The 576716-nt window shown below is 36.4% G+C and overlaps 1 protein-coding gene and 2 pseudogenes across 3 annotated transcripts; 1 reads left to right on the top strand and 2 right to left on the bottom strand.

The window, feature by feature from the left end:
• Positions 1-28362: 28362 nt before the first annotated feature.
• LOC307187136 (hepatoma-derived growth factor-related protein 3-like) lies at positions 28363-29273 on the bottom strand (annotated as a pseudogene). Its single transcript has one exon. The product of its transcript is annotated as a hepatoma-derived growth factor-related protein 3-like (transcript).
• A 12920-nt stretch (positions 29274-42193) lies between these two features.
• On the top strand, positions 42194-43868 carry LOC307186398 (ankyrin repeat domain-containing protein 6-like; annotated as a pseudogene). Its single transcript has 2 exons — positions 42194-42298; positions 42370-43868. The product of its transcript is annotated as an ankyrin repeat domain-containing protein 6-like (transcript).
• Positions 43869-243395: 199527 nt separating this feature from the next.
• On the bottom strand, positions 243396-555224 carry LOC307186397 (uncharacterized protein; the record flags this gene model as incomplete). Its single annotated transcript, XM_079921452.1, has 5 exons — positions 243396-243992; positions 411590-411689; positions 494799-494867; positions 552798-553092; positions 555219-555224. 5 exons carry the CDS (start codon positions 555222-555224, stop codon positions 243737-243739), a joined length of 726 nt encoding a protein of 241 aa, XP_079777578.1. The 3' UTR covers positions 243396-243736.
• Between the last annotated feature and the right edge of the window lie 21492 nt (positions 555225-576716).

Here is a 576716-nt window from a genome sequence, read left to right as displayed (position 1 = left end):
AACAGGCAATAGTCCCTAAGTACTGAGAGATAGTAGGAGGGGAATGAGAAATCTAAGTTGTGAATAGTGAAGGGCTACAGGCAAACTATATGTCCCCTAGCAGCATGAAGAGAAATCACTTAGTGTTTGAAACATCAGAAATATTGGTGGTAACAAGAACTTGGTGTGAGCAGAAGAGAGAAACCACATACGGAATTCAGAGAGTGGTAATCCTGGATGGGGTGAGGTGGGGGGACCTTAGTGCAGGACAGTGGTAGCAGAGAGATAACAACCAATGAAGCTGGGAAAATAACTGTGTCCTAAAGTGCTCCCTGTGTTGTGAATTATAATATTTCTACAAAACCAAATGTAATTTCTATTTGTGCCAGTCTCTTTTTTTCCTAGAACTGTTGGCTCTATGAGTATGTCCTGAGATTCTCTGCTGAAAAAAAATTAACACAAACACTTTTGCTTCTTTTCTCTAAAGAACTGAAATGAAAGGGGAAAAAAAGGAAGATGAAATGTTGATTATATGGTAGTCCAAGATGAGAGCAGAAAAAGGATGATTTTTATGAGCTCATGTTCTTGCAACCCAATTGATCAATTTGAAATTCAAACACTTGTCAAATAGGACAAGTTCTGCATGGTATAACTTGGAGGCACTATAACTATTGATTTTTAAATTCAGATTCTTTGTCTTTTTTTATTCCTAGGAATACACTGAGTTTTGTGAAATTTACTGTAATTTCAGTGGGAAGAAAATGACACCGTAAATACAAGAAAATAACTCAAGAAAAATGCTCAAAAAGTATTTTTCAGAGAATTGTGTATATACACAAGACAGCACATGTGTCAGGTTTTTCAGTAGAGAGCTGATTATAATACTCTGACTTTTTTTTGAGATGATGCACTGGACTATATGTCCTAATTTTTGCCTCAGAAAATCAAATTGCTACATGTGCACTTTTCATGCACACTTTATTTATGTATTTTATATGCAATGAGTGAGTTTGTTACAACACTTATTTATCAGGTTATATAATCTCAAAAATATATTTGTAATAGGTTTTGATTAGGCTAAAAATAAGCAATGACTAAATTTATTGCAGTCTTAAAGACCCAACTTCAACATTAGTTAAAAACATAAATCAAAGGTGATACTATACTTGCTAAGCTATTAAAACTTACTGTTATAAAATAACATAATTCAAATTATAGTTTAGAAATTAGTTACATAAAATATCTTAGGTTTGAGTAATATTAATTACAACAAGCAGGTAAATTAAGATACAAAAATGTTAAAGTCAGCTCTATCTTTTCAGGCTTAAGAGTCTTCCACATTTATGTTATAGCCTAGCTTTGTTCACCAAGGAAGTTTGGGGAGGTTTGAAGACTAATCATTAGATTATATATATACATGTATATACACATTTTGTTCTGTTTAGTCTTTTGTGAATAGGCACTACTATAAAATTTCCAAATACTATCTTAACTCTATCCTAATGTATTTGCAAGTTATTCCATTTTTTTGCTAGTTATTTTATAGTCAACATAAGAAAATTGACCTAGCAACTTCTAATGACCAGTATCAAAAAATAGTGATAGGATGTCACTCCAAGATTATCTTATAAAAATGTTCTGCCTTCCATTCTGCTCACTGCTCTTGATCTCTTATTTGCTCTCTCAAATAAAAACCAGCTGCCATGATATTAGCTGCCTTATATAGAGAAAAATGTGGCAAAAAATGAAAGAAAGAAAGATCAACTGGAGAGTCCTCTGTTCAACAATCAGTGAAAAACTGAAGCCTGGAATTCAATGACAATTCAGCAAGCCATGAGAGTGATCTTGGAAGTGCATCCTTCCTCAATCAAGCCTTGCATTGGCCGCAGCCCTGATCAACACCTTGATTGCATCCTTATGTGACATCCTGAGTCAGAAGATCCAGCTAAGCCATATGCAGATTCCTGAATTACAGAAACTGTGAGAAAAAATAAATGTTTGTTGTTTTAAGGCATTAAGTTATGGGGTAATTGATTATATAGCAATAGAGAATTAATCCATTATGGTTTCCAAGATGACCATACATGGGTTACAAAAGGGAAAAATAGCAAAAATGACAAATACGTTTAACCTCAGTAACTGCAAAATGTGGATGCTAGTGACAGACATGATGAATTTTGGAGCAAAATCACGTTGGTCCTAAGAGTCAAACTTTGCTTTTGGTAAGATTGAGGAAAGGGTGGAGCATTCAAATATTAAGAAATGCAGGGTTAGAAATGAGGTAAAATCGATATTTAAGCTGAAAATAGATATTTAAGAATCAGAGGTTTATATACTTATAAATGATAAAGCAGCTTAAACATTTTCTCATTCAATATATCAATTGAAATATGACAAAAAAGATGACCATAAAGTTATTTTCTATGAAAAATATCATCCCTTTATTTGAAGACTTAGGACTGGGGCTCCTGACCTGATTCAACTGATAAAGCATTATTTATTTAGTTGTTTATTTATTTTACTCTCAGCAAATGTATCAAAAAGTTACTCTTAGATTCTTTGGTTAAGCACTGTTTTCATGTCTTTCTACACCTTAATAGTTTAAGGGGACATTTTCATTATTTTTACAAATATATCCTGTGTTTGACTAAAACCAGATAAGTAAAAACACTAGAGATCAGTGTGTGTGGCTGAAAATGGGAGTTTAAAATGAGTGACATGGAAGTCAAATCTATATTTTTAGGTTTGAGAATAAGATTTTTCTTAGACTGAGTCTAGCATAGAGGTTTAACAAATTAATCTCCAAAATGTTGGCATTGTTATATATGATTTGTCATAATCACCTTTATTTTTTTCATAATTAGTGCAACACTAGTCAGATCTGATAAACTCAACTTCAAGGTCCTGATTCCCCCAGTCCAACCTGAATAGGCTGTTGAGTTTGGGAAATTTACTAACAATCTTAAGCCTCAGTTTTCTCATCTGTAAAATAAATATAATAACACTACTTTTATCTTAGATACTACCTATCAGGTTCAATGAAGAAATGCAAATAAAGTGCTTAGCACATAATTTATATATAATAAATACTTAATATTAAATATTATAATTTTTCTTCTCTCTCCACATTGTGTCTCTCAAAGAGCCTATCTTTCCGTGAGATGTCAGTTAGTAACTGAATGAGAAAAAAATAAACAACCAGATTTTTAAAAAATGGGCAGAAGACTTAAATAGACATTTTTCCAAAGAAGATCTGCATATGGCCAACAGGCACATGAAAAGATGCTCAACAATGCTAATTACCAGAGAAATGCAAATAAAAACCACAATGAGACATTACCTCACATCTGTCAGAATGGCTATCATCAAAAAGAACACAAACAGGTCTTCCCTGGTGGTGCAGTGCTTGAGAGTCCGCCTGCCGATGCAGGGGACACGGGTTCGTGCCCCGATCCGGGAAGATCCCACATGCCGCGGAGCGGCTGGGCCCGTGAGCCATGGCCGCTGAGCCTGCGCGTCTGGAGCCTGTGCTCCACAACGGGAGAGCCCACAGCAGTGAGAGGCCCACGTACAGCAAAAAAAAAAAAAAAAAAAGAACACAAACAACAAATGTTGGCTAGGATGTGGAGAAAAGGGGACTCTAGTATACTGTTGGTGGGAATATAATTTGGTGCATCCACTATGGAAAACAGTATGGAAGTGCCTCAAAAAACTAAAAATAGAACTATCATATGATCCAGCATTTCCACTAGTGGGTATATATTTGAAGAAAAGGAAGACACTAATCAAAAATATACATGCACCACAATGTTCATAGGAACATTATTTACAATAGACAAGATATGGAAACAACCTAAGTGTCCATCAACAGATGAATGCATAAAGAATATATGGTATATATTAATGATGGCAAAGCTCAAAATTCAATTATTTGGTAGATTACATATTCCAATATGAGTCTACCTTCACTATATAAAAAATGGCAGTTTGATTTTATTATTTCTTAAGTATGAGAAACCTCTCTATGTTAATTATTTTAAATATGTAAAAGTATTAAAACTCATTGCTGCTAGTGCCATAAATATAGGAATTTAAAAAAAATTATCTCAGACATGTCTTGATAACTTTTCGAACAACTGAAAATGTCATAATAAAACTAGATAAAAAGGTTCTTTCTGGAAAAGAATCTCAGCCCAAAAAGATTGACAGTAGTTATATTGGAAGGAAAATGGAGCTGCCAAGAATAACTCTGTTAACACTGACATTCTAAGCAAAAGAATTTAAAGTGTTTCAAATTTTTGTTCATATATGATAGGGTGGCTAAAAATAAAGAGATGCCCAAATAAGGCTCAGAATTGTGATTTACATATAAAAATGTAATGGTTTCAAATTTTATACCATCCATAAAATTAATTCAGAAACTAAATATAGCTGTATGAATTAAATGAAGCTTTTGTAAGCAGTAAAACTTGCTTATAACTTTAATTGCTGAGTAGAAACGACATTTGAAAATTCCTTAGAGAAATCTTAGGGTTTATTTTCAGAATGATATTAAATGGACATGTTTGATTTATTTTCTTCAAATTGACACTTTGAACAAAGTTTTCGTGAAGTCTAAGAAAATTTAATTAAAATAGTTGTATTAAATCCGAAGACAGACAACAGCCATGTGGGCTGCCTGGTAAGGAACTTGGGGTTTTGGCAACATAAAATGACAATGTAACAGAACCAAGTACAGAAGAGTACATAAATGCCTGGATAAAAACAGCTCGATTAATACAATCTCCAGGCAATGCTATAATGATCTGTATTCATAGAGGTATTCTATAATCCCCTAAAATTCGAATCATAGAAAGGATCTAGGAGTTCATCTTCATTTTATAAATGAACTAAGAACAACTTAGGGGGTCAGGTAAATTCCCTAAGATCGTTAATAATTAATGCAAAGTTCAAACCTTATCTCAAGTCTTCAAATTTCTAGTCTTATGTTCTTTTCTCCTTTGTCATGTCTCATTTTTTTAAAGACATAATATCTGAAACATGGCTCTTTACAAATTGCTAAACCCTTTAAAACATGTTTCCTTGTGGTAGTCTAGAGTTCATACCCGTGATTTCATCAAGCTATTAGTTATTTCCTTAATAAAAGTACAAAAATAAGTATTAATTTTATAATTTATGAAGGGATATGAATTAATATTTAATTTATAAAGAATAAATTGAGTTAAAATTATATCCTTTATACCTTATATTTAGAATAAATATGGCATTTCAAATATGCCTGAAATTTCTTTGCAATAAAATGGGAAAAATTTGAATCTTTGAGTTGGTGAAATAATGCTTCTATTTTTCACTACACCTGTCCTAAAACATCAGGGACCAAAGAATATCTTTTAAACTGTATGCACATAGCTGTTCCTTGATTAAGTAAATGGAGGTAGACAGATAAAGCCATCAAGATACCATCTTGTCTTTCTTATTCCCCCAGGAAATTAGATGCACCCACAAGACTACCCCATTTGTTAAAATCCCATCACCGTCCTCTACTCCAGTGGCTTTCAAACTTAGTTTTATCAGAACCACCTGGTTAAAGGAAAATTACTGACCCCATACCCAGCATTTCAGATTCATCAATATGAGGTGGGGCCTGAGGATTAATATTTTAAACAAAATCCTTGATGATGCTGGTGCTGCTGGCCTGATGAACAAACTTCAAGAACCACTGCTTCACTCTACCTAGTTTATTTGTATTTTAATTTAAGCAATTATACATTGTTATGTAAAATTAATCATTAATTCAATTAATATGTTGACAATTATGTAATTGTCAACATATGTTTTTTTCTTAGGCTATATTTTTTCTAAACTGGGGAGAAAACTTGGCCTGGGTTAATATTCATATCCACACTCTCCCATTGTTTAAAACACAGTGTGCTTCAAAGTATTTCAAACAATCATTATGAGATCCCACTTCCATACGATTTTAATCTATATTTCTCACTTTAATATGAGGCCATTTCTTTCTTTTTAAATACTTTTTAAATGGGAAATAATTGTGCTTTTGCTTTATAAGAATAATTTTATATTTAATGATTGATATTGAACAGATAATTATATCCTCAAAATTCCTCTCATGAACACTGATTGCTGGTCTTGCTGGAAGAGTATAAAATTGGTGAGTTGTAAAATACAGCCTGCCAGGGTGCTGTGGGATCTAGTAAATCTCCTGGGTTTTTCTTCTACAGCCTGAATTACCAGCTCATTTATTTGTTCTTCCTTCAACTTCTCAGAGATTTCACCTGTTAAATTGCTCTCCCTTTGATACTACCTTGCTTTTCACAATCTAATTGAAATGTGGAACCAAAAAATGGATTCACAGAGAGTGGAATATTTTTTGACTTTGTACATTCACTAATACAGTTGAAAGCGTGTGTGTGTGTGTGTGTGTGTGTGTGTGTGTGTGTGTGTGTGTGTAGCCTCTTCTCAACTCTTATGAGGGCGATGAATTTCTCTCTGATATAACTCATCCTCAAAAGTAGTCCTAGGACTTCCCTGGTGGCACAGTCATTAAGAATCTGCCTGCCAATGCAGGAGACACAGGTTCGATCCCTGGTCTGGGAAGATGTCACATGCCGCGGAGCAACTAAGTCCATGTGCCACAACTACTGAGCCTGCGCTCTAGAGCCTGCAAACCACAACTACTGAGCCCATGTGCCACAACTACTGAAGCCCACACGCCTAGATCCTATGCTCTGCAACAAGAGAAGCCACCAGAATGAGAAGCCCTTGCACCACAAAGAGTAGTCCCCGCTAGTTGTAACTAGAGAAAGCCCGCGCGAAGCAATGAAGATGCAATGCAGCTGGAAATAAATAAATTAAATAAATACATTTATTAAAAAGTAGTCCTGATTTATCGTTAAAATCACTAAGCATTTAATATTATTTAATTATCTTTCAAAGATGGAATTGTTAGAGAACAGAATTAAATCTTTGTAGACATGACAAAATTCTTACAAGGCTTTCATTGTGTCTGAAACACTGGCAGTAAATTTCATGATAAATATAGTGCCATACACATTTCTGAGTTCCTGTGTCTCCAAAAAACAAAGAAAAACTACTATTCGCTGGAGAGTTATAAAACTCACAAGAGAATCCTTAAAGCCAATTGTGATTATTATAAAATGAAGCATGTTTGGATTTTACTTGAAATACATCATTCTTAATGAACTGCTTTTAAACACAGGTAACCTTATGTTCTGTAAAATGCTGAAATACAAGGCTTCTAGGCACAACAGATTACAGTGGAACTGGAATTCTCCAAGAACTGGCTGTGGGGTTGTTTGCATGAAGGCTCTTATTCTTAAGTTCAAAAAGGTGAAATATAAACAGAATGCATTCCTTCTGCAAGTCCCCTAGAAACTAGAGTTCAGATGCAGTCAGGAACAACATTAGAATCTACTCTGCAATATCTGAAAAAGTACACTCCAGGCCATGAAAATCTCAAGAAGCATCAATGTGTACTCACATGCTGTACCCTTTTGCAAATGGGCTTGTTTGCTACCAGAATTCTAAGAACTTTGTTACTGGAATTTTTTTTTTTAATTTGTATTTTGCATTATAAATCCCAAATAAAAGTGAATCACTGTAGCCCCTTTATAAAGTTAACAAATATTATTTATCCTAGGGTTATTTTACCAATTAACTTAATAATTTATAAATAAAATAGGAGTGAATATTTGCCATACACTACATAGCAAAAATGAAATATTCTACTGAGGCTTATAGAGAAGTATTAGCCAATGCAAATAATCCATGAGTACCACAGTCTCTTACACATTACCAATCACCTACTTAGCTATTCTTTTTTGAATGTATTTTGTATTATCTGGCTTAAAAGATTTGAAAGAGGGAGGGAAAAAGCCTCTTTTCTGCCTTTGCTAAAATAAAGCAGTTCAAATAATTACCAAATGTGCTGTTTTTTAACTCTATCTAAAATATCACAAGTCTGATTTCCCTCTTTGCTTTTAGAGTTTGCATGTTCACTCTGGATGAAGGAGTGCTACTCTGCACCCAGGACAAAACTCATAGTGTGAATTTAAGATCAGAGTCACAGGTACATACAGTTTTTATTTATTATAAATTTAATTTATTTTTGGCTGCATTGGGTCTTCACTGCTGCGTGTGGGCCCTCTCCATATGCGGCGAGCGGGGGTCAATCTTCGTTGCGGCGTGTGGGCTTCTCATTGCAGTGGCTTCTCTTGTTGAGGAGCACAAGCTCTAGGTGAGCAGGCTTCAGTAGTTGTAGCTCGTGGGCTCCAGAGCGCAGGCTCAGCAGTCGTGGCTCACGGGCCTAGTTGCCCCAAGGCATGTGGGATCCTCCTGGACCGGGGCTCGACCTCTGGTCCGCACTGGTAGGCGGACTCCTAACCACTGTGCCGCCAAGGAAGCCCCCATACAATATTTATTTATAGCTGATGTTACTTTTAATAATTAACAAAAATTTACAATAAAATAATTAATAAAATTTTACCATAAAATGGCATTATGTTGAAAATAAGTAATATTAACTGGACCAACATTTATTTTAATGCTCCCAGTCCTGGCAGTTTTAGAGATTTGAACAAAATGATTTAAAGAAATATTTTTTATAAGGTAAGTAGATTTCCTTCATACCAAGAAAGTATTATATTTCAATAACATGAAGTCTTACATAATTGTTCTCTTTGTACTAATTATAGATTTTTAAGGGTTTGCATTGTTTTACATTTTTGGTTTAGATTATATTATCTGTTTTAGGAGAGGTAGTGGACAAATACAGTAAATATTTCAAAAGATTAAAAAAGGGGGATATAAATTAAGTCTCACTGCAAGTGTCCCAGATTTTCTTCTCAGCAATAACTATATTTTCAATTTATTGTGTATCCATTTAGAGATATTTTATGCAAATACAAAAAGTATTAAAAAGATTTAAAGTGGATATCCTGTCATGCCAAGGAAAGGAAATATATTTTAATAGCATATAGATTTCCATAATTACTTGTTCTCTTCCAAACATGGGTTCTGTTTGCTTTATTTGAAATGTATGCCATGATATATTTTTAATCTGTTTTCTTAGATATTATTGAAATTTTAAAGATATTTATTGTAATTAATAAATATATTATAAAATCTTTGTCTTATATTTTTCTTTTTTATGACTCTCCATTATTTTATTAAGCAATTCCAGCACACATTTTTATAATTTACCTTAAGAGTGAATGCACAATAATAACTTTAACTACACCTGTTTTTTTTTTGCATACATTTTAATTTTTATTTAGTAATCATTGATTCTCAGACTCATAAGTTTTTATACTCCATTTGTAGAGTATAATTAATTTAACATGCACTGTACCCATATAGTAACCTGTTTTCCTATTTTTTAAGCATTTAATGAATTAGGATTTGGAAGAGGGGCTGAGAATAAAAATATCAATTGTCATTTTGTTACAAAATCTTTGAAACAGTGTTAATTGAATTCTATTTCATAAAATCATTCATGATTCTGTCATTTAAAATTTATGAGTTAAATATACCATCCATAGAATTTTCAAAGTTAGGGTACTATCTTTACCTGTGTAGCATCTTTTGTTTCTTTAAACATACAATAAAAAGAATAGAATCTGAATTTCTTTCTTTAGACAAACACCAAGCTGTCCCAATACTGTAAAACATAATTTCATGGGTTATTTTGGTAGTGTCTTTGGTTTTGTTATCAGGATAATGGTGGCATTATAATATGAATTTGGGAGTGTTACATTCTCTTCAGTTTTTTGGAATAGTTTGAGAAGGATGGGCATTAGCTCTTTGTCATATATTTGGTAAAATTCACCTGTGAAGCCATCAAGTCCTGGACTTTTGTTTTCTGGGAGGGTTTTTTTTTTTTAATTACAAAGTCAATTTCACCACTAGTAATTGATTTGTTCAGACTGTCTATTTCTTCCTGATTCAGTCTTGGCAGGTTTTATACTTGTAAAAATTTGTCCACTTCTTCTAGGTTGTCCAATTTGTTGGCATATAACTGTTCATAGTATTCTCTTATGATTTTTTGTATTTCTGTTGTATTGGTTGTTATTTCTCCTCTCTCATTTCTTATTTTGTTTACATGGGTCCTCTCTCTTTTCTTGTTGATGAGCCTGACTAAAGGTTTATCTTTTTTTTTTAATCTTTTCAAAAATCAGCTCTTGATTTCATTAATCTTTTCTATTGTTTTTTGGCTTCTATTTTATTTATTTCCTCTCTGATCTTTATTTTTTATTTTTTTTGCGGTATGCGGGCCTCTCACTGCTGTGGCCTCTCCTGTTGCAGAGCACAAGCTCCGGACGCGCAGGCTCAGTGGCCATGGCTCATGGGCGCAGCCGCTCCACGGCACGTTGGATCCTCCTGGACCGGGGCACAAACCCGTGTCCCCAGCATCAGCAGGTGGACTCTCAACCACAAGGGAAGCCCTCTGATCTTTATTATTTCCTCCCTTCTGCTGACTTTGGGCTTTGCTTTTTATTCTAACTTCTTTAGATGGTAGATTAGGTTGTTTATTTGCGATTTTTCTTGTTTCTTAAGGTGAGTCTGTATCACTATAAAATTATCTCTTAGAACTGCTTTTGCTGCATCCTGTAGATTTTGGAAAGTTGTGTTTCCATTTTTTGTTTGTCTCAAGGTATTTTCTGATGTCCTCTTTGATTTCTTCATTGACCTATTGGTTTTTAGTAGCATGTTGTTTAGTCTCCATGTGTTTGAGCTTTTCCAATTTTTCTTCCCATAATTTATTTCTAGTTTCATACCATTCTGGTCAGAAAAAATGCTTGATATAATTTCTATCCTTTTAAATTTATTGAGACTTATTTTGTGGCCTAACATGTAATCTATTTTGAAGTGCACTTGAAATGACTCTCTGTTCTGCTGCTTGGGGATGCAATGTCCTATAGCTATCTTTTAAGTCCAACTGGTCTATTGTGTCACTTAAGAGCATTGTTGCCTTATTGACTTTCTGTCTGGATGTTCTGTCCATTGATGTAGGTGAGGTATTAAAATCCCCTACAATTATTGTATTATTGTATGGTATTATACAATTATTGTATAATTTCTCCCTTTATGTCTGTTAACATTTACTTTATATATTAGGTGCTCCTGTATTGTGTGCATGTATGTTAATGACTATAATATTCTCTTCTTTTTTTATTCCCTTTATTATTATATAATGCCCTTCTTTGTCTTTTGTTATAGACTTTTAGAGTTTATTTTTTCTGATATGAGTATTGAAACCTCCACTTTCTTATCATTTCCATTTTCATGAGATATCTTTTTCCATCCCCTCACTTTCAGTCTGTGGGTCTTTAGCTCTGAAGTGAGTCTCTTGTAAGCAGCATATAAATGGGCTTTGCATTTTTATCCAATCAGCCACCCTATGTTTTTTGATTGGAGCATTTAGTCCACTGAAATTTAATGTAATGATTAACAGGAAGGTACTTATTGCCATTTTATTAATTGTTTTCCAGTTGTTTTTGTAGTTCTCTGCTCTTCTTTTTCATTCTTCTACTAGGGTTTGATAATGTTTTTAGTGCTATGTTTGTATTCCTTTATCTCTAGTTTTTGTGTATTCATTATACATTTTTGATTTGTGGTTACATGGGGGTCATATATGTTGGCTCATAACTAAATCTATTTATTTTAAACCAGTAGTCCTTTAAGTTCAAATATAGTCTGAAAGAACTACATAAAGAAAAAGAAAGATATCCTGTGTTCTTGGATTGGAAGAATTAATAATGTTAAAATATACATACTAACTAAAGCAACATATTTGATGCAATCCCTATCAAAATATCCATGACATTTTTCTCAGAAGTAGGTCAAATAATCCTAAAATTTGTATGGAACTACAAAAGACCACGAATTGTCAACAAAATCTTGAGAAAATAGAACAGAGTTGGAGGTATCATGCTCCCTGAATTCAGACTATAGTACAAAGCTACAGTAATCAAACAGCATGGTAGTGGCACTAAAACAAACACATAGATCATTGGAACGAGTAGAGATGCCACAAATAAACGCATACACTTATGTTAAATTAACCTATGACAAAGGAGGCAAGAATATACAATGGAGAGAAGAAGTCTTTTCAATATGTCATGCTGGGAAAAGTGGACAGCTACATTAAAATAATGAAATTAGAACATACCCTAACACCATACACAAAAATAAACTCAAAATGGATTAAATACCTAAATGTAAGACCTGAAACCATAAAACTCCTAAAAGAGAACATAGCAGAACACTCTTTTACATAATTAATAGCCATATTTCTGGATCTGTCTCCTAAGGTAAAATAAATAAATGCAAAAATTAACAAATGGGACCTAACTGAACTTAAAAGCTTTTGCAGAGCAAAGGAAACCATTTAGAAAATGAAAATACAACTATTGAATGGAGAATATATTTGCAAATGTTACGACTGATAAGGGGTTAATATCCAGAATATATAAACAATTCATACAACTATGTATCATAAAAACAAAGAATCCAATTAAAACATGGGCAGAAGACCTAAACAGATATTTTTCCAAAGAACACATACAGATGGTCAACATACACATGAAAAGATGCTCAACATCACTAATCATCAGAGAAATGCAAATCAAAACCACAATGAGATATCACCTCACACATGTCAGAATTGCTGTCATCAAAAAGATCACAAAAAACAAACGTTGGCTACGATGTGGAGAAAAGGGAACCTTCATACACAGTTGGTGGGAATGTAAATTTGTGCAGTCCTAATGGAAAACAGTATGGAAGTTCCTCAGAAAACTGAAAATAGAACTATCATATGATCCATCAATTCCAATCCTGGGTATATATCCAAAGCAAACAAAAACACTAAGTCAAACAGATACATGCACCCCAATATTCGTAGCAGCATTATTTACAATAGCCAAGATATTGAAGCAAATTATGTGCCCATCAACGAATCAATGTATAAAGAAGATGTAATATATATAATTGAATATTATTCAGTCATAAAACAGTATGAAATTCTTATATTTGCAAAACATGGATGGACCTGGAGTGTATTATACTTAGTGAAATAAATCAGAAAAAGAGAGGAGGAGCTTCAAGATGGCAGAAGAGTAAGATGTGGAGATCAACTTCCTCCTCACAAATACATCAGAAATACATCTACATGTGGAACAACTCCTACAGAAAACCTACTGAACACTGGCAGAAGACCTCAGACCTCCCAAAAGGCAAGAAAGTCCCCACATACTTTAGTAGGGCAAAAGAAAAAAGAGACAAAAGAATAGGGATGGGACTTGCACCAGTGGGAGGGAGCTGTGAAGGAGGAAAGGTTTCCACACACTAGGAAGGCCCTTCGTGGGTGGAGACTGCAGGTGGTAGAGCGGGGAAGCTTCAGAGCCATGGAGGAGAGCCCAGCAACAGGGGTGCAGAGGGCAAAGTGGAGAGATTCCCGCACAGAGGATCAGTGCCAACCAGCACTCACCAGCCCGAGAGGCTGGTCTGCTCACCCGCCGGGACAGGAGGGGGTCTGGGAACTGAGTCTCTGGCTTTGTAGGTCGGATCCCAGGGAGAGAACTGGGGTTGGTTGCATGAACACAGCCTGAAGGGGGCTAGTGCACCACAGGTAGCCAGGAGGGAGTCCGGGAAAAAGTCTGGAGCTGCGGAATAGGCAAGAGACTTTTTCTTGCCTCATTGTTTCCTGGTGCATGAGGAGAAGGGATTAAGAGCGCAGCTCAAAGGAGCTTCAGAGATGGGCGTGAGCTGTGGCTATCAGCGCGGACCCCAGAAAAGGGCATGGGATGCTAAGGCTGCTGCTGCCACCACCAAGAAGCCTGTGAGCAAGCACAGGCCACTACCCACACCTCACCTCCTGGGAGCCTGTGCAACCCGCCACTGACAGAGTCCTGTGATGCAGGGACAACTTCCCCAGGAGAACACATGGCACGCCTAAGGCTGGTGCAATGTCATGCTGGCCTCTGTCACCACTGACTTGCCCCACACTCCGTACCCCTCCCTCCCCACAACCTGAGTGAATCAGAGCCCCCCAGTCAGCTACTCCTTTAACTCCGTCCTGTCTGAGCAAAGAACAGATGCCCTCAGGCAACCTACATGCAGAGGTGGGTCCAAATCCAAAGCTGAGCCCCAGGAGCTGTGCAAACAAAGAAGAGAAAAGGAAATTTCTCCCAGCAGCCTCAGGAGCAGTGGATTAAAACTCGACAATCAACTTGATGTACGCTGCATCTGTGGAATACCTGAATAGAAAACGAATCATCCCAAATTGAGGAGGTAGACTTTGGGAGCAAAGATATATATTTTTTATTCCCTTGTTCTGTTTTTGCAAGTGTGTATGTGTATGCTTCTGTGTGTGATTTTCTCTGAATAGCTTTGCTTTTACTATTTGTCCTACAGTTCTTTCTGTCCATATTTTTTTTTCTGTATAGTTTCTAGCACTGTTATCATTGGCAGATACGTTTTTTGGTTTGGTTGCTCTCTTCTTTCTTTCTTTCTTTCTTTTCTTTATTTTTTAAATTACTTAAAAAAACTTTTTATAATTATTTTTTATTTTAATAACTATATTTTATTTTATTTTATCTTCTTCTTTCTTTCTTTTTTTTCTCCCTTTTATTCTGAGCTGCGTGGATGACAGGCTCTTGATGCTCCAGCCAAGCGTCAAGGCTGTGTCTCTGAGGCCAGAGACACAAGTTCAGGACATTGGTCCACAAGAGACCTCCCAGATCCACATAATATCAAGTGAGGAAAATCTCCCACAGTTTTCCATCTCAATGCCAAGACCCAGCTCCACTCAACAACCACCAAGCTACAGTACTGGACACCATATGCCAAACAACTAGCAAGACAGGAACACAACCTTATCCATTATCAGAGAGGCTGCCTAAAATCAAAATAAGGCCACAGACACCCCAAAACACATCACCAGATGTGGACCTGCCACCAAAAAGACAAGATCCAGCCTCATCCACCAGAACACAGGCACTAGTCCCCTCCACCAGAAAACAAACACAACCCACTGAACCAACCTTAGCCACTAGGGATAGACACCAAAAACAATGGGAACTACAAACCTGCAGTTTGCAAAAAGGAGACCCCAAACACAGTAAGTTAAGCAAAATGAGAAGACAGAGAAATACACAGCAGATGAAGGAGCAAAGCAAAAACCCACCATACCTAACAAATGAAGAGGAAATAGGCAGTCTACCTGAAAAAGAATTCAGAATAATGATAGTAAAGATGATCCAAAATCTTGAAAATAGAATGGAGAAAATACAAGAAATGTTTAACATGGACCTAGAAGAACTAAAGAGGAAACAAACAGTGATGAACAATGCAATAAATGAAATTAAAAATTCTCTAGAAGGGATCAATAGCAGAATAACTGAGGCAGAAGAACAGGTAAGTGACCTGGAAGATAAAACAGTGGAAATAACTACTGCAGAGAAGAACAAAGAAAAAAGAATGAAAATAACTGAGGACAGTCTCAGAGACCTCTGGAACATTAAATGCACTAATATTCGAATTATAGGGGTCCCAGAAGAAGAAGAGAAAAAGAAAGGGACTGAGAAAATATTTGAAGAGATTGTAGTTGAAAACTTCCCTAAGATGGGAAAGGAAATAGTTAACCAAGTCCAGGAAGCACAAAGAGTCCCATACAGGATAAATCCAAGGAGAAACACGCCAAGATGCATATTAATCAAACTAACAAATTAAATACAAAGAAAAAATATTAAAAGCAGCAAGGGAAAAACAACAAATAATATACAAGGGAATCCCCATAAGGTTAAGAGCTGATTTTCAGCAGAAACTCTGCAAGCCAGAAGGAAGTGGCAGGACATATTTAAAATGATGAAGGAGAAAAACCTGCAATCAAGATTACTCTACCCAGCAAGGATCTCATTCAGATTTGATGGAGAAATTAAAACCTTTACAGACAAGCAAAAGTTAAGAGAATTCAGCACCAGCAAACCAGCTTTACAACAAATGCTAAAGGAACTTCTCTAGGCAGGAAACACAAGAAAAGGAAAAGACCTAAAATAACAAACCAAAATAATTAAGAAAATGGGAATAGGAACATACATATTGATAACTACATTAAATGTAAATGGATTAAATGCTCGAACCAAAAGACATAGACTGGTGGAATAGATACAGAAACAATATATATGCTGTCTACAAGAGACCCACTTCAGATCTAGGGACACGTACAGACAAAATGAGGGGGTGGAAAAAGATATTCTGTGCAAATGGAAATCAAAAGAAATCTGGAGTTGCAATTCTCATATCAGACAAAATAGACTTTAAAACAAAGACTATTACAAGAGACAAAGAAGGACACTACATAATGATCAAGGGATCAATCCAAGAAGAATATATAACAATTGTAAATATTTATGCACCCAACATAAGAGCACATTAATACAAAAGGCAAATACTAACAGCCATAAACAGGGAAATTGACAGTAACACAATCATATTAGGGGACTTTAAAGCCCACTTTCACCAATGGACAGATCATCCAAAATGAAAATAAATAAGGAAACACAAGCTTTAAATGATACATTAAACATGATGGACTTAATTGATATTTATAGGACATTCCATCCAAAAACAACAGAATACACATTCTTTTCAAGTGATCATGGAACATTCTCCAGGATAGATCATATCTTGGGTCACAAATCAAGCCTTGGTAAATTTAAGAAAATTGAAATCATATCAAGTATCTTTTCTTACCACAGTGCTACGAGACTAGATATTAGTTACAGGAAAAAATCTGTAAAACACAGAAGCACATGGAGGCTAAAAAATACACTACTTAATAACCAGAGATCACTGAAGAAATCAAAGAGGAGATCAAAAAATACCTAGAAACAAATGAAAATGAAAACACGATGACCCAAAACCTATGGGATGCAGCAAAAGCAGTTCTAAGAGGGAAGTTTATAGCAATACAATCCTACATTAAGAAACAAGAAACATCTCAATTAAATAACCTAACCTTACACCTAAAGCAATTAGAGAAAGAAGAACAAAAAAACACCAAAGTTAGCAGAAGGAAAGAAATCATGAAGATCAGATCAGAAATAAATGAAAAAGAAATAAAGGAAACAATAGCAAAGATCAATAAAAACTAAAAGCTGGTTCTTTGAGAAGATAAACAAAATTGATAAACCATTAGCCAGACTCATGAAGAAAAAAAGGGAGAAGACTCAAATCAGTAGAACTTGAAATGAAAAAGGACAAGTAACAACTGACATTGCAGAAATGGATCCTGAGAGATTAGTACAAGCAACTATATGCCAAAAAAATGGACAACCTGGAAGAAATGGACAAATTCTTTGAAAAGCACAACCTTCTGAGACAGAACCAGGATGAAGTAGAAAATACAAACAGACCAATCACAAGCACTGAAATTGAAACTGTGATTAAAAATCTTCCAACAAACAAAAGTCCAGGACAAGATGGATTCACAGGCGAATTCTATCAAACATTTAGAGAAGAGCTAACACCTATCCTTCTCAAAATCCTCCATAATATGGAAAAGGGAGGAACATTCCCAAACTCATTCTATGAGGCCACCATCACCCTGATACCAAAACCAGAGAAAGATGTCACAAAAAAAGAAAACTACAGGGCAATATCACTGATGAACATAGGGGCAAAAATCCTCAACAAAATACTAGCAAACAGAATCCAACAGCACATTAAAAGGATCATACACAGTGATCAAGTGGGGTTTATTCCAGGAATGCAAGGACTCTTCAATATATGCAAATCAATCAATGTGATACACCATATTAACAAATTGAAGGAGAAAAACCATATGATCATCTCAATAGATGCAGAGAAAGCTTTTGACAAAATTCCACACCCATTTATGATAAAAACTATCCAGAAAGTAGGCATAGAGAGAACTTTCCTCAACATAATAAAGGCCATATATGACAAATCCACAGCCAACATCACCCTCAATGGTGAAAAATTGAAATTATTTCCACTAAGATCAGGAGCAAGACAAGGTTGCCCACTCTCACCACTATTATTCAACACAGTTTTGGAAGTTTTAGCCACAGCAATCAGAGAATAAAAGGAAATAAAAGGAATCCAAATCAGAAAACAAGAAGTAAAGCTGTCACTGTTTGCAGATGACATGATAGTATACACAGAGAATCCTAAAGATGCTACCAGAAATCTACTAGAGCTAATCAATGAATTTGGTAAAGTAGCAGGATAAAAAATTAATGCACTGAAGTTTCTTGCATTCCTATACACTAATGATGAAAAAATATGAAAATGAATTAAAGAAAACACTTCCATTTACCATTGCAAAAAAAGAATAAAATATCTAGGAATAAAACTACCTAAGGAGACAAAAGACCTATATGCAGAAAATTGTAACACACTGATGAAAGAAATTAAAGATGATACAAATAGATGGAGAGAAATACGATGTTCTTGGATTGGAAGAATCAACATTGTGAAAATTACTATACTACCCAAAGCAATGTACAGATTCAATGCAATCCCTATCAAACTACCAGTGGCATTTTTCACCAAACTAGAAGAAAAAATTTCACAATTTGTATGGAAGCACAAAAGACCCTGAATAGCAAAAGCAATCTTGAGAAAGAAAAATAGACCTGGAGGAATCAGGCTCCCAGACTTCAGACTATACTACAAAGCTACAGTAATCAAGAGAGTATGGTACTGGCACAAAAACAGAAATATTGATCAATGGAACAGGAAAGAAAACCCAGAGATAAACCCAGGCATATATGGTCATCTTATCTTTGATAAAGGAGGCAAGAACATACAGTGGAGAAAAGATAGCCTCTTCAATAAGTGCTGCTGGGAAAACTGGACAGCTACAGGTAAAAGAATGAAATTAGAACACTCCCTAACACCATACACAAAAATAAACTCAAAATGGATTAAAGACCTAAATATAAGGCCAGACACTATCAAACTCTTAGAGGAAAACATAGGCAGAACACTCTATGACATAAATCACAGCAAGATCCTTTTTGACCCACCTCCTAGAGAAATGGAAATAACAACAAAAATAAATGGGACCTAATGAAACTTAAAAGATTTGCACAGCAAAGGAAACCATAAACAAGACAAAAAGACAACCCTCAGAATGGGAGAAAATATTTGCAAATCAAGCAACTGACAAAGGATTAGTCTCCAAAATCTACAAGCAGCTCATGCAGCTCACTATCAAAAAAACAAAAAACCCAATCCAAAAATGGGCAGAAGAAATAAATAGACATTTTCCAAAGAATATATACAGATTGCCAACAAACACATGACAGGATGCTCAACATCATTAATCATTTGAGAAATGCAAATCAAAACTACAATGAGATATAATTTCACACCAGTCAGAATGGCCATCATCAAAAATTCTACAAACTATCAATGCTGGAGAGGGTGTGGAGAAAAGGGAATCCTCTTGCACTGTTGGTGGAAATGTAAATTGATACAGCCACTATGGAGAACAGTATGGAGGTTCCTTAAAAAGCTAAAAATAGAACTATCATACGACCCAGCAATCCCACTACTGGGCATATACCCTGAGAAAACCATAATTCAAAAAGAGTCATCTATCTAAATGTTCATTGCAGCTCTATTTACAATAGCCAGGACATGGAAGCAACCTAGGTGTCCATCAACAGATGAATGGATAAAGAACATGTGGCACATATATATAATGGAATATTACTCAGCCATAAAATAAATGAAATTGAGTTATTTGTAGTTTGGTGGATGGACCTAGAGTCTGTCATACAGAGTGAAGTAAGTCAGAAAGAGAAAAACAAATACCATATGCTAACATATATATATATATATGGAATCTAATAATAATAAAAAAAAAAGGTCATGAAGAACCTGGGGGCAAGACAGGAGTAAAGACACAGACCCACTAGAGAATGGACTTGAGGATTCGGGGAGGGGGAAGGGTAAGCTGTGACAATGTGAGAAAGTGGCATGGACATATATACACTACCAAACGTAAAATAGGTAGCTAGTGGGAAGCAGCCGCATAGCATAGGGAGATCAGCTCGGTGCTTTGTGACCACCTAGAGTGGTGGGATAGGGAGTGTGGGAGGGAGGGAGACACAGGAAGGAAGAGATATGGGGACATATGTATATGTATAACTCATTCACTTTGTTATAAAGCAGAAACTAAAACACCATTGTAAAGCAATTATACTCCAATAAAGATGTTAAAAAAAAAATCAGAGAAAGACAAATACTCTTTGTTATCACTTATATGTGGAATGTAAAAAATAAAACAAACAAATATTTATAACAAAACAGAGACAGACTCACAGATGTAAGGAACAAACAAGTGGTGAGCTGTAGGGAGAGTGAAGGGGGAGGGGCAAGATAGGGGTATGGGATTAAGAGATACAACTACTATGAATAAAATATTAGATAAGCAAGGACATATTGTACAGTACAGGGAAATATAGCTATTATTTTTAATAGCTTTAACTAGAGTTTAATCTATAAAAATATTGAATCATTATGTATACACCTGAAACTAATACATTATTATAAATTGTCTATAACTCAATAAAAAATATGATTTCATGCTTTTGCTAATATGGAAATGATTTCAAAAATACTAAATAGTTGATAGCTTTTGCCCAAATATTCAAAAAACGTAAATTGCATTTGAAATATAATGTAAATTATTACAACTCTGGTTTTATTTCTGATGTTAGTTCTGACATCCACATGCTGTATATAGATACAAAGTTTTTTAGGAGATCATTTCGTTTCAGCTCTTAAACCATTGCCTTCATTCTGAAAGTAGGGTAGATCCATAGAGTTTTCTCTGAGCCCATTATTTGGTTGTATTGGTTTTGTTTTAATTTAGAACATTCGGAAACAATAAATTTGTCTAAGTGGTGGATTCCCATCTTATTCTCTATATAGTTTCATCTGATTCTAAGTCAACTTACTATTTCATGAAGAAGTAAAAAGGCTGTGGTAGAAATGTGGGCTGATAAGCAAGAAGATAGATAGAGATGGATGATAAATAGATAATAGATAAGTAAATAGAGGCAGATAGAGATGTAGAGATATAAGTACATAGGCTAAGTACTGATATCTATGTATCTCTATATACACCTACATCTATCTATCTATCTATCTATCTACCTATCTATCATCTATCTATCTATCTATCCATCTGATGGAATCTGAAATGCAGGAATCTCAGTTGTGTAGAATTGAGTTGCTTATACTCTGTTCACAGAATCTTCTCATCAGCACCCTTCTCCTTGTGGTTCTAATGTTTTCTCTTTAATCTCATGCTCCAATTGCACTCCTCTTCCTGACATTGACACTTACTCTCATAGATTTATTGAATTTATGTCTAAGTGATATATGTGTATACATAAATATATAAGGTACTATTTGGAAGTGATTCGTATAAATTTTAATGGTTTTTGTCATTTCTGGTTCAATATATTTTAGAACAAGTTTTCCCAAATATAGTTTGTTCTTTTTTTAGAATTGCTGAAAAATTAATTGTATCTATATAACATGTTCTACTTTTACATTCCTTTACTGATGGAAGAATAAGATATATTTAATACATTACTATCATAAGCAATGCATAGCCAAAGCTTTCTGCATGGCAGGGTACATTCCTTGGGCTACCTGCGACCTCACCTACAGCTAGCATTTAAAGTCCCCATGCATACAAGATGCATCCCACATCAAGAAAAAGATAAGTATATGTATGTATGTATATGTATAGCTGATTCACTTTGTTATAAAGCAGAAACTAACACAACATTGTAAAGCAATTATATTCCAATAAAGATGTTTAAAAAAAGAAAAGAAAAATACATGTAAATACATTATTTCTGTTTTCTGCTTTAGGGGAAGCAAAGAAAGCTTACTCAGTCAGGAATTGTGGGGAATTAACACCCATGAATTACCCTCAACAGGTGGACTGAATTAGTGACCAGAATCTAGCTTGCAGAGGCCAACTCTGAAGTATAATCTCAATGTTTCCTCAGTTGGGCACCAAGAAAATTCACCTCTACTCATCCACAGATGTTCCTAGCTCCATAAAACATACCTTGCTGTTTTTTCTTACTTCCCTGCCAAAATCTTCCTACTCATTTTTTCCAGATACCCTGGATCACTTCCCAAATTAATCAGTTTCACTCAAGCCCTTGTCACAGACTTTGAGAAGAATCAGTTGAAGATACAGTGTAATGACACACATTTCTACATATGATTCCCTGAGAATTTATGTTGGCTTGATGGTGGTAGGGTGTGAATACAGTGAATGTGAAATACTGGATTACTGCACCCAGTTCTCTACTCCTCCCTGTTACAGAATTATTTACTCCTGCCCATGGCCACGTGACCTTGCAGTGCCTTCTATTCCAGTAGAATATATTCCCTTATACCACTGACATTTGAATTGGTCATGTAGCTAGAAACTCTAATGGGATTTTAGTGGCCAAGATGGAAGCAGAAGCTCAAATGTGCTTTCATGATTTTTCTTTACCTCTTGCGCTCCTAAGATACACCCTGAAAAGAATATGCCTCAGAGAGCAGCTGCTCCTTCAGCCTGAGCTCCAAGATGATATAATGTGGAGTCGACATAATCCCAACTAGAAGTCAGAGACCAACAGGGCCCAGCCAAACCCAGCTGAGATCAGCCAAACTAGAACTGCAAATATGTAGACAAAAATAAATATTCTGTGTACCTGTGAGATTTTTGAGGTTAATTGTTACCCAGAAAAATTTTAATACCATAATTAGTTTCACTAATAATGTTGTAGAACAATAGTTCTACAAAATAGCTTCCTAATTATATATACCATAGAGAATTAATATTCAATATTCTAATACTTACCAATTTGTTAGGTGTAAGGTGGTATCTCTCTGAGACTTTAATTTGTATTTTTCTGCCTACTGGTGAGATTATATATCTCTATATATATTGTTAGCTGTATGAGTTTTCACTCATAAAAAATGATTATTTATTTTCTTATAGTTTTCAACTGGGTCTCCTTTAAAGTAATTCACTTATATTTTATGTATTCTTTTGTGTTATTGTTTTGTTTTCCATATTGCAATGAATGCTTCTATTAATTTTGTCAGTATATTTCAGTGATGACAAATTATTTTGATTTAGTCCATTTACACATATAAATATACATAGTATAATATATACATATATAATTTAATATTGGGCTTTGAGGATCTTCTTATCTTTCTTGATCCTTTGATAAAGGTATTCCTATATGTTTTCTTCTATTGATTTTATTGCTTTATTTCATAGTCAAAGTAATATAGACTTTTGTTTCATGTGGTTGGTGATAGACTGCTAATTTTATTTTTCTTTATCAGCTCTTTTCCACTGCTATGTGACATCACAGACATATCTATATCAAGGTTCCAAAATACTTCGTTTTCTGGGCTCTTTATTATGTTCCAAGAGGCTCACTGTCTCTGCATCAACACTGCACAGTTTTATTGCTATAGCTTTGTAGTGTTTCTTAAATATCTGGTGGAGCAGACTTCATTCCCTCAACCCCACCCCATGGTATATTTTTTACAACAGTTTTGTCAATTCATAGACCTTTATAATTGCTTTTTTTTTTTTACTGTTGAACGTTTATTGAGCTCTAACAATGTGATCGGTGCCACACAAAACATCAGACACAGTACCTGCTCTGTGGGCTTATAATCTAATTTAAGGACACGATCATTTTTTAATGTTGCCATGAGTTGGCTGTTTGTGAAAATGAGGTATTAACTGCATTGGTTAGTGCAGCAAAAAAGCCTGTGAAATCAGACTTTTTAGCAGGTTCCCTATGCAAGTAGGCATGATTGCTCATATTACTCTCTCAAACTGTGGTTCCCATTTCCCCAAATTTGGGGATTTTTGAGATGTGTATAAGTGTCTATAAAGACAGACACCAAATGCACATTTCTGAAAACCATGGTTCAAATCTGGCCTCTCGTCCAGAAGAAAAAGTTTGGTTATATATTCAGAAAAATATTGTTATTCAAAATAGGTCCTAGGAGAAAATAGTGATGGGGGCCAATTTCCTGTTCAGTGTTCCTGGAATGTCCACAAGAGCAGCTCCCCACGGCAGCCTGTCAAATGCCCTTTACTCTCAAGGTCTTTTGTCTTCATAGCCCAGAGCTGAAATGCTTAACATTTGCTGGGTTCTGCTTGGGCATGTGCCCCAGGGGAGGTGTGTTTGAGGGCAGAGCCCTCTCAGTGCCTCACAGATCACAATGCAGATGATTCCTGCATAGGCATTGGCATTGGTCCCTGCATCCTTGGCAACACACCACACTAATTTAATTTCTATCCCCAGAAAGTAGCAAAACTACCAGAGGCCCCCAGAATGTATCAGTAACCTGTGAAAATGGAACCTGTTAAAATCTGTCACTGATACAATCTGTATATATACTGCTTATGAAAACTTGTCCTTTTATCATCATAGTAAAGTCAAGTGCTAAGTAACACGTTTATCTGTTGACCACTTAGCAGAATAAACTGATTTCATATGGAAGGAAATGTAAGATAACTCATATGTATTTAAAGCAAATTATTTAGTTTTCATTCTCGTTACTTCTGTGCCTTCTTTATAGTATCTTCTGTCTCTTCACTTTGATCCTGATGAACTAAGTCACCACTTATTATATTTAGATTCCCAATCCTTTATTTGTGTATATCTTGAATTTCAGTAAGATATGAAATGCAGACTCCGGGGTTGCATTTTGTAATGATACAAGGATCCTGAGGAAATACTTTCACAGAAGCCTTTTCTAATAGATTCCCCTGTGCTTACGGAGAGTATCAAAAAAGACCAACTGGCACATTCTGAACGTATGTTCTCAACAAGTAATCCAAGTACAAATGGGAAGCTCTTGCCTTTCTGTTTTGTAAACTCAGATTATGCTGACAAGCCATACTTCTAAATAATTTGATTTGTAAAGGTTGCCTGCATGTACATTTGTCATTTTATAAAGAGCAACCAAATCCCTACCCCACCTTATCTTACAAAACAACACTTAGTATTTTTTAAGTTGCATAAAAAAACAAATACATGAATAAATAAACAAACAAATGTATAATGAAGGGCTTTGACCTCTTGCTCCAAGCAGTAAGTGAAAGAACTGATAAATGAAGCTGAGGTCCTCCCTCAGTGCTTCTCTTTAAATAGTTATGCTAAAAATATTTTAGCTGTCTAAACTCTGTACTTGCTTCATTTTCATTGGAACACATTTTGTGAGCCACAACTGAGTTCCTATATAGGATATCTCCAGAATGCAAATCAGGAAAAAGCAGATTTTATTCAGATTTTTTTGTTAAATTGAGCCACTACTGTTTGGTATGCGGGCACTAGATGGGTTAAAAAAAACAGCTGGCCTGATAAAGACATGCTAAAGAAGGTTTACTTTATTTGAACAGTTATGTCAAGACTGGCCTTAAATTCAATGAAATATTGAAGACGATGGATTGTTTGAAAGTCCTGGTTTTGAGGGCACAGGAGCATGGTCTGAATGAGTCATTCAGAATTCATCGTGCATCCAACTAAACCCAAAATTCATGCTTACCCGTCCTTTTTTTTTAATGCGACAGTCTCAGTCTTCTCACATCGGTGCTTCTCTTCATGCTAGAACTGCTTATGTCTACAGAGTCCCTGAAGAAGCAAAAATCCTTTTTTTAGCATTAAACATAGCATATGGAGTTCTTCCTCAGCTCTTGGCCTATCACTGTATCTGCAAGCCAGAGTTCTTCATAAAAACAAATTCTTCATAAAAACAAAGGCAGATGAAAAAGCTGAATAAAAGCATTATTTTATGTTCTTTCTCTCTAGATTACTGACTTTTGTTATTTTCGTACCAGTATTTGGTCCCATTCCACTCTCTTCCCATACAGGAACATTTAAGAATACATAAATTCTTGTTCCATACTGTATATGTGAGCTATCATAGGAATTATGTGGATAAATTTTCTTTTTTTGAAGGAAAATTGAAGTTATTCAGAAAGCTTGTTTAAAGAAATATATTTCAAGTTATTTGTGAATAAACTTGACCACCTATCTCAATATTCTGTTTGCACACATTAAATATAAGTGAAAAATTACAATTTAGCTCCTATAATAGTGAGCATGAAAAGGAAACTATTCAAAAGTGAAAATGGTCTATGCATATTAAAAATTTCAAAATAGCAAATACAGATGGAGAAATATTTTTGCATATAAGATCTATATGTTTCATTATCAACCTCAATATAAAAGACAAATTGTCAGAATATTTAAAAGTGTTGTTTGAAAAATATTTTCCCAAAGAAAGTATATTATTTACTGCTGTTTCAAAAATTGCTTTTACTGAACTTTTTTTGAGTCTAAATAGCTAAGGAGGGATCTATAACTGGATCTATGACTGGAAATGTTTCTATTGTATTTCTGTGTATATTTTTAATAAATTATTTTTGGTCTTTTATGAAGACAAATCTTATTAAATTTGAAACATTTTGTATATTTTTTTTTCAGAAAAAGTTCTGTAGTCTTTACGCTTTTTGTTTTAAAAATCTGTCACTTGTATGTTCCAATTCAAAATGTCATCTACATTCTCATGTTTTAGTGTGAGCAATGAAGAGGACTTTTGATGAATTAATTAAATTTCATTACTTTTAAATTGAAATATTCAAAATTTAAAAAGTAACTTTTAAGGAAAAAGAACTGGATTGGCATTCCTATGATCTTTTAATGAACTTTTCATATTTGGAAGTGTGAGTGGGTATAACAGAGGAAAATCAATATTTGCTAAGTAAGAGAAATAGACCAAAAATCCAGTCACCTCCTCAGAGCACAGGAGTGTTAAGTGGACAGGTGCTTTCATGCCCTCAGCTGCCATCATCACCACCACCACCACTACCATCATCATCATCAACGGCCCTAAGCTTTTAGAGCCACTCATATTTTTCCTTCATGTTATTTACTAGCTCTTCACCAAAATAAGAAAACCAGAAGAAAATGGAGTCCAAATCAATGCAAGTGTGTGAATTTACGGTCCACTGAACTGGTAAGTATCTTAGACGTGCAAGCAATCATGTAGCCAATTCCTCTCCCTCCTTGCAGTGTTTAAAAAAACCCTAAAACCCATAGAGTGTTTAAAAAAAAAAAAAGAAAAAGAAAACCCTCACCTGCATTTGATTCTATTGTCAACTTGCTGTAAACAATTTTTGCTTTAATATATGAATTACACTAATACCTCACATTACATATATGAAGCCAAATTACACTAACCTAGTTGTTTACAACCTCAAACCTTACTCCCAGTATACATTCCAATAAATTTATTCTGTAAAAACAATACTTTTTTGTTTTTGATTTTTTTTACAGTAAAGTTTTCAACTACAAACCTTGAATATGCGAAAGATGTTCCAAGGACAAGCATAACAGGATTGATAAAACCCAAACTAACTAAATGTGTTCTCACAATACAAGCTGGCATAAAAATAAAATTAATTTTCTATTATCACAATTGCAACAATAATGTACACATAATAATGGTTTGTGGATGAGCACTAATTATTCTAATTCTAGTTCCAAAAGAAAACAACAGATCATTTTTAGTTTATATTTAAAAGTCAATGCTTTGTCTTACTTCCCAAAGGGCTACTGCTGATTCCAGCTTTAAAATGTGAAGTATCAAACTTGAGTAATTAGCTCAAATTGTACTGAGATTGGGAAAAAAATAAATCATTGCCTTGTTTTGGAGTAACACAGAAGACTCACTAACTTCACATACAGAAACTGAGTTTGTGTACATTAACAACATGAGTTTTGAGAAGTATACGCTGTCAACTAGCTATTTCTAATATGGAATAGATATTTTACAATATGATTAAACTTTACACATGGCCTCAAAACTGAAGAACAATTTTAAGTTCATCTTCAGTATGCCAACATTATGTATCTAGGAATTGGTTCCTGGGTTCTGTCACAGAGAGGAAATCCCTTAAGCATTATATTGAGTGGTCATTTTAAAAAATGCTAATTTATATTTAACTTAGTGTTTGTTTGGTGATGGTGGAGAAAAGGCAGGAGAGTGATGAACATAACTGCCTTGATAACGGATCCTAGACTTGTATAAGCTTGTGCAAAAATCTGGATAATCCTTAGTGGTTAAAGGCAACTTCATGCAACCAAATAACATGAAATTAAATCAATAACCTTAAAAAAGGCTAAAATGTCTTTTTCCACCAAAACGAAACAGAGAGGAATGTGAATAATGTACATACAAACTGGGGTTCTGTCAATGACAACAAGGACTGTGTGTTGGTTCATATCAAATCCAAGAATATTAGACAACCAAACGTATAACCTTCTTGTGGTTTTCTTAATATGCAGCATTCATTATGGTAGTTAGGTCCCTTCACTGGTTTTTTACAAGTCTGAAGTTGTGTTTCTCGTGTCATTGCCGGCATCTCCACCCTCAGAGCTGCTTTTATTTTCTTCTTCTTTGCAGTCCTTGTCATCTTCATCTCCTGGAGATTACCAGGACTGTTTAGAGGATTTCTTTGAAGTGTATGACTTTTTCCGTTTTGAGCCTGCTTTTTTCATTCTTTCTTTTGCCTTTTCCATCTTCTTCTACTCTATCACCTTCTTCCTCACTGCTTGCCTCTGCATGCAGTATTCTCGCCTTCTCCCTCGGTTTCTGAAGAGTTCTGTTGCTGAATTGCCTGGTACCCAACAAACTTTACTGCTGGGTTATTTTCTATTTCCCACAATCCTTCATTAAATCCTTTCCGTTTGTTTGACTTCCCAAACTTGTCTTCGTATTCCTTATAAGGGAAAAGGTCTTTGGGACCTAGAAATGCAGTTTCATGGGTGCCAAAAAAGAAGATAGGATACGTATTTGCTGGAGGCTTCACAGCTCCCTCTGGGAGTTCCTCAATTCGGGCCGGCCAGTGCGGGTAGCCCTTCATCTTGCCGAAGACCAGGTCGCTCGCCTTGTACTTGCGGGGCCAAGGACGCGCCATCTGGGCCGCTCCCCTTCCTGGTCGTCCGTGGGCTCTGCGAAGAGGCTAGGGGGCCGCCCCTCCGCGGGCCAAGGGACTGCGCCGCACTCCCCGCGGGCCTCGAGCCGGGCAGGCGGGCGGACAAGCTGCCGCTCCGACGAAGGGAAGCGGCGGCGAGGCGGTATAATTGCTTATCAATTTTAGAATCAGTTTTTCGGGATCCTTTAAAAATTCTGCTTGTTTACGGAGTGAAGTGCATTGAGTTTTATTATAATTGGAGGGAAATATATATCCCTGCAATCTTAGTCTCAAAACCAATAACGTTTTCATTGTATTTAAATTTTAAAAAATAATTCTGATGTAGTTTTAAAATGTCAGCCAGGGCTTCCCTGGTGGCACAGTGGTTGAGAGTCCGCCTGCCGATGCAGGGGGCACGGGTTCGTGCCCCAGTCCGGGAAGATTCCACATGCCGCGGAGCAGCTAGGCCCGTGAGCCATGGCCGCTGAGCCTGCGCGTCCTGAGCCTGTGCTCCGCAATGGGAGAGGCCACAGCAGAGAGGCTCGTGTACCGCAAAAAAAAAAAAAAAAAAAAAAAAAAAAAGTCAGCCAAGTCCCAACAGACTCCCTAATCCACTCATACATCCTTTATATGTGCTCTTCTCTCTGCTAGGAAGCTCCCCCCATCATATTTTGCCCAGCTTATTTCTACTCTTCATATATGGCTCATTTTAATACTTATTTTCTCAGGGATACCATTTCTTTAACTATATAAATTACTCCATTCATGTTCAATAAGTATCATATATTAAAATATTGCTCTTAAGACACATGGTACCCCAAGGGTCATCATTCTTGAAAAAGTAGAGTATACTAGTAAACACTACTTAATACATTTTCAAGGGTTAATTTTACTTTGTATCTTTTCTACCCTCAAACGCTCTCAAAAAAGAAATGAAGAGGTAAATATTCAAGTTTGTAAAATATAATCTCAAGAAAAACATAGTACTATACTGACTGCTTACTATGTGCCAGACAATTGACACATAGAGCTAAATATTATATATATTTTACATAATTATATAATATATAAATGTGTTATATGTAATGCCAAAATTATAGAGGGCTCATTTCCCAGGTACTAATCTAGGAGTTTCACATATATTAATTAATTCAATCATTATGACAACTCTATGAGGTAGGTGCTATTATTATCATGCCTAGTTTATAAAAACTGAGAAAAAAAGAAATTAAGTAAATTGTTCAGGTCACACAGCTGAAAAGTAGTGAAGCTAATATTTAAATCCAGCAGTGTGGTTTGAAGTCTACACTTTTAATTATGCACTTACATCTGTGCTTATAAGTTCCATATTAATTAATATTCACAATAATCTGAAATAGTAAATAGTTACATTGAAATCATTATCTAAATGAGGAATCTCAGAATTCATTTCCAAAATTTTCAAAGGGCACATAAACTTCTGAGGCAAGTATTTAGAGTTGTCTAACTTTATATGCCAATAATTATTAGATAAATGAGAGGAACTCCATGTTATATTATGTATTATATCATGTAAAGTATGGTAATAAAAGCACAGCAATTTTATTGATTTCTAGATATTTTCAAAATATAACATTCAATCATTGTTTCTACTAATATACGCATTTTTCTGTTTGACCACCAGGATCCAAACTGATACTTTCAAAGACTTCTCCGTTATGGAACAATGATCTTAAAAAGAATGTCAGGTGATCTTAAAAAGAATGTCAATTAAAAAGGAAAACAGATGAAATTTCAAAATCTATTTTTAGCAACTTTTATTAATTTATGTTTACTCTCACAATTATTATAGGGTTACAAAGGAAATATTTAAGGGGTATCTAATTCAGTGATTGAATATTAGATTCCCTAGATGTGGTCTAAATATTAAAGATGTTAAAAGATTATGAAATGTAAAATTTTTAAGTGTGCTGAGCACAAAGCTGACTTCCTTCAATCACTCAGAGAAAGCTGTCTAAATCCAAACTCTTTTGCTCATGTCTGTTCTGAAGTATGGAAATTTGAGCAAAAAATAATAGCATTAAGAATTACATTAAAATTTAATAAAGTGTTAGGCCTTTTCAGCAAGGATTTGCTTTGAAGTAAAGCTATTTAAGGTCTTACATATTGCCACAAAATCATTATTAAACCATTCTTTGAAGTTCCAGATGCTTGTAATTACAGCAACTATACTTTGACATGATATAGAACAACTTAAGTCATTTTAAGAATTTACTGTAAAGTCTAAACTCTCAAAGAGTTCTCAAATTTAACTATATTTTTTCACTCATAGACAAAAAAGTACAGCTTTTTCTTCTATCTTTTATAGTCATTCTAGCTCTTAATGCAGAAAAGCACATGGGATATTAATGGCAGATAAGCAATAACAGCATAATCTTAGTTTACTAAGTAATGTGAGAAGATAAAACAACAGCTAAGAGAAAAAAATATTCATATTGAAAAGAAAAAGTAGTAAACAATCTTTACCTTAAAAAAGAAAGGGTTGGCTTCCGGGAAGATGGCGGAAGAGTAAGACGCGGAGATCACCTTCCTCCTCACAGATACACCAGAAATACATCTACAAGTGGAACAACTCCTACAGAACACCTACTGAACTTTGGCAGAAGACCTCAGACCTCCCAAAAGGCAAGAAACCCCCCACGTACCTGGGTAGGGCAAAAGAAAAAAGAATAAACAGAGACAAAAGGATAGGGACGGGACCTGCACCAGTGGGAGGGAGCCGTGAAGGAGGAAAGGTTTCCATATACTAGGAAGCCCCTTCGCAGGCGGACACTGCGGGTGGCGGAAGGGGGAAGCTTCGGAGCCGCAGAGGAGAGCACAGCAACAGGGGTACGGAGGGCAAAGCGGGGAGAGATTCCCGCACAGAGGATTGGTGCCGACCAGCACTCAACAGCCTGAGAAGCTTGTCTGCTCACCTGCCAGGGCAGGCAGGGCTGGGAGTTGAGGGTCGGGCTTCAGTTGGAGTGCTGGGAGAGGACTGGGTTGGCGGTGTGAACACAGCCTGCAGGGGGTTACTGTCGCATGGTTGGCCGGGAGGGAGTCCGGGGAAAAGTACGGACCTCCCAAAGAGGCAAGAGACTTTTTCCTCCCTCTTTGTTTCCTGGTGCGAGAGGAGAGGGGATTAAGAGTGCTGCTTAAAGGAGCTGCAGAGACTGGCATGAGCTACGGCTAAAAGTGTGGACCCAAGAGACGGGCATGAGATGCTAAGGCTGCTGCTGCCGCCACCAAGAAGCCTGTGTACGAGCACAGGTCACTATCCACACCACCCTTACGGGGAGCCTGTGCAGCCCGCCACTGCCAGGGTCCCGGGATCCAAGGACAACTCCCCCGGGAGAATGCACTGTGCACCTCAGGCTGGTGCAGCGTCACACTGGCCTCTGCCGCCGCAGACTCGCCCCGCACTCCGTGCCCCTCCCTACCCCCGGCCTGAGTGAGCCAGATCCCCCGAATCAGCGGCTCCTTTAACCCCGTCCTGTCTGAGCGAAGAACAGACGCCCTCCGGCGACCTACACGCAGAGGCGGGGCAAAATCCAAAGCTGAGCCCCTAGGAGCTGTGAGAACAAAGAAGAGAAAGGGAAATCTCTCCCAGCAGCCTCAGAAGCAGTGGATGAAAGCTCCACAATCAACTTGATGTACCCTGCATCTGTGGAATATATGAATAGACAACGAATCATCCCAAATTGAGAAGGTGGACTTTGAGAGCAAGATTTATGATTTTTTCCCCTTTTCCTCTTTTTGTGAGTGTGTATGTATATGCTTCTGTGTGAGATTTTTTCTGTATAGCTTTGCTTCCACCATTTATCCTAGGGTTCTATCCGTCCATGTTTTTTTTTTTTAATTTCTTTTCTTAATAATTTTTTTATTTTAATAACTTTATTATATTTTATCTTACTTTATTTTATTTTACTTTATCTTCTTTCTTTCTTTTTTCCTTCCCCCCCCCCCACTTCCTTACTTCCTTCCTCCCTCCTTCCCTCCTTTCTTTCTTTCTACTTCTACTAATTCTTTCTTTCTACTTTTTCTCCCTTTTATTCTGAGCTGTGTGGATGAAAGGCTCTTGGTGCTGCAGCCAGGAGTCAGTGCTGTGCCTCTGAGGTGGGAGAGCCAACTTCAGGACACTGGTCCACAAGAGACCTCGCAGCTCCACGTAATATCAAACAGCGAAAATCTCCCAGATTTCTCCATCTCAACACCAGCACCCAGCTTCACTCAACGACCAGCAAGCTACAGTGCAGGACATCCTATGCCAAACAACTAGCAAGACAGGAACACAACCCCACCCATTAGCAGAGAGGCTGCCCACACAGGATAAATCCAAGGAGAAATACGCCAAGAAAGATATTAATCAAACTGTCAAAATTTAAATACAAAGAAAACATATTAAAAGCAGCAAGGGAAAAACAACAAATAACACACAAGGGAATCCCCATAAGGTTAAGAGCTGATCTTTCAGCAGAAACCCTGCAAGACAGAAGGGAGTGGCAGGACATATTTAAAGTGATGAAGGAGAAAAACCTACAACCAAGATTACTCTACCCAGCAAGGATCTCATTCAGATTTGATGGAGAAATTAAAACCTTTACAGACAAGCAAAAGCTGAGAGAGTTCAGCTCCACCAAACCAGCTTTACAACTGCTAAAGGAACTTCTCTAGGAAAAAAATACAAGAGAAGGAAAAGACCTACAATAACAAACTCAAAACAATTAAGAAAATGGGAATAGGAACATACATATCGATAATTACCTTAAATGTGAATGGACTAAATGCTCCCCAAAAAAGACACAGATTGGCTGAATGGATACAAAAATAAGACCCATATATTTCCTGTCTACAAGAGACCCACTTCAGACCTAGAGACACATACAGACTGAAAGTAAGGGGATGGAAAAAGATATTCCATGCAAATGGAAACCAAAAGAAAGCTGGAGTAGCAATTCTCATATCAGAAAAAATAGACTTTAAAATAAAGACTATTACAAGAGACAAAGAAGGACACTACATAATGATCAAGGGATCGATCCAAGAACATATAACAATTGTAAATATTTATGCACCCAACATAGGAGCACCTCAATACATAAGGCAAATACTAACAGCCATAAAAGGGGAAATCGACAGTAACACATTCATAGTAGGGGACTTTAACACCCCACTTTCACCAATGGACAGATCATCCAAAATGAAAATAAATAAAGAAACACAAGCTTTAAATGATATATTAAACAAGATGGACTTAATTGATATTTATAGGACATTCCATCCAAAAACAACAGAATACACATTCTTCTCAAGTGCTCATGGAACATTCTCCAGGATAGATCATATCTTGCGTCATGAATCAAGCCTTGGTAAATTTAAGAAAATTGAAATTGTATCCACTATCTTTTCCAACTACAATGGTATGAGACTAGATATCATTACAGGAAAAGATATGTAAAAAATACAAACACATGGAGGCTAAACAATACACTACTTAATAACGAAGTGATCACTGAAGAAATCAAAGAGGAAATAAAAAAATACCTAGAAACAAATGACAATGGAGACACAATGACCCAAAATCTATGGGATGCAGCAAAAGCAGTTCTAAGAGGGAAGTTTATAGCAATACAATCCTACCTTAAGAAACAGGAAACATCTCGAACAACAACGTAGCCTTGCACCTAAAGCAATTAGAGAAAGAAGAACAAAAAAACACAGAAAGTTAGCAGAAGGAAAGAAATCATAAAAGTCAGATCAGAAATAAATGAAAAAGAAATGAAGGAAACGATAGCAAAGGTCAATAAAACTAAAAGCTGGCTCTTTGAGAAGATAAACAAAATTGATAAACCATTAGCCAGACTCATCAAGAAAAAAAGGGAGAAGACTCAAATCAATAGAATTAGAAATGAAAAAGGACAAGTAACAACTGACACTGCAGAAATACAAAAGATCATGAGAGATTACTACAAGCAACTCTATGCCAATAAACTGGACAACCTGGAAGAAATGGACAAATTCTTAGAAATGCACAACCTGCCAAGACTGAATCAGGAAGAAATAGAAAATATGAACAGACTAGAAAAGAACAATATGAAATTGAAACTGTGATTAAAAATCTTCCAACAAACAAAAGCCCAGGACTAGATGGCTTCACAGGCAAATTCTATCAAACATTTCTATCATTCTAACAAACATTTAGAGAAGCTAACACCTAACATTAGAGAAGCTAACACCTATACTTCTCAAACTCTTCCAAAATATAGCAGAGGGAGGAACACTCCCAAACTCATTCTACAAGGCCACCGTCACCTTGATACCAAAACCAGACAAGGATGTCACAAAGCAAAAAAATTACAGGCCAATATCACTGATGAACATAGATGCAAAACTCCTCAACAAAATACTAGCAAACAGAATCCAACAGCACATTAAAAGGATCATACACCATGATCAAGTGGGGTTTATTCCAGGAATTCAAGGATTCTTTAAGATATGCAAATCAATCAATGTGATAAACCATATTAACAAATTGAAGGAGAAAAACCATATGATCATCTCAATAGATGCAGAGAAAGCTTGTGACAAAATTCAACACCTGTTTATGATAAAAACCCTGCAAGAAGTAGGCATAGAGGGAACTTTCCTCAATATAATAAAGGCCATATATGACAAACCCACAGCCAACATTGTCCTCGATGGTGAAAAACTGAAAGCATTTCCACTAAGATCAGGAACAAGACAAGGTTGCCCACTCTCACTACCACTCTTATTCAACATAGTTTTGGAAGTTTTAGCCACAGCAATTAGACAAGAAAAGGAAATAAAAGGAATCCAAATCGGAAAAGAAGAAATAAAGCTGTCACTGTTAGCAGATGACATGATACTATACATAGAGAATCCTAAAGATGCTACCAGAAATCTTCTAGAGGTAATTAATAAATTTGGTAAAGTAGCAGGACACAAAGTTAATGCACAGAAATCTCTGGCATTCCTATACACTAATGATGAAAAATATGAAAGTGAAATCAAGAAAACACTCCCATTTACCATTGCAACAAAAAGAATAAAATATCTAGGAATAAATCTACCTAAGGGGACAAAAGACTTGTATGCAGAAAATTATAAGACACTGATGAAAGAAATTAAAGATGATACAAATAGATGGAGAGATATACCATGTTCTTGGATTGGAAGGATTAACATTGTGAAAATGACTCTACTACCCAAAGCAATCTAAAGATTCAATGCAATCCCTATCAAACTACCACTGGCATTTTTCACAGAACTAGAACAAAAAATTTCACAATTTGTATGGAAACACAAAAGACCCCGAATAGCCAAAGCAATCTTGAGAACGAAAAATGGAGCTGGAGGAATCAGGCTCCCTGACTTCAGACTATACTACAAAGCTACAGTAATCAAGACAGTATGGTACTGGCACAAAAACAGAAAGATAGATCAATGGAACAGGATAGAAAGCCCAGAGATAAATCCAGGCACATATGGTCACCTTATCTTTGATAAAGGAGGCAGGAGTGTACAGTGGAGAAAGGACAGCCTCTTCAATAAGTGGTGCTGCGAAAACTGGACAGGTACAGGTAAAAGTATGAGATTAGATCACTCTCTAACACCATACACAAAAATAAGTTCAAAATGGATTAAAGAGCTAAATGTAAGTCCAGAAACTATCGAACTCTTAGAGGAAAACATAGGCAGAACACTCTATGAGATAAATCACAGCAGGATCCTTTTTGACCCACCTCCTAAAGAAATGGAAATAAAAACAAAAATAAACAAATGGGACCTAATAAATCTTCAAAGCTTTTGCACAGCAAAGGAAACCGTAAACAAGACCAATAGACAAAACTCAGAATGGGAGAAAATATTTGCAAGTGAAGCAACTGACAAAGGAGTAATGTCCAAAATTTATAAGCAGCTCATGCAGCTCAATATCAAAAAAACAAACAACCCAATCCAAAAATGGGCAGAAGACCTAAATAGACATTTCTCCAAAGAAGATATACAGACTGCCAACAAACACATGAAAGAATCTCAACATCATTAATCATTAGAGAAATGCAAATCAAAACTACAATGAGATATCATCTCACACCAGTCAGAATGGCCATCATCAAAAAATCTAGAAACAATAAATGCTGGAGATGGTGTGGAGAAAAGGAACCCTCTTGCACTGTTGGTGGGAATGTAAATTGATACAGCCACTGTGGAGAACAGTATGGAGTTTCCTTAAAAAACTACAAATAGAACTACCGTATGACCCAGAAATCCCACTACTGGGCTTATATCCTGAGAAAACCATAATTCAAAAAGAGTCATGTACCAAAATGTTAATTGCAGCTCTATTTACAATAGCCCGGAGATGGAAACAACCTAAGTGTCCATCATCGGATGAATGGATAAAGAAGATGTGGCACATATATACAATGGAATATTACTCAGCCATAAAAAGAAATGAAATTGAGCTGTGTGTAATGAGGTGGATAGACCTAGCGTCTGTCATACAGAGTATAGTAAGTCAGAAAGAGAAAGACAAATACCATATGCTAACACATATATATGGAATTTCAGGAAAAAAAAATGTCATGAAGAACCTAGGGGTAAGACAGGAATAAAGACACAGACCTACTAGAGAATGGACTTGAGGATATGGGGAGGGGGAAGGGTAAGCTGTGACAAAGCGAGACAGAGGCACGGACATATATACACTACCAAACGTAAGGTAGATAGCTAGTGGGAAACAGCCGCATAGCACAGGGAGATCAGCTCGGTTCTTTGTGATCGCCCGGAGGGGTGGGATAGGGAGGGTGGGAGGGAGGGAGAAGCAAGAGGGAAGAGATATGGGAACATATGTATATGTATAACTGATTGACTTTGTTATAAAGCAGAAACTAACACACCATTGTAAAGCAATTATACTCCAATAAAGTTGTAAAAAAAAAAAATGAGCTTGTTAAAAAAGTAGAATTCAAGCTCACCAGTACTACTGAATCAGAATCTGTACTTTTACAATCTCCCCAGTGTACTTGTGTACCCATGAATAGTTGAAAGGTTCATTTCTACCTCGACATGTCTTTTCTGTCTGAGAAATACACACATTTTATCCAGTTTGATATAAATAAAACACTCAAAAATGTAAAAAAAAAAAAAAAAGAAAGAATGGAAGTGTTTTCTGTGGAATACACGAGTTATACCTATTTTTAGTGTTCTTGACTAAATATTTGTATTCTCGATTAAATATTTGTATTCTCAACAGTTTGTTTTATTCCTACGTGTAATCTTTACATTTTTTCCACATGTTTTACTATGAAAATTTCCAAAGTTACAGAAAAGTTAAAATAATCACTTAGTGTATATACCATATACCCTCCACCTCTTCTATAATTGTCAGATTGCGATATGTTTGCTTCATGATCCACCTATCATTCTTCAAACTGTGATACATCTGTCATTCTTCAGTCATCATATTTTGATGGTTTTCATATACATGAAGTACTTATTTTGATGTATTCATGTATTTCCATATACTTTAGAATGCATACATAAAATTGAGTGTAATGTTCTTGGGAGCAAAATTTATATGCAGTGATATACACAAAACTTAAGTGCATCTAAGTATAATTTCAAGGCACCTTGATCTTTCTTGTTTCTGCTCTAAGTTTTGCATCCTTATTCTACACCAGATGTCCCTGTTTCACTATAGTTCATATATTCTAAATGCCATAAATCGCAAAGAATCCTGTTGTGTCCCTAGCCCTTAGCCAATATGCTGCTTATTCTTATCAGGATACTAATATGTCATTTAGCTTTGTACTAGGCTGTTCTCTGTCACATTCTTACAGGAATATTGAACCAAAGCAGGCAGCCATCAGCATTTAGTAGTAACAGAGGAAAATAGATACAAACACAAAAATGTCAAAGCATAAGATAATTAATCCCTCAATGAAAGGTCATTTATAACTTGGGTATACAAAATTGACATTACTAAAATAAATAATCGGGACTTCATATATAGGATCTATTTTCCTGACAAAAGATAGCCTACCTGTACCTGATTTGTATTAAAATGTGTTATGAAAGGCAACATTGTTAGCCTAAAGGCATGGTACATTGCTAATGTGAAATTTTGCCTTAGGTTTACAAATGATAACACTTGACTGTCAACAGGCTACCCTATAAAATCAATTACCTCTGCTCTAAATAAAATTTTAGTGGCTTTATAAATAATTTAAACTAAGGGCTATATAAGTACCTGAATATTTCCATCGCCCTCAAGAATAGTTTTGTCATTGCAGTCTTATGTCTTCATTAAAGGGCATTTTTTCATAGAGTTAAAAAATTCTTAAAACAGTGCATAAAATTTTAATATCTACAAAACATGACACTTCTTTAATTCTCTAGACAGTCCTACATTCGCCAATGTTAACGTAATTTAGGAGCCAAACCACCCCATCACAATTCTTTCTATGTGTTTAGGGGAGCCTGCAATAAATATGAAAAATATCGCTATCACACTATATGTAAAAAATGTGTTCCAAGATATCAGAGTGACTCAAACTCTTAGTGAATACAAATAGGTGAACTGGTTTCACCAATAGGTGAAACCGTAGTTTGCTTATGTGTATAATATGAGCTGAATAATAATGTAAGTATGATGATCCATCTCATACATTATCAATAGTTGAATGATGCCGAGGAGTTAGACAAGGGCCATTTACAAATAAAATACTAAACGGTTTATTAGTTAATTTCAAAAGGGAATATTCACAGGACTTAGAAGTTAAATATTTGGTATCTTATGAATTCTAATTCTTCATAACCATTTTTCTTTGCAATTTTTTACTTTTCACTTATTATAAAAATGATAGCAATTCCTAAACATGAATCAAATAGTCTTGACCATGAGACTGAGCTCCAGGCTTCAGTTTTCATGTTTGTGGTAGTCAGCCCAGAATTTTAAGTATGCAGTCTCTTTCACCAATGTAATCTATTGAGTGTAATAAAATCTAAAAGTCATTATTTTACTCCTGCTATGAAGCTCCCACATTTCAAAACTATTAAAATCAAACAATCTTCATCTTGTCAAATAATACCAAAATGTGTGGAGCAAAGTGGTGTCAAATAAGGCAATACAAAGAGAGGAGGATAACAATTGTTCATATACCCATAGTTTTATTCCAACTGGAGACAATAGTGTAGTAGTTTTATTCAAAAGTAAGTTACGATAATAAAACTTCCTTACCAGTTATTATCATTTTCCTTAAAATAATAAAATTGAATATTCACTAATAAATAATTGAAATGTGTCCTTCCAGAAAATGTCCCAGCCAAACATTTAAAATTAACTATTATGTAAAGCTACGTAATAGCTTTCTGCCTTTTAACTTTACTATGTTCATTCAGCAACGTTCTTCTAGGCAATGTGGCATTTCATTTTTAGAGAACAGCAGGAAGAGTTGTAGGAGGTGAAGCCCTATATGTTAATAGAAACTATAAAATAGACCAGAAATAAAAATGCTGCTCAATCATCCATTCACATCTTTATCCTGAATATGGTCTCTTGATTTAGTCTGTAAATGGATTTTGTAGTGAATGCCAAGGCAAACAAACTACCCTGCCTCAAGTTGATTTATTCATGAACCAAACCTAGAGACGTGGTCTGGCCCAGTTCAGCCTGGGAAGGAGAGTGCACATCTGGATGGAAGTGGCCTTTGCCTAAGAGCCTGGCATTCAGGCGGTGGTCTGACCCTAAATATTATCCCTCCTCTGTCCTCTCTTTTCTGATAAAACTGCTTAGGATTTTAACTTCTCTTTTTTGAGCATTCATAGTTGATAAATAATTATGTTATAGTACTCTTGGGGATGTTTGTGAGCCAAAAGGTAAAGTATAAGGGCTGTTTTGACTTGCACATACCATCACTGACTCCATTTTACAGCTTCCTCTTAGACCTGCAGTCCTACCACTCTCCCCTTTCTGGGTGACTTACTCACAAAGAATGCCCCCAAGCCAGATAAATTTCCAATCAACTTTTACACTTGCCTTCATCTGATATGAAAACAGAAAGAATATCTTTTGCTGATGAAGATGGTTATTGGTCATGAGTTCCAATTTAGTTCCATTTAGTACCAGACATACTTCTCCCTGGTAGTCAGATTCTATTTTTAGCTTTGGCCTCTTCACAGTCCCCAGCACTCCCTTTGGCAGATGGGCATGTAGCCACAAATGCCTCTGGACCCTTGTCTGCCTGATCCTGCTTGTATGTAAGTTACCCACAATAAACTTCATAATTGCACTTTATGGAGTCGCCTGCTTTGTTTTTTGGTCTGAAAGTTACTTCTCAGTTCAAAGGATATTATTCAATATCTCCTCATTATTCAATGCCTTTCAACATTACTCAAATTGCTCTGAAGCCAACTGAATGGGTCTAAATCCTGGCTCCACCTTTTGCCATCAGGTGACATTAAAGAACTTCTCTGTTTTCACATCTGCACTAACTCTTTGAGGCAGAAACTGCACATGAGCTTTGGTCTTTAGATATTAATATAGTTGACATGATCTCAGGTAATTTTATATTTTTCTTAACCTTCTTTCTGCTGAACTTGCAAGAGAATGTGTTTGTTTAGAGGGCTCTTAGAGGATGATTTTCTTTAAAATAGGCCTCAAGTTTAGAAGAGGATCTATAGATTTTTAGACCCTAGATCCCTGAAATGCCCCTGAGGCTTCAGGAATAAGCCAAAGAGGCCTGTATATGGATTTGCTGATTGATGAAGAAGTTGACAAGCATTTTTACTCATTTGAAATCACATGTTCATTTAGCACCTCATCCCCCAGAAGCTTATACTCTAATGAGAGCCAGAGACAAAGCAAATATTAGAAAACAATATGATCTTGGAGTCGCAGGCATCCTGACTGCAGAGGCCCCAAAGATGGCACAGTGATGAAGACACCTTCCAAGGATCGGAGAATCTTTACCCACGGGTACCTGCCTGGACCTGTGGCATCACCTTGAGCCAAAGGAACTTATCTACCACTTCCCCGAAAACGTCTTTCTCTCCTAATTCATGAGCCAGCAGGATGTGGTCACCAGGCTTTCAGAATACCTGCTCATAGCTCCGTGCAAAGGCCAGGCGGAGAATGTGTTTCAGCTCATTAACAAGGGCGCCAAGGTAGCCGTTACCAAGCATGGCTGGACCCCTTGCATCTTGCTGCCAATAAGGGCCATCTTTCTGTGGTCCAGATCTTGCTGAAGGCTGGCTGTGACCTCGATGTCCAGGATGATGCTGGAGACACAGCACTTTATATTGCTGCTGCCCTAAATCACAAGAAGGTGGTTAAAATCTTAGTGGAAGCCGGAGCAGATGGGACCATCGTCAATAATGCAGGCCGGACTCCACTGGAGACTGCCTGCTACCACAATAATCCAGAAGTTTCTCTCCTCCTCACTAAAGTGCCCCAGGGAAGTGTCTCAGCAGGAGACACCCATAGCAGTGAACAGGCTGTACCCAGAAAAGAAGAGTCCAGAGATTTCCTGTCCTCCTCCCCAGAGCCCAGAGCAAAGGACAACAGGCAGAAAAAGTCAAGGCCCAATGTGTCAGCGTTTTCTGACTCCACCCCACCAGCACACAAGCAGCCCTGACAGCTGAAGAACTCACGCACTCACAATGACCCTAACAAGAGGCCCAGGCATCGCTGTTTACCCCCATCCCCCATGAGTTCAGAGCATACCAGCTCTACATGCTGTACCGGGGCAAGGGCAGCAAAGTGATGCAGGCACCAATAAATGGCTGTCGATGTGAACCCCTGATCAACAAGCTGGAGAATCAGTTGGAGGCAACTGTGGAGGAGATCAAAGCAGAGCTGGTGTTGGTACAGGATAAGATGAACACGAAGCTGGGGCACATGGAGAATAAGACCCAGCACCAAATGCGGGTTCTGGACCAGCTGATGGTCGAGCGACTCTCAGCAGAGAGGAAGGAGTGCCTGAATCGCCTGTAGCAGCACTCGGACTCAGAGAAGCACGAGGGAGAGAAACGGCAGATGTCCTTGGTGGACGAATTAAAAACTTGGTGCACGTTAAAGATTCAGAATCTGGAGCTGAAGCTTTCTGGAGATTCTGGGGCCTCCAAGACTAAATCCACACCCTCCACTTGCGAGTCCTCCACAGGTGTGGATCAGTCAGTGGGGACTGCAGGTCCAGTAGCAGCCTCTGACAGCTCCCCCCAGGTGGCCAGGCCCAAGGAAAAGGCCCTCAGCTCCACAGCCACCCACAGACCCCAGCAGGAGCTGTCTTCCTCAGATTGTACAGGCTCCCGACTGAGGAATGTCAAGGTCCAGACAGCCTCGTTACCCTTGAAAGAGGCAGCCAAATGCAACCCACAGGCTGGGCCCTGTGTTGACAGAGGCACCCAAACCAAGAAGTCTGGGAGAAGTGGGCAGACGAGGCACCTAGGCCAGCACCCAGCACCCAGCACCACCTGCGGGCAGCCGCCACCAGCAGCAGGTGGCAAGCAGACTGCCCCTCACATTCGAGACACCTCCCAAGCGCTGGAGCTCACCCACTATTTCTTTGAGGCTGTTTCCACCCAGATGGAAAAGTGGTATGAAAGGATGATTGAAGAAGCACGAAGCCAAGCCAGTCAGAAAGCCCAGCAAGACAAGGCCACGCTGGAGGAACACATTAAAAGTTTAGAGGAGGAACTTGCTAAACTAAGGACTAAGGTACACAAGGAAAACTAGGGCCTGGGAAGTGGGACGAGAAAGAATTCCTGGGACTTCCCTGCTGGTCCAGTGGTTAAGACTCTGTGCTTCCAATGCAGGGGGCGGGGGTTCGATCCCTGGTCGGGGAACTAAGATCACACATGCCGTGTGGCTAGGTGTGGGAGGCGGTGGCGCCAGGGAAGGATTCCTGAGGATTTCCGGTTCTGCAACTGCAGAAGAGCTATGTCCAAGGTGTCGGTTTTTGTACACAGAGCAGAACTTGCCTTTAAAAAAAATCAGTAATTTTTAAAATGTGCCACACACATGCTTCCTATGCCCTGAAGTTATGAAGACTTCAACAATGAGACTGAAATTAGGGGAAACTTGCTTAGTTTCAGGTTTCATTACAGATTCGAAACCTCAGCCCAAGTTCATCTGAAGTTCAAAAGCTCAGATTAAGCGAGCCGTGCTAAGAAACTGAAGGATGTGTAAGCCTAAATTCTAATATTCAGGATATGAAATAATGAAAAGCAAGAAAAATATGAATCCCTGTGAACTCAAATCAAGCAGTCATTCATATCAACATGCTTGCTGTGCCTGGACAGTGTCTTTCTGTAAGAACTGTAACAGACACGCTGAACCCCCTCCCTCAAGTTCATAGTTCCCAAAATGCTGACGTTTTAACCAGGGGAAAACTCACCAAACAAATTTTGAGGAGAAGGATTTTCATGATGGCACAAGATTCAGTATATCTTAAAATGTTTTGAAAAGTCAGAGTGTATTTAAATAATGGGTTAATTGGCTAATAGCACTGGGAATGTTTGTTAATAATGAACTCAAATGAGAAAGATTCAAATCATTGGATCATGGTTTCTGTATCTTTCAGCCAAAAGAAAGAAATAGTACAATCATTTAATCATAGTGATTTTAAAGTGGATTAATGGAAAAAACATTCACATAACAATTACCTGAAACTTCTATAACCTAATTCATAGCCAGTTATCTTAGAGTACCTTCCTGAATTTGAGCTTATTGGTCTACATTTTATAAAGAAATAAGACTGTTTCTTGAAAGTATTTCATTTTGAACTGAGTTCTGTTATTGAAGAACCTCAAAAGCTTTCCACTGCTTTGTAGCAACTATATCAAGGTAAATAATGCAATAAATTGACTTGGATTCCCCAGCTTCATGGAGCCCTGTGGATTTTACTCTGCTCTATGGAGTATACAAAGTTGCAAAAGTAACGGTATGTTGAAACTTTGGATTAAATTATCTTCCAAGCTTCTTGTTCCTTGTGGCATTATATTCATCTCCTCAAAATTCCATATATGCATAGAAACCTCGATTCTATTTCTATAAACACAGGAACCAAGTAAATGTTGTCTGTAATTTTGAATAAACTTTTGCTCATTAAGCCAAAGAGAAAATATGACTTCTTGACATGGGAACACCCGGAAAAAGAAAGTATGCATTTAGTCCCCTTGTGTTCTGCCCATCAAGCTCAGTTGTTTTTGGTTTGTTCTTTTAAATACTGACAATCTATGGATCTAGGCGTTCCTAATAAATGTAGATGCATGTCAATCAAAAAAAAGAAAAAAAAGGAAAAGAAAACAATATGATCTTGCTACAATGGAAGTCTTAGCTGATATTGAAACATATCATAAAGGCCCCCAACGGAATCACGGGCAGTCAGGGAGAAGGGAAGTGCTAGAGTGTGAACAGCTGTTACCTAAGTGGAATGTGAAAAAAAAGGGTATAGTAGGCAGAGAAACGGCATATGCAAAGACAAATGATTTAGCATAGCTGGAAAATTAACTGCAAGATTGAAGATGAAGCTGGAGTGATAGTTATGGAGCAGAAAATTAGAAAGAATCAAGAATAACTCTATGGTCACATAGTGACCAAGGTGAGAAGTGATGAGGTTACTAAACATGAAGAGAGATGGCTACAGATACTCAGTTACAGAGATCAACATAAGAGAGGCTGTTAGCATGTGATCTGGCATGAAGGGGAGAATCTGGCATGGAAAGTCAAGACTACATATTTTGATATAAAAACAAGAGTTGCCTAAAGTTGCTTTGCTTTCAAAATCTTTATCGTGAGCATCCACTCTGGAAAGCTGATAAAACAGGAACTAAGAACTAACTCAGAGACTTAAAAGCCAAAGAGCGTGAAACATCTAAATAGAGGGTTTGCCCAACAAAATGCCTCAGTGTGAATATTGACTACCAGAAAGAAAAAGAAATACTCAAGCTGTAGTATTGGATGTAGGTGGGGTAACGGTAGAAGATAAGTCAGAAGGATACGCATGGATCAGATGTTTTTTGGCCAAGATAATAAGTTGGACAATATCCTTAACGCAGTCTGAAAGATTTCAGGTTTTAAATAAAGATTAAGTATGATGTCATTTGCCTTAAAAAAAAAGATCTTTTTGGAAGCAATGTGCAAGACTTACAGGCGGCATCAAGGCCAGTTTTATGTTTATGTCATGATCCTGGTGAGAATGATCAGAGACTGAGCTAAACCACACAGCACTGATGCATTTCTAGGAATAGTAAAAGGAATTGATTATGTTATAGTAGGACCTTTAGTCTTTTTGAGGTCAATGTGCCTTTCTGCCCCAAACTCCACATATGATCACTGTCACTGATATTCAAGTGTGTACATTTGATTTGTAATTTCTATTGTCAAAGGAATGTAAAAATTTGACTGACCTTTGAGTCAAAAGGAAAGATGATCACAGTAGAGGAAAGCATGATTTCAGTGTCCTTGAATACTGGACTGTATTCATGACCAGAATCTTCTAATGCTCACACATTAATGATTTCAGATGTGACTTCTTCGAGGTCCAGGTGAATAAGAATGGGGGTGACAGCCCCACTGTGTGTGCAGTTCCAGCCCAGTTCTGACCCCTGAAGACTGATGCCAACCCTGTTGATCTGCTGTACTTTGTTAATAGTCATAGATGAAGGGTCTACAATAGGTTTAACTAGCAGTAAATATCAACAAGTGGAACTGAAAGAAGAGTTAGAAGAAGACCAATTCCTCCTGACAACTGCAGCACACAGATTATCTATTAAAGTTATAATATTTCTTATCAAAGGAATAAATACATAAAGATCTAAAATCGACACAAATATTAATTATAATACAAAAGTAGTTCCTTCCTTTTCCCTTCTACCTTCCAATTGTGCTTTCAAGAGGATATCACCATTCATTTCTTCAGGTGTTTCATTAAGCATTAATTCTGTGTTTCTAAATAATATGCTTACATTGTTATTTCATGATTTATCAGTTTTAGAAATATATTTACTTCCTTTTAGAGGATTAAAATTTGCTTCTTTAATTTCCCACTGCCTCCCCATACTTCTGGTTAACTTATTTATTTTGATGAATAAATCACCAAGTTAACTTTTTTCACATTAAAAAAAATATTGTTCACTGCAGAGCCAAGCAATTTACAACAATTACATTTTCTTACATGTGCTCCTTTTTACTTTCTTTAAAAAAAAATCAGCTTGTTTTTCTTAGAATAGTTGCTATCAGCAAAGCCATAAATGTATAAGTTCTCTATTGCCCCTTCCCCTTTATATTTCCTTTGTATTCCATTGCCCTTTCCCCTTTATATTTCCTTTCACGAAAAAGCAATAATGGTCACTGGCTAGAAGCATAAATCATGCCTGATATTAAAAAACACTATATTTAAGTATGCTGACTCCCAAATGGAAACAAAACTGAGTTTTCAATAGGCCATTGATATGGTCTTCACAATGTGAGCTGCTTATAGTCTTGGGGTTGATGGCAATACCTTCAAATTTCATGGGCGTGTGCTCATTGCAGCACTTTTGTTTGCTGTGAGATAATTTCCTTCATCAGAATCAATGATGGTGATTAAAGTATGCCAAAGTTTATAGATAGTGGTGAGAGGACAGAAGTAGAATTTTAACTGGAATAAATGTTAATTTCAGTAAGAAAATAGCACTGTCCTCTCTACGATGGAAAGTAACTAATTTTTTAACCTACCAACAATGTGGTTGGCTATTCTCCAGGGTCAGGAATCAAACTGATGTTTCAGCATCAGTGTCTGCTCCTGGAAGGTTAAGCAATCCACAGTGGCAAAAGCCAGATCATCCTTGTAGTGGAATTCCATGTGTTGGGTTCATACAGAGCTTGTATTTTTGCTGCTATGTCCATATTGAGCAAACACTAGGTAGAGGAGAAATGGGGTTTATTAACATTCACAAAATATGTCATCTTGTCTATATGATTATTCAGAGCCTCCACTTATGTGGATGTCCTTTGTTAAATAGTCATCTGAAACAGATACTTGCATATTTCAGTCCATCCTAGAATATCTATCTACAAACCTCCAGATATCCTTGGAATCACTGTTCCAGGCCTATTGTTTCCACATTTCTACTCATCAACCTAAAACTTTAGCAACATTAGTCTAAATTAGTTTAGATAAAACATTAGTCCACTAGTCAGTTTAGATGAGAAGGAGATATCCAAGCAGCTCCCTGATCTCAGGAGGAGGATGTGAGACATTTGAAGCTGCAGGACTCTCCATGCACATAAGCATGCCAGGTGGGATTAGCCAAAGCCCATCCTGGACCAGCTGAACCCTGACAATGCATGAGAAATGAATGTTCATTGCTTAACATCACTGAAGCTTCATAGTCATAAATTATCCATCAATTTTGTATTATCAATAGCTAACAGATACAAGGATTTCTGTCAATACCAAAACAATCCGGTACCAACTGAGCTGTTCAGTAGTCTCCCCAGTAAGATTTTCATTATCATTATTCTTCAGGGACACTCCTATTTAGAGCTGTCCTAAATTTGCATCAGCAAATTTCTGACTAGAGCCAGCATGTTGTTTAGAACCAAAAGGAAATTATTTTATCCATGGTCACAAAGAACTTCCTATGAGATCATGCTGTGGATTCAGGAAGAAGAAGCAATGAAACAGGAGTTGGTGTCTTAGGCATGTGTACTATCTGCACCCTAATTTTTACTGGTAGACCCCTGTGTCATTTGGGGTCCTCAATAACTAAGTTTAATTTACTGTCAGTGTCTAGTAATCCTTAAAATGATTGGATGTTTTCTTGTGCAGAGATATTCTCGATAGTGGCTTTATTGCCCCTTGGGGAAGGATAGGAGGAGTAATTACATCACACACTCATGTCAATATTATAGCATCATTTCTCAAGGAGCCCAGGCTGTCATTCAGAAGTACTTGAACAGTCTTAGGTCTGAAATCTAGATAAAAAGACTAGTGACTTGCCATTGTGACAACATAAGTCTGATTTTTGCCCACTAGACCTAGCAGTGTTCCTGTTATAGATCAAGTAATATTTTAATTTTCTACTATGTATTTTATTCCTAGGTACATATTAATCAGACCATGCTGTTAGACTATGAGGATAGAAAGTGTATGGATGCTTTAGGTTGTACGTCAAAGAATGAGAAATAGCCATGGATGCTGAGAATGCGCACTGTCATGCAATGATGTACCATGATATATCTCCCACCCTCTGTGGTTCTGTGTGTGGATTTAAACATACACAAACACAAATATGTCCAAACACAGAGATATGTTTTATGGATTAACAAAGCTCTTAATAACATTTTTATCCTACCTCAATTTCTGTGCCCTTTCACCTGTGTAATCTGGCATTAAATGGCTGTAATGGTCCTGAAAATGGTTATGATTTATCAGTAAGTTGGAATCTTGGAAATATAACCCATTTATCAAAATTTCATCATATCATTTTGGCTGGAATGTAATTATTTCATATAAGTTATACTTGTGTACTCTTAAAGCACATTTCTGTTTACTTCAGCTAGGAGTAAAGTTTTTCAATGATACTTTATTCAATCAGAGTTTTACAAAAATTTTTAAAAAGACACTAGTACTGGAAATGTTTTTTTTAATTGTAAATATTAAAATTGTAAATATGTTACAATATAACAATTGTAAATATGTTTTTTAGTTACTTTGTTTTGGTAAACAATTTCTCCTTCTTTCCTCCCTCCCTCTCTCTCTCTCCCTTTCTTTCTTCCTCCCTCCCTTTCTTTCTCTCTTTTGCTTTCTTTCTTTCTTTCTTCTTTCTTTTTCTTTCTTCTCATCTTCCTTTTTAAATCCTTGACACTATTTGGCCAAGAAGCGTTTCCTCAATAAAATAAACATTACTAATTTTTATCCTATACCTCATTGAACACTGTATGGAAAGACAAAGTCACTGATAAAGAATCTAGAACTGTTTGTAATGCCACTTGATCCTTCCTACAGAGACCTAAAGAAACTGTTATGCTGTTGGGGAGGCAAATAATGAAATGAGGTGTTGACCCTGTGAGCTAATAACATGGCTCTCAACTCCAGGGTGAAGAACTACAAGTTACACTCAGGCTTCAGATCAACTTAAAACATCAAGGAAGAAGGAAGATCAAGGTGATCAAGCCTTGGATTAAAGATGATTCCATAGAAATTTCTCACATCATGCCTAAATATCAAGCTACTTAATTTAATGTTGATCATCTGCTGTGAGTTGCCATAAGAAATTGTATTAAAGATGGAGAAGGTTTAGACTGAGTCTGATATACTTAAAGAGAAGATGACCAGAGTGGGAAAAGTTTAGAAGTTAAGACAAATTGCGTGATCGTTAATTGAAACTAATAGAAATCAAAACCCAAGACACTGAAAAGCAAAAGCAAAGTGTGGAGAATTTTTCTCTAGAAAAGTGTTCTCTTAAGTTATGGTGGTAGTGTTTTTCCAGAGTAATTAGCAGGAAGATCCCAGAGCAGCATATTATGCATGGTGTAGCCAATTAGTAGATTTGCTTTAATTAATTATTTACAGATTTCTATAAAATGAAAAACAAAATTCTTGAAAAGGTAAAGACTATGGCCAAGAAAAGTAGTCATGTATCTCCCAAAGTTTTCCTTTTTGCATAGAAAAGAGTGTAAAGAATTATAAAGAGTGAAGGATTCTCTAAGTCAAGTCTTAAACCCAAAACAAAATAAAAAAGGCATGCTACTTATGTTAGAACAAAACTTGTGTGTGTGTGTGTGTGTGTGTGTGTGTCTGTGTATATACACTCCTCATGACAATTTTTGTCCCCTAGTAGTCTTAAAAGCCAAAGAACCAATAATCAATGATTTAAAATATAAACACTAGCATTGAGGACAGTGAAGTTCATATGGAAAATAAACTTAAAGAGCTCATGTACAGTTTGCATGTAAAATATAATTCTCCTTAATATTATAAAGATCAATGAGTTAAATTTAAAAATATTGGCTGGAGTTATAATTTCAGGTTGCTTGAAAGAAAGAGGTGAATCTTGGGCTTCCCTGGTGGCGCAGTGGTTGGGAATCTGCCTGCCGATTCGGGGGACGCGGGTTCGTGCCCCGGTCTGGGGGGATCCCATGTGCCGCGGAGCGGCTGGGCCCGTGAGCCATGGCCGCTGAGCCTGTGCGTCCGGAGCCTGTGCTCCGCAACAGGAGAGGCCACAACAGTGAGAGGCCCGCATACCACAAAAAAAAAAAAAAAGAAAGAAAGAAAGATGTGGATCTAAACTTTATGTTTTGAATTCATAGAATAAAACACACAAAAAAAGTTTGATTTATGTAAAGTTTTCATTGATTATTAATTATTTAATGAAAGAAAAGAAAATATTGTAGTGAAGCTAAGCATAAAAAAAATGCAGGTAATTTTCAACATTGAGAATAAACAGAGACGGTTACTACTTGGTCTAAAATAAATACTGGAGGAAGTCACCACCATCAAGCAAAACTGGGATGAAATCTGTATTCAGAGTCCAACCTGATTAAGTCAGGAGCCAGATGGTTTACCCGGGGAAAAAAGACAGTATTATAAAAACTAGGCCATCAGGGTCTTTGGTTGTTTTATTGAGCTACAAAGAGATGAAGTGAGGGAGAAGTGTTTTTCTCTGTAAGCCTTGGCCTCTGGAATCTCATTTGTTGTTTAGTAAGATGGCTTAACACAGTTACATGCTGTGTTGCTAGTAAATTCAGCAAATGAAGACCTCTGTCTCAGTGAGAGCTTTGCCACCACTCTTTTAAAACACAGATGTCCCAGAGCTAACAAGGGACTGTGGAAATATAATAAATAGAGAGGGACAGATTATATTATACTGAAGGCCAGATTATCCTTGGCTCTTCAGTTTTCTACCAGAAAGTTTTTATACAATCACATTATTCTTACAGTCGGTCCCTAATGGATGAAAAATGATGCCTCAAGGACTGTTTAATTTTTAACAAGACAGGTGAAAGAAAGCCCCATTTGGCTGAAAAATACAGGTATCCACTAATAGCGATCCCATCTATTTGATTTTGGTGTTCTTGGCTTTCCCCTGGGCCATTATTAGGACCATTACAGGGATGAACACATATTAAAAGAGATCTACTTTGTAGACACAACTGAGAAGCTGTAAGAATTTTCTGTGAAGAAACACTGCCTAATAATTTTTCCCTGCCCAGTTTACAACCGGAAATCGAACCCAGCTTGGGAAAAGATCATGAAAATGGAAACACTCTAGAGGCAGCCCAAATCGTAGAAAGCCAAGGTCTCAGTTGATAACAAGAGATATTCAGGATGCTGTTCTAAATGCTCCTATTGACAGAGAATGCATCAAACTGACTTTGCCTTATAATTAGCCTGACTCATCTAAAGCCAGACAGGTTTATTAGCTCACTGCAGTTTTTAACCCCTGAGATTCATAAAAGTATATCTCAGGGAAACATTAAATGCCCTCTACCTCTGAGTCAACCTTGATTTACATAAATAACCAGGTATTTTAAAAAATTATTCACTTGTATATTAGTTCATTACTATTTTGAGATGTCATCAGATCAGACCGGTAGATTTCCACTAAGTTTGAAATGCCATGCTATCACCTTACATGTGCGTTGCCCTTTGTAAAATTTTGATTGTCTTTATGTCTGGCATTTTAATAAATTTAAGGTTAGACTACCTACATATTTCACTAGTAGCAGATACAGAAAAATCAGAACTTGGGATGTGTAAAGTCTAGAAACAATGCCAGTGAAACAAAGCATAGGCCAACATGAGGCCCAGAGTCTAAGAGACACTGGCCCTTGGCAACAATATGTAGAGGTTGATAAAAAGGTATTGTGAGCTAAATTAAAAAGCAGACTTTGAAATGGGATGAGATGTTCTGTAGAAATAAAATTCTACAAAGCTTGGCAGGAATGATACTCAGAATATGATGGGACTACACACACACACACACACACACACACACACACACAAAGGCATAAAGGTAAGTACATGAGGAAATGGATGTATGAATTAACTTGATTTTGGTAATCATTTATATATATATGTATACATATGTGTAAATATATATACAGTTGACTCTTGAACAACTCAGGGGTTGGGGCACTGACCCTCTGCACAGTTGAAAATCTATGTGTAACTTTACAGTCAGCCCTCTGTATATACACATTCCCATCCTCAGATTCAGCCAACAGCGGTTGTGTAGTGCGGTAGTATGTATTTATTTTTAAAAATCCTCCTATAAGTGGACCCATGCAGTTTAAACCTGGGTTGTTTAACAGTCAACTGTATGTCAAACCATTTTTTGTATATCTTAAATATATACAATTTTTATTTGTCAATTATACCTCAATAAACCTGGAGGAAAAAAACAAAATATGATGGGATCAAACCATCAGAATAGGGACTATCAGAATAGGCACTGTGTGTAGTGCTGAAGCAGAGTCCTGGGGGAAAGGGCAAGGGTGGTAGTGGGTGCTCATAGCTCTCAAGGAAGTGCCTACATTCTGGAAAGAGATTTTTCCAATATTTAAAAAACTGTTAAAGGCATACCATATATACCAGTTAAATGGCAGCTATGTCTGCACCATCCCCACTGCGTGTGAAGGAAAGAGAGGTAGAAAGGATTTAGGGACTAGTCACTATGTACCCAGAAAATGCCTGCCCTGCTCTCCAGGCTGCCCCCATGGGACAGATGGAAATGTCTTCATGCCTTTAGTCTTTTGAAATATAGATTGTGGTCCTGTCATGTTCTTCTATCCACATAATGATTTCTTGGCCCTAGGTGTTCACTGTCTTTTCCACTCATCCAAGGCCTCAGAAACTTTCTTTGTTCTTCTTGGTCAGAGCATCCTTTACTTTCCACGGCCTGGTTCCCCAGGTTGCCAACCTCTGATCTTTTCATAGATGATGCTTCTTTATTTTTATATAAATCTATTTATTTATTTATTTTGGGGGTGCATTGGGTCTTCGTTGCTGCGCACAGGCTTTCTCTAGTTGCAGCTAGTGGGGGCCACTACTCGTTGTGGTGCACGGGCTTTTCATTGTGGTGGCTTCTCTTGTTGTGGAGCACAGGCTCTAGGCACACGGGCTTCAGTAGTTGTGGCATGCATGCTCAGCAGTTGTGGCTTATGGGATCAGTCGCTCTGCGGCATGTGGGATCTTCCCAGACCAGGGCTCGAACCCTCATCCCCTGCACTGGCAGGTGGATTCTTAGCCACTACACCACTAGGGAAGTCCCAGATGATGCTTATTCTGGCCACCACTCTGGCTATTCCCACACCGAGACTTTCATCTATATCCTATACCCTATCTCCTCTTGCTGCTCCCTTTCCAAAAAAACAAACTAACAGTTTATAAATATCATGAGTCTACCAACACACTTTTCCTTTTAGAGAGAAAAAGAAACAGCAATTCTTAGCATTTGGGACACTTCATTAGGGTTTCCTTTCTTCTTGGCAGCTCTTAGTACTGACATTTACTCATAAATTTGTTCTATTCTCTTGTACTTTTGACTTTTTTTTTGTTCTTCTGTGTTTGAAATCAGTGGAGACCATTGATGGTCTAGGAAATCCAGATACTGAGTTCACTCCTGACCCTGGCACTTACTACCCATGTGACCTGGACAACTAACTTCCGTTCTTTGAGGATAGTGCTTTCCTCACCTATAGTGAATTTGCAAATGTCCACTATAGAAAGGCATATATTGACAGTAAATCAGTAAATGGTAGTTATTCATACTGTAAAAAAGGAGAGAAAGAGAAAAATGCACCCAACACTTCAGGTCCTTCTTGGTCACCTCCAAGAGATTGGGTGAAGAAAGAGCAAATAAAGATGTTCAAGGTTTGCCAGAGCCCTCTAGTTCCTGCCTCACCACACTTTCCTCACTTCACTACTTACTCTAATGGGAGAATTAGGCCCTGTATTCATAGTGAGGTTCAGGTATAGCCTCTTGGTGCCACAAGCAAAACAATTTTTTATAACTAACGTTAACCTGCTTATCAAAATATTTAAAACTAATGTAAAGATGTATGGAATAAATCAGAACATCAGGAGTAGTGAGAAAATATGAGACAAGCTTAAAATGAAGAACATTTTATAATGTACCTGACCTGTATTCTTCAAAATATCAGGAATAGTTGATCTCAAGAGAATTTCTCTCTCTCCCTCTATCCCTCTCCCCACCCTACTCCTCTTTTCACACACACACACACACACACACACACCTGAGGAATAATACATTGATCTTACATATTAGGAGTAGTAGCTGACTTTTGAAACAATGCAACCTAAATAATAATTTGAGCCATTAAACTCAAACTTGTTTGTTTAAATTAAGAATACAGTAAGTGATATAATTAGGTGATGGAAAGGGGTTACATACAAGCCTATATGATCTAAATATAAGCTTCAGGAAGATGAACTAATTAATATATTTGAGCCAAGGATCTAGAAAACTTTCAAGATGATTGCTTACCTCCTGAAAATTGGAAAGTGAACTAGTAAAGAAGCAAATGGCTGGTTATGTGGCCTTTCCTCTACCCTTAGAGAAGACTAAGAATTTAATACTTCATTAAGTATCTCTTCTAACATTAACTCAAGACAATTTCTAGGAAATTATTCATACTAATTTCAAGGTACACGAAAGTCCTACTAAGTACTATGCAGTAGACTAAATTCCTGCATTTATTGTTGAAATTTTTAAACAGCAATATGTGACCAATATTGATGAGCTGCAGAAGCACAAAAAAATGGGCATGATCATGTACAATTTTGGCGGCTGTACAGGTATCTGCATATCAGTGGAAAGAGACCCTGAGCTGGCTCTCCCATGCTGAGGTTGTACGTACATACTCAGTTCTCCTTGTATGACTGTGAATGTCTGAGTGCCAAAGGACTGAGGCATCCAAGGATATGCCTGGGAGTCACCCCCACTTCACACCTCTGAGACTTTTAGACTTATAGCTCTCTTATCCCTCCGTACTGAAACGGTCACCCACTCAGTCATCTTCCAGACGACAGACCAATATATCCACCTGTTTCCCTTTAGTTATCTCTACAAGTAATCTGATAGAAACCTTTATCCTATCAAAACTTTGCACTACTAACATACTTTAATTGTTTTTCCCTTAGGCACTTATTTTTTTCTCCACTTTAAAAAGGAATATTCATTTTAACGAACCTCTTCTAGCACAATGAGCCTAAAGAGATTTATAATTTAATGAAAGGCTTAATTCAAGAACCTCACCATTTCAGTGAAGCACCAAGACCGACATACTAAAATCATTAATGTTGGGTGTTAAATTTTTTAATTAACTTTAAACAAAGTCTACTTGGATGTACCTTACAGTATATTAAATTTAAAAAGTGAGATATAACTAGCCTGCCAAATGTATTTCTTTGAATTGTGGGCACAGCTCCTCTATTTGTTTTACAATTAAAAAAAAAAACTATATTAACAGTGTGCAATGCAATGTGGTTTAAAAAAATACAATTGAAATTGCTTTAGCAAAATACACTTACTACCTTAAGAAAGCTTAAGTGTTTGTGTTGAAAGATACTGAAGCTTAAAATTCCAAAAACAAATTCTGATTTCTGCATGCAATGAGTTTTACTAATAATCATAATTATATAACCCAGCTTTTTCCTGAGTACATTTTAATATTCAAGGCACCAATCTGTATACTCTAGATGAATTTTTTTCATTCAGTTTTTGCAAAAACCCTTTCAAGTAGGTACTATTATTGTTATGTTGCTTTAGCCATGAGGAAATGACAGACTAGTTCATTTACTCAAGTTCATAATTCTAGGAAATGGTGTGGTTAGATTTGAAAATCAGGCATGCTGAACACATTATGTTTTCTAAATTGTTCAAATGTATCTGTCTCTTTCTTAAAATTGTTTTAATTGAGCTGATAACCAAGATTAATTCCATTGCTCAAACACAGTTTACTTGAAATATTAGTATCTTCCTTTCGCTCCTCTCATTCCTTCAGATATGTAGTTTTCACTGGAAAAAAAAAAATATATATATATATATTAGTCCTTAGTTACCTATGCAATTGATTTTGAAAGCCACTGGTATATTCCTGTAAAATATTCACTGGTCCTCTCATCTCCAAACTGCCCTAATCTAACCTGTGAACTGCTGCAGGACAAACCTGATTACATTAACTGGCTTAGTTGTAGGAGGCCCTTCCTGACATCTTAGGAAGTCTATTCAGCTACCATTGGGGGTCTGTCCCTGATATCACAAATTTAGACTTGTCCTGTGCTGGTTGGAAGCAAAAGCCTTTACTAGGTCAAACCAATCCATGTCCTGCTCTCAAACCACCTTTATTTTGCTAGTGCATTTCTGCTTCCTATAATGATTTCCTCATTTCTCACTGTTTATTGAAATAATCCCATTTTCTCAGATCTCATATTTTCTATTGGGTCTTCACAATCCACCCAGATTAACCTCTTATCTTTTTCACCAATCCAATACTATTCATATTTTTGATAACTTTTATTTGTCCTGAAGGAATATGTAAATACATTGTCCTTGATTAACATTTGATAATTTTTGTTTTTCTGTTCCAGATAAAGAACCACATGTTAGCTATTTTAGATATCCCTTACTGATTTAATCCAAATGCTTATAATAATGTGACCTCTTTATGAATGTTTGTTGTTCAAATATGAAAGAAAATATTTGTTTTATCTTGAAGACTATTATTGTTTTCAATTCTGCCCTTCCTTCATCTTGTAGATAACCACTTTCTTAAGCATTTTTGAAGAAATTTGTTCCAGGTGCAATAGGTCAACTGGTATCTATAAGCACAGACCAAGTTCGTAAAACAATCGGTTGGGACTTCCCTGGTGGTGCAGTGGTTAAGAATCCACCTGCCAATGCAGGAGACATGGGTTTGAGCCTTGGTCTAGGAAGATCCCACATGCCGCGGAGCAACTAAGCCCGTGTGCCACAACTACTGAATCCCGTGCGCCTAGAGCCTGTGTTCCTCAACAAAGAGTAGCCCCCATTTGCCTCAACTAGAGAAAACCCGCACGCGGCAACGAAGACCCAATGCAGCCAAAAATAAATAAATAAATGTATTAAAAAAAAAGAACAGAAACAATCAGTTGCAATCTGTGCTGCAAATTTATGCTTCATATGGTGGCTTCTGAGTGGAGAAATGGCACTAAAGAGACAGTCAAGTTATAATAAAGTTTTATATTCTACAGTATATTTGATAGCTTTTTGATTTTTCTGTTCACAAAATGACACAGATCTCTTTTTTTCCAATACCTTACCAAGTGTTATATTTCCATAAGTTTGTCCCATAATAGCATATCTATTTTGCCTGGATATAGCTCAATTCTCCTGAGAATAAGTCAATAGTAATAGAAAATTTTAGTGCTCAGTATTATTGATGATCAGAGAGAGAGCACTGAAGACAATGTTTCTTCAGTGAAAGTAATCAAAAAACCAGTTGATTTTTTTCCCACAGTGATGAAATTTCCTTTCTTTGCATATTTCTGATTTCCTTGGCTACTGTCAAAACCAGAAACATTGGGCAGGTAATTGTCAGTGTTGTCAAACACTCAATCTTGGATTTTGAACTCTAATTTTTATCCCTGTTTTATAAAGATAATGGAAGACATAATCAGAAAAGGTTTGTATACCTAAGAGAGATAGTCTTTAAAATCAGTCATTAGGCTTTCCTACAATCATTTTTGCTCAATTAATCCTTTTATGTTTGTTCAAAACTGTTCAAAGTTAGTAACAGGAATTACCTATAGCATTACAACAAGGTCACTTTCTGTTACAACTGAATAATTTCAGAGATATTCAGGTACATTCTCTCGTGTGTCTTCTAATGTTTTTGGCAAGTGGACCATAAAATAATTGTATGTCTTTTTTGGTCTAATAGTTACTTCTTTGCTACATTCCCCAGGTGCATTTTCCAGATTTTCTTTTTTTCCCTCCCTGGAGGAGACTTGGTTGTCCAGGCTAAGCTTAAGGTAAGAGTAAATATTCATATTAAAGTACATGTATACCTTTTATCATACTTATCAAATAATGAGATGCTCTGAAACATGGTAAATTTAATGAAGCCAAAAAAATGACTGAATTAAAGAGGGGGATAGAAAGTTTAACAATAATAGAGATATTAATGCAACATTTTCAATAATAAATAGAACTAGGCAGAAGGTCAACAAGGAAATAGAACATCTGAGCGATATTAAAAAACAAATAGATCTAATAGGTACATGTGGAATAATCCACCCAACAATAGCAGAATACATATTCTTCTCAAGTGCCAATGAATATTCTCCAGAAAAAAACCATGTGCTAGTATATAAAGTAAGCCTGAACATATTCAAAAGGATTGAAATATTGCAAAGTATGTTTTCTGACCACAGTGGGATTAAGTTAGAAATCAATAACAGAAGATAATTGGGATAGTCTTGAATATGTGGAGATTAAACTGCACATCTCAATAACTAATGGATCAACAAGACATCACAAAGTAAATTGTAAAATGCCTTGAGATGAATGAAATAAAATACAAATTCTCAAACTTATGAGAAGTAACTAGGGCTGTGCTCAAAGAGAAATTTATAATTGTAAATACATTACTAAGAAAGAAGATTTCAAATAAGTAATCTAACCTTCACCTTAAGGCACTTGAAAAATAAGAGCAAATTAAACCAAAGCAAGCAGAAAAAACAGGAAATAGTAAAGATTAAAATGTAAGTAAACAAAATAAAGATTAGGAAAACAACAGAGCATATTGATGAAACCTAAAATTTGTCTCCAAAAAGATCAATAGAACTGACAAACTTTTAGTTAGACTGATAAAGAAAAAGAAGAGAACAAATTCAAATTATCAATCTCAGGAATCAAATAGAAGACACCACTATTGACCTTACAGAAATGAGGGCTTTAAAAGATTAAATGAAAACGATGTACTAACAAATTAAATAACTACAAACAAATATGAGCAAATTACTTAGTTCAATTTCCTAGAAAAACACAAGCTACCAAAACTGATTCAAGAAGACATTGACCATTGAATAGATCTGTAACAATCAAAGAGATTGAATTAGTAATCACAAACGTACCCACAAAGAAAAGCACAAGCCCATATGGCTTCACTGATGAATCCTACCAAACATTTAAAGAAGAGTTAACACTAATCTTTCACAGACTCTTCCCAAAAACAGAATAGGAAGTGATAATTTCCGACTTATTCTATGAGACCTGTGTTGTACTGATATGAAAACTAGGCAAAGCCATCACAAGAAAGTTGCCTGTGCTTTTGATGTCATATCTAAGAATGTATCGCCTAATCCAAAGCCACAAATATTTACTGTTTTCTCTTAAGAGTTTCACAGTTTTAACACTTTTATTTAGATCTATGATCAATTTTGAGTTGACTTTTATGTCCTGATTTATATACACAGCCCACAATGTATATAAACTGAGTAGAGAGGCATATTCTTTCAAGAAAAATTAGTGTTTGTAATCAAAAGAAAATAGAATGTAAACAGGTGGGCATAGACACAGATATCTGTTGCTCTTGGACAACTCCTCTAACCCTCACATTTTCCCATCTGTAAAACATGGGGTATAAATGTGTGCTAATAGTCTCCACCTCAAAGTGTTGTGAGGACTAAGTAAGATGATTGAATTTAGCATTTATTTTATTATCTGTTGTGTGGTATTTACTCAAAACTGTTAACTAATGTTCTTAAAATGCTGAAATAAAAATTTCAGGCAAAATATTTATTGTATACTCATAAATGTATTTTAATACTGACATTAACTCTTTGCCTTTATTTTAATTTATTATGACTATTGAGTGATGATACAGCTACATTCTTCTACAAAATGCCATATTTTTGGTGATACAATATTGTGTATACAATTCAGAATTACTTGGTATTTTGTTGTTGTTTACTTGGCATGCTGCTTGTACTGGCAACTCTAAAAACAATAAACAAAGACATTTCCTTTATATAAGAGGATCTCAAGCTTTGGCACCAAGGGATATGATTCTTTTCTCTGGTGACAGCCTTGAGGGCCCAGGTCAGGGGTCCCCAACCCCTGGGCCATGGAGAGTGGTGGGTAAGCGAAGCTTCATCTGCCGCTCCATTCTCTTTTGGAATATGCTGCAAGTGAGAGCTGTACTCCTTCCCATCCTTAGAAACCTGTTATGCTACCCTTTTATCAGTACAGGCAGAGCCTGTACAGGGCCCTGAAAGAGCCCTGTCGTATGTATACTAACTTTTCTCACAACTTTTTCTTTTCCAGCCTGACATGTTTTCTCTCCCATTAACTACATTTTATGGTTACATTAAATTATATTGTGATTCTATAGCTTCAGGCAAGTTATAATTAGGTAGCCCCCATTCAGTCTTCAAAAACCACCTGGTCACACCTCAGTATCCTATTTTATGTCTCACTCTAAATCCAGAGGCTTGTGATCTCTGACTGAAGAGATACTTTCGGGATTACACTGTCCCTACTCATTCTATCCTATACCCTGCTGTTGCCATATTCTGTGCATCATATTTTATTTTCAATTCATGTACTGCTTATGTTCACTTTCTCCCCATTCTTTACTCTTGTTCTTCTGAAGAACATTTTGGGTGTGTGTTTCCCTGTCACTTTTTTTCTGGCTTATTAATTTGGACATAATAAGTTTGGAATTTAATTCATCCGATTTTTTCATGGCATACTTCCACAACTTCCTGTCCTACTTAAACTCTGTATTTATTTTCTAAACATTTAAGACTTTCATATAAAATGCTAATCTAGCTTTCAGGGAGCTCATCAACAACATTCTGGAAGAAAAGCACGTGAATCCAATCTGTCAATAACCTTTTCAGATCTTTGTTGTTTAAAATAAACTATTTTACCCGATTAAAAAAAAGAACAAAAAAATCTCCTTTGGGTTTAAGCAAGTCGGAATTGATTTCTGTGCTTTGCAACCAAAAGATATCCATTTGTTTTCCTGTAATAGAACTAATTTTTAACGCGCACCATTATCATAAGTTTTACAATTACAATCATTTTCTTACTCTGGAGAATTAAAAGAGCCACCAAGTAATATGAAATTAATATTGAGAAGCATGTCCTTGTCTTTAGATAATGGCCAATTGTAACATCTTCCCCAAACACACGAACAATGCTAATTCACTTAAATCCTAAAACAGCAAAATTTATACATCAATTTCTTCTTAACGTTATGACATGTATATACTTTTGGTCCTAATGTTGCCATTAGAAGTCACAAACTGCTTGCAAAGTAATCTCAGTCCAGATGCTCTGTGCCTGACATGGGAAATGGGACCTTAAAAGCTTTTCCTCACTATTCTTTTCCTTATTTTCTCTGCACTAGTCACAATTAGGAAAGCATCAGCTGCTTCCACTTATTGCCTGCCTGTTTCAGAATTATACTGGACATAGATGATAATGCCCTTCCTATTACCTCTTTATGGAACATGCAACTGAGTCTGAAAGAGAGCAAGGAAAATATCTATGGAAGCATATTGCTTATAATCGGATAATTCAAAAGATCTAGTAGTGTCCATAACTGGTTAGAGCTCCTACTAACTGAGAGGGTTGTTCCCTCTGTGATACAGAAAGAGAAAGAGTGAGAGACGTGGATACTCTAATTTAAAAAGAAAAAAAATGTGTAGGCATGCTGTCAGGCCAGAAGGGATTTTAGTATACAAACAGTAACTGCATGTGTTTGACATACACAGTGACAGTTTGAAAGGCTTTTTACATTCACCACATTTTCATTAAAATTGAGCATGTAAAACTGGACATTCTATTACCAGATCATAAAACCAATATATCCTTCGTTGTTTCTTGAAACGAGAGTTTCACAAATTTGCAACTGTAAGAATGTAACCTCAGGAAAGGTTCTGAGAGGCCAATCAAAAATTACTATGAAAATGTGCTCAAGGTAAAGATTTTTACGTAAAAAAAAGAAAAGTTTTCTGGTTCTCCAAACAACTTCATTCTATAGAAATAAAATGCCTAAGTTTGCATGAAAGTAGGCAATAATCATATTTATTCTGAATATCCATCATTTTAATAATGCCTTAAAATTATAATGTCGATATATAGAAGAAAACTAATTTTTAATCTGCTTTTAGGAGAAAGTGAAATCAATCCAAAAGTATTTAATAAGAAAAATAAAATTAAAATAAATTTAAACTGTTATATTCTGAGTTTATGTCTGTAATTTTGATTCTATCTTTTGTTATTACCTCTTTCATGTCTACATTAAATCTGTCTTGCTTTACTGACTTTTTTTCTTTCATTCAATCAATAAGATGGTAGTTTCTGACTTAGGGTATTTCTGTAGATTTCTTTAACAAAAGTTGATATTTGAAAAACTTATAGTTTAATCAATTATCTTCACAATAAATACTCTCAGTCATTCATTTTTAACTAAAAATGAAATGAAGGCCACATGAAGGATGAGAAGCTAACATAATGGCATTATGCACTCATTATCTAAGATTGTGCTTCTGACATTTGCTTTGGTGGCAAAGGAAGTTACTTCCATTGTAACTATAGAAACAGACTGTACTCTGGATTACAGCCATTTCTATCTACTACTGAGTGCTGATAAGGAATATATTTGATGTGTTATAATGAACACTAATTATACCAACTAGTTAGCAACAGATTTCAAATGGTATCATCCTGTTTGGGCATCAGATTTGCATAGTAATTTGAACTCTCCCATACTTCTGAAAGTATTAACTCTTACTGATTTCATGACAAATATTGGTTAGGCATCCATATTGGTTCATGGACTGAGCTAATTACTATATAGAACTAATAGAAATAATAGTCAATAGAGTTATGAAAGCTGGAGAAGACCTATAGTAGCTAGAAATTGGGTCAGTAAAATGGAATTAAAGGAATGGTGAGTAACCAAGCCAGAAATCAGACAACTCTGAATCCTAAAATAAGTCCAAGGAAGCACAGAGGCAGCCTTATTAGAAAACTGGTGGTCCCTGCCAGACAACTGGAGAGCATTATGAAGGGGCCACTATGCCAAACACCAACGTAGAGATTTTAAACTCACATTATTCAGACAACACATAAAGTTATTTCTACAATTACAGGCCTCTTCAGAAGGCAAACACTCTCTGTATGGTGGTACCCTAACATTTTAATTTTTTGAGATCTTAAAAATTATTTGAAGTCAGCTTATAGCCGTTTTGGATATATCCTAGGTGCTTGGCATGGGGAGGAGAGTAGGTGAGAAGAATAGTGGCATTGAAATAGGAGAACAAAGTAAAATGATAAATTTTAGTTACTTTACCATTTCACTTAAATAAGGAATGGTAAACGTGGAACACAAGAAACCTGTAACCCCAGCCCTCCAACTATGACAGGCACTAATAGTTGACCAAAGTCTTCTTTTCCATCAGACTAGGATGCTTTTCAACCCAGAACTCTCTTTTTTTTTTTTTGCGGTACGCGGGCCTCTCACTGTTGCGGCCTCTCCCATTGCGGAGCACAGGCTCCGGACGCGCAGACCCAGCGGCCATGGCCCACGGGCCCAGCCGCTCCGCGGCATGTGGGATCCTCCCGGACCGGGGCACAAACCCGCATCCCCTGCACCGGCAGGCATACTCTCAACCACTGCGCCACCAGGGAAGCCCAACCCAGAACTCTTGATCCACTTTTGTGGCTCAGCATAGTACAAAATGAGTTGAAATCTAGTCAATTGACCAAACATTCAACAGATAACAAGAAATAGAAAAGCAAAACAAAAACCTAAACCAAAAAAATCTGGCTTACATCCATAGTACAGTATTATTATTAATTAGCAGACCAGAAATAAGACTGAATAGTACAGAGCTATCTAAATAATAGTTTTGTTAATACCAAGCCTTGTGTATGGTAACAATGAATGCACAGATATGCCCCAGATATCCTGGAGTTTAAATAACAGAGGATCAGATATTTCTACTTGCATAAAGTATGCTAGAGGTTCCCCCTTGTCCTGGATCCTAAGATTTTAAAAAGATTTGGTTTACTTTTACCCACTGATCTCCAAATTAATGTTAGGAAAACCTTAAAAAGACCTGTTATGAGCAACACAATAGAGATCAAACAGCACTCCTCAAAATTAAGCAAGTTATATTTATCAAAATTTGAGCATTATTTATTGTTGGTTCAGTGAATACTCTGTACTTAATGACTCATAATTACTCCATGTCTTTACAGATGCTGCTTGCTCTGCATATAAAAGCTTTACCCAGCTTCCACCTTTCCCAGGTGTCTGACTCCTACAGGATTCAGCTTAAAATGTTAACTTCACCCATAGAACTTTTTCTCATTTGTCCAAGTAACATTAGGTGCCAATTTTCTAGGGACATCTGGAATTCTATAAATGTTGCTTCCATAGTATTTTCACATGTTCTGAGTTTAGTGTTGGTGTACTTATTTGCTTACCACCATGGGCCATGAGATCCTTAAGCATATAACATATTTCTACCAGACACCTTTAATTACAACTTTTAATATTTTTATTTATAACAGATGGAGGGGAAGAGTGTCAAGAAATGAGAGCAGAGAGATAGAAAGGGGTAGATAATAAATAGACATCTCAGACATAATAAGCTCACAGCAGAACACTTTACTCCCCAGCTCCTACCAATATGGCTCCTCCATCAGATTTCCTTGTCTCCTGAAATGGCACTACCATTCATTCATTCGTCCAGATCTAGATCTTTGTGCAAGGAGTCTGACTCTATTTTTGTTGTTTGACTGCTGACAGCTTTTCTCCTTCTCCCCTTGTGTCTCACTTCTGAGCAAAAGCTGATAAGAAACCCTGGGTGCTCCCTCCTTTGGCACAAACAGGAGATTCAAACTATGCATATGGGACCTCTTTCTCTAGCTCCATGCCTGATCACAATAAAGCCCTGAGCCAGTCTCCTTTCCTGGTGCTCTCAAGCCATTTTGGACTTGCTTGAGAGGTCCACCCTACTCTCACCAGTGACCTCAATTATGTGAGTAAGAAAACTTTTCATACCCTCTCAGTGTGTATTTGGCATCATCAGTCTGGACAATTTTTAGTGGTGGTCCTTTCTGCTTTGGAGATTGACTGCAACAATTTTATAAGTTATTCTTACTCCCTTTTCTCTTCAAACACCTATTAAAATCCTTTACCCACATCTGTCAATTGTACCTTCATTCATACCCCTAATCTGTCCCCTTTCTATGGTCTCTCAAGTACAACCCATCATTATGACTCTTGGACCATTTATCACGATCCTTCCATTCTTGCCTCAAAGAGTTCATTTGTCACAGGATCACCACAGCAATGTTTTTAATATATATCTATTGACCTTTCAACACATTTAGAATTAAATTCTAGTGATTTAGTACCTATATGAGCTAAAGCCTGCCCCCTTACCTGACCTCTTCTTCTCTGACGCTCCACCTTCCACAGAACTTGCTTCAGCCACACTATTCTTACTGCTCCTCAAACATCAAATGTATTCTCTCCTCAGGACCTTTGCAGAGGCTTCCCTGATAAACTGTATTCATCAGGGTTCTTCAGAGAAACAGAACCAATTACATGTATACATATATATGTATATAATATATATACACGTGTGTGTTTGTATATATGTAGATCGTCTATTGGTTATATATATAAATGAATACATATAAAATATACATCTATATGTATGTATACAAATATATGTATGTATATATATGTGTGTGTGTGTATATATATATATATAGAGAGAGAGAGAGAGAGAGAGAGAGAGAGAGAGAGAGAGAGAGATTTACTATAAGAGATTTCCTCACAGGATGATTACAGAGGCTGTAAAGTCCCATGATCCTCTCTGCAAGCTGGAGAACCAGGAGAGCTGATGGTGTAAGTTCCAGTCTGAAGGCAGGAGAAGATTATGTTCCAGCTCCATCAGACAGGAGCGAGATGGCAAATTCTCCTTTCCTGGGCCTTTTTATTCAGGCCCTCAATGCATTAGATGATGTGCACCCACAGTAGGGAGGGCAATCTGCTTTACTCAGTCTACTGACTCGAATGCTAATTTCATCTGAAAACACCTTCATATAGACTCAGAATAGTATTTAATTAAATATCATAGCACTTGTGACCCAGTCAAGCTGACACATAAAATTAACCATCACATCACTGTTACCTAAACTATTAATCACCAACTTCTATCACATTCCATCCCTTTATCCTGCTTTATTTTTTATCACATTTAAATTGCATTATGTTTTCTTTTTTATCTTGTTAAATATATTTCCTAGGAAAATATATGCTTCCAAAGGGCACAGATTTTGTCAGTCTTCACCACTGGAATAGACCCAGTACCCTGAACAGTGTCTAGCTCATAGTATATGCTCAATAAAATATTTCTTGGTTAAATGACTAACAAATGTATTACTTTATCTCCAAGCACCTGTACCTATCACACACACGCATACACATACATACACACAAAGCAAACTAAATGTATGTAATGAGACTGAATAAAAGAGGAAACAACCTGATTCAAATTTAAAAATGTAAAAAGTGCAGCCAGCAATCCTTAGAGAACAGTAGCAAATGAGTATATAGATAATTGGCACAAATTTTTGGCACAAAGCCTCAGCAGATTCATAGTAAGTCTTTCCTTGATCATCAGTACTAAGAGAATGCGGTTTTAGGATAAGGCATTGGCTTGTGGTCATATTCTCCTTCTAGTCCATGCATAATTGAAATGCTATCTTGTACATAATTTTCTTCAGTTCTTTCTTATATGCAAATAACCCATTCATGAAAATTATTATTTTTACTTTTTACTAAGGTACTCGTATATTTAGTCACATAAAGAAACCTCTGACACGGGACTTCCCTGGTGGTCCAGTGGTAAATAATCTGCCTTCCAATGCCAGGGACACGGGTTCAATCCCTGGTCAGGGAACTAGGATCCCACACGCAGTGGGGCAACTAAGCTGGTGCACCACAACTACTGAGCCCATGTGCCTCAACCAGAGACCCCATGTGCTGCAAGAAACCTCTGACATCCTTTCACCTCCCCACTTCACCCTATGAAACTGGATGAAGTCTAACCTAAGAATATAGGCATTGATTCTGTCAGGCTAGCCATCTATGGTAGACTACTTATGCTCTTGGAAACAGAAAGAAAACTTAGGGGAATATCCAGGAGAGTGGTTAGGACTCTTGAGAGCAGCTTGAGGAGATTGTTTCTAGGTAGTAAGAAATGAATAGGTATCCAAAGCACAGCTGGAAAGGAAGGAAACTGACTTTTTTAGCTTGTAAAATATATCAGCTGTTTGGAGTCAGAGTGCAGCTATCTACTCAAATAGATTATAGCAGCAGAGAAAGGTTTCTAGTCAGCACAAACACTTGAATGCCTGCACAATATCAGATGGGTAGAGTTATGCTTCTCATGTCTGTGTGTGTGTTTCTTCTTGTTTTCTACTTAGAAACTTCACTTAGAAAACTCCAGCGAGAATCAACAGTGCTTAGAAGAAAAAAAATTAGATCACTTTTGTCTTTTCTCAGACCAAAGTTTTTTTTTTTAGACCAAAGTTTTATAGCAGAAGACCATCCCCAATGATTCTTATAATTCTTATTAGCAAGGAAATGTGGTAATAGTGGCCATTTTTTATGAATGAGCCATAAGTGTAATGTAAAAGCAGAGAAAACACTATAAAACATAGTGGTTAAGAACACAAGCTTTGGAATCAAGCAGAGCAGCATTCAAATTTTGTTTCTCTCATTTATTGTAAGATATGGAGAAATGATTTCATTTAGTATCCTCAGTTTCTGTAAGTGCAAAATGATCCTAACACAACACACCTCATTAGGTTATTGTAGGATAAATAAAATAATGTATACAAAGTGTAGCACAGAACTTAGCACATGGTTAAGAACTATGTTACAGGAAGTCATGCCTAATATCATTGATTGATATAAACATCTACCATCTCTAAAATTTTACAGGCACAAAGGACAATATATTATGTTTTCTGAAATGAAGTTTTCACTTCCGTACACATATATACCAATAAAACCACATTTTGACATAATGATAATCCTTATTTGCTTATAAAAATTTACTAGAAGTATGTACTCAGAGATGCCCATAAATACACATTGGATTACATTATCAAATACATATAGGAGATGACAAAAAAAAAAAAGGAAGCGTTTCTTAAACATTATTTTTCTTGGCAGTCTCAATTTTCTTTTGTTTGTTTTATTTTGTTTTAAGGTCCATGTGTATCTTCAGTAGGCTTCACTCCCTGATTGCCTTTAGGGTTCTTTCACAAACCCAACAAAAGAATAAATTAATTTTCTTTTACTCAGAACTTGAATCAATAATTTTTCATGTCTGAGGCATGATTATTATTATTATTTTTATATTCTATCCAGAGAGAGACAGAGATCTGTATAGAAAATCTTAATGAAGTTATAATGGCTACACAGACAGTAATGCTTCATCAACTTTATTTTCAGACATAAGGATATAAAATCAGCTGGAAAACTTGAGAGTGCAACTGTCATGAGAGAGGTTAAAAGAAGTGAACAAAGCTAAAAGAAGTGAATTCTTTTTGTTGTGGTTGTTTCCATGGACAAGATTCAAGAAAACAAAGAAATCCAAGCCAGGCACTGATTGCTATCTAAGCATTCAATTAAAATTGTGTGCCATGGTATGAAGCTATCAACAAAGTCACTGATGAGGATAAATGCTTAGCCTCAACCGTCTACTCCCTTGTGAGGGAAGGGGTACATTCTCAATCAATAAGTTGTTTGCTTAGATCCGTGGCCTGTTTTCTTGAGTTATCGCAGGAATCAAGCCAGGCTTCAACCTCAACTCACTCCTTTTAAGTCTCTGATACCTTAGTATATTCCATTTTAACCTTCTTATGTTGGATAACTTGGGAAGTGAGTATTTCCTCCAGTATTACTAAAGTACTTATTAATGATATTCTAACAAATGCAAATGTAATAATCAGTAATCCTCTTCTAACCTTAGTTATACTCAAAATGTTTACTCTTTAATCCCTTGTTTTGTAAATCATCTATTCCTCACACAGTTAATCATAGAAAAATAGAATTTTATCTTAAGGTTGAACTGTTTCGTAGCTTCTATCGCAATGTATTCTGTGGTAACATTTCATTAAATATATATTTATTAAATGTTGAATCTGGACATTTAGTTTATTTTGTTTCTGGACAGTATCTGCCATATAGGGGAGTTGACAGAGTCCATTCACATCATCAGCCCAACCAACCAAAGCAGAAGTAATTCATTTCAGAACAATCTAACTTTACTTTTTAACTAATAAATAGGTTGATAGGTATCCTGCGAAAACTTTCTCCTTCTAAATTCTGATTTTAAAACAGAAAAAAATAGCCAACCTTCTCAGAATGTCTTAGCAAATCTCTCTGGTTTTTAGGGGCAATGCATTCCTGACTGTGTTTTTGTTTGTCCCCCTGGAGTGTTCCATACCCGAGATAACACACAATAGTAAGATGCCAGTAAGAATGCCTTTCCTCTGCAAAACAGCAGAAAGGTAGCTATGGAAGGAGAGGTGGAGATCAAGGGCTAGTAGATTGATTCTTAGTCCTATCAGTTTTGGAAAAGTCTACCTACAGAATTGAGGACCTGAAATTTGCTATCCATGCCTCTGCTAACGTCTGGAAAGTCTTCTCTTTTTTTTAATTTGAAGACTATGGCTTAAATCTTCTACCTTGTTTTTTTCACAATCCGTTAAAATTTTATTGTGATCATGTAGAATCACTGACTTGCAAAATGTTTGGAGACAGGATATGCTGTCCAGATAATTTTTATTAAAGAAGGGGCGAAAGTACATTCTGAAAATTACATTTATATGCCTGAATTTAATGGCATAAAAACTTTTGTTAAATAGTTGATTTATGAGGCCCACGGTAATAGTTGTTCAGTCACATCATCTCGGTCTTATCTCTGATTCCATTCAAAGCTTGGGTAAATGGTAGCAGTACAGACTTCCCAGTCCAAGATTCACTTTAAGCTGTCAGGGCCTTCCTTTATGTGCATGTCACCACTTCATTTTCAGCCCTGGGACTCCTCCTACACAGTGAACACTTAACAGCAAGCAGGAGGGCCTCAGAAACATAGGGACATTGGCATTCAGGGGCCATCCTCAATGAATAGAAAAAAGGAAGTGATGGAGAGGCAGTCTGTGTGCTTCTCAGAAGGCCCCAGCTGAAACAAGCCTTTCATGGGGATGACAAACAAGCCTTTCTCCCTTATATGGATTTTTTTTCCTTCCCCATCTCACTCTCTATTTTCCCCGACTCTTATTCTCTGGGATAATATAACGAACTAATTTCACTCAAGACCTTGTTTCAAGCTGTGCATTCAGAGGAACACAAGCTAAGGTATTATTAATAGCAGTAACTCTAGCAAGCAGACCCTCAGGATTCTAGAACTGTTTTACTCACTGATTAAACAGTAAAGGAAGACCTCCCAGATGGTGGGGAGCAAGATTATAATAACCCCTGGCACAAACATTAAGACACTCGTCTATAATGGATTTGGGATAAAGTACAGGTGGAAGGATATCTTTGGATTATGCACTTGAAAATGTTTTATTCGCCTTGCTTCCATAACTGCTTTGGTAACTTTATTCATTGCTTTGTTAACTATCGACTGCTTTGTTAATTTCTTTTAGAAGTCAAGAATAAAGAAAAATGACAAGTTCAGTTCAATCAAGTATCAACTCAGGGAATGCTGTGAAATCCAGAATTTCTGCATGACAGTGTTTAAAAAAGACCATTATCTCAATGATCTAGGGTAGATGGAGACATAGCAGCTATGTGTCTGCTATTTTTGAGAGATGCAACAGCTGAGATGTGACTCATTTCCATGTAGACACATTGTCTTCAACTTTTACAATAAAGTTTATTGAAAAGTGTTTTTGTCAAAAAGATCAACTTTCTTCTCTCAATAATCTTTTTCCTTTCCTTTGATGTTAACGTTTATAGCCCTTTGCACCGGTTTTCTATTAGTATTTTAAATTGGTACTTGAAATTACTTCACTAAAGATAAGAGCCCAGGCACCAGGGATACTAACCTCCATTCACCTTAGGGAGTTCTTGCCTCCCAGAGTTTCTACGGAGAGCTGCACATTCCTGGCCTCTAAACTTCTTGGAGACATGTCATTCCAAGCTCTCCCTGGTGGTTTGTTCTAGCCCTCCTCTGCAGCTGCCACTCATATATTTTCTATCACTTCATGGTTTAGCAGGTGGAGAAATTAAAATATAATGAGTTTGTAAAGTTGAACTCATCACAATAATGAAGTTTCACATAAAGTGCTCCTTCCACCAAAACACAATATGCTTAGTTGGCGCAATGGTTCTGCAATTAAAACACAGAAGAGGAAGCCAGTCTTCCATTAGGTATGTATTACCTCAAGATATCCAAATAATACTCCTCAAGTCACTTTACCTATTTTTTCTCTTTATCTATGTATTCATATGTGTGTGTATATATATATATGGTGGATGCATTTTTATACAGGATGAGTTAGGATTCTTTTATAGATAAAGTGAGATTAGAGCAAAGACCTAAAGGAAAAGAAGGAACAAAGGATATAGATATCTAGAAAAATAACATTTCAGGAAGTGGGAAATTCAAGTTCAAAGTATTTGGGGTTCATGTGGGCTCAGTGTGAAGGAATAATAGCCAGGAGGTCAGTGTGGCTGGAATATCTGAATAGGGAAGAGATTATTAAGTTATGAGGCCCAAAACATAGTAGGAGAGATGAATATAAGATCATTTATAAAATTCTGTTTGTAAGTGTGTATTCATTTATGTATGAATTATTACACATGTATTCATAATTATTTAGCTCAATGCTCATACTATTCATGTAGACACACAGGGTATGTGTATAGGGTTGTATGTAACATTGAGAGAAAAGACTTCGATTAGCAAATCTATGGCTCTGGTTACCTATTTTGCCATAGGATAAAAAGATTGTTTAGTTGAGAAGATATAATAGATTACATCCAAATTTAATGTTCAATTTATAGATGAGAAAAACAAATCCCAGAGAGGTGAAATGACCTATCCAAAGACAGGTGGCTAATTACTGGCAGAACAAGGATTAGCACCCAGATCCCTTGGCTTTCATTTAAGCATCTTTCATCTACAAAACCATAGTTATTAACTGATTCGGATGTTCAAAGATTAGCAAAATAATGGGTTGTCTCTGCAAAGATGTAAAATTTACAGGAATAATTAATAAATAAAGACATCTACAATTTATTATTAGGAAAAAATATCTAGCATGCAACATACTTGTAAGTTCTTGAATTATGAACAAAACTGATCCTCTTAATAGTATCCTCAAAAGTAAACTAATAAATCATACGTATTTACATTTCAACTGTTTAAATAAGATTTATTTGAGAGAGTAGCCCAGTTTTACATGGGAGCTGATAGGATGTTTGAAGTCAGTATACTCCCTCAGGCTAACATTGCATCTGCTGTGCAAACTTCAAGACTTTTCTCAAACTTCAGCAATGAGGAATGTGAATCATCACCCAGATGAATAATGATTATTCACTACAACACTTCACTCCCCCAAGACAAGGCATTTCTCTGGATAATTAACATATATATTAATAATATATTATTAATAAAAGCTTTTATTCAGGAAACTGTGCTAAAATCAGAGGAGTATGAAGAATCTGGACTGTTATGGTGGAGTTAGCCTAAGAGGAAACAGAAATACCTGGACTGTGCTGAATCACCATAGTGATCGTGAACAGGGTGACAAATCTCAGGAATCAAGTAAGAATCATTTACAAAGGACAGAAGTCCTACTGAAGACAGTAGGAAAAATAGGAGTATTTGCCTTGGAGTGCCATAGAAATGAGGCATAAAATTAAAGGAATATTCCAAACACATTTGGGGTAAGATTTTAAAAAAGAGAAAGTGAAAAATAAGTCCTTTGAAAAGTATTCAAAATTCACACAGAGCAAATTGTCTCTTTCAGCCATATGCATTTCATCTATCTGAATCCCTTTATTTTTAGTTTAAAGGAGGCACTTATTTCAGAACTCCTGTGTGATTGAAAGATAATGTAAAGTTCAGAAACAAGGACCTTTGAGCTTTATGGGGACACACTATCGTTTTCTTCCATAACTGCTGAAGAACTGTCCATTTGTTTCCTTGGGAAATATGTGGATCCTGTATCTCACTCTTGTATGTATTCCTGGAGGGGCCTAGTGTTTGAAGTAAATGTACTGCTTAATTTCTACATAACTTGTATTAGGTGACTTTGAAACATCAGAAACAAATTAAAAATTCTAAGCAATTCTATTACCTTCCTGTAAATCTGGGGGGTTGGAAACAGATATTAAAGACATCTTTCAGATGTATATGCTATAAAATAGTTGTACAACCCACCTTTTAGTAAAAGTATTTCAAGTACATTTGCACACACTGTTCCATAGTTAAATGGCCAGTCTGAAAATCACCGATATCATTAAAATTTGTGTTAAATTTCCTTAAACTATTTAGTAAACATATCCAATATATGCATACTGGTCTAAATGGAAAACTCAGTTCGCAATTATAACATAGCAACATATGAGTAAGAATGACGTGCTGGTAGGATCTGCATTAGGTTGTCCTAGCTTTGTCTCCATACCCTGGTTTTCCTCATGTATTAGACACAAGTTCTCAATGCAAGGTCATCCAGACTCTGATTTGGTATGAATGAATTTTCTAGCTGCCATGAAACTACTGCAAAAATTCCTGAGGTTTTCTTTTCAAGTATTTTGTATTGTCTTTTTTTTTTAAGTTTTGCTTTGGTTGAAAATTAAACTTTTTTAAAAGCTAGCATATGAATTGTTAGAATTATATTAACAATCCTAGATCAATAGTAAGTGTGCATTAAGTACTATTAAAAAAGAATGAAACTTTAGGGCAATATTTATTTCTTAAAAATGTTTTTTCATTAATTGTAAGCAGCTCGATTATTGGTGGGAAAAGAATTCTTCAAAGATGACTGGGCAATTATGTCCTTGGGATTAGAAAGGAGAAGTTTCAGTGGCTAGAATAATTGGATAGAGAACTGGAATACTTCAGTTTCTGAGTCACAACATCAAAGGAGTAAAAACACAAGCATTTAAGAGAGTAAAAACAAAGTTCAACAATATTAACAAGGGATATTTCCTTGGCTCAAACCTTCCTGCTAAATTGTAACTTTAGCCTAGACAATTCTAGGACTTCTTGGGGGCTGGTTCATCTGTACTCGTTGGAGGACTACTGGAATCCTGTTGCATGCTTATTACCACCTCTACTCCCACCCTTATACCCTTAGCATACTATTGATCCTTGCTCTTGGGCATTCTGCAAGCACCTGCCAAACTCTGAGATCAACAATGCTTAATGCGGAGGGTGCTGATGTCTGCCTTAAGGCATTGTTTCATGCTGCAGCCAAAGTTGCTGGTGATGCCTTCTATTCCTGCAAAAGCTACTGGCACCAATACCATGGCTTCTTTGTGCTGTCAGTGTCCCAAGGAGATATTTGAGCTTTTACTCAATTGTTAATTACAGGCCTTAAAGACTCAAACATAACCCTGAAGGGGATCAGGGAAAGAAGCTCTGAATGATTAACTCAGTTCTGATTTACGATAATTTCTCTTCTCTTATGCCGGTCTTTGAACCAAATTTTTGCAACCAAGTTTTCTAACTATGATCATATTTTCCCCAGAAGTTCTACATTTCTTTCTCTAGAAATGTCTGAATGCATGAGAAAGCTTAAACTCAAGCAAAAATGTCAGCTCTAGGGAAGACAAAAGCTAAAAAAACTACTAAGGAGTATAGTAGTCAGAAGAAATCTCAGTTTCTAGTGACTGAAAGTAGTTATTTATGGAAAGAAAAAAAAATCCAAATTAAGAAATTTGCAGTTAAGCAATTTCACTTCAGTAGCCTTTGAAACAAAGGAAACTACAAGAAATCTGTATTAATTTTTCTAGACATCTTACCTAAGAGAAAAAAGCAAATTGCAAAAAAAATAAAAATTTTGAATTCAAGGTTTGGATTAAAATTAAAATTTATTTAATACTGCATTGAAAATAATTGTTAGTTAAAAATAAAATACTAAATTTATTTTATTCACTGATCACAAACATTAGTTGTCAACCTGAGACGTTATTATGTTAGAGTTCTGTTTTTAACTTAACATCTTCTGTACGGAAAAGTAAAAATTCCTGGTGTACATGACTTTCACTCTGAAAAATATTGATACTACTGCTTGAAACTAACTCCTAAGGACTCTTGGAACTGTGGATGAAAAATGTCGCCTACCACATCAGTAAACAAAAGATGTTGCAGCCAACAAGCCCTCAGGCACTGCAGCCACCCCCTACTGTGCACCCTGAGGGGATTCAGGATTGAGAAAAACAGGATACTGGCCCTAGATATTTAAGGTGCATATCAAAGGAATGATTTCAATGAGCCCAGACTCTTGCATCTTCCCACAGAAAAGTGCTAAATTCATTAACTCGAGATGTCTGTTTTTTCTTTAATTAGCAGTAATCTTTTGATGTTCTACTACCTGTTTTGTTGCTGTTTGTTTGTTTTCAAAAACTCCTATATATCCTGGCTTCTCCCTTACCTATTCTGAGCAGTCCCTCAGAGCTATCTGAGAGGCAGCCTCCAAGCTAAGTCCTCCAGGAGTCCCCTGAATAAAACGTAATTCTCAACTTTTAGGGTGTGCATTTTTTTTTTGCAGTAGACACAATACAACATGTAAGAAACAACTTTGAACTTCTCACTGTCTCGTTTCAACCTGCTCATAGAATACTTACCCTGACCCTAGAAGAGAACTTGGGAACTTTCCATGATACTTTAGTAGATTTTTTGTAACTAAAAGTTCTGCTGTCAACTTAAATTTTATTTTTTTTTTTATTTATGGCTGCGTTGGGTCTTTACTGCTGTGCATGGGCTGTCTCTAGCTGCAGCGAGCAGGGGCTACTCTTCGTTGCAGTACATAGGCTTCTCTTGTTGAGGAGCACGGGCTGTAGGTGCCCATTGGGCTTCAGTAGTTATGGCTCACGGACTCACTAGTTGTGTGCATGGGCTTAGGTGCTCCACGGCATGTGGGATCTTCCTGGACCAGGGCTTGAACCGGTGTCCCCTGCATTGGCAGGCGGATTCTTAACCACTGCACCACCAGGGAAGCCCTATTGTCAACTTAAATCATGAACACAGCCTTAATAATTAAAATACGAGACCCAGACATTAATTAATTCATGAATTTAAAGTGAAGATTCTCACCTCAATGATCTGAGGTCTGCAACAGCTAGGCAACTGCCCTAGGAGAAGGGGTCATTGTGAACTGTCTTCTGATTTTCTAACTCTGGTGCTTCTCTCATCTCAATCAGCCTTGATCCAGGTGGATCAATTTTATTAATCTTTAAAAAAGCCAGATTTTGGCTTTTTTATTTTTGTATGTTATTTGCACAATTTATTGATTTCCACCCATAATTTATGATTTCCTCCCTTCTACTTATTTTGAGTTTAATTTGATCTTTCATTTCTACCATGTTAATTTGGAATTTTAGATCCTTATTTTCTAGTTTGAGCATTTTAACTTTTACAATATAAAGCTAAAATACACCTTTTTTTCGAAACACTTGTTTACGTAGATACATAGGTAGCTAAATACATAGCTAAATACATAGATACATAGATATAGTTACTAGAAGTTTTCCAATACTGGGTTTTCATTATCATTCAATTTGAATTGTTTTCTAATTTACCTTGTTACTTCTTATTGAATCTATGGATTATTTATAATTAATTTTATTCCCATATAATTGGGAAACCCTAGGTACCTTTTGTAGTGCTTGCTAATTTAATTCAGTTATGGTCAAAGAATCTATTCTGTATAATTTAAATCCTTTAAAATGTCTAAATATATTTGTTTTAGGGTCTTTCATATTGTCTATCTCATTTAGTTTTCCATGTGTTTCAGGAAAAGTATATCTTCATAAGCTGAGTATACTGTTGTATAGTTGTATATAGGTGGTCAATTAGGTCAAGGTGGTTGATAATGTTGTCAGAATTTTTACATTTTTATTGATATGTGTCTCCTTATTTTAATTCCTGAAAGAGGAGTGTTTAAAACTTAATTTTGTAAGCAGCTTTTGGCAGGAAAGAGTTCTTTGCAGGAAAGAGTTCTCTGCAGGAAGCCCCTTTGTCTTGTCACTGACCTTAAGTCAGGCAGCCTCATGCTCCACTCATCTCCGGCCCTAGCACACCTTTCAAATATTTTGAAATATGCCTAATATGTTGCTTCTTTCCATAGATCAAAGAAGAATAAATGAAGAATAAGAAATTAACAGATGACCACATCTCTTCCCTAGTTTCCCCTTCAGTAATCTTGTGAACAAACTGTGTGAACAAGATAGAATGTAAAGAAAAATTACCAGAAGTCCATAAGCCTGCAAACAAGTCTGCACACAGTGGGGGATGGTGATGACTCTGACCCCCTGTCTCAAAGATTAACTGAGATTACTTCCCTTCTGCCCTTTAAAAACTTTCCTGCCTGAGCAGAATCTTTGGAGGTGGTTTTTGAGGGACACTAAATCCACCATCTCCCCAGACTGCCGGCACTCTGATTAAAAGCAGTTTTCCTTTCTACCAACATTTCTCTCTCTTGTGTATTGATTTTCAAGCGGTGAGCAGATGGACCTGAATTCAGTAACAATATTTTTACTTGTATTTTTGTTTCATTAGTTCTGCCAACTTTTTCTTTATGTATACATTTAAGCTCTGTTATCAGTGGGTAAACATTAAGGGTTATTATATTTTCTTGATGAGTTGATTGATGCTTTTACCTTTGGGAAGTTTCATTCTTTTACCCTGGTAACATTCTTCGTCTTAAAATCTACTTTATTTGATATTTACGTCTTAATATCTACTTTATCTGATATTTATAGAAGCATTCTTATGAATAGTGCTTCCATAAGATATTTTCCATTTTTTTCATTTTACCCTACCTGTAATTTTATATTTAAAGCCTTTCTCTTGTAATAAGCACATAGATTGTCTTTGCTTTTTAATCCAACCATAAAATCTCTATTTTTATTTGGAATGTTTAGTCAATTTACATTTTTATGTTTATTAAGGTATTTAGGTTTAAGTCAACCATCTTGTTACTTTTTACTATTTGTCTCATCTGGTTTTTGTTTTCTTGTTCCATTTTTCCTGCATTATTCTGGATTAATCAAGCAATTTTTTAGCATTCCATTTTATTTCGTCTATCAGATTTTCAACTTTAAATCTTTGTTTTATTTATTTAGTGTTTGCTGTCTGTATTTTACCATTAATTTTTAACTTAGTCAATGTAACTTCAAGTAAGACTATAAAGCTTCAGGTTTGAAGAACACTACAACAGTATATACAGATTTAACTCCTTCCAGTTTTTAGCCCTATTGTTGTCATGTATTTTACTTTTGCATAAATTACAAACAACAGAGTACATGTTATTATTTAATCATTAAGTAGGCAATTATTTTTTAAAAAATGGAGAAAAATTCATGTTTTGGCATATTTTTACCCTTTCTGAAAATCTTAATTCCTTCCTGTAGACCTTCCAAACTGTGACTGTTCTCTTCAGTATGAAAAAAACTTTTACATTTCTTGTAATGTGAGTGTACTGGTAACAAATTATCTAAACTTTATTTAAAATAAAACTGTCTTGATTTTACCTGTATTTATATATATCTATATAAAACAAAGAAAACAGACTTTTGAAATGGGCATTTTCCTCCTAGATCTTTAAAGATGTCATTTCAATACTTTCTAAATGCAAGATATCTGAAGAGATATCAGCATCTGATTCTTCTATTTCCCCTGTATATATTATATATTTTTACAGTAAGTCCTGTACATACAAATGATTTCTGTTCTGAGAGCACATTCGTAAGTCCAATTTGTTCGTAAGTCCAACAAAGTTAGCCTAGGTACCCAGCTAACACAATTGGTTATATAGTACTGTACTATAAAAGGTTTATAATAATTTTCACACAAATAATATATAAAAAACAAACACAAAAAATAAGAAAACAGTTTTAGTCTTACAGTATGGTACCTTGAAAAGTACAGTAGTACAGTACAACAGCTGGCATACAGGGACTGGCATCGAGTGAACAGGTAAGAAGAGTTACTGACTGGAGCAGGGAGAGGAGGTGGGAGATGGTAGAGCTGAAGGATTGTCAGCAACAGGACATGGAGGGCAAGCTGCAGTTTCACTCATGCCTGACATTGATGGCACAGGTTCTGGTCCCTTGCTGGATTCAATTTTATCTACCCTCTTGAAAAAACGATCCTGTGATATCTGGGTAGTAGCTCTTTTTTTTCTCGTCATAGATGACACGGTAGCACTGAATTGCATTGTGAACAGCTGCTGCAACCTTAGTGTACCATTCTATGTTTGGGTCCTGTGCTTCAAAAACTAACAGTGCCTGCTCAAATAAAGAAAATCCCCTTGCCATTTTCTGCATTGTGAATCTGTTCCATTCATCAGTTACTTCTTCCTCCTCTTGTCTCTCTTCATCCTTTCTCTGGGCCTCCAATTCCATCAGGTCTTCATTAGTAAGCTCCTCACGTTGCACAGCAACAGTACTGTACAGTAAAGTACACAAAAGCACAACCGCTTGTAGAAGATGCACACACATGACAATGTACACCAGACACGTGAACTAATTTATGTGATTGGACATGTGAACGTACATTCGCATCTTTGGAAGTTTGCAGCTTGAAGGTTCATATGTAGGGGACTTACTGTATTCCTGATTCTTTAAGGATTTGTGCTTCAATTTTTTTCCCCAGCATTTTCACTACGGCGAGCTTATGTATGGTTTTCTAGCTATTTCTAATGCTTGGGCTCTACCGAGCTTCCTGGTTATGCACAGGTTATTTTGAATTCAAATTTGAAAATTTTTTGGCTTATTTCAAAGTACACATACACACATACACATTCTAATCTCTCTGGATTTTTAATTGGACAATAATAAACACTTGATATTACTGACATCCCACAGGTTGTCAATTATAAACAGATTTTTTTAAATCTGCTTTTTCTCTTGAATTAGCAGTTGTGTTCTTCTACAGGACTCACTTTGTTAATTTTTAATACAATAAATATTGCATTTTTGCTGTTTGGTTCTTCTATTTAATTGTCCTCTTTGTCTATTCATTCTTTATTGAATGATCTGCTTCTATTGATTGCTTTCTCTTGATTATGGTTCCAATTTCCTTACTTTTTTGCATATTTTACATATTTCTAAATTATATCTCAGACACTGTGTAAAAGAACAGTAGTGAATAATTCACAATCTTTCTGTTCTCTTGGTTATTTCTCAGAGAGTAAAAGTTCTTTCCTCTTTCTATTGGATACAATTATGGTCACTCAGATCCCTCCAAGAACAAAACTGAACTGATTCTGGGCCTTCAGCTATAATTACATTGAATTTATCCATGACCAACATCCAACTTTCTGTGCCATCATCATTTTTAGAATGTCACTATTTGAGTTAGAGAAGGGTGGTTGCCTGGAGTTCCAATGACTTGGCTGATTTCTCCACATGCCTGTAAAGTCTCCTCATTTACGACAAGTCTGCTTCTCTGTCTAACTTTGCCAAGGCTAAGTATCCACATACTGTGTAGAAGCTGCCACATCTCTCTGCCCACTTATAATGGCTCTTTTCTCTCTGTAATTCAGGTTATTGAAGTTTCCTGGTATGTATCATTGTTTGTTAGCTGTATGGAAAATATATGATTTTTTTTTAACAAAACTTGCTTATCTTATTGTTACCATGGTAGTAATCATCTTTCATGACTTTCTCTATCCTATCTAGAAGTAGAAATCCTTCTTGGGCATCTCTGTTCTTTCTCTTGTCTTGCTAACTGAAGTTTCTGGTCCTTCTCATGTTGCAGTGAGGAGGATAGAGGATGTAATGCACAGGAATTCCTATATGGCTACTAATATCACAAAATGACTTTATATTCTTTGGTCTCACAGATATATATAACTTCTTTTTTATTTGAAGTCTTCTTTTTAGGCCAATCATATATTCACACTATAATTCCCACATAGAGGTTAAGGTTTCTTCAGCATTTAATCACGGCACAGCTTTTGAGCTTTTGATTTACAATTGGTCTTGTTTTTCTCTGACAGAGTACTTTTAAGTCAGGATCTGTTTAAAAGTGACTCCATGAGACAGCACCATCATGGTTTCCATGTCTGTTTCTAGGACTCATGCAGCCTTGGCTTACTATTAAAGGAGGGTACGGATGGGATGGCATGGATTATTGCCATCTAAAAACACTTTCTTCTTCTCATGGATCACTTAAATCAGGGTTTTTTCTTTAGGTTTTTTGTTGTCTGTCAGACACCAATCAACTGTGCTTCAAAGCAGAAATAGAGACACAGAGGTAGAGGACAAACGTATGGATACCAAGGGGGAAAGGGGTGGGGTGGGAGGAATTGGGAGACTGGGATTGATGCATATACATTATCGATACTACGTATAAAATAGACAACTGACGGGAACATACTGTGTAGCACAGGGAACACTACCTAATGCACTGTGGAAACCTAAATGGGAGGGAAGTCCAAAAGGGAGGGGATATCTGTATGTGTATGTCTCGTTCATTTTATTGTGCAGTGGAGGCTAACAGAACATTGTAAAGCAACCATACTCCAATAAAAATTAACTTAAAAAAAGATAAAGGAAGACTGATTTTAACTACAGCTCTTATCTGTCTATTTTAATGCACCTACAGCCATCTACTATCATTTGAATTTTACCTAATTTTTAAGTTTTAGAGGTTTGTCCATGAATTAGCATTATTTTAGATAATCCCAAATTTACCTATCCTACTCCATATTACTCTATATGCACTGATGCTAATCAACCAGTATGCAACACATATTCTATTTATGAAAAAAGATCATTTTATCTCTCTTCACCTATTCTTCCAATTCTTGAGTTTGAGTATGCTTCAAAAATCTTTATGATAAAATCAGTATAATTTGTAGCTTTGTAGGATGGTTTGTTACTGGAATCTAGAGGCTCTAGCATTTGGAAATGTTTCTGCCTTGTTTCTTTGTTGACTTACATGGAACAAGGAAGAATTTGGAGTATGGAACTAATGACAAATTATGAAAAATTTTTCTTTCTAACAGAGCTACTTGACTATATATTCTATCTAACAGATCCCACAGATAAAAACAACTAAATAGCCTACATAAAAAGAAAATAAATGTATCTATGAACCAGTTAGGAGTATTTGAAGGTCAAACACATTCACCATATGTATGCCTTGAAACTTGGTATTAGATTACACAGAAGAAAACTTCACTGGCAGTTTAAAAACATAAATTCACATGATCTGGGTATTGTAAATAAACAGAAATTATTTCAACAATCATAAGCTCACAGGTGCAAATCAGAAAAACATATACAATAGACCACTGACAGCCAGAAAATTTAAATGAAAACAGAATCAGACATGCAAATATTGTAGGTATCTGAATTACTAGATTCAGAATATATAATAATTATGTGTAAAATACTGTAAAATAAAATAAGGTTAAAACTATTAGTAACAGGCAAAAAACTTTAAAAGTAAACAAAATTTTAGATACACCAAAGTGAGATTTAGGGAACAAAAAATATATCTGAAGGAGTTATCCAGAATTTAATATTGAAAGATAAATAAATGGGAAATGAAGAAGGGTTAATGTGTATTTCCAGAAGTGGAGGAGAGAGAGAGAAGAAATATGAGGGAGCCAATATTGAAGGCACTTGAAAGAAACCAAAAGCAGAAACTAGGGAAACTTCAACCCATGAAAGGAAGGAAACACAGTGGATGACGTTAATACATTAATTCAGTTTTCACCGTAAGGGAACTACTTAGCCCAAGGCATACAGAATAGAGGGTTTAATAAGAAAGAATCAGTCTTATTGATGTGGGGGATCAGAAGTCAGAATTTCAGGCTTCCAAACCAGTTGGAAAATAAGGAGGAGCAAAGTATTCAATCAAGGAGGGAACCAAAGAGTGGGACCTTGCAAATCTGTGTGTATACTCCACTCAGTTTGAACTGCATAAGAGGAAGATAAGAGTCCCATTCAGAGGGGGGGAAAAAAGAGATAAATTATTTTAAAGCTGAGAAATGATATAAGCAGCTGCTTTACATTGGGAATCCAGATTTTAGAGTTCAATTCTTGAGAAGTTAAAGGAGTTTGACTTAATTATTCCATTAAAACTCTGGATATGGTCATAATTTAGGAATAAGAATTATATCCTAAGACTAAGGTTTTCACCTTAGGAATATGGGCAAAATTGAAATCTATCCTCTCTATGAAAATTTAAAACCAAGCTTCTGCAAGGTCAAGGTTAGCTGTAAGTAATTTAATGCAATGCAACATTCTACAGAGAAAGTTAATAGAATCCAGATTTGCCACATATATCATCTGTAATGTCCAATACACAACAGAAAAATACTAGAAATTTTTTAAAAAGTACAAAATAACATATAGTAAAAAAAGTTAGTAGAAACAGATTAACAGATAATCCAAATAGTGGAGTTAACATACACAGACTTTAAGGTAATTATAGTACATATATTAAAGAATCTGTAGGAAAAATGAAAAATAAATTGGAGGAGGACTTGGGGAAATTTGAGGAAGATATAGAGTCTCTTAAACCAAATGAAAATTCTAAAACTAAGAACTACAATATCTAAAATTAACATTAATTGAATGGGAATATCAGCATTGGCAACAGAAGAAGAAAAATCAGTGAATTTGGAGATAAGTCAATATAAATTATCCAAACTTAAATTGATAAAAAATGAACAAAGTTCTGTGATCTGTGGGTATCAAGTGGGCAATCATATATGTAATTAGAATTCCAGAAGGAAAGGAGAGATAAAGTGGGGCTGAAAGAATTCAAAGAGATATTGGCTGAAATTTTCCAAATTGGATTAAAAATATCAAACTTGTCCAAGAATCTCAGCAAACATTAAGCAGAATAAATATAATGAAAACCAGACTGAGATATGTCACAGTTGGACTGCCAAAAATCAATCACAAAGAGAAAAATCTTAAAGATGCCAAATAAAAGGATACATTATAAACCAGGAAATAAGAATGACAGTTGAAGTTTTGATCATATACAGTGGTAATACATACAAAGCAAGATAATTTGAAGTTTTAAAATGTAATTTTTAAACATGTTATTCCATTATAACTACATTAAAAGTTAATTTAAAAGTAAACTACATTAAAAGTTAATTTAAAAGCAAATTCCAGGGAATATAAATGATCATTGCTAGGATATCACTGTAACAACTAGTGCTGCTGGCTCTCCATATCTGTGGTTTCCTCATCTGCAGATGCAACCAATTGTGGATTGAAAATATCTGGAAAAAGAAAGTTCTAAAAAGTAAAACTTGAATTTGCTGCATACTGGCAACTATTTATATAACATTTACATAGCATTATGTATTGCAAGTAATCAAGAGATTATTTAAAGTATACAGGAGGATGTACATAGGTTGTATGCAAATACTATGCCACTTTATTTTATTTTGTTAATTAATTTTTATTGGAGTATAGTTGCTTTACAATGTTTTGTTAGTTTCTACTGTACAGCAAAGTGAATCAGCTATAGGTACACATATATCCCCTCTTTTTTGGATCTCCTTCCCATTTAGGTCACCACAGAGCACTGAGTAGAGTTCCCTAAGCTATACAGTAGGTTCTCATTAGTTATCTATTTTATACACAGTATCGATAGTGTATATATGTCAGTCTCAATCTCACAATTCATCCCAACCACCTCCTTTCTCCCGTTGGTGTCCATATGTTTGTTCTCTACATCTGTGTCTCTATTTCTGCTTTGTAAATAAGATCATCTATACCATTTTTCTAGATTCCACACATATGTGTTAATATATGATATTTGTTTTTTTTCTTTTGGACTTACTTCACTCTGTATGACAGCAATGTACAGATTTAATGCAATCCCTATCAAATTACCAATGGCATTTTTTACAGAACTAGAACAGAAAATTTTACAATTTTTATGGAAACACAAAAGACCCCGAATAACCAAAGCAATCTTGAGGAAGGAAAATGGAGCTTGAGGAATCAGGGTCCCTGACTTCAGACTATACTACAAAGCTACAGTAATCAAGACAGTATGGTACTGGAACAAAAACAGAAATATAGACCAATGGAACAGGATAGAAAGCCCAGAGATAAACCCATGCACCTATGGTCACCTAATCTATGACAAAGGAGGCAAGGATATATAATGGAGAAAAGACAGTCTCTTCAATAAGTGGTGCTGGGAAAATTGGACAGCTACATGTGAAAGAATGAAATTAGAACACTCCCTCACACCATACACAAAAATAAACTCAAAATAGATTAAAGACCTAAATGTAAGGCCAGACACTATAAAACTCTTAGAGGAAAACATAGGCAGAACACTCTTTGACATAAATCGCAGCAAGATTTTTTTGACCCACCTCCTAGAATAATGAAAATAAAAACAAAAGTAAACAACTGGGACCTAATTAAAAGCTTTTGCACATCAAAGGAAACCATAAACAAAACAAAAAGACAACCCTCAGAATGGGAGAAAATATTTGCCAATGAAGCAATTGACAAAGGATTAATCTCCAAAATATGCCATTTTATATAAGGAACTTGAGCATTTATGGATTTTGGTATCCATGGGCTGATCCTGGAACCAATCCCCCACAGATACTGAGGGAATCCTATACATTTGCAGACTAAGCAAATTGTTAGAATTTAAATCTACCAACATAAGCATATAATGGAACAGTAATTCACATAACTTTATATGGTTTATAACAGAATATTATGAAATATATATGTATGTGAAAGATATAGTTGGTTTTGAAGTTTAATTTGTTTTAAAATATAATATCCTTATTAAACTGGCAATGTATGATCTTGCTTTTAAGTATTGTCTAATCTACAAAGTAGTTACCATTGAACAAAAAATGCAGGTAGTTGGAATGACTCTAGATACATTAAGACTATTCAATATTTCCATCCTTGTTTGGTAGAAGAAATGATAATATGCCCATTAAATTTTTATAGTATACTAAACTTAAAACTGCTAAGACTATATAAAGGGAAATGATGCTATTAAAAAATCAATGAGTGGTCCATTATAGTTTAAGATAATTATGAAATTCATAAAGGTATAAGCAAGTATATATGCTTTCTCTTAACCTCAAGTAAAGAATTTTGTGTGGTGAGACATAAATACCTCAACATAATCAGAGATGCCATCTGTGCATATAAATAAATGAAATAATGGTGACCAGTAACCAACAAAAAATATAAAATATTACCAATATACATTAATCTCTTTTATTCAAATATCTTCTCAAAATCATATTTTGTCAAATCAGAATACATATATATGTGTGAAGAAAAGATTGCAATATTTTAAAAACATAAGATTATACATTCAATAACAAATTAATGGAACTGGGACAATTTCATATTGCATAAATATATCAAATATTCCTATAATCAGTTTCAACTTTACGTAGCTATTGTGAAAAAGAGAGAGTCAGTCAATAGAGGTTTGGGTTTCACATAGTAAGTAGCACTATTAGTAGTAACAGATGTACAAATTGTTGCCATGAATATTTATTGAGCAGTTTTTATGTGGATTTTATTTTACATAAGTGTTATCCACTTCACACATGAGATAATAAAGTTTAATATGAGGCAGCATGCAACGTTGCTTTTAGAGCTTAGACCTTGTCTTTTAGAGTCAGTTTAGCCTGCTATGATAGAATACCATGGACTGTGTGGCATAAATAACATTTATTTCTCAGCACTGTTCTGGAAGCTGGGAACTCCAACATTAAGGTACTGGCAGACATGGTACCTGGTGAGAACACCCCTTCTGGTTTGCAGATGGCTTTCTTTTAGTTGTATCTTTACATGGCCAAGAGAGAAATCATCTTTCATGTCTCTTCTTAAAAGGATACAAATTTGGCTCATCAGAGATCTACCCTCATGATCTACAGCTGACCCTTGAACAGTTCAGGGGTTGGGGTGCCGACCCTCCCCACATTCGAAAATCTGAGTATAGCTTTACTGTGGGCCTTCCACATGGTTCCGCATCCTCAGATTCATCCAACTGCAGAGCTGTAGTACTGTATGTATTTACTGAAAAAAAATCATTGTGTAAGTGGTCCTGCTGCAGTTCAAACCTGTGTTGTTCAAAGTCAACTGTAATTATCTCCTAAATCCCCTGCCTCCTAAACCATCATATTGGGAGTTAAGATTTCAACATATGAATTGGGGGCAAGGCACAGACATTCATTTGGTAACTAACCTGTAACTAAGCCCTAATTCATCCACTTATTGAATACATGAGCATGGACAATTTTCTTAATTCTATATCCCATTTTTCTCATGTATAAATTGGGAATAACACTAATATGTGCTTGATAGTGTTCTTGTGAGGATTAAAGGAAAAATTGATATAATTTTTGGTAACTAGTAAATAAACAGAATATATCTTTTTTTAATAAAAATTATGGTCACAAATCAAATATAGACATTAAAATAGTCTTATAGGCAATTAAACTCCGTCGGTAGTGGGAGTTTCTTGACATTTATAATTTCTTGACATTTATATCATAAGAAAGGAGGATGGCAGCCTTCATTTGTAGTCACAGAGTCATAAAATAAATTTTGTCTCCCTCAATAGTTCTGAACTCATGAGTTTCATTAATTTTCTTCACAATCAATGTGTTGGAAGCACTTAGCTAGGGGTCTATTTCCTGCTCCTGAGGCAAATTGAAAGTGGCTTCAAGCTACATGCACTCAGGCAATCCTCATCTTCTAATAATGCACAAATAACTCTACTGAGCTGAAAAAATCTGCTGACAAATCTAACCTTTTCTAACAGTCTGTGCCCATGTGATTATTCAAAGGCATTACTCAACAGTTTAGCTGCTAATGTACAAATCAGAAGATAGAAAAATATAACCTGCTATATATGTTTGTTCAGACATCAAGCAAATGACAGTTCAGATCACTCTGTAAGAAAACATACAACAGATCTTCTACATTATTATGCTTGTTGTATCACTGTATTCTTATCATTTGACATTTCCTTGAAGGTAGAGAACAGACTTTGATTTTATGTCTACTACTCTTTAGCAGAACAATGAATGTCTTCTCATTCATTGAGAATGAATAAATTAATATTCACTTTTCCCACGGGATAGTTTGAATTATTTTTTAAATTTTAAATGAGATAAGCAGCCTGGATAATGTACAGGAATATAAAGCAACATATGTTATATATATATGGAATTAACTCTAATTCTAGATTTCTTTTGCAGAGTTTTATTTCTTAACTTAAATAGAAATAATCAAGTCACAGTCTTTCCTCAAGGGAGTTAAGATTAGTTTAAAAGTAATTGCTTAACATAATTTCATACTTGATACAACTTGCATTCTCATAAGAAGTTCCATGACTCCTTTTGTCACTATTTAAGTAATGTTTCCCACCTTATTCCACTAATTTTCTCATGTTCATTTCTTGGTTTTGTTTTGTTTTGTTCTGTTGGCCATGCTGCGTGGCATGTGGGATCTTAGTTCCCTGACCAGGGATAGAACCAGTACCCCCTGCAGTGGAAGTGCAGAGTCCTAACCACTGGACTGCCAGGGAATTCCCCCAATTCTTGTTTTTAACAGACTTCATGGAAAGTAGGAAGAGCCCAGTTTTAAGTTGAAAATATTAGTGAATTTAGTAAATCCACATTAAAGGAATACGACTAGTTAACAATCTTTTCTCTCATGCACAATACTGTAGTCTCCATTTGCCTGAATTATTTGGAGAATTCAACTCTTTACTCTCAATAAGGTGACTGATGAAACATCAGAAACTTAAAGGTGGGAGGTGAAAAGAAGTGAGAAAGGGAAAGGAGAAGACAAGTAGAGAATAAAGAAATATTTTATATTTGTATGTTAGGAAAACAAAAGAATGGCACAATACATTTATTCATTTTCCAGTCATGTCTATTGGACCCAATTGTTCCTAAGTATTTATTTTCTTTAAAGTTTTGTCTTTTCCAAATATTGTCACATTTGTGATGAATGTGAGTTGATTTATAAATAAGTAAAATTCAGTGCATGAACTCAGCATAAAATAGTGAGCAAATGCATTCAGATCTTGTCATTGCTCATAAAGCCTTCAAACTCAGAGGTTACATTTGCCAGAAAAAGAGGAACTGAATGTAATTGCTTTTCAACAGTGAAATAAAATGCTTCCTCTCTAGGACATTTCAGTTTTGTGTGTCGGTGGGCAGTGGGGAGAGATGACACCATTGTTAAGCTGCTAACTACTGTGAGGAAATTTTCCTAGGGTTAAAAGTATAATAAGTCAGTCAACAAACAGTATTTGTGGTGAGTTACCACCTGTACTAAACGTGATGTGCCTCCTAGGTTTAATGTTGCATTAACTTCATTTTGCATTAACTTCAAAGCTATTACTGAATTATGGGTCCACGAAAATCCTTTTTGTTTTCTGCTAGCATTTATTTGTAAGATTCTTCTGATTGCATCAAAATTTCCTATGCTGCCTTCCAATAAGGACATTGTTTCAGCTGTGAGAATTTATTAGGAAATATATGATGCTTGCAGTTTTGCAGAAGTTGATTCCCCCCTGTGGAATAATCTCCATTCTGATTTGACTGTAAAAATCCCATAAATTATTTCAATCTCATTTTAGACTGAGACATATTTCATTGATTGGTAATAGCCTAAATTACTTTTTATTGTGATTGTAATGTTTTCTTGTCAAATAGCAGGAAACAGTAAATTATAGAGTAATTTAACAGGTGGAAATATACACAAGCAAGAATTGTTAGAAACAAAGATAAACCATTAGAACAAATTGTAGTCTGCACATACCTAATCAGTTCTTTCATGTCTGTGCCTTACAAAATCAATTCTTTCTTCCACAAAGCTTAATTAATCTGGAATTCTGAACTAATATGCAAAATAAAAACTGTGTATTTGGGAACCATGGAATCATAAAATTAGAATGCAACAAAATATACCTGATGGCATTTATTTGGGGATGAGAATGCTTTCATTTTAATACCACAAACTCTATATTGAAGGACCAGTACTAAACTATAAATTAGTAAATATCCCTTGGTCTTAAATGAGCTTTTCCACCACAAACTTAGACAAAATAACGTCATCACTCTATAAAAGTGAAGTGGATTGTACACAAGGACTATAATTGCGCTGAGAATATTGTAAGCACAGGGCTTTTGTGCTTAAAATATTCTGTGCACTTCAGATGGAAGCCCTAAGGGATTTCTAGTGGGCTCTAATCAGAAGTGAAAATTTATGAAAATCAGTTTTCTTTCATGGAAAGGCTGAATCTGCAAAACCTCAAAGTTATCTGAGTGGCACTCTTATTTAATCTAACATGAATACTCTATTTCTAAACCTAAATGAGATCCACTTTAATGATCTTAGAAGATACTCTGACTTTTCCAGAATCCAGGAACATAAGAAAAACATAGTTTTAGAGATTTTCAACAACTCTTTATCCATGGACCTGTCTTTTGAAAATTTTTAAATCATTAAAATTTACTAAATTGGTGAATTAAATTGGCGATAGTTGGTTCCTACATAACGAAATCAGTGAAGAAATGCAAAAATTCGAAACAATGATATGCCAAATACTAAAATATGTTTTATATTGGAAAATGTTGAATGCTTGTATATATGAAAGTGTGTGAATTCATTTGTACATTTGTATATCTAAGTAAAATTTAAACTCTTCACTTAAATTTAACATTACATTTTAACCACTAGAATGTATATATTATACTGATATTAAGTTCAGTTAAAATAAATGTACTGTATCATTTTCTCAAGGAAGTAATGGAAATAAGTTTATGAGCCAAAAAGGCCTAGATTCCATCCCTGGATCTAGTATACATTTTTTATATAATTTGTTTATGGAATCCTGTTCTAAATAAATATAAAATTGGTAGGATAGTACCCTTTTTAACTTATGGTGTAAAGATTAAATATAATGTTTACAGTTGCCTTAAATCTTTCCTGAAACAAATAAATAATGCCATAGATTGTTTAGCATAGACTGAACACTCAATAAGTTTTAACTAAATTTTAAATTTGATTTCACTGAATCCAAGCTATCAATTTGTAAGACACACTTTATATTCCATTTTAAAAAGACAAGTGAATAATGATACTAATATATAAAAGTAGTCCATTATGGCATATGTTTTGGTCCCATTAGCTTCTACTTGCTTTAAAATCTCTTCTCTCTCTTCTGAGAGATTTAAGATTTCTTTTGCCTTTGATTTCATTTCAATAACAAAATATACATAATTTCAACTACTTGTATCTTCCTCTTTTAGGTCTCATAAACCACTTTGCAGTTGAAATGTTTCATTCATGTATAACCTGCTATTATTTTCCATGACTGTCTGCATTCTCTTTTTGTTTCAATGCAAAATCAGTGCATAGTCTTTTTTCATTTTTAAAATAATTGTTCGAATAATTTTTAATGGAAATTACACTCAACATGGGAAATGCCAAAAATGCATGTAAGCCAATAGCAGTGGCTACAGTATGAACTCTTCTGATCAAATTGATGCCTGCATAGATGATAAGTCATGACTACCATCTGGTCCATAGCAAATATACAATGCTGTTGATTGTAAGTTTAATTCAATTTTGAAGATTATAAAATGTTAAGTATATTGCATCTTAGAATGGATGACATATAGGATTATTACTGTTGCAAGACATTTAACACCTATTGAGTTTCTACTATTTTCCGTAAACTCTTAGAACTCTGCATAGCCCTAAGGGTAGATAAAAGAAGAAAACATATTCTGTGACCTAGAGAGGCCAATTAAAATGCCATCATGGCTGTAGCAACACATTCTAATCTCTTATTGAGCTCAAGTCTACCTCGAACTCAATACATCTCCCAATGGAGTTACCACTGGTTTCTATAATTGAGCCTCACTGTTGGTTCTGGCTATAGGTTTTTTAATGAAAGAACTTTTAAATGGGATAATTCGTTTAGATTATTTTGAATAGTTTCTTCCATATAGCTGGTGTGATGAAATAGCCCTCTTGAGAAGAAGCAATCTAGCCCTTACAATATCTAGTTAAAACTGGGTGAACACAGAACAGTTAGAGCTTCCACTAATCCAGCTATTCAAAAAATACTAACAATTGAACTATGGTCATTCACTTTTTCCTTCATTTAAAAAAAAAATCCATTGAATCCCTACTATGTGTGAGTCATATTAGGTGCTTCAGATACAGTATAGTTAATGAGCTGGAAACAAAACGTGTTTTGAATATAAAATCCTTGCTAATAATAAAAAGTTGTGAATCTTTTGAGCATATACCTTCTATACATTGTGGTAGACCTGAGGTAGCCATGAGTATTTAGGGAAGGATTCAGTAATCTAATCATATTTTTTCAGAGAAGATTTATGGTAAATAATATACTTTAAGGCAACATTAAAGTTCATAGATTTATATATGTATATGTACATATACATGTGCTTTCATATGTTTCATGAAGTTTCAGCAGGGTATGAACTTCATATGGTTAAATCAGACAATGAACACGCAAGTATCTATTAAATCAAGTGTCCTTCACCTGTTCATCCATAAAGGCTGCTTGACATTAATAGACAATATGTTAAAAGGGACGCATTATAGATTATGAGTTGTAATTTAATATCAAAACAGGTATTAGATGAAAATAATCACCAAACTTCAATAATTGTGAATGATCAAAACAAAGGAAAGGTGGTTTCTCCTTTTAAGTAGTACAGTGATTTGGGTATTATTTACATGCCATTTATATTTCTCATTCCATATGAACATTTCATATCAAAATAAAAGGTTTCTTTTTTAAAAAATTGTTTAGTCACACTGTGTGGCATGCAGGATTTTAGTTCCCCAACCAAGGATGGAACCCATGGCCATCCCTTGCAGTGGAAGGGCGGATTCTTAACCACTGGACTGCCAGGGAAGTCCCTAAAAGGTTTCTTATATATATATTTATCCATGTCTATAGCCATCAACAAGGGACAAGTCACACTTATGAGAGAACATATTTAGAATTACTGAAATAGAGATTAAGTGTATATTTATCTTTCAGGATTTTACATTGGGGCTTCTTATTTGTAGTATCTGAGAGGACCATATAATCAACTAACAGTTCTCCAAAAACTCTAGAAATAAATATATCTCCTAGAAACAGTTATTTCTTTTTTTTCAAAGGCAAATTTCAATATATCGAGTTAGAAGAGTCTTGATCTGCACCCTTAGCCAATGTCAGACAAATACCATCATTTTTATGTGTTGTGGTCACTGATATTTTTCTGACTGAAAAAGTTGAGGATATTGATAATTAAAAATTGAAAATATTGAAGTTGTAAGGAGGAGAAGTTTTTAGTGTTGCCTCTGGGTATGGGATTACAATGAGCTATTGACATGAAACAAATCATTAAGCAGCATCATGAAAGACACAACCCTGAGCATGTCCCTTAAAGTCTGAGCTTTTCTCTCATAAAATTACACTGACTTGGGGGACTCTAGTTTCCCAGGGTACAAAAATGCCTTAATCCACTAGACCACTACATCATTTATTCCTACACGTCTATGTGTCCAGTAGGTGTTCCTCCAACTGTCTAGCCCACAACATCCATAAAACATAGATGCGTGTCTTTCTCAAAGTGAAGGAGGTTAGCCTGAAATGGCTTATGTTTCATCCTGTTATTACCTCTGTAACTGAAACAAGCAAAGCTACTTTTGGGTTCCAGGCTTAGCAGTCAAACTACACTTTAAAAAGCCCTTCAGCAGCATTTTGCCTACTACTTTCCCTTCAAGCTCTAACAATCACATCATCTACTTGATTCATAAATTTTAACTCTTCACTGAGAGTCTGTCCCTTGTTGCTTCAGCACTTCTATTGCCCTGAAAAGATTGTTTATCTCTCAGAGCCACCGTGACAGCATAGCTTGAATTTTTTTCTTTTTTTCTTTTTTAACAAAATTAATGTCACAAAAGCATTTGAACTTCAGTGGATTATAGCAAAATTCCCAATGTCTTTTATAGTGTATTTTCTCATTTTTGCTACCATCTTGGCTTGAAACTTTATTTGGTGTACTTTATTGATTGAGTTCTGGCTGAGATTAAATTTGGTTCTCTGATTTGACACAGAATAAACAACTGTCAAAGTAGGAGTTAATTAAGCAGATTTGACTAATGATAGCAGATAAAAAGTTAATCTGTAGCCCCAGATATAAATTTTGACAACATCATTTAAACTTGATTTTTTGTCATAGAAAATTGATATACAAAATATAGAAACCAGAGCGGCCATGAGAACTAGCAAAGATAAATCTCTTTAGGGGGGAAATGCTGAATTTAAATATATTTGCCCAAATAAATACCTTTGAATGATGACAACAAACATAAAGTGCACCACTTCAACAATAATATATAAATCTATATGCTCAGTAATAAACATCCAGAAGAAGCTAGAAAAAAATCATTTAAATATATAGGTGTATTAGACAAATGACACTGATCATCAGAATATTTCAAAAGTTTCTTAGGAATCATGTATTCAAACACTTGGAAAATGCAAAAAAAATTTTCACATCCCTTACAAATAAGATTTGAGTAAACTCTTCAAATGATAAAGATTTCATTTGAAATCTTCTAAAGCAGCCCTACCTTGCTGAACAACCGTAATTTTTATACAGAGTAAGTCACCTCCATCTCTACATGGTTGTTCTTTAAATATTTTATGGCACTTTGATGTCTATATCTTTTCCATGCCCCCTAGATAAATTAGACTTCTGCAATCATTTGTGTGTATATATGTATATCTATGGTATAGATTATAACTAGCCAAACTACTCTTTCTGACTCTAAAGTACTTTTGCTTGTCAAATTCATCCTAAAACATGGTTTCAAAAATTGAATCAATATTTCATAAATTGCCTGATTAAGTCAACATTCATGGAAAGACAAAAGTAACTGGATCAACAATTAAGAGTTTATAGATTTAAAACATTTCAACTGCAAAATTGATATAAAATCATTACGTGTGTCTACAATTGCTCAAGAATCTTACATTTATTTTAAATTTATCCTTATAAAAAATAGGAAAGAGATCGCTGATTATCTAAAATGTTTTAAAAGATTCACTTCCTTGCTCTAGTGAAACCTGTTTCTCTCTGAGGACACTGGTTTCTCTTCTTTGCTCTTGATCTTGGCAGGTTTTTCTCCCACAGTCTCCATACCACTGTTCTTTTTATTCATTCATTCATTCATTCATTCTCCCTTCCTTCTCTCTAAAAGCCCTCAGCTCCAATCTAATACCATCAACCTCCCCACATAGTTGCTGATATCTTTGAACCTACTCCCATTTCTCAATCACTTAAGCTCCTGACATTCTTATTTCTTGGTGATTTATATAAACACACAGATGATGCCTTCCATACCTTAACTTCTCAATTCCTTAAATTTTGCTCCATCAATTATCTTACATTTTACCCTTCCTCAGCTTCTTTTCCCCATGGTCATACCCTAGAACTTCTCATTACCAATAACCACATCTCTTTCAAAAAGTTAATTCCACGCATCTCAAAGACCATCAGCTTCCATCTTTCAAGAAAATTCTTTTTCACCTGATTCCAACAATCCTTTCACTCCAACTGAGATTGTTAATTAATTTTTCAAACATTCCTCTTCCCTTTTATGGCCTCTCTCTTCTCCTTAACTAAGTTTAATTTAATAATAAATCATTATAATCATTCCCTTGCATATACCCTAGATTCTCTTTTCCTCTTGGCTGTTCTCAGTTAGCAAAACGACACCCAAGCAATCCAATGCTTGACCTACTCCATATCTATACATAAGCAGATAAATATGGCTGAAACCACACAAGTGGTTTCACTTTACATTTATGAGTTAACCCTTAAATGAATCACAATTCTGCTGTGCATTCACATTTTATGTCTCTTCCAGTCACTCTTTCAATTTTCTATGACAGGGGTTGCTAAGTATTTTCTTAAAGGACCATGTAGTAAGTATTTTTGGCTTGCAGGGTTTACAGATTCTGTTGTAATTACTCAATCGCCATTGTAGCTTCAAAAAGCCATACGTGATATTTAAACAAATGGGCGAGGTTATATTTTAGTAAAAATTGAAATAGACAGTTGGCTTGTGGAGCATAGATTGCCAACCCCTATGCCAAAAGACAATTTCATACCATATCTTCCCTCTCTCCTCAACCTACAGTACCTGCTCTACCCTCTAACTCAAAGGAACAGTTTGCTTTTAACCTCAATGAGAAAATAGAAGCAATCAGAAACAAACATCCATAAAACATCATCATTACATCTACTTAATTTTCAGCATGTGCTTCCATATACTGTCTTCCTTTATTTTACAACATATGAACTATCCATGTTCCTTTATAAAGCCAATCCCTTTACTTACTGGGAATGCTCTGTTCTCTCTCTAGTTCTTAAAGACATCTCTCATCACTTACTTTTCAACTCATGAAGTTGATGCCACATCATCTTCCTTAATCTCAGGCTTGGGTCTTTACTGCCACTGGGCTAAGTTCTGGGCCAACTTTCTTATCTGCATTCCTTCCCTTGTTGATCTTAGCCATCATGTATTTCAATGTCATTGTTAATGAAAATTCAATTAACTATCAAGAAGAAAAAAAAGGGAATTTTATTCAAGCCACACTGAGGATTATAACCTGGGAAGCAGATTCTCAGAAAACTCTGAGAAATGTTCTGCTTGTTAGAAGTTGAAGGTACAGCCATATACATTTTTGAGACAAAGGATTGTACATCAAAATGGTATACTGATATTTTTCATAAAGGTCACCAAAGATACATAGTCCAGATAAGCATGTGCAAAGTGAGCAGCAAGTCACCATGACCCCCTACAGAGCTGGGAAAGAACACTATTCTTTCAAGAAGTTACATTGCTAGCATCAGAAGAATGGAAAAAAAAATTGATCTTTACAGTTGAGCAGGCACTCCCATCTTTGAGGAGCTCTGATTACAATGTGTAATGCAGATGCACACTGCACATTAAGGAGGGAGGAGGCCCAAACAAACACACAGAGAGAATTTTATCTTTAATTTTTTCTTGCCCTACCTTAAAATATGTTTTATTTCATCACCATAGGTATGCCAATGATTCCAAAATTTATAGTGAATATTTCTCATCACCACCACTTCACCTTCATCTGAGCCACCATCATTTACCTGGATAACTGGTCTCAATGGCGCTAACCTTGTCCTTCCATGTCTATGTTCAAGCCAGCACACAGAGTGATCCTTTTAAAAGAGAAATTAGGTCATGCCACTCTACTTCTTTGAACCACCCTTCAAGCAAAGTAGAAGCCAACTCTCCTCATGTATTACTTCCCTAACCATATACTCCTTTTCAGCCACAGCAGTCTTCCTGCTCTGTTTCTTAATATGATAGGCATGCTACAGCCTTAGGGATTTCATTTAGGCTATTTCATCTTCCTTGAATGGGCTTCCTAAACATATCCTTATGGACACTGACCAACTCCTTTAAGTCTTTGATCAGCTATCTCCTTGTCAAGGAGGCCTACATGGATCACTTATTTTAAAAATTTACCTGCTTTTTGTTTTGCCACACCCATCTTGATTCTGCTTACCTTGTTTTGTTTTTTCTTTTTAACATAATGGACACTTTTTTTGGCCTTGCTCTACTAGAATGTAAGCTCCACTAATGCCACAAATATCATTAGCATTTTTTTCTTTTTTAATACATACCAAACACATAAGATACTGCCCAGCAGTCAGGCACTTAATAATTATTTATTTAAAGAATGAGTGCTTAATATAAAGAATGCCTTACCTTCGCTGTTTATATAACATATAAAACATTTTACAAACCTAGCTCGCCTTTAGGTAAATCTACAAAGAAACTGTTTTTCACTTAAAGAAAAATGCAATTTACATTCTCACTTGTGTAAAATATCTATTCTGGTTCTAGAGAAGAATATTTTTAATTCAGAAACAGAACTTACACTACAAATGACTCTTGTCCTTTGAAACAATTGCCTTGGGAGGCCAAGTGTTTTACTCTAGTTATGCTGCTGTATTTGGAAATCATTTTTAAAATGTCTGCTTTTGGAAACAATTTATAAAGCATATGAAGAAAAACATTCTCATAGCTATGTATTCACATCTTATTTTTTGACCACAAATTGTACTATCCTATTTGATAACCCATTTATCCTCTGTGCTTAAAATGACATCCAATTTTTACCTAATTTAAAATCAACCTTCAAGGCGTAATTATTTGCCACCATTTTGGATGTTCAAAAGAATGAGTAAGAGATTTGGAAGGCAATTCAAAAACTACATCTCTAGAAATAGCAACATCATTTAAATGCATTTTTAGAAGAAACAGTCATTTGAATATTTGAATTTTAGAATGTTTGTTAAAATATCAGTAGCATCACTGCATAGATATACTCTGTGTCCTCTACTGACATCTAGACACAGCCTCTTTAAAAACGTTCAATAAGACAATAGCAAGAAATTCAGCAGGAACTCTCTTAATGTTATTTCATATAATAATAACAACAACAGCATGACCATCATCACAACAGCAATAAAAGATGAATTTGTTCCCTTTCTTTTTTACATCTAAATTTTATATATGTATCCACACTCTCTTCTTTTTCTAACTCGTCTCATCTACTAACATTCTGCAAATATCAGTTTCTACAATGCTAAATATATTGGCATTTCTTTTAAGTGTATACGGTATACTCCATATATGCTATTAATCCTTATCCCATTTATCATAAATCTACTAGTTATGTATATTTTGAGGATATACACTTTAGACAAATTTATGACAAATTATAACCTACAAATACACCAGCACTTAAATAGGAAAGCGTAAAGAGTAACAAGATTTGGGGGAAATATCTGAAATACAAAGTGTTTACAAAATTTTTCCTTGTTAATATAATTTCCCCTTAAGTTACTGTGTACCAATGTCTTAGATCCATTTTACTTAACTACTTTTGCTGGACATGAAAAGCTCATGTTCACTCTTTTTATCTGATATTAACAAATAAAATCAAATATAATAATAACAATTTTTCTCCAGTTTATCTGAATTTGCCTCACTTGAGATTGTCATCTACTTCCATTTTATGGTATGGTTTAAATATATTCAATTTAATTTTAAAATGTAATTATGTAATAATATACTCTCATTTTCATATAGAATCATCTTATTAATGCTTTCCCAGATCACAATCCAATTAAAACCATATGTTTAAGATAAATATAGCCACTCCAATTACAACAATACATTAAGATAAATAAGGCACTTTATATAGCTGTTAATTCCAATGGCATTTTCCCCAGAAATAGAACAAACAATCCTAAAATTTATATGAAACCACAAAAGACCCCAAATAGCCAGAGCAACCTTGAAAAAGAAGAACAAAGCTGGAGGCATCACACTTCCTGATTTCAAACTATTTTACAATGCTATAGTAATCAAAACAGTATGGTATCAGCATAAAAACAGACATATAGATTAATGGAACAGAATAGAGAGCACAGAAATAAACCCATGCATATATGGTCAATTAATTTACAACAAAGGAACTGAGAATATATAATGGGGGAAAGGACAGACTCTTCAATAAATGTTGGGAAAACTGCACAGCCACATGCAAAATAATAAAACTGGATCACTGTCTTAGACCATATACAAAAATTAATTCAAAAAATATTAAAGACTTGAACATAAAACCTGAAACTGTAAAACTCCTAGAAAAAGAAAACAGAAATGGAAAGCTCTTTGACATTGATCTCAGTGATACTTTTTAATAAATTGACACCAAAGGTAAAGGCATCCAAAGCAAAAGTAAACAAATGGACCTACATCAAATTAAAAAGCTTCTGCCAAGCAAAGTGAACCATCAACAAAATGAAAATACAACCTACCAAATGCGAGAAAATATTTGCAAACCATATATCAGATAAGGGATTTATATCCAAAATATATAAAGAATGCATATAATTCAACTGCAAAAAAATGATTAAATAATGGGCAGAAGAGTTGAATAGACATTTTTTCAAAGAAGACATACAGACAGCCAACAGGTACGTGAAAAGATGTTCAAAATCACAATGAGATATCACCTCACACCTGTTAAAATGGTTATTTTAAAAAGACAATAAATAACAAGTTGGTGAAGAAGTGGGGAACAGAGAACCCTTGTGTGTTGTTGTTGAGAATGCAAATTGGTGCAGACACTATGGAAAACTATATGGAGATTCTTAAAAAATTAAATATAGATTATCATATGATTCAGCAATTCCACTTCTGGGTATTTATCCAAAGGAAACAAAAACACTAACTTGTAAAGATATCTGCATCCCCATGTTTATTGCAACATTATTTTTTTTTGTTGAAGTATTATGAAAGTTAAGGTATACAATATAGTGGTTCACAGTTTTAAATGTTATACTCCATTTATAGTTATTATAAAATGTTGGCTATATTCACTGTGTTGTACAATATATACTTGTAGCTTATTTTATACACAATAATTTGTACCTCTTAAGCGCCTACCCCTGTTGCCCCTTCCCCTCTTATCTAGTACATAGAAGCAACCTAAGTGCCCATCAATGAATGAATGGATAAAGAAAATATTCTATATATATATATATATATATATATATATGCAGTGGAATATTTTTAAGACATAAAATAGAAGGAAATCTTAGCATTTGCTACAACATGGATGGATCTTGAAGGCATTATGTGAGTAAAATAAGTCAGGCAGAGAAAGGCAAATACCATATGATCTCACTTTTATGAGACATCTAAAAGCAAACAAACAAAAAAACAAAAAACCTGAACTCATAGATACAGAGAACAGATTGGTGGTTACCAGTGGCAAGGAGTAGATGAAATGGGTGAAAGTGGTCAAAAGGTACAAACTTCAAGTTATAAAATAAGTAAGTCATGGGGATATAATGTAAAGCATGGTGACTATAGTAAATTTTACTGTATCTTATATTTTAAAGTTGCTAAGAGAATAGATCTTAAAGTTCTGATCACAAGAAAAATAATCTATTTTTGGTGATGGATGTTAACTAGACTTATTATGGTGATCATTTGGCAATATATACATATATTGAATCATCATGTTGTACACCTGAAACTAATATAATGTTATATGTCAATTATATCACAGCTAAGAAAAATTATATTTCATTCAGGTTGTTTACTACATTCATTATTTTGTTTAATTATTCCTTTCCAGAAAACAGTTTTAAAGTTATTTAGAGAATTAATAACTATTATTTTATCACTATTCATGACCTCTGTAGCTATTCATAACTGATTTGAAGAAATTTAGGGCAAGTTTGTTTATATAGCCTCAAAACTAAAGAAAATATGAAGTATGAAACATTTATAATTCCCATATTATTATCCTTTATACCCTAGATCAAATGAATTTATGCCAAAATTGAAGACCTTGATTTAATTTTATTAATCTACTTTAAGCCAGAGGACTGAGTCATATTTTCTCAAGGTCTCTTATATAACTGCAATGAACAGAAAAATATCAATATTCACTGATTTGTAGTAGAGACCATGCCATTTACCTTTTTACTTTTGTACAAAAATGACTTTGCAAAGTATATTACAGATTATACCTAGAAAATTGTAACTTTAGTCCTTTAAATCCTTACCTAATTCATGACATGGAAATTGGTGGGAAATTACTGCTAATATAGAATATGACTGGTGCAGTTCTTAGAATGTAGAATCAGGATTTTCCTTTAGTAGAGAACACAATGAACAAAAAGAGGTTGGAGAGCTGATGCTCAGGCACTTATTCATAAATTGTTATCGAGAGCATTCAAAATCTAGAATGAACATTTCAAAGAAAGAAGATAATATAATTTGGGCAGAGTCTCTAATCTACTTAGATTTTACTTTAACAAATATATACCAACTTCTTACTCTTTCAAGTACTGTGTTAGGTACAAGGATAAATCTGAATAATGTAGACATGGTTCTTAAGGAGTTTCAATTAATGGAATCATCACACAAAGACTATTCACTAGTCTAGCTAGGTCCTTGGATTAGAAGCTTCACTGAAAATAATTGAGGGCTAAAATCCAAATTTATTTAATGGATAGTCTTATTGCCTAGAAATTTCTAAAACCATAAGGAATGTCATTCATTTATAACAGACTTATTTCCTGTGAGGCTACCAAGTAGTTCTCATTCCCACAAAAATATCCCTGAGTTGGAAATCCAGAGGGTGTTCATTTTACCTGGAAATAGTTTAGTTTGTTTAATTGTATTTTGGTTGTATTTTTATGTGTTTTTTATCATTAAAGATAGGAGACAGTTGAGAAGATAAAGAATTTGAGATTGTGGGTGGTGAAATCTTCATTTAAAGTGGGAGATTTGTTGGGGATTCCTCAACAAAACAGGGGCTGCTTAGAACAGCTGATGATTTATGTAAGAATGAGTTTCTGTTGAAGACCTTGTGAATGGGTTTTCCATGTTTTTACTTATTTTCCAGAAAGTTTTTTTTTTTTTTTCATATAGCATAACTCAGAGACCTCTTGTTTCAAACTCCACTAAGAATTCTCTGGAATGTGTCTCCCATCTCCTACCTTAGTTATCAATTCTCTTTTCTCAAGGTTTTGAAATTCTGTAGGTAAATTGTCAGAAAGTCTAAAGTAGTCTTGAATATATTTTTAAAAAAATTAATAGCGTTTTTTTTTAGAGCAGCTGTAGTTTTACAGAAAAGTAAAAAGTAAAGTATTGGTACATTTATTATTAAAGTACATAATTGATATTGGGTTTCATTGTTGTACAGTTCTGTGAGTTTTGACAAACACATAATGCCATGTACCCATTATTAGAGTATCATACGAATAATTGTGTCACCCTAAAAATGCTTTTCTCCAATTCTTTTCTCCATCTATTCATCCCTCTCCTCTTCCTCCTGAACCCTTGACAACTACTAATTTTTTTACTATCTCTATACTTTTGCCTTTTCCAGAATATCATATATCATAGTTGGAATAATATAGCTTATAGCCCTTTCAGATTGGTTTCTTTCACTTCTTAATATGCACTTAAGGTTTCTTCAGGGTGTGTGTGTGTGTGTGTGTCTTGATAGCTCATTTTTTTTTTTTTAGTGTTGAATAATATTACGTTGCATGGAGGCACTACAGTTTGTTTATCCATTCACCTACTGAAGGACAACTTCGTTGCTTCCAATTTTGACAATTATTTAAAAAGCTGCTAAAACATTCATGCACAGGCTTTAGTGTAAACGTAAGCTTTCAACTCATTTGAGTAAATACCTAGAAGCTCCACTGCTGGATCTTATGGTAAACCTATGCTTAATTTAGCTTTGTAAGAAAGTGCCGAACTGCCTTTCAAAGTAACTGTAGCATTTTCTACTCTCACCAGGAATGAATAAGAGTTTCTGGTGCTCCACACCTTCCTCAGCATTTGGTACTGTCAGTGTTCTAGACTTTAACCATTCAAATAGGTGTGTAGCACTATTTCATTATTGGTTTAGTTTGCATTTTCCCAATCACTATGATGTGGAGCATCTTTTTATATATTTATTTGCCATCTGTATATCTTTTCTGGTGAGTTATCTTGGTTGTATATTTTTTTTAAAAGCTCTGTTATGTGAATAGTATATAAAAATTATCCTTGCTGTCCCCCTGCACAAGTTGCAGTGAGCTTCTGAAACACTGGACAGTCTCTGGGAGGGGGAGTACTTTTCAGTTATCTGGAGAACACAGGGCAGACTATACCTGACAAAGACTCTCCTCTCTGTTTTCTCTTCCTTCTGAACACAAAACTAGACTAAATTTTTTAGCCTCTTCACAGTTAGGTGTAGTATATAACTGATGATGAGTAGACATACTGTCAGACCGTTTCAGGTCTAGCCTATAAGAAACATTCACTAATGATTCTGTTCTTCCTACTTCTGCTGGATGGACATTGATTAACTTTGAACGTAAATGTTGAAGATGACAATGCTTCCATCTTCCTGGGGTTCTGAATGACTGTGTATACCACCATGACCACCATGAATATACCCATCACATACACAGTAATCTGTAAGTAAGAAGTAGACTCCTACTGTATTAATAACTGAGATCTTGAGTTTTATTTGTTAAAGCATCTAGAGACATCCTGTACCTACAAGTGTTTAAGGGTATTGAGATGAAGTTGCTTAAAGGCAAATTTATTCTTGTATGTGAAAAGTTTTCTCATTTACTTGTGTTTCTAAATTTTCTTTGATAGTTTTAAGAGATTCAATATCAATAAATTATGAACAGAAAGACAAAACAGTGCAAGTAAATTGCTGACTGGTTTAGTCAAACACGTGTATGTCAACTGAGGTTACTATATCCATTAATAGCTTGATAAAGTTGGCTGAAGCCTCCATCTTCTTGCTTGCGAATAACCATATAGCATCCTAAGATTTCTGCAAAATCTAAGGGTCTTATGGCACTTTGGTGACCTCCAAGCTCATTGATAACCTTCAAGTTCATGCTTCTGTTAACTTACTTCAATGCATTAATTATCTTTCTCTTGTTTTTTTTGGGGGGTGGTGGATAGAAGCAAAAGAATCATGTAACCTACTTATTTAATACATACACAGATATTCCCACATATATATAAGCTAACACACCCACATGCACACACACATGCATACACACTCTCACTCAAGGTTTCTGTATGTATAGAAGACTTCACTGAAGGTTTAGCAAGATAACCATAACACAGAAAAACTAGTAGCTCAAATTTGAATTAGAAACCTCTCTATTTCTTAAAGTTAGTTCAGCCATCCTACCACTGTGAATTTTTCACTTCCTGCTCTTATCACACCAAAAGCAACCATATCCTCTCTTCATCTTTTGATTCTTTTCTCTCTGTGTCCTCCTGTTGTGACCTCCTTTTCCAGACTCCAGCTTTTTTATACCGTCATGGACTATCACATTATCTTCCTAAACAAGACTGTTTTTTCCCTGTACTGATGCCAAAAGAAATCAATTTATATTACTACACCTCTAAGAACAGTTATAAAAAATAATCTTCAGCTCCAGTTGCTCACATTGAAACAGCACACTACTCTAAAATACTTGTTCATTTTTTCCTTTGAATGCTAATGCAAAACATAACTGCATAACAAATGTGATATTTATTTTAAATTTTTATTCTTGACTTCTTAAAATTAGGCTTAAACAATTGTATTAAATTTCCATTTGAATACATGAAAGTGTTACATATTAATGACAATGGTTATTAGAATAATTGATGAAAAGTCATTTTGTTGTAAAAACACACCTAAGAAGCAATGAAATTTAGTAAACCATTTATGTCTTATAAGTTTTCTTATAAGGAAATGTCAAGCCACATTTAAGATATAGAAGACAGTGAGAAAATATAAAGATCAATGAGAACACAAGGTAATTGGTAATGACAACAGAGTTACTCCTCACCAGCATTTACTACTTTGTCTTTTGTCTACATTCTGAGGATTCAGTGAAGGCTATTATGGTCATGTACTGAATAATGCTCATTCACAGGTACTCACTGAAAAGAACCATTTTTCAAATTCTACATGTAAGCTCTTGTAGTTTCAGATTTTTTCCCATGTTGTTCTAAAATCTTGGCATCAGTGAAAGATGTTCAAAACTCCCCAGCACAGTTTACTGAGAACAACTTTTATGCCAAATTTCAGTCACAAAAATGTTGTATTTGATATAACATACAAGTTTTTTATCTTGTCTAACTGGCAGCAAAAAACAATTGGTGGTTAAAGAGATATAGTCAGAGAAAACCCACAGAAGTCCCTTCAACTAAATTTCTCCCACCATTCTTCCCAGAAAAAGAAATTCTCACTATTTGAATCATTCACCAGGATTAAGATAGTGACTTTGTAAGAAATTTCTAGAAAGGTAGTCTGTGAATATTCATGGGCTATTATCTCAGATAACATAACCTTACAGAGATATATTTTCATGCTTACTATGAAGTTCGGGTACAGAAAGTCTGAGGCATGGAAAGAATGTTAGATGTCCAAGTAGGGAGAGAAGACTGGGTTGTGCATAAACACTCTGATTAAAAGGTAATAAGGAATAATGAACAAAGAGAGGCAGACAGGGGGGGACATATTTTTCAAATCAAAACAGTTTAGTATAGTATTTTTCCTATCACATTTGCCTGGAATTTTATTTTCTATTGTAGCCTTCATTCTGGGATGCAGGTAAGTTATCTAAGAATCCAAAATAATACTTAAATAATCTGATTGAATTAATAATTGAATTTATCAACTTGGATGGGGGGAAGGTAAACATACAAACATCAATAATATATATTCTAACAGCAAATAAACAATAATGTTTAAAAATAATATACTATTTAAATACATCAGCAAATGTCAAAAAAGAAGAAATTTTCCTCAAAAGTGCATAAACTCTACATAGACAAAAAAGCATTATTGAAAGAAATTTGAAAACATCGAAGTAAATTGAAAAAACATCTCTCCTGCCTTTCACATGAAATTCTCTATTTTTCAATGCACACCAACTCCCAGTATGATGACTCTTCCTGCAACTCTTTGTCAGAGGATTACCCTCAAGCTGTTGGAGCTGACTTAAGTACAAGGAGAATCACAAGTGTGGAAATTGTATTCATCAAGGGCAGACCTTTCCAAAGGCTGATGGGGTTAGGGGTACAAATACTCCAATTACTTAGGCCCTGATTGGACATTGCTGATGGGCTACCTATATTTCCCCTGAGACTAGCCAAAGTAAATTTCATGGGAATTTACTTGATATAGAATTTTGCTTGTTCACGATAACCAAGTTACAGAAGCAACCAAAGTGTCTGTGAACAAATGAATGGATCAAGAAAATGTGATATATGTATACACACACACACACACACACACACACACACACACACTGGAGTAACATTCAGCCTTAAAAAAGAAGGAAATCCTGTCATTTGTGACAACATGGATGAAACTGACAGCATTATACTAAGTGAAAAAGCCAGACAGAGAAAGACAAATTACAAATTACTGCACAGTATTACTTATATGTAGAATCTAAAAACAAAACAAAATAAAACAAAACCAAGCAAATAAACAAACAAAAAACTTGAAACCATAGAAACAGAAAATAAAATAATGATTGTTGGGAGCTAGAGGGAGGGTGGAAATTTGGAAAAGGTTGGTAAAAGGGTAAAAACTTGGTTACCAAATGAACGAGTCCTGAGAAGCTAATGTAAAACATGGTGACTATAGTTGATAGCACTGAATTATATAACTGAAATTTGCTAAGAGAGTAGAACTTAAATATTCTCATTAAAAATGGTAAATATGTGAGGTTACGGATGTGTTAATTAAGTCGATGGGGGAATTCTTTACAATATACACATGTCAAATTTTCACGTTGTACATTTTAAATATCTGACAATTTTGTCAATTATATATCAATAATGCTAAAAAAGAGAAAAATTAGATTGTGGGACCTTAAAACAAAAAGAAAAGAAAAATAAACTTTGTTTTGACTCCTTCTAATAATAGGGACTTAAACATTACCTTCTATTTATGACAATTATTTTTATTTTCCAGTCCTTATATATTTTATTTTCCTTGATTTAATTCATTTTCCAAGACTCTAGTACCTTGCTGAATTGAAATGGTGATAGTGGGTGTCTCTATCTCAATCCCAATAAACTGTTTTCTTTATTAAACTTTTATTTTGTTTGTAGCTATAACATTTTTTGCCTTAAAGCATGCTTAACAAAGATCTGAATAGTTACACCAACTTTCAATGAATTTGTTTTCATGTTATAACTACTTCTATCCCTTATTTTCATCATTTGTTTCCTTATTTTTAAAGTGTATCTCTTCTAAGCAGCATATGCATGATTTATGTATGTTGTCTTTTGATTTGAGCAATTAGTCCATTTGTATTAACTATGTTAAAATTTACATCCTCCATCTTACGGTATATTTTCTATTAAACCTATCTGTATTGTGTATTTTCTTCCCTACTTTTTCTCTATTTTGTATTCTTGAAGATTAATCAAGTAATTTATTGCAATTTATATCTCTTGACATGCCTATCAACTAAGCCTGATGCCCTACATTATGTTCAAAACATTTGTAGTTGATGCCATAATCTCCTGAGAGCTTTTTCTTTTTTACCAGACAAAGAGTGGGGTCTTATTATCTTACACCAATCAGGGATTGAACTGAAGGGTTGATAGCTTGCACTTTTGATAAGGTCGTGTTTACTTCATTCTGCGCATAAGATGCATTACTCCAGGGTTTCAAACTGACAACCTAATGTGTTCTCTTGGGTCTTAATTCTTGTCTTCTCAGCATGAAACAGGCAAAATCCCCACTGTACTCTTCAGAGCATTTTTTTGTTTGTTTATTTTTAAAATGTTCCTACCTTACATAACTTTTAAATTCAATAAGTGTTTTGAGGGGAAGACTAGCCTGCAAGAAGCTCAGTTGTCAGACACAGACCACCCAGAATTCTCTCCCGTATATTGGTCACTCAAAGTTCTGATTCTGTCTCACTATTTCTGGGAAACCTCCATAATCTGAGAAATATTAGTCTTTTCAAGTCCATCCCTCCATCTTTTTAACTTGTCATTTGCCCTGGTTCGCAGGACACTTCCCAGGTATTAGCAAGCTAATGTAAATTCCCAGGTCCTGGAAAATTCCCAGGTCCTGGAAAATTCCTTAGTTTTAGGCACCCTTCTAGGAAGGAAACACTTGACTAATAACAATGAATACATTTTATTTGGCTTTTAATCTTAGCATTGAGGTGGAGCTAAATGCACAACAAAATTACCACAGAGTGACACCAAACCTGAGTTGTTTAGAATGTGTTTCAAACATTAAAAAATTAAGCTTAAGAAGATTAGAGAAAAGCCAAATGTAGTAGCATAGTGAGGGGAAGGGGGGAGATGGAATAGAAGATGATCATATTTCATTGAGAAAAATTAATATATTCAATGGTTGAAACAACTTAAATAGCTAATGGAGTTTTCTTGGTTTGGAAATTACATAAACATAGGTGGCATCTTAACTAGCTAGGGCGGCCATAACAAGGGACCACAGACTGGGTGGCTTAAAAGACAAAAATTTATTGTCTCACAATTCTGGAGGCTGAAAGTCCAAGATCAAGATATCAAGAAACGCTGGTTCCTTTAGACAGCTGTGAGAGAAGGACCTTTTCCTTGCCTCTCTTCTTGGTTTGTAGATGTCTGTGTTCACCCTGTGTTTCTTCACATCACCTTCCCTCTATGCATGTCTGTCTCTGTCTTAATTTCCTCCTTTCAAGGACATGAATCATATTGGATTAGGGCACATCCTAGTGACCTCATTTTAACTTAACTAATTGCATCTGCAATGACACTACTTGCAAATAAATTTACATTCTGAGATAGTGGGGTTAGGAATTTGGGGTGAGGGGGGCGCACAATTCAACCCATAACAGGTGGCAATTCCATACATGACCTGTGAGAAAGACGTAGGATAGTAACGGGCTAGAAAAAAGGTAGTTTGAGGGCTGCATTACAATAAATGTCCTTTGTCAGATATAGGTATGGGTCACCTGTGTTCTTGTTTTTTAACTGTCCAGCAAGTTGCAAGTTTGTAAAGCATTATTTAACCAGAATATTTATTGGGACTGAAAACAAGAAGAAGTAGAAGACTTTTCCAAATACCAACACATTTGTCTAAAATCTTTATATCATACCAGGATATGAGCTATAGGGAACTGGTTGACAAAAAGGATTCTCTTGTTCCAGATCGTGAGAAAGTGTGTTTATATTACTGCCTGCCTCTTGATATTGTAGTTGCTATTTTAAATTAATAAACTTGGAAGCCATTAAAATATTCATTTAACTTTTAAAGTTTTTAATTATATTCACAGTGATTATGTTAAATTTCTAGTGAGTTTTAAAATGCTTTAAAAGGCTATGACTTATTATATAAAATGGAAAAGATTGTATGAAACTGTTATTTGAAAAATGTTCAATTTGACTCTGATTCACTAATTTTCCAGCTCAAAAAAGCTTGCATTACTTAATATGTAAGAAATATTTTTAAGCCATTATTTTCAAGCTAATTAATTCAAAATTGCTTTAAGTTTCTACCCCCCCTTCAATTTGTTAATATAGGAAATATCTTTTTCTAACAAAACTTTGTAAAATCTCCTTTAGCTTGCTAAAAGCAATTTTAAAATCAAAATAAGCAGTAAAAAATGTGACAACTATTTCCATTATATATATGGAGAAATTGTTTCCATTTTCATGAAGAGGGAAGAAGACATTTCTATAACCTTTAAAGTTTTTCTTCTCTAGGAGCAACCCTGCTTAGATTTTACAAAATGGTACTATCCACTTGTTTTGCAAAAACCTAATATAATATCATTTGACCTTCCACACAAATTTCAGGCACTTAAGCTGAAATCCATAACACTCAGTCTCTGTACTAGTTGCCAAATTTCTCTCACACCATATGTCCAACATACAATTTGCATCTGAATTGGGAAATGTAAATGATGTTTTAATGATTTTGCTTACTAAAGAATAAGGTAGATGGCAGAAAAGAAGAACAATAAACATTCAATAGTCTTCTCATTTGTGATATTCTTTGAGTCATGACACTTTGCCAAAGAAAGGTTATATTCTATAGCGTTCTTAATGAATAATCATTCAGTAATCTTAATAATCTTTAAAAATAAATATTAGGTTTAGAAAGAATTAGAAGTATGCCATAATACTCTTATGAGAGATCAGCTGTAAGCCATGTTAAATTGAGCATTGACTATCCATTTTCACTAAGATGAATATTATGAATAGATGATAACTGAAATTCCATTTGATTATTTGATGCCTCACCTTAAGTCCAACACTTAAGGTGCTTTTCAAAATTGAAACACAATTTATTAATAATTCAAACACTGTATATTTACAAAAAAATCCAACACATTCCACAAAGATACTAAAAAGTAACCCAGAATATGAGTCATGTTTCTGTTAAAATGATAAATATTCCTTGAGATAATCAAATGTTGATAATTCAGTTTTTGTTTTCTAAATAAGTATTGAAAACCTATGTAATATGTAATTGTATACCTTATTTAAAAATATAATAGATATAAATATACAGTGACTAATATGTTAAAATTCAATTTGAAATTAAAAGGCATTGAAAACAAAAATATATGCCATAGTTCATAAACATATTTCAACTATTTGAACAGAAATATACTGTAGATTGGTATAAGACTTACCCAGTTAGTAGGGAGATAAGAGAAATATAAAGACAACTAAGAAATAACTAAGAGAAAATTAAGAAATAATATGCTTCTTAATTAAGATGATAAACATTATGAATTTCCTAGATTATGAAGCAAAAAAGCAGGAAATAGTAATGAAAAGTATAATTTTACTCTAAAATAAAATGCTTTTTCATTCTTACAGCTAACAGTGGATTGCCATTCTCAATGAAACAACCAATACAAAATCTTCAGAATGTACTTGATATGAATACAGGATGTCACAGTTTACTATGACACTTGTTTTCACCAGATAAAACAGAAAAAGTAAAATAGTTATGTTTATCTGTAATATGTGTCAGCAAATAAATGGATATCTTGAAATATCCAAAGCTTTAACTGGATTTTAAATTAGTGTCACACTATCTTTAACCGTGCATTTACAAAGAGACAAGTCATAGAATCATATAACTTTACACTTAAAATGTACTGTGGCAGTAACATAATCCAGCTCTTCATTGTGTGGCAGTGGAAACTGAATTGCACCGAGATTAGATGCCATGCCTATAGTTTCACACAGGACAAACTGGGATCAAAATCAAGGTCATCTGACTGATGAGTCAAGAACCTCAACATAATAAAGGCCATATATGACAAACCCACAGCAAACATCATACTCAACGGTGAAAAACTGAAAGCATTTCCACTAAGACCTGGAACAAGACAAACATGTTCACTCTCGCCACTCTTATTCAACATAGTTTTAGAAGTTGTAGCCATGGCAAACGGAGAAGAAAAAGAAATAAAAGGAATACAAATTGGAAAAAGAAGAAGTAAAGCTGTCACTGTTTGCAGATGACATGATACTATACATAGAAAATCCTAAAGATGCCATCAGAAAACTACTAGACCTAATCAATGAATTTGGTAAGGTTGCAGGATACAAAATTAATGCACAGAAATCTCTGGCATTCCTATACAGTAACAATGAAAAATCAGAAAGAGAAATTAAGGAAACAATCCCATTTACTATCGCAACAAAAAGAATGAAATACCTAGGAATAAACCTACCTAAGGAGGCAAAAGTCTTGTACTCAGAAAACTATAAAACACTGATGAAAGAAATCAAAGATGACATAAACAGTTGGAGAAATATACCACGTTTTTGGATTGGAAGAATCAATATGTGAAAATGACTATATTACCCAAAGCAATCTACAGATTCAGTGAAATCCCTATCAAACTAACAATGGCATTCTTCACAGAATTAGAACAAAAAGATTTTACAGTTTGTACAGAAACACAAAAGACCCTGAATAGCCAAAGCAATCTTGAGAAAGAAAAAACAGAGCTAGAGGAATCAGGCTCCCCAACTTCAAACTATACTACAAAGCTACAGTAATCAAGACAGTATGGTACTGGCACAAAAACAGAAATATAGATCAATGGTACAGGATAGAAAGCCCAGAGATAAACCTACACACTTATGGTCAACTAATCTATGACAAAGGAGGCAAGGATATACAGTGGAGAAAAGACAGTCTCTTCAATAAGTGGTGCTGGGAAAATTGGACAGCTATATGTAAAAGAATGAAATTAGAACACTCCCTAACACCATACACAAAAATAAACTCAAAATGGATTAGAGAACTAAAGGTAAGGCCAGACACTATCAAATTCTTAGAGGAAAACATAGGCAGAACACTCTATGACATAAATCACAGCAAGATCCTTTTTGACCCACCTCTTAGAGAAATGGAAATAAAAACAAAAATAAACAAATGGGACCTAATGAAACTTAAAAGCTTTTGCACAGCAAAGGAAACCATAAACAAGATGAAAAGACAACCCTCAGAATGGGAGAAAATATTTGCAAATGAAACAACAGACAAAGGACTAATCTCCAGAATATACAAACTCATGGAACTCAATATCAAAAAGCAGACAACCCAATTAAAAAATGGGTGGAAGACCTAAACAAACATTTCACCAAAGAAGACATACAGATGGCCAAGAGGCACACGAAAAGATACTCAACATCACTAATGATTAGAGAAATGTGAATCAAAACTACAATGAGGTACTACCTCACACCAGTCAGAATGGCCATTATCAAAATATCTAGAAACAATAAATGCTGGAGAGGCTGTAGTGAAAAGGGAACCCTCCTGCGCTGCTGGTGGGAATGTAAATTGATACAACCACTATGGAGAACAGTATGGAGGTCCCTTAAAAAACTAAAAATAGAGCTACCATATGACCCAGCAATCCCATTACTTGGCATATACTCTGAGAAAACCATAATTCAAAAAGAGACATGTACCACAATGTTCATTGCAGCACTATTCACAATAGCTAGGACATGGAACCAACCTAAATGTCCATCAACAGACGAATGGCTAAAGAAGATGTGGCACATATATTCAATGGAATATTACTCAGCTTTAAAAAGAAATGAAACTGAGTTATTTGTAGTGAGGTGGATGGACCTAGAGTCTGTCATACAGAGCGAAGTAAGTTAGAAAGAGAAAAACAAATACCGTATGCTAACACATATATATGCAATCTAAAAAAAAAATGGTAATGATGAACCTAGTGGCAGGGCAAGAATAAATACGCAGACATAGAGAATGGACTTGAGGATACGGTGCGGGTAGGGGGAAGCTGGGGAGAAGTGAGAGTAGCAGCGACATATGTACACTACCAAATATAAAATAGATAGCTAGTGGGAAGCAGCTGCATAGCACAGGGAGACCAGCTCAGTGCTTTGCAATGACCTAGAGGGGTGGGATAGGGAGGGTGGGAGGGAGGCTCAAGACGGGGGATATGAGGATATACGTATGCATATGGCTGACTCACTTTGTAGTACAACGGAAACTAACAGAGCATTGTGAAGCAATTATACTCCAATAAAGATGTATTAAAAAAAAATAAGTAACACTAAGTTGCCTTTCTCTAACCATATAAGGCTCACTGGTAAAGGAGTTGTCATGTGTGTATCACCAATAGCAGGAATGCTTTGAATCCTAATTAATAGCCAATATGTGATTTAATCTCCTAACAAGTAAATCTAAATATTTGTGATAGAGAAATGTATCTCCGCCTACCAATTTTCCTGTTCTTTTTTTTCTTTCTTCTCTCTCTCTCTCTCTCACTCCTCTATTCCTTTCATTCTCCTTCCTCCCTTCCTTCCTCCCTTTCTTCCTCTCTTCCTCCCTTCATTCCTTCCTTCCTTTCTTTTTTCCTTCTTTCCTCCTTTTCTGTCTTTCAGTAACAGATTCTACTCTTCACCACCTCACCTCAGTTTAAGCTCAGGATATAGTTACAAAGTTGAAACCTATATTTCTTAGACTCCATAGCAGCAAAATGAAGTTTTGTGACTCCCTTGGATCCAATTGAAAATGGCTGGTAATGTTGTATGTATTTATAACTTCCTCACCATAGCATTATTGGCAGAGTTTCTTGCCCAGGGCTTGTTTTTTGTCTTCCTTCCTGGCTGGAGAAGGCAATAGTATGGAAGCAAATCATGGATTGCAATCAGTTATCCCTTCTATTATTGAAATATTTTGTAGTGTAGCATATGAATATTGTAGTTTTCAAGCTGTGATAAACATTCACACTTTTATTCAGAATTTTTGAATCATTAATTGAATCTAATAGAATCCTTTAAAAGACATAGAAATTTAAAGCTGGATTAAAGAGAGTTTATGACCAAATACTTTGTTCAGGGTCTTTACTATGCATTGCTAACAGAAGCACATAATGAGATTCAAGTTTTATCAATATGCCCACATGAGTTAAAGTCAATTTTACATTGACATGTTTTGTTAATTTTCATAAATATTTTTATTTACAAAATATCTTTAAAAACATATGTGCATATATACTGGCATTATTTTTGGGAACAGAGATATATGTTATGAGCAATCTACCAATTTTTACCTAGCAGAGAGTAGAATCAGTATATTTGATTAGAAGAATGAAAGGATAAGTAAAGTCAGAACCCAGTCCCAGGTCAGAAATAGACCAATACAACCATGGAGCCCTACATAATTTTAAGAAGGATACAAAAAAATATCTTTCTAGGGATTAATATGTGTCAAGCACCACTGTAAACAAAATATATGAATTAACTAGTTCACTAATTTTCATAATATGCTATAAAATGTTTTCATTATCATTATTATTTTTATTAATTTGTGGATAAGGATATTAATGTCCACGGTATGAACATAGTAAATATTAGCATTGGGACTCAAATCCAGACAATCTGGCTTCAGGTCATCTACTTTTAGCCACCATCTTGAAAAGCCTCCCATGATGTTAAGGGGCATCCAAGACATTAGTAATCATGTGTCTGCAGCTGGGAAACCAAGAGAGAACACTGGGACTGGCTGCTGCTTCTCCTATTATACTCAGCAGCCAGTCCCAAGTTTTCAAATTGAACAACTCGTATTTCAGTATGGACAGGTAACTTTGAGGGTCCCATCCTTGTGACTTCCAAAGTTAGAGAGTCTTACTGAGATAAGAGGCTGCAAAATCATTCCCTATTGAAAAAGTGATTGTACTTCAGCAGCGGGAACGATAGCAGAGATGCACATACAAGCACTACAATTTAAACTCAACACATTTTGTTAAAATATCTTAAACTAATTGAAAGGTATTTCAGGGAAGTAGCCCAGTGTTGCATGCATACAGGCTAGATGCTAAATCAGCATCACAGGGAACCTTGCCCTGTGTCTGCTCATTCTCCATATTAGGCCTGAATCACTAAGTTTAGACACTCTTATCCATGAGCATGACCTTCCTGCTGAGATTTAAAATAGAAAGAAAAGCACTCAGAAAATGTTCCAGCTTAATCAGTAATACTTTGGAAAGCTAGCCAACATGTATACCCATCATCCATCTGGGCAAAAGGCTTTACAGCTTTTAGACAATAAATGACTCACTCTGCAAAGCTCTTTTCAGACTAATGGTGGCTCTAATTTCTCTATTAGATGGACCAGAGTATTAGGGAGGCAAATCTTTGCTATTATGCTCCCAGAGAATGAACTCCCCCAAAGCATAGATGAGTGTAATAGCTGATAAAACCTTGAAAAATGCAAGGTTAAAATTGTGTTTATCTGCACCATGCCATCTGTATCTCCTAACAGCTTGAACAGGAAGGATTTGTTCCTTAATCATTATTAGTTTTGCTAAAACTTGTCCTTGTTTTGTGCTACCCTGAGGAAATAAACGGCATTGTAAAAATGAGACCGCACTTATTATGACCTAAACTATGGACCACTTTTTCAAAAGTAATTTGGTCATTTGACATCATATACCTCCCAGTGAGAATAAATAGAAATAATGCCTTTTTGTTCTTTTCAAGTTCAACTTGCCCTTCTTGTCAGCTTTCCTTTCGGGTTCTTTTTGATCCAGTTATTTATATCATGATTTGTTTATATTAAATAAAACTCTTCTCAAAATATTCTTGAACTTACTTGTCAAATTTAATATTTTATGATTTTATTAACATAAATGTGTTATGCATTGTGTGTTATATGTTAGAAGTCACAATACAAGTTTTCTCTTGAGAAATACTAACTTGAAGAGGGTTGAGGGGTATTTCTGGGTGCTGGTAGTATTCTACTTTTTGGTGTTGGTGCTTATTATGCAGTTGTGTTTCATTGTGTAAAAATTCACCAAGCCCCACACTTACAATATGCTACCTTTTCTCTGTAAATATATTTCAATAAAATTTACCAAAAATGATGGTCTATTTAATAAAATTTAGTAATACAGTACCAAGAACATCAGTTCAATAAAAGTTAATAGAATTTGGCAAGAGGCACCTTTTTTCTGAGGAAGGCATAAATGGTACATTACATCTAAGATCTGCTTTTAAAGAAATTACAAAGCACTACACCATCTTAGTTATCTCCAACTAAATTAATACATTAGAATAAGAAAAAAAATTGAAGCTATAATTTTTACTTCTCAAAATAAGCTGCCATAATGTGTTCTGGATGTTATGCTTACACACTGGCAGGTATACTTCTACTAAATTATGATGGAGCAAATACAAAAGCTTTATATATCCCATGGATGCACGTGAGAAAAGTTAAAGTAGTACCACTGCAATACATATCTAGGTTGGTTATGGAGCATCCCTGCTATGATTAGAGTTCATTTGTGGTGCATAATATAAAAAGTTTAGTTTTCAACATTCAGCAACATGAGAAACTCTGAAAGGCATAGTCCCAAAGTGCTTTTACCTTGACTAAGAAAGAGACTGCTCTCAACCTTACAGTGCTGTTTGAAAAGCAATACATTCTTTCTTTATTCAGTACAAGAGTGGCATTATTAAAAATAAATTAAATCTCCCAAATTATCTAGTCCACTGTTTTGTTAATATGACAGATTACCTGGGGTGCTTGTTAAAAATGCATAAGTTTCTGGGACCCGTCATGGACTTCAAAACACAGTATTTGAAGAAGTAATAAGAAACCATAAAGTAAGTAAAAAGAAACCATAAAATGAGTAAGAAAAATTTCAGATATTATATTAATCGGGAAAGTTAGAGGAAAACTTATTTAGATATTCAAGTGTTCTAAATTTCTCTTATCAAATAACTGGGAGGAAGAAAATTCCCCAAATCAGGAATTTGTCCACCCAAAGATATTTTGAAGATGAATAATTCTCCCTGGCAGGGCAAGGTATTTGATAGTCTCTGCACATACTTGCATAATTGTTAACAAAGTGATAGTCTGAAGATTGGGTAATATCAGGAGCAATTCATGAGGAAGTTGTACTAGTTATAAAGACACATTGGATAAATAACTTTTATCAATGAAGTAATGGGTCCAAGTGAAAGGCTAACATAAATATGATAATGTGATTAAAAGGTCCAAATTAGCTTCTCTGTCGAAGGAGTGAATAAAATTTATAATCACTTTAATGATAATCTGTTGCAAAATACTTAATATAAAGTAAATAACTAATTACAGAAGCTGGACTTGAGGAATTAAACTAGAGAAAAGTGTAGAGGTTCCAATTTCCTTGCATTTCATAGTGTGGTAATTATTAGTATTGTTTGCTACTGTTTCAGTTTTCACTCCTCTCCCAGGCATATGGTAGAATTGCACTCTTTTGCCCCAATTATCACCTGAAGGAAAAGCCCTTCCTCGCCCCCTCCCCATGTGCTGACTCATGCTATAAGTAAGTGAAAGATAAACCTGTTTTCAATTAGCAGAGATTTTTACATTCATTATTATTGCAGGATAACTTGGCCTAGACTTAGTCATACACATAAACAAATGTCTAATGTTCGTAAGTGAAGAATCAGAGTCTTTGTAGGTACATTATACTAAGTTATAAATGTAATTTAATAATGACCTAAAAATGATGATATCACTAACCAAAAAAAATTCTTAAGTGTAATGGGGGAGGCTAGATAATTTTGTATTTATATTGTTAAATGAAAGGCTCTCAACTTGTTCACACCTCCCTTTATCTACATATTTGGACAATAACCTCTATACCAACTCTGGTCTTAGGCATGTAATGCATTTTGGTCCAAAGAATTGTTGCAACTATGAAACAGACACATGAAAATGCTTGGGTATTTGAGCTTAATTTTGTTTTAATTGCTCTTGGAAACCTGATGACATGTGAAAAAGCCAAGATAGCCTGGTGGTTGATGAGCAACACATGGTCCCAGTCCATTGACCCAGCTGACAGACAACCAACTGCAAGACAGTAGAGTGAGACCAGCAGGACCAATGTCTGAGCAAGCCCAGTCCATCCCAGAGACTCTGTGCTTTAAAATCATGAGCTGAATAAGTGGCTGTTGTTTTAAGCCAACTGAGTTTTGGGGATAATTGGTTACACAGGAAAAACTAACCCTTACAGATATTGGTAGCAAAGGGCTATAGCATTCATCATGTGTGTCAAATTTGCTAACTGACTGTTACTACATCAATCTGCAACTACCAAAAATGAGGGAAAAGGTTCAGGCTGTTAACAGTTCCATGCAATATGAAAATACACTTACTTTGGCAGAGTTTATACTCTCCTCTTGTTCTCTTCCTTTACTCTGGGCAAGTTTAAGGGGAAAATGTATGCTGCTGTTAGTGCCACTGCTGTGTATGTTGAGTCACTGTTGTTATGCTGGTCAGGTGCAGAGGAAGCTTACACACTGCGGTATTGAATGATCTGAGGCATACATTCTAGATAACAGTTTAGTTCCTCTTTCAGGCTCATTTGCTTTTTCATTTTTGTTGAAAAATTCCAATTGTAAATATGGGTATGCCTCATTTTATTGTGCTTCAATTTATTAGGCTTAGCAGACACTGCATTTTTTACAAATTGAAGGTTTGTGGCAACCCTGCATTGAGCAAGTCTATGAGGGTCATTTTTCCTACAGTGTTTGCTTTGTGTCTCTGTGTCACATTTTGGTAATTCTCACAATATTTCAAAGTTTTTCATTATTAGTATATTTGTTATGGTGATCTATGATCAGTGATCCTTGATGTTACTACTGCAAAAAGATTATAACACACTGAAGGCTCAAATTATGGTTAGCAGTTTTGAGCAATAAAGTAATTTTAAATTAAGGTATTTACATTGCTTTTAAGATATAATGCTATTGCACACTTAATGGACTAAGCTATAGTGTAAACATAATTTTTATATGCACTGGGAAACAAAGAAATTCATGTGATTTGCTTTATTGTGATATTTGCTCTATTGTAGTGGTCTGGAACCAAACCCACAATATTTCCAAGGTATTCCTGTAAATATTTTAATAATTTTGTGAAAAAATATATAGCATTACAGATAATGGTAGCAAAGTGCTGAACCTAGTAGTGGTGGAGCCTGGAAAGCAGCAAAGAAATTATTAGCAGAGGTTGGAAAATGACAAGTACACAGCCGTGGAAAAATGGAAGAATGGCGAATCATGTTATACAAAATAATTTACAAAACTGTCCTATGCAGTACCTTGTAAGACAGAAAATGAACCATACCCAAACTTGGCAAGCTAATTTATAATCCAAATGTAAAGTGTCTGCTGGAGTTTAACTATCTATGGTAAGATATAGAAAGAGAGAAATAACTAGATAAAGAACTGTTAAACTCACAAGCAAAATGCAGAGGTAACATGGAGGAGCTAAAGCTTGCTATTTTGGAAAATAAAATTGTTTCTCATCTCTTGGATTCCGAGCCAATAAAAAAAATTCTGAAAGTCAAACAAGGCCTGGAAACAAAGATCAAATTAGTGCTATGGCTAGAAGACACTTTATTAAGACTTCTGAATTATTTCAAGTGCTAATATACACTCTCAAATAGACAAAAGAAATTCTAAGAATCATAAAGACATGGTCCCAGAGAAGTTACAACTAAAAGTAGCAGTGTCTATTTACAGAGAAGCATGTTTGGGAAAAAATTGCCTATGTGGCTGCCATCAAATGGAGTGCATTATAAATTATATATAGAAAGATATGACATTCTTAGGGTTGTTGTGGTTCCAACCTAAAGGACCAACAACTTGGGCTGAATTTGCTTCAATTGTAAAAAGGCCTCTGGGAACATTCAATAGGCAGAAATCTGGTTGAAAAAACTACTCCAGTGCAAAATGAGGCCAAGTCTTCTGGAAAAATGAGGATGTCTCAGAGTGGAGCTGAGAGTTCAGAAAGTAGAGACAAAAGAAAAAAAAAAAAAAGAGAGAGAGAGAGAGAGAACATTGGACAATTCCAGAAATAAGACAAAATAAACTGGGAAGTCACTCCTAGGAATCTGAGGGATTTAGATATTATGAAGGACCAGTGATCACTATGTGCCTTCAGTTTTACCCCTTTGAGGGTATCTTTTGAAGTAATTCTGTTCTGTATTGCCATAGTATAGTTCACATATCTCTGAATTTAAAAATAAACAAACAAAAAACTTGCTTCCAAGGAGCCACCATGAGACATGATATAGAACAAGAGATCCTAGACTTTGATCCTGACTCTGTGATTAGATAAGACTTCCAGGGTTTTGAGAAGATACGAGAGCATTTTGCCTGTAGGAGGAATACCGTACCTAATGGGTCCTTTGGGAGGCAGGTGTTGAAATGCAGTTAGATGTGCAAAAGATTTATGAGGAGAAACATCTGTAAAAAGAAAAGGAAGGAGCCCAAATTGGGAAAAGATAGCTGTCAGAATATTACGCAGATCTGACAAAGTCTCTGCCAGTCCACAGCGAGCTCCTGAGCAAAGATGACTCATTAATGAAGGCTAGCATTGGACAGAAACAGTTAAGCCTTTACTGCTGTCTTGCTCAGTCAATGGCTTGGGACCCCCTCAGCTCAAAAGCAGAAGAGGAAGTGAAGGAGTTAACAGCTAGAGACTAGAGGCTAACCATATTCCTCCCAGCTGAACAAATAATCTTTTCCTCAAAGGGAAACTGAGCTCTAAGTCAGTTTCAGCTGTGAATAATAAGGTCACAGCATAGAAATAAATTGTTGTAGTTATGGCACCTGGTTTGTTCCCAACTATCTGCATCTACACTCTCGGGTAGTATCCATCCTCACTGGCTCTTTGACCTTTTCAGTTTTGACCTATGGGACAAAAGCGAAGGCTTGAAATGGGCATGCCCATTGGCGCTTGCTTTCTTGCTGCTCTAAAACCCTTATAAGATATAAATAATCATGGGCCAGCATGCTGGACAGGCTAGCCTGAAGCCCAGTTATGACTGTTACCTGTCCAAAAGCTAGCTAAATGTCAGACATGAGATCAAAACAACCTGTGGATAGACAATCTCCCACCCACCCATCCCCACTTTCCCATCACTCCTATCCTACTAATCTGCCAACTGATGACCAATACAGGAGAAGGTTATTGCGTGGTTTATTATGCAGCCAAAGTTAACTGAAATGGTAAGAAAACTTCTCAACATACATGGTGAGGCAAGAATAAGGAGACAAGAAAAATCAATATAAAATAGAGGTATTATAATATTATTTAATTGTTCATTATATGATTATAATTTTATACAGTTATATAATTATAAATAATTATATAATTATAATTAATAATATAACAAAATCAAATATATGCTTATAATTATATAATTGCATTTCATAATATGGAATATATAATAATATAATATTATTAAAAGTAATGAGACAATCCATCCTAATTATTTAAAATAGAAATCCTACAAAGCTACAGTAATCAAAATGAGATGGTACTGGCACAAAAACAGACATGTAGATCAATGAAACAGAATAGAGAGTCCAGAAATGAACACACACTTGTATGGGCAATTAATCTAGGACAAAGGAGACAAGAATATACAATTGGGAAAAGACAGTCTCTTCAAAAAATGATGTTAGGAAAGCTGAACAGCTACATGCAAAAGAATCAAAGTGTACTACTGTCTTGTACCATGCACAAAAATAAATTCAAAATGGATTAAAGACTTAAATGTAAGACCTGAAGCCATAAAACTTCTAGAAGAAAGCATAGGCAGTACACTCTTTGATATTGGTCAAATATCAATATCAATATCAATATCAAGTAATATTTTTATGGATATGTCTCCTCAGCAAAGGAAACAAAGGACAAAATAAACAAATGGGACAACATCAAACTAAAAAGCTGAATAAGAGAAGATATTTGCAATCTATATATCCAATAAGCAGTTAATATCTAAACTACACAAAGAATTAATACAACTTAACATCAAAAAAGCAAACACTCAATTAAAAAATGGGCAGAGGATCTGAACAGTCATTTTTTCAAAGATGACATACAGATGGCTTACTGGCACATGAAAAGATGCTCAACATCACTAATCATCAAGGAAATGCAAATCAAAACCAGAGTGAGATATTGCCTCATCCTGGTCAGAATGGCTATTATCAAAAAGACAACAAATAACAAGGTTTGAGGAGAATGTGGAGAAAAGGGAACACTTGTGCACTGTTGGTGGAAATGTAAACTGCTCCAGTTACTATGGAAAATAGTATGGAGATTCCTCAAAAAATTAAAAATATAACTACTCAATGCTACTACTGGGTATTTACCCAGAGAAAATGAAAACACTAGTTAGAAAAGATATATGCACCATTACATTCATTGCAGCATTATTTACAATAGCCAAGATATGGAAGCAACCTAAGTACTCATCAATAGATGAGTAGATAAAAAAGATGTGGTGCATATATACAAAGGAATATTATTCATCCATAAAAAACAATGAAATCTTGCCATATGCAACAGCATGAATGGACTTGGAGGGTATTATGCTAAGTGAAATAAGCCAGGCAAAGAAAAACAAAGTGTATGATTTCACTTCTATATGGAATCTAAAAAAACAAAACAACTGAACAAATGTAACAGAAACAGAGTTACAGATACAAAGAACAAACAGGTGGTTGCCAAAAGGAAGGTAGGTCAGGGGAGGAAAGTAATAGGTGAAGGAGATTAAGAGGTACAAACTTTCAGTTGCAAAATAAATGGGTCACAGGTATGAAATGTACATTGTGGGGATTAAAAAAAAAAGATAAAAACAAATAAATGCTGGGCTAACTTCATAGGAAAAAACTCTAAAAATTATTTACTTGCGAGCAGTGGGGAGGGAATGGGAAGGGGTTACTATGCAAGATATTCTTCACTTTATTCATGTTTGTGCCATTTGAATATTTACTTCCTTGAATATTAATCATGTTTATAATAAATATTCTCACAAGCAAAAATAGAATACAATCCTCTTCACGGATTTGAATACAAGGGACACATTAAACATTTGGTTGGTGGATAGGTAAATAAGTTAAGTGGGTAATTTAAAACATTTTATATTGAAACAGCGGTATAACATGAAACAGAACACAGAATCTGCATTAGTTTTTATAGTGATATTGAGATATAATTGATGTAAAATAAACTACACATATCTAAAGTGTACAATTTGATGTGTTTAGACACATGTATATACCCAAGAAACTCTCACCACTATTAAGAAAATTAACACTTCAACTTGAAAAGTTTCTTTGCACACCCTTGTAATCAATCTCATCCCCTTCCACACCACCCCTAGGCAATAAGTAGTCTGCTGTCTGTGATTATGGATTAGTTTACATTTCTAGAATTTTATATAAATGGAATCATAGAATATGTATACTATTTTCATGTGTCTTTTTCAATCATAACCATTATTTCGAGGTTTAGCCATGTTGTTGCATATATCAATACTTTTTTTTACTTGTTATTAAGTAAAATTTCATTGTATGGGTATATAAGAGTTTTCTTATTCATTAATCTAGCCGTAGACACTTGGGGCTTTCCGTATTTCGTTATTGTAAATAAAGCTGCCATAAATATTTATTTTCAAGTCATGAGCATATTCTTTGATGACCAGAAGGAAGTGGCCATCAATGATCTAAATAAAGAACATTACAAGCAGATGTAATGGATCTTAACATGCAGGGGTTAGAGAAAGTAAACAATTTGTGTTAGAACATATGAATTCAGTGGAGGATGGCCAACTTTAGTTTAATAATGTCTTTGCTGTCATAATGTTTGGTATCAAACAACTCAATATCTTAGTAGTGGACAATTCATATTTTTTCCCTCAAGGAAAAGAAATCTAACATCTCCTGGGCTTGGCTGAACTTGGCTCCAGACTGCAGCTCAGGTTCAATTTGGCTCTATCTTCAGCCTTGTACCCACAACTTTCCAGGGCATGTTTTCTTATGATGGAGGTCAAAACTACTAGAAGCTAAGCATTTCCATGCAAACATTTGGTTTGCACATATTTGGTTGTTCTTGGTGTATATTATATTCACTCATTCCCATTGCTCAAAGGAAGACAAATGGCCATATTCAAACTGAGTGGGTCACAAGGCAAAGATGTCAGGGAATAATGCATTAATCATCAGTAATCCAATCTATCACAGGAGTTTAAAAAGAAAAGCAGGGACCAGTTACTGTAGGCCTTGGTGAGCCAGTGTAAATATTTTGCGTAATACTCTAAGGATTTTAAGCAGGAGCATGGTGTGATCTGATTAATTTTTTACAAGGATCCCTTGGACTGCCATTTGGAGAATGGATTACAGCAATATTATTAACTACATAAATCAAATAGTTAGACCAACTGGGAAGTGATTACAGGAGTCTGGATTAGACATGGGTGACTTGGCCTAGAATGGTGTCCTGGTTACTCATCATTTCCTCCCAGGTCATCTGCCACCCTCCTCTGCCACCCTCCTCTGCCCTACTCTGTGGCCGAGGATGCCATCTCCTATAGACTGCATCACACAGGCTTCACTGCTTGCTCTCTTTCCATTGTGTTTGCCAAAGAGACCTCAACATGGTAAAGGAATGCACAAAGAGATAACAGTAAAGTTATTTCTTCCCACTGCTCTCTCTCTGCTTCTTTACAGATGTAAGAGATGTGTTGACTGCAGCTCCTACCTGCTGGGCAGCCCCTATTTCAAAAGTCTGGCTCTAAGCGGGTTTCAGAGCATTTCTTCCTCTGGACAATACAAGCCTGGGTATGCAATAGCAACTTGCTGTTGCTAATCCTGGTTGTCCCAATATCTCTTATAACCTTCTTTAATTCTATTCAACACCCTGAAATTGTTCCTTTATTCTCTCACTTTTAACCTGTTTAAGTGGATTTCTCTTCCTTTTCAGGACCCAGACAAGTAGGTGATAATTATGAAATAGAAAAAAAGTGGGCCCCTTTGGGATATTTAGAGGCAGAATCAACATAAAGGACTGACGGATTGGAAGTTAAAGAGTAAGGGAAAGAAAAAAATCAAAGATGACACCTAGAGTTCTGGTTTAACCTTTGGATTGATGGTAATGACTTTAATGAAATGAAATAGACTATAAAAGGAGTGCTTATTGCCAAATATATGTGAGATGTTTATAAGATATCTATATGTAGATGTCAAGTAGCAAATGGATAAATGAGTTTCTGGTGAGTCACTGGCAGATCAATAGCATTAAATCCAGAGTCTATAAAAGCCATCAATCTGGTAGAAGGATAACGGAAACCCCTGAGAGAGACCTGGACTATTTTAACCTATAGAAAAGGAAAGGCTAGCAAAAGAGTCTGAGAAGCAGGTGATTATAAAGTACTCAGAAAAATAGAAGAGTATGGTATCATGGAAGGAAATAGAAAAGTTTATCAAGGATAGTTAATCAACTATGTATGTTGAGATATCAAATACAGAGAAAAGATAATTGAGTTAGTCAAGATAAAATTCACTGATGACCATGACAAGGAGTCTCATTGGAGGTTAAAGGAATACAGCCCAATGTAGTGAACTATATATATATATATATATATATATATATAGTTTCATTTTGAAAGGAACATAGAAACTTATTTAGAGAGAGGTGAACCATTATGAGATGTTTGTGTTTATCTTTTGGATGGTTGGTTGTTCTGTTTTGTTCGTTTAAGACAGGACATGCCAGAGCATGTTTGTAAACTGGAGCGCAAGTTCCAGAAGAAAGAAATCTGATGACATCAAATATAGAGGGTAATGTTAGGAGTAAAATTCATGAGAAAGCAAAGGATGGGCATTTAATACAAGCAGTGATATTTATTATTAATACAGATGGGAAGCCAAGGTGTATGAGAACAAATGCATATAAACTGGTAGTTTTGGTGGTAGAAGATAAGGAAAACATTGTATGTTTGCTTCTCTATTTTAAAATAGAGAACAATAAAAATGTAAGTTTAGAGAGGGATGTTAGGGGAGGAAAAATAGGAGGTTTAAGAAGAGAGAAGGTAAGAAACTTTGTTTTCACCTATAGACTAAACTTCTAGCACCTTAAAATAGACATTTTCTTTTTTTGAAGTAATTGGGGTAAATTGTTGAAAATTTTTGAAAAGTAGTAAAGCAGAAAGATATTTGGATTTCAATGCAAGTGCTCTTACTAAATGCATGAATTTGGGCAGACTATATAACCATTTTCAGTCCCAACTTTTCTACCTATTAAACATTAATTGTTTTTCATCCTACATTCATTATGAAGATTAGTCAAGATTGGATATCAACATCAATAGTGCCTCATGACACCTCGAAATTTGTATACTAAAGTCCCATGTTCCTTTATGAAAACTGGACTTATGTGAGTAGTTTTGAACAAAGTGAGTCACTGATTTTTATAAAATTTTTATTACCAGTATGAGTTAAAAAGTAAAGTAATGCATTGTGAACACCTGGGAATCTGCAGACCTAACAGGGAAAGCGATAGTGTTTATTTTGGTGGGAGCGCCTTCTCAGATTCTTGAATTGGAAGTGAGCAAAGGGAAGTGTTCCCCTTACTCTCTCTCATCTTTGATTCACCTTCCCCCTTTTCTCCCACAGTTATTTGTTTTTCCTTTTTTTCCTCTTCTGCTGAATATTCTGTATGAGTTTGCTCCTTTTAGAAGATCAGTGGAGTGGTTGGTGTGCATATAATTAGCAGAAACACATTATTTTCATTTGCTTCCTCAAGCTCCAGCTCTCGGTGGCTCCCTATGGATGCTGAAGTAGCAGAAGGAGATTACAGCTAGTTACCTGGAAACCTCTTGATTGGGTTCACTACTACCTGAGGGCACGTAAGGTCTCAGAGAACAATAAGGAGAGTATCAAAGCACCAATGAGACTGTAAAGACCCGTGAAACAAGAAACTGGCCCAAATCCTTCATTTATTTGCTACTCAGCCCAATTCCCTATTTTCTACTCTGCCCAATGTCCTATCAGTTTGAGTAATGAGGCTAAAAACCAACACAAGATTAATTACTCTAAGCCAAGTGAGTTTTAGGCTGGAAGCAGTTTTAGATGAATTAACCACCAACTTCATAATAGGTGGCATAGAGGATTGGGGAATGAATAGAAAGCAATGCACATAGAAGAAAACTTATACCAATCTCATTTTCAGGTTATATAAAAAGTGAATATAAATATCCACAAATATTAATATGAAATATATAATATTTGATAGGTAAACTTAGGTTTGGAAAAGATCTAGGATCACAGGGTTTACTGAATGGCAGTGCTAGTACTCAAACCCAATTTTTCTACCTTACTTTAGCCCAGATAATTAAGTATCTTGCTAAAAACTCACTAATCAAATTCTAAACGAGCGATAGGAAAAGCTCTGAGATGAATTAGAAATTGTTTTACTTTCATATACAAGTTTTACATAAGAAAATTCAATAAATATTTCATAGAATTTGTAGAACAAATGTTGATAAATTAATGTTATATAAAATGTCAAAATAATGTTCAGGAGATAATTTATAATGTTTATTAACATTTTATGGACAAATGATCTTTACAAATAACTCCATGTTGACGTACTTTGGCTACAAGAAGTTGTATGTTTCAATTTGTATTAATTATCCTTTATTCTTCTATAAACATAGTTGTTTAACTCTGTGCATTTCCCTCACCCTCCTTCCCCCCCACGTAAAATGAAAGAAAATTATTCAAAGCAACCAGAGTCTTTTGACTTACTGGTTGTTGCACACCATGACACAGAGCCTAATGTGAATTAAGCCCATGCTGCTAAATTTTCAATTAATGCTCTACTAAGCTAAATAAATCAGAGCCTCTAGATACAGTACACGGGAAGCTATGAGATTATATTGTCGCATTTGCTCTACAGGTTGTTTCTCTGTAGAAGGTTTTACAGGAAATTAAGGTTTTACAGGAAATTAAAGTAACTGTGACAAAATTGCTTGTTTCAGTAAATAAATTTACCACTTACTCTTTATGCCAGGAACTTGGAAACTCAATTGCCAGAATTATACTGGTAGTAAAATGGCCAGTAATGGCATTTTTTGTCATATTCAACAATAATAGTTCTCATATTTCTGTTGAGTTTGTCTCTTGTAGACATATCTAATAAAATTACTCATGGTATTATTCAAAACCTTTACTTATTTTTAATTGAGGTATAATTGACATATAACATTATATTAGTTTCAGGTGTAAAACATAACGATTTGATATTTGTATACTTTGGAAAATGATCATGAAAATAAGTCAACACTTATTATCTTACATAGTTCCAAAAAATTTTATTTCCTGTAGTAAGAACTTCTAATATCTACTCCCTTGTCAACTTTCAAATATGCAGTGCAGTATTACTAACTATAGTCACCATATTGTACATTATATCCCCCATGACTCATTTATTTTATAACTGAAAGTTTGTGCCTTTTGACCCTTTTCACCTTACTTGTTTTTTCATGGTAACACTTATATAGTGCTTATATACTGCACTATGTGCAGGCAATATTCTAAATATTTTTTACTAATATTCATTTGTTTATGCCCAAGTCTTAATTGAGGTCCTCCAAGTAGCAGGCACCATGATATGATGAGATGTGAAAGCCATTTATGATGGGAAATGTTCTGTGTAGGATAAAGGTGAGGAAGCAGCAGTATGTAAGAGAAGCCTTCAGAATCCAAAGCAGGTATGGCATCTGAGAAAGGAGAGGGGAAAGGAAAGATACTGGGGCAGGGAGAGTCTCAGACTACAGCACAGCACTAGGAAAGATTCCACAAGGTTGATGGTAGTCCCTGAGCCAAAGTTACCAGTGAGTGAAGCCCTGAATCCTTCAGGAAAAGGTAAGCACCAGTACCCCTGCCGTGGTCAGTCATTGACTGGAAGCATCCTGGGAGAAGGATGGCTTCAATGCAAATATATTGATGGATCCAGAGGGTGGCATCTGGGGAAAACAGTCAACTTTGTTGCTCCTTGCAGCCAGTTTTATGAAGGAGATCTGAGCACTGCAGTTCCATGCCTGCCACTATTTACAACAACCCTATGAGTTATGTATTACTATAGTTCCATTCTAATTATAAGAAAACAGAGAAATAGAGGTTAATTAAAGCCTCCAAGGCCATATCTCAACATCGAATCAAGGTACACACATTTTCTTCATTTGTTATGTGATTGTTTCATACATTATCTGACAAAATTACACATCCTACATATCTCTTTTGGCTAATTAAGTAATTTATGACATCACCAGATAAGTCTACTACTGTATATTGACAGAATATTTGATCTCCATGTGATCTGTTTTTAAATTCTCCCTCAGTAGAAATTGCACTAAGCAACAGAGATTAGGAAGGTTAAAAAATAGATGGAAATATTAGAAGCTGCCTGCAATAGTAGATAAAAATTCTAAAGAAATTCAGAGAGATTAAGGCTCACTTTTTCATTAATTTTCATCTGCCCTTTTACATCAATGTAATATTGACAACATTAGGTAAAGGAGAAATTTAGACGCTATGACACTAAAATATTCTCAGGCTTGCTAAAATAAACATAGGGTCATCTCTCAAGGCCAATATCCTGTGATCTAAATGTTAATTTTTATTTTGTTAAATTTCCCCCCCTCAAAACCTGTGAATACTCTTTGCAATAGGAAAACACGGTAATCAAGATTCTAAGCAAGGTAGCAGACTATCAAACAGGGTGCTAATCTCCCCTTGAACATTTGTCTTAGCTCTCTAGATTTCCAGTTCCTCATCAATCCACAAGAGAAGCTCAGAAATGTGAATAAAGGATCATCAAAGTCACCTGAGACTCTATTAAAAAATAGATAAATAACAGGTTTCCTGGCCCAAATAAAGAGAAACAGATTAAGTAAAACAGTGTTAGGCCAGGGAATTTTCTAAAAGTGCATTACAATAGGTTGGGAATCACTGAACTAGAGGACCTGCAGTTATAAAACTCTTTTTAAAACTCTCTACTTACTTAATATTAACATTAAGAAACTCCTTTATAAAAACGTTTGCATTTGATTAAAGTTATCACAAATTTTTTCATCTATAGAGATCAAGAGAACACAAAAAATATTGCAATAATTTTTTAGCTAAATATCACTTAATGCAAATGTAAATTAGAAACATAAGCCACCTGCTTAGTACAATACTTCAATTTTTTGGATCAAAATTTAATTATATATATAATATATATAACATATATATTGCATACAACGATATGTTAATCAATTATCAGTAGAAACACTTGCCATCTATTAGAGACAGAATTTCGTAAAATTATTTGAATGGAAAATGTTTTCACGTAGATAGTCTGTGCATTTGGAGCCCAGCCTTCTACAATACAGTCTACACTTTCAGTTGAATGATGTTTTTAAGTTCCTCTATTTTCATATATCAACACTTCATGTTACAATTACTGTGCTTATCTGTAAACGTAATTCAAAAACATGATGTGAACATAATGTGCTGTCAGCACAAGCAGAGACATAACTGCTCCTGCTTCTATCACACCTTATGTCAACATGCTCATTCACAATAATAAAAAATACACCCTCTGAGACATAATTTGATTAAACCTTATCAGAGCAACTAACATTTCCCATTTGTGTGTAACATTTAAAACACTCCAAAAGCTTACAAGCTGATCTGCATAGCAGTGAAGTGCATCATGGCAGCATTTTTCAACATACATAAACAAGACACTAAGTTCTGTTCTTGTCTTTGCTGCTATCTTCATGCGACATTGCAGGTGTGCAGCAAAAAAAAAAAATTTTTTTAATGTGGTGTTTTGTTAATGTTGCTGTTGTTTTGAAACTCATACAGTTACTGTTTAAAGCTTCCCAAGTAGATAGGTTAATTTAAGTATACGGAATAACTTAATCCTGCTTCCCACTTCTACTACCACTAGCTCCTGCCCAAATACATATGCTTCATATTATTTTAATCCAGAGTTTATCACTCTCTTATAGAAAGGTCATTAGAAACATTGCTGTTGTGCTAATTAACTACTAATTAGCTAATTGCTCTACTCAATTCTAAACTCAGGAAGAACTCTGGAGTGAATTGAGGATGAAAGAGACACATGAAGGGAGACACATGTCATCCTTCTAGGTACTGTAAGGGAAATATTTTTAAAATGACATTTGAATTTGCATTATATAATTAAATGAGCAATTTATGGTCTTTGCAATAAATCAAGCAGTACAAATATACATAAGGGAAAACACAGTGTTTTTATCTTCACCCCATTTCTTTGTTATCTTAACCCCATTCCAGTTCCATCTCTCTGGAATAATCAGTATTAACTATTGAGCATGTGCTCTGCCACACCTTTATTTATGTTCTTTATAGATGTAGAGATTTTGAGGTTTACATATGTATTTGAATACAAATTACACACTGTTTAGTAACTTGCTTTTTTTCACTCAACCTCTTCTCTCTCTTCTCTCTCTCTTTCTCTTTTTTCTTCCTTTAATTTTCCTATGACTGTGTGTACAGAAGGGATATTAAGTATGGCTCCATCAGGAAAACTGAAAGTAATCAAGGTTTCCTGGCACCAAGAAAGTAGGAAAGCAGAGTTCAAATAAAAACTGTTCTGAGTTTTCAGGGCACCTGAGGTGCAGGATCTGCGGTGAGTTCACACAGAATTCATTGCAAGCCATGTGCTCTCTGTCTTTCCATCTGCCCATTATCCCCTGTTTCCAGTAGGTGTATAATAGCCTTTCACTGGCAGCATCTAACCCAGATTTCTGCTGTCATGCGAGTCTGGGAAATCTAGATCACAAGGTCATACTTGAGATGCATAGGAGAGTGTGGAGGAGATGCATAGCAGAGCAATGTTGAAATAACAACAGACAATCCAGTAAAATATTTAAAATTCTTGAAATTTTGAATAACCATAAAATTCTTTACATCACAAATGATCAAAAAAAATGACTAAAGATAAGATTCATGCTGGGAAGCTTTTTTTTCTCTCTCTCTTTATAGCTAACTCTTGTTCTCTCTTTCATTTTATGATCTTTTAAGATTCAGGTTTTTGAAGTTTTACAAGTATAAACTTTTGTGTTTATATTTCTGTTTGGATTGTTTAGTTTAATTCTTTGGGCTAGGCACTAAGTGGGTTGTACAATCTGAAAACTAGTGCTTTTCAATATTAATACATTTCCTTATATATTTTTATTTGATATAATCTCCCAACATTTCTCTGTGGCTTTTCAGAATCTCCTATTAATTAGATATATGCTTTACTAAATTGGTATCTATTTTTTTTCTTTATTTTCTCCTGTTTTCCATTTGTTTATACTTTACTTCTATTTTCTAGAAGATTTTTCTCACCTTTTATCTTCTAGCCTTTCTATAGGTTTGTTATCTTTTAATAAGCTTGATAATTTCCAAAATTGTGTACTTAAGAAAAAATTGCTGTTTTATAGCACTCTTTTTCCCCACAGATGATGGAATACCTTTTGTTAGATTTTTGTGGAAATTGACTATACATATGTTAATATTCTCCATTGCTCCTGAATTTTGTCACATTGTTTGTTTTGTTATGTCCTTTATGTGGGAGGATTTATTGAAATGTCTGTTGATTTGACCATCATTCTTTATTTAGTAGTGAGGCAAAATAAAAAGCTATTTAAGCTCTGTGAACTGTGTAAGAAGTGTAGATGGACAGGCCTCATCTTAGGGTGACAGGTGCTAGGCTTTCTCATTGGAGGATGCCAAACTGGTCTGGCTCCTAAGGCAAGCACTTTCCAAAGAAAGATGCTCAATTTCATATGTAGGGGCTATTTGCCGGCTTCATGTGACTTAATTAGCTAGGAATATTCATCTTTACTACATTTGCTGTAAACAATGTCTCAGTCTATTTTTCTCTTAGACTTTGTTTATGGTAAAATTACATGTAATCTTTTCATTTTGTGTACCAAATGTTCTTCACTCGTGACTTTTGTCTCTTCTCACATGTCTAACAAGGTGTCCTTTCTGAGTGTAAACAAAGATTCTTTGGTAGTTTTCAACTATTTATTGTTTTATTTTTAAAACATAAATATTTATTCCATCTATAATGATCTCTTCCTCAAACCTTTTTATTTCTTTTAATTGATGTCCAATTATGCTAATAATAATTACTAAGCTCACCATCATTTTCCACACTTTTGAAAAGCCACCTTTGTCATATATTGAGTTCACATAAGAACTTCAGTACATTTTAGTAATTACTGTACAGTTTAGCCAATTTAGCTGATCTTTTAATCATTTTCAATGTAAACAAGTGCAAATTTTTAACAGTAACATTATAGGACATGTCACTGTCAGATAAGAAAAATCTTGCTTTACTTTTCTTCCTTTTTAAAACTTTCACATTCTATTATTGGACAGTTTTCTCCCTTTTCTAAATTGCTGCTGAAAGAAAGCAGAGTAAATCTTGAGGACAAAATGCTAAATATTTACATAATAACAATATTTTCTATGTTATAAACTCGTAAAAATGTGCCCACTATGACATGAATTTAATATTTAGCCAAAAAAATTTAATATGAATATCTCTTTCTCCCAGTTTATATTGATGTAAAATTGGAAAACCTTAGCCATTTTAAGACTAATGCCATTTTTAGTTAATAAATACATAATAATATTTATTGAAAAGTTATTAATTGTTGGGTAATATGATAATCACTTTATATGTATTATTTTGTTTAAATCTCACAACATCTCATAAAGTAGGCATTATTTTTTTATCCATTTGTTATATCAGCAAAATCTATCTGCTATCTCATTTGTTTCCTGTTCTCAGACTGTAACTCCTACTATTTGCACTTAGAAGGTCTAGCAACCGCTCACAATTTTATTCATTTATTTTATTTACAGTTTGCTTTGTTCAGTAAGAAATGCGTTTCATTTGCTTATCTCAAACCCTGGTTCTGTCCTCTTAAATTTGTTTAACTTTTATTTCCTGCTAATACTTTTTCTTCTGTCTCAATACTGGAATGAGCTCAGGCAATAGGGAAGCAGCAAGGAGAATATGGCATTCTAGTGAGTCCCTAATATGGTAACAAATTGTACCAATCTTTCTGGTATTAGTTGAATAGCATGTTCAGGTGCTAATAACAGTGACTAGAAATAGCAGCGGCATCAGCAAGATATGCTTCTCCAGATGTAGCAGGCTGCTCTGGCAGCTCTGTTGTCGGAGACGACTAGTCCTTCTCTCTGTCCTGCCACCTTTAGTGCCTGACTTGTATTCAAAGTAGCTTCATTGTCCAAGAACGCTTCTAATGTTCCAGCCATCATGTTCAAATTCCAGCAGGATATTGGATAAATGAAGAAAGGTTAAAAGGTGATTTCCTATAAGTTTCTACTACCAATTCTTCCTTAAATAGATTTGATCAGAACATAGTCACATGGCTATAATTATTTGCAAAGGAGTCTGAGAAGTGTTTGTGTGTCTGTGTGTGTGCTCACACTTGAGGACACTTCATACTGCAATAATATAGATTTCTATTTCTATGTAAGTAACTTTAATCCTTTAACAGTCCATCCCTTTGGCAAACTAGCTGTCAAAGGAGATACTGATCCCCAAATACTGAAGGAGTCAATCTTTTCACAGTAGGGACAGACTCAAAATTTCGTCCAGTTACCAAACCATCTCGAAGCTCAGGATGTTTGCTTCTTTTGTGTTTGTCTCACACAGGATGGTAGATGACATATCACAGTCCACTGATCTGAAGCTAATAAATGAATCCTCTGTTTTCAATAATAATGAAAGCACAGTGGTGGGGGTGAAATAATGTATTTGTAATAAAAATTCCTATTTAGAAGATGTTTACAGAAATTACTAGTGCAAATTACTACCAAATACAGCTGCTGGGCAGCCACAACATAAACTCCTGCTCTGGGGCAGGCTCTGGCTCTGCTCTCTGGGGGCCCTTCCTTGTCAATATTCACCTGGCTACAATTAAGGTGGACAAGGGTGAGGATGGAATCCCTAAGGGATATATAGTTTGAACAACCTACTTTCTGATGGTAAAGTTTCCAGGGCCTTGTAATTTTTTTTTAGGTACTTACAGTCACAGGCTACTGTAGGGCAGGAATGTAGTTCCTTTCACAAAGGTAAGAATAACAATAAAAATAAAATATTAATATTCTCATTCCCAAATGTGAAATTTCCCTTACACAGTAACATCAGTAGTTACAATTTATGGTATATGCCACCCTAGTGAGACATCAAATACCACAGTGAGAGATTTAGAATATTTTGGAACGTGATTTTTTAAAGACCTAAGAAAATATAATGAGAGTATAAAATAAGATGTCACAAAATCTAAGTTTCTCTCTACATCTATATTGACTGTATTTGGCTGTGAACAAGAAACAGACATTCCTTAACTTAGTTTGCCTTCTTTAAAATGCTATTAACCTCCACAAGAAACAAATGAGATAATATGAATGAAAGTGTTCTGTGGATTATAAAATGGCCCATTACATGAAGTATTATTATGACAGCAATCACTGAAGAACACCCACTATAATAGAAAATTTTCTTTATATAAAATATGTCATAAGAGAAAAAAATTATATAATGTGCTGAGCATGCTATCAAGTATCGTATATTGCTCAAGGGATGTTTCTGTGAGAACTTGGCGTTGCTATTCTCTCAGTGTCAAATGCATCATTGTGGCTGCATTATAGAACATCATTATTTGTGGCATCTTTCACAAATTTCACATATAATGAATATATATAATTTTCCTTTTTGAAGCAAAAATACAGAGTGCTGGTTTCTTATGATTGAAAAGAATTATACTTTATTGTAGAAATAAATTCTTATCAAGGGCTTTGTGCCCTTGTTTCAACAAACCTTTAGAGCCCAGCTTAAATATATTCCTTATTGGCTGATGAACTGTACAAAAACTTTCTGAACACTGGGAAAAATACGGGGCTATTCAGAATGTGCAAATATAGATATCCCAGTCTTGCTTCCTATTGTGCAGATGGATTTTTCCCTAGTGTTCCTGGAATGAGTCCATAATATTCTGCCATATGCACACATCTAGGACTCGAGCCTAGGGCAATTTTTTCACTATCAAGAACGAGTGTCAACAAAAATAAATTCAAAATGGATTAAAGACCTAAATGTAAGGCCAGACACTATAAAACTCTTAGAGGAAAACATAGGCAGACACTCTATGACATAAATCACAGCAAGATCCTTTTTGACCCACCTCTTAGAGAAATGGAAATAAAAACAAAAATAAACAAATGGGACCTAATGAAACTTAAAAGCTTTTGCACAGCAAAGGAAACCATAAACAAGACAAAAAGACAACCCTCAGAATGGAAGAAAATATTTGCACATGAAGCAACTGACAAAAGATTAATCTCCAAAATTTACAAGCAGGTCATGCAGCTCAATATCGGAAAAAAAAAAAAAAAAAAAAAAAAAAACAACCCAATCCAAAAATGGGCAGAAAACCTAAATAGACATTTCTCCAAAGAAGATATACAGATTGCCAAGAGGCACATGAAAGGATGCTCAGCATCACTGATCATTAGAGAAATGCAAATCAAAAGTACAATGTGGTTATCACCTCACACCAATCAGAATGGCCCTCATCAAAAAATCTACAAACAATAAATGCTGGTGAGGGTGTGGAGAAAAGGGAACCCTCTTGCACTGCTGTTGGGAATGTAAATTGATACAGCCACTATGGAGAACAGTATGGAAGTTCCTTAAAAAACTAAAAATAGAGCTACCATATGACCCAGCAATCCCACTACTGGGCATATACCCTGAGAAAACCATAATTCAAAAAGAATCATGTACCACAATGTTCATTGTAGCTCTATTTACAATACCAGGACATGGAAGCAACCTATGTGTCCATCAACAGATGAATGGATAAAGAAGATGTGGCACAAATATACAATGGAAAAAAAAGAAATGATATTGATTTATTTGTAGTGAGGTGGATGGACTTAGAGACTGTCATACAGAGTGAAGTAAGTCAGAAAGAGAAAAATAAATACCGTATGCTAACACATACATATGGAATCTAAAAAAAAAAAAAAAAAAAGGTTCTGAAGAACCTATGGGCAGGACAGGAATAAAGATGCAGATGTAGAGAATGGACTTGAGGACATGGGGAGGGAGAAGGGTAAGCTGGGATGAAGTGACACAGTGGCATGGACTTACATATACTAACAAATGTAAAACAGATAGCTAGTGGGAAGCAGCTGCTTAGCACAGGGAGATCAACTTGGTGCTTTGTGATCACCTAGAGGGGTGGGGTAGGGAGGGTGGGAGGGAGATGCAAGAGGGAGGAGATATGGGGATATATGTATATGTATAGCAGGTTCACTTTGTTATAAAGCAGAAACTAACACACCATTGTAAAGCAATTATACTCCAATGAAGATGTTAAAAAAAAAAAAAAAAGAACCAGTGTCAAAACACTGGCCTTAGGTCAGGATAATGAAGGCAACAAAGCTAAAATTTAAGCACCTGGACAGAAAATGCAAGATTGACTACCTAGATATTGCCTTTGTGTAGAGGTAATTATTTAGAAAAAGAGTGAATAACTCATTTTCATATAACCGAGTCAAATTTTTTCAACTAAATTTTCAGTAGTTTGTATATTTCAACATTATATATGCTTGGGGACTTGTGGCATGTATATGCGTGCATCATATATATGTGTGCACATATAACACATTACTTGTATATATTATATATTATATATATTTATATATAATTATTATACTTATACAATGCAAAATCCATCTCATTCTCACCCCCATCTAACCTACAAATACACAAAAATAAGGATTATTACTGTTTTTTTGTCTTTATTTCTTTATGTCTATATTTACACAAGTGACAAAAGATATATGCCTAATCCCTTTTATTTCATAAAATATAGAACACTATCACACAGTTCTGTACCTTGATTTTTTTCTTTTAATAATAGGTAGTGTATGTATATTAATACATACATCCCTCATTTTTTAGACAGGTACATAAATTCCATTTTATGATGATCCATAATTTATTTAATGGCCCTTTCTTGAAAGGCAGTAGCATATTAAATATAATATAATATTTAAAAAATAACTTCAGTGGAAACTCTCAATGTATTATTTCCTAGAGTGCAAGTAGACATGCTGGTCAACCTAGACAACCTAGAAAACCTAGCTTTCTTCCAGGACAACCTAGAAGAAATGGATAAATTCTTAGAAACATACAACCTCACAAAACTGAATCAGGAAGAAATAGAAAATCTAAATGGAGCAATAAGCAGTAAGGAGGTTCAGTAATCAGTAGCCTCCTGACAAAGAATAGCCCAGGACCAGATAGCCTCATTGGTGAATTTACCAAACATTTAAAGAAGAGTTAACACCAATCCTTCACAAATTCTCCAAAACAAAATTGAAGAGGAGGGAACACTCTCAAACTCATTTTATGAGGCTAGCATTGTTCTGATACCAAAGACAGATAAGGTCACTACAAGGAAGGAAACTTATCAGCCAATATCCTTGGTGAATATAAATGCAAAACTCTCAACAAAAATACTAGCAAACAGACCTCAACAGCACATTAAAAGGATAATACATCATGATCAAGTAGGATTCATCCTTGGGATGCAAAGATGGTTCAATGTAGTCAAATCAATAAATGTGATATATCACATTAACAGAATGAAAGATAAAAATCACAATAGATGCAGGAAAAAGCATTTTACAAAATTCAATAGCAATTCATGATGAAAAATCTCAACAAATTATCTGTAGAAGAAATGTACTTCAACATAAGAAACGTCATATATGAGGAGCCTATAACTAACATCATACTCAATGATTAAATGTTAAAACCTTTTCCTTTAAGATCAGGAACAAGACAGGCATGCCCTCTTGTATCACTCCTATTCAGCACAGGACTAGAAGTCCTAGTTAGAGCAATCAGGCAAGAAAAAGAAATAAAAGTCATCAGAATTCAAAAAGAAGTAAAATTTTCTCTATTTGCAGATGACATGATTTTATACATAGAAAATCCTAAAGGCTCTATCAATAAACTATTAGATCTTAATCAACAAATCCAGTAAAGTTGCAGGATACAAAGTCAACACCCCCAACTCAGTAGTATTTCTATACATTAACAATGAATTATCTGAAAAAAGTAAAGAAAATAATTCTATTTGTAATAGCATAAAAAATAAAATTCTTAGTAATAAATTTAACCAAGGATGTGAAAGATCTCTACACTGAAAACTATAAGACATTAATGAAAAAAAACTGAAGAAAGACACAAATAAAGGGAAATATATCTATATTTATAGGTTGGAAGAATTAATATTGTTAAAATGTCTATACTACCCAAAACTATATATAGATTTAATGCAATACATATCAATATTCCAATGGCATTTTTACAGAAAAACAAAAAAACAATGCTAAAATATGCATAGAACCACAAAAGACTCTGAATAACCAAAGCAATCTTGAGAACAAAGTTGGAGGCATCACACATCCTGATTTCAAACTATATTACAAAGCTATAGTAATCAAAGCAGTATGATACTGGCTTAAAAACAGACACTTAGACCAATGGAATGGAACAGAGACCCAGAAATAAACCCAGGCATATTTAGTCAAGTAATATTTGACAGGCAAGCTAAGAATACTCGATGGAGAAAAGACAGTTTCGTCAATAAATGGCACTGGGGAAATTGGATAGTCACATGAAAAATAATGAAATTAGGCCCCTTTCTTACACTACTTACAAAAATTAACTTGAAATGATTTAAATACTTAAATGTTAAGACCTGAAACCATAAAACTCCTGGAGGAAAATATGGAAAGAACTTGTGACATGGGTCTTGGCAATTTTTTTGGATATGACATCTAAAGTAAAAGCAACAAAATAAAAAATAAATAAGTGGGACTACACCAAACTAAAAAGCTAATACACAGGAAAAGAAATGATCAACAAAATGAAAAGGCAACTTACAGAATAGGAGAAAATATTTGCAAAACATAAATGCAATAAGGGGTTAAAACCCAAAATATATAAGAAACCCATACAACTCAAGAGCAAACAAACGAACAAATAAATAATCCAAATTTTAAAATGGGCAAAGGACCAAAATAGATATTTTTCCAAAGAAGACATATAACTGGTCAACTGGTACATGAAAAAGTGCTCGAAGTCACTAATCATTAGGGGAGTGAAAATGAAAAGCTCAATGAAATATTACCTCACACTTGTTAGAATGGCTATTATCAAAAAGACAAGAGAACAAACGCTGGTTAGTATGTGGAGAACAGGGAATCCTTGTGCACTTTTGATTGGAATGTAAATTTGTACAGTCACTGTGGAAAACAGTATGGAGTTTCCTTAAAAAATTAAAAATAGAAATACCATATGATCCAGAAATTCCACTTCTGGGTAGATACCTGAAGGAAACAAAATCACTACCCCAAAGAGATATTTGCACTGCTATGTTCATTGTGACATTATATACAATAGCCAAGACATGGAAACAACCTAAGTGTCCATTGATGGATGAATGGATAAAAAAGATGTGGTATATTAGTCAGCCACAAAAAAAGAAGGAAATGCTACCGTTTGTGACAACATGGATGGATCTTGAGGGCATTATGGTAAGTGAAATCAATCAGACAAAGATGAATACTGTATAATCTCACTTATATGGAATATACATATATGTTAAAAAAAAAAAACCCTCATAGAAAGAGAGATAAGATTTGTGGTTGCCAGAGGTTGGGGATAGTAGAGGGAGGTAAATGAATAAAGGTGATCAAAGGTATAAACTTCCAGTTATAAGATAAATAAGTTGTGAATTTGTATTTACAACATAATGACTCTAGTTAACAATACTATATTGCATATTTGAAAGTTGCTAAGACAGCAAGTCTGAAAAGTTCTTATCACAAAAAAAAAGAAGTGTAACTATGTGAGATTATGGATGTTAACTATACTTATCATGGTAATCATTTCACAATATACATGTATATCAAATCATCATGTTGTACATTTGCAACTAATAAAATATTATATGCCAATTATATCTCAATAAAACTAGAGAAAAATACATTTAAATTAATATACATATTCTCTATCTTGAGATTTTCAAAGTATATAGTTAAAATTATTATGATTACAAATGAAATATTTTACCAAGTTTTTATGTAAAGAGGTACCACAGAAATACCCTATAGGTTGCATCTTCCATGCTGATCTTCTGTATCACCAGGAAATTCTCATAAAGATTTCTGGAAGTTCATTATGTATGTTTTTTTAAATATTGAAGGGAAAATCTAATTCTAGAATAATTCACACATAATTATATGTATTATTAAAATATCAAAAATATATGTAAACTTATCTTTAATAGATAAGACTTGTATAACAAAATACTATAAAGTGGGTGGCTTATACACAATAGAAATTTCTTTCTCACAGTTCTGGGAGCTGCAAGTCCATGATCGGGGTGATAGCATGTTTGGGTTCTGATGAGAGCCCTCTTCCAGGTTGCAGACTGCCTACTTCTCATTGTATCCTCACATGGTGGAGAGCAAAGAGAATTCTCTGGTGTCTTTTTTAAAGGGCATTAATCCTATTCATGAGGACTTCACTCTTATGCCCTAATCACCTCCCAAAGGCTCCACCTCCAAATATCATCACATTGAGTGTTAGGTTTTAACATCTGAATTTTGGAGGAACACAAATTTTAAGTCTATAGCAAAACCACAATTAAAATGTCACTAAATTAGCTGGCACCCTCATGTCCCAGTGCTATAAGAAATTAAATAATTAGGAAAGAGTATAACCACCAAGAAAAAGTGGTGTTATCACCAAAAGAAAAGCAAGTGTTGCAGATGACTGTTAAGATATTTTCAGAAAACCTTTTCAAATTGTAAATTTTTTTAATTAATAATTTTATTTATATATGTGTATTTATATTCATATTTATAAACATATTTCAAACACCATGATTGTCACTGTTAATTCGATTTATATAAAATAACATGATTGTCATTTTGTTTCATTTCTCAAAACATTAGATGTCATATAATAACTTTACCAAAAGTAACAAATAATAAAAATGCATGTCAACCTTTCACTGGTAAGGAGTAATTTCTTTCATATTCTTCAGGTATGTGAAAGAAAATCCCAAGAATAGTATCCCCACCTTCTTTTGGCATTAAGGAAAATTTTTGTGTAATGTTTTAAAAATTTTTACAATAATATACTCTATCTTAATAAAACTTAAAAAATAATGTCTTAATGTTTTCTAATATAATGTAATAGCCACTTAAAACTCATTTTTACCAAATATGTAAAACATCAATAGCCAAACTGACACAATAACATTTGTTTTTGGAAATCAAGGTGATGGAAAGTGTAAATTTAGTGGAATAATATATGTAACCCAAATTTCAGTCTAGGTATATATTAAAGAGTGATTTTTATAACAAGATTATTGAATAAAAACCATCAGAGTGACTTCTTATCAAACAATTGACCCTCTGATACATGGCTCTGTTTAGAAACCCCTGCTAAAATGTTAATCATTATAGACACAATGCAAACTATTTCATCATAATTTAATTCACTATTCTGAATATGGTATGAGATGCTGAGAGTAACATGGAGCAGAGACTATATTAAAACCCTAAATTTTTAATTAGCTTTATATAAAATAACTCATTAAATACATTAACTGCAGGGTTAATGTTGAGGTCCCCATATAAAACATTGGAAGTATAGCTTTATATGTTTTAATTAAAAAACCTTTCAGCTGCAATTATATCTTTAATAGAAAGTAAGTTTAATTTTATACAGCAGCACAAGGAACTAAAGTTAGAGTTCTGATTTTACAAACACACAAACCCACACACAGTCAAGTCATATACACCTTATTGGTAACTTGGGTTTTCATATCCCTATGCCATTATTACTAAGGCAAACTTATTGGAGAAATTAAACAATGACATGAACACAAAACTCATTTGCACAAGAAAAAAACTGAGATGAGATAAATATCAAACTTTACATTATAGGGTAACAATTTTTGTGTAAGGATTAAATTTAATTCATTTCCATATTGTGACTCATATATGCAAAGACTTAATCCTCAAATGCCATTTTTGTATCTTAAGTTTTATTTGTTGGCATTCTTGGCAAAAAGTGATTGGGGACCCTGCTTTGCAGTGGTGAGAAATCCAACTCAGACTAGCTGAAGACAAAGGCAAAGGAGCGTCTGTCATGAACCAATGACCAGAATGTATTTTAGCGTCAGAAATACAGAATCAGATTGTTGGATGCCCCTGGGCTCTCCCTTTCTCATCTCTGATTCTGCTTTAGCTCTACACCAGCTTTCTCTAACTAGAAAGAAAACATAGCTTTTCCCAATTTTTGAACTTTAGATTTGGTACTTTGAATAACGTGTAAGAAGAATAACATGCTCCAAGTTTAGAAATCTCATGGAAACTATTCATTGCCCAGGCTAAAACTGATGCTCACCCACCCTTTGGTCAATCAACTAATTATGTCTCAAAAGAAAATTTGGAAATTTGGAATTAATCTATTTTAGTTTCCCACTTAAGGGATTTTTCTCTGGACTCAGTTTGAATAATTCCCATGACAAAGAATGTATTATTTTTGTAATTACTTCTAGCAAAATGAAGCAAGCTGACTTGAGCTTGCCCAATTTTGAGTTTACCTCATGTTCCATATGTGGCTTTTTACAAAAGCTTAACCTATGTAATCTCAAGTTCCTCAATATAGTACCAGTTTAACATACCTTCCTCTTAGCAGTGCTATAATAATTAAGTAGAATAATATGGCAGAACACCAGTCCTTATATGGCCAAAGATTCTAAAAATGTTAGTTCCTTTCCTGTCAAAAATCTTTTCATGTTCTGCTACAAATTACCTTGATCTTTGGTTCACTCTCGATTTCTGTCATGGAGATCTATGCAAACTACATCAAACTTCTCTTCTTCATAAAAATACTTCAAATATTTGAAGATACTTAATATGTTCTCTTTAAATGTACTTGGTATTTTTGAACAGAATATAGAATTTTATCTGCATGTAAAATTTTATCTTGCTATATTTGACCTCTTATTCCAGTCTGCCAGGATTTTAACTACGGATTCTAGTATGCAGAATACTGGCTGTCAATCTCAGCTTTGTGTATTTGATAACCATAACTTCTATATCTTTATTGTATTCATTAGTGATAAGTATTAAAAAGTGTAGAATAGGACAGACTCTGATCTTCTCACTATAAACTTTATCAAGGTTGACATCAATCAACATACTTTAAATAAATATATTTAATAATCTACAAATCCACCATTCGCTTTATAGTCTAGCCCACATCTTTTCACCTCGTCCAAAAGTTGTAATGAAAGACATTATCAGTGCTTTTCTGCACGTGAGATTTATAGGAGAGTTTATGTAATGTCGGTAAATCTAATTGCATAAATGCAGGCAAGTCCCTTACTATCTAAGGAATTCAGTCTTAATAAGATTAATGATGTATTATTTGCCTAATATTCAGAATTATAGTGAATATCACACATAATAATATACATGAAAGTGCTTTTCTATCAAATGCCAAAAGAAAGACAAAGCAGTATTATTATCATGCAAATTCCATTTTTCTTATACGAAAAGACTACCAAAAAAGTAAATAAAGCTAGTTTGCACCAACTAGTACTCACTGAATCCATGTTGTATCCTACTAATCACCCCTCTCTGGCCTATCTTCTCCCACAATCTGTTTGATTCCTTCTGAATTATGTAGAGAATTGATGATACTAATACTGGATTATACAATGTTATAAATAATATTTAGCTTCACAAGTTAGTCCTCAGAGGTCTAGTTATACATAATGTCAATATTTTTAACTTTGATATATATTAAGATCCCCTGAGGAGATTTAAAAATTCTAATGATCAAGCAATTGGATGTAAACCAATTGAATCATAGTCTCCATGGAAATCATTTTTAAAGCTCTCAAGATTGGTTCCAACAGTCTGACCTGAGAACTACTGTCACCATCATTTTCTAGATTCTAATGTTAGAATGGTGGGAAGAACATTCTTCCACAGCCAAAGGTAAATTGATTTAATACGAATAGTCTGTCTTTAACTTCCAACCACTCTTTTTCCAAACTCTTTTTTCCCTTCCTTTGATGTTATACTCTCCAGGGACCCAATCTTTATGGCCTTTCACAGCAAGGCTTTTGCTATTTCTACAGATAATGTTTTTTTTAGCCAAACCTACTTTATTCTTCCTCCTCCGTGTTCAAAATTCTCCTCCCCAGGGCTTCCCTGGTGGTGCAGTGGTTGAGAATCTGCCTGCTAATGCAGGGGACATGGGTTTGAGCCCTGGTCTGGGAGGATCCCACATGCCGCGGAGCAACTAGGCCCGTGAGCCACAAGTACTGAGCCTGCACGTCTGGAGCCTGTGCTCCGCAACAAGAGAGGCCACAATAGTGAGAGGCCCGCGCACCGCAATGAAGAGTGGCCCCCGCTTGCCACAACTGGAGAAAGCCCTTGCACAGAAACGAAGACTCAACACAGCAAAAATTAATTAATTAATTAATTAACTCCTACCTCCAACATCTTCTTAAAAAAAAAAAAAATTCTCCCCTCCCCTCTCAACTCCCAGTATACACGTTTCTGAAAGTAGCTTGTCAGCGCGTTGGTTGTTGCCCATCCCATGTCTCATATAAGTTAAGGTGCTTGGGTTATGAGAATGTAAATCTACCATGTCATTAAGCACATCGTTTAGTTCACCTGTCATTCTTTTCTTAACAAATTTCTCTATGAAGAAAGATGGACATTGATTTACATCCTTGTACAAGTTTCTTATTTCATTGCAGAAGAGTAATCATTTCCAGACTACTACAGGTCCACAGACCATGGTGTTATAGCACTATTAATGATTAGCTACTTAAAGCATGGCTGTAGACTAGCAGCATCAGCATCACTTGGGAGTGTGTTAAAATTGTAGAATCTTAGGCCACACCTGAGTCAGAATCTGAATTTTAATAAGATCCCCAGGAGATTATATGCACAATAAATTTTGAGAAGCAGTGATCTATAGTATACATTAAAAAAAAAAAAAACAAGCTGATGGGAAAATCTACACATGCATTGCTGGTTGACATGCTAACAGAGGAATTATATTTCTCAAATGAAGTAAAGTGGTGGAATAATATGAGAAAGTATGAACAGAATGCCATTTTTATATTTGAAGAATCCCAACTCTTCTACTATGTAACACTAGGCCAGAAATTTAATTGGTATGAGCCTCATTTTCCTATCATAAAATGAAGTTAATAATATATATTTTAGGCTTTTCATGAAACTTAGTTCTAATATATATAAAGCACCTAGTACAGGTCCAAGACATCACAGATGCTAAATCTAGAGTTTCTTATAATATTGGAAAGTAAGCCAGTTTGGAAGATGGGCCCTGGGGAAAGGTGGTTATTTGATTAAGCGTCCAGAGGTTATAACATCACTTAACAACAGTGAGTTGAGGGTCAGGAGATGTGGATTCTAGCAAATGAATTTAATGTTATTTGTCCTTTAAAAGTTTTGACTCTTAGAGCTGAACAATAGTTTACTTCTTTAATTGTATCAGCAGTTTCTTTTAGTATCTTAAGTTGCATTTTGATCTTGAAGAATTGAAATTATTTAAAATGGCTAGAAACCTGTAATGATTGTCTTAACCTATGTCTTAATTTTGGTCTACTCTTTGCATCTGAATATTATCTTACATGATAGGAATGACTTAGCAAAATATTGGATGTGTTGTTTTAATTTCTCTGTCATCCCTTAATAGTCCACAATTTATCTAAGGTACTGGTCATTCCTCCATCTTTTTAAAAAAAATTTGACCTTAAAGATCCATGTTCAGTGTCTTTACAGACTTCTTTTTTTTTTTTTGATGTACAGTACATTGCTAGCTTGACCTTTTCTAAAACTTTCATACCAGGTTAGTGCCTCGTCTTATATTCATAGAACCTGAGGTGTCTTTTTCTAAATTCTACATTCATTTTCTCTGAGAAGAGACTTCTACCTACTGTATTACCTTGCTGTTGTGGGAGGGACACAGTAATTTTTCCTCTACGTTTTTGAGTTCTTGGCTGCAAGCCCTGCAGTAAAAGATAGATTAACAAGAGACAAACAAACAGAAGTTTATTAACATGTATGCTTCATGTGTACATGGGAGATACTCTGGTAAAAATGAAAAACTCTCTGAGAGAGCCTAAGCCACTAGCTTAAATACCATCTTCAGCTACAGACAAAAGAAAGATAGATATAGGGATGTCAGTTATGGGGAGGTTACCAGGAGAAGTAAGGTTTATCTGATAAGGTGAGGGTAAGGTTTGTTATGCAGATTTAAGTGGGGGCTTCTTCACTGATAAGATGTTCTTGTGATTTAGAGTTGCCCTCTTCCTATACAGAGAGAGACATCTTTACAAATGGGGGTCTCCGTTACAGTTGGAAATCTCCCTTACAGAGCTTAACTTCCACTCTCTTTTCAGAGCTTCTCCTACATCTGTTGTTCCTCAAAATAATCAGCTCAAAATCATCCTTATGCCAAAGATACATATTTGGGTGGTAACATTCTGCTACCCCTCATGGGTATTTTTTCTATTTTACCCACAGACATTGCCTGCAGATTCTCCTCTACCCACTAAGGATTCGCAATTCCCATGAATTGAAAGCAATAACAGGGCTATGTTTTTTTTAGCCTCTAAGAATAATGGGGGTTGTGGGAGGAGACTTTAAATGACAAATCAAGATTAAAATCTGAAGTATGTTGGAGATACCTATTTTACGACATGTTTTAACATCTCCTCCCCCAAATCCAATTGAAAATATAACTAAAGAAGATAACATCATACTCTACATTTGAAACCTTTTAAGAAGGTGAGGAGACTTGGTCATCCTGACCTCATTCACCTTATTGAGAACCACTGGTGAAAATACTGTATTTTTCTTATTTTCTCCTTTCACTCATAACTTTAATATACTTTATACATGCATCATGCCTAGTAATTAATTAGCATGAAGCAAGGGTTTCCCCACACTTTTTACTCTCTTACAGCAAGGAGGTTATCTTGTACATATAAGCAATGGATCTGGTAACTTATTTTCAGGCAAATTATTTTATGACAAATAGGACGCACAATATAGCATACAGCTGCCAGCCACTGGAATTCTTTTCAAATTATCTATAGCTTCTAAGTCTCAAACTAATCTCAATATGTTGTGAATTCCTTTTAAAATCTCATCTCAAATCTTTGACTAAGATTTCTTAGTCAAAGAATCCTTTAAAAAAATATCTAGAAATGCTACTTAAATTTGCTTCCCTAACTTATGTGTGTGTGTGTGTGTGTGTGTGTGTGTGTGTGTGTGTGTGTGTGTATTTATCTGAATAGAAAGGAATCTTTCACCCATTTTGCTTAGGCTTTCATTTTTCAAATTTTAAGTAGAAGCTAAATGTAATTTGAAACTGGGATGCACTAGTTTTACTCTGAAGAAGTATAATTATTCAGATTTTCTGCATTAAAAGTATACATCTCTTAAAGCAAAGCTTTACTTAATTTAAAAGAGAGAGAGCTAGAGAAGAGAAGATTATACAGCAGTCTTTTCTTATGTTCATTGTACAAAATGAGTTTTGCTTCTAGAACTTTGACTCTCAAATTTTCTTCTTAATATTTACAACTAGCTGGATATTAGCAACCCATCAGCCTTCCAAACAAAACACCTGGGCCTAAACATTGTGCAAATGTTTTGTATACACATTTCATTGACAGTTTTACCTCCTTTGGTTTATAAATACCAGAGGTTTTTGGCTCCTAAGTGGGAAACAAATGACACAATTCTTTGATAAAAATGGGAGGTGAAGAATGTGATTGATATAAGATAAAAAGTAGTGTTCATCAAAAACAGATACAGATCAATGGAACAGGTTAGAAAGCCCAGAGATAAACCCACACAAGTATTGTCAACTAATCTATGACAAAGCAGGCCAGAATATACAATAGAGCAAAGACAGTCTCTTCGATAAGTGGTGCTGGGAAAACTGGACAGCTACATGTAAAAGAATGAAATTAGAACACTCCCTAACACCATACACAAGATCAACTCAAAATGGATTAAAGACCTAAATATAAGGCCAGACACTCTCAAACTCTTAGAGGAAAACATAGGCAGAACACTCCATGACATAAATAACAACAAGATCCTTTTTGACCCACCTCCTAGAGAGATGGAAATAAAAACAAAAGTAAACAAATGCCACCTAATAAAACTTAAAAGCTTTTGCACAGCAAAGAAAAACATAAACAAGACAAAATGACAACCCTCAGAATGGGAGAAAATATTTGCAAATGAAGCAACTGACAAAGGATTAACCTCCAAAATTTACAAGCAGCTCATGTAGCTCAATATCCAAAAAACAAACAGCCCAATCCAAATATGGGCAGAAGGGGCTTCCCTGGTGGCGCAGTGGTTGAGAGTCTGCCTGCTGATGCAGGGGACATGGGTTCGTGCCTCGTTCCGGGAAGATCCCACATGCTGCGGAGCGGCTGGGCTCGTGAGCCATGGCCGCTGAGCCTGCGCGTCTGGAGCCTGTGCTCTACAACAGGAGAGGCCGCAACAGTGACAGGCCCACGTACCGCAAAAAAAAAAAAAAAAAAAAAGGGCAGAAGACATCAATAGACATTTCTCCAAAGAAGACATACAGATGGCCAAGAAGCACATGAAAAGCTGGTGAACATCACTAATTATTAGAGAAATGCAAATCAAAACTAAAATGAGGTATCACCTCACACTGGTTAGAATGGGCATCATCAGAAAATCTACAAAAAACAAACGCTGGAGAGGGTGTGGAGAAAAGGGAACCCTCTTGCTGTGTTGGTGGGAATGTAAATTGATACAGCCACTATGGAGAACATTATGGAGGTTCCTTAAAAAACTACAAATAGAACTACCATACAACCCAGCAACCTCACTACTGGGCATATACCCTGAGAAAACCATAATTTAAAAAGAGTCATGTACCACAATGTTCAGTGCAGCCCTGTTTACAATAGCCAGGTCATGCAAGCAACCTAAATGCCCATTGACAGACGAATGGATAAAGAAGATGTGGTACATATATACAATGGAATATTACTCAGCCATAAAAAGGAAATAAATTGGATCATTTGTGGAGACATGGATGCACCTAGAGACTGTCATACAGAGTGAAGTAAGTCAGAAAGAGTAAAACAACTATCGTATATTAACACATATATGTGGAATCTTGAAAAGTGGTACAGATGAACCAGTTTGTAAGGCAGAAATAGAGATACAGTTGTAGAGAACAAACTTATGGACACCAAGAGGGGATAGCGGGGGAAATGCAGTGGGGAGTGGGATGAATTGGGAAATTTGGATTGACATATATACATGAATATGTATAAAATAGATAACTAATAAGAACCTGCTGTATAATAAATAAATTAATTTAATTTTATAAAAGAAAAAAAATGGAGCAGAAAAAACCCACTGAATTCACCTCCAGCAGCATCATTACTCATGCCTGAAACAAGCTTATCTAAGACATATTTATCCCCCCATAACGCACATCACAGTGTTCTTCTGCCATGGAACATGAAACAGCACTTAAAAACTATTATTGTGGGGCTTTCCTGGTTGCACAGTAGTTAAGAATCTGCCTGCCAACGCAGGGGACACGGGTTCAAGCCCTGGTCCCAGAAAATCCCACATGCTACAGAGAAACTAAGCCCACGCTCCACAACTACTGAGCTCTAGAGCCTGCTCTAGAGCCTGCAGGCCACAACTACTGAGCCCGTATGCCACAACTACTGAAGCCCACATACGTAGAGAAAGCCCTCATGCAGCAACAAAGACCCTACACAGTCAAAAATAAAATAAATTAAATAAATTAAAAAAAAAACCATTACTGTGGACCATTTTAAACAGTGGAATCACCAACAAAAAGCACAACACAATTTTTTTAAATGTTACTAAATAGACCACAACTACAACACTTGTTTACTTTGTAAGATCAGAAAGAAGGCAAAGCATCACTTTGTTCAACCCCAGCTGAGATGTTCACGTTGGGCAACTCAAATTTTTCACTATTCTCGCATGTCCATCAATCATCGTGAAAGTGCCTCGAGTACTGATTTTGGGATTACAAATAAATTTTAAAGGTAGGTGAATTTTCAAATACAGAATCTGTTAATAATGAGGATCAACTATATAATGATTTTGTAATGAACCATGCTTCTCTTTGTTTTCATATTCTGTGATAATTTCTTTAATCACCCTTCTAATTTTTTCCTCTTATTTGTGTCAACTCTCTCCCCCTAGCCACCACCATGCTTATTGTCTATGCTTCATATCACCATTTTTAATATCTAGGTCCAATGATGCATTTCCTATTGCCCACCATAAAATTCTACATAGATAATCTATTAACATTTTGATTTTGCCTTACTATTTTCTTTTTAAGGACTGCAATTTCTTCTTAATTCACTATTTTAGTTAATGACACTCTGATGGTTAATTTTATATGTTAACTCGACTGAGCCATTGTGTTCAGATATTTGGTCTGAGCCTGTCTGGGGGCGTTTCTGGATGAGACTAACATTTGAATCAATATACTGAGTAAAGCAAATTGCCCTCCGTGATGTGGGTGGGCCTCATCCAATTAATTTATAAAGCCTGAATAGCATAAAAAGACTAAGAGGGAACTTGGCCTGCTTGGCTTTTGAGCTGGGATATCAGTCTTCTCCAGCCCTTGGACTGGAATTTATACCATCAGCACATCTAAGGTCTTCAGATTTGGTCTCCTGGGTCTCCAGCTTGTTAACTGTAAATCTTGGAACTGCTCAGCCTCCATAATCATGTAAGCCAATTCCTTAAAATAAATGTGTCTATCTACCTGTCTGTCTATCCATCTATCTGTCTATCTACCTATCTATCTCTATATTTATGTCTCCTATTGGTTTTGTTTCTATGGAGAAATCTGACTAATACAGGCATGATTCTCTTTAGAGTCACCCAATTTGGGATTAAGCTTTGATTAGTCTCTTGCTCTTCTCTCTCACAACTAAATTTGTCAACCCCTCTCATTTGTCTCTTTCATTAAATATTCTAGTGTTCTAACTAGACTCTCTGCTTTAGATATCCTAAACATGATAGTGGAGTGTAAATACAAATTTATTTAAAATAGAAGCCTACAGAACAATGATTTATAAGAGTATGTACCCTAACAGTACCATATGTAAGAAAGTTGTACATTATGTGGTACTTACAATAATTTTATAAAAGTTCAAATAGGAGACCAAAGAGAGTAAGAAAAACAAGTCTCTATTGTAAATGTGAAGGTTAAGTTAGATATTGAAGGATGCATAATATTTAGATACCAGGGAAGGATGAGAAGAGGGCACCACTGGTAATAAGAATATGAGCACAGTCCCAGAGTAGAAATGTCAGGAGTATATTCAGACACTGAGAACTCTGCCAGAGCGAAGCAAAGAGTTGGTTTTGAATAATGATTAATTTTACTTTGTGAAGAGTAGAAATGGCCAGTTAATAAAGGTACATGGAATTCAAACAGGACTATTGATACTATGAAATCAGAAGTAACTGTGTTAGAACTGGTTACCTAAGAAAAGTGCTGTTTAGTAGTGGTCTGGCAAGAGTATTCAAGATTGCTTGCAGTAAAGAAAAACTTGAAGAAGAGCTTGAAGTGAGCTAGTTAGAAGCCCACAGTACTGAGTGCCAAGTGACGAAATCTGGATTAGTAGCATAAAGCTGGTAAAGGAGGAGGGAAACATATAAATGTGCTATAATTTTATCTTAATTGCTTCCAGATGGCATCCATTACAACAAAGTTTTTAAAAAATCAGAAACTACCCAAGAGCAATAGTTCTCAACAGGGACTGTACATGCCTTCAAAGTCAGAGTCTGAAAATATCTGCAGAGATTTGGGGATGGCACAATGACTGTAGAGTGTCACTGGTATCAAGCACACTGAAGTAAGCATCCTAACTTCCCTTCATTGCAAGGGGAGTCACATATAACAGACAAATGCTACACCCCAAATGTGAATAGTGTGCTAGCTGAAATGCACTGAGAGCAAGTGGTCTTAATTAGAAATGTGTGGGCTTTTAGCAATCAAGGAACCCCTGGAAATTAGAAAATACTGCTATCCTTTCATCTTTCTCTCAGGAACCAGCAGAATTCTTATGAAAAATTTAGCAGCTACTACTTCAAAGCACAAAGGTCTTTGCGTGATAGTATGAATAACTCAGTGGTACTAAGGAATGCTATTATAGTAGTAAATGATAACAAAGATTATTACCTACAGGGAAATAGTGGATATCTGTGGTAGTTTTGTTGGCCATATAGTATTTACAAGTCAGGTAATGTCATATTCTATATCCAAACTCTAGCCTGCTCCTAATCACCAGGTAGGCTTGTTAATGCACAGATTGCTGGAGTTTCTGATTCCATAGTAGGCCCAGGATGGGTTGAGAATTTGCATTACTAACAAGTTCCTAGGTAGTGCTGAGTATCATTTATAATGGGGGAAGTGCAGGGAGGGAGCAAAAACAGCCTCTAGAAATGTTTTCCTTGCCTTTTGTTACATGATTAGATGGACGAGGTGTGACAGTGAGAAGATTTTGGTAAAATATTACAGTATCTATTCTGTTTGAAGATTTCTTTCTCCTGGACATAAAATATGACATTACTTGATTTATGAATATTACATGATCAATAAAACCAACCCAAATTCTCATGGCGAAATATTCTCCATTTCCCTTTAGGTAATCTCCTCTGTAGTCAGCTGTTAATATAATAGTCAGAAATTCCTAGTATATGCTGAAGGAAAGCAATCTTGAAATCTTAGTGGCTCATGTTTATTTCTCACTACTGTGGACACAAGCAAAGAGCACCCAAGTGAGAGCTTCCTACAGCAAATGAATCAGCCACTATCATTTGTGTTTGCTCACAGACAGAGGAGTGAGAATGTCTTCCTGTGGAAAAAAAAGGAAAGGCTTCAGGTATGCCCTGATTGGAGACTGTTGGCAGGGGCAAGCTGAAGGCAGGCTGGATAGAAGTGGTTGGCTACATATTTAGCTTCTTCTAGTCAGTCCTAACTTGGAAGTGGAAACAAAAATGGGAATCTGTCAATTATTAATCAAGTCCCAGATATTTTGGGCTGATTGCTACAGGTGGTCTGGCTTGCTGGGCTGATTGCTGCAGGTTGTGAGTCAGTCTAGCTGTGGTTCATTTGTGTATTCAGTCTGTCACTCCCACTACTTGTCAGCAGCTACAGGTCCAAGTCTGTTGCTGGGGATTTGCTCCAAGCTGTGGGTAGTTCAGGTCTCCTCATTCTTGTTCTCACCCCCAGTGGAATGGCTTATCCTTGTCATGACAGAGGGCACAGGGGCAGGAGCACCGCTGAAAACTCACAAGGTCTCTAAATTCTTCTGATCAGGATACATAGGTCATGGGTCATTCCTGCTCATCAATGTATTGATCAGAGCAAGTCACGTGACCAAGACCAAAGAAAATGGAAGGGACAAAATAATTTTGAATACTATCATCATCTGTCAGAGCCACAGAAGGCTCATCTTTACAAAAGGAAGGGGGAAATAGAGGCAGCTAATGGATTATTAGTACATGGATATAGAGATAACAGTGTTGGTAAAAACTGATTTTGAGGCATCTATTATTTTAACTGCAATCCTAGACCATAGGTCATTCATGGGAGTTAGTATTTGATTATTATTACTGGTTACATACATATTTTTACATTATGCATAACTTTAGAAATTTGATGGCTAATAGAAAATGTGAAACTATTCAATTGTGCTACAAATTTTATGAATTCAATTCATTTTGCTTTTTACCATATCACAACAATTTGTATTGCTCTGGTACTGCTTTCTCTGTTAAAAATGATGATGATGTGCTAAAATATAGTATTAAACATATATTTGTAATATTTGTATGTATCACTAGCAGAATAATTCTTATTCAGATAAATAAGGCTTATATTTATCTAATGATTGTAAGCTTGGCTTACGGCCTTTCTGCAAGTACAGATTTGAGTTATATATATTTTTCTTATTATTTATGGTATAAATTTAGTACCTGAGGAAATCTTTCCAGTGCAATTTTTGACATCTTAAAATTTGTATCTTCTCTATTCTCTAAGGTTCTTAAAGACAGCTTGATATCATCCAATTTTTTATATCTCACAATGTAGCACAAGCCTCACACACATTAGGAGCTCAATAAATGTTTGTTGAATAAGTAAATAAATAAATGAATATTATCTAAACTCTTAGGATAATGGAGGAAGAAAATGGGCCTGAAAATAATTAAGAGATATGCCCTTGTTGCCTACCTCACAATGAGAGCGGCAAGGCTTGACCTTTTCAGGATTTTCTCCTACCACAGTGAACTAGCTCTAGAATGAATGCTACTATAAAAAAAAAAAATGAGTAAAGAGATGAATATATGTAAACACAAGAGAGTCTACAAGAATACATAAGTAGTAAAAGATCTAGTGTCACCCGTAGTTTATCTTACTTGTAATAGTCTTGAAAATGTCCTCTTCTGTATTGAAAATTTTCCTCTTTTATTTGGAAACTGTGAGGCATATTCAACCAGTTGGACAGTGAGCTGGTGATTCAGTGTTTCTTAGTTTCAAACCCACACTGCTATACTTTACTTTGTGATACTAGGGCTGAGACTCTGCAAACGTACATTTCTTCTTCACTAAGTGGGGGTCCTTGTTAGGTTATGCAAATTGGAAAACTAAAGGAAACCGGACAGCTGGTGGGGGATGCAGTGACTTGCTTCTCCATGTTTTGCTTCCTATTCCTATCAGCATCACTCCAGCAAAGGTTCTTCACGTTAATAGCAGCTGTTGGTGTGAGTAATAGCAGTTCACTTTAGTTTTCCATTTGCTTCTTGATTAGTCAGCATTCTCCAGAAAAAAAGGACCAACAGGATATATGTAGATATATATACGAGGAGATTTATTATTGGAATTGGTTCACAGAGTTATGGAGCCCAAGAAGCCTCATAATCTACTGCCTGCCAGCTGGAGAACCAGAAAAGCAAGTGATAAAATTTAGTCAAAGTCCGAAGGCCTGAGAACCTGGAGGCCAATTGTGTAAGCCCAAGTTTAAGGCTAGAGGCTTAAGAACTGGGAGACTGTGAGTATAAGTCTGAGTCCAAAGGCTCGAGAACCAAAAGCTCTGATGTCCAAAGGTAGAAGATGGAAAGGGATTTTTGCCTTTTGTTCTATAAAGGCCCTCAATGATTGGATGATGCTCACCCACATTGTAAGGGTATACATATCTTTACTCTCTGTTTACAGATTCAAACACTAATCTCTTCCAAAAACACCCTCACAGACCCACACAGAATTAATGTTTTACCAGCTATCTCAGCATCCCTTAGCCCAGTCAAGTTGACACATAAAATAACCATCACACTCCCCAAACTCCTAAAGCCAGCCTCATCAAACAACCTCAGGGATGCCACCACCAGCTAGTTTTCTTGACCGTCTGAGCTGTAGCTGCACAGGGCTGTACCTCCGCATTTCTGCATTTGAATTATCCCAACCTCTTCCTATTGGTCTGCAAGATTTCACAATGGTAGCTACTTTCTGTGATTAGTACTGCTGTGTTATAAAACACTGGATAGGGCTTCCCTGGTGGCGCAGTGGTTGAGAGTCTGCCTGCCGATGCAGGGGACACGGGTTCATGCCCCGGTCCGGGAAGATCCCACATGCCGCAGAGCGGCTGGGCCTGTGAGCCATGCTCTCTGAGCCTGCGCGTCCGGAGCCTGCGCGTCCGGAGCCTGCGCTCCGCAACGGGAAAGGCCACAACAGTGAGAGGCCCGCGTACAGAAAAAAAACAAAAAAACAAAAAAAAAACACTGGATAGCTATTTATACAATTCTTTAATAAATGTTTCCTGTTAAAATAATGGATGGTTAGGTTTCCTTACTGGACTCTGGCTGATAACAAAAAAGAGATTTAAATTAAGAAATGTCATCACTGAAAATGAAAAACAGATGAAGCCTTCGATTTTATTAATTTGATTATTTTCTTAGTTAAGGCAAACTTCAAGTATAAAAATAGGAGTTTATCAGAGTTTGCGATGAGAGTGAAAAATAAGTAATGTTAGAATGAGAAGAAATGCAAAGAAAAGTAAGTCCTGGAGTTCTGTTCTCGGCGTGTTTAAGGTAGTGTAAAGGCACTGCTTATCCACAAAAAGGAACAAAAATAAATTATATACTTTTCTAATTTTTTGTATGGGGCAAAGCCTACAGAAGCATAATGTATATGATGAAACAATAAATTATATTAAACACAGAATATTAGTCAAATATAGATGAGAACTGTCTTTAAAGTAATATGGAGATTTAAAAATAAGTAAAGGAGCCAAGAAAAATAACAACTCATAAGAACTCCTGCCTCCTACCTTCCATACACCCACCCATACTGTTGCCACATTGTTTTAGCCATCTTGCCAAAATCTTTGGCATTTTTTATATATTTTGCACTTTGCTTCATACTCTTTTATTCCCACATTTGTTTACCAGTCCAGCTCCTGCCCCTCTGGTAAGGCTCAGCTAAGCCCAGGTCAAATGTTACCATCTAGGGAAGTCTCCCCAGCCCTCAGGGCAGTGTTGACAGCTTCCTTTGCTGGGCTCTGACAGGCCTTGTTAACATTTTAAAACTTATATATGCTAAATACAAACGGTCCCCAACTTATGATGGATCAACTTATGATGGTTTGACTTAGGGCTTTTTGACTTTACGATAGTGTGATAGTGATATGTATTCAGTAGAAACTGTACTTCGAATTTGGAATTTTGATCTTTTTCCTGGGCTAGCAATATGCTGTGATACCCTCTCTTGATGCTGGGAAGTGGCAACGGGCCACAGCTCCCAGTCAGCCACACCATCACAACAAATACACATATAATCATTCTGTTTTTTTGTGGGTTTTTTTGTGGTACACAGGCCTCTCACCGTCGTGGCCTCTCCTGTTGCGGAGCACAGGCTCCGGACGCGCAGGCTCAGCGGCCATGGCTCACAGGCCCAGCCGCTCCGCGGCATGTGGGATCTTCCCAGACCGGGTCACAAACCTGTGTCCCCTGCATCGGCAGGCGGACTCTCAACCACTGCGCCACCACAGAAGCCCTGTTTTTTTACTTTCAATAGAGTATTCAATAAACTACAAGAGCTATTCAACACATTATTATAAAATAGGGTTGGTGTTAAATAATTTTTGACCAACTGCAGGTTAATGTAAGTGTTCTGAGCACCTTTAAGGTGGGCTATGCTAAACTATGATGTTCAACAGGTTAGGTGCATTAAATGCATTTTCAACTTAAGATATTTTCGACTTATGATGAGTTTATTGAGACATAATACAACTGTAAGTCAAGGAAGATCTGTATTAACATATTAAAAATATATCATATAAAACAATATGTATTATATGTAATAATATGCTGATAGTAATATGCACTGATGTCATATTGACATAGTCTTAAAATATCATATATAATAGTGATTCTAGTTACATATTTAGCTATCTATTTCCATGATGACTGAGTTCTGCTGGGTAGGAATTGTGCTTTATTAACCTATTCCTGCAACACTGTCTGATATTTCGCTGGCATTCAAAAAATATTTACTTACTGAGCAAATGACTAAAGATTAAGTTGCTCTGTGGTCATTGGCTAAGTATATTGGCAAAGTATGTGTACTAAAAATTCCACACAACAAGTAGTATTTAAGTTTTCCATGCTTGGTTAATAGTTCAGGTTTTCTTTAAGTTATTTTCTATTTACACAGAGATGTTACTCCCATTTCAAAGCTAGTACATAATCTGTATTTTATTTCAAAGCTAGGATTTGGGCCATTTCAAAGCTAGGATTTGGGCCTAGTAATTTGTTCAATAGCAAAAGGTCTAAGAAATAAGTAAGAAAGGCAATGGTTCATGTGGGCATGTCTATTGGAATGTACTTTAGATTAGCTATTAATCGTGCGTGTACTAAATATTTGTTATATTCTTTTGTCTTCTTTTTCAGAACTATTTCTAATTTCATGTGATTTTTTTGCCCAGTTCTTCCAATCCTCAACCACAAGAGTGTGAATTTCATTTAGGTTCACCCTCTGGACAACAGGGATTTTTCTAATACAATCAAAAGTAAATAACAGTGCCAATGAGAATATTTATTTTATGATCCCTATAAATGCTAGAGAAAGTAGATCTTTATGCTCTCTGAGATCAGGAAGTTTTAGGACTAGGTATTCCTGAACATGCATATTGTCATATTTCTTGGCATGTGAAGAGAATCTCCAAGAAAATAAAACACAACAGATAAAAGACCCACTGTAAGAGACGGAGAAAGAGAGAGGGGATGTACGTATCAAGAAGAAAGATTTCTAAAAATATCTTTTGATCACTTTGATCTAGTTATGCCTGAATCTACCTACCCAAATCCAAGACTTTACAGCTAAGTGATTTTGTAAACTTCCGAAACAAGCTGTTTCCAGTTTGTTCTGGCTGTCACTAAAAGAGTCTTGATTATACTTCTTATTTCTTTGTATTAGCATGTTTTTTTTAAGAGGTGATAACATAGTTGGTATGACTTCACATTATAGAATATGGTTATTAACATTAAAGATATTTTAAAATGTATAACTCTGGCTTCACTAAAGATATACTAAACAGTGTTCATTAACATAACCACCAAATTCTCATAGAAGATATAGTCAAAAGAACCTTGATATCTTCTAGTCTACTTTTGAACAAGTGCAATAATTTGATACATTATACCTTGGGGAGATGGATCACCAGTTTAAGTTTTCATGTATCCAGTGAGTGGGAGTGCCCAACTTTATAGTGTAGACAACACCAACGAAGAGGAGAGCATGGAAAATTCTTGCATATGTTGATCTACAATCTGCATTCTTGTAATTTTTAACTTCAGGACAATACTGAGTAAACATCCTTATTTTTTTTTTTTAACATTTGGCAACTCTTCACATATTTGAATACATATATTTCCTTTTATCATGCCTTCTTATTTCTGAGTTAAACTTATTTCATTTATTCAATTATTCCTATTAAGTAAAATCCAGATTATGTACTATATTCCTTCTTTCCCATGGATGCTTTCTGTTTTTATTATGTAATTTTTCCTCTTAAAGTGTACTACCTTGAATTGAAATCAATTTGCAAAATGCTTTTCTGTCTAGCTTAGCATACAATGAAATTATTCCTAGTCACGACTAGAACACAACCTAGACACAACCTAGTAATTTGTGCAGTCTAAGCCTGTGCTCTATTTTAGAGAGTTTTGGGATAATATTGAGCTGTGGTCTGTTAGAACCTACAGATCATTTACACACAAATTGCTGCAAACATTGAGCTTTACTAACTAACATGATGTGGAGAAGTGAGCAATGCATCTGCTATTTGCTTCTCTGCATATTTCATTATTAAGCAGTACAGACCAAATAATCATAAACTCAATATTTAGCAGTATTATTTAAAAAATATTTAGCAGAGTATTTTACAATGACAATTTAATCTAAGGTGACTAAAATAATTACTTATCATAAATATATAGTAATCATACAAAGGACTAGTGGATTCCCTTTTCATTTTTAGCTGAACTGTATAGTTCTGTTTAATTCATTAAATAAATCAATAGGTTAATACCACTGTACACTCCACATTTCATATTATATCACATTCTGAGAGCCAAATTTTCATTAACATCTATTTTATGTTTTCTGATTTTAAAGTTTAAATATGCTTATTTTAAAAAATTTGGAATATAACCAAAGACATGAATTATTTAAAACACTTTTCAACTCTAAAAGAGGACAATTAGTAAGGCATTTACAGATACCCCAAGGAAAAATACACAGTACACACCACTCTAGAAACTGGCCTTCTCTGTAGCTCATTAAATTCATTCCACTTTACTTGAAGGCAGCATTAAAATGTACTTCATCTTCAGTAGTACTCTTTCTAGTTCTAACTGGTTCAAACTGAAAACCTAGCTGCCCAGAGCTTATCTCATAACAAATTCCCTTTCTGTGTTGGATTTGTGTATCTTTGTAAAGGAGCCAAGTTATATATCCACTACTATTTTGCAAAGCCCTATTATTATTCTGATTTTGCCTGTTCCATATTTTCAAGACAACCAATAACTTGGCAAGCACATTCACATTCTTGTATGGCCTCAAGGACATCTCTGAAACTAAATAGTCAAGTAACCACTACAAAACAAAAACTTCCTTTCTTCCTAAAAGGTGGCTCCCTTTATTATATAAGGCTTAACAATCAAACATCTATCGCACTAACCAGGGACAGTCTCTGGGAAATACAGAATTGGAATTGTTTTTTACTTCTTTCTCTCATGCATTAAAACTCAGATACCAAAGAAGTCTTTAGCTTCCATACTTTATCCTGCACATTAATACGTCTTCGATGATGAGTTTGATGACTATCTGTTACAGCACTGATTCTTAAAGTGACGTTAAAATCCTTTGAGAATTTATTTTTCCCCCAAATCATGCCCTTATCACTGTCCTTGCAAATGTCATCCCTTTCAAAGGTTTTCTTCTTCATGGGAAGGTCACCTATGGTAAATTTCTGAATTTGAATGATTTTCATTAGTTTTTGTTTTTGTTTTTTTCCTTAAGGGACTATATGACACATCTTAGGTATTTAGACACTCTAGCCTAGAATAACTAGGTAAGAAACTAGCCACAAGGATAAAGTGTCCTTTGAAAAGGAGCAGAAGGAAACATCTTTTTCCTCTAAGAATAAAATTTTGAGTTTTTAGGTGAAAAACAGTGTTATTAATTTAATAATTATGGATAATTGGGAAAATGTTTTGTAATATAAAGATGGTCAGGAAAAATGTAAAAGCTTGGAAATGGGCAAAAGAGAATACTGAGGTTTCTCTCAAGGGAACGCTGTGTGATGTCTAGTGGCCTCTCTGGGGTTATCTGATGCTGTAGAATGTGCACCTATGAATGTCTTTGACTGAACTATTTTATAATTCTGCAGAGACAGAAGTTAACTTAGTTAACTTAGTTTTTTGTTTTGCTTTTAATTAATTAATTTATTTATTTATTTTCAGCTGTGTTGGGTGTTCGTTACTGCGTGCGGACTTTCTTTAGTTGCGTTAAGAGGGGCTACTCTTTGTTGCAGTGCACGGGCTTCTCATTGTGGCGGCTTCTCTTGTTGCAGAGCACGGGCTCTAGGCACTCGTGTTTCAGTAGTTGTGTCACATGGGCTCTGGAGCGCAGGCTCAGTGGTTGTGGTGCATGGGCTTAGTTGCTCCATGGCATGTGGGATCTTCCAGGACCAGGGCTTGAACCTGTGTCCCATGCACTGGCAGGCAGATTCTTAACCATTGCGCCACCAGGGAAAGCCTTAACTTAGTTTTAACTTTAGTTGAAAACTAAAAGTAATACACATGTTTCCTGTTCATAGCAATGAAATAGTTCTCATTCATCCTGATGCAAAAGAAGTTTGGTAGAGGATGTAAATCTCTGAGATTTAAATCTTTATTTTACTGATTTTAAACTTTTACTAGTTCCCTCATTAATTAGTGTGTTAGAAAAATATTTGATATGTTTATTTCACACTTATACGAGTGTAGTGGTTTAGATTTTGAAAGTCTTATTTAACAAAATTATTACAAAAATTATGTGTGTGGAGAATAAAATAAAAAAATAAGAAAGGTTCTGTTCAGCCCCTAGTTAGAAAAAGTTTGCCAGATCTCATTACTACAGGCAGCCTAAGTCATATTTATAAACACATGTTTAAGAAGTTGTGGTCTTAATAAACCAAGTTGTATTATATTTTAACATAAACGATTGTCTATGTTGGAAGTGAAATTGCACTTTTGTACATTATTTCACCTTTTAAGTATCCTTCCACCCAGTTTTCTTTTGTCCCAGGTTGTGCCCTCAGTCGTCACAACCTGGGACGGTGGAGGTGTGTCTGCTTGTGGTGAGAGGTGTGTCTGCTTGTGGTGAGAACAACTGATCCATAAAGATAAGCACTGAGTGTCAGAAGACAAGAAGAAGACTGTACAGTCTAGATTGCCAATGATCTAAAGTAAAGTTGGTTTGGCAGATTCCAATGTAAGCCTCAGGTTTTATTCTTCATGTAGTTTTATTTAAGGCTGGGTAAATGAGACATTGAATAACGATAATAACAAAAGGAGCAATCTTTTCTGTAATTTGAAAGGGGAAAATAGAAAAGAGGTGCATTTTAGAATGACTGTTATCAAAAAGACAACAGATAACAGGTGTTGGTGAGGATGTGGAGAAAGGGGAACCCCCCCTACACTGTTGGTGGGAAAGTAAATTCGTGCAGCCACTATGGAGAACAATATGGAGGTGCCTTAAAAATTAAAAATAAAACTACCATATGATTCAGCAATCTAATTTCTAGGTATATAACCAAAGGCAATGAAATCTGTATCTCAAGAAGATGTCTATACTCCCATATTCATTGTAGTATTATTCATTACTAATACTATTATCATTGTAGCATTGTTATTGACAGTAGTCAAGACATGGAAATAACATATGTGTTGTTTAATACTTAGGATAAAGAAGTAGACAGAGACAATGGAAGATATATATGTATTCATATACATATATGAATGGATAAAGAATATTGGATACACACACACAGTAGAGTATTACTCAGCCGTGGAGTAGAAGGAAATCTTGCCCTTTGTGACAGCATGGATAAAACTTAAGGGCATTATGCTAAGTAGAATAAGTCAGACAGAGGAAGATAAACACTGTATATCTCACTTATATGTAGAATGTAAAGAAGTCAACTCAAGAAGCAGAGAGTAGAATAGTGGTTGCAGGGGCTAAGAGGTGGGGGAAAAAGGAAGTTGTTTGTCAAAGAGTACAAACTTCCAGTTGTAAGATGAATACTTTCCAGGGAGCTAAGGTACAGCATGATGATTATTGTTAACAATATTATATTTTATATTTGAAAGTTTCTAACAGAGTAGATTTTAAATATTCTTACCACACATACAAAAAAAAAGAGAGTAAATATATGATGTGATGAATGTGTTAATTAACTTATTGTGGTAATCATTTCACAATATAGATGTGTATCAAATCATCACCATGTTGTACACCTTAAGCTTACACAATGTCATATGTCAGTTGTATCTCAGTAAACCTGGGGGTGGGGTAGAATAGGGAATGCAATCCTGTCATGTGGCCGGCATCAGCTTCTGGGCAAAATAAATATGGGCAGCTGGAGCTTAATGGGATAGCTTTTCAGGCTCATCTGAGAAGAGGAACATCACTGAAAAACACTGGAGCCCCCCCAGACATAGCAGGGTGGGGAGATCTCAAAGGGAAGCCTAAGGTTTTCTTGAGCCATGCAAATACGGACTTTAGTCTTGTGACCTCTTTTGTTACCATAAATTTCTGAGACTCGAAAGACAATCTTTGAGATTATGACAAAGGCCTGGAGATCCCATATATTAAATGTACAGGGCTTCCCTGGTGGCGCAGTGGTTGGGAGTCCGCCTGCCGATGCAGGTGACACGGGTTCGTGCCCTGGTCTGGGAGGATCCCGCGTGCCGCGGAGCGGCTGGGCCCGTGAGCCACGGCCGCTGGGCCTGCGCGTCCGGAGCCTGTGCTCCGCAACGAGAGAGGCCACAACGGTTGAGAGGCCCGGGTACAGGAAAAAAAAAAAAAAAAAAAAAAATGTACAGTGACTTGCAGTGGGAGGAGTTTCATAGACCCTTGATTTAAATCAAATAGCTTTGATTAAAGACTGTCTCCAGTTATTAATAATTTTTCCCTAAAGTTGTTTTTCTTACCCACTATCAAAGTTTTCATTACTAGTAGCAGATTAAGTTAAAATTAATATACAAATTATTTTTTTGAGTTTTTTTCCCTTTCTCTCTCATATTTTGAGCTGCATGAACTTTTATAATTTTAAAAATACTTGTGGATGGAGCCTTGCAGTATCTACCTGAAGGACAAGAGAAACAGAAATCATGGTCAGAGAATAATTTGAGAAATCCAAATTTATAGGCAAATTTATGAAACAGTTATGTAATATTTTGCAACATGAAACTATTTTAGAAAAAAAGGTATGAAATCTAAAATAACAGAAGAGATTGGGGGGAGGAAAGAAATAGGTGAGGGAGATTAAGAGGTATAAACTTCCAGTTGCAAAATAAATGAGTCATAGTTATGAAATGTACAATGTGGGGAATATGGTCAGTAACTATGTACTATCTTTCTATGATGACATATGGTAGCTAGACTTATTGTGGTGATCAGTTTGAAATGTACAGAAATACCAAGTCACTATGTTGTGCAACAGGAAATAACGTAGCGTTGCAGGTCAATTATACTTTAAAAACAAACAAACGGGGTTTGGGAATTGGATGAAAGCAGTCTAAAGGTAAAAACTTCCAGTTATAAGATAAATAAGAACTAAGGATATAACGTACAATGTGATAAATATAATAACACTGCTATATGTTATATATGAAAGTTGTTAAGATAGTAAATCCAAATAGTTCTCACCACACAAAATAATTTTTTATCTTTTTTTTTTTTTTTTTGCGGTACGCGGGCCTCTCACTGCTGTGGTCTTTCCCGTTGCGGAGCACAGGCTCCAGACGTGCAGGCTCAGCGGCCATGGCTCACGGGCCCAGCCGCTCCGCGGCATGTGGAATCTTCCCGGACCAGGGCACAAACCCGCGTCCCCTGCGTAGGCAGGCAGACTCTCAACCACTGCGCCACCAGGAAAGCCCCTATATTTTCTGTATTTTAAACATACAGAGTTTTATCTAACTTAGAGTTTTATCTTTTAATATGCAAAAAAGTAGCACCCTTGGTCAAATTACATAACATATAAGTACATTTTATACACAGAAAATATCTAAACATATGTTTTAGTTTAAAATTTTATGGTGAAGTGAAAAATTGCCAAAAAGGCATCCCTTAAAGTTTCTTAAACATTTCCACTTTCCACAAAGCCTATATTACACCTAGTTTAAAAAAATAATTTAAAAAAACCCTCAAGCTAGAATTTATGGCCATTTTGTGTCACACTGAAAAGTCAAGTGAACTACAGATTTGAACCATGGAGATTTCTCCCCTACTATGAAATGGTCAGTATTATGAAGTCTGCTATTATATTTTTTATGATGCTATTTGACCCCTACATGGGTACTTTCATTATCTGACAAAAATATTCAATTTGCAAAACTAGCCCCAGCCATTTGAAAGTGCTCAGCACTCAGGGAAGCATTTAGTATTTTGTGTTGGTTTTACAGAGGGCCTTGTAGTGACCAGACTGGTACCTTCCATTTTTCCCTTTTAACAGTTGCATTGCTGATCTCACAAATCATATTTCACTTGGAAATGAGAGGTGCACCGCTGCCAGCATTTTGTTAGAAATAATGACACACTTTATTACCTGCAAGTGCTGACCAAGTGCTTCTGCCTTTTCTTCCCAAGGTGACTGTAACACAGATTGATGAAAGATTCTGCAGGACGACAAAGGTTAAAGATGCAGACCTGGAACTAGAAGCCAGTGCTGACACTGATGGAGTGGAGTGCAATGAGAATGCCCACATTATTGTCCTATCCTCTGATAACCAATGTAATATGAAAACTGACTACAGAAGAAAGGAACAAATTAAATCCATTAATCAAGCATATCTCTGCTAAACAGTTGTTCTAAAGAGATGAACAAATGAAAAATTTACTGTTTGTTTTCATGCTTGCAAGGATTGGGGAAGAAAATTAATTATAAGGTACTGGCCACGCTATTAGTTGTTTTTCTTGAGGAAACTATTTATTGCTTTGTCAAAGGACAAATGAACCTCATTAGGGAGATTAGTTTCAGTTGGTAGTTAGCATTAGGACAAATTAATAATACACACTTCAAAAGATACCCTAAGTAAAATTATGAAAATGGAAAATCCATTCTTTTACTTCTTCATTTATGAACTGCTTGAAAACGACCACTCTATTACTATCACAGAACCAGACAGAAGTCAGGCACATAGCCCCATTTTTAAACCAAGTGCCTGAAGGACAACTATTTCAATGTGGGCTTTGCAAGTGTTGTGATGATGAACTTATGTATTCACGGGTTTTAACTCAGCCATGGCATTTTACTCTTATGTTGAAACATGTCAAGCAGAGCTCCACGCCAAAAGCAATTTTTGATAATCTCCTTTGAAATCCTTTTCTTTTCAAAATGTTTTAAGTGCCCTGGACAAATAGGAAGCTGCTGTCTGGTATTCTGAATTTCCCCTTCAATCTACACAGTGTGGGACAGGAAAAAGAAAACACTGCTCTGCTGTCAATCCTGTCTGACCAGTGGACTGAGGCTCCTGGGTCGGCCACAGTGAGTGCCATTCAGTTTCAGTGTTCATTTAAACCTTGGCCTTTCTTGTCCAGGTTGCTAACAAGGGGGCCAATTAGTGCACCATGTGAGGGGGGAGTGCTAAGCTGCAGACACCTGTCTTCCAAAACCTGGAGCGAAACCAGACACATTCCACCGAGTGTATAAATCAGCTGTGTAATATAAATGACTTTTTTGGCTTCAACTGACCTGGGCTGGATTCAGACGGCTGACCCAGAAAGGAGAGCTGCACATACCCTATTACTGATCCTGTGAGGCATTGAAGACATCCCCATCCAATTCTGACTTGCTTTTATTTACAGAAGTCTTACTTTTGTATATGGGAGTGCAAGCCAAATTGACATTTACTTACTGTTTTTGTTTGGTTTGTTGGTTTAACTTCTCTAATTTAACAGTAGCTTTAGGGGCATGGCTGCTGAATGAAACAGGTCAGAACGGCATCCAAGTTCACTGCTTCAACCTCTAAGCTCTGTTATTGAGGAATGATAGAGGTCGAGCTTTAAAATATTTTTCTTTATATAAAACTAAAGGTTTTTCTTTGGACAGATTATCTCATGACATCAAAAAATAGTTTCAGCATTTGTTTTTAAGATTATGTGAATTTATAACAGTAATTCCCACTGCCTACCCTGTTGGCTTGTGATGAGTGAGGAACTTTCAGAATTAACTAATGGTTTTCTTTTTCCATAAGTATGCCACATTGAGGGGAGGATCCAGGTTGGATAGACCTTGAAGTTTACACAATACGGGGGACGCTTTAAAGAAAAATAATACCAATTTGCAAATACAAAACCAAATGTTTTAGTTGGGGTTTCCCAAAACCAACCTCTAGGAAGAGAACGTGGGTGCAGTTAACTTACATGGGGAGTGATCCCATAAGCTGTGTGAGGAAGTGAAGCTGATATGGAGAAAACCAATAAAGGGGCATAAATAATAGAGTCACCACTTCGAGCAATTGGTGTGAGTCCTCTGAGAGACATTTTAGATCACATCTCAGAATGTCCGATGTCCCCCTGAGGGGAAGGGGAACTGGGGTCTATACCACTTCTATTCCTCATTGATTGAGGGTTGTTCCTGAGGTAGTAATTCCTGGGCATTTCTGGCCTTCTCTGTGCTTGTGTGTGTCGACGGGCTATGCACACCCCTGCAGCCAGAGAAAGTCCCAAGGAGGGGAGGGGCAACCATAGACGAGCACAGGAACTGTCCAGCAGAAAGCCCTAGTTGAGTTTCTGAGTAAACTTGGGGCAGGGAATCCTGGAAGAGTACTGACAACTCCTTCAATATTGGGTATGAACTTGGATGTTTAATTAAAAGAAAAAATAAACATCAGAAAATCACAAATTAAAAAGGTGTCAACTGTGGTCATTCCAGAGCTACCCAACATGTGAGTAAATATGACAGAGGGGAATTCGGAGTGAAGTATGATAAGAGTAATAAATGACTGCTGCTAAGCTATCTTATTGTTGCCATAGAATAATAATTTATAATAATAATAATACCACATGAACACATTGCTAGGATCTTTCCAGTATCTCAAAAGGTATCAGCATGGAGTGAGGGCCCCTGAAACTTAAACTTTAATAATTTTTTGGTAAATTACCTATGGCTGCTATTATTGAATTTTTCTTATATTTTTTTGTGTGTAGTTCAGAAATTAAGTTGAGCATCACTTGTCAATGCATTTCTGAATAACAACAAAAACAACCAAAAATGGTGAAATAACTCAAAGTATATATTTCAATACATGCAAATATTTGTCATAATTCATAAACTATGATACATGTGTAAAAAGTGTTTAACATAAGATATTCACTAATAAAAAAAGTCTTATTTTATTCTTGAAAACCATAAGTATATGGCAAAAATTCCATTAAATTCAACTATCATTTAATGAACAACTACCAGATGTTGTAAAACTTTGCTAAGCTCCTAAAGGTAAGCAAGTATAAACAAAATAAACTTTTTGCCCTCAAGAAGTGACAACCAAGCAAAGGAAGGAATGTATTTTTATGAATAATTGCAACATAACTACAAATATAATTAGGAAGTGTAACAAAGTAGTGTCAAATAGTGCTATTCCTCCCAAGTAGTATTCTGTGAATAAGTAATCCTAGGTATCCACAAAAAAATAATTTCCTTAGTTAAATAATTTTGGGAAATGCTGAATGGCACATTCCCCTCTTAGAGACATCCACACTATCATATAAAAGCCTCTAGAAGTCTTGTCAGAAGAAACATCTATTAAAGTTTTTTTTTAACCCAACATTTTATAAACCAATTTGTACAGAGAAAAATTCTTTCACAATGAGATCAAAATTTGGTGAGCCATCAAATAATAAAAGATGCATTAGAGAATTAATTTCCACTGAAAAAGGAGAACAAGCATAATAAGGAAAGTGCAATTTGAAGTGGGAACTATAAGATGGGGGAATTTTCAGGTAGAGTAATGTCAATGGAAACCACTGCAGGTATAGGAAATACCAAGATTAGAAAATGCAAGTCATATCAGAATACAGCCTGATGGAAGTAGAAATGCATATGGGAAGCTGTTCCAGCAAAGATAAAATTTCAGCAGGGTAGGGCAAGTGCTTCTGAAATTTTAGGTTGAGTTCAGTGCATTTCAGGCTAAGATATCTGGACTTTATTCTGTAGGACATGTAGAGACACTGACGCTTTTTGAGTAGAACAATGCGATCAGAGTAGTAGCTTAAAATGAGAAAGTGGGAAGATTAAAGCAGGAAGCAAGTTACATAGTCCAAGAGAGAATTAACAGCATTTATTTTAGAAATATGTCTTGAGAAATATGAGCAAGTACACAGCTCCAGAGTCTCTACACAGCTCCAGAGTCTCTACTGGCCCCTTCACATAGAGATAAAGGCCACAGTTCTCAGCCTGTTATTTAAGGCCCTTCACATATTGGCCCACTCTATTTATTTAGTAACTACCCTTCCCAGTCTTATCTCACACTGCCCTTTTCTTCCAATCTATACTCTGTTCAAGTAGCTGGGTCTATAAATCAGAAAGAAAATTAGGAACAGACATGTAGATGTGGAAGTAATCCACAAGAGATGTAAATCAGTTATGTTAAATAAAATAACTCTTTCAAAAAAATGACCCACAAAACACATGTGAACATACTTTGATTCTTATTTAGTCATAATACAAGATATTATCCAATTATTGTTATTATAATAGACAAGTTCAGGTCCTGGCTATCTCAGTGACTAGCGTTGTGAATTTGGTGGTCATCTAACTATTAGCTGTGTGTCTCTGGAAAGAATTACCTCTTCAATCACAGCTTCCTCAGTTCTTAAATAGAGGTTATGATAGAACTTACCTCCAGCATTTCCATGAGGATTAACATGCTCAGTGCAAACTTTGGCATATTCTAAGCATTCAATGATATTATTATGATATTAATAAATATTTCCTAAGCACTACAACTTTCATCTGGAAAAAAGATGTTATTGATACACCAAATTCCTTACAGAGGCATTATGAATCTCAGATGAGCTACTCTGTGAAAGTGCTGTTTACACTGTTAAGGTGCTAATTAAGTAGAAAATATTAAGTATGATTAGAGCAGTTTTTACTTCCATCTATAGTAATTCAATGAATCAAACTGCTTTCCTCTTCTACCCTGATTAGTCAGGATTGTTTGGCATGGAAATCAGATTTCCAACTCTAGTTTTTGCTAAAGGATCCTTCTTTATTGAAAGGATATTGAAGTAACTCTGAGATGAAAAAAAATCTGCAGAAACCAGGGCTCCTCTGATGGATATTAAGTATGAACCAGATATTTAATCCAAAAAAAACTCTCACCACCTTTGTCATCTCATCTCTTCTTCTTGCTGTGGGTCACCTTTATTTATTGAGCTTTTTCTGTGGAGACATGAAAGCTGGTGGCCCTGAGACTACCTGTTCATAACTTCAGGACTCAAGAGAGAAGGAAATTTCCCTGCCAACTACACTTGGAAAACTCTAGGTGAAGGAATTTAATTGTGTCTGGTACCACATTCTTATTCTTGTACCAGTCCATTCACTCAGTAAATATTATATAAAAAACCTATTATGTTCCAGGTCATGATCTCAATCTAGGTATATAGGAGTGAACAAGACAAACTCTTTCTCTCTTTGTGCATTTTAAATTACAATGGGGGAATCAAAGAACCAGCATGGAAAAAAAATAATAAAATCAATTTAGTTAAGTAGAAGTGCAGCGAAGAACTTAATACAGAATAGTGTGACACAAAGAGGATGCTTTTAGATAGCCAGGAGAATGGGAGTACTGTGATAGGCCAAGATAGTCAGAGTTTTCTTAAAGAGAGGGTCCGGAACATAAAGTTGGAGTGAGGAGGAAGAAATTTTCTCAAAGGAAAAGCATGCAGTTACCTCCCAGTTTATCCCAAAGACATGATGCTAATTAAACAAAACAAAGATGTCCATTAAATCCTCTTCTTCTGGTTTTTGCTATTGTAGGTGATTTTAAGCTTTGGAAAGGACGTGATAAATACCACGGGTCACATTATAGATGGCCTCTTAGCCAACATAGCTACGGATTACATTAATGGAAGATGTTGCTTAAGCATTTGGTCACTTAGTCATTTACAGAACAGTCCTAATTCTTCCAAGCCTCTTACTCAGGAAGTAACAAAATTATTAAGAAATAATCTTGAGAAATCACTGAAAATTTTGAACAAAGTGTATTTCCTATAAATTTATGAAAAGTTACTATATGATAATGTGTATTTTGAACTTTATTGCACAACTAAAAATTTAAAAATTAATCCTTGACATAGTGATTGAAAGAGTAAACAAATGACTAATCCATATTCAAATTTGAGTATTACCAGTTATTTTGTATACATTTGAGGGTGCTAATAAACTAATTTTCAATGTTAACTTTTATTTTTATGTGTTTTGTTTTTCTTCTGATGGAGTTGCAAAAGTCTGAATATGACAGGAAGAGTATAGACAGACAGTTCATCATTCCTTCCTCTGTACTGCCTCTGTTCCTGGTATACAATCTTACTAAGCACTTCTTATATATTATTTTAATTTATTTGTTTACAGTTCTGTCTCCCTTGTGGGCCTGGATGTTTATTAGGGATATTGATATTTATAATTGATTTTTTATCTCTAATTCTGAATGTAATGTCTGACATATCATCATGGCTTAATTAATACGTATTAAGTAAATTAATGAATCCATTTAAACAATATCAACATTGAATGACATTTTCTCCTTACCAGTAGGAGACTATTGGGGTAAAATGGAATGATATGAACATAGATTAGGTACTAATCTATTGTTCAAAATCTACTAAGCAATGTAATAAACAAAAGGCAAATGTAAGTTTTCCAATTTTAAGTAGGAGATCAAGAGAACAAAAGGAATGCCTCCTCCTGTTCCATAGGAGTCTTGGAAAAAGTCTTTCTCGCTTTGTGGCCTCAATTATAACATTTTTGCCTTAGAAAACCAGAATGGATGATGCAAACTGATGATTACTGGTTTCACTTCTGATTACAATGTTGGAAGAATCGTATAATTGTTTCCCTTCATCAGGGGTGCAATGTGGCAAACACAGGGATGGCCATGCAAACCCAGCTCAGCCTTTCCAGCAATTTAATTGGATGCTATTGGGTGCTGTCTCTGTGGAGCATTTCCCATAAACAAAGGATTCTTTTCTGTGACCTCCAATGTAGTGAAAACTATTTGGCTCGATTTTATCTTTTCCAGAAGAACAGATCCAAGAGAAATTATAAAAGAAATGTAATAGCATTTTTACTCCTTTCTGCTGCAGGGGTTTGCAGTGTGACTGCTTTAAAACTTACTATTTTGCAAAAGCCAATTTTCTTCAAGAGGCTGTTGGCACTCAAATCAGCAGCACAATAAACTTGCCAGAGTCAGACTATGTTTTGAATGATGAAAAAAGTCGCTGCAATTTTATAGAGCAGAATGACTTGCTTTGTGATATTATTTATTTTACTATATAATACATGTTAGAATAGAGAGGAAATGGGTGTTACTGGTTTAAGTTCAGTGCTTACTCCACAGTTTGGTGAACCCAAAAGCAGATACTCTATTATACTTTCAGAATAGGCAGCATCATAAGGGTTGACTATTCAGATATCTGAGCCTGACAGCCTGGATTCATACCTCAGTTCTGTCACTTACAGCTGTATAAAATTATGTAGATTCTCTGTGCTTCATAATATGTGTGTATCTGTATATAAACATACATTTAATATGATATACTTTATAATATATATATATGTGTGTATATGTCTGCCTACATGTCAATTCCAATTATACATTCAGGAGCTAGTAAACATCTACTAAATTGGTCTGCAAAACCACTGGAACCACTGGACTTTTGCTATTATTGGACCTTGATGAACTGAACTAGTCCATTTCCCCCCCATCCTCCATGTAACCCCTTTCTAAGAGGAGGGCCATAATGACACTTCAGGTCATTACTGTATCAGGTATTCAGGTATCGATGTCAATTTAAACCCTGTATGCAGTAATCCTCTTCAGAATATCTAAACATTTCCCTTTCTTCAGTGAAGAGTCACTTGAATTACCCCCCCATGACTGCCACAATTACTAATCATCTTGTTTACGAACTAGTTCTTTACCTTTACTTGAAGTAACTGCTTATTAAGGTTTGTTGAAAATGTGCTTCATCCTTTGTTTTCCCTCAACATCAGAATCATGACTACCTCTTCCTACTTCTCACTTTATTTCCTTTCTTGATTGAAAGCTTGGGTGCATTTCCAGTTTCTATCTCCTAACCTTTCCCCCACATGTTGCTTCCAAACACGGTCCACATTTCACAATCCTAGCCTTCTCACTGACACCATGAAGCTCCAGTCCAAATAAACATTGCTAGCAAGAGCATATCATGTAGCAACACAGCTGAAGTGACTACTTTTTCCTCTTCAAACTCTAAATCTCTCCCTTTTTTGCTGAACTTATTAGTATTCCTCTGTGGTATCAATAATGTTTTACTTCTTAACTTTCCAAGCCAATTACGAACTTATGTTTACATTGGATTTTATAGAAAACATGGTCACCTATGTTTTTCTTTTCTCACTATCATACTCTAAATTAATTTTTTAGATTACCACGACCATCTACTTTTTTTGGTCTAGTTGCCAAAACAAAACCTGACTGAAAATTCAGAATGTTGTGAAGAATTAGAAAAATATATGACATTTAATTCTAACTGAATACTCATTCTGCTCAAGTATTTAAGCCCTAGACTACTCCACTGGGGACTGTTTCATATCCTCGTGTTTTTCTAAATCTTTGTAGATGACATAATAGTCACACAACTTATAGATTTAGCATTCTGATGTCTTCCTTTTGAATTGAACACTTTATCATAATGAAATGTCCCTCTTTGGACCTAGTTATGAGTTAGGTTGGGGTTCTATATTAGTAAGACTCCTTTGGTAAGTCGCCTTCTGGCATTACTTTCTTGCTGGGGTTTTTAATTGAGATCTTACAAGTCTTTGTCATCCCATCACTGCAAGATTTCGGAATATTGAGTTTTGCCCCTTAGAGGTTTTTAGCTCATCTCTTTTCACCCCACACAACTTCAAAATTTGGTAAATGCCTTGAGATAAAGAATGGGTATGTGTTTGAAGATTCTAACATGCCACTTCAGCCCCACATGAAGGCTAAAATGATTCCTGGTTATCTATTCCTCAGTATTTTTTTTTGACCAGGACTTTTCCTGGGTTCTCAGGCTCTATATAGCCCCAATATAAGTGTGCACAGGTGAAAAGGAGCTCAAAATCCCCAGTGTCAATTCATCACTTTCCTTAAGGCTGGCTTATCCAGCCTCTCCAGTTCTCACGTTCCTTCTCCCAGGTGATCAGTGGACCTTTTGCTCCTAAGCACTGCAAGACAATGGACCATTTCACCCGCCCTTTCAGATTCAGAAAATGTCTAGCACGGAAAACTAACCATACATCCAAGGCCTTCAAGACTCCAATTTTGTCATTTTAGCAACCCATGGCACCACAGAGAGTTTTGGTTATTTTGTTTATGACCTAGCAGGAACCCTTGGCTTGGTCCATGCTCAGCACCAACAAATGATTACAGGGAAAAATAATAGCTGCCAGTTGTCAGCTCACGTGTGAAAAATTCTCCCTTCTTTGGAGTTTTCCTTCATTTTAGTCCTCATTGCTTCCACAGCTCTTGGATGCTTTAAAAATACAGTGTTTGTGTCTTTATTCCTGTCCTGCCCCTAGGTTCTTCAGAACCATTTTTTTTTTTTTTTTTTTTTTTAGATTCCATATATATGTGTTAGCATACGGTATTTGTTTTTCTCTTTCTAACTTACTTCACTCTGTATGACAGACTCTAGGTCCATCCACCTCACTACAAATAACTCAATTTCATTTATTTTTATGGCTGAGTAATATTCCATTGTATATATGTGCCACATCTTCTTTATCCATTTATCTTTTGATGGACACTTAGGTTGCTCCCATGTCCTGCCTATTGTAAATAGTGCTGCAATGAACATTGCATGACTCTTTTTGAATTATGGTTTCCTCAGGCTATATGCCCAGTAGTGGGATTGCTGGGTCACATGGTAGTTCTATTTTTAGTTTTTTAAGGAAATTCCATACTGTTCTCCGTAGTGGCTGTATCAATTTACATTCCCACACAGGAGGGGGAAGGATAAGCTGGGACGAAGTGAGAGAGCGGCATTGACATATATACACTATCAAATGTAAAATAAATAGCTAGTGGGAAGCATCCGCAAAGCACAGGGAGATCAGCTCCTGCTTTGTGACCACCTAGAGGGGTGGGATAGGGAGGGTGGGAAGGAGACACAAGAGGGAGGGATTATGGGGATATATGTATACGTATAGCTGATTCACTTTGTTATACAGCAGCAACTAACACAGCAATGTAAAGCAATTATACTCCAATAAAGATGTTAAAAAAAAAAGAAATACAGTGTTTGGAAATTATCCAGATTCCTCTAGTTGTTGTCAAAAGAAGCGGTGTCCCACCAAGACCAACTATACTAACTCAAAAGCAAGAGTTTTATTTTGTTTTCATGTTCAACTTGTCCCTCTTGGCCTCCAGTTTTCTTCCCTATAAGTTGAAATTTCTATCTGATCCTATGTAGTACAGTCTCTAGTACCTATGAAAAAAATATTTTCTTTCTCGCAAGGCTCACCTTGAGTTTTCCTGTTTCAAATACAGAATCAGTCATTCTTGGTTCCTAAGAATCCTGGTTCTTAGGATTGGTGAAGAATAGCATCAGAGCATTAGGGGTCAAAATCTTGGCACTGAGGTTGTATTTCAGATTGTCTCATGTGACAGCCAAGAAAATGATACCAGAAACCCAATAGTTATTTTTAAAAGTCCCTTTTAAAAAGTAATGAATTCATGTATTTTCTAACTTGATTACAAATATTACTGTAGTAAGTTTATTGATCTATGCCCCCCTTTTAATACAACTTGATGTACTATATCATGATATGATAATATACTAACATACCATATTATAAATCTCCATTTTTTTCTTCCTTTTAACCCTTGAATTAAGTTTCCAGAGATTGGTCATAGAGAAAGGAAGTCAGTAGAAAACGATTGTCAGAATTACTTTAATATAAAAAAATACTTCTAGCCTTTCTCTAAAAACAAATAATACAGACTAATAAATTCACAAGCCTAGGAGGTATGTATTTCAGACAAAGTCACAATTAGTTAAGGGCAAGGAATTATATAATACAGATCAAAATAACATTTTGGTTTTGCTTTTTGTTTTCCTAAAGCTCACTTTCTCTCTGACATTAATGTCATTATTCATAAGTTAATTGCTCTTATCTGAAAGGATAACAGGCATTCCTTACTGTCTCAAGAGAGTCAAATAGCTATAGCCCAGATTAGGTCCCTAGATTAAGCTCCCCAAGTGCCAAGTAGACTGGAACACTATCTTTCTAGGTTTTTACATTTCAAGAGAATGAAGTACAGACCTGACAGACATCTCTAGGTCAGAAAAGCCAGAGACAGCAAGCATTTATCTGGTCCTTGGGAAGATGTATTTACATTCCAAAAAGTTAGTGTGAAAATCCAGGATCCTTTCCAGCAAAAGAGCAATGTGTTTTCCTTCTTTTGGGAAATATATACATACATATGTATATATATATAAGTGTATATATGCATATCTATATACATAAACTGAGAAAATCCATTGTTTTTGTCTCTCACCAATGAAGTCTTTGGCCCTTGTATAGGAGAGTTTTCAAGCTGGCTTTCATCATGTCTCTGCAGGGTAAGCTCTGGGGCAAGGAAGCTGAAGCAGTGGGGTAGTTAATAGAAATCTGTATTCAATCCAGAGCACACTTAGAAAAAAATGAATATAGGAAAGCAGCACTGTCAGTTGCTAACATATTTTATATTTAAAAATATGTAAGTATGTAAAGTTTAAAATTTACATTATATTAGGTACCCACAGTATCAGAACATGCAAAGAGTCGTGATGTACGGTCTACTGCACCATATTCTCATGCAACTATTCTGATGAGAGATTTCTCCATTGACCATCACCCTAAACCTTCAGCTCATAAACTCAGTTTTGAAATTTCTAATGCCACTGGATTTATATGTGTGTGTGTATACTTGATATACACTATATATACATATTATATACACATATATATCAATATTTAATCTGCACAGTGTTATCTATTTAGCATCCTTACTTTAACAATTAAAAAAATATATTTTATGATATGTCACTTTTTTTCCCCAAAGGTTTGTGGAAAGATACAATGCTACTATGCTCTACTTTCTTCCCAGTTTATATGCTACCAAAATTCTAGCCACAAGTCAACCTAAACTATTATTTTGTTTGTGGCCCTGAAGAGAAAAATAATTTTATAATAATTCCATAAGCATTTTGTGAATCTCCATCTTATTTTTAAATTAAAAATGTCATCTTTCTCTAAAGAAAATTATATTGGGAGAAGGAAAGTTAATCAGCACATTAGTTGTAGTTCCTAGAGACCATTTCAATTTATTACATATAGTACACCAGAAATGAAGGCACCTATAGTTATCAATTTCTCAGGCATGGATAGATCAAACATTTATCTATTGTATATAGTCTGGAATCACATATACATTTATATATCTATTTAACAGAACAAGAATTTCTTTTTGTATACCTTATAGAATTTTTTTCTGTCAGTTGAAGGATATTAGCACATGCCACCCCAAAATATTATGCTTTGGTATACTGATTATTTTGAGTTGAAGCCACTTGAAAAATAGCAAACACGGGGAGAAACTTTCTCTGAATTCCCCTTATCTGCCTAAAGAAGGATCCTCTGAAAGGACATCAGTTGTCATAAATCCTCTCCCAGGGAGTTTCAGCAACCAGGTAAGATTGACTCTTCTCACAGGAGAGGAGATTAGAAGTCAACACCGCACCTAAACTGTCAAAAACTATAAAACTTCCATCGACTCTTCTAAGGACCCATTCATCTTTCCTAAAAGTCATTTACACTTCCCTAAGTTGCCTATATCCCTCTCCTCTTTCCTTATTAAGATGGTATATAAGCTCTCAAGTCTCACTGCCTTTTTGGTTTTCACTTTTGTTCTCTTATATTAAAAATTCATAAATTTATATACATTTTCTCTTGTTAATCTGCCAGTTGCCAGTTTATTTTATAGACCCCTGTATGGAACGTAGGAGGGTAGAAGGAAAGTCTTTTTATACCCCACACAATTAAGTATGGTAATTTTTATTTTCATACACAAAAAGTGTCCAGTAACTTCTCTGTGATGATGAGATAAAGCTTTTAGGCTCTCCTTAAACTGGCTTAAATGTCATTTTCTACCATTCTAACCCTTGTTCTCAACAAAGAATTTCTCAGATCCACTTTGATTTTGATACTCCTTGTCACCTAAATGTACCACAGGAATTGCTGTATCTATATTTTCCCATTTAGTTTCTCCAGTCAATCATGGATTTCTTCAAATTTTTCCACATTAACCTTCCGGTTTTAGAAACAAATTAGAGTGAAAGTTGAGGTTTTTAAGTCCAATACCCATTTCCCTTCTGCCTTGTGGATGAACCTCTATTTTCCTCAGGGAATCATATATTCTCAACTCTCACTCTCTGTGATTTAAATGGTACTGTTCCCTCCTGCAGTAACCACAGGAAGCACCAGGCTCTGTCCTTTCCCATCGACATGTTCCACCCTTTGGACCACAGTCCAAAATACATAAACTTGAGTAACAAGGGACCCGCCCTTGCCCCTAAAGGGTGGTGTTGGCCACTCATCAGAAGAGAAGCCTCAGCTCACACCTGGCTCTGGCTCTAGCCCCTCCCTCTCCGACCCCACATCCTAAGAATGTAATAGCTGCCAGCACACCCTGGGGGAAGATGTGACTAGTGCTTTCTTCAGATCCAGATATACCACAAAGGCCACTGGATACACACATACTATATAGGGACATTCCCACATGAGGACACAGCTTTTAAGACCAGGATGGGTAACTGTTTCATGTAATTTCTTAGAGAAAGAGAAAATTAAGCAAAATAAGAAGACAGAGAAATTTGTTTCAAACAAAAGAACAGAGGAAAAAAATACATAAAAAGAACAACTTAAGGAAACAGAGATAAATAATTTACCAGATAAAGAGCTCAGGCATTAGTAATAAGAATGCTAACTGAACAACAGAAGAGAATAGATGAACATGGTGAGAACTGTAGCAAAGAACTAGAAAATATAAAAAAGAATCAGTCAGAACTGAAGAATACAATAACTGAAATGAAAATCACATTAGAGAGAATGAACAGCAGGCTAGGCAATACAGAAGAACACATAAGTAATCTCTCATCAGGAAAATGCAAATCAAAACCATATGAGTTATCACCTCACGTCAGAATGGCTATCATCAAAAAGTCTACAAATAACAAATGTTGGTTAGGGTTCTCCAAAAGGGAACCCTCCTACACTGTTGGTGGGAATGTAAATTGGTGCAGTCACCATGGGAAGCAGTACAAAAGTTTCTCAAAAAACTAAAAATAGAACTACCATATGACAAGCAATTCCACTCATGGTCATATACCTGAAAAAAACATTAATTTGAAAAGATACATGCACCCCAATGCTCATAGCAACATTATCTACAGTTGTCAAGATATGGAAGCACCCTAAGCATCTATCATCAGATGAATGGGTAAAGAAGATGTGATATATATATGCAATGGACTGCTACTTTGCCACAAAAAAAGAATAAAATTTTGTCATTTGTAATAATATGGATGGACTTGGAGGGTATTATGCTAAGTGAATAAGTCAGAGAAAGGCAAATACTGTATATCACTTATATGTGGAATCTAAAAAATATAACAAACTAGTGAATATAACAAAAATAAACAGATTTGGAGATATAGAGAACAAACTAGTGATTACCTGTGGGGAGAGGGAAGGAGGGAGGAAAAATATAGGGGTAGGAAATTAAGAGGTACAAACTATTATGTATAAAATAAGCTATAATGATACAATGTACAACACAAGGGATATAGCCAATATTTTATTATAGCTATAAATGAAGTATAACCTTTAAAAATTGTGAATTACCATATTGTACACTTGTAACTTACATAATATTGCACATTAACTATACTTTAATTTATAAACAAGAACAGTTTAAGGGACCTCTAGCACAAGATTTAGTGTACCAACATTCACATTATAGGGGTCCCAGAAGGAGAAGAGAGAAAAGGATAAAAAATGTATTTGATAAAATGATAGCTGAAAATTTCCCAAACTTGAAGAAGGAAACAGAATTCAAATATGGGAAGCACAGAGTACCAAAAAATACAAAACCAAAGAGACATGCACCAAGACATTATCATAATTAAAATGGCAAAACTTAAAGATAAAGAGAGGATTTTAAAGAGAGTAAGAGAAAAACAAAGAGTCACAAAGAAGGGAACACCCATAAGGCTACTAGCTAGTTTTCCTGCACAAACTTCACAGACCAGAAGGAAGTGGCATGATATATTTAAAGTGCTGAAACGGAAAATCCTGCCACCTAGGATACTCAACCCAGCAAGATTATCATTCAGAATTGAAGCAGATATAAAGAACTTCTCAGATAAGCAAAAACTAGAAGAGTTTATCAACACTAACACACCCTAAAAGAAATTAAGAGTCTCCTCTCAGACTACAAAAATACATAAGAATATATAGGAAAGGAAGAATCCCAAGAGCAAAGGTAAATATATGGTAAAGTCTGTGGATCAATCACTTAAATAAGCTAGCGTGAAGATTAAAAGACAAAAATTGTAAAATCAACTATAACTACAATAAACAATGAAGGGATAAACATGAAAATGCAAATTATCACATCAAAACCACAAAACATGGGGGAGGGAAGTAAAATATGTAGATCTTTTAGAATGTGTTTGAACTTAAATGACTACAGTTTAAAACAAGTGGCTATAGTTATAGATAAACATACACTAAACCCATGATTACCACAAATCAAAAACCTACACTAGATACACAAAAACTAGAGAGGAAGGAACACAAGGATACCACTAAAGAAAATCATCAAACCAAAAGGGAAGAAACAAAAATAAGAAGAAAGTAACTGGGAAGAACTACATAAACATCCAGAAACAAGTAATAAAATGGTAATAAGTATATGCCTATCAATAATCATTTTAAATGTTAACAGACTAAATGTTCCAATCGAAAGACATTGATTAGATAAAAAAATCAGACACATCTATACCCTGCTTACGAGAAACTCACTTCAGAGTTAAAGACACACATAGACAGAAAGTGAGGGGATGAAAAAACATTTTTTTCATGCAAAAGCAAATGGTAAGAAAGTTGGGCTAACAATACTCATATCAGACAAAATAGATTTAAAACAAAGTCTACATCAAAAGACATAGAAGAACATTATATAATGATAAACAGATTAATACAACAAGAGGTTATAACATTTGTTAACATATATACACCTAACACAGGAGCATCTAAATATATAAAGGAAATATTAAGAGACATAAAGGGAGAAATTGACAATAGTACAATAATAATAGGGAACTTTAACTCCTCACATCAATAGACAGATAATCAAGACACAAAATCAATAAGAAAACAATAGACTTAAATGACATATTAGACCAACTGAACTTAAGAGAAATTTGCAGCACATTCCATCCAAAAGAGCAGAATGAACATCCTTTTTAAGTGCATAAAAGTGTTCTCCAGGATAGATCACATAATATACAACAAAACAAGTCTCAACAATTTTAAGAGGATAGATATTACATCAAGTGTTTTTTTCAGACCACAGCAGTATGAAACTAGAAGGAATTACAGGGAGAAGACTGGGGAAAAAAGAACACAAATGTGAGGAGACTCAACAATATGTTACTAATAAAAGCCAATGGGTCAATGAAGAAATCAAACAGGAAATCAGAAAATACCTCAAGACAAATGAAAAAAATATAGTGATCCAAAATTATGGGATGCAGCAAAAGCAGTTCTAAGAGGAAATTTTATAGCCATCTCAAGAAACAAGAAAAATCTCAAATAAACAACCTAATCTACAATCTAAAGGGATTAGAAAAAGAAGAGAAAAAAGCCCAAAGTCAACAGAAGAAAGAAAATAATAAAGACCAAAGAGGAAGTAAATAAAATAGAGACCAAAAAACAACAAAAAAGACAAATGAAACCAAGAACTGTTTTTTTTTTTTTTTTTTTTTTTTTTTTTTTTTTTTTTTTGCGGTACGAGGGCCTCTCACTGTTGTGGCCTCTCCCATTGCGGAGCACAGGCTCACGGGCCCAGCCGCTCCATGGCATGTGGGATCCTCCCGGACCGGGGCACGAACCCGTGTTGCCTGCATCAGCAGGCAGACTCTCAACCACTGCACCACCAGGGAAGCCCAAGAACTGGTTTTTTGAAAAGATAAACAAAATGAATAAGCCTTTAGCCAGACTCATCAAGAAAAAAAGAGAAACAACCCAAATAAACAAAATGAGAAATGAAAGAGGAGAAATAACAACTGCTATCACAGAGATACAAAAAATCATAAGGGAATACTAGAAAGGAATATGCCACCAAATTAGACAGTATAAAAAAATTAGATAAATTTCTAGAATCATACAACATGCCAAGACTGAATCAGGAAGAAATAGACAATCTGAACAGACTGATTACTAACAATGAAATTGAATTTATAATCAAAACACTCCCAGCAAACAAAAGACGAGAACTAGATTGCTTCACAGGAGAATTCTACCAAACATATAAAGAAGAGTTAATACCTATCCTTCTCAAACTATTACAAAACACTAAAGAGTAGGGAACACTCCCAAATTCATTCTGTGAGGTCAACATTAACCTGATCCCAAAGCCAGACAAAGACACTACAAAAAAATAAAATTACAGACCAATATCTCTGATAAATATAGATGCAAAAATCCTCAACAAAACACTAGCAAACTGAATTCAACAATATATAAAAAGGATCATACACCATGATCAAGTCAAATTTATTCCTTGGATATAAGAATGGTTCAATATTGATAAATCAATCAATGCGATACTCCACATTAACAAAAGGAAGGATAAAAAATCATATGATTATCTCAATAGACACAGAAATATTATTTGAAAAATTAAACATCCATTCATGATAAAAAAAATTGTCAAACTTCATATAGAGGAAACATATCTCAACATAAGAAAGGCTATTTATGACAAATCCACAGCTAACATCATACTCAATGGAGAAGAGCTGAAAGCTTTGCCTCTAAAATCAGGAACAAGACAAGAACACCCACTCTTGCCATGTCTACTTAACTTAGTAGTGGAAGTCCTAGCTACAACAATCAGACAAGAAAAGGAAATAAAAGGTATCAAAATTGAAATGGAAGGAATAAAACTGTCACTATTTGCAGCCGACATGATGCTATAGAAAACCCTAAAGTCTCCACAAAAAACTATTAGAACTAATAATTTCTCAGATGAGATGTGTGGGTGGAAATTGTTTTCTTTGTACAAAGCAGATTCTTTATGTTTGTAGGTTTGTTATACGTTCTCTTTACACTTATAGTTTGGGAATTTTTTCAAGATGTGTCTTTAAAAAAAGTCAATCTCAACTAGAAATCTATGAGTCCTTTCAGTCTCTAGGACCAGATATCTATATTTCTTTCCTGAATATTTTCTTTTTATCCTTTAGACTCTCTTATTTACCTCATATTGGGTGTTTGCTGTGGATATTCTCTCCCACTGGGACACAGACAATCATATAATCTATGTACTTCTATTTAACAGGACATTATAAGAAGATAAATGAGATAAATCATATTCTTCTAGGTTTTATTCATCTCAGAGCTAGGTAATAATTGAACTCACTAAAATGGCAGAATATGAGATTAATATACAGAAAACTGTTTTTTCTATATACTAATAATGAACTATTAGAGAAAGTAAGCAAAGAAAAAAAATCCCATTCAAAATCACATCAAAAATAATGAAATACCTAGAAAGAAACTTAACCAAATAAATGAAAGAACTATACTCTGAAAACTATGAAACACTGATGAAGGGAATTGAAAATAATTCAAAGAAATGGAAAGATATTCCATGTTCATGGATTGGCTCAGACAACAGGGGACCCATTTCTCCAATGATTTTTAGCATAAAGGAATATTTCCTGTGAAAACTATTTTTAAATGCTAATTTTGTTTTAATTAGGTAGTCTTTAAGAAATAAACAAAATATACTGGTATGTGAGTGGTGAACAGATTGTCAGGTCTTATATTTCCTGAATCAAGAACTACAGCTCTCATTTTCTGTGGTTACCTCTCTAGTCTCAGCATTACCCGCCTTAGCATATACAAAGTCAGAACATGTGATTAAGGTAGATAACCTGTAAAGTTCACAATATGTTAAATAATGAGAGAATTACTTTGGTACATCTATATATTAAAAAAAGAAAGCACTGAGAAGGATTCAATTTTTGCCAAATATTAATATTGTGGTTATAAACAATGACTTTATACAAAAAGGTTTAAGTGTGTATCATATTAAAAATATAAGTATCAATACTTTATTCATCCAAATCAATACTTTCAGTGAAAAGTCTGAATTTATGCATACAATAGAGATCATTGAAAAGTTATGATTTAGTTAGGAAAAGGTTAAATTCTCTGAGATTCTACAGGGAAATTAAGGCAGTCAATGACTGAAAATACGTTTACTCTTCATGTGCTTTTAGCAGAAATAGCTTATGGGTATGACAAAGAAAAGCATGTTGTTCATGTACGTCACTCAGTATGATGAAACTAAATTACCAACCCAGCATCTGATATCTCACTTGCATTTTCCCTTCCAGATAATATGATGGATTTTCAATAGTAGCTATGGTTCAAGCTTTCCAAAAGACTTAAATACCATTTGACTTGATGGCAAGTATCAATTTCTTAATGATACAAAATATCTATTCTTTATGTAATTTTAATGATCATTCCCTGCCATGTTAAATTCTGTTTTTGTGAATGGGATCCACATCCCTTCTGCAGTGCAACCTAGCAATCCAATACTCTCTAATACTCCAATTCTTAACAAACACTATTTTTTTCCTCCCCTGGTAGAAATAAGTACCAGTGTAATATATTAATTCAATTATTCATTCATTTATTTACTCTCCAAGTCATTCATATATTCACTCAACATTTCATTATTATGCAAGTGTCTAAGGATGTAAAAAATAGTTAAGGCACTCTACTTTGAGGAGTCATATTTAAAGGGAGATGCAGATAAACTACTGATTTTAATACAAAGTGACAAACAGTATCATAGAGGTAAGCTGAGTCTCTCACTTGCTGCATTTCCCCAGGCATAGGACAACCTCTGTGTGCCAAGAAATTCAATACTTTTAGATTTGAACCTGTTAGAGCTTATAGCACTTTTTATTGTTTCCAAGTCATTGCATCAAAACCATGTTTAAGGATGGTAGTAAGTCCATGCTACAAAAAAAAACAATCAAAATGTACATCTCTATCCCTACTTCCTCTAATTCTGATTCCACTAATTTTATACAGGTTAACTGTTGCTTGTTTTCTATTCCTTTTGGGGGCATAACAATAGTAGTAATGTTTCATGTATTTTAATTTGTTATACAATGTTCTGTGTGTGGAGGATATGTTGTAAGTCACCCTCTCACTGTCAAGTTACCTCTCCTCCACCCTCTCTTCTAACCAAGACTATCTTCTCTTTTCAGAGAATGTTTGCACATTAATGTCTACTACAAATTTGAACAAAGAGGGTATAGAAGGCAAGGAGAATGAAGCTCTCATAATAATACAGAGTGGGGTTACACAGGTTTGGGTCACTAACCATTCCCCAATATGCATGTAAAGCTATGGTAACAGAAAGGAACAGACAACTAACATCTTCTGTGAAATTCAGGAAGTCTGTCCATAGGAGTTAAAGTATATCAGCTTGTACAGCAAAGAAGGACACTTCCAAAAGATAAAATGGCTTATTAATAAAGTAAGATAGAATGTGTTATGTATTAGAAAAGGCATATGATTTATTATTGTTGAATTATCAGGTTTGTTGAAGAGAGTTCCAGGAAATTAACCCAGACAGATGACAAGTATTCACTAATAGAGAACATTTTACTATGCAAGGAAGTCTGGATTTTAAGTGATATATAAGAAGATACAATAAATAATTTTAAGCAGAAAATTTACATGATTTAAATTTGAATTTAGAAAAAATATTGTTTCTCAGTTGTAAGGGATGAATAGTCAAGAGTTGGTTCAGAATCTATGAAAACAGAATTACCTCTGAGACGAATAAAATCTAGAAGAATATGATTTATCTCATTTATCTTCTTATAATGTCCCTGTTAAATAGAAGTACATAGATTACGTGATGGTGCCCCAATGGGACAGAATATCCACAGCAAACACCCAATATGAGGTAAATAAGAGAGTCTAAAGGATAAAAAGAAAAATATGGAGGAAAGAAATATAGATACCTGGTCCTAGAGACTGAAAGAACTCATAGATTTCTAGTTGAGATTGACTTTTTTTAAAGATACATCTTGATAAAATTCCCAAACTATAAGTTTAAAGAGAATGTATAACAAACCTACAAACATAAAGAATCTGCTTTGTACAAAGAAAACAATTTCCACCCACACATCTCATCTGAGAAAATAAATTATAATGACCCTAATAAAACACCAAAATAAATAAGCACAGAGATCTTAACAGAGACAAAGATAACTTCAAAGTTAAATCCAAATAGGGCATAAGTACTGAAAGTTCCTTTCAATGGAAAAATCAGACGCCAATAAAAATGCTAATGCTAGTTTAGAACAAAGATGCAAAATCTAGGAGAGCAAATTTTAGAGAGACAAGAAGGAAAGCAATCCAATGTTCTTAGTGGGTGGGAAAGAGGTAAAACAGTAAAAGGGTTAAGGCATAAAAATATTATGAAAGTCTTATAGGACAGTGAGAAGGGGCACAAACGGGGAAGACTTGAGAGAGAAAGCATACTGCTGGGACAAATGGTTGAAATTTCATATATGAGTAAATAATTATATGTTTGATTATAAACACTGGCAAGCAGACATTGACAATGAGAAAAATTCCAAAATTAACATGGGGAAATAAAAGGAAGTGTTACAACATTATTAGAACATGTAAGACAAGGAAAACGAAAAGGAAACTACAATAGTAAAATGATTACTGTAGCTTTGTAGTATAGTCTGAAGTCAGGGAGCCCATTTCCTCCAGTTTCATTTATCTTTCTCAAGATTGCTTTGGCTATTCGGGGTTTTTTTTGTTTCCATACAAATCATAAAATTTTTTGTTCTAATTCTGTGAAAAATGCCATTGGTAATTTGATGGGGATTGCATTGAATCTCTAGATTGCTTTGGGTAATATACTCATTATCACAATATTGATTCTTCCAGTCCAAGAACATGGTATCTCTCCATCTGTTTGTGTCATCTTTGATTTCTTTCATCAGTATCTTATAGTTTTCTGAGTACAGGTTTTTTGCCTCCTTAGGTAGGTTTATTCCTAGGTATTCTTTTTGTTGCAGTGGTAAATGGGATTGTTTCCTTAATTTATCTTTCTGATCTTTCATCGTTAGTGTATAGGAATGCAAGAGATTTCTGTGCATTAACTTTGTATCCTGCATCCTTATCAAATTCACTGATTAGCTCTAGTAGTTTTCTGGTAGCGTCTTTAGGAATTTCTATGTATAGTATCATGCCATCTGCAAACAGTGACAGTTTTACTTCTTCTTTTCCAATTTGGATTCCTTTTATTTTTCTTCTCTGATTGCTGTGGCTAGGACTTCTAGAACTATGTTGAATAATAGTGGTGAGAGTGGACATCCTTGTCTTGTTCCTGATCTTAGAGGAAATGTTTTCAGTTTTTCACCACTGAGAATGATGTTGGCTGTGGGTTTATTGTATATGGCCTTTATTATGTTGAGGTAGGTTCCTTCCAGGCCCACTTTCTGGAGAGTTTTTATCATAAATGGTATTGAATTTTGTCAAAAGTTTTTTCTGCATCTATTGAGATGACCATATGGTTTTTATTCTTCAAGTTGTTAATATGGTGTATCACACTGATTGATTTAGGTATATTGAAGAATCCTTGCATCCCTGCAATAAATCCCACTTGATCATGGTGAATGATCCTTTTAATGTGTTGTTGGATTCTGTTTGCTAGTATTTTGTTGAGGATTTTTGCATCTATATTAATCAGTGATATTGGTCTGTAATTTTCTTTTTTTGTGATATCTTTGTCTGGTTTTGGTATCAGGGTGATGGTGGCCTCATAGAATGAGCTTGAGGGTGCCTCTTCCTCTGCAATTTTTTGGAAGAGTTTGAGAAGGAGAGGTGTTAGTTCTTCTCTAAATATTTGCAACTGACAAGAGATTAATCTCCAAAATATACAAACAGCTCATGCAGCTCAATATCAAAAAAAACCAAATAATCCAACAAAAAATCGGAGGAAGATCTAAATAGACATTTCTCCAAAGAAGACATCCAGATGGCCAAAAAGCACATGAAAAGATGCTCAATATCGTTAATATTAGAGAAATGCAAATCAAAACTACAATGAGGTATCACCTTACACCGCTCAGAATGGCCATCATCAAAGAAATCTACAAGCAATAAATGCTGGAGAGAGTGTGGAGAAAAGGGAATCCACCTACACTGTTGGTCAGAATGTAAATTGGCACAGCCACTATGAAGAACAGTATGGAGGTTCCTTAAAAAACTAAAAATAGAACTAGCATATGATTCAGCGATCCCACTCCTGGGCATATACCCAGAGAAAACCATAATTCAAAAAGATGTATGAACAGCAGCATACATCTGCACTGCTGCTGTGTTCACTGCAGCACTATTTACAATAGCCAGGACATGGAAGCAACCCAAATGTCCATCAACAGAGGAACGGATAAAGAAGATGTGGTGCATATATACAATGAAGTATTATTCAGCCATATAAAAGAACAAAATAATGCCATTTGCAGCAACCTGGATGGACCTAGAGATTGTCATACTGAGTGAAGTAAATCAGACACAGAAAGACAAATATCATATGATATCACTTATATGTAGAATCTAAAACAATAAAAAAGGATACAAATGAACTTACTCACAAAACAGAAGCAGAGTCACAAATGTAGAAAACAAATTTATGGTCACCAGGGGATAACAGGGGGGAGAGATAAATTGAGAGATTGGGATTGACATATACACACTAATATATATGTACAATAGATAACTAATAAGAACCTGCTGTATAGCATACTCTGTAATGGTCTATATGGAAAAGAATCTAAAACAAAAAAGAAAGAGTGGATATGTGTATGTATAACTGATTCACTTTGCTGTACACATGAAACTAACACAACATTGTAAATCAACTATACTCCAATAAAATTTTTTTTAAAAAGTAAAATGAATATTAAATATTAATTTAAGAGGGAGGAATAGTATCAAGTATATAGGTTATTTTCCTGAATTCTCCATTCAAAGTTGAAAACTGTCATACTGAGATTTTACTTAAAGCTTGAAATAAATAGATGGACAAAGGCATACTAAGTAAACATAAATATAAAGCAAGTATTATAATATTAATACCAGACAAGATAGACTTTAACATCAAACAACAAAAGAATACAAAAATATAAAATAATAATAAAGGTATTATAAACAAATGTATATGTGTACATACATAAAGAGTGGGAGATAAAAGGCAAAAACTTTTGCACAAATAATTTTGAAGCTAGAAATAATAAAATCTAACAAAAACAAAAGGAAACAACAGGAAAAATGTAATACATTTCCCAAATCAAATAGGACTAATTACATAAAAAATAAGGTCAAAAGTTCGCCTGCCGATGCAGGGGACACGGGTTCGTGCCCCGGTCTGGGAAGATCCCACATGACACAGAGCGGCTGGGCCTGTGAGCCATGGCCGCTGAGCCTGCGCATCTGGAGCCTGTACTCCGCAATGGGAGAGGCCACAACGGTGAGAGGCCCACGCACCGCAAAAAAAAAAAAAAATAAAACAAAATAAGGTCAAAAATGAATTAAAATTGTAATCAAAATCTTTATTTAATATATATGAGAAATTTTATATCCCTCAGCCAAAGAATCTATGTATTACTTTGAATGACCATAGAACATTTTAAAAAGCAAATCTTGTTTCCCACCCATTTTCAAATTCATCCAGTTAAATAAATGAGATTTTACAGACAATATCTCCTGAGAGCAATTCAATAAAATGACTAAAGAAGTTAAAATTCCCTGAATATCAGAAATTAAGACACATCCTTAAATAGTCCTTAAATCAAGGGTACTATAAAAATGGAAATTATAAATTATCAAGGAAGCAGTATAAAAGAGAACATCTCATATAAAACTTGTGGGAAAAAGCGTGAATAAGTAAGTTTATCATCATTAAATGCCTTCTTCACTAATGAAGAAAATTAGTGAACCAGGTACTAATATTATGGAACTTAAAGAGACTATAAAGAGCTAAAACTAAAATTCATGAAACACATCCCTATAATATTAAAATGAAAAAAAATAAATCCATAATGAATTTCTGTTAAATCATAAAACAGGTAAAACTCTTAAGAAAGTGATTAAGGAAAAAAAATAAATACTGAGAATAAAATTATGCAGGATTATAAATAAGAAGATATATATGTGATATACATACAATGTATAATATATATTGTATATGTACTATATATACAATGAATATTGTGTATATAGTATAGATATGTTACATATATAATATATATAATATACATAATATATACAATAAGCATTTATTGAAAAATTATTGAAATACATAAAGATTATTGACAAATGTATATTATATACATTATATTATATATAATATATATACAATGATCTGTATATATATTCTTATAATATATAATACAGATTATTGAAAAATTAGAAGCTTCATAAGAGTAATAAACAGCCAGTCAGAGCAAAATATTTTCACAATTAATAGTCAAAAGAATTTTACCAATATACAACTTACCCAATTTGATAGGAAAATGTAGAAATTTTGAATCTAGTTTCTATAAAAGATTATTTTAAAAGTGATTTAAAAACTGTTCTTTGAACACAAAAAATAAATGATTTCACAGAGAAATTCTAAAATAATTTTAAGAAATAGGTAATGGTAACATAATTTAAGTTCTTCTAGAGCATAGAGAATGATGAAACATCCCCCTAAATCACTTTATAAATCTTACTTGGCTTTAATAGCCAAAACTGGTAAAACATTTGTATTAATAATATAGACCAAACTCACTTATGAATGTAGATACTAATATTCTACAAAACAATAGCAAATGGAATCCAACCATATGTTTTAAAATGCTATATTATAGCTAACAAATATTTATTACTGGATTGAAAAAATGGTACAATATTAGATAAATATATCAATGTAATCTATACCAGTAACAAACAAAAAGAGCAGAACCATAGATTCTTATTTATAGGTGATGAAGAATCAACTGAAATATATGTCAGTTTATTATACTTATAATATTACACATAATATATAATATAAATTCTAAATATAATATGAATACCAGAAAACTAAGTATAACTAAGAAAAGAAAAATTACCAAACACTAGCAATTAGAACTTCCTCTTGCAGCCATTATGGGAAAATAGGGACCAAGTTTACACAATTAACAAGTAGAAAACTGGAATATGATATATAAAAAATGGCTTTCAGATCTTGGACAAGAGGCAGAACAAGAAAAGAAGTAAGATAAATAAGATGGGCACTACAATGGCCTAGAGAAAGCATTCATACTGCAGTTTGGGGAGAATTAACCCAAACAGAGCACAGTAGTCTCTATGAGCTGAGGAAAGAGAGCTCATAGATGGGGAGGCCAGAGAAGCTGGAGTTGGTGGATTGAAATATCAAAGAGGAGGGAGCTACACAGAGAATTCTGGAAATCTGCAAAACAATCCTTTTGATTCGTTTGTCTGAGTATTGATTTGTATATGCAAGGGAGGTGACTACCCAAAGTTGAGAAAAAACCTCTGGAAAGGAATAGCCAGAAAACCCCACAGGTTACATAGGGTTTGTGCTCCAGCCAGGCAGAGCAAAAAGACTTCTTAATAGATGGAGCACCAATGACAATTCTAATAAGTATATTGCCCTGGTGATGGAGCCAAATTAGCCCTGCACCAAATGCTGTCTGAACCTTACCTAGTATAGCTGAAAATCAAATTTTGAAATGTAAATTATATATAAGCACACATAAGTAACGTATGTGTGTTCCTGAAAAAAGCCCAACAATATTTAAAAAATAATGACAAAATCAAGCACCAACTGTATAAAATTTAAAATGTCTGCCATCCATTTAAAAATAATGAGGCACATAAAAAATAATATACAACCCATAAGTTGAGAAAAATTAATCAATAGAAGTAGATCTGGAAATGGCAGCAATAACAGATTTATCATATAAAGATATTTAAAACAGCTACACAGAATTCCATCATATATTCAAGAAACTTAAAAGTGATAAAGAGAGACATGGAAGATATATATTTTCAAAATAACCAATCAGATATGTGGAAATAAAAATATATGTAATTTTTGGGCTTCCCTGGTGGCACAGTGGTTGAGAATCTGCCTGCTAATGCAGGGAACACGGGTTCGAGCCCTGGTCTGGGAAGATCCCACATGCCGCGGAGCAACAGGGCCCGTGAGCCACAACTACTGAGCCTGCGCGTCTGGAGCCTGTGCTCCGCAACAAGAGAGGCCACGATAGTGAGAGGCCCGCGCACCGCGATGAAGAGTGGCCCCCGCTTGCCACAACTAGATAAAGCCCTTGCACAGAAACGAAGACCCAACACAGCCAAAAATAATTAATTAATTAATTAATAAACTCCTACTCCCAACATCTAAAAAAAAAAAAATATATATATATATGTAATTTTTAAAATGTAGTCCAAGAAGAAGGGGAGGTGGGCAGTAAAAACAGTTGGAAAGAAACAATGCACAAAATGTTTCCAAACTTGATGAAAACTATAAATCTACAGGTCCATGAATCCCAACAAACTCCAAGGAGAAGAAACATGAAAGGAAATAACAACACAATGCATCATAATCAAATTGCTGCAAAGTGTAATTTTAAAAAATAATAATTGTAGGATGGAAGAAAAAAAGATGCATTTTCTACAAAGAAACAAAGATAGGAATAGTGGCAGATTTTTGTAAAAACCACGCAGGCCAGAGGACAACAGAGTGTCATCTTTAAAGGCACTAAGTAATGTTTGTAAAAATGTTTAAAAGCTGTTGACCTGGAATTCTATACACAGCAAAAATATCCTTCAACAAATGAGGCAAGATAAAGATTTATTCAGACAAACAAAACAAAATAATTAATTTTTTAAGAGAAAGAATTTTTTAATGTTTTTCAACTTAATAGGATATGAAAAGACGTGACCTAGATAAATTTGCAGCAGAAGGGTACAAGAAAAGACCAGAATTTGGTAGAGAAAGAAAGAATCAAATAGAGTCAAATTCATAACAATAGAATGGAAAGAAACCCCAAATTTCATAGAATATTTAAAATTCACATCTGAGATAATAAAGTGCTAAAATGCTACTGTTGGGACTTGATACAGTACAATGGGTAGAAAGACTTTAATTTTTTTCCACAATTTAGATTGCAATACATAATGTGAATATATAAAAATATAATTATATTTATTCAGTTTTAACCTGTCTCTTTCAGGCAAATCAGTTCTACTTCGAATTCCCTGTTCTTCAACCAAAATGACCATTCAGTATTTCTCTTACCAACTCACAGGTATCTCTGTTCAAAGTATTTTCTCCATTTCACACCTCTCGCTCCCTACCACTAAAGATTAAACACTGTTGTCTCAGTAGTAGATGATTAAAGTCTGAACGTGATATCTTCTTCCTTTATACGTTAGGGTAGACACTTTGGATGATTATGTGGAAGTATGATCTTTATTATCCTAGACTATATTCTTTAAAATGAATTGGAGAAAAAGAAGAAAGAAAAAAAGAGAAAATTTTATTTAAAGTGAATTGAATTACCATTATCACTATCATTTTCTAACATTGTAAATTCTAGAGAATACTGTGACAAGAAAAAAAGGCAATTAAAATAAATATTAGAAAATGAGAGAAAAAACTATCACACACTGTAACTGGTATAATTGAATATGTGCAAAAAATTCAAGAGACTGAGAATTTGGTAGAGTAACTGGATATGAGAACAACATATAAAAGTCAATGACTTTTTCTATTCCTACAGTAATCAACTACACACAGAAATGGAAGAAAAAATCATTTAATTTATAAGACCAACAAAAGCTATAAAATTCAATGGAAGAAAATTAGCAAAAATTTCACAGGGCCAATAATGAAGAAAACTATAAAATCATAATGAAGGGAGTAAATCTGAACACAGAAAGACTTCCCATAACCCTGTGTGGAAAGCATTAAGTATCAAACAAAAAAGTCACTTTTCTTAAAATTCATATAAAATTAATGCAATTCTAATTAAATTATATATTTCCTTGTGGAAATGAATAAAATATTCTTAAAATTTATATAGAAAATAAACTATAATAGCCAGGAAACCTATGAGAAGATAAGAGCAAGGCTCTGACTTTTTATATATTATAACTATAAAACACTATAATCAAATCAATATTTTGTTATATAAACAGACAAATAGATCAGGGAATTAGAGTCGAGGGGAAAAAATGTGTATGTGTGTGTCTGTGTATGTATCAATCACAGAATGTCAGTTAAATGGGAAAAAATGTTTATTTAATAATTAGCTTTGTATAATCATCCTATCTCTGCTAAATAAAAATGAATAAATTTCAAATAAATTAACAACATGAATATTAAAATCATTGTAACAAATATTATTAAAAATCTAGAAGGATGCTTGTGCAGTTTAAGGATGAAGAAAAATTTTTAACAAATCAGTATACAAATATCTATAAAAAAACGAGACTACCTTGACTATACAACTTTTAAATACTTCAATGCTATTAGTTAATCAAACAATGATATATTTGGAGGGAAAACTACAAGTGGGATGATCAGTTTATGTTTTTAAAAATATGGAGATAAATTATAGAAAACTAAAGTTAAAATGTACAAAAATATATTAGAAGGTGCTCAAACTCCTTAATAATATGGAGAATAAAAAGTACACTAAAATTAGGTAATATTTTACACCCATTTTTTTCTAGAAAAATCAATAAAAACAATGATAACACACTACTGGTGGGAATGTTGGAAAAAGAGTTGTATCATAAATTGTTGACAGAAATGTTAAATTTCACAACCTTTTTTGGAAAGCCATATGGCAACATGTATCAAAAATTTAAAAGTACACATACCCGGGCTTCCCTGGTGGCACAGTGGTTGAGAGTCCGCCTGCCGATGCAGGGGACACGGGTCTGTGCCCCGGTCCGGGAAGATGCCATGGAGCGGCTGGGCCTGTGAGCCATGGCCACTAAGCCTGCGCCTCCGGAGCCTGCGCTCCGCAACGGGAGAGGCCACAACAGTGAGAGGCCCGTGTACCACAAAAGAAAAAAAAAAAAGTACACATACTCTTCAATCCAGCAATAGCAATAATAATCATGACAATTAACATTTGCATAAAGCTTATTTTGTTATTTGTGTCACTCATGTATTCTAAGCACTTTATGTAATTGGTTCATTTAATCCTCATAACAATTCTCTGATAGATTTACTACTATTATTCCATTTTACAGATAAGAGAATTGAGAACAAAAACTTGTCTGAGAAAATGCCAAAGGTGGTCTGAATGCAGGAAACCTGACTCCAGAGTCATACTTCTAAAAACTTCATTGTTTTGCTTATATTTCACTTCTAGGAATCTAGTCATAGAAAGAAAAGTGAGTTTTTAGTAAACTGTTGTTAAGCAGAACTGATGCTCTTAGATGATATATATTGGGGGAAAATCAAAGTCCTGAACAAAGAAAACACAATGCTAATTAATAAGGGAGTGTTGAAAATGCACAGTACATCTAGAGCATGGAATGTCATAAAGTCATTAATCAACATAATTTAGAACAATAATTGATGTTTTGGAAGGATTTGAACTAAGTATTCTTGGAAGAAAAAACAAGATACAGAGGCTGTGTCTATTATAATTTCATTATTTTAAACTACAATAGTAAGAAAAGGTATAGAGATAGACGATGATGATAGATTAGATAGATGATAGATAGATAAATAGAGAGATAGATGGATAGATAGGATAAAAAGACAAAACACAAAAGATATTAAGAAAGTAGAGAGGGAGGAAAGATGGAAGGGAGGCAGGGCGGGAGGAAGAAAGGGAGGAAAAAAATGTAAAGCAGAGAGAGAAAAATGAAAGGATCTATCAACATTATTCCTGGGTGATCTGGAAGATGTTGATTGGAGAGAAGAGAATGATCAAGCACATAAGAAAAAATAAAATTGTTCAAAACTCTCTAGTACATATGACATGGCCCCATTCATGTAAAATGACATATATGTGGGTATGCAGAGAGAAAATAGGAAAGTCTATGCAGTTAAATGTCTATCAGAATTGAGAAAGCAAAAGAATATCCATAAGACCTAGATCTTGGTGAAGAGGACAGAAGATATAAGATGAGCCTTTTCCATACACACTTTTATATTATTTTGTTCTCTTTCATATGTGTTACTTCGGCAATTTTAAAGCATCAAATTAAACCCCCCTTTAAATATAAGTAAATTAAAATCTATTAGAATATATGCAATGAAAAAGCTTTAGCCCTTGAGCTATCATGACCCATATATACCACTTCCTTCAAAAATACTTAGAACTACAAAATTTAAATATTCAAGAACAAATAGCCCATGACTAAAATCATAATAGTAGCTGCATGAAGAAAATCACTGATTATAACGACTTGATACTACATAACAATACTAATGATCATTAGTATTACTGTAAAAGAACAATTATCACACTAATATACTAATATGGTTTAATTATACAAAGAGGTGGTGCTTTTAAATATTAATGAAATCATCATTTAATCAAAAGCTTGTTTTAAAAGTCCACAAAAAATGAATGCACCTAGCATCATTAGCATACAAACTATGTATATATTTAAGACAACATATATAATTTTGTCAATATAAGTAAACAATAGTCAATTTTCACAACTCCAAATGAACAATATAAAATACCAGCAAAACACTCAGGCTAGTGGATCTGACTCTGATGTATGCCTCTGCAGAACTATATAGACAGTTCAATCTTGTATATGGTTCCTAACAATAAATAATTAGTATTTCACAAGAGTAAAAGAGCATCTCTAGAACATCCCTGTAGAATCTTCTTAATGTCTTTGCGCCATTTGTTGAGGGACTCATATATTCCAGTTTCTTGAAGAAGATTTATGTGCCTGCATGTGGTGTATGTGTATAAATAGAGTATAGGGAGAGGTGTTTTGAAATTGCCATAGAAGTTAAATTCTCCCCATAAATAAAATTATTTTCTTTGTATCTTTGGAAAGGCATCCTATGTGACAGCTGAAAATTATTTCTGAACTCATATAAAAAGGTCATCACTAGAGAGATATCTGATCAGACACCCAGGGCAGTTGACAAGCTTATCCACTCTGATGTCAAAACCAAAATCCTTTAAGGGATTGGCACACTTTGATGCTTCTTGCTACCTAGGAAGATGGGATTTAAGTTTAGTGGAAAGAGCTGTGTCTACCGAGGCAAAGTGCTGGTCATCTGTTAATGAAAAGTGTAGTGTAGTAGAACGACTAGAGCTCTAGACAATAAAAAACCTGGCACGGGGCTTCCCTGGTGGCACAGTGGTTGGGAGTCCGCCTGCCGATGCAGGGGACGCGGGTTCGTGCCCCGGTCCGGGAAGATCCCACATGCCGTGGAGCGGCTACGCCCATGAGCCATGGCTGCTGATCCTGTGCGTCCGGAGCCTGTGCTCCACAGCGGCAGAGGCCACAACAGTGAGAGGCCCGCGTACCGCAAAAAAAAAAAAAAAAAAAAAAGACCTGGCACGACCAGTAAATCCCCTCTGTGGCTTTGGCTTAGCCATTTAGCTTCCTTGTACCCCGTTTCCTTTACTCTATAATGAGGGCTTTGTAACTTATCAATATTTTACTGACTTTTGCTTAAAAGAAAGACTGAGTTCCTCAGATGTTAATGGCAGTACTAAGCCATATCAATTTAGGAAACGCTGCTGATCCAGTGAACATCATGGTACTAAACACTGTGTGAAGTCATGAATTAGGTAAATCAGTTTAAATGGTTTAATTCCAAAACCTGTTTCATTACAGACAATTCTGTTTTTATTTTTTGCTCAGAGCTTTGAGACTTTACAGAATATAATTTGGGAAATAATGTGCTAAATGATATTTAATGTCCCTTCCAGGCATAAGCACACATGATTTATTAAATTAAGCATTCAAACTGAGTAGAAATGTTATATCACCATTATTTTTTATTTTTATTTTTTGCGGTAAGCGGGCCTCTCACTGTTGTGGCCTCTCCCATTGCGGAGCACAGGCTCCGGACGCGCAGGCTCAGTGGCCATGGCTCACAGGCCCAGCCGCTCCGCGGCATGTGGGATCGTCCCGGACTAGGCCACGAACCCGTGTTCCCTGTATCGGCAGGCGGGCTCTCAACCACTGTGCCACCAAGGAAGCCCCTCACCATTATTTTTTCATTAGAAACTTGACACAATTTTTCACATTTAGCAATGTTCTGAAATAATACGGACTAAGGAAGAGAGCATTTTCTCTCTTGTAACATAAAAAAAAGAAAAAGAAGTTTTGTACCTGTAACTTTTTTCTTAAGAAAAAGAAGTTTTGTGCCTGTAACTTTTTTCTTCTACTCATCTACCCACCAATTTTACTTAACATTTATTTTTGTACATAAACACATTTCCTGGTATAACATATTAGTATGGCTATGAAAAATATTTATTATATTCCATTAAGTAGTGATATACTTAATGTATTTTTTCAAAATGTATGTTATTTGTTTGAATCTGGGGCTGAGAATTATAGAACTAGAGTGATGTTCCTCACCCATCCAACTAAAAATGACAGACTTTTTCTTAATATAAATGGTTCCAAAGTGGTGCTCACAGGTATACTATGTAAGAATCCAAAATTAATTATTTCCCTGCCCTCTTGAAATACTCCTGAGCCCAGAAGATAACTGTCATAAAAGGAACTTAATTTATACCAATTTTAAAATAACCTGGCTATGGCAAAGCATAACCAGGAGCTGCCTGCAGCCACAGTCCTACATTCAGTTTATGTTTAATGAACTATTTTGGGTATATAATCAGAATTGCCCAGCTCCCCTAGATCTGCGCTATCTTGAGCAGCTTCCAAGGCTTTGAGAGTTTAAGCAAAGCAACAGTAGGAGGCAGAAAAAATAAATGGTTTCTGATAATTGCCCCTTCGGCACCAAACGGAAGGGTGAGGTAGGCATGGCTGAGCCAACTTGACTCTGCAGAACGTATGCTCACCCAGAGTCAGGGCAACATACAGCACCTCTTCAGTTACACGTTTTCCTTCTGTTTTCTGCTCTGTTAAGTTTTTATTTAAATGCAGAGATCTGACTGGAACATCAGAGAATTGCTTTCCATGGAGTGGATATCCAATTATTATGACAATAGTCAGCAAAGAAAAATTAATTTTATATGAAAAGTGACAAAGCTCAAACAAAATGTGACCTTGAATACAGATGTATTTATATTGGGGAAAGATACTGCCCTTTCTTCTCAGTCACTCAAATATTAGCTTAGTTACACAGGGAATGTGCTTTCTTGTAAATTTATTTTACGTTTTAAGTATTTTAAATATTTAGGTACCTTATTTTTCACATCAAACCTGAAAAATTTTCCTCAAAACATGGAAAACTTTAAAGGCGTTACTAGACTCCTAGGCCATACTGGATATTTCTCACACCATTTAAAAGTCTTTTTCATTAGGGAACAGAAATGTATCATCATAAGGCAAATATGAGCACAGCTTGTTCTAGGAAGAGGAGGAAGGAAAGCTGGGGCAAATGTAAAGGGGTGAAGGGGAGGGGTGAGACCATATGAAGAACTATTAGCAATGTTCAGGGGTTTGATTTTTATTCTACTGGCATTAAGCCACTGTAGTACTTATAAACATAGTAGCATGATATTGATTCATCAGGTGAAGAAATCACTTGGTCTGCAAACTGGAAAATGGATGTTAGAGCAGGGTGGCGTGATGATATTTTGCACTAGTACAAAAATATTAGAAATGAGGGGAATAAAGAAATTCAGAATATATTTTTAGTGGTGCTGAAAGATGTGCCATCGATTGGATATTGGTGGGTGAAGAGTCAGTTGTTAATCAGTTATGATACCCTGGACCACTCCTTGTTAGATCTGGGGACAGTATGGTGTTGAGGGGAATTATTGGGCTGATTGATAGACTAGAGACAATGATAACACTCCTAGTTCCTTCTCAGTTAGGCTGCAAATGCTCCCCATGTCTCTATCCCTCTATAAAATGGCCTTCATGTTGCCTTCCTACTTGAGAATGCTATGAATGCTCCACACTGCAATCCATGTTACTGCTCATTGTTTTCATGCAACTCCTTTTTCTGTCTTAATTGCATTATGCTATGCTTGTTCCTATTGAATAATAGGAACATTCAGTTCCATTTGTTTTTCATAACTTCACCAATTTATCAAAGTCAACTGAATCCAATCTTATCCTCCCAAGGTGCTGACCTTCCCTTTTATCCCTTTTTGTTCTCATGTGTATTCCTAATAAGGTAAATTTTCTCCTCTGTCATTTAGATTCTGGATTCTTCTTTCAGTATTGACCTCCACTATTCACTCACTTTTCCCATGGCCCATTGATAATCATGCTTTTAAAATCCCTTGCTTCCTATTGGTTTTGTCTGTGAAATGGTTTTAACTTTTAAGACAAAAAATTATGCTTCTGAAAGATATATTACAATCAATATTCTACACAAAATTCTATATCCAACACCCTGGATTCAGGACAGTATTAATCAAGGTTCATTGTAGAAACATGAGGCTTCATACTGTAAATTCTGCCCATATGAACACATATTTCACATTGTGGTAAATCTTATAGTTGTAGGAAGTAAATTTACAAGTATGAAATTTCTAGTTTTACAGTAACCAGCATAGATGGGATAGCTTAAAAATCACATATATAAAATGTTTATTAAAATCATACATATTAAAATATATATATTAAATATGTATTCAAAATATATATTATTAAAATGTATCTCACAGTATCACTTCTAATGTTGGTTTGACTATTTACCCTTTGTCTGCTTTTACTTAATGCCCCTTTTTGATAAATGCCGGAGTAAAGAGAGAAAACAAGTGTTAAAATGTCTATTTTTCTGCATTGAACATACTGTATTTATTCCCATTTCTATTCTTTTATATACAATACAAATATATGCATAGTCAATATTAGGAATATAATCTAATGTATAATGTCCTTTGCTTATGTTAAATACATGACCTTTAAATAATAACTATTTTAATCTTGCAAACTCCAATCTGCAGAGAATAAATGTCTAATTACATGGGGAAAATAATTAAAAATAAGACTGATCTTTCTCTGATTGCATATTGTATGTTTTTAATTAGAAAAAAGTTAATATAAACCTGTGAACACAGATAAGCATTTTAAAATATCAGTATGTGTCCAACTTAATATGGTTTACTATTATAATAGTAATATGGTTTACTATTCTGGATCAATGACTGCTTTCTATACATTAATGCTAATATATCAAACTGTGTAAGAGTATGACATTTTATAGCAATGAGCAATTCTTTTATTTGTCATTGTAAAATTAAACATGGAAGATTTAGCTTTGAATGCTAAAAGAAATCTACTAATCTACCTAAAAATACACTAACAGCATAGAATGCAATTTTTCTAATGATTCTCATTGATATTATATGAAAGTTTATTTCCAAGCTTACTCAAAATTCCTCAATGTATCCTAAATAACATATCTATAAAGTAGTTTATATATTCACGTGTTTGCCCTTGTGTGTAGCTTGACTGTAGTAATCATTTCACTATGCATGTGTATATCAAATCATCATATTGAACAATTTAAACATATACAATTTTTATTTTAAAAAATAAAAGAAAATATAAAAAGAAACATTTTGCCCTAATAGAAAATGTATATTATTTAAAATAGCAAATATAAACTCTTCCAATGTTAGACTTAATTTTATATATTTCTTTTAGGCAAATAAAATAATATGATAAATACATCAACTATACCTCAATAAAAAATATGATAAATATATATTATGTGATTAAAAACAATAACTGTTTTCTAACAAATATCTTTAACATGACTAGAAGCAATGATTCTTCATATTTCCATCCTTGAGTCAGTAAATTTATTTCCTTTTCCTTATGTATCCATCTTCAGAAAATTAAAGCTTAGAATTTATCAGTGGAATAAAATAGGGTATCAACAATACATTATAATATGACTACAATAAACCATAGGCAGAGGAAATGTCTAAAAGTTCTAAGAATGAAATTTAAATTCTTTTTATTAGACCTTAGATATGACATCAATCACTAATAGTGGGAATATGCTCAAAATAACAGCATGTCAATTACTGTACCCACAGTTCAAAGGCACATTGGGACAATTCCTATGACAGGAATTTTCTTATATACACAATAATAAATGTCTCAATTTTGTGACAGGTTTTATAAATTATTTTGGCTATATAAAACCACGCTGTCACTCTTAAAATACAAATGTATGAAACATTATTTTAGTCAGGTGAAGACTTCATCATTAAAAGCCTTGAAATAAATTACTTGAAGAATGTATTTTTAAAAGCAGGCATTCAGCAAGAAGTCAATTGGTCCTAGAAAGTGTAATGGTTGTCTTTATGAAAAGTCAGTCATCTTAAAAAGGATGGCATCAAAAGTTGGAAGTAGTGATCATATAAAAGAAACAATTATGGAAGAAAATTATTTTGGGTGACATAATTATATGTGTCCTTCTATGCCCATCATTATTTGAGTCACTTATTTAAAAATAGAATTTTATTGTTCCATCAAATATTAAAGAAAAAGTTTTCTAACATTTTCTTGATATACATAGTTCAAACTCTTAACACTTATTAAAATGATAGTGGTGACAATTTTATCTTCCTTGATAATGTTGGTTATGCTAATTAGAAAAGTATCTGCATAATTTTAGTAAAATATTAAGAAAAGAAGGGAGGTCAAAAAGTTGATGGAATGTTCTACATCTGCCCTGTCTAATATGACAGTACTATCAAGACTATTGAAATTAAAGTTAAAATAATTAAAATTAAATAAAATTAAAAACACTACCGACATTTAAAGTGATCATGTTTCTACAGTCTACAGCATTGGACAGTGCACATACAGAGCAGCTTCATCATTGAAGAATTTTCTCTTGGACAGAATCAAATAGGACTTTCTACATACCTTGAATTCTCAAGTAAAAGTCAATTTGTTTCCATATTTTCCTTATGAATTCCATACACGAAGTGAGATGAAATTAAATAATATGATGATGTCTTCTTAAAGGTGAATACAGTTAAAAGGTATTCAGTTTGGATGTAATTCCTTTTCAGAGGACCAGAAGACAGGAAAGCAATTCTAACCCTAAATATCAGTGATTTCTAAGTTTTTCACAATAAAGAAGTAATCATCTGTATTAAAAGACCGATATTCACACTACCAATTGATAACACAAATTCAGTGTTAGACACAATCTTATATACAGTTAAGTCCCCTAGATACAAACCTTCAAGTTGCAAACTTTCAAAGATGTGAACATGTGTTCGCATTTCCAATCACATAAGCTCATTTGTGTGTCTGGCATACATTGTCATGTGTGTGCATCCTCTACAAGTGGTTGTACTTTTGTGTACTTTACTGTATTACTGTACAGTACTGTATAGAGTACAGTAGTATAGTATCTTTATTTCAAGCTATATCTGCAAGAGGACGACTTCATTGAACTCCTTGCTGTGTAACAAGGGGAGCTTACTGATGAAGACCTGATGGAACTGGAGGCTCAGAGAAAGGACGAAGAGAGACAAAAGGAAGAAGTAACTAAAGAACCGAAGAGATTCATGACGCAGAAAATGGCAAGGGGATTTTCTTTATTTGACGAGGCATCGTTAGTTTTTGAGACACAGGACCCTAACATAGAACAGTACTCGAAGGTTGCAGCAGCCTTTCAGAATGAAATCCAGGGTTACTGTGTCATCTATCATGGGAAAAAAAGAGCTACTACCCAAACATCACTGGATAGCTTTTTCAAGAGGGTAGATAGAATTGAATCCAGCAAGGAACCAGAACCTGTGCCATCAACGTCAGGCGTGAGTGAAATTGCAGCTCGTCCTCCGTCTCCTATTGCTGATGATCTTTCAGCTCTACCATCTCCCACCTCCTCTCCCTCCTCCAGTAACTTCTTGCCTGTTCACTTGATGCCGGTCCCTGTATGTCAGCTGTTGTACTGTACTACTGTACTTTTCAAGGTACTGTACTGTAAGATTAAAAATTCTTTTTTGTGTTTGTTTTTTTATGTATTATTTGTGTGAAAAGTATTATAAACCTATTACAGTATAGTACTACATAGACGATTGTGTTAGTTGGGTACCTTGGCTAACTTTGTTGGACTTACGAACAAATTGGACTTATGAATGCACTCTCAGAATGGAACTCGTTTGTATGTAGGGCACTTACATATTTGAAATGTAGGGATGCATTTATAAAGAATTATTAACAAAAGTCCTCTAATGAATGTCTTTTGCTAGGAGGGACATGGAACAGGAATCACAAAGTTTCAGTGATGAAATGAATGCTTCTATGGACAAACACAATTACAATCTGCTTCAGTAATTTCTTCACACCTAGATCAAAACTGCTGATTAAACACTCTATATCAAGCATGTCATCACTGTATATCAACATTCTATATACAGTATGCCAAAGCTTCTAGAGAATACCACTCTCTAGAGTTAGCCAATCAATTAGCAAATATATAAGCTCTGATTTTCAGGGTAAGGAGGGAAGATAATTTGCTTAAAGCTGACCCTTTAGACCCTTTGACAACTCTGAATCAATCCACTGACCTATTATCATATTCAAAATGTTGGAAGTAGTTGGAGCCTATTATGTACATATGCCAATATAACGTGAATTTAACACATAATTTTATTCATCAAAGGAATGTCAAAAAGAATCTGCTTATCTTATTACAGCCTCATCTTTTTAAATACATAAATCATGGAGGTCTTTTTCTGGGGGGGTCTTTCCTTTTTATGTGGTTGTGATGGTAAAACATATGTTGAATGCTTTTGATTAAAAGTTTTAGAAAATTATTTATTAACATATATGTTTATATATGTAAGGTATGGAACCAAAAAACAAATAGATAAAAGTAAGGATGTCTGGAGGTGAGAGAAAGAATAAGAGAGGGTGCAGAAATAGATTGGATCTGGATGGTAGCTCCCTATACCCATGGCCAGAGTGGAGATGAAAGTTAGCATCTATGGAGTGGTCTGGAATGTATGGTCATTCCAAGACCAGGCAGAGTATCAGAAAAGTACTGCAGATGAGGAGAGTTTCAGAGAAAAACTCAGTAAGGGTCAGAAATAAAGGCAGTCAAGCACCAAGGGGCAGTGACAGGAGCAGTAGGTGTGAGTGGACCCAAGAACAAATTTCAATAGAGAAATGAAGATAATGGATTTAGCAGTAAGGGATTATGATACAAGTATCATTGATTTAAAAGTATGTAAAACCTCAAGCAGTTAATGATATGCTCACAAATTACTGAGATTATATTATATATATATTTTTCTGGAATATTATACATTCCATTAGAAATCATCAACAATCTGTAATTAGCTTTTATTATGACTTGAAACATTAAAGCCCATGGTGTCCATGGCGTTTTTCTTCAATTCATCCTTTGTCAGTCACCAAATACATTATTTTTTAAACAATTTTTCATTTTTAATTCCTTTTCTTCTCATAAGACCTCCATCCCATTGATATCCTCATTATCTCTGGCCTTAATTACTATGACAACTCAGCATATTCCCACTTGCCCCTTGTTTTCCCCCAACCACTATCATACCATTAATCTGCTCAATAGTGTCCAATGGAAAAGAACAGAATGGCTCCATGTGACAAGTAAGATCGACTTGAACTATACAACCCTGTTACTGATGCAAAATCTTTCTCATTCAAATTCTCCACCATAGTACCAGTGATTATCTTGGGGTTCTCCAGTTATACCAGGCTTAAAATGGGCACTGGGTCTTTGCCCATGATATTATATTGACTTGAGACTTTCTCTTTGTTTCCCTTCCCTAGGTTCCCAAAATTATTTATAAAAGAAAACACAAGGGCTTCCCTGGTGGTGCAGTGGTTGGGAGTCCACCTGCCGATGCAGGGGACGAGGGTTCGTGCCCCGGTCCGCGAGGGTTCCGCGTGCCGCGGAGCGGCTGGGCCCGTGAGCCATGGCCGCTGGGGCTGCGCGTCCAGAGCCTGTGCTCCGCGGCGGGAGAGGCCACAGCAGTGAGAGGCCCGCGTACGGCAGAAAAAAAAAAAAAAAAAAAAGAAAGCACAAAATCTACTTCCTCCTTAAACTAATTATAGTGCTATTTACATGGTAGCCTTTCTAAACCAATATCTTTAACCTTTAGACCAAAGATCTAAGATGAGGGGCTGAGTTAGTGAGAGGAATTACAATTCATAAGTACATAACACACTGTCTATAGACTGTAGAAACAAACATCATGCAAAAAGTATATAAGAATATTAAAAATACACAGATAATTTTACATATATATAGATATAACTTCTTTAAAACATATTTCAGTCATTTTTACTTAATATTTATAATGCAAAACAATGGTCTTGCACTTCATCACTTAGAGGTCTTTCATCTAACTTTTCAAATTACAGGAATGTAAATTCTACTACTATTTAATATTTGATGTTTGTTAAATTTTTGGTTTTAAATTCAATCCAGTGATTCTGGGGTAAAATATTAATTAATCATTTTTTTCCTCTAGAGATAAAATGTCATTAATTTTGAGGTTAGATGCTTTAGGCAAGATGTGAGGAACTTCTTTTTGCTTCATGTATTAAAAAATCTATGGCCCTTAGTTTTTCTATGAAAAATATTTTCTTGGGGAAAAGAATATCTGACAAGAAACTTGAACATATAAGATTATATCAAACTTTACTGGCCTAAAAAACAGATTATGAAACTATACTCTTAATATTACTTAGGCAATACATGCCAATATTTGCACTATTTTCAATTTGTTATGATACTGTATACTCACACCTATCCATTATTCCTTTTTATTTTAAGTTAGAGAAATGGTTTTATATTTCATTGATCTTACCAAAGCCTACATGTATTCTGATAACTGAAAAAAATAAAAATCACCAAGATAAAACCACTCCAAATCTTTCTGAGTGACAAAATTTTACTATTATTACTCTGGTCTTTTAAAATATAGTATGTGGGGGGGGGGGCATTTAGATTTCTAAAAGCAATAAATGACATTAGCTGAGAATGTTTTATGTGAGGAACAGTTTAAAATATATTAGTCAGCATTTTAATGGGGAAAAGTGAAAGATGTAATAACAGATTCGTCTGTCTTCAACATGTCTTCCTATTTACCACAAAAGGTACCAAATCCAATATCCTATAAAATTCAAAATGATTGAAGCATCTTTAAAATTCAAATTGTTGACAAAACAACAATAAACCTAATATAAATAGCTAAATCAATTTGGATCACTTTTTGAAATGAAAACCTCAATTCTACCCAAGGTTAGAATCTACACTTAGAAATTTTCAGATGTGGGATGAAGAAATGGAATGATCTGCCACCTATTCACGTCTGATGGTACCCCGCAGGAAATATTTCTCTTGGGAAATTTTATTACAGAAAATACATAAAGAGAATTTATTCAGTCATCCTGACTTTCATTAAGACTATCAGGCAAGTCTGAACCTGCTTCTAGAAAGGTGCCTCAATCTCCAAAGAAAATAAATTTAGAATCTCTTCTGCTGTCAGAGGGATCACAGAATTAGGATAAACCATATAGTTCCAGTATGTAGAAGAAGACATAAACTGTTGTCTGGCCACCATCCAAAACAAGTACTTCCATCCTGTATTCACCAGTGAAAATGTTTTCTACCATGTACCTCACTTCTGAGTAACTCCTCTTAAGAAATAAGCATCAGATAGAGTGACAACATGTGAAAACAAAAGGAAAGCCTAGCTCAACTAAAAGATTTTTCTATATTTTAGATAGATACAAATTTTCTAATATCCATCTAATATCACTGGCTGGTATCTCTTAACTAGAATATTTGGTTCCAACTCTGATCAAAATACAAATTTGGCCCAATCGAACTAATAGCATTGTTAGTTATCAAGATAAGTATATTTAATGATGTTTATAAAAAGTTTTCTCTTAGAGTTTTTTCCCCATGAAAAATATAAAAGTTGCTTGCAAATGTGTGTCAATACACAAATAGCCAAGGAAATCAATAAGAGAAATTATTAATTTGAATGTAAAATAAAGTTAACCTGATTTGTTTAATACACAAAATAATTTTTTCATTCACCTTCTCCTTATAAAGGGATTTTAGTAAAACACTTGTGCAGTGACTTAGCAATGACAAGGTAACAAGTAAAAAATTGAGGAAAGAGGACATGTCATTAATTCCTACATATGAATGATAATTTAGCAGGATGCAAAGACTACAGAAAAATGCTGACAAACTGCAAATGATTTTGTTTGATTGTTTTCTTCCAAGTAGTTGTCTGGTTAACAGAATGTTAAACATAGCATTTGCTTTAAAACCTGCTGTTGAAAAAGTTTTGTAATATATGTTCACTGATCTTTTCTTTGAGTCTCAAGGCAATAGTGATGTGCCGCGAACCCTAGAGTTGGACAGATTTAAGTTTAAATTAAGGTATCACCCTTTACTCAATGTTTGAACTTACATACTATACTTTTATTTTTTACTCAGTGAAAGTCTAAAGTAAATGTTTCTGGTCAGCCAGGAATTGTGGTATGTGGTAGGGAGAAGTGGGAGACATGACTTGGTAGAGGAGCAATACAAGAATAAATGTTGTGCCATCTTCAATTTGTAACTCTCAGTGTTGCCTAGATACTACTTCCTAGTCTCCTGAAAGAAGAAAAGATCATGCATAATCAAATATGTAAGCTATATGTGTCAATCACATAACACTTCTGCTCATCTTGCATTGGTTAAAATTTAACTATATGAGCACACATAACTGTAAGGAAGGCTGAGATGCTGTTTGACTCTGGTGGCTAGGAAGAGGGGAAAATGAATTTAATGAATAGCTAGAAGTCTCTGCCACCTACCTACCACATACAGCTATACTGCAGATTGAATGACATAATATAAAGTTCAGTCAGTATTCACCATGTTAAAACAATATTTGCTATTATTATTAATGTCAGTGTTACCATTCTGAACTTCATTTTTCATTACAGAGCTTTCAGGTTGTGAAAGACTGTAAATTGGTTAAATATTTACTCTTTCCCAGAGAGAGTCTGAAAATATCCTTTCTAACACTCTGATACAACATTTATACTTTGATATAATGAAAAAAGAATGAACTTTGGAGTTATATTAACTAGAGACTAAACTTCTACTTTCCTACGTAATTAATACCTGGGTAACTACAAATTAACAAATAGTTATTGAATTCACCTTGTACTGTGCTCTAAGAACAGAGATAAAATTAAAGTTTGGGTGGATAAACATTAAATAGTGACAATATTTTTAAATGAGTCCAATTATAGTGATAAATTCAGAGAGTGAATATAGTCAATGTGAAGTGCAGGTGACATCATACCAACTCATGTCTCCCACTTCTCCCAACTGCATACCACAATTCCTGGCTGACCAGAAACATTTACTTTAGACTTTCACAGGTAAGAAATAAAAGTATAATGTGTAAGTTCAAACATTGAGTAAAGGGTGAAGCCTTAGTTTAAACTTAAATTAGGTGACATCTAGTAGGATGGTTATTGTGCTAGCTCAGGCAAGAAATGATAGGGACTTGAATTTGAGCTGTAGCTAAAAGAAAGAAGAAAAACACATTTGACCAAGCTTTTACATGTGTGGTAACAGTACCTGATTAATAATTAAAAGTTTGAGAATTAAAAAGAAAAAAATTTGAAGGCATTTTCAAGATGTATCACCTGAAGGAGAGGTAATATTACCTGAGTAGAAAACACAGGAGAAAAAGTAGATTTAGTAGAAAAGATAATAATTTAAGTCTTAGGTATGTAAGTTTGAGTTCCCTGTTTGAATTACATTGAAAATGCCTTGTTGGTAGTTAAAAATTGTCTGGAAAACAGAAAATTTTATGGTTAGAGATAAAGATATCAGAACAATGAACATAAATGTGAATTACTGGGTGAAAACTAATCAGAAAAAAAAAGCAAAGAAAAGAACTCTGGGAATAGACTAGGAGGAACTTATTAGAGAAAAGAGAAGTGAGAGAGCAGTGATGACACAGAATCAAAGGATTAGAGAGATAAGAAGGAGGCAACACTTCATCCTAGTTTATAGCTGATTCACTTTGTTATAAAGCAGAAACTAACATACCATTGTAAAGCAATACAGATGTTAGAAAAAAGAAGGAAAGCAGTCCACCAAATTATCAGTTGTTTTTAATATTAATTTTTATTTTCTCAGGTATTTGGAAATGCCAGTTTGCATGAGGACCAAATCAACTAGAGGTCCAGATTGCAGTTAGTTGAGAAATAAAAGAGATTAGAGAAAATGGATACTGTAACTGCAGACAAATCATTTAGTAACCTTCTCGGCAAGGAGAAAGAAAGAAGTATGGAAGTGACATAACCAGAAAACAGGTCAGAGATTTTAATTTTTAGGATAAAGGATATCTCAATATGTTTGAAAACTGAGATAAAGGAAGTCAGTGGGGAAGAGATTTACATAATAATAGGAAAAAAGACAGTGTGAAAACCATAAGCTTGAAAAGGAGCTGAAATACTGCTTCTACTAAGACAAGGTGAAGTCAGGGACATTCCATGGTAGATGAAAAGGAAGATGAGGAAACCATGGCTCTCTCTGTTTCTTAGTAAATAATGAACAAAGTTATCTGTGGCAAAGAGAATGACTTTCAAGGTACATATTTTACTTATTCATTTATTCAAAAAAATATTCTTTGAATGCTAAGTTCTAAACACTAAGATAGGTGCTGGAAACACAAAATTGAATTCAACATGCTTCCTAACCTCAAAGTGCTTACATTTTGATAAGAAGACAAATAAGGAAACCAGTGATAAGGGAACTGTGTGGTAAGTGCTATGATAGAGATGGGGACAGGATGCTTCTTAACAGAATGGAGCTCTAACATAATGCATGGAAGAAGAGAAAAAACAAGGAGCATTTCCTGATGGAAAGAAAGCTAAAGATGAGTCTTAAGACTGAGTAGTCTTTAAGGAGACAACTAAGGAATTGGGAAGGGTGTTCTTGGTAGGGAAAACAGCATGACTGAAGGCAGAGTTAGAAAAAAGAATGATGAATTCAGAAATGAGTTTGTGTATACGGCTGGAGCTTAGGACTTGAGTGAGAAATTTATAAGTAAGATTAGAGATACTGAAGAGTCAAACTGCAAAGCACTTCTTGGGCTAAGCAATGCAGTTTAGCATTGTATTTTCAGATAAGTTATGGTGAGCTATGTTAACATTTAAAATGTGAAGGTAAGCTCTTCAGATTTGCATTTGAGAAAGAATACTCAGATTCAAGGAAGAGGATGACCTGCTAGAGGCAGAAAGACTAGTTTAGGGTTTAGGCATTATTGCCTAAACTGATCTAAGGCAAGAGAGATGGAAAATAGATGAAAAATATAAGACCTATTTAGGAATTGAAGCTTGATTGATCAGGCTTGGAAAGGGCAAGAAGTATCCCAGTATGAAGCATAGGTCTTTAGTGGATAGCGGTACCAATAATAAGATAGAGAATAGAGAAGACTGAATTGGGGAGGAAGATAATCTGGTTTTGAATTTTTTTAATGCATCAATCAGAGTTCAACCAGAGAAGCAGAACCAGTAGTATACACAGAAAGAGACAAGAGAGAGAGAGATTCATTATAAGAAATTGGCTTACGTTGTAAGGACTGGGGCTGGCAAAGCAAGGCCAAGATCCACAGAATTTCTTTTCTAAGGCTTAAGTGACTTGAGTTTATTTATCATATATGCTGAAGGTGAGAATCTTTCGAAAGTCAGAAAGGAGTAAGAGTAGAATGGTGCAAAAGAATGGAGCAAAACAATGACCTGAGTGAGGAAGTGGAGAACCAGAAGGATTTGGACAATTCCAACCAGCCCCTTATTAGAGGGAAATAAAAAGGCTCAAATTGAAATGTTACATGGGTATCCAAGTTGTAGGGACAAAACCATTTACCAGTATATGTGTGGAAGTAGAAATAAAGTAAAAGAATTTAAGAAATTTTCTTGACAGTAGGCACAAAGGTTATAATTTAGTTTTAATGATAATATTAGATCACTTGTAGTCAGAAGATAAACAAAAAGGATATGGGGGGAAATTGGACCATAGGTTGCTATTTAGCATCTGGATATGAAATTGTGCATTAATTCCACTCTCAGCACCATGTTTTTGGCTCATTGTATCAGTTTTGAGCTACAGTGGAAAGAGATGTGCACTGTATTATTGTCATATCAATAGAGCCATAAGGGTAGCGGAAAGGTCAAGATTTCCCTATCTAGGGGGGTTCCCTGGTGGCGCAGTGGTTGAGAGTCCGCCTGCCGATGCAGGGGACACGGGTTCGTGCCCCAGTCCAGGAAGATCCCACATGCCGCGGAGCGGCTGGGCCCGTGAGCCATGGCCGCTGAGCCTGCGCGTCCGGAGCCTGTGCTCCACAACAGGAGAGGCCACAACAGTGAGAGGCCTGCGTACCGCAAAAAAAAAAAAAAAAAAAATTCCCTATCCAGTGACCTTTATCTTATCAGAGCTTTGTTGTCAACCCAGGGAGTTGTAACTCAACAATGTATTCTGCTATACATAGGTTTATGTAGGTTCCAAGTGCTCCCAGAATATCCTGTAGGTCACTTATCTCAGGGAGACTCTTGAAAATTAAGGAAATCAGTCAATACCTAGATTTCATGTATATTTAGATTTCACAGGGAATAATGTTCTTATTATAAAATCAAAAAAAAAAAGAAGGAAGAGAGGAAAAAAGATAGGTAGGATGATAAGAAGGGGGCAGTAAAGGAAGGAAGGAGGATGGATGTAATACTATGTAATTCTTTATCTTGGTATGCATGTAATTAAATTAAAAACATAACCACACAATAATAACAACATTGTATTAGTTTCCTAGGGCTTCCATAACAAATTTCCACAAACCAGGTGGATTACAACTACAGAAAGTTAATTTCTCAAATTTCTGGAGTCCAGAAGTCCAAAATCCAAGTGTCAACAGGGCCATGATCTTTCTGGAGTCCCTAGGGAAGAATCCTTCTTTGCCTCTTCCTAGCTTTTTGTGGTTGCCTACAATCCTTGGCATTCCTTGGCTTGTAGCTATATCATGCCAATTTCTGCCTCTATCTTCATATGACCATCTTCCCTCTGCATGATTCTGTGTCTCTGTCTCCAAATGTCCCTCTTCTTTATCTCATAAGTACGCCAGTCACTGAATGTTGGGCTCACCCTAATCCCATATGACCTCATCTTAGCTTGATTACATACACAAAGATTCTATTTCCAAATAAGGCTCCATATTCACAGGCGCCAGGATATAGGACTTGAACATATCTTATGAGGGTACATAATTAAATCCACTACAACAAATGTTTACCAAAGGAAAAAATTGTTCTATCTTAAATTATTGCAAGTTCTGAAATAATTGAACTATCATTTCTTCCTAGTCTTGTCTCAATAACTTAGTTTTCTCATCTATAAATTGAGGACAATATTAGTTTCTACCTTCTCAAGTTACTGTGAGGATTAAATTTACTTATGATGTCTAGTGTTTAGAATAGCTCCTGGCTATAGTAGGCACTTTATAGGTGTGCGATGGGCAGCCTTGAAACACCTGCCAGCCCCTTCCACAATGGTCCTCCCAAGACTTCACTCTGAAGAAATGAAAAGATTAGCTAAATCTTATTGTTCACACAGTATGGGAAGGAGTCCATCTATTAGTGAGATAGCACTAATTAAAGTATTTTTATCATGTTTCCCCTATTATTTCTGCAACTTACTCTATAATTGGACAATTTACTCTATTAGACAATGACCTTGGGCATTGTGCTTGGTTTTAGCAGCCCATTCTCAGTCGATTTCTAACAGAAGCAGGTGAACTCTTAATTGGTATGCCTGGAGAGAAATATAAACATGTCAAATGAATAACCATTGGGTAATAGGCAGTGTTGGATGACATTCACTTTCTCCTCTGCCAACTGCCTTTAACGTAACTTGGTAACAAAGCAGGACAACTCTTCCTTTTCTATACAGAGGTAAGATTAGCTCATCTAAAAGGTATAATAGGGGAGGAAGGCAGCCTAAAGTGAATAGGATAGGCCAGCAGCAGCAATTTTCACTTAGCAAGTGTTATTAATAGACAAGCCTAGGCTGTGGAAAACAATAGCTGTGCTACTTAAAGATTTGTTTTAGTCCCATATGTCAGTCAAAATTCCCTTTATTGATTATATCTATTACAGAAATAAAGGTACTGAATCTCTTCCTAGCCATCAGCCCAATTAATTGGTAATGTTATTTTGCAAAGTTGGGAAATTCTATTAGAGCATTACCCTAACCTGCATTGTGTTTTATTGTTTGTTTGTTTGTTTAAACTACAGATACATGAAAAAAAAAAACCCAATGATTTCTCTATTAATTTGTGATCCTAAAGATCTATCTAACTAAACAGTGAATCTCAAAAGGATGAATAATCCCCTTTTCTACAAGAGCTTCACCGTGAAGAAAGAATTAACCAGGGAGCTGTAATAAGCACAGTGAATCCTAGTCCTGTGCAATTTGAGGTTAGCTTGGCAAAGTGTCCTATAATCCATTGACAGCAGCCAGATATTTGAATCCTTTATTTTCATACTGAATCTAGGGAGGTAATAAGGGAAAAGAAGGAGGGCAGAATTAGTTCCAATATTTTAATTAGGAAAAGAGAAAACTGATATTCTCTTCCCTGTCTTGCTCTAATGACATACACACACCTATATGTAGATACATTTAAAATAAATTAAAATCCTTCTCTCACTTTCTGTCCTAGTTATTAAGATAGCATTTTCATCAAAGAGACTTAAATCAGTGCTTCTCAAACCTGTTGGCTTAGCATCGCCTAGAGTCATTTTAACACCTTGTGATACCTAAACTGGACCTAGACCAATTAAATCAGAACTGGGTAGGGTAGGAGATGGGATAGCTGCATAGGTATTTTTTTAAAATCGTCCTGAAATATTCTAGTGTTCTGGGAAGTATCCTTCCTGAAGTAGCTGTGAACCACTGACTGACAGGGCTAGAGTTTCATATTTTAGGTGCTTCATATTGTTCATCTTCCACACCTGTTCCTTGTTATTTCCCCAGTTTGTAGAAATCACTACTCAATGTTAATGAGGTTCTTACACTGAGAAAGCACAGTTGCTTCTTTATTTTCCCTTTCCTTTCCTTTGGGATTTCTAGCATTTGCTGTGTGGGCATTAACTTCCTGACCTTTCTAAGGTATAACCACACTAGGTTAGTTCTATGATAGCATTGATAACAAAAGTGCCTATTACGGATCCTATTCCTGTGTAATTGTCTAGAAAACAACACAAATATAGTTAATGTTTTTTAGAATTCTGTACTGATAATAATTGAAATACAACCAAAACACGTTAGCTTTAAGAAAAGTTCAATCTATTGAACATTCACATTAGCAGCAACTCAGGTTTTCTAGCCATAATTATACCAATTTTTCGTAAAGTATGCCCCTTCTTGTTGCTTAAATAGCCCTTTAGATGTCGAATTACTCTTCTAGAAGTCATATTACTGCTTATCCTTTAAGAATTGTGAGTAGTTTAGTAGGGTCATAAGGCCTAGAACAACTCAGTAATCTCAAATGCAAGAGAATTGTACATTAGTCTGTTTCCAAAAGGACAATGACCTGAGATGTAGTGTGCATTATAAATAAAATGAACTTCTACAGCAGTGTAATTTCAATATTTATTCATTTATTTCCATACCAGAATAAGGAAAAAAAAAAACCTATGTTCATAGCTAATAGCAACATACATATTTCTCACATTATTGCTTCCAAGATGTCCCAAACAATGCTATTTTCAAGTAAGCATTCATTTGCAAATCTGGCAGGCTTCATTATCTATTTCTAAGATATTCTTAGCAACTTTTAAAACTGGGAGGCAGGTACATTTATTATGACAATCCTGACGAGTATTGTGAAAAAATAAATAAAATAAATGAATAAGCATATTACTATTTGAAATAAACTAGTGTAAACTTTAAAGGCATTGACTAATAGTTTAACCACCACTACTACAAAATTTACCATGGGGTGAAGGCTACATAAGGGCAGGCCTACAGGCAACTTCATTTTGTGGCACTTCATCAGATCTGAGCATTGACTTAATTTTTCTCATGTATTACATTATTGATATCAGAGTTACAGAATCAATTGTATAGGGGGCCCCACAGACCACTTTGTTAAATTTATGAGTATCTATTTAGGATCAAGAGCCAGTCAATTTTCTTCTATCCTGTTCCTCATTAGTATGGGGTTTTTTGTTGTTTTGTTTTGTTTTGTTTTTGCAGGATTGCCTAACTCATTTGAGAGAGCAATTTAAGTGGTGTATCCTTGCATACACTATCAACTTCCAATCAAGCCACTCCATGGCAAACATAATTTTGCTTCCAGGCAAAAGAAAAACAACAACAAATTGTTTCCTTTTATCATTGTTCTTCCCATTAAATTAACTGGCAGAGGTCATTCACACACTGGCTAAAAGAGTGGGGTGATTTACATCTCAGTCACCACAGAAGGGAGAGTAATTGGATAGGATTTAGTTGTGAACACAGGAATAAAATGTCAGCAAAAACTAAACACTTCTGGATATTTAACACAACAGTTATGGGTTTCTTATTGTGGAGCCTGTCCTGCCTGTCAGCCAATAAATATGTATTAGATACCCACAACTTCCCCAAAGTAATTAAAAATTAAACAGATTTCTTCATCTCCTGGGCCTACAGTTCACCATAAAATCATAATCATCAAAATTCATTCTTATTCACTTGGTTCTCTGATATATTCAGTCTATAAATATTTATAGCATGCTGCTTTCTCCTGTCGAAAAGTTTAGTCTTGTATGAAGGATATAACCAAGCACATAGAGCTAGCTACCTAAATGAGGTAAGTGCCATGAGACAAGCATGAATGAAGAACTATGGTGCAAAGTACAGGCAGTTTACCAGAAGCCCATCTGCCAGAGTAAGTACCAATGTAAGTAAGCAGAATTATAAAATATAATTGAGGATATATGAGACTGTAAGTAGCCTATAAGATGGTAAGATAACTTATGCCAACAACGGCATGAAGCGTCTTCTGTTCCTGGCCAAAAAGGATAACTGACACCAGACTAGCCCTCCCTCTGAACAATACAATTGGATAAAATAAGTGAAACAATGTTTTAAGGTATTAGACTACAGGCAGCAGAGAACTGAGTGAAGGGAAACTGGTAAGCGGAGTTATACTCTCCCCTCATCTTTCTGTCTAGAAGCACTTTGTACACCAAGGTACAGGGGAAGGAAGCCCAAACAGAGAAGGGTAGTCTCATTGAGTTGAGAAGACAGATAAGAGGGAGCTGTACAGAGAAGGAGCTCCACAAATCTCCATAAACTTCCCCTCGCATCAGTATCAGGATACTAAACTGCATATGAAACAGTTCAGGAAGGCTAGAAATACCTGATTTCTTCCTAGAGGTATGCATTACACAACTGTGCACTTATTAAAACTCACCAAATTCTACATTTGAGACTGATGCACTTCACTTTTTGTAAAATATATCTCAATTTTTTAAAAAAGTGGTGACATGACCTGGCTCACCTTTTAATGAGATCACTCTGGCTGCTTTGTTCCATTTTAATCAAGTGAGGACACATGGAAGCAAGAAGAAGAGGTAAGAGCCTATTGCAGTAAGTCAACAAGAGATGGCTTGACCTGGACCAAGGTGTTTATCAGTGGACTTGTTACAGTTCCGAACATATTTTGAATCTAGGACCATGGATTTACTGGTGAACTGGAGAGGGGTGGGAGACAAAAAAAGAAGTCAAGAATGGCTCCAGGGGCTTCCCTGGTGGCGCAGTGGTTGAGAGTCCGCCTGCCGATTCAGGGGAAATGGGTTTGTGCCCCGGTCCTGGAAGATCCCACATGCCGCGGAGCGGCTGGGCCCATGAGCCATGGCCGCTGAGCCTGCGCGTCTGGAGCCTGTGCTCCGCAATGGGACAGGCCACAACAGTGAGAGGCCCGCGAACCGCAAAAAAAAAAAAAAAGAATGGCTCCAAGTTTTGGCCTGAACAAATAGAAGGATGAAATAAACATGTACTGATATAGGAAAGAATATGGGTGAAGCATGTTGGAGTGAAAAAATCAGTTTTAGATGTGTTAGAAAAGTTGGCTGAGATCACCAAGGGACTGCATGTAGGTAGAGAAAAGAACCATTCATGGTCTGATCCCTGGGAAGCCCTCACAATAAAAAGCCACAAAGCTGAGAAGAAGCCAGGAAAAGAAACTGAGATGAAGTGGTGTGTGAAGCAGGATAAAATTCAGGAGGATGGATGTCCTGATAGCTGTGTTAATCATCTGTCTTTTGCTGCCCAGAGGTCAACCTCTCCCTATCAACGAGATCCTTAGACTTTGAAACATATTCCATTCTCTTCTATTTAAACAAAACAAACACCCATTCACCCCAGCTATAAACCTAGCTCCTTTGTTATCAAAGTCAACATTTTAGAAAAAGTTGTCTCTTCTTCCACACTTTCCACTCACTCCTCAACTCTCTCCAGACTGGGTTCAGCCCCTAGTGCTTTGAGGAAGGCACTAACGTCACCAAAAGTATAGGTGTCTGGATCCAAATTTTAGGTTCTCCCCTAGATCTGATCTTACTTGAGATCTTTCATGGGAAATTGATATTTTCTACTTACTCTAATTTTCAAGAATCACACCTTTCTGGATTTTTTCCCTTCCTTTCTGGCTTCTCCTTCTTAGACTTTTTGGCCTCACCTGGCCTTTAAATGTTGGAATTTCTCAAAGCTCAGTTATGAGCTCTTTAATCAATCTATATTCAATCCTTAAGCAATCTCATTCATGACAGATGGCATAACAGAATGATTAAGAATATGAATGTATTTTCCAATTTGCCTGGGTTCAAATATAGCTCTGACACTAGCTTTGCAATCATGGCAAGAGCTTAACCTCTTTTTGTCTCAGTTTTCCCATTTATTTTAAAATGGAGATTATAAAGGTACTTATCTCACAGGTATAATGATGTCGCTAAGATAAAATAAGCCCATGTTTGTAAATCACTAATACAAAGGAACATAGCTTTACCATGTAAGCAGATGGTTTACACCTGTTTTTCACTGGCCTAGACTTCCTCTCTAAACTATAAACCCACATATACAACCTTTTACTTTTTAGTCTTAACTTAGATTTCTCAAAGGTATCTCAAACTCAACATGTCCAAAACACAACTCATGATCTATTCCTCAAAGCCTTGTGTTCTTTCACGTTTCTCTATTCCACAGAATGACATTACAGCTCAGAAAACTAGGCAATAACCTCGACATTATTCTTTCCCTCACCACAACCTTCACACTCATATTCAATGCATACCCACATGTATTGATTATACTCTTTACATACTTCTTGTATCTATCTCCTCCTTTTCAATAAGCTCTGCACCCACTAGCCTATTCTAGTCTACCTTTATCTCTACTTTCCACCACTGAATAATTGTTTTTTCAGTTTTAAAGAATTCTTAAGATTAAAGAAACAAAAATTAGACTTGAAACAAAACAACCAACATAAATATTCCCTGATTAAAAATCATCCCAACTTCTCAGCAATGCCCCAGAACCTCCCTCCTACAAGTAATCAGGAAATAAATGAGTTGGAGGCCAATATTCAAGGGCTAATAAAATGACTGGCTTTGTCTTATGAATATCTACAAAGCCAGAAGTACAAATCTAGAAACAATTCAAGACCCAACTATCTTTACCAGTCCCCAGGCCAGAATACTGAAGCAAATGCAATAGTTTCTTATTTTGACACTGTGCATCTATTGTTTCTTCTATTCTCTATGCTGCAGCCAAAACAATCAACTGCTTGCTTGTTCCCCAAGCTCAGCATAAAATATTTCATCGATTTATAACGATTGAGGGAAAAGCCCAAAATTCCTAACATAGCTTACAAATTTCTCCATTGCTGATACCTTCCTGGTCTTATTTCTACCAATCTCTTAATTTTTAGTATTTCTCTTGCTTTCAATAAATTCTTTTAAAAACACACATGCTTCCTTCTGCAGTAGAGCATTTGTGCATGCCCTTTCCTCCTTCATTCTACTTATTTAATCCTTATTCTGCACTCAGAGTTCAGCTCAATAATCATTTTTCTTAAAGCTTTTCCTGCCTCCGGGTATGGTTAAATCTGCCAATTCATGCAGACTTATCAATATACACTTCTCTTTATTCTACATATCATTGTGACGATTTTACCTTTTTAAATAATAATTTGGTTCACGAAAACTCCATGAGTATAAAAGCAGGGTCTACATTTGCTTATCATTGCAAGCCCAGTATTGGTCAAGTTGACCCTTTAACAATAGGGGGCCTAGGGGCACTGATACCCCATGTAGCTGAAAATCTGTGCATAACCTTTTAGCTCCCCAGAAGCTTAACTACTAATAGCCTATTGTTGACTGAAGCCTTACAGATAACATAAACAGTTGATCAACACATACTTTGTGTGTTATATGTATCTGTTATCTTACAATAAAGTAAACTAGAGGAAAGAAAATGTTATTAAGAAAATCATAAGGAAGAGAAAATGCATTTAGAGTACAGTACTGAATTTATCCATACTGTAAGTTTACATCATCTATTTACAAGATGAATTGTCTGTCAGTAGCTACATCAATATTGTTTTTATTTTTTGTTTTTTTTTGCGGTACGCGGGCCTCTCACTGTTGTGGCCTCTCTCGTTGTGGAGCACAGGCTCTGGACGCGCAGGCTCAGTGGCCATGGCTCACGGGCCCAGCCGCTCTGCGGCATGTGGGATCTTCCCGGACGGGGGCACGAACCCGTGTCCCCTGCATCGACAGGCGGACTCTCAACTACTGCGCCACCAGGGAAGCCTCAATATTGTTTTACATGACATAAAACACTGCAGATGTTATATGTATTACTAACACTAGATATCAAAAATGAAAAGATAATGTGAAAAATAAATTCATATTTATTTACAGGTATATCAATTCATGCATTGATAACAAAGAAGCAGCAATATGATTGCTTTCTGGTAGTCTAGTGTAATCAATATGATTGCTTCACCACAGCCTAGCCATACACTAATAAATGAATCATTATAAAATTTTTGTGGTGTACAGTAGTGTAGTTAAATTTTTTAAAAAACTACCTACATGTGATGATAGGCTGATATGCAGTTTCTCCAATTACAAGAGAGAGGCATACTGTACAGTAATGTATTTATTTGAAAGCAAAGTTATAAAACAGGAAGAAAACTAACTCATTATTAATTTTATATTAAATATCACTCATATTATGCCTGTGTAAGGACAGTCTGTTCATTTCAATATAAGTCTTGCACACAGTATTCTACAGGATGAATACTTTGGTGATGATGATGATTAGAAACAAAAACATTTCATATAGTTCTTGCTATACAGTTATTAGATTTTCACACAAATACATTCACACATGAACATAACAAATAAGTTTATTAACTGTACAGTATGCAGATTATTTACTACTTATTAAGTGGAAGTGGATCATCATAAAGTTTGTTGTCTTCACATTGAGTAGACTGAGGAGGAGGGAAAGGGGGTGTTGGTCTTGTTGTCTCAGGGGTGGCAGAGGGAGAAAAGGTAGAGGAGAAGGAGAGGCAAAAGAGGCAGGCATACTGGGTGTAACTTTATGGAAATACATCATAATTTCTGTCTATTTTGCTTTTTCATTTCTCTAAAAATGTTTCTAAAGGGGAACAATCCTTCTTCCACCATTTGCTTTAGTTTCAGTGCCCATAACATTGAAGGGTCCATGTCATAAAATAAGTCAAAAGCAGTCTTGAATAACTGGGACCCTTCTGTCAGATGTCTAATGTCAGTTTGCTTTCTGGCTCTGCTTCTTCTACATCTTCCTCCTTATCATCTGGTACTGGTTCAGAAGCACTCATCTCACCAAGTCATCTTCTGTTCCTCTGGTGTGGTGTCTGTTCATTCTTGAATTTCTCCAAGATTCACACCTTGAAACCCTTCACTCCCCACCTTTTTTACCATATCCACCATCTCTTTCATGATTTCCTTGATTAGCTCTATTGTGAATCCCGTGAAGTCATGTACAACCTCTGGACAGATTTCTCCAGCAGGAATTTATTGTTTCAGGCTTGATGGATTTCATGGCTTTTTCAACAATGATGGTATCTTTAATAGTGTAATCCTTCTAGACGTTCATGATCTTCTCTATCAAGGTTCTCTTTCATAGCATTGACAATCCTTTCCATAGAGTACCGTGTATAATGAGCCTTAAAGGTCCTTATGACACCCTGATCTAGCGGCTGAACTAGATATGTTCTTTTGGGAGCAAGTAGGCCACTTTGATGCCTTTGGTATTGAATTCATGGGGTTCTGGGTGGCTAGAGGTATTGTTCATTATCAAAAGAATCTTAAAAGGCAGATTGTTACTGATAAGATACTTCCTGACTTCAGGGACAAAGCATCAATGGAAGCAATCCAGAAAAAGTTCTTGTTGTCCAGGGCTTGTGTACAGCCAAGAGACTGGCAGCTGGTGTTTATCTTTTCCCTTCAAGGCATGGGGATTAACAGCTTTAAAGATAAGGGCAGTCCTGATCATAAATCTGACTGCATTTGCACAAAACAGTAGAGTTGGCCTATCCCTTTCTGTTTTAACTCATGGTGCTCACTTCTCTTCCTTACTAATAAACATCCTCTGTGGCTTTTTTTTTTTTTTTTTTCCAGAATAGGGCACTTTTGTCTGCATTAAAATCCTGTTCAGGCAGATATCTTTTCTCTTCACTGATTCTCTTAATGGTGTCTGGGAACTCATCTGCTCCTTCTTGGTTGGCAAAAGTTGCTTCTCCTCTTATCTTGACTTTTTTTAAGCTAAATCTCTTTCTAAATTTATCAAACCATCCTTTTCTGGCATTAAATTCTCCAGCTTTAGATCCTTCACCTTCCTTTTACTTTAAGTTGTCATATAATGACTTTACTTTTTCTCAAATCATATTAGAGTCTATATGTATGACTTTATTATAGCAATCCTACACCCACACAAAAGCTGCATTTTCAAGGTAAGGTAAAAAGGTATTTCGCCAAAAGTGCAAGGTTTTTGTGTCTGCTGGTGTAGCTGCACTGACAGTTTCACGAATTCCCTTTTCCTTTTATACAACCGTCCTTATGCTGGATTCATTTATCTTGAAATGACTGGCAACCACAGCTGCAGACCTCAATCTCTGGTATATATTGAGCAATTCAACTTTTTTTTTGTAACGTCATGACTTTTCTCTGCTTCTTAGGAACACTTCCAGTATCACTAGTGGCATTTCGTAAGGGTCCCATGGTGTTATTCAAGATTTACAGTTTTGGGCTTCCCTGGTGGTGCAGTGGTTAAGAAACTGCCTGCTAATGCAGGGGACTCGGGTTCAAGCCCTGGTCCAGGAAGATCCCACATGCGGCGCAGCAACTAAGCCCACGTGCACAACTACTGAAGCCCGCGCGCCTAGAGCCCGTGCTCCACCACAGCGAGAAGCCTGTGCACTGCAAGGAAGAGTAGCCCCACTCACTGCAATTAGAGAAGGCCCTCATGCAGCAATGAAGACCCAAAGCAGCCATAAGTAAATAAATTGATTAAACAAATTTTTTAAAAAACTTAAAAAAAAGATTTACAGTTTTGTATTAAACACGATGAAACATATGAAAGAACCAGGAGAGATTACTTTTTACTGCAATACACAATTTACTGGAGAGACGAACTGTTCACACAGAGATGATTAGCGTCACATGGAGTTTTAAGAGGATACTTGCAACACTTGAAATCAACACAGTAGCAACAGGAGGTGGCTATGAAATTATTACAGTAGGTACAGTATGTACTACAATTAATTTTATGCAGTTATGATTTAACACTGCATCTTTATGCTTGTTTATATTTCTCTCTATTGAGAATGGAGCTATTACAATCTGTGTTTGTGTGGGTGAGTTTAGATAAATTTTAGCTTTTTATATTTGTGTACATTTTATGGTACTAAATTATAAGACTAGTATCTACATATCTTTTATGCATTCATGATATACTTAACTTTTTCTAAATGTTCTTTTCTATTTCTAGGCTACATGATTCATCTGGTTTTTTTCAAACTGCCCCAAATCCCCCCAAATTTTTCCAATATATTTATTGAAAAATATCCACATGTAAGTGGACCCACGTGGTTCAAACCCATGTTGTTCAAGGGTCAACTGTAATATGAAAGTTGTCAATACATATTTATTGAATGCATAATGCCTCTGCAATACTTACTAGTAGGAAAAACAATCAAAAATTTCCAATAAGGTGTGAAAAAAATAAAGCAGTTATGTGTAACGAACCATCAGCACAAGCACAGAGTTAAAATATGTGTCCAGTCATGAGCCACAGAGCATTTTTGAAGAACAAACATCTCAGAGGGGTAGGATTGCCAAGCAAACATCACCTTTCCAGAAAACAAGTATTATTTCAGATGCCCTCTTGTGAAGGGCAAAGAAACAGAGCTCTAATATGTTTAGTGATCTTTAGACTTGAAACATAGTGCCTGCAATCTTTTCTTTATAAGAACCACAAAGCCAAATTAACTCACGAAAATTTAGACGGAGAAAAATAGGCCAAGACAGTAACAGGCATATAGGAGCCAATTAGGAACACATGACGGAATAGATTCAGCCATTAGACTGTTTCACTCCAGTGATCAGCTTGGTATGCAGACACCTGTAAGACATTCAGTATTTTCTCTACAGGCTCTCTGCATATGGACAAGGAGTTTAACAGGAAGCAGACAACAGGAGGTGGGACCATCCTTTATCAGTTTCAGAGATGATAATGTCTCTCCCTGCATGGAGCTGATTAGTCAGAGATGCTGAGCAGGGAAAAATATGGTAAATTGGGCAGCATGCCAACTCTCTCCTGAGTCAGCAATTCCACCTCCAACTTCATTTTATAGTTCAAATTAAAAGGTCCCAAAGTAGACAGAATTGACAGCAGGTCAAATTTATGGAATACCAAGAGTCTTTCTTCACCCTAAATATTGTCCTTGTTAAATGACCAGTGAATCTGAAATTTCTAGCATAGAGCTAATGAGTAAAGGTTTTTACAGAAATAGATACCTTTAAACTAACTTTCTAAACTTTCAAAAATAATGTTGTCTAGGTGAGTAAGAAGATGGTTTACTATCACAGATTAGTTTATCTAATGTTAATAAATAATACAACAAGACCAAAATCAACTTACTTACGCTATGCCCCAGGTCACCAAACTGAGATTTAATTATAGTTTCAGCTCTCCCACAAATGGAATCTTAAACTAGTTGATCAGGAATTGCCTGATTAGCACTAGTTCAGTAATATGCTTGATAGGTAATATATTTACCTAAAAGTAAGTAACCTTGCTATAACCAACCCGATTTTTTGCCCAGTATAACTCTCTCATTTCCACTCCCTTCTGCCTGTAAAAGTCTTTCATTTTGTACAAATCTTCAGAGCTCCTTTCTATTTACTATATTGGATGCTGTCTGATTCAAAACAATTTTTGCTTAAATAATCCCTTAAAATTTTAGTGTGTCACAATTTATCTTTTAACACTAATAAAGGCCATTTGATTGCAAGAGTTCCTGAGGATAGTATTTGAGTTTCGGCTGTAGGCATATAGAGGAAACACTTAACACTAGAATCAGAGCTACTTGATCATATAAGGTCAAAGCAAAGAGAGATAATATCAGTGAGTTAAAGCCATCTTGCATAGAAAACAAGTGAGGTTTAGCTACAATGAATAAACAACTGGGCACATTTCTTAATAATCATAGGAAACAGTGGTAAAGTAACTACCTTGGATCACCTTGTTCATACTAAATTGTCCCAAATAAAGACTTCTACTCATCTAGTTTCCTTATTTATATCTAGGATACCAGAAGAAACCTTACTGTTTGCATGAATATTCTTTTTTCTCACTACCAAATTACTCTGGGTCCATCTGAAGTTCCTTGTGTTCCAAAAGTAATCCATTTGACACAATTGATTCTCATAATCTCTCTTCTAAATAACTGTAATCCTCCTACATCTTTCTTCTAAATTGAAATGAAGGTGTTACCTCTGCTAAGCAGTCTCTAAAATCTTTGCTTCAAGAAAAATGATTTCCCAAAAATCCTCATTTGGCATCTACCTCAATCAGGTACACCTGTGCCCCTTTGCCTCAGAAATCAAAGGCTCTGTTGTGTCTTTGTTATGGTGCCTCCACAACGGACTTCCTGTTACAGATATTGGCATATATTATGTGAGCCCATGTTTACAGTTCTGTGTGGTAAAAGGCTGCTCTACATTCTTCTTTTGTGTGATCTTATGTATTTCACACATCTAAGTGAATGCTCTTTGACCATTCAGGATTCAGGAACAGACTGTACCCTAATGAACAGGCTGGAACTGGAACATATCTCTTCACATTCACTGACGGATTAATTTGACAAATACGCATTAGACCAGCTGACAGCTTGCTCAGTTACTCCTATTTGCTTTAATTTATTTGGCAAAAGACCCTGATCTATCAAGTTAAATGCCTTCAGTTCACAGATAGTGAAGTGTCCCAGGCTACAACCAGATTATCAATCTGTGAAAGGTGAACATTTGGGTAACTCATTAACTGAGCAAGGTCTAAAACCTCTAATATTTTAAGTTACTGGAGGCCATGGCTGAGCTATAATCTTCCCCTTGTCAAATATTACAAACTTATAAGCAGACATTTGTTTCTATGAACTAACCGAGCTCTAAACAAATGTATTTTCCCCTGCAGTTCATTCCTGACTAGGTATTTATTCAAGAGATCTTCATTCTATTATTATATTGGATATACTTTGGTTTGTGCACAGAAATTATATTGTTTTGACAGCTCTATTATTTTTGCCAGTTGGCTCACAGCGATTTATCTTATAGTACATGAGGAATTTACTTTTTAATTGGCTCTGCTTTTCTTTATGAATGTGTTTATGAGGTACTACAGCAGTTCAATGTTTTAATGTTTCAATGTTTTCCACCAGCTCAGTAATCTTGTAAAGAGTAGTGTTTCTGAAGGGCCTCTAAGCAGTTCTAAAAACAGGATTAAAAAGAAAAAGCTAGCAAATGTAGTTTTATCTTTAATACTTGCCTTCCTGGTATCAGCCTTAACTATATAAAAAGGATGTGGTGATATTTGGGCTCAAAGGTAAAACAAAGCATAAAAAATTCTGATCAAAGTAAGACATTTTAAATCCCTTTAAACTGTATTAGGAACTGAGAAAAGAGTTGTTATTAAAGAAGCAGAATGTTAGTTTTCTGTTACTGATATCACCATAAGAGCCTGCACACCTTTTAGCTTACTTAGCACATCAAAGACCAAAGATCTAATATCCAAGTATTTAACTTTTATCCCAGAATGCTTAACTCAGGTAGCTGGAAATGAACTACTTTTTTTTTTTTTTTTTTTTTTTTTTTTTTTTTTGCGGTACACAGGCCTCTCTGTTGTGGCCTCTCCCATTGCGGAGCACAGGCTCCGGATGCGCAGGCTCAGCGGCCATGGCTCACGGGCCCAGCCACTTCGCGGCATGTGGGATCTTCCCGGACCGGGGCACGAACCCGTGTCCCCTGCATCAGCAGGCGGACTCCCAATCACTGCGCCACCAGGGAAGCCCCGAAGTGAACTACTTTTGACCATTGAACCAAAAGTTTAAAAGTTAAATAATTTCACAGATAGGACTGTTTTTAGGCCCATTAGTTTTCATGGACCTTAACACAGATATATAGCTTAGTCAATTAAAACATGTATTTTGTAATCTAAACCTATGTAACAAGGATCTCTGAAATGTTTTGCAATTATGAAATAGGTAATTCAAGCATTTATTAACTATCATTTTGTTTCAAAATAGCTGAAAATAAACCAAACAGGTACTATGTAAGATTCTGATACAATTTAGTAATACATAAAATTTCATCCAAAAATTCAACTACTTGTAACACTACTAGTAAGGCTAATGCAACTAACTAGACCTATGTATATATTTACTCATTCAGCAAATATATAATAAGTATTTTCTAAGTGCAAAATACTGTGCTAGGAGTTTTAGAAAATTGAAAGATGACTAATATCCTTAGCATGGGTTTCCATTGTCTATGTGTACGTTAAAAATGCAATATGAAGTAGAAAACCATAAATGTGTCATTTTCTGGTGGTGTTAACTAAGTACTTTGAAAACCCACTGGAGAGAAAGAGAGAGAACTTCCAAAAAGTAGGTGTAGAAATTAGACGTGAGGAGTGAGGAGAAAGGCAATTCAGGAGGAAAAAATAGCCTGATAAAGAAATAGACAGGGCTTCCCTGGTGGCGCAGTGGTTGAGAGTCCGCCTGCCGATGCAGGGACACGGGTTCGTACCCCAGTCCGAGAGTATCCCACGTGCCACGGAGCGGCTGGGCCCGTGAGCCATTGCCACTGAGCCTGCGCATCTGGAGCCGGTGCTCCACAGCGGGAGAGGCCACAACAGTGAGAGGCCCGCGTACCGCAAAAAAAAAAAAAAAAAAAAAAAAAAAAGGAAATAGACAAATTCTATATGACCTCTACTTCATAACCAGGTGACCACAAAGTATCTGAAGGAGAAAACGTATCAACGCATGGCAGTATGAGGGACAAAGTGACTCTCACTAGCTATATATTAGAATCACTTGCCTTGAGTACCACCTCAGATCAAATAAATCAGATTCCTTGGTGATGAGATCTGGGTTAGGCATCATTTTTAAAACTTACCTTGGTGATCCAATACAAAATCAATATTGGATTCAATATCCACTCAATGCAGTCAACAACAAGTACATCCATAGCAGACAGCATCAACTGGCCATGAAATGAAGTAACTGCAGGTCCAAGCATACTTAGGGCATTCTTCCCAGAGTCTTGTTGGCCTTACAATAGCCATCCTTGTATCTGGAAATTTAACTTACGCTCTTAAAATACCTCATCTTCTCTCCTTTACTGCTGTTTTACGGTTGAACCTTAATTTTCTCTCAGGTACTGAAAACTTTATCACCAATATAATGTCATTCATCTCCATCCTTGATACTATCATAGTTCTAAAAAATGCTAGGATAGCCTTGCTTCTAAATTCCTTGAGTTTTTATCTCCAGTCACCTTTTCCTGCACTTGGTCTCATGGTCACTTCTTGAACTCTGCATCATCATTTGCTGCTCCTCTGGAGCCACTAATTCAATAATTCTAGTCTCTGGTGAAACGTTCTGATCTTTCTGCCCACTTTCTCAAGTTTGTCTGCAATAATTCTTTAAATTCATCATTCCATAAATCAAATAACCCTTCCATTTTCACCTAACCATTGTCTCATTTCTATTTTTACTTCTCTTCAACTCCAGCTAAGGTATAATAAATCATCACAATTACTGCCTAATGAACATCCTCAGCTTCACTGCACCCTCTTTCCTTCTTATTTCAAAAATTAACCTTCAATTAACCTAACAACCTGCTTCTTCATGATTATAATCCAAAAGATAAACATCACTAGAGAAGATATGCCTAATCAATGATATTGGTATCATTATAATTCATGATCTTTAATCTCATCTAGGCTTTCAAGACTGTCCAGTTTTTTTTTAACCATATTTCTCTGGTACTATTTTTCTCCTTTTCTTTGTAAGATATAGTCCATGGTCTTATGTTTAAACTCCCCCCCCCACCTCCCTGGCCACTCAGAAGATACCATGCCATAAATAATTGGTGTACTGACCTCTACCCCCGTCTTCTCAATATCAGTCATCACCCCCTCTGTACCGGCTATTTTCATTAGAAATAAATAAGGTGACCACAATTCCTCTCTATTTTATCTGTTCTTTTAAAGCTAAACTCTACATTTTTCTTCAATTCCTTCAGTCCCGTACCCTCCTGAACCTAATTCATTCAAGTTTTCACCAATTACCTTCATTCTGCTAAATCCAAGGATCAGTTCTCAGTTAGCACCTTACTTCACTTACCAGCAACACTTGAGGTTGCTGGCCACTTCTTCCTTCTTACAACACTTCTTCATTGGGATTCAAGGGCACTACACTAAGTTGATTTCTTCCATTTTAAAAATCACTGCTCCTTCTCTGTCTCCCTTATTGGTTGGTGATCATTTTCCTGACCTCAAAAACTTTAAGTGCTCTACATCTCAGCCCTAAAAGTTTTCTTCTTTCTCTCTACACTCACTTTCTATCTACACAAGTCCAATCTCATGACTTTAAATGCCATCTACATGCCGCTTTATAAAATTTCTTTTTTCAGCCTAGAAATTCTCTTCTACAATCTAGATTGATATTTTAACTACTAGTCACTAGCCACTTCATATCTTCACCTAAATATCTGATTGATGTTTCACACTTAAGAGAATACATAATCTTCATATACTCTCTTCATCTGCACCCCCAAAGTCCTACATCTCAATAATTAAATCACCATCCTTCAGTTGTTCGGTCTAAAAATCTCAGTCATTCTTGACTCCTATTTTTTCTCACAAATCACATTCAGTTAGTTGGTAAATCCTGTAGGCTCTATCTTCAAAACATATCCAGAATCCCATTACACACACTATCAAAATATATCCAGAATTGTATTTCTCATTAAATTCATTACTTCCACCATGGATCAAACTTGGATTATTTCAGTTTTTTAAATTCACTAGTGCTTCTACCAAAAACCTTTCTACTTTTTCTCTAAGTGGGCTCTTGATTTCATCTTTGCCTACTTCAGTCTATTTTAAATACAGAAGCCAAAGGATTTCTGTTAAATGTAATTAAAATAATGTTGTTCCTCTGATTAAAAACTTCTAATGTCTTCCTGTGTCAGTTGGAGTGAAAACTACTCTCTATGCTGGAACCACAGACATTTCTTATTTCTTGTTGAACACTTCAGGCACATTCTTACATTGGGGACTTTCTTAAAATAGCTGATTATATGCTCTTTTCATTTCTCATTCTTATTCACTTTTCAAGTAACTACATTCTTAATTCTGCCTGCCAAAATTTCACTATATCCTTCCAGTTACCAATAAACTGAAGTTACCAACAAACCTCAGTGAATAATTTTCAGTAATAATAAGAGTAATTTTAATATTTAATGAGGTTATATTATATGCCCAGTCTGTTTTATATACTAAGGTTATTGGAATACAACAATTAATAAAATATAGTCCTTTTAGCCCTGCCAAAGACCTTGTGAGATTGGTACTATGGTTTTCACTGTTTATCAATGGGAAACTGTACAATAAAGAGGTTAAATAACCTACTTTACATCAAACTTGGATCCAATTAGCATGAAATCCAGGAGTTGTGCCCAGGTAGTTTAATTCCAAAGCACCGTCAAAAACAACATTCTACAACCTCCTATCATTTTATTGATTTATATAGTTTTTAGGAGCTTTTCCCTATACTTTTCTGATTCTTTTAGCACTATCTGATCTGTAAATGTTGGAGTTCCTTTAAAATCATTCCTCGATTCTTCTTTTCACCATCTTTGTACATCTTATAAGTGAGCTTATCTCTGATGACTTGCCAATACCATTAGTCTGCCAACTTCTCAATGGCAATATTCTGAAAGACCTTTCTTCTAGACGAACTTACTTAACAGTTTCACCTCACTCTCTCATAGATTCTTAAATGCATATTCAAAGTTTAACTCATGATTCCTACCCGTTGTTCAAACCTGTTTTACCTCTAGTGTTTCCCATCTCAATTATGGGCATCTCCATTCACCAAATTCTCCAGTCAGAAAACTGGGGTTCTTACTTTTTTTTTTTAATTAATTAATTTATTTATTTTTGGCTGCGTTGGGTTTTCATTGCTGCACATGGGCTTTCTCTAGTTGGGGTGAGCGGGGGTTACTTTTGTTGTGGTGCGTGGGCTTCTCATTGCGGTAGCTTCTCTTGTTGTGGAGCACAAGCTCTAGGCACGTGGGCTTCAGTAGTTGTGCCATGCGGGCTCAGTACTTGTGGCTCACGGGCTCTAGAGTGCAGGCTCAGTAGTTGCGGCACACGGGCTTAGTTGCTCCGCAGCATGTGGTATCTTTCCGGACCAGGGCTGGAACCTGTGTCCCCTGCATTGGCAGGTGGATTCTAAAACACTGCACCAACAGGGAAGCCCTGGGATCCCTTCTTGACATCTTCTTTCCCCTCTTTTCTTTCATTCAATCTGTTAATAAATTATCTTGATTCTAACCCCCCAAAATTTTAAGTCCTTTTATTCTATCTTTACTGCCACAATTCTAGACATTATCTCTTTCAAGAACATACAAATAAAATTGCTTATCTATTTTTCATACTTCCACTGTTACTTTCTGCTAAACCATTCTGTACAGAAACACACTGTCTTGCTTAAAATTGTCTGATAGTTCTCCATTTTCCTTAGTATTACATCTTTTTAAATTCCTATTAGGCTTAAAAGTCTTACAGCTGGCCCCTGCCTACCTCTGTAAACTGATCTATCCCCATTCCTTTCACTCACTATACTTCAAGTAGACTGACTTAATTGCAGTTCTACAAACATTCCATTAGTCCATACCTACTGAAGCTGTTACTCTTTGGTTATCTGAGTAACTACCCTTGTGCAAAGAGCTGTAATTCCCCAGGATTCTTCTCTGGTGGAAAGGTTGGCCCTGAATTATAAGGAGGAATAACTGGATAAGTAATTTCATGGAGGTAGGTAAGAATAAATTCTTTATCAAAAATATCTTCAAAAATATCTCAAAAATATCTTCATCCTAATCCACAGAACCTGTGAATGTTACTTTACATGGCAGAGGGGAACTTAAGGTTGCAGATAGAATTAAGTTTGCCAATCAACTAACCTTAAAATAGATTATCTTTTATTATCTGGGTGAGTCCAATGTCATCACAAGGGTAGGATCCTAAAAATGGAAGATAGAGGTAGAAGAAAAGAATCAGAGAAAGAGATGTGAAAACAGAATCAGGGTCAGAAGATGCTATGTTAAAGAGGAAGCAAAATGGCCACCAGACAAGGAACATGGATGGACTCTATAGACAGGAAAAGGTGAGGAAATGAATTCTCCCCTAAAGTCTCCCTCCAGAAAGGACTGCAGCCTAGTGAATCTAGGCTGATTTTAGCCTAGTGAATCTTGTGTTGAACTTTTAACCTAAAGAACTATAAGATCCTAAATTTGAGTTGTTTTAAGCCACTAAATTTGTCATAATTTGTTACAGCAGCCATAGAAAATTAATACAACTTGTATCTGGAAATGTACTCTATTTAGTGGGAAAAAATTAAATAAATGTCAAATTAGATTGTGTATTTAGAAGATAAGCTATATTAAATGATCATTAAGGTATTTAACAATAAAACTGAAAACATTAGGAAACTAGAGAATTACATTTTTTTCAATACTTCAGCAAACCATGTTTCAAGACTATGAGATGGATACCCATGTATATAAAATCATAATGTATATATGCTTATATCATGTGTATGTAATGTATATATATACAAACACAGTATGTAGCTCGCACACACACACGCACGCGCACGCGCAAATGAACTGCATCCAGTTGAAAAACATTGGCTTATATTCGGGAGTGTGACTCCACCTTTAACAAAGTGGAAATATATGTTTAGGCTGTATCAGCACAGTTTAACATCAAAATTAGACAAGGGCCTTTTCAGAGAATTTTCAAGGTTTTATATTTTAGTATTTTTTTTATAATTCAGAGCTTTTGTTCCTCTTTACATGTTTTCTGAATGGTTTTATACTCTAATTGTAATCTTCCAAAATAATCATTACTTTCTCTCTTTTTTAAAATGTATGATTCCTACTCTACTTCCTATTTTAGATTGTGGTGATTCTATCCACTCATGCACATAAGCTTGAAGATAGATCTTCCTAACCTCTTCCCTCTTCCTATCATTCATGTCAGTAAAGCATTGTTTTTTTTGCAAAAAACATCAACAACTAACTCATCCTTAAATATAGATTTTCCTCTCCACTTTTATTCCCTTATAGTTCAGACCTGTCTCATCACTCTCCTGAGCTACAATCATAAACTCTTAATTTATTGGCTGATCCATGGTATTTTCCCCCATCACGTCTTCTGCTTCCTCTTACCCATTGTCCACATTGCAGTCAAAGTTCTCTATGTGAAAGATAAATCTGATCAAACCTTAGTACTTCTAAAATTTTTCATGGATTCTTTTAATTATCTGGACCAATACTTGGATCTCATGGACCAACTTACTGGACATGGACCAACAATATTATGTTATATATGAACACACAAATTAACTGAGGAACAAACATACCATTTTTAATATATTATTTTGTTGGTAAAAAGTAAAAACTTCCATTCACTGTTGACATCATTTTGTAAAGGAAAGAAACTGTAAAATCAATATATAGGAGAAACAACATCCCATAGTATGGAATATTCCCCAAGAGAGGACACAATAAATGTTCATAAATATGTATGATAACAAGAAGAGAGAAAATTGAAAAAATAAGGAAAGAAAGAAGGAAGAAATGAAGGAAGGGACATAAAGAACAAATTTAATATGTTAGCATATTGAAAAGGATACGTCTGACTACAAAATCAACAAAAAGCAATGTAGATCTCTATTCAAATTTCTTGTTGCTGCAATGTGTTTGTGTGATTGGGGGATGATGTGTTTGTTTGGGAGATTGACATGGAAATGAATTGTATATGGCAGAAGAAAATTCCTCTTTCCTAAAATTACAGGTATCACTGTCAAAAACTTGCTTCTCTCTGGCTTCTCCTCCACTTCCTTTTCCTCTACTCTAAATAAAGCTGCCTTAGGATCACCCATGTGCTTTATTGTATAAATTTAGATTTATTATCTTCCAACTGTTACTGCTTCTCTGATCAGAGAAAAAGAAAGGAGAAAGAAAGAGAGAGATAGAAGGGAGGAAAGGAAGGAAGGAAGACAGGAAGGGAGGGAGAGAGGGAGGGAGAGAGGGAGGGAGGGAAGGAGGAAGAAAAAAAGAATTTTTGAGAAATCCACACTTGTAGAAGTTTGGGTTCAGGTAAAAGAGGGTAAGACCTAAAGAATCTACACATGAATTCTTTTTTTTTCCATCACAAATTGATACATATTGTTATGGAGGTGATATTTAAAAGCTCTATTAGAGCATGTATGTCTAATTGATCTATCTACTGTTCTGACACTGTCAAAAATTTGGGCCAGACATTATCAGGAGCTGCACAGTTCTGGGGTCTGATTCACCAACATGAGCTGTCAGGAATTTAAATGAAAGACGGTCAGGACCAAGGATTTTGATCAGCATCAGGGAGCTCACTACCATTTCTATCTGCTTGGAGAGGATGAAAGTACAACTATGGTACTTCTTTTGAAGCTGCATTTGCATATCAAAAATAATTTCATCACTTACGCTTATTTGAGGAGACATCCCTGCAGGGTCAAAGCCCTGACATGGTCAATAAACCTCTGGAAGGAGATCCAAAATCCTTAGCATCTGCCACCTTTCCCTCGTCAGTCATCTTCACTACAGTCACTCTATGCGACACCACAATCCTCACCACCACTAAACACTGTGCTCTTCATTGTTCCTCAACTTTTGTGTTTCCTTTGTTTGAAAATCCCTTTTGTATGCTCACCCACATTGTATGGTTATTTTAGATGTAACACTAACCATACTGTAATTTAATTATATATAATTATTCATAGCCTGTCTCCTCCCTGGAGTGTATGTTCTGCTTCTCTAGATCGTGCTTCACCCTCAGTTGTAACATTAAAGAACACTTGTCATAGCAGAACATCTCAAAATGGGTTTTACGTTCATTTTATTTGAAGACTTTCTAGTAGATTTAGCCTGGTCCCTCATGTTTATATAATGTTGCTATGAAGTATGGGGCCTAAAGCTGTCTGCTATTCTGCATGGCTAATGATTCCTGGTTAGCTGTTCCCCTAGGGAAGTGTAATAATTAATAATGGTGCCCAGAGAGCCTAATTCCCAGTATATGCATTGACATACACATTTTCCATAATCATGTCTAATCACCCACTTAATTAAACAGAAAAACCTTAAACTTTTATTTCTGCAGAGTCATACAAAATAAAATATCTCAAGATTAATTCTTTGGTGTTTCACATTGCAACCATCACCTTGCTCCATTTCAGAATCAACCTAATCTATTTGGGTTTTATCACTATGGTAGTCTGAAAAATTGCCTCCCAAAAATATCTAAATCAAATCCCTGAAATCTGTTACTTTACCTTATTTGAAAGAAGAGTCTTTGCAGATGTGATTGAGTCAAGAATTTTGAGATGAGGTTAATCTTTTATAATCCAGATAGCCCTAAATCCAACAACAAGTGTCCATGTAAGAGAAAGGTTAAGGAAGATTTAAGACAGACAGAAGAGAAGATACAAAGAGGAGGAGATGTGAAAAAAAAGGGGCAAGATTGGAGTGATCAGCTACAAGGAATGCCAACAGCCACCAGAGCCTGAAGAGGCAAGGAATAGAATCTCCCCTAAAGCCTCTGGAGGGAGCATGGACTTGCCAGTAATCTGTGATAATTGGTTACAGCAGCCATGGGAAACTTATACACTACTGAAAGATACAACCTATCCCCTACAAACATACATACATTGCCACTGCCACTTTCCTGTTTCGTATTTCATTGTAACATTAATCACATTCTAAAATGCCATATATTTGATTCATTTATCTTGTTCACCTCCTCTCAAGTTAGAATGTTGTAAAGTTGTAGGTAAGTATTTTCCTTATGGAAATTCTTTGGTCAAATAATAGTAAAGCCAAACATACCTAAAGACATACTATACTTCCCACGTAATAAAAATAAAAGGTAATTATTATACTTGGTTTTCTCTGATATAAAAGTGAGGTACCACATACTCATTATTTGCTCCTAATCCTATCAAAATTCCATCTTCAAAATAATATAATTAATGTTAGTGAGGGGAAAAAATGAAATAAACCGCAGATTATTCATTTGGTTAGGGGAATAGATAGCTATATGGGAGATCAGAATCTAAAAGTGGTATTTAGAATCCATAAGGTAGTCAATTTATCACTGTCAGAATTGATTTTTGCATGTAATGGGAAGAAACATAAGTTTTTGCTGCTTTTAACCCTTCTAAATGAGTCAAAAAAACCCACAAAATATATCAGTGAGTATATTGTGCACAAATAAAGACACTGTGGGTTTGAAGGAACTTATTGATCAATGATAGAAATAGACTCTATTTCTGTAAGCCTTTCAATTAAATAATGTGAAATATTTGTCATGTACAATAAAGACATTTAGAAGAATACTTGGCATACTGAAGTTTTATGCATCTATCTGAGAACGCAAGTGTAGACTGTGAAAAGGCTCTATTTATGCTCATTACTAGAGATATAAAGTAAAATATTTTTTCCATTTAATAAAATAAATTCAATTTATTTGGCATTGGAAATAAAAGAAGGAGAACTTAAGAAATAGCAGCAGGGCTTCCCTAGTGGCACAGTGGTTGAGTGTCCGCCTGCCGATGCAGGGGACACGGGTTCGTGCCCCAGTCCGGGAAGATCCCACATGCTGCGGAGCGGCTAGGCCCGTGAGCCAGGGCCGCTGAGCCTGCGCGTCCGGAGCCTGTGCTCCGCAACAGGAGAGGCCACAACGGTGAGAGGCCCACGTACCGCAAAAAAAAAAGGAAATGGCAGCAAAGGATATCTATTGGAGGATAATATCAATAGCTAAAATAACTTTGCAGTATTTATTTTATATTAACATAAACTTATATGAGAGCCAATAAAAACACAAAAGATATTATTCTATAATTTGTTTTTCTGTTTGTTCAAAAATAAGTGCAATGTTCAAGTTCATATTTAAATGATCAATAAAATGTAGATATTTTAAAATAATATCTCTCTACACATACACTCATCTACAGTTAAATATTTGAAACACTACTTTGGAAAATGCCTATGTGTGCAAGTAAAATAATTAAGTCAAGATTAAGATTTTAATTTAAATGGTAAATAAATAAAGTATTATAACCAACATGTAGCACAAATAATATACATGAAAGATAATTTGGTACAATATTTTTCCCCAAAGACAAAAGGATGAAAGCATCTATTTATTTCACTCATTATTAACTCTAGAAACTTTTGAATCTTTATTTAAGCAGGAATAAGTATGAGGTGTAATCGTATACACACACAAACACACACACACACATACACACATACATAAACACACCCCTTTCCAGTTGATATTAAGGCCACTAGAAAAAGTTTTGTTATTTTTAATACATTTCTGCCTTTATAGTTTTAAATCTAGAATATTGAATAGAAAATAGTATAATATCACCTGCTACTTTTAAAGAATGATAAGTGAAAATAGAATTCTTGGTAAACTGCAAATTATCATGTTAAAATCCAGCTTCAGTATTATTTTTTATTACAAAGGAAATGTAGATTTATATCCCAGGGTTCAGTAAAGCCATCAGACAATTTTTAGACTTTCTAATCAAACCTGATATATTGATAAAACATGTCCCCGCACAAAATAAGAGTTAATACTACAACTTCTCCAATTTTAGATATTTGATTTCATGAATATGTATGGTTCATCAAAACTTCAAAATGTACATTTCAAGGCATTTACCTGAAACTACAGGAACTGATAACATAGGAATATACAATAATACTGATCTTTCTTTAGATATTTGAAAGTATTATAACATGGTAACAATTCTGGGAATAAATCACGTAGATCTTATGAATAACAAAATGACATACTATTAAGAACAGACATTTACACCAAAATTTCATTAATATACTAGACTTTGTTTAGCTGGCTGTGATAAAACATGTAAATGCAATATTTTTGTTACCTTTTAATATTTAATTGTAGCCAATGTTACTGATCTAAAAAGTCTTGAGTAATAATTACACAACACAAACGTCTTCAGCTGGGACTTTTCTTCTAGAATATAGATTGACATACCTACCATATATTTCCACTAAATTTCAAAAGTCAAGATAAATGAACCCAACATGTCCCCTATAGCTCCAGTCTGTTCTTCATTCAGTGTTATTCATCCATATTTATGGATCACATACTATTTGCCAGGTATTATTCTAGGAACTTGTGATACAACAGTGAACAAAACAGATGAAAATTCCTGCCTTCTTGGAATTTACATTCTAGAGATCAATGTACTGCCCAAAACATCCAAATGTCAATCATGATTCTGCTATTCTCTCACCCTAACATCTCATCAAAACCAGGTTCTTTCTATGCTACCATTAAAGAATTCTCTCACATTCATCCAGTACTCTGCATTTGATGCTACCCATGTCTAAGCTAGAATAATTTCTCTCCACAGCTATTGCCATCTTTTCTAACTTTTCTTTCTGCCAGCTCCCTTCCTTCCTTTCATTCATTTTCCACCTATCAAGAGAGATTTTTATAAAACTAAACATGTTGCTCACCTGCATAAAATTCTTCAGGGTAATGTGAATTCCATTGCTGTCTGAAGAAGGGGGCAGTAGGTCTTTGCTCCTGTGGAAACAACAAGGGGAAAAAAAATCAGTGGATTAAAAATTCGTACGTTAATATGGAATATCAAAGAGTTGTACATTCAAGACACTCTTGAAGAACTGAACGCAGGGAAGAATGATAAATTCCTCAATGAACAGAGAATGATGTGGTAGCTTTCATAACAAAGATAAGCACCTAGTTCGGGCACCAACACAGACTATGAGGAATCAGATGACCTTTAAAAGCCCCAAATTCAAAATTAATCATTATTAAAGTCCATATTTTTTCCATTCACACTTCCAGATATTTGCTGAGAGAGAGGTGCTTGAGGAAGGTCTGGGAAACAGAGAAAATTCATACAACCCCATGTATCAGGTGGTGCTTGGATTCCAGGGTACTGATTAAGTTTAGTAGTAAACCAAAAGTATCTAAAACTAATTCTGACATCAGAACAATCAGAACCACACTGGTGGCAATGTAAGAAATTGGGTACTGTCTTGACAAACTCAACCTAATTAAAGCTGTGGCCCAACCCCAGCTGAAATTAATTATTGCAAGAATCTGAAAAACAGTCTCTTACCCTAATGCCACATAGAAGAAATGGCTTACACTTTTAGGATTGATATAAGTGAACTACTTACTGGTCATAGGAAAACTTTAATATAGTCATACATATGTTTAAGAAAATACATAATACAATGAGTGAAGGGATTGAAAAAGACAAATGGGACTTCTAAGGAGAAAAAATAAATAAATTCTAGCACCAAAAAATAAATTCTGAATCATCAAATATTTTTGATTGGCACTTCAGAAGGATACTTAAACATGCAGACAGTGCTAGGAAAGAAACATATTTTTAGATGATTAGTTATCAAGTTGTCATGCTTAAGGGAGAGAAAAAGATGAAGTTAAAATCAAAGTAAATAAAATTATGGAAGTAAAACTAGAAAACAACGAAATAACAGTCAAACAATGGAGAAAACCGAAAAACAAAAAAGTTGATTTTTAAAAGGTTTAAAAACTACTAAGATCCTAGGAAGACTGGTGAAGTAACAAGAGAAAACAGAAACTATCAATAAATAAATGTCAGAAACTATCAACATCATGGGCACATTATTACAGCTCTTATAGACCATAATAGGATAATGATGGAATATTATAAACAACTTTAGGTCAATAGATTTAATAACTTAAATAAAATGGACAAATTCTTATAAAAATAAAATTTGAAAAAAACTTGACCTCAATAAGGAGCCCGTGGGAGGAACAATATATCAGAAATGGCAGCAGAGTTCTGGTTGCAGTCCTTTTTCAGAGATGGAAGGACTCACGCACAGTGGACCATGCTTGGAAAATGGACAGGTTTCAGGAACCATGTCCCCTTCTCATCACAGTGTTGGCTTGTTAACTTTTTGCAGATATAAAGTCTAAATGAAAAAGAATGGTTGTCTTTTGCTGTTATGTGACATAATCTGTGCAGAGCACTTGCATTTCTGTGGACATCAAAACTGAGAAACATTCCATCCACAAAAGTTGAGCCAGAAGGTTTGTTTTAATTGCTGAAACTTTATCAAATCATTCAAAAAAAAATCTGAGACAAGATCTTAATATCCTTTGTCTTTTTAAGAAGTTAAATATATCATTACAATGAAAAGCCTCCCCAAAAAGAAGGCTGCAAACCCAGATGACTTTAATCCTAAATTTTATCCAACATTTAAGAAAAAAACTAAACCCTTCATAACCTGTTTCATGAGGGCAGAATTACCTTGATATCACAACTTAACAAAGATAATACAAGAGAATATGGCAGGACGTCAATAAGATGGAACAACAGGAGGTCCCATGATCATAGCCCCTTCAGCAAAAGCACTTTGGCAGCATTCCACAGACAAAAGTGCTTTTGTGGTGCTTTGGGATACAGCTAGGATATTGCGAAACCCAGGTGGAGCCCATGACCAAGTAGGGTGGTATTGAGGAGGCAGGTCTATGCCAATGTGACAGACTCACTGATTATATCCCTCAACAGGCCCAGAAACAGCTCTGTCCTACTGGTGGCTACAAACCCATTTGGCCTTGGTCCTGCCACCAGCTCCATTGGCTGAAGGACCTGTCAAGAGTCATTCCTTCCCCGGGCCCCAAGGTTGCAGATCCTCTGATTTTGGTCTCAGCTGTGAACCCTGAAGCAGAGACTTGGTACCAGCACCTCTCAGCTATGATCCAGGACCAATCCTACCCACCCAAGGAATTGAACAGTGACCTGTCAAAGCCTTTCCAGGGACTCAGAGGGAGTCACACCCATCCACATACCAGGTAACAGGCCATCATCCGAGATCCTGAAGCTAACCTTCATCTCAGTGCCAGCCCTACTGACCAAGATCCTGAAGGTAGCTTTATTCACTAGAGGACCAAACAAAATCCACGTCCACCTTAGCCCCCAATAACAGGCCAGACAACCATGGACTACACTGCAGACCCTGCAGCAGCCATGTGGCTGGACTCAAAAGTTTATAGCGATAAATACCTATGTTTAGAAAAAAGAAAGATCACAAATAAACAACCTGATTTGGCATGTAAAGGAATGAGTAAAGGAAGAACAAACTAAGCCCGAAGTTAACAAAATGAAGGAAATAATAAGATTAGAGCAGAAATGAATAAAACAGAAACTAAAATGACAATAGAAAAGATCAACAAAACTGTTTGTTGTTTGAAAATATTAACAAAATTGACAAAACTTTAGCTAGATTAACCAAGAAAAAAGAGAGAAAACACAAATATGTACTTATGTACTTATTGCCATTATTTAAATTATTTCCTGGCTGTTTTTGTTGTTCCTCTCTGTTCCTCTCTTCTTCTGTCTCTTTTTTTGTGACTTGACTGTTTTTAAGTGTTATGTTTAGATTCTTTTCTCATTTTCTTTTATTATTTTCCATACTTTCTTTGTGGTTACCATGAGGTTTGCATATACCCTCCTGTGTACATAACTGTCTCTTGTAAGTTGATAGTAACTTAATTTTGAACACTTTCCAAAGCTTTATATTTTTCTCCCTCCCCACACCATGTATCCCTTAACTAATTATTGTTTTTTTGATTAATTTTACTACCTTCTCTTTTACCCTTTATACTTAACTTTATGTTATTGATCCACTACCTGTATTATTTATTTATGTTTTCCAGTGAGATTATTACTTTCACATGTTTTCTTATTAGCAATCAGTGCTTTTTCTTTTTAGCTTAGAGAATTTCCCTTAACATTTCTTGTAAGGCCAGTTTAGTGCTGATGAACTCCTTTACCTTTTGCTTATCTGGAAAAATTTTAATCTCTTCTTCAATTCTGAATGCTAACTTTTCCAGGTAGAGAATTCTTGGTTGGCAGTTTTTTTCCTTTTAGCACTTTGAATATGTTATGCCGCTCCCTTCTGGCCTGTGAAGTTTCTGCTAAAAACTCTGCTGATGACCCTATGGGGCTTCCCTTGTACATAATTAAGTTGTTTTTGCTATTGCTGCTTTTAAGTTCCTCTTTTTATCCTTAACTTTTACCATCTTAATTTTAATGTGTCTTGCTGTGTTTCTCTTTGGGTTCATCTTATTTGGAACTCGACGGGCTTCCTGGATCTGGATGTTTGATCCTTCTTCAGATTACAGGAGGTTTAAGCCATTATTTCTTAAAATAATTTTTCTGCCCCTTTTTCTCTCTCTTGTCTTTCTGGGACCCCTATAATGCAAATGTTATTCTACCTGATGTTGTCCCAGAGGTCTCTTATGTTTTTCTCACTTCTTTTAATTCTGTTTTTTTTTTTTCATTTTGCTGCTTTGTCTGCATGTTTTCTAATTGATTTGTCTTTCAACTTGCTGATTCGTGCTTCTATTTCATCCATTCTGCTGTGAAACGCCTATTGTGCATTTTTCAGTTCAGTTATAACTTCTGTTTGGTACCTTCTTATATTTTCTCTTTCTTGAAGTTCTCACTGTGCTCATCCATTCCTCTCTCAAGAGCAGTGAGCATTTTTATGACCATAACTTTTGAACTCTTTATCAGGTAGGTCGCTTATCTTTGTTTCATTATGGTCTTCTTCTGATATGCCTTGTATTTTGTGTTGGAACATATTCCTCTGTCTCCTCATTTTACCTGTCTGTGTTTATCCATATGTGTTAGGCAAAATGCCTTGAAGGAGTGGTCTAGTGTAGAAACTGTTCCTTGTGGCCCAGTAGTGCAACCTCCCTTGGCCACCAGAGCCAGGCACTCTATGAGCATCCTTCATGTGGGCTTCACGTGCTCTCAATGGCTTCTGTGTATGTGTGGGGGGGGTTGGGGGTGGGAGATAGGGCTCATGGTGCTCACCCATCCCAGCTATAGTTCAGTCTCTGTGCAAGGTGGGTGAGGCTCGGGGTGCTTGCCTGGCCTAGTTGTGACTCAGCTGCTACACTAGGAAGATGGAGCTTGGGGAGCTATCCTGGCCTGGTTGCAGCTTGGGTGCTACGCAGGGTAGACAAGAAGGCAGAGCACTTGCCCAGCCCTGTTACTCCACCCTCCAGTGCTATCAGGCTAGAGAGAGGGCACCAAAAACGGTACCTGTCAGCCCCATCACCAGCAAGTTAGGATGAGATTGCAAACATGGTGTCCTACCAGCTCTCCTGTCCCCAGAGAGAGTCCCTACAGATTTTTGCCTCTCTGGAAACTGCTTTAAAATTAGTAAGTAGGTGTCCTTCACTTATGGTCTAGGTGTTTTTTAATTTGTTGCTTTTGCACTGGACCTACTCATGAGCAAGTAGGTTTGCTCATGAGCCCTTTAAGAGCAAGTTTTCTATTCCCTACAGTTCTATGATTCTCCTGATTTTAATCCCTGTTGATTTTCAAAACCAGAGGCTTGGGGAGCTTGTCTCCAATGCCAGCCCCCAGGGTCAGGGCGCCTGATGTGGGGTACAATCCCTTCACTTTTTGAGGGAGAGTTCTGTATTTTGGGTGTTTCTCCCAATTGAGGTGGGGTGCTAGGTGAGGGGTGTCTCTGCCTCTCTTACCCTTCTGTATGTGTCCCTTTTGTCTTTTGTTGCAGAAGCACTGTTTGAGCCCAGATGAGTTTAACTTAATGGTATGCAAGGAAAACAAACAAAAATGTATTCTTTCAGCTGTCCTTTTACTTACAATCTGCATATTCATTCTTTGTTCTTCTCTGCCTACCTATGAAATTTCAGACAAGACTCACTTTTCCTGGAAACATTAGGATTTTTTAAAAAATTTCTTGTCACTTTCATTCATAACAACAGTATAAATTAAATGATAAAATTTAATTTTTATCAATTTTAAATTTTTATAATTAATTAAAATTATAGTTAATTTAGTATAATTAATTTATCATTTATTAATTTTCAGCCAATTTAAAGCTTCTCTCCTATTCATCCCTTTAGTGCTTTCAACACAGAAGTCAGGACTGGGTAGAGTGTTAAGGCTGTCTTCCTTTTCACCATACCTTGTTTTTCTACTTCCCACCCACCTCATACTAGGATGCCTAGAGATCCTCAAGCATTGGATTAGGGTCAAAAAGAAAGGTAAAGTTTATCTGGCATGTATGGAATTGGTACTAGTTCCCTCTGAAATTGACACATTACCCAGTGCTGATTCTTTCCCTCCTATTTTGTGAACAGGGCTAATGGAAACTAACAAATGGTGGGACAGTACCTCGGGTCTGGCAAAAATGGAAGCTGTTACCACCCCGAAGCCTGAACAGAAAAATAAATGTTTAACAGACCCAGAGAAAAAATTATAACTATAGGAAAGAGAACTGTTAACAGGAGTTGTGATCATCAGTAGAGAAATTCAACCACTACTAGATTACTGGCAAGGTTGAGAGGGAACCAGGGGAATCAATACCTTAAAATCACTTGACTGTTACCCTCTGATCTCCTGCCAGCAACTCTAATTAACTGAATCCAATCAGAAGCCAGAAGGCAAAAAAACAGCTAGTGGATTCAACCTCTCAGGGCACATAGGAAGGTGAAGAATCATGAGAAGTTGGTCTGAAAGGGCAAAAGACAAAAATCCAGCATATCTCTTCAGACCAATGAATCTAGCACAAGATGATGCACTAAGCATAAAAAAAAAAAAAATCCAACAGAAACAAAAAAGTATTAGAACTATTAGGAGAGTTCAGCAAGCTATCTGGATACATAATCTACTTAAAATCAATCTACTTAAAAATAAATTTTTCTTATGAGCAATAGCCAACTAGAAAATATAATAGAAAATAAGGCATCAGTCTCATTATTAACAAAATTATTACATATTTAGGAATCAGTTCAGTCAAAAAATACATACGAACTTTCTGGAGAAAATATATATGTTCTCTTAAAAGACACAAAAGGGGATTTAAATATGTGAAAAAATATTCTATGCATACACAGAAGCACTTAACTTTCTCTCCAAACCTACAAGTTCAATAATACTCTAATTCAAGTTGAAATATGTCTTTAAAACTCAATAAACTAATTCTAATATTCATATTGAATATAAACGTTCACATATATTGTACATTAGGTAATTTTGATAAAGAACAAAGATATGTGACTTATCCAACCAGTCAGAATACACAAGAAAGAAGCTTAGGTCAAGCATGATATAGTACCAGTGAGGAATAGGTAAATAAATAAACAGAGGATGTATATATGGGTTTCTGATACACAATAAGATGCCACCACAATCAAAAGAATTAATATTGTTAAAATGTCCATACTACCCAAAGCCATCTATAGATTCAATGAAACCCCTATTAAAACTTCATTGAGGGGCTTCCCTGGTGTTGCAGTGGTTGAGAGTCTGCCTGCTGATGCAGGGGACACGGGTTCATGTCCTGGTCCGGGAAGATCCCACATGCCATGGAGCGGCTGGGCCCATGAGCCATGGCCACTGAGCCTGCGCATCCAGAGCCCGCGTACAGAAAAAAAAAAAAAAAATCATTGAAATTTTTCACAGAAATAGGAAAAAAAAATACTAAAATTTGTATGGAACTGCAACAGACCCCAAATAGTCAAAGCAATCCTGAGAAAGAGGAACAAAGCTGGAGCTAGCACACGTTCAGATTTCAAGCTATATTATAAAGCTATGGTAATCAAAACAGTATGATACTGGCATTAAAAACAGACACATAGACCAACAGAATAGAATAAAAAACCCAGAAATAAACCCACACATATGTGATCAACTAATATTTGATAAAAGAGCCAAGAAAACCCAATGAGGAAAAGGGAGTCTTTAATAAATGATGTTGGCAAAACTGGATATCCAAATGCAAAATAATGAAATTGGACCCCTATCTTACACCATTCATAAAAATAACTTGAAACAGATTAAAGACTTAACTATAAAACCTGAAACTGTAAAACTCCCAGAGGAAAATATAGGGAAAAAGCTACTTGACATTGGTCATGGCAATGATTATTTGCACATAATAACAAAAGCACAAGCAACAAAAGTAAAAATCAACCAGTGGGACTATATCAAATTTAAAAGCTTCTGCACAACAAAAGAAACAACAGAATGAAGAGGCAACTGACAAAATAGAGAAAAATATTTGCAAACCATCTATCACTTAAGTGGCTAATATCCAAAATATATAAAGAACTCATACAACTTAATAGCAAAAAGCAAATAATCTGATTAGAAAATGGGCAGGGGGTCTGAATAGATATTTCCTAAAGAAGACATGCTAATGGCCAGCAAGAACATAAAAAGGGCGGCCCGTCTGCCCCACGCGGAGGCAGCCGCGGGATTCTCGGCCCGGGTTCTCCCGCCCAAACCCTGCTGCGGCCGCCGGCCACCCCCTGAGCCAGAAGGGAAAAGTGAGGCTCCAGGACTGTCTTCTAAATTCAACCAAAAATCGTACTAGCTTCTGCTCTTACGTCTGTGTTCACGCTGCCAACTCTGAGGGTGTCTCTTGATGGAAAGAAATAGATCAAAGAAATAAATGAAAGGCTATTTTTAAAGGCAAGTTCGGGGAGAGAGGGGGAAGATGGCGGAAGAGTAAGATGCGGAGATCACCTTCCTCCCCACAGATACATCAGAAATACATCTACATGTGGAACAACTCCTACAGAACACCTACTGAACGCTGCCAGAAGACCTAAGACCTCCCAAAAGGCAAGAAAGTCCCCATGTACCTGGGTAGGGCAAAAGAAAAAAAGAATAAATGGAGACAAAAGAATAGAGACGGTACCTGCACCAGTGGGAGGGAGCCGTGAAGGAGGAAAGGTTTCCACACACTAGAAGCCCCTTCTCTGGCAGAGACTGTGGGTCGCAGAGGCGGGGGACCTTCGGGGCCGCAGAGGAGAGCGCAGCCACAGGGGTGAGGAGGGCAAAGCGGAGAGATTCCCACACAGAGGATTGGTGCCGACCAGCACTCACCAGCCCGAGAGGCTTGTCTGCTCAACCGCCAGGGCGGGCGGGGCTGGGAGCTGAGGCTCGGGCTTCGGTGGATCCCAGGGAAAGGACTGGCGGCATAAAAACAGCCTGAAGGGGTTAGTGCACCACAGCTAGCCGGAGGGAGTCCAGGAAAAAGTCTGCACCTGCCGAAGAGGCAAGAGACTTTTTCTTCCCTCTTTGTTTCCTAGTGCGTGAGGAGAGGGGATTAAGAGCGCTACTTAAAGGAGCTCCAGAGACGGGCGTGAGCTGCGGCTAACAGCGCGGACCCCAGAGACGGGCATGAGACACTAAGGCTGCTGCTGCCGCCCCCAAGAAGCCTGTGTGCGAGCACAGGTCACTCTCCACATCTCCCTTCCGAGGAGCCTGTGCAGCCCGCCACTGCCAGGGTCCTGTGATCCAGGGACAACTTCCCTGGGAGAACGCAGAGCGCGCCTCAGGCTGGTGCAACGTCATGCCAGCCTCTGCCGCCATAGGCTCACCCTGCACTCCGCACCCCTCCCTCCCCATGGCCTGAGTGAGCCAGAGCCCCTGAATCAGCGGCTCCTTTAACCCTGTCCTGTCTGAGCGAAGAACAGACCCCCTCCAGGCGAACTACATGCAGAGGCGAGGCCAAATCCAAAGCTGAGCCCCCGGGAGCTGTGAGAACAAAGAAGAGAAAGGGAAATCTCTCCCAGCAGCCTCAGAAGCAGCGAATTAAAGCTCCACAATCAACTTGATGTACCCTGCATCTGTGGAATACATGAATAGACAACAAATCATCCCAAATTGAGGAGGTGGACTTTGAGAGCAAGACTTATTGTTTTTTCCCCTTTTCCTCTTTTTGTGAGTGTGTATGTGTATGCTTCTGTGTGAGATTTTGTCTGTATAGCTTTGCTCTCACCATTTGTCCTAGGGTTCAATCCATCCTTTTTTTTTTAAATTTTTTTGTTAATAGTATTTTTTTATTTTAATAACTTTATTTTATTTTACCTTATCTTATTATATTTTCCTTTATCCTATTTCTTTCTTTCTCTCTACTTTTTCTCACTTTCATTCTTTGCCGTGTGGATGAAAGGCTCTTGGTGATGTAGCCAGGGGTCAGTGCTGTGCCTCTGAGGTGGGAGAGCCAACTTCAGGACACTGGTCCACAAGAGACCTCCCAGCTCCACATACTATCAAATGACGAAAATCTCCCAGAGATCTCCAACTCAACACAAACACCCAGCTTCACTCAACGACCAGCAAGCTACAGTGCTGGACACCCTATGCCAAACAACTAGCAAGACAGGAACACAACCCCACCCATTAGCAGAGAGGCTGCCTAAAATCATAATAAGACCACAGACACCCCAAAACACACCACCAGACGTGGACCTGCCCACCAGAAAGACAAGATCCAGCCTCATCCACCAGAACACAGGCACTAGTCCCCTCCACCAGGAAGCCTACACAACCCACTGAACCAACTTTAGCCACTGGGGACAGACACCAAAAACAATGGGAACTAAAAACCTGCAACGTGCAAAAAGGAGACCCCAAACACAGTAACATAAGCAAAATGAGAAGACAGAAAAACACACAGCAGATGAAGGAGCAAGATAAAAACCCACCAGACCTAACAAATGAAGAGGAAATAGGCAGTCTACCTGGATAAGAATTCAGAATAATGATAGTAAAGATGATCCAAAATCTTGGAAATAGAATAGACAAAATGCAAGAAACATTTAACAAGGCCCTAGAAGAAATAAAGATGAAACAAACAACGATGAACAACACAATAAATGAAATTAAAAGTACTCTAGATGGGATCAATAGCAGAATAACTGAGGCAGAAGAACGGATAAGTGACCTGAAAGATAAAATAGTGGAAATAACTACTGCAGAGCAGAATAAAAAAAAAAGAATGCAAAGAACTGAGGACAGTCTCAGAGAAATCTGGGACAATATTAAACACACCAACATTTGAATTATAGGGGTTCCAGAAGAAGAAGAGAAAAAGAAAGGGACTGAAAAAACATTTGAAGAGATTATACTTGAAAACTTCCCTAATATAGGAAAAGAAATAGTTAATCAAGTCCAGGAAGCACAGAGAGTCCCATACAGGATAAATCCAAGGAGAAATATGCCAAGACACATATTAATCAAACTGTCAAAAATTAAATACAAAGAAAACATGTTAAAAGCAGCAAGCGAAAAACAACAAATAACACACAACGGAATCCCCATAAGGATAACAGCTGATCTTCCAGCAGAAACTCTGCAAGCCAGAAGAGAGTAGCAGGACATACTTAAAGTGTTGAAGGAGAAAAACCTACAACCACAATTACTCTATCCAGCAAGGATCCCATTCAGATTTCAGGGAGAAATTTAAACCTTTACAGACAAGCAAAAGCTGAGAGAGTTCAGCACCACCAAACCACCTTTACAACAAATGCTAAAGGAACTTCTCTAGGCAAGAAACACAAGAGAAGGAAAAGACCTACACTAACAAACCCAAAACAATTAAGAAAATGGCAATAGGAACATACATATTGATAATTACCTTAAATGTAAATGGAGTAAATGCTACCACCAAAAGACACAGATTGGCTGAATGGATTAAAAAAAAAAACCCATATATATGCTGTCTACAAGAGACCCACTTCAGACCTAGAGACACATACAGACTGAAAGAGAGGGGATGGAAAAAGATATTCCATGCAAATAGAAACCAAAAGAAAGCTGGAGTAGCAATTCTCATATAAGACAAAATAGACATTAAAATAAAGACTATTAGAAGAGAGAAAGAAGGGCACTACATAATGATCAAGGGATCGATCCAAGAAGATGATATATCAATTGTAAATATTTATGCACCCAACATAGGAGCACCTCAATACATAAGGCAAATACTAACAGCCATAAAAGGGGAAATGGACAGTAACACATTCATAGGAGGGGACTTTAACACCCCACTTTCACCCATGGACAGATCATCCAAAATGAAAATAAATAAAGAAACACAAGCTTTAAATGATATATTAAACAAGATGGACTTAATTGATATTTATAGGACACTCCATCCAAAAACAACAGAATACACATTTTTCTCAAGTGCTCATGGAACATTCTCCAGGATAGATCATATCTTGGGTCACAAATCAAGCCTTGGTAAATTTAAGAAAATTGAAATTGTATCAAGTATCTTTTCGACCACAACACTATGAGACTAGATATCAATTACAGGAAAAGAACTGTAAAAAATACAAACACATGGAGGCTAAACAATACACTACTTAATAATGAAGTGATCATTGAACAAATCAAAGAGGAAATCAAAAAATACCTAGAAACAAATGACAATGGAGACACGACGACCCAAAACCTGTCGGATGCAGCAAAAGCAGTTCTAAGAGGGAAGCTTATAGCAATACAATCCTACCTTAAGAAACAGTAAACATCTCGAATAAACAACCTAACCTTGCACCTAAAAGGACTAGAGAAAGAAGAACAAACAACGTCAAAATTAGCAGAAGGAAAGAAATCATAAAGACGAGATCAGAAATAAATGAAAAAGAAAAGAAGGAAACAATAGCAAAGATCAATAAAACTAAAAGCTGGTTCTTTGAGAAGATAAACAAAATTGATAAACCATTAGCCACACTCATCAACAAAAAAAGGGAGAAGATTCAAATCAATAGAATTAGAAATGAAAAAGGAGAATTAACAACTGACACTGCAGAAATACAAAAGATCATGAGAGATTACTACAAGCAACTCTATGCCAATAAAATGGACAACCTGGAAGAAATGGACAAATTCTTAGAAATGCACAACCTGCAAAGGCTGAATCAGGAAGAAATAGAAAATATGAACAGACCAAACACAAGCACTGAAATTGAAGCTGTGATTTAAAATCTTCCAACAAACAAAAGCCCAGGACCAGAAGGCTTCACAGGCGAATTCTATCAAAAATTTAGACAAGGGCTTCCCTGGTGGTGCAGTGGTTGAGAGTCCGCCTGCCGATTCAGGGGACATGGGTTCATGCCCTGGTCTGGGAAGATACCACATGCAGTGGAGTGGCTAGGCCCGTGATCCATGGCCGCTGAGCCTGCGTGTCCGGATCCTGTGCTCCGCAACAGGAGAGGCCACAGCAGTGAGAGCCCCATGTACCGCAAAAAAAAAAAAAAAAGAAAAAAAAATTTAGACAAGAGCTAACACCTATCCTTCTCAAACTCTTCCAAAATATAGCAGAGGGAGAACACTCCCAAACTCATTCTACGAGGCCACCATCACCGTGATACCAAAACTAGACAAGGATGTCACAAAGAAAGAAAACTACAGGCCAATATCAATGATGAACATAGATGCAAAAATCTTCAACAAAATACTAGCAAACAGAATCCAACAGCACATTAAAAGGATCATACACCATGATCAAGTGGGGTTTATTCCAGGAATACAAGGATTCTTCAATATATGCAAATCAATCAATGTGATACACCATATTAACAAATTGAAGGAGAAAAACCATATGGTCATCTCAATAGATGCAGAGAAAGCTTTCGACAAAATTCAACACCAATTTATGATAAAAACCCTCCAGAAAGTAGTCATAGAGGGAACTTTCCTCAACATAATAAAGCCCATATATGACAAACCCACAGCCAACATCATCCTCAATGGTGAAAAACTGAAAGCATTTCCACTAAGATCAGGAACAAGACAAGGTTGCCCACTCTCACCACTCTTATTTAACATAGTTTTGGAAGTTTTAGCCAGAGCAATCAGAGAAGAAACGGAAATAAAAGGAATCCAAATTGGAAAGGAAGAAGTAAAGCTGTCACTGTTAGCAGATGACATGATACTATTCATAGAGAATGCTAAAGATGCTACCAGAAAACTACTAGAGCTAATCAATGAATTTGGTAAAGTAACAGGATACAAGATTAATGCACAGAAATCTCTGGCATTCCTATACACTAATGATGAAAAATCTGAAAGTGAAATCAAGAAAACACTCCCATTTACCACTGCAAAAAAAAGAATAAAATATCTAGGAATAAACCTACCTAAGGAGACAAAAGGCCTCTATGTAGAAAATTATAAGACAGTGATGAAAGAAATGAAAGATGATACAAATAGATGGAGAGACATACCATGTTCTTGGATTGGAAGGATTAACATTGTGAAAATGACTCTACTACCCAAAGCAATCTACAGATTCAATGCAATTGCTATCAAACTACCACTGGCATTTTTCACAGAACTAGAACCAAAAATTTCACAATTTGTATGGAAACACAAAAGACCCCGAATACCCAAAGCAATCTTGAGAATGAAAAATGGAGCTGGGGGAATCAGGCTCCCTGGCTTCAGACTATACTACAAAGCTACAGTAATCAAGACAGTATGGTACTGGCACAAAAACAGAAAGATAGATCAATGGAACAGGATAGAAAGCCCAGAGATAACCCACGCACATATGGTCACCTCTTCTTTGATAAAGGAGGCAGGAATGTACAGTGGAGAAAGGACAGCCTCTTCACTAAGTGTTGCTGGGAAAACTGGACAGGTACATGTAAAAGTATGAGATTAGATCACTCACTAACACCATACACAAAAGTAAGCTCAAAATGGATTAAAGACCTAAATGTAAGGCCAGAAACTATCAAACTCTTAGAGGAAAACATAGGCAGAACACTCTATGACATAAATCACAGCAGGATCCTTTTTGACCCACCTCCTAGAAAAATGGAAATAAAAATATACAAATGGGACCTAATGAAACTTCAGAGCTTTTGCACAGCAAAGGAAACCATAAACAAGACCAAAAGACATCCCTCAGAATGGGAGAAAATATTTGCAAATGAAGCAACTGACAAAGGATTAATCTCCAAAATTTACAAGCAGCTAATGCAGCTTGATAACATAAAAACAAAGAACCCAATCCAAAAATGGGCAGAAGACCTAAATAGACATTTCTCCAAAGAAGATATACAGACTGCCAACAAACACATGAAAGAATGCTCAACATCACTAATCATTAGAGAAATGGAAATCAAAACTACAATGAGATATCATCTCACACCAGTCAGAATGGCCATCATCAAAAAATCTAAAAACAATAAATGCTGGAGAGGGTGTGGAGAAATGGGAACACTCTTGCACTGCTGGTGGGAATGTGAATTGGTTCAGCCACTATGGAGAACAGTATGGAGGTTCCTTAAAAAACTGCAAATAGAACTGCCATATGACCCAGCAGTCCCACTACTGGGCATATACCCTGAGAAAACCATACTTCAAAAAGAGTCATGTACCAAAATGTTCATTGCAGCTCTATTTACAATAGCCTGGAGATGGAAACAACCTAAGTGCCCATCATCGGATGAATGGATTAGGAAGATGTGGCACATATATACAATGGAATATTACTCAGCCATAAAAAGAAACGAAATTGAGCTATTTGTAATGAAGTGGATGGACTTAGAGTCTGTCATACAGAGTGAAGTAAGTCAGAAAGAGAAAGACAAATACCATATGCTAACACATATATATGGAATTTAGGGGGAAAAAATGTCATGAACAACCTAGGGGTAAGACAGGAATAAAGACACAGACCTACTAGAGAATGGACTTGAGGATATGGTGAGGGGGAAGGGTAAGCTGTGACAAAGTGAGAGAATGGCATGGAGATATATACACTACCAAACATACAATAGATAGCTAGTGGGAAGCAGCCGTATAGCATGGAGATCAGCTCAGTGCTTTGTGACCACCTAGAGGGGTGGGATAGGGAGGGAGGGAGACACAAGAGGGAAGAGATATGGGAACATATGTATATGTATAACTGATTCACTTAGTTATAAAGCAGAAACTAACACACCATTGTAAAGCAATTATACTCCAATAAAGATGTAAAAAAATAAATATATAAAATTTTTTTAAAAAGGTATTCAACATCACTAATCATCAGAGAAATATAAATGAAAACCACAATGAAATATCACCTCTTACCTGTTAGTCTGGCTATTATCAAAAAACAAGAAATAACAATAGCTGGAGAGGGTTTAGAGAAAAGGAAACCCTTGTGTACCATTGGTGGGAATGTAAATTAGTGCAACCACCATGGAAAGCAGTGTGGAGTTTTCTTATGAAACTAAAAGTAGAACTACATATAATCCAGCAATCTCACTTCCGGGTATATATCTGAAGGAAATAAAATCACTGTCTCAAAGAGACATATGCATTCCCATATTTATTGCAGCATTATTCACAATAGACAAGAGATGGAAAGAACCTAAATGTCTATCAGAAGATAAAATGGAATATTATTTGGCCATAAAAAGGAAGGAAATTCTGCCATCTGCAACAATGTGGACTGACTTTGAAGCCATTATGCTAAGGGAAATAAGTGAGACATAGAAAGACAAATATTGTATGATCTCACTTATATGTGGAATAAACAAACACACAAACAAACTCATAGACACAGAGCATAGAATGGTGGTTGCCAGGAGCTGGGGATTGGTCTAAGGGCACAAAGTCCCAGTTATAAGATAAATAACTTCTGGGGATCTAATACACAGCATGGTGACTATAGTTAACGGTATTGTGTTATATATTTGGAAGTTCCTAAGAAAGTAGATCTTAAATAGTCTCACCATACACACACACACACACACACACACACACACACACACACACACAGAGTAATGTGAGGTGATGAATGTGTTAACTAACCTTATTCTGGTAATCATTTTGCAATATATGTCAACTAAAAAATGCACGTTAGAGCTATGAGTGGTGTTTTATTCAGTGTCTTACAGCAGATTATAGCCCAGGAGACAACCTCTCAGATAACTGAGGAACTGCTCCAAAGTAGTCAAGCATACATCTTGGTAAAGGATTACTGCTAATCACAAACAAACAAATAAATAAAACAAACAAAAAATCCCCAGATATCATAAGTTAAAGATTTTAGTGCTTATCTATGTATGGGAAGATGCAAGAATCTTGGGTCTTTGAAAATCTTCCTTAGATATACATCTTAACTATCTAGGGGCCTGTATATCCAACACCCAGAATGCTCATCCTGAATTCCTTTCAGGATGTACTTGTAGGTAAGTGATTGCAGCGGCTAATGATTTGATCCTTGTAGAACTGGTATGGTGGGCACCATTCTTTGTTTACATATATATGTATATCAAATCATCATGTTATCTTATATTCATACAATGCTATATGTCAATTATATCTCAACAAGGTGGGGGGAAAGGACAAGTCATGTGGAAAGGACAGATATTTTTCATGATATTATACAGAAAATTGTCTCACTATATAGAGAAAATTAAATCTGGATTTCTACTTTACACAATAGATAAAAGACCCAATTAGAGACCAGATTAAAGGACCAATTATAGAAAGGTAAATATAAAGTCAAATTATCAATTGAAGAAGATATATGTGATCTAGCTGTATGGAAATAAATATTTTAAAAATCTAAGAAGCAAAAAATCATAAACTAAAAACAAATGGATTTGATCTCATCAAAATTAAGGACAATTTAATAGACAGGGCAGATTGGAAGAATATATTTGCAACATCTAAAGCTGATAAATGATTAAAAAAGAATATATAAAAGTGCATTTGTTTTATAGAAAATATATATTTTGTCATTTAGAAGGCCAAATATATATTTCTCATCCACATTTCCTGGTTCACAGCTCCCAAAACCCTTGGAATTTCCTGAGTGATAAGAGCAGTGGGATAATATTTGGTCTCTTGTCCTCAATTCCCATAAAGGCTTCAGAGGAGGTGACTTTTGGGTCCCACCCAAGGATGAGGGCTGGTTGCCAGGAGAACCATGTGATTAGAGGGTTAGAACATTCAGTCCCACCCTCTGAATTCTGGGAAGGGGAAAAGGGCTGGAGATTGAATCAATCACCAATGGCCAATGGTTCAGTCAATCATGACTATGAAGCCTCCATAAAGAGCCTAAAGGACCGCTTTTTATTACTTTTCAGAGAGCTTCCATACCGGGGAACAAGAATGTATCTTGTTCCCCGGTATGGACCCACTGTGCCACCAGCCCCTTGCTCCACAAGGACAGAGGCCCCTTTGTTCAGGACTTCACTCTATGTATCTCTTCATTTGTCTGTTGATAGGTATTGATACCACTGACATCTTTTATAATAAATCAGTAATCTAGTGAGCAAATGGGTTTTCCTGAGTTCTATGAGCCATTCTAGCAAATTAACTGAATCTGAAGAGAGACTGGTGGTGTAAGCAGATAGGGTAGGGGGTCCCTGGAGAAAGAGAAACAGACATGGATTTCTTGTCATAGGAGAAGCCATCTTTGGCATAAATCATTTTATGATCTAAGCCTGGCCACAGTGCTTGCCCTTGAACAGGTCTCAGTAACTCATGATCTTCAGGGAACAAAGGAACGCAGGATCAAAGGAAAAGCAGTTAAGAAACAATAGTTCCTCCTCAACGGATATACATAACAATGTAATACACATCTTTGAGTTCTGCAGGAACTAAGACCCCTGGAGATTGGTAACTACATGCTGCCCCCAGACTAGAACCTGTGGAATGATGATGTCGACCTTTTCTGACTCTCATAATTTCAGTCAACTAAAGCTTGGACTCTGTCAATCTTTACCCCATTTCTATGTGGAATTCTCCTCTGTTCAAGCCCCCTCATGGATACGCATACACTGCCCAAGCCTCTTCATGAATATGCATGTATGCTTAGCTTAAAGCTTCCCCAATTTTCTGTTCAGAGAGACATTGCTTTGGGAAAGATTCCTGGTGTTCTTCCTACTTGCTGCAAGTAATAAGTCCTTCTTGCTCCTGTTCTTTGGCTTAGTTGTATCCTTTGGCTCAACCCTCACCTAGAGGCAAACACAGTTTTCAGGTAATAGTGGGAACCTCTGATTTACCACCAGTTGGTCAGAGGTACAGATAACAACTTGGACTTGCAATTGGCATCCTGAGTTGGAGGGGGTTGTGGGAATCTCCAATTTGTAGCTGGTTGGTCAGAAGCATAGGTAACAACTTGGGCTTGTCACTGGTGTCTTAAGTGGAGAGCTGACCTGTAGGACTGAACCTGCAGAATCTGTTTCTATCCTCTATATAGACTGTATCAGAATTGAGTTGAATTCTTGGATACCCTACTGGCATCTGAGAATTTCTTGTTGGTGTGGGGAAGCTTCCACTTACAGTTTGCAATTGGGTCCAGGAACTTTTGGAACAAGTAACTGCAAATCTCCAAGAAAAAGATAGAAACCTTGATAGAAAAATGAACTAAAGATTTGAAAAGGCAATTCACAGAGGAATCTAAACATATGGCAAGTATACGTAGAGTTGTTCGAGCTTACTCTTCATCAAATGATTGCAATTTTAACAATGAGATATAACTTTATATTCATCAGAATGTTTAAAATCAGAACATGGGAACATTCCAATTATTGGCAAGAATGTGGGTAGACAGGAATTTTCGTGCCGTGCTAGCAGTGTATACTGCAACAGCTATTCTGGAAAGCCATCTGGCAATATTTAGCAAAATTATGTATGCGTGTTTCCTATGACACAGAAATCTCAGTCTTAGTATATATTCCAGAAAATACTTGCACAAATTATTATGATGATATTTATAGAAAACTTATCTTAGCATTTTTTATGGTAATAGAAAACATAGGCATCCTAGGTATCCATCACCAGGGAATTGGTAAGTAAAATGTGATGGATATGGACCATAAGGCAGCAGTAGAATGCAGTAAGCCACATGTACGTGTAGCAATATAGACAGACTCAAAACAGAGCATTGCCAAGGAGAGAAATTGATCAAGTTCACCACATACACATATACACATGTGTGTGCACACACAAATACACACAAAATAGTAGTTATTTATTCCATCATTTAAATGAGTTGAAATGATATGATTTTAGGCCAGATACGTATGTTTAACAGTAAAAATCTATGGAAGACTTAATCAACTGTGTGTGTATACATATATATGTTTGTGTATATGTGTGTATGAAACATATATTTTAATAGCCATAGTTAAGGTTATCATCTGTCTTAGTTGAGGCTCCTATAACAAATTACTATAGAATAGGAGGTTTATAAACAGCAGAAATTTATTTCTCAGAGTTTTGAAGGCTGGAAGTCCACGATCAGGTTGCTGGCATGGTAAGGTTCTGGTGAGAACCCTCTCAGATTACCAACTGGCAACTTCTCTTTGTGATTTCACATGGTGAAAAGAGAGTGAGAGAGCTCTCTGAGATTAAGGGCGTTAATTCCATTCTTGAGGGCTCCACCCTCATGACCTCCCAAAGACCCCAGCTCCTAATACTATTATATGGGGAGTTACGGTTTCAACACATGAATTTGGAGGGGACACATTCATTCTTATTGCATCATCACAACATATAAGAAATTTAAACATCTTCATCCCCATGATTCAATTATAAAATGATGGTATTTAAATTTTCTGATATTCAAAGTATTTAGAAAGGGAAGCTTGGAATATTGCCTTAATTACAACTATAGTGATTCGATGGTTCTGATATTTATTTTGCAAGAACTGTTGAAAAAAATGCATAGAATTGCTTTGTAGTCAAGTGGTGATAGCATCAATTATCCTTCATATGATTTAAATAGTTTTCTGAGCTTTCTGTGAATTTGCAGATTAAAGCTGGAGTCAGAAGAGTGTTCTGAGAACAAATAAGGGACAATAAAATGAATTTTGCCCTTAAAAATTTTGATGGAAAAGAAAAAAAAATTTAATCAGCCACTTTACATTTACATTATTGATTACCAGCCGGATTTTAACTGTCCTACGTAAATGTCAGGAATGTTAATTAGATTATTTCAAAATTTATGTGAAAATTAACAGCAGAGTTTATTGCATATAAAATGCAAAGTCATAAGAAAGGAGTTTTATTCTTTCAAGTCTTTTCTTTCTTCATAAGGCTGCTTTCCTTTCCTATATCTTTCATATCCGTAGGATGGGGATCAAACTGTGCACAGCTCAGAATATAGATTGGTGCTAGGATGTTCTGTAAGTTTAAGTATGCAGACTGTGTGATTCTTATCCCTGATATACCAAGAGACTGCATAGCCACATGGAAAGATTAATTATGGCTCACATCAAATTTGGCCTCTAGATGTCATGTAAAGAACATAACATGAGAGAGGAAGCTGCAGAATTTTGATTACGGCTATCTGAAAAACTGTATGAGTGGGAGTGAGAGAAAGAAAAAAGGGGCTCTTGTATTTTTTTACATAGAATACATTCTTGCATTCTTTTACTAGGCAGGCAAAGGCAGATAGGCTTAAAACATCTTAGCAGTGCTGTTAGGAAATGCTCACCTCACTTCAATTAGTTCACTCTTAGGATTAAAAGAAGAGAGACGAGGACTTATAAGAGGTGTGTTCCTATGACCAATCTTTAAGACTGAAAGTGATACTGTTGAAGTATTCAGAATATTCAAAACAATGCAGCAATTAATACTCTACTGCATATCTAAGAGAAAGATCACAAAGAAAAAAGAACTAAGATTTCTGGGCATTTTAATGATCTTTCCTTGAAAATAGAATAAACAGGAGAGAAGCAGATTTGAATGAACCGTAATTAAATTATTATATATATTTAATTACAGTGTTTTAGTGTGAGACCAGACCAATGATATAGGCTGCAATTTTTGTGCAAGCTGTTTCACAGCAGGAAAATAAAATGTGTTTCAGCCTGTTTTGCAAAACTGAGCAAAAAGGGGACCAGATGAATCACAGAAAAAAATCCATCACAGAAATTGTATAACATGGATTAGAAAAGGAGACCATATCTGTTCGTCCTTATGTTTCTTACAGTCTTCAGTTAATTCATCGCAGAGTAGCTCCCTGGATATTTAAGGACAATGGGAAATGTCCACAAGCCCTTTTCTTCTTTCCATTTGTAGCTCTACAGTGCAGTGGGCTGGCAAACAACAAGCTATTTAAATGCCTCCCAAGCTGCGAGTAGGCAAGCTTGCTGTAAGATGAGCAAGGAAACACAAAGCAGACAGACAGTGAGGACAGGGAAATCATGCAGAAGAACCAAAAGGAAGGAAGAGGAGCAGAATGTAAGAAAATGAGAGTCTGCTTAAACCGATGTATGGTAATAAGCTCAGACACTGGAAAAACTTCACAGTCGAAAGTGAAACAGCACATCTGATTTCAGAAGCAGAACAGTGGAATAATGAATAGTGTTGAACCATTTGGTCTTTAAAACTAGGTTCAGATTTATCCCCAGGAAAACTCCAGTGATTGAAAAAGTACTAGATTCTCCTTGAGTTGCTAAAGTTGAATTTCTTCTTTTTCCATGGAGCTGCCAAAATAGATAAAAGGCTCAGAGTAATTTCTGGACTTGGTCTCATAATTATAGGTCTTGGTTGTGCAACTGAATTAAGTAACTTTTAACCAAAGAAAGTTTTCACTGCATGCACAAGAAAGAGCATTATTATTATTTATAAGATTAAATTATACCTTTGCTCTGAAAGAAAAGCCACAGTATTTTCAAATCATCATAATATTAATCTCAAGCATTTTTAAAGCATATGCCAACCAATCTTGACTATTTCTTTAACTGCTCATTATTTGGAAGCTTCTCCACAGTAGAAACAATATTAAAAAAGATTACTAGGCCCAAATCAGAGAATTATTAGCAGCTGACACCTGCATGCCTGTAGTTCAAAGGTAAATAGAGGGAAGTTTCTCTTTGTAAATGGCATGTCACCCGGCTCATGAACAAAATTCCTCAAGATATCAGTCAAGTGTATATGAAAGCATGGACACAAAAGATAAAACTCACAATAGCATATACCATAATTCTTGGTCAATCTATTTCTAGAATCTGTAGGAATTCGTACTAACCAAGAGTTTGTTGGAACTTAGTGTGTCCATTTAGTGTGTATATCTGTGGGCTCTCCAGTCTCAGCCACCAAGAGTCTTGCCTAATTGGAAGTAGAAGGAGGACTCTGTCTATATCCCTGATGTCACTGGATCAGCAACTCAAGTCCCATATCAATGAATTGGGAAATTGGACACATGGCCCCCATCTCCTTATAGAATATTTTTGTGCTTCTGTCAAGACTCCTCCACTTGTATGCCCCTCAACTTTCTCTGTCTCACCACCAATATTTGCATTAGATGACTGGGTCCATTCTCATTTTGTCCTTTGTTCTCGTTTGTCATTAACCACAATAAGCACAGAATTACCATGCAAAACCTCATGACAATTCTCCTATACCAAGCACTGAGAACCACTGAGAAACAAAGGAAAACTAAATGGGAAAAAGAGAGACAGAGACAGACACAGAGAGAGAGAGAATGATAGAGGAGCACTTCTTAAAAGTAAGCAGATAGAAGGTCAAGAGATGCATTTGAAGTCCTTGGTGTTCAAAGGACAGAGGGACAGAGGAAGTGTTTGAGGAAGAGAATAACAAGAAAGACCTAGGGACAATAAATCAAAATAGGCTATCTTTTCCCATCTTCATGTTCTGTTTCAACCTCCACTTGCTTGGGGATAAATAAGCCATTTTCTGTTCTCTGTACTTAATTTTGTGTTCAGTGGAGTATGTAAGCATGCTTCTTAACTCTTATAAGTAATACTGCATGCACTGCATACTCGGAGAGAAGTGACTTAAAGGAATGAAAGGGAAACTGTACAGGTTTTTTAATCAGTAATTTTGTTTTTCCAATTTTTTTAAGTCATAAGTCAAATCCTAGAGAGAAATTTTGTAATATCTAATGATAATTATAGATACACTAAAATCATTGCAAACCCAGTAATTTTTCTCATATTGCATAATGAATATCCAAAAATAATTTATCACTCTTAGAATTGTCAAGTGTGGCAAAAATTTTCTTCTTTCTAAATTCTTAAAGTCAAGAATTGTAGTCTCTAACAGTATATATTTTTTTACCATAGCACTATAATGTGTTGCTCAATAATTACTGATTAATTTTTCTTAACTAAGAAATGAGAGGAAAAGAAGACTTTCATAATGTTAAGTCTAGCTATTAGAAAAAGAAACTATTTTTTCCTTAACAATAGATTAGTCAGTCAAGCCTACACCATAGTTTACAGACACTCCTCCAATTCTTACACCGAAAGAGTTCAAGAAATCATTGCAACACAGGTCTAGAAAGGACTCCAAATGACAAGTTCTTCCCCCTTCACAGTTGATACATTCCAAAAATAAATAAATTAGGGCTCATCTTCCCTCCTCATGTCCTCCCTGGGCAGGGTCATAACAATAATTTTTACCTAATAGGCATTGTAATTCTGAGTTTATCATCATTATACATGATTATGTATACACAAACTCAATGTTGTGTTTTTAAGTATTAACCAGTCTCAAGAAGGTTTCTTCAAAATACATCTTTACTCATCTTTCTAAAGAATATTTTCTAGACCTCGTGTAGAGCTCAACATACTCCACTGAGCACAAAATTAAGTACAGAGAACTGAAAATGGCTTATTTATCCCCAAGCGAGTACAGATTGAAATAGAACATAAAGATGGGAAAAGAGAGCCTATTTTGATTTATTGATCCTAGGTCTTTCTTGTTATTCTGTTCCTCAAACACTTCCTCTGTCCCTCTGTCCTTTGAACACCAGGGACTTCAAATTCACCTCTTGACTTTCTTTTTTATTTTTAATTTTTATCGGAGTATAGTTGCTTTACAATGTTGTGTTAGTTTCTACTATACAGCAAAGTAAATCAGCTATACGTATGCAAATATCCTCACTTTTTTGGATTTTCTTCCCATTTAGGTCACCACAGAGCACTGAATAGAGTTCCCTGTGCTATACAGTAGGTTCTCATTAGTTATCTATTTTATACATAGTATCAATAGTGTATATATGTCAATCCCAATCTCCCAATTCATCCCACCCCCACTTTCCCCCTTGGTATCCATACGTTTGTTCTCTACATCTGTGTCTCTATTTCTGCTTTGTAAATAAGATCGTCTATACCAATTTTTCAGATTCCATATATATGCGTTAATATATGATATTTGTTTTTCTCTTTCTGACTTACTTTACTCTGTATGACAGACTCTAGGTCCATCCACGTCTCTTCAAATGATCCAATTTCTTTCCTTTTTATAGCTGAATAATATTCCATTGTATATATGTACCACATCTTCTTTATCCATTCCTTTATTGATGGACATTTAAGTTGTTTCCATGTCCCGGCTATTGTAAATAGTGCTGCAGAGAACATTGGGTGCATGTATCCTTTTGAATTATGGTTTTCTCTGGGTATATACCCAATATTGGGATTGCTGGATATGGTACTGGCACAAAAACAGAAATATAGATCAAGGGAACAGGATAGAAAGCCCAGAGATAAACCCGCACACCTATGGTCACCTAAGCTATGACAGAGGAGGCCAGAATACATAATGAAGCAAAGACAGCCTCTTCAATAAATGGTGCTGGGATAACTAGACAGCTAGTTATCATATGTCTAGTTACATAACTAGACATGTAAAAGCATGATTAGAACACTCCCTAATACCATACACAAAAGCAAACTCAAAATGGATTAAAGACCTAAATGTAAGGCCAGACACTATAAAACTATTAGAGGAAAACATAGGTAGAACACTCTTCGACATAAATCGCAGCAAAATCCCGTTCGACCCTCCTCCTAGAGTAATGAGAATACAAACAAAAATAAACAAATGGGACTTAATGAAACTTAAAAGCTTTTGCACAGCAAAGGAAACCATAAACAAGACAAAAAGACAACCTTCGGAATGGGAGAAAATATTTGCAAACGAAGCAACTGACAAAGGATTAATCTCCAAAATATACAAACAGCACATGCAGCCCCAAAAAACAAACCACCTAATCAAAAAACGTGCAGAAGATCTAAATAGACATTTCTATTAGAAATGGTCTTCTATTAGAAGACCTAAATAGACATTTCTTCTTCTTCAAAGAAGACATACAGGTGGCCAACAAACACATGAAAAGATGCTCAACATCACTAATTATTAGAGAAATGCAAATCAAAACTACAATGACCTCACACTGGTCAGAATGGCCATCATCAAAAAATCTACAAACAATAAATGCTGAAGAGGGTGTGCAGAAAAGGGAACCCTCTTGCACTGCTGGTGGGAATGTAAACTGGTACAGCCACTATGGAGAACAGTATGCAGTATGGAGTTTCCTTAAAAAAACTAAAAATAGAACTACCATCTCTCGACTCTCTTCCTGCTTACTTTTAAGAAATGCTGTTCTCTCTCTCCCCTTCCTATTTAGTTTTCTTTTCTTTCTTTTTTTTTTTTTCCCTCAGTGGTTCTCAGTGCTTGGAATAGGACACTTGGCATGAAGTTTTACCTGGTAATTCTGTGCTTCTTGTAGTGAATGATAAACAAGAACAAAGGACAGAATGAGAATGGGCCCAATTGTCTAATGCAGATATTGGTGGTGAGACAGAGAGCCGAGGGGCATACAAGTGGAGGAGTCTTGATAAAAGCACAAAAATATTCTGTAAGGAGATGGGGGCCATGTGTCCAATTTCCCAATTCATTGAGAACCTTTACTAAGGACTTGAGTAAATGATCATGTCATCATTTCCACTGCTTAATTCCAAATCAATGTACTGCAATTTCAACCACTTCTCTGGTCATTCTACCATCACCCTCCACACCCCACATACAACTACTACCTAGATCAGCTTTCATAAACTTAGAAAGAATTAGTAAGCTCCCATGGCCATCTCATTTTTGGAATAGATTCAATGTCCTTAATTTTCCTGTTATTTTTTTCCCCAACCAAATAAATCCCATTATTTCTTGGGCTTCCTGTGGGTATAGTATGTCGGTTTTCATTTGCTGGGTCTTGGCTGGGCATGTTTGTTAGAAATAAAAAAGACCCATTCCTGGATACGTATTATTAAAAAGGAAAATTTCCTACATCAAAATTAGTAGTTTCTATGGATTTCTCTTCTAGATAGGGCAGTTCTAGCTTCTATAATATATAAACTCCAAAATCTTAGTGTCTTAATATAATGTAGTTTATCTTTCATGTAATGGTCCAACACTGGTGTTCCTTGTAGAATACAGATTTTCATATGGTGTTTCAGGGACCCCCAACTCTTTCTATTTGGAAGCTACATCTTCCCAGAGAACAGCAGTGATCTAGGAACCCTGAAAAATCTCCAAGACCCTTTCAATGGATCCATGTGGTAAAACTAATTTTATAATAATACTAAAATATTTTTTGACTTTTTTATTTTTAGGCTACAAGTGAACAGTTGCATTTTCTCTAACTATATGATATGTGATATCACAGCCACTTGAATGAACAATTAAGAAAGACATAAAGGGGTTTCCCTGGTGGCGCAGTGGTTGAGAGTCCGCCTGCCCATGCAGGGGACATGGGTTCGTGCGCCGGTCCGGGAAGATCCCACATACCGCGGAGTGGCTAGGCCCGTGAGCCATGGCCACTGAGCCCGTGCGTCCGGTGCCTGTGCTCTGCAACGGGAGAGGCCACAACAGGGAGAGGCCTACGTACCGCAAAAAAAAAACAAAAACAAAGAAAGACATAAAAGAGATTCCAAAATGTGAAACAATGCCACTTTTATCACTATTTCTTAATTTTGGAAAATAGAGTTACTCTTTGTAAACTTGATTGTTTATGTAACGGGTGTTTGTTTTATGGTAAATTTATTAAAATAAACACTTTTTAAAAATTTCTCAATTTTTATTTCTAATACAGTAAATATTGATGGGCATAATCCATAAATATAAAAGCTCTTGAAATCTTCAATACTGTTTAAAGATGTAATAGTATCTTGAGACCAAAAATGTTGAGAACTACTACAGGAAGGCATCATATATTTTCCTTTCAGGTGTGGCTGGGGAAAGAGAGTGAGGAAGACACAACCACATCTGAAGCTCTTTGGCCCAAAAGTGGAATGGATTGATTCTGTTGCTATTCATTACTCAGTGCTAGCATGTGGCCCAGCAGGAAAAGAGCAAAGGCTCTGGGAAACACAGTCCCTGTCTGTCAGCCACCTCAGAGCTACAATTCTATGCTCTGGAAAGAGGAGCACAAGTCTTTGGTCAACAGATAAATGTCCCTTCTAAAATTTCCAATAGTAACAGTAATTATTCTCTTGGAAAGTAATTTAAATTTTGTGAAAGAACATGCCTTGGTTGAGTTTCCTCCATTCCTTGTTTTTATAAAATTCTTATAAGGTAGATTAATCATTCTTCATTTGTTAACATAGCCCTCTTCCCAGAGCATGATAAGCAAGTGCAATAAATATGAACATTGATTAATGAGTAAAAATTAATAAGGGCATGAAATATTTGAATAGATCAGACTATGCAAGGGTCATCATGGAAAGTTGCACAGTTTGTACATTGCATAAAGTTGACAGCTGCAGATCTCCTTGGGAGCCGAAGTCCAGCCATTTCCTCTTGACAAACCATTCACCTGGCACTTGCCTATTTCCCCAAGAAAGAGGTATGCTTTCTTTAATAAAAAAAAGTCTGAATTCACCTGACAGGGTGCTTTTTTAATAATTTGCACAAAGGTGCCATATAGGCCATCAGCAACGCTGTGCACTCTATGAAGACAACATTTAGTATGTTTTTATTGTCATATCTCCAGCAGCTTGATTAGTCTCTGATGTATAATAAAAACTCAATAGATATTTGTTGAATGAATATACAAAAGCACTGAACCATGGATAAATATGTAACTAGAAAGATGCTTATAACAGCACAGTTTTGTACTCTGACCTTGACTGTGAGCCGGTCAACATTTTTACTAATGCCTTAGATATAAAAGGAAAAATTATGCTGATTAAATTTTCGGATGACCCAAATCTAAGAGGATTAGCTAATGTAATTGATGACATTATCAAGGTTCAAAAATAAAAATGGCATGGTAAATGATGGGCCCAAACTAACACAAATCAATTTAACCAAAATAAATATCCTGCAAGTGAACTCAAAGAATCAATTTTATAATTATATGCTTAGAATAGCTTGACAAAAAGTAGTTTATATGAAAATGCCAGAAGTTTGTGCTGACTAAAATTATGAAAGGAATTAGCAATATGATTCAGTGCTTAAGTAATAAATGATTAATGAAAATAAGGTGTTTAAACATAAACATAGAGTAGATTAACCAAATGCTGGGTTTATCATTCAACATATTAAGTATTGTATCTTTGGAATGTCGTATTTTAAAAACTTGATAGAGGTAAAGTTTGTCCTAAGAAATGTCTGACCTGCAAGGAGAATGAGGGGGAAAAACATCTAGGACTTACTTGATATTTAAGTTCAGATATTTGAAGGATTTTCCTGTCTTCCAAAAGGAATCTGACCTTATACTGAAGTTCTCTAGATAGCAGGACTAGAATATATATTAGGAAGGCATAGGGAAGTACATAGCATCTCAACATAAGAAAAAGTGTCCACCAATTAAAGCTTCCAGAAAAAACAAAAAAACAGGCTATATTTCAAACCACTGTGCTTTCCCTTTTTGACAGTATTCTCGAAGATCCCAGATGATAGTACCATGTCTCTGAAGAATTGTCCACTTTACCAGGGAACATAGATCACTTCAAAGATTCCTTTATTGGCCGAGATCCTATGCTGCACTATGATTCTAATTCTAATTTGAAGTAGTATCAATAATAAGTAGGAAAAAACAACAGAAGCTTAGTATTTTTGTCCCTTTATGGCTCCAGCAAAACAGTTGTGAATTAGCTCATATCAACTATTGAGCACTACCCCCACCCCCTGCCTGTCATCTCACCTAACTGTCAGGAGCTCAACATGGTTGCCCTCACTGATTTCTCTCTCTCTCTCTCTCTCTCTCTCTCTCTCTCTCTCTCTCTCTCTCCTCTCCTGAGATATTCAAATTCATCTATCAACTGTTCAGGTGGGCTTGTGCACTACCCATCAATTACTCCTTTCCCTTACCTTTCCAGTCCCCATCAGTTCTTAACATTAACCTCTACAGATTTTTAACATATTCATGAGGTCATTTTGTCTACACAGAGGGCATTCTATCATTAGGGGTATCCAAAACACCCATTCGTATAAGAATCTTTACCCAGTAGCAAGTAAAGTTATCTTATGCAGAGAAATTCCAAACAAACATGTTTGCTTGTTTTTTCTGTCATTTTTAATCATGATCCTGCCCTAGAAACAATTTTAAAAATTAGTAGATGGCAGTTGAACCCAACTTATCATATTTGTTTCTCACACAAAAAACTATTTTGTTTTTGCTTCTTTTTTTAACTCAAAATGCACATAATGGTTTTCCTAAAATATGAGATAACACAACGAAATGATGGGGAGGAAAAGTGGATTGAAACATCCAGTTCATATAAACTATACACCTGCATGCATATACTATTACCAAACTTGCTGAAAATACTACAAATGGCACAAAGTCTATTTTTCTTTTCAAATTTTGTAGAATACAATGAAAATAACAACTGTTTTAGAACACTGAATCCAAAGAAACTTTTCAACGGCACAAAGCACAACTGCAGAACAGAACTAATCTCATGTTCCAAATACCAAGTCAAAATAAGAAGCCCCAGTTTTAACAAATATTTCATTCAGCAAGCAGTAAGTCATACATATCAGGCAGTAAATGTATCTGATGACAAAGGATAATCTGAGCCTAGAGATTCATCTAATATTGATCCTTTCAGACCAAAATATGAATCATAAAATTAGCCTCACAATGAATTACAGAAACCAGGTGAAAACTCCCACTGCTGCTCTTGACTTGTTACGTGCAGAATTTGAAACAGAAAATATGAGAAGCAGATGGAAGAAGAGTTCTAACCTACAGTAGGTTGATAGTACTTAGGGGCAGTTCACTAATTTCTTCTCGTCAACCGTGAATCACCCTATAACATCTTTCTCTCTTTCATGCAGTACAGAAGCAAGTAGATTTATACTCAGTATGACATTGCAAAAGTACTATGACTCTAAGTCCCACCAGCTTTAGCACAGAGAATATTTGCTTAAATTCTTTTGCTTTTCAAATAAAAATTCTAAAACGTGTACACTCCAGAGATGATTATAACTCACAAAATATTTGTGGGAACTTTTTATTCTGTCCTAAAGGCACTGTATGTTTTATTTAGTTCATTGGTCAGAAACTGACAAAGCTCATTCATATAACAAGGCTAAAGCTAAATACATTGATCTTAACAACACATAAATAGGCTTAAGTCATTTGTTTAAAGTAAATCAAAATATAAAATCTTGTTTCACCTAAAATAATGACATTCAAATAGATTTTTCTTAAGTAGATAAAAATATACCTGCCTAAAGTGATAGAATTGTCATGAAGAAAAATTTAATAATATCTACTGAAATTATAGATACGTTTGAACTTTGACTCAACAATCCCATCTCTAGGAATGTATCCCAAAGATACACTAGCAACAATAGGAAACAAAATATGTACAGGATTTTTTTACTGAAGGACTGTTTTATATTAGCAAAAAAGTGAAAATAACCCAAACATCCATTATTGTAGGACTTCTTTCATAAGCTATGGTATGCTCCACAAAGTGGGACACTCTGTTACTGTGAAAGTACCACCCATAGAGAGTAGATGAGAGTCGGAGTGAACAGGTGGTATGTCACAGAATGTCCTGCAGAAGGTAGATTTAACATGGTTCTGCTGTGGAAGTAAGGAGTACAGATCAAACCTTTGAGATTTGCAGACCCAATGCATAGAAGCTATGTTTCCATGCCCCACATATGTCAATAATTATTCAAGGGCCACCCAGGGACTGGTAAATTCCCAGGCACTACTGTCCTGGAGATAAGGATGAGGAGGTAGAAGCACACAAATGAGGAAATTAAGAACCGGCTTTGCATGTTACAAGGATTGTGTGAAACAAGATTGGTCTAGTTGATAACTGGAGTCTGGGTGAAAGATGGTGGGTACATGGATGCTGACTCTATTATTCTACGTTCTTTAGAATTTAACACCCCTCCAAAGGTTTAAAAGATGAAAATTTTAGATAAATAAACTGATTGCAAAGTATTCTCCTGGTGTTCCTTGGTTTATGGCAGCATAACTTCAATCTCTGTCGCCCTCTTCACATGGCCTTCTTCTCTGTGTCTCTCTCTGCATCTATGTATCTCAAATCTCTCCCTCCTTACTTATATAAAAACAACAGTCATTGGATTTTTTAAAAATTTTATTTATTTTTGGCTGTGTTGGGTCTTCGTTGCTATGCTTGGGCTTTCTCTAGGTGCTGCAAGTGGGGGCTACTCTTTGTTGTGGTGTGTGGGCTTCTCATTGTGGTGGCTTCTCTTGTTGTGGAGCATGGGCTCTAGGGCATGCAGGCTCAGTAGTTGTGGCTCACGGGATCTAGAGCACAGGCTCAGTAGCTGTCGCGCACCAGCTTAGTTGCTCTGTGGCATGTGGGACCAGGGATCGAACCCATGTCCCCTGCATTGGCAGGTGGATTCTTAACCACTGCACCATCAGGGAAGTCCCCAGTCATTGGATTTAAGGCCCATCTTAAATCAGGATTATTGCATTTCAAGATCCTTATCTTAATTACATCTGTGAAGGCTATTTCTAAATAAGCCTCCACTCACAAGTATCAAGGGTTAGGAATTGGATGTATCTTTTCGGGGGGAGAGTTTCCACTAAACCCACTACAGGGTGTGTAAGGGAAGGGGAATGATTCAAATGAACATGGCATGAAAAAGGTGGGGCAGAGTCTTCAGGCATTGTTATCTCTCCTCTAGTTCTACGGCAATGTCCTTTGTTATCTAGTAGCTACTTACCTCTCTGTCACCTACTACATGGTCTGTTTACCATTAGCTGCCAAATTTACTTTATGGAAGCCCACTCATAGGCTAGGAGAAGAAAGTCTGCAAATCAACTCCTCCTGAATGTAGGAGTACTTACTTAATGTAGTGTCTCCTATTTGGACACAAGCCTGAAGAGGAGAAAATGGGAATACTCTTCTAGCTTCTTAACTCTCTTTGTTACCTCCTTCTTCTCACTGGCCATTCTCAGGGGTATGGAAATTGCTGGCATATAATCTATTTCTCTTGTATCTTATCCTCTTACCAGAAAATAGAAAATTGTAGACACAGTATATTCTCTTCACACCAAGACAGCTCTCTGAACTAAGTCAGCCAGGCTGGCCTTTAATGTATTAAAGGAGAAGTCGATAAGGAAATTTAGATAATCCTTTTCCAAACTAATCTGCCTGGTATAAAAGCCTACTATATCTTGCTGCCAGATCCTTTTAGGGAATATAAAACATTAAAGGTTTTTTGAATATTTTTCTTAGTTTATTCCTGTCGCATTGCTAATAACTTCCCATTCTACCCCCAACTACCCTAACCCCGTTCACCCCCAGGGAGATGTATACCTGGGCTAATTATGGTGAAAATCTTGTATTCAGTATTTTACTCTATCAAATAATAAAATAAGAGACATAAAATGAGAGAGGCTACCAGAAGATGATAATTAGTAAGAAAACCACAGAAGTGAAAATAAAGTGGAGTAAAAAGGGATCATCCTGAACCTTTGTAAGACCAGCAAATTCCAAGCTGCTGGCAATTTCTCCTCCTTAGTCCTCTCCCAAGGCCTCTCCTACCTCTTTTCTCCTCCTCCTGTTCCCACTGGTGGGTCCTGGCAAGCTTTCCTTCATCAGTACTCCAGCAGGACACTTCTCTCTAAAAGGTCTTCCTCCTGCAATGTCGTACCACCACAGAGTTTCACCAGATGCTCAGCACTGATGTTGATGTCTCTTGTTTGGGGCCTGTCCTTCCACTTCCCTTCTACCCCCACTCCCCCGCATACTCAGCAAGCAGTTGATGTTCTTTAACTCCAATTTAATAGCATCACCTCAAAGCCCCAGTGTGGCTGAAGCTTAAAAGAGCATCAGTTATGAAATACTTTGTGTATATGGGTTGAAGAAATCTGAAACCCACACACAGAGTCCCTTATATGCCTTTCCCCAACTGAAGCAAAAAAAAGTTTTGCTAGTGTAGGTGGAACAAAGGAGGGTTGGGAAGCTTTTCTTAAACTAACTTTGTAGATGCCTGAACAACTTTACAGCTCATGTTCAGCTTTCATCAGATTTCTGCACAGCCTCAAGACCTAACCTCAGTCTCCAGCACACAATGCTCACTGCACCTTATCCTGTAAAATCAGTGAATGCTCGGGTGCACATATGCACAGTAGCTGACTTTACAAAATGGGTAGAAATGGCACTCTAGCGCCAAAGCTTGCCCTTTTTTTAAGGCTGGATAAGATTCATGTTACTTTTTTCTTTAAGATTACAAAAGTGTGATATTAGTTCCCTTGCCTAAAATACATGTGCTAGATTTACAAAAATTAATGGTAGAAGTAGCTTAGGGCTAGAGGGCATTAAGGGAGGGAAAGAGTCTGTGTCCTTTGATTTCTCATTAATTTCTTCCTTTATAAACTGTATATGCATCTTATGTGAATTTTATATGAATAACATACACCCATCATCCAAAAAGGACATAAGCGAGTTTGGACTGAAAACAAAAGATGACAGAAAGGAAAAAAAAACAGCCAATAATACAGTAGAGCTCTACTTTTTGGCTAACGTATCTATCAAAGTAGTCAACAATAAGGAAATAAACTTTCTTCAGATTGATAAGGAGATGATCTTTCTCTTTAGTCAAACTCAGAATCTTAGTTGCCCTTTTTCTTCCCAAGTTTGTTTGTTGTTTATTTCCCACTTGGGAAAATATAGTTTCTGCTGAGGCTGGTTACCTAAATGTTCTGTCCTGAGTTTAATTTTAATCACATGAACATGCAACAAAATTCTGATTTAAATCTTTTTAAAATATCCCTTTACTGCTATTCAAATTTAATTATTGTAAGAACAGTACCAGTATATTAAAATATAATCACCTTACACCTTTTGGCTTCATGACAATGTTCATAAAGTGCTTAATATTCATGTAACATGCTACCTCACCCTGTAATATCACTATATTTATGGAAAGAAATTGTAATCCTCTTTACTAGCTCAGGTTAATTCCAATAAAATATTAAATCCATTTTCTAATCTAAATGAGTTCATTAGGAGAGGCATGGTACTGAGAATACCAAACTCTCCACAGAGTTCAGCTTCATTACATTTCCGCACTGTGCGTTTTCAGAGCTGTTGTACTACATTTATGAGGATTTATCTGTACTGTTCCAAAAACATTCATCCTCATTCTGCTCCTTCTGTGCATGCTAATCATAAATATGTTAAGTAGAAAGACTAAGCTTGTAGCCAATCTCATCCCCAGATGGGTTCAAGTTATGATTACAAGCAAATTTTCCATAAGCACTCTTAGAGCAGTGCCAGTGAGGAGGAAATGAAGGTTTGAAGCTATGCTAAAAAGAGAGAGAGAGCAAGAAGAAGAAAAGATAGTTTGAGACAGAGTAAGAATGTCATAGACGTTAGAGAAAGAGAGAGAGAGAAAAATAAGGGTATTTCCGTATGTCCAGATTGCTGTGTCTCAAGGAGAGCTTCAAGAATATATAAATAGATCATCTGTCCAAAGAAATTTAAAATAAGTACAGGGATTAAATCATTAGTCTTAACTGCTTGGAGTCTCCAAAGTCCATAATCTGAAGTTGAACTCCACATTATTCAGCTCATTTCATCTAGCAAAGCTTTACTCCATTAAGCTCTCCATTTGAAATAAATAATGGACCTTTTAGGAAGGGAAGATGAGAACAGTCTGGGATGTTCAGGTAGTGAATAATTATACAGTCCCCAGCTGTTTGCCCATGGAGTGTTTTGACCTGTTTTTCACTATACCTAGCAGTTATTTTCTTTCCCTTGCAGGTAAAAAAAATAATAATGTGGATTACATATCACATGAAACAAACCCATTAAGAATCTTTCAATCACCTCCAATTATGTTAGCATTTGCAGTAACCTCTGAGTAAAACCATCTTAATCTACATTTCAGATAGTTAATAAAACAAAAGATTTCTCAAATAGACACGTGATGGATATCCACCTATTTTTAGTAAAAGATGGAGATGAGCAAGAAGCAAGTTATTTTGCATGCTAGTTATTAAAGCTAGATACACGTCCTTGTTAATCTATATGATGCTGCAATAAACTGTCAGCCTAAAGTGAAATCCAGCAGCCACTGGTTGTCACTGTTGTACCACAAAATAGCAATGTAGGTATTAGAATTTCAAAAGGCTGCCTTTAAAGAATAAAGTTTGAAATAGTGCATCTGACTATTTGGTTTATCACTAAAGCAGAGCATTAGAAACCCATGCCAAGACCCCATGGATTTCAGACTAGTATTAGGTATTTTGATGTGGAAGTCTGACCAAAATATAGTATGTGAATCACATAGAGATGTGAAATAAAGACCTGATTATATACTTAAGTAAATACCCTTTGTAATTAAATAGTCATGTGAGATATGTGCTATATCTGTTAATTACAGCACATCTTTCTGATATTTAAACTAAATATTATGTTAATGCCCAGTGTGCATAATTGATCACTTCAAGGTTTAGATACATTATTCAAAAGAAGTTTTTTTCTAATGATTGTGCTTATAACATTTTTAACCAGTAGATTAGTAGATAGCCTAGACATAATCTTCCCTTTTCCCAAATCTGATTAAAACTGGCAAGACAAGATATCAACGGAATCCTGAATATAAAATCCCAAAATATTCTGCTATGCTTGAAATTAACTAAGTACTGTGATGCAGGAGGCTCAAATCAATAAACATTAATGATGGTAGTGTTAAAGGTGGGAAGAGTTGGCAAGAAATCAGCATGGTATTCGTGGTTATAAGATGATTATCTACTCAATGATATTAAAGGTTAAAATTAGACCAACTGTGCTTTGGGGAAATGCAGTGGCAGGTCTTGAGAGACAAGAACAGTGACTGTGTTCCTGAACACAATCTTTCAAATTTGAAAAATTATACTTTTTAAACAAATGAGAGGGTAGCACTTCAATTTCAACCGTAATACTTTAGATACTTTCCAAACTGTGTTAGCAGTAAAAAAAAAAAAAACCTGGGCACTAGTGTTTTCCAGTGATCACAGCCAGAGTTGGACACAAGAGAGGGGGCTAAAAGGGGGTGCTTTTACTTATCATTTGTATATACTTAGCTGGACTATAGGTTCTAATTTCATACGATTTCTCAAGATAAAGTACTATTGTTTTTCAAGGTCATTCTTTCTTATTTTATTTATTCTCTTCATTCCCTTCCTTCCTTTCTTCCTCCCTTTTTCTTTCTTCCATTCTTGCTTTTTTTTGCCTTAACCTCAAGCAGAAGTTATACTCCAGAAGCAATGAGGCAAAACACAAAATTAGGAAAGAAGAGATCACTAATACTACCAATATTGCTAATAGATATAAATATTTGTTTGCCCCATCTCAACATTTTTTCCTCATCAAAAATTGGTAAAGATATAAAGAGACCATATCAATCACACCTCTTACATCTTACACTTTTATTAAGATGTAAGCATTTTAAATACATTGATTTTTGTCTTAATATGGCAAATGGGAATAATTCTCTTCTCTTGCAAGAGGCAATCACAGTGGCAGAAACAATTTCACAAGAAAATTGTTTATATCCAAAAATTTTAACTATGAAAAGAAACCCTATCAACAGTGCTATCTATTCATATAAACTTCCCATAGTGTGTTCTTTTAACATGAAAAGAAGAACAGCGACATAATCAGTAGAGATGCTCATGGAAAATGATGGTTCCTGGCCTTTATACAAGGCCTACAGCTTCAGAATCTCTCTGTAGAGTCTTTAAATACACATTTTCAGCAAACTTCCCACATAATTAGGAACATTAAACTTTGAGAGTCACTCTTTCTGTCTCATTAAAGAAGAGAAAATATATTATGACATTACAAACTTTATAATTATATCATTTTCATGATCAATAGAATCAAGAAGAAAAGTTATATAATATTACTTAGATGAACAGCTCTGAATAGAAGGTAGCATTTTTATTTCCTAATATGATAATTATATGTTTATAAAGGTATATTTCATAAACTATATAAGGTATAAACATTAATTGAAGAAAGAAATCTTTTGAAAATATGTGTGATGAAAGGGATTCCATGAAATGCATACTAGGTAGCCAAAAACAAAAACAAAACAAAAAACCCTCATCTCTTCTGTCCTATGAGGGCTCTTGTATCGTTGTCCTGCTGGATTTTGATACAAACCCATTTTTTCATTGGGTATCCTCAGATGGTTAGTAAATTACTTGAGGAAAGTTTCTTGATGTTCAAAATACTATACTCAGCTCTATTCATGTGGTATCTACAGAGTAATCATTGGTGAATTAAAAAGATATTTAATAGCACACACTGTATACTTCCCTAAAACCATAGATATAGTCTTTAATCATTTAGGGTAAAGCACATGTTTGAAAATTAACTTTCAATTTAATGCTTAAAGTAACATCATTTAAAATCCAAATATGCTCTAATATCACATGCCTTCCATGTTCTCTGAAAGAGGTATAAATGAATGAATAAATAGCCTTAACCAAAAGAGAAGGAAAATAAAAGATTAGGAAGGAGGGAGGCATTAAAGTGTAGTGTAAACATCACCAGCCTGAAATTTAAGACTGTGATAGTTCCTAGTTTCCCCTTCTTCCTTTTAGAGCCAGAACTCATGCCAAGATTTTAGCAGGGCACAGGCCTCCCAGCTACAGACTACAATTCCCAAATGCCTTGGCCATGTGACCAAGTTCTCTCCAAAGAAATATGAAGTTGCACACATCCCTACCATAAAAGGAGACCTCGTTCCCTTTAGTTTCTTATTTCCTTCTCTAGAAGGTTAAAATGTTAGCATGGTGGTGATCCAGCCTCACTGTTGATAGACTACAACCCCCTAGGGAGGGCAGACTAATGAAACAGAAGGAACCTTAATTTCTACTTTAGACAGGTGAGAAGAAAGTAAAGGTCTAGCTTGTCTGAGGTGCTATATTTTTAGCCCTCTGTCTTAGCCTGTAACAGAACTAATTCAGCCACAGACAAAAAATAGTGTTGTGATCATGTTCAGTACATTACTTCACTCAGTTTTCTTCATCATGAGTTGACTGATTATGGAGATGACCAGCAGAAATTAGGGAAAATGTAACTGGTACAGTAGGTGGAACTCCAGAATAAGGAATGACAGGAAGGCAGTCAAAACCTTGGGAGTGAGTTGATATAAATCTTATTACCACTGATGAAGAACATTTGGAAGTACAGAGTATGCTTTAGTCTCAAGGGAAAGTAAAATATTTAACATTCTAAAATGGGAAAAAAAACTTAGTTCTTGTCATGCCTAGGGATAAATGTCATACTTGGAAAGTATCTAGAAATAAGAAATACAAATTACTTAAGTAATTGCTTAACAAAGCAAGTGGAGTATGAACAAAATCAAAAGTAAAAGCCCCAGTTTAAAGTAATTTAAAGCATACATTGGCTTCCCATTTTAACTCATTTAGTATAATGTTTTAAGACAGACATTTATCTTGAAAAAAAAAAGAGACACATGACTCCCTTTTGTGAGAGCACCAGAATCACAACTAACTGCTTAACAATCACCAACAGGAAGACACTGGAACTCACCAAAAAAGATACCCCACATCCAAAGACAAAGGAGAAGCCGAAATGAGATGGGAGGAGGGGTGCAATCATGATAAAATTAAATCCCATAACCAGTGGGTGGGTGACTCACAAACTGAAGAACACTTATACCATGGAAGTCCACCCACTGGAGTGAAGGTTCTGAGCCCCACGTCAGGCTTCCCAACCTGGGGCTCCGGCAACAGGAGGAGGAATCCCCAGAGAATCAGACTTTGAAGGCTAGTAGGATTTGATTCCAGGACTTCGACAGAACTGGGGGAAACAGAGACCCCACTCATGGAGGGCATACACAAAGTAGTATATGCACCAGAACGCATGGAGAAGGAGCAGTGACCCCATAGGAGACTGAATCAGACCTACATGCTAGTGTTGGAGGGTCTCCTGCAGAGGCGGGGGGTGGTTGTGTCACCGCAGGGACAAGGACACTGGAGCAGAAGTTCTGGGAAGTACTTATTGGCGTGAGCCCTCCTGGAGTCCACCATTAGCCCCACCAAAGAGCCTGTAGACTCCAGTGTTGGGTTGCCTCAAGCCAAAAAACCAACAGGAAGGGAACTCAGCCCCACTCAACAGCAGACAAGTGGATTAAAGTTTTACTGATCTCTGCCCACCAGAGCAACACCCAGCTTTACCCACCACCAGTCCCTCCCATCAGGAAGCTTGCACAACCCTTTAGATCACAGAAATCAGAGACAGAATCAGAATCAGAATCAGAATCACAGAAAGAGAGACAAAATGAAAAGGCAGAGGACTATGTGCCAAATGAAGGAACAAGATAAAATCCCAGAAAAACAACTAAATGAAGTGGAGATAGGCAAACTTCCAGAAAAAGAATTCAGAATAATTCAATGAAGATGATCCAGGACCTTGCAAAAAGAATGGAGGCAAAGATCGAGAAGATGCAAGAAATGTTTAACAAAGACCTAGAAGAATTACAAACAAACAGAGATAAACAATACAATAGCTGAAATGAAAAATACACTACAGGGAATCAATAGCAGAATAACTGAGGCAGAAGAACAGGTAAGTGACCTGGAAGACAGAATGGTGGAAATCACTGCCATGCAACAGATTAAAGAAAAAGGAATGAAAAGAAATGAAGGCAGTCTAAGAGACCTCTGAGACAACATTAAGCGCACCCACATTCGCATTACAGTGGTCCCAGACAGGGAAGAGAGAGAGAAAGGACCCGAGAAAATATCTGAAGAGACTATAGTCCAAAATTTCACTAACATGGGAAATTATTACAGCTCCATTATTACAGTGGTTACTCAATTTGTCCCATTCTGTTTTCCATTCTATGCTTCAGTTTGAGCAGAAATAAGAATTACTGAACATTTGAATTCTTCTTCCTCTCAGGCTGCTATAGAACAGAAAAAAGAAAAAAAAACAAAAACAAAAACAAGGCTTATTGTTCTTATCTCAACACTGCCAAATAGACAGACTTGAAATATCTAAGATTTTCATCCTTCTTGGAAATGGTTTCCAGCTTAAAGGCATTTGACCTGGAGTGAGGTTATATTTCAGTCAGCCGACTGAATGGTATCTAGAGAGGCCCATCAGCAGAAGCTTAGCAGAAAAATGTGAGTGAAAGTTCAAGTGCCTGGTAGCTGAGAAAGCCGGAGGAGGGCAAATTGGCTTGAATATCAAAGCTAAATTCTGTCAAAAGTCTTTTCCAAAACAAGGCATCCCAGGAAGGCATTAATTGAGAAAGCTCAAATAATAGTTGACCTATTTGACAAGGGGCATCTTAAAAAGCTTTGATATAGTTCCTGGAGACATTCTTTTTTTTTTTTTTTTTTTTTCTTTGCGGTACACGGGCCTGTCACTGTTGTGGCCTCTCCCATTGCGGAGCATAGGCTCCGGACGCGCAGGCTCAGTGCTCGTGGCTCACGGGCCTCGCCGCTCCGCGGCATGTGGGATCTTCCCAGACCGGGGCACGAACCCGTGTTCCCTGCATGGGCAGGCAGACTTTCAACCACTGCGCCACCAGGGAAGCCCCTCAGACATTCTTATTAGGGGTAGAGGGAGAAGATGCATGGCCAGTAGGTGTTGATATAATGTAACTAATGTCTCCCAATATCTGCGATGAAAATAACTTAGTTCAGAAGCCAAGAGTTTGATAAAGATTATAGCACAATACTGACCTAGCTGAGAAAAAGTCTAAGGAATTTTATCCTAGGATGTATAGCCAGGATGCTTATGAGCAAGACTCAGTTATGAATTGATAGTAGAACTGATTGTTTCAGGCCGAGCATTTTAAAGACAGTATTTTCTAATATGCGTAGAAATGATCAGGAGAGAGAAAACGTTTAAAACTCATAAACCGGGACCAGGTTAATCAAGACAGCTGTTGGTGCCTGGGTCACTCTTCTCTGTACTCAGGGATGGTGGCACAGAAACCATCAATGTCTGATGTTATGGAATTTTCCTTTTCCTCGAATTGAGCAACCTGATCTGTGATGGCTGCACATAGCGTTGCCTGGGCCATTTGGCAGCAATTTTCAGTCTATTTCTGTAAATTGAGCTTTCCATTGTCCTTTGAATGTTTCCCCCTCTAGATTACAGGGGATCCAATGCCGTTCAGTACACAGGACTCACTTTTGCCTTTAGCTGCCTTCCAACATATCGAGCCTAGATAAATTGAGTACTGCACCTCACTTTTATCAGCTGGGTATAACATTGCCAGCAGAGCAAGTGGGAGTGCTTTTCAGGTTCGGTGGACAATGGAGGAAAATAGTCAAAAGGGGAGTTGGATACCTGCTTTGAAGTTTAGAATAGCTGGAGATTCAAACTGTCCTACTTTCTGGCCCAGAGTTTCTTTCATGATTCTTCAAGATTTTTGTAGGAGATTCTTCAGGAGTAAGTGAGCAGGTGCTCTTATTCTTTTGCAAGCTGGTCCTTATACTGACTGAACAGCAGCAACCCAATATTATTGCCTTCTTAAGAACAGTGTGAGGAGGTGACACGCATCAGGAAATTCCATGTAGGTGGCATGTATGCTCCTGCATCCCAGCATCCATATGCTTGGTTAGGAACCATAGTCCAAGCTTCCGTTCTCTGACATAATGATTCCTTGTTCTCTCAACTTCACGTGCATGAAATTACTTATTACTAGCTCTGGATAACAACAAAAATGGTTATGTGTGACCACTGATAGGAGCATATCTCCACCTCCCGTTATAAATGCACAGCAAGACATGCTCATATAGGGGTGTGTCTGTATATGTTCTTCCTTCAGACTAGTTCATACAATGGGCTTGGAGTAGATCTCAAGGAAGATCATGCAGAGAGAACATAAGTCTTAATTTTAAAGTTTCAAGCATTGGAAATGGCATATACATTTTGTTGATAATTTCCTTTCTACCTTCTACTCTGGTACTCCCATTTCTCTGTTGATAGAAAAGGAAAGCAGTTTGCTTACAGCAAAAGGATACTGCAATCCTATTTCAATTTATAAGCACTACCAAGGATGTGAACTCATAAACTGAATATTCATTTATTGTAACAATGCTGATAAGTTGAGGAGGCAACACTGTGAGTTCAAAAACCTCACTGCAGTGACCAATAAGCAGAAAGGAAACTAACAGTCCTGTATTCCACCAGCAATCCTTAAACATGCATGATTCCACGCATACTGTTTAGATAGGTCAAAACCTTTTGTATATTTTTTATTCCACCCAGGTTTGCATTCAACGCCTCCCTCAGAGGAATCTAGATGACACTTTTCCACAAGGAGTCCCCAGACACCACCTATCTCCATGCTCAAACTTGGCTCACACATCCTCTGCAGTGAGTTGGTCATATGGTCCACCCTGTTGCCACCATCACAGTCCTTCCTTGAAGATAATCCTAAAACCAATTATTTTTCCTCTAAATGTATGTACAACATATTTCCATGAAAAAAACTATGTTTGAACTAGGATTTTGTTTTCTGCTATATTATAGACAGTGGTTGATAATAAGTTAGGTTCTCTTTTTTTTTTTTTAACATCTTCATTGGAGTATAACTGTTTCACAATGGTGTATTAGATTTTGCTGTATAACAAAGTGAAACAGCTATACGTTTACATACATCCCCATATATCTCCTCCCTCTTGCGTCTCCCTCCCACCTTCCCTATCCCACCCCTCTAGGTGGTCACAAAGCACCAAGCTGATCTCCCGGTGCTATGCAGCTGCTTCCCACTACCATACGACCCAGCAATCCCACTACTGGGCATATACCCTGAGAAAACCATAATTCAAAAAGAGTCATGTACCACAATATCCACTGCAGCTCTATTTACAATAGCCCAGAGATGGAAACAACCTAAGTATCCATTGACAGATGAATGGATAAAGAAGATGTGGTACATATATACAAAAGAATATTACTCAGCCATAAAAAGAAACAAAATTGAGTTATTTGTAGTGAGGCGCATGGATCTAGAGTCCGTCATACAGAGTGAAGTAAGTCAGAAAGAAAAAACAAATACCAAATGCTATAACACATATATATGGAATCTAAAAAAAAAAAAAAATGGTTCTGAAGAACCTAGGGGCAGGACAGGAATAAAGATGCAGACATAGAGAATGGACTTGAGGACACAGGGAGGGGGAAGGGTAAGCTGGGATGAAGTGAGAGAATGGCATGGACTTATATATATTATCAAATTTAAAATAGTTAGGTTCTCTTTTATCACTGCTCTTGTGTTTAGTTCTATTTTATATTTTTCCAAAGTCTGTTTTCCTCCAATCATTAATCTTATTTATTTTGAAGTCATATTTGTACTTGATTAGATTAATAGTTATAACCATTGATTTTATTACTCATTTTACTTCTCAAACCTCTTAAATACAAAACATGAATACCCCTTCTGCTAGTTATACCTCTCTGAACTGAAAGGTATCTTTTAATGCTACTCTTGTATGAATGTAAAATGCCTCTAAATAAAAAGTTCTGTTTGAAGAGTTCAAGAATATGACCGAAAATTTCCAATAATGTGGATTAAAACAAGCCAAAGCCTCAGTAGTCATAAACTCCATTTACCTACTTCAAAACAGAGCGTTTAGCCACTTTCCAACAATTAACATGCCCCAAACCCTTCTAGCCCAGGTTGCCTTATGTGTTACTTAAATGTTTAGAGCCTAGAGTGGATGCCAACTATAAGCATCTCCAATGGCACATTTTAAAAAGACTTAAGAACTTCTAGTGATATTCTTAAGATTTACACATCTTGTTACTAAGGATATACCAATATTTGAGTCACTGGTTCCTCTTTATAGGTGTGACCTAATTCTATGAAGTGCAAGGAAGTTTCTGTCAATGAAAAGAGCAGATGCTCTATCTTGTGTTGCTTGTGTCTGACACTGTGCAAAACGTAAGCTATTATTCTTTATGTCAAAACTCAACAATGACTAGAAGAGTACAAAAATAACACAGGAGTTACTCCATTTGTTTTCAATCCTTGCCTCCTGCCATGCTTTTCTTTCCTACATGAAATGATTATCACTTAAGTGCGTACTATGAGCCAGGCACAGTGCTGTGTCTTAAAATGAATTAAACCCATTTAATTCTCACAAAAGCTCTAGGGGGTAGGTAACATTATTATTGCCATCCTGTGTTAGAAAACTGAGTCCTAGAGAGTTGAGAATCTTGACCTAGGTTACACAAGTAGGAAGTGCAGTGGCACTCAAGTCCAAGTGATCTCATTCCAGGGAACATACTATGCATTATTGCATTTCACTGTCCCACCTTCACGGTGCTTGATTCCCCTTAACCAAGTCTTGAGACAGACCCTAGCCTTGCCAGTGGGAATGAGACTGAAGAGAGTTGTGGGAAGAAAATGTGGAAAGAGTTTCATCCTAAGCTTGGAATTCCTGGGCCTGTGCTCCCCCTCCCAAGCAGCAGTCCCTCCCTAATCCATATGTGGTTTACCAGTCCTAAGGCTGGAACTCCTGCCTGACTTCTAAAGGCTCTCTAGCTGCCTTCACGTTTCCATAGCCCAGCCCATTTTTTGGAACCTTGAACATCTGCTTATCTCCTGTCAAGTCCCCATTTGAATGATACTCCTCACGATCTCAATCTTATCCTAAAATCTTCCTTCAAGATGGTTGAAGTTTCCTGAGATTAGGATAGAACCATTGCGATGTAAGGAAAGATAAACATCATAAGGTATTTTACAGAATTAGAAAGGATTATTTTCCCCTGAATTTCCCCCTGAACATTTCAAATTTCTCACCGCCCTTAAAACTGTGGAATCTGCACTTGTGAATGTGTGTGGGAGCCCTGTATTTCAACTTCTCCTCTTCTACTTTTGGATGTTTGGCCTTAAGTCTTATGCACTGCTCCACCCATTCCTCCAGCTCTTCAACAATATTTTCTCCTTTTAAACCTACTGCAGAAAAGGTGCTGCTTTCCAAAGGTGTTAGATGTGCATAAAAAACATACTTTGTTTTTTTATGTTATTTTAATTTGTGTTTATAGCTGTTTTTAATCTGAGTCTTTATTCAAATACAATTAATCCTAATCCTTTGTATCCTCCTTCCCTAATACTCTCTTAATGGTTTTGCTAGAAGACAGAGAAAATTTTCTGTATTTCTTTTCTTTCCTGTCTCCTTTGATAGGAAAGGATAAAGAAAACATAATTCCATTGCTCCCATTTTTCCTTCACTGATGGATACATTCATTTGGTTTAAAGGAAGATCTAAGGTTCAGTTATGTATCTAGGAAAAAATCCAATCATCCTTGTTTTCTTTCACTCAGGCAAAATCAACTTTCCTCATTTGCCAACAAATATTTAACCACGATTCTATTTCCTTGGAAAATTCTATTTCCTTTTAATATATTAAAATAATTCTTCATAACTTTTTCTAGTTTCTTTCTCTTTTATGTTTGTGTATATATATATATATATATATATATATACACACATATATATATATATATTTTTTTTTTTCTGTACGCGGGCCTCTCACTGTTGTGGCCTCTCCTGTTGTGGAGCACAGGCTCCAGATGTGCAGGCTCAGTGGCCATGGCTCATGGGTCCAGCTGCTCCGCGGCATGTGGGATCTTCGTGGACCGGGGCACGAACCTCTGTCCCCTGCATCGGCAGGCGGACTCTCAACCACTGCACCACCAGGGAAGCCCGTATGTTTCCCTATATTTGAGGCTTCATTCTTACATGGCAAATTCTGCACTGAGTACAATGACTGAAAAAATATAGGTGCTCTCTAAATATTTATTGAATGAATAAATGAATTAAATATTCTCTTTATTATTATATTGACATAGCAAAATATTTAAAACCAAAATAAATAAAACGTCATTCAATTGAAAAATAATACATTTAAAAAATAATCATAATAATATGTTTTAAGTTTCAAAAAGAGAGAAAAACATAAGTAAATATCCATACATACAAAATCTACCCTTTCTCAAAGTTAAAATTGTTCTTCCTACATTACAAAGAATCAACAGATTCCATGTGGATAACCTTTTAATCACTACCATTTTCAAAGTTTCATTTTTTAATACAATGATCTAGGAAAACAACACCAAAGAGTTCTAAGACTCAAGTGCTGGTATAGGTTAAAACTCAGACTGTAGAAAAGTATTTATATATAAAGTGCAAATGCAACCTTGAGTATACGCTCTAGGCTGCCAGTTTTAAATCAAAATGAATCACATGTTACCTTTGGGGAGAGTTCTTGATTTCATATCACAGTGTCCCCAAGGGCAGGGGTAGAAGCTAAATAAATAATGTTGAATTGACTTTCAGCACTATGAGAAAAGTAACTCTTTTGAGAATTGATGCTTCACTTCTCCCTCAATTTTTCTCAGACTTTTCCACCAGAGAGAGAGAACATTATTTTTAATATTTGCTTTACATTTTCCAAGCTTTTCTTAAATTTTAACATTTTACAATGGTTTGGTTACTATTTCTACTTTTTATCAGGTTAAATGATAGAAAAAAGTGAAAAGAAACAAATTTAAATACAATAAAAAACGGAAAATAATGGAACGAAATACTTGGAAGGATTGAAAAACTGAAAAGAAGTCGCAAGGAGTTTTCTTATGTAACATGAGAAAATGGGTCTGTATTTGTATAAACACATACACACATGAATATATACATATACACACACCCATACATATACACACACCTCTACACCTGGAATTCATATGTTGTCACAAAATGAAATATGCAATACTTTAGGGATTTTCAGTAGGTTAGTTTCATAATATTGAAGTTGCAGAAATTATTACCTTTGGGAATTTTAAAACACAAGAAATGCGTAATCAATATTTTAAAAATTATTTTCCAGATAGATATTTTCTCTTGAGATTGCAAACTGTCTGAAATATGCTTACTTTTCTAATACAAAATGCAGAAACCTGTCTGCCTTTATTAAAATATCTAAACTTTGAAAAAGCTATTTATTATCACAATATACATAGTATTTGTATTCTCCTAAAGTTTGCTTATTTCAATTTTACAATAATAATAAAATGGGAGCTAAAGAGCTGTGAAAGTGTTGGAAATATTTTCACATTTTACATTTTATCAATGTATGTAGAAATATGCCATATTCATCATTTATCACATATGAAATTGGATTGGTAATTTTCATTTCTATATTTGAAATCAGATCCCACAGTTTTGTTTTATTTGTTGTGTGCTAAAACAATGACATGATGAATGTCTCAAAGACTTGTAAGGCTTGTTCTTTTAAAACTAATATTTACCCCCAATTTTTTTTTAATGTCAGATTAGTCACCTTGAAATTAGTACAGCTTTCAAAAATCCTCAAATTTGTCCAGATTTTCTTCTGATAGATGCCATGTTGAAGACAGTGGACTGTTATCCCTTGGTAAGCAAACTGATTATGTATGACTTGCCTATGTAAAACTGAATTAACACACTCAAGATATCAGTAAATAAACTGAAAGTCATCATCATTAAGTGACAATATATGGGTAAATTATTCCTACGTGGCCATGAACTTGTGGGAAATATAGCCTCCTTTTTTTATCCTTTATTCTATTAAACAAAAGCATAAGTGATTTAAGTAACTAGAGGCAGATAAATTTCCATCAGGGAAAAAAAGATTAGTAAATTAAGTGAAAACTAAACAAAATAAATATCAAATTTCTTACAACTGAGAAACTTATAATTATGTGATTATTTCCTATAGACTGTGAATGTTCTGAACTGGGTTTTGGGGATTTATTTTTTACAATATCTAAAAGAGCTAAATATGATAGTTTTTCTAACTCTATGTCTATGTCTAATTTTTCTAATTCTATGTCTAATATAGAGTTTTGCACCCTAAAAACATTTTTTCCACCATCTTTCAATAGCAACAAAAGCCCAGCTGCTTACTCATGTGTTGTTCAGAAGTCTAAGCAGGTAATCAACTCTTTTCTACTTTAGCTCCTTACCGAGATCTGAATTATCTATGGGATCTAAACATCATTTTTTTTTTTACTTCCACTGCTTAATAAAGAAAACCGTAATCTAAATATGCAGTATAGCGATTAACCTTTAATGAAAAATAAAATGTGCTTTTTTTGTTTATCCTACTACTTCCCTTTCCCCAGCTGCAAAAGTCTCTGGGAGCTTAGCTGGTTTACTGGCAAGTAGTTATTAGTAACATCAGGGGTCATTAGATAAACAGTGCCCAAAACAACAACAAATCTTCCTTGGCTATAGCAAGTGACAAGAAATTGTTAAATTTCAGATCTACAAAAAGACTGATTTGGCATGCACGATGTATTTTCAATCAGCCAGAGAGATGTCAAAGTTCATAATCATGAGTCAACCTCTCATCTGCAAGAACAAAACACACCTAACTGTACAGACCCAGGATACAAGCAAATGCTATTTTAATGTGGATGTAATCTGTACAGACCCAGGATACAAGCAAATGCTATTTTAATGTGGATGTAATCTTTTGATATTTATCAAGTCTGCACTGTGCAGAATGCTAACATGATCTCTGCCCTATATGAGATAGTGTTTCTTCATAATTTTGATATGTAAATATCAATTCATAAATTTCCAAACCACACATTAGATGATGCATAACTCAAGCCATCACAGCAGGATTTTCTTCAGGAACTCAATAATGATCATTTTTACAAGTTCTAGAGGATTTATACAGGAACACATCTGGAGAAGTAACTGAATGGAATGCTGTTAAAAATATGACTGAGAAGATAGTAGAAACCCAAGCCCTATTAGGGTGATCAGGGAATTCTACACAAAAATCAGATCTATAAATAGCCAAAGGAGTGCAGGATTGGATTGTGATTGATAATTAGGGAAGTGGTCAAAATGATGCTCAGAAAAACAGGTAAGTTGGGACAGCAAGATGGTGTCTGTATTTATCTTTCCCACAAAGTAGGAGAAACACATTGGAGTAGGAGAAACGTACATTTAGATGATTTAAAAGGTATTTTTTTTAATGATCATGAATGTTCCACTAGACTTTATTCTATATGGATGAGAAATTCCATCCTAATACCTCCATTTTGTTTTAATTCCAAATTTATTCATTTAGCAGTTCCAAAGCATCCTGACATTGAGGAGGGCATCCACAAGAGTAGTATGGGCAAATATTCTTGGAACTGAAAGGATTCTCATAGTTTAATATGGGATAAGCCTGATTCATACATTGGTCCTTTGTGCACTGTATGAATGTGAATCAGTCCCTGCTGGTACAACATTAGCCTTAAATGAATTAACAAGCAATTGTTTTGGAAACTTCAAAACTAGTGATCAGACATTAATGTAAAACAATCTCCAGCGAAGCACAGGCTTTGACTCAAGACATGTTTGTGAAGTCAGCTGGCCTCCCTAAATAACATTAGCATGATCTTCTCACCCATCATGATCCCACTGGGGGCAGGAGTCATGTCTTATTAAGTTTGTTGTCACTAGCACTGAGCAAGTGCCAGTCACATAGTAGGTGCAAAGTACAGTCTTATGACATGATTGGATGACTATCTCTGTTTCCTCCTAAATGTGACACATATTTAGTCATTGTGTCATTAGCTTCTCAAACCTTTAGTTTTAATCTAAATTTGGTTCCCTTAACAAATATTTATTGGGTACCTATTATATGACAGGTACTGTTCTCGATGTTTGGGGTACATAAATGGACCAAAGATTCTTATCTTTGTGGAATTTACTTAATCTCTAGCATTTAAGGACTCTATCTTCTGTCTCTGATCACCCCCTTGTTGTCTTCCTCAGTTTCTCATTTCTCTGAATGTCAACCTGTTTCTTTCTGCTTTTCTTTGTTGGCATGCATATCTTGAATTATTTAATATTCATCTAGCATAATATATATATTATATATATAAAGCATGTAGCTTTATATATATAACATATCAAATATATATAAATCAGTATAGCTTTTCAATATGCATTGTGTATGCATATAGCATTATATATATAATATACATTTACATAGATTTGCTAGATAAACATGAAATAGTTATATATATATTACATATATATATATATATAAACTTCAAATTCCCAGTTAAATTATAGTAACTTTCATGGCAGTGAATATATCTTAGCATAAAGTCCAACGATCTGTTTTGAACTAAGCAAAGCTCCAGGTGTTCTTAACATAGATACTGTTGTGGGTGCAACCTCTACTAAGGTCTTAGGTTAGGTTTTCTCCCCCAAAAAAACTTTGATATGGAGAGAAGTCTGCAGGAGGTATACTGGGGAGTGTTCTCAGCACAATACCTGCGAGGAAATAAGGAAAGGAGAATTGACCAGAGGCAGGAATTGAATTTTCTCTGCAATTGCAAGGGATGCATCAAACTTGGCAAGCTCTGAAACCAAGATGGCCCTTTAGAGGCCAATTGTCCCTAATTGAATCAAGGGAGCTGGGCTTTGAACTTCCAAATCTGATGAACATTGAATGTTGACTGGTGAGGGACCTGCTGTGAGCTATCAGTTGGCAAAACCCAATGGCAGCTGAGCAATGCATGCCTTGGTGCTGAATTAGAAGATCTGAGCAGTGAACCATATCATACCCTGCTCTCCGCCCTAGGGCTCCTTTGATCCTTTTGTTTCATTTTAGCAGTCTGCAGTATCTCTCCAGGATTCTGGATAGTATCTTTTCCTGTGGAATTTATGTAAGGAAGTTTTGTGGAAAAACTACAGTCCCATTGCCACAGCCAATCTCAGGGCCACAGGCCCCTGCTAGTCCTTCTACAGGTCAAGGTGGGTATCCCATTCCCAAGGACTCTAGTCACCATGCCTTTCTCTGGTCGTAGCTGAGGCACTTTTCATTTACTGTCAAAATTGAGTAAGAGTACCAACAGACTCCTTGTAGATCACTTGGGAGCCATATACCATATATATTCTTCCCTTATCCCATGATGTAATGGCAGTTCTAACTCCTCCTCAGGTCAAGGTCAATTATCCCTGTGAGGACAGTGATTTCTTTCCTTGCCTGTTGGTTTCTTGCTACGGGAGTCTGAAATGACCCATTTTAAGCCGACACAGCTTCGAAATGGTAATTGCATTGTGTCCCCATGGCAGAAGCATTCTACTTGAGACTAAAAGTCTCTATATTCACAGAGCCTAGCATTGCAGAAATGAAAAGCACAAATTCCCCAAGGGGGTTATTGGGAGTGGTGGAAAATGAGACCATTCTTACTTCCATCCCTTGGTTCCTGGACCCAACGTCCTCCTTTTTGAGGACACAGATTTTGTATATAGTGCCCTGAAGATTGGCGCCCCATCCTCTCCAGATATCATCTTTAAACTGGCAACTTAGCTATACTTCCACCGTCCTACATTGTTCTGCCAAACCAGCAGCATCTGGTTGGTATGTTGTGCGGTAGGACCAGTGGATGCCACTTCACGGCTGTGAAGTGCTTGATCAAGTTGCTTGATCTTTCCTGATATTATGCTGAATTTTTGTTAATGGATTAAACAATTTGTAAATCTGCAGATAGACGGGCCCAGACTGCAGCAGGACCAGCTACATAATTTGCCCATGCAAAATGAAAAGATGGGGTCCCTTGTTCAAAAATTGTTAAGAATTATAAGATGGCAACAGAATAACATTAAACCAAGCATGGGGCCCTTCTGAGCTTGGGCCCTGTGTGATTACACATGTCACATGCCAATGAAATTAGGCATAGGCTACAAGAATTATAAATCCATAATGAAGCATGTGTTGATTCCAGGCAAAACAAATCACTGCTCTTTCTAGGGAGCAAGGGTCTAAATGTAATTAATTTGCTACCAAGTGGCTGGTCTCAAGGCATGATGCCATAGTGGCTCAGCACTTTTCTCTTTTGCTAGGAGATCAGATATTAGCAATGTGAGATTCATCTTGGTATGTGAAGCCCATGCTGTCAGGACCATGCATAGCTTGCATCCCTGTCACCATGGTTACTCTAATCATGCACCCATTGTGTCAGAATTGGATTGGCCAATGTCAGAGCCTGCCAGACATCAACTGGTTGAGTCATTTTTGCATACTGATTATTTAGTGCCTCTTTCGTGATGGATAATCTCTGGTGAGAGTTAACATACCATACAAAAATGTTAACACACTCCATAGATCTATCTACATGCCTCTGCCTCAGAACTTGATGTTCCCTACCTTTCTTCTTTCAGGTTCCTGAACAACAAACTAAGCCATTCACCATGGCCCATGACTTAGCATATATTTTATGTCAAGCAGATTCTCTTTCCATTTGCAGTGTATTATCAGGTGCACTGAACAACAACCTATCATATAGCCAGCCTTTAAGGCCGTCCCTTATTTGAGCTCTCATGCAAAAGCAGTCCATTTTTAGCCCAAGCAGAGGTACTACTTGTACCATAGCCCAGACCCGCTGCAGGGCTCTTTTCTGGATCTGTCTCAAACCTAACAGCTTTCCATACTACTCAGTAAATGGATTAGAGAAATTCCAACTGTAGACTCTGCTGTTCTCAAACCCAAAGAGACCTACAAGATATTTGCTTTCTTCTTAGTGGTGGGAGGTATAAGATGCAAAACTTTGTTCTTTGCTTTGGAGAGAATCCCCCTAGCATGTCACAGAGCACTAATGTGATGGGTCCCTGAATCTTTGTAGGCTTTTTTTTCCCCACTTTATGGAGTGTCTATGTCTTTAATATGCCTTCAACTTACTTGCAAATACTTGCTCAACATTATATAATCAATAGAGCAAACTACTGTGATGTCTTCAGAATGTTCTGATGGTCTAAACTACAGTATGACAGGATGAAGGAGAGTACACATGGACCTGTGGCAAGATTGCAGATATATCCCCTTCTCTGCCACATATGATTGTGAACCGCTTTTGGTTCTCCTTACTCATGAGAATAGAAAAACATCATTTATCAAATCAATGGTCACATCCCAAGTACTTGAATCCATGTTAATATACTCTAGCTAAGATATGGCATGAAGCATAGCAGCTGCAAAAGGAACAAACACTTGTTTGAATTTTCAAAATTCACTGTCATCCTTCAGTATCTGCTTTTGGTAGTGGCCAGACGAGTAACTTAAATAGAGGTAGGATGGGAATCATTATATCTACATTACTTAGTTCTTTAAAAGTGTCACTAATAATTACTGTTTCTTTATTTATTATATTGGCTGAGGATTCAGTTTGAAAGACTTTCACTTGGCTTTCCCTACTATGTCAGCTTTTACACTATAAGCAAAGAGACTTATGCTGGGGTTTTGCCAACCACCAAAAATGTCCATTCCAAACTTGGAATTGAGGAAAGGGCTCCTGAGAGGTTCATGAACACAACTGAACCAGGAGTCCACTTATCACCTGACTCTTGTATGTCCTCTTGAAGGGAAATTCTAATATGGTCCATGACTGAGACAAATGACCAAGAAATAATAGTAAGATGGAGGTTCAATAAAAATATGCATATGAGGTCATTAGTATTCACCAATACAGTAACATTGTCCCTTCCAGTAAGAATTTCCTATGAAGTATCATGGTACTTGGGATATCATATGGATGTTTGGTTCTACCAATAAACTAATCTATTTTAAAACAAACAAAAAGAAAAAATAAATAAAAAATCAGAAACTTTGTTTTATAAATTATTTCTAATTTTATATTTCTTGGACCAATTTTATAATTGGTCCAAGAGACCAATTGAGAGTGTTTACTCATATAGAAATGTAAGTTTAAAAATCATTTTACACTCAGTGGATATTCAGATTATTGGAAGTAAGAGAAAGATAAGAATCAGGAAAGTACTAAGAGATATCCTAGAGAGACAGACGCTTAGAAATCAAGAGGTACAAGAGTAGCTAGTATTTGACTCACTGACCCTTACTGATTCCTGCTTCATCACTACCCATTAGTTAATACTACCACTAATCTAAATTTACCATCACATCCTCATCCAATCAGTCTGTATTACATCCATGTTCTTTTTCTGAAGATATGTTCTGGAAAACATATAAATCTGAATTCATGGGGTTTTTTTTGTTGTTGTTGTTAACACATCTTGTATATTTGCTGTCTGGTACATGTTTCTATTTCCAGTACCCCAAACACTGTGGGACACTTGGTAGGCTTTCGGTAAATAAAGATTGACCAAATGAATGAGAGCATATGCCAGGATTTGTGAGTACAGTGGTGAATGAACTTCAGTCCAGGCCCTTGTAGAACAATCCTTTATTGTAGAAGATGATGATGTTACCAGACAATCATAATGTAATAATACCAGGCAAATGCAATATGGTTGGAGTAAGTACAGGAAGCTACAATGATCTGGTGCTACAAAATTAGACTCTCTGAATGGAGCAGCACCTAATCTAAGACCTGGAAGGTTGTAGGAGTTAAAGAGGCTATGTATGGGGTGTGACTGAGTTGTAGTAATACAGGGGAGAGCAGCCAGACAAAGCATTACAGCTGATGCAAGGACCTGGAGTTGAGAGAGAGATGGGCACACAGCATTTGGTTCAGTCCAGTTCCCTAGATGTATTTATATTTTTGATATATTGTAGGCTTCAACTTCCAATGCTTCAGAATGCTAAAAAGCAATAGACACTGAAAATAATAAACAGGACTTATATTTGGTATTAGGCATTTATAAGAGACACTTTCATCTTCAAAAAAGCTAAAGAAATAATCCTCATGGACAAAGTTTTGATTCTGTAAGGTACTATATTCCATTTCATCATACCTTCCACTAATATTTATAATGACAAATAGGTTGTCATACTAATTCATCAAAGCAACATTTCATGAAACCACATGAAAACTAACGCTATGATAATGTGTGTCTATTACATGCTACCTTGAGGGAAAATCCATAAGTAGTAATTTTATGCGATGAAGACATTTCATATTATAAAATGGCAGAGGCTGAAAGTTAAAACCTTTACTAGTTTATAGGCAGGCTGAATTATTTTCTTGATGCAGTTGTATGTCTACGATCTATTAGATTAAGAATAACTTAGAGAATCATTTTGAATGCATATATTTAACATTCTTTGAGCGGATGAAAATGTGTTATTTTATACTTATAAATGAATATCTAACGTTTTCTTGATAAATATATATTTGTATATATAATTAATACATATATTAACTATATTACCAGAATAATATATGTATATATAATTAATAACATTAATATACATATTAATTCTGGAAAATTTCAACAGATGGTTTGTTAGAGATTTATCTCTTGACTTGTGTTGATTTTAAAAGACAATGAAAGAAAAATCATGATTTGGCTATAAAGTCTTTTCAGCATTCTAAAGTTATTATTTTTACATATTGACTATGAGAGCCACTCCCCATAGAGAAAAACTCAATTGTTCTATTATTACTTGGTCTGAGTCTTTAGCAACCTTATGAGCAAAATAATTTTAAGGTTAAAAAATATAGAAAGAGTATAATGTCCTTTTAATGTTTTTTATGTTGGTGTTTGGATCCTAAAAGGAAGGTAAAGAATATTGCAACAGTGGTGATATGAACAGCATTGAACAATGCTGTTTTGTATGCAATGATGATGCATAACAGAAGAAGCCAAAATGAGTCAGACGACAGTATATCAAGTCCATTTTCCTCGTTTTGATTCAGAGGTTTTTTGCTAAAAATCACAAGCCAGTCTTAGTGGCAAGCTTCAGAAATCTTGCACAGCTCTGATAAGAAAGGACATCGCTCATAAATATTCATTAAAAATTACCTTTTCTGGATCATGAATTTTTCAAGCAGACACTGATTTGACCTCTACAAGGAACAAAATCCAGCCTATAGTGGAGTGTCTCCTATTTCTGACCAAAAAAAAAGAGGTGAAAAATTGGTTTTCCCAGCTAAGCAGCTACTTTGTACACTGTGTGAGGTCCGAGGTCAGTTACCTCTGCGCTTCACACACTTGAGCATTAATATTCATTCAAATTACAATCTTTAAATTCTAAAGTCCTGTTCATACTTCTCTGAAAAACTGATTGTAAGGCAGGCCAGGGTTTGCATTTTAACTAATTTTTAAAGTAACTTCATCTAACTTCTCTGTTGCTAAAAAATGTATGAATTCAGTAATTTTCTTTAGAAAAGAAGTCACATCTGCCTGTTTTGAATTTATATGCCCTCCACTAAGGATAAAAGCCACATTTTTCCTGGTAATTATCTGCAGAGTGGGTGAATGGATAGAAACATCTACATTTATGTCTATCAGAGAGCTATTGTTGGTATTTCATCTTCATATAGTTCCTCACAGTTCATACATACGAAAGGAGCTTTGCATTATTTGGGGGTATGTCTTTTGCTTTCATTGTTATGCCTACAATATCTCACTGGGGTAGTCAGCATTACCACCTGCATTGTTTAAATAGAGTAACAAATAAGTAGAATATGAATTATGATAGCTTATAGTGTACATAATTAGCATCTAAATCAGAATGGTTTCCCAGAACCTTGTCCTAGGTTCCTGTTTTAGTTTAAATTCTAGGACCCATATTTGGGTTACTTCAGAGAGCGACAAAATAGTGGCCAAAATAACCGTTCAGACACTATATAATTCAAGCTATATATTTTTCTTATGTAGCTACACAGAAATAAAAGTTTTCTTATTACAGCTGGATTCTAATCCCAGCTCCTTCATTTTCTGGAGTTGTGACCTTGGGTATATCTTAACCTTTCTATTCCTTGCCTTCCCCTTTGAAAAGGGAGATAGGGGAGTACTCGTTTAGAGGATTTACAAGGCACCGTAATTTATACCCGGCCGTCAAAATACTTACTATATAGTATAAAATTAACCTGATTTGAGTACACTGTAATTTAGCACAAAGATTGGTGATAAAATTTGTACTGGGCTATAGTCTCCAAGAGAAATGGAAACATGCCAAATTGGACACTTCCACCCTTTCCCACCCCACAACTCTGCTGGGGGAAAATATCCTCAAGGGAACCAGAAGAGAATAGGAAGTATTGCCAAAAAGTGACTGGGTTAGAGTCCCCACTTGTTTTAGTCTCTCCACTTTTCTATTCATAATCCAACCCATATAACCTCCTTAGACAGGTGCACATATGACTTGCACAGGACTATTCTTTGAGGGTGGAACCTGTGTATTATTTCAATAGTCTTGATGATTTAATAGGTAAGGTGTTGATGCTGCATCTTGTTGACGCTTATCTCCCGAAGTTTTTAATATGGTTGCTCATAGACACAAGGACGCTCAGCCTATTCTCCCTAGATCTGATGGCTCACGGCCCCAACACTACTTCTCTCATGTCAGAGTGTGGAACAAGGAACAGAAGTTATGCAAGTGAGTCTGAGGACCAGTCTGGAGCTCATCCACTGCTCCTTCCCCTACCACTCAAGGCTGTCCACACACTAGGCCTGCCAGGTTTAATAAAGGAAAATATACAACATCCAATTATACTTGAATTTTAGATAAACAATGAATCTTTTTGCATAAGTATGCCCCATGCAATATTTGTAACCTACTTAAAATAAAACATTTGTTTCAGCTGAAATTCAAATTTAACTGGGTGTCCTGTGTTTTATCTGGCAACTCTCTTGAGTAACCCAAATCCATTTAAAGAATCTCTTGCATGAAGAAAATAATTGCTTTTAACCTTTTGCCCATTATTCTCTTCAGTCATGCAGAATGGCAGAAGTCCCCAGAGTAGTATATGCTTCCTTTTTGTACTTCCGAATTATGCTATCAATGTAAATCACCAGGTAAATCTGTCATAGTTTTATTTCTACTATGGAGTCACATGTAGACTCTATATTAGGCTCTATATTCACCGACTAACAAAGAATTCCTTAACAGTCAAAAATATGCTTAAATATTTATTAGGATGTCACATTGGTGGCTCTTACACATTCTCTCAGCAAATCAATTATGGTCAGTTCTTCTTCCAGTATATGGAAAATATTGCTATTATTTCATTGTTGTTATTGTTCTTGTTGCTTTTGTTGCTGCTGAGCATCAAATACAGTAGGAGGCTTGATGTTGGAGCCTTGTTGTATAAGAAATGTAATTAATCTTTGTCTTGTGATGTCAACAAAAAATGTTAATGTAATTTTCAGAATAAATTTAACCTCTTGTCAGAAATATTTTGTTTCATATTTCAAAAACAGACATTACAAAAAGAAAGAAAGACAAGAAGGAAGGAAGGAAGGGAGGAAAGAAGGGAGGGAGGGAGGGAAGGAAGGTAGATAAGGAAGTAAATAGAAGAACTTTCAGAATTCTAGTGTTCAGAGCTATCACTTTTTTCAGATAGTATCCAATAAAGATCACAAATATACACTGATTATATAAAATGTTAATTCATGCAGAAATGTCTTGAAATAAGAATCATTAGATCTTACAAATCTAATACACAATATTTGTTTAATGAATGTTAAATATGGTACCTTAAAAGCAAGAGGACAAAGCTGTAGTGCACAAAATTTGGATGAATAAAAAAGGTTTTTTGTTAGAACTATATAAAGTTTTTCTCCATCAGGCAAATAGTACATGAGAATCCAAACATGTATGTACTTCTGTAACATGACAGCTCATGTTAGAAAACAATTACCCCAGCTCTGCAATGAGCACTCAGCACAGGGGCACCTGGCTACCTCACTCTGAAAGCACCATAACAGCTACATTTTCTCAAATGTTAGAAGTCTTTTAATATTAAAAGCAATATTTTATCATGTTAAACTTCTATTAACTTTTTGTTTTTACATGACACTTAAATTAGCTTCTGACAGATACAATTCCATATGCACAGAACAGTGTATCAAGCCAATGTGCTGGAGTGAGAGGCACAGTCAGAAGAGGAGACTTTTATCATGTTTTACATTTGATTGTTTATGCACGACAGTACATTTGAGTTTCAGCAAGCCAGTTGCCAGAGATTCAAAGCCTGGCAAACAGCACATTCTCTTCACAAAATAAAGAATGTACAGGCACCCACACCAGCTTACAAGTTATTCTTTATGAACAACAGAATTGCTTTTTGCCCATTTCATACAGAACCCTAAATATACCCAGCACAGCAAGAGAGAGCATAAGCAAAGAGAGCTTAATATTCCAGCTCAGTTCATTGGAAACAACCACCACCAAAAAAAAAAAAAAAAAAAAAAAAAACTAAAATGACAGAGCAGTGTTCTATAGAGCAACACGATTTGTCTGCTTTAAATGGAGAGTAATGGTTTTAAGTTTAGAGCAGAACTAACGGGCTCAATTGCTATTCATGGATTCTGAATTGTTCTACTTTGGAAACTCCTTTAGCATGAAATGTTCATCAAAATCAGTGCATGAAACTATAGGGAAAAAACACACTTAGTTTCCCCTATGAATAAAGGAATTTCCCAATTTAGGTCACTGAAAAAAAAAAGTGTCACCAATTCACACAAATTTATCTTAAGGCAGTAGGACTAAACACTTTAAAATAATAACTTTTGGGTGGATGTTGAGAGGTAGAAAAATGTATATATAAGATGGTAATACATGATCCTATTTTTACTCTTATAGCTAACACTAATAAAAGTGTGCTAACCCTCATATAAAGGCTTTACTACTGAGCCATCATCAAATTTTTTAATCTTAAAAACTGTATTAACAATTACCTAAAATATATGGACGTACCTTTTACTAAAACTAAGAACTGTTGCCATTGGAAATGAGTTGAATTTCTGAGGATGATAGTGTAATAATAAATTGACAAATATATTACTTCTTTAACTCTGCTTATATCCCAAAATAAGGAGCTGCTGATTAGCTTTTATACTATAGAACTCCAGAGCTACAAAGGAAGTATTTAGTAGTGGGATAGTTGATAAGCATTTGGTAATCAAAGCTGAACGATTTTTGTTTGCTTTATTTTTTCTATATATTTATTTCTCCCAATATTATCATGGTTTTCTAAGATGATGTAAACAAAAGTGATTACCTGCTTCCCCAATCATATGTTTAGAACAAAAAAAAATCCTATTAATGTGTGAAATATATCAATTTTGATTCGTTTTTCCCCCACATATTTTCTCATGAGAATGGTATAATCTGAGAAATATTGGTTATGAACTAAGGTAAAAATGCATCCCTTATGTAGGAAAACATTTGCTTTTATATTAACATTGGCAAAATTTTCATGTGGACTATTATGGATTATAATTGCATTTCACTTACCATATTAAAAAATGTCAAATCCTAAAACCAAGTAAAACACTATTTATGTATTTTTTTTTGTCATTATGTTGGAGAATGGTAAGGTCCTAAAGGCAATTTGAAAGCCTTAGTTAACCAGCTCCTTCTGTTTGCATATTCAATCCCTCTATGTAACATATGCATAATTTTATCATCATTGTGTGCCATCTGGAGTATACTGATTGAACTGCAGTTTGAAAATGAGGGTTAAGAGATAATTTGGTTGCATACATTTAGAACTGAAATGTCTCTCATGGAGCAGAACAGAGTTATTTAAAAACAGAACTATGACTAAAAGGTGAAAATATATTCCATAAACTCAAGAAAACCAAGGAAGACAATTGAGTTCTTATGTTTTTTCACTTCAAGGCCTTTAAAAATTTTAATAACAATGGTGTTCTAAGGGAATTGTGGTTAAAAAAAAATTATACTTACCCCTTAATGTAACAATTATAAATAATCTTTCAAGCAACTTTACACATTTTCTTTAATTTATCTGGGAAGATTTAACAGATTATCAACAAACAATATCAGCTAAGACACTGGTGTGTAAGCAATTTATTTTTTAACTATAATATCACTTAATGTTAGGTTACATTGAAAACTAGCAGGAATTCATCAAATTTGAGCATCCTAGCTGAGAGCAATTGCTCTGAAAGCACATGAGAGCCATATTGAAAACTGACAATAGTTCTAATCCAGAATTTTAACCTTCAGTTGCCACCGTGTGTTATCAAGTGAAACACTTTATAAAACCCATTTTTAAATGGAATTACCTCATATAAGAATAATAACATGGCCTCTCTCATCCAAAACTTTTTCACATTTTTTTCTCTTTCGAATTTTTCTGATCCTAAAACTTTTCTAATTTTCAATTTGCTTTTACACTTTCTAATACGACTGAATGGTTGAGCCACCATCTCGTGATGGATGTACATACTAAACTACATTGTCGACAGTAGAGCCATCAAGAAGGAAATTACATGACCTAAACTTGATTGACACTGATTTTCAAAAGGTTTTAGGTGGTTTAAGGCTATTAGCCTTCCTATATAATACATGCTACTCTTTTCTAGTTGTTAAAAAATAACCTTCCCCAAATTATGGATTCCCAAATTTATGTAAAAAGGAATCCCTATTACCAGGTGACTATCTCCCTAGGTACGGCTTTCCTGCTCCAAGGGTGACCTTTGAGCTTACTCCTTCAGAACTGGAAAGTTCTCCCTCTCCTCAATCTCTCCCATCATAGTTTCCTGGAATATTGTTTTACTGTTACGGTTCATTTGCTCAGCTCATGGAGCAGATACAGAGGCATGAGCTAGAATACTTGAACTGTGAGTTGAAGAAAAGTGTGAGTGTACATTATTAGACAACCATGGCAGTGCTAGCCACTGAGAGGCAGTTCACCATGGAATTTCCCCTTTATTTATCCAGAGGAGCAGAGAGGAGCAAGCATCTAATCTATTACTATCCCGTCACAGAACATGACATTCTAATTCAGTCAGTGGGGACTCACAATAAACTCGAAATCACATTGAGTGCCTCCCTGGTATGACAATTGATTACATCTCTTAACCTTTCTGCATCTGTGGTACCATCTGGAGCACTTAGTGCTTACATTTTTGCACACAAAGAACAGGTACCAGCCTATATAGACTTAAGTACATTCTCAATCCTTTTACTGTAAGGCTGTAACAACAATAGAAAGAAAAAAGAAACAATAGCCAGAATCACCTTGATTTCACAAAAGATGAAATTCCAAAGAAAACTAAACACACACCCAATAACTAATATTTTATAGAATAACTAATGTAGGATTATCAATTTAAAAACCTATCCACTCACTGTCGGCAAATTTGTCCAGACATAGAAGAGAAAGGACATCTTATAAGGAACTAATACGTGCCAGAGGCTTTACAGACATGATATTTCATTTTATTTTAAGTAGTGAGCATTTATGTCCTATATTAGTATAAAGTTAAGACTTTGAAATGTTAAGTAATGTGATTAAGGCTACACAAACATTTAATTTTGGAGCTATGATTCAAACCCAGTTCTACTCTCAAAGCCATTGTTCTTCATTCTAAATCATTAAATTTAATCCATTTAATATATATTAATCCTTTTGAAAATATTCATTAAATACTATACAATATGTTAAGAACCTCTGTTAGCTGCTGAACAAAATAGCAGATACATTTATTATATGTAAAGAATTGTTCTAAGGATAAATTCTGTTCAAAGCAAGAGTTTAGTACAGGCTTTCTCATTTGGGGCCATATAATATATACTTTGTTGGGTTTTTCTTGTGCATTATACAATATTTAGCATTCCTGCAATCTATGCAGTGTGCGCCTGGAGCACCCAGTCCCCCAGTCAATATAAATATCTCCAGAAATTGCCAGGTGTCTCCTAGAGCCAGCTCTTCCCCCAAACACCTCCATTGAGAATCATTGTTTTAGAATAAGGTGGATGGACAAGTTCTTGTAAAACATACTAAAATTGCAAACTCTTGGGGTACAAGATCTGTCCTAATATTTTCTGAAGCAGTTAATTTTGTAGCTCTTCTCCCAATGAGACATTAGAAAAATTTTGATTGATAAATGAATAAATGAATGAATGAGTGAAAAATGACAGAACAAGCCGCCAACAAAGTACTTCTGTTACAGTGGAAAAGTAACACTGGTGCAAGCACCAGTGAACTAAAAGTAAGTAGGGAAGATCTGGGTTTGTCTTCCTCTTTTAGACTTCCTGTGCTAGTTCCCAGACAGAGGAAAAACAAAGTATACGTGGAAAACTGTTACCCAGATTGACACACACTTCTGCCATCACTGCGCTGAGCCCTTTTCTTTTTCATTTGCCTTATCCAGGTTCTTGTTATCTCGGTAGCCACGCCCTCACGTGCCACCGCCAGCTGTGAAATGTGGCAGAAATTCACAAATAATTGCTTTTTTCCCTAAAATATAGGGGTTATAACTTTAGCCTTTGATAACATCATTCCCATACTCTTGTACTTCTAAGTATCCTCTTAAGTGAAAAAAGAAAAAAAAAAAGATTTATTGAAACACATGGGGAAAACTCAGAACCCATGATCTGTGATCTGTGTGAAAGCCTTTCATGAGTGATGGTTGGTGCTGTCCTGATCTGCACTTAACTGATGTGGCAATTACAAATTATTGCTATGTTTGGGCATATGAATTTATAGTGACTTCCATTTCCTTTCTAAATTTACATATAGATAAAACTTTGATAAGGAAATATGCAAGGATAGATGGAGAAAAATGAATAGTATGTCTGTATTGTACATGAGTGAGAATTACACAAGAAACCATTTTCTGAATACTGGTCTAATAAGGATGCAGATGATGAAATCAAGGGACGAATCAAGTATAGGGCAACAAGCACATCCACATTAACCATGTAGTAAAACTAGTACTTTTTATGTGCTATAATATTAGCAATCTGTTTTATGGTAATAACAGGCACTATTGAGTTTTACACTGTGTCGGGAATTCTACACCATATTACTTAATTCATTAAGCAACCTTTAAAGATAAGGAAAATGAGAACTAGAAAGTTTACCATCAAGGCTTCCCTGAGAGAACACAGGGTCTTTAGGAGCACAGGGGGCCTTGGAGTCTTCCTCTCTAACTTCTATTTTATTTCCCAGATCTCAGAATCAGCTTTCAGGTGCCAGTGAGTGTCTCTTGGAATAGCATATTGGTGAGACCCACACAGGACACTTAACTTCAGTACTAAGAAGACATTTGCTCAAGAATGGTCTCCAACTGTTTCTTATGAGCAGGATTCTGATGGCAGAGGGTTGCTGAGGCTGTGCCGCCTTGGAGCAGGATCAAATCATGCCCAAGCTAACAGAGAACTGAATCATAATCTCCCAAACAAGAGCACACTGAAAAGGTTCTGTTGGCAATTCGAGGGGCATGAGAACACCATGGGAGCTCCTGCTTATGTACCTGTTGGCCACCATTGCAGCCAGGTTTCTTTGGTCTCCCAAATTGACGGTAGAAGAGTGTATAAACTCTATATTCAAACCGTTTCCCACTTGTCAAGCATATTTCTAAGTCACTTACTCATTTGTCATCTTTATTCATAGCAAGATGTCCATTTGTGACAATCCATTGCTTTTCAGCATGAAAAGAGAACACCACTGCTTAAATATGGGGAAAGTTCCATTTTCCACAGTTGAAGTAAACGACAGCATTTTAAACTCATCAGTGGAGAAAAGGAGGTTTGCAAATCATCACTTTCCTGTTGTTTTGACAAAGTGCATCACCTAAAGATTATGAATTCCAAAGATTATGGAAACCATGAGACTTTATCAGGAGACACAAAGAAAAAGAACCACTTCTTTCAACAACTGAGTTCAGAAACCTCAACAAAACACCAATGAATTACAGTCATTTATGAAATCCCACGCTGTCCTGTCTGGTTAACAGGCCAAGGCAGGGGCCCAAGTAGAATCAACTATATCAAGGACACAGCCCTTGTGTGCAGGGGTGAGTGACTGCTTTGTCCTTCCTTAGCCCCAGTTCTGTAATTGCATTGCTGGCTGGCATAGGAAAGAATCAGGCTCATTTGGCCCCTGTCTCTTCTAGTCAAATAGAGGGCTCCCTTTCAACAAGTGACAAGTTTGGTGAGAATCTAGTCTGGGCAGCACACTTATATTACTGTTGCAAGTATACAGCTCTCAGCAAAAGAAACAGGATATTATTTCCTAGGCAAAGTGCTGTGCTCTTTGTTTTTATTCTGAGGAAAAGCCCATATGAAGTAAACAAAAGGGAAATTGTGGAGGTTAAAAGAAATGTAGAAGCAAAACAGAGCATGTGATTGATATGTACATACAAGACCTGCAGTTGGCTGTGACCCTGAATGGGCTCCAGGTCTCAGAAGGGCTTTTATTTCTTTATACTTCTTCTGAGAGGGTTAGAACTATTCCAGAATGATTTTTGTTTTTTCTTCCACCAAGTATCTTCTTTCTTGAAAGCACGTTGTAGAAGAGAGAAAAGAGACACCAAAGAGGAAAGAAAATGGGAAAAAGCATTCTGCCTGCTTCTCTCTCCTTCTTTAGACTTATTGGTGACTAGGTAAACTATAGATGGGCTAATACAGAGACATAGATTTTGAACTATTGCTTTTTTGTCCTTACACTAAGTCTTTGGTTCTTAGTCAACAACTTCTGCTCCTTTCTTCCTTGTCTTTAAATATTTGTGCTCAGTCATTTCTATTCTCATCACACACATTCAATAGGCAATTTATCCACATGCAAAGATTCAACCACTATCCATCTACACCAAGAGTTTGCAAACTTTCTAGGAAAGGAGTCAGGAAATACTTCTGGCTGTGTAGGCCATACGGTCTCTGTCACCACAGAGGTATCTGATCTATACTACTAACTCAAAAAACTTTACCCTCAGTCTAGATCCTTCTATTCAGATACTTTCTCTCTAACTGCTATTATCTGAATGTTTGTGCCCCTCCAAAGCACATGTTGACACCTTAATGCCCAATGTGATGATATCGACCTTTGGAAGGTGATTAGATCATGAGAGCAGAGCCCTCATGAATGAGATCAGTGCAAAGAGCCCCAAGTAAGCTCCCTTGCCCCTTCTACCAAGTGAGAACAAAACGAGAAGTCTGCAACCTGGAAACAGGGATACCAAGTAAGGAGAAAACAAGAAGTTTGCAACCTGACCTTGCTTCCATTTCCAGAATTGTAAGAAATAAATTTCTGCTGTATAAAAACCACCTCACCTGTGGTACTTTGCTATAGCAGTCCAGACTAACACACTGATTAACAGCCATCTCTCCCTTGATGTCCCACTGATGCTTCAAAACTCTTTCGGTATTTTCTCCACCAAATTCTGCTCCCAGGTTTTATATTTCAGAGTCTGACATTACTATCACTTCCATCTCCCATGCCAGTGACTTGGAAATTATCATTGACTAATCCTTCTCTTCCTCTTCTCACTTTAGACACTTTTGCCAAACTTGCCACGTAAATATATCCTGAACCTCCCTCCCACATAAGCACACTGCTATTTTAATGTCCTGAAGTAGTATCTTTCCTTCCAGGTTTGCCTTCTTTCAAGCTACTCCAGCTGTGCTCTTTGTAAATTATAAATATGATCATTATCTGCCCCTGTGCAAATCTTTCAAGGGTCCCCAAGCCTGAAACATCAATCCTAAACCAGATTACATGACTAATCTCAGACCTCCTTAGTTAGAGACTCCAAGAATAATAAAGAATTGTTTCAAATGATAATTCCTTAGAAAGAATGACACTGATAAACCTAGCACTATCCTATCTTTATATTAAATTCATATTCTTTGATATATCCCCCAAAACCTTCATGATTTAGATCCAGATTGTATCTTAAACCTCATGTGTTTTCCCCAATCTCTTATGTGTATGCAAATGCTGGTGATCCATTGGATCTCTTTACCTTTTGGGGACACACTGGCTCCAGATGTGCTGTAATTCCAAGAGCCAAGGCCTAGACCTCTTTGTTAGAGGAATGCCCTCAGGCTGCTGGGATTGCTTTATCTGCTCACACAAGTAGCAGAAAATTAAATCCCCTCAGGTGCAGTGACTAATAATTGAATATATATATATATATATATATATATATATATATATATATGTTCACCAGCTCTTTGTCCCCTGATAACTCTTAAAATGTGTCCTAGGCTGTGTTTAGAGCTACCTCGTGGGATTGAGCCAAATTTACTCACTCTGTGCATTTATTCAATGTTGCGCTCTTGCTTAACCTCTGTGATGGTTAACTGTATATGACAACTTGGTTAGTTCACAGTACCCAGGTATTTGGTCAAACTGTTGTTGGATGTTGCTAAGGAGGTATTTTTTAGATGAGATTAACATTTAAATCAGTAGATTTTGAGTAAAGTAGGTTATCCTCCATAATGTAGTTGAGTCTCATCCAATTAATCAGAGACCTTAATATAAAACAGCATGAGGTCCCCCGTGAAAGAGGAAATTCTGCCTCCAAATGTCTTCAGACTCAAGCTGCAGCATCAACTTCTCCCTGGGTCTCCAGCCTAGTAGCTGATCCTGCAGTTTGGACTTTCCAAGCCTCCACAATCCTGTGAGCCAATACCTTAAGTCTCTCTCTCTTTCTCTCTTTGTTGCACTTCATATGTGTAATTTCCCTAATTACAGGATAACCTGTTTCTTTGGTAGCTGAACACAGTAATAGCAACTATATAAATGGTTAATTATTACAATGTAGGATCAAATTTGAAGACTCCAGAGAGAGCGTACATTATCTGCTCAAGGCTAGAGAGTGCTTCAGTAACTTTTAGGGTTTTCCATTCCAAATCATACATTTGGGACATTAATCTTGGTTCAAGTTTATTAACAAAGTAAATTGCTACTGCAATATATATACGGTAAATATATGAGGCTAGAGTTGCAATATTTTGTCATAGTAAATGAATAGCTAAATTACTTGGAGAAATTTTATACCTTGGGTTTAAAATAGCTGCAGTTTAACATGATGTTTCAATAGTTTGTAAAAAAAGGTGCGTATTTTGTCTTAGTATAGTTAAATGACAACGGAGAAACCTCTACTTCAACAATTTCTTATTAATGTATTGATGTTTATGGGCTAGAATATTTTTCCATTGGCAAAATATATCAAGGGGAAACTCTTCACAATCAAATACCATGAATTCTAATGACGCTGCATGAAATGGAACACAAATCAACGAAAGGCACTACATATTATTCAATTTTTATCAAATAAGTTGTTCATGCTATTAAGATAATGTGGTAATATAATCTATTCTACTATTTCTATTGCTAACAATACTCACATAATGTAAAACATGAATAACCATAAGAAATATATTATTACTAACTATAATAATATAAAATGTAACCAAACAGTACCATTTTTAATGCTCATAAACTTAAAATTTAAAAGAAATTATATTATCAAACATTACATATAATCCTGAACAAGACTTTAAATACTGAAAAAAAAATTCCAACATTTTAAAAAGGAAAATTTGCTATATCAAAGTTAACACTTTTAAAGCAGAAGAGTCTGTCTTAATCACACTTTTCAGTCAGATAGGCTCTTTCACTCCTAGACCGCTAAAACATCAGTAGTTGCCAAAAAGTCATGTACTATTATATTAAAAATGAAATTGGGGGCTTCCCTGGTGGCGCAGTGGTTGAGAATCTGCCTGCCAATGCTGAGGACATGGGTTCGAGCCCTGGCCTGGGAAGATCCCACATGCCGTGGAGCAACTGGGCCCGTGAGCCACAACTACTGAGCCTGTGTGTCTGGAGCCTGTGCTCTGCAACAAGACAGGCGCGATAGTGAGAAGCCCGCGCATCACAATGAAGAGTGGCCCCCGCTCTCTGCAATTAGAGAAAGCCCTCACACAGAAATGAAGACCCAACACAGCCAAAAATAAATAAATAAATAAATAATTTTTAAAAAATGAAATTGAATAATTTAACTATGTTATCATGTTTAGTGTTAAGAATGGTAGTCTTTTAAAACAATTGTTTATTTTTTTAATTGAAATGAAGAGTACACTAATGATAATGACCAAGCCCATCTAAAGAAACAGGGGCTTTCAAATCACCAGAAGAGTCAGAGCCTGGGGAGAGAACTCACTGATTTTGCTCAGTGTAGAAATTCAGTGGGAGAGCAGAAATTAAGCTGAAGCAGAAAGGAAAGGGAATTATTATTTATGAAGAATTCTCTCTGTTGTGCCTCTTCTACCGGACAATTTACAAGATCATAGACTATCATCAAGGCAACACTGGGAAGGGGTATGATAATCCCTATTCTACATATGAGAAATCTATAGTACAGATAAACTTAGAAGACAAAACAATACCCAGAATCACATAGTAAGTAAGGATAATAATCAGCAGTAAAGCTGAGATCAGTCCCATACCTAGACCCTTACTTTCTACTACCATTCATTCTACCTCTTATATCACTCACAAGCTCAGGAGAGTAGAGCCAGAACTCATCCAAATAAGATCCTGTGTGTGCAGCCAGGACCATAAGCAGGCATTGAGCCTCATAGGAGTTAAGTTTTCCATCAATGATTTTGGATTGAGGTCAGAATACCATCACTATTGATGCCAGGCTGGGCTAAGAGCCTTGGTTAGCAAGCTTCTTATCTATAGCAGACAATGGGTTATTAGAGAAGGTGAAGTTGTCAAAATTTCTGAATGGAAACTTTGAACATTCAAAGTATATACACTTGAGTAAATAAAAAACAGACAGTAAGTCTAAAGGTGTTCTTCTAAAAGGTACTACAGGCTTTTTCTGAGAATCTGGTCAGATGCCTTGCAGGACATTTGGTCCTGTCCAAAACGTCTATAAGACATTTGGTCCATAAGACATTTGGTCCACACCAAAAGGTCCTTGATATTTGGTCCTTTTCAAAATATCCATGAGCACATTTGGTCCATGCTAAATGTTTTGGACAGGACCATGTGTCTTATGATTATTTTGGATAGGACAAAATATCTACTGAACAGTCAGATGATGTAAAGGTAGTGATGGTACCAAATTATGAATGAATAAATGAAGGAGAAAAAATCTTTTGTCAGTATATCAAAATTTTGCTATTAATATACTGAATGGCCTTGAGAAAGTCAACCCAACACTTCAGTATTCAATTTATCTCTGAAATGCGAAGTTGGGCTTGATAATTTCTTGCTATTTCTTTATTATTGCTGTTTTTCTGTTCCTTCTTACTCATCTCATTGGATTTTTCTACTATGTTACATGCTCTAAGATGTTAGAGTAATCTCTCTTTTACCTAATATCACCACAAAATAAACAGCAAAATGTCAATTTTTTAGATAGTATAAGCCTTTTATTCATTCAGAATATTTGAAATTTTATAACATAAGTTTTTAAAAGTAAGGACCAAATTACTCTATCCTTTTAAAATGATGTTTAACAAACTCTTAAAATGTCATTATCTTTACTTCAAATAATCATATTAAAGCAGGCAAGCTGCTTAGGAATCCGGAGCTAATTCTGCTAGTCTCAATTAGCCCATCCTGCTAGTGATTTGATGGCCCCTCCACTGTCTTTCTCTTTCCCTCTTATCTCTTACTTGGTGATCTCCTTTTTGACAGTCATAACATAATCATGTTTCTAATCTCTTATCCACTGGGACCTAACTTAAGGAGAACACAAGTAACTAAGCAAAACAGTAACCATATACATAGACTCATACAAATAGACATAACCATATGCATAGACTCAAGACCACTCTCAATGTGACTCCATAAACTTTTCCACCTTATTTCATGTTTACATTTTAATCTGTTTTTATTTATTATTGATTTTTCTAAGAACTTCAATATTTTTCTATTAATTTAATTCTATCTGCTAAAGAGAAAATGGACTAGTACTGACTTTTCTGTTTCAAATACAGATTAGCTGAGATAACACACCTTACGCAGTGTCTTAGGAGACTGAGCAATAGTTAAGGATAATGAAGTCCATGTCTTTTTACGATAAACAAAATGACCTTTCAATATGTGACACCATAAAGGTAAATTTAATCACTGCATGTATGTCCATATACTTACAATTTGTTGACACTTACTATATAAAAATGTTCTTCTGAATGAAGCACCTAACTGATCCATTTTTTATTTGTCTTTCAGGTCTTGTCCAAGGTTTTTGCAAATCATGTACTATAATATGCTTGCTTTGATTTAATAATTTAAATAGACTGAATAGATTATTTTATCCATTCCACATTGACCAGCCAAAATAAGTATATTTCTAAACAATCACATACATTTAAGTTGCATTTTATAATTCCCTAAAATAAACTTTCATATAAATTGTCTTATTTCTTAAAAATTTAAATATATGTGTATCTTCTGCTTTTACTGGAAAGAAGAAATCATACTCTCATACAAGATTTATACACGCATGTCCTTAGCTGTTCTTTCTGTAATAACCAAAAACTGGAAACAACCCAAATGTCCATCATCAGGTGTATGAGCAAATAAAATATGTTATAGCCAAACAACAGAATACAACTTAGCAATAAAAGTAAATGAACTGCTAAACACACTACAATATGGGTGAATCTCAAAATAGTTATGCTGAGTTTAAAAAGTCAGACAAAAAATGTGTATGTGCTGTATGATTCTATTTCTGGAAAATGCTAGAAAATGCAAACTAACCTAGTGACAGAAAATAATCTATAGTGAGAGAAAGCAGATCAGTTGTAGCTGGGATACATATAGCTAAGAGGGGCAAAACGGAAAACCTACAGAAGAGCACAAGGAAAATTTGGTGGCTGTAGTATATGTTCATCCTCATGATTATAGTGATGACTTTACAGGTATATACTTATATAAAAATTTATCAAATTGTACATTTTAACTATGTGCAGTTTATTGTATGTCAATTATACCTCAATAAGAGCAGTTAAAATTTTCTTGTTTCATTTCAATCTCACTATCATCCTGTGAAGTTGTATTTTTCTGTTTTACAGTTATTGAAACTGCTGTTTAGAGCTGTATTATTTTTTCCATGATGGTGCTTTAAGTATCTATCATATAAGGCTTTAAATATTTCAATATTTTTGATTAAATATTTTATCCCAGTTGTATATTCCTTCTATATCAATATTTTCCTATAGGAGAACATAGTGGATTTAGCACAACCTTTATCATATTCAAGAATCTCAGGGCTTCCGGGAAGATGGCGGAAGAGTAAAACATGGAGATCACCTTCCTCCCTACAGATACACCAGAAATACATCTACACGTGGAACAACTCCTACGGAACACCTACTGAATGCTGGCAGAAGACCTCAGACCTCCCAAAAGGAAAGAAACCCCCCACGTACCTGGGTAGGGAAAAAGAAAAAAGAGAGACAAAACAATAGGGACGGGACCTGCACCAGTGGGAGGCAGCTGTGAAGGAGGAAAGATTACCACACACTAGGAAGCCCCTTCGCGGGTGGAGACTCCGGGTGGTGGAGGCAGGGAGAAGCTTCGGAGCCTCGGAGGAAAGCACAGCAACAGGGGCGCGGAGGGCAAAGCGGAGAGATTCCCGCACAGAGGATCGGGGCCAACCGGTACTCACCAGTCCGAGAGGCTTGTCTGCTCACCCGCCGGGGCGGGCAGGGCTGGGAGTTGAGGCTCGGGCTTCCGTCGGAGGGCCGGGAGAGGACTGGGGTTGGCGGCGTGGACACAGCCTGCAGGGAGTTAGTGCGCCACGGCTAGCCAGGAGGGAGTCCAGGGAAAAGTCTGGACCTGCCGAAGAGGCAAGAGGCTTTTTTTCCCCTCTTTTGTTTCCTGGTGCGCGAGGAGAGGGGATTAAGAGCACTGCTTAAAGGAACTCCAGAGACGGGCGCGAGCCGCAGCCAAAAGCGCGGACCCCAGAGACAGGAATGAGGAACTAAGGCTGCTCCTGCAACCCCAAGAAGCCTGTGTGTGAGCACAGGTCACTATCCACACCCCCCTTCCAGGGAGCCTGTGTAGCCCGCCACTGCCAGGGTTCCGGGATCCAGGGACAACTACCCCGGGAGAACGCACGGCACGCCTCAGGCTGGCAACGTCACACCGGCCTCTGCCTCCGCAGGCTCGCCCCGCACGCAGTGCCCCTCCCTCCCCCCGGCCTGAGTGAGCCAGAGCCCCCGAATCAGCGGCTCCTTTAACCCCGTCCTGTCTGAGCGAAAAACAGACGCCCTCCGGCGACCTACACACAGAGGTGGGGCCAAATCCAAAGCTGAGCCCCTGTGAGCTGTGAGAACAAAGAAAAGAAAGGGAAATCTCTCCCAGCAGCCTCAGAAACAGCGAATTAAAGCTCCACAATTAACTTGATGTACCCTGCATCTGTGGAATACATGAATACACAACGAATCATCCCGAATTAAGGAGGTGGATTTTGAGAGCAAGATTTATGATTTTTTCCCCTTTTCCTCTTTTTGCGAGTGTGTATGTGTATGCTTCTGTGTCAGATTTTGTCTGTATAGCTTTGCTTCCACCATTGATCCTAGGGTTCTATCCATCCGTTTTTTTGTTTGTTTTAATTATTTTTTATTTCAATAACTCTATTTTATTTTACTTTATCGTCTTTCTTTCTTTCCTTCCTTCCCTCCTTTAGATAATGAATCATCCCAAATTGAGGAGGTGGACTTTGAGAGCAAGATTTATGATTTTTTCCCCCTTCTCCTTTTTGTAAGTGTGTATCTGTATGCTTCTGTGTCAGATTTTGTCTGTATAGCTTTGCTTCCACCATTTGTCCTAGGGTTCTATCCATCCATTTTTTTGGTTTATCTGTTTTAAATTTTTTTCTCTAAATAATTATTTTTTTATTTTAATAACTTTTTAATATTTTATCTTACTTAATTTTATTTGACTTTATCTTCTTTCTTTCTTTTTTCTTCCTTCCTTGCTCCCTCCTTCCCTCCCTCCCTCCCTCCTTTCTTCCTTCCTTTCTTTCTTTCTTTCTTCTACTAATTCTTTCTTCTACTTTTTCTCCCTTTTACTCTGAGCCATGCGGATGAAAGGATCTTGGTGCTCCACCCAAGAGTCACTGCTGTGCCTCTGAGGTGGGAGAGACAACTTCAGGACACTGGTCCAGAAGAGACCTCCCAGCTCCACATACTATCAAATGGCGAAAATCTCCCAGAGATCTCCATCTCAACACCAGCACCCAGGTTCACTCAACGACCAGCAAGCTACAGTGCTGGACATCCTATGCCAAACAACTAGCAAGACAGGAACACAACACCACCCATTAGCAGAGAGACTGCCTAAAATCACTAATAAGTACACAGACACCCAAAAACACATAACCAGACGTGGACCTGCCCACCAGAAAGACAAGATCCAGCCTCATCCACCAGAACACAGGCACTAGTCCCCTCCACCAGGAAGCCTACACAACCCACTGAAATAACATTAGCCACTGGGGACAGACATCAAAAAGAATTGGAACTACGAACCTGCACCTTGCAAAAAGGAGACCCCAAACACAGAAAGATAAGCAAAATGAGAAGACAGAAAAACACACAGCAGATGAAGGAGCAAGATAAAAACCCACCAGACCTAACAAATGAAGAAGAAATAGGCAGTCTACCTGAAAAAGAATTCAGAATAATGATAGTAAAGATGATCCAAAATCTTGGAAATAGAATAGACAAAATGCAAGAAACATTTAACAAGGACCTAGAAGAACTAAAGATGAAACAAGCAATGATGAAAAACACAATACATGAAATGAAAAATACTCTAGATGGGATCAATAGCAGAATAACTGAGGCAGAAGAACGGATTAGGGACCTGGAAGATAAAATAGTGGAAATAACTACTGCAGAGGAGAATAAGAAAAAAGAATGAAAAGAACTGAGGACAGTCTCAGAGACCTCTGGGACAACATTAAACACACCAACATTCGAATTATAGGGGTCCCAGAAAAAGAGAAAAACAAAGGGACTGAGAAAATATTTGAAGAGATTATAGTTGAAAACTTCCCTAATATGGGCAAGGAAATAGTTAATCAAATCCAGGAAGCACAGAGAGTCCCATACAGGAAAAATCCAAGGAGAAATATGCCAAGACACATATTAATCAAACTGTCAAAAATAAAATACAAAAAAAACATATTAAAAGCAGCAAGGGAAAAACAACAAATAACACACAACGGAATCCCCATAAGGTTAACAGCTGATCTTGCAGTAGAAACTCTGCAAGCCAGAAGGGACTGGCAGGACATATTTAAAGTGATGAAGGAGAAAAACCTGCAACCAAGATTACTCTACCCAGCAAGGATCTCATTCAGATTTGATGGAGAAATTAAAACCTTTACAGACAAGCAAAAGCTGAGAGAGTTCAGCACCACCAAACCAGCTTTACAACAAATGCTAAAGGAACTTCTCTAGGTAAGAAACAGAAGAGAAGGAAAAGACTACAATAACGAACCCAAAACAATTAAGAAAATGGGAATAGGGACATACATATCGATAATTACCTTAAATGTAAATGGACTAAATGCTCCCACCAAAAGACACAGATTGGCTGAATGGATACAAAAAAAAGACCAATATATTTGCTGTCTACAAGAGACCCACTTCAGACCTCGAAACACATACAGACTGAAAGTAAGGGGATGCAAAAAGATATTTCATGCAAATGGAAACCAAAAGAAAGCTGGTGTAGCAATTCTCATATCAGATAAAATAGACTATAAAATAAAGACTATTACAAGAGACAAAGAAGGACACTACATAATGATCAAGGGATCGATCCAAGAAGAGGATATAACAATTGTAAATATGCACCCAACATAGGAGCACCTCAATACATAAGGGAAATACTAACAGCCATAAAAGGGGAAATCAACAGTAACACATTCAGAGTAGGGGACTTTAACACCCCACTTTCACCCATGGACAGATCATCCAAAATGAAAATAAATAAGGAAACACAAGCTTTAAATGATACATTAAACAACATGGACTTAATCGATATTTATAGGACATTCCATCCAAAAACAACAGAATACACAATTTTCTCAAGTGCTCATGGAACACTCTCCAGGATAGATCATATCTTGGGTCACAAATCAAGCCTTGGTAAATTTAAGAAAATTGAAATTGTATCAAGTATCTTTTCCGACCACAACGCTATGAGACCAGATATCAATTACAGGAAAAGATCTGTAAAAAATGCAAACACATGGAGGCTAAACAATACACTACTTAATAACGAAGTGATCACTGAAGAAATCAAAGAGGAAATAAAAAAATACCTAGAAACAAATGACAATGGAGACACGACGACCCAAACGTATGGGATGCAGCAAAAGCAGTCCTAAGAGGGAAGTTTATAGCAATACAATCCTACCTTACGAAACAGGAAACATCTCGAATAAACAACCTAACCTTGCACCTAAAGCAATTAGAGAAAGAAGAACAAAAAAACCCTAAAGTTAGCAGAAGGAAAGAAATCATAAAGACGAGATCAGAAATAAATGAAAAAGAAAAGAAGGAAACAATAGCAAAGATCAATAAAACTAAAAGCAGAGAAGATAAACAAAATTGATAAACCGTTAGCCAGACTCATCAAGAAAAAAAGAGAGAAGACTCAAATCAATAGAATTAGAAATGAAAAAGGAGAAGTAACAACTGATACTTCAGAGATACAAAAGATCATGAGAGATTACTACAAGCAACTCTATGCCAATAAAATGGACAACCTGGAAGAAATGGACAAATTCTTAGAAATGCACAACCTGCCAAGACTGAATCAGGAAGAAATACAAAATATGAACAGACCAATCACAAGCACTGAAATTGAAACTGTGATTAAAAATCTTCCAACAAACAAAAGCCCAGGACCAGATGGCTTCACAGGCAAATTCTATCAAACATTTAGAGAAGAGCTAACACCTATCCTTCGCAAACTCTTCCAAAATATAGCAGAGGGAGGAACACTACCAAACTCATTCTATGACGCCACCATCACCCTGATACCAAAACCAGACAAGGATGTCACAAAAAGAAAACTACAGGCCAATATCACTGATGAACATAGATGCAGAAATCCTCAACAAAATACTAGCAAACAGAATCTAACAGCTCATTAAAAGGATCATACACCATGATCAAGTGGGGTTTATTCCAGGAATGCAAGAATTCTTTAATATATGCAAATCAATCAATGTGATACACTATATTAACAAACTGAAGGAGAAAAACCATATGATCATCTCAGTAGATGCAGAGAAAGCTTTCGACAAAATTCAACACCCATTTATGATAAAAACCCTGCAGAAAGTAGGCATAGAGGGAACTTTCCTCAACATAATAAAGGCCACATATGACAAACCCACAGCCAACATCGTCCTCAATGGTGAAAAACTGAAAGCATTTCCACTAAGATCAGGAACAAGACAAGGTTGCCCACTCTCACCACTCTTATTCAACATAGTTTTGGAAGTTTTAGCCACAGAAATCAGAGAAGAAAAGGAAATAAAAGGAATCTAAATCGGAAAAGAAGAAATAAAGCTGTCACTGTTAGCAGATGACATGATATTATACATAGAGAATCCTAAAGATGCTACTAGAAAACAACTAGAGCTAATCAATGAATTTGGTAAAGTAGCAGGATACAAAATTAATGCACAGAAATATCTGGCATTCCTATACACTAATGATGAAAAGTCTGAAAGTGAAATCAAGAAAACACTCCCTTTTACCATTGCAACAAAAAGAATAAAACATCTAGGAATAAACCTACCTAAGGAGACAAAAGACCTGTATGCAGAAAATTATAAGACACTAATGAAAGAAATTAAAGATGATACAAATAGATGGAGAGATATACCATGTTCTTGGACTGGAAGAATCAACATTGTGAAAATGACTACACTACCCAAAGCAATCTACAGATTCAATGCAATCCCTATCAAACTACCACTGGCATTTTTCACAGAACTAGTACAAAAAAGTTCACAATTTGTATGGAAACACAAAAGACCCCAAATAGCCAAAGAATCATGAGAAAGAAAAACGGAGCTGGAGGAATCAGGCTCCCTGACTTCAGACTATACTACAAAGCTACAGTAATCAAGGCAGAATGGTACTGGCACAGAAACAGAAATATAGATCAATGAAACAGGATGGAAAGACCAGAGATAACCCACGCACATATGGTCACCTTATGTTTGATAAAGGAGGCAAGAATATACAGTGGAGAAAAGGCAGCCTCTTCAATAAGTAGTGCTGGAAAATCTGGGCAGCTACATGTAAAAGAAGAAATTAAAACACTCCCTAACACCATACACAAAAATAAACTCAAAATAGATTAAAGACCTAAATATAAGGCCAGAAACTATCAAACTCTTAGAGGAAAACATAGGCAGAACACTCTATGACATAAATCACAGCAAGATCCTTTTTGACCCACCTCCTAGAGAAATGGAAATAAAAACAAAAATAAACAAATGGGACCTAGTGAAACTTCAAAGCTTTTGCACAGCCAAGCAAACCATAAACAAGACCAAAAGACAACCCTCAGAATGGGAGAAAGCAGTTGCAAATGAAGCAACTGACAAAGGATTAATCTCCAAAATTTATAAGCAGCTCATGCAGCTCAATAACAAAAAAACAAACAACCCAATCCAAAAATGGGCAGAAGACCTAAATAGACATTTCTCCAAAGAAGATATACAAACATATGAAAGAATGCTCAACATCATTAACCATTAGAGAAATGCAAATCAAAACTATAATAAGATATCATCTCACACCAGTCAGAATGGCCATCATCAAAAAATCTAGAAACAATAAATGCTGGAGAGGGTGTGGAGAAAAGGGAACCCTTTTGCACACTTGGTGAGAATGTAAATTGATACAGCCACTGTGGAGAACAGTACAGAGGTTCCTTAAAAAAGTAGAAATAGAACTACCATATGACCCAGCAATCCTACTACTAGGCATGTTCCCTGAGAAAACCATAATTCAAAAAGAGTCATGTACCAAAATGTTCAGTGCAGCTCTATTTACAATAGCCCGGAGATGGAAACAACCTAAGTGTCCTTCATCGGATGAATGGATAAAGAAGATGTGGCACATATATACAATGGAATATTACTCAGCCATAAAAAGAAACGAAATTGAGCTATTTGTAATGAGGTGGATGGACCTAGAGTCTGTCATACAGAGTGAAGTAAGTCAGAAGGAGAAAGACAAATATGTGTTAGTATGCTAACACATATATGTGGAATTTAGGAAAAAAGAATGTCATGAAGAACCTAGGGGTAAGACAGGAATAAAGACACAGACCTACTAGAGAATGGACTTGAGGATATGGGGAGGGGGAAGGGTAAGCTTTGACAAAGCGAGATAGAGTCATGGACATGTATACACTACCAAACGTAAGGTAGATAGCTAGTGGGAAGCAGCCGCATAGCACAGGGAGATCAGCTCGGTCCTTTGTGACCGCCTGGAGGGGTGGGGTAGGGAGATGGGAGGGAGGGAGACGCAAGAGGGAAGAGATATGGGAACATATGTATATGTATAACTGATTCACTTTGTTATAAAGCAGAAACTAACACACCATTGTAAAGCAGTTATACTCCAATAAAGATGAATATATATATATATATATATATATATATATATATATATATATATATATATATATATATATATATAAGGATCTCCATTACTAAATCTGAACAAGTGTCTTGTACCGTAATGGGGTGGGGTGGGAGCACAGCCGTTGGCACACAGCCATTACCGGATAACCGTTATCTGGAGACTGCTAGGACAGGGCCCGAGTGGGGCAGGTGGTGGCCCTCACAGTGGAGAGAGTGCAGTAAGAGGCAGGATCGCGGCCTTCTCCCTGGGGCCCTCCAGGCCTTCTGGCCTTAGGCTGATGGGTGAGCTGGGGAATCTGGGGAACAGGCTGAGGGCTGTGTCCTGCAGGCTCCAGAGAAACTCTCCCCTACTCCCTCCTCCTCAACCTAGTGGCAGGGGCAGTCCACATGAGTCGCAGTCTACAGGACCCAGCAACCCCCCCGACTTTTGGGTGGCCTGAGGAACCTAAGGGTCAGTTAAGTCCTGGGCGCCTGGCTCCCTCAGTGATGATGGCTGGGAAGGTTCCGGGGACCTTGCCCTGAGGGCACTGCCAGCTAAGATCTGCCTCTTCAGACAGGCCTGGACACTGGCAGGAGGACCCAGACTGGGTACTGGACAAATGCTCCCAGACAGGGTAACTGGCCCAAGCAGGGAGCCCCTTCTCTTAGACAGGATTTATGGTTACAATGATATCTAATCGACTCCCAGTTTAGTGTCACATAGCTCACCACAGAAATTAAAGGGAAAGCACAGAAGATACTAGTTACGCATAGCAGCACTGAAATCTTAAACTAACATCAACCAGTCATCAAAATCTGAAACACCAACATTATAAAAATAAAGATAATGAGACTTGTATTAACAATTCAGTTAATGTGCTATATACCTCTGAAATACAGAAACCATTCTACCCTCAAAGACAAGGTAAGAAGAAAAAGAAGTTTACCTTCTTCCTGACTGTTTCAAGATGCAAAATAGCCTTCTCTATATAGATGAGAACCACTTTCACTGTAGAAGACTGACTCTATACCCCTTCCCTGAAAATCAGTTAACTGCCATTCTACAAAAAGCCAGGAAAATGTGGATTCTGATGAATTAGGCACAAGGTGGTACTTTGGAAGGTACAGTTTACTTTTATTGATATTTATATAAACTGATGTACATGGAGGTATATCACTGATAGAAGTACAAGGATTGTAATTATTATATAATATGTAATTATTATAATTATAGGACTGTAATTTTTCAAATAGTGCTTTAGTTTAGAGCTTTAGAAAATATGAAAATGCCTTAGGAGAAGGAGATAAGTTTTTTCATCCTTGAAGTATGAATATAAAGGAAAAAAAGGAATGAGTCTTGAATAAAACTACTTAAACACTAGATAAAAGATTATTTTGTAAACTCAGAAAAGGAGAAAGCACTCTGAAAATAACTTATTTCTGGAATAAGAGAAAAAAACCTGAAAATGGTTATTGTTTGTGTTCAAAATAATACAAGTAGAGATTTCCATGAAATATGTGCAGATATCCACAGGAAGAAAACAGGCCGAAATGAAAGATACCCAGGACATAATCAAAGATAAATAAAACTAAATATTTCAGAGTGATAGAAGGTAAAATTGCCAGGAAGCTAAATGTTAAACTATATTAAATTGAACTCCATACTTTTGGACTTCAAAGCAAACGATAAGTATTAAAACAGACATACTAAATCAATAAATTAAAATTTTTAGACTATGTACCTGAAAGATGAAATAACAAAAATGACAAGACAAATGTAACAGATATAAAATATAAAGTGAAGATAAAAGCTCAAAGGTGTTTATAAGGAACAAATAAAACATGAAAAGAGAAAAAATATCTAGAGTTATATATCTAAAGAAAATTGCTGGACTGTTGGGGATGGTACCATCAAACTGTCCCAGATAGTACTGATGAAAAGAGAATAGTACATAAATCTATTTTATCTCATTTAAATTTTGAAAATTATAAAAATAAAGTAAAAAAATTATTATTCAAACAGCTTGCTAAAAAAAAATGTTGTATACAAATAGCAAATCTGGCCAGCTCATGTTTCTGCTCTGCAGGATTAAATGGAGAAGATAAAGGAACAATGTTTAGTTTTGAGAGGAAACTTTGTAAATCTCAAAATTTTGCACCCAGCTAAAGCACTTTAATTAATAAAGAAAACCAAAAGTTAATTCTATATATCAATGACCCAGGAAATACATGGAATTAATTCTATAGAAATGTGCAGCCTACAAGACTAAAACTAAAAAAGACAAACTGTAAACCTAGATAAACGGGATAAAGCACAAAAAATTTTAATAGCTAGCATAAATATAAATATATACAAAGCAAATAAAAAGAGTAAACATTAATGACAGAGAATGTGAAAATTATTCATTAATTTATTCAACAAATATATAATAATTAGAGTCATGAACTTTTTCTCAGGTGCTGGTTATACTGTAGTGGATCAAGTATAAGAATTCATGAATTCGTTGGATTTTATATTTTAGTTGGGGAGACAAACAATAAATAAGGTAAGGTGTGTGTGTGTGTGTGTGTGTGTGTGTGTGTGTGTGTGTATTATTCAAGAAAGTATTAAGTTCTAAAGGGAAAAAATAAGCTGTAAAACAGAATGTGATTTGCATTGGTTGGAAGAGAGTATATGTGTTGTACTGAAAAGAGAATGGTCAGAGAAGTCCTTGTTGAGAAGGTGACCTCTGAGTGAAGACCAGAAGTAAGTGCTAGAATGTACCTTTTGGACATATGAAAAAAGAGTATTCCAGGCAGATAAGAGAAATTGTGTATGTCTTGATGCAACAGCATGTCCACCATTTCTTGAAACTACAAGGCCACCAGTATAGCTTGAGTGAAGAAATAAGAGAGAGTATTATGAGATGAGGTCAGAGAAATAACTGAGAGCCAGTCGAGATCAAGGCATCCTCATATTGAGATGTTAGAGAATGAGAAAGAACCAGAAAGTTGGTGGCCAGAAAATTAATAAGAATACCAGGCAAGGGCTTCCCTGGTGGCACAGTGGTTGAGAGTCTGCCTGCCAATGCAGGGGACACGGGTTCGTGCCCCGGTCCGGGAGGATCCCACATGCCGCGGAGCGGCTAGGCCCGTGAGCCATGGCCGCCAAGCCTGCGCGTCCGGAGCCTGTGCTCCACTACGGGAGAGGCCACAACAGTGAGAGGCCCGCGTACCGCAAAACAAAGAATACCAAGAAAGTGAGTTGTCAAAGGAGCCAAGAGGAGAAAGTACTTCAAGGAAAAACAGCTGCTAGGTCAAAAAAGATGAGACCTGAGAAAAAGCACTGGATTCAGCAAGTTGGAGGTCATTGGTGACTTTAACATACAGAGATTATTTGTATGATGGAGATAAAACCTGATTAATTGGGTTTAAGAGAGTAGGAAAAGGAAATTTGGAGATAAAAGAAGGAAGAAAGGAAAGAATGAAAGGAATGATGGGAGAAGAGAGGGAAAACAAGTTAACAAAATTCAAATCAACTGAAGCAAATGACTAAGTGAACATATCCTTCTAGCGTGTTGTACTAGCTAAGGATATTTTATAAAATGTTTCCATGGAATGCAGTTGCAGAAAGTTATCTACGATATTGAGAATAATTTTATTTTCCTTGGAGACCTTTGAGGTCAAGTCAGAAGAGGTCCCATGAGAAAGCTTTTGATGATCAAATATATTTCCTCTCAAAATGTTCCTTAAAGGGCAAATGCAGGTGACCAAGAGACAATCTCTGAAAAGTGATGGAAAGGGCCAAGAGAGCTGATTTTAAAATCAGTCATAAAGGAAAAAGAGCAAATAACCCCTCTTTTTCTATAATAAGATTTTTAATAAAGTCATAATAAATTAAACAGTGCCATTGAAGCACTCACACACACGAATTCCAGACTGTACTGTGTAGAAAATAGTTAGAAGGCAATGAGACAGATTGAAATACATAAAAGAACACAAAAATAATGATGACGCACAAGCCCAATGAGAAGGAATGGATTGATTATTAAATGGTGTTTGGAAAATAGGATAAAATAGGGTGAAATCCAATAAAATCTTAATTTTATACCAGTGATTCTCAAACTTTTGGCATTTATGGAACATATTCAATGAGTGCTTGTTGCATATACTGACCTCCAAATTTTAGTAAGCTTAAAAAACATTGTGATAATTTTTAATTATAAAAATGTTCAGAATTATAATATTTTTCCTATCAGTGATAGGAATGACATTACAAGCTTATTCCAAGATATCTCTCTATTTCTGGATCCAAGCAGAATATATTAACTCAAAGATTGTTTCACATCCAACTAGTTCATTAACTCAAAGATTGTTTCACATCCAACAAGTTCATTTCCTTACTTTATTTCTACTGCATTAGAAAATTCTTACAATTGTGAGTTTCTGAGAAAAATATCAAGTGTTTTCTGCTGTGGCAAATTCTTCCATATATTTGTACAAAATATGAACACCACATTTAGGAAAATATTTCTTACTGAAGATTCCTTTTTGTACATCAAATGAGACTAAGATAAAAATTGTTGTGTATATTTAGAAACCACATCCAAATATCATATTCAAAGGTGGAAAGTTTAAATGTTTCAAATTGAGAGATAGTGGCAAATAATTCTAAATCAACTATTTGGCTACATTTGATTCTGGGAAGTATTACTTCAAGAAATATGTCCAAAAATCACTAATTTCTTTTTCTGAGTAGTGAATAATATGATCAAGAGATGGGAAAGGATAGAAGTCCTAATAAAAAGCTGCTCAAAGTGTTGGAGTCATTCAGGTCTCCTACAACCAATTCTAACATTGTAGTTTTAAAGCTATAAAGTAAGCAGACAGAGCTGTTTAATATAAGGGGTATACTCAGTATTTAAGTGAGTCATTGAACTCTTAGAAATAGTCTTTAGTGTTTTATCATTCTTCACTACAAAAGGCATAAGAGAAGATTTTCCTTGGTGACGGCAGCTGTCTAAGGTTGAATCTCTCCAGATATCCTTCATATATATTTAAAAAAGGATAAATAAAACTACCCATAACCCACATCTACAGTATAACTAGGAGACAGAGAATTCTTCAAAATTCTGAGTATATGTAAGTGGAGAAATAAATATTCAAACCAACAAAGCCATCTCCAGACCTGCCTGAGCCAAAAGTTAGGAGAGATTGTACAGAAAAGACAAGGGGGGAGCAGGGGACTGGCACAAACAGAACACAGATTAAATTATCTACAGAAAGAGAAATTTCCACTCTTAGTGGAGAAATATTGAAAACATTTATGAGTTCTGTTGGACATGAGCAAATTCTGGTTCACAGCCTCAGGAGCTTCCCAGATGAAATCTAAAACTGCCCCTTTCCACAAAGGGCAAGGAGAGACCAGAGAAAGAGGCAGTACTCCAGATTGGTAGGTGGCAGTTTTAATAAATGAAGTAACTTACATAGGATGCTTGTCTTGAATGGCAGGAACATGAGTAGATCTCTGCACCTGCCCATGGATTCTTAAATGTCTATATAGAGGCCTTAATGGGGTTCAGTCACATATTCAGTCCAGATGGTCTCAACAACATCTTACTCTCTCAAGACTATGTCCTTGGAATAGCTCCTAGTGTGTGAATGATGGGTGTAACATACATTCTAAGGACAGGGAGGGGGTAAGGAACCTCCAATTGCCCAGGTCCAGCTCAAAGGTCAACTGGTGGTCTAATTCTTTCAATAAACTCCTTCAAAAGCAAAAGGTACCTAACAATTAACAAATTATTGACTGGAAAATAATTTAGTAACATATATTAATGAAAAATGTTTAATGTTACTAATGCTTACAAATCAAAGGGAAAAAAATGGAGAACCAATAGTAAATTGTATTCTCATAGAATAAGAATTAGAAGTGCCTGCTTGGGCTTCCCTGGTGGCGCAGTGGTTGGGAGTCCACATGCCGATGTAGGGGACACGAGTTCATGCCCCAGTCCGGGAGGATCCCGCATGCCGTGGAGCGGCTGGGCCCGTGAGCCATGGCCGCTGAGCCTGCACGTTCGGAGCCTGTGCTCGGCAGCGGGGGAGGCCACGGCAGTGAGAGGCCCACGTACTGCAAAGGGAAAAAAAAAAAAAGTGCCTGCTTAACATAAAAACAGTCAATTTCACTAGTGGTATAAGAAGTATATATGTATTTCTTATCCACAATGAACTATCACCCCACATTTGTCAGAATGGCTATCATTAAAAATACCATAAATAACAAATATTGGTAAGGATGTGGAGTAAAGGGAATGCTTGTACACTGTTAGTGGAAATATAACTTGGTGCAGCCACTGTGGAAAACAGCACAGAGCTTCCTCAAAAAACTAAAAAGAGAACTACCATATGATTCAGCAAGTCTACACCCAGGTATATACTTAAAGAAAATACTAATTCAAAAAAATACATGCCCCCCAATGTTCACAGCAGCATTATTTACAAAGCCAAAATATGGAAGCAACTTAAATGTCCATTAAAAGATGAATGGTTAAAGAAGAAATAGCACATAAGTTGTGTGTGTGTGTGTATATATATATATATATATATATATATATATATATATATATATATGGCATAAAGTTAAAAATATAAAGAACCAAAGTTGAAGAACACAATAACTGAAATAAAAAATGCACTAGAAGGAATCAATATTAGATTAATAATACCTAAGAGCAGATCAGCAAGCTGGAAGACAAAGCAGTAGAAATCACTGAAACTAAACAGAAAAAATACTAAAGAGTAAAAATAAATGAGGACAGTTTAAGAGACCTTTGGGACAAAATGAAGTGTACTAACATTTGCATTCTAGGCATCACAGAAGGAAAAGAGAGAGAGAAAGGGGCAGAGAAATACTTGAAGCCATAATAGCTGAAAACTTCCCTGACATAGGGAAGGAAATAAACATCCAGGTCCATAATAGCTGAAAACTTCCTTGACATAGGGAAGGAAATAAACATCCAGGTCCAGGGAGCACAGAGTCCCAAATAGGATTAGCCCAAAGAGGATGACACCAAGACACATTGTAATTAAAATGCTCAGAAACAGATAAAGCGAGAATATTAAAAACAGCAAGGGAAAAGCAACAAGTAATATATAAAGGAAATCCCATAAGGCTATCAGCTGACTTTTCAGTAGAAACTCTGCAGGTCAGAAGGGAGTAGTAGCATGATATACTTAAAGTGATGAAAAGGGAAAACCCATAAAAAAGAATATTCTACCCAGCAAGGCTTTCATTCAGATTTGATGGAGAGATCAAGTTTTACAGACAAGCAAAAGCTAAAAGAAATTAGCACCGCCAAACCAGATTTATAAGAAATGTAAAGGGATTTCTCAAAGCAAAAGAGAAAAATGCCACAACTAGAGGAAACATAAAAATTACAAAAAGAAAAATCTCGTTGGTAAAGGCCAATATACAGTAAGGGTAGTAAATCAACCATGTATAAAGCTAGTAGTAAGACTGTAAGATAAAAGTAGTAAAATCACCTGTAAGCGTGATAAGTGGTTAAGGGATACACAAAATAAAATGATGCAAAATATAATGTCAAAAATACTAAATGTGGATGGGTGGGAGTAAAAATGCAAAAAATGCAGAGTTGTTAAAATGCATTTGAAATTGAGATGGTCAACTTAAAATAATCATATATATATACATATATATATAGATAGATATAGATACACACCTACATATCTACATACTTACATACATACACATATAGCTATATATAAACCCCATGGCAACCACAAACCAATAATCTGTAATAGATACACAGACATAAAAAATAAAGGAATCCAAACATAACACTAAATATAGTCATCTAATCACAGTGGTAAAGAACAAAAGAAGAAAAAAGAAATTTAAAAAATCTAAGCAAACAAAAAAAAATGTGAAAACAATTTAAAAAATGGCAATATGTACATCTTTATTGATAATTACTTTAAATGTCAATAGATTAAATGCTCTAATCAAAAGACATAGAGTGGCTGAATGGATACAAAAACAAGACCCTTTCATTGTTAGTGTAAAGGAATGCAAGAGATTTCTGAGTATTAATTTTGTATCCTGCAGCTTTACCAAATTCATGGATTAGCTATAGCAGTTTTCTGGTGGCATCTTTAGGATTTTCCATGTATAGTACCATGTCATCTGCAAACAGTGACAGTTTTACTTCTTGTTTTCCAATTTGGATTCCTTTTATTTCTTTTTCTTCTCCAATTGCCATGGCTAGGACTTCCAAAACTATGTTGAATAATAGTGGTGAGAGTGGACATCCTTGTCTTATTCCTGATCCTAGAGGAAATGTTTTCAGTTTTTCACCATTGAGAATGATGTTTGCTGTGGGTTTGTCATATATGGCCTTCATTATGTTGAGGTAGGTTCAATCTATGCCCACTTCCTGGAGAGTTTTCATCATAAATTGGTGTTGAATTTTGTCAAAAGCTTTTTCTGCATCTACTGAGATGGTCATATGGTTTTTATTCTTCAATTTGTTAATATGGTGTATCACATTGAGTAATTTACATATATTGAAGAATCCTTGCATCCCTGGGATAAATTCCACTTGATGATGGTGCATGAAATTTTTAATGTGCTGTTGGATTCAGTTTGCTAGTATTTTGTTGAGGAATTTTGCATCTCCATACATCAGTGATATTGGCCTGTAGTTTTATTTTGGGGGGATATCTCTGTCTGGTTTTGGTATAAGGGTGATAATTGCCTCGTTGAATGAGTTAGGGAGTGTTCCTCCCTCTGCAAATGTTTAGAAGAGTTTGAAAAGGATAGGTGTTACCTCTTCTCTAAATGTTTGACAGAATTCACCTGTGAAGCCATTTGGTCCCGGACTTTTGTTTATTGGAAGATTTTTAATCACAGTTTCAATTTCATTACTTGTAATTAGTTTGTTCATATTTTCAATTTCTTCTTGGTGCATCTTGGAAGGTTTTACGTTTCTAAGAATTTGTCCATTTCTTCCAGGTTGTCCATTTTATCAGCATAGAGTTGCTTGTCATAGTCTCTTATGATCCTTTATATTTCTGCTGTGTCAGATGTTACTTCTCCTTTTTCATTTCTAATTTTATTGATTTGAGTCCTCTCCCCTTTTTTCTTGATGAGTCTGGTTAAAGGTTTATCTATTTTGTATATCTTCTCAAAGAACCAGCTTTGAGTTTCATTTATCTTTGCTGTTATTTTCTTCATTTCTATTTCATTTATTTCTGCTCTGATCTTTATGATTTGTTTCCTTCTACTAACTTTAGGTTTTCTTTGTTCTTCTTTCTCTACTTGCTTTAGGTATAAGTTTAGTATGTTTATTTGAGATCTTTCTTGTTTCTCGACGTAGGATTGTATTGCTATAACTTTCCTCTTAGAACTGCTTTTGCTATATCCCATATGTTTTACATCATTGTGTTTTCATTGTCATTTATTTCTACGTATTTTTTGATTTCCTCTTTGATTTCTTCAGCGATCCATTGGTTATTTAGTAGCCTACTGTTTAGCTTCCATGTGTTTGTGTTTTTTACAGTTTTTCTTCCTGTAATTGATTTTTTTCTCATAACGTTGTGGTTGGAAAAGATGCTTGATACAATTTCAATTTTCTTAAATTTACCGAGGCTTGATTTGTGACCCAAGATGTGATCTATCCTGGGGAATGTTCATGCGCACTTGAGAAAAAAAAGGGTATTCTGCTGCTTTCAGGTGGAATGCCCTATAAATATCAATTAAGTCTATCTGGCCTAATGTTTCATTTAAGGTTTGTGTTTCCTATACACTAACAATGAAAGATCAGAAAGAGAAATTAAGGGAGCAATCCCATTTACCACTGCAACAACAACAAAAATTCCTAAGAATAAACCTACCTAAAGAGGCAAAAGACTTGTACACAGAAAACTATGAGATACTGATGAAGGAAATAAAAAATGACACAAACAGATGGAGAGATATACCATGTTCTTGGATTGGAAGAATCAATATTGTGAAAATGACTATTCTCCCCAAAGCAATCTACAGATTCAATACAATCCCTATCAAATTACCAATGGCATTTTTCACAGAATTAGAACAAAAAACTTTAGGGTTTGTATGGAAACACAAAAGACCCATAATAGCCAAAGCAATGTTGAGAAAGAAAAATGGAGCTGGAGGAATCAGAAAAATGAAGGTGGAGGAATTAGGCTCCCTGACTTTAGACTATACTACAAAGCTACAGTAATCAAGACAGTATGGTACTGGTACAAGACAGAAATATAGATCAAAATGGAACAGAATAGAAAGCCCAGAGATAAACCCACACACATATGATCATCTAATCTATGACAAAGTAGGCAAGAATATACAATAGAGAAAAGACAGTCTCTTCAATAAGTGGTGCTGGGATAACTGGATAGCTACATGTGAAAGAATGAAATTAGAACATTCCCTGAGACCATACACAAAAATAAACTCAAAATGGATTAAAGACCTCAATGTAAGGCTGGACACTATAAAACTCTTAGAGAAAAACATAGGCAGAACACTCTTTGTTATAAATCATAGCAAGATCTTTTTTGACCCACCTCCCAGAGTAATTAAAATAAAAATAAGAAAATGGGACCTAATTAAACTTTAAAACTTTTGCACAGCAAAGGAAACCATAAACAAGATGAAAAGACAACCCTCAGAATGGGAAAAAATATTTGCAAATGGAGCAACTGACAAGGGACTAATCTCCAAAGTATACAAACAGCTCATGCAGCTCAATATCAAGAAAAACAAACAACCCAATCAAAAAATGGGCAGAAGACTTAAATAGACATTTCTCCAAAGAAGACATACAGATGGTCAAAAGGCACATGAAAAGATGCTCAACATCACAAATTATTAGAGAAATGCACATCAAAACTACAATAAGGTATCACCTCAAACTTCAGAATGGCCATCATCAAAAAATCTACAAACGGGGGCTTCCCTGGTGGCGCAGTGGTTGATAATCTGCCTGCTAATGCAGGGGACATGGGTTCGAGCCCTGGTCTGGGAGGATCCCACATGCCACAGAGCAACTAGGCCCATGAGCCACAACTACTGAGCCTGCGCGTCTGGAGCCTGTGCTCTGCAACAAGAGAGGCCACGATAGTGAGAGGCCCACAAAACACAATGAAGACTGGCCCCCACTTGCCACAACTGGAGAAAGCCCTTGCACAGAAACAAAGACCCAACACAGCAACAATAAATAAATAAATTACTAAACTCCTACTCCCAACATCTTAAAAAAAAAAATCTACAAACAATAAATGCTGGAGAGGGTGTGGAGAAAAGGGAACCCTCTTACACTGTTGGTGGGAATGTAAATTGATACAGCCACTGTGGAGAACAGTATGGAGGTTCCTTAAAAATCTAGAAACAGAACTACCATATGACCCAGCAGTCCCACTCTTGGGCATATAGCCAGAGAAAACCATAATTCAAAATGATATATGCACCCCAATATTCATTGCAGCACTAGTTACAAGAGCCAGGACATGGAAGCAACCTAAATGTCCATCAATAGAGGAATGGATAAAGAAGATATGGTACATATACAAAATGGAATATTACTCAGCCATAAAAAGGAATAAAACTGTGTGATTTGCAGAGATGTGGATGGACCTAGAGACTGTCATACAGAGTGAAGTAAGTCAGAAATAGAAAAACAAATATTGTATATTAACACATATATGTGGAGTCTAGAAAAATAGTTCAGATGAACTTATTTGCAAAGCAGAAATAGAGACACAGACATAGGGAACAAACATATGGATACCAAGGGGGGAAGAGGGGTGGGATGAATTTGGAGATTGGGATTGAGATATATACACTATTATGTATAAAATAGATAACTAATGAGAATCTACAGTATAGCACAGAGAACTCTACTCAGTGCCCTGTAGTGACCTAAATGGGAAGGAAATCCAAAAAAGAGGTAATATGTGTATACGTATGACTGACTCACTTTGCTGTACAGCAGAAACTAACACAACAGTGTAAAGCAACCATACTCTAATAAAACAAACAAAACCAAAAAACAAAACTAAAAAAAAAAAAAAACAAGGACATCTATATGCTGCCTACAGGAGACTAACTTCAGATCTAAACACACACAGAGACTGAAATTGAGGAGGTGGAAAATGGCATTTCATGAAAATGGAAATCAAAAGAAAGTCAGGTTATCAAACTTATACAAAATTGACTGCAAAATAAGACTGTAACAAGAGACAAAGAAGAACATTACATAGTGATCAAGGGATTAATCCAAGAAGATATAACAATTGCAAATATATATGCACCCAACATAGGAGCACCTAAATCCATAAAGCAAATATTAACAGACACAAAGGGAGAAACTGACAGTAACACAATAATAGTAGGGGACTTTAACATCCCACTTACATCAATAGACAGATCATCCAGACAAAAAATCAATAAGGAAACACTGGCCTTAAAGTTCATGTTAGAACAAATGGACTTAATATATGTATATAGAACATTCCATCCAAGAGCAGCAGAATACAAATTCTTTTCAAGTGCACATGGAACATTCTTCAGGATAGAAGACATGCTAGCACATAAAACAAGTCTCAGTGAATTTAAGAAAATTGATATAATATCAAGTGTTTTTTCTGACCACTATTTTAGGAGACTAGAAATCATCTGTAAAAAAAATAAAATAAAATAAAAATACCCAAAACACAAACACATGGAACCAAACAAAATGCAAGTAAACACCCAATGAGTACATGAATAAATCAAAGAGGAAATAAAAAAATACCAGAAGACAAATGAAAATGAAAACACAATGATCCAAAATCTATGATACGTAGCAAAGCAATTTTAAGAGGGAAGTTTATAGCAATAAAAGCCTAGCTTAGGAGACAAGAAAAATCTCAAACAACCTAAACTACCATTTACAGGAAGTAGAAAAAAAGAAAAAAACAAAAACAATGTAACTAGAAGAAAAGAAATCATAAAGATCAGAGCAGAAACAAATGAAATTGAGACTAAAATAAAATAGAAAAGAGTAATGAAGCTAAGAGTTGGTTCATTGAAAAGATAAACAATATTGATAAATGTTTAACCACACTGATCACACAAAAAAAGAGAGGACTCAAATCAATTAAATGTAATTTTTCAGAAATAAAAAAGGAGAAGTTACAATCAACACCACAGAAATATAAAGGATCATAAGAGGTTACGGCAAACAGTTATATGCCAACAAAATGTAAAATCTAGAAGAAATGGACAAATTTCTAGTAGTGTACAATCCCTCAAGACTGAACCACAAAGAAAGAAAATATGAACAGATGATTTATCAGTAATTATCAGAGGATATTTTTGTTGGCAGAATTTTATATTTATTCAAAAATTAGTGGCTGGACTAATTTTTATTTTGCATTTCTGCTTAAGAAACAGTGTGCCTGTGATAAAGTATTTTTAAAATAACTCTCATGGAAAAAAAAATCTGGCTTTACAAGTTATTGCTTCAGTATCAGTAGGAATTTAAATAACTTTTTTTACTTAACTAATATAAGAGATTAAGTAAATACTAAGCAGTAATGAAATACAGGTATAAGAAACATTATATGGCAAGAACAAAAATATTATATTGTTTAGGATATTTATTCATATTTTCATCAATATTTATGGTATTGACCTGTAGTTTAACTCTTAGGATATTAGATGATTTTTGAGTGAGAAATGAGAAAGATCATACCAGCCACACATTTTGATTAGTTATTTTTCAATATAGATTGGAGATAGGGGAGTACCAGCAGCTAAATTTCTCTATTTGCTATGGGGATTTCCTAAAAAATAACATTAAGTCAGTAGGCATAGATATATGATGATAGATGATAGATAGATAGACAGGAAAATAATGTACTTCAATAAAAAAGAAAACACTGCATAGCTTAGAGCACACTCTTTCAGGTTGCTGAGTCTGATTATATGGGAGCTCTGTGCCTTTCATTACCTTTAGGTATTTTACAACCCTATAAGTTGTAAATAACTGATAGCAATGCAAAACAATTCTTGTCTACAGACAGGCAAATAAATTCTGTTAGGCAAAGGTTCAATTGATTTCCCTCCCTCATATTGGAAAAAGGCATTTCTGTGTCATTTGCTTATTCATTTCAATATTCCTGATTAATAAATGTGTCTGTTCTTTGGATTCTTCTTTGAACCAACTATGTCTGCCTGACTCACTCATTAATAATTAGTTCAACAAAATGTTTAGCCTATGTTTATTTTATATCTGTATGAGAGTGATTTTACCTTTTTAAAAAATAATTATCAATGATAGAGAAAGGAAGAAAGAAAGAAAGAAAGAAGGAAAGGAAGGAAGGAAGGAAGGAAAGGAAGGAGGGAGGGAGGGAGGGAGGAAAGAATTTAGATTTACCAAACTAACTCTTCATTAACCTTCCGGAAAACTGATATCTGAAAAGAAGTCAATTTAAAATATAGAGTTTAGTTCTTACTTTTGTTCTTTTTCATTGACATTTCTCCTCCATTGTCTTCTTTCAAATACTAGAAGATATCTATATTTTGGTACTAAACACAACAGAGATTGACAGAGAAAGAGAAGAGATAAAGATATACACGATAGAATGGTACATCTTCCCATCTCCTTTCTTCCTACCTGTTTCTGTAACCTTGTTTTCATGCCATATATTTCTCCATTTCTTATATGATAATAATATTTACCAAAATTTTTAGACTAAAATTACGGAAAGTTGTTTACTTTTGTAATAGACTTATGTCAATGAAATTCCTCAATTAATCCCATTCTGAGCTTCAGATCTCTGATGTAAACAAGAAGTCAAGATTACTAGGTGATCTCTAAGTTCACTTTCATTCTCAAAATCTCCATGACTTACAATTAACAAGTAAAGTCCAGGGGGTAAAGGCCACATATAATCTTTAATATCATACCTCTTTATATTTCACTGTTTGTATTTTGTATATTTTACACTGTCTTTTATAAGAAAACTTAACAGGTCAATTTTTAAAAGCAGAAGATCTATTACTTCTTTACTTCTAACCTTGTTTGTTTCATTCTTGTACCATCATCTTTTTCCCGTCTAAACCTATCAGCGTGAGTAGAGTATCGCAAGACTTCAGTACATATTTATTTCAACATTGCACCCTAAACTGTATGGCCAACACATCAACTAGAGTTGTCCCTTAAAAATTTAGATCTATAAAGTTGGACCATGTCATTCCTGTATTTAAAGCTTTTCATAGATGTCCCATTTCACTCAGAATAAAAGATAAGGCACTTATTATATGACTAGAATGTAATCTATAAGGACATAGAAACTCTTTCACCAGCTGGTACTATTTCCCCCTCACTGTTTCTCCTCACACATTGTTGCTTTGAGTCCCTTGTATTTGTTGCTCCCCCAGAAATACACATGGCTAACTTCACTTGCTTCTAAGTTTTACTCAGTCTTCACCTATCTCCTAACAGCTTATTTAAAATTTTAACTTCCCCTGCACCCCTGCCAAATTTCCAGTCCTCTTAACCCTTCTCTAGATCCTTTCTCCATAGCACTCATCACTTTATATCATAGTATACAGTACAATTCTTTTGGCGTTGTTTATTTTCTGCTACTTCCCACTAGAATGTAAGCTACACAGAGGCAGGGGATTTTGCCAATTTAGTGTACTGATGTATCTCAAGCACTTAAAGAGTGCCTAGCAAAAAAATAGATGGTCAACAATATTTGTTGAATAATTGAAAAATTAAAATAAATTATCGAATTAATGAATTGTCCCCATTTACTTTTACTATGCCCCAAGTAAATTGTTTAACTATGTCCAATTTAACATAGCTATAGATGATAGCAGTGGAAAGAAAAACGTTTATAGGAGGTGTTGGACTGAATGGTTGTTCCTATCCAAAAACCATATGTTGAAGTCCTACCTCCCCCGATGTGATGGTATTAGGAGACAGAGCCTTTGGGAAGTAATTAGGTCATGAGGGTGGATCATTACCCTGATAAAGAGACCCCAGAAAGATCCCTCTTCCTTTCACCACGTGAGGACACAGGAAGAAGACGGCTGCCTAGGAAACAGGACGTGAACTCTTAGCAGACACCAAATCTGCCAGCACCTTGATCTTAAACTTCCCAGTGCCCAGAACTGTGAGAAATGTATTGCTTTTGTTTATAAGCTATCCAGTTTATAGCATTCTGTTATAGCAGTGCAAATGGACTAAGACAGGAGGTAATTTCAAAATTTTTAAAAGCATCTGTAAATCATCAGCATAAATGCTAGAATCAACTTATTTAATAAAAGTATTTTAAAAATACAAAATTTCTTTGAGCAATACTTGTGTTAGACACTGAAGACAGCAAAAGAAAGACATGTTCCTGCCCTCAGATTTCTAAACTTCTTGATCAAACAGGTAAGTCAAAAAATATTAAAGAGGACATAAAGAGGAAACAAAGGAAAACGAAGAAAAGATTGAAGTTGGTTCCAGCAAGCCTTTCAATTTTGAGCTGGAATGCTGTTACCGTAAAGTGGGTCTCTTTTAAAATCCATTGGCAGTAAACACTTCAGTCCCCAAAAAGTATTGGGGCAGAAGAGCAGATTATATGGAAGAAATTGTATTAGCCCTAATATCTCAGGGGAATATTTCACAGTTTTCTATTTGCAAGGATAGCCCTTCTTCTGAACTGAGAAATCCTTTTCTTATAAGAAACAATTAGTTATCTCGTATAATAGATTGCTGATATCTTATATTCCCCTTTACCTTCTCCTGTGATCAGTTAATGTATGTCTCCAGTTACATGCCACATTTTCACTTTAAATGGCACTTATGAAGATCTTGCTATTGCTTTATAATACTTTCTACATTACTCTTTGTTTCTTCAAATCATTTACAGTTAACTATCTAAGTTTTTATCAAAGGAAAACTCCTTCATTGAGCTATTCCAAAAATTTAAAGCAGTTAATCCACTAACATTTTTAAAGCACTCACGCTGCCTTCACTGTTATAATGTGTACTGTTATGACTTCTAGATTATGTTAATAAGGAAACTCTCCAAAGTCGAACACTCACAAAGCACACCATTGTTCCACCCGCAGCAACCCATGCATTTACTCATGGCAATAAATTCAATCACATTACTTCAGTTATCGCAGATTTATACTCACTTGTTATCAGTCAGTACACTGACTTTAAAATTTGGCTCAGAGGTTTTTTTTTGTTTTGTTTTGTTTTTGCGGTACGCGGGCCTCTCACTGTTGTGGCCTCTCCCGTTGCGGAGCACAGGCTCCGGACGCGCAGGCTCAGCGGCCGTGGCTCACGGGCCCAGCCGCTCCGCAGCATGTGGGATCCTCCCGGACCGGGGCACGAACCCGCGTCCCCTGCATCGGCAGGTGGACTTTCAACCACTGCGCCACCAGGGAAGCCCTGGCTCAGAGTTTTTCATTACCTCTGTGGAACTTCCCTTTCACTCCTATCAGAACTGGGCTGCATTTATATGTGCCCTCAGTCCTTAACTTTCTAATAATAAATCTCAAATTCATCAACCCCTTTGTCAGGTCTCTCATCCATGGGCACCAGAGCATTCACCTGTTATGCCCCCGAGTTGTGGAATTCCCTGAACTGAACACTCCTCTCCAAATCCCCAGAGCTTTAAAAATCCCTTTTAAGTCTCCCTTATTACAATTTTCTATTAATATTTGATCTGCCACTGACACATGCTGTAGGCTTGGTTTTTATAAATATATACATAAGGAGATGAAAAGTCTTTTTATTTTCCTCCCCATTTGTGAACAGAACTAAAACGTCCTCTCCTTCTCTGTTGGTATTTTATATTTTTCATCATTCCTTCCTTTCTCACTTTCATTACTAGCAGAACAACTACCCAATAGGCTTTGGTCACTAGCCGGGGTTTAGAGTTAAAGGTTTCATGTGTTTGGGATCACAATATCATTAATTACCTTGCACCCTAGAGATTGGTGTAGACTTTTTTTTTAAGGAGACAACATGCAGTTAGGAGAAAAACAGCTCATTCCTTACAGCTACCCTCCTCCATTGCCTGTCCTACATAGCAGCTTTTTCTTTGATCTTTAATTCATAAACATTCCGACTTAATGCTGCTCTTTTGTCAAAAGAAAAGTACATTTAGTGGCACTCAAGGACATGTGATTTCTGTACTGTAATGGTGATATAAGCAATAACATCAGACTGTGGGTCCTAGATAGCCCTATTCCAAAGGAGTCTGTTCCAGCATTTGCCAATATTAAAAGAATGTTTATTTTTGCATTTTCCTTGACACATAGTCCAGAACTATGCACACAGTGAGCATTTCAAAAATGTTTGTAGAACATTGAATCAATTAGTTTTATCTCAGTTTTGTAATTTTTATTTCCCTTTGAAAAGGATCTAGTTTTCTGTTTCTCTACTCATTAGAGTACACAGTTTTTCTGTTACCCTTGTCTGTTCTACAGCTATTGATCAGCCTATTGATTAGGACCCAGAGGCTAGCTGATAGCCAGGAAAGGGCATTATATTCTGGTACAATTTCCCTCTAAATGCTTAATGTTCTTTAAACCCCTCATTCAATTAGATGGCACAAGCTATTATACATAAGTGCCCTACCATGGAAACTTACATGCTCATATCTGCAAGATACAGAGAAAAGAAGGCAAAGAGTAAGTTAATAGGACATTGTCTGTATGTTTGGTAAATCCTGTGGAGTTTAGGGCTCAAGGTTAATATCAGAGTGCCAGGCTATGGAATTTAAACAGCAGGTATATTTCAATAGCACAGAATATGAAAGAGAACAGAATATAGCCTGATATATTATTCTGTTATTTGAAATGGGTACAGTGTAAAATTCAGCATTTTCTCTGAAATATTTTGAAGAATATTTAAGCCACTGAAAATAATGGCAAAGTTGAAACTTTTTTAAAATTTCTAAAGTAGGTGACTGGATTGGATTTCACTAACTGGTGGAGTTTTAAGAGTTCTGATATACTTACAGATAGAAAAAAGAAAGGACTGCTTTTTCTTTGTGGGAAGGAAGACAAAATTAATCTCATAAGATATAAAACTTAATACATGAAGATTATTAGTTGTTATTAATGTAGGAAGACACTAGATTTTACATGAGAATAAAAATTATCGTGCTTCTGCTAGGTATTGGGAGCCCTTCAATGGGACAGCACATGGCTGGTAAAATAAAATGAAGGCTTGTTTTAGCCACTATTCACTCCTGTCTCTGATGCTTTTGTGCTTTGCACGAATGTACAACAGTAACTGACCTCCTGATAAATGCTCTTACAATGGATATGAAAATACAAGCAAAATAGAGAATCAGTTTCATCATCTCTTCTGGGCAACTTTGAAATTTATAATTATGATACAACCTATAATTATGATACACAACAATGGCTTATATTTAAAGCAAAATCAGTAAATTCCCAGCATAGCACTACAGCTTTGCCTGATCTCAATTAATTTTCAAACTAACTTTAGGAGGTGGGTAAATTTATTTTCTTCATTTTACAATAAGAAAACTCAAAATGACATATTAAGCTGTTTGACTGATATGCCATACAGTTATAAAGTAGAGACAGGATTGGAATCCAGACAATATGATTATGCAAGGTTCAGCCACAATATAAACTACAAGCCTAAGGCATATCATAGTGTTTATATGTTTTATTCTTAATAAGGATACACTGTTTTTAAAAATTTGGAATCAATAAACCCAAAGAAGATAATTCAAATCACACTTAATCTCATTACAAAGAAAACTACTGTAAATATTTTGGAGCATGTATATTCCAAGTTGTCTTGTAATGGGTAATTTATATGTTGTTAGTAACCAATTTTTTTCAATTACCAGGTTTTCCACTAAAATAAAATTTCTATGACATAATTTATTACATGCATATATACACCTTCTGTGTACTATACTTTATCCAATAAATCACATACTTTTTTTTTTTTTTTTTTTTTTTTGCAGTACGCGGGCCTCTCACTGCTGTGGCCTATCTCGTTGCGGAGCACAGGCTCCCAACGCACAGGCTCCGAACGCGCAGTCTCAGCGGCCATGGCTCACGGGCCCAGCCGCTCTGCAGTATGTGGGATCCTCCTGGACCGGGGCACGAACCCACGTCCCCTGCATTGGCAGGCGGACTCTCAACCACTGCATCACCAGGGAAGCCCCCACATACTTTTAATAGTGTTTCCAATTTTATTTTGTTGCTGTCATTAAAACATTTTAATGAGTATCTTTGTTACCAAATGTTTAGAATTATACATAGAATCATACTTAATTATTTTCCTAATATTCTGAATATTTTTGACAACTGCTAAACTACCCTCTAGAAAGTTATACCAATTTACACTAACAATATGTAATAATACTCATTTATACCCACACTAAGCAAAAGTGTCATTTTTTCTTCCAGTTTTACTGAGATATAATTGACATACAGTAATGTATAAGTTTAAGGTGTATAGCATAATAATTTGACTTACATACATCATGAAATGATTAGCACAATAAGTTTAGGAAACATCCATCGTCTCATATAGACACAAAGTAAGAAAAAACAGAAAAACGTATTTTTTTCCTTGTCATGAAAACTCAAGATTTACTCTCTTAACAACTTACATATATAACATTTAGCAATATTAATTATATTAATTATGTTGTACATTACATCCTTGGTACTTATATATCTTACAACTGGAAGTTTGTATATTTTGACCACCTTCATCCAATTCCCTCTCCCTCAACACTCCACCCCTGGTAACCACAAATACAAACTCTTTTTCTGAGTATATTTCTTTATTTCAATTATAATTGACCTACAATGCTATGCTACTTCCTGGTGTACAACATAGTGATTTGATATTTCTGTACATTACAAAAACGATTACTGTGGTAAATATAGTTACCATCTGGCAGCACACATTACATTATTATTTATTATATTCCCTACACTGTATATTTCAGTCCCCCTTCTGGTAATCACCTGTTTGTTCTTTACATCTAAGACTCTGTTTCTATTTTATTACATCTGTTCATTTGTTGTTTTTTAGATTCCACCTTTAAGTGATATCATTTGCTTTGTCTGACTTATTTTGCTTAGCATAATGCCCTCCAAGTCCATCCATATTGCTGCAAATGGCAAACTGTTGTTCTTTTCTATGGTTGAGTAATATTCCATTATATACACACACACATGTATATATATATATATATATATATATATATATATATACATACATACATACATATATATACATATGTTACATATTCTGTATCTATTCATCAGTTTATGGAGACTTAGGCTGCTTCCATATCTTGGCTATTGTAAATAATTCTGCAATGAGCAATGGGTGCATATATTTTTTACAATTATTGTTTTGCTTTTCTTTGCAAAAATACCCAGGAATGGAATTACTGGATCATATGATAGTTCTATTTTTAATTTTTTTGAGAGAGCTCCATACTGCTTTCCATAGTGGCTGTACCAGTTTACATTCCCACCAAAGTGCATGAAGGTTCCCTTTTCTCCACATCCTCACCAACATTTGTTATTTGTTGTTTTTTGATAATAGCCATTATGACAGGAATGAAGTGACATCACATTGTGGTTTTGATTTCCACTTTCCTGATGTTTAGTGATATTGAGATGGCCTGTTGCCCATCTGTATGTCTTCTTCAGAAAAATGTCTGTTCAGATCCTCTGCCATTTTTTTTATACATCTTTATTGGAGTATAATTGCTTTACACTGGTGTGTTAGTTTCTGCTTTATAATAAAGTGAATCAGTTATACATATACATATGTTCCCATATCTCTTCCCTCTTGCGTCTCCCTGCCTCTCACCCTCCCTATCCCACCCATCCAGGTGGTCACAAAGCACCGATCTGATCTACCTGTGCTATGCGGTTGCTTCCCACTAGCTACTGATTTTACGTTTGGTACTGTACATATGTCCATGCCACTCTCTCACTTTGTCACAGCTTACTCTTCCCCATCCCCATATCCTCAAGTCCATTCTCTAGTAGGTCTGTGTCTTTATTCCCATCTTACCCCTAGGCTCTTCGTGACATTTTTTTTTCTTATATTCCATGTATATGTGTTAGCATATGGTATTTCTCTTTCTCTTTCTGACTTACTTCACTCTGTACGACAGACTCTAGGTCCATCCACCTCACTAAAAATAACTCAATTTCATTTCTTTTTATGGCTAAATAATATTCCATTGTATATATGTGCCACATCTTCTTTATCCATTCATCCGATGATGGACACTTAGGTTGTTTCCATCTCCTGGCTATTGTAAATAGAGCTGCAATGAACATTTTGGTACATGACTCTTTTTGAATTATGGTTTTCTCAGGGTATATGCCCAGTAGTGGGATTGCTGGGTCATATGGTAGTTCTATTTTTAGTTTTTTAAGGAAGCTCCATACTGTTCTCCATAGTGGCTGAACCAATTCACATTCCCACCAGCAGTGCAAGAGGGTTCCCATTTCTCCACACCCTCTCCAGCATTTATTGTTTTTAGATTTTTTGATGATGGCCATTCTGACTGGTATGAGATGGTATCTCATTGTAGTTTTGATTTGCATTTCTCTAATAATTAATCATGTTGAGCATGCTTTCATGTGTTTCTTGGCAGTCTATATATCTTCTTTGGAGAAATGTCTATTTAGGTCTTCTGCCCATTTTTGGATTAGGTTGTTTGTTTTTTTGTTATTGAGCTGCATGAGCAGCTTATAAATTTTGGAGATTAATCCTTTGTCAGTTGCTTCATTTGCAAATATTTTCTCCCATTCTGAGGGTTGTCTTTTGGTCTCGTTTATGGTTTCCTTTGCTGTGCAAAAGCTCTGAAGTTTCATTAGGTCCCATTTGTTTATTTTTGTTTTTATTTCCATTTCTCTAGGAGGTGGGTCAAAAAGGATCCTGCTGTGATTTATGTCATAGAGTGTCCTGCCTATGTTTTCCTCTAAGAGTTTGATAGTTTCTGGCCTTACATTTAGTTCTTTAATCCATTTTGAGCTTACTTTTGTGTATGGTGTTAGGGAATGATCTAATCTCATACTTTTACATGTACCTGTCCAGTTCTCCCAGCATCACTTAGTGAAGAGGCTGTCCTTTCTTCACTGTACATTCCTGCCTCCTTTATCAAAGATAAGGTGACCATATGTGCGTGGGTTTATCTCTGGGCTTTCTATCCTGTTCCATTGATCTATATTTCTGTTTTTGCGCCAGTACCATACTGTCTTCATTACTGTAGCTTTGTAGTATAGTCTGAAGTCAGGGAGCCTGATTCCACTAGCTCCATTTTTCATTCTCAGGATTGCTTTGGCTATTCGGGGTCTTTTGTGTTTCCATACAAATTGTGAATTTTTTTGTTCTAGTTCTGTGAAAAATGCCTGTGTTAGTTTGATAGGGATTGCATTGAATCTGTAGATTGCTTTGGGTAGTAGAGTCATTTTCACGATGTTAATCCTTCCAATCCAAGAAAATGGTATATCTCTCCATCTATTTGTATCATCTTTAATTTCTTTCATCAGTGTCTTATAATTTTCTGCATACAGGTCTTTTGTCTCCTTAGGTAGCTTTATTCCTAGATATTTTATTATTTTTGTTGCAGTGGTAAATGGGAGTGCTTTCTTGATTTCACTTTCGGATTTTTCATCATTAGTGTATAGGAATGCCAGATATTTCTGTGCATTCATTTTGTATCCTGCTACTTTACCAAATTCATTGATTAGCTCTAGTAGTTTTCTGGGACCATCTTTAAGATTCTCTACGTTTAGTATAATGTCATCTGCAAACAGTGACAGCTTTACTTCTTCTTTTCTGATTTCGATTCCTTTTATTTCCTTTTCTTCTTTGAATGCTATGGCTAAAACTTCCAAAATTATGTTAAATAAGAATGGTGAGAGTGAGCAACCTTGTCTTGTTCCTGATCTTAGTGGAAATGCTTTCAGTTTTTCACCATTGAGGATGATGTTGGCTGTGGGTTTGTCATATATGGCCTGTATATGTTGAGGAAAGTTCCCTCTAAGCCTACTTTCTGGAGGGTCTCTATCATAAATGGGTGTTGAATTTTGTCAAAAGCTTTCTCTGCATCTATTGAGATGATCATATGGTTTTTCTCCTTCAATTTGTTAATATGGTGTATCATGTTGATTGTTTTGCATATATTGAAGAATCCTTGCATTCCTGGAATAAACCCCACTTGATCATGGTGTATGATCCTTTTAATGTGCTGTTGGATTCTGTTTGCTAATACTTTGTTGAGGATTTTTGCATCAATGTTCATCAGTGATATTGGCCTATAGTTTTTTTTCTATGTGACATCCTTGTCTGGTTTTGGTATCAGGGTGATGGTGGCCTTGTAGAATGAGATTGGGAGTGTTCCTCCCTCTGCTATATTTTAGAAGAGTTTGAGAAGGATAGGTGTTAGCTCTTCTCTAAATGTTTGATAGAATTCACCTGTGAAACCATCTGGTCCTGGGCTTTTGTTTGTTGGAAGATTTTTAATCACAGTTTAGATTTCAGTGCTTGTGATTGGTCTGTTCATATTTTCTATTTCTTCCTGATTTAGTCTCGGCAGGTTATGCATTTCTAAGAATTTGTCCATTTCTTCCAGGTTGTCCATTTTATTGGCATAGAGTTGCTTGTAGTAATCTCTCATGATCTTTTGTGTTTCTGCAGTGTCAGTTGTTACCTCTCCTTTTTCATTTCTAATTCTATTGATTTGAGTCTTCTCCCTTATTTTTTTGATGAGTCTGGCTAATGGTTTATCAATTTTGTTTATCTTCTCAAAGAACCAGCTTTTAGTTTTATTGATCTTTGCTATCATTTCCTTCATTTCTTTTTCATTTATTTCTGATCTGATCTTTATGATTTCTTTCCTTCTGCTAACTTTAGGGTTTTTTGTTCTTCTTTCTCTAATTGCTTTAGGTGAAAGGTTAGGTTGTTTATTCGAGATGTTTCCTGTTTCTTAAGGCAGGATTGTATTGCTATAAACTTCCCTCTTAGAACTGCTTTTGCTGCATCCCATAGGTTTTGGGTCGTCGTGTCTCCATTGTCATTTGTTTCTAGGTAATTTTTGATTTCCTCTTTGATTTCTTCAGTGATCGCTTCTTTATTAAGTAGTGTATTGTTTAGCCTCCATGTGTTTGTATTTTTTACAGATCTTTTCCTGTAATTGATATCTAGTCTCATAGTGTTGTGGTCACAAAAGATACTTGATAGGATTTCAATTTTTTAAAATTTACCAAGGCTTGATTTGTGACCCAAGATATGATCTATCCTGGAGAATGTTCTTTGTGCATTTGAGAAGAAAGTGTATTCTGTTTTTTTGGATGGAATGCCGTATAAATACTAATTAAGTCCATGTTGTTTAATGTGTCATTTAAAGCTTGTGTTTCGTTATTTATTTTCATTTTGGATGATCTGTCAATTGGTGAAAGTGGGGTGTTAAAGTCCCCTACTATGAATGTGTTACTGTCAATTTTCCCTTTTGTGGCTGTTAGGATTTGCCTTATGTCTTGAGGTGCTCCTATGTTGGGTGCATAAATATTCACAATTGTTATATCTTCTTCTTGAATCGATCCCTTGATCATTATGTAGTGTCCTTCTTTGTCTCTTCTAATAGTCTTTATTTTAAAGTCTATTTTGTCTGATATGAGAATTGCTACTCCAGCTTTCTTTTGGTTTCCATTTGCATGGAATATCTTTTTCTGTCCCCTTATTTTCAGTCTGTATGTGTCTCTAGGTCTGAAGTGAGTCCGTTGTAGACAGCATATATACGGGTTTTGTTTTTGTATCCATTCAGCCAGTCTTTGTCTTTTGGTGGGAGCACTTAATCCATTTATATTTAAGGTAATTATAGATATGTATGTTCCTATTCCCATTTTCTTAATTGTTTTGGGTTTCTTATTGTAGGTCTTTTCCTTCTCTTGTGTTTCTTCCCTGGAGAAGTTCCTTTAGCATTTGTTGTAAAGGTGGTTTGGTGGTGCTGAACTCTCTCAGCTTTTGCTTGTCTGTAAAGGTTTTAATTTCTCCATCAAATCTGAATGAGATCCTTGCTGGGTAGAGTAATCTTGGTTATAGGTTTCTCTCCTTCATCACTTTAAATATGTCCTGCCAGTCCCTTCTGGCTTGCAGAGTTTCTACTGAAAGATCAGCTGTTAACCTTATGGGGATTCCATTGTGTGTTATTTGTTGTTTTTCCCTTGCTGCTTTTAATATGTTTTCTTTGTATTTAAATTTTGACACTTTGATTAATATGTGTCTCAGCCTGTTTCTCCTTAGATTTATCCTGTATGGGACTCTGTGTGCCTCCTGGATTTGATTAACTATTTCCTTTCCCATATTAGGGAAGTTTTCAACTATAATCTCCTCAAATATTTTCTCAGTCCCTTTCTTTTTCTCTTCTTCTTCTGGAACCCCTATAATTCGAATGTTGGTGCATTTAATGTTGTCCCAGAGGTCTCTGAGACTGTCCTCAGTTCTTTTCATTCTTTTTTCTTTATTCAACTCTGCAGTAGTTATTTCCACTATTTTATCTTCCAGGTCCCTTATCCGTTCTTCTGCCTCAATTATTTTGCTATTGATTCCATCTAGAGTATTTTTCATTTCATTTATTGTGTTGTTCATCGTTGCTTGTTTCATCTTTAGTTCTTCTAGGTCCTTGTTAAATGTTTCTTGCATTTTCTCTATTCTATTTCCAAGATTTTGGATCATTGTTACTATCATTATTCTGAATGCTTTTTCACGTAGACTGCCTATTTCCTCTTCATTTGTTAGGTCTGGTGGGTTTTTATCTTGCTCCTTCATCTGCTCTGTGTTTTTCTGTCTTCTCATTTTGCTTATGTTACTGTGTTTGGGGTCTCCTTTTTGCAGGCTGCAGGTTCATAGTTCCCGTTGTTTTTGGTGTCTGTCCCCAGTGGCTAAAGTTGGTTCAGTGGGTTGTGTAGGCTTCCTGGTGGAGGGGACTAATGCCTGTGTTCTGGTGGATAAGGCTGGATCTTGTCTTTCTGGTGGGCAGGTCCACGTCTGGTGGTGTGTTTTAGGGTGTCTGTGGACTTATTATGATTTTCGGCAGCCTCTCTGCTAATGGGTGGCATTGTGTTCCTGTCGTGCTAATTGTTTGGCATATGGTGTCCAGCACTGTAGCTTGCTGGACGTTGAGTGAAGCTGGGTGCTGGTGTTGAGATGGAGATCTCTGGGAGATTTTCACCGTTTGATATTATGTGGAGCTGGGAGGTCTCTTATGGATCAGTGTCCTGAAGTTGGCTGTCCCACCTCAGAAGCACAGCACTGACTCCAGGCTGCTGCACCAAGAGCCTTTCATCCACACGGCTCCGAATAAAAGGTGGAAGAAGAAAGAGAGAAAGAGAGAAAGAGAGAGAGAGCGAGAGAGAGAGAGAGAGAGACAAAGAGAGAAAGAAAGAAAGAAAAGAAAGTAAGAAAGATGAAAAATAAAATAAATATAAAATAAAATAAAGTTATTAAAATAAAATATAATTATTAAGAAAAAAAATTTTTTAAAGAAAAAAAAAAAGGACAGATTGAACCCTACGACACATGGTGAAAGCAAAGCTATTCCGACAAGATCTCACACAGAAGCATACACATACACACTCACGAAAATAGGAAAAGGGGAAAAAATCATAAATCTTGCTCTCAAAGTCCACCTCCTCAATTTGGGATCATTCATTGTCTATTCATGTATTCCACAGATGCAGGGTACATCAAGTTGATTGTGGAGCTTTAATCCACTGCTTCTGAGGCTGCTAGGAGAGATTTCCCTTTCTCTTCTTTGCTCGCACAGCTCTGGGGCTCACCTTTGGATTTGGCCCCACTTCTGCGTGTAGGTCTCTGGAGGGCGTCTGTTCTTCGCTCATACAGGACAGGGTTAAAGGGGCAGCTGCTTTGGGGGCTGTGTCTCAGTCATGCCAGGGAGAGGGAGGGGTGCGGCTGCAGGGCGAGCCCACGACGGTAGAGGCCAGCAGGACGTTGCACCAGCCTGAGGCGTGCCGTGTGTTCTCCCAGGGAAGTTGTCCCTGGATCCCGGGACCCTGGTAGTGGCAGGCTGCACAGGCTCCCTGGAAGGGAGGTGTGGATAGTGACCTGTGCTCGCACACAGGCTTCTTGGTGGTGGCGGCAGCAGCCTTAGTGTCTCATTCCCTTCTCTGGGGTCCGCGCTGTTAGCTGCGGCTCGTGTCCTTCTCTGCAGCTCCTTTAAGCAGCACTCTTAATTCCCTCTCCTCGCGCACCAGGAAACAAAGAGGGAAGAAAAAGTCTCTTGCCTCTTCGGCAGGTCCAGACTTTTCCCCAGACTCCCTCCCGGCCAGCCGTGGTGCACTAATCTCCTGCAGGCTGTATTCACGCCGCCCACCCCAGTCCACTCCCTGAGCTCTGACTGAAGCCCGAGCCTCAGCTCCCAGCCCTGCCCGCCCCAGCGGGTGAGCAGACAAGCCTCTCGGGCTGGTGAGTGCCCGTCAGCACTGATCCTCTGTGTGGTAACCTCTCTGCTTTGCCCTCCGCACCCCTGTTGCTGCGCTCTCCTCTGTCACTTTGTGGAGCTTCTCCCCTCCACCACCCACAGTCTCTGCCCGTGAAGGGGCTTCCTAGTGTGTGGAAACTTTTCCTCCTTCACAGCTCCCTCCCGCTGGTGCAGGTCCCATCCCTATTCTTTTGTCTCTGTTTATTCTTTTTTCTTTTGCTGTACCCAGGTACGTGGGGAGTTTCTTGCCTTTTGGGAGGTCTGAGGTCTTCTACCAGCATTAAGTAGGTGTTCTGTAGGAGTTGTTCCACATGTAGATGTATTTCTGGTGTATCTGTGGGGAGGAAGGTGATCTCCGCATCTTACTCTTTCACCACCTTCCCCCTCCTGTCCCCCTCTGCCCATATTTTAATCAGGTTCTTTGTTCTTTCAATGGTGAGTTTTATGTATTCTTTGTATATGAACCCCTTATCAGATTTATCATTTGCAGTATCTTCTCCCATTCAGTAGGCTGTCTTTTCATTTTGTTGATAATTTACTTTGCTATGTAAGAGCTTTTTATTTTGATGTAATCCCATTTGTTTATTTTTGCTTTTGATTCCCTTGCCTGAAGAGACATATCCAAAAACATTATTGCTAAAACTGATGTCAAACAGTGTACTCCTTATGTTTTTTTTTTTTAATGAGTTTTATGGTTTCAGGTCTTACATTTAAGTCTTTAATTCCATTTTGAATTTATTTTTGTATATGGTGTGTCCAAGTCCACTTTGATTCTTTTGCATGTAGCTGTTCAGTTTTCCCAACACCATTTACTGAAGAGGCCATCTTTTCCCCATTGTATATTCTTGTCTCCTTTGTTGTAAATTGATTGACCATATTAATGTGGGTTCATTTCTGGCCTCTCTCTTGTGTTTCATCAAGCTACATGTCCGTTTTTGTGCCAGCTCCATACTGGTTTGATTAATGTAGCTTTGTGGTATAGTTTGAAGACAGAAAGTTTGAAACCTCCAGCTTTATTCTTCTTTCTCAAGATTGCTTTGGCTATTTGGGCCTTTTGTGGTTTCACACAGATTTTATGATGAATTTTCCTAGCTCTGTGAAAATGCCATTAGAATTTTTATAGGAATTGTATTCAATATGTAGATTGTCTTAGGTAGTGTGGTCACTGTAACAATATTAATTCTTCCAGTTCATGAACACAGTGTATCCTTCCATTTGTTTATGTCACCTTCAGTGTCTTTCATCAGTGTCTTATAGTTTTCCAAGTAGAAGACTTTTACTTCCTTAGTTAGATTTATTCCTAGGTAATTTATTCTTTTTGATGAAATTGTAAATGGGATTGTTTTCAGAATTTCTCACTTTGATATTTTGTTGTTAGTGTATATACATGCATTAGACTTCTTTATATTAATTTTGTGTCCTACAACTTTACTGAATTCATTTATTAGTTCTAATAGTTTTTTAGTATCTTCTTCAGGAATTTCTGTATATACTATCATGTCATCTACAAATTTGGATTCCTTTTTCTTACTTTTTCTTGTCTGATTGCTGTGGCTAGAACTTCTAATACTATGTTGCATATAAGTGGCAAGAGTGGGCACCCTTGTCTTGTTTCTAACCCTAGAGAAAATGCTTTCAGCTTTTCAACGTTGAATATAATGTTAGCTGTGAACCAGTCATATATGGCCTTTATTATGCTCAAGTATGTTCCCTCTATACTCATTTTGAGAGTTGAGAGTTTTTATCATAAATCTATGTTAAATTTTGTCAAAAGTTTTTTCTGCATCTGTTGAGATGATCATTTGATTTTTATTTTTCAATCAGTTAATGTGTATCATGTTGACAGCTTTGTAGATATTGATCCATCTTTGCCTGCCGGGTGTAAATCTTACCTGATCATGGTGTATGATTCTTTTAATGTACTGTTTAATTTGGTTTACTAATATTTTAGTTGATTTTTTTTTTCATCTATGGTCATCAGTGATATTGGTCTGTAATGTTCCCTATTTCATATTGTCATTGTCTGGTTTTGGTATCAGGGTGACCCTGGCCTGGTAGAATTAGTTTGGAAGAGCTCCTTTCTCTTCAATTTTCTGGAAGAGTTTGAGAAAGATAGGTGTTAACTCTTCTTTAAATATTTGGTAGAATTTACCTGTGAAGCTGTCTGACCCAGGATTTTGATTGTTGGGTTTTTTTTACCAATTCAATGAGCTGCTCCAGGACCCACCTCCACCCACCAATGGGATGGCATTGGCCCCAGGATCCCCAAAGACACACAACCAGATGAGCTGGGAACCAGACCCACACACCAGTGTGCCAGCTACAATGCCAGGACACCTGGGACCTGCAACAAGGTGCCCCAGGGACTGATCCTGCTCACCAGTAGGCCAGCACTAGACCCAGGTCCACAGTCAACAATGTTGGGACCCAACCCCCAACGACCAGCAGCTGGTAGTCTCCATACTAAGAAGAGCTTGTCAGTCAACTGGGCTGGGGACCAGCCCAGCCGACCAGCACACCCACAGTAGTTGGCCCCACCATAACATAAGGACTCATGCAGTCTACATAGTGGCTAGAGCATATAGCTCTGGGACCACGGGGTAGTGTGCTTCTGGGCCCCATAAGACATCTCCTAAATAAGGGCACTTCTCCAAGATCAGGAAATGAAACCAACCTACCTAATATATACAAATAAACACAGAGAATTAGGCAAAATGAGGCAGCAAAGGAATATGTTCCAAACGAAGGAACAAAATAAAACCCCATAAGAAGAACTAAACAAAGTGAAGATAAGCAATATACTCAAGATAATGATTCAAGGTAATGATTATAAAGATGCTCAATTAACTCAGGAGATGAATAGATGAACACAGTGAAACATTTAATAACTACTTATAAAGCTAGTAGGAGGGTTAAAAGAAAGTAGTAAAATCATCTGTATCCTCAGCAAGTAGTTATAGGATACACAAAACAAAAAGATGTAAAATATGATGTCAAAAATAGTAATCATGGTGAGAGGGGAGTGAAAATGTATGGTTATCAAGTGCATTTGAAATTAAGGGATCACTAAAAAAGAGTGGACATATGTATATGTATAACTGATTCACTTCACTGTACACCTGCAACTAGCACAAATTGTAAATCAACTATACTCCAATTTTAAAAATTAAAATGAAATTTAAAAAGAAATTAAGAGATCAGCAGCTTAAAATAATTGTAGATATAGATATATAGTTTGCTATATATAAACCTCAGGGCAACCACAAACCAAAAATCTATAATAGATACACACACACACACACACACACACACACACACACAAAAGAGAAAGGAATTAAAACATAACACTAAAGGTACTCATTAAATCACAAGGGAAGATAGCAAAAGAAGAAAGAAATAAAAAATCAACTACAAAAACAACCAGAAAACAATTAAAAAAATGGCAATAAGTACATACCTATCAGTAAAACTTCAAATGTAAATTAACTAAATGCTCCAATCAAAAGACACAGAGTGGCTAGATGGATTTAAAAAATAAGACTATATGCTGCCTACAAGAGACTCACTTCAAATCTAAACACACACACAGGCTGAAAGTGAGGGGATTGAAAAAAGTATTCCATGCAAATGAAAACAAAAAGAAATTTGGTGTAGCTATACTCATATCAGACAAAATAGACTTTAAAACAAAGACTGTAACAAGAGACAAAGAGTATATAATATAATAATAAAGGGATCAATCCAAGAAAAAGATTTCACAATTTTATATACATATGCATCCAACATAGGAGCACCTAAAGACATAAAGCAAATATTAAAAAACATAAAGAAGAAAGCTGACAGTAACACAATAATAGTAGGTGACTTTAACACCCCACTTACATCAATGGACAGATCATCCAGAAAGAAAATCAATAAGGAAACACTGACCTTAAATGACACATTAGACCAAATAAACTTAATAGATATATATAGAACATTCCACCCCAAAGCAGCACAATATACATTCTTTTCAAGTGCACAAGGAACATTTGCCAGGATAGATCACATGCTAGTACACAAACAAGCCTCAATAAATTTAAGAAGATGGAAATCATACCAAACATGTTTTCTGATGAAAAAGCTATGAGACTAGAAATCAGCTTTTAAGAAAAAAACTGCAAGAAACACAAACATGTGGAGGCTAAACAATATGCTACTAAACAACCAATGAGGGCTTCCCTGGTGGCGCAGTGGTTGGGGGTCCGCCTGCCGATGCAGGGGACGCAGGTTCGTGCCCTGGTCCGGGAGGATCCCGCATGCCGCGGAGCGGCTGGGCCCGTGAGCCATGGCCGTTGGGCCTGCGCGTCCGGAACCTGTGCTCCGCAGCGGGAGGGGCCATGACAGTGAGAGGCCCACATACCGCAAAAAAAAAAAAAAAAAAAACAACCAATGAGTCACTGAAGAAATCAAAGAGGAAATCAAAAAATACCTGGAGACAAATGAAAATGAAAACACAATGATCCAAAAGCAATGGGATGCAGCAAAAGCAGTTCTAAGAGGGAGGTTTATAGCAATAAAAGCCTAGATCAGGAAACAAGAAACATCTCAAAAATCCTAGATCAGGAAACAAGGAACATCTCAAATAAGCAACCTAACACTACACCTAAAGGAAGTAGAAAAAGAAGAATGAAACAAACCAAAGTTAGTAGAAGGACAGAAATTTTAAAGCTCAGGGCAGAAAAAAATAAAATTGAGACTAAAAGAAGTAATAGAAAAGATCAATAAAATTAAGAACTGGTTCTTTGAAAAACAAGATCGATAAACTTTTAGCCAGACTCCCCAAGAAAAAAAGGAGGACCCAAATCAATAAAATCAGAAATGAAAAAGGAGAAGTTATAACTGTCACAGAAATACAAAAAATCATAAGAGATTACTATGAATAATTATATACCAATAAAATGGACAACCTAGAAGAAATGGATAAATTCCTGGAAATGTACCATCTCCAAGACTGAATCAGGAAGAAATATAAAATACAAACAGACCAATTTCCAGGAATGAAACTGAATCAATTAAAAAAAAAGAAAAGAAAAGAAAAGAAAAAAAACAACAGTGCTTTTTTTTTTTTTTTTTTTTTTTTTTTTTTTGCGGTACGTGGGCTTCTCACTGTTGTGGCCTCTCCCACTGCGGAGCACAGGCTCCCGACGCACAGGCTCAGCGGCCATGGCTCACAGGCCCAGCCACTCCGTGGCATGTGGGATCTTCCCGGACCGGGGCACGAACCCGTGTCCCCTGCATCGGCAGGCGGCTCTCAACCACTGCGCCACCAGGGAAGCCCCAACAGTGCATTTTTAAAATAACACAAAAGATGCCAGATTAAGACAAAGTGGTATTTCAATACTATTTTAATTTTATTTCTTTAATAAGTAATTTAGAACATTTTTTATGTTTATTGGTCTTTTATATTTTGGTGAACATATTGCTAACATTTTGCCCACTATTAAGGTATGTTATTTTCATTGGCTTGCAATATCTCCTCATATTCTATCATGTCATTACTTTTCTATGTATATTATACTTATTCCCATTTCATCATTTTTACTGAAATTTGGTTTGCATGGTTTTACCATGTGTACATTTTCATATTTTATGGTTAAATATCTCAATCCTCCTTTTTATGGTTTAAAGAGTTTTGCTTTTCATGTTGGAAGGCATTGACACAAAGTAATTAGATAAATATTCATCTTTTTTCTAAGGTTTTATGGATTTATTTTTATATTTAAAATACTAATTCATGTGAAAATTATTTTGCATAGGTTAAAGTAGATATTTAATTTTCACCCCCAAATCATGAGTTATTTGACCCAATATTTTTCAGTGAATTGCTTATCCTTTGCCCACTAATTGGAGATGCCACCTCTATCAATTATATAATTGTTATATATTTTGGGGTCTGATTCTGATTTTTCTGGCCTTTCCCTTTGATCAGCTACATAGATAATTTTACTGACTACTAGAAAAACTACCCTATATTGATTCTCTTTAAAAATTTTCCTGGGTTACCTGGCTTCGAATCTGGAATGAATTAGAAATTAGAAGTCTTGATCAGAAATTGTAAAAAGATTAAAAAGTTACTGATGTCCAACCTACAGAATCCAAAAGGTAACTTCAATATTGGAATTTTTTTGAGTATTTGATTAAAAGAAAATAGATCAAAACAGATATAGTTGGGCCTATTATTTGGATAATCATATTGTAAGTACTTTTTATAAGTGCTTAGAGTGATTAAATAATGAAAAATTATCCTGGGGAGATGGTTTGGAATTACCTATGAAGTGATATATAAAATATGGGAATAATTTCAGTAAAGCACTCTACTACTACCACCTCTAAAAATAGGTAGATTACTGGCAGCTTTGAATAAAAGAAACTAAACAAATGTAATCAGACCCACCTTGAGAAAATCAACTGACTATGGAACACAAAGTTTTGAGATTTTTTAAAGTTGTAAAATTTTACTTGATATCAAAGGGACAACATAAATATTCACTTAAAATACATCTTCTAGCATATCCTGTTTGTTTTCTTTTTTAATATAAAAACTTTTATAACAGAAACAGCTATTTAAGTGATTGACTTGACAATGCAATGCTGGAAACAGTTCCTCAAGAGGTTCACACTGATACCAGAGAATACACTTTCACTTTGGATCTCCCAGAAAAAGCAGCTCCATAGTAAATGGCATTTGCTCATTAGAAATGTTGTATTTCTCTTATCATCTGCTTCAGAAGTGGGAAAGATATTATTAAGTTTTGCCAAGGTTAGATACCATACTGTCAGAGTTGTTCCAGGAAAAGCAAAGAGACAAACAAAGCGAACGTTCATTTTCAAGGGTACCTTATTTTGCAGCCACTTGAGAAATACAATACCTTCTGCCCCCAAATTTTTTCCCACCTGCTAAGGTTGTGAGACAGACAGATTGGTCAGCCAGCTTAGATTTCACAGGACAAGACTGGAGTAAATAAGTCATTCTATTTAGCTTTGAAAAAAAATCTATTGGAAGTGACAGAGCGGTCGATGAATAGAGATTATTTTGAAGTGTACTTGTAGAAACTGGCCTTGGTACAGGACTTTTTTTAAAGGGCATTCTTCCACTTTGTTGTTAGAATGGAGAAAATTGTGCAATTTTCCCATAAGCACTTGATTCTTTTCCTCTGTTATGGAGATGGAATTTCGTAAGAAGGGAACTACACCAGTATGAGTTAAAGCAAGGAAAGAAAAGGCAGCTGGTCCCTAGGAAAAAATGGTGCATTCTTTGCTCTTTCCCTGATGAAAGGAATCTATGGTTCCATTCCTGATTTAAGAAGCTGCTATTTACAAATGCGGCAAATGTATGCCTGAAGATTTAGCTCCTAGATTCCCACCCTAGGGAGAGATTTACATTTCACTGTTCACTTCAAGGACAGCAGTACTAATTCACCAAGACTCCAGCTATATTCCTTTTCTTCAAGGGTAGAATGGTGATAAACTAGCAGTAATATTTAAAACTTTATGTAATATTAGTATACACCAGGTCCCATTCTAAAAACTTTATATGTATTAACACATTTAATTCCCATAAAACCCTATAAGGCAATGCAAGTGTTAGAGGGGTTGACCCTCCACGCAGTTGAAAATCTATGTGTAACTTTTGACTCCCCCCAAAACTTAACTACTTAGAGCCTACTGCTGACTAGAAGTCTTACCAATAACATAAACAGTTGATTCTAGAAGCCTTACCAATAACATAAACAGTTGATTAACACATATTTTATGTTATATTTTATATACTATATTCTTACAATAAAGATAGCTAGAGAAAAGAAAATATTATTAAAATCATAAGGAAGAGAAAATACATTTATACTACTATATGGTATTTACCAATACCATAAGCTTATATCACCTGTTTACAAGATGAATTGCCTGTCAGTACCTACATAAATACTGATGGTTGTACAGCTCTGTGAATATACTGAAATTCATTGACGTATACACTGAAATGTACATAAACTGTACACTTAGACAAATTTTATGGTATGTAAATTATATCTCAATAAAGCTTTTCTAAAAAAAAATTAGAAATCAGCACATTCATCCTAACTACTCTACAAGAGAAGGTAACACAGTGGTTCCTCCCCAATCATGATGATGATATTCTTGAAAAATCTCATCAAAGATGAAATCAAAGGGGGAAAAGTTTACATTTAATTGGAGTAAAGAAATTTACAGGGAAGAAGTATGACTGTGATCCAAGGTTCTACTTATTACTATTTTACATTCTCTACATTAATAAATTGGGAAACATGACAAAAAGGAAAAATGCGGTGCATGTGTGCATGAAAGAGAATATCAATGCCACTTCATATAGCCTGTTTTAAGAAGCATTAATAACAGGTACTTTATCATGAGTGTGTATTTACCACTTCCTTTCTCTTAGCAATATCCTTCACCCAATTTCTACATAAATTTCTAAATGTGTTTTTTGTTGCTTTAGATAATACGCAAATCAAAAGCATCTTTCCTGTGTGTGGTCCTTCCTCTAAATGTTCCAGCTCAAGTAGCCAGTTAGTGATCCATAATTCTAAAAGTTTAAGAACAGAGATGCTTGAACAAAACCACCATAACACTGAAAGGATAGCCATATGACCAATAAAATGACTTTTTTAAAAAAGAGAATATACCAATCCCTTCTTAACAAATTCATTATGTCAAACTTTCATTGAAAGTTTCCTTTTTAGCATTTTGCCAACCACAGAATCATGGTTTCAAGGATGTGGAGAGCTCTGAGTCTTTCTTCATCTTACTTTTTCAAATGATCCACTGTTCTCCTTCTCTGATTTACTGTATGAAATCAATACTTCCTGCATTATCAGTAGTTTACCTCTTAGAGAACTTACGTCAATGAGTTAACTCTTCAAGAACTTAAGTCAGGGCTTCCCTGGTGGCGCAGTGGTTGAGAGTCTGCCTGCAGATACAGGGTACACGGGTTCGTACCCCGGTCCGGGAAGATCCCACATGCCGCGGAGCGGCTGGGCCCGTGAGTCATGGCCACTGAGCCTGCGTGTCCGAAGTCTGTGCTCCGCAACGCGAGAGGCCACAACAGTGAGAGGCCCGTGTACCAAAAAATAAATAAATAAATAAAAGAAAGAACTCAGGTCAATGAGTTAACTCTTCAAGAAGATTTTTATTTTAACCTTTGTTCGGCTAATTCAATCATATTTTACTGGAGAGAGAATTCCAAATCTGCCTCCCCAGAAAATTTAATATTAATCAACTTTTTGTATATTGTGCCAACTCCTGTATCCCACTGGCATGTTCCTTAATAATTCCCTTACTTTCAGTTAGGTTTACACCTAAGACATCCAAGTAAATGAGAAATTATCTTATATGATGTTTTTCCAGGATTTTACTACCTACTTCAGGAAGTTGTTCTAGAATCAAAACTCTTTATGATTATTTTACAACTTTAGTCCTAACTAAAGGAATTCCAAAGAAGACATTAAGGGGTTTTAAAAGACTGGAGAGCTAAAGGTGAAGAACATAGCAGATGTTCACACAAATCACTAATATTTACACAGACAGAAGAAACTAGAACTCCATCATGAGGGAGCAAGACTAGAGTAGCACTTAGCAGCATAGACCTGGGATCTAGAATATCTCCAATTTGCTTCATGCTTGTGCTGCTAATGAGTTTTACCATCTTGGAGAAACTTCTTACCCTTGCTGTGCCTCAGTTTCTTCATCTGTAAAATGGACCTAAAAAGAGTACCTATACTATAAGGTATTTGTGAACATTAAATGGGTAAATACATATAGAGCATTTAAAATACTGTCTAATATAATTGTTGGATATTATTGTCTTGTAGTTCATTGATTCTCAATCCAGGAAGGAAGGCATATGTCTGAATCACTTGGCAAGGTGTGTGTACATTCCACCGACCCCTTCCCACTCCAAGGACTGTACTATGTGATGGGGAGTCTCAAAGATTTTTAATCAGGGAAGCGACCTGATATTTGCTCATTACAAACATCTCTGTAGGGGCACTATAGAGGGACAGAGGAAAGAAAAATTGGGATGTCCATTGCAGATGTTCACATAATGCTCTGAAAGAAAACTGTAGTGAGAGGAATAGAAAAAGACATGATGGCTACAACATATGTTTATCAAAGTAAAAATACAGAGCCTAGTCACCTGGTGAGTGCAGGATGCCACCCATGTTTCTGCTTCAGTGTCCAGAATGGATGGAGCTACCATGTCTAAGAAGGAATTAGAAATAAAGAATATAAAGCACTTGTCTTCATAACTAGTAAACCAGTAAATGTGTATTCAGCAGTACACATATTGGGAGCAGCTGCAAAACAGATTCAACAAAAGAGAATATTGCCTCTGTCTCTCTGAAGAAAATGTACATCTCTTCTTTACAGCACCCAAAATCTACCAGTTACTCCTTTTCTCCAAGATCAGATGTATCTGTCCTGTGCCTCTTATTAATATCAAAACCTTAGCATCAATACTTCTACTAGCAACAGACTCCTAAGGATATTGACATAGAGTGTTTTAAGTCATTCAGCTACTAATTAATGGCTCTGAGTTAATATTCTCAGCTGCCGTTTAAAACTGAAATTTAAGGTACAGAGCATGATGGAGGATGACACTGAAAATATGTACTCAGCCTGCCATCCAGACCCACTTTGTCCATGACAGCAGGCTTTGATGGAGAAGTCATCTTGCAACAAACCAAATGATCAGTCCTCTCTCCCAGTGTAAGGATAGTCTTTATGGGATAAGAGAGGAATCAAAGCAAAGTCAGCAAAGATGTGGGAAAAATAGGTCATTCCAGGGCTTGATTTGGGGAAAAGAGTCAAGAAACAATGTATTTCCAGAGTTGACATGTCATCCCACAATGAACAAGATCAGTTCATACAGCAGGTAACAAGATCTGAAATTCCAAATAAGTTCAGGGGGCACTGGTACCTAGAAATTGTACATGATTCTTGGAGAAAATTGACGTAATGTGCCACATCAAAGGAAGGGCCAACAATGATTTTATTTTAATGATAGAACTGAATTCTGAAATTAAGCACAGCAGGTAGGAAATGGATCTAGCACAGACGTCAAAAGCTATCATTGGCTTTTTGTGATAAAATTTTTTTTTCCCCTTAAGCCCATGCCAGTGGTCTATGGAGGTCACTGATGTTTAGCATGAAAAAATAAAATAAACATCACAAGTGTGAGTGTTTTTCTGAGGAAAATTTGAAAAATTACTGATTTTCAAAGATTCTTTTATTTTAGCAAATCTTTCATTGTCAAATAGTAATAGCAGAGGTACCATATTTTCCAATGATCACATTTCACTGCATCACAGGCAGCATATAAAAAATAAGGAATTGAAATAAGCACCAGCGAAAACAAAACAAATAAATGACACCAGAATTCTACCCAGCATCTGACAGCAGGCAAAATTTGAATGGCCGAGAGTACAGCCCTGGTTTTGTGCTAATTCTTGTTTTCACACAATTTAAATAATCTTTCTTCTGATAGGTAAATTTTTTCTAGAGAAATGGCTTTTCTCTCCCATTTTCCAGCTTTCTACATAAGAAGGGTCAGAACAATTTAGTAGCTGATTTTTTAAACTGATTTCTTATGGAATTCTTTGCTCATCTAAGTCATCACAATCCATATTGAACACAGAATGGCAAATTTTTCTGTAATTTGTCATTATTTCAAAAGAAAAAATCAGCAAAGTAGAAGTTTTGTCTTTTAATCAAAATGATTTTCAGTCACAGAAAATCCATGTGTCATTTCCCTTTTTAATAAACACACTTGATTTTTATTACTAGTGAAAGCATTTACCTATGTGGTAAAGGACACCAGTAAGCCCTTTTGCACCCAAATCTTCCAAATCATCAGTAAAACACTAAGCCATTTCACAATTAGACATTGTGTATTTTAGGTCCTTAAATGGGCTTCTTCTTTCAATGTAATCTGTTAAATATAAATAACTCTGGGAAAGGCAGTATATTAAGGTAATTATTTTTTCATACTTTTATATAAGTCATTAAAACTGCTCTTTGGAATAAATCTTATATAGAAACTCAAGGAAACCATAAACAAAACAAAAAGACAACCTACAGATTGGGAGAAAATATTTACAAATGATGAGACCACCAAGGGCTTAATTTCCAAAATACACTAACAGCTCATACAACTTGACAACAAAACAAACAAACAACCCAATTAAAAAATGGATAGAAGACCTAAAGAGACATTTCTCCAAAGAAGAAATACAGCTGGTCGATAGGCACATAAAAAAATGCTCAACATCGCTAATTATTAGAGAAATGCAAATCAAAACTATGATGAGGTACCACCTCATGCCATCAGAAAGTCAGAAGGACCATCATTAAAAGGTCTACAAATAACAAATGCTGGAGAGGGTGTGGAGAAAAGGGAACTCTCCTACAATGTTGGTGGGAATGTAATTTGGTGAAGCCACTGTGAAAAACAGTATGGAGGTTCCTCAGAAAACTGAAAATAGGATTACCATATGATCCAGCAATCCCACTCCTGGGCATATATCCAGAAAAAACATTAATTCAAAAAGATACATGCACCCCTATGTTCATAGCAGCACTATTCACAATATCCAAGACATGGAAACAACCTAAATGTCCATTGAAAGATGAATGGGTAAAGAAGATGTGGTACATATATACAATGGCATACTACTCAGCCATAATAAAGAATGAAATAATGTCATTTGCAGCAACATGGGTGCAACTAGAGATTATCTTACTAAGTGAAGGAAGTCAGAAAGAGAAAGACAAATACCATATGATATCACTTATATATAGAATCTAAAATATGACACAAATAAACCTATCTAAGAAATAGAAACAGAATCAGGGACATAGAGAACAGACTGGTAGTTGCTAAGGGGGAGGGGGTTGGAGGAGGGACAGAGTGACAGATTGGTGTTAGCAGATGCAAACTGGTATATATAGAATGGATAAACAACAAGGTCCTACTGTATAGCACAGGGAACTATATTCAATATCCTATAATAAACCATAATGGAAAAGAATATGAAAAAGAATGTGTATATATGTATAACTGAGTCACTCTGCTGTAGAACAGCAATTAATACAACATTGTAATTCAACTACACTTCAGTAGAAGAATAAAAATAAAAAAGAAACTCAGTGTATAAATAAGGTGATGCAAATGGGATTAGAACATTGTCCTTATTTCTTTCCTCAAATCCACATGTCCCCTGAGGCACCTCTATGAAATCTCAATGATCCCTGACAGCAAATTTGAAAACTCTTAAGCTAGAGAAGTAGACAGGAAAAAGATCACAATGTAAGGAGGATGGTTTCTTTTTGTAGTTATGTATGCACGTGATCCCATCATTAGTGACTTCATTCAACAATATATAGAGCCTCTTTATGGTCCAGATATTATGCCAAGTCATGGAAATACAATGACAAAAGACATTTTCTGTTCCCAGGAACTTACAGAACGAAATAGAGAATTCAGACACAGCCTCAGAGATGTATGGTCAATTGATTTTTGACAAAAGTACAAAGAAAATACAGTGAAAAAAAGATGGTCCCTCTAATAAGTGTTGCTAGAATAACTGAATATCTATATGGAAAAAAATAACTTTGATGGATACCAAAAACTAACTCAAAATGGATCATAGATTTAAATGTAAAACCTAAAATTATAAAGCTTCTAGAAGAAATCAGAACTTTTTTTTAATCTTCAGTTAGGTAAAGAGTTTTAAACATAATATTAAAAGCACCTTTCATTAAAAAATGATCAACTGGACTTAGACAATTCAGAACTTCTGCTCTTTGAAAAATACTGTTAAGAAAATAAAATACAAGTTGCAACCTGGTTGAAATATTTGCAAATCATATATAGATAAAGGATGTATATCCAGAACAGATAAACGATTCTCAAAAGTCAATAATAACAAAACAAATAAAACGAAACAAAAGTTGGGCAAGATACTTTAATAGACACTTCATCAACATGTAAGAATAGTAACTAAGCAGATTTAAAAGCAGCTCAATGTGTTTAGTCCTTAGGCATTTAATATAAATTAAAATCTTAATGAGATACCTCTACATACCTACTCAAATGTCTAAAATTAAAAAGACAGACCGTAATTAGAGTAGTTGAAAATGTGGAGCAATGGAAAATCTCACACTCTGCTGGTGGGAATGAAAAATGTTAAAACCACTTTCAAAAACAATTTGGCAATTTTTTTTCTTAAAAAAGTTAAATATATACTACCTTATTATCCAGTCATTCAAATCTTATTCATCCAAAAGAAATGAAAACATATGGCATAAAGTCTCAATTATGCAAGATTAATAAGTTTTAGAGATCAGCTGTACAATATTGTTCCTATAGCTATCAATATTTTATTGTACACAAAAATTTGTTAAGAGGGTACATATCATGTTAAGCATTCATATCACAACTATATATATATATAGTTCATACTTTATTATCTGCTTTATTTTTAATGGCTAATATTTGTAAACAATTATCAGGTAAATGGCTATATAAACTGTGGTATTTCATACAATAAAATATTACTTTGAAATGCAAAGAAGTAAACTATTAATTCACATAATATTATCAATGAATCTCAAGATAATTAGGCTGAATGAAAGAAGCCAGAAAAATAAATACATACTATATGATCCCATTACCATAAATTTCTATAAAATGAAAACTAAAGTGAAAGAAAGCTGATCAAGGGCTGTCTGGGGTAGAGGGAAAAGTGCAGAAGAAAGGGTACAAAAGGGACACAGGGACTTCTTTTTGGGGTGATGGATATGTTCATAATCTTGATTGAGGTGATGGATTCATGGGTGTATACATATGTCAAACAGCACCATATGCTTTTCAAATGTGTGCATTTTGTTGTATGTCTATTATACCTCAATAAAGCTGTTAGAAACAAATTTTGAATGTATCAAAAATGTGAATCAAAAAATACAAAATAAAAAGAAGAAAATTTAAAAGAATGATATATTATGCAGGTAAGTTTTGAGTATTATGTGACTACACAGAGGTGACATGCACCCATTCTTGTGGGGTCATGGAAGCCTATTTTAGCCAGGCCAAGCATGGACAGTCCAGGCTGAGAAAGTACATGTGCTCATAGAGTAGAGGCTCCAATTGAATTAATAGAGCAATGCTAGCCAAAATATGACAAAGAAGCATCAGCGATCAAAACGTGTTATCCTGCCCATCATGCTTCTCTGACATTGTGAAACCCAATTTCTAGGACACCTAGTTGCCAGTGAGGCAAAAATATAACCTCTGGTCATTGATAAAACATAACTCAGCTCAATAGAAAAGGAAAAGTTCATGGCGTGTTTAGACACAAATTCTACTGACAAAAACTATTTAACCCCACCATCACATTTGTGTTTGCACTATTTTTATATTAGACCTCTTTTGAAGAGGGAAAAAGGAGGGGTGTGGGGTAGAAAATATCTGAACCAGGTTGAGCTTTCTGACAGAGGCCATTAGGGTGCACCAGAAAGTGCTCCCAATATTGGGTGCACAGAAATTCCACATAGAGGCTCCCGTTTGGTGTTTGTCAGTCTTCTCTAGATAGAGAAGCTTGCAAATAATAGAGTAAGCAAAGAAGATTGTTGAGATCACAGATTGCCAAACCTTCTTATTTTTCTAATTTCATATATGTATCAGTTAAAAATTGACCACACCCCCAAAAATCCATTTTGTTTTTTTATAAATCACATAAATACAACACTGTCAGAATATATTATATTATTATAAAACAAATACAGAAGTGTCAATGAACAATCATAAAATGTAGATAGATAGATAGAAACTATATAAAGCTATGTAGCAATATAAGTTCTGATCTTTTCTTCTGGGGTCAGCCTCTCTGTGGCAAACATGCCTCACTTTGGACGACTTGGCTCTAGATTCGTTTATGTCAAAGTGAGATCACCTGAGTTAACCAGAAACACCAGAAGTACTTATTTTTAAATGCTGATTGAGGCCTCACCCCTGGACTTCAGAAATAATATTTTATTCCTGCATTTAAAACTGAAACCATGTCCAATTCATGTGATTTTTATTAATAAATAAATTAAGAGTGGAAGTGAGGTGTGGTAGGGAATCTTTATTCAAGATTCCAAATGCAGCTTGAACTCTCTTTTTAAAAGCTGTGATGGCAACAAAAAAGAGACTCCTGGGAACATAGATGATCAGGTGAGAACATATCATCTTAGAGAAAGTTAATTGACTCCCCAAAATGTCAAATTTGGATTACTAGGAGTTGAGTAGAAGCAGGTGGGTCTTATCAAATGTGAAACCCATGTAAAATACAGGAAGGCAGTTTCCAAAGTCATAATGAGTTTCACTGTTATTGCCCACAAATCCTTGTACATATAAAAACACCCGTTGCTAACTCTTTAGAAGAGCAAATATTTGCAAAGCAATGCTTATGCAAACTAGAAACTAATTACCAGTGTTTGTTTCCAGCCAATTTTTGCAAATTAAAATTCTAGCTCAGCCAAGAGAGTGTCTTTTAAAATAAGCTGGATTTTCAATATTTATAAGTGATTAATCATTAGAAATTATATTACATACTTAAACTGTGGCCTGTCTAACTTTTTTCCCATGTACAAAATGTATATTCTTCATGAGATAGTCTAGCAAAATAGCCACAAATGTCCTTAACTCTATAAATATCCCTAACTCTAATAAATCAACATGTATTTAAATATTTTACAAGTGCCAAAAACATAAAATATGGGTTCTCCTATTTAGTCTGTATCACCAGGGCAATTTTCATCAATTGTAGCCATAATCATTACCACTTATTACCACTAGAATAATGTATAATCCCTAACTTTGTGTTTTCAACACATGTGCTTGGCAGTACAGTAAGTCCCCTACATAATGAATGAGTTCCATTCCAAGAGCACGTTCATACGTCCTATTTGTTCGTTAAGTCCAACAAAGTTAGCCCAGGCACCCAACTAACAAAATCGGCTATATAGTACTGTATTGTAATAGGTTTATAACACTTTTAACACAAATAATACATAAAACAAACACAAAAAACAAAGAAAACATTTTTAATCTTCCAGTGCAGTATCTTGAAAAGCACAGTAGTACAGTACAACAGCTGGCATACAGGGGCTGGCATCGAGCGAACAGGCAAGAAGAGTGATTGACTGGATGAGGGAGAGGAGGTGGGAGATGGTAGAGCTGAAGGATCATTAGCAATAGGACATGGAGGGCCAGATGCAATTTCACTCACGCCAGATGCTGATGGACCGCACGTTTGCATCTTTGAAAGTTCACAACTTGAAGGTTCGTATGGAGGGAATTACTGATATAGTTGAAGATAAATTCCATGGCAATACATTTGGAGATAATTCCATGCTCTCTTATGGAGTTTACAGAAGTGAGAAAAGGTAAAGGAAAGGGGAAAGAATAGGAGATGCTAAACATATAATTAATTATCCATTTAATTTATTAAATGCCCTGGTTTGCATTTAAGGAAGAAAAACAGAATTTATTGATTGCTATCATTATGCCTAACGCTATCAAATAAATTTACATTTTCTAATTTAGTCTTTAAAACAATACATGATAGAAAACAAAAAATGATGGAGAGGTAGGGGGAGGGGAGGTCTGCAGCTTGTCCAAGGTCACAAAGATGCCCTCTGGGCCAGTGTTCAAAATCCCTATCTTTTGATTTAAAAACAGTGATTTTCCCCTCTCTCTTTTTTGCTGTTATATAAATTTTCGGCTTTAACTCATTTCCTTATACCACATTACATCTTAGCAATGTCCAACCCTAAAATTTCAAAAATGTTTCTTCTGGTGTAAAGGAATTAATTAGAACCGGTTAAGGAGTCTAAGAAAACATAAGAATACTACATGCAAATAATGAAATCTGAAGAATGTATTTCAACCTTCAAGAAAAACCAGACTGCATTCTGCAATAAAGGTTGTTCAACATTAAGAAGTAAAAGCTATTTAAAAAGTTTAATGCAGACCACGGTAGAAAAGATGCACATTGCCAAGTCCTTCACGGCTCACCATAAATGTGAACGGTGTAGTGCTATCCATTTTAAAATAAATCAAGGTGATGCAATGCTTAAAATGCAATTGATTTTGGCTAATTTGCAAGTAGAAAGGTTTAGAACTTGAATAATTTCTTTTCCACTTTAGCTGGTTCAACAGCCTAGTCAATGAGCTGCCTAATTATTAGTCTTATTTATTTATTTATTTACTTTAGATAATTCCTGAGTGAGACTTTTGATTTATTTTCAACTTTCCTTGTGGAGATGAAAGAGACCACAAACCCAAATTAAAACAAACAAACAAACAAACAAAAACACTCGTTAGGGTGAGCAAAATGAAGAAAAACCTCAAATGCAAGAATTACAATTTCCAAGCTGTGTGTTTGGAATATTTAAAAACTGAAAACAATTAAGAGACTCCATTTCAGCCTCCTTTTAGTGATTAGGCTGAAAAACAATGAGAAGAAATAGGAAGAAAATCACTGCAAATTCCATTAGGGACAGATTAGAAAGATGTTAAATTACTCTTTCTATCTGCCTTCTCTGGTCAGTCAGTCTGAAGAGCTTACCACCTTTCCAAGGAATCAGCATGTCACCTCGGTGTCCTTTTAAATAGCATTCATAACCTTTAGAAATAGCTTTTATAAACCCCTCATTGTATTTGAATGATATGATAAGGAGCCTGCATGCCCCAAGCATTTGGGATCCCTTTTGTGCATTTCTCCAAAATGACCCCTGCAAGAGGAAAGGCAGAAACATTCTAAAATCTGACAAAAATAATCAACCAGGATAAATATTTCCATACACCCAACCAAAGTGTGTTGCATTCTACATATGCACACCTGTGTGTGCAGATGAGAGTAATATACAGTTATATAGATAAGACTATACGCATACATGCACACTGATAAACAAACATTTGCAGATTCAAATAGTTGCATCAGTTAGGAAAGTGAGAACTCAGTACAACTTTTTCGGAGGAATAAGTAGTTCAAAATATCTGCTGTTTTCCCAAATATCTAATTAATCAGGTAACTTTTTTCCCTAAATTGCACATTATGCAAAGTAATTGCCCTACATTCATTTGATAAAATTATTGGTTTACCTGAATACAGTTAATTTAAAATCTGCTCGCGGTAGATGAGTTTGCACCTTACTTTTCAATGTAATGAGGTTTTACTGAATATTCACACAATTATTAAAATATATCTGTATAATTATACTTAGTGCTATTATAGCTAAAGTTATAGCAGCACTTAAATGTTTTTTCTTATAGAAATTTAAAAACCTGGTGAATTGTTCATAATTTCCGTGCTGAAAAACAGTCTGTCAAGCAGAAATAGCAACAGAATGCAAGCCATTTTGTGACTCAGTTCTTGATTGCACACAGCTGAGATTCAATAGCTGAAGGGGGAATTAAGGACACCATCCAGACGTCTGTAATAATTCCTCTACTTTTTTCCCCCCTAGCTTGAATGCTGCATCAGTGTGTCTGCCTATTTTTTGTCTCTATAATTATAAACAGGACAACAGCATTGATACATATCTTGATCATAAAAAATTTACCCGTTCCCTAAAAGACTGATGAACATACCAGCAGAGTTATCTGGTCTAGAAACTTTACTTATTATAATTCTCAGGACCCTGGTTCTGACATTTACAAATGATGCACTGAAGCTACTGCTGCTGAACATGATAACCTCAAAGTTATCTTAGCGACATGTTTCACCCTCAGTGTGAGGGGAGATGGAAGGAATATCAGAATCAAAGGAAACATCTCCACAGCCTGGATTCTTCTGAGATTAACATTGCTTATAAATAAATGCGCACTAACACATATATGCACGTATATCTATTCATAAATGTATGTAGATGCAATTCTTTGAAATGAATCAAGTAATTGTACCTTAATATAGTGGTCCCTTTCTGCAGCACTAAACCATGCTTCTGAAAGGTAAAGAATAAATGGCATAGTCTGCAATATAGCTGAAATCATAGTAAACTAAGGAGCTACAGGATTATCCTGGGTCTTAAAACAATTAACTTTCAGCCATATAAGCACGTCAAAATACCACACACCTGCCAGCACATAAAGGCACACTGCCAACACTCCAGTTTTGCTCATAGCATTCACCCTGGCATGCTAAATCATAATCAGTTTTCATTCTGATCAACACTGCACAATATTGATTTGTGACTCTTAACTCAGGGCACTGAAGCTGGAGTCTGATTAGGTCATTTTAGCATTCCAGCCAAGGTATTTTTTTCTTTGTCCATCTGGCTTTCAATGCCCAGAGCAATCTCCTGCTCAAAGGATCCCAACCCCATTCTAAGCCCCTGACTCTGGGAGGAAACACAGGTAACAGGTATTTCATGTTATTTTCAGGTTCAACCACAAACAAAAATTCTGAGGCTTCGATGAGATCCTCCTAGCTCCTCTTGTGGTATGTCTTCTTCCACTTTGTCCCATGTCCTTGTTTTCTTCACTAACCATTCCCAAGCTATCACTGAGTACATCAGTAGAATTTGAATTCCCTACCCTTAAGCCAAATCCTATTACCTAACCTTTGTAGGGCACACAGAAGCTTGTAATCATAGACTCAGATCTGCAGAAGTTATACTGATTAGCTCATGTGCAAAACCTATATACAGAAGGATTCCTGAATAATTCTAGCTTTTCATCCAATCACCTCATGCCATTTTGTTATTTCCCAATGGCTCCAATCCTGCCCAACTGCAGGTGTGGAAGAATTTCCATCAACAACATAAGCCATAGTTAACCGAATACCTGGCAGGGAATTAGAAGTCCATCCCCAATAGTAGGCAGAGTTTGAACATACTTTAGTACTTGGACAATTTAGGGTATGGACTAGATGAATTTCTAGACCCTCTAAGCATTCAGTTGGAATAGAACTTAGCTAAGCTTTGTTCTTCTCACACTTAGGCATTAGATGAGGGCATCTATTGACCCAGATAAAAACACCCACTGTGAATCTCATGATGTCTCATAATCCCAACAAGTTGACCTATAGTGTATCAATATCAAAAAACGATCCCATTGGACAGGGTACAACTTTACCTCCGCAGACAGGTCAGTGTCTCTAATCATAGCACTTCCTGACTTTATTATAAAGTCTGTTACTGATATTCCACCACTACTTGTGACCAAAGCCACATGGGCCATTCATTCTCTATTCAAGGGTCAGAGATACAGCAAACAAACAAAGCAGAACACATTTCTGCCCTCATGGAGTTGCACACATATGGAGAAGGAAGAAAATAAATATATAATGTCATGTGCTGATGAATGTTATGAAGAAATACAAAGTTGGATAAGGAAAGAGAACATGGGCACACTATTTTAATTTACTCCCTGGGGATGTAACATCTGAGCTCAGGCTTGAGTGAAATGAGGGATGCAAATATCTAGAAAGTTGTTCCAGAATGAAAAGTCTGCAAGAACAAAGGCCCAGAGATATTTGGCCACATGGGACCAGCACTATCAGAAATGACTCTCATTTCTGGGTCATTTAGGACCATGTTCTACTTAGACAAATTCCAAACAACTGGTTTAAACAAAATTTCCTAGAAAACATTTTTTAAAAATTATATTTCCTTCTTTACCAATGTCATGCTCTCAGTTTAGTTCTTCATAGCATCTTGCCCAGCTCCATTTCAGGGGTTCACAAATGGACTCCAAAAGCCCCCACCCCCCACCCCCGGTGTCTCTTCAATCCAGTCCATCCTACTGCTGCAAAATTATCTTAGAAAAACAAAGATGGTGGCATGGCACTCTCCTTCCAGAACTCAATGTGATTTCTGAGTCTAGACTTTGAAACCCTCCACAGTTTGGCACTTGCCTCCCTTTGCTGGTTAACTTAGCAAAGTGTATTTTACTATGTCAATTGCCATAGCTGTGACTATATTTCCAAGAATCCCCATCTCTGTATGCTTCCAAGTTAAAGTTTGCCACAAGAGAAATCTGTGTGCATGATTTGAATGACAGTCATTCCTCTCCAAAGATTATTGCAGTAGGATATGGGAAGAAACAGACACAGTAATACTGGGAAGTTCTAGCTTGTTCTTGATCTCCCTGTTCCATAGTAGTTCTTCCCAACAACCAGTTCTGCTGATGCAACCTCAGACTCTTCGCCATATGCAGAGGCAAAAGACTTCAGCAGCTCTCCTCCCCCTTCCCACTCCATCAACTTGAGGGACCAGCCTTCCCAGATTTTCTGCAAGTTCCAATTTGTCCTCTCCCATTAATGCTTCAGAAGTCCTGGGTCTGACTTTTTTCTGATTTTCTACAACTCCTTTTTTCAGACCCTTACTTCCCCAGTGTCTCAGATTATCTAAAGTCTTATTCCTATTATTCCTATAATAAATCCCTTATTCCACAAAACTCATAGAGAGTCTGCCGCCTTTATTGAACTGGGACTCACTTCCTCTCCCTCTCTCTTTCTATCCCTCTCCACCCCCCCCCACATTTACTTACCAAGCATTTTATGTATACCTCTATTAAATAAATAATAATAAATGTAATAACTAATAAATAAAATATTCCACTGTAATTGAGGAAGGAATAACTTTATTAACTTTTGACTCCTTTTTTTTCCTTCTGAAAGTGTGGAACTTGGGGGACATGAAAAGAATGCAATTCCAACGCCACTTGCCTACTGTGCAGATATAGTCTGTTCTCCCACATGTATGTTTCTCTAACATCAATTATCTAATGCATAATCAGGACTTAGGAAAAAATGGAAGCTTTTTCCAGGAAAAAGGAACCAGAATAGCCAGAGTAGAATTAGAACTTTCATCAGGAAAGGAAAATGCCCTCAGTTCAGTTGCTACACTGGTAAAAGCCCCTTTAGCTCTACTTTAAGAAGAGAAAAAATAAGTACCTGCATGCAGGGCTCTTTCCCCAGAGAGGGATGCTGCCAGTTTTGCACAGCTCTCAGCTCCTGGCACGTTTCACTTCTTCCCATGACCCCTAAATGGCAGCCCCACTGGCTCAGAGCTTATGCTGGTCTGCATCATCTCAGTGCCCACAAACCAGCATTTCCAATATATTGTTCTGGTGGTTTTTAAAAAAGTTATCCCCTGAGGCCAACTCTGAGCTGCCTGCCTCTGCTCTTTGTGTTATATTCCCAGATACCAATTAATACTTTAGTTAATGCTCTAGTTAAAAAGTTACATCAGTTTTGCATCTCTGCCCACATCTATTTTTTCCAATAAGTTGTTATTTTCAGAACAAAAATTATCCAAGAACATGTATGCTGGGTATGGCAGAAATACCCATATATGCTGTATAGATTGTATATGCAATTATCTCTGTATATGTCTCTTGCACATACTAATACTGACATGTGCTAAACTGTTTAATGAATTTGTATGTATATTTGTGTGTATTATATGCAGTACATATGTTCATGTATATCTTGTGTATTGATTTCAATACTTTTGATGTTTAAGAATCTTTGCTTCAATTTATGGAAACAATATTAATTTAAAGTGACAAAATTCATGATTTCTTAGAGCTAATAGTCTATAAAAAAAAGAAGAGATGATTAAAAATCAAATACAATTTTGTTTGTACGCTAGTGGAAGCTCAAGATTGCTTGGAAAGCTGCTATTAGGGAGCCTAACTTGGTCTAATGTTCAGGAAGATTCTCCTGAAGAAAGTGGTACTCACCACAGATCTGAAAGATGAAGAGGTCTTAAGAAGAATGGGATGGCGGTAAAAGATAAACAATATATGTGACGGTGGTGAGATAAGAGAAAACGTGAAAAAATCTGAGCACTGAAAGAAATCAGAATTTGAAGCACTAAGTTTGAGGGGAAACATTCCCAGAGACAGGGTGAGAAGACATGAACAGGGTAAAGGCCCTAGAGAGTCTTAGCAGCCACCCATACCTGAGGGCTCTTAAGGATGAGATTATCTGAATCAGATTTGTGTTTCAAAAAGATCATTCTAGCTTCACAGTAGGTGAATCACAGATACAGATACAAAATACTACAGTAAATGAGACAGTTAGGAAGCTATTGAAGGAATTAAAAAAAAATACAATATCCTAATCTAGAGCAGTAGAAATGCGGGTAGCAAAAAAAGGTGACTTTTTGATGGTAGAATGAACAGGCCTTGTCAATTAATTGATTGTTGTTAGTGGGTAAGGAGTTAAAGCCAACAGGGAATCATCAAGTACCCTTAGTATTTTTGTCAAAGTAATTGGAAAGATGAAGTAATTTAATAAAATGGGAAATAACAGAAAAGGAATAAATAGATGGTGAAAGGAAAAGATGATTTCAAGTCCTAGGTATGCTGTGTAAGAAGATCAAAAGGAGATTTGGCCTGCAAGTATATATTTGGATATCACTAGTGCAGTGATGGTATTTGAATCTTAAGAGTAGATGCAATTCCCCTGAATGGAGTGAGAAAAGAAGAAACCCTAAACTGAGATTCCAATAATTAGGATGTAACTTTATGGAAAAGAGACAGCAAAGAAGATGGAGAGGTAGGAAAACTAGAAGAATGTGGCACCGTGAAAGCTGAGTGAAGTGTTTCAAAAGGGAAAGTTGATCATGTGGTCAAGAAAACTATGAATATACAGACTCCATTGTGTGCAGTTTCATTGTCTACATTAGCACATTGGTGATTTTAATGAGATCACTTTCAGTGGAGGGGTGCGGGAGAAGCCACAATGTGGTGGCTAAGGATTGAGCAGGAAGCCAAAACTTGCCACAGGGATGAATGGCAACAGTACAAGGAGGGCTTAGAATATGGGGAAGATTTTAAAGACAATTATATGTTTGTGTTTGCATATGCCTATGTCTGCTTTGCTGCTTCGTGACATTTCTTCTTAAAGGAGCAATATTAAACTATTGGGACTTCAACCCTTCTCTCACAAGTTCCTTTTATTTCTGTGGTCCCAGATCTCAACAGCCTCTGAAACCATTTTCTCTGCTCCAGTGTTGCTTGGACTTGCCCAATGGCTACTCCTTCCATGCCTATCTCCTAATTTGCCTCTTGTCCCATTGGTGTTGCCACTCCTACGATACCACCAAAAATTCTTGATACTTTATGTTATCTCTTTTCTGCCTTCTCTACTGCCAGCAGGAATATCATAAGGAAAAATATTTTAGTGCCAGCCCCTACCCCAAATAAAGATAGGCTCCAAGTTTGTTATAGAACCTTCTATTCTGGAACTTGAAATATTTGATTTGTATTACCAAGTGTTACATTTAAAATCACTGGTTCATAGAAAACATGAACCTGAATTCCATCACATGATTTCAGCATCTCAACATTCTACCTTAGGCTGATTTTTGTTGCTCTATAGAGAAACCTACCCCATCAAACCCACCCTAACTTAGGGAACCATTCACCTCATCCTCATCACTTGGTCTCTAAATCCTCTTAACTCTTGCCCCCATAATACCTAGTGGGTTTGGTGGTACCTGTGTGCCCAAGGAAGGCATGGAAATTAGGTATCATTATTCCTGACTAATCACTGCTCATTCCTGCACTAACAAGATGAAAGACATGTTGTTGATATTCTCCCCCAAGTTTAACTGCCCTTGAACCTTGAAATCTGCTTTAAAGAAAACCAGTAGTAAACATCACTTGAAAAAGAGCAGCAGAAAATGTGCACCGTATTTCTAAACATCTCTTCATAGCTTCATAGCAAAACATAATCATCAAAGGGAAACCAGTCAAGGTTAAAAGCAGCACTGAAAAGTGATTCACTTGGTAAACAAGAGTAGGTGTAATTATCACAAAAGCAAACTTTGCTAAGGGGATAACTGTCAGAGCTCTTGCAGTAAAAGGTCTCTTTACCATTTTAATCCGACAGGCTGAGAGTTCCCTAGTGAAAACAATTCTCAATAAAATCACAAATGTAACTACGGTATTCTTTTAAACTTTCATTTCAGCCATGGCTACCAAAACAAGCTTAATATTTACAATTCAAATGACATTGGTAGATTGGCTGATAATATGGCTTATGAAAAATCTTTTAGCACTGTATTTTTATGTACTGAACAATACTCTCTCATCAGCAGGGACACTTTAAAGAGTTTTGTTTATTTGCTTACTAGAAACCAAACAGGCCTGTCTCCTGAAAGAAACCAAAGTCAAATTCAGTTTATGGGGCAATTATGCATTCAGAATTTTTTTTTTTAATCTTTATTGGAGTATAGTTGCTTTTAACATAAAATAGATAGGCAACAAGGATTTACTGTATAGCACAGAATTATAAGCAATATCTTATAATAACCTATAATGGTATATAATCTACAAAAAAGATGAATCACTATGCTGTTGTACACCTGAAACATAATATTATAAATCAACTATATTTCAATAAAAAATAAATAAATAAAATAAAAGTACACTTTCCAGAGACTCCAGATGATTCTTAGCTCTACTACATAACAAAACCTTATAGTATACGTATGTCACTGCTAAACAGATCTTGTGGATTACAAGCAACCTCCTCATTTTAAAAAGAAAGTAAAAGTAACTTGTTCCAGGTCACACAAAATAGTGACTCAAACTGTGGTCTCTTAACACTCAGGTCACTGTTTTTTGTTTGTTTTCACTTTGGCCATATCTTGCAATGCTGCCCAATAAAACTTTCTGTGATGATTGTAATACTCTGTCTTTGCACTACCCCATACAATATCCACAGGCTAGGTATGGTTCCTCAGCACTTGAAATTGGTTAGTGTGACTGAATTAAAAAGTGAATCATTAATACTATTTAATCTTAATTAATTTAAATTTAAGTAGACATATGTGGCTAGAGGCTACCATATGAGCAAGCAGTCATCAGCTCACTAAGAAATGTCCAGGATGCTCTCTGTCTCCACCAGCTCCTAGCTAAACTGACACAGGAAGGGAGAGGATATGAGATTTGTTGCCTCTTTGAAATAGGGGTTATGACTTGTGTTTCCTTTTATTTCCCACATTCTAACACCTGGCTTTATACAGAGTAGGCAAAAAACCTAAATCTGTTGATGCTTTAAATATTCACTTGCTTTAACAAATGCTAGGGGCAGAAAAGAACAGTTTAGAAATCTGTTCACAAAAATTGCCCTGCTCACATTTTTCTGCAGTGAGAGAAACCCATTCCTTCCTTAAAGTAGACTGAACCTCATCTAGGAGAGGAACCCTACATACACACTAATCAGGGCTCAATTTACATGTGATACACTGTAGTGGTGTTCAACCCAGAGGGTAGGAAGGCACAATGAAATTGCTGCTAAGCAGTTTACGGCCTCTACAGTCCACATAATAGCAAGTGCATCCCCTCTTTCTAATAAAAAGCCATTTACCTCTGCCTGGAGAGGAAACTTGGTAAGATCGATTAATTTTTTTTAATGGAAAAAATAATTGAAAATAGTATTGATTTTATTTTTCAGATGGCCATTTAAATGGTAAATGTAAGCTTTCCTTATTAACAACAGGAAGAATATTGGTAGGAATGTTAGAAACAGAATGTAACCATAGGGCAACCTTCAATTATCATTTCTTTTTATTATAAACACTTTTAGTTTTTCAAACTCTTATGTAATTCTCCCCCAAAGACCCTGAAACACAAATAAAATTAACTGTTACTGCAGCATAATAGTCTTCTCTAGTTTCTTTTATTTATCTGTTTGTTCATTTGATTTGTTTCTAGAAAAGCAGGGCTTTTGGTACTATATGTTGTAAGTACCCTTTTCCCAGGGCATGTATTTCCTTTCCTGTCTTTCTTTTTCTTTCTCTTTTTTTTTTAATAAATAAAAACATTCTTAAAGATTTAAGAATGGATGGCTTAGAACAACTACCATCAGTCAAAAACTCTTGTTGAATATATCTCAAGGGAGCTACTTTACAAATCCTGCAATGCATGTCAAATTCCATCTACTTCTTAAGAGGCCAAAAGGGCTTTGGACAGGGTCTCAGAATTGTTTCATCTTCTTAAGCTCTCCTCTTTGAAGCAAACACTTTTGATGCTCTGAAAACCAGCATTTATATCTATTGCTCCCAGTCCCCAAAGATCATAATTTCCTTGAACTAAATAATGAATGATGTTACCTAGGTTGTTTATTTAAAGACAATTTTATTGTTTCTATGTAATCTTAGTGCTGTGTCAGGAATTCTTTTTTTAAAAACAAATGCTCATTTTACTTTATATATTTAGGTTTTTACCAATCCTATTCTTCTAGATTAATGGAAAGTAGTTCATTGTTTGGTGGAATTTGTCCTTAACAATTGAACACTGTGCTATACACCATCAGTAATGGGCTTTGAATAACTTCATTATTCCCCAGAAAACATATATACCTGGGGTAAGAGAATTGTATGACCATTGTAAATATTTATAATAGACATAATCTTGGGGTTCTGACCAATAATTCAATTAATAAATTATGAATGGAAAAATATAGGTTTGTAAATATTGTCTTCTCTGTTTATAGGCTACACTGTTGCTAGTTGCAACAGCAATGAACTTCACAATGTTGCATTTGGAGATGATCCTAAATCACTGTGGCAATTACTGAGATTTTTTAGAGTCTGTAGTCAGCAGTACCATAATTTTCACTTAACAGGCTTAAGAATTGTCCTGTCATTCATACTTCAACTGAATGATATAAGCCCAAGATACCATCCTTTAGATCTCTGGAACAGCCATAAAGAGAATATATATATATATATATATATATATATATATATATATATATTCTTGGTATATATATATGTATATATGTATATATGTATATACCAAGATTTGGGGGATTCTAAGCTTAGCACGGTTTCTAAAAAGCACTAACCCTACTGAGCTTTCCAAATCCCCAAGGCCCAATTATATTTCTTTGCTTCAGCATCATGTTTCAGATGTTTTCACCACTGCTGGTGAACACAGATAACATGTGGATCACTGATGAGGGAATTCTTAAAAAGTGGGTTATTAAATATTAAGTTAATTGTAATTTATTAGTGATCTCAATCACTGCTTCATGAAGAGGTTAGTATCATTCATAAAATTATATAATCTCAGAATTGAAAGTTCCTCAGATATAAAATAGTCTAAACCATTGCTAAAGTTTAATCTTCCTTCCATATTAAAGTTCTTCAACTATTTTAAGACAGCTATCATAACTGCCCCTAGAGTTTTCTCTCCTCCAAGCTAAATATCCTTAGTTTCTTTCTACTGTTCTTAATGTATGGTTCTTTCCCCTCCCTCCTGCTTCAACCTCAGTCACATTTCAAAGCTAAGAGAGCCTTCAAAGGCATTAGATTTTAGAGACAGGCACAGCACACTTGATTCATATGGAGCTTACAGTCAAATTGAAAATCCTGCATCTTTTTGAATGCATTTCAGCTATAGGTTCTTCTATCTTATTTTATTCAGTAAGACTTTTTGACTTAAGAGCAGTTTTCACAGTCATCATAAAATTCAGGTAGTCTGTTGTTTCAGTTTGATGTTAACTTCTTGTATCTTGATTTGACTAAATAATCTCAGAAGAATAAAGTATGTGTATTGAAGTGACAAAAACAAATGCAACAAGTAAGATGAAATTATGTGGGGAAAGGAAAAAAAAAGTTAAATACCTTCCCTTACCCTTCTTTTCTCTGTAGGTTAATAGAGATTTATGGATCACAATAAATAAAATTATGCGGTCAGAAGCTCTATAATGTAATGATACATTCAAGCTAAAGTTTTTACAGATTGTTAAAAAAATCAAAGAATGTTTAAAAACCTTGAGAATATATATATATAATATACATATTTCCCAAAGACTGTGTCTAATCAAAATGATTACATATTCAAAGTCACTAATATATCTGTTAAAATAATCCATATCTTAAGCAATCTAAGTGTATAAAAATTATTTGCCAATTTAATGTTATGAAAAGCATATAACTATTTTAACTGGTGTGCATTTTTAATAAAAATGTACCAATGCTCTAGTAAAAATGAAAGCATTAAGATAATGCTTATGGTTGAATTCATATTGTAAATATTTCAAAATCAGAGAAATTTTAATGTAATTTTATTGAATATTATTTTACCTATCAATATCTAAAGATAATCTTTTAAGCTTGAAATCTAAGGTTAGTTCATTTCTTGAATGTACATTTCACTCTATTATTTGTTATTAGAAGCTTCAATCATCATTGGTTGATTTACTTACCCACTAACTCAAAATTATGCTAGATGCTGATATGTCACTAAAATTTCAGTGGATAAGTGACTCTGATTCCCCTATGGAAATGTGATCCATGAGGAATAGATCCAAATTTTTCAAATTAACATATGTTTTGGGGGAGTATATGATGTTTTGTCAAACAGCAACACTTCCTTTGAAAAGCCAATGATAGCTGCTCTTCCTACTCATTTCAAATCTGCTCTATTCAAGTTTATATAATTTATGCAATGCTATTTGCAATATCCAGCTGCCTTGTAGTTCCACATATTTAAGCAATATAAGGAAATTTTCAGCAACATTTTCACTTTTAGAAGTGCTACATTGCACATAAAGACCTTATTTTTCAAAGTATTATAAATTACTAAACAGTCCTCCTATTTGGGTTGCATTTGGAAGCAAGTAATATTCTTAATGCATAAACTATTTTCAGATACAATCTTCTATAATGCTTACACTTGAAAATAAGCAAGCTTAAGCAAAACAATTCCTTCTAATCATTTTAAGTGATGTGCTCAAGCATTTCATATGAGCTGGTAGTTCATTTGAAAGCCAAAGGTTTGCAAATCATGTCATCAGGCTTACATACACAAATAGTATAGAAAAAGATGTAGTCATACATAGCTGAGCAGGTAGGTACAAAACTAATCTGTCCTCTCTTTTCAGGGACTAGCTAGCATTTGCTATACTGCTAGCAAATTCCATAAAATCAACAATATCATACGTTGTTCAACTCTTTCCCATTCCAGGGGTCATAATAATTACTGTATTTTTTTAAGCCTAGAATTGCCAAAATCGAACACCTCTGAGAATCCTGGAATTGTTCATCATCAATCAATGTACATGTACATACAAGAACTATTTTTAAAGTCAAGATTAGAAATTTATGAATAACATATCTGTCTTAGTTTGGGCTGCTTTTACAAAATACCATAGACTGGGTCACTTATAAACAACGGAAATTCATTCCTCACAGTTCTGGAGGCTGAAGGCCCTAGATCAGGGTGTTAGCATGGTCAGGTTCTGGTGAGGACCCTCTTCCAGGTTGCTGATTACCAACTTCTTGTGTCCTCACATGATGAAAAGCATGAGATAGCTCTCTGGGGCTTCTTTTGTAAGACCACTAATCCCTTTTATGAGGGCTCCACCCTCATAATCTAATTACTTCCCAAAGCCCCCACCTCCTACTTCCCTCACACTGGGGATTAAATTTTTAATATGGATTTTGGAGGGACACAAACCTTCTGTCCATAACAATATCTAAGCCAAAAGGGCAATGTTATGCAAACCACAGAATTTTAACTAGAAACACTGCAACAATTCTACTCATGTAGAATTTTATTTTATTTTATTTTATTTCTCCTAACCCTCCTCACCCCTCACCCCACCCACAGAGTACTGGCCAGGTTTAAGCATAACAGCTCAGATTTACTGAGTGCTTCCTGTATGCTAAGCACTGCGCTTAATCTGTATATGCATTAATTCACAGGATATGTAGAATTTTCCAAGGATTTGGGTAGCTTCTAAACATGGTCATATCACATTCAGACCCAGCCTGAACTTCTTCAAAAGTTTAAACGTTATGGTATATTTCTAGACCCAGATGTCTGAACTTTAACACCTAGCACCCAAAGTCACAATACCATATGCCTACTTCTTATTATCAAAACTTATAATTCCTGTTTTTTGGTTCTCTGGCAGAACACAAGTCTATCTGTAGATTAAGTAATGACTTCAATTAAAACGGTCTTAGTTCAGGTTACAAAACAACATGTCATTCTATTTCCAAAAATATATATGTATATATGTGTATAATTACAGCAGTGATTATTTTTGATTCTTGGGACTCCTAATGATTTTATTTTCTGTATTTTCTATAGTCCCTACAATAGCCATGCATTATAATAAAGAAATGAATAAACAAAAGTATTACCAAACTCAGTAATATAATAACAATAACCCTACAACGTATTAGCAGTGAAGGCACTAAATCTAAATAGCAAATTCTGTCTTTCCCTTGCCTACATTTCCATAGTAGCTGATTAATTTTTGTGAAATGTTAAATTGCAACAAAAAAGAGTTCCCTTCTATGTGTTCTTATGTATAGAAATGCAGAGAGGAAGAGAGAGCTCATGTGACGTGTTATGAAAAATAAAACAATTTTTGACTACAAAAGAATTACCTGTCATGCAACACAGCACTCAGGTTACACAGCAACAATAAAACTGTCTTTCAATAAACTATTCAGGTAACATCATTGATTCTTCAGGTCCTTGGAGACCAAGAGCAGTAGATATAAGTATTGGTGTTCAAAGCTTCTAAAGTATTTGCTTCCGGAATGACAGCTTCTACAGATGAAACAATTCTGAGTTCCTGCCTAAGACCCTTGGCCTCTTAGTAAATCAGAGGATATCTGATATGCATGGCAGGGTATTTTGAAAAGTGGTTCTCTTAAGTGATGTATAAATGAACTTTTTGCTAGATTTCTCCTGAGAGGGTGTGGAATTGGCAACTGGGATCCAATATCAGAGTCCTGTACTAAAAAGATGACTCAGTCATAGAGAGTTTGAGACAGAGTGAAACTGGCCCACCAGCAGTGTACAGAGTTGGGACACAGAAACATTACAGCCAGTAATAACTGCCAAGGGACAAGGCACTGAGAGAGTGTTTCAAATACAGGGCATCAAAAGTCCTTTATTATTTCCTAAAACTTAAACAAACCTTAGACTTGGGAAATGTTTCTCGTTTCAAATTGAACACTTTGTAGCCCAGAGGGGTTGGCCACTAGTTATTATATTCAGTATGTTAGGTCATACTTTTATTTAAGTGGCATTTGTTGTTTGTGAAATATAATTTCTTGGAGTATTAAGTCTCCGTTTTATAAGTATTAGAGCATAAACAGAAAAGGTGCTGGAGGGGTGTCAATGTTTCTAACATAGATGAAATCTCCCCTGAGATAGTCTTCACAGGGTCTTGATCTACCAATCTTAGGTCAAGTCCTGAATACAGATTTCAGATCTTCCTCCACTTATGGTAAACCCATCTTAAGTTGAAAATATCATAAGTGGAAAATGCATTTAATACACCTAACCTACCTAACACCCTAGCTTAGCCTAGCCTACCTTAAACGTGCTCATCTAATGCTAAGACTTTTATAAAAAACAGTTGAGTTGAACATCTCATGCAATTTATTGAATACTGTACTGAAAGTGAAAAGCAGAATGTTGTAAGTTTATTTATTGGTTGTTTACCTCAGGAGCGAGTGGCTGACTGGGAGCTGAGACTCACTGCTGCTGCCCAACATCATGGAAGAATATTGTACTGCATATCACTAGCCCAGAAAAAGATCAAAATTCAAAATTTGAAGTATACTGTCTAATGAATGCATATTGCTTTTGCACCACTGTAAAGTGGAAAAATAATAAGTCAAAGCATCGTTAAGTCAGGGACCATCTGTATAGGTCCAGGCACAAACATTTGGAAACAGTGAAATAATCACTCTCTCCCCAACAATTCCAAACATCCAATAATAGAAGTCTCATTGGTTTATCTTGAGCCATATGCTCACCCCAGTCCAGTCACCTAGAGCTGAGGGATAAGGCACTAAGGAGGCAGACATATAAAATGGCTGGGGTCCTACCATGGGTGGATGGACCAAATAAGGTATCCACCACAACCTCAGAACAAACCAGAGAGGTCAGCCTAATCACTCTCATCTTGTATTTCAGGCAACTGAAATCCTAATTTGTCCAAGGGCACACAGGTATTAAATGGAATCAAAATGACTGCCTCTGATTTCACATCCCAAGTCCATCAACTTTACCACCTGACTAATCTGATATATTGCCTCATATTCAAATAATTTTAACTGAAGCATTAGCCTTTAAAATTCAAATATAGATGAAACTGATGATTATTTTAGAGAGATATATTTTCATTCGTTGAATTTACGAAGCTGATATTCTTTTAGTGGAATCTAAGTTGCGTAAAATGCAGATTTCTCCCTTAAGTTCTAGGTTGTTAACTGTCACATTATACGTGAAGATAGCTCATTTTCAAAATGCACCAATACTCTGTCTCTGGGGCAGTGTGAAAATATGAGTGACAAACTAGATATTCTTTCTTCTTTATTCCTAGGACACTAGCAAAGAAAAAAACAGTAGGAAGTCCCCATTACTGTCTCCTTTCTATTTATTACTGGAAGTCAGTGGCTTTACTTTCATTTAATTTATGTTCAGTTCTATGGGAAAAATGTTGTCATTCATTACTGGAGACAAAAATAACAGTAATAGTGGAAGTCACCTTGATAATTCCAGTTAAACTCATTTACTTTCAAAACAACTGTGATTTTATAAAATCCCATAGGATTTTTTTTCAGGATTGTGATATTTTTTCAATAGAATTTTTATAGGAATAATACAACTTAAAAATACATACAAAAGTGTTCTTTTTGTTTTGTCTTGTTTTGTTTTACAAAATGTCAGATGGAGAATAGCAGAATACTTTTAATATGCTAGTTATAATACTGACTTTAGCATCTGCACAAATTTTCTAATCTTAAAAATTTCTAAAATAATTTTTGCCTATGTAATTTTCATGTTGTGTCCTCAATTAGGGAATGGAGGCACAGTACAGTCTATAGCAAAACAAACTATCTCTTGGTAAATCTAGCATACACTACACGAAAGTATGTATCAACCAGTCCTTTACATAGTGTATGAGTCAATATTCTATCCAATAAAGAATTAAAGGTAAAGAGGTACAGCAGAAGCTCCTCTCTTCTTATTTCCATTTCATAAAAGTCATGGGAAAGTCATTCTAGATTCTGGAGGCACCCCACATGGCCACCCAATCCATGGTCACTGAAGCAAATATTCTCCACGTCACCTTTCTTGTCTTCTCTTCCTTTTCAAGTACTCACTCTTAAAACATCAGCCTCTGGTACGCTGCACCTTTCTGTCATTTACAACCATCACCTTTTGATCCTGTCCATATAAATTCAGTGCTAGATGGAAACTGAGAAAGAGACTGGAGAGTAAGGGCAAGAAGAGAATAAGGGTGTCAAAACCTATGGGGTGTGTTTATACACGGCAACAGCACATCCACAGGTTATTTCACACTATTTTGACACATCTTAGACTTTCTCTTTGTTCTATTTAGTCTCTGACCTTACTCTCAAAACACTTCTCTTTCACTTCTCATGTACAAAATCAGGTGAGGGATAGCACCTCAATTAGTCATTTTGTTAAATGAAATGCCTGTTCCCTAGGGTTAAAAAGAAAGAGATGGGCAGTTTTTGCATAGATATCCACACACTTGATTCCCCTCACTCACTTTCCCATTGGTGCTTTCTGTCTAGAACTTGCTTTCTCTCTCCTGGACCATTACAATTCAGCACAGTCAACTAGTTGTATATAGATACACACACACACACACACACCCCAACCACCAAGTATTCAGACATCTGTGAATATTAGCTTTGTATAGCTGAGAAAAATTATCTGCACAGTCTATGTTGTTTAATCAACTTAATGTCTCTAGGCAGATTTACCTTCCCACATTGCTATGGGTGAGAGATCCTGTGTAAAAGTATAAAATGAACTCTCCTGGAACTCAAAGAAGTTAGAACTGGAAGAAATTCAGAAGTTCTCTGGTTCAATCTTTTCCTTTTACACATAAAAACTGAGGCTGTGAGAGACGAACTGATTTGTCCTAGGTCTCCTAGCTCTTTCGTGTCTGTTGAGGGTTAGGAGACTTGATTACAATCTCAAAATGAGTCAACAGGTAATATGTTTACTTCAAAAAATGGATTTAAAAAATAGACTTCATGATAAACAGTAAGGATTTACTTATAGCACAGGGAACTATATTCAATATCATGTGATAAACTATAATGGAAAAGAATCAGGGAAAAAAAGGATATAGATATATGCACATATATACATGTATAACCAAATCATTTTGCTGTACACCTGAAAATAACATAATATTGTAAACCGACTATATATACTTCAATTTAAAAAAATAGGCTGCATGAATTAACAAAGGCTCCCTTATTGCATCTTAGGTAGGTATATATGAGCCCCAGGAAGTGTAACAAGGACACAGTGGGGATGGGGGGGGGTGGGTTGGGATCTGTAGCACAGTATGACATTTTACTAGAACTCTTTGAATCATTTAAATGGATTTCAGATCCTCCCCTTCCTCTCTCAGTTGGCAGGAAAAGAGTTGGGTATAAAACTATTCCATATTCCAACTCAAAATTATCCACCTGAAGGCATCTCCTTGGCCATGGTGAGGTTATACAAAGTAGTGGGTTGCCTGCAGCCTCTGCAGAAGAATAATGCCTCTTGGAAGTGGCAAGCAATAAGTAGTTTAAAAACTTTTAAAAAGAGACATATAAACATACATACTTGAAGCTATACAAGGAATCTGCTTAAAACATGGATTCCTGTAGAGAATGGAATTAGTAGATAGTATTGGAAGGATACTTACTTTTATATTGTGCTCTTTGATTTTTAACCACAGAAAATGAATTACTTTGAATCAAGAAATAATTGATAAACTTAAACTTTCTAGTTGGGATACCTGGAGGATAAAGGGCAATAGTACTGGTTGTTTTAGTCTCCACCAATCGATTTAATTCCCAAGTAATCAATTCTTAATATTTACCTTTTAGTTAAAGCAGATCTTTAAAAAAAATAATCCTTTAAAAAAAAAGAATTCCCCCTAACCCCAAACCTAAATCATATCCTGAGAGATTGTAACCACTGGACACTACCTGGATATAACAATTACAAAAGTTCATCCCTACACATATAATGCTAAGATTTGGATTATCCAATTCTAGCTCTAAGACACGCAGTGTGATTCTTTGCAGGTGTTTGTTTGTGTCTTTGATTGTTTGCTTTGGTGTGAATCATCTTCAGATAAGCAGACTATGTGATAAACATTTTCAATTGAATAGTTGCTCTTTGTCTGAATCTCTTCTGCAATATTGGGCCAAAGGAACTATCTACCTTAATACCTTAAGAACTATATACCCTGCTTACCCACATTTATTCCCCTGAGATATCATGCATCACTCTCAACACAATGGGACATTCTTTCTGAGGTAGTACTAACTGATGCTCCAGATACCATCAGTTACTGTGATCCCTCACTCTTCCCTCTCTCCTCACTCTTCCCCCCTCTCTGTCCATCTCTCTATATGTATCTACATCTATGTCATACACACATGCTTCACTAGTTAGTGATAGTTTTATCCTTCTAAGATCAGATCTCTCATTCTGTAGAAAAGTCTTTAATCAACCTCTTTGAAAAAATCTCACTTCTCAATGCTATGGTTTACAGTTCTGAATTTTCTCACCCATCTGTAGGGGTGTAGGTTTAGGAATGCTTTTAGGGTTAAATAATTCACAGCTTCCACACCACCCACCTGGGCCCCCAACCCTTTTCCTATCCTAAGTAGCCTGAGCATACTTGCCAGAGACAGTATTAGATATCTGAGATGAACATCAAAGCAACATAGCTTTTGTATCTTTGTGCTAAGCCAAAACTGATACTAAATTCTGTAATTAGAGACTACAAAGGGCTCCTTCCCAGCACAGCCTCATAGAACCCAATTTAACACTGTAAGGACACTAATAAATGGTTGTATCACTCCACACCTAAACGCATTTTCCTCTCCATTCTCTTTGCTCTTATTCGGCATCGCTGATGTTAGAACTAAAATATCTTCAAGTGTGCTGTATCTTACCTGGACAATGGATAGGCTCACATTAGTGAAGAGCACAAGATTAATTTTTTGGAAGCCACCTTGTGTGTTACCCACACCCTACACACACATATACACTATTACAAGCTAGTATCAGCTTGTAATAAAATAAATAAAAATAAATAAATTTTAAAAACACCTTGGAGTCTGGCAAAGTCAGTACAGTCAATCCACTTGTTTTATTGATGTAGAAGCATGAGTTTTTTCCACCTCGCTCTAAATGTTTCTAAGAAACAGTAGCTCTGCCCTTCTTTAGTGCCTGTGGTGGCAGGATAATTCTCCAGAAATACTTTGAAGCCTTAGGCTCCCTTTAATCACATGGCTTTTGCCATTCTTAATAATTTCAATGAAAGAAAAATCCTAGCAAGAATATTTATGTGTTAATTCCCAAGTAACTAAACTGTACTTCATCTATAGGTCAAATTCTATTATGACAGAAACTACTTAAATAAATTTTTCCATATAAAAACAATACCCAGCTGATTACGTATTTCATCAAAAGTATAGTATAAGGACCACAGCCAGACTTATGTAGAGTTCACTGTAATAGGACCTGATTTATTGTGAGTCTGTAAATACTCTCATTCAGATAAGCTATTTATAAGCAATCCTCTGTTTTCTGTATAGATGGTTTCTCTACCAGGGATAGATGACATCAAAATTATTATTCTCTTTGTGCAGTTCGGAAACACATAAAATTCATTGCTTTTAATCAAGTCATTTCCAATTCACAGACTCTTATTTGCTGTGAGTCCTATTGGTCATTAGTATAAATTAAGATGGGTCTACAATTGTAATGATCCATGCTTTATTAACCTCCTCCCTTTATCAAGCACTGTGATTTAAGAGATATCAGTTCAGCATACACATTCTGCAAAATTAACATTAGTCACTCTGGAAATAATTATGAAAGAAAGCATTTTGACAACAGAGAAAGAAATCCTGAGCCATATAGTACCATTAGCCATTTGTAAACTTAAAACTTATGTAAAGATAAAAGAGTAGAGCTCCATATGCAAATATGTATGCATCTATCCAGGAATATACGACTGTACTTGTGTTGGATTTAATTATTCCATACACTGGATTCTAAGCATATAAAAGGTCTGGGAGTAGGTTTTAAATGGAGGTAGCATGGCTTAATGGACTAAGCTCTAGGACTTAATGGAATCAGCAAGTGAATTTTAAAACCTGGTCTGCTACTAAAAGGTTATATAAACTTTAGGAGTCACTTAAATGTTTAGTACTTTCAGGCTCATTACTTCCAGTCAGGAACATCTGAAATATTGTCTGCCAAAATACACCCTGTTATCAGTTAAAAATTTACTAGTAGATGTTTCTGTCTTTACATGTGTCCTTTACTTATATTTTCATATTGATATTTTCTCTTTACCTACATACTTAAAGGACATAATTGTTAAACGAGATTTTACTTTTTACTTCTATTGCCTCTCCCACAGTACTTTTGTAAACCAATGGTTGTTGATGAGAGACAATAACCCTCTTTTTTTCGCTTAGACAATGGTAAACATTGAATCACTTAGATATTTATACTGAAAATAGTACAAAAAGGTAGATGTGGTCTGCCTCTTCAAGAAAATTCCGTTTTGACATTCTACCAGTCACATTTCCTGGTGTACTAATAATTAGCATAGAGAAATCATTGAGAAATGAACATAATCCTTAGGCAAGTTCTAATCATCTTGTCTCTGGATAGCAGTTTTGTAATCATATATGATTCTTCACATTCTCTGTCCCTTGGATTTATGTTAACTTAAGTCATTTAAACCATTACTCCTACCAATAGATCTCCTAGACTAAAATAATAAAAGGTGAACATTGTAGCGTGTGAATACAGACATCATAAATAAGACATCTCTTTCTTTGTTTATTTATAATTAATCCTCCAAAATATCCATCCAATACAGTTCTAGCAGCCCTTCTCACATTGTGACTTGTCTCCTGGAGTATGCAATTCCAATGGAGAGGTTATGCACTGGCTTAAACAGTTTCTCTGCTATTTACTCCATCATTTATTCTGCTAGACTGGTGATACAGAGGTGATAAGAACAGGAGGAAATCCTCATCTATTGGGAAAATAAACACAACACTAAAGTACTTTCAAAGATCCAGGTACTTTGTTGAGTGATTTAAGTGCTTTACAAGGATCTTCTCAGTTTATCCTCATAATAACCCTATTGGGAAAGGCACTATAATTGTCTGACACTTTGCAAATAAGGAAACTGAGGCAAAGGATAAATTATTTGTCTAAAATTATACGCTAGAAAGTGGCTAACCACGGATTTAAACACGTGTAATCCAGCTAAATATATGATTTGGAAACCCAAATTGAAGCCTGCTGGTTGGAACAATGATGCTTAACTGTAACAAACCATATTTATCCTCAGATAATCAAGTCTTTGCATTCCAAATGCCTCCTTAGTTCTGATGTAGGTCTAAATCAATTTTCTACAAAACCCACCTTGCCTAGGCAGTATTATCCTGTGGATCCATTCTCTATTAATGTGAACAAATCCATGTCCCATGTAGAGGGAGAAGATTTGAGGAAAAAGAAGGAGAAGGCAGCAAGCATTTATTGAATACTTACCTTTTGAAGGCACTAGGAAGCTATGTCAGCAAACACTTAAAACAACTCTAATTATAGGGACTGTCAACTCCATTTTACTGATGAAGAATCTAAATTGCCAAGAGGTTGATTAACTCCCAAAGATTATTCTGGTCAGAATCCAAGCGTACATATTTAAGATTTGGAAATATTCATGTTCTTTTCATCACATAAATAAAAACCCTAGACCCAACATCATTCCTTTCCACTTCCACCCCCAACATACAGAGTTAAAGCTATTTTTTCTTTTTAAACTTAAGTTTTATTTTGTAGGTTCAATAGAATTATTCCTAAGGAAAAATTTCACTGCTTAAGATGTAGTCTAGTTATAGAACAGGCTAAGATGCAGGTTGGGGATCAAAAAGAGTTCATTTGACCATATAATCCCTGTTATCTATTAAAACAGATTACATAAATTGCACTCAATAAGACAAAGCCTTACCATTATTTGATCTGCAACAACACATGTTCACCCTTCAAAACACAAAAAGATGGCATAGGCTTCGGCAGAATTATGTGCAGATACCATAGCTAATCCCTTGAAAGAAATCCAAACTGATCACAAAGCATTTTAGAAGACCATAACAAAAAAAGAAAAGAAAAGAAAAGAGAATCAGCAACGTTAAGGGAGATGAAAAATATACATGCTGATCAAATTAGTCTTGGAATCCAGTACTTAGGTGATAAAATAGTTTTATTCTAGAGACTCTCGGGAAATAAATGGATGGCAAGGGTTAATATAAATGCAGCACCTATTAACAGAAAAGAACAACACCAGCCCTAAAGGTAGTCAGTCTTTCAACTGTATTTGAGTAAGGCTGTTCCTGTAAGTCCATGCCCTTAGTAACACTGTGCAATATTCTTATGTGCTTCCAGTGCTTAATGGGAACAAATTGAGAACTGGAAAGATCTGCCAACTCCTGGATTTGCAGAGTAACATAACTTTAAACCAGACAGCTGGAAATGGAAACTTAGCTGGAGCTTTGCACTGGTAACCATGAATCAGAGACATTGTCTTTGGTAGAGTGACAAGCATAAGCATGACTTTGAGTATACTAGATATCAAGATCCTAAGAATACAACAACTCCTTTGCTTTGGTAAAACATAGCTAAACAAAAGGCTGCCTGAAACCTAATTTTTGTCAGGACCATAAGCAGAAATTCCTCAAATCCCAAACAGTCCTCATTTAAAGTTGGAAAAACCAGTAATGCCCCTAGAAACTAGGCAAAGCCATAAGCCATGCATAAAGTCAAAGGTGGCAAGATAACCCCACTTGAGATTCAAAATTCACAATCAGAAATCATGCAATCTGTGGGCCTAAAGCATCCTTATGCAGTCTAGAGAGATGCAGGGATGTCAATAAAGCAGGTACATCAACCGAGAGTTGATATATGTGCCAAAAGTTTCCAGATACCAATATGGGACAATGGCCTTGGGATACATTGTGGGAATATAGATTTTGGCAACTGGTGATTTAACATGTCCTTGCCTTCTTGTTCCTGATAACACTTCTTTTTGTTAAACAACACTTGACATATTGTCAAGGAAAAGGCACCAGGCTCCCCAGTGCAGAGAACCTCCCAGGGTAATTATACTATCACAAAAAATAAGTTGGCCCTTCTTGCTAAGGAAAATGGTATCAGAGACAACATATGTGGCTGAAAGCACACTGGGCTAGGAGAGAAGAGACCTACAGCTATACCACAACCCACTACAAATTAATGGATTTCTTCATTGGTAACTGCATCAGTGGTGTTAAATGACTGTATACCTGTAACCTTTCAGGAAACAAAACATGACAAAAAATAAACACATACATGCACAGAAGCGTGCACACACACACACACACATACATACATACACATGAATATATGGGAATTGCTGCTTCAGGGAAACAAAGATGAAGGGGCTGTCTTTCACATGCTCCTCTACAGTTGGTCTCTAAAACCCCTCTATAGAGACCCTATGCCAGCTAAAAGCTATTTGAAGTTGCTAAGATGATTTTCAAATGTGTTACCAGAAGACAGTGGGATGTTAACAATAAGAAACCATTTCTTAAATTTGACTTTGAAACCCCAACTACACTGTGTTTCAATAGTATTTTCTGGAAAATAGTATGGGAAAATCTCTGAACTCCTTAGGACGTTTTAATTTATTTTTTTAACATCTTTATTGGAGTATAATTGCTTTACAATGGTGTGTTAGTTTCTGCTGTATAACAAAGTGAATCAGCTGTACATATACATATATCCCCATATCCCTTCCTTCTTGCATCTCCCTCCCACCCTCCCTATCCCACCCCTCTAGGTGGTCACAAAGCACCAAGCTGATCTCCCTGTGCTATGCAGCTGTTTCCCACTAGCTATCTATTTTACATTTGGTAGTGTATATATGTCCAGGCCACTCTCTCATTACGTCCCAGCTTAACTTTCCCACTTCCCGTGTCCTCAAGTCCATTCTCTACATCTGCGTCTTTATTCCTGTCCTGCCCCTAGGTTAATCAGAATCTTTTTTTTTTTTTTTACATTCCATATATATGATGTGTTAGCATACAGTATTTGTTTTTCTCTTTCTGACTTACTTCACTCTGAATGACACACTCTAGGTCCATCCACCTCACTACAAATAATTCATTTCTTTTTATGGCTGAGTAATACTCTATTGCATATATGTGCCACATCTTCTTTATTCATTCATCTGTTGATGGACACTTTAGGTTGCTTCCATGTCCTGGCTATTGCAAATACTACTGCAATGAACATTGTGGTACATGACTCTTTTTGAATTATGGTTTTCTCAGGGTATATGCCCAGTAGTGGGATTGCTGGGTCATATGGTAGTTCTATTTGTAGTTTTTTTAAGGAACCTCCATACTGTTCTCCATAGTGGTTGTATCAATTTACATTCCCACCAGGAGGGCAAGAGGATTCCCTTTTTTCCACACCTTCACCAGCATTTATTGTTTGTAGATTTTTTGATGATGACCATTCTCACTGGTGTGAGGAGATACCCCATTGTAGTTTTGATTTGCATTTCTCTAATGATTAGTATATTGAGCATCCTTTCATCTATTTGTTGGCAATCTGTATATCTCTTTTGGAGAAAAGGACTTCTGCCCATTTGGGGATTGGGTTGTTTTTTTCTATGATATTGAGATGCATGAGCTGCTTCTATATTTTGCAGTTTAATCCTTTGTCTTTTGTTTGATTTGCAAATATTTTCCCCCATTCTAAGGGTTGTCTTTTCACCTTGTTTATGGCTTCCTTTGCTGTGCAAAAACTATTAAGTTTCATTAGGCCCCATTTGTTTATTTTTGTTTTTATTTCCTTTTCTCTAGGAGGTGGGTCAAAAAGCATCTTGCTGTGATTTATGTCATAGAGTGTTCTGCCTATGTTTCCTCTAAGAGTTTTATAGTGTCTGGCCTTACATTTAGGTCTTTAATCCATTTTGAGTTTATTTTTGTGTATGGTGTTAGGGAGTGTTCTAATTTCATTCTTTTACATGTAGATGTCCAGTTTTCCCAGCACCACGTATTGACGAGTGTGTCTTTTCTCCATTGTATATCCTTGCCTCCTTTATCATAAATAAGGTGACCATATGTGTGTGGGTTTATCTCTGGGCTTTCTATCCTGTTCCATTGATCTATATTTCCATTTTTGTGCAAAGACCATACTGTCTTGATTACTATAGCTTTGTAGTATAGTCTGAAGTCAGGGAGCCTGATTCCTCCAGCTCCATTTTTCTTTCTCAAGATTGCTTTGGCTATTCGGGGTCTTTTGTGTCTCCATACAAATTGAGCAACTTTTTCTTCTACTTCTGTGAAAAAATGCCATTGGTAGTTGGATAGGGATTGCACTGAATCTGTAGATTGCTTTGGGTAGTATAGTCATTTTCACAAGGTTGATTCTTCCAATCCAAGAACATGGTATATCTCTCCATCTGTTTGTATCGTCTTTAATTTCTTTCATCAGTGTTTTATAGTTTTCTGCATACAGGTCTTTTGTCTCCTTAGGTAGGTTTATTCCTAAGTATTTTATTCTTTTTGTTGCAATGGTAAATGAGAGTGCTGCCTCAATTTCTCTTTCAGATATTTCATCATTAGTGTATAAGAATGCAAGAGATTTCTGGGCATTAATTTTGTTTCCTGCTACTCTACGAAATTCATTGATTAGCTGATAGCTCTCTGGTAGTATCTTTAGTTTTCTGGTAGCATCTTCAGGATTCTCTATGTATGGTATTGTGTCATCTGCAAACAGTGACAGCTTTACTTCTTCTTTTCCAATTTGGATTCCTTTTCTTTTTCTTCTCTGATTGCTACGGCTAAAACTTCCAAAACTATGTTGAATAACAGCAGTGACAGTAGGCAACCTTGTCTTGTTCCTGATCTTAGAGGAAATGCTTTCAGTTTTTCACCATTGAGAACGATGTTGGTTGTGGGTTTGTCATATATGGCCTGTATCATGTTGAGGCAAGTTCCCTCTATGCCTACTTTCTGGAGGGTTTCTATCATAAATAGGTGTGGAATTTTGTTGAAAGCTTTTTCTGCATCTATTGAGATTATCATACGGTTTTTATCCTTCAATTTGTTAATATGGTTTATCACATTGATTTATTTGCATATATTGAAGAATGTTTGCATTCCTGGATAAACCCCACTTGATCATGGTGTATGAACCTTTTAATGTGCTGTTGGATTCTGTTTCCTAGTATTTTGTTGAGGATTTTTACATCTATGTTCATCAGTGATATTGGCCTATAGTTTTCTTTTTTGTGACATCTTTGTCTGCTTTTGGTATCAGGGTGATGGTGGCCTCATAGAATCAGTTTGGGAGTGTTCCTCCCTCTGCTATATTTTGTAAGAGTTTGAGAAGGATAGGTGTTAGCTCTTCTCTAAATGTTTGATAGAATTCGCCTGTGAAGCCATCTTTTCCTGGGCTTTTGTTTGCTGTAAGATTTTCACAGTTACAATTTCAGTACTTGTGATTATTCTGTTTATATTTTCTATTTCTCCCTGGTTCAGTCTCAGAAGGTTGTGTTTTTCTAAGAATTTGTGCATTTCTTACAGGTTGCCCATTTTATTGCCATAGAGTTGCTTGTAGTAATCTCTCATGATACTCTGTATTTCTGCAGTGTCAGTTGTTACTTCTTCTTTTTCATTTCTAATTCTGTTGATTTGAGTCTTCTCCCTTTTGTTCCTTCTGTTCTTGATGAGTCTGGCTAATGGTTTATCAATTTTGTTTATCTTTTCAAAGAACCAGCTTTTAGTTTTATTGATCTTTGCTATCGTTTCCTTCACTTCTTTTTCGTTTATTTCTGATATGATCCTCATGATTACTTTCCTTCTGCTAACTCTGGGGGTTTTTTGTTCTTTCTCTAATTGCTTTAGGTGTAAGGTTAGGTTGTTTATTTTTTATTTTTCTTGTTTCTTGCGGTAGGATTGTATTGCTGTAAACTTCCCTCTTAGAACTGCTTTTGCTGCATCCCATAGGTTTTGGGTCATCATGTTTTCATTGTCATTTGTTTCTAGGTATTTTCTGATTTCCTCTGTGATTCCTTAATGACCTCTTGGTTATTTAGTAGTGTATTGTTTAGCCTCCATGTATTTGTATTTTTTACAGTTTTTTTCCCATAATTGATATCCAGTCTTATAACATTGTGGTCAGAAAAGGTACTTGATATGATTTCAATTTTCTTAAATTTACCAAGGCTTGATTTGTGACCCGAGATATGATCTATCCTGGAGAATGTTCCATGAGCACTTGAGAAGAACATGTATTCTGTTGTTTTTGGATGGACTGTCCTATAAATATCAATTAAGTCCAACTTGTAATGTATCATTTAAAGCTTGTGCTTCCTTATTTATTTTCATTTTGGATGATATTTCCATTGGTGAAAGTGGGGTGTTAAAGTCCCCTACTATGACTGTGTTACTGTCAATATCCCCTTTTATGGCTGCTGGCATTTGCCTTATGTACTGAGGTGTTCCTATTTTGGGTGCATAAATATTTACAATTGTTATATCTTCTTTTGGATTGATCCCTCGATCATTATGTAGTGTCCTTCATTGTCTCTTGTAATAGTCTATATTTTAAAGCCTATTTTGTCTGATATGAGAATTGCTACTCCAGCTTTCTTTTGATTTCCATTTGCATGGAATATCTCTTTCTATCCCCTCACTTTCAGTCTGTATGTGTCCCTAGGTCTGAAGTGGGTCTGCTGTAGACAGCATATATATGGGTCTTGTTTTTGTATCCATTCAGCCAGTCTATGTCTTTTGGTTGGAGCATTTAATCCATTTACATTTAAGGTAATCACCGATATGTATGTTCCTATTACAATTTTCTTAATTGTTTTGGGTTTGTTATTGCAGGTCTTTTCCTTCTCTTGTGTCTCCTGCCTAGAGAAGTTCCTGTAGCATTTGTTGTAAAGCTGGTTTGGTGGTGCTGAATTCTGCTAAATTTTGCTTGGCTGTAAAGATTTTAATTTCTCCCTCAAATCTGAATGAGATTCTTCATAGTTAGAGTAATCTTGGTCATAGATTTTTCCCTTTCATCATTTTAAATATGTCCTGCCACTCCCTTCTCGCTTGCAGAGTTTCTGCTGAAAGGTCAACTGTTAACCTTATAGGGGCTCCTTTGTATGTCATTTGTTACTTTTCCATTGTTGCTTTTAATATTTTTTATTTGTATTTAATTTTTGATAGTTTGATTAATATGTGTCTTGGCATGTTGCTCCTTGAATTTATCGTTTATGGGACTCTGTGAGCTTCCTGTACTTGACTATTTATTTTCCCATGTTAAGGAAGTTTTCAACTATAAATTTTCAAATATTTTCTCGGACGCTTTCTTTTTCTCTTCTTCTTCTGGGGCCCCTATAATTCGAATGCTGGTGCATTTAATGTTGTCTCAGAGGTCTCTGAGATTGTCCTCAATTCTTTTCGTTCTTTTTTCTTTATTCTGCTCTGCAGTAGTTATTTCCATTATTTTATCTTCCAGGTCACTTCTCCATTCTTCTGCCTCAGTTATTCTGCTATTGATTCCTTCTAGAGAATTTTTAATTTCATTTATTGTGTTGTTCATCATTATTTCTTTGCTCTTTAGTTCTTCTAGGTCCTTGTTAAACATTTCTTGTATTTTCTCCATTCTATTTTCAAGATTTTGGATCATCTTTACTATCATTACTCTGAATTCTTTTTCAGGTAGACTGCCTATTTCCTCTTCATTTGTTTGGTCTAGTGGGTTTTTACTATGCTACTTCATCTGCTGCGTATTTCTCTGTCTTCTCATTTTGCTTAACTTACTGTGTTTGGGGTCTCCTTTCCGCAGGCTGGAGCTTCGTAGTTCCCGTTTTTTTTTTTTTGGTGTCTGCCCCCAGTGGGTGAGTTTGGTTCAGTGGCTTGTGTAGGTTTCCTGGTGGAGGGGACTGGTGCCTCTGTTCTGGTGGGTGGGACTGGATCTTGTCTTCCTGGTGGGCAGGGCTATGTCTGGTGGTGTGTTTTGGTGTGTCTGTGAACTTATTATGATTTTAGCAGCCTCTCTGCTAATGGGTATGGTTGTGTTTCTGTCTTGCTAGTTGATTGGCATGGGGCATGCAGCAGTGGAGCTTGCTGGCCGTTGAGTGGAGCTTGGTCTTAGCATTGAGATGGAGATCTCTGAGAGAGCTCTCGCCAATTGATACTACTTGGAGCCAGGAGGTCTCTCGTGGTCCAATGTCCTGAACTTGGTTCTCCCACCTCAGAGGCTCAGGCCTGACACCTGGCCAGAGCCCCAAGACCCTGTTAGCCACCCAGATGTGTTACAGGGTCTTTCTTCTCCTAGGGACTTGGCCAGCATTTCAGGCAATGGGTTCTAAGCCCCAAAATTGCCCCTATTTGACACAGGAGAGGTTTCAATATTTTCTTGGAGTTGGAGTTGCTCTCTTGTACTTCTCCCATTGCCACAAAAAAATTCTTCCCTGAGTAGCTGCTGCTCGTTTATCCTTAATTCCCCAATTGAACACACTTGAAGGAGACCTGAGACCAGCTTACAGTAGCTGGAAGGAGCCAAAACCAGTCTCTCCTTAGGACATTTTAATCTAATTCTATTGATTTCATGTTTGCTAGAGGAATCATAAAATTTCACTGATTTATTAGAGGAAAATGAGTAGAAGCACATACTAATTGAGACATAACTCTGAGTATGAGTGAATTAGATGCAGGATTCAATCTTTATGAAAAGGAAAATAATTAAGAGAAAGTAGTAAAATAGGGTTAAGAAGAAAAGAATATAATAACTTGTGTATAATGTCAACTTTTCTAAGAGAAGCAAAGTCAGATCTCACCCTCTCTTGGGTAAAGTCACCTCAGGGTGGGGCGGATATTGTAGTATTTCATAAGTGAATCAGTGAGTTTCTAGCAAGGTGAAATCCCTTCACCTGAAATTGGAGACCTGTATCTCACCTGTGCAAACATACTGACTCAAGATAGTTATGGTAAAGACTATGTAAACAATGAGAATGCCTGTAGGGGTTCACTATTCTCAAACAATTAGAGAAAATTTAAAAATTACAACAGTTCTTTTCAGAAAAGTAAAAAGAAAATATTCCTTTTGCAATATCCGGGACCTCAAATTGAACAGTTATGAGCCACTGTTTTTTATATACAAAGAAGAGAAATCATGAGACTGTCCTAGTAGTGTGAGACTCATGAAATATGATCTACAAAATAACAGAATGGTAAATACAATAACAGGATAAACCCTGATCTGAGAAAACTAAGTAATTACATTATGATGGGCAATTTATGAAATTAGAAAAGAAAGAGAAAAAAATGCAAATTCAGAATAATTTCATTAGCAAAAGGTAACTAATCCCCAAAGAAACACGTCAATTATATCCTTGGTTCTGTCAGATTTGGGGCAAACTTAAATGGAGTAAATAACATGATATTCCAAAAATGATTTGAACTAAATTTCAACCTTTGCCTAGGTGTTGATCTTCTCATTAAACTAGCAAAGCTGTTTTTTTTTTTTTTTAACTGAATGTCCAGAGGAAGTTTATTACTATTTTCAGTATGTGAAAATATGACTAAAAAGAAGTACTGTTCCCTACTCAAGCCACATGCCTTATAATTACCAATTCATTAATTTATCCTTATTACTGTCATTCTCATTTTGTGTGTGAAGAAACTAAGAGACAAAGGCTTCAGTTCACTTGTTTAGTACAGCATATGGTATATATGATGACAAAAGAAAGGCATTCCAAAAACAAAAAGAAGCAGATTCACAGATATAGAGAACAAAGTAGTAAGCAGTAGGAGTGGGAAGTGGGGAGGGGCAATATAAGGGTGGGAGGAAAAAAGGGTCCCTATGGGATTATATGAAATTTTGTGTGTGAAACTTTTGAAAATTGTAAAACACTATAGAATTTAAAGACTCTATCATTTAATTTAAAAAAAAAAAAGAAAAGAAAGGCATTCCAGAGAGGGTAAAACATGAATTGCATATTGGAAAACATGAAGGAGGTAGCCTAGACAAAGGGATAGGTATGAGGAAGCCTTTCCCGGCAGATGGAGCTGCTTCTAGACAGAGGGAGAGAGAATGATACATTTCAGAGACTGAGTTTTTTTGGAGAACGAACATGAAGATGTAGCAACAGAAGAAGGTTTAGGGAGTCAGGCTGGTTCTGTGTCATGTAGTATCTTGAAGGCCATGCTTGGAAACGTATACTTTTCCCACAGACCACTGAGGAAACATCAAAGGATTTTAAATAAGGATATTTGCATTTCCAAATAATCTTTCTGGTAAAATGCTGAAAAGGATTTGGAAGACAATTCTGAAATTAGGGCATTCCATTATAGGATTCTTTCCTTTTTTTTCCAGCTTCACTGAGATATAATTGACATATAACATGATATAAGTTTAAGGGACACCAAGTGAGGACTTGACACATCTCCATCACCTCACATAATTGCCTCTGCCTGTGTGTGTATGTTTATATGTGTGGTGAGAACACTTAAGATCTATTCTCTTAGCAGCTTTCAAGTACATAATAAATTATTGTTAACTACATTCGCCATACTGTACAGTAGATCCCCAGGACTTATTCATCTTATAATTGAAAGTCTGTACCCAATACCCAACATCTTCCCATTTTCCCCCAGCCCCTGGCAATCACCATTTGATTCTCTGTTTCTATGAATTCAGCTTTTTTAAATTCCACATATAAGTAAGATTATACATTATTTGTCTCTCTCTGTCTGACTTTTTTCACTTAGCATAATATCCTCAACATCCAAACATGTTCTTGCAAATGACAGATTTTATTCTTTTTAATGGTTGAACAATATAACACATATATATACAAACACACACACACACACACACACACACACACACGCACCATTTTCTTTATCCATTCATCTGTCGAACACTTAGGTTGTTCCCGTTTTGGCTATTGTAAATAATGCAGGTGCACAGCTGGAGGGGTTAGCCCCAAGTGCATGCACAGCTGCGGGTCTCAGCTATGGGGATCTAGGCCGGCAGTTTGCACTCACACAGCAGTCCACTCCTACTGTGTGGATGATACTGGTAGCCCCCACCTTCTTCCTTGTTCCAAGCCATCTCTATATGTCTCAGCTTTGCTGGTATCTGGGAATGGTAAAACTGAAGAGGGACCTTCAGGTACTGCCCTGAAAGGCTGGGAAGTTGTTTGTTTACCACCCACTCCCATTTTCAGAGAGGAGAACTCTTTCCAGCAGAGGAGTTCCTTCTTGGTGCTGCGCAGTGCCAGTCAGGGAAATGGAATGATACAGGCAAAATAAAGATGTTTTTCCTTACCATTTTGTGCAGTTATTTTCAGGGTTTTTTGTTCCACCCTGTTGCTGAAGTTTCTTAAATGGACTCCTAAGCTGTCCCAGAGCTACTTTTGTTTGTAGATAGCTGTCTGACTATTGACCTTTGTGTGGGGACAGAGTCTGTGGTCTCATGAGTCTCCATTTTGGTGACCTCACTCCATATCATATTTATTGATTTGCATATGTTAAACCATTTTTGCATCCCAGAAATAAATCCCACTTGATCATGGGTTATGATCTTTTGAATGTGCTGCTGAATTCGGTTTGCTAATATTATGTTGACAAATTTTACATCTATATTCATCAGGGATATTGGTCTGCAATTTACTTTTCTGGTAGTATCCTTATCTGACTTTGGTAACAGGATAATGCTGGACTCATAAAATGAGTTTAGGAATGTTCCTTCCTTTTCAATTCTTTGGAGGAGTTTGAGAAGAATTGGTGTTAACTCTTCTTCAAACATTTGGTAGAATTTAACCTAGAAACCATCTGGTCCTGGGTTTTTCTTTGTTGAGAAATTTTTGATAAATGATTCGATCTCCCTACTCATTAGTCTGTACAGATTTACTATTCCTTCATGATTCAGGCTGGTAAGTTGTATGTTTTTCAGAATGTATCAATTTCTTCTAGGTTATCTAATTTGTTGGCATAAAATTTTTCGTAGTAGTCTCTTTTGATCCTTTGTATTTCTGTGGTTTCATTTGTAATGTTTGCTCTTTCATTTCTGATTTTATTTGTCTTTTTTTCCCTTTTTTCTTACTTAGCTAAAGTTTTGTCAATAGTGTTTATTTTTTCCAAAAACCAGGTCTTAGTTTCATTGATTTTTTGGGGGGGGATCTCTATTTCATTTATTTATTTTGCACTTGTTGAAATGCTGCAGGATGGTTATGTAAAGGAGGTATAGTGCAGGTACTTCTCAAAGATACATATGGTCTGTTTGGAAAGGACACATCCACACAATATAAGGAACTGATTAAAAAGGACAGGATATGAATTAATGTGTGGTTGCTGATGAAGGAAGGCATGAGATTAAGCTTCAAAACAGAATGTAATGTTTACACATAGTGTGATTAATTTTCTTTCATGTCTCATTGTCAGAATGTTTCCTTCAATCTAGGGATAGAAGAACAGGCTATACAAGCTACATATAAGCCCTCTCTGTGCCACTCCTGGGAATAGACAGCAAAAAAAAAAAAAAAAAAAAGTTACACAAGCATTTCTCAAAGCCTGGTTTACAAAATACATGATGCTTTTCATGGAAAAGTTTTTAGATATTCACAAAGGACTTAAGAATCTTGAAGACAATGAGAAATTCTATGATAAAAACTCCTGCTTAACTTGTTTTAATGTAGCATTTCACAAAATTGTTTAACCACAGAAAAAGTTATCTATTAATGTCAGTTAATATGACCTATATTGTCATCGGATTATTATGGTATTAATATGAGTAATCTTTGGAATGCACTTTGAGAAATTCTAACTTCTATTACTTAGAAGTGCTTAAAGGGACCTTTTAAAGAGAAAAGGAAAGCCTGTGGCCAACATGATGCAGTTTTTCCTGAGTCAAACTGATCAGTGGGAGTACTGAAAGATCCTACATAAAATGGTCTTTAAGACTAGAAAAATAATAAAGCCATTGACCCTGTAACCATACATCTCAAGAGGAGACATATGGGAACTATGTTTACGCAGATAGAAACACTGGTCATGGAGTAACTTAGAAGTCAGTATATAACAGAGAAACTGAAGTCAGGATATATTATTCCAGTGTTCAAAATACAACGGTCAACAGACAAAAAGACAAATTACAGTATCTGGGTGAGACAGAGCAGCATGCCTCTTACTAGGCAATGTTGCAGAAGGAATATCTGTACTAATGGAAAAGTCAGAAACAGGATGGTGAAAAGAGCAATGTAGTAGCAACATCACCAGCCCAGTTAGGCCTTTTTATTTAAAAAAAAAAAAAAAAAAAAAAAAAAAGAATAGAGACTTAAGGGAATACAGAAAGACTGTGATGAAATCCAACCTTGTGCTGAAGAAAACGTTTCATAGCACACATTACAACCATCAGACACATTTCTACTAGCAGGAGGGGATGGCCTACCTGAATACTAAGAGAATGAAAATAGAAAAAATGTTTCCTCTTCAGAACCTGTAGCTCAAAGAGTTTATCTATTAATCATGAAAGGAATAGTGATTAAATAGGTGTCAAACAAGTATCAGTTACTTAACAGGGATAAATTATACGCAAACCTGTACTGTTCAGCTATTAACTGAGATTATTTTCTCATTCATTCATAATTTGTTATTATTTATTGACCAATAGTATTCTAAAGTAATTCAAATTTAGGTTGTTTTTAAAATGGAAATGTTTGAACTTGGGTGAAGTCAAGTCATGATCTTGGTGCCTGGGTCAAAACTATTCTTGACTATATCTAAGAGATGAGAGTTAATCAGGTAATGAGACTGTGTGTACTTTCCTACCTGCTACATAATTGTGTTTCATATTTTACCTTCAAACAGATGACAGTATTGATCCATCTTCAATTAAGGATGAGTTCAGAGGTATTTACAAGGTGTTTTCCTTGTGCTGAGTTTTGGTTTTATACATGTGGAATATGATATATACAATCTAGCTATACTATTAAAAACAGAGTTATGTCCTAATTATTAGTACAGTGCTCTAAAACAACCATGGGCCAACATGAGAGTTGTCCTTTTAAGGAAAAGTTACACTTTCTAGGAAATATTCGTTGATCTTTTGTTTTTTAATGATTATTTTTTTCAGTTACACCTGTTATGAAATGGAGAAGGAAATGTTATGCTTGCATTTTTTTAAAAATTTCAATCTGGCTAAATGTATCTAAAATATTCATAAAATTAAGCTTTTTCAGGATAAAAAAAAAGACATGGTTTTCTAAATTGTTTATAAGCGTGACTCTAAGCTGATGGAGATATTTTGAGCACAAGGTGCAGCAGAATTTTAAATATCTTCCTCTCACTCCTCATCAGTGTCTATATGATTTCTAATCATTCCTCTACACATCAGCTGTGATGAGAATGAATCCAGGTGTGATGAACATGATGTTCTTGTTATTCTGAAGGACGTTTATTTTTATTTATGCCATTGTGTTTAGGCTTCTCAAGCAATATTTAGAACAAATAGGCACACAAAGCTTCTAAGTTACACCTTCTACTAGCTCCATTTGTAGGGTGGGGGCAGAATCTCTTCTTGTTTGGATAAAAGTTTCCAGCTGGAATAGGATGAGTGAGGCCAGGACACTAATTCCCAAATTGCCCTTAGTCTGATATGGCATAAGGGAGTATTTTCTAAGCAGTAGTTTCATCTGAAGTTCCAGAAAAATTGAAAAGAAGAAAATACATATTTCCCAATGTCAACTTCTGTTACAAGAAAAACTTTTCAACCACAGATGTTGATCCATAGATAGAGTTGTTACGGCAAGAGGAACTTTCCATAATTATAGGTAATCACGCAAACCCCTTGGAACACAGATTCCTCTTCATTTTTTGTTCCTGAGATTACAGAGTCTTGGGAAAGGGGGTATTTTCACTTATTGAGCTAACAGCAGATCTTCTGAAAACCTTAGCGTAAGTTTTTTATTAGGCATATATTTGCTGACTAAACAAGTGATTCTTATTTCCACAGGATAATAATTTTTGAAGTTCAATTCATCCACATGTCTAATGCTTCACATTTGTTGCTGTGCAAATAAGAAAATATCAAGAACTAACTAAAGAAACAAAGCTTAATGTTAGGAGCCCACTTGATCACACCCAGGAAATGGTTATATTTGTTTGGCACTTATTAAAGCTGCATATTTAAGTCTATTAAGATGCATTTCATTACCTCTGCCAAATGCAAATAGGCTTTCAACCTTTCCAGAGCATCAGGATTTATTGTACAGTTCAAAGAATGATTGTATCTGCCTTCTGGGCTTGGTGTAGTCTAATTTCATAATATATATACAAATAGGATTTGTTCTCTGAGAAACACTGGGACAATTTCAGAGCTGTAAGTCAGGTGCTTGATGAGCTCCTGAAATATTTGTTTAGTATTCTGAATAATACATATAATTTACAGTGTTATCCTGAGATAACAAGGAAATGTTATTTCAAATAACAGCTTACTTAGTAAACATGGGTGCCAGTGGAGATACTACCCAGCTATCACAAGACAACATACATTCACTTTAGGTAAGCCCATATCAATAACGCATATCCCAAGAAAATTACGAATATTCCTGTGAATTGGCTGACATTCTGCTCAAATAAGATTTCTCTAGCAGCTACAAAATTGTAAATGGATTAATGCAACTTAATTGCTTTGAAAATGCTTTACTGCATTGATAAAAATTACATTTCACTTGAAGTGAAGCCAGGGAAAAAATAATTCTTAAAGGCCACCAGCAAAGTGTAATCAAAATACATTTGAAATAATTATAATGTAAAGCATTAACAATATTTCCACTTTCATCAGAAGTTACTATAAAAATATTACACAAATCAATATTCACTTGAATTTTTAAACTTCATCTTTAAAAAATTTATACACTCCCACAAAAAATAAGGTATCTGTCTGCTCTGCATGTATCTCTTCCTACAGAATGACAGGCAGGCAAGATTGAAGAAGGTTGTAAGTCTTTTTAGTTTTCAAACTTGCCCAAGGCTTCAACATTCTGGAAACAACTGGATAGAATGACTAAATTCCTCCTTCAACACGCTCCAATCTCCTACTGGAACACAGGCCAATAAATATCTTCTCTTAAAATTGATATCAGTTATGTGAAAATTATTTCCAAGATTTGAAAATGGTTGTTGCTATCTTTGAGTCTCAACACTGACAAAGCAAAATGTGTCATTCATTCCACTGGTATGTACCAGGTGTACTCTACATTCTGGGTATGTAGCAGAGAACATATAAGAAGAGCCCTACTTTTACCCAGTTTCATTCTCATGGGGGTAAGAGATAGTCAGATTATAAGAAAACAAATAAACAAGATAATTTCATCTTCCTTAGCCTTAGCTTACCCACTGTAAAATTACTCATCAATTCAGCCAGTCATTGAAGATTTATTGAGTCTATAATTGGTGGGCACTGCTCCAGTAGTTGTAAATAAACACAAAAATCCAGGTCCTCATGCACTTACATTCTAATGAGAGGAGATAGATAATAAGCCAAATAAGCAGGTAAAACATATATTATGTTAGATGCTAAAATGTACCACAGAGAGAAAATAGCCAAGGATAGTGCATAAAGTAGGTTACAGCAATGGAGGCAGGGTATCAGGTTTCAATTTAAACTCAGGTAGTCAAGAAATTACCCTCTGTGAATGTATTAGGAGAGCAGAATTCTGAAGGAGGTGAGAGAGCAGTACCTGGGAATCACCTGGGGGCGATGAATTACTGGTACCTGGGTTATTCCAAGGATAGTAAGAAACTCAGCATGATAGGACTGAGCAATCAAGGAGAATCATAGTAGAGGAAGAGGTGAAAGAGATAACAGCATGGTTTGGAGGGAGTGAACTGATGGTTTTAAACCTTGTAGACCATTCTAAGGACTTTGGCTGGAGCATTCTGGGTAATAGATTTCAAATGACCTGATATGTTTTAATAGGACAGAGTCAAGACAAACAATTAGGATGCTATTGCAATTAATTGGATGAGAGATGAACATGAGACATTACTGTTATTCCACCAAGAGTGTAGCAGTGGAGGTGGTGAGGAGTAGCTGGATTTTGAAGGTAGAGTCTATAGGATATATTGGTGGTTTGGATTTGGGATGTAAGAGAGACAGAAGAATCAAGGATGACCCCATGATTATTAGGCTGGGCCATAGAAAGAATGGAGTTGCCATTAACTAGGATGGAGAATCAGGGGAAGAACTGACTTTGGAGGAAAGGTCAAGAGTTCTGTTATGGCTATGTAGTTTTAAGATGCTTACTAAACATCTAGGACATCTAAGTATGGAGATAATTAAGAAAACTGGAGCTCAGGGGAGAGCTCCACGTTGGAGGTATACATCTGGAAGTCATGACATTTAAAATTATGAGAATGAATAAGAAAAGTATGATAGTCTCATTCAACTACACCTTAGGGTATTTCTAAAGAAAGTACTCTTTTAGACATTTATACTGGACCTAACACAAAGTTAAGCCTTTAATAAATGTTAGCTATTATTATTATTTATGATTCTGCTTTGTATCAACTACTTCTTATTCATACTTTCCATAAAAGTTAGTAACTACCAGAAACCACAGTGTCAAGTCTGATTAAAATGTGCTTATACCCTTGGAATTGAGGTCATACATCACAGATTATACAGGGTTAGAATATAGGTAGAAATAGAAAACAACACCCCTAGAATAGTATGAGGGTGCAACACTATACACAGATGGCGGTTTCATGGATATTAACCCTGGAGTATAAACTTCTGATAAGAAATAAGTAAAGGTACAAATCAAATTAAGCACCCCCCACACAAAAATAGTAGTTTTATGTTGCTCTGTTACATGGGAATTTAGACTCAAAAGCAACTCAGAAGCAACTTCATTGGCATACAAAAATCATGAAAAAGTAAACTTGGACATATTCTGGATTATCAGATATAGAAAGTGTGTTGGGGGTACGCTGTGTTACCTTTTCTTTGTTTAGCTTTTCACTGGAAGAATTCTTCTATTTAATTAGTAAGGATAAGACACACTTAAGCATTTTCCAGTTATTTCAAAATATGACATGTCTTAAAATTGTTTTGAATTATAACCCTATTGAGCTATACTTAAAAAACAAGAGGGGGTTTCCCTGGTGGCGCAGTGGTTGAGAGTCCGCCTGCCGATGCAGGGGACACGGGTTCGTGCCCCGGTCCGGGAGGATCCCACATGCCGCGGAGCGGCTGGGCCCGTGAGCCATGGCCGCCAGGCCTGCGTGTCCGGAGCCTGTGCTCCGCAATGGGAGAGGCCACAACAGTGAGAGGCCCGCGTACCGCAAAAAAAAAGAAAAAAAAACAAGAGGGAATATTAAAGAGCAACAAGTGTTCCCACAATAACATTATGTTGATCTTAAAGAATAGGCTTTATGTGTAGCAAGTGATCAAGAGTGATTTAAGTGCCATTCCCAAGGAAATACAGAATCTGTAGTCACATTTCCTGATCTTTTCATATTTTTGCCTTTATGGTTCAACCAAATTTGGCAAAGCAGATGATTTACACTCAAAAACACATTTTAAAATCAATATCAGTAGTTTTTCTTATCAGTTTTCTCATTTGAATCACTGTTAAATTGTAAAGCAGAGTAAAAATTAGTATTTTCTTGATCAGTCATTGTTTCCATAAAAGTTCCAAGATGCAAAGTATAAACACTGAAGGGCGTGGTTATGAAAAAACCCTTACAGACCATTGCACTATCAGCATACTCGCACTAAAAAGTCCATTAACAAACATAACTGAGAGCATTAAACATTACAAAACATGTTACAAAAGCACCTATACCTTAACAGATATTGAAAAGCTGCATCTATTATGTCATCTAGTGGATAAAAAGAAAATAGCAAGACTACTCCCTATGTATTTGTGGGCAGCAAAATCAGGTCTCATTTCTGAGTGTATTACGCTACCTGAATAGAAAATTTGTAGAAGCAACTGGATGGTGGATATAGTGGCTTCTTGTTCTCAGGAGAAGGAGGTCATTATTCAAACATAAAGTTATCTCCAGTACTGAGAAAGAGAAAAATCGAGAATCAGGTGATTAGTCTTAAGAAGGATTTTGTTTTTCATAAAAGCCAATCCAAGTCCTATCCAAAGAGAAATGTGATATCAATATTAATAGAAGATATGATGTCCAAGCTGCTTCTAATTTTAGTTCTATGTGAGTTGACCCAAAGAGAATATCATTTTTACTTTCAGCAAATAAAGTTATCATTTCCCTAAGAAATGGGGAAATAAATCCAAATCTTAAAATAGCAAAATCATAGACAGACATGTTTAGAGGTTTCAAAAACCAGCTTGTAAGGGAATTTTTAGACTATTCAAAATCCAATTACTCCCAGGAACAAATGTGATTGAAATACTTTGCCATAGAGAAAAGAGAAGGTACCTGATCAATGCCAAATATAAACTTAATTGATAGTCACAATTTTAAACCCCAAGACTGAACAATTGGTTAAGAATTTATATTCATATTGAGCACATTTTTAAAAATTGAGGTGTAACTGACTACAATATTATATCAGTTTCAGGTGTATAATATAATGATTTTGTATTTGCATATCTTGCAAAATGATCACCACAATAAGTCTACTTAACACCTGTCACCATACATAGCTACAGATTCTTTTTCTTGTGATGAGAACTTTGAGCACATTTTTTAGCAGTACTTGACTCTATAAGTTTTCAACCCTATGCTTTCCAACAGAAGTATATGATCCAGATATGGAGCTTACAACTTAACAGCACAATCCTCAGAACTGAGAGATACATCACGCAGTTTTATTTTTCTTTTTAAATAATAATAATAATAAAAAGACTAGTTGTTGTTGGAGGAGAGTTTTACTTACTGGAGCAACAAACACAAACTTAAAGAAAAAAAGCTCGCATATTCTTATAGTGTCAAAAGAGGGCAGAAGTTTATATTCTAATCAATTTGTATGAACTTTTCTCTTCACCCCACTAATGAATACTTATGTGGCAGAAAAGCAAACATGAAATCTGTCAACAATTTTAACATGATTAGTTAAGGAGAACTGCTGCTAGGTCTCCTTACACTGATCTGAAGCATTGATATAGTTAGAGTGGGCAAGCTTGTCAACCAGGTCATCTGCCTTAGGCATGAACCTGGCATACAGCATTTTTGATAATCTTTTACTCGATTCCAACTGTCAAGCAACGCTAATGCTATTTTTCTTAGGTGTCAGTGTAATTGCTCCTGACTGAGAAGTGACTTCGTTTCTTGGTGTTCCACGTATCTGTAGCTTCTTGCCCAAGGGACTTGTCCCAGGCTTCGTTCATGTCATGTTCCATTAGCTATGGTTCACTAGGAGTAGACTTAAATAGCCTATTTTTTCTACAAATGGATAAAGTAAAAGAATTGCATTTTCAATTAGTCACAAAGAGTTTTCATGTAGGTGGCTATGTGTGAGGACTTTTGTACATGTGCACATAAATGGGCACCTGTTGTTTTTTTCGTCAATCTTTACTGATAAAAACAGGAAAGTGGTAGTGATAAGCACTTCAATATTATCATGAGCCTGGGATCCCTGGTAGTCCAGCAACAAGACTTCTGATTTTTCAATACCAAATAAAGGCTAGCAGATACTGCTATAAGTATTAAGGCAAAAATCTAGAAGCACTGCAATATTACATTTACACAGATTTAATCATGCCATTTTTGTAATAGTAATGAATGGAAAATAAGTATAAAGAACCTGTTAAATATTTAAAATATGAGAAAGGTCTAAATTTATTTAAATATAAAAATATTCATAATATATTATTAAATTAATAAGCAAATAGCAAGCATGTATAATATGACTTCAAAAGGAAAATGATAAAGGAGCCCTGGGAGCAAAGGGTGGGGCTGGGAATTTACTAGAAGGAAAAGCTACCTATTTCACTGAGCAGCAGTGAAATCATTTTTCTCTGCTCTACCAATAGTGAATTAGAAATGTTCCTCAGGAAGAACACCAGAATAACCACCAACTGCTGAACAATCATCGACAGGAAGACACTGGAACTCACCAAAAAAGACACCCCACATCCAAAGACAAAGGAGAAGCCACAGTGAGACGACAGGAGGGGAGCAATCACAATAAAATCAAATCCCATAACTGCTGGGTGGGTGACTCACAAACTGGAGAACACTTATACCACAGAAGTCCAATCACTGTAGTGAAGGTTCTGAGCCCCACGTCAGGCTTCCCAATCTGGGGGTCTGGGAACAGGAGGAGGAATTCCTAGAGAATCAGACTTTGAAGGCTAACAGGATTTGACTGACAGGACTGGGGGAAAAAGACACTCCACTCTTGGAGGGCATACATAAAGTACTGTGTGCATCGGGACACAGGGGAAGGAGCAGTGATCCCATAAGAGACTGAACCAGATCTACCTGCCAGTGTTGGAGGGTCTCCTGCAGAGGTGGGGGTGGCTGTGGCTCACCGTGAGGACAAGGACACTGGCAGCAGAAGTTCTGGGAATTACTCCTTGGCATGAGCCCTCCCAGAGTCCTCCATTAGCCCCACCAAAGAGCCTGGGGAAGGCTCTAGTGTTGGGTTGCCTCAGGCCAAACAACGAACAGGTAGGGAACGCAGCCCCACCCATCAGCAGACAAGTGGATTAAAGTTTTACTGAGCTCTGCCCATCAGAGTGACAGCCAGCTCTACCCACCACCAGTCCCTCCCATCAGGAAACTTGCAAAACCTTTTAGATAGCCTCATCCAACAGAGGGCAGACAGCAGAAGTAAGAAGAACTAAAATCCTGCAAGAAACACAGACAAGATGAAAAGGCAGAGGGCTACATACCAGAGGAAGGAACAAGATAAAACCCCAGAAAAACAGCTAAATGAAGTGAAGAAAGGTAACCTTCCAGAAAAAGAATTCAGAATAGTGATAGTGAAGATAATCCAGGACCTCGGAAAGAGAAAGGAGGCAAAGATAGAGGAGATGCAAGAAATGTTTAACAAAGATCTAGAAGAATTAAAGAACAAACAAACAGAGATGAACAACACAATAACTGAAATAAAAAATACACTAGAAGGAATCAATAGCAGAATCACTGAGGCCGAAGAACGAAGAACGGATAAGTGACCTGGAACAAAATGCTGGAATTCACTGCTATGGAACAGAATAAAGAAAAAAGAATGAAAGGAAATGAAGACAGCCGAAGAGACCTCTGGGACAACATTAAACACAACGATGTTCGCATTATAGGGGTCCCAGAAGAAGAGGAGGGAGAGCAAGGACCCAAGAAAATATCTGAAAAGATTAGAGTCGAAAACTTCCCTAACATGGGAAAGGAAATGGCCACCCAAGTCCAGGAAGTGCACAGTCCCATACAGGATAAACCCAGGGAGAAAGACACTGAGACACATAGTAGTCAAATTGGCAAAAATTACAGACAAAGAAAAATTACTGAAAGCAGTAAGGGAAAAATGACAAATAATATACAAGGGAACTTCCATAAGGTTAACAGCTGATTTCTCAGCAGAAACTCTACAAGCCAGAAGGGAGTGGCATGATATACTTAAAGTGATGAAAGGGAAGAAACTACAACCAAGATTACTCAGCAAGGATCTCATTCAGATTCGATGGAGAAATCAAAAGCTTTACAGACAAGCAAAAGCAAAGAGAATTCAGCACCACCATACCAGCTCTACAACAAATGCTAAAGAAACTTCTCTAAGTGGGAAACAGAAGAGAAGAAAAGGACCTACAAAAACAAACCCAAAAGAATTAAGAAAATGGTCATAGGAACATACATATCGATAATTACCTTAAACATGAATGGATTAAATACCCAAACCAAAAGACACAGGTTTGCTGAATGAACATAAAAACAACACCCATATATATGCTGTCTACAAGAGACCACCTTCAGACCTAGGAACACATACAGACTGAAAGTGAGGGGATGGAAAAAGATATTCCATGCAAATGGAAATCAAAAGAAAGCTGGAGTAGCAATACTCGTATCAGATAAAATAGACTTTAAAATAAAGAATGTTCCAAGAGACAAGGAACGACACTACATAATGATCAAGGGATCAATCCAAGAAGAAGATATAACAATTACAAATATATATGCACCCAACATAGGAGCACCTCAATACATAAGGCAACTGCTAACAGCTATAAAAGAAGAAATCGACAGTAACACAATAATAGTGGGGGACTTTAACACCTCACTTACACCGATGGACAGATCATCCAAACAGATCATTAATAAGGAAACACATGCTTTAAATGACACAATAGACCAGATAGATTTGATATTTATAGGACATTCCATCCAAAAACAGATTACACTTTCTTCTCAAGTGCGCACAGAATATTCTCCAGGATAGATCACATATTGTGTCACAAATCAAGCCTCAGTAAATTTAAGAAAATTGAAATCTTATCAAGCATCTTTTCTGACCAAAGCGCTATGAGATTAGAAATCAATTACAGGGAAAAAAACATAAAAGCACAAACACATGGAGGCTAAACAATACATTACTACATAAGCAAGAGATCACTGAAGAAATCAAAGAGGAAATCAAAAACCACCTAGAGAGAAATGATAATGAAAACAGGATAATCCAAAAGCTATGGGATGCAGCAAAGGCAGTTCTAACAGGGAATTTTAGAGTTACACAAGTCTACCTCAAGAAACAAGAAAAATCTCAAATAAACAATCTAACCTTATACCTAAAGGAACTAGAGAAAGGAGAACAAACAAAACCCAAAGTTAGCAGAAGGAAAGAAATCATAAAGATCAGAGAAGAAATAAATGAAACAGAAACAAAGAAAACAATAGCAAAGATCAACAAAACTAAAACCTGGTTCTTTGAGAGGATAAACAAAATTGATAAACCATTAGCCAGACTCAACAAGAAAAAGAGGGAGAGGACTCAAATCAATAAAATTAGAAATGAAAAAGGAGAAGTTACAACAGATACTGCAGAATTACAAAGCATCCTAAGAGACTACTACAAGCAATTCTATGCCAATGAAATGGACAACCTGGAAGAAATGGACAAATTCTTAGAAAGGTATAACCTTCCAAGACTGAACCAGGAAGAAATAGAAAATATGAACAGACCAATCACAAATACTGAAATTGAAACTGTGATTAAAAATCTTCCAACAAACAAAAGTCCAGGATCAGATGGCTTCACAGGTGATTCTAAAAAACATTTAGAGAAGTGCTAACACCCATCCTTCTTAAACTCTTCCTAAAATGCAGAGGAAGGAACATTCCCAAACTCATTCTACGAGGCCACCATTACCCTGATACCAAAGCCAGACCAAGATATAAAAAAAGAAATTTACAGACCAATATCACTGATGAATATACATGCAAAAATCCTGAACAAAATACTGGCAAACAGAATGCAGCAACACATTAAAAGGATCATACACCATGATCAAGTGGGATTTATCCCAAGGATGCAAGGATTCCTCAATATATTCAAATCAATCAATGTGATACACCATATTAAGAAATTGAAGAATAAAAGCCATATGATCATCTAAATAAATGCAGGAAAAGCTTTTGACAAAATTCAACACCTATTTATGATAAAAAATCTCCAGAAAGTGGGCGTACAGGGAACCTATCTCAACATAATAAAGGCCATATATGACAAACCCACAGCAAACATCATTCTCAATGGTGAAATACTGAAAGCATTTCCTCTAAGATCAGGAACGAGACAAGGATGTCCACTTTCGCCACTATTATTCAACATAGTTTTGGAAGCCTGAGCCATGGCAATTAGAGAAGAAAAAGATATAAAAGGAATACAAATTGGGAAAGAAGAAGTAAAACTGTCACTGTTTGCAGATGACATGATACTATACATAGAGAATCCTAAAGATGACACCAGAAAACTACTAGAGCTAATCAATGAATTTGGTAAAGTTGCTGGATACAAAATTAATGCACAGAAATCTCTTGCATTCCTATACGCTAATGATGAAAAATCTGACAGAGAAATTAAGGAAACACTCCCATTTACCATTGCAACAAAAAGAATAAAATACCTAGGAATAAACCTTCCTAGGGAGACTAAAGACCTGTATGCAGAAAGCTATAAGACACTGTTGAAAGAAATGAAAGATGATACCAACAGATGGAGAGATATACCATGTTCTTGGATTGGAAGAATCAATACTATGAAAATGACTATACTACCCAAAATAATCTACAGATTCAATGCAATCCCTATCAAATTTATAAAACTAGAACAAAAAATCTTAAAATTTGTATGGAGACACAAAAGACCCCGAATAGCCAAAGCAGTCATGAGGGAAAAAAGTGGAGCTGGAGGAATCAGACTCCCTGACTTCAGACTATACTACAAAGCTACAGTAATCAAGACAATATGATACTGGCACAAAAACAGAAATATAGATCAATGGAACAGGATAGAAAGCCCAGAGATAAACCCACACACCTATGGTCAACTAATCTATGACAAAGGAGGCAAGCATATACAATGGATAAAAGACAGTCTCTTCAGTAAGTGGTGCTGGGGAAACTGGAAAGCTACATGTAAAAGAATGAAATTAGAACACTCCCAAACACCATACAAAAAAGTAAACTCAAAATGGATTAGAGACCTAAATGTAAGACTGGACACTATAAAACTCTTAGAGGAAAACAGGAAGAACAGTCTTTGACATAAATCCCAGCAAGATCTTTTTTGATCCACCTTCTAGAGTAATGGAAATAAAAACAAAAATAAACAAATGGGACCTAATGAATATTAAAAGCTTTTGCAAAGCAAAGGAAACTACAAACAAGATGAAAAGACAACCCTCAGAATGGGAAAAAAATGTTTGCAAACGAATCAACAGACAAAGGATTAATCTCCAAAATATATAAACAGCTCATGCAGCTCAATAGTAAAAAAACAAACAGCCCAATCAAAAAATGGGCAGAAGACCTAAATACACATTTCTCCAAAGAGGATATACAGATAGCCAAGAAGCACATGAAAAGGTACTCAACATCACTAGTCATTAGAGAAATGCAAATCAAAACTAAAGTGAGGTATCACCTCACACCAGTTAGGATGGGTATCATCAGAATCTACAAACAACAAATGCTGGAGAGGCTGTGGAGAAAAGGGAACCCTCTTGCACTGTTGGTGGGAATGTAAATTGATACAGCCACTATGGAGAACAGTATGGAGGTTCCTTATAAAACTAAAAATAGAATTACCATATGACCCAGCAATCCCACTACTGGGCACATAACCTGAGAAAACCATAATTCAAAAAGACACATGCACCCCAATGTTCACTGCAGCACTCTTTACAATAGCCAGGTCATGGAAGCAACCTAAATGCCCATCAACAGATGAACAGATAAAGAAGATGTGGTACATATATACAGTGGAATATTACTCAGCCATAAAACGGAACGAAACTGGGTCATTTGTAGAGACGTGGATGAATCTAGAGACTGCCATACAGAGTGAAGTTAAGTCAGAAAGAGAAAAACAAATATCACATATTAACGCTTATATATGGAACCTAGAAAAATGGTACAGATGAACCTGGTTGCAGGGCAGAAGTTGAGACACAGATGTAGAGAACAATCGTACGGACACCAAGGGGGGAAAGCAGTGGCAGGTGGGGTTGGTGGTGTGATGAATTGGGAGTTTGGGATTGACATGTATACACTGATGTGTATGAAATGGATGACTAATAATAACCTGCTATATAAAAAAATAAATAAAATTCAAAAATTAAAAAAAAAGGAAAATTAAGACCCAAAGGAGCTGTCAGGCACAAAAGTTTATATACCGTTTGAAACAAAGAATAATAAATTATGGAAATGTAACAAGACAAAGTGGTTTGGGCTAGGGGCAGTAAATTATGGGACAGTGACTAGGAAATATATGGGGAAAAGTAATGGAAGACAAGGGTTATTTTACTGGGTTTGTACAGATCCATTTGGTGTCAACTCCTAGTCTCTGGTGATAAGAATTTCTCTTTCTGGTACAGAGAGGTACTCTTTCTCATGGGAAATGTTATGACCTGCTTTTAGCTGGAAAGAGGGAGGTCAGAGAGCCCTTCCTGTATCTGCTCTTCCTCAAGTAACTTCAGCTCAAAATTCAATATGCCAAAGGGGGTGACATGCTCTGAACCCCTTCAGGATAAAAATATCTGAAAAGCACACGAAAAAATTATCAGTAGGATTAGGATAGAAGAATTCATTTTTTTTTTCAATTCAAACTCATATTTAATTTTAATTACATACATATGCAGTAAAAAATAATTATTATTCTCCAATATTTACTTTCCCTTTCTTCCTGCTCCTTTACCCAGTTCTAATAAGGCTCACAGGAGGCTGGCTAGGGACTATATTTCCCAGTCTCTCTTGCAACTAACTAGGATCATGTGATAAGTTCCTACAATGAAAAATGAGCAGAAATCAGGCATACAATTGCCTGGGCATTTTCTTATAACAAAATTGCTTGTTTTGTATCCTGATCTTTTCCCCTTCCAACAGGCTGTAGAATGGACTTTAGCCAGCTTTGGCCTGCAGTGAAGATAGCACCAAGGTGATAGTGCATTGTGAAGCTGAACTGAGCACAATGGAGCTAGGCATCTGCTTTTTATCTTCTTCAGGTCACTTGGAACAGTTGTTCTCTGAGGGAGAAATAAATACCTGTCTTTTGTGAGCTCTTACATTTTGAAATCTTTTTACAGCATCTTGGCCTATCCCCAAGCAACAACAGCAAGCATTTATTGTGTTCTAAATATAGTCTAAATTTTAAAAGTTTGAGATCAATGGAACAAGTATATTTTAAATTAAGATAAAGTGTCAATCCCATTACTTATTTACCCAGTGTGCATATGTCAATAATATTTGAAACTTCTATTTTAGAATGGCATAGTCACTTCATTGATTTTTATAACTCCTGTAATTTAATTCCCAAATTGTTCCTAATATAATTATGTAAAAAAATTGACCCATTGTATGTCCAAAGGAAAAGGCTAGTTCTTTTCATTTTATTTCAGAGATTTGTTTTGATATTCACATTTCTTCATTTTCCTAGACAACCTCTCACAGGATTATATTTCATTTTGACCGCTATGATATTGTTACTTGTTTACTTCTCATCAAATAATGGACTTTGGTATCTGATTAGCTTTATTCTATTCTTGAAAGAAGAATGTTATCCTCAGGCTAACATATCTTACTGATAGCTGTCAGAAAAATAACCTTTGACACCTTCTCAATACTGCTCTAACAACTTCCACAAAACATACTGCAAACAAGGCTAGCTGGATTCAAAAGTGGCATTCATAACAAATTAAAGTCTCCCAATAATTATGGCCTACAACTCTATAACATTCTTAAATTTGCAGGAAATGTACATGGCTTGTGAATCACTTAATAATCAGCCAATATAAAAGCTTTCACATCTGTGTCACTATTAAAATGATTAGTATAGTGTCGTTACTTCCATTCAATTCTTCTAAAACATGAAATATTTTCTATCCTGAAACTTCTATACAGTGATTTCAGAGTTTTTAACATCAACATTTAGAAACACAACTGACTGTTTTTCAAACTCAGTATTCTGTAACCAAATAGATTATTGCTATGATTATTCTCATATTTATAATATGTTTACTTATAGGGGATTCTACATCTAAAAGTAAAGTTTTTCCTGAGAGTATTTACATAAGACATCTCTACCATTATTTGGTCATCAATTTTATTATAAACTTACATCATTGTGAGAACTAAGATATCTCATATTAATGGGCTGCTATAGGGGATTGACTCCCTTTATGCTTAAATGATACCACCTGGTCCCTAAAATTCATTTTGGCTTTTTTGAGGTTATTGGTGTTGAGTTTATTTTGGAACTCTCATAAGTAATTTTTTTTAAATTGACAAGATCCTCCAAAGCCAGGCAAAGCCTAGTATGTGTTATGTAATGATGAAACATACATGAAGGCTATTGCACAACTCTAAATTTAGATGATGCCCAGAACCAAGGTATGATCAATGAAGATGAAAGGGAAGGTGCAGATGTGAGAAACACTAATAGAATCCATAATGATGGGTAACTAATTGAATATGGGTAATGAGATTAAAAACCGGTCAAGAAGGCTATGAGGCCTTAAGTTTGGCAAACTTAGATAATGGGGGAGATGTAAAATAAGCATTTGATGAATGAAAGTAAAAGCCATGTCTACCTTGGTTCGTGAAATGGCAGGCACAGCAGGACTGTTGCAGGAGTTCAATAAATTTGGGAATACTGTTAATGATAATAGATATTCAAATTCTTATGTTTAATTTACTTGGAATCATTCTTGTAGAAGGCACATCAAAGACTCTGACTTTGAGGCATGCCTTTCTTTCTGTTATAATTAACTGCTGCAGAAAAAATGGGGGTGATAGGCATTTAATATAAATTTTGAAAATCTATTTCCAACAAGAGATTTAAGAAAATTGCAATTCAACAATATTTACTTGAACATTTAGTTCTGGAGTTTGGGCTGGAGTTGTCCTTAAGGGGAAATTATAATTAATGAAGAACTCTAATAGAGCAGGGATTACATCAATTATTATAGGAGAAGTAACAACAGTGAACCATTGTTTTCAAATAAAATTTAGATCACTTTAGAGATACACAGAAAAAATAATTGGATCAGATAGCATTTCTGAGGAAAATTATGCTCTGTTGTTTACCCAACAGAGGTCCACTGTCTTGAGTCATGGAAATGTTTGTCACTGATCTATGAAGACATAAATACAGAGATTCAAAGACTTTAGAAACTTTTACAACCATTTAAAAATGTGTTTTGAATATCATAATGAATGTATAAGGCTTTTTATATTTATTTCATACTTCTAACAATTTATGTTTTTATATTGCAATGTTGGACTATGACTGAATAGAAACTTCCAAAAAACTGGTCCTTCATCACAGAGAGGTTGAGAAGCTCTGTATTAGAGGATGGGTAATGTTTCTATATAAATACGGAGGGCATTCCAAGGTTTTCACAAAGCAAAGTATTTCACATGTTCTAGGATCAGAAAGCAGCCTAGTTTCACTGAAGTACAGTGTGTATAAAGGTTTAAAGGTAGAGAAGGTTGTATGTTAACTTTAGATAACTTAGGAAGTCTTGAATGCTATAGTTTAATTAAAGAGAACTTTCCCAAGGTTTCATTTACTGAATGCTCATTTGATTAAGCATGAAGATCAGGCTGATGCTAAACACAACTGCAACACATCATTTTTCTATTAAAGGCACTTTGGTTTCATTAATGAGCATGTGTTATTTTCAAGTCACTCTCCAAATTTATTCCTTATTCATTTTCTCCCATTGGGTGGGGTACCATAATCACAAGGTCTTCTCAGTATTAATTTTTAAAAAAAGAATCCCCTGAATTAATGTTAATAAAGGATATATTTTTTTAAAGGCAGTATAACTTACATAGAAATATAAAATGAACATGTGCAAAATATTGTTTTACCTCATTAATTAATGAGGGAACCAGTAAGATGTTACAATTGGTTCAAAGGAGAATTCAAATAACTCACACATATAAAGTCAATCAAGAATACTAAAATAAACTTGCAAATATATATAAATCTGATGAATATCCATGAGGTAATAATCTACTGGACAAAATTCACTTTCATCTCTATGGATAAGAATTATTTGCATTACTAATAGCTCAAAGAGTATGAAAGGATCAGAACCAGATAGAATCAGATAACCAGGAAAGGTGATCTACCCAGAACAGTAAGTAATTTTTGATTTTTGTTCATTTTAATGCCTTTGGCAATTTTCCCCTACAATCCTATCAACTGAAACTTTCTATTTTTGTATGTTGTGTTTCGTTGCCGTTGCTATTATTATTTCAATTTATCCTAAAGTAAGAAGAGGAGACTTATAGTCAAGCTTCCTTAAAAGTGGGGTTTCAGGGTTTCCCTGGTGGTGCAGTGGTTAAGAATCCTCCTACCACTGCAGGGGACATGGGTTCACACCCTGGTCTGGGAAGATCCTATATGCCACAGAGTAACAAAGCTCATGCGCCACAACTACTGAGCCTACGCTCTAGAACCCGCGAGCCACAACTACTGAGCCCATGTGCCACAACTACTGAAGCCTGCACGCCTGGAGCCCGTGCTCCACAACGAGAAGCCACTGCAGTGAGAAACCTGCACAACACAAAGAAGAGTAGCCCCTGCTCGCCCCAACTAGAGAAAGCCCACACGCAGCAACAAAGACCCAAAACAACCAAAAATAAAAATTAATTTTTTTTTTTAAAGTGGGGTTTCAAATCAACTGCTTTTCAAAAAGTTTAGCTGCCCGGCATTTGAGAAAAGGATGCGCTAAATCACTGTAGTTTCTATGCCTAACATCTTTTGGTGGCACTTATAAGTAGCCATGTGCTGTTTGTACAGTTTTCTTCCAATTCTCCATTCAGAAAATTCTTTTTTTTATCCACCACCATTTACTGGCACTTAAAAGATCATGTTTGTTTCAGAAAATCTGCTTGACAGCCTGTGGTTTACAAGAGAAATTTGGTAGACATTCTGTTATAACATGGCAGAAGAGAGTAGAGTGAGCATGTAGCATCTCGGATTAATAAATGGGAGTGTCAGCATGGAGTGGGATGTTTAAGCAGCAAACGGTTCCTATGGAGGAGGCCCATACCTTACTATGTCTACTCTACCTTACACTGTTGATTTAAAGCCCAGATGGAAGAGAGCCTCGGGTTGATTGGTACCCTCTAAAAAGGAGCTAGTGGTTTCCAAAAAGGCCCTATTAGGCAGGCATCAATTCTTCCTAGAAACCTGAAAGGGATATCACAAGCCTAAGGGGCTTTCCAGTTTACATCTCTGAGACATGTTGGTTGATTAAGTTTGAGGGTCTTGTGTGAAGTGCTTTGGGGGAGTCCACACTGTGAGACTGGCAATACAATACTTCTTTTTGTGATTAACTTCCCCAGTGTTCTCAACTCAAAACCCTGCACTTGTACTCACTTCACTTAAAATTTTACAAAAGCCAGAACCCCTGAGACCTCATTGGCTTCTATAGAAATTCGTCTGTGCTGCCAAATATTTATCTTCTTTAAGAGAGGCCTATATCTTCCCACCTAGCTCCCTTTTGGAATACTGTCCAGCTGTGTATCAGACCTCATACGCTATCCTTCCGATAGCTAAGATAAATCTGACTCTGTGCATACAATCATTATGATTCAAATAATTGCATGCTTGGCTTAGTAGTGGGTGCCAGCCACAAATGTGATAATTTCTTCTTCCCACAACCTCACACAAAGAGGTAATTTGTTCCATGCCCCCAGCAACAGGTAAACGGCACAAAACATGAGCAATGCCTGCATAGAGAGAAAGGCACATTTTACAGATAAAATGGGTGACAGAGAAATGATCCATATGCACAATTACTAAATTTGCATTAATCATATTGGGATGGATGCTCTCATTGTATGAGTCTTGGGAAACCTGGCAGAGGAAAGCTGTTGCCTAGAGGATAAAAATAGCTTTATTCTTGCCGTCATAAGCCTGAGCTCTGGGGGATTCAATTCCCTTGCCAACTTTTTGAAACTCCAGCCCAAGGCACTAGAGTGTCAGGTAAAGCCCTCCACTTCTTAATCAAACTCCAAGTTTTTCTTTTTCCAATACTTAGGTTTTATTTGCTCGCAAACAAAAGTGTCAAACTTGCCTTTCTCATGGCAATTATGTGCTGTTCTTATACCGGTATGAGAAAAAGTATCCCACAGGTAAATACATAGAAGGTGAAATACAGCTATTAGTATAGAAAGAAAGATTTTAGTCTTCTTACAAACCATTCATTCTGCTTCAAAAATAGTCAGGAAGAAATGGTCACTCCTTGAATGCCACTGAAACCAATTCTTAAGCCACTGATGAAAATGAAAGATCTGTGCCAGGAAGGTTGTACAAAGAAAACTATACATCTCAGCTGCACTACACCTACAGATGAACATTGAGAGGCTTGGAGGAAAACAAATTAAAACATAATAAATGGTGAATTAGGGAACCAATCAGTACTTACATATTCTTAAGAATGGAGGTTATATCGTTAACTTTTTGTTCCAGTCCATGCCCACAAATTCAGACTGTCACTCTTGAATAGCTGCTTTCCATCACTCCCACAAACACTAAAAGCCTCTTCATGCCGCATTATGATCAGCCCCCATACACATACCCCTTTAAGATTTCTCTTGCCTCTACCTCCTATATCTGCATGTACCATCTTTGTAAGCACTGCTATAAAACCTTTCCATTGGACCCTGGACTTGCTCTAGAGACATGTTCTTGAAGCACGTTTTCAAACTCATCCGTCTGCTACTGAGGCCACTCTCACTTGCAAAATGAACTCTGGGTCTTCATTCTGTCTGTAGATGACATCTGGAGTAGGCCAAGGGAATGTGGAGTGCACCAACAGCATCTGTTATCTCTCCCAACTCTAGTGAGCTCTGTCTATCACTTCCATCTTTCAAAGCTTTTTTTTTTTCTCTCCATGAAACTAAGCAAGACAAGCAACATGCCCTGGTGGCAAGAGTTGTGAAGTGGGGAAATACCAATATTTTACAGAAAATAGGGGACTGCTAGCCATCTGTGGTAGGCAGAATAATGGCTCCAAGTCAACCTAATTGTCAAAGCTGAGGTCCACTATGAGGGAGCCCAGCTGAAATCAGCAAAGCTGCCTACCCAACTAGAAGAGGACACAGGTAGGTGACAGGGCCCAGGCAAACCCAGAAGAACTGCCTAGCAAAACCTCACCTGAATTGTCAAACTATAAAACCATGATCTACATGCACATTGTTTCCAGTAACTAAATATTGGGGTGATGTTTTGTACAGAAATAGCTAATTCCACACTAGTACCTCCATTATCTGCCTTCACAGACAGTTTGCATGCCTGGATATTTGTACGCCTAGATTCTTTTTTTTTTTTTTTTTTTACATCTTTATTGGAGTATAATTGCTTTACAATGGTGTGTTAGTTTCTGCTTTATAACAAAGTGAATCAGTTATACATATACATATGTTCCCATATCTCTTCCCTCTTGCATCTCCCTCCCTCCCACCCTCCCTATCCCACCCCCCTAGGTGGTCACAAAGCACTGAGCTGATCTCCCTGTGCTATGTGGCTGCTTCCAACTAGCTATCTATGTTACGTTTGGTAGTGTATATATGTCCATGCCTCTCTCTCACTTTGTCACAGCTTATCCGTCCCCCTCCCCATATCCTCAAGTCCATTCTCTAGTAGGTCTGTGTCTTTATTCCTGTCTTACCCCTAGGCTCTTCATGACATTATTTTTTCTTAAATTCCATATATATGTGTTAGCATACAGTATTTGTCTTTCTCTTTCTGACTTACTTCACTCTATACGACAGACTCTAGGTCTATCCACCTCATTACAAATAGCTCAATTTCATTTCTTTTTATGGCTGAGTAATATTCCATTGTATATATGTGCCACATCTTCTTTAACCATTCATCCGATGATGGACACTTAGGTTGTTTCCATGTCTGGGCTATTGTAAATAGAGCTGCAATGAACATTTTGGTACATGACTCTTTTTGAATTATGGTTTTCTCGGGGTACATGCCCAGTAGTGGGATTGCTGGGTCATATGGTAGTTCTATTTGTAGTTTTCTAAGGAACCTCCATACTGTTCTCCATAGTTGCTGAACCAATTCACATTCCCACCAGCAGTGCAAGAGGGTTCCCTTTTCTCCACACCCTCTCCAGCATTTATTGTTTCTAGATTTATTTGATGATGGCCATTCTGACTGGTGTGAGATGATATCTCATTGTAGTTTTGATTTGCATCTCTCTAATCATTAATGATGTGAGCATTCTTTCATGTGTTTATTAGCAGTCTATATATCTTCTTTGGAGAAATGTCTATTTAGGTCTTCTGCCCATTTTTGGATTGGGTTGTTTGTTTTTTTGTTATTGAGCTGCATGAGCTGCTTATAAATTTTGGAGATTAATCCTTTGTCAGTTGCTTCATTTGTAAATATTTTCTCCCATTCTGAGGGTTGTCTTTTGGCCTCGTTTATGGTTTCATTTGCTGTGCAAAAGCTCTGAAGTTTCATTAGGTCCCATTTGTTTATTTTTGTTTTTATTTCCATTTTTCTAGGAGGTGGGTCAAAAAGGATCCTGCTGTGATTTACGTCATAGAGTGTTCTGCCTATGTTTTCCTTTAAGAGTTTGATAGTTTCTGGCCTTATATTTAGGTCTTTAATCCATTTTGAGCTTATTTTTGTGTATGGTGTTAGGGAGTGATCGAATCTCATACTTTTAAATGTACCTGTCCAGTTTTCCCAGCAATACTTAGTGAAGAGGCTGTCCTTTCTCCACTGTACATTCCTGCCTCCTTTATCAAAGATAAGGTGACCATATGTGCGTAGGTTTATCTCTGGGCTTTCCATTCTGTTCCATTGATCTATCTTTCTGTTTTTGTGCCAGTACCATACTGTCTTGATTACTGTAGCTTTGTAGTATAGTCTGAGACAGGGAGCCTGATTCCACCAGCTCCGTTTTTCGTTCTCAAGATTGCTTTGGCTATTCGGGGTCTTTTGTGTTTCCATACAAATTGTGAAATTTTTTGTTCTAGTTCTGTGAAAAATGCCAGTGGTAGTTTGATAGGGATTGCATTGAATCTATTGCTTTCGGTAGTAGAGTCATTTTCACAATGTTGATTCTTCCAATCCAAGAACATGGTATATCTCTCCATCTATTCGTATCATCTTTAATTTCTTTCATCAGTGTTTTATAATTTTCTGCATAAAAGTCTTTTGTCTCCTTAGGTAGGTTTATCCCTAGATATTTTATTCTTTTTGTTGCAGTGGTAAATGGGAGCGTTTTCTTGATTTCAGTTTCAGACTTTTCATCATTAGTGTATAGGAATACCAGAGATTTCTGTGCATTAATCTTGTATCCTGCTACTTTACCAAATTCATTGATTAGCTCTAGTAGTTTTCTGGTGGCATCTTTAGGATTCTCAATGTATAGTATCATGTCACCTGTAAACAGTGACAGCTTTACTTCTTCTTTTCTGATTTGGATTTCTTTTATTTCCTTTTCTTGTCTGATTGCTGGGGCTAAAATTTCCAAAACTATGTTGAATAAGAGTGGTGAGAGTGGGCAACCTTGTCTTGTTCCTGATCTTAGTGGAAATGCTTTCAGTTTTTCACTATTGAGGACGATGTTGGCTGTGGGTTTGTAATATATGGCCTTTATTATGTTGGGGAAAGTTCCCTCTATGCCTACTTTCTGCAGGGTTTTTATCATAAATGGTGTTGAATTTTGTCGAAAGTTTCCTCTGCATCTATTGAGATGATCATATGGTTTTTCTCCTTCAATTTGTTAATATGGTGTATCACGTTGATTCATTTGCATACATTGAAGAATTCTTGCATTCCTGGAATAAATTCCACTTGATCATGGTGTATGATCCTTTTAATGTGCTGTTCGATTCTGTTTGCTAGTATTTTGTTAAGGATTTTTGCATCTATGTTCATCAGTGATATTGGTCTGTAGTTTTCTTTCTTTGTGACATCCTTCTCTGGTTTTGGTATCAGGGTGATGGTGGCCTCGTAGAATAAGTTTGGGAGTGTTCCTCCCTCTGCTATATTTTGGAAGAGTTTGAGAAGGATAGGTGTTAGCTCTTCTCTAAATGTTTGATAGAATTCACCTGTGAAGCCATCTGGTCCTGGGCTTTTGCTTCTTGGAAGATTTTTAATCACAGTTTCAATTTCAGTCCTTGTGATTAGTCTGTTCGTATTTTCTATTTCTTCCTGATTCAGTCTTGGCAGGTTGTGCATTTCTAAGAATTTGTCCATTTCTTCCAGGTTGTCCATTTTATTGGCATAGAGTTGCTTGTAGTAATCTCTCATGATCTTTTGTATTTCTGCACTGTCAGCTGTTAACTTCTCCTTTTTCATTTCTAATTCTATTGATTTGAGTCTTCTCCCTTTTTTTCTTGATGAGTCTGGCTAATGGTTTATCAATTTTGTTTATCTTCTCAAAGAACCAGCTTTTAGTTTTATTGATCTTTGCTATTGTTTCCCTCATTTCTTTTTCATTTATTCTGATCTGATCTTTATGATTTCTTTCCTTCTGCTAACTTTTGGGGTTTTTTTGTTCTTCTTTCTCTAATTGCTTTAGGTGCAAGGTTAGATTGTTTATTCGAGATGTTTCCTGCTTCTTAAGGTAGGATTATATTGCTATAAACTTCCCTCTTAGGACTCCTTTTGCTGCATCCCATAGGTTTTGGGTCATCGTGTCTCCATTGTCATTAGTTTCTAGGTATTTTTTGATTTCCTCTACGATTTCTTCAATGATCACTTCGTTATTAAGTAGTGTATTGTTTAGTCTCCACGTGTTTGTATTTTTTACTGATCGTTTCCTGTAATTGATTATCTAGTCTCATGGCGTTGTGGTCGGAAAAGATACTTGATACAATTTAAATTTTTTAAAATTTACCAAGGCTTGATTTGTGACCCAAGATACGATCTATCCTGGAGAATGTTCCATGAGTATTTGAGAAAAATGTGTATTCTGTTGTTTTTGGATGGAATGTCCTATAAATATCAATTAAGTCCATCTTGTTTAATGTATCATTTAAAGCTTGTGTTTCCTTATTTATTTTCATTTTGGATGATCTTTCCATTGGTGAAAGTGGGGTGTTAAAGTCCCCTACTATGAATGTGTTACCGTTGATTTCCCCTTTTATGGTTGTTAGTATTTGCCTTTTGTATTGAGGTGCTCCTATGTTGGGTGCATAAATATTTACAATTGTTATATCTTCTTGGATCGATCCCTTGATCATTATGTAGTGTCCTTCTTTGTCTCTTCTAATAGTCTTTATTTTAAAGTCTATTTTTTCTGATATGAGAATTGCTACTCCAGCTCCTTTTGGTTTCCATTTGCATGGAATATATTTTTCCATCTCCTTATATTCAGTCTATATGTGTCTCTAGGTCTGAAGTGGTTCTCTTGTAGACAGCTTATATATGGGTCTTGTTTTTGTATCCATTCAGCCAATCTGTGTCTTTTGGTGGGAGCATTTTCTCCATTTACATTTAAGGTAATTATTGGTATGTATGTTCCTATTCCCATTTTCTAAATTGTCTTGGGTTCATTATTGTAGGTCTTTTCCTTCTTTTGTGATTCTTGCCTAGAGAAGTTCCTTTAGCATTTGTTGTAAAGCTGGTTTGGTGGTGCTGAACTCTCTCAGCTTTTGCTTGTCTGTAAAGGTTTTAATTTCTCCATCAAATCTGAATGAGATCCTTGCTGGGTAGAGTAATCTTGGTTGCAGGTTTTTCTCCTTCATCACTTTAAATATGTCCTGCCAGTCCCTTCTGGCTTGCAGAGTTTCTACTGAAAGATCAGCTGTTAACCTTATGGGGATTCCCTTGTGTGTTATTTGTTGTTTTTTCCCTTGCTGCTTTTAATGTTTTCTTTGTATTTTATTTTTGACAGTTTGATTAATATGTGTCTTGGCGTATTTCTCCTCGGATTTATCCTGTATGGGACTCTCTGTGCTTCCTGGACTTGATTAACTATTTCCTTTCCCATATTAGGGAAGTTTTCAACTATAATCTCTTCAAATATTTTCTCAGTCCCTTTCTTTTTCTCTTCTTCTTCCAGAACCCCTATAATTCGAATGTTGGTGTGTTTAATGTTGTCCCAGAGGTCTCTAAGACTGTCCTCATTTCTTTTCATTTTTTTTTTTTTTTGTTTATTCTGCTCTGCAGTAGTTATTTCCACTATTTTATCTTCCAGGTCACTTATCCGTTTTTCTGCCTCAGTTATTCTGCTATTGATCCCATCTAGAGTATTTTTCATTTCATTTATTGTGTTGTTCATCGTTGCTTGTTTCATCTTTAGTTCTTCTAGGTCCTTGTTAAATGTTTCTTGCATTTTGTCTATTCTATTTCCAGGATTTTGGATCATCTTTACTATCATTATTCTGAATTCTTTTTCAGGTAGACTGCCTATTTCCTCTTCATTTGTTAGGTCTGGTGGGTTTTTATCTTGCTCTTTCATCTGCTGTGTGTTTTTCTGTCTTCTCATTTTGCTTATCTTACTCTGTTTGGGGTCTCCTTTTTGCAGGCTGCAGGTAAGTAGTTCCCATTGTTTTTGGTGTCTGTCCCCAGTGGCTAAAGTTGGTTCAGTGGGTTGTGTATGCTTCCTGGTGGAGGAGACTAGTGCCTGTGTTCTGGTGGATGAGGCTGGATCTTGTCTTTCTGGTGGGCAGGTCCACATCTGGTTGTGTGTTTTGGGGTGTCTGTGGAGTTATGATTTTAGGCAGCCTCTCTGCTGATGGGTGGGGTTGTGTTCCTGTCTTACTAGTTGTTTGGCATAGGGTGTCCAGCACTGTAGCTTGCTGGTCATTGAGTAAAGCTGGGTGCTGGTGTTGAGATGGAAATCTCTGGGAGATTTTTGCCCTTTGATATTATGTGGAGCTGGGAGGTCTCTTCTGGACCAGTGTCCTGTAGTTGGCTCTCCCACCTCAGAGGTACATCACTGAGTCCTGGCTGGAGCACCAAGAGCCTTTCATCCACATGGCTCAGAATAAAAGGGAGAAAAAGAAGAAAGAAAGAAAGAAAGAAAGAAAGAAAGAGAAAAAGGGAGAGAAAGAAAGAAAGAGAAAGAAAGAAAAAGAAAGAAAGAAAGAGAAAGAAAAAGAAAGAAAGAGAAAGAAAGAAAGAAGGAAAGGAAGGAAGGAAGAGAGAGAGGGAGGGAAGCAAGGAGGGAGGGAGGAAGGGAGGGAGAGAGGGAGGAAGGAAGCAAGAAAGGAAGGAAGAGAGAGAGGGAGGGAGGGAGGGAAGGAGGGAGGGAGGAAGGGAGGGAGGGAGGAAGGAAGCAAGAAAGGAAGGAAGGAAGGAAGGAGAGAAAGAAAAGGAAAGAAAGGAAGGAAGGGAGGAAGGAAGGGAGGGAGGGAGGAAGGAAGGAAGAAAAGAAAGAAAGAAAGAAAGAAAGAGAGGGAGGGAGGGAGGGAGGAAGGAAGGAAGGAAGGAAGAAAGGAAGGAAGGAAGGAAAAAAAGAAAGAAAGATAAAATAAAATAAAGTAAGATAAAGTTATTAAAATAAAAAATAATTATTAAGAAAAAATAATTTTTTTTAAAGAAAAACGGACGGATAGCACCCTAGGACAAATGGTGGAAGCAAAGCTATACAGACACAATCTCACACAGAAGCATACACATACACACTCACAAAAAGAGGAAAAGGGGAAAAAAATCATGAATCTTGCTCTCAAAGTCCACCTCTTCAATTTGGGATGATTCGTTGTCTATTCATATATTCCACAGATGCAGGGTACATCAAGTTGATTGTGGAGCTTTAATCCACTGCTCCTGAGGCTGCTGGGAGAGACTTCCTTTTCTCTTCTTTGTTCTCACAGCTCCCGGGTCTCAGCTTTGGATTTTGCCCCGCCTCTGCGTGTAGGTCGCCAGAGGGCGTCTGTTCTTTGCTCAGACAGGATGGGGTTAAAGGATCAGCTGCTTCAGGGACTCTGGCTCACTCAGGCCGGGGGGGGGGGGGGGGCGGAGGGAGGGGTACATAGTGCGGGACAAGCCTGCGGCGGCAGAGACCAGCATCACGTTGCACCAGCCTGAGGCGCGCCGTGTGTTCTCCTGGGGAAATTGTCCCTGGATCCCGGGACCCTGGCAATTGCGCGCTGCACAGGCTCCCCGTAAGGGGGGTGTGGATAGGGACCTGTGCTCGCACACAGGCTTCTTGGTGGTGGCAGCAGCAGCCTTAGCATCTCATGCCCATCTCTGGGGTCTGCGCTTTTAGCCGCGGCTCGTGCCAGTCTCTGGAGCTCCTTCAAGCAGCGCTCTTAATCCCCTCTCCTTGCGCACCAGGAAACAAAGAGAGAAGAAAAACTCTCTTGCCTCTTCGGCAGGTCCAGGCTTTTTCCCAGACTCCCTCCCGGCTAGCTGTGGTGCACTAACCCCCTGCATGCTGTGTTCACACTGCCAACCCCAGTCCTCTCCCAGTCAGCGCCTGAAGCCCAAGCCTCAGCCCCCAGCCCCGCTCACCCCGGCAGGTGAGCAGACAAGCCTCTCGGGCTGGTGAGTGCCCGTCAGCATCGATCCTCTGTGCGGGAATCTCTCCACTTTGCCCTCCGCACCCCTGTGCCTGCGTTCTCCTCCGCGGCTCCGATGCTTCCCCCTCCGCCACCCACAGTCTCTGCCCGCGAAGGGGCTTCCTAGTGTGTGGAAACCTTTCCTCCTTCACAGCTCCCTCCCACTGGTACAGGTCCCGTCCCTATCCTTTTGTCTCTGTTTATTCTTTTTTCTTTTGCCCTACCCAGGTATGTGGGGAGTTTCTTGCATTTTGTGAGGTCTGAGGTCTTCTGCCAGCATTCACTAGGTGCTCTGTAGGAGTTGTTCCACGTGTAGATGTATTTCTGGTGTATCTGTGGGGAGGAAGGTGATCTCCGCGTCTTACTCTTCCGCCATCTTCCGCTCGTCCCCCTGTCTAGATTCTTACATTCATTGATTCCGTCACAAGCAAGCTCTGTGACCTCTATCAACTCATTTAGCTCTCAGTCTTTTCATCTGTAAAATGAGATGTTGCTACCGTTTGATAAACAATACCACATTTAGCTTTATGAATCCTTCAAGGATAAAAAGAGAAAAGGATTTCAAAATATTCCTTCCATTAAGACCAACAAACAAAGACAATGGCTGGCATGTCATCCACAAATTACCATTCATATTTGACTGCGAGAATGAATTTTAGCAACTCTGAAATCAAAATTAAGTCCTGAGTTGAATATATACATTCACCTTTCCTCTTCTCATTCATTTACGAGCAGAGCAGAAGAAACTGCAGGATATAGTCCAGTAACAATAAAAGTAAACAGTAAATAATAAATAGACAGGAGTGTTTGAATTACCAAGCAATAAGCCCCATTATTAGCCCCTACTCAAAAACTAACACACTGCTCTCTGTTTCTATATAACTTAGTGACTTTGATTTGTATTGGGAAAGATGAATCTAGAAAATAGCTCTGTGCCTTCTGAAATAGACCCAGTCACCGTAACAAAATTTTGAATATTTACTTTAAATGTAAGACAAACAGAACTGTGTGTGTGTGTGTGTGTGTGTGTGTGTGTGTGTGTTATCAATTTATTTCCTCTCAGTTTCAAATCCATACTCTTTAACTCTTCTTTGTGTTGTTGACATTGGACTCTAAAATTTTCCCCATGCCAGCTGGCACAATGTCAGGCTTTGTCAATAGAGGGAGCTGAAGGGATGCAGCAAGACCAAAACAGAAGAAGGAGCTCCTCTTCCGGATTTAGTAGGTTCTTATGTTGCAGCTCCCAGTAGATGGGTATGCAAGAGGCCCAGCGGCAGTCACTCTCTGGCAAGTTCCTCGGCCATGGTAGATTGCTCCTATGGGCTAACTCAGTCCATGGACACTGCAACAAGTTTCTCTGTCCCCAGCTGACTGTTTTCTGTGGATGGACTCAAGTTCTTACTATTTGCATTCACTACGGTACATGAAACAACACGTGTATAATGTCATTTTGATCCTTTTTGACTAGCAGTCATTATATCAAAAAATTATCATATAAAAATTCATGAAAGTTAACAATTCATGCATCATTTCTAAAGTTTCAGAAATATGATTTCTGGGTCCACGAAGTGGGAAGCTTAAGTGTACTATCAAAAAATAAGCAAATTAAGAGAGTCACATTCAGGCTGATGTTTTTTTCTGGAGACTATAAGTTCACTGATTACAGTCAGAGGAAAGTCAGTAGACTTATTCTTTGTATGTAAAATATCAGTCATGGTTTTAGGAAGGTATCAATCTAAAATATCAGTAGTACAAACACTTAGTCTTACAAACATTGTGAAATTTTGCTAAAGAGAACTGAAACTTATAGCGGACATAGACTGGAAGAAGTTAATCATTTGGCTTATAGTTTCTTTTAGGCCAGGTTCCCCAGAAGCAGACCTTAAGAAGATTCTTTTGCTAGTGTTGTAGTAAGGAAATAATCCCAGGAGAAATCACTAAGAGAAGTTTATTGGGAACACAAGACAGAGAAAGGGAAGAAGGTAACCAAGAATGTAATTGCAGACAATGTCCCAGAAGGGTACCTGCAGCCTGCTACTACAGAACTCTGCAGTATTATGTTTCAGAACTGTCCCAAACTGAGGTGAGGGAGCTGGGTTGTCATACTTTCACAAGACTGGTCACTAGCTAAGGGCCTGCTAGAGTAAAGTCCCCTTCCAGTCATTCTGGGCTCTCTGCCCAAGTGATCAGAGTAGCTCTAGTAAGCTGAGGGCTGGCCTCTGTAGAAGACAAAAAAGCACACCAGAGCAGGGGGCTGCAGGTGTGGATGGAGTTAAGGATGAATCCCAGGGCATCTAAGGAGAGCAATAAGAGAATGTGATACTTAATAAAAGAATTCTCTCCTTTTCAGCATTTTTATTTCAGATGATTGTCAGAACTATCCTGAATGATTTGCAAAAGAGAAAAGATCTGGAATCAAAGATTTTATCAAAAGATCAGGCATGGTGTCCAGTAGTAATAACCAGAGATGGATTTAGTAATCCCACGATAGTCAAGACCCCTCTTTTGTAAAATAAACAGAAATGGTCTAAGGAAATACAATATAAGAAATTTAAAGATTACATGAAGTTCTGTTTAAGTATAATCATTGGAGACTGTAGAGGTGAAGGTATTCTCCAGGGACCTCTAAGGTTTCTTTTCTTAAGAGTGTCACTTTATGTATTTGTTTGAGACTCCAAGCTGAACTCAAAGATTTAGGTATGCTTGCCAATTTGGGTTCAGAATATTTCTCTTTGCTTCTATGCAGCCTGAATCTGAATCATACACATTCTCTGATGGTATATAAATACTGAAAGTAAAAAAGTGGAGAGAAAACTGCTAAGCCAGAGAATACAAAGAATGCAGGAAAAACATGGGTTGTTAAAGGTTGCAACTAAAAAGAAATTTGGCAACTGATAAAATTATTACATGAAAAATTTGAATTCCACCCTCATGGGAAAAAAATACAAGGACAAGCAAGATGACTTCAGGATGGCTTAATTGACTAAGGAGCTGCTTATGGATTAGAGAGCACCAGTATCCATATTTATGTCAGGTTATGATATATCACTCATATTCAGAAAGTATATTTACCTGGAAATAAATCTTAGCTTTCAGTGACATTCTGAGAGGGTGGGATACACAAAAAATGCCTGGACTGATGTGTTACATTGTCAAATGGTTTTGTTTCTGGCAGATTTCCCCCTACATAAGGCAAATATGCCTGGGTTCAATCTTTGGCAAAGAATGAAAAATACAAACCAGATTCCACTCCTTTTCAAAAGAAATAGGATATAACAAGATTAATCAGATAAGTCACAATAATCAGGAAAACTCATCCTCAAATTAACAAACCTAAAATTATAAAGAATGTCAGTATCCTAAAAAATAAAGGAGGTATGAATAAGAAGAGATAAGAACAGCTAATAGAGACTTTAGTCATACCGAAATCAGACATCTCTATTCCTTCTTTCTCTCTCTCTCTCTCTCCCCCTTCCTCTTTCTCTCTTTCTCCCCCTCCTCCACCACTCCTCCTTTTTCTAATGAGGAATAAAAGACATATAATAAAGTGTACTAATCCTTAGCATACAGTTCAATGACGGACTTCACACACACACACACACACACACACACACACACACGTATATGGATCATTTCCAGCAAACTCCCAATTAAATCCAAGTAGCATATTCTAATTCCTATCATCATACATAAATTTTTTCTACCTTTCAACTACTCATAAGTAGATTTTTACAGTATGTATTTTTGCACATAACACTTTGTCCATGTTGTTGCACGTAGCAGAAGTTTATTCTTTTTCATAGTTGTGTGTGTTACGTTGTGTGAATAGCCTACCTTTTAAATATCATTTCTATTGTGAAGGAAATTATAGCTTGTTTCTTTCGGGGAGCTATTATGAATGCTGCAGCAGAATACTTTTATACATGTTAAATGGTGAACATTAAGACTCATTTCTGGAGGTAAGGATATACAGTGGAGAAAAGACAGTCTCTTCAATGAGTGGTGCTGGGAAAACTGGACAGCTACATGTAAAAGAATGAAATTAGAACACTCCTTAACACCATATCCAAAAATAAACTCAAAATGGATTAAAGACCTAAATGTAAGACTGAACACTATAAAACTCTTAGAGGAAAACATAGGAAGAACACTCTTTGACATAAATCACAGCAAGATCTTTTTTGACCCACCTCCCAGAGTAATGGAAATAAAAATAAACAAATGGGACCTAATGAAACTTAAAAGCTTTTTCACAGCAAAGGAAACTATAAACAAGATGAAAAGACAGCCCTCAGAATGGGAGAAAATATTTGCAAACGAATCAACAAAGGATTAATCTCCAAAATATATAAACAGCTCATGCAGCTCAATATTAAAAAAAAAAAAAAAAAACATCAAAAAATGGGCAGAAGACCTAAATAGACATTTCTCCAAAGAAGAAATACAGACAGCCAAGAGGCACGTGAAAAGCTACTCAACATCACTAATTATTAGAGAAATGCAAATCAAAGCTACAGTGAGGTATCACCTCACACCAATTAGAATGGGCATCATCAGAAAATCTACAAACAACAAATGCTGGAGCGGGTGTGGAGAAAAGGGAACCCTCTTGCACTGCTAGTGGGAATGTAAATTGATACAGCCACTATGGAGAACAGTATGGAAGCTCCTTAAAAAACTAAAAATAGAATTACCATATGACACAGCAATCTCACTACTGGGCATATACCCAGAGAAAATCATAATTCAAAAAGACACATGCAGGGCTTCCCTGGTGGCGCAGCGGCTGAGAGTCCGCCTGCCGATGCAGGGGACACGGGTTCGTGCCCCGGTCCGGGAAGATCCCACATGCCATGGAGTGGCTGGGCCCGTGAGCCATGGCCGCTGAGCCTGTGTGTCCGGAGCCTGTACTCCGCAACGGGAGAGGCCACAACAGTGAGAGGCCCACATACCGCAAAAAAAAAAAAAAAAAAAAAAGACACATGCAGCCCAATGTTCACTGCAGCACTATTTACAATAGCCAGGTCATGGAAGCAACCTAAATACCCATCGACAGACGAATGGATATAGAAGATGTGGTACATATATACAATGGAATATTACTCAGCCATAAGAGGGAACGAAATTGGGTCATTTGTAGAGACGTGGATGGACCTAGAGACTGTCATACAGAGTGAAACAAGTAAGAAAGAGAAAAACTAATATCGTATATTAACACATATATGTGGAATCTAGAAAAATGGTATAGATGAACTGGTTTGCAAGGCAGAAATAGAGACACAGATGTAGAGAACAAATGTATGGACATGAAGGGGGGAAGCGGGGGGTGGGAGGTGGTGGGATGAATTGGGAGATTGGGATTGACATGTACACACTAATATGTATAAAATAGATAACTAATAAGAACCTTCTGTATAAAAAATAAATAAAATAAAATAAAATAAAAAGACTCATTTCTGTTTGGTATGTGCCCAGGAGTGGAACTGCTAGAACAGAGGGCATGATGTTTGGCTTTGTAGATACAGTTTCCAAAGAGCCTGTTCCAATTTATATTTCCAGTAGCATTGTATCATTGTTTCAAATGCTCCACATTCTTCCTAGCATTTGATATTGCTCTCCATTTAATTTAATCATTCTGGTGAGTTTAAGTGGTATAGGTTTGTGTTTATACTTCCAAAATGACTGATGATATTACCTGCTTTTTTGTGTTTGATATCTCCTTTCATGAAGTGTCTGCTCATGACTTCTGCTCATTTTTTTAAATTTTAATTTATTTTTTATTGAACTATATTTGGTTTAATGTTGTGTTAATTTCTGCTGTGCAGCAAAGTGATTCAGTTATATATATATATATATATATATACATTATTTTTTAAATATTATTTTCCATTATGGTTTATCATAGGATATTGAAAATAGTTCCCTGTGTTATACAGTAGGACCTTGTTGTTTACCCATTCTATATATAATAGCTTACATCTGCTAACTCTAGCCTCCCACTCCACCCCTCCCTCAAATCCCTCCCCTTTGGCAACCACAAGTCTGTTCTCTATAACCATGAGTCTGTTTCTGTTTCATAGATAGGCTCATTTCTGTCATACTTTAGATTTCACATATAAGTGATATTATATGGTATTTGTCTTTCTCCTTCTGACTTCCTTCACTTAGTATGATAATCTCTAGTTACATCTATGTTGCTACAAATGGCATTATTTCATTCTCTTTTAATGTATGAGTAATATTCCAGTATGGACCACATCTTTATCCATTCATCCATCAATGGACATTTAGGTTGCTTCCATGTCTTGGCTATTGTGAATAGTGCTGCTGTGAACATAGGGGTGCATGTATCTTTTTGAATTATATTTTTGTTTGGACATATACCCAGGAGTGGGATTGCTGGATCATATGATATTCCTACTTTTAGTTATCTGAGGAACCTCCATACTGTTTTCCATAGTGGCTGCACCAATTTACATTCCTACCAACAGTGTAGGAGAGTTCCTTTTTCTCCATACCCTCTCCAGCATTTGTTCTTTGTAGAGTTTTTAATGATGTTCATTCTAACTGGTGTGAGGTGGTACCTCATTGTAGTTTTTATTTGCATTTCTCTAATAATTAGCAATGTTGAGCATCTTCTCATATGCCTATTGTCCATCTGTATTTCTTCTTTGGAGAAATATCTCTTTAGGTCTTCAAAATTCAACATCCATTTATGATAAAAACTCTTACCAAAGTGGGTATAGAGGGAACATATCTCAACATAATAAAAGTTATTTATGACAAACCCACAGTCAATATAATACTCAACAGTGAAAAGCTGAAAGCCTTCCTGCTAAAATCTGGAACAAGACAAGATGCCCACTCTCACCTCTTTTAATTCTACATAGTATTGGAAGTCCTAGCCATAGCAATCAGACAATAAAAAGAAATAAAATGTATCCAAATTGGAAGGCAAGAGGTAAAATTGTCCTTATATGCAGATGACATGATACTAAAGACTCCATACAAAAACTACCAGAATTGATAAATGAATTCAGCAAGGTAGCAGGATACAAGATTAACATACAGAAATCAGTTGCATTTCTTTACACTAACAATTAAATATCAGAAAAAGAATGTAAAAATATAATACCTTTTAAAATTACACTCCCAAAAATAAAATACTTAGGAGTAAACCTGACCATGGAGGTGAAAGATTTATACACTGAGAACTATCAAATATTAATAAAGGAAATTCAAACTGGTATAAAGAAATGGAAAGATATCCTATGCTCTTGGATTGGAAGAATAAATATTGTTAAAATGGCCATACTACCCAAAGCAATCTACAGATTTAATGTGATCGCTATCAAATTACCCATGACATTTTTCACAGACCTAGAACAAATAATCGTAAAATTTATATGAAGCCATAAAAGACCCAGAATTGCCAAAGCAATCCTGAAGAAAAAGAACAAAGCAGGAGGCATAACCCTCTCAGACTTCAGAAAATACTACAGCCACAGTAATCAAAATGACATGGTATTGGCACAAAAACATATATATGGATCAATGGAACAGAATAGAAAGCCCAGAAATAAACCCACACATTTACAGTCAATTAATCTTCGACAAAGGAGGCAAGAATATACAATGGGGAAAAGACAGTCTCTTCAGCAAGTGGTGTTGGGAAAGTTGGACAGCCACATGTAAATCAATGAAGTTAGAACACACCCTCTCACCACACACAAAAATAAACTCAAAATGACTTAAAGATTTAAGCATAAGACATGACACCATAAAATTCCTAGAAGAGATCATAGGCAAAACATTCTCTAACATAAATCCTACCAATGTTTTCTTAGGGCAGTCTCCCAAGGCAACAGAAATAAAAACAAAAATAAACAAATGGGACTTAATCAAACTTACAAGCCTTTGCACAGCAAAGGAAACCACAAGCAAAATGAAAAGACAACCTACAGAATGGGCAAAAATATTTGCAAACGATGCAATCTACAAGGGCTTAATTTCCAAAATATATAAATAGCTCATACAACTCAACAACAAAAAACCACACAATCAAAAACTGGGCAGAAGACTTTTGCTCATTTGTAAGCTGGGTAGTCTATGTCTTTCTTAGTAATGTGAAGTAGTTCTTTATATATTCTGAATATAAATCCTTTTCCAGATATATTTTTACAGACATCTTCTCCCATTATATGGTTTGCTGTTTTCATTCTTTCAGCAGTTTCTTTGGAAGAACAGAATTCTTCATTTTAATAAGATTTTATTTTCTTTTATGAATACTAAATATATTGTGCTGTTTATGAAAGCATTGCCTACTGAAAAATCATGAAGTTATACCTCGATAATCTCTATAAGCCTTGTAGTATTTTTTTCACATTTAGATCTATAATCTATCTAGAAACATTTTTTTTGTATATGGTTCAGGTTCTGGTTTTTCCGTATGGCCATTTAGTTGATGAAAAACCACTTATTAGAAAAACTTTTTTCTTCTCCACTGATTGTATTGGCAAGTTTGTCACAAATCAGGGTATTATTATACTCATAGATTTATTTCTTCATTCTAAGCTGTTCTATTGATTTGTCTTTTCTTGCATGGTATCATACTGGCTTAATTACTACAGTTTTATAATGTTCTTATATTCTGTGTTTTATGTCCTCAAATTTTTCTTCAATATTGCATTAGCTAATCTAGATTACCTGAGTTTAAACATTCATTTTAGAATAAACTTGTCAATGTCCACAAAAAAAGTAATGCTGGGGTTTTACCTAGGATTATCTGAAATCTATAGATAAATTTAAGGATACACATCTTAACAATATTTCCTCTTCTGATTCATGAATGTGGTATAGATCTTCATCTGTTTAGTTCTTGAATTTCTCCTAGCAATATTTTATAGATTGAAGTATACAGATTGTGCACATTCTTTATTAGATTTACTCTTAGATGTTTTATGCTTTTTGCTGCTATTAGAGATGGAGGGTGTTTTTCAAATGTCATTAAAATCATAATTTATATGTAAATACAGTTGATTTCTAAATATCAACTTTGTATCTAGCAACATTTTTAAATTCACTCTAACGTAGTTTTCCTCTTTTCCACATTCTTCCTTTCTCTTTCTTTTTTAATGTAAGACCCCTTCATTTGAAAAAAGAATTTTTGTAGCCCTGTTCAATGCTACTCACATATTTTTATACGATCCTTTCCACAGTTCTGTGATGATAATCAAGGATAAATCATTTAGATTTATGTCAATTGCTAAAATAAGACCATATTAAAGTGTTATTTGGAATATTTTCATCTATCTGAAAAGTTAATCCTTTCTATAAAAATGAGAGTAAAGGAGTCTTCTAAAAGTGTTGTCATCAGTGTATAGAAAAGAGAGATAAGAATGAAATTTTAAGTCATTACTATAAACAAATCAGTGTCCACACACACAATGCCAAGAATAGGACTGAGGTAATTTGGGGATGATTTAGATAATGAAAAATTTAATCGATTTTCTTTCTCCTTTGTATGTGGATCAAATTTTCTAGTGAGGATTCTGTATTTAAATTTAGTACATAAGTTTATTCTTTAATTTGACAAACATTTATTATGTACCTACTAAGTACCAAATACAAGAAATAAGGAAGGATTTTTCAGTCTAGTGAGAGATATACAACTACTGAGGCAATAAAAATTCGGTGATTGTTTTCTTGATAGGAAGAAAGGAATTGATGCTTCTCAGTTTGGGAGGTATGATTAAGAAGTAAGGTAGAAGTAGGGAAATGAGGTATAAACGTTGTCTTAGCTGAGACATGAAAAAAAACAGTAGTTTTATCCAGGCAAAGAGAGTGAAGATAACATTTAGCAGAAGAATGAATAATATGTGAAATTGATAAATAAGTACAAATATTAGCTGTCTCTAAACAATATCCCCTGATTGACTTTTAAATATATTTTTTTGTTTTTTTCCCCCCCCGTGGATAAATTCTGTCCTCCACCATCTCTCCTCCATCCTCTACTGTAAAGTACTTGGAGAATTACTTTGTAATTTTTTTCCTTGCGAATGAGATATAGAGCCATATGACCTTTAATATCTTAGCACCAAAGATAAAAACCCGGGACCATTTTCTTAGAAGAAGGATAGTTTTATTTATGGTACTGGAATGACTATGGAATTAGATTACAAAATTGGATTTCTCTTCTCTTTCATTTGTTCTCTTTCCATTCCTCACCTTACCGTGTTCTGGAAAGGTACAGATTTCCATTTTACCTTCAATATACAGTAAACTTTATGTAATGAGCTAGGCTACTAGAGTTCAAAGAGAGGCATAAAGCATCTAAGAACTTCTTTCTTTTTTAGAACGTCTTATTTTTTTAATTTAAATTATTGAAATGTAATGATTTTTAAAGCACTTTGAGTGATTTTGGGGATATAAAATTATAATCATATATCTAATGTATATGTATTGTTCAAGAGGAAAAATATGATATGCTATTTTACTCTTATGTTCAGCCTTTTGAGAATATAAGAACAAACTATTAAATACCCAAACACAAAATACAAATACATGCACTTTCCTCTACTAAATATAGGAACAAAATTAATCCATCCAGATAAAAGGTTGATATAATCAAATAAAACAAAATTTCAAAAAATAACAGTGAGGATTATGCTGGTAATAATGAACCAGGATTTGAATAACAGGAGAATGACTTCATGCCTATAGTCTTAGGTATAGGCTCTATCACAGATATATACATGTGTATGTATATACATGTGTATATACGTGTGTATATAGTAATATAATGCTATATTACCACTAACTTTGTTGCTAACTTACTTATATCTATTATTTTAGCCAAAAGATAAAGAAATAACAATACTAGCCAAAGCCATGTCCTGTTTGATGACTTCTCATAGGAAAATAAACAACAACAACTAAAAAGAATTATTTACACATGTGCACTTTTGTGTGTGTGTGCTTGTGAGTTCAAACATTGAACTCTACTTAGGGAGTTAAGGTCCTACTCTTCATCTTTTCTAAGATTGGGGAAAAAAAATGTTTTTTTCTTTTTCCCTTCCAGGGGTGAGAGGTGGCCTTTTTACTAATCTCCAGGAGTACTTATGAATTAATTGAAACTTGGCAAAATCTTTCACTTTAAAGAATGGAGGTGGTTATGTTATAGAACGCCTGTTAAAAAAACAGAGGCTTTCGGGCTTCCCTGGTGGCGCAGTGGTTGAGAGTCTGCCTGCCGATGCAGGGGACACGGGTTCGTGCCCCGGTCCGGGAAGATCCCACGTGCCGCGGAGCGGCTGGGCCCGTGAGCCATGGCGGCTGAGCCTGCGGCTGTGCTCCGAAACGGGAGACGCCACAACAGTGAGAGGCCCGAGTACTGCAAAAAAAAAAAAAACAAAAAAAACAAAAAAAACAGAGGCTTTGAAGGTACTGCCCTGTCTCTACAAGTTATTTATTCTCAGGAAGAGAATATCAAACCTGCTCCAATTCTTTTCAGAAAAAATGCTTCTTGCATGAGTTTTATTTTTAGAACCATATGCCAAAATAACTTTAATCTTCTGAGTCATTCTTAAAACTTTAAAAAATTTAAATTCTGAAGTATTCTCTTTGGAAAAAATAAGGATGGGATGGCAAGATGCTGGGCCATAAAGAGAACCTTCAGATAGGGCAGTCGGGGAGACAAATGAGAAATATTGCACAACTCAAACTTTATTGACCCAACAGATGTTTAGGAATTGTTCTTTAACCTTTCCATCAGTTTACAAGCCTTCACTGAAATATGAATATATCCAGAGAATTGAAACAAGATTTTTTAAAGTGCTGTCCATTGAAATTCATATTTAGAGAAATTTCTCAGATTCTAGGGAGCTACTTTCCAGTGTGAATTATTATTATTTTTTTTCCCTCTGAATGACACAATATTTTCTGCACACCTAGTTTTAAACTGTGAGAAAAAACATGAATACTGTTTTATGCTAAATGTAACAAAAAGATAGCTATTTTCTATTTCAACATTAGATGTTTGCTTATAGTATGTCAAGTGTTTTGAGCAGTAAACCTGCACTCCTGAAACTGAAAAGTACTACCATCTCCTGGGTATTCATGAAAACTGCATAAATGATTACAGTGCTAGTTGTAACAACTCCTAATATGTTCACTACAAACTTGAAGATTCCTCTGCTGGGAGCTCTCACCCCAGTGAGCAAAGAGGCAAAATTCAAAATCTTTATTGAGGCTTTTCCAACTTTTTCAATCAGTCCATAAAGTAAAGTGAAATGATTCCACAAGTTTCAACTAAACAAATACTTCCAAGCAAATCAGTATAAAAGGATCATTTTTAATCCTGAGACATTTTCAGGTCATGTAAAAATTGTTTGTCAAATATAATTGTTCTTTGTCCCTTTTTAAACATCATGATGTTTGGCTTTGAAATGTATTTGACTATAGTAAAATTAACAGTACACAGCAATTTATATGTAGATTCTAAATTGGTGAGTACAAAGATTCAGAACCTCAAAGAGAGCCTGCAAAATATAATTATAAACTGGAACAGAAAGAATCCTCGGTTTCTGCAACCTACTTAGAGATATTCCTAGTAGAAATATAGTATAGAATATTGCAAATATTCCAATGACTACTGTCAGGAATTCACTAAAGTTTCTAAGCCTCCTTTTCCCACTGGGGAAGAAATAATTGTTCTTCAGACATAAATTATTCACAGAAAAATAATACTCCTTTATTTTATGTGCTGTTTAAAATCTTACAAAGCACTTAAATATGTGTTTAAATGTTAAACTAAATATTTATATACACATATATGTAAATATATATAATAATCATATGTAATACATCATAGATACATATATACATATATAAAATTTGGAACTCAGAACAAAATTATGTGATTGAGTTCACATTCTCACAGTAATGAGATTGATATTATTAATCACATCTTTTTATGAGGAATCTAAGGCTTACAATAATAAATTATCCAAAGTAACATAATTAGTAAATGATAGACCTGGATGCAAAGTAAATTCTTTATAGAGTTGATGTCCTATGAACTTTCCGGGCACCAAGAGAGGAAAATCTCCTAGAATTATTATTTTAAAAAGCACCGTAGAACCTAAATATTGAATACCAGAATGCAATACTTTGGGTTTCCAATTGCTGAAATGTCCCTGTGAGGGTCACCTCTTTTTCTACATCCTTACCAATCACGGCTCCAGCCTGAAGTGATTAGTCAGAAAGGTAAATGCAATAAATTAATTCTTAAACCACCAGGTGTAACTGCATAAGTGACTATTTTCAGAGGTTAATTTTCTCTCCTGAGGAAAGACTAGAATCCCAGAAGGAATTTGGACACCCTAATATATCATGGATTAAGCTCATGCCTTTGAAACTGCAGTGATTTATTCTATCCAAAGATAAGATAAATGGAAGAATACCAGAGCAAACAAAAATAGAAATTGGATTTACCATTTCTTTTTCCTAAATGAAAGGATTTACTCAGGAAGCTTTTTACCTAATCATCTCCCATTGAAAAATGTAAATCTCCTAAGTACTGCAATAGGAGTCATCTTCAAAGAATTCCAAATATGCCCTGGTTTCAAGGCATACCATTAATTTTACATTATTCATCATCTTCAATGTCAAAAGTTGTATTCTCATCTATTAGATCATCAGCTAGATGACAATTATTACTCAGCCATTATTCACTTCAGAACACATGCAACTATCTTTCCCAGCTGGCCAAAACGAAATCTAAGACATCTGAAAAAAAAATGCTGCAGCAGCAATGTATTTGAAAATGTACCAACAGTTTCAGAATTCATAAATTGTGAAATGATTGTGGTAATGGCCAGGATGAAGTGTAGCCTATAGCTTGCAATGGTAATAACTAAAACTCTAGAGGGAATACAAAGAGAAACTATGAAAGGCTCTAAAAAGAAACAGTAACAGACAGATTGAGGATGGAGGTCAAAACTTGAAGAGGGGCTTCCCTGGTGGCACAGCGGTTGAGAGTCCGCCTGCCGATGCAGGGGACGCAGGTTCGTGCCCCGGTCTGGGAGGATCCCACATGCCGCGGAGCGGCTGGGGCCGTGAGCCATGGCCGCTGAGCCTGCGCGTCCGGAGCCTGTGTTCCGCAACGGGAGAGGCCACAACAGTGAGAGGCCCGCGTACCGCAACAAAAATAAATAAATAAATTTAAAAAACTTGAAGAGAATCCAACGTAGTGGTGAGTTAATAGCTTTTTTTCCCCCTTTTTTATCTCCCATAATTGATCTGAGAGCAAGCTGGGCCCCATAACTGCATAGAAGCCATGGACAGTAAAATCTCCCAGAGAAGCCCCATTAAAAATGGGACTGTGAAAAGGAAACTCTTCAGCTGGAGAATGCAAGAGGAATCCCTAGTGGGATTTTATTGTTGTTGACTTGTTTTGGGTTTGTTTCTTCCCTGGACCTGCTCTGAAGTCAGCCAATATTAACTGGTTACAGCAGCAGAGAAACCTAAAACCTTAAGAGAAATGGATCATTCATACATTGCTGGTGGGAATGCAAAATGGTACAACCACTCTGGAAATCAGTATGGTAGTTTCTTAAACAAAACTAAACTTGTATTTACCATACAACTCAGCATTTGCACTCTTGAGTAATTATCCCAGAGAAATGAACACTTATGTTCATACAAAACCTTGTACAGGAATACTCAAAGCAGCTATATTCATAACAGCCAGAAATTGGAAACAATCCAACTCTTCAATGGATCAATAGTTAAACTGTGGTTTATCCTTACCAAGAATACTACTTAGTATTAAAAAAGGTTAAAAGCAATGATAAATGCAACAACCTGAATGAAACTCAAGGGAATTATGCTGGGTGAAAAAGACAATCTCAAAAAGTCACACACTATAAGATTCCACTTATGCAATGTTTCTTAAATCACAAATTATAGAAATGGAGAACAGATTAGCAGTTGATAGAGGTTAGAAAGCAGGTTAGTAAGGGGACTGGAAAAGGTGACTGTGATTATAAAAGGGGTAGATGACAGATCCTTGTGACAGAATTGTTCTGTATCTTGAGTATTATGGTAGTCATACAAATCTACACGTGATAAAATTGCACAGAACTACATTCACAAATTAGTGTATGTAAAACTAGTGAAATCTGGTATTGTCAGTAGACTGCATCAATTTCCTAATTGTGATACTTTACTCTAGATATACAAGATGTTACTATTGGGGAAAACTTAGTGAAAGGTATATAACATTTCTCTGTATTATTTCTTATACTTGCATCTCAATATACAATTACCTCAAAATAAAAAGTAAAAAAACCCACAAAACCCTGAGAGAAATCCTGTCTAGGCACATATAGCTAAAAATATCCCTTTGAACACTGCCTTTGCTGCATCCCATACATTTTCATTTTTATTCATACTAAACTATTTCCTAATTTCCCTTGTATTTTTTTTTCTTTGACCCATTGATTGTTTAAGAGTATGTCATTTAACAGAATCACAGATACAGAGAACAGACTGGTGGTTGCCAAGGGGCAGGGGCTTGTGGAGGGATGGAGTGGGATGCTGGGGTTAGCAGATGTAAGCTTTCATATATAGAATGGATAAACAACAAGATCCTACTGTATAGCACGGACAACTATATTCAATATCCTATGATAAACCACAATGGAAAAGAATATTTAAAAAAAGCATGTATATATATATATATATATATATATATATATGTATAACTGAATTACTTTGCTGTATAGCAGTAATTAACACAACACTGTAAATCAACAATACTTCAATTAAAAAATAACAAAAGAAAATTAAGAGTGTGTTAAATTCCACATATTTTAAAATTTTCCTGTTTTTCTTCTGCTATTGATTTCTAGCTTCATTCCATTACAGCCAGAGAAGATACACTGTATGCGTTCAATCTTTTAAAATTTATTAAGACTTGTTTTGTGGCTTAATATTTAATCTAACTTTAACATTATATTTGAAGCAACTTTCTTGTGGCAGCATATATTTGATCCAATGTGACAATCTCTGTCTCTTAATTGGTGTGTATTTCATGCACTTACATTTATTACAAGCCAATCTTCTAATTTATATGGAATTACAAGAGCCCCAAAGAGCTGAAACAATTTTTAAACAGAAGGATAAAGTTGGAGGACTCATGCTTCCCAACTTCAGAACTCACTACAAAACTATGATAATCAAAATAGAGTGGTACTGGAATAAGGATAGGTATATAAACCAATGGAATAGAGTTGAACCTGTACTTTTGTAACTAGTTTTTGACAGAATTGCCAAGTCCATTCAATGGAGAAAGAACAGTCTCTTCAATAGATGATGCTGAGACAACTGAATTTTCACATGGAAAATAATAAATTTGGACCTCTACATCAAAGCATATACAAAAATTAACTAAAATTTAATCAATAACCTAAATATAAGAACCAAAACCATAAAACACTTAGAAGAAAACATAGAGGTAAATCCTCATGACTTTGGATTTGGCGATGGATTCTTAGATAGAACACCAAAAGCATGAGGAACAAAATTTAAAAAATAGATAATTTGAACTTTATAATAATTTAAAGCTTTTGTGTATCAAAATGCATTATCAAAAACTGTAAAAAGACTATGTAAAGAAAGGAAGAAAATGTTGCAAATCATATATCTGAAAAGGATTTAATACCCATAATATATAAGGAACTTCTATAACTCAAGAATAACAGAAACAAACAACCAAATTAAAAAAATGGGCAAAGGACTTCCATAGTCATTTGCCCAAAGAAGATATATAGATGGTCAATAAGCACATGAAAAGATGCTCAACATAATTAATCATGAGAGAAATGTAAATCAAAACCATGATTAAATAGTACTTTACACATACTAGGATAGCTATAATCCAAAAAAAAAAACAAAAGAAAAGAAAGGAAAAGAAAAAAAGTGTTGGTGAGAATATAGAACGTTGGTGAGAAGGTAGAAATTAGAATCCTTGTACATTACTAGTAAGAATGTACAGTAAAGAAGAGCTACTCTGGAAAACAGTCTGACGATTCTTCAGAAAGATAAACACAGAATGACCTCATAATATAGCAATTTCGTTCCTAGGTATATACCCCAAAGAATTGAAAGCAGAGACTCATACCTATATTTGTACACCAATGCTCATTCCAGTATTATTCACAATAGCCAAAAGCTGGAAATGAGCAAAACATTCATCAACAGATGAATAAACAAAATGTGGCATACACCTACAATGGAATGTTATTCAGCCATAAAAGAGAATGAAGTTCTGATAAATGCTACAACATGGATGAAACTTGGAAACATTATACTAAGTGAAATCGGCCATACACAAAAGGACAAATGTTGTACAATTCCACTTGTATAAACTATCTATAACAAGCAAATTCCTAGAGACAGAAAGAGATCAGAGGTTACTTGGAGCGGGGAAGAGAGGGAAATAGGGAGTTATTGCTTAATAGTTATAGAGTTTCTGTTTGGGGTGATGAAAAAGTTTGGGAAATAAATAATGGTGATGGTTGCACAGTATTGTAAACATAATTAATGCCATTGCATTGTACACTTAAAAATGATTAAATGGCAAATTTTATTATATAAATATACATTTTTTCTAGGATTGGAGGACAGATCTGTAGTTATTTGGGTTTGGGGATGGGGAAATGGCGTGTTTACAAAGGGTCAGCATGGGGGACTTCTTTGGGGTGATGGATCTTTTCTGTATATTGATTGTGTTGGTGATACACAACTCTATGCATTTGTCCTTACTCATAGAATTGTATACCAAAACACGTGAATTGCATTGTGTGTAAATTTAAAAATTTAATCCATTCCCCAAAATAAAAATACCTTAGAAATAGTTTCCAGAAATAGAACCCTTCTGCCCACTAAAATAGTCACTTGATAGGCTCCAATAATTTCCAAAGAACTTCCAATTTTTGTATGATATTCTTTTTATTTTACTGGGACTGTTTCCTTATACTTTAAAAATATTTCCAAATTATATTAAAAAAAAAACCTGTAAATGCTTCATTTGTGGGGACCTTCACTATCCACCCAGGTTATAATCAAAATTTACAGAACATGCACCAGTGTAGCATTCATGAAAATTGAACAAGAATATTATTAAGTACCTCATCAAGTAGATGGAATTTCATGATTTTCTGATGGACCAGGTTGGCTCAATCTTTAAGAATTGACAGGCCAAGTCTATCATCATATTTAAACCTTTACTTTGCCTCAGGTTCAGTTCTGTTCCTGATAAAGGACAATGGCTATTGGTCCTCTGAGCTCTGCCATTAATCATTTCTGAAGTCACGCCACTAAAATCTTTCGTAATTTTCATAAGATTGAAGAAGTGCTTTTTTTTCACTAAGATAAAACACTTGCTATCTTCTTTACTCTGTTTCTTCCTGAAGATTCATGAATCACATTATCTGTAACTATTTCTGATTTTCCATATTAGAAGTAATCATTTTTCTTCCAATGTATTTTTAATAAGTCCAATAGTGAAGAGTATTATTTCAGTTCTTTCAAAATGTCTAAAGTGAACAGTGGCTATACTTGTCATAACTGTCTCTAAGACTTTGCATTCTTTACCTATGAGTTCATATGCTAGTAACTTCCAAGATAGTCCTTTTTCAGGGAATCATTTCAAATTCCATCTTTCAATTCCACTAACTCCCCTTGCCTGTACTACTGATGCAGAATCCCTCTATAACTGCCACTTTGTATTTGATGAATACCAAGATATGAAAAAGCTCAGGATCAACACAACCGATTCTTTATTAACAATGATACCTGATCTCCCAAAACAAAAAATAAAACTGTTTTATAACTCACAGAATTGCATTGAAGTCACAAATGTTCCTTTCAATGCGATATGGAAACAAGAATTTCATCATTGGTCTCACAATAAACATACAAATGAGATTTGTAGTTGTATGTCTGAGCTTGGATGATCTCTAGTAAGTAGGCCATCTTTATGGAAATCCCACTGAAAAGAAAACTCATGTGTATTCCTTTCCTGTATATAAGGTTGCTTTTATTTGAAATATTGTTCACCGAGCTGAAACTGTGCACTGTGATTTATTGTATATCATATCTGGATTTTACAGTTATAATCTAATGGTAATAGAGGCAGAGTTATCTACATGCACTAAAGGCCTTGTAATATTTTCCTCTGTCTTCTGAAGCAAGGCCTATTACAATGTATTTACATCTTATATTTGAAAACTTTTCAGTTATGCATTACATATTTATGGGTTTTAAATTATCCACATCTACTTGAAATAATGTTGACAAATCTTATGTTTCCTTTTGGGTCCTTAATAGAGCTTCTTCCTCCCCACCATCAGGGTTTAAACAAAGGTTTATGGGTAAAAACGATACTTACATTCTTTCTGCATTTGTCATCCATGGACACACATATACCAAGGTACTATAAGGTATAGAGATAAAATAAAAGAAGGTTTATCGGGAAAACTCACAAGCAGAGATACAGCAGAGTTCATGACTCCTCCATCCTCTTGGATCAAGTAGAGAGGCATGCTTGGGTAGAGCACAGCTGGAGAGCCTTTAAGCTTAGCTTCTGATACCCGGCTGTTTTACTATTGAGCTAATTCAAAACTACTGTGGGAGTAGCCTGCTAAGCTATCAAAAGAGTGTGGGAGTGGTGGGAGGGGGAGAACGAGCCTCAGACTCATCCAAATTTGTCTCTCCTCAGCCCACCCCCTAGCCCTTGGTGGCTCATTAAGTACGAGTCTTTTCATTAGCTCTCATGGATTCTGGGTAACAGTGATTCTTGCATAATTACCTAGTAGGTCTCTTGCAGCTGAGAAAGATAGCAAGCCATGGCTTGAAACAATTGTGAAAAACCATTTTGGCCTTTTCATCCATATCTAAAATAGGAAATCTACATGCACCAAACTTTCTGAGGTCAGAGGATCTTGTGCCTGTCTAGTTGAGGTCTGCTACTCCTCTTTGTTTATGTTAGGCTGTATATCCACTTTTAATTAAAAATAAGTTCTTCAGAGACTCAGAAATCACCCTTTTGTTATCAAAAGCAACTTCTGGGCATAGAAGAAGGTAGTTGTACAGCTATAAGAGGCAGAGCCACTATCTAGATTCATATCTCTCCAGATGTCCTTAATCTTGGCAACATACACTATTCATCCACTCACCAAAGTCATAAACCATCCATCCATACAGCATTGCCAAACACAAATTTTGAAAATACTGAACATGGCTAAAATGTTCCTCCTCAAACTCTTACTAACTCATGACTTCGAGGTGCACTGCTGCTCAGCCAGGCAAACTAGATATAAAAGCATAGGTACAACTTTTAAAGAGCGGCAGGCAGCCGGCCCAGCCTCATAGATATAGTTAATGGAGAGGCTAGAATAGGGGCAAATAGAGGATACTCTGAGTGTCAAAACTTTTCCCATTGAGCATCCCCATCCATTATGGTGGTTCTATGCCACTTGTTAAAGTACAGGAGAAATACTTTATTCAATGGGAGTCATTACAATGGGTGTAGGGACCACTGCCATGGGGTCTTGTAGTGGGGAGAGAAACTGAACTCAACTCCAAATACAGCATTGGCAAGTGGGAATTTATAGCCAAGGAGCAGGGTGCAGGTCAGTGGATAGAAAGTTACTAAGAGAAAATATTAGGAGTAAGGGGGGATTCTGGCTAACCCAACTAACAAAATTCTTGTTGAAGGCAGGCCAAGGTGATTGGACATTACCTGGGGAATGGCAGAGGATAAGAAACCTGATTATTTGTCGAGGGTAATAGGATATGGAAAAAACTTTCTTAACCTGTAGAAGTAAACTTTTAATGGCTGGTTAATTATATCACTGCATTTTCTTTACACTATAGTACCTACTTAAGCACTTAAAAATGGAATGTGTATAATGATTAAATTAAGACACAATAAATTGACTATATATTTGTTTTTTGTATTAATAAAGGTCATAACCATACTGTTGATATGTAACTGTTATAACAAGACAGCTAAACTTGTGAGTCTATAACAGAAGTTGATAAAGACCATGTTAAAACACTAGGACTAACAGGTTGTGGTTGTAAGTAGCAACAAACATATTCACTCAGATCTGGAGTATTTTAAGTTTTATAGTTGGTGAGTTAAACCAAATTAGCAGGATTCTTTCTAAAATTGGACAGTGCAGAGACGAACGTGGAAGGTCTGGTTGAAAAGTTCAGGGGAGCCTGAGAAGAGTCTGGATCAGGAAGGATTCTATGTCATGTACCATGCATCAATGTAGATGTTTATTTTAGTCAATTTCAGGGATGCTACTCCATGGAGAACTAAAATTTTGTCCATACATAAAACTACTAATACTGTGGTTTACCAACAACTTACTCCCATTATGTTTGGCAGATGGCTAAGGCATTCCATAGGGTTTACCCACCTCAGAGGAGGGCTGTTTTTTTTTATCAGTGATTCATCCTTCTCTTGCGAGGTGACATTATTTCCACACCACAACCTTGATAAACTTTAAGCAGTTCTGAGCCATTCAAATACTAGAGAAGCCACCAACAAGACTCACAATGTGTACATCTGATCCATAGGTTCAGGTACCCATGCGCTCCGTATTAATTAAAGGTAGGATAACACAAAAAACAAGCACAGTCCAGAAACCCCACCTTTACCAGGGCCCTCCCCCCAACAAAATAATTAACAACTAGATATAATAAAATAAGATTTCTTCATAATTCTCTTAAATTCAAGAATCCAGGTTTCACATCAAACCATTGGGTTGTTTACATTTTTCACGGCACAAATAGCCAAATAAATTCCAGGTATTGATATAAATCAATCGACCTGGATGCACTGCTGAGCAGCCCCTATCTTAGGTTATTCCAAGTATTTTTACTCTCTAGGAGAAGTGTATACATTTCTACCCCCAAGTACTGCTAATTTTTGTAATATTCTTAAATCTCTTTTAGGCCCCCTCATCCTCAAAGACAATCACTGGCCCCGAGCACAGCTTCCCTCTGTAACTGTGTCAGTTTTCTGGTTTTTAGTCCACTTACAGGGAATGGGACTCTTCCTACTACCCAGCCTACCCCACCCCATTCCCAGCCCTGCCTTCTTCCCACTGGTTATTAACACCCTTGTTACTGTGTTTTATTTCTTTCCCAGGAAATCCATCATTCTGAGATTTCGGATCATTAATTTTGCTGTCATCTTTCCAACCACTGCATAGACTTGAAGAGACACTACAAAGAACTTATTGTCTTTAGAACTTGGAACACCTAGGGCAACTCACCAATCTGGGTCTGTAGCCTATTCAGTCGCCAGCCCTCCCACTTTCCTTCCTCTAGGCAGGTGTATTGCCAAAGGAAAACTGCTACTTCCAAGAACAGCCCAGAATGCAGTGGTGTTTGTCCCTTCGTGGTTACCTGTTATTATGCAAAAAAATCATTGACCCACCACTCCAAATGTAAAATCAAGCTTCTTAGAGGAAAACTGAAGGCATTGATGGGGGAATGTATGTCATCTGTGTTTGCTAATTGGATTTACTCAAAGGAAAAGTAAACTCTCCCTTAGCTTCATAACAGGAGGTAGTTTTACAACTTAGAGCAAGGTATCCCCCTAAATTAAGCTCTTACTCTCCCACAGAGACTGGGAGACAGAGACACTCTCTGCCTTTGTGATTACATTTCAAAGGAGTGGCTCCCAGGTCCTTGAGAAAGACCGTGCTGGGCTGTAAAACCGGCAAGAAGCTTTTAGAAGATTTACACTTCAAAGGGGTATGAAAATAATTTATAATTATTCATTTTCTAAAGTAAATGTTCCAAGAAAAGGGAGATCAGGGGCTTAGAGACTGGAAGAAACTTGTCTAAAGTTTAGTCATGCTGAGGGAAATGTTAAGGTCTTCTTGGTTACCACGTATCCTGCCTGGACGTTATGGTCACCAACCTGGGAGCCAGAAATGAAGGAAGACTTGACTTTAAGCTCCAGCTCTGATCTATTCAAGTAAACATCTATTCATGTAAACATAATTCTGAGAAATACTGCACATGGAGCCAGGAACACTACACCTAAGAAATAAAGTCAGTATAAAAAAAAAGTAATTTAGAATTGGAGATCCAAAACTTATCCACTTTGAGTAGAAAATGGAACGTGAGTCAGGCAAGGGAGCCAAATGTCAATGCGACCTCTCCTGGCTCAAGACACTAGGTTCTTCTGCCATCCACAGAACACCTCTTTCACAGCATATTTTTCAAAGACTCTGCCAACAAAGTACTCTCTTTCTAGGGATGTAGTAGTCTACTCACCCAACAGCTGCATGCTCTCTGATATGAGTGTTCTTTACCTGAAAAACCCTTTCAAACATACTTTAAGTTGCTCATCTAATTCATCCTGTTTGATGTCCTCAATTTACTGAGTCTCACAAATATTTTGCAAAGCTACCAAGTCTTAGAGACTGATGCTTTTTTTCCTAGGCTACCCAGGAGACAAGCACAAGTCAACAGGGCATTTGCATGGAGTTTCCAGAGTTACTGGGGAAAACAAAAGTAGCAAACAGGTACAAGAAGTCAAGCAGAAAGTGAAAGAGAGATGCCAAACACCTCCCTTTCCTCTACCGCATTCACTAGTATACCTGGAATTAAGTCAGTTGACTGGTTTGCCATTTTTCACTACAAATATATTAAAAATATTTAATCTCAAAAGGAATGTTGAAATAGCTATTCTCCCTGCTTTCAATTCCCTCTCAATGCTGCCACTTAGCTTTTTAAAACTCAGAAATAATCTCTCAATCATTTCCTTAAAACTTAAGTGGTTCTTCCCAACTTCAGAAAAATGTCACTACCAAACTCCTTCACCTAACAAAAGGGATAACATGCCCCAAATATATTTCTTCTTCCCCTTTTCACCCCAGTGGGACCTTGTGTACTGCTGCCATGTGAAAGGCACCCGCTGGAATTGTGCACTATAGTGAAAATTTCCAACACATTCCTTTCAGCTATTTCCCAACTGACACTGCACTTCCATCCTACAGAAGACATTAATCATGAACTAATATGATATTTGCAGCAAAAGGATGGAACTTTCACTGTTAGAGTCAAAGTCTCTCTTCTGATCCCTCTGAAGAGTAGAACATAACCTCTTTAGGGACTGGATATATTACACTCATCTTTTGTCCACACTGCCTACGGTATAGAGCCTGGCTCATGGTTGACCCTCAATAAGGGTGTGCCAAATAAATGAAATAAATTAACTGTGAATGAATGAGCGGATAAATGACACTATGGAACAACTAGTTAGAATAAACTTAAAGCTCTGGAACAGAGAAATGCAAATGTGTACTCTAAGGGATCAGATTAATGAAGTTAACTGGTATTAATGAACCACAGATTCACCCTACACAGACAAACAAAACACTTATATGTATCCATGGAAAAAATGACACAATACCAAGGATTCTTTTATCTTATTCTACTTTGGGAAGCAGGAAAGTACATTCCATTTCTTGAAATCACTTTCCCTGACAATTTTTTTTCAGTCAGTTGTATTGATTGATCTTCATCAGTTTTAGCCTTGAAATGATAAAAAGGGTGGAATATAAACAAAGAGCTGCCTGCACAATATTTAGGTGGAGAACATTCATCAGTGTGAACAGCTCTAACTTAAAAGCAGTAAGAAGAGTATTCCCCCAATTCCCAAGTATAGTTCTCAGCTTTAATGAAAAAGAGACAATTAGAACAAAGGCACTTGCTCACTTCAAGTCACAATTCATCAAGCTGTCAAAGACAATAAAATGCTACACACCTAATCTTTCCTGTTAACCATAATGTAGGCAATGCAATTACATTGTTGCAGCAAATTGGCAAGAATTAGAGGAAGAATTAATGTAAAAACCTTGTGAAATTTTCTGTTCCAGTAAATGGTGTCATTCATATTTAAAAATCTGGTAAAGAAATAAGTATTAAGTGAATTAGCAATAAATACTTCTTTTTAGGCCCATTTTCTTGTTCAAAAGTATTAGAGATTTTTTTAACTATATAAGCAAGGAAAAATTAATTCATACCACCAAAGCCATCTAATTTTAATAAAAACAAAAGACAATTTTAGGTGAAATGGAATGTAGTAATACAAACACTCAGTAATACATAGACATGCAAGAGGACAGATAAATTTAATCTCAAAAATGGTCAAAATGCTTTCAGTGGACTTCTTTCATAAACAGTAGATCCATATGCACACAGAAGAGGAAACTAAGCTGATTACGAAATTATATGGTTAACTATAAAGAGTATTTTCTAAATGACTCTCTATTTTCCAAACTCAGCTCGTGGCACTATAAGAAATACAGAAAAATAAAGCAAAGCCCCCACCCTTTAAAGGTACAAACGTTAATTGAGGACTATAAATGCCAGCCCAAGGATTAAAAAGATGCAGAGAAGTCGTGTCTGATCTAGAGGAGCTCACAATCCCCTGAGGAATGCTGTGGATAAACTAATCATTGCTGTTTATACTTTACTGTTCATGTATGCCAAGAAAATGGAGGACATGTATTTGTCATGTCAATCTTATCTTGCTTCAAAAGTCTCCACCTTGGTGCATAACAGTGATGAGATTGGTTCTTCAAGTTTGCTTGACAGTCTCATTTTAACTTATTAATTATTCAGCTAACGCAAAGTTTAACCCCTATCATGCTGTTTCTCCTACTTCCACTTCTGTTTCTTAAGAAACCAATGCGTATATTGAGGGGTGGAGCTTGCAAGATTCCCAAGATTTGGACACTCTCTCCAATCTGCATCTTGTCTTCTGAATCCTGGCTGCTCTGTGCTGTGGGTTCACCAAGCTCAGTTCCCCTTTGCTTTCTCATCAACACCTTGATCCTTGTTGCCATTTGGGCTCTCCCTATGTTCTTCTTATAGCCTTGGCCGTGTGTGTACTTTGTCCCACCAGATCAAGCTTTCCTAAACACCCTCCCCCAAGCTCATAAGCCAGCAGTATCAGTCACCTTCATCCTTCCAAAATCATGGAGGGATGTTTCTATTTATCCCTTCTGCACACACACCCAAACTGTCACTAGCTCCAGCTCTCTCTGTCTCTGTCTCTCTCTGCTTGTTCAAATAGAACATACATCCATTTCTACTCTGATGTAGCTACCCCATGTTGAATTCTCATTTTAAATTCCAAATAGGAAATAGAACAAAAAAGCACTCCTTCCCTTTTTTTTCCCCTCAACAAAATGCTCTCTTACCTCTCTCCTATCTATACTATAAAACCTATACTTCTTTAGAGGAAAAGAAGATCTCTCTTATACTATTTTCTATCACCAGATACATACCATATGTTATATTTTTCTTATGTTTCTTCCAGGGGGCATAAAGCCACATACTTTAGCCCTAATTATGGACAGATTTTAAGAAGAGGAAATAATTCTTTCCAGTAAGCAAAATACATACAGAAATTCCTCACAAGTTTTATCCCTGTTAGACCATAATTTTATTACAATATGGTATAGGAAGATAATGTTAACACTGTGAAAGCATAAATAAGAAAGATTAGCTTAATTTAAGAGACTAAAGAAGGTTTGGAAAAGAGGGCAGTTGATTACAATGGTAAAGATAAGTTGAATTTTCAAAAGTTGAAATGACCAACACTAAAAACCAAAAGATCTACTTACATTTATACAAATGTATTTATTGACCAACAAAACATAAGAGTTCTGTCGTATGTGCTGTCCAGAGGCACCTCTTCAAGAATGAACTTGCTGTTAAGCTACAGCATATTGAGCAAGTAGCCTTTAGCTCTTAGCTCCTTCAGGGTGTGCCCCAGTTTCAGAAGTAACACCGTTTTGAGCGCATATTTATTGCTGAGCAAGGTGAGGGTATGAAGTCCCAGGGATTTTGGCCTGATATGACACTCTGATGAGCATTACTCACTCTAGAACTCCCTGACAATTCATCTAGGGCTTTATGGGGCCCACACTGCAATTCAACTCTTTCAAGGTCAAGTTTTGCCTCCTCCTTTTCCTTTCACAGAAGTTGATCCTTAATAAACACTTTGCACCCCAAGCTCTATCTCAGCTCCTGGAGAACCCAGAAGTACGGTCTATGAAAGTAGGCCAAAAGATGGAGCTTTGGGGCTAGATGACTCAGCAACCTGTAGGCAATGAGGGTGCCATCACTAGTGGTAGGTCAAGAACATTCCTCCAACAAGGTGGCAGTCAATGTTTTACCAGTGGTGAATCAGAAGGGTATCCCAGGGAAGGGGGAATAAATTAGCACAGGTAAAGATCAGGCATTGCAACTTACAGAGAAACTTGTAGATGTAAAGATAACAGGATAGGCTGGCTATGGCTAAGAGCCTTCATGCTCCATGTGGAAAGATAACAAGCAGCAGAGGTAACAAGGAACCAAAAACCAAGTATGAAAGCCAGAGGTCTGCGTGGCTGCCTACAAAGATGCTCTTATCATCTGTATGACATGATAGAAAAAGCCAAAGACAAGTCCAGGACCTAATAGACCAAGTGGTTAAGTGTCCAATAACAAACAAGGTGAAATGCCAAACTGAGGCAAGTCAGTTACACCATGGACAGGGCTCTGAATAGGACATCCTAGGATGCTGACACGTGAGATGGAGCTGCTGTCTAAGTATATATGAAGTAGATCCTATGGTGCAAGAGGTACACTGGGATAGATGTGATGTGGCCCAGATCCTCCATAAAGACATGAGCTGATGTGGGGAGTATGCTCTGCAGACACCCTCCAGTTATCATCCACACTGGCTGCTAAGTGAGGAGGGGTATAAAGTTTAGACGGTTCAGCCTGATGCACATCACTCTGACAAGTGAACTTGCTCCTGAGCCCCTTGTTGGTTTGTTCTAAGTGTCTAGTTTGTTTTACCTTCTCCTTTGCTCAAGGTTGCCTCTTTCCCTTTCCTTTCACAGAGTTCTCTCTCTCATATACATCTTGAATCCCAAACTCCATCTTAAAGACTGCTTCCAGAGACACCATATTGTAACTCAAACTGTTCAAAGAGAACTTATAGTACCAGTATTAACATACAATTAGAAGGTATTTGTTGGGGGGCAGGTTGTTGCCTACAGATAATTGTTAATGACTATTTGATAGGAAGTATTTGAGGTGAATTTTTGCACTTCTAAGAGAATTTTTGTCATCTGTAAAACTATCCAATTCCTTGTAGGTTCTCAATCTCGGAAATTTCCCTGGTGAAATCTGAAGCTGCCCTCCTCACCCCAGACAAGGAAGGCATGGAGACTTAAGAAACAGGCAGCCACTCCAGATTGGTAGGCGGCAGTTTTAACAAGCACAGGAACTTACTTACAGGACTTGTCTTGGGTGGCAGCAAGATGAGTAGATCTCCACACCTGCCAGGATCTTAGTTTACGTAGAGGCCTTAACTGGGTTCACTAACATATACTGTCCAGATGGTCTCAGCACACATTGTTCTCTAGAGGCCTCATCCATGAAAATAGCTCCCGCTATAGAAACGTTACCAACCTTCCCGAGTGGAGCCCCACCAAGGGTCCACCTAACCGGTGTCACTGGAACCAATAGAATGAGACTGAGTTCGGTTCAGAAGCAAAGGAAAGCTTTGTTTTTTGATCAAAGAATGGAGAGGCGCAAGCTCACGATCTGGAGCATATGCTCTCTGCCGGGCTCCGGGCTCTATGGGCGGGGCTGCTTTATCTGCAGGGATGAGACGCAGTTCTCGCGAGTCCTGCACAGTCGTGACGCTCACGGCACATTATAATGAAGCGCCTGGAGCGGTGTCTCTGCACACGGCCCGCCCTCCGCCGCCGTCTCAATTGGCGGTGTTGTGCGCAGTGCTTCTGCGCATGGCTCACCAAGTCCATGCATCAGGTGCAGCGGTTCTGCCCTGGAAACTCTGATCCAACGTGTTAGGTGCACGGCTTCTATACACAGCCTCCTACAGGCAAGTGAAACTAGACTAAGCACTAAGAGAAGAGGTTAGACCTTATCACCTAGAGTCCATCTTATTTTTCCCAGGGACCCAAGTGGACTTTGCTGGTGACAGAAGTGGCAGGCAGAATATACATTTCAAGGATGGGAGAGGGTGACGAGTCTCTGATGGGCCAGGTCCAGCTGGTGGGTCAACCACAGTCAGGTCCTCCCAACGACCTCATCCAACATTCCAACGCTCTTATGATCTCACCCACCTCCTTCTTCCTTAACGTGCCCCAAGAGGTCAGCAAGGGGTTTCACTAGCCTGGAGGTAGCTTGTTTGGCAGCCATCTGGCTGCAGTGGAAGCAGATGCCCAAGCAACAATCTAAGCACATGCGAGAGCAAACGCAGATTAAGATAATGATTTCTGATATAAGTAACAAATTTTTCAGCCGAAAGGCCCATGATCCAAAACCACTGATTTACTAACTCCTCTATGCCTTCTCTGCCCCAGGCCGGGGTGGGGCAGGGTGAGGAGTTTTGGGGAGCTGGATCACTTAGAGCGTTCACTTGTATCCAGATTAATCAGGTATGAACATACGCTGTTTGGATAATGGCATAGATGCCTCCCTGTGAGGCAGTAATAATGTCCCAGGCCATTCTGTTTTGGGGGACAGCTTTTCTCATTAGAGACGTTTCAGTGTTCATTAAGGACAGGCTTTGCCAGCTATCATTTGAAGCAGGCTGGGTGAATTTAGTAAGGACTTCTATGTGTGCTATAACATCCTCCAGGCCCATGAAAGTACCAGTGGAAAACACATTACTTTCTCAAGTCCGTAGTCTTGAAACAGCAGTTAGCGTGGGAATGGTGGGCAGAAGGTACATTCCAAGGACAGAGGAGGGGGTAAGGAGCCTCCTATTGCCTGGGTCCATCCCACAGGTCAACATGCAGTCACGCCCTCTTGATGACTTCCTCAAACATTTTTCCAAGCCCCCAAAACAAAATATTGTACCATAAACTTCCATTTCAATTGTCCTTTATGGAGTGCTTCTGTCTTTGGTTCAGTCTTACTATTCTGTGCTCATTCTTAGTCTGAAAATTGGCAAACATTTGGATTCTCTCGTGTACCTGAACTAAGTACCATAAAGTTCACCTTTGTAACATATATAATGGATATGAATTGACTGAGATAGAGTCATATAAAGAGTATGAAGAGTAATAATAATTATCTCAGAGCCATTCAGTCTAAACATCTTATTTAGGGTCCAGCAAAGGAAGTCATGAAATTGGACAATATGAGGAAGGGAATCAATGTAGAAAGAAAAAAGAGGACGTCTATGGACTTTCAGCATTAAAATGTCAGGGAGATAAAGAGGAACTGAGGATGAGCCGCCAATGAGGGAAAAGAGAAGCAATGGAGAATGCATGCCATGGGACCTGTGAACAAAACTCCTTATGAAGGAGGGAAGAATCAACTGTGTAAAATCCTTCTGAGAGATAAATTAAGATGAGAATACAATAGTAACTGGATTTTGGAGTGTGGAGATCATTGGTGGCCTTGACAGAGGGTTTTTATGGTGTGACAGGGTCAACATACTGATTGAAATGGGTGTAAGAGAGAATAAGAGAATACAAAATAAGGTTACATCTGTAAACAATGCCTTTTAGAATTTTTGTTACAAACAGGGCAGAGAAGTTGGAAAGTTGCTGAAGATAAAATGCGGAAAAACATTTTTTAAAAGAATGGATGAAAAGATGCAATTAAAAGGACTCTAGGCTCCCTTTTAACTTCAAGATTCAACATCATGATCATGTGAAGAACAGCAATGCAAATGCATTATTCTGCCTTACTGGGTCAATATTTTTTTCCATATAGAGCTCTTACCAAAGATTTAACACGTAAATGTCATTAAAAAGTATTCCTGGGCTTCCCTGGTGGGGCAGTGGTTGAGAGTCCACCTTTCGATACAGGGGACACGGGTTCGTGCCCGGGTCTAGGAGGATCCCACGAGCCATGGCCACTTAGCCTGCGCGACCGGAGCCTGTGCTCTGCAACAGGAGAGGCCGCGGCAGTGAAAGGCCCGCGTACAGCAAAAAAAAAAAAAAAAAGTATTCCTATTTTTCAGTCAAGTACTTTAAATTATGATCCACTCTCTTAAACACCTGCTCACTTCAAAACAGCTCATTGTTAAACACCCAAGTTAACTTACAATCTCTTAACAGGTTAAACACGAGCACTTAACTCCTAAAGTATATTAGCTACAAATTGAACATTAAGTAAAAAGCACTCAAGGCTATTTAAGGCTTTAGTGCCTTCTTATAAAGGTATAGTATTTGCAATTAGATATGATTTCCATTAGTTATTATGGAAATAATCCACAGAACAATGTTCCTAATTGGTATTATAATAAAATGCTTCTCTTTGGAGCAAGAGTGGAATCAAGGCAAAGATGTGGATTAAAGTAAATGGCTCCCTTACCTTCCGGGACCATTTACTTTTGTCTCTGGTTATTTGGCCAGGAATAAGCAGGGACCCTGGAATGCAGGTTATATTTAGTTGACCCTCTCTATCAGTAGCTGTTTGCTTTGGGAGGCAGGTGAGTGTCTGAATATCAGCTGCACCCACTGCCAGAGTAAGCAGACATCTAAGTACTCCTTTGGCTCCTGGCAGTAATTGCATTACCACTTTCCAATTCCTTGCCCTGCTGTCCAGAGATGAGTTCTAAATGCCCAGGGCTCAAGGTGAAGAGAAAGAAGCTAAGGCAAAGAGTTATCCCAATATCCAGTGAATTTGTATTGTTAACAATTTAACTTTTCAAAGGATTTTAGAGTAAAGCAATCAGCTCTCTGCTGGAGTTGGGCAGGACATAAGGCTGAGACTGCTGAATCAATATGTGGAAACCTGACTGACAACTCAGGTAATTTGGTGCAGGAGTTTGGACAACAACTGGAGATAAATTACTTAACACAGTCAGGAACCAAAATTGTGTTCAGAAAGAGACGTATTTTCCTGAGAGAAGTGAGGAGAATTGTACTGACAGGGAACTGATGGGAAGTAATTATTTCATATGCAACTGTATAAGTTCTGATGAATATCTTTGAATTGTCTTTGTGGAAGGGTAGGGAAGTATTGCGAAATATATGTAAATTAAACTGTGATACAAATTCCTCCTCTTTAAAGTACGTAACTTTAGAACAGTTAGGGCTGAAATATAGAAAGATGCTTATTTTGTGGAGAGAAAACTGCAGTATAAAAAGTCGTATTTTTATCTCTCTAAATCATGACGCAATCCTTTTAGAATTCAATTTGACTTATGACAAACTGTGTAAAATACTTTATATAAAGTTTATTTGTATTTTTAACTAGCTTGTATTGGTGTGCTAAAGAAAGTTTCTTCCCCTCCTCCCACATTAATACCCCCCTATAATGTAATATACTCAGTAGTTGCAAAATCCAAGATGAATAGATCTAGCTACCTTACCAACCCTAGAATATGTGCAGTGAAAAAGGGAAGGAGGATGCAGAGAAGGGCAAACTCAATTGCTTATTCACTGCTGTAGTCACTGCCAATCAAGAGGATCCTCCTGTTTTCACACGTGTGAGCAAACAATGTTTGAAAGCGTTACTTCATTTCTGAATTGCTTCAGTAAAGACTCTTAAGTGCCTTCCAGGGTGTAGCTGAGATTTGTTTTTGGCTTTTCAGAGTTCAATTCCCCTTTCTAATACAATCTATATATCCTTTTGAGGAATTACCTTCTCCAGTATGTTCTGCTGTTGCCATATTCAATAGATGACATGCTATATGAGCTAGGCCAATCAGATGCTTCCTCTTGAGCAGAAGGACAAAGATACCAGATGTAATTGGAACCTATCCCATTCTAACAACCATGACTCACCCAGATTATTACTCTTCCTAGGCTCTTCTTGTTCTGGCTTCCTAGCCTCTGGGACTACTTGACCTACTCATTTCCATGCGTCCCATGAATTTTTTAACCTCCATTATTTCCTCAATCAATTCTCTTTTGCTTAATTTAACCAGAGTTGATTTCTGTTGTTTGCAGTTAAATATCCAAAAATTTATACACAGGATAATAACTGGCTGGCCCCAATGCTGATAATTCTACTGGGTATTGTGCCACCATCCTAGCTCTCCATGAACATACATGGGTGTGTGTGTATAAGAAATCTCAATGTGAGCTGTTCAACACATGTTACATCTTGGCCACTTCTTTTAATGTCTTTAGCAATTTGTGCATATGGCTATGATACCAAAACTGATCTTTTTCCTTGGCATTCTTTCTTGATGAAATTGATCAACAAGGGTACAATACCAAATACCTAGGAATTAGCCTTTATACCTCCCTCCCCTTCACTACCTTTATCCAGTACCTTACCAAGTCTTAATGATTATAATTTCTAAATACTTCTCAGGTCTGTACATATAACTCCATCTCTACCACCACTGTTCTGGATGATTATCATTTCTCTCCTGAGCTACTGCAAGAGCTGCATGAAAGGTGCGCTTATAATTATTTGTGTCCCTTTACAATCTATTCTCCACATAAAGCCGGCAGAATAACCTTAATGAAATAATAATTTAAACATTTCACACTCTGCTTTAAACACTTCAGTAGCTTCCCAGAACTCTTAGGACAATGTCCAAAATCCTTAATATATCCTTCAAGCCAAGTATTCTGACATTCCTCACTCAGCCCCTTACTTCACATAAAATGTGTAACCTGGTCACACTGATCTTTCAGCTCCAGGAAGGAGCTATGTTTCCTCCCATTACAGGGTCTCTGTACTTACCTCTACGCATTTTGCCTTTTCTAATTAAATCTTAAGAATCCTTCAGATTAGCATCCTTCAGATAGTGTTTCATGTCCCCAGAAACACTTCTCATCCTCACTAACTAGATCAAATCCCTCTAGTATAGACTCTTCAGAATCATAAACCTTTCTTGACACCACTTATCTCAGACACACTTGCATTGTAGGATTATATGATTATCACTTTTCCCCCTCTCCCAACAATGAAATCTAAGCTACATGAGAGCAGGGACAAAATCAATGGTTTTCATCATTGTTTCACCAGAACTAAGTGCAGTGTCTGACAGATGTTAGGCACTTGGTAATGGATGAATAAGGCCAATATTCTCTGTGAAAATATGAATTCCTTGAATTCTCTGTGGAATTATGAACTAGTGTCTGACACAAGTGCTCAAAAACTGATTGGGTTCTTCCACACTCGGGTTCAGTAAAGGAATTGCTGACCTTAACAACTGATGAAGGTTATAAACATTTTCTTTATCACTCAAGGTCAGGTACACATTTTGATCATAATCTGATATTGCATAATTTTAAAAAAATTATTCTCAGACTCCCTTTGAACAATCAGATTCAACATGCCAGGCATGGTAGTAGATCATCTTTCATCAACAGTCCATGATATTGTTTTTTGATAGAGAACATTTCACAAGAACTGAAATCATGTACTTCCAAAGAACATTTAACTTTTCCATTAACAGAGTACTTTATTTGAAATGCTTATTAATAAACTCAAGATATTTAAACAAAACCCTAAATTAAATATCAACCCAAAGCCAATTAACTCTCACACATGTGCCTTTGATTTTCTGGTGACAACCTAAAGTATAGATTCAGACTCAAATCCAATACCAAAGTCCATGATCCTCCCAAGGACTTAATGAGACTCATTTGGTCTGCTCTCATATTTACAGGGTTTCCCCTGGTTCTCAGATGCTGACTAGTGTTGGCAATTGTTTCTGACTGAAGATGAGCCACTTTTCCTATATAAGTGTTCCATTCTGAAAGTGTTCCAGATGTTCCATTCTGGAAAAAAATATTGAATCTTATGCCTAAGGGGCATAAGCATGCTTTCAGAAAACAACTATATCATCACTCCCATCTCTTGTCAATTCAAACCTGTTCTGTTGAACTACTTACTTCTAACCTTTAGATGAAATAGAATGCAACATATGCCTTTTCTCATTACTCTTAGATAATAAAATGGTTTTACTCTGGAAGTGTTGACAGTCATCTTCTGACATTTGAAACTGAAGAAGGAAGCCAAAACCAAGAGAAAGAAGTTGAAAAATAGAACATTTAGTCCATGGTGAAATTTTTTAGCCGAAGATCACATTGTGCTCAGATCTATTCAATTATGTGAGCCAATAATGTTCCTCTTTTACTTACTTCAGTTTGGTGTTTTAGTTCTATGCATAACTGACATATGATCTGCCAAGTATGCCCAAGAAAGATTTCCCCCAGGTGGCTAACTGCTCGCTGGTACATGGTACTTAGAGATATCTTACTCCCAACTCCAAAAACACAAATCCACTCACTGAGGAAACAAAGACAGTGCTATCTGTTCTAAAAACTCAAAGAAGACCACTAGAGGTAACAGAGTTTTCTGTTCTTATTTCTTCACTTCCTCAACCTTGACAGTGAGGAGATCTTTTGATGCTGCCCTGTGATTATTTTGAAACACTTAGGCCTACTCCTCCAAAGACATAAGGACATAATTGCTATCAGCTACATGCAAACCTACCCAGGATTTCCTACATGACATTGATGTTACAGCTCCTTGTCAAGATGAAACCCACATCCTAATATCCTGGCGAAGAGGGCACAGACAATTGGAAAAAATGTAGAAGAAACTAAGGCGTTGAGGATGAGGAACAGGAGGATGAGGAGAGAAAGAAGAGATGTCAGAGAAAGAGATGGTTTCCAAATGCCCATTTAACCTAGGCACGCCCCGTGTAGACTGAAAGGTGACAGTGTGGAAAGGAAAGAATGTTTTTTATCATCTATCAGCCTCCATGTGCTTTCCTTTTTATGAAAAATGAGATTGTATTCCCTCTGCTAACAGATTGCTCATACAAAGCCTTTCAAATTGTACAAGATAGAGCAAAGCAGTTAGAAAATGAACACTCCTGGAACTTGTTTAAATATTTCTTCTCCATTCTTTCAGCCTTAAGTCCCATTTTTGGCTCCCCTTGGGGGTGCCTTTCCTCTCATATAATAAATCAACAACTATATCTAAATGTCATATATATACACACAAACATATATATGTAATTTTCTCCGGTGAAACCTTAAAATGGAAAGAAGAATACCAGGTGTGCATATATATACATGCACATACATACATATATACACATATATGTTTACTTTTTCCAGTTGTCCATCATAAAATCTGTGCCAGAATCTGTACTTGGTCCAGCATATGAAGGACCCACTTCTCTATGCTTTGGATAAATTTCTTCTTGTTCATCTACTTTTATAACACTTCCTCTCTACCCCTCCCTGCCTCTCAGAATTGCTGTGCAATTGGAAACTGTACTAGAAAAGTGTACCAAGTTAGCACTTCATTGTTGCTTTTAAATACAATAATTATTTATGAATAAAATTATTATACATGCATAGAGTGAGCATTATATAGCTCAAGATTTTACAGATTCTAAAGCAACTCCTTCCCAAGTAGCAGTAGAGATGTAAATTAATTTCAAATACAGATACCACAAATTCAAAAAAACTTGGAGTGGGAAAAAGAGCAATGGGGATATATTGTCTGCCCTGTGTCTAGAAGGCAGTTGTTTTCTCCCCATTTGCCAAGGAGAGAAGTGAACTGAAAAGAAGTGCTTACCCAAAGCTGCCACAGTTATGTTAATGCTTTTGGAATTTTTCCAAAGATTTTAACCAAATATTCAATCCATAACAAGTATTCCCCGTGGCACCGTTGAAGCATGCTGCAGTTACACATTATAAATGAAAGCCAAATCACACACTTATGTAAAATGACTGGTACAGCAGAAAAACAAGTTATGTATTTAATAAGCAATCCCAAGCTTGTAATGTAGTGAAACCCACTTGTAATTTCTTTCAAAGTTTTTTTTTTTTTCCCTGCACACACTATTCATTTCTGAAGCTCTCTACAAGGCTTTTATAAAAATCAACCTAGCCAATATACCATCACTTCAATTTTCTTTGCCCATTGCTTTGAAAAACTGTACTCCCATTCACGAATATTAGTCATATCAAAATGCATGAAATATGGTTGTACGGCATTCCTTGAAGCATGGTTTTTACTTATAAAATATGTATGTTAAAAAAAGAAGCCTTCAACACATGCTTACACTCCATGTAGTAGACATGCTTTCTGTATTTATAACCTGTGGGATACTTTTACATACAAAAGCCATTCATCTGAATTTTGTCTACCAAATGAAGGTTGTTATAGTTCCTCACATTGACATTACCCATAATTCTGATTGCCTTAATGAAGTAGCATAATGGGCATTTTTGCCAATTAAACATAAGGCTTTTGTTAAAAATGAAAATACTGGACGTAGCAGTCAATTCTGAAACAGACTAACCTGAAATTCTGCCAGCATATTTAAGCTGTCCATTTAAAGATGAAACTATCCATTGTTGCTTTCAGCAGGCCCTTTACTAGCTGGGTTCCCTCTCTACTGAATTTCTTCATTAATTTCTATGACATTTTACTTTCCTTTAATTAGATAATTATCTAATTCTATTTGAGCTATTTGTAAATGTGTTTTCATGCATCCAACTCCTCAGAACACACTGTTTTCTATCAGACAGGGAAAAAATATTATATTTATAATTAGTTACCCCATGGAACAGTGTTATAAGAAATTTTTCTCTGATAAACTTTGATTGAAAAGAAAGCAAGTCAGTATTTTGCCAGTGAGTGCATATTGGCTTAGGTTTTCAGTGTATTTTTGATTTATTTTTAACCTTGGCTTTCTGTTTGAGCCAGAAAAGATCATCTTCTTCTGAGGATTTTTCTCTTTTGCTGATTAGCTATAGAATGAGGAGAAGCACCTGAGGGGCCACATGAAGAAGGATGCTAAGCGGTTTACAAGTCTCAGTAATTAATGACTATTTTTATCACAAAGAATATAGACTGGCTTCTTCCATCTATCTAAAACTCAATGTAAGCCCCTATAAGCCTCAATGCAGCATAATTGGTGCAACAGAGCTGAAAATGAGATGGAGGATATAATGCAGCTTCCTGCCTTTAGCTGAAATGGAACAGTAGAAGCCCGTGGCAGCCTCCAATGTGTTTGCCACTAAGATTTAAAGACAGCCAGCTGTTTAGTGTTCCTTGTAAAGCCCACATCACTGTTTATGTCCTTAAATAGAGTTCAAATGTTTTAAATAATGATATTTATGAGAATGATTTACTATGGTAAACAATGTACTTCTCAGCCTTTTGGCTCTAATTGGGTGTTTTCTCTGATTAGGAGTAATCATAGACTGTGTACTTGTATTAGTTTTTATTCTGACCACACTGTGCTTAAAATGTGCTCTCAAACCTCTTGGGATGAACAAACGGGTTTTGCTTTCTCAGTGCTGTTATTAAAAAAACCCACTCTGCTGTAAATCATAATATGCTAATAATAGGTCTGAGGACTCAACTGGGAAAATGCAAAAAGCTTCACATTCCTGAAGGCATGCTAAGTGAGACCATAATAAGTGCTGGATAATGTGTTTGTTTTAGATGTGTGACCATCCCCTCTATAGCCTGGATAGCACTGTTTTGTCCAAACCAGCCATAATCACAAAATAAGCTCTTGGTAGTTTTCTACAATATGACTGGAAAGAACACTGGAAACAAAAAAAGCAAACAAAGGGAGGGGCTGGGAATACCTTCCAGAAGATTCTAAAACAAGCCAGGGTTATTTTCAGCCACCTCCTTGAATAGCACCTAAGCATTTCACTCATGTTCTTCCTCACAATGCTGGCACCACCTACTGTAAAAACAGAAAGACCGGTTTCTTCAAAAAAAGGCTATATTTGGAGGCCCATTAACAGCATCCTCTATGAGTATTATATAACAGCTGAATGCCACCTCTCTGTGGATATCAAAAATTAGAAGGTTTTTCTAAAAACATCTCTTGAGGATATGCCAGGTATCCAGAATTCAAAAGATTCATTGTAGAAGCCAAATGGAATCGGATTAATCAGGAATATGGTTAGAGTTAACACAATAACAGAGATAAATCCAATGGACAGAGAAACCAGTTGGAGTTCAAATCTTTTAAGAATTACTATAGGGACTTCCCTGGTGGCGTAGTGGTTAAGAATCTGCCTGCCAATGCAGGGGATACGGGTTTGATCCCTGATCCGGGAAGATCCCACGTGCCACGGAACAACTAAGCGCGTGCGCCACAACTACGGAGCCTGTGCTCTAGAGCCGGCAAGCCACAACTACTGAGGCCCCGTGCCACAACTACTGAAGCCTGCATGCCTAGAGCCCATGCTCTGCAAGAAGTCACCACAATGAGAAGCCCACGCACTGCAAAGAAGACCCAACGCAGCCAAAAATAAATTAATTAAATTTTTTAAAAAAACATTACTATATAGAGCAGGGGTCCCCAACCCCCAGGCTGCAGACCAGTACCAGTCTGTGGCCTGTTAGGAACTGGGCCGCACAGCAGGAGGTGAGCAGCAGGCTAGCGAGCGAAGATTCATCTGCCACTCCCCATCGCTCTCATTACCGCCTGAACCATCCCCCCCCCATGCCCCGTCTGTGGAAAAACTATCTTCTATGAAACCAGACTCTGGTGCCAAAAAGGTTGGGGACCGCTGCTGTAGATGATAAAATTCTGTTAGGATGAGAGTCTAAAATACTACCTATTCCATTACCCCATGACATAAAACAGGAGGGTTTCACTGTGAGACAGTCTCCTGAAAGACACTGTGTACTCCCCAGTTCACTGCTGCAGGAGTGCTTAGTAGGGAAACAAGTTCATAAGGAGCTGTGAGGAAGGTCCAAGAACAACTCCAACTGTTGAATGAAAAACAGAAATGAAACAAAAGGAAAATCTGAATTTACTCACTGCAAACAAAACATTCATCATAAAAGAACAGATTGGGTATTTATCTCTTATTTTATGTTGACTCTTCTCACAAGGTTAAAGACTTTGGTAATCTGAATTGTACAGTTTCCTATGATAAAGATATGAGCACACCAAATGTTATTCCCTTTAAACATAAAGCTGAATCAAGTTACAGCATCTAGACAATATTACAGAGGTGATGCAGCATAATGCTCAAGATTGCTGGACTCCAGACCTAAATTGCCTGGAAGTGATTCTTATTTCTGCCAGTTTTCAGCTGTGTAACCTTGGGCAAGTCCTTCACTTAATCTGTAAAATGGGGATAATAGTACAAACTACCTCAACAGATTATTGGGATGATTAAATGAGTTAATATATAGAAACACAGTACTATTTAATAAATAAGTAAATAGAAGCCCAAATATGTACATCACTTTTCCAAGATCACATACTTAGGAAATAGTGAGGGCAGGACAAGTATCCTGTGATTCTGACCTGTACGTCACTGAGACGCCCACACTGGCTTGATGAAAGTACTGATGATTTTGGTGAGAGTGATTCTGGTGATGGGAGTACAAGTAAATGTAGGAACAAGTAATTAGGAGAGGAAGATGCAACCTAGATTCTGAATAAGCAAAATGAAGGAGGAACATTGAAAGGATTAGAAGATCAAAGGAAGGTGATGAAATATTCCACAGCGGTGTCTGTCTGCCCAGGTGCTTGATTGGAACTATTATATATTAGATGAGGTGCTTATACTAAAATAGATGTGAACAACTGGTTCAGGTGAACAATATACAACTTATATTTGTACTTAGTTTTTTCCTGCCCTACACATCTATGCTATCTTTCATGCATGGTCCTGAAAAACTGCTAATTCCTTAGTCTCATCCAACTAGGGAATACAATTCTGTGATGGGCTAGTCACTCTCCTTCAAACACACCTGGATTCCTTTTAAGAAGATTTTCAATATTATAAAGAAGTGGATATTACAGTTGCCTTCTTCATAATTGTTTAGTTTCATGAGCTCTACATACTGTCAAAAAGCTACTGGCTATTCTGTATAAGAATTCTGATTACATTGGACATAATGCCATATATTTGATTTATTTGCCCTTCCAAAAAATCATTTCCATCAAACACTGTCTGTGACAGAAGTACCTCTTTTACTGTTTATATTCTCCAATATCACATGGAATGTTTTGAAAATTTTTTTTCAAAGTTTGGTACTTCTGCATCCAATTTAAAATGATTTCCTCACTGGATAACCTTGGCTACATCTGGCTCAGAACAATTCTTCACATTTTCTATAGGATTATCATACTATTACATGGTTCTATTGCTACAATGCTATTGCATTAAACTAATAATGCACCCCAGAGAGCATTCTAGATTATACATTTTTTAGGCAAGAAAATAAATATTTTCCCAACCACTCTAGAATTGAATATTCTCATAAATTTACCTGTACGCTAAGCTTTAGTTTTGCTTACATCTTCTTGAGCCTCACACTTTCTGTAAATAGATTGTGACTTACTCTGGTTACTACAGAATTAGAATCAAAGGTGGGTGTTAATAATTTGTTAAGGCAAATATCTGCTCAATAATAGAGAATTTTAAAAATAGATAAAATAAAAATACAATGGTCCCTAATTGATATAGATACACAAATGCCTTAAAAGAAGGGAGTTGTCTGCTGTTTGAAATATTTAGAAGAAGGAACAAATCTATCACCAATACTGTAGAGAAGATTCCTGAGTCAAATGCAAAGTTAGACTTAGGGTCCTCTGAGATTCCATAATCCTAAACCAACTCACAGTAGATCTATCACAAGAGGTGGGAACAATTTTCAAGAAAAGAAGTCATAATTCTTAGTATATTTTCTATTTGATGTTTGGAAATTAATTTATTGTATTATTGTTTTAAGGCAATAGCTATGGACTCTGGAGTACTATAGACTTGGCTCTGAATGCCAGCTTTGACATTTATTAGTATGTAGAATCAGGCAGTTTACTTAACCTCTTGGAAGTGCTTTTTTTATTTTTTTTAATTTTTTCTTTTTGCGGTACGCGGGCCTCTCACTCCTGTGGCCTCTTCCGTTGCGGAGCACAGGCTCCGGACACGCAGGCCCAGCAGCCATGGATCACGGGCCCAGCCACTCCGCGGCATATGGGATCCTCCCGAAGACATGAATTTGAATTTTGTATTCTCATTGCCTGGAGTTTACCCTTTTGGCAGAGAATACTACATATCTGCTATTTGGAAACATTAATTTTTCCTCTTCTTTTCAACACTGATCAATACAATCAATAGAAATTATAAATATAATAAGTTTTTATTGCTCACTGTCTTTTTTTTAATATCTTTATTGGAGTATAATTGTACTCACTGTCTTAATAAATAAAAAATAACTGATGTCTGATGGTAATTTATAAATTAAGATTAAGTTGATTTCCTCAACAAATAACTCGTGATGTATTTAAAATTAGTATTTTAAAAGGACACAATCCCCAGCTTAAACCAATTATTCATTAAGTCGTGTTTTGTTTTTTTGTTGGGTTTCCTGGTTTCTTAATTTTCCATTTAGTGTTTAGGATCTCAGTGCTGATTTTTCTCCTTGCATTTCTTTACAACCTTCATTTTGGGTAGCCAACATTTATTTCTATACTCAACACCAAACAGGTTCCTTCCAATGAACACTTCTACTACCCTTCCACTGTCCCCCAATTTCCTTCAGATTCTCCATCAAAGGTAATGATCTCTAAATTTATAGCTACTGAAAAAGGTAACTGCCAAACAAGAAAAACACAGTGCTAGATTCATTTTGAAGTGTTTTCAGAGGATGTCAAGATAAAGGAGTTGGATGACATAAGCAAACGAAATATTAACAGATCAAGAAGTCATAATTGAATCACAGGAATGAATATATTGATCTGATAAAAAATGGTTTAATCATTTTATAAATGAATCGGTTTTATGGACAACTTTGGCACAATTGCATTTTTATAACTTTTAAAAACATCCTCAGTGATATGGCTGTTTAAAAGTTTTATTTCTATTGATTTATATGTTTTATAATAGCAGCTATGTATAGTGCCCTCACTCCATGCTGAGAATTGTATTAGCATTAAAAGGTTATTTTACTCAATCCTTATACTAACCCTATGTAATAGGTATTATTAATCTCATTTTACCAATTAAAAAAAGCACTTCCGAGCTTCCCTGGTGGCGCAGTGGTTGGGAGTCCGCCTGCCGATGTGGGGGACGCGGGTTCGTGCCCCGGTCCGGGGGGATCCCACATGCCGCAGAGCGGCTGGGCGCGTGAGCCATGGCCGCTGAGCCTGCGCGTCCGGAGCCTGTGCTCAGCAACGGGAGAGGCCACGGCCGGTGAGAGGCCTGCATACCGCAAAAAAAAAAAAAAAAAAAAAAAATTCATGTCTTCTTTATATTCTCCAAAATTCATTTCCCTCAGAGTTTAAGTCACCAAACATTATTAAAGAAGAAACAATTTGCTCTCTTTGATCCCCTAGGTTGCTAAGTTGCTTCAGTAATCCATTGACAATAGTCATCGTCTAACATAGCTCTTTTGTTCTTCTACTGTATTCTCTCTCCATTGGTACCTGAAGATTCAAAAACCAAAATAAAAATAACAGCAATAGTTCCAGCCTTTCCCTATCCCCTTCCCACTAAAAATACTTCTGGCTCTGCCTGCTAAGTTTCTGCCTTTTCCCCAAACAATGAGGAGCATTCTGGAATTTGAAGCAGATGTTTGCATTATTGTGATGCATTATTATGGGAAAGACTGCGGAAGAAGTTACACTAGAGACTAGAAGTTTGGGTAAGGCATTTTTTAGTAGATTTAGATGTTAGAGTTTGATACTGGGTTTGTTGTAGGTGAAGAGAAGAGTAATATTACAATGAACCTTATATCTTCTTGTGGAGTTTGAAACATGTAATCAACTTAATTCATTTGCACATTTCTTTTTAGTGGCCAGTCTTTGTTTTTTCTTGACCAACACAAGGCTAAGACTGGATGCTTGAATCATGGCTATATTATCTACACAATGAATTTTTTTAACCAGTTTATTGAATCCTTAGAATTGCAAATGAAGAAAACCATAAACAATGCAAACGATGAAGCATATTGGGTATTGTTTTCAGTAAAGCTTGCCCAGCGCAGAATTCACCACCATTTACCTGGTAGTAGTACCCATCTGTGTGGTAATGCTGTTATAATGGTGCTTGGAAATTAAGTATAACGTACAGGCTGATCACATGAGGTCTATTTAGATCTATCTCGGGGGCTAGGTTTTGAATCAGGGTTAGTAGGCATTTGTGTTGAAGGCAAAACTGAAAAGTCATAATGAAAAGAATTTACGTTAAGTATAAGAAGGCCAAATTGCATCTGCAAGTTCAATTGAGCCCCAAGGTGCTGCACATAATTTGCTTTGCCTACTGACTCCAGTCACGTCAGTGTCCACAATAAATCATAAGGTTGTAATCCATGAAGTTCTGCCTGGCCTACTGGTTGGTATATCTGCCTGGAAGGAAAACCCAAGAACGGAGGAATGGAGAAATCTCTCTTCCGAGGCCTTGTAAAGTAGCCTGGGATGACAGTGATTGTGGCAGCCCAAACTTTCTATCACCTAAAAGGGTAGTGAGAGTAGAAGCATCATGAGGATTATATTCCAAGCTTTCACTTTATCATCTCCTTTAACCCGTGTAACAACTAAATGCAATATGAACTATGTTTTATGTTTTATAGATAAAGAAACTAGGACTCTCAGAGTTATATGCTCCAAATCACTCAGCTAGTTTAAGGCCAGAATTTGAACCAAATATAACAAGTGCTTTTTATTCATATTACCCCACATCCTTTCAGATTTCTTCCCCTTCTTTCATTGTTTTTCCATCTATAAGAATATGCCTTCCGGGACTTCCTTGGTGGTCCAGTGGTAAAGAATCTGCTTTTCAATGCAGAGCACATGGGTTCAATCCCTGGTCAGGGAACTAAGATCCCACATGCCGGGGCAACTAAGCTGCACGCCACAACTACTGAGCTCACACGCCTCAACGAGAGAGCCCGTGTGCCGCAAACTACAGAGTCCGTGTGCCCTGAAGCCTGAGTGCCACAGAGAGAGAAAACCCGCACGCCACAACTAGAGAGATGCCTGCATGCTGCAACGAAAGATCCCACATGCCTCAACGAAAATCCTGTGTGCCGCAATGAAAACCCAAAGTAGCCAAATAAATAAATAAATAAATAAAAAGAATATGCCTTCCTAGACTTTATACTCTTTTTTGTTTTTCTATCAAAATTATTGTAAAAAAAAAAAGGGCAGCAATATTATTATTTAAATAATATGCCTCAGAATAATTCACTGAAAAAAGTCTGAAACCTTGGTTGATATAAAACAAATTATTCTATAAGGCTTTTGTCCTAAATTTAAATAGTCAAATAACTTAAAAATTAATATTTTTCGCCAAGATTGCAATGCCATTAATGAAGATCCTAAATAGATGCAAGTTTTCTAAGTGGCTTCGAAGCCATTAAGGAAATATTAAAATATCTTTAATAGGTATCAGTGTTATGTATATCTTACTGCATTATAATATCTGGAACAATGTTCAGTTTATTTATGGTGCATGTTTATGTTACTCTCAGCCAATCCCCTGCTTGTGACATAAATTAATTTAATAGAATAGAATTTATTATTTATTTAATAGAATTGTCTTTATTCAAAGCTATAGGGTCACTGGGTTTCTCCACTGCTTTTCTGTACTAAAATATTATCTTTTACAGTCCTAGAGATTATGGTACACAGTGAGAAGAGAGATATTCTTTCTACCAGGGTTGTAAAGTTTCCAAATATAAATTGAAGTAGAATCTGCATAAATATTTAAATGTTCCTTGGCCTGTTATTATCATTGTGTTCATAGTATGAGACTCATCTATGAAAGGAAGGCTGAATTTAAATTCTCTAACAAGATAATTACCCATTGCATCTAATTTTGAGGGTAAATTATTAAAGAAACTGTGTCTGCACGAATATTCGAACTGTGAAAAGTTACATGGTCATGATTCTGAAATAATCCTGGTGGGTGAATGTGGATATACCAGGATTCTCTGGTGATGTTTTTAAGAGATTCTGAATGGGTCTGAACTCAGGCTTTTAAAGAATTTCGAATCTGTATCTACTCCTGGTGCTGCCTGCCAGCTCCAGTTTCTTTACTTTAAAGAGCTAATCTCCTTTTAAGGGAGGGCATTAGCTCACCAAAAAGGAAATGGTGTGCTTGTAATGACAAATGACATGACTCTTCTCTTCTATTTGATAGAAGGGCACTTGTTCTGTCTAAATCGTATATTCTTTTGTAAACAGACTCTCCAGCCCTCTAGCTAGAGAAATCAATGCCCTGTGCAGACAGTGCCAGACCTTTATTCAGAAATGCATGCACTTGATTCATATTAAAGTTCTGATATTTAACCTTCTGTCTAAACCTTAAATCAGGACCCTAGGGCAACGTCAAATATCTTCATCTTTTTAAATTTAAAAATTTGTTTCAAACTATAGAAGAGAAATTAAAATCTCAGAATGATTTGAGTCTGTGAGCATAAAAATAGCCCTCTAGCATAGGATGCATTTATAACGAGAGTCATAATCTAAGGATCAGTCTCTCAAAATGAGAATGAGAATCAAAAAGAATTAGAGGAAAAAAGTTGTGTCTGTGGAAAGACATATATAAAGCCCTATGAATATAAAAACCAAGCCAAGCCAATTAAAATTCAAGCGTATTTAAATACAACTCTATACCCTGTTCTCCAACATACATACAAATATACACATAAAAAATATAATGTAACCGAAAATTATGCTATTTAGAATTTTTTTAAAAGTAATTACAGGACTTAACTCATATAGCAGCTAGGGAAATTATCACAGGTTGTAGCTACTGCCGCCATAAGAATTGGTTTCAATTCAGCCTTTAATGAGATCAGCTATTTCTATTCATTTTCATGGGTACCTACTTCTATAATGACAAGGATTAATTTGAAGTTCCTAGAAATGCATCACCTAGCTCACGTTGGAGGGTAGCTAGTCTGTGGGCCATAAATATAAATTCTTCAAGTAGTGGGTTGACCATTTCATTAAAACTGATGATGTTTTAGTATTTCATATGCAGAGCCATGCAAAGGTGGTATAAAGCAAGGTTTTAATATAGAAGGTATTTAAGGAGGAAAAGCTGTCACGGAAAGGTGATTGTTAGTTACTCACAGATGCACGAGTCGGGGTAGGGGGATACTTCCTTTGTCAAGCAAGTGCAAAATAATCTCTGAATTTCAGGTGTCTCTTATGGCTAAAACGGGCCTGCAAAACATATCACCACATTCAACATAGCCAATACAAAGGCAGGGGAAGGCTTCTGTGGCATGGCTACCCTTCAAATGTCAATGGTATTAATTTACTTCACTTTTCTTTAAGTAAAGATAATAATGATTGGAGGGTAATATTTGAGGTTTGGGAGAAGATAGTGCACACAGTATGATTACTCAGCCTCCTGTAGTTTAGCCCCTGTTTGTAAGTCAGTATTTCCCAGTATTCTTCTCTAACACTGTAACCAATGCCATTCAGAGAGACAGTGCTGGCAATGGCAGGCTACTGTCATGCTCAGCGTGAGGGAAGCTGCAAAACCGGCATCAGGTCCATAAAGCACAAGTTCATTAAATTCCCTGAGAAGCCCACAATGACTCAGACACTTTGTGTTATGTAAGTTATGCACATGTAATAACCAAGCAAGCAATTTAGCCTCCGTTTGATCAATTCACTGAGGAGAGAAAAATAAAAGAGAGCCATTGTGGTTTCATATGAAATCAGGGGCAATCACTGTCCTGGACTTCTCAATAAGAGTGTTATAGACATGTTTTCCAGATTCTATTCTTCCAGAAAAAGAAGAGTTGACTAGTATTTTTGAGAGTTAAACATTAAAAAACATTTAAAATATCAAGAATTATTTGTAAAATAGTAATAATCCACCTACTTTTAAGTGGAAATTTTATAGAAAATGATAAAACGTTTATTTCTTTCAAAATTCTTTCCAGAAGCTGTTCTGAATCTTAACATAGTGTTCATCATCTTGCAAGTGAATAATAACATATAATGATTCTTAGCCCTGCTGCAGAAATCCCACTTTGGGACCAGTATCCTCTGTGACATCTATAAACCAATGACAAGACAAGATCACCAATAATGATGTCCTGGACACCAATCAGCCACAATGTAGTGAGCCCGTCTGGGGTATTGTCCTCCCCTGCACCAGACAGGTGAAGAAGGGAGCTCATAAGTGATGTATGAACCCTTCTGTTGTACCTAACAGAGGAAGAGTGTTTATCTTCCTAAATATCTGTTAGACTCCTGTCACTTAGATATATAATACTCCAAGAAGACGAAAGGAAGAGGAAAAAAGGAAGTTAAAAAAATGTATCTTTCGAGTCATTGTGCTAAGGAGTGTCAGGTCAGGGGTTACTGCCAAGTCTGAATAGCTCTTCAGTGAATATGTTTATGTAAAATGAAAACCACAAATTAATTCAGAGAGAAGAAACAAATGAAAAAAATTCCAGGTTCATTATTTCCATAATACAGCCCAAACCACTGGTTAACTTCTTTCACTCTCAAGTTTTGACTCGTTGGTTTTGTTACTATCCTGCTAATCCAAGGCACAACTGATAGACTATCATATGGAAAGGAAGAGCATTCATTTTTTTCTCAGCTTTATTGAGGTATAATATCATCTTCTCTTAAATATCTAAACTAGTATGGATCTTAACCTCTAAAAGAAAACACTGATTCCTTATCACTCTGATCCTTAGTTCCATCCATAAAATTGGATGAATAATTCAGCGGGTGGCTGCATAGATTAAGTGAAGTAACATATGTAAAGTGGCTAGGGCTTTGCAAGCACTCAATAAGTATTAAATATTATTTTTATTCCTATAGGTGTGCAATATTTCAGTTGATTTTCAGTAAACATCAACTTTTCCTTAATTCAGACTATGAGCAAGTGTTAGTTACAGTTTGAAAAAAGTGAAACAGAAGATTAAAAGAAACTGAAGATCTGGATAACTATTATTCACTATAATTGAATTTCCATTTGTGATTAAACTTCAGCTTCTTCATAACTGAAAAGATACTAGAATAGTAGGTCATAACATTTGTTGTGAATATTTCCACATGTAAAAAGACTGATTATTTCTGACTGCAAGGCCCCAGAGTACTTACACTGCACTTCACAATTAAGATCCCAATATCAGTTCCCAATTTCATACGTGAAAACAGCAGAAGAAGACTGGACAATTTGAAATTCAGTGTGTGAACTGCATTTTTGTTTTCTTACGTAGCTCATTTTCTCATACAGTTAATCATTGATTTAGCAATATATTTGGGCACCTACTATGTGCCGAATATATAATGCTAGTACTAGCAAGAAATATTAGAGTTAATAAGACAAGATAGAGCTTACAACTGACACACACACTAAACACACACCTTTGCAATCAATTGAAAAACAAATATTGAACAAGAAAATCAACCACAGGTCCTAGAGTTGAGTGGGGTTTTGACAAGTAGAGCTAAAGGAGAAGAGAATTATGGGCAGAAAGAATAGCACAAACGAACGTCCGGATAATGGAAACACAAGATCTGATTTATCCTTTCTTTGTCTGCCAAAATCCCACTCTTTCTCCAAAGTGAAATACAATATTTAAACTGACTGCTTATCCCTTCCCCTATCTTCTTAATTGTTCTTCTTCCATAACATCTTTCATTTTGCTTTAGTAAGTTACACTCTCAAGATCAGGAACATCTGGAATCAAGAATATTTAATTCTCTAGGATCTTATATGGTACCTGGAACATTAGTCACTAAAAAAATGTTCATTCTAGAATATAGAAAATGAGGGAAAATGAGAAGCTGTGATATGTGATTTATAATAAGAAATATATATTTGGTCTTCATCCCCATTTTTGGCTCCTAAAATCCTTGGAATTTCCTAAGTGAGGAGAGTGGAAAAGGTATCTTTTTTTATGTTAATGAGGTGACTTTTGGGCCCCACCTAGGGATGGGGGTAGGTTGACAGGAGAACCAACCATGTAACTTGAGGCTTGGGATTTTCAGTCCCACACACCCCTCCCCACCCCGCCTACCCCTCACCCCTCCGGACCTCTGGGAACAGGAGAAGGCTGGAGACTGAGTTCAAGCACCAATGGCCAGTGATATAATCAATTATCCCTATGTAATGAAGCCTCCATAAAAAACTGAAAGGAGGGTCAGAGAGCGTCTGGGTTGGTGCACACACGGAGATCAGGGAGAGTGGCACCGTCAGAGAGTATGGAGGCTCCATGCCCTTTCCCCATACCCTGTCCTACACATCTCTTTCACCTGGCTGTTCCTGTGTTATATCTTTTTTAGAATTAACTGGTAATCTAGTAATTAAAATGTTTCTCTGAGTTCGGTGACTGCTCTAGCAAATTAATAGAACCCAAGAAGGAGGTCATGAGAACCTCTAATCAATATAGTCAGAAGCACCTGGGCTTTCGACTGGCATCTGAAGTGGGGAGAGAAGGGGTAGAGTCTTGAGGGACTGAACCCTCACTCTGTGGGATCTGATGCTATCTGGGTAGAGAGTATCAGAATTGAGTTGAATTGTAGGACACCCAGCCAGTGTCTGGAGAATACTTGGTGCTGTGCGGGAACCACATCCCCCCGACCCCACACACACCCATTGGAATTGGTACCAGAATCTATTTAGATCTCTAGAATTTAAGTTTCAGTGACTGGGTAGAAAGAGGTCAGAAGCGTGGAGTCCCTGAATAAGGAGGTAATTTAAGTTATTTGAGAAGAAGAGAATTATGATGATTTTAGTTTTGATGACAATTAAAGAGCCAAGTGAAGGTTCCAGCCAATTTTTGCATATACAGGACTAGAATTAAAAAGGTAGCCAGGACTGTAGAAAAATATTTGAGAGTTGTCCACATAGTGGTAACTGTATATAAAAAAAAGATGAGGAGTGTGCTAACAAAGAAAGCCTGAAGGACAACTATTTGGGGGACAGAAAGAACATGAGAATACAGAAAATTGAGAAAAATTAGAAAGAGAGCTAGGAGAGCTTATTGTCAGAGGATTCCATGGAGAACAAAACAGTCAAAAAGAAAGGAGAAAGATCAAGAAAAACTGAGAAAGAGTTATTAGAGTTGTGATTTCTGTGTTCACTGGATACCAGCAAAAATTATTTGGAGACAGAATGGAAGTCATTTTATCAGAAGGCATTTTTCTTCTCATGCTGGGTATACTTACATCTAAAACATGATATTGCAGAACAGAGTCTATAAAAAGTAATATGATATATCAATAGCTTTATGAGGAATGAAAAGAAAGTGTTTATTCAAAGCAATTTCAATATATTACTGTGATTTGCACATAGTGACATCATTTTAGGAGTGCATCAGATGAAGTTTTTGTACTTAGGACTTTATAATACAGTATTTTTTTAAAGCCTACCATTATTAACATTTCTGAGAGTTAGAAAAATTTACACCAACTATCACAATTAAACTACAGTAAAAAATCAGTCCTGATGCAGAAATAAGAAGCCCGAATGCTATTTTGGAATCAGTAGTTAACTATTTTTATGAGGGAAAGTGGATGTACTTATACAATACAGTAGGAGGAGAATCAGACTACCTAGAGGTAGTTTAGCCTGCAGGTAGCCTGAATGTTTTGCATTTTAGAAATTGTGTATAGGTTGTGAGGACAGGAGTGTAAAAAGTGAGGAAATGAAAATAGATGACCAGCTACCCAGAGAATCTGCCTGATTCAGTTTGTAATTAGATGTTTAGATTATCACTCTTAATCTTTAAATTATTTCAATTCTGTTGAGAGTGGAAGTGAAATTACAAATTGTAGAATCTTGTTAGCTGAGCTAGTTTAAGACACAATAAATTCATACTGAGGGTGAACCTTCTTTCTATATCATATAAATATGCAAAGAAAACATTTCCCATAGTAATATGAAAGTTAGTATATTTTCATGGTGGAATTAATTTAGTAATCCAGATTCATGTCTTATGAAACCATATGGAAGTCAGTGTATTATCCTTTTCCCCTTTGGAGTAGGTATTCATTCAATCATCCACTCATTTACCCATTCAAATAATAATTGAATGCTTACTATACATCAGGCACTGTGGTAGGCACTGGTCATCCAATCATGAATAAGATCCATCCCTTTCTCTCAAGAGCCAAAAACCTAGAAGTGCTTTCTAGATGCTTCAAAATTTGTTAAAGAAAATTAATAGAGCAACTTTTAAAATCCAATATATATGCCATACAACTACCACTTAAATATCTCACTATATTAACCAACATTCTTTATTTGCCCTATATCATAGCCAATGTCCATAGCATACTGAATGCTCAAAAACAGGATCTCTCTTATACTCTCTAATACTTTTCCTTCCACTAGTAGAAGGTTTTCATGTTTTTGTTTTTGTTTTCATCAAGCCTACAGTTTGGATTTGCTCCCAAACATGTTTATATAAGTTATGCTCATGATCGTAATTATGCAATTCAATTAAATATTGCTTAAGCTGATTAAATACAGTTGTGAAAGTGTTTCTTTGATGCTGTTTCTAAGTTGAATGCTTTGTTAAGACTCAATAAAAATAGGTTACCAACAGGGCTGAATTAGTTTAGGAGACACAACTTTAAACAATTAAAGGGAAAACACCTTAAACGTCTTAAAGGCTTCTCTACCTAGGTTAGATTACTTTGCAATGGTCTTTAAGTTCTTGGTCCACTTAAAAAAGAAAACAAAACTGACTTTCATACAAGATCTATTATGTGTACGATTTATGTGGAAAGATGAACTGTAATCATTGGGCCCATCCTTTAGGAAAAAAAAAGCAAAAAATAACTTTGGTCTTACATTTAAAAAATAGTTAATGAACATTATTTGTAGGTTTTAGGCTAATAGAAAACCTTTAATGCAATGCGTATAACATTATTTTGTGATTCCTCACTGTAACCAACTTTTTCAATTAATTGATCTACTACCAACCTTACCTGCATGTGATAGAAGGCTTTTTGCTGTGCTAGCTACAGACTACAATTCCAAAGACACATGGATATGGCATAATAGTGTTGCATACTAATGGCTTATGCATAGATAGATATCATTTTGTTATTCTGAAACAGAGAAGATGTCTTCTGTTTCTCAATTTTAAAAAGGAATACGTTATTTAAAGGAACAGTTTTTATTGGGAAATACAAGAAGTTAGAACTTCATAGCCCTAAGGTGCTATTCTATGCTTTCTTCTTAGAGGCACAACAGTTCTCCCAGCTGATGGATAAAAAGTCCACAAAAGGGAGCCATGAGTTGGGTAGCATGTTCCTGGAAAGGAACGAGATATGACAGTTTGAAAATTGAGTTTTCTATCAAAAATGTTGAGTTATTTAATTCTCAGTGATTCAGTGTACTGATAAATATTATTTTTACTTGGAATGCATATCCTTGAATGTTATGTTGTAAAAATGTCCAGAAAATGGGATCTGAACAAAGCCATTTTTCTTCCATTACATACTAACAGAACAAAGAAAAACAAATGTGTTTACATACCCTATGCTTTATTAAACTACAAGGACTTCAGTTGTTGCCTGTGGGATTTTTATGAGAAACTTTTCTTACTTTGCTCACTCACGTGCAGGCTATTTAATGGTCTTGCTTAGCTCACACTCATTAGCAGACTTAATGATTTAGTGGATTACAACATAAAAACTAAAATAACAACAGATTAAACTATCCAAAAAAAGAAGAAAATTCCTCAGAAGGTTTTCTCTTGTGAATCTCTCTGGAAAAGCTAGAAGTCCTATTGTATTCAGTCTTTAGTCTAGAAAAGATATGTAATTCAAATTATGACTTCTCTGTACCATTTTTACTTCCTTGTTTTATTCCAGTTGCTGACTTTAATAAAATTGCCATCTTGTTTAGCCATCTCCTCCATTTTACCCTTAAATCCAAATGTTCACCAAGTTTTGTTGCTTCTTCCTTTTTCACCTTCACAATTCTCAAAGCCACCCACCAAGTCAACGACCTCCTTAGCTGACACGTGGATTCACTTTAACTCGTGTTTCCTTTTGCTGTCCACACTGCACAGCACTTCCAGATGAATCTTCCTCAAACATGGTTTGTAACACTTAATTCTCCTGCTTCAGAATAAATAAAGCAATCTATTGACAACATCATTTATCTAAATGTCTCTTCTTGTTATTCCAAGTCTTCTATAATCTGCTCCCACTCAATCTGATATTTAGTCTCTTCTAATCTATTTTTAATTAGCTGGGGGTTTGAATATATAACTCCTTAACCTCAGCATAAATCCCATAGCTTATATCAAGGGTCTATAAACTATAAGCTGTGGACCAAATCTTCTCTATCACCTTGTTTTTATACAATCCATGGGCTAAGTATGATTTCTACATTTTTAAACAGCTGGGAAAAATTAAAAGAATTCTATTTCACGATATGTGAAAATTATATCAAATTCAAATTTCAATGTCTATAAGTAAAGCTGTATTGGAACATAGCCATGCTCATTTGTTTATATATTGTCTATGGCTGACTTCACACTAGAAAGCTGAGTTGAATAATTGCAACAGAAACCACATGGCCTACAAAGTCTAAAATATTTACTATCTGACCCTTTACAGAAATATATATATTTCTCTATATATATTCATTTCCCTTTATTCAAAGCAATATATGCTAGCCATGTTATACTCTACTTCATAAGCAATTTTAAACATGAATCTCTTTTTGCAAACTTAGAAAAACATTTTCATCAAAATGCTACTTGGGGTGTAGTGAAAAATAACAGCAGGAGAAGACGGGAAGGCAAGAGGCAACATAAGCATGGAGAAAGTGGAGAATTTAGTGAAAGAAAAAGGTAAGTAAGGAGGGCAACAGGGAGCAGATTGTACAGACATAGAGGGAGAAAAACAGAATCAGAATTAAATAAAAGTTAGAGCAATATCCCCAGTCAAGCCAACTCCTGCCATGCTGCCCTTTCTCCCTATTAAAAAGAAAAATAATTAGCTCTTACTTAAAAGATTTAGTTAGTTATCAGTTAAGCCTCACAACAAGCTGCAATTAAGGCAATAATGTTATTCCAAGTTACGAGATGAAGGGTGTGAGACCTACAGATGTTGACCAAGTGACAGACCTGTAACTGTAACTTAGATATGATACCAACGCCCATTGTTATAACACCGCACTGCCTTTCGTTATTCTTCAAGAGTTGTTCCTTATTCAGGAGTGTATGTTTAGTTCTTTAGAAAATCATGCATTTTTAAAATTACTATGGAATACTATCAAATCTAAACTCAGCTTGCCTCTTACACTTAATAACTTCTTGTAAAATCCAGGTGTTGATTTTTACCTAAGAGGCTCCTGTGAGAAAGAGTAATCAAGAATTTTGTTGACCCAGGGAAATAAGCTACACTGGTAGGTTTCAAGGCTATTGACCAATGATTAAATATCATCCTAATAGTGAATATTTATTGACCTCTTACTATGTTTCGGTCATACCTTTCTCACAATAATCTTAAAAGTTATGTACAATTAATATCCCTATCTGCATCATCACAGAAAAGTTTTGAGTAAATTGCCCAAAGTTACAGAGCTCAGCAGAAGCTGGGATATGAACTTAAATGGACTAATACTAGAGCCATAAGATTAACAATTATGCCAGGTTGAGAAAATCTTTAAAAGATTTAAATATATGAGACTCATGAAAACCTAAATGTATGAGACTTACATTAGTGGTTTCTATTTTTTTAAAAAAATGAATTACTTTGCTTTGATAAGGCAACAATTTGAATTTATAAGACTACTGAAGTGTTATCTTTGAAGTCAAAGCAGCACAGCATCATGATGAACAAACACTCACATGCGCCTGTGCATGCATACACGCACAATTACAAACACAGTGGTAAGAAGTGCTACTGTGGTCGGGAAGATCCCAAATGGCATTAGGCTTATCAACTTAACAGTAAACAGGAACTCCTCTGTGATGAATAGCATGCTTGGACCATAGTGTGGAGTTGCTTTAAGTTCAAGAAGTGTCTCTCCTTCAGGCAACACTCCAAGCCAGCTTTCCTCATGATCAGATCTTGGGACTGTTAATATAAAATGTTTGCTATCGTTACTGGGCTGTGAATGGTGCATAATGAACAGTCTGCCCCAGGGGGCCACAGTTCATGTAGCCCCCAAACACTGATGAGGCCAGAGATTGAGATGTCTGTTCAATCTTATTACTATTTTTAAGTCGATTTCAAGATAAAAAAGTTCTCTGGAATGAGGCGGAGGAACCTCACTGCTGTTGGCATAACTTTTTTCTGGTACATTGTCTTGGATGTTTCATCATCATAATGCAGTGTATTTCACAGGAACTGTACTATTTTAAAAGATAAATGCTAAAACTATAATGTAATATTTAGATACTCTTTTCCTGGAGGTCAATGTAAGGACACTGAGTAATTATATCATAACATGAGATACTTAATTACAGAGGTGCATATATATTACCTCTACTAGATAAAGCCATTTTTATTACAGCAATTTCTTATTTTTTAGAAACACTTTTTCCCCATTTAGGAAGTCTGACACTGGAATACATCTTAACATCACAAAAGCAGATATAAATGTGTACATTTAGGGAGGTGATGATACCCTACCCCAAATGTTGATTTGACATCTTAAACTAGAGGGTCTCTTAAAAAGGAAAAAATAATGCAATGATTTAATATCGGTATAGTATCAAATTATTTGTTTTTAATTTAAGAAAGCATTTTCAGGGTTTTCCAGGGCTGTTAAAAAGTGAACATATTTGTCCGGATCACATGGAATGCTCACCACCCTCTCCTGACAAAGTAAAGCATTAACAGTGGCAGCAACCATTAACATTCTTGTCTCTCTTACTGCTAAAACCAGCACCCTGCGACATAGTGAGAATTGAAAATTCCTGACCTTCAACTCGGTTGATTGGAAAGCTTTCCTTAGAAGTTGGTTCTCTTATGGCCCCATAATCTATATTTTAAAGCTTATTATCCACTGTTTTAGCCATTGATAAGCTGACAGCTGTAAAACATTCATGAAAACACACTTGCAATCTTGATAAATGCCTCCACTGTGTAATCTATTGCAGCAGCGATATGTATTACAATTATTTCTTAAAGTACCCCAAATTGACAAATTCACCTTGTTTATACACATACATAATGATGTAGTACTAGACCTAGATTTAGAATGATGCCCTTTTCTTTTATTATCAGGGAATTTTGCCTTCCCTACTCCTATAATTATTTAACATGAACAACTTTCTTTTTCCATCCATCAAACAGCAGTGCTCACCAGGAATACAAATAACCAGAAGACAGTTAGCCTTAATAGTCAACAAAATGTTAATCATTATATATACTATGGTACATTTACCAACCTGTAATGTATTGTTTTCCTTTTCTCATATAGTGTGAAGAAATTTGCAGGCTTGCCTAAAAGGTTTCTTACAACGTAACTATCAAAATGATTGTATAAGTAAAAAATAGAAGCAAACTTGTTTTTATTTAAAATTAAAAGTACAAAATTTAAAATATCCTGTGTAGATCCAGTAATAACTGAAATGTTCTCCTTTTACTTGAGTCTTCATTTGATTGAATATATTAAACATACAAATATCAGGACTTTAGATTATAGAAAATGTGTCTGAAAATACTTTCCAAAATATACCCCTGTAGACCTCTAGATGGCAAGCTTTAGTAAATTTTTAAAACTGGGCTGAATTCAGTTTCTTACCAACTCTGTCTAATCCACCTATTGAAATAATTTTCTGTTAATAAGCTACTCAGAGGTATTTGTGCTCTTATGGAACAATGCATGAAAAGAGAAAATTATATTTTTTTCTGAAATTTAATCCTCTTCTTTGGGACAACCCAATCGTATCTACATGGTGTACTAGCATCTTCTAGCAGTGTCGTTTTGGTGTATGGGATGTTCTGGAAAAGTTTTACTTGATAGATGATTTCAAGTGGTTTCTAAAATCAACTATTTATTTATAATTATAAAGATTAGCTACAGCTTTTATTTTAGGAATTTCAGAAACCTTATAGAATGACTTTTTAAAAGTCCTTTGAGAAACGTAAAGTATGAAATATGTGTGCATTTGTCATTAGAATTTCAATCATGCCCTTTACAAAACAAATACTAACAGAACAAATTTCCAAAGCATGAATCTTTTTGTGATACATCATTCATGTCTGTTTAATTCTATAATCACTGCTATTCCTTTAGTCAAGTTAAAAATATTTGTTTTGAATGCCAACTATATTCAAGAGTTGTCACGGGATGAACTGAAAAAAATTAATAAGAGAGTTGATAATTAACATATATGCAAGTGGCGTTGAAAAGGACAAATTTACTTTGCATATAATATTATTAGCAAGAATGCTGAAATATGAACTCCAGTTATAGCTAGGATACATATGTTAAATCTTCAATGAGGACTTGAACTAATATCAATATCACTGGCTATGAGAAAATCCATTACGTAGTGTGCTGGATATTATAGATCCGTTTCTGAAAGGTAGCTCGTCCTCAAACACATAGTAACTATAGAAAGAATACCTAGCATCATGTCATACTGGCTACTGACCACAGCTGGGAATCTGCTCCAATTGGCATAAGCATCTGACAAAAGCTGGGACCAAGTTCTTTTCAAATTCCAGATTCGGGTCACTAGGATGGGTCCCTGATCCAAGATGAACCAAAAAGAGTCTTTCCCTAAAGATTATAAAACTAGAAAAAGGGGAACAAATCTCTCTCTACTAGCCGAAGCTATAATATAGAGAGATAGAGAGATAGAGACAGAGATAGATATATGTAGAGCTAGAGATTGAGATAGAGATAAACATAGAGATAGAGATATCTACAGTTGGTGAGTTAGAGGCAACCACTTTTGCTTCAGATTGGAGGAGCCTAAATGGGAAAGAGTTCTGAGGGATTAACCACTGATTCCAGTTATTCGTGAGGCTGAGATATTTTCTTATCTTCCCAGTCTGTGAGACAGCCTAGAAGCCAGTCATTAAGTTCCCATTTTACTTCAGCTTGTTCAAGTTGTATTTGAACACTTAAAACCAACAAAATCTTAACTAATACATTTTGTTCTTTTGATAAAATAGTATCTTCTGTAGTTGTATTCCGAAGGTAAATCATTTTAGAGCTAAATCAAGCAGCTAGGTTTTTAATTCTTATTTATGTACATACTAACTGAGAGTGTAGACATCTTCTAAAATGTGACAGAACCAAGATATACCTTCTTATAAAATCCAAGTACATTAAATATTATTTATGGACAATAAGTAGAATAGTACATTTAACTTAGAAGACTTCAATACAAAGAAAACTTTGTGACCATAGAAATGTAAGAAGAACCCAAATGAATAAAGATAAGATTTTCTTTCATTCATAATTATAAGTGTAAATGAGTTTTTTGGGGGGATATATACATGTATCATCCAAGAAATGAAAAGATCGAGAATTTTTATAGCTCCTGTAAAATATTTTGATCTAGATTGTGCATGTTAAACTGAAATGAGGTACAGAGGTGAAGCCCTGGCTTGAGCTCATCACAAACCGGTGCCCTTTCACAAAATCCTTACAACTCAGTGTCACATTCTTTTCAGACAACAGACCTCCTTGTTTTCAACACAAAACCTTGAGATTTGCTCTGTAAATGCTTTTTAGATGAGCATGGATTTTCTCCTAATTTTGGATGGTGGAAAATACAGATGATTTCCACTAGGGGCTCCTAAAGTCCTACAACATGGAGAACACCTGCCTGAAGATTAAGTCAATTCACAGAGAGAAGCAGATCAGGTAAAGAGAGATGCAGCAAGGGTATCTCACTTGAGCACATAGATCCAGTCATGCTGAGTCAGTCCAGCCCCGTGACGTTACATTCATGTACACTAATAATTTCTCATTTTTATCAAACCAGCTTGTGTATGGATTCATTAGGAACCAAAGGAGTCTTAAAAATAGCGTCAAACCCCACTTTTTTGACTCATGTATTTCAGTGGAATCTCTTATTCCTCTCCAAAGGGTAGAATCAGAGCTAGAGGATAAGAGAATCTTTAGTTTCATACAGGAAACTTAAAATGTTGATAGCTAGATAGAATGACATACCTAAAAGCAGCCAAAAGATTCATCAGATCACATATCCAGATGTCTGCGCTCAGGAAAATGTTATTTACATATAGTGATTGACAGAATAAGGTTTTCAAAAAGTTTGAGAAGCTAAAAGAAAAAGTGGGTCAAACTTAAAACATGAAATATCAAAGAGATTTATCTTTTTAACAGAAGATTAGTGAGTCCCACCTAACAGATCTTTGCAGGTGAAAAATATAAGAGGTTTTTGATTATTGCAGAGATGTCCAAAGTGGCTAATGTGACTTAACTGAATAATAACATTATAATAATGCCTTTAAGAGGAATATTTTGACTGTTTTTCCTTGGTTTTCTTTATTCTGTAACATAATTTTGCTAAATTCTGAGTACAAAAATATGCATAAATTGAACACTTGTAAGAAGAGTATAATTGAAAGATTATATCCTGATAGTCAGCTAAAAACTGGAGTAATTCAGTTTAGAAAAGAGAAAATTCTGGGAAAAGATTAAAAAAAAAGATGTGATGTCAAAAAGCCTGAAGTTCTTGACCTGTCAATTGCTAGAGAAACTGTCTTGGATAAACTGCCTGATATCGGTAAGTTTCAGTTTCCTCATCCCTAAAATTGGATTGATGTAGTAGATAACTATGTGCCTGTCTTCCCAACAGCTTTTCTTGGAAACTATCCACTATTTACTTGGGAACTATGATCAACCTTGTTTGTTTGCAACCTTGGAAATTTTCAGGGTGAGATATGAAGCTGGTCCCCATACACAAAGGGCAGGAAGAGGCTGAAGAAAGAGGCAGACCACTCCAGATTAGGAGGTGGTAGTTTTAAGGGAACTTACAAGGCTGGTCTTGGGTGATGGCAAGAAGAGTTGATTTCTGTATAACTCTGCTCAGTATTCTGTAACAACCTAATTGGGAAAAGAATTTGAAAAGTCATTGATACATGTATATGTATAACTGGATCACTTTGTTGTACACCTGAAACTAACACAATACTGTTAATCAACCATACTCCAACATAAAATAAAAAGTTAAAAAAAACACTGAATCAAAACTACAAAAAACATTTTTTTTAATTAAAACTAAAAAAAAAAAAGAAGAAGAGTAGATTTCTGCACCTGCCCACCAGAATCTTAAGAGTTTATACAGCGGCCTTAGCTAGGTTTAGTCCCCTTTTCAGTCCAGATGGTCTCAACAACATCTTACTCTCTCGAGGCTATGTCTCTGAAACAGGTCCTAGTGTGGGAACTGTGGACATAACATCTTCTCAACCCAGCCCTTGATAGGAAGAGAAGTTTTTACGATGATATGCTCTTTCTTACTCAGATGCTCTTCCTGGAGGAGCGCCGTGTACCCTGCTAGGAGCACTGAATAGTGAGCTCAACAGGAAGCCTCCTATCGCCTCCAAGAGCCCTCACCTGGAAGCAATCTCAGCCTGCAGCATACCTGGGGCATGGGAAGCAGCCAACCCATCAGGGATGGTAGGGAAAGGTGGGGCAGGTGTGAGCTGTTGTTCAGGTTTTAAGGCTTTGCACAGGCTGACCAACACAGCCTTGGGTGGATGGTCTTTTCAGGTGGGTCCCGGCAGCAATGAAGTCAAACCACACCACACTGCTTCCCAGCTCCTGTTACCACACACTTTAGGGGTAGCCTTTCGGCTTTTTCAGCTCCCTCTCTGTCTTGGGCCTTTCCCACAGCCTGTACCCATCCCCAGGATTTGTCAGTTTTCCCCAGATCAGCAATGGATTTTCCAACATCATAAATATCTTGTCCCACAACTGGGCTCAGAATGGATATCAGCTTTCCATTCCAGGTGCTGGGGGTGAATTGGAATATTTTGTCCTTCATTCCTGCGGCAAATGTGGCACACTTAGGGCCTTTAACAATGAGCATAGATGGCCTGTTTCATTTCCAACTCCTAAGAATTTTTGGTGCTTCCTCTATAGATTGCCAAGGCCCCATGCACCTACAGAGATCCCCCTCACTGGGCCAAGCTTCCCTGTAGGATCGAATAGTCCAATCTACAAGGGAGTGAGTACCTTGAACCTCCCGAGTGCCATGCAGTCTCTGCCAGAGGACAGGGAGTGTGGGGTGATGTGCTTTGGCTTTCCTTTGTACCAGAGATCAGACGTCACAGGTGCTCTGTCCATTTCACTGTCGATCACAACATCCTCCTCTTCACTCTCCTCACTTTCCCAGGGATTCCACCTCTTACTGTCCTAACCAGGCTTTGTCACAAACAACTGGACCTTACTCCTCAGCAGTCTGCACCCTCCCAGCTTTGCAAAACACACACTAAGGTGTCCAACTTGTTATCCTGCTCTCCCACCTTGTCCGCCAGCCCCAATGCGAGCAGAGCAGTGGACACCCGCATACCCTTCTCTAACCTCAGCTCTCTGCCAGCTCTCTAACTGGACCTCAGCCTCTAGTTGGACATCGGTGGCCACAGTAGAGGCCAGTCCACTGTGGGGGCCATTTGTTTCCCTTCTTTGCCACAGCATGCTCTGTGCAGTTCCTCAGACAAGGATGTTAGACCAGCTGGCGATTTCAGGGCATCCGCAGACTCACAGAGTGGTCCACAAACATCTAACACAGAGGTCAATGGCCAAATCATGATTTCCCTGGAGGATGCCTCTTTCCTGTCAAAAGCTAATAAAAAAAACAGCAGTAAAACCAATGAATTGCTTAAGTAGTAATTAGTAAAAGTTTGTTGTTCACACACCAAAAAGAAACTATTTGCAAACTGGGAGCACTCAAACCAAAACATGGAATGAAGCTCAGAGGTGTATTGTCATAACACAGCTTATATAGTGCGAAAGCAGTTAAGTGTTTATTCTTTATAGGGATTGGTTATGTTACAATTTTCTTAAATAAATGGGAATTGGTTAGTGGTTACCACATTTCGACTTTGAGGAACGTCTTAAGTTCTGCTTATAATTTTCAGAGGCACAAGCAAGAAGTGGCCCAGGACAGGTTAACCTTGCTTGTCTGGCAAAATAAGCTAGATTAAAGCTTTGCTTGTATGACTAACTAGTTTTGTCTGCTCAGGGAATTTTCAAGTCTGGTGTCCATTCGCGCTTGACTTTAATGTTCCCAAGACCCATTTATTTGGTCTCTCAGTTGGCTCGCCAATCATCAGTTCTCGACCTCTGGAATTTCCCTAGTGAAATCTGAAACTGGCCTCCATACACAGAGGGCAAGGAGAGACTGAAGAAAGAGGTAGAGGACTTCAGATGGGTAGAGGGCACTTTTTTTGTTTTTTGTTTTTTTGCTTTTTCTGCATCTATTGAGATGATCATATGGTTTTTATTCTTCAATTTGTTAATATGGTGTATCACATTGACTGATTTGCATATATTGAAGAATCCTTGCATCCCTGGGATAAATCCCACTTGATCATGGTGTATGATCCTTTTAATGTGTTGTTGGACTCTGTTTGCTAGTATTTTGTTGAGGATTTTTGCATCTATATTCATCAGTGATATTGGGCTGTAATTTTCTTTTTTTGTAGAATCTTTGTCTGGTTTAGGTATAAGGGTGATGGTGGCCTCGTAGAATGAGTTTGGGAGTGTTCCATCCTCTGCAATTTTTTGGAAGAGTTTGAGAAGGATGGGTGTTAGCTCTTCTCTAAATGTTTGATAAAATTCACCTGTGAAGCCATCTGTTCCTGGACTTTTGTTTGTTGCAAGGTTTTTAATCACAGTTTCAATTTCAATACTTGTGATTAGTCTGTTCATATTTTTTATTTCATCCTGGTTCAGTCTTGGAAGGTTATACCTTTCTAAGAATTTGTCCATTTCTTCCAGGTTGTCCATTTTATTGGCATAGAGTTGCTTGTAGTAGTCTCTTAGGATGCTTTGTACTTCTGTGGTGTCTGTTGTAACTTCTTTTTCATTTCTAATTTTATTGGAGTCCTCTCTCTCTTTTTCTTGATGAGTCTGCCTAATGGTTTATCAATTTTGTTTATCTTCTCAAAGAACCAGCTTTTAGTGTTATTGATCTTTGCTATTGTTTTCTTTGTTTCTATTTCATTTATTTCTGCTCTGATCTTTAAGATTTCTTTCCTTCTGCTAACTTTGGGTTTTGTTTGTTCTTCTTTCTCTAGTTCCTTTAGGTGTAAGGTTAGATTGTTTATTTGAGATTTTTCTTGTTTCTTGAGATAGGCTTGTATAGCTATAAAATTCCCTCTTAGAACTGCTTTTGCTGCATCCCATAGCTTTTGGATTATCCTGTTTTCATTATCATTTCTCTCTAGGTGGTTTTTGATTTCCTCTTTGATTTCTTCAGTGATCTCTTGGTTATGTAGTAACGTATTGTTTACCTGCATTTGTGTGTGCTTTTTATGTTTTGTTCCCTGTAATTAATTTCTAACCTCATAGCATTGTGTTCAAAAAAGATGCTTGATATGATTTCAATTTTCTTAAATTTACTGAGGTTTGATTTGTAACCCAAGATGTGATCTAGCCTGGAGAATGTTCCATGCACACTTGAGAAAAAACTGTAATCTGCTGTTTTTGGATGGAATGTCCTATAAATATCAATTAAATCTATCTGGTTTATTGTGTCATTTAAAGCTTCTGTTTCCTTATTTATTTTCATTTTGGATGATCTGTCCATTGGTGTAAGTGAGGTGTTAAAGTCCCCCACTATGATTGTGTTACTATCGATTTCCTCTTTTATAGCTGTTAGCAGTTGCCTTATATATTGAGGTGCTCCTATGTTGGGTGCATATATATTTATAATTGTTATATCCTCTTCTTGGATTGATCCCTTGATCATTATGTAGTGTCCTTCCTTGTCTCTTGTAACATTCTTTATTTTAAAGTCTATTTTATCTGATATGAGTATTGCTACTCCAGGTTTCTTCTGATTTCCATTTGCATGGAATCTTTTTCCATCCCCTCACTTTCAGTCTGTATGTGTCCCTAGGTCTGAAGTAGGCTCTTGTACTCTTGTAGACAGCATATATATGGGTCTTGTTTTTGTATCCATTCAGCAATCGTGTATCTTTTGGTTGGAGCATTTAATCCATTCACGTTTAAGCTAATTATTGATATGTATGTTCCTATGACCATTTTCTTAATTGTTTTGGGTTTGTTTTTGAATGCCCTTCTCTTCCCACTTAGAGAAGTTCCTTTAGCATTTGTTGTAGAGCTGGTTTGGTGCTGCTGAATACTCTTAGCCTTTGCATGTCTGTAAAGCTTTTGATTTCTCCATCGAATCTGCATGAGATCCTTGGCGGGTAGAGTAATCTTGGTTGTAGGTTCTTCCCTTTCATCACTTTAAGTATATCATGCCACTCCCTTCTGGCTTGTAGAGTTTCTGCTGAGAAATCAGCTGTTCACCTTATGGGAGTTCCCTTGTATGTTATTTGTCGTTTTTCCCTTGCTGCTTTCAATAATTTTTCTTTGTCTTTAATTTTTGCCAATTTGATTACTATGTATCTCGGCATGTTTCTCCTTGGGTTTATCCTGTATGGGACTCTCTGTGCTTCCTGGGCTTGGGTGGCTATTTCCTTTCCCCTGTTAGGGAAGTTTTCAACTATAATCTCTTCAAATATTTTCTCTGACCCTTTCTCTCTCTCTTCTCCTTCTGGGACCCCTATAATGCGAATGTTTTTGCATTTAATGTTGTCCCAGAGGTCTCTTAGGCTGTCTTCATTTCTTTTCATTCTTTTTTCATTATTCTGTTCCATAGCAGTGAATTCCACAATTCTGTCTTCCAGGTCACTTATCCATTCTTCTGCCTCAGTTATTCTGCTATTGATTCCTTCTCGTGTAGTTTTCATTTCAGTTATTGTATCGTTCATCTCTGTTTGTTCTTTAATTCTTCTAGGTCTTTGTTAAACATTTCTTTCATCTTCTCGATCCTTGCTCCATTCTTTTTCCAAGGTCCTGGGTCATCTTCACTATCATTCTGAATTCTTTTTCTGGTAGGTTGCCTATCTCCACTGCATTTAGATGTTTTTCTGAGGTTTTATCTTGTTCCTTCATCTGGTACATAGCCCTCTGCCTTTTCATCTTGTCTATCTCTCTGTGAATGTGGGTTTTTTTTCCCACAGGCTGCAGGATTATAGTTCTTCTTGCTTCTGCTCTCTGCCCTCTGGTGGATGAGGCTATCTAAGAGGCTTGTGCAACTTTCCTGATGGGGGGGACTGGTGGTGGGTAGCGCTGACTCGGTAGAGGGCAGTTTTAATAAGCAAGGAAACTTACTTACGAGGCTTGTCTTGAGCAGCGGCAAGAAGACTAGATTTCTGCACCCACCTGCCAGAATCTTAAGAGTTTATATAGAGGCCTTAGCTAGGTTTAGACACCTATTTTGTTCAGATGGTCACAATATCTTACTCTCTCAAGGCTGTGTTCTTGAAAGAGCTCTTAGTGTGGGAATGATGGACTGATGTACAGGATGTACATTCCAAGGACAGGAGAGCAGGTAAGGAGCCTCCCACTCCCAGGGTCCAGCTCAAGCATCAGCCAGCAGTCACATGCTCTTGATTGCCTCCTCCAACAAACCTCTAACCGTATTTGGTTGTAGCGGGTTCAGAAACCTCATGCCGATTAGTCCACTAGGCCCTTCATGGGATTGGTGAGCCAGAGAGGGGTCAGACAGTCTTCAATAGCCAAAGGTGGGAGATGACAGTTAAGGAGCTGCTATTGATGATAGTTACTGCCAAGGAAAGGCAGACTGCAATAGGAAAGAAGCTGATAAGCAGAGAGACTGACAGTTAAGAAGTAGAGAGTCATGTCGTTTTGCTCACTGAGTCATTCTAAGTTCAGCTCTCGAATACTATTTGCTTTGTTGTTCAACTTTTCCTTGCAATCACTTGCCAGTACATTTCTCTTTTTTTTACATCATCTTTGAAATTGGTATCACTTGCTGCCAAGGAAACTCCTAATCTGATTAACTTTTCTAATTTTATGTATATATATTTTTAATAAAGAAATAAGATACTGGACATAACAGGACTTTGAAAACTTCAAGCACTACCCAAATATAATACAGTGTTACCTTGTTTATTATATACAACCAACCGCAAATGTTTGAGGGACTGTCATGAAAAAGAAGGATTTCTTTTTATAAGTAGTTTCAAATGGAAATACCAGGGAAAATAAGATTTGGCAAAATTTAAAAGGAGGAAGATTTCAGCTCAATATAAGAAAGAGGGTTTTAAAAACTGGAGTCTTCTAGTTTTCTTGCATTCAACCCTAAAATTCTGTGACACTAAATACCTCCATGATTCTATTCCAAAGGCTACACCCATTCTAGTCAATGGCAACATTCCCTCAGCTCTATATTACTTTGGATAAAAAGCTATCCTTTCAAGTTTTCTACGACTTTTGTTTAATACATACATGCATACATACATACACATATATAAATATAAATTTTACATATATTTTAATTTTCTCTCTATATGTGTATATAGTTTCTAAACCAGTAACTCTCAGAAAACTGAAGTCACTGATTGTTATTTTCTCTCCAGCAACTACTCCCATTTCTTTTAGCAAGAATAAATAGTTAAGATTTAAGGGAACCATTCATCCCCATTCTTTGTCCATATTTTTTCATTGAAGCTGAATGTTGGGCTGGGATTGTTCAGGACTAGAGGATATGACCTCAATTAAGCCCATCAGTGTATTGAATTTCCTGCCCATAAAAATTGCTTAAGGGACAGGCACATAAACTAAGCTGGCTTAATTAGTGTCAAATCAGAAAGTTGCTCTGGACCAATTAAATGGCGCATCAGGAACTTTGCTGGGAATTCTGAAACAAAGATCCTTTCTTCAGTTGTAGGCATTTGACTCTGGAATCTGCCAGCAACCTTCATGTGTTTATGGGGGAAACAATCACAGAATAGGTTCTAATACATTAGAAACAGAGTGGAGAAATAACACTGTGTCCTTGATGACCAGGTTGAGTCACTGGATTAAATCTAATATTAAACCTTTTAAAAAGATGAACTTTTTATTTCCTTTTAGTGTTTAAGACAGTTTGAGCTCAACTGTCTTTAACTTGTAACTGAATGCATTTTAAATAATGCAAGTGAGAGGAGTGATGAATGAAGGGTACCAGAATAGGCCACACCAAATTATGCCTCTCTGGCCTATGGACTGTTTTGAGGTAATGGCCATTGAGAACTAGCAGATGCTGGTAAAGGACCCTTAACAACTCTTATCAATAGGGAAAACTTAAATCTGTATAATAAACCTTACTAAACAACCCTTGTTTACCATACTTTTCTGTCACCTTCTCATAACTTGTTCCCGCCTCTCAGAAGCCCCAAACCCTAAGATGGTATATGGGTCCAAGTTCTAACCAGCCCTTTAGGTTACTCATCATTGGTTGCTCCCATGGGTGTGCAGGATACACATGTTAATAAACTTCTGTTTGTTTTCCTTTTGTTAATCTGTCTTTTTACAGTCTAATTTACAGGGCCCTGCCAGAGATGGGCAAAGGAAAAATATTTTTTCCTCCCCTAAATGGACAACACTGTTCCCACTATGTTTGTTCAAACTCCACATACCTGCACAATCTGACATTATACCCTAGTGACAATATTCACAAAATCCACCAAGGTAAGGACTGAGATGGCAAAATTTTAAAAATAAAAATTAAAAAGGTTTGAGTTATTAAAAATCACAATTCAACTGAGTAAATTTGAAGCTCTCATTGGTCTTATTAGGCAATTCATGAATTGGGCAGCATCCCATCTAGCAACTGAAAGGGCAGTCTAAGGTGTTCTACAAATGGAAGAATTTTATAGGAAGAAGCGTGGGGCCAAGGAGTTATTAGCAAAAAAAAAAAAAAAGGATTTTTTTTTTTAAGCCAGGATATCTTTTTGGGGGGAGGGGGAGGAAACAGCAAGGGTTTTATCACTGAAATTGCCTCTTCTTCCTATGGGGGATACAGTGGTCCCACATGGCAGATTATCTCATTGGTGCTGACCAGAAAATTCCAGACTGGTTGATTAAAATTACATATTTGGTGAAGGTCGAAACTGCTGTTAGGTTAGGTTTTAAATCTAGGTTTGGTGCCTTGGGTTTCAGCACAAGTGACGCCATTTTGGGCCTGTGGTTTTTCTCTTTAACAGCATAAGATATTTACTCACATGACCATGGATTATGAATTGCCTACTAAATGTGACTGAGAATAATTCTGTAAAGTCTGGAGCTGTAGGCAAAATTATGTCATACAGAAAGTGTGTCTTCAGGACTACATTCCTCCCCTCTCACTATGAACCTACACCCTCTCCTCCAAAGAAACATGTACAGAATATTTATCTTTGCTCTCCAGTAACTACACATATATATGGAATACTTCCTGGATTCCAACATCTTTTTTTTTTTTTCTCTGCAATAACTACATTTGGAAGGGTATTGGAGTAGGAAGGACTTCATATTTTTCAACTCCCAGAGTTATTTGTGTTCCAAGAGAGCATGCCTGTGTGAGCCAACAGGAGTTGAACTCTTGTAACAAATGTTTCTAAGAACCGTTATAACAGAATATAACAGAAACTCCTATAGTAAATATGAACCCCACAGCCCACAAACTCTGGTGCTAAAAAAAAACAAAAACATAAAACAATTTTTTTAATTACTTAATTTAATGTCTATCTCAAGTCCTCATTCTGCCTCATGACAGAAAACAGCCTATCTTAGCTTACTCTCTGCCTTCTATTCTTGCTCCCTTCCAGGTGGAGACAGTAGGAGGGTAGTAGATGCTGAGTCTAATTTGGAAATATTATCAAGAATAAAAAACCTGTATCAAAATAATTTCTGCTACACTGCTTTATCAGTAAAGTTCTAAGAATTCTAAATTAATCGGATTGTTGTATCTAATGGAATTTGATCTTAACCCAATCTTCTACCTAAAGCCTCACTTTACCAAAATAATATTGGTTTTTGAATAGAATTGTAAAGATAATTCTTAAGACAGCAGAATAAGTGGCTAATGGTGAAATCGCTAACATCAGTGATTAGAAGCCAGGGGACAGACTATTCACCCTATGCTAAAGAAATAATTCAAAAGAGTGGAGAGAAGTGAATGGTTTTCAAAGAAAATGTCTGAGAACCAGAATTTGCATAGTTTCCAGAAAACAGGTCTGATAAAGCAAGAATAGAAGATAATGAGCTAGGACATTTCCTCCTCTCCAGCAAGTCTGCAACCTCATCAAGATCAAACATAACCTGGCCTGGCTAGAAGTCAATTGGTAAAATAAATTATCAAAAATATAATTAAGTAAGCAGAGAGGCCTGGGCAAGCTTCTTAGACTTTTTAATATCAAAGCTGTAAAAATGAAGCTTCCTGGGGTCATTCCATCAAAATCACTAACAAAGCCTACATCTGGCTTGACTCTGACCAGCGATCTTGCCTCAGAATCAATTAGGGCAATTACAAACTAGTGGAGCACAAGGGCTCATCTGTGGTTAATTGAGTAAAACATACTTAATCAACTTTCTGAGTAAGAAGTACATAGAAAATCAGAATCCCTCATGTCCACTGGTGCTTGCTCTGTCCTGTTACTTAAAATCTGGCTCTTTTATGGATATGAAGGGAAAATGTTTGAAGGAGGACAAAAAGATGGTATTTATAACCCTTCCTATCACCAATAAACAATTTCCAATATATCCGAAGACTATCTTTGTGCCCTAGAGAGAGCACAAACATGTACAACCAAAAACAATCAAACAAAAGCAGCTAAACCTCAAGATCTGGAATCAAATTGGCGGAGTAGAACCATGTGCTCTCTCCCTCTTGCGAGAACACCAGAATCACAACCAACTGCTGAACAATCATCAACAGGAAGACACTGGAACTCACCAAAAAAGATACCCACACCCAAAGACAAAGGTGAAGCCACAATGAGATGGTAGGAGGGGCGCAATCACAATAAAAACAAATCCCATAACTGCTGAGTGGGTGACTCACGAACTGAACACTTTACCACAGAAGTCAACCCACTGAGTGAAGGTTCTGAGCCCCACATCAGGCTTCCGAAAATGGGGGCCCGGCAATGGGAGGAAGAATTTCTAGAGAATCAGAATTTGAAGGCTAGCAGGACTTTTTTTTTTTTTTTTTTTTTGCAGTACACGGGCCTCTCACTGTTGTGGCCTCTCCAGTTGCAGCGCACAGGCTCCGGATGCGCAGGCTCAGCGGCCATGGCTCACGGGCCCAGCCGCTCCACGGCATGTGGGATCTTCCCGGACCGGGGCACGAACCCGTGTCCCCTGCATCAGCAGGTGGACTCTCAACCACTGCGCCACCAGGGAAGCCCGGCTAGCAGGATTTGATTGCAGGATTCTGACAGGACAGAGGGAAATAGACACTCTACTCTTGGAGGAAACACACAAAGTAGTATGTGCATCAGGACCCAGGGGAAGGAGCAGTGATGCCAGGAGAGACTGAACCAGACATACCTGCTAGTGTTGGAGGGTCTTCTACAGAGGTGGTGGGTGGCTATGGCTCACTGTGAGGACAAGGACACTGGCAACAGAAATTCTGGGAAGTACTCCTTGGCGTGAGCCCTCCCAGAGTCCGCCATCAGCCCCACCAAAGAGCCTTGGTTGGCTCCAGTGTTGGGTTACTTCAGGCCAAACAACCAACAGGGAGAGAACACAGCCCCACCCACCAGTAGTCAAGTGGATTAAAGTTTTACTCAGCTCTGCCCACCAGAGCAACAGCCAGCTCTACCACCAGTCCCTCCCATCAGGAAACTTGCACAAGCCTCTTAAATAGCCTCACCCACGAGAGGGCAGAGAGCAGAAGCAAGAAGAACTACAATCCTGCAGCCTGTGGAACAAAAACCACATTTACAGAAAGATAGACAAGATGAAAAGGCAGAGGGCTATGTACCAGATAAAGGAACAAGATATAACCACAGGAAAACAACTAAATGAAGTGGAGATAGACAACCTTCCAGAAAAAGAATTCAGAATAATTATAGTGAAAATGATCCAGGACCTTGGAAAAAGAATGGACCAAAGATCGAGAAGATGAAAGAAATGTTTAACAAAGACCTAGAAGAATTAAAGAACAAACAAACAGAGATGAACAATACAACAAATGAAATGAAAACTACACAGAGGGAATCAATGGCAGAATAACTGAGGCAGAAGAACGGATAAGTGACCTGGAAGACAGAATTGTGGAATTCACTGCTATGGAACAGAATAATGAAAACAGAATGAAAAGAAATGAAGACAGCCTAAGAGACCTCTGGGACAACATTAAACGCAACAACATTTGCATTATAGGGGTGCAGAAGGAGAAGAGAGAGAGGAAGGTTCAGAGAAAATATTTGAAGAGAATATAGTCAAAAACTTCCCTAACATGGGAAAGAAAATAGCCACCCAAGTCCAGGAAGCGCAGAGAGTCCCATACAGGATAAACCCAAGGAGAAACATGCCGAGATACATAGTAATCAAATTGGCAAAAATTAAAGACAAAGAAAAATTATTGAAAGCAGCAAGGAAAAAACAACAAATAACATACAAGGGAACTCCCATAAGGTTAACAGCTGATTTCTCAGCAGAAACTCTACAAGCCAGAAGGGAGTGGCATGATATACTTAAAGTGATGAAAGGGAAGAACCTACAACCAAGATTACTCTACCCGCCAAGGATCTCATGCAGATTCGATGGAGAAATCAAAAGCTTTACAGAGAAGCAAAGGCTAAGAGTATTCAGCAGCACCAAACCAGCTCTACAACAAATACTAAAGGAACTTCTCTAAGTGGGAAGAGAAGGGCATTGAAAAACAAACCCAAAACAATTAAGAAAATGGTCATAGGAACATACATATCAATAATTAGCTTAAACGTGAATGGATTAAATGCTCCAACCAGAAGATACACGATTGCTGAATGGATACAAAAACAAGACCCATATATATGCTGTCTACAAGAGTACAAGAGCCTACTTCAGACCTAGGGACACATACAGACTGAAAGTGAAGGGATGGAAAAAGATATTCCATGCAAATGGAAATCAGAAGAAACCTGGAGTAGCAATACTCATATCAGATAAAATAGACTTTAAAATAAAGAATGTTACAAGAGACAAGGATGGACACTACATAATGATCAAGGGATCAATCCAAGAAGAAGATATAACAATTATAAATATATATGCACCCAACATAGGAGCACCTCAATATATAAGGCAACTGCTAACAGCTGTTAAAAGAGGAAATTGACAGTAACACAATAATAGTGGGGGACTATAACACCACACTTACACCAACGGACAGATCATCCAAAATGAAAATAAATAAGGAAACACAAGCTTTAAATGACACAATAAACCAGATAGATTTAATTGATATTCATAGGACATTCCATCCAAAAACAGCAGATTACACTTTCTTCACAAGTGTGCATGGAACGTTCTCCAGGATAAATCACATCCTGAGTCACAAATCAAGCCTCAGTAAATTTAAAAAATTTGAAATCATATCAAGCATCTTTTCTGACCACAATGCTATGAGATTAGAAATCATTTACATGGGAAAAAATGTAAAAAACACAAAAACATGGAGGCTAAACAATACGTTACTAAATGACCAAGAGATCACTGAAGAAATCAAAGAGGAAAGCAAAACATACCTAGAGACAAATGACAATGAAAACAAGACGACACAAAACATATGGGATGCAGCAAAAGCAGTTCTAAGAGGGAAGTTTATAGTTATACAAGCCTACCTCAGGAAACAAGAAAAATCTCAAATAAATAATCTAACATTACACCTAAAGGAACTACAGAAAGAGGAACAAACAAAACCCAAAGTTAGCAGAAGGAAAGAAATCATAAAGATCAGAGCAGAAATAAATGAAATAGAAACAAAGAAAACAATAGCAACGATCAATAAAACTAAAAGCTAGTTCTTTGAGAAGATAAACAAAATGGATAAACCATTAGCCAGATGTATCAAGGAAAAGAGGGAGAGGATTCAAATCAATAAAATTAAAAATGAAAAAGGAGAAGTTACAACAGACACTGCAGAAATACAAAGCATCCTAAGAGACTACTACAAGTAACTCTAGTCCAATAAAATGGACAACCTGGAAGAAATGGACAAATTCTTAGAAAGGTATAACCTTCCAAGACTGAACCAGGAAGAAATAGAAAATATGAACAGACCAATCACAAGTATTGAAATTGAAACTGTGAATAAAAATCCTCCAACAACAACAACAACAAAATTCTCCAACAAACAAAAGTCCAGGAACAGATGGCTTCACATGTGAATTCTATCAAACATTTAGAGAAGAGCTAACACCCATCCTTCTCAAACTCTTCCAAAAAATTGCAGAGGAAGGAACACTCCCAAACTCATTCTATGAGGCCAGCATCACGTTGATACCAAAGGCAGATCCAGATACTACAAAAAAAAGAAATTTACAGACCAATATCACTGATGAATATAGATGCAAAAATCCTCAGCAAAATACTAGCAGGGTCCAACAACACATTAAAAGGATCATACACCATGATCAAGTGGGATTTATCCCAGGGATGCAAGGATTCTTCAATACACGCAAATCAGTCAATGTGATACACCATATTAACAAATTGAAGAATAAAAACCATATGGTCATCTCAATAGATGCAGAAAAAGCTTTTGACAAAATTCAACCCATTTAAGATAAAAACTCTCCAGAAAGTGGGCATAGAGGGAACCTACCTCAACATAATAAAGGCCATATATGACAAACTCACAGCAAACATCATTCTCAATGGTGAAATATTGAAAACATTTCCTCTATGATCAAGAACATGACTAGGATGTCCACTCTCACTACTATTATTCAACATAGTTTCGGAAGTCCTAGCCATGGCAATCAGAGAAGAAAAAGAAATAAAAGGAATACAAATTGGAAAAGAAGAAGTAAAACTGTCACTGTTTGCAGATGACATGATACTATACATAGAGAATCCTAAAGATGCCACCAGAAAACTACTAGACCTAATCAATGAATTTGGTAAAGTTGCAGGATACAAAATTAATGCACAGAAATCTCTTGCATTCCTCTACACAAATGATGAAAAATGTGAAAGAGAAATTAAGGAAACACTCCCATTTACCATTTCAATAAAAAGAATATAATACCTAGGAATAAACCTACCTAGGGAGACAAAAGACCTGTATGCAGAAAACTATAAGACACTGATGAAAGAAATGAAAGATGATACCAACAGATGGAGAGATATACCATGTTCTTGGATTGGAAGAATCAATATTGTGAAAATGACTATACTACCCAAAGCAATCTACAGATTCAATACAATCCCTATCAAATTACCAGTGGCATTTTTTTTAAGAAAAAAAAAATCTTAAAATTTCTATAGAGACACAAAATACCCCGAATAGTCAAAGCAGTCTTAAGGGAAAAAAGTGGAGCTGGAGGGGCTTCCCTGGTGGCGCAGTGGTTGAGAGTCTGCCTGCCGATGCAGGGGACACGGTTTCGTGCCCCAGTCCGGGAGGATCCCACATGACACGGAGCGGCTGGGCCTGTGAGCCATGGCCACTGAGCCTGCGCATCCGGAGCCTGTGCTCTGCAACGGGAGAGGCCACAACAGTGAGAGGCCCGTGTACCGCAAAAAAAACAAAAAATAGTGGAGCAGGAGGAATCAGACTCCCTGACTTCAGACTATACTACAAAGCTACAGTAATCAAGACAATATGGTACTGGCACCAAAACAGAAATATAGATCAATGGAACGAGATAGAAAGTCCAGAGATAAACCCACGCACCTATGGTCAACTAATCTATGACAAAGGAGGCAAGGATATACAATGGAGAAAAGACAGTCTCTTCAATAAGTGGTGCTGGGAAAACTGGACAGCTACATGTAAAATAATGAAATTAAAACACTCCATAACACCATACACAAAAATAAACTCAAAATGGATTAGAGTACCTAAATGTAAGACTGGACAGTATAAAACTCTTAGAGGAAAACATAGGAAGAACACTCTTTGACATAAATCACAGCAAGATCATTTTTGATCCACCTCCTAGAGTAATGGAAATAAAAACAAAAATAAACAAATGGGACCTAATGAAAATTAAAAGCTTTTGCACAGCAAAGGAAACCATAAACAAGATGAAAAGACAACCCTCCGAATGGGAGAAAATATTTGCAAATGAATCACCGGAGAAAGTAGTAATCTTCCAAATATATAAACAGCTCATGCAGCTCAATATTAAAAAAAACAATCCAATCCAAAAATGGGCAGAAGACCTAAATAGACCTTTCTCCAAAGAAGACATATAGATGGCCAAGAAACATATGAAAAGCTGCTCAACATCACTAATTATTAGAGAAATGGAAATCAAAACTAAAATGAGGTATCACTGCACAGCAGTTAGAATGGGCACCATCAGAAAATCTACAAACAACAAATGCTGGAGCGGGTGTGGAGAAAAGGGAGCCGTTTTTCACTGTTGCTGGAAATGTAAATTGATACAGCCACCATGGAGAACAGTATGGAGGTTCCTTAAAAAACTAAAAATAGAATTACCATATGATCCAGCAATCCCACTACTGGACATATACCCAGAGAAAATCATAATTCAAAAAGACACATGCACCCCAATGTTCATTGCAGCACTATTTACAATAGCCAGGTCATGGAAGCAACCTAAATGCCCATCGACAGACGAATGGATAAAGAAGATATGGTACCTATATGCAATGGAATATCACTCAGCCATAAAAAGGAACGAAATTGGGTTGTTTTTTGAGACGTGGATGGATCTAGAGACTGTCATACAGAGTGAAGTAAGTCAGAAAGAGAAAAACAAATATCGTATATTAACGCATATATGTGGAACCTAGAAAAATGGTACAGAGGAACCGGTTTGCAGGGCAGAAATTGAGACACAGATGTAGAGAACAAATGTATGGACACCAAGGGGGGGAAGTGGTGGGTGGGTGGTGGTGTGATGAATTGGGCGATTGGGTTTGACATGTGTACACTGATGTGTATAAAATGGATGACTAATAAGAACATGCTGTATTAAAATATATATATATATAATTTAAAAATTCAAGAACAACAAAAAAAAAGCAGCTAAACCTGGAAGTTGCATTGGTCAATAAGCTGAACATGAGCTTTGATCCAAAATCCTAGCTCTTAAAATGTTCTGCAAGGATGTAATTTTATTTTCACTCTCTAGTGATGATACATTCTGAAAATTAAGTTTAAAAAATACTCCCAGATTAACTTAGCTCAGTACTCCCTTTTCTTTTCAACCTATTCCAAGAGACAAGTGCCAGCTCTAGCAAGACAGTAGAAAATACAGCTCATGCTGGAATCCAGCATTTTCCAAACAACATTCAGAGTCAATCAATCTCCAATGCATCTAATTTTTTGAAGACAGCTCTGTTACAGAAAGAATAGCCAAAAACCACTTCTACTGGGCATGGGGGTGGGGAAGACACTACAAGTTACTTACCAGAGAATTGGGGCCAACCATCAAAGTATATAGGTTTCTATTGAGCAATGAAATTTCTAACCTAAGCTCTATGAGGAGTGAGTCCCTTATATCTATGGAAAGACTACCTTCTAATTCTAATCTAAAGCACCGGGTGAATAAGCAAGAACTTTTTAAAGAATCCAAACAGCTCATTTCCTCCTGCTGCTGGGTACACTTTTAACAAGTTGGCATTAGCACACAACTTCCTCTGAATGGAAGAGAACAAAGAGAAAGAATAAACGAGATATAAAACAGAAAACAAAAATGCCCTAGGGTTGTTCTGAACTCCAGAGGCTCAGACTAGGTGAATGGTGCTTCATCAGCACAGTGGGAAGTTCCCAAGCAGGCAGACCCCATGCCCTAGAAAATGCCTCTGATGTGGATCTCTAATCAAATTAAACAAAGAATTTTAAAGAGAGGATGAAAAAAAAAGTGGCATGTTTTTGTGGGAAGAATATTATGTTGCCTCGCCTTCTCTGGAATTGGTACTCTGGCACCACGCAACTGTCTGGAGTGTTCTTTCCCAGCAAAACAAGGCTCAAATTATTTATGTTTTCATTGTGTCACATTACATGAGGCTACAATGCAAAATAATCAACAAAAAGAAGCCTCAGGTGACACAGATGGTAGCACCAATTGTTTAAGAAAAAATACCTGATCACAAGCTTTGCATTAAAACTGCTCTGACAAATGAAATCATCATAAGAAGAAAATAGCACTTTGATTGAATAATAATTCTGAGTAAATGTCAACTTCGCCTATATCCATTTGGCATTAAAGATGGCTTTGGAATAAAATGAGAAGGACACCGTTTCTTGTTCCACATGAATAGAGATTAAGTAGTGTAAGATCTTTTGAGAAGCAAGGAGAGAGAATTCCCACAGGGTTTGGATGGGCTCAGATTTTTAAATACGAGGGTACATGTGTGTGCAGCCTATAAACAAAAAATCAAATCCTTCACACATGCACTGTTCTGAAGTGTTCAATCTCTGAGATATGTGGGAATTGAGGCCAAACAAGCTAGTAGAATAGCAGAGAAGAGAAGATACTAACCGAAGTTTAAATATATTTTCCCATATTTTATTGCCTACATAGAGGTGTCAGTGTATACAAAAATAACAGATACATAGAGCATTTAGATAACCTTTTCTGAAATGTCTGTGATCTCATGTTGAGAGTGTTGTTTGTACAGCCTTAATATTTAAGATGTCTCTGCAGCTCTTTAGCTTCTTGCCCCTTATACTCAACAATGATAGAGATGAGAGTGAGTATCAAATACAGCTGTCAAGTTTGATATGTAACCCAGGGTCCCTGTACAGCCTTGGGTTCGAGTGGCTGTAAACCTGGCATCTACAGTCATAGGCACTCGGGCAGGTCTTACCTCTGGGCTTGACATTGCCCTTGCACACCCAAGGTAGTTTCTCCATTCTTTTTTCTGTCTGCTTCTAGAGAGCTAAGCCAAAGATTTCTCTTTTGTGAGTCTTTAGGTTTCGTCATCTACCATTCTCAGCTGACCCCCTTTCTCATGCTATCCATAAGCTATTTTGTCATCTTGCTGTCTTCCCTCCCTTGCACGTGCCTTGCCTTGTGAAGCTCACTTACAGCTGTACACTTTCCATGCTGGTTGGCAGGCTGAGTGGTAGGATTTCATTTTTAGTGATTGTTGTGGTACTTGATGTCCCTTCTGATGTAAATAGAGCTCCACAGTTTCCAGGAAAAAAATGGAGGGTTCTATGTAAAGCCTTGTGAGTAATGGTTGAAAGCTTAAAGGAGATTTATGATTAGTCCCATCCCGGATGTCTTCCCCAAGTATACCCAGAGTGAAAAGCTGGCACCCTGACCTGCTCGATTGCCTCATTTTTCACCGTGTGGAAGGGTGGTCTTGGAAAAGGGGGTGATGCTTAATAACCCCCCATGCATTCCCAGGCTATTTTAGCACCCCCAACACAGGCTGGGTCTCTTTTCTCACTTATCACTATTAAACTTTGTCAGAAAGCTTACAAGCCGGCAGCATGTACCGACAGCTTTCATTTCTGCATCTCCAAGGACTACCTTTAGCATTACAAATGGTCATCACAGGTGTAAGCTGATGCTGTTATTTTGATCTCCTTCCAAACAAAGACGTTCTCCTAAGGATCTCTGCTGTGTGTGGCTGGCTCCATATTTCCAGTGAGTTATCGTGTATGCAGAATGATTTCTGAGTGTTGTAAAGATGTCCATAATTTTTTGAGCTGAAAGAGCTTCCCCAGAGGCCAAATTTATATTCTGATAACATAATCCTCATGTCTCATCTCCCTAAGCAGGGCTTCAGGAAAAGATGATCCTGAAGCCAAATCTACAAACTATTCCTACTTCTACACCATTAGTAATAGGAAATGACTCTAACACAGCTCCTCAATTGTCACCCACAAGGCTACATCCTCATGTACTAGTTTTGCATCAAAATTAATTCTATTCATATCCACATCTGTTTAGAAGTACCTCAGTTCAGGTCTGCTAATAATTGAAAATATGTCTATACGAAGTTTTCAGAGATATATCCAGACAATTCATGTAACTTCTTGTATTTCTCTCCTATCAAGAGAAAACTGCCTCTACTTGCAGGCTAAAACTACCAGGGACTCTGGAAGACTTCTTTAGCACTGCACAGTAGCTGATTGAAAGCAGTTTATTCAGGGATTGTGCCAGTGCTCGAGAGAGGTGGCAAGTCCCAACAGTTGCTACGTACAGCTTTTTGACTCTTCTTTACAGATGGTGACGACAGTCATGCTGCATCCTGAGATGCGTTACCAGTGCTTTATGGGAAGAATCCTAGAAGATGTCTGAGGAGCTCCTTCTTCTTCAGAAAACCTTGGCAATGAATATGGCAAAATCCAAGGACTTCACTATTAGTCATCTGCCTGTCCCGTCAAGTTCTGGCAAAGCTGAATATTTTCCTTAGCACCTTCTTGAGTATTCTGTGTAATAGAAAGTCTTATGCATAATGGTAGAAGGCAATAAGGATACTGATAAACTATTACTCTCAAGGATTTCCTCTCCAAAGGCCCTCACAGTGAAAGAGTAGAACCCATATACTTGCTGTCATTTGATCCATAAGACACTCCATAGTACCACCAACAAATGGGGAGCCCAAAAGAGGTATGAACATAGGCAAAAAACAGAAATGACAAAATGCAGTAGGTCTGAAGGTTAGTCCAGGCTACTTTAATCCCTGAGGGTCTATCAAGCTGACTTCCCCTTGGGAATGTTTTCTGGATAGCTCTGAAAGGAAGTGAACTTTGCAAGAAGAGTCTCAACATGAATATTCTGGGGCTTGGTTATTAGCTTCATCATGAATAGGCTTTACCTTCTCGGATCCTACTTTTCTATATTTTATTAGGATATCTCACGTGACCATCTCAGAAAATCTGCCATTGCCCCTTTTATAAGTGTCCAAGTGTGGCTTACAATTTAGGACTCTTCCTACTTCTGAATTCAAAAGACCCCATGCTGTTGAGCAAAATGATAAACCATTAATATTTTTATAATTCTTCACAGACGTACAGAACCATACATCATGGATAAGATGAACATAGCATAACACTCATCAAGAGAAAGAACAATGAAAAAATTTATTAGACAAGGTTCTATTTGCATACAGGAACAATAACATTTATTGAGCACTTACTCCACATGAGGCACAGTTTTTTATATGCATTTTACATATATCACATATTTAATACTCATAACAAAACTTATGCAGTATATGCTATTATTTTCTACGTTTTATAGATGAGAAAACTGAAGCATGACACGAATCGGTAATCTGATCAATGTAAAATTATTGGTAAGTGGCAAAAATGAGGTTAAAAGCCAAGCAGTCTGGCTTTGTAGCACACTACCTTAACCATCAGTCCATACTGCCTATGGTCAACACTAATCATTGCTTTGCTCTTACAAGGGGAACTGCTTGATTAAGATCACTAATGATCATGCATGTATCAATTCTGTATTGTGACAATGCTGCATAATAAAGCACTCAAAACTTCAGTGGCCTATACCAGGGAGCATTTATTTATCATGCATCACTGGGATTCAGCTGGCCTAGGCTAGGCTTAGCTGGGCTTGGCTGGGATCATTCATTTTTCTGCAGAGTGGTTCTGCTTTGCATGCCTCTCCACCAGTCTCTGCTTGCATCTTGTTTACCAATATTCCATTGGCCCAGTGCAAGCCACATGGCAGAGTTCAAGAGTCAGAGTGCAAGGGCCCTACCAAAGGTGTATGGCAATGGACACAGGGAGAGGTAGAACTGGGTCATTCTAGAGACTGTCATACAGAGTGAAGTAAGTCAGAAAGAGAAAAACAAATACCGTATGCTAACACATATATATGGAATGTAAAAAAAAAAAAAAAAAGGTTCTGAAGAACCTAGGGGCAGGACAGGAATAAAGACGCAGACGTAGAGGATGGACTTGAGGACACGAGGAAGGGTAAGCTGGGATGAAGTGAGAGAGTGGCATGGACATGTATACACTACCAAATGTAAAACAGATAGCTAGTGGGAAGCAGCTGCAAAGCACAGGGAAATCAGCTCGGTTCTTTGTGACCACCTAGAGGGGTGGGATAGGGAGGGTGGGAGGGAGGAGATATGGGGATACACGTATACATATAGCTGATTCACTTTGTTATACAGCAGAAACTAACACACCACTGTAAAGCAATTATACGCCAATAAAGATGTTAAAAAAAATTGGGTCATTATGTAAGCCTACTATAATTAGTAACAAGGAATGTAAATTGAGTTGGAAGCCAAATTTTACTATATTTATTCATCCTTTTATCCATGCATTCAGTAAACTCTCTTGAGTTTCACATATAAGCACTGCCCTTACATCTTTAGTCATACCAAGATAAAATTCAGAGTTGCTCCTTCAAAAAGACTTGTAATTTCGTTGATGAGATAGACAAACCAACAGTTACCATACATCATGGTATTGCAAAGAATGTTATGAGAGCAAAGACTAGAGCTCCAAAGAAGGGTTGTATTCAATAAGGAGAAAGGATAAAGGGGAGGAGTGACTCCCCTAAGATAATGTTCAGGCTAAACTTTTATGTGTAGGTAGTTCAGATAATAGCAAATGTGCCTGCATTACATGCAGCAGGACATCAAGAGATGAAAATGGAAGTGAGATCATGAAGGGATTTGCATGTCACACTAAATAGCCCAAATTCTATCCTGAAGGCAACAGAAGGCTATGAAAGATTTAAGCAAATTATCAAACTTTGTAAAAATGTCTATACAATGCCTGACAATTTTCTGATGGGTAATTTACAAGTTGATATATAGGTAGGTAAGTGGTATTAGACAGAGATAATCCTTCTATAATGTTCCTTTATTTTGAAGTCCCCAAAGACACTTTCTTATTGATGTTCCAAAGTGTGATTAGTCTTTGAATGACTGGTTCACACTTACTAATAAACATGTAAGATAAATATCGAAGAATCAATTTATTTATATGCACTGAGAAATATAACTTTTACACAACCTATAAGTATTTGAGTCAGTAGGGTTGGCACATTGCTTCCCCAGGGCCAAACTGTGTGGTCATGCAATAAACATTAACCAAAGTCTGTTTTAATAATTTACTGTGAAATATTATAGTGACAAGGACCATAAAACAGAGAGGCAGACGTGGAAATTAGATTTCTTGGTGAGCATGGAATCAAATCAATGGGAGTTAGATGAATTGAATGTTTAATGGCAACAGGTAAGAATACCTGTTGGTCATTTTCACAATAGAGTTGCACTTTCCATTCAGATCAGAAAGACCTAAGATCCGTCCCCTGGCTCCAAATCTTAAGGGCCAACCTTGCCAGTGGGACATAAGTAACTTGATGTCTAATGACTAGACTCCCTTCTTCCTTTCATGATCATTACCTTTTGCCCAAAGTCTTGGTTTCTTTTCCTGCATTTCCACAGTTGACTGATGCCCCTTCTGTGTGGCACCTTTTTTCTTTAAATATGTTAAAACTTCAACCAGAAGCCATCTGGTCTGTCACAAGTCTGCTGATCTATAATCTAATATTGATTTTACCATTTATCTCCCACAGAGCCAATTATTTCCTTCACTGTCAACATTCCTAGTGGGCTTCTTATTGTAGCCTCTTAATACTAAAGAAAAAAAAACAAAGACACTAGAATGTGTAGTCAACAACTATTATACAAACATACATATGCAGTCAGTTAAAAAAAAAAACAGACATTTTTGGTTATTTAATGATGTAGTTCCACTGGTGAGTTTTGACCTGTAATAAAAGCATATGGGTTTCCCTAAGTTATTTAGATCAATATATTCATGAAAACATGTTTTTTTATTCACTGGGAATTTTAACTTCAAGTAATGCATCTTTCTAATTATACAGTAAAGGGCAACAGACACCTCCAGGTAATCTTTGAAATAGGAGAAGAAACGATTTGTTCTCTGATTTTCCATTCTCCTTTCTTGTGCTCTTTATTACCATGAGCAAAGTATTTGAATGAAACAGAATTTTTGTTTACAGATGATTATCTTCTGTTAATGTCAAAAAAGCCTCCATGGGCTTCCCTGGTGGCGCAGTGGTTGAGAGTCCGCCTGCCGATGCAGGGGACATGGGTTCGTGCCCCGGTCCGGGAAGATCCCACATGCCGCGGAGCGGCTGGACCCGTGAGCCATGGCCGCTGAGCCTGCGCGTCCGGAGCCTGTGCTCCGCAACGGGAGAGGCCACAACAGTGAGAGGCCCGCGTACCGCAAAAAAAAAAAAGCCTCCTGACTCCTAAATAATAGTGTGATTACATTATGTATATTTTCTTGGCAAATGAGTGAAGTAAAAGGAAATAAAGTAAGCAATCTCCAAATTGCTCACTGATACTGGGCATTTATGGCTTCAACTATGTTCCTATGAGATAAGCAATTAAAATATGGTATTGCATGCACCCATAATATACAAGTCACGCAGGAAAGTCAGAAAAAGTTCACAACTATATAGAAATACTGCTGCTTATGTGTGTCTGTTTCTTTTTATTTATTTTTTTTAACATATGATTTAGGGATTGGAGAATGGAGGATTACTACATTTATCAAAATGCTTTTATTTGCTAGTAGTAGAAAACACAACTCAGGCTTAATTAATAAAGATAATTTATTGCTTTTGTGGCTGAAAAGTCTTTCAAATAGTGCTTGAACCACAGCTCAAAAGGTATTGCCCAGGACTTGTATTCTTTTTGCATGTCTCAACCCCTCTTTCTGGGCATTTCCCTCATTCATTAGAGGCTTCTCTCCTTATACTCCACGATAGATGGCAGTGGTTTCCAAACAATCATACTTCTGCATTCCTATCCAGCAGAGGAAAGCATTTCTGCCACAGTATCCAAACAAATGCCCTGATACTCATTCTGATTAGACCAGTTAAACCACAAACCCATCTCTGAACAAATCACCATGACCAGGGAGCCACCTCTGTACCTGGCAATGAAGTTAGCTTCCTGCACCACATGCCCTCCTGAGATTAGGGAGGAGATGTTCATTAAAATCAAGGTAGTGCACCAAGAAAAAGGAAATAAACTTAGGAGTCAAGTAACTGACTTTACAGTTTGGCTTTAACATCAAACAAAACACATTAAAAATTATTCCTATTTGCAGTAACATATTTGGTCAAGATGAATAGGGCACACAGAAAAATAATTTCACTGAAAAAAAAAGAAAAAAAATCACCTATGAAAAGGATTAATGGTAATAATGACAGACTTCATTGAATGAGATTGGGGTATTTGATATTTACCTTCCTCCACAACAGAACTCTACAACCATTTCCATTTGCCTTTTGGATATCCCAAAGTACCACTGCTAATCAAAAACTGCTGTAAGCCGCTAAGTTCAACTTCCCCTTCTATCTTCTAAGCAGCCACAAAACCCACTGTCCAGTGTTGTTTATTATCTTCTGTCATCATTCTTCTCTATATCAGTAGGAGGAACAATCGCATATCCCTGACAAGGAACACATAGCTAACTCAATTCCAGGGTGCTTTGCTTGAGATCCAGTTAGGAGATCTGGTCATTTAGAAACTAGAAAGCAACTATCACATGCAAATTGAGACATATATTGCTGTGTTGCAATGCTCTGCCTGTTTGGTGTTTTTCTCTACATTTTACTTTGTTTTAAATTGTTTCCATTGACAGATTTAAACCTTAGTTTTTTTCCCAAAAGAGTTACTAATTATCCTTACGTAGTGACTAAACCAAAGTCTTTTCCATCTTCAGGGCTATTTAAACCTGCTATATCTTTTTTTTCTATTTGCCAGAAAGCACTTATTCTATTTCACGTGGAACAGAAGGCTTACTGGCTCCTGTAAAAGTAAATACTTTTGCATGTCATCTAAAAACAAGGCAAAGTGACTTGACAGGTCTTTCCGCTTTACCCCCTTTCAGGATGGATTGACATTTTCCAGGTACTATCAGCCCTGAGCAGTGGGAAAATTTCAAGATGTCCACTTCATATAATCTAGACTTCAATGAACTAAACCATCAAACTGTTTTGTGCATTAAATTAAGTGTGCATTGGTAATGAATATTTTTCCAGTCAAGGCTGGTGTTATAAGGATTTAAGATGCAGAAGCTCAGCAATAAAGTGTATATACAGCTAACAGCCTCGGAAAAGAATTGATTGAATGTGGGTTTAAAATCAAGTTTTACACAATCTTATGAGTGCTTTAATGAATTATCAGGTATTTTATTCTAACGAAAACTTGACTCTTATGCTAATCGGCCAAGGAAAGGTGTATTTGCTTTAGGTTAATACTTCTATATAATAGAACTTAACTTAGTTTCAAGAGCTCCTAGTTTAATTATTTACAGCTTGTACATAATAAAAGGAAAACACATATTGTGAGTTACTGTTAACTATTTGAACTAGTAGGATATTCTATTGCTTAATCACAACATAAAACTCCTCATCCGTAAGTATTTATCAACACAGTTGACTTCCAAAGAGTTGTTGACATTAAATAATATTTATTTAATTGTGTATATTAGATAAAAACTTGAGATAAAGAAAAAGGCAATAAGGGGAAACCGATGTTCCACAGTACATTTTCATAATTATTATTCAAATTCTTTCATTGGCTCCCTATGTCCTTCCTACTAAAGCTGCCCTCAATATTCCTAACTCAGAAAAGAAGGCACTGCCCACAGCCTGATCTTTCTGACTTCACCTACTGATGATGCAGTGCCCCACATTTCTCCCTACAGGACTGAGGCCCTCATTTCCAACCACTGAGAGTCTAGACTGCTGGCAATTTTCAGCTGAGTCTCTCTCCAAAATTTCCTGAATCCTGTTGTTCTCAAACTTTAATACGTATTTGAATCATTGGGAGAGCTTAGAGCACAGACGGCTGTGCCCTCAGACTTCTGATTTAGTAAGGGATCCAATATTCTACCTTTTTAACAAGCACCAGGATGATGAACCACACTTTGAGAACCACTGCCCTAAGTTGAAAAGAGCTGCCTCACACAAGGTCACATCTCCCTCCCTGGAAGCAGCCCAGATCCATTGGGAGTAAAAAAGTTAGAATTTCTCGCGTCCAAGGAACAAATCTAAAGGGTCATCTTAGCTCCAGACATCCTGGTGGGATTGGCTGTGGCATTTATCACTGCATAGTGTTTCAGTAATTCCGTTTGTCCAATCCTATGTCCATTCTTGTCCTACAGCTGTGGATCCTATGTGTAATGCAAGGCCCAAATTGATCTACTTAAAATTCCTGTCTTGTTAATGGCTCTTCAGTATGCCTAGAATGCCATCCAAACTTGTATCTATCTTTTGCATTCTTCCCAATTCTGGATTACTTAGCTTCTACTGTCGAATGTTGCTGGAGAAAAAATGTACAAATTCATAATGTCCTGCTCCAAATTAGCCCTCCACACTGCCCGATAGTACTAGAATGTGTGGAGGTAATATTTTCTCTCTGTTTCCACATGAACTATCTTTTTCACTTTCTTTCTACCTCCCACTCCACCATTTCCTAATATACTCTCAGGTGGCCTTTTCATCACCTTACCTAATGGCACAAAGCAGATGCCAAAGTTACCCTCCACAGTCCTTTTCCCTTATTCCTAATATCTCATCCAATATCAGGTCCTGATGATTCTATCTACAAAATATTGCGCAAATTGTCTACATCTCTTCTTCCCAATTATCCATTCATGCCTCAATGCAGGCAAATATTATTTCTCATTCTGGTAACATTAAAGCCTTCTTGATTAGACCCAGGTTTTTGTTACCTCCCAACCATTCTCTACCTTGGCAGTGTTTCTAAAACAAAAACTTGATTTCATTTCTCCCTTTTAATACATTCTTTCCACACTCTTCTACCATAAACATCCTGATGACCCACCTCACCCCTTCTCCACTCCACATATATACATAACCATCTGAGAATAAAGCTTGAAATTCTTAACTTGGCTTACAAGACTGTTCATGATCCAACCCATGCTTATATCTCTTGCCTTATCCTGTGTTCCTACATATAATAAAATATGCTCCAGTACTTCCCTGGTGGTGTAGTGGTTAAGAATTCGCCTGCCAATGCAGGGAACACAAGTTCGATCCCTGGTCCGGGAAGATCCCACATGCCACGGAGCAACTAAACCCGTGTGCCACAACTACTGAGCCTGCGCTCTAGAGCCCACAAGCCACAACTACCGAGCCTGAGTGCCACAACTACTGAAGCCCGTGCGTCTAGAGCCTGTGTTCCGCAACAAGAGAAGCCACCGCAATGAGAAGCCTGCGCACCTCAACGAAGAGTAGCTCCCACTCGCCACAACTAGAGAGAAAGCCCGCGTGCAGCAACGAAGACACAACGCAGCTAGATAGATAAATAAATAAATATATACACACATAAATAAATAAATATGCTCCAGTTATGCTAAACAACTTGAAGATCCTAAGCCTTGCATAGGTCACTCATCCAGTAAAATGTGTCTGAGTCCCCAAGGCTAGGAACATTAAAAAAAAAAATCATGGCAACAAATTTTAAACCTTTCCAATCCTTGAGATATACCCTCAGACGCTGAGAGGTTGGTCATGAAATCCCAGGTTGAGAAACACTGTTATAGATGCAATCCTCTAATATAAAAGCAAAAGAATTGTAGAATTTTAGGGCTAGAATGACATTAAACAAAAGCAAGCCCAACTCAATTGTTCTCCAAATAGGGAAAATGGTGCTCAGAGAAGTTAAATCATTTCAAGTGGCTATTATAGGAGTCGGAATAGAATGGGACGAGGGTGGGAAAAGTTAAAGAAATCTATTAAATACCAAAGAAAATTTTTAAAGTGGTTGTGAGGTGTCACCATCAATTTTGAAATCCAGATGTGTAGATGTGGGACAGGGGACAGACTGAGAGGACAGATGCCACACTGGTCTCCAAGGCAGACATGGTTCCTTCCAGAAGGCATTGTTGCCAGTGCCTCCTGGTTGAAGTCAATGAAGACTTAGAATGAGAAGAGGTATTGTACTTACATCTTCATCCCTTTGAGCATGCTGGGTATAGTGCTAATAGGTAACGTCTCAGTAAGAAATGCATTTTATATTGTTAACTGGTAGACAGACACGAAGCAAAATACTTTTGCACACAACTAAATAATAACAATTTTCACAAAGCAAACTCTGATGTCTTCTATTTTGTTTCATTCTAAATCATTAAGATAAGGGCTAACTGTGACCTGCTTAATTGTTTTCACAGTCCGTTAATGGGTTGTAACTCATAGTTTGAAAAATAATGATTTCTCATTATTTAGTCTGAATTTGAGCTCTTCTTCATGTCCTTTCATCCATAACAGCAATAATACTTCATAATATCCCTATTATATTTTGCCTTCTTGGTAAATTGCATTTATCTCCCAGCAATCTTTCTTATTAAGATTAAGCCATGCAGTAGGTATAAGAAGGAGATATATATATATATATATTTTAGTCAGCTCAGGCTGCCACAACAAAATACCATAGATTGGGTGGCTTAAACAACAGAAATATATTTTCTCACATTCTGGAGGCTGGAAGTCTGAGATTGGGGTGCCAGCATGATCAGGTTCTGGTGAGAGCTTTCTTCTTGGCATTTAGACAGCCACCTTCTTGAAATGTGCCCCGATGGTAAAGAGAGAAAGAAAGTAAGCTTTCTGTGTTTCTTCTTAGAAGGACACTTCTAAGAAGAAGTGACGCAAAAGCCCCACAATAATGGCTTCATCTAAACATAATTACCTCTCAAAGGCCCATCTCCAAATACCATCCATATGAGCTTCAATGTATGAATTTTGGGCAGACATAATTCAGTCCAAAGCTTAATGTAATGCAATGTTCTTTCAAAAAGAAAGAGTCTTCTATGCCTGGTGGAAAGGAAGACGTGAGGAAAGTGGAAGTGAAAGGTGAAAAAAAAATCCTATTTACCTTGGAACCAAAATTCTAGGATAGTCTGTTAGAAACATCCATAGAGAAGGATGAAGGGGATGAAGGGGAAGAAGGACGAAGAAGGGCTTACTCCTCGTTTTTAAGTTGTAACTTACAAAATTTCAAAACCCTTTGGAGAAGCAGCCTGACAACACAAGGTAGCTACCATAAAGTGCTGATGACACAGGCAGAGAACAGATCATGAGACTGTGATCTCTTCATTCTCTACAGTCTGGGAAATGTATGTAAGAAATCCAGAAGTTTTTACGTGACATATTACAGAGTGTGTGGTAACAGCCGGAAGTCAGAGAATTTGATATCACAATGTCAGAAATTTTTGCTAGGATTTCTGCTAGGATTAACTGAGGTGTGTGTCCTGGGTAGGAAATGGCCAGCATCTCAGGAATTTTCTTGAGCAGAGAGAGATGACACTGACACTTCATGAAAGATACAAGGACGGAAACCAAGGCCTGAAACCAGGCAAGATGATCTATACCTTGACTGGAGATACTCAGAAGCAAACCAGATAAGAATAACGTAACAGTATGTGTGTGGTCTATGTGCCTAAAACCAGAGAGCGGAGTAGGAGAGGTGGGATGGAGACAAAAAGTCTGGATATGGACCACAATGATATAGAGAAAAACTGAAACAAATTGTTGTTAAACTGGAATAGATTGTGATATATTTAATTGCTAAGTTTGTGACTTAAAACGTGACACTATTATACTTCACTTTTCTTTTACACTCACTCTCCATTAAAATATTCTGACTTGTCATTTTAACTTAAGAAAAGCATAAGGTTATTTCTAAAAATATAACATAGGCTATCATAAGAAGCTTGGGTCAAAAACAATGTGATTGCATGCTAATATTTTTGGGACCAAGTAGTTAACTCCTCACTTTCATTTACTTCAAAAATGATAATAGATTGATCTATGCCATGCATCAATATCAGGAGTGTCACACACATTTGTGCAAAGTTCCCATTTATAAAACTAGTGTTCTTTGTACCATTTTATATAAAAACTACTCTATTCTTGGGAGTCCTCCAAACTATGTGAAAAGAAAAATGTGTAACAAAGGTTCAATCCAAGATAAATAGTGAGCCATTTCTGGATAAATGTGTAACTAAGAATAGAATGAACTCCACTGGCCAGGGCCCACCATTATACTACAGCCATTGGTGCTACACTTAGCTATTTCTAAGTGATCACTGACTTTTACTGTACACCCACTGTGTACTTATCACTGTGGTAAGTAGGCACTGAGGACACCAATTGAAAAGGACAGAATTCCTACCCTATCAGAGCTGATGGCTTAATCCCCAAAAGAGAAAAGAGGGACAGCTTCACAGAGATGATAACTGGACTAAATCTTATAGGGAGGAATATTGTGTTATGTTTTTTAAAGAAATATTGATTTTTTAATACTTAAGAGACCTGAATGAATCTAGTAAAAAATATTAGAATGGAGTAAGTTGGGGTCACAAAAAATCTGGAGATTAAATTTTGAGAACTTACCTCATGATTTCTTGGGTTGGGTTCTATGACAAATAAGCCATTTAAGGATAACTTTTAAAATCCATGCAATAGTTATTTATTTTGAGGAGACTGCAATATACATTTGTAAATATGAACAAATACTAATGGTCCTAATATTACCAGAATGACTACTTGTGGCTGGGAATAAAATATCTAGCAACAACATTATGTACCAATTCAAATATTTTTGTATTTCAAAATATTTAGACAGGTGAAGATGAAGTAACCTGAAAAACTCCTTGATGACTCAAAAATGGCTCAAGTGATGGTGATGAAATGAGATTTTAAATGCATATCTTGACCCAAGTTAGGTCAAACTCACTTTCTCAAGAATTTAAAATTGGAAGAGTTTCCAATGGGCTTTGGGTGCTGAACCCTGCAAAACGTGTAAAATTAGAACTGGAACAGTCATGTTTGCCCACCAGCTTTGTTGGACAAGCAGAAAGTCCAATTGCAGAAGAGTAAAGAACAGAGGGAAAGAGAATTAAAGGCCACGTGAACCCAACTGGAGGAAGGGAGAGACAGGGGTAAGTAGGTTACCCTGGTTTCTGGGTTGTCTTGACTGCTCTGGTTTGGGTACTCTTCATTTTAGTCCCTTGCAAAGCCTGGCTGAATTTCTTATCCTTGGATTTTCTGAAATATGCCAAGATTGTCCCAGGTTTTGCCTAGATAATTATGAGTGGATTTTTTTACATCCAAGCAAATGATTGACACACTGTGCCTTTAAAAAAAAAATTAAAAGGTAGCCTAAGATCAAGAAAAAAAGACAATAAATTATTTAAAGCATAATGTACAACATCTCTATCATTTTTACTATTGACTCCACTGAATGAAAAGCAATAGAACATAAATAAATTCAAATGCTGCCTTTCTATTCCTCTAGGGTACACAGTAGAACTAAAATTATATGTAATCTTAGCTGAATGAGATGACTCCGTAATTTTATCCACAATATGCAGTTTAGAGAAAAAAATGTATTCGTTTTATCATTTCCATGTTTATTCTTTTGTTAAGTAGATTAAACTAAAATTCTCAGGGTGATCCTAGAATTTCATCTGAGATTTCGCTTTCCATCTGGAAAGAAGGCTAAGAGAACAGTAATTGATTCTATTTATTTCCAAATAAATAGCCATTTATTTCCAAATACCCAAATATATTGAGAGACTAATTGAAGTTTTTTAATTATCCAGATGTTAGGCACATGTAAACTTTAAAAATAGGAAAAGGAACTGCTACTTGATAAGCCATAGGTTAGGGCAGCATTAGGAATAGAAAAAACTTTAAAGAGATGAGTGTAGCTTTAATGACATCAACTACATTTTCTTATTGAGTGGCTACTCTCACCATCCTATTCGATTATTCGGTAACTTTATAGAGGCTCTCCTTGCTACTGGCCCCCTCTAAATTTCTTTTCTTATTAACTCTTCAGAAATTCATTCACACAAAAGGGATTGATAGTTGCTCAGTGTTAGCTTTCCCAGGAGAACTGTCACTTTAAGCCTTTAATTAAACAGCATAATCTTTTACTGCAGGATTTTTCAAAATGTAGTCAATAGAAAGGGAGTATTTGAGGAACAAGGAAGTTTCCCTGATGCCTCTTATCATACCAGGCAGGTAGCCGTCCACTCCAACCCTCTCCTTAACAAGTCAGGTCTTGTTTGGCAAAAAAGTATAATATTCAGCAGAAGTAATTATCATACTAATTCTGCCTTATCATTGTAACTGTTATCATTGCTATTCTCATTCATGAGTGAACTTTTTAACTTGAAAGTTTATATATTCTTCCCAAAAGAGAAAAAGAAAACAAAAAAGGAGAATTAACTCAATGAAGAATTAAGCAGATGATACTGAGGAGATATGGCACTAATAGCAATTTTTACAAACATATATAACATAAAATAATTATACAAACAGTAACAAAAATAGAAGACATTAACTTATTCAACCTGATTTCTTGCATGTTGATCTCTTGCAAAGTTCCATGAAAATTTGCAATACAAGCCCTTAAGGCAAATAATGCTGGTAGAGTTCTATGGCGGTGAATAGGTTGCCTACATATTACATCATATTTGTGTAGCAATAGGGATGGACTCTAATTCATAATTAAGTCAAGGGAGGAGCTTATATTCCCTGAACCAAGAGAGCTCAGATGGCAGGTCATGCCATTGGTCAATACACTAAATAGCTGTAACCACAAGAAGGACCCCTGATCATGACAGGGAGAGGGATGATGCTTCATAACCGTACAGTGAGAAAAACCCACGGCCTAAGAGCTGAGGTCTGTCTCACAAGTCTGATATCTGTTTCATCCCAAGTGCAATGGGCAACATTAACCCCCACATCAGCAGCTCCTATTATTCTATGATTATTCTAAATAAGTAATTCCCCAGTAGGACAGGTATGTGGGAAATCTGGCCATTTGCCTTTGCTTTTATAAAAATATAAAATACAATATAGAGATTTAATATGTGGATAACTGTATTGATTCATCAAGTACTTACTATTCACTCATCTCCCAACAAATAATTTTGGGGGATAGCTGTGTCAGAAGCTGTGTTACAAACAACACATACCCAGAACTGGGACCCAGGACAGAGCACAGGAATGGGCTTTAGAATTCAGATGACTGGGTTAAAATCCCAGTGCTACTTAGTGATCAGCAGTATGACTTGCGCAAGCTACACATATTCTCTAAGCCACATTTTTTGTTCCACAAGATGGATATGTTTGCAAGTTTGTCATGTGGATTAATGAAAATATACAGATAACACCTTACATTAGTATAATGGCTACAGTATTCTATTTTGGTCAATTTGTTTATAACACTTTGCTTTGAAAAAAAATTCTGATAATCAGGATATGTAAATAGATTCTTAATTTCAGAAACATAAATGATCAGGCAACAAATTATAGGAATATTAGTACCAAATTTAAAAAAAACTCTTTAGTAAAACATGGGGGGTGCCTTTGGTTGAAATAGTCTATTAGAGCATGGATGCATAAAACTAAGAGAGTATTTGTAAATAGCTTCTTCCAAAAGAATGATTATTCACACTGATAATCATTCATTGTTAGGCCATTTGTCAGTGGGAAATATATCAGTTCCCAATGCTTAAAAAAAAAAAAGCAACCCAAAATTTTAAAAAGGGCTTCTTGAGAAGTCTCCTCACCTACAATTTCATAGAACACATCTAAATAAGTCACTAATGTGTGTGGGTTGCTAGGGAATGCTGTAGCTTAAAGCACTTACGTTATAGCTTTGAAAACATGGGTCCATGTGGAAATGAAATTGTAAGAATTAAATGGTCAAATCCATCCACAAACACATGTTTTGAAGATCCTGCATACTGTCATAGACTGAATCGAATCTTCCATTTGTAAACTGTAATCCCCAGGTGACTTCTGCCGGAGAGAGATGCCCACGATAGACCCAAGAGGACGCTCACCACTGGAACAGGAATAGTCTTCCCCATACCTTTCTGTAGTTGCAGGTTGAAGATCCTGAAATTTAGCAAACAAACCAAACGCTTCCAGTCCAGTGTTCTGAACTCAGAGATTGCTCCAGGGATGTTAAGTAAGAAAGGAACTAAACTGATTTATTCTGAAGGAATTCACTAGCTAAAAGTATTCCTATTCCTACTTCTTCTTGAACAATTTACTTCCCAAAACGATTGCAATACAATGAAGTTAATTTGGAGTATATGCATGGACAAGCATAAAGGAAAATGCATTTTTTTAAGAAAAAAATGAATTGCCCTGGCCGCCTGCTTTTATGAGCCAAACTTACTCCAAAAACTGGTCCAGGATGTTGCTAGCATCCAGTGGGTACACAGTCAGATGTTTCCAATACAATTCACACTAATATTAAAAGTTCAATATATACAGGTGCTTTGGGGAAAATTAATAATTTAAATAATTGGAAGACATCATCCTCAACTAAGTACACTCAACTCTGCATCAACAGGATGTGGGACCCACAGATATCAAGGAATGATTTGTACTATGTCATTTTACATATGGGACTTGAGCATCTGCGGATTTTGGTATCCAAGGTGGGTCCTGGAACCAAGGCACTGTGGATGCTGAGGGATGACTGCACCAAGTTTAAAGGCATCAATCAATCAATCCCAAGCGTCTGATGCTTTAAATATATGATCTTTTTTCATCTCTGCCCGAATTCCATTTTACAGATGAGGAAACTAATACACAGAGACTCTTATTTACCCCAGGAAGCAGTGCTGGGATGCCAGTGTGCCAGTAGGGTCATACTTTTGAATCAGTCATCTTAAAAAGGGTGTAGGTGGAAATTAAAGGACGATTGAAGAGATACATAAAATACATTCACACAACCTAATAACAGAGAAGAAAAGATTTTTCCCATTACTGAGACAGAATAAAGAAAAATAATCTAATAAGTAGCTTCTAACCTGCTGGTGAAAAACAAAATAGGACTGAAGTAGTTGAGCTTGCATATGAAGGTACATACATTGTAAAGGGATAATTATTACTTTTAAATACCAGTTTTACCTTGAGGCATTGTCATCTATGCTACTTCCTTCCTTAAATGAAGATGGTTATTTACCTTCCCCTAAATTAAAATAAGGTTCATAGAAGGAATACATTTTTGAAATTAAGATCTATGATAAAGAATAGATTTTATAGAGCTTCCATAGATTTGCCATCGTTTTAGAGTACACAACTGAATCAGGTGAAGACTTAGAAAAAATACACCCCAGGGAGATATTCAGTATTGGCTAAAGAAACACATTCTGCTTTAATGTTTTGTTGTTGTTGTCGATTTCATCACTTTTTTCTAAAATGCTATGATCAAGCCCTTGGAAATCCAGGCTTCTCGATTTTTTTCATGGATTCTACGGGACTGCAGAATAATTTAAGCTTTCCATCTGAGTTAGGATCTTTACTTCTGCAGTTCATCAACCTCATCTGTCACGTATATGTCATGAAATGAGAAAAGCCTTAGAAGGCAGGAAGAAATTAAAAACAAATTAATGTGGGAAGATGATATAAATCAAGTGGTAAAGCCAAGAGTGAATTATCAAAAGATTTTTCATCAGGAGTGAATACATTTTCCTTTCTCAAGAAGAACCCATTACGTGTTTTTGTTTGCACTATTATACATCAAGTGGAATATTAAAGAAATAGATTTATTAGGATTTAGAATGTGTTTTACTCTGAAAGAAAGAGGAAAGAATAGCGGTCCTTCAAATTTAATTTGAAAACGCTTAAACCATGAAAGTCTACATAGGCCCTGGTTAGTAATGAATGCTAAGAAACACAAATACTATTTTTAACTTAAAACACATGAACAAATCCTCTCCCCTTAGAAAAAAAAATACCAAAACAATATCAAGTTAGAATAAGCATTATTTATTCTATCTAAAATCCTTAGAGTTGATTCAGTCAGCTATGACAGTTTGAGGTTTTTTATGGCAAATCATGCTCTGTTTACTGAGAGGGCAAAGAAACAAATCAAGGGTTGCTTGTGTTCTCTAAGCTTGTTTTTCTTCTGAGTTAAAAGGATTGGCTTTACCAATGGGTTTTGAAAGATAAGTCTATATAAAACAGAGCTCTCAATAAGGAGTTTGAGATTGCCAAGCAATTTGAGAGAACATAAAGGTGGATAGAAATTCAAAGATAAAGAAAAATTAGCTTTTCTGTGGTAAGCTACTTGTAACTTGCCTAATCATTCATCACACCTGTTATTTTATTAGAGAAACATAAGCAGCCATATTGGAGTCTACCTGGAGAAGTGTGTGTGTGTGTGTGTGTGTGTGTGTGTGTGTGTGTGTGTGTGTGTGAGAAAGAGAGGCAAAGAGACTTGTAGGGAGAAGAACTGTCTAGGCATTTAATTTGGCTTAAGAAAGGTATGTGGTAAGACTGGGGGGACTGACTATTGCAGTTGGAGAGGTGAACCATTATTGCAATAGGGAGAACATTCTGGACCAGAGATCTGCTAGTGTCTCAACAGTTAAGCAGGAAAGGACCTTTCCTTTCTAGCGAGGACTAAACAAGGCTAGAAAAGAACAGGTGTGGGCAAGTGGGATAAAGGGTAGCCTGATGGGACAACAGATCAAAGAATGTTCTACTGTGAAGCCCCCCTGTTCTTGACAGGGGCTCTTAAGGAGGGGTTGTATGTTGGCTCAGGCTGAAGGCGATCAAAATTCAACAACCTGGGGAATGGAGAGAAAATTAACTTTGAGTGTTCTGATTAATCAGTAGGAATAATCAGTTTAGCAAATCACTTATGAGGCAAAGAATAGAAATTTGGAGAGTCTGTGTCTGACTTGTCATAGGTAAATAAGATGCATCTGTGAGTTGTATTTAAATCACATGCAGCAGGGTGGTTCTCTGCAGTACGCTCTTTGCTAGAACACAAGAGTGGGGGATTTCTTTAACCTTCACTGTTTCTCTGCATCAAAGGGCCAGGACAAAATTCAACAGTCAGACTTAATGTCACCCCCAGCTCTGAGCCTTTCTTCTTGCTCTTGCCCTAAAAAAAAAATTTCCCTTACCCTCTTCTGCTACAAAGATCCTGGAAGAAACAGTTTGCTGTCTCAAGTGCTAAGGCAAGGGCAAGGATGGGGAAGGAAGATGATGTTGGGAAATCTTTAAAGAGGCCCTTGGACAACAACATCTGAGCTAAGGATGGCCTCCTAAAATGATCGTGGTCCCTCCAACAAGATAAAAAGCACCTAGAAGGGACATGTCATTTCATCAAACCCCTTCAGCTGACTTGGGGGGAGTCACTGCTGGAGTGTATCGTTTGTTTCCAGAGCTCTGAGCATGGGAGGCGCTACATGCAGCCTCTGGGCAGATGCAGGCTGGCAGAAGAGACTGCAGTGTACAACGAGTTAAGATATGTTTAAGTCCTCCTCCAGGCACATACTGGTGACTGGGCCTGGCTTGAACAAGAACAAAAAGGTCACATATGACCGCAGATCTCATCAGGGTGAGAAAGTATAGACCAGTGATTTTATTATGCCCCAGAGGCTCAGAGTCAGGAGGTATGTGAAATTAAGCGGGTGGTGATTTGTTTTCCCTCCTGGGAAATACATGCTGCATAAACTTGAATAAAGTTCATAAACCTTTGAACTCCTATGTCTTACTTTCTTAATCAAGAACATTACTTACAACTTTGATGACATAAGTTTATCCCGTGAATTCATAGGCCAATGAGAGCTTGAGAAAAAAGTTCTTCAAGATAGAACACCAAGTATCGTTACTGTTATACATACTACTACCATTAAAAGCAGCAACATACACCGTAAATTATATCATTAATTCCATAAGGGTGAAAAGAAATTAGTTCTGCTCATAAGTTACAAAATGCTGATAACTCTCATTCAATTTCACGATTTAGGAGCATTTAGAACTTTTATCATTATTGTGATAAATTAGAAGTGGGAATGTAGCCTATGTTTTCTCTAATTTTGTAGTAATAATGTCGTTTCTGACATACGTTGTCTCTGTCATCAAGGTAATATGATTTGCTTCTTAATTACGTTTCTGGGTGAACGTAAAATAACAAAGAACCACACCAGTGAATTCATCTTTTAGTAGATGTTACAGTGATCTTTGGTTAATGCTAAAGAGATGGAGAGGAAAGAGGCTCAGGAAAGCAGATTAGACTCTCCTTTTCTCTGACTTGCCCTAGCTTACAGAATGTTACTATTCTGCATTCCATATATTAAATATAATTACATTTTAGTGTCATCCCCATTTCTCATAATGTTGAAGTGTTCATTGTAGCTTACCAAGAAGCCTTAAATCTGGTTGTATGGGAAGTTGGAATGAACAGAATTATTCCAATCCTGCTTTCTGTATCTCATTATCAAGGCTTCATTTAACCACTCTCCTAGAGGAGGGGCAGTTGCACTTAAATTATACCACCAACTAATGGAGACCAACTAGAGAGATGCCAAAAGTCTCATGCACAGTAATTTTTAGACGTTTGCTGTTATCCTTTATTCAGCAATATCCACCATACCTATCTTGGCATTTGGTGAATTATTCTGAATCTGAAGCTTCATTTTCTCTCCTAATCATCACACTCCACGGTCCAGGTAAGTTCTGTCATCCTGCAGTTCTGTGGCCTCTAAAAGCAGCCACCTCTTTGTACTGCTTCCACCATAGATTCAAGCAATGAGGTAATAGCAATAGAAAAAGCCCTTCTTCCTCCTCACTCCCAAACAGGAAGAGCCAGCTGAGGGCAATGCTGTTCAGCAGGATGTCCTCAACTGACACTCCAAAAACATTTATGTAGCACTGAACGAGATGTGAACAGAAATAAAGATAAGTAAAGGAAGGGCCCAAGCCCTGCAGAAGCTGACAATGTATTAATGCACTTGGGAGGATTCTGATAAGTTTATTCACACTAAACTGTTACAAGCTGACAAGTGTTAGTTCCATCAGGTGCTATTGCAACAGGTTCCTTAGCAACCCAGTTCCTCCTTCCTTGGTTGGGCTGTAGCAGTGGGAGAAGCTGGTGACTGGGTATTGTTGTGTGGGAACAGCTTCTGAGGAAATCTGTCAGAGAATTATAAAGTTGCCCAACAGAGGCTCCAGAGAACAGGCTGTCATCCTACTTCATCCTGGACCTTTTAGAGAATGGGTTCCCTGAAATGTCCCTTAACAGATTCTCTGCCAAGCAAGAGGGCAAGTGTGCAGAGCTAACCTTGGAGCCAGAAGTCTCAAGAGACTCGTTTTCTGATTAAGGATTTTATTCCCTTTAAAAGCACTATAATGTAGCTTGAAAAACTACTTTCCTTTAAGAGCTTGTTTCACAGCCTGATGTACTTTGTGGGGTAATGGCCTCAGAATTTAGGTTCAACTGGCAGTAATCCTAAAGGGCACTATATCAAGTGTTCAGAGCATTAGGAATTTTAGGCTGGAAATAAAGTGGCCTCCTGAGTGAATTTCACATTTCAGTGAGTGGATAGAGGAGATTTGTCCTGAAAACAGGTTTTGGGGAAAAAAGTCTAGACAGTCTTTTAATAGGAGATTCGGTATTTCTATCTATGGATATACAGATATAAAAATATATGGATATAAGATATATTTTATAACTATATATCCTATAATACCATCTATGTACATATGAATACACAATTTCTTGTATTCAATCTGTGGTTATTCAACAGTAAAAAAATGAAAACCAGGGGCCAACCTACTTACACAAAAATTTATAGGATAGTTCTTTAATTTGGTCTATAATCATAAAACAATAAACTTTATTTTTTGTAAATGAAAACTAGGGGCCGGACCACTAATAGAAATTTAGCTGAAAGATATCATGATGACCTGTTTTATCACTTAGGCAGGTCATTGAATACGTTTAGGTTTAAAATATACAAGGGCTGCCCTGAAGGTCAAGGCCTTGGCCAGTTAGCTTGGAACAAGGCTTCTTTTATCTGTGAACATATAGATCCAATAGACTATTGTTAGCAATGCATGGTATCATGTGTTCCTCTACCCTAATCCCGAAGTGTAATTTATAAAAATTAAGTAGGGAGGAAAACAAGAGCATGCGGTTTTCTATAATTTGTGTATTTTGTAACTTGTCATGAAATTTTTCACATACTTGCTACTATGTAATATCCAGTAGAAGACAGGAGATGCCCACTTCTCAGCGGCTCAGCTAGGAGACAAAATATTGCAGTTGGCTAGGGACATTGCCTGTCATCTCAAGTACAAAAGAGTGAGATGGATCATCTCAGGAGCAGAGACCGGATGTGTTGGAGGAACTTGAGGAAGTATGAACCGCTCTGTCTTGAAGAGGGCTAGGATGGGAGTGGCAGCCATTTCCAGTTCTGCTTGGAGCCTTCACCATCACGGGGTTAGAATCTAACGTACAACACGGTGACTACAGTTGGTGACACTGTATTGTATAATTAAAATTTTCTAAGAGAGTAGAAGTTAAATGTTCTCATAAAAAAACTAAATATGTGAGGTGATACATGTGTTAATTAACTTGATAAGAGGAATTGTTTCATACTGCTATATACATATATCAAATCATCACATTGTACACCTCATACATCTTACAACTTTGTCAATTATACATCAGTAAAAAATTTAAAAAATAAACCATTGTGGTCCATATCTGAATCTTAAGGTTATCTGGAGGAGGAAATTTTAAAAATTTTGTTAGAAAAAAATCTTCTGACTGGCACCTGTCTCTTCAAGTTCTGAAGGTTTCATTCAGTCTTAGAAAAAAAAAAAAAAAAAGGTATTAATTAATCAGAGCCTGAGAAGAAGGAAAGGGCTCTGACCTCAATCAAGCACCTCCATATGACATATGACAATAACATATGACAAAATTAATAGCACATGGTAGGCACTCAGTAAATGTATTTACAGAATAACGATACTAGTAATAATAGACAATGCCTGAAGAATTTACTGTGTACTAAACACCTGGCTAAACACTGTACTCAGGAAATTCCAGCTGAAACACACGTTTTTTCATGACTCAGTGGACAGCAACACCTGACCTGGCTTAAAGTCATTTGATGGAAAAACGTTACCTGAACTGCTATGCAGCTGTTTCTCAGCTTTTTTTTTATTCAACTTAGTGTGAATATCCATATACTTTCCTGCAGAAATGTTAATATGTTTGTCTATACTGCTCAAACTCTGTCATGGGTATTGTATAATATATTACATATACTCCATTTAGCCTTTCTTTAAAAAATAAAAATGTCTTAATTCTAGGGTACATCCAGTCTCAAGGGCTTTAGACAAGGGTTGTAGACACTAAGTCCTTCCAATAACCTTTGATTTGGTATTACTATTATATTTATTTTATGGTCGAGAAACTGAAGCACAGAGAGATTAAATAGCTTTTCTAAGGTCACACACCTGGTGATGACTGGAGTTAGGACCTGAATTTAGGCAGCTTGTCACCAAGACCTATAATCTCTACCCACTGTTTCATACTACTTCTTATATGGATAATGACACATAATAGAGAAACAATCAAGTTTAGTGATAGGATAATGGAATGCCTGCATGTAACCTATAAGAAAATATTTTATAAACAAGCAAAAATGCTTTCTGTTTCATTTTGGACAACTAGTCCAATGAATTGACTAAGAGCTACAGGAACTAGAAAGCAATATTGCATAAAAGCGAACAGGACAAGGCCACTTTGTCAGTGGCAGGTCCTGGGAAACTCAGGACATCAAAGAAGAAGCAATTATCAGGGGGAGATCTTAGGAATCTTTGTGTTAGATGCCTGGAAGAACCCCAAGGCAGCCACAAAAAAGCAGGGACCAAAGAAATCGGGAGAACCACAGACCACAGAGGTCCAAGAGGTGACTGAGAATCTCTGCTTCCTCTTTTCCTTCACCTGGACACTCCATTGGGATTACAAGGGTTGCACCCAGTTTCCTACTAGAAGCCCTTCCTCTTATTTCCCTCTGACAGGTGAACCATCTGTGAAGGCTAGTGCAGAGGTACTGGGGAAAAGAGAGAGAGAAACAGCTTGCATGAGGGTGAGTATTCATCTCGATAACATCTCATTGAAAAATTATCTTCAGGTTTATAATATTTAGAAATATACTTAAAATAATAAGAAAGAGGTAAAGAGATGTAAAGTGATGTTTTCAACAACAAAGGAGAGGGAAAGGGGCCCTCTGCAAAATAACTGGCTAATATGAAAGGGGCCAAAGGACTGTAAACAGATGCTGAGGGCAAGCAAGGAGGAGGTTGAAAAAACACACACTAATGGCCATAAGAGAAATGAGTTTTCCAGAAAGTTCTGTCATATCATGATGCATTCTGGAGTTAGAAGGGGCTAAGGTGAAGTAACTATACAAGTAAGTAGAGGATAATTAAGTTGGCTGGTCTCTGAGCTAAATGCTGGCCAAGTAGAATGGATTGCTTAATCCACCATCTGGAGTGGTGTCCAATTTATCCCCGGACTCTCAGGCCTTGACTATGAAATTAGGAAGGCAAGTTCTTAAAACTAAACAAAGATGGTTATTGAAGTGTGTGATGATTCATTTTCTAGCATGTCTCTATTAGGCAGTGGTATTAGAAAATAACACTTAGAGTATCCTGAGGACAGTGACATATTGTCGTAGCCACATTGATCCACAGAAATGTAAACCCATTTTTCCCAGAGGTCAAATGGTGATGTTAAAACAAGCTTGCTTAATCTTGAGGTAATGTTGAAGATAATTTACATGTGGACTTCAGGTGATTTGTATCAGAGACTAAAAAACTATTAAAAAGATTTAAACTCTCCTCCCCTTTTACCCATATAAATGACCCTTCTCCAAAGAACTCTGATGAGGTTCTAACAGCAAGTTCTTACAAGGCTGACAAATCAGCTAAATGGACTTTTTTAATCACTATAAAAATGAAGCATACTTTCAGAGATCAGAATGCCAATTATTTTATCTAAAATTTCTTTCAGAGAAATTACATTATAAATTAGTGAACCCAGCCTAGAACTGCTTATAGCACAGCAATGCATCCACACGACTATCATTAGTGGCCAGGAAACGCTATTGAAAAGTCAAAAGATATACATTGTGTGATATCCAACCACATGTGTCAAAAGTTTTTTCTTTCTTTTTTTTTTTTTAAATCTTTTGGCCACACCATGCAGCATGTGGAATCTTAGTTCCCCAACTAAGGAATCGAACCTGTGCCCCCTGCAACAGGAACACGGAGTCTTAACCATTGGACTGCCAGGGAAGTCCTGTGTCAGAAGTTTTGATAAGACAGACATGATAAGGCTTCAGTGTTTTCTGATAAACTTTGAGGAATCACTTTATATTCAAGACTCCTTGAGTTATGTTGCAAGAAGAAACTGGGTGTCTTTGTTCCCTGGGACAGAAGGTAAAGGGTAGAATGAAAAGTTATGAAATGAGACTTCTTTTAAAAATAAGGACTTCAGCCTGGTCATCTAATTCAACTCTGATATCTCTGAACTGTAGTAACAGTCTCTTGTTTTTGTCTTCTCAGCGTGTATTTTCCTTTCTTTTTTTGGCAATTAAGAACTCTATTTTTCTTTGCAAAGTAATTCAGGTAAATCTGGCCCCATTCCATCCTGCTCTGAGGGGTGGGAAGTAGCTATACCCAGCCAAACACATTTACAACGAATAGCTCAAGGACCGTTATATGACCCTAGTTGAGCCAGGGAGTTAAGCCCTAGACTCTTTTAGAAATCCATGGAAAGAGAAGCTAAGTTAATAAGCCAAGAGCTGCCAACAGCCTCTGTATGGTGAGAGCCTGCCTGAGAATGAAGCCAACATAGAGAATAAAAGATGGGAAGAGGGGTGGGGGACAGGGGTGAGACCGAGGAACACTTGTTGATACTCTTTGGATATAACTCTTCCTAAAGCTGGCTCTCTTATTTCTGGATTTTTCTGTTATATAAACTAATAATACCTTTTGTATTTATTATTATTTTAAGCAAGCTTATAATTGCGAGCCTGTCACTTGAAGTTTAAAGATTCAAATTTGTAAAAACTGGTACTTGCAAGTGGGGTAAAGTATAAAATTTTGAATTGACTGAGTCAAAGTGGGATATGAGAAAGCTTGAATCTGTCTACCCCAGGAGATCACTGATGTTACCTATTATGCACTAACGAAGTAAATAGTCAAATTATCTCTTGCTATATTTTAGGAGTCTGGTGATGTGCCCACTGTAGTTGGAATTTTAGGTTACTAGGTATAAAAATGTAAAGACAGCTAAATCTTTTATCCTATGTCCTTAAAGAAAGACCAAGCATGTGTCCAAATGTGGCACACCAGAAAGCAGGAATGAGGAAAAATATACTGTTCTTGTTTGTTTGCTTGTTGCTATGAAGCTACAGTAATCAAGATAGGGCAATGTTGGTAGAATGATAGACAAATAGATTAGTGGAAGAGAAAAGAAAATCCAGAAATAGACTGCTTTCTCACAAGGCACAGTCAACCAATTCAATAGGAAATGAAAAGTCTTATCAACAAATGATCTGAAAAAATGGAATAAAAGTATGAAAAAATATTAACTTTATTCATTATCTCACAATAAAAATTAATTCAAGATGTTCATAGACCTAGAGCATTAAACCAAAACTATAACATTTCTAGAGATAAACATGGACAAATATTTCCTGGAACCTTGGGTAAATAAAAATTTCTGAGAAAAGGCGAAACAAGCATTGACAAGAGAGAAAAAACACAATACATTCGACTTTAAGTTAAAAATGTCTGTTCATCAAGAAAATGAAAAGGCTGGAAAAATATTGGTAATACGTATACCTAACAAATGACTTGAATCCAGAATATCTAAACTCCTACAGCTCAATAACAGAAAAACAAAATATTAAATGGGTAAAATATTGAAAGATACTTCACAAAAGAATAAGCACATGGAAAGATCCTCGATATCATTAGTCACCAGAGAAATGCAAATTAAAACCACAATGAGATACCACGTCACATCAATTAGAAAAATCTTGAAGGAATTGATCAGACCAAACGCTGGCAAGGATGTAGAGCAGCTAGAACACTCACACATGGCTGGTGACAGGGTAAAACAGTAGAACCACCTTGGAAATATGTTTGGCATTTCCTATAAAGCTAAACATTAATTTACCTATGCCAAAGAAATTCCTTCTGTAGATACTTACCAAGAGAAATAAAAAAAATCTATTTTATACACAAAAGCTCATAAAGTTTATAGCAGTTTTAGTCAACTGTATCCCCAAAGTGGAAACAGGTTAAGTGTTGCTTAGCAGGAATACATAAAAACAATGTGTGGTATAGTCATATATTAGAATACTATTCAACAATAATATTAATATTAAAAAATAAACAACTGATACACTCAACACAATGAATGAATCCCTTAAAAATACTATGTTGAGCAAAGAAAAACGAGACACAAAAGATTACATACAATACAGTTCCATTTCTGTAAAGTTCAGGAGTAGATAGTTGCTCTGAAGCACACCCATCATGGCACTTAGCTTAACCCTAACCCTATCCCTAATAATATCACTTGCATTTCAGGCTCAACCATATCCAAGGGCTTTCTTTTTTCTTCCCAAATTAAAATATCTTCCTGCACCAATTCACTTACTCTCCCAACTGTCTTACCTTAGATAGAAAAAGGAGAAAAGGAAACAGAAAACTGTGGTTGATATACTCTTTTTGACTTAGATTCTATAAGATGGGTAGCAATGAAGAGCCATCATTCTGCAGTGAGGAGACAGAGCTTTTGGGGTGTAGTAGTAAACACTTAATGCTTTTATTATTTCTGACTTAGATAAATTGGCAAGAGAAGAAGACTATAAAAATACTAACTTATCCATTGTAAAGCAATTATACCCCAATAAAGATGTTAAAAAAAAAATAAAGTACTAACTTATGATGGTAAGGTTAGAACAGTGGTTGCTTATGTCAGGTAGGGATTAATTTGAAGAGAACTGAAGGTATTCGTGACCTTGAGCGGGGCGTTGAATACATGGGAGTATACATTTTCAAAATTCATTGAACTATGTATCTAAGATCTTTGCATTTCCTTATATTTAAGTTTTTCTTCAGTGAAAAATAAAAATGTATGTGCTTAACAATATTTTTTTTAAGTGTCAAAAAAACCAAAAAGACCTTAAGGCCATGGATTGCCATTTGTGACTAGTAATCTACGATGCCTACAAATCAAGTAATCAAATTTTATAGGATTGGAAAAGCTGAATTTTTCTCTGTGAAAAATATAGTTAGTCCTGGCAGGAATCAGGAGTAAGATTGAAACCAAAGAAGCCAGAGCTCGAGTCCTCATGCCATTTCTCTGTTTCCTTCCTGCTCGAGAAGATGGGGGATTACCACATTCACATTTCTGATGGAAAAGGCTTTCAACCTAAAATTACACTCAGTAAACTGGTTAATAAAGTGAGCAAGTAGAAAAGAACCATTTTCAGACATGGAAGAAGTCAAACAATCTAATTCTGAAGCGGCCTTTCATAGGAAGCTCTTTCAAGATGTGCTTCAAGCAAGGAAGGAAATAGATGAAGAGATAAGAAGGCAGAGCTCTTAAGAACAGGGATCTCACACAAAATCAAGGAAGGAATACAAAGGACACCTCAGAATGACTATTCTGTACCAGGTACAGATGGTGTCCAGTCTGTAGGGGTCAGGTCACATCACCAAAGAGCACGTTATTCAATATAGGCAACCGTTCAGGTTGGAGATAACCGCAGACCCCCCAGAAAACCTCTAACGTGATCTCCAAGAGAGCCAGCCTGCCAATACCTACCACATAGGAGATACCAGTGACTGAAATACAAAAGTATCAATGACATAAGACCTTTGCCACTTTTGCCCTAAGCTCTTCACCCCTTTCATCCCCCCCTAACCAAGAAGCCAGGAAGTATGGAGGATGGGAGAGAGTTGGGGGTCAGTGAAAGGACAGATCCTATGATACTCCAGTGCAGGTCTCTGAGCCTAGTTCAGGACAGCCTGACCTTGGAGGAGGCGGAAAACTATCAACTAGAGATGATACTGAAGGTTTAAGTTGGAGTGGTCTGGACATGTACCTAAAAAGAAGTCACAGTTTGCTTTTTCTTAGGGGAAGGTGAAGGAGATCTGACAGAGCAGGTTTAAACACAGTAATGGGAAAATAATTACCTTTTCCCCTTGTTTTTACTCCACTGAGTTAACTGTTCAATAATCTACTTACAGTATCTACTACCTGCCTGTCATAATGATTGAAGATTGGGCTTTCCATTTTTCTGTTACCACCGCCCATATTCCATTCCCAGTAACTGAATGGAGTTATTTTACAGTATTTGATTCAGCATATTTACTGTTTGTCTCACTGTGATTATGTAAATATTTTCTATTGTGGATCCACAAAGACAACTACGATCACACTTCTTAATGTTACAAAACTTTCCATTTTCCCCAGTTACATCTTGGCTTAGTTTTCCAAGACTCAACTGAGAATTTTTAGCATAATAAAGATCTTTAATAATAATATTTGGAAATGTGTGTATATTTGCTAAAATGCTAGGTAGACAGTAAGTTACATGTATTTGTATTGCTTGTTTGTTTGTCTTTGAAATAAAGGTGTTGTATATTCTGAGATACTGTTGTTCAATCCTAGCATTTTGATTGTTCTTTGCTTAAGCTTAACTTCTGGCCATTTGTGTTGTTTTATGGAGAGAAATTGAGTGAGTCTTCTTACGTAGACTACACATGTGCTTAATCAGTTCTGCATTTACTTATTTTTTGTAGACACAAAAACAGATAGATGAGAGAGAAAGAGAGAGAGAGAGACAGAGATAGAAACAGACATACATATTTATATATAGGAATAAACATATAAATATTCCTTATGTATGTAATATTACTTGTAAAATTGAAATAATGTTACTTTATAGGATTGTTGAGGATTTACTGAAATAATTTATATAAAGAATAGTGCCTGTCGGGCTTCCCTGGTGGCGCAGTGGTTGAGAGTCCACCTGCCGATGCAGGGGACACGGGTTCGTGCCCCGGTCCAGGAAGATCCCACATGGCGCGGAGCAGCTGGGTCCGTGAGCCATGGCCGCTGAGCCTGCACGTCCGGAGTCTGCGCTCCGCAACGGGAGAGACCACAACAGTGAGAGGCCCGCGTACAGCCAAAAAGAAAAAAAAAAAAAAAAGAATAGTGCCTGTCAAATAATATGCTCAATAAACATTGTTTATTATTTTCAGAATAATATATAAAAATTATTCTCTAATCCCTTAGCATAGTCAAAAATATGGATGCATTCCAATTATTTAAAGAGTGGAGAGCACAATACTGAGGTTTAAGAGACCTAATTTTTAGTCCAGCCTTCTGTAACCTTCTCTGTGACTTTTACCAAAATGTTCTACTTCTATGGGCCCAAATTTCTTCCCCTATAAAACTAAAAGGTCTGTTATATACTTTCTCTTTAGAGTCTACTTCAGCCTTATACTTAGACAAAAAGTAAGTTAAGAAATGCATTTTCAGGCTTCCCTGGTGGCGCAGTGTTTGAAAGTCCGCCTGCCGATGCAGGGGACACGGGTTCGTGCCCCGGTCCGCGAAGATTACACATGCCGCGGAGCGGCTAGGCCCGTGAGCCATGGCCGCTAAGCCTGCGCGTCCGGAGCCTGTGCTCCGCAACGGGAGAGGCCACAACAGTGAGAGGACCGCGTACCACAAAAAAAAAAGAAAGAAAGAAAGAAATGCATTTTCTATAGCCAATCGTTCGATAGACTTGGGCAAGACAAGTTGAGCAGTAATTTGAAATTGTTATGTTAACAAGTACTTACTGAACACTTACTATGAGCATGACGTACTGGCTCATGGCTGGGACCCAAAGGGATTTCTGCAAATTTGGAGACCATATCATGAATAAAATTCTGTATTTATTGATAACATATTTTTACAGTTACAACTATAGCACTTTATCTGTATAGCTATAACAATTTCTTTCTATAGGTCTATCACCTACGACTTAGACGGTTAAAGGACTCAGTGCTAAATTCTAGAATGTGCTTTTTTCCCCTGTGACATTTAGATCCAAGTCTGTCAATGGCCAACTCTGCAGAAGCTGAAAAACTGCTCTGCAACACTGCCAGCTCCTGCTTCAAGGCTGATTTCTAGCAGATGTCTTACCCTTGTCCATCCCCCCTCTTTATTTCAGCTGCCATCCTTTGCACTAACAAAAGGAGTCTTTTGGCCATCTGATATACCTGCAGGAAGCTACGCAGCCCAGTGCATGAGAGCACATCTGGATTAAGATTGCCTTTTTCCCCTGACATACAAACACAAAGTACCTCATTGCAGCTTGCATGCTCTGTTTCCAAGTTGCTTGCAAGGGGCCTGGCAATTTGACAGATTTAATACAATGACATTCTGATCACAGAACCACTGGACTGACGTTAAGGCATTAGGATGGATGTAAGTTGTCACCCTTAAACACTTCACAACCGACTGTGCAAAAATTTTTACCTGGGATGAACAAAGTGTTCAAGAGTGTTCAGGAGTTGAAGAGTGTGAAACACTCAGAGTAAACCACATTTGCTCCCTTTGGAATAATATTATACCTGCAGTCAGGATTCTGATTAGGACTGACATCAAATTCCCATTTTTAGGAAGGTCTCATTATCATCACCAACTGTGGCCAAAAAGGTAAAATAACATATGTTTATTTCATAAGGTAAATAATTTCATCTGGTAAATGCTGTATTCTCACACAGCTTCACAATAAGTACAAAGCTAAATAAAAATGGAAATTATTTTGCAAGCTTTCCTACAACTTAAAAAAAATGAAAGAAAGATACTTTGGGACTTATTTTCGAGATACATACAGATTCTTGAAATTCTTTATTCTTTTATCAGCTCTGTTGCCCAAGGGGAAATCTGTACGACAGGCATCGTATGTCTTTAATAATGAAGCAAATGTAGCTCAAATCTTTCTAGCAGCTAAGAAACCCAATTGTGTGTAGGAAATGCCAGAAGAGTTTGTTTTACTAGAGCTATAAATTCAGCAACATTCAAGGGTTAGGCTCATTTCAATCCAAGGCAGAAAGGCTAAACTGATGAAAACATTTAAAAGGATAATCCATATGGACTGAGTCTGAGGGAAATTTCCCATGAAGCAAATACCTTCCTTATAAACCAGAGCTCTAGAATCTTCCCCCTCCTTTTTTGTGTTTAGAGGCTCAAACTTTATGAGACTTCTCAAAACAAAGTTTCATCCTTCTTGAAAAAGGAAAATTGAGATATTTATTTTAAGTACTTCCGGCATAATTTCTCCAAGTGAAATGTTTTCTCTATGATCCTATTTAAAAATATCCATTTGCAGTTAAAAACTGCAAAACTGGAGTTAGCAAATTAAGATAGTAAAGATTTGCTTCTAATGACACTGTTACACAAAACAGTACATTATATGCCTTAGCTGATGGATGAATAATGGCTAAAAGCCGCTATTAAGCAAAGTAAATACATTAAAGATAACTATAAAAATAACTGTATTTAAAGCATCAAGAAAACATTTTAGGCATCATTTCCATATGGTCTTCTTGGTGCTTCAAATTGATGTCATAATAAATACTATCCATTGAGACTCAAGATAAAGTCAATTGAAAGTACTGCAGATTTTAAAAATATTTAGTCAATAGTTCATTTTTCTTTCAAAAACCCATTCAGCGGAATAAATGTGTAATTTTAGAGACAGGAAAGGAACATGTTTACTTAGATGTTTTCACATAGGAAACCCCAGCACTACAAAAACATTGTACTGATAACAGACCAGCTCCGTCCTTAGCTAGGCACAACTAAGGAACACCACTGAAGCTGGTGTGCGCTAGGTAAACTGAAGAATCATGTCATCTTGACTAATGAGCTTTTTAGCTGAAGACTCATCACAGATCTAAAATTTATATGTCACGTGGCAACAAGCCTACTTCAGGGCGAAATCAAATTAACTGAATGTAAATATTGTTCAAAACAATCCCATTAATTTTAAGAGATTTAACAGAAGAATTCCTTCCACACACAAGTGAGCTCTTTATTTTGTAATTAGAAAACGGTGCGAAAGTTCTTCCTGATCCTGTCTTGATTTGTACAGTCCAAACAAAAGAACTCAATGTTCTGTTCCAGAACTTGGTATGTTAGACAAATTTCTTACTAAAAAGTCTTGACTTCTTTAAACACGGTTCTAAAAAGTGTGCCTATTTGACTTTCTAATCCAAAACAGGTTAGAAGCAGAAAATCAGAAGGGGGCATGACTATATTGGCAGGCCATCAAAGAGCAGCAAGAAATGACAGCTGAAAGGCTGGTGGAGAGGGACAAGTCAGAGAAACCATAAAATACACAAAGTAATTATAAAAAGTAAATACAACAAACTGACCCAAGACTTTAAAAGGCATAGCATCTTGAGGCAAACGTCTCCTCAAATAATTACTTTACTATACACTACAAATTGATATGCACAATGATGACACAGAGTCATTAAGAAACATTGTTATGTGCTCTCCTCCAATAAGACAGGAAGTATTTAACACATCATACAAACATTCCCATAAAAACACTTAGTTTATTTTAAAAATAAAGCATGAGTATTCTGGGTAGCCCCTTTTGTGGAATATCTCATCCCAATGATGTCAGACCTCTGAAGCCTAACTGTGTTAATGTCAGACTATATGTGATACACAATATGACTGCCAGATGCTGACCGATAGTTTAGGTAATAAAATGTAAACAATTTATTTTTAACCTTAACAGTAACCTATTGCTACATAGTCTTCATGATAATACCACTTAATGTTACTAAACAAAATAGTTCTCTGAGTGGATATTTTAAAACTTATTCTCCATTCCCCTTTGGTTGAGCATTTATATCGGTTGTAATGATATTGTAATTAGAGTTTCATGTCTCAGGATGTTTTGCAGTATAAATAACAGAAGAAAAGGCTACAAATAAATTTGTTTACCCAGTGGATACCCAGTGGCAGAACGAACTTCAGTTCTCTTTAATACAATGGTGCTGGTTTCATTTCTCTGCAGTTCCTCAGCTGTGCCCTTCACGGGTTTAGCCACAGGACCAGCTTCCTTTATGGTCACAAAATGCCGCTAGCAGTACCAGGCTTCACATGTCCACAAATCAAGATGTGTGGCAGAGCAGAGAATTTTTTTCCCCCTGATTTCTCTCTCACAAAAACTCAGAAGACTTCTTTCCTGTCATCCCCAGAAAAACTCTCCAAGTTCACCCTCATGAATTATTTTAATCCTGGTACCTGAGCCCTGTGGCTGGCAGAAGGCCATTCACTGATTGACTTAGGTCTGAGTCAGTGAACTAATCACTGTGGGATTTCCCTGAGACAATCAAGCCCAGGCCTGGAGGTTGCATTGGATCTCACCTTGACTGTGGAGGAGTCGACAACTATCTGAAGATTGGGTAATTATGAGGATGAGGGAAAAATATCTTTCATTTAGATTCCTTCTTTAGTATAGTTTGTCATACATAATACAAATATTTTGATTTCATAATTTAAACTGTTTTGGCCACAATGATTGGAACACATTTGAATTTGTTTAAGCAAGTGAGGAAATATTTCGGAGTATGTTAGATATACTTATTGTCTTATTTTTCCAGGACAGTACCCTTTCCCAGTATTGAGGAAAGTGTTTTGAAGGCAGCAGGCTTTTTTGTTGTTTACATGCTTGTACTTTCTTGGCAACAGTGACTGGTTGAAGGATGAGCACCTGATACAAGCATAGCCTATCATAGTTCTCTGTACCCTTGCTCAGTTGTGATTCATCCAGGGCACAGTCCCATGGTCCACGGCAGATTAGGCTACTTTCCAAAAAGCTTTATAAGTGGGAATCGTGGGAGCTGGGGGGGGTGGCCGAAAACTGATTTTGTTTCACCTTGAAAAACTGTACCCAGAGCTGCTGGTGACCACCGTTCCAGCCTTGTGGAGAAAGCAGGTTTCAGAGACGCCAAGACACAAAGAACAGAAAGAAAAGGTGGAACAAACAAGTCCCAAAGGCATCGACAAAGGTTCTCTCCTCTACCAAACTCTACTCAGGCTGTCCTTAACTTTCTCAATTAGGTCTCTACTCTTAGACTTCCATGTTTGTCTCTGTATTGCCCAGTTTTAGCGAGAACCCTGCTAAGTTGGTTTAGCTAGAATTCTTCATCCTCCATATCCGATCACCTTTGATATCTCATTGGGTTCCTCATCCTTCATCATCCCTCAGTTGATGTTGGATCACCCTACCCCGCCTTCAGCAAGACTTCTGTAGGGTGGTTTGGGCAGAATTTCCCCTTACCACTGTTGTTTCCATATAATTTTCCATACAATGACCCACATCCTGCTCTTGGTGGTGAATTCCCACTTACCCTTGCTGTATTTGGAGTTGAGCCCAGCCTTTCTCTCCCACTGCAAGACCCTAGTGCCATGGTTTCTACTTCTATCCTTTGAAAAAAGTCTTCTTTACCATCATTAACAAGTGTCATTGAATATTTTTTTTTTAACTACATGCATGCACCTGGTTCTAGCTGTGTCCAGTAACATGCAGGCCCTTCCAATGTATTGGGGTAGGAAGTTTCCAGAAAGTTTGTCCCCAATTACTTTTATAGGTATCTGATGCTTATTGCCAATTTGCTTTCACAAAATGTTGTCCTAGTGTATAACATATTCATCATAAATCTGTGTGCATTTGTTATTTAATAAATTGTACAATGAATACTTCTGAATTACATATACTGTAGTATCACAGAAAAGCAGCAGAAGTAAGAGGAAATCTGCTATAGTGGAAGGACTATAGTCTTCAGGGTCAAGCAACCCTGAATTCAAAACTCTACTCCTCCTGTTCACCAACCATATAATTTTTGGATAGTTACCTAAGTTTCAGTCACTTTAGTTACAAAAATAAGCATATAATGCCTAGCCAGTGTCCTATTAAAAACCCAGCATTTAGGGCTTCCCTGGTGGCACAGTGGTTGAGAGTCCGCCTGCCGATGCAGGGGACACGGGTTTGTGCCCCGGTCCGGGAAGATACCACATGCCGCGGAGCGGCTGGGCCCGTGAGCCATGGCCGCTGAGCCTGCGCGTCCGGAACCTGTGCTCCGCAGCAGGAGAGGCCACAACAGTGAGAGGCCCCCGTACCGCAAAAAACAAAAACAAAAACAAAAACCCCAGCATTTAATAAATATCTTTTTCTTTTTTCCCTGGAAGAAAAAGATATCTCCTCTTCTTAACTACAAATTGCTTGATCTAGGGAAACTCACATTATCCACATCTCTGTACATCATTATCTTAACTAAGAAATTTAAAAATCTCTTTAAAAGCTAATTTTTATAACCAATTTAATATCTTCAGATTTATAAATATTGTTATATCTAAATCAAATTAAAATGAATAATTTATAACTATGCAAAAAGGAAAGTATTTTTTTCTGGGAAAATTATTACTTAGAGAATAAGTATATAGTACCTGTCTCCATGGAATTTCTAACTTCTTGACACTGTTCAATTGCTTTTTGAACCATTCATGAGGCTGACTTTATTTGGCTGGTGTCATTAAGCCAAATGAAAGGTGACAAAACTGCATGAAGCTTTGGTATTTCTGAGAAATCCATCTCTGATCTTTACATTGTCTGCTTCTTCCTTTGGTAACACTTTGTTTCAATAAATGTATGTCTTGGGGAATTTAAGGGTACATTTAGAAAAATGGAAAATCTACCTGTGTGAAATCACTGGCTTTGTGAGGTTCCTAATTATATACTCAAAACATATACAACCATGTATAGTTCATGTGTTAATGAACTTTTATAGTAAAATCATGAATCTGCATGCCTTATCAGCATTTCTATATTGATAGCCATTTCTTTGTAGACTTTTCCAACTTAATTTGCAAGCTATATGGGAAATATTCATTAGTATAAATTCTTGAAGTTTGAATTATTTTTAAGGATTTAATGAATCATGTCAGCAAGTTCACTTTAATTCAGAGAGAATATTTTATTGCTTAGCCTTAAATTTTAAATTTACATGTATGCTCACTTCAGGAAACACCTCAATTATTTAAAGCTTTCCTTAACATATGCAGATATAAAACAATAGTTTTTTGAACCCGGAAATGTTTTTACATCAGAAGAGATCAGAAAAAAATGGATAAGAGTAGAAACACTGCTGGTTTTCATTTCCTTACATGCATTTGTCAGCTAAAGGTTACTTTTCAGGTCAAGAAAACTTGTATGCTAATCCCTTCTGATGAGAGAATCAAGGAAACATGTTGGGATTTTGGCTTTCTTAAGTAAAAGAATATTGTAATTCTCAGAATGGTACAGACAAGTATAAATATGATGCTACATTTGAAGTGCCTTTCTTATCTTTATATTTTCATTTCGTATAATGTGTAATCCACAAATAAATATGCACATAGGACCTAACACTTATCTTTATTTTTTTCATTTATCTAAAATTTTGCTAAACAGCGGAGCAAAGTTTGCAAGTGCTAAATCCCTTTGTAATGCTTGCACTGCAACATGTAATCTGGAAAACCTTGGGACATTTTTATTTTAGGGGGAAAAGGAAAATATATTGCATAAAACTAGAGATTCATGGGGCAGAAACTTAAGTAAAAGATGTTTGAGGAAATGAGGATTGGTTTACAGTAAAATAAGCAAATTGATTCCTCTTTTATTTAATCTGTGTTGTCCCCTGGAAAGAAACACGCACTAATGTATACACATCAACACGCATACACGCAGGGCTCACTGTAATTAGAGAAACAGCCATTGGTAGTTTGCTGCTTTTTGTTTTTTGGTTTTTTCAGATAGTGGGTAAAGATACTAAAAGTCGAAAACATTCAGCTTTATTTTCTTCTCTAGATGTATTCTTGGATATAAGGATTCCACTGAGGTTAAAGATCATGTCTATTCTTTTTTTTTTCCTCATATATCTTTTAATAACAGTAAATGAAGGAAACATTTAACAGCAAGTCCCAGGGTGAGGGCTCCTTTTGATTCAGCGATCTTCAACAACAGAAACACCTCAGACTAAAATTCAGAATGCTAAGTACACAAATTAATGACCAGTTATTTCCAAAGGTAACCACAGAAACCATTTTGGTAGAGTCAAAAGGTTTTACAAAACAGAGAAAACATTACAAAATGTCCCAAATTGGTGTGGGGCACAGAGCACCCAAGAGCCAGCTTGGCAAAAATAACTCTTCCTTGCAGCTGTTTCGGGGGATCACAAGACCGGTTCGAAAGGAAGCCACTGTGGGAGCAGGTGATGGAAGGGGTCTGCCCAGAGCATAGCAATCCCACCCTGGGAATGAGGAAGGATTAGGGTGCGGGAGGGCGCGACGACAGAGGCACTGCGAATTTCCTAGCAGAAAACATCACAAGTCAGACCATCTGATTCTCTCTACCACACTAACACCCATAGAAACGAAGAATTCTTTCAAATATAATACAAAACCAACACCGAAAGAAAGCAGGTTTCCAAAACAACAGCTTGGCTTGAAATGACTCTTTTCGTTTTGTTTCTTCCTGCCACAAGTAGCAAACCAGTGTACAAAAATGTCACAAGAGCAGCAACAAGCACACAAGTGGCTCACTCTATATACAGAAGAGGAAGGCTCGCACATTCTCACAGACCCTAACCACCCCACAAAGGGCAGGGCAGGGTGTGCAATGAGGACACTCCTTCCCAGTAGTCCGGGGCCTTGCCTGCGGGACACCTTCCCTTATGCCTGCTCCCAATTTACCACAACCAGCACCGGTGGCCACGCCCACCCTTCTTTTCCCCTTGCCCACCTGCCCATCTCCCCTTCAGATGACTCGGGATTGACGTCTACAAATCCTAGGAAGTCTCTTTGGTTGGGAAAGGGGGAAAGGGTCTTCCGCCAGCCCCACTGACAACCTGCTCTCTGTGCACAGCTGTGAGTCCACTTCACAAAACATGCAAGTTATCAACGGGCACAAACGGCAAAACCCTGATGGAGGCTACAGCCAAAGGGATCATCAGAGAGCTGGACTTGAGGTAGCGGATGGGAAAGGGCCCCAACCGCCCCACACATCCTGACCACCCTGCACGCAGCTTCTGTGAATGCTGAGAAGTCCCAGGACAAAGAGAGAAGTCTGACTTGGGGAGACTGAGTCTGTGGCTGCCTTGCAAGCTGACAGAGGAACACGTCACTGGGCCTCCAGGAAGAAGATGGGCCAGATCATCATAGAGAACCAAATACCGGGGGGACGGGGAGGAGATGGGGGGCTACAAGCAGGCGTGACCATCTCTGTTATTTTGAGTTGATGACACAAGTTGGCCAGCTGAACAGAAACTTCTCAGTGGCCCGGTTCCTCAGCCGAGGCTGTCTGGGCGCTGGAGGGAGCACTCCTTTCCCTTGCCGGGGCCGTTTTGAAAGAGACTCTCCAGTTCTACGAACACTCTCCCAGACACACACGGAGCTCCCACACGCTGGCAAATGGCACGTGGCAATTTGGCCAGGCTGGTTGAGGAAGCTCCTTGGCACTGACAGGAAAGCCCTGGGGAGGCGCTGGGAAGCCCAGGCCCACAGGTGCGGGGGCCACCTTCCCAGGCAGGCCACCGTGGGTCTGGCCAGGTTACCTCTCTGCATGGGCCTGGCCCAAGGTAAGAGCCAGGTGCAGACCAATTCACACGCCTGCTGCTGCCCAATACCTCAAACACAGGCCAAGACTCTCCGGGGAGGAGGTTCGTTCTCTGTTCCCTCCCCGCACATGTTTCTAAGCCAATCCAGCCCCCAGAAGCCCCGCATTTCCCCTTCCCTTCCCCGGACAGGTGCATCTGCCTCCGGCCTGGCCAAGCCAGGCACATGGCTTCCACTTACTTCTTTCCTTCCAAGCAGCAGAAAAGTGCCAGCCAGCATGGGGCGCTGAGTTGTAGCCAGGGCAGAAGCGAGCTTTTGGAGGCACGCTGGTGCGGGGAAAGCTCGGGGCGACTAGCACCCCGCGCCAGGCCCGGAGACAGGGAGGAAGAGAGCCGCAGAACTGCTCTGCCACCGAGCCCTTGGCGGCGGAGCGTCTCTCCCACCCAGGCTGCTGGCCCCTAGCTGCGGCAGACTCCGCGTTCTGGCAGCGGGCAGGCCAGGCCAGGCCCCCAAGCGCTCCTCCCGAAACCTCCGTCTAACCTTCCGGCGCGTAAAGAGGCCTGAGGGTTACTGAGGTCTCGCGAGGTTCCTCATCAGCCACGCCTACATGCAGCCGGTGGGCGGGGCAAGTCCAGGCACTGCAGTGGTGCCTCTTTGGGAGGGCATCCCTCCAAGAACGAGAGAAATGAAGGTTGTGCGTCGCGAGCTGCCCCTGGGGAGTCAGCGCGCTCGGTGTTCTCCCTCCTGCAATCCCACACCCCGGGGAGTGATGGCCTCAATACAGCGCGCCTCTGCAAAGGGGCAGGACTGCCACAGTTGCTTCCCTGGGCGTTGCCATCCTCGGGGAGACTCTTCACTCTGCTGCCTCCTGTTAAGTCCACTGGCCGAAATCACGACCCCCTAGTCACTGAAACTCAGTCTAGGTCTGATACAGTTAACAAGTGAAATACTGCACAGGCCCTGGGCAACTGGGTTGCCTACAGTGGGAGGGGGAGGGGGGCCCATCACGGGAGGTCACGGAACTAGCTTTTCTGTTCTTAAATCTAGTCTTAGTAAGAGCCAACAAGAGCATGGCCATTTTTATATTGTATCTCAAGTGGGTAAGAGGAGGTGGTAGATTATGGCATAAATTCAGGATTGGAGTTTTGCTTTGTGGTATCACGGGAGGTTTGCAAGGGAGTTGAGGATATGTTATGTATTTCTGGTGAAAGCAAAAGTAGCTGATGATCATTAGGAAATTACTGGCCTTAGGAATGCAGGTGTGAGAGAGATTCAAAGAATGAGAGATTGTGGTCATACAAAGGTATGCTGGAGGGGCTTCCCTGGTGGTGCAGTGGTTGAGAGTCCACCTGCCAAAGCAGGGGACACGGGTTCGTGCCCTGGTCCGGGAAGATCCCACATGCCGCGGAGCCTGTGCGTCCGGAGCCTGTGCTCCGCAATGGGAGAGGCCACAACAATGAGAGGCCAGTGCACTGCAAAAAAAAAAAAAAAAAAAAAAAAAGGTATGCTGGAGTTCAAAATTTCAGAGAAGCAGCAGACCCTCATGTCAGATCTCAGTGTAAGGGAAGCGATGTCTAAGGTATCAATGCTTCCACATTTTTCGAGAGTAATAGATTATTGGAGAAGACAGCTGTGGGATAGAGGGATAGAGTGTGGCAGGAAACTCAAAGAAAGAAGGGGTTTTGCACAAGGGTAAAAGAATCAACATTGGGAAACTGCAGTGCTTTATGTCTTAAATGAAAAAGATTTGATCCCTGTTTAACAGTCATGAAGGGCAGTCTGTAAAACATAATGGTTACTCATTCCCTTGGCTCAGAGCAGCATCAGGTGAGGCCACTTTCCTGTTATTTGCTAGCCTCCTACATACTGGCTGGACATTGATACATTACCTTTTAATGAATAAATTTATTGAACAGTCAAGGTGGCAGAGCTAAGGAAACACACTGAACGTTTTTATTATTCATAGATATTTGGTCATTTGTAAGGTTGGTGTATTGCTGACTGTATTTTCACTTCCATTTTCTTCAGCTAAGTCATAGTGCTCAATTGTTTCTTCCTTAAAATGTCTTTTATATTTATAAATTCTTCTCCATTCCCTTTTTCTCAGCAGTAGTTCTGAGTTGGAAATCTCTATTTTCTCTAACTCTTGCCTCTCTCCTGTTTCAATCATCTTAATGCATCAATCGGATTAATCTTTGCAGAAGAATGATGTCAGTATCTAATTCCACTGCTCAAGAACATACACTGTATTGATTCTCCATTAGGTGCATTATTCAATTGTATTAAGTCCTTTGTTAATCTACATCTTCAGCCTTGTTCCCCACCACGCCCCACTAAGAATGGTCTATTCTCTTCTGGCTGTTGCCCTCCTGTGTCCTCTAACACATGATATTCATGCTCACATTTTTGTCTTCACTAATGCTATTTCATCTGCTTCAATTGACTGTGCTTCTTCCATCAGTGGGTCTGAATTCTGCCCTGTATTGTGGGCAAACTATAATCCATTTTCCAAAAACAAAAATTATCATTTTAAATATTCCATCTTACCACGACTTTTCCCTTCTCTCAATTTTAAACATTTAGCCATTCTCTTGTTTTATTTTTCCAAATAGATTCGAAGCTATTTGAGGGGAAGTGTCATATTATATATTTCTTGCCCACCGCCATAGTGCTCAGAAACACGATATTGGGAATCTATGATAAATCACACACAGATGGCATTGTGCTGTCAGTACACTATTAGAACACAGTATGTTTCTTGAATGATTGCCTTGGCATTTTTAAAAGAATGTCACCAAATGTTGACTATTTTTTACATTGCTCAGTTCTATTTTGCATCAGAATTTGCCAAAAGTACTGCTAGAATCAGCTTGTAATAAACTCATCACTAAAATTATCAAGGCCAGAGCATAAATGGACTTTGATTATAGGTGGATGTTAACTTTCAAAGAGTAAGCTGTGACTATTCAATTCATAAATCTCCATTAAATGACACCCAGTGACCTTAGGTTTAAGCCCCAAGAGAGCCAATTCAATTTGTACTTCATAACCTAGGAAGGCCAGATGCTAGTCTACTCAGTTCTGCGGCAGAAAGATATTTAGAAGCATCTGAAGGTCAATCATGAGGAAAAACTCAAGCTCAAAAAAAAAAAAAAGAATAATTTAAAGTGACGCATAACACACCATTTTGTTTCAGTTAATTCTATTTTCTACCTCTTTACTGTAAGACAGGCCAAACATAAGAAATTCTAATTCTTTTCATTACCCAGAAAACATTTTTATAAAGAATTAAGTGTGAAAGTGACTTAGGTTTAAAAGTAATGAAATTATTCCTATGCCTCAAATTTGTATTGTAGAAAATTCAGATAAACTAAATTTCTGCAGTCAGGGGAGGGAAAGTCAGACAACAACATATTTTGGGGTAGATGACAACCCTGTGTAAATGTTACATGGCTTTTGTCCTGGTTGTTGCTACTGTTTCCTCTATTGTCTTCAGAAGTTAAAGTCATGAGTAAACATTCTTGTTTCCCCACCTGCAAAATAAAATAGCTAAATCGTATCAGCCCTCCCAGTTTGAAACACTGCATAATTAAAATTAGATTATCATTTCAGTACATCAGAGTTGGTGAACTACATTGCATGAGCCTTTTGTAGGCAAAATATCAAGGGGGTAAATGATACGTTTAGGAGAAAATTCTCTCTTCTTTGGCAAAGACTATTTGTTCACACAAAAATTAACTGAGCATACTCTCTGTGTCAGTATACGATACACTACATTGTGAATTTAAAAAAAGAGCCATAGTGTATAAGGAAGTGAGCTTCAAGGTTGTATAATAATATGGTTAGGGAGACAAAACACACATATATAAAATGCTCATAGCAATGAAATACAACCCCTGAAAAAGATAAGTCACTGGGAAATGTTAAAAGCTATGAGTTCAGAAGAACGGGAAATCAGAGGGTCAAGAAATAAAGTTCATTTCAGCTGTTGCATTAAAAACCAATACACACCTGCATACTAGATGCTTTTCTTACATTGTCTCCTTTAGGGAAATTCAAAGTGGATTTTGAACCAGCAGACTTTGGGTACAAAAGGAGGGATGGAAATCAGAAGTCTGAAGGCAGGATGACAGAAGCCTGGACTGGCTAGCAGGAGCAAACTGAAGTTTGGAAATCAGGTGGATGGGAAATCAATCTGGGGGTGTACACAGAAATTTAAACACTCTCAACCCCCTCAGTATGGACAAAGTATTGTCCTCCCGAGACCCCTTCACCAGCTCATCAGCTTTGCAGGGTTTTTTGTTTTGTTTTTTTTTTTACTTAAGACTGCATTAATGCATTTATTTTTTATATTTTTAAATTTTAAAATAATAACACACAGAAAAGTTGCAAGTACAATATAAACATTTTCCCCCTGAAGATTTGATCTGATGCCCCATCACCCCTAAATAAACGAGTGTATGTTTACTACAAACAAGATCATTATCCTATAAACCACAATAAAGCCATTAAAATCAGGAAATTGAAACTTTGCTGTTTAAAGAAACCTTTTTGAATTTCAAAAGCATCTTACAGTGAGGACCAGTTCCTTGTGGTTTGAGTCAGCACATAACTAGCAATTGTGATGTCAGAAGCACTTTTGAACCAAACTTTTGACTAAGTATGAACTGCTGTGCTTCACTGTGATGAACTCAGAAGTTTAGAGCCTGCACTTAAACAAATATGTTACATGTACATATTCACATATAGATTCACTTGTTAGCCATAGCTTGCTTATGCCAAGCTCTCTTGGCTGGCTACATCAGCATGCGTATCATTTCTTCTTCCACTGCCTCCTCAGACTGCTATGGACAGATTTCATTTCCTAGGCCAAAAGTCATATTGGTGAATAGAGTTGTTAAATCCAAAAAATTACTGTTATAACAACTTTAGCAAGTGTACAGAGTCTTCAGGTTGATTGTGACTATATTTACACCTTTCTTGAACATATCAAGATTCTAGTTCTTGATTTTAACATTTAATTCTGACATAAGTTAAGGAAAGCTCTTCGACCAATCTCCAGTTTAGGAGTTGATCCTATCTGTAAAAGAATTAACTCTCTTTATGCACATTAGCTCAAAACTTAATCCATCTTAGGTTTCCCCTCTTGAGCAAGGATTTTCTTTTTCTAGGTGGTTCCAAAGCACTTGATAGAACTGATGTATGTATACCCACACCAAACTCACAACATGAACAGATTACACTCATTCCCAGTTCATAGTTTATCAAACACCATACCCCAATGGAAATAATTATATAGAAGGAAAGATACTTGTAACTTGTTTCTTCCAGCTCATTCCCCAAAAGACACAAAGTTATTAGGTTTTATTTCTTTAAAAGAAAGGGGGGGCAAAATCTCCCTTTCACACAGTACGTTTTTTTCTTAAAGCTGTGGGAAAATCTATTTGATATAAAAGAAAGAAAAATGAGTTACACTGAATAATGTCAGAAATAAATCCCATAGAAAAAAAGCTTCCTGAGAAAAACCCAAAGATCTAACAGTCTGACATAATTCTTTGAAAAGGAGATAAACATGCAGGGCTTGAAGAGGCACCCTAGAGTTTGAATGTAATTATGTATTTGAACTTGAGGATAAAGTATTTGACATTGGTGAACATTCACTGAACACCTGTAAAGACAATTTGTTAAGAATTGCTTGCCACTCCTTAATAAACTTGAACTTTTCAATCATCCTGTCCTCCAATCCCTATATATTCACAATTTTTTCAACCTGGTTTTACTCTCCTCATTCAGACATCCTTTTTAACAGTGCCTTTTCTAACACTCAGAGATCACTTTTTTGCTTAACTTTCTGCTATATCACTGTCCTAGAAATACTATCATTCCTTTTCTCCCATCCAGCTTTCAGGTTGATAAGAATTGTAACAGAAAAAAAATAATAAAAAATTCATCTTATCAATGGGTCAAATTCACATGCTCTAACCTATCAGAAGAAGTTAAACATCTACTAGGAAATTCTTCTAGATATGTTTAATCAGCTCCCGTAATATGTATTAAAAACCGTTCTCAGGTTTTGCAAGTTTTCAACTTGATTCTGCAGTCTTACTCTTCAAGGTGAAAAGAGATGCTAGTAAAGTGTCCACCAGTTTCTTTCCTTTTCACCTAAAAATCTTATTTGATATCTCCTTCCTCTTTCCTGTCTCTGGAAGAATTGCCCAAATCACACTCAGCCTGTTCTCTCGACTCCAGTCCTTTCCACTTCTGAACTTACATCTTCAATTTTTATCTCTCTACTCACTGGCTCCTTCTCTGGCACTAAATATACACTCTCCTTTCCTAATGTTACCAAACCAGGCACATTTGTCAGACACACAGGAAGCCAAACACTGAGATGCAGAGGTTTGCAGCAGAGAAAGAGTTTGTTCCTGAGGCAGCCAAGCAAGGAGACCAGAGGACAAGTCTCAAATCTGCCTCCCCAAAGACAAGAGGCTTGGGATATTTATGGGACAGAGAAGCAGGGTGGTCTGAGGCATGGAGAAAGATGACTGGAGGCAAGGAAAAGTTGAAGTAGTCAGTATTCTGAGCAGGCATATCTGAGTTACATGCTTCTTCGTGGGATGAATGTTCAGAAAATGGTGGCATTAGTATGATCTAAGGGTGGAGTTTTGACCCTCTGAAGTCAAAAGGTCATTCATTGGGCCCTTGTGCAAGCCCAGTTGAATGGTTGGTGGTCTCCATTGGTTTGAACTGGGCAAGACTAGCTCCAGGCTCCTGGAAAACTATTTAAGCAACTGTTACTATAGCGACCCATATATCAGAGGTGTTATCTATAAGGGGTGGTTAAAGGAGTCGTGTGATATATTGTCTAAGCTCTGTGAAGCTTAGAGGATATGCATTTTGCAAGAACAATTAAAGCAAAGTTAGGGACTTCCGTGGTGGTCCAGTGGTTAAGACTCTGCACTTCCACCCACCCCCACCCCCCAAAAAGAGCAAGCTTAGTCAGTAAGAGCAGGTTGTAGGATATTATTTATTGAGCAAGTTACAGTTTAAGGATCTAACTGATGATTGCCCTCAGTTTCACTAAGAAAGGGGATTATGCTTTTTACCTCCAGGTGTATTATCAAGCTTTTCTTTGTTTTTCTAACAAACCCACATTGGCCAGTCATTAGCTGTCTACTGCCCACTCACCAAATCTTCCCAGTCTCCTTCTCCTCCAACCTCCCAGCATTCTGTTGAGCTTTCCCTTAAAGAATCACCATTGACAATCTAAATGCAAGATCAAATCATGGCTTTTCACTTAGGACTTGTCTTACTCCTCAGCAACATTTCTTACCATTACCTACCTTTTGTCATTGCTGCTGTTACTTTTGTTCTAAAATCCCACTTCCTTTTGTCACATAACTTTGCATTTTCTGGATTCCCTTATGTCTCTCGAGATACTACTACCTATCCTTCTCTTGGTTTGTTATTACACACACCAAATACATGTGAGTTCTTAGAAAGGTCTGAGTTCAGAAATTTTAACTCCTAACTCCATTTACCAACACTTTATGGATGGTGTTCAAATTTATATCTCTGGTTCCTAAATTTCCTGAGGTAGAGACTGAAATTTTAACAGCTGCTAGACATTTCCACATGGATTAACCTCAGTACCTAAAACATAAGGGGTTCAAAGTCAATAACCTCATTTTTTCTCAATTTCTCTATTGTTTATGTCACTTACTCATGTTATCATTTTTCCTCTTTAAATTTTTAAAGTTATCAGTGGTTTTCATTTTCTTTTCAACTCTCACACCCCACACCATCACAGGACTCCAGCCAAACAGTCCTTCCTTTCCAATGTTCCAACATACAAGAATTTTAGTCACCATGTTTTAGTTAAATAATACCATTTCAAAACAACACAATTCAAATTACACTTACCATAACGTCTTAACCAAGTAATTGCAAAAAGTGAATTCTTTCATAGCTCTTCAGTCGAGAGGCAGACAGCAGAAGCAAGAAGAACTACAGTCCTGCAGCCTGTGGAACAAAAACCACATTCACAGAAAGATAGACAAGATGAAAAGGCAGAGGACTATGTACCTGATGAAGGAACAAGATAAAACTCCATAAAAACAATTAAATGAAGTAGAGATAGGCAACCTTCCAGAAAAAGAATTCAGAATAGTGACAGTGAAGGTGATCCAGGGCCTTGGAAAAAGAATGGAGGTAAATATCACGAAAATGCAAGAAATGTTTAACAAAGACCTAGAAGAATTAAAGAACGAACAAACAGATATGAACAATACAATAACTGAAATGAAAAATACACTAGAAGGAATCAATAGCAGAATAACTGAGGCAGAAGAATGGATAAGTGACATGGAAGACAGAATGGTGGAATTCACTGCCACAGAACAGAATAAAGAAAAAAGAATGAAAAGCAATGAAGACAGCCTGAGACCTCTGGGACAACATTAAACACACCAACATTTGCATTATAGGGACCACAGAAGGAGAAGAGAGAGAGAAAGGACCCAACAAAATATTTGAAGAGATTATAGTCGAAAACTTCCCTCACATGGGAAAGGAAATAGCCACCCAAGTCCAGGAAGCACAGAGTCTCAGGCAGGATAAACCCAAGGAGAAACATGCTGAGACACATAGTAATCAAATTGACAGGAATTAAAGACAAAGAAAAATTATTAAAAGCAACACGGGAAAACAACAAATAACATACCAGGGAAATCCCATAAGGTTAACAGCTGACTTCTCAGCAGAAACTCTACAAGTCAGAAGGGAGTGGCATGATATACTTAAAGTGATGAAAGGGAAGAAACTACAACCAAGGTTACTGAACCCAGCAAGGATCTCATTCAGATTCAATGGAGAAATCAGGAGCTTTACAGACAAGCAAAAGCTAAGAGAATTCAGCACCACCAAACTATCTTTACAACAAATGCTAAAGGAACTTCTCTAAGTGGGAACCATAAGAGAAGAAAAGGACCTACAAAAACAATTAAGAAAATGGTAATAGAAACATAGATATCGATAATTATCTTAAATGTGAATGGATTAAGTGCTCCAACCAAAAGTCACAGGCTCGCTGAATGGATACAAAAAAACCCCGCATATATTATGCTGTCTACAAGAGACCATTTCAGACCTAGGGACACATACAGACTGAAAGTGAGGGGATGGAAAAAGATATTCCATGCAAATGGAAATCAAAAGAAAGCTGGAGTAGCAATACTTATATCAGATAAAATAGACTTTAAAATAAAGAATGTTACAAGAGACAAGGAAGGACACTACATAATGATCAAGGGATCAATCCAAGAAGAAGATATAACAATTATAAATATATATGCAACCAACATAGGAGCACCTCAATACATAAGGCAAATGCTAACAGCTATAAAGGAGGAAATCAACAGTAACACAAGAATAGTGGGAGACTTTAACACCTCACACCAATGGACAGATCATCCAGACAGAAAATTAATTAGAAAACACAAGCTTTAAATGACACAATAGACCAGATAGATTTAATTGATATTTATAGGACACTCCATCCGAAAACAGCAGATTACACTTCTTCTCAAGTGCACAGGGAACATTCTACAGGATAAATCACATCTTGGGTCACAAATGAAGCCTCGGTAAATTTAAGAAAATTGAAATCATATCAAGCATGTTTCCTGACCACAATGCTATGAGATTAGAAATCAATTACAGGGAAAGAAATGTAAAAAACACAAACACATGGAGGCTAAACAATATGTTACTAAATAACCAAGAGATCACTGAAGAAATCAGAGAGGAAATCAAAAAATACCTAGAGAAAAATGACAATGAAAACATGACAATCCAAAACCTACGGGATGCAGCAAAAGCAGCTCTAAGAAGGGAGTTTACAGGAATACAATCCTACTTCAAGAAACAAGAAAAATTTCAAATAAACAATCTAACGTTACACTTAAAGGAACTAGAGAAAGAAGAACAAACAAAACCCAAAGTTAGCAGAAGGAAAGAAATCATAAAGATCGGAGCAGAAATAAATGAAATAGAAACAATAGCAAAGATCAATAAAACTAAAAGCTGGTTCTTTGAGAAGATAAACAAAATTGATAAACATTTAGCCAGACTAATCAAGAAAAACAGGGAGAAGACTCAAATCAATAAAATTAGAAATGAAAAAGGAGAAGTTTCCATAGACACCTCAGAAATACAAAGCTTCCTAAGAGACTACTACAAGCAACTCTATGCCAATAAACTGGACAACCTGGAAAAAAATGGACAAATTCTTAGAAAGGTATAACCTTCCAAGACTGAACCAGGAAGAAATAGAAAATATGAACAGACCAATCACAAGTATTGAAATTGAAACTGTGATTAAAAATCCTCCAACAAAACAAAACTCCAGGACCAGATGGCTTCACGGATAAATTCTATCAAACATTTAGAGAAGTGCTAACACCCATCCTTCTCAAACTCTTCCAAAAAATTGCAGAGGAAGGAACACTCTCAAACTCATTCTACGAGGCCACCATCAACCTGATACCAAAACCAGACAAATATATCCCCCTAAAAGAAAATTACAGACCAATATCACTGATGAATATAGATGCAAAAAATCCTCAACAAAATACTAGCAAACAGAATCCAACAACATATTAAAAGGATCATACACCATGACCAAGTGGGATATATCCCAGGGATGCAAGGATTCTTCAATATATGCAAATCAATCAATGTGGTACACCATTTTAAAAGCTGAAGAATAAAAAGCATATGATCATCTCAATAGATGCAGAAAAAGCTTTTGACAAAATTCAACACCGATTTATGATAAAAACTCTCCAGAAAGTGGGCATAGAGGGAACCTACCTCAACATAATAAAGGCTATAAATGAAAAACTCAAAACAAACATCATTCTCAATGGTGAAAAACTGAAAGCATGTCCTCTAAGATCAGGAACAAGACAAGGATGTCCACTCTCGCCACTATTTTTCAACATAGTTTTGGAAGTCATAGCCACAACAATCAGAGAAGACAAAGAAATAAAAGGAATACAAAACAGAAAAGAAGAAATAAAACTGTCATTCTTTGCAGATGACATGATACTATACATAGAAAATCGTAAAAATGCCACCAGAAAACTACTAGGGCTAATCAATGAATTTGGTAAAGTTGCAGGATATAAAACTAATGCACAGAAATCTCTTGCATTCCTATACACTAATAGCAAAAGATCAGAAAGAGAAATTCAGGAGACAATCCCATTCACCATTGCAGCATAAAGAATAAAATACATAGGAATAAACCTATCTAAGGATGTAAAAGATCTGTACTCAAAAAAGTATAAGACACTGATGAAAGAAATCAAAGATGACACAAAAAGATGGAGAGATATACCATGTTCTTGAATTGGAAGAATCAACATTGTGAAAATGACTATACTACTCAAAGCAATCTACAGATTCAATGCAATCCCTATCAATTTACCAATGGCAGTTTTTTTAGAAATAGAACAAAAAATCTTAAAATTTGTATGGTGACACAAAAGACCCCGAATAGCCAAAGCAGTGTTGAGGGGAAAAAAATGGAGCTGGAGGAATCAGGCTCCTTGCCTTCATACTATACTGCAAAGCTACAGTAATCAAGACAGTATGGTACTGGCACAAAAACAGAAAGATAGATCAATGGAACAGGATAGAAAGCCCAGAGATAAACACACGCACCTACTGTCAACTAATCTATAACAAAGGAGGCAAAGATATATAATGGAGAAAAGACAGTCTCTTCAATAAGTGGTGCTGGGAAAAACTGGACAGCTACATGTAAAAGAATGAAATTAGAACACTCCCTAACACCATACACAAAAATAAACTCAAAATAGATTAGAGACCTAAATATAAGACTGGACACTATAAAACTCTTAGAGGAAAACATTGGAAGAACACTCTTTGATATAAATCACAGCAAGATCTTTTCTGATGCACCTCCTAGAGTAATGGAAATAGAAACAAAAATAAAGAAATGGGACCTAATGAACATTAAAAGCTTTTGCACAGCAAACGAAACTATAAACAAGAGAAAGACAACCCTCAGAATGGGAGAAAATATTTGCAAACGAATCAACAAAGGATTAATCTCCAAAATATATAAACAGCTCATTCAGCTCAATATCAAAAAAAGAAACAACCCAATCAAAAAATGGGCAGAAGACCTAAATAGACATTTCTCTAAAGAAGACATACAGATGGCCAAGAGGCACAGGAAAAGCTGCTCAACATCACTAATTATTAGAGAAATGCAAAGCAAAGCTCCAGTGAGGTATCACCTCACACCAGTTAGAATGGGCATCATCAGAAAATCTACAAACAACAAATGCTGGAGAGGGTGTGGAGAAAGGGGAACCCTCCTGCATTGTTGGTGGGAATGCAAATTGATACAGCCACTATGGAGAACAGTATGGAGGTTCCTTAAAAAATGAAAAATAGAATTACCGTATGACCCAGCAATCCCACTACTGGGCATATACCCAGAGAAAACCATATTTCAAAAAGACACATGAACCCCAGTGTTCATTGCAGCAGTATTTACCATAACCAGGTCATGGAAGCAACCTAAATGTCCATCAATAGATGAATGGATATAGAAGATGTGGTATATATATACAATGGAATATTAGTCAGCCATAAAAAGGCACAAAATTGGGTCATTTGTAGAGATGTGGATGGACCTAGAGACTGTCATACAGAGTGAAGTAAGTCAGAAAGAGAAAAACAAATATCATGTATTAATGCATATTTGTGGAATCTAGAAAAATGATATAGATGAACCGGTTTGCAAGGCAGAAATAGAGACACAGATGTAGAGAACAAACGTATGGACATGAAGGGGGGAAAGTGGGGCATGGGGGTGGGGGTGGTGGGATGAACTGGGAGATGGGGTTTGACATATATACACCAATATGTATAAAATAGATAACAAGAACCTGCTGTACAAAAAAAAAAAAAAGAAAAGAATAAAAAAATGCTGGCTGTGGGAATGTTGACAACTCCAACGTGGAAGAAACTCTAGATATGGGGCTAGATAGTCACTAGTTCACTGAATATGGGCTTATTGACACAAATGAGGAAAGCAGTTGCCACAGCAAGGATACAGCTTTCCTAGAAGTGATGCTGGCAAAACTACATTAAAGGAATTCTCAAAGGTATTTCATGGAACTGAAAATCCAAACTATAGAATGTTGGAAGCCGATCTAAGCTTAGAAAGGAGTACAATTCACCAAGGCATATAAAAGATGTTTCCTCTGTATAGGAAGTTATATGACAAGAAGGCAAGCACTAATCAAGCTACTGTTGAAATGTTTTATACACAGAAACCAAGCACATTAATTGTTTGCATTTCAAATGTCTTAAATTACTGTGTGCTAAATAAATATTAGTCTTGCTATTGTTTAAATTTTCCTTTACATTTATAATCTACAGTAAGAGGGATTTTAATGCTTTGATAAACATTTTAAAGGTTGTAAAACAATTGTAATTTTCTTTTTGATTATTGAGATTCTTTTGTATGGTTCAGCTTTCACAGTAATTTTTATGATACCTCATCACTGTGCAAAACAAGGACTAGGTGTACTATCAATTCAGCTTCAGCATCTTCAATGTGTCCTCTGCTGCATTTTGGGTGTTCTTAATCAGGAACTTCCTTACTCTTTTTTTTTTTTTTTTTGCGCTACGCGGGCCTCTCACTGTTGAGGCTTCTCCCATTGCGGAGCACAGGCTCTGGACGCACAGGCTCAGCGGCCATGGCTCACGGGCCCCGCGGTCCGCGGCATGTGGGATCTTCCCGGACCAGGGCACGAACCCGTGTTCCCTGCATTGGCAGGCAGACTCTCAACCACTGCGCCACCAGAGAAGCCCTCCTTACTCTTCTTAGATGAAGGATATCTGCAGATGGCAGAAGGGGAGTTTTCCCAGGAGCTTCTAGGCAGTCTCCTGAGAATTACCCACTTTGGTGCTGTAGGCAGCTCTGATAATCAAGAGCAGCTTTCAGCAGTATCTGGGCCCTATCCTCCTGAGAATCACTGCCTTTGGTGCTGTAGAGAGCTAAGTTTATTAGCAGTGGCAAGTCTTATACTTTTGGGTCTGCTGAAAGTCAGAAGTAAGCTTCCTCACCTTTACTTTACCAGCCCTTGCATGTCCCTAATAATAAATCACTTTGTAATATTTGTAGTGATGTCTGTCTTCCTATCTGCCCCTGATTAATACAATATTTCGCACCAGAAGAATTTCCGAGGTAAGAGCCATCTAAAGATGAGTCTTTATATTGGTTATCTCACCTAGTGAGATGTGAAGACAGTAGTGAGTTTATTAGTGGTAAATGAGATGGTAGTCCATAAGACAAGGTGAAAAAGTGTATAGGTCAGGATGCAACCCGGAAGAAGAGAGGCCATTATGAGTATTTAAAACACAGGGACTTAAAAGCAGGAATTTGGTTACACTGTTTATGAAAAAGGCTAGAATGCATTTGGGGGCGGTTGATACATCTTTTTACCTGTGTAGTTCTACTGAAACTACTCTGGCTTCAGGCCAATCCCATCTCTGGAGTAGCAATTTCATTCAGCTTTACAACTGATCTCCCAGCTACTGACATTTATCCCCTACAAAGTACATTTTAGAGCACCTTTCTGAGTTACAGCTCTTATGGGCACCATAACATAATGGGGGAAATTGGCTAATGTCCTATAGACTCATGGTCAAGTCCTAATCTGCAGTGAGATCATGGGCAAAAGGCTCCTGAGTCAAAATTTTCCAGCAAATACAATGAAGGGATTGGGGTAAATGGTAGATTTCACATCTTGTTAGCCTTAGAACATTTTGTTCAAAGAAGTGCTATGTGGACTTAGATAAAAGTAGAGTTGCTCTGAATGAGGAATTGTGGTGCTGTGTAGACTTACCCAGTCAGCAGCCCCGAATGCTTTGCCCCAGCCCCCTACTCACCAAGTAGTTCTCATGGGGATTCCCCAAATAGCAAATTATGAAAATCATTAGAGGAGTGGATTTTGAGGTCCATTCAGCTCTAAATATTATTTTTCTCCTACTTTGTAAATAATCCTTAATGACTGTATAATCAGTAAAATCCAGCCTTCTTAGTTTAGATATTGAAGGTCATTTATAAACTGGTTCTAACATCATTCCACCATCAAATCTCTTTTCCTTCACAGAGTCTGACTCTGAACTACTAATTCATGTTGAATGAATTAATAGGTGTTCAGAGAGCATTCAGTGTAATTTCTTAATTCTAATATAACAATATGCCTTCTTTCTATATATATATGACCTAATTCACCTACTTACTTTAACCTTACACATGCAAAGCCTAATTGTTTTTTTTTTTTTTTTTTTTTTTTGCGGTACGCGGGCCTCTCACTGTTGTGGCCTCTCCCGTTGCGGAGCACAGGCTCCAGATGCGCAGGCTCAGTGGCCATGGCTCACGGGCCCAGCCGCTCCGCAGCATGTGGGATCTTCCCGGACCGGGGCATGAACCCGTGTCCCCTGCATCGGCCCTCTCAACCACTGTGCCACCAGGGAAGCCCTAATTCTTGATTTTTTTAATCAGTTAGATCGTTTAGTTTCATTGGTAAGTAAATCATTTAGGATTGGATTTGCTGCATTAACAGAAAATCCTAAACATTTTAGTACATTTATAAGGGCTTTTTTTTTTTTTTACATAAAATAAATCCACAGTAAAGGCAGGCCACTGTTGTATGATTGATCCATAATCACTGGAAATCTAGCATCTTCTATCTTTCCTATCTGCCATCGAGCATATTAAAATTTCTCATGACCTAACATGAAGGCAGACCTCCAGCCATTTTATCTGCATACCAACCAGCTGAAGGAAAAGGTAAAGGCTATTGTTAGTAAATGCCCTAGTTTTCTATTTTACCTTTTAAGGAGTCTTCCTGGAAGTTCTACCTAACTTCTTTCTTTGCTCGGAATTTAGTCACGTGGATGGAAAAAGGATGTCTTTTGGCACCTGAATAATTGTTCTATTATTGTAGAAGACAGAAAAATGGACATTGGATAGGAAACTTGTACACTCTGCCATGACAGCAAATCTATTCGCTCCTCTGAGACTAACAGCATACTAAATTGTGAAATTCTATTACTTATTTATCTTTACATTCCTAGAACCTGGCACAGTATCTCAATACATGAATTAATAATAATGAATGAATAACAACCTTATCTTACTTTAAACTGGCATTTGGCTAGCCTTCCAGAATGTCAAGAAGGGGCCTACATCATACTTGTTCTAGGAATGTGAGAAGTACTAGAAATAACTGGCCAGTGAGGACAGAAATGATTTGTATTTGGGAATTCTTCAAAAGAAACTACGTGAATATTACTGACTTTGTTTCTGTAACTGCCTGTCAATAAATATACATATCTCTCTATATATTTAACCCAAGTTTAGTTCTTAGTTTTGTCCAATATTTAGTTTATCTTAAATTTTTATATTACTTTCAGATTTCTAATATAACAAATCTTTAATATCTATTTATAAAGGAATAGAAATATAATAAAAGATGTAAGAATTTATTGTTTTGTCATACAAAACAAAAAAATCATTTTTTTCATATATACTTTAAGATGTTTCACATATTATAATGCGATTTAACATCCTGCTGTCACAATATTGGGAAGAAATCTTCATGACTCTAGATAATCCAAGTTTTAGGCTAATGAAATATCAAGGGAAGCTCCTGTACTTCTCATTAGATCTAAGTAGTTCCTCAGCAACTAGTCACAATATGGAAACACAAAGCTACAGACTATGCCATCATGACAACCAAAGCTGTATTTTTAAATTTTGCCTATCTCTCTATCTATCTACCTATCTATCTATCTTCTATCCTATCATTCATATACCTACTTCCTTACGCCAAAAATGATTTAGATGCATTACAAATATATACTACAATAAGAGATATAAAAACAAAATTTAAAAGTAAGAATAATGAGAGCAAAGGAAGATTGTGGTAACAACAACAAAAAGCAGATCAACCCAGAAATTAGGTAATTAAATGAAATGCATAACATGAAATTATACTCATTTTATAGAAGTTGGACTTCAATCTGGTTCTAAGATTTCTTATAACCTTGGGAAACTCAGGCCAGAGAACTTTGAGATCAGTATTTGGGGATCCAGTTAAACAGCTATCAGGAGAATTCTGAACCTAGGGAAATTAGATTGTCCACTGACAATTAAATTATGAGATTAAGAAGTGGTTTTAATGCAAATATTGACTCCTAGATAAGCTGATCTTGAAGGAAAGTGAACTGAACACACACACACACACACACACACACACACACACACACACAGAGAATAGTTTGAAAGAAGAGTTATTGGTCATTGAAGCATAGAAAAAGAAGAGCAAGTTATCTTCAAGTTAGTGTATCATAACTATGTTTAAGCAAACATAGTGGGTTTTTTTTCCCAAAATGTTTATCGATGTTCCTTGTGGATGAGAACTGAGTTAAACAATGTTAAATAAGTTCTGGAAACACTGGTTAAATGTTAGACCAGTTTCCTTACTATAGGAATTCCCAGGGTCTTTAATATTTAATTTGCATTATGAGTCCGTAAGGGGGAATAAAGCATATAAGATTTCCCAAACTCAGTTGACAATTATGACAGATGCTATGCTATATTTTTATTGCACTGTTTCCCCTTCCTGCAAAAAGAAAGATCTAGCCTCCCCTGCAGTTAGGTCAGAAGAGTGTGACTGAATTCTGGCTAAGAAGGTGAAACAGGAAGGGTGTAAGCCAGCTCCATCCTGGATGTACTCTTGTAATTCTACAGTTTTCTCTTCCATTGTGACTTTGGAGGTCACATATTCCAGATGGCATAACTGCAAGATGGAGAGGGGTCACCTAGTGCAGAGGGGTCTGCACTGAAATGAGATATGAAAGGAAAATACTCTAGTTTTGTCCAGTTGTTAAGATTTTAGGACTTACCTGTAATTTCAGCCTCACTTTGCATAGCCTGAGGATTGTAGGCAAGCTCCTAATTTTTGGAGAATATTTACAAATATAATTTCTTAACATGAAATGTTGTACCAAGGTAAATGGCTGAAAAATATATGCCTGAGTATCTGAATGAATTATTTTGCCTATGGGATGGATTACTAGTAAGTCAAACGTGGAACAAGTTTTACGAAAAAACCCCAAGTCTTGGTTTCCAAATGTTTTATTTGCTCACTTGCAGGCCACTACTCAAATAATTAAGTATAGTATCTCAGTAATCCAACACAGATCAACAAGACATACGTTTTAGACATTTGCTTTCATGTAGTCATGATTTTAGAGCTTTGCTTTCTCTGTTGGTCAGGGAAGGAGACGGGGAAAGGATGGTTGGTTATCATTATTTCAGCCACTTTAGAAAATTGCTTTCAAGCTCTTAGCCTGCAAAGTTCAGTCTCCTTTCAGTTTTGGTTTGTCTCCCTGGAACACTGGGTGTGATTTGTTGTAACACTACATTTCCTCTGTAAAGGAGATTTGTCTGTTCAGGCATCTCCTTTGACACAACTAAAAAAATATATTAACTAAACTCTACATTTTATTTGAATTTCACCAGTTTTTCCCTAATGTTTCTTTTCTGTTCCAGAAGCCATCTTGGACACCACATCCCATTTAGTTGTCATGCCTCTTTAGCCAGCTCTGGGCTTTGACAGATTCTTAGACATATCTTGTCTGGCATTTCCTTGTCTGGGTATGTGTCTCTATGATGGTTACTCTTGTCAACTTGGCTAGATTATAGTACCCCGTTATATAATGACAAGCTAACTTAAGTGTTACAGTGAAGGTATTTTGTAGATATGGAGGTTAACATCTACAGATGGTCCCAGTTTTAGGATGCTTCGACTTAACGACTTTTTGACTTACAATGGAATGAAAGCAATACACATTCAGCAGAAACTGTACTTTGAATTTGATCCTTTCCTGGGCTAGTGATAAGTGGTAAGATACACTGTTGGGATGCTGGGCAGCAGCAGCAAGCTCCGTGCCCAGTCTGACATGATCATGAGGGCAAACCACTGACATACTTAGAACCATTCTATCTTTCACTTTCAGTACAGCATTCCATAAATTACATGAGATAGTCAACACCTGATTATAAAATAGGCTTGGTGTTAGATGATTTTGCCCAACTGTAGGCAAATAGTAAGTGTTCTGAGCACCTTTAAGGTAGGCTGGGCAAACTGAACTGTGATGTTCAGTTTGTTAGATGTATTAAACACATTTTGACTTGCAATCTTTTTAACTTAAGATGGTTTTATTGGGCTGTAACTCCATTGTAAGTAGAGGAAGACCCTTATGATGACTTGATTTTACAGATTACTCTTGATAATGTGGGTGGGACCTCACTCAATCAGTTGAAGGCCTTAGGAGCAAAAAACTGAGGTTTTCCAGAGAAGGAATTTTGCCTCAAGATGGCCATATAAGCTCTTATCTGAGTTTCAAGTTTTGCTAGCCTGACCTACAGATTTTGGACTTGCCAGTCCCCATAATTATGTGAGCCAATTCCTTAAAGTAAATCTCTTTATATTTGCCTTATATATATTATATAAAGAGATATGCACACATATATAAAATCTTATACACACATACAAAATCCTATATGTGTAATCTCTTGATATATGATCTCCATATTGTATGTATGTACACAATGTATATGTATACACACATGTATATGTATTATATATGCAACCCTTCATTTGTGTGTGTGTGTGTGTGTGTGTGTGTGTGTGTGTGTGTGTGTGTATGTGTGATATTTTTCTCATGGTTAGACTAGAATTATAGGTTTGGGGGATTGTATTTTTGCCATTCTCATCACTCTCATCACATCATTTCGAGAGTATATGTTATCAACGTGTCTTACTGATGATGCTAACCATGACCACCTGGCTGAGGTAGTTTTCCAGATTTTTCCACTGCAAAGTCATTATTCTCTTTTACCTACTCTGCTCTTTAGAAGGTGGTCACTAAGTGCAGCCCACACTCACAGAGGGAGTTGGGGGTAAGGAGAGTTAAGCTCTACCTTCTTAAGGGGGAGTGTCTGTGAAAATCTTCATCATTCTCCTGTACGGGAGATTTATCTCTTCTCCCCATTTATTTATTTACTCAATCATTTATATCAGAATGAATTCATAGGTATTTATTTTATACATTACACAATAACACAATATTTATTTTATTGCTCAAATTATTTCAGGTATGACCATTGTGTGCCTTTCAATTAATCCCTGTTTCCCTTTGACACATTCCATTCTTTTGATTTGGGGGCATCTCCCTACTTTCTGGCACTATAAGAAGCCCCAGGCTTATCTTGTATATTCCCTACCCAGTCCTAAAATCAGCTATTTCTCCAAGGAATCCTGGTTCATTCTTTTAGAAAATAACACTAGAAACAAGGACCTGGAAGCTGGGTTCAAGCTCTTTTAAATTTTTGTTTCTATGCAACACATGACAAAAACTTGAATACTATCTGGAACTTGAATACTATCTTGCCACAGAGTGTGGGGCATTACATGCCCTAGTTTGGCTTCAAATGCCATCCACTTCCCCCAGTGAAGACATGCAAATCCAACTAAAGACAAACAAGAGAATTCCCTGGTGGTCCAGTGGTTAGGACTCTGTACTTCCACTGTGGGGGGCCTGGGTTTGATCCTAGGTTGGGGAACTAAGATCCCACAAGCCATGAGGCCAAAAAAAAGACAAACAAACAATACAAATGAGGGCGTCAAATTTTTACCCTTGATCCAGAGATCATCAGTGATCCATGATGGAAGACAGCAGAGTGAGTTGGATGGGCATGAGCCTGGACCCAAACAAGGATAATAATCATCATTTTTCAGAGTTCAGGAGACTCAGTGATAATGTGCATTAAGTGTCAGCACAGGGCATAGTAACAAGAAAGCACTCAACACATGGTAGCCAATGCAGTATGTCTTTAAAAAAAAAAAAATATATATATATATAGAGAGAGAGAGAGAGAGAGAGAGAGAGATTGACATATAGATATGTATATCTGCTTGTAATTAGTAGAATTAGGCATACTACTGCTGTTTCTATATAGCTGAGTGATGCTCACTTATCATAAGAAAGATTAAAGGGGATAGGGAGTGACTCTGTGTGTATGTGTTGGAGGAGGGATCTCTGTATCATATGATTGGTTTTAATCAATAGTTGACAACATGGGTAGAGGCATCTGTGAAATGAAATTACATGCAGTGTTTTTCATTATTTATATTACTGGAGTGAATGGAAGGTGACACTACAAACTCAGTTAAAAAGAATCCTTAGTGGATATAAATAAAGAAGCAATAAAACTATTTCATTTCCACCCTCCTCTCTTTCTAGAGGAAAAATAAAAGACTTATAGCCAAATAGGCTGAGGTGAGAAATTCCCTAAAAGGATTAAGACACATATATTGCATTTTATTGCAAGATCTGCAAACTCCTTCGAATCCAAATGAAATCACTCTTGTTCAGATTGATGCTCTTAATATGGCCATATAAATTTTGGAATCAGTGAACTTTGTCAGTTTTCAGCTTACTTACAAATTATATGTATATCTGTGTGTATTCACACACCCATGCATATACTATAAATACATGTATGTCAGAAGGGTTTTATTCATACATTTACAGCTGTTTCCCATATTAACTTAGACAAGTATGCACAAATAATTTGAACACTTACCTCGTTTAATTTATATCCTTGTGCAGCAAAGTAATTTGGCATGATAGCTATTTTGTTAGTTTTCTGCTTTCCATTGTCTCTTTGTAAGTACCAGACAACTGTGGAAATTACAGATTGGTGGCTGATAACTTTCTGCTTTCTTCAAGAAATTACTTTTGTGCAAATATTTACTTAATAAAGATGTGTGTTTCTAATGACAGTACAGACTTTCAATCCAAAAAATGATGGGCCAAACTGTTTCTAAACTATGAGCTCTCTTTTGCAGTTCTTAAGTTTCCTCTGCATTTATTCCTCCTGCCAGCAGTGTATACTGGGCTGTGAGCAGAAGGGGAAGAAGGGGGCTTCCCTGGTGGCACAGTGGTTGAGAATCTGCCTGCTAATGCAGGGGACACGGGTTCGAGCCCTGGTCTTGGAGGATCCCACATGCCACGGAGCAACTAGGCCCATGAGCCACAACTACTGAAGTCTGCGCATCTGGAGCTTGTGCTCCGCAACAAGAGAGGCCATGATAGTGAGAGGCCCACACACCGCGATGAAGAGTGGCTCCTGCTTACTACAACTAGAGAAAGCCCTTGCACAGAAATGAAGACCCAACACAGCAAAAATAAATAAATTAATTAATAAACTCCTACCCCCAACATCTTAAAAAAAAAAAAAAAGAAGGAAGAAGGAAAGAGAGACCCTCAACACCTGGTTGCTGTGTCTCCCTGGAGGGCACCTGTGGCTATTTCACTTTGTGTACGGTTTACCCTGATCTACTGGTTACCATTAAGAGGTTGCTAACTTTTCTTCATAAGGCTGGGTTACTTAAGAGCAGAGTCTGAGAGTAGCTGGGACAGTCCACTGACTGCATGAGAAGGAATTCACTGGGACTTTCTAGTGCCTTCAGAGCAGAAGCTAAAATTAAAAAATAAAAGCAGTGGTGGAGTAGGTCTGACGTTTCGGGCATCTGCAGTGGTGGTGGAAATGCAAAATCCCCTTCTCTGTAAAGCAGCCCACACCCCCTGCCTGGGACAGTACTGATAACAGTGCAGAAGCCTCGAAGGACAGACAAGTGGCAGGTGATGGGGACAGTGTGTTCCTGACAACAAACTTGGAAAATGTCTACAAATGCTGACTCACCATCCATGTAGCTATCGATCAAACAACAGCCATTTATAAAACCAATGACGATGCTCTTTTTTACTAATTGTCTCAAAACCATGGAAAAGTCACTGAGTGCTTTCTAAAATGAGGCACTGGGAATTAAGAGCTATAACTTGAACTCAGGTCTTCTAACCATTATATCACACACTTCCTTTAAAGCTCAGTGCAGGTTTCTAAGTGAAACAGTCTATGCAACAGTCTTATATGAGGGTCAAAGACCTCTCTCTGGTACAGCAGAAATGACAAAAAACCCTGTAAGTAATAAGTAAACTTATGAATGACACGCCCTTTGGTATAAGCAGATCTATCACAAAATCCCTTTTTTTCATGTAAATAAACATCACATTCTCTGCACAGTTTTTGCCAAGAGTTAAAATCCAGATGTAATATTTTAAATTATGGAGACAAAAATACTTATAACTACTGTATCTTAATTCCTCATACTACCAATTAAGAAATTCTGCCCTAAATTATGAATGTTTCTCTGCAATTCTCTACAAATCACCACTAATAAGATAATAGAGCAGAAAAATTAGTAGGGAGTTCGTATGATTTTTCTCCCCCTGAAGGCTGGCTTTAGTGGGAAAATTTGTCTACATTTCAAGCCTCACGCATTGTGAATGATAAATGAACTCTATTGCGTAAAGGACATGACATTGCTGTGCCTTAGATTTCTATTTTCTTTCATCAGAATATTCTACCTAGCAAAGTTCATAGCTCAGTGCTTGTCTCCCTATAAGGAATGTGTAGATTAATGAAACCCCACCACTGTAAAGAACCGTAGTTAAGGGCATGATTCAAAACAGGCAAAAAGAAATAATATGAGAGGTGTAAGGCCAGGCAGAAAACTGCTTCCCTGTTTTGCTTTCTATCAGGTATGTCTGCTCTGGTTCATTCTAAACAGGAAGAGCAATAGCAAACCTATTTTATGATGCTTTCATCACCTGATTCAATGGCTGCAGGACCAGAGACAGTGAAAAGATATTTGCCCTGAAGCTGCAAGCAGAACACTAGAGGAAAACACATTACCCTTCATCGTTTCCCCCAGATCTATCTGCTCTCTCTCCTGTATTATTTGAAGAATAGGCTCCTTATCCAGACAGCCTCCTGTATGAGCCCGCATAGCAACGGCTATAACCCTGATGGGTGACAAATGTTGAGTTGATATTGCTAAGGGGAGTGTGGAGTCAAGAGGAAAAAATACATGCATTCTTTTACAGTTGCTACCATAAAAGTCAGTT

This window comes from Stenella coeruleoalba (genome assembly GCF_951394435.1).
Source record: "Stenella coeruleoalba genome assembly, chromosome: 5".
NCBI classification, from domain to species: Eukaryota; Metazoa; Chordata; class Mammalia; order Artiodactyla; family Delphinidae; genus Stenella; species Stenella coeruleoalba.
Note: the sequence above shows the minus strand (reverse complement) of the source record. Positions and strands in the feature narration are given on the sequence as shown.